The 576,716-nt window shown below is 38.8% G+C and overlaps 6 protein-coding genes across 17 annotated transcripts; 2 read left to right on the top strand and 4 right to left on the bottom strand.

The window, feature by feature from the left end:
* The first annotated feature begins 6,111 nt into the window (after window positions 1–6,111).
* On the top strand, window positions 6,112–9,355 carry phox2bb (paired like homeobox 2Bb). The gene is made up of 3 exons (XM_065268101.2): window positions 6,112–6,751; window positions 7,415–7,602; window positions 8,044–9,355. Exons 1-3 carry the CDS (start codon window positions 6,511–6,513, stop codon window positions 8,467–8,469), a joined length of 855 nt encoding a protein of 284 aa, XP_065124173.1. The 5' UTR covers window positions 6,112–6,510; the 3' UTR covers window positions 8,470–9,355.
* Window positions 9,356–48,761: 39,406 nt separating this feature from the next.
* cnga2a (cyclic nucleotide gated channel subunit alpha 2a) lies at window positions 48,762–62,691 on the bottom strand. 3 transcript variants are annotated; one of them, XM_065268082.1, is made up of 14 exons: window positions 59,646–60,286; window positions 59,382–59,467; window positions 59,169–59,241; window positions 58,771–58,855; window positions 58,505–58,654; window positions 56,404–56,471; window positions 56,188–56,282; window positions 56,022–56,121; window positions 54,219–55,228; window positions 54,029–54,139; window positions 52,056–52,232; window positions 51,821–51,928; window positions 51,402–51,508; window positions 48,762–51,306 (listed from the first exon to the last, which is right to left on the bottom strand). In XM_065268082.1, exons 9-14 carry the CDS (start codon window positions 54,380–54,382, stop codon window positions 49,886–49,888), a joined length of 2,088 nt encoding a protein of 695 aa, XP_065124154.1. In that variant the 5' UTR covers window positions 54,383–55,228; window positions 56,022–56,121; window positions 56,188–56,282; window positions 56,404–56,471; window positions 58,505–58,654; window positions 58,771–58,855; window positions 59,169–59,241; window positions 59,382–59,467; window positions 59,646–60,286; the 3' UTR covers window positions 48,762–49,885. The 3 variants fall into 3 exon arrangements, with proteins under 3 accessions (XP_065124154.1, XP_065124155.1, XP_073668298.1); XM_065268083.1 differs by having other exon boundaries at window positions 59,879–60,286; XM_073812197.1 differs by lacking the exons at window positions 56,022–56,121; window positions 56,188–56,282; window positions 56,404–56,471; ... (3 more) ...; window positions 59,382–59,467; window positions 59,646–60,286 and adding an exon at window positions 62,506–62,691 and having other exon boundaries at window positions 54,219–54,323.
* A 2,597-nt stretch (window positions 62,692–65,288) lies between these two features.
* Window positions 65,289–99,730, bottom strand: pls3 (plastin 3 (T isoform)). 5 transcript variants are annotated; one of them, XM_065267947.1, is made up of 16 exons: window positions 99,623–99,730; window positions 85,521–85,631; window positions 80,938–81,101; window positions 77,652–77,781; window positions 77,255–77,387; window positions 77,082–77,163; window positions 74,758–74,923; window positions 74,422–74,564; window positions 72,538–72,633; window positions 71,545–71,740; window positions 69,028–69,106; window positions 68,777–68,894; window positions 68,526–68,659; window positions 68,086–68,209; window positions 66,975–67,099; window positions 65,289–66,337 (listed from the first exon to the last, which is right to left on the bottom strand). In XM_065267947.1, exons 2-16 carry the CDS (start codon window positions 85,579–85,581, stop codon window positions 66,205–66,207), a joined length of 1,884 nt encoding a protein of 627 aa, XP_065124019.1. In that variant the 5' UTR covers window positions 85,582–85,631; window positions 99,623–99,730; the 3' UTR covers window positions 65,289–66,204. The 5 variants fall into 5 exon arrangements, with proteins under 5 accessions (XP_065124019.1, XP_065124022.1, XP_065124018.1 ...); XM_065267950.2 differs by lacking the exon at window positions 99,623–99,730 and adding an exon at window positions 95,825–95,844; XM_065267946.1 differs by lacking the exon at window positions 99,623–99,730 and adding an exon at window positions 87,639–87,798.
* A 15,228-nt stretch (window positions 99,731–114,958) lies between these two features.
* Window positions 114,959–122,643, bottom strand: magt1 (magnesium transporter 1). Its single transcript, XM_065268037.1, has 10 exons — window positions 122,505–122,643; window positions 121,914–122,083; window positions 120,864–120,981; window positions 120,559–120,699; window positions 120,291–120,431; window positions 120,073–120,162; window positions 119,927–119,990; window positions 119,502–119,576; window positions 119,326–119,416; window positions 114,959–115,548 (listed from the first exon to the last, which is right to left on the bottom strand). The coding sequence occupies exons 1-10, from the start codon at window positions 122,583–122,585 to the stop codon at window positions 115,533–115,535; spliced, it is 987 nt and encodes a 328-aa protein (XP_065124109.1). The 5' UTR covers window positions 122,586–122,643; the 3' UTR covers window positions 114,959–115,532.
* A 1,252-nt stretch (window positions 122,644–123,895) lies between these two features.
* thoc2 (THO complex 2) lies at window positions 123,896–211,520 on the top strand. The gene is made up of 39 exons (XM_065267982.2): window positions 123,896–124,011; window positions 125,147–125,202; window positions 128,533–128,624; window positions 131,529–131,580; window positions 135,487–135,557; window positions 136,232–136,353; window positions 138,158–138,291; window positions 140,260–140,420; window positions 140,538–140,630; window positions 140,937–141,092; window positions 142,699–142,871; window positions 143,674–143,869; window positions 144,474–144,512; window positions 147,345–147,475; window positions 148,183–148,284; window positions 157,574–157,658; window positions 159,017–159,110; window positions 159,469–159,549; window positions 159,785–159,881; window positions 165,443–165,560; window positions 166,326–166,505; window positions 175,312–175,476; window positions 179,342–179,617; window positions 181,899–182,040; window positions 182,123–182,280; window positions 182,526–182,654; window positions 183,012–183,143; window positions 183,237–183,421; window positions 186,811–186,998; window positions 190,258–190,357; window positions 191,222–191,571; window positions 191,657–191,715; window positions 192,970–193,005; window positions 205,873–206,001; window positions 206,163–206,229; window positions 206,416–206,555; window positions 207,262–207,332; window positions 207,458–207,503; window positions 210,748–211,520. Exons 1-38 carry the CDS (start codon window positions 123,947–123,949, stop codon window positions 207,483–207,485), a joined length of 4,653 nt encoding a protein of 1,550 aa, XP_065124054.1. The 5' UTR covers window positions 123,896–123,946; the 3' UTR covers window positions 207,486–207,503; window positions 210,748–211,520.
* A 4,181-nt stretch (window positions 211,521–215,701) lies between these two features.
* On the bottom strand, window positions 215,702–392,594 carry gria3b (glutamate receptor, ionotropic, AMPA 3b). Of its 6 annotated transcripts, none has more exons than XM_065268123.2 (16): window positions 392,358–392,591; window positions 391,678–391,836; window positions 348,111–348,350; window positions 310,037–310,224; window positions 282,509–282,562; window positions 281,567–281,728; window positions 278,576–278,743; window positions 278,282–278,386; window positions 276,511–276,618; window positions 273,323–273,529; window positions 259,313–259,686; window positions 251,335–251,533; window positions 230,120–230,367; window positions 229,174–229,288; window positions 224,047–224,294; window positions 215,702–216,210 (listed from the first exon to the last, which is right to left on the bottom strand). In XM_065268123.2, the coding sequence occupies exons 1-15, from the start codon at window positions 392,434–392,436 to the stop codon at window positions 224,049–224,051; spliced, it is 2,652 nt and encodes an 883-aa protein (XP_065124195.1). In that variant the 5' UTR covers window positions 392,437–392,591; the 3' UTR covers window positions 215,702–216,210; window positions 224,047–224,048. The 6 variants fall into 6 exon arrangements, 5 of the variants coding, with proteins under 5 accessions (XP_065124195.1, XP_065124196.1, XP_065124200.1 ...); XM_065268124.2 differs by lacking the exon at window positions 229,174–229,288 and adding an exon at window positions 225,599–225,713 and having other exon boundaries at window positions 392,358–392,590; XR_010532422.2 differs by lacking the exon at window positions 215,702–216,210 and adding an exon at window positions 225,599–225,713 and having other exon boundaries at window positions 224,157–224,294; window positions 392,358–392,594.
* Between the last annotated feature and the right edge of the window lie 184,122 nt (window positions 392,595–576,716).

Genomic DNA, 576,716 nt, shown 5'->3' with positions numbered 1-576,716 from the left:
GCTTTAAACAACCTTCCTGCAAGGCCACCTCAAAAACTGTGTATCAAAAACAAAACCTGTTTTAATGGCAAATGGGTCAAATTACACCAAATGATTAGATTTGATTTAGTTAACTGAATAATTTAATCTATACTAATTTATCTATGAAAACATCCTCACCATATAGGATTTTCACAAGTGCCCTAAACTTAAAATGTTACCCCAGTTGTTATGTGCTAACCAAAATTCTTTAAATGTGGGATATTTGTCAACAGGTAACAGATAACCATCATTAGCAGATGCTACATGTAATGACTTGCAGGTACCCCTTTCACTCATAATCGCGTTACAAATTGACATTTACCAGCTTCTGTTCCCAAAGAGTTTTTGTCCATATTGCCTATATTTCTCTTGAAAAAGCTAATAATGACTCAAATAAAATGACATTGTGCAAATACCAGGTGGAGAGAGTACAATGGTAATCCATCAGCTCTCCCAGCAGAGCTATTCCATTAAACCACATTAAACAAGTTTGGGTTGATTTAACTCAAAGCATTTTGTCCCACCTCACACTATTAATACTCATTCATGTTCTATTCAGGTCCAAAACGGAGCAGTGGACCGAGTGATTTGTCATCAGCTCACCTTCATCAGATTTTAAAGGGATGCTTATGAGATACAGATCGCTGAATTAACACACCTATGAAATCCTAATAAGGCAGAAGAAGACGACCTGTGGCACCTCAGAATTGTAATTGGCCAAGTCGATCAACTTTTATCATCTGACTCTCTTAAAAAGACAATAATTTAAAACAATATGTGGAGAATATATTGTTTCATATAATGAATAAACCTATTACACATGTCTTAATCATAATACATAAGTTAAAAGGAGAAAAAACAGCAACCACAATAAATGTAAAAAGAAACAGGACAAGTCTCGCCAGGCCTACCAGACCGGGTTCAAATGTTCACGATCGCTGGTTCTGTGACCCTTGATATCCGTTTGCATTCATCAAAAACATTTCGCTCATTGCAAGACAAATGTAAAGCTCTAAAAGTATGACAAGGGTCAAAAATGATTTATCGTCACGTATTGAGACAGAAGAATGCCGGGCATTGTTTTCCCAATGAGAGGCGTAATGTTCATCAATGGCCCTGCTGCAGACTGTACGGCGAGTGGACAGAGTGGGAGCCAGTGTGACGGGCAGATATATTTCAAATTTAATATTTGTGTATACCTAATGTTGTTGTCGTTGTTATTATTATTAGGCTATTGATGTTATTGTTATTATAATATAATAAATAAATAATTCGTTAAAAACAAATCATTCGTTTTGAGAATAACTTTCGAGAGAGTAAAACGTAAAAGTCGGCTAGCATTTTGTGATTAACGCTCCTGACGTCATTTTGGCGTTTCATAATAAATTAGTTGAGCTGGTCTACAGTAATTGCGATTTGAGCTGAAGACCAACAAGGAACTCCCGAGGGACCAACAATTTTTTTTTTTTTTTGAAACATTAAAAAACACTCAATCATTCTTGATGTGCCGCTGTGTTTCTCTTTCACGTAGCTGGTCATTAATCGCTTAATTCCAGTAAACCTTCGCTCCACACAATAGTCTGCTGTCTCCCGCTAATGCATGTGTGATTAAGCATTTATCTTAGCACACGGGCGATATTAAGCCGGCAGGTCCTACTGAGACTCAGATGCCTTCGGGGGGCCGACCAGCCTGCTTGTGTAGGCTCATGGAGACGGGCTTTGGTTAATGACAGTGACCCGAGCTTCATCGGCCATTCTATTCAACCAACGGCCTGCCGGCTGATTTATGAGATCGGGGCTAATAATTGTCAATTGCTTAATGCGAACAACAATACCAGTGTGTTAAATAAAATATGCCCCCTCTCACTCGTTTGGCCTCGTTTGTAAGAATGACCCCTGCCGTTCTACTTAAGCCATCTTAAAATAAACAGCTATGCTTCTTCAACACTGATAGATAACTTAAAATAGTTGCTTAACCATTTGCACTGAAAAAAAAAATGTTTCTTTGCATCTCCATTAAAATCAATGTAATGGTCCATTTTTTTTTGTAAGAGTGCTTATAATCTAACTTGCGCATTAAATTATAGGCTACACTCTTAGAACGAATGTGTTAAAAACAACACATTAGTGTTGATTCTGGGACAACACACTAACTGCGTCGTCCTGGAATCCACCCATCTCTGTGTTATTATTGAAACAACACATTTTGTGTTACTTTTAACACAACATGTGTTATACTTGAACACAAAATCAACACAAAATGACACATAATGTGTTAAAATTACACATAATGTGTTAAAAGCTTACCGCACAATGATGTGTAAAAAATTAACACATCCTTTCTAAGAGTGTATGCTTTTGGTGTAAACACGTTAAGCACACTAAACGCAAACAGGCATGACACATACGAATATATAAGTAGCCTAATAAATCAGTAATTGATAGGCCCTATACATTTAAGATATCACATCAGGCCAAAAACTACATGTTACTTTATTATGAAGAGAGAGAGAGAGAGAGAGAGCATGAGAGAAAAAGCAATTGGAGATTGAATGAAGGCCTTTCTGTCCACAGGACGGAGTCAGATTTGGCGAAATCTAATGAGGGTCACTGTTAAACCAGCGTTACACAGCACGGGATGAAACGATGACAGGGGACTCCGATAAGAATTTAATTCCATCTCATTTTAGACAATTTTATGAATCAGAATCTTAAACACTGGCAAGAGATTAAATAATCACATCTTTTCAAAATCTTATTTCGGTCCGGTCGATGGCATTTCTTCTCCTGTTAATGTCGACTTAGAGGTTGGAGTAATTTCGTAATTGATTCCGAGCACAGGATCTCGGCGGGCCCAGAGCCGCGTTAGAGGGTAATATGTTTGCTAATACTGTCCCTGCAGAATAAGATTTTTATGCTAATCCGCTACTCTGAAGGCCAGACATCATCGTGGTCACTTGGGAAGGCCCGTGAGTTGAGCTGGCCATAACAATAGAGGAGCCGCTATCGGATACACAACCTACAGTATATGGACCTCCTCTTACATCAGCTCTAACGTGGGTTTCGGCCTAAAAAAGGCAAGTGATCTTTTAGTCTGTAATAATGGATATATTGATAAAGGAATAATAGGAATTTACATGGGGAAAATTGCAAAAGTGCATCACTCATGCCGCCTGACCAAGTTATGTATGAATAAAAAGATTTACTGCAGGTTTTAATTAAAACTTGATGTCATAATCAGGATCAGTAACAAAATTTATGCCGGGATACTTAATCAGAATAAAAAGACATCAATTTTATATGAGATTCTAAAGTCGCGCTTAACTAAATGGTTACCTGAAATGTAGTCTAATTGTCGATAATAAGACGCCTTTTTTACGCTAAACTGTGTACGTAAATAATACATGTGCTGCTTTTTTATTTTTAATAATTAGATGTTTTTTTAATACCATTAGAGGGAGTTCTAAAGGTAATCTATTCTTAAAATATTTTTATTCATACTGAGAGACATTGTGACCGATTATTGCTGGGTCGTTGAAAATCAACCTTTAATTAAAAAAAAAAAAACTTAAAAGAAATAATTCGACCAATCCACAAAAATAAATAACCGAAATAAACAAATAACAGGTTACAAATAAACAAAAAATCTAAAATGAATAAAATATAATTAATAAAAATACTTCTTACAATTTTTGAGCATTAATGTTCGATCTGACAAGCAGTCTCACCCCTCTGTGTTCTCTCATTCATTTCTCTTTTTCCTTTCTTTTTTTGGACTGATGCGTCTTATCAATCCTCACACAAAGACATTTGTTTTTCTTTTTGTCCTCATGCCGACCCGCATTCCTCAAGCACAGAGCAACAGAGCAGGCGGGCAAAAGATGAAGAAGTCTCGGCTGCGTTTTTTGAACGTACACCCCTATTGTCAGCCACTTCGTCTTCAAAGATTTAAGATCTTGCGAGCCTCGCGGTTCTTTTGATTTATTTAAGTGAATCCATACGGACGCTGTTATTTATAAGTCATTAAATCACAAATTAACTTCTAAATTACGATTATTGTACCATTATCACACTGTTAATCACTGATAACTTACAGTTTTACGGTTGCTATTAGAATGGGGCTTAATTTAGAGGGCCTCGTGCTATTGACCTGTTAATGATATTATGCCGGTGCACGCTGATTTAACTGATTTATAACGGATTATAGCCGAGAGCATCCTTCAGAAAAACACGCGCGTTTGTGTTTTCTTTAATCGTCGAGGTGGACAGGTCCCTCATTCAAACTGTAATATCAAAGGTTTTATGTTGACATTTCAGACCGCCCAACAGATCGCAGAACCAGTTGATAGTATAAAAGGAGATGTTGAAAATATAAAAGATGGGCGTTTCAGTGGCTGGTGGACTACAGAACACGAGAATAAAGAGCTGCTTGAATAGGGGAAACGGATGGTAAAAGCTATAATTGTATTTGCCTCGGCAAAATATCAGAAAGGACTTTTTTCAGCCCTTTGTATGTTATTAGATTAATTCCTCCCGAAGCCTTCTTTTCGTTTAGCAGGCGCGTGGAGGGAGGACGTGGGCCAGTTGGTCTTTGGTTTCAATAATCAAATTAACCATTTGCTACATCTTTTAGTCACAACTCGCGTGTATAAAGAAAACATTTACATAATAGGTCGCAGGTTGTATCTAGAAAGACTGAACTTCTTAATCGTCATTAATCTTTTTTTATACAAGGACAAAAAAATTAAACAGTGCAGAAAAAAATGGAAAATTTCATTCAAGTAACCTCATACATTTTAATCACAGCGTTTAATCACTGTTGCAATTTGCACCAAACGCATATTTTTACATCTTGTGCAACCATAGGTGAATCTGCTTTCCCATCCAAAATAACACCACACAACAAGTATTAACGAAAATAATTGTTTTAATTAAATAATTGTTCCATTAATCAGGTGCCGGCCGTGGCCTTGAATTAACGGTTTATTGTGAAAACCTAAAAAAAGTAGCCTAATTGTTGATATTTGGCCTAGTGCACCTGTCTTTCCTGTATAGGCGTATTATAATAAAAAAAGAAGTATGACACACTGTTAAACAATAAAAATCAAAATTCGTTATAGTTTACATAGCCTATCATTATTTCGATAAATTGTATGTAGCCTTATATTTATATTTTATTATATATTTAAAAACATATTTAAATTTTGTTTAAATTATTGTATGACGTCTGATGATCATATTACGCTTGTTTTGTAATTATATGCAAATATGATGTATGTTTATTCATAATCCCAAATAATTAAGTGCAAAGCGCAGCAATTTTCTATAACAAAATTATGTTCTCATGCAAACATGAAAGAAAAACGTGTTGATTAGGCTATTTTTTTCGAATTTTATATTTGGATTAAAAGCACAAAACAATCACTGCAATAAAAGCAATTCCAGAACAATTTAAAAATTGCCAGATGAAATAGTACCTTGTAAATAAACAACTCATTTTAATTAAAAGTTTTTTCTCAAAAGCCAATTTCCTAAGATTTACAGTTTGAGTGCTGCTTATTGCACGAATTATTATTATTAATTATTAACGCGACAGTCATAAAATACCTTACTGTGTTGGCATGGCCAGAAATTGTAGTACTTTAAGAAGTTACTCCTTTATGCTGGCAAGCTTTATTTTTATAAGAAGTATCCGGGTAAATTAAGCACTGAACATTCTTATATGATAACCCACAAGTCTTTTCAAATTTTGCCATTCAGTAGTGAGTGCCAGAGCAGTGCTGTGGAAAATAAAGAGAAAAGGAGACAGGGAAAGAGTGAAGGAGACGGGGAAATACTATCGAAAATTCAGCCCAAGGTACACCGCCGGTTTAAAGGCTTAAAAGCTCGGAGAAAATTGGATCAGGGAGAATCGTCACCCAACTTTCATTATTTCCAAGTGGTATGATTGAATTAAAGGGCAAGATGGCGGTTTGAGCGAGAGGGCTATACGTGGTGGAGGGGGCTGGCGCGTAATGGCGGGGTATTAAATTCTAATTAGAGATGCAGGGGATCAATGATAGGGAGGTTGGACAGCCCGATCCCCCAGTGCCAGCCCAATAGACTGATGAGTTATTGTCATGTAAAAAAGCGCTAGCAATAAGACCCAAACGCTGTGCTATTGTCCAAGCGGAAAGAGCCAAGTTTATTATGAGGACTATATGCTCTAGAGACCTGGGGCTAGGCGGCTCCTTGGGAGGCTTTTCATAAAACAAGGCTCTGCTCCTATAAAGGAGGGCAGTTTTTGAGCAGGCGCTGAGCAGTGCACATCTACCCACGGCACGAGCCTCTTTCAAACCAGTCAAAATTCAGCCTTCACAAGCTCCCCAGCTCCGTCCGCGTTTTGGCTTGCTTTTTTCATGTGCTTCAATTAATCCAATTTGAATTTGACGTTTATGTGTGTATTTTTTCCTTGGGAGTGCAGCTTTCCTTCTCCACTGAGCCTTTTCAATGTATAAAATGGAGTATTCTTACCTCAATTCCTCTGCCTACGAGTCCTGTATGGCCGGGATGGACACGTCGAGCCTGGCGTCAGCCTATGCGGACTTCAGCTCATGCAGCCAAGCCAGTGGCTTTCAGTACAACCCCATCAGGACGACGTTTGGGGCCACCTCCGGGTGTCCGTCGCTTACACCGGGCTCCTGTAGTCTGGGCACCCTGCGGGACCACCAGAGCAGTCCGTACGCCGCAGGTAAGCCCAGAGTCACTTTTAGTTCTCCAGCTGAGAGACGCAAGAATCACGGCCCCGGTATATAGGACGCCTTGATTGCTTTCGAAAATGGAAATGTGTTTAGTATTTACCAAACGAAATTTGCTTACACAAATGAAAGAATTTATCACGTTAGAAGCGATTGCAGGCAAGAGGTAATTCAGTTACGGGGTTACACTATCCCAGTCACACCCTAACCGCCAACAAAATTATCTTAAGCTGCCAAAATGATAGGCATAATTTATTTACTTTGCGATGAGACATAAACCTTCGAAAAATAATGAAATAAGCAGGGACTTAAGCTCATTATTGACACTGAATTGAAGTTACAGTAGCAACAACAGAAACATTTATGACAAGTTTCCAATCCAGTCTCCAATAACATTCAATTAACAACATTTCGCAGATAACAGGATTACAGAAGCTTTTCATAACATTATCTTTTATCATGATTTGATAGTATCTTTTGCAAGTTACCCTTGAATATAACATGTTATTTTGATTCAGTTTCTCTTAATTAATTTAGCCAGTGGCATGCTTCACATGCATGGTTTTCACATGCAACGTTTGCATGCTAACATTTTAATCATTTTCAATTGCTTTCTTCAAAATGATTGACAACTGACTTTTGGTTTATTTTCACAGTTCCATACAAGTTGTTTACTGACCACGGAGGTCTGAATGAAAAAAGAAAGCAGAGACGCATCCGGACAACTTTCACCAGTGCTCAGCTGAAAGAGCTGGAGCGCGTGTTTGCTGAAACCCATTACCCAGACATTTACACGCGAGAGGAACTCGCGCTAAAGATTGATCTTACAGAGGCTCGAGTACAGGTGCGACACCTTTACTGATGTCTACTTATTCTTCATTTAGGTTTTATTTAGGAAAGCATGATATATTTAATATCATGCTAATTGTGTTATTTCTTTCTTTTGACCAAGGGCTTTTAAATAGCTTTTAAGAAAAAATACCGTATGTTTTGAAGCCTCCATTAAGCAAACCCAAGGCTACTGTTACAATGGGAAAACTCCATCAGAGTGTTTATCTCCATTTTAGTTTCTCTTAAAAAAAATAAAGTAAAAATTAATTTAAATAAATTAGCTACTTAAAAAAAATATAATTTAGGCCTATATTGTCCATGTTACACGTACTATAGGTGTATGAATATAAAAATTATATATAGTTTTCTTTATGTAGTTTCTTCCATGTATGTAATGCAATTACAAGACTATAATGTAAATGTGACCAAATAATACAATGTGATTTCTCTACAGGTGTGGTTTCAGAACAGGCGCGCCAAATTTCGCAAACAAGAGCGCGCGGCCGCTGCCGCAGCTGCTGCAGCAAAGAACGGATCTGGGAAGAAATCAGACTCTCGAGAGGAAGACAGCAAAGAGTCAAAAGCTACCGATCCCGATAGCACTGGTGGGCCCGGGCCTAACCCAATCCCTACATCTAACTGTGGTGGACCGAGTCCCACCGGCGGACAAGTCAGCGGCACAGTGAACGGTCCAGTTGAACAGGTGAAGACGTCAGTGGCTGGTATGGGAGGCACTGCGCCGAGTCAAGGTTGGGCTACAGCCCCGGGCACCATCACCTCCATTCCGGACTCACTAGGCGGACCGTTCGCTAGTGTGCTTTCCTCATTACAAAGACAGAACGGAGCCAAAGCCACTTTAGTAAAGACCAGCATGTTCTAAGTTAATGTTTGATGCAGACAACAAAGCGACGGCAGCGAGTTTCAACAAACAAAACCGAGTTTACTCCACTGACTGATACATGAAAAAAAGGAGAATGCCAAAAGAAGGACTCACTTCTGAAAAAAACACAATTCTGACTACTTTTGATGCCATTGGTTTACACCACAAGCTGGATCATTATATCATGCACATTATGTTATCATTTTGACCTCATCCGGACTTTTTCGTTATTGCTGTGGTCATCTATATCATTTCCGATGAGTTCAAATAAACTAACCAATAGACTGCAATGCGCGCTCTTGCTGCAAAGGACATTAACAAAGGACTCGTGACTATACAATGTCATTATACACGTCATTATATCTTGGCGCCATACTTATTTGTTTACATTGACTCTAAAAGTACCAATAGCGTAAGTTACATGTCTGTATTACAGAATACTGCCAAATGAGGCATCTGTTATATATTTTTACCTATAAATTTACCAAGCCTTAGAGCCAGGGGCTCTGCAAACATTCAACTACATATTTACTATTAATCTAAGGCAAATTGTTCTTCAAAATGGCACAAGTACATACTTCACTGTTGACAGGAATACGTAAACGTTTTGTGTGTCTTTCTACAGCTGTGTTTTTGTGGCTCAAATTGTATAGTGTTAAAGCGTATTGACGTCCTAGATAAACATTAGACCACATCCCCCTTGTAGATCACTGAGTCTTTATAATGTTTTACAAGTTAACAACAAGCGCATTCTTTTGAAGAAAAAGGGAATGATGCAAAACATTGTATTTATTTTCTATATTATTTGCATGTTGTCTTCTCCGTCCAATTTTATAATGATTTCATCTATTTTGTACGGAGCCCGCGAGGGGACATGGTGGTGGATAATATTTGGGATGAGAGGGAATTTTTTTTTTATAGCTTTTGCGTTCCCCCGAGAAGCTTTTTGCGTTCTCTCGCAAAACTTTTGCGTTCCCCCGAGAAACTTTGCGTTATCTCGCAAAACTTTTGCGTTCCCCCGAGAAACCTTTTGCGTTCCCCCGAGAAACTTTTTGCGTTCCCCCGAGAAACTTTTTGCGTTCGCTCGCAAAAAGAGCCTATGTTTCCGTGAGGACCCACAGCGCTTCACAGCGTCACCTGAGACAGTTCACAAGGTAATGGCATCATTGATGCCAGCTGTTTGTAGATATGATATATAACTACTGTTATTAAAGAATTATACTGTATTTCTTTGTATTTAAGTCCAAGTTCAAAATAACACTCTATAAACCGCTCCATTGTGAATGCATTGAGCTGTCTGAACCATTGCTGACGGGAGATAAAGTGTTTATCTGAACTAAAAACATGACCTGTTTCACAATGGAGCGGTTTAAAGAGTGTTATTTTGAACTTGGACTTAAATACAAAGAAATACAATATCATTATTTAATAACAGTAGTTATAACAGCGGACATCAATGATGCCATATGGTGTAGTGCTGGGAACACTTAGCTATACGGAGTACCCTTATTAGATGGCACGGGGTAGCCTATATCCACCTCTAAATGTGAAATGTTAAATATTAATATAATTTCTATAATGATCTTAATGCTGAGGAGTCAAGTAGCATAAGTTAAGTGACAATACTAGACCATTTTGGAGTGAACTATGCAAGACTAGCCACTTACACTGTTTATTTTGAACTTGGACTTAAATACAAAGAAATACCGTATAATTCTTTAATAACAGTAGTTATATATCATATTTAAACAGCTGGCATCAATGAACTGCCTCAGGTGACGCTGTAAGCGCCGTAGTTTCTCGCGAAAACGTAGGCTCTTTTTTCGAGCGAACGCAAAAAGTTTCTCGGGGGAACGCAAAAGTTTTGCGAGAGAACGCAAAGTTTCTCGGGGGAACGCAAAAGTTTTGCGAGAGAACGCAAAAAGTTTCTCGGGGGAACGCAAAAGTTTTGCGAGAGAACGCAAAGTTTCTCGGGGGAACGCAAAAGTTTTGCGAGAGAACGCAAAAAGCTTCTCGGGGGAACGCAAAAGCTATAAAAAAAATTTCCCTCTTATCCCAAATATTATCCACCACCATGTCCCCTCGCGGGCTCCGTAATTTTGTGAGCATAATGTAACGCGTTTTTTGTCCAGGATTTGAGAATTATTTATATGTAGGTAATGGATGCTTATATTTAAGAAGGAAATATTTCTACATGTGCACATAGTTTTTCAGGTGTACCATTGACATGGCTGTTATAAAAACAATTATGATGCTGAAAATAATACTGTCCAGTTTCCTTTGTAAGGTAATATGCATTTAATTGATGTTTTATATATTCTCTAAAGTATAATACAAAGAATGTAACAGAAAAAAATATATAAGATCGGAAGAATCCTTTAAAAAAAAATATATATATATATATATATATATATATATATATATATATATATATATATATATATATATATATATATATATATATATATATATATATTAACGTGGATTTACCATAAGTCCAAGGTATATATCTGTTTCAGCACCGTGGACAGCAGCAGCACATCGCACGATGACTGCGCCTCATTCTTTTTAGTACAGATTCACTCGGCTAAATACATAGACATTATGCATCATATGTCCAGATTAAATTTTATACAGTGTTGTAAAGAACGTATGTGTATGTAAACAACATACATAAAACTATGCATAGTAGGCACAAATAATTAATTCGCTTACTTAAAAAAATGTGCAAAGCTGTCACTAATATTTAAATACAAATACGTATACGTTTTAATACGTACCTCTTGATGTATTTTTGAAAAAAGCTTACCTTTTTTTCTGAGAGTGTTGTTTATTTCAACGAATACGTCAGGACGTTGACTACAAAAATGTCAAACGTCGTATTTAAATATTTTCAGCTAAAGCCTGTTTTTAGAGGATGTTTAAATATTACAAAATATGAAATAACAATAACAGCAATAACTAAATGACCAAATGGATCAGATTAATTTTAAATCAGAACAGTCTAGCTAAATTATATCAACATACCGCACTGTAAAAAAAAATTTGCTGTTTTAAATTCTTTAGTTTAATCAACTCAGATTTACAAGTCATCTCAACTTACTATTATTTATCTTAAGAAGAGATGTTATTACTTATAAAATATAGTTCAAATATGTCAACTTTATTTTATAAGTTGTAAAAACTCATCTCTTGAATTGATAAAACAAAAACAATTTAATGCAGCAAATAATTTTTCACGGTATGAAACAAATATTCTGGATAGTAAAAAAAGGCATCTCACTGGCCCGCATTTGTGCATTATGCGAATACTTCTGAAATTAGAAATGTGTAATTTACATATTCAACACACAGGTAGAACATAATATTTGCATTCTGTATTTAGTTAAAAAAAAATATTTAGACGAAGGCAAGTGACAAGGCGTATGAATGTATTGAATATGTTGCATTTTTTTAATTACATAAAGACTAATTTATAAAAACTTGGGAAAATGACATACTCCACTGAAAATAAGCTTTGGGAGGAACACAATTTGCAGAATTTCGCAAGCAAGCCTTATTTCGTTATAATGCGATTAATAAAAATCACGATTAGAAATTAATTCAATCGCATTTCTATTTTCGATTAGTGTTTCATGTAAGGCTGGAATTGGTTCAAAAATATTATTCTACTCACATCATTTTTAAGTATTTTTCCTAAATTGGTTTTGTTGACAGTCACTTTCCAATTGCTGCAAAAACAAGAATTTTGTACTAGTTAATGGTTAATTATCTTATGATGGGATGATCATACATAGTGGAGGTAGGCTACACCTCACTGCATGCTGAAATTCTTTTTTAGCATTTTTTTATATTTGTCATTTTTCATAAATAAATATACACTGTAAATTATGTAAATAATAAGTCAAATCAACCAATGTTTTATGTTGTTTTAAATTCAACTTGTTAGATCAATTCATTAATTTACTTCTAATACAATTTTTTTTAAATGACCTGCAGAGCCAAAATTAAGGCAGCAAAGTTTGTTCATATTAACTGTTGACATGGGGCACAGCTATTTTTTCCTTAATTGGGACAAGAATAACCCGTAACAGTCTGTCAGAGTAGTGAGAATGAGAGATTGTGTATGTGTGTTCGTGTGTGTGACTCACTGTGAGCGGTGAACAGTGATGTGTCATTACTGTGATATTCTGGATTATCCTGCGGTCGTGTCAACCGGCACTTGATTTTTTATGTCACTAAAGGAGAAAAATCTAGAGTTAGAGACAGAATAAAGAGAGAACGATGGGGGAATGAAGAAGATAAGAAATACACGTATAATGCAGTCGCTTGGATGACATGACCAACAAATAAATCATGTTTTGCTATACATTTTCTGATCATTTTTGTCTCGTTATTTCTTTCACAGGAACAACATATACTTTAAACAGAAATTATTCGAAGGGATGCTGAAGAAGTACAAAATGTATTTTAAAAACGACTTCTGGTTAGGGTGGGGCAAATATATCCTATGAATTGAGTTGGAGCGCCCTCTATTGATTTAAACTGTTATCTCATCTATTAAAATAATAACATAAGAATCTGAGTTTCTAATACTTAAACTATAATCTGAGTCGAATTTAATATCTTTCTATCTTTCTATCTTTCTATCTATCTATCTAGTTTTAACAATCCAGTGGCAGTGTTGTCAGAATCCACAGTCAGAGTACAACAAGACAAACATATATATTTTAGTGTATGATAAACATACCACAACAAAACTCCTCTTCTTCTAGAGTCAGTTTTTAGGTCAGGTTATTTAAAATCGAAGCAGGGGTATTCTTTACTGCTTAATCAACACAAAACTCACATTAAATTGGTAATGCTGGACATGCAAGGAGATTCAACTCTGTATAAGGACAGATGGGAGTAAGAAAGTGGTATAACCAGCTCTTCTGAGGACTGGAAAAATAAATGTGAATTACAATGGGCAACTTCTCGCTCATGCTATTGGAGAGAATTTTGCTGGAAAAATACTATTCGGTTTTTCATTACTCTGAAACAATAAAATACATTTCTAGGGAACTCAAAAGGTTGGAGACTTTGTGGTTCATAGGATGCTTATCATTTTCACATATTTTGGGGTTGTCCTATTATTAAAAGTTTTTGAAAAGATATACATAAAGCCTTGGAAAAATCCCAGTCGATTTTAGTTTTGAGGCACTCTATTTTGGAAAGGTGTCAATGGTTTCCTGGGCAAAGAAAAACAAATATTTGTATAGAATTATTCTTGCTTCAAGTAAAAAAGCTATTACTAGATGCTGGTAAAAACATAACCCACTACAAATACCAGATTGGATTGACATTGTAAGAAATGTTTTTATTATGGAGAAAATTACTTTTTGTATAAATAACCAAAAAGATATCTTTGTTGACTTTTGGTCCAAATGGATAGAATATATAACTCCTATTGAACCAAATGTTTTTTTTTTTGTTATAGAACATGGTTTGTGCTTATGTAAATATTGTATCTACATCCCATGTTCTTTGTAAAATTTTTGCTACAATTGGATTATAATTTAACACGATGTTTTGATCGGTTTTTGACATGGAGAACTTTGAGTAGTTTTTTTTAATCCTGTAAAAATAACAAATGTCAAAAACTGCAATTGTAAAATTGTTTGAGATCTCTTTTCAATAAAAAACTAAATATAAACTAGATAGAAAAGTTCGTCGGAACAAACTTTATGTTGGCTTGAGAAAGCCTAGTCTGAGAGTAGAGTTTGACAACTTAGCATGAAGCTATCATGATTTAAATTAAAGCTAGCATGATTTAACATGAAGCGAACATGATTTAACATGAAGCTAGCATGATTTAGCATGAAGCTAGCATGAAGCTAGCATAATTTAACATGAGGCTAGCATGATGATATCATGATTAGCATAAAGCTAGCATGATGCTAGCATGATTAGCATGATGCTAGCATGATTAGCATGATGCTAGCATGATTAGCATGAAGCTAGCATGATGCTAGCATGATTAGCATGATGCTAACATGATTAGCATGAAGCTAGCATGATTAGCATGAAGCTAGCATGATTAGCATGAAGCTAGCATGATGTTAGCATGATTAGCATGAAGCTAGTATGATTAGCATGAAGCTAGCATGATGCTAGCATGATTAGCATGAAGCTAGCATGAAGCTAGCATGAAGTTAGCATGATTAACATGAAGCTAGCATGATGCTAGCATGATTAGCATGAAGCTAGCATGAAGCTAACATGATGCTAGCATGATTAGCCTGAAGCTAGCATGATGTTAGCATGATTAGCATGATGTTAGCATGATTAGCATGAAGCTAACATGAAGCTAGCATGATTAGGATGAAGCTAGCATGATGTTAGCATGATGTTAGCATGATTAGCATGAAGCTAGCATGAAGCTAGCATGATTAGCATAAAGCTAGCATGATGTTAGCATGAAGCTAACATGATGTTAGCATGATTAGCATGAAGCTAGTATGATAAGCATGAAGCTAGCATGATGCTAGCATAATTAGCATGAAGCTAGCATGATGTTAGCATGATTAGCATGAAGCTAGCATGATGTTAGCATGATTAGCATGAAGTTAGCATGAAGCTAGCATGATTAGCATGAAGCTAGCATGATTAGCGTGAAGCTAGCATGATTAGCATGAAGCTAGCATGATTAGCATGAAGCTAGCATGAATAGCATGAAGCTAGCATGGTGCTAGCATGATTAGCATGAAGCTAGCATGAAGCTAGCATGATTAGCAGGAAGCTAGCATGATGTTAGCATGAAGCTAGCATGATGTTAGCATGATTAGCATGAAGCTAGCATGATGCTAGCATGATTAGCATGAAGCTAGCATGAAGCTAGCATGATTAGCATGAAGCTAGCATGATGTTAGCATGAAGCTAGCATGAAGCTAGCATGATTAGCAGGAAGCTAGCATGAAGCTAGCATTATTAGCATGAAGCTAGCATGAAGCTAGCATGATGTTAGCAGGGGCGAAAATCTCATCTAAATGTTGGGGGGGACAATAAACATAAAATTTTTCAAGAACAATTTTTGAAGGGGACACCAATAATACAGGCAAAATTGTACTTGCAAGGAAATGGGTACAGATAGAAAACGTTTCTCTTTCTCTATGAACGGACGCAAATTTAATTTTAATACATATGAATGCAGAGGTGAAAAGAGTAATACAATTTTCTACTTAAGTAATAGTAAAGTTACTTTAATAATATGTTACTTAAGTAAAAGTAAAGTTACTTTAATAATATTTTACTTAAGTAAAAGTAAAGTTACTGGTCTAAAAATCTACTCAAGTAAAAAGTCATTTTAATTTTAAGAGTTACTTTTTTACAGCGGGGAGAGGTTTCTAGTATAGTTCACAAAGGAAGGATATATACATCTCAAACTATGTTTTTAATTGTAAACATCTCTACAATTAAAGTGCAATAACAAATGTTAATAAAATAAAAAGCTTTTTATAACTAAGAAACATTTATGGAATTATTTAATGATTTTTACAGGTGAGTTATGCACTTTTGAAGCAAAAATAATATGAGGTCAGCAGCTAGTAAATACAATCATTATATGAAGGTTGTAATTGATGTATTGCTGGTAACATACATTGTTATTAAACTATATACATAAATGAACATATAATGAGATGAGTGCCATGGCTATACACTATACATCCTTTACACGTTTATTAGCTCCCAGACCTGTGTACCTGATGTCTTTCAATCTATCTCTCTCGCGCTCTCTCTCTCTCTGCAATGTCTAATGATCTGCGCATTCTCGAGGACGTTCTCAAGTTGTTTGACTTGACGCGAAGCTGCTAGACCTCGGAAGATAATGCGCATGTATTAAAAATGCATCGTGCAAATTAGCGGTTAAACACGGTCGGCAATTCTCAAACTCCGTACTCAAGAGCATGAACCCTACCTGAATGAAACAATCGCTTTGCGTCAATGGCCAGGGGTTTCTTTCGTAAGAATTGAATTGAGGGTCTGCATTAGCCTGCGCCTGTCTCGTCCCTCTCCATGGTTCTTTTTGCGCGTTCCCCCGCCCATCAATCAATCATCCGACCGTGGCGCGTCTTTATCACCTTACTTTTTTATTTATTTTTACTCAGTAACGGATATGATTTAACATGTAGCGAAGTAACCAACAATACTTTAAACATACTTAAGTAAAAGTAAAGTACAGATTTTAAAAACTACTCAAAGTAAAAGTACACAAAAAACTCAGTTACAGCAAGGTGAGTAAATGTAATTTGTTACTTTCAGCTCTGCCTCACCTCTGCATGAATGCATAAAAATGTTTTCTTGATCGTTTATCTGCTTCTGTTCTCAGAAAACGAAATATGTTCATGTTTATATGTCAAAATAGTCCAGTTTTAAAACATATGAGGATAAACTGATAAGTGATGGGAAACGTTGTATTGTATATAGCTTATTAACGCGTCGGCTCCGTACACTTCTCTACCACCGGAATGTGTGGTGGTGAGGTAAAAGGGGCGTGGGCAGTGGACCAAACCACTGTGAGGCAAGGGAGGGGGAATCCAAATATTTAAAACGTTTTTTTGTTGTTGCTCCGTTTGCATTTGTATTGTTTCACTTCTTACACAACTAGTTTAAGTATTATAAATCATTAAATTATTTTCAATACACATATTCTAATGATAATTTAGGGGGGACAACCCTCAGATAGGGGGGGTCCTGTCCCCCCCGACCCCCCCGGGATTTCCGCCCATGGATGTTAGCATGATTAGCATGAAGCTAGCATGATGTTAGCATGATTAGCATGAAGTTAGCATGATGCTAGCATGATTAGCATGAAGCTAGCATGAAGCTAGCATGATTAGCATGAAGCTAGCATGATGTTAGCATGATTTAGCATGAAGCTAGCATGAAGCTAGCATAATTTAACATGAGGCTAGCATGATGATAGCATGATTAGCATAAAGCTAGCATGATGCTAGCATGATTAGCATGAAGCTAGCATGATGCTAGCATGATTAGCATGATGCTAGCATGATTAGCATGATGCTAACATGATTAGCATGAAGCTAGCATGATTAGCATGAAGCTAGCATGATTAGCATGAAGCTAGCATGATGTTAGCATGATTAGCATGAAGCTAGTATGATTAGCATGAAGCTAGCATGATACTAGCATGATTAGCATGAAGCTAGCATGAAGTTAGCATGATTAGCATGAAGCTAGCATGATGCTAGCATGATTAGCATGAAGCTAGCATGAAGTTAGCATGATTAGCATGAAGCTAGCATGAAGCTAACATGATTAGCATGAAGCTAGCATGATTAGCAGGAAGCTAGCATGAAGTTAGCATGATTAGCATGAAGCTAGCATGAAGCTAGCATGATGTTAGCATGATTAGCATGAAGCTTGCATGATGTTAGCATGATTAGCATGAAGTTAGCATGATGCTAGCATGATTAGCATGAAGCTAGCATGAAGCTAGCATGATTAGCATGAAGCTAGCATGATGCTAGCATGATTAGCATGAAGCTAGGATGATTAGCAGGAAGCTAGCATGAAGCTAACATTTATTGCGTTGCTAGGGTACTAAGTTTGGTTGCTAGGGAGAAAATTGGCATCCCATAATGATCACCCTTCAAGCCACAAGTAAAACGGTCCAACCCCCGTGTCTCTACAATGTTCTGATGCGGAGATATAAGGCTTTGTTTATTCCGTTGCTAGGGTATTAAGTTTGGTTGCTAGGGAGAAAATTGGCATCCCATAATGATCACACTTCAAGCCACAAGTAAAACGGTCCAACCCCTGTGTCTCTACAATGTTCTGATGCGGAGATATAAGGCTTTGTTTATTATGTTGCTAGGGTCTTCATATTTTGTTGCTAGGGGCGTGGCTTAATACCTCAATAAGAATCCTAAGAGACTGATTGGATGCCTGAGTAAAATGAGCCCACCCCTATGTCTCTATGACACTCTGGTGCAAAGATATCCATCTGGGCTTTTTATAATGGTAGTCTATGGGAGATGTTGCTAGGGTACCCAAAATTGTTGCTAGGGGCGTGGCTTAATAGCTCTGGGGTGATCCTAAGAGACTGATTGGATGCTTGAGTAAAATTAGCCCACCCCCATGTCTCTAAGACACTCTAAAGTGAAGATATTCCATCTGGGACGCTTTTATTCCCTTTTATGGGCATGTTTCCTGCCCCATTATAAGTCAATGGGAAATTTTGGGGGCCCCTTACACCCCAGGGGTACAGCTTACACCCCATTGTGAGGTATGTTCTTACACAGCCTGTCAGCCTCCTTAAATGTGGTAAGCCACAAGTTTCTACAAGTTTCTCACTCGCAGCTATGACCTGTCAAAGTTTGTCTCAATGTTAAGTCAATGGAAATTTTGGGGTGTTTCAGCGCCCCGTTTAGGAATTCGGAAGGTCCCATCAGTTAGAAAAGATATAGCAACTCGAGTCAGATCAGACCGAAGGTATGTCCAAAGTTTGATGGCTGTAGCTTGAAAGCTCTAGGACGAGTTAGAGTTAGAAATTTTAGTCTCAGAAGAAAAAGAATAATAATAACTAGATATTAAAGTTTGAAGACAAACTTTATGTTGGCTTGAAAAAGCGTAGCTTGAACGTTTAAAACGGTTTGACAGAAGTTTAGTTTAGTAGGCTATCTGGCTGTTAGAATGTTTAAGTATGAAGGTAGCATGATTTAACATGATGCTAACATGATAAGCATGAAGCTGGCATGATGCTAGCATGATTAGCATGATGCTAGCATGATGCTAGCATGATAAGCATGATGCTAGCATGATGCTAGCATGACTAGCATGAAGCTAACATGATGCTAGCATGATTAGCATGAAGCTAGCATGATGCTAGCATGATTAGCATGAAGCTAGCATGATGCTAGCATGATTAGCATGAAGGTAGCATGATGCTAGCATGATTAGCATGAAGCTAGCAAGATGCTAGCATGATTAGCATGAAGCTAGCATGATGCTAGCATGATTAGCATGAAGCTAGCATGATGCTAGCATGATTAGCATGAAGCTAGCATGATGCTAGCATGATTAGCATGAAGCTAGCATGATTAGCATGATGCTAACATGATTAGCATGAGGCTAGCATGATGTTAGCATGATTAGCATGATGCTAGCATGAAGCTAGCATGATTAGCATGAAGTTAGCATGATGTTAGCATGATGTTAGCATGAAGCTAGCATGATGCTAGCATGATTAACATGAAGCTAGCATGATGCTAGCATGATTAGCATGAAGCTAGCATAATGCTAGCATGATTAGCATGAAGCTAGCATGATTAGCAAGAAGCTAGCATGATTAGCATGAAGCTAGCATGATGCTAGCATGATTAGCATGAAGCTAGCATGATGTTAGCATGATTAACATGAAGCTAGCATGATGCTAGCATGATTAGCATGAAGCTAACATGATTAGCATGAAGCTAACATGATTAGCATGAAGCTAACATGATGCTAGCATGATTAGCATGAAGCTAGCATGATGCTAACATGATTAGCATGAAGCTAGCATGAAGCTAGCATAATTAACATGAAGCTAGCATGATGCTAGCATGATTAGCATGAAGCTAGCATGATGCTAACATGATTAGCATGAAGCTAGCATGATGCTAGCATGATTAGCATGATGTTAGCATGAAGCTAGCATGATTAGCATGAAGCTAGCATGAAGCTTATATGACTAGCATGAAGCTAGCATGACTAGCATGAAGCTATCGTGATGCTAGCATGATTAGCATGAAGCTTGCATGATGCTAGCATGATTAGCACGAAGCTAGCATGATGTTAGCATGATTAGCACGAAGCTAGCATGAAGCTAGCATGATATTAGCATGTTTAGCATGAAGTTAGCATGATGTTAGCATGATTAACATGAAGCTAGCATGATGTTAGCATGATTTTAGCATGATTAGCATGAAGCTAGCATGAGGCTAGCATGATTAGCATGAAGCTAGCATGAGGCTAACATGATTAACATGAAGCTAGCATGATGTTAACATGATTAGCATGAAGCTAGCATGATTTAACATGAAGCTAGCATGATTAACATGATGCTAACATGATTAGCATGAAGCTAGCACTATTTAGCCTGAAGCTAACAAGATTTAACATGAAGCTAACATGATTTAGCATGAAGTTAGCAAGATATATTGTGAAATTAGCATAAAGCTAGCATGAAACTAGCATGAAGCTAGTATGACTTAGCATTAAGCTAGCATGAAGCTAACATGACCCAAAGACCCAACCCCCATGTCTCTATGATGTTCAGATCCAGAGATATAAGGCTTTGTTTGTTATGTTGCTAGGGTGCTCATATTTGGTTGCTAGGGGCGTGGCTTAATACCTCAATAAGAATCCTATTAAGACTGATTGGATGCCTGAGTAAAATGAGCCCACCCCTATGTCTCTATGACACTCTGGTGCAAAGATATCCATCTGGGCTTTTTATAATGGTAGTCTATGGGAGATGTTGCTAGGGTACCCAAAATTGTTGCTAGGGGCGTGGCTTAATAGCTCTGGGGCGATCCTAAGAGACTGATTGGATGACTGAGTAAGATGAGCCCACCCCCATGTCTCTACGACACTCTAAAGTAAAGATATTCCATCTGGGACGCTTTCATTCCCTTATATGGGCATGTTTCCTGCCCCATTATAAGTCAATGGGAAATTTTGGGGGCCTCTTACACCCCAGGGGTATAGCTTACACCCCATTGTGATGTATGTTCTTACAGAGTCTGTCAGCCTCCTTAAATGTGGTAAGCCACAAGTTTCTACAAGTTTCTCACTCACAGCTATGACTCGTCAAAGTTTGTCTCAATGTTAAGTCAATGGAAATTTTGGGGTGTTCGAGCCCCCCGTTTAGGAATTCGGAAGGTCCCCTCAGTTAGAAAAGATATAGCACACTCCGTCAGACCAGTCTGAAGGTCCGTGGAAAATTTGGTGCATGTAGCTTGAAAGCTCTAGGACGAGTTAGTGTTCGTAATTTTGGTCTCAGAAAAAGAATAATAATAACTAGATATTAAAGTTTGAAGACAAACTTTATGTTGGCTTGAAAAAGCGTAGCCTGAACGTTTAAAACGGATTGACAGAAGTTTAGTTTAGTAGGCTATCTGGCAGTTAGTATGTTTAAGTATGAAGCTAACATGATTAGCATGAAGCTAGCATGAAGCTAACATGATTAGCATGAAGCTAGCATGATGTTAGCATGATTAGCATGATGTTAGCATGATTAGCATGAAGTTAGCATGATGCTAGCATGATTAGCATGAAGCTAGCATGATTAGCATGAAGCTAGCATGAAGCTAGCATGATGCTAACATGATTAGCATGAAGCTAGCATGATGCTAGCATGATTAGCATGTAGCTAGCATGATGCTAGCATGATTAGCATGTAGCTAGCATGATGTTAGCATGATTAGTATGTAGCTAGCATGAAGCTAGCATGATGCTAGCATGATTAGCATGAAGCTAGCATGATGCTAGCATGAAGCTAGCATGATGCTAGCATGATTAGCATGAAGCTAGCATGATGCTAGCATGATTAGCATGAAGCTAGCATGAAGCTAGCATGATTAGCATGAAGCTAGCATGATGCTAGCATGATTAGCATGTAGCTAGCATGAAGCTAGCATGATGCTAGCATGATTAGCATGAAGCTAGCATGATGCTAGCATGATTAGCATGAAGCTAGCATGATTAGCATGAAGCTAGCATGATTAGCATGAAGCTAGCATGATGTTAGCATGATTAGCATGTAGCTAGCATGAAGCTAGCATGAAGCTGGCATGATGCTAACATGATTAGCATGAAGCTAGCATGATGCTAGCATGATTAGCATGAAACTAGCATGATTCTAGCATGATTAGCATGAAGCTAGCATGATGCTAGCATGATTAGCATGAAGCTAGCATGAAACTAGCAAGATTAGCATGAAGCTAGCATGAAGCTAGCACGAGGCTTGCATGATTAACATGAAGTTAGCATGAGAATAGCATGATTAGCATGAAGCTAGCATGATTTAACGTGAAGCTAGCATGATTAGCATGATGCTAGCATGATTAGCATTAAGCTAGCACTATTTAGCGTGCAGCTAACAAGATTTAACATGAAGTTAGCATGATTTAGCATGAAGTTAGCAAGATTTATTATGAAATTAGCATAAAGCTAGCATGAAACTAGCATGAAGCTAGTATGACTTAGCATGGAGCTAGCATGAAGCTAACATGACCCAAAGACCCAACCCCCATGTCTCTAAGATGTTCAGATCCAGAGATATAAGGCTTTGTTTATTATGTTGCTAGGGTGCTCAAATTGGTTGCTAGGGGCGTGGTTTAATACCTCAGTAGGAATCCTAAGAGACTGATTGGATGCCTGAGTAAAATGAGCCCACCCCTATGTCTCTATGACACTCTGGTGTAAAGATATCCATCTGGGCTTTTTATAATGGTAGTCTATGGGAGATGTTGCTAGGGTACCCAAAATTGTTGCTAGGGGCGTGGCTAAATAGCTTTGGGGCGATCCTAAGAGACTGATTGGATGACTGAGTAAAATGAGCCCACCCCCATGTCTCTACGACACTCTAAAGTAAAGATATTCCATCTGGGACGCTTTTATTCCCTTATATGGGCATGTTTCCTGCCCCATTATAAGTCAATGGGAAATTTTGGGGGCCTCTTACACCCCAGGGGTATAGCTTACACCCCATTGTGATGTATGTTCTTACAGAGCCTGTCAGCCACCTTAAATGTGGTAAGCCACAAGTTTCTACAAGTTTCTCACTCACAGCTATGACCCGTCAAAGTTTGTCTCAATGTTAAGTCAATGGAAATTTTGGGGTGTTCGAGACCCCCGTTTAGGAATTCGGAAGGTCCCATCAGTTAGAAAAGATATAGCACACTAAGTCAGACCAGTCTGAAGGTCTGTGGAAAATTTGGTGCATGTAGCTTGAAAGCCCTAGGACGAGTTAGTGTTTATAATTTTGGGGGGAGAAAAAGAATAATAATAACTAGATATTAAAGTTTGAAGACAAACTTTATGTTGGCTTGAAAAAGCGTAGCCTGAACGTTTAAAACGGATTGACAGAAGTTTAGTTTAGTAGGCTATCTGGCAGTTAGTATGTTTAAGTATGAAGCTAACATGATTAGCATGAAGCTAGCATGAAGCTAACATGATTAGCATGAAGCTAGCATGATTAGCATGAAGCTAGCATGATGCTAGCATGATTAGCATGAAGTTAGCATGATGCTAGCATGATTAACATGAAGCTAGCATGATGTTAGCATGATTAGCATGAAGCTACCATGATGCTAGCATGAAGCTAGCGTGATTAGCATGAAGCTAGCATGAAGCTAGCATGATTAGCATGAAGCTAGCATGATGCTAGCATGATTAGCATGTAGCTAGCATGATGTTAGCATGATTAGCATGTAGCTAGCATGAAGCTAGCATGAAACTAGCATGATTAGCATGAAGCTAGCATGATTAGCATGTAGCTAGCATGATGTTAGCATGATTAGCATGTAGCTAGCATGAAGCTAGCATTAAACTAGCATGATGCTAGCATGATTAGCATGAAGCTAGCATGATGCTAGCATGATTAGCATGAAGCTAGCATGATGCTAGCATGATTAGCATGAAGCTAGCATGATGCTAGCATGATTAGCATGAAGCTAACATGATGCTAGCATGATTAGCATGAAGCTAGCATGATGCTAGCATGATTAGCATGAAGCTAGCATGATGCTAGCATGATTAGCATGAAGCTAGCATGATGTTAGCATTATTAGCATGAAGCTAGCATGATGCTAGCATGATTAGCATGTAGCTAGCATGAAGCTAGCATGAAGCTAGCATGATGCTAGCATGATTAGCATGAAGCTAGCATGATGCTAGCATGATTAGCATGAAGCTAGCATGATGCTAGCATGATTAGCATGAAGCTAGCATGATGCTAGCATGATTAGCATGTAGCTAGCATGAAGCTAGCATGATGCTAGCATGATTAGCATGATGCTAGCATGATTAGCATGAAGCTAGCATGATGCTAGCATGATTAGCATGAAGCTAGCATGATGCTAGCATGATTAGCATGAAGCTAGCATGATGTTAGCATGATTAGCATGAAGCTAGCATGATGTTAGCATGATTAGCATAAAGCTAGCATGATGCTAGCATGATTAACATGAAGCTAGCATAAAGCTAGCATGATTAGCATGAAACTAGCATGATTCTAGCATGATTAACATGAAGCTAGCATGATGCTAGCATGATTAGCATGAAGCTAGCATGATGCTAGCATGATTAGCATGAAGCTAGCATGAAACTAGCAAGATTACCATGAAGCTAGCATGAAGCTAGCACGAGGCTTGCATGATTAACATGAAGTTAGCATGAGAATAGCATGATTAGCATGAAGCTAGCATGATTTAACGTGAAGCTAGCATGATTAGCATGATGTTAGCATGATTAGCATTAAGCTAGCACTATTTAGCGTGCAGCTAACAAGATTTAACATGAAGTTAGCATGATTTAGCATGAAGTTAGCAAGATTTATTATGAAATTAGCATAAAGCTAGCATGAAACTAGCATGAAGCTAGTATGACTTAGCATGGAGCTAGCATGAAGCTAACATGACCCGAAGACCCAACCCCCATGTCTCTATGATGTTCAGATCCAAAGATATAAGGCTTTGTTTATTATGTTGCTAGGGTGCTCATATTTGGTTGCTAGGGGCGTGGCTTAACACCTCAGTAGGAATCCTAAGAGACTGATTGGATGCCTGAGTAAAATGAGCCCACCCCTATGTCTCTATGACACTCTGGTGCAAAGATATCCATCTGGGCTTTTTATAATGGTAGTCTATGGGAGATGTTGCTAGGGTACCCAAAATTGTTGCTAGGGGCGTGGCTAAATAGCTTTGGGGCAATCCTAAGAGACTGATAGGATGACTGAGTAAAATGAGCCCACCCCCATGTCTCTACGACACTCTAAAGTGAAGATATTCCATCTGGGACGCTTTTATTCCCTTATATGGGCATGTTTCCTGCCCCATTATAAGTCAATGGGAAATTTTGGGGGCCTCTTACAACCCAGGGGAATAGCTTACACCCCATTGTGATGTATGTTCTTACAGAGCCTGTCAGCCTCCTTAAATGTGGTAAGCCACAAGTTTCTACAAGTTTCTCACTCACAGCTATGACCCTTCAAAGTTTGTCTCAATGTTAAGTCAATGGAAATTTTGGGGTGTTTGAGCGCCCCGTTTAGGAATTCGGAAGGTCCCATCAGTTAGAAAAGATATAGCACACTAAGTCAGACCAGTCTGAAGGTGCGTGGAAAATTTGGTGCATGTAGCTTGAAAGCCCTAGGACGAGTTAGTGTCAGAAATTTTGGAACAGAAAAAGAATAATAATAACTAGATATTAAAGTTTGAAGACAAACTTTATGTTGGCTTGAAAAAGCGTAGCCTGAACGTTTAAAACGGATTGACAGAAGTTTAGTTTAGTAGGCTATCTGGCAGTTAGTATGTTTAAGTATGAAGCTAACATGATTAGCATGAAGCTAGCATGAAGCTAGCATGATGCTAGCATGATTAGCATGAAGCTAGCATGATGCTAGCATGATTAGCATGAAGTTAGCATGATGCTAGCATGATTAGCATGAAGCTAGCATGATGCTAGCATGATTAGCATGAAGCTACCATGATGCTAGCATGAAGCTAGCATGATTAGCATGAAGCTAGCATGAAGCTAACATGATGCTAGCATGATTAGCATGAAGCTAGCATGATGCTAGCATGATTAGCATGTAGCTAGCATGATGTTAGCATGATTAGTATGTAGCTAGCATGAAGCTAGCATGATGTTAGCATGATTAGCATGAAGCTAGCATGATGCTAGCATGATTAGCATGAAGCTAGCATGATTAGCATGTAGCTAGCATGATGCTAGCATGATTAGTATGTAGCTAGCATGAAGCTAGCATGATGCTAGCATGATTAGCATGAAGCTAGCATGATGCTAGCATGAAGCTAGCATGATGTTAGCATGATTAGCATGAAGCTAGCATGATGGTAACATGATTAGCATGAAGCTAGCATGATGCTAGCATGATTAGCATGAAGCTAGCATGATGCTAGCATGATTAGCATGAAGCTAGCATGATGCTAGCATGATTAGCATGAAGCTAGCATGATGTTAACATGATTAGCATGAAGCTAGCATGATGCTAGCATGATTAGCATGAAGCTAGCATGATGCTACCATGATTAGCATGAAGCTAGAATTATGCTAGCATGATTAGCATGAAGCTAGCATGATGCTAGCATGATTAGCATGAAGCTAGCATGATGTTAGCATGATTAGCATGAAGCTAGCATGATGCTAGCATTATTAGCATGAAGGTAACATGATGCTAACATAATTAGCATGAAGGTAGCATGATGTTAGCATGATTAGCATGAAGCTAGCATGATGTTAGCATGATTAGCATGAAGTTAGCATGAAGCTAGCATGATTAGCATGAAGTTAGCATGATGCTAGCATGATTAGCATGAAGCTAGCATGATGGTAACATGATTAGCATGAAGCTAGCATGATGCTAGCATGATTAGCATGAAGCTAGCATGATGCTAGCATGATTAGCATGAAGCTAGCATGATGCTAGCATGATTAGCATGAAGCTAGCATGATGTTAACATGATTAGCATGAAGCTAGCATGATGCTAGCATGATTAGCATGAAGCTAGCATGATGCTACCATGATTAGCATGAAGCTAGAATTATGCTAGCATGATTAGCATGAAGCTAGCATGATGCTAGCATGATTAGCATGAAGCTAGCATGATGTTAGCATGATTAGCATGAAGCTAGCATGATGCTAGCATGATTAGCATGAAGCTAGCATGATGCTAGCATGATTAGCATGAAGCTAGCATGATTAGCATGAAGCTAGCATGAAGCTAGCATGATGCTAGCATGATTAGCATGAAGCTAGCATGAATAGCATGAAGCTAGCATGAAGCTAGCATGATGCTAGCATGATTAGCATGAAGCTAGCATGATTAGCATGAAGCTAGCATGATGTTAGCATGATAAGCATGTAGCTAGCATGAAGCTAGCATGAAGCTAGCATGATGCTAGCATGATTAGCATGAAGCTAGCATGATGCTAGCATGATAAGCATGAAACTAGCATGATTCTAGCATGATTAGCATGAAGCTAGCATGATGCTAGCATGATTAGCATGAAGCTAGCATGAAACTAGCAAGATTAGCATGAAGCTAGCATGAAGCTAGCACGAGGCTTGCATGATTAACATGAAGTTAGCATGAGAATAGCATGATTAGCATGAAGCTAGCATGATTTAACGTGAAGCTAGCATGATTAGCATGATGCTAGCATGATTAGCATTAAGCTAGCACTATTTAGCGTGCAGCTAACAAGATTTAACATGAAGTTAGCATGATTTAGCATGAAGTTAGCAAGATTTATTATGAAATTAGCATAAAGCTAGCATGAAACTAGCATGAAGCTAGTATGACTTAGCATGGAGCTAGCATGAAGCTAACATGACCCAAAGACCCAACCCCCATGTCTCTAAGATGTTCAGATCCAGAGATATAAGGCTTTGTTTATTATGTTGCTAGGGTGCTCAAATTGGTTGCTAGGGGCGTGGTTTAATACCTCAGTAGGAATCCTAAGAGACTGATTGGATGCCTGAGTAAAATGAGCCCACCCCTATGTCTCTATGACACTCTGGTGTAAAGATATCCATCTGGGCTTTTTATAATGGTAGTCTATGGGAGATGTTGCTAGGGTACCCAAAATTGTTGCTAGGGGCGTGGCTAAATAGCTTTGGGGCGATCCTAAGAGACTGATTGGATGACTGAGTAAAATGAGCCCACCCCCATGTCTCTACGACACTCTAAAGTAAAGATATTCCATCTGGGACGCTTTTATTCCCTTATATGGGCATGTTTCCTGCCCCATTATAAGTCAATGGGAAATTTTGGGGGCCTCTTACACCCCAGGGGTATAGCTTACACCCCATTGTGATGTATGTTCTTACAGAGCCTGTCAGCCACCTTAAATGTGGTAAGCCACAAGTTTCTACAAGTTTCTCACTCACAGCTATGACCCGTCAAAGTTTGTCTCAATGTTAAGTCAATGGAAATTTTGGGGTGTTCGAGACCCCCGTTTAGGAATTCGGAAGGTCCCATCAGTTAGAAAAGATATAGCACACTAAGTCAGACCAGTCTGAAGGTCTGTGGAAAATTTGGTGCATGTAGCTTGAAAGCCCTAGGACGAGTTAGTGTTTATAATTTTGGGGGGAGAAAAAGAATAATAATAATAACTAGATATTAAAGTTTGAGGACAAACTTTATGTTGGCTTGAAAAAGCGTAGCCTGAACATTTAAAATGGTTTGACAGAAGTTTATTTTAGTAGGCTATCTGGCTGTTAGCATGATTAGCATGAAGTTAGCATGATTAGCATGAAGCTAGCATGATTAGCATGAAGCTAGCATGATGTTAGCATGATCAGTATGAAGCTAGCATGAAGCTAACATTATTAGCATGAAGCTAACATGAAGCTAACATGATTAGCATGAAGCTAGCATGATGCTAGCATGATTAGCATGAAGCTAGCATGAAGCTAACATGATTAGCATGAAGCTAGAATGAAGCTAACATTTATTCCGTTGCTAGGGTACTAAGTTTGGTTGCTAGGGAGAAAATTGGCATCCCATAATGATCAACCTTCAAGCCACAAGTAAAACGGTCCAACCCCCATGTCTCTATGATGTTCTGAAGCGGAGATATAAGGCTTTGTTTATTCCGTTGCTAGGGTACTAAGTTTGGTTGCTAGGGAGAAAATTGGCATCCCATAATGATCAACCTTCAAGCCACAAGTAAAACGGTCCAACCCCCGTGTCTCTATGATGTTCTGAAGTGGAGATATAAGGCTTTGTTTATTCCGTTGCTAGGGTACTAAGTTTGGTTGCTAGGGAGAAAATTGGCATCCCATAATGATCAACCTTCAAGCCACAAGTAAAACGGTCAAACCCCCGTGTCTCTAAGATGTTCTGAAGCGGAGATAAAAGGCTTTGTTTATTCCGTTGCTAGGGTACTAAGTTTGGTTGCTAGGGAGAAAATTGGCATCCCATAATGATCAACCTTCAAGCCACAAGTAAAACGGTCCAAACGTCCATGTCTCTATGATGTTCTGAAGCGGAGATATAAGGCTTTGTTTATTCCGTTGCTAGGGTACTAAGTTTGGTTGCTAGGGAGAAAATTGGCATCCCATAATGATTAACCTTCAAGCCACAAGTAAAACGGTCCAACCCCCGTGTCTCTATGATGTTCTGAAGCGGAGATATAAGGCTTTGTTTATTCCGTTGCTAGGGTACTAAGTTTGGTTGCTAGGGAGAAAAATGGCATCCCATAATGATCACACTTAAAGCCACAAGTAAAACAGTCCAACCCCCGTGTCTCTACAATGTTCTGATGCTGAGATATAAGGCTTTGTTTATTCCGTTGCTAGGGTACTAAGTTTGGTTGCTAGGGAGGAAATTGGCATCCCATAATAATCAACCTTCAAGCCACAAGTAAAACGGTCCAACCCCCGTGTCTCTAAGATGTTCTGAAGCGGAGAAATAAGGCTTTGTTTATTCCGTTGCTAGGGTACTAAGTTTGGTTGCTAGGGAGAAAAATGGCATCCCATAATGATCAACCTTCAAGCCACAAGTAAAACGGTCCAACCCCCGTGTCTCTATGATGTTCTGAATCGGAGATATAAGGCTTTGTTTATTCCGTTGCTAGGGTACTAAGTTTGGTTGCTAGGGAGAAAAATGGCATCCCATAATGATCACACTTAAAGCCACAAGTAAAACGGTCCAACCCCCGTGTCTCTACAATGTTCTGATGCTGAGATATAAGGCTTTGTTTATTCCGTTGCTAGGGTACTAAGTTTGGTTGCTAGGGAGGAAATTGGCATCCCATAATAATCAACCTTCAAGCCACAAGTAAAACGGTCCAACCCCCGTGTCTCTAAGATGTTCTGAAGCGGAGAAATAAGGCTTTGTTTATTCCGTTGCTAGGGTACTAAGTTTGGTTGCTAGGGAGAAAAATGGCATCCCATAATGATCAACCTTCAAGCCACAAGTAAAACGGTCCAACCCCCGTGTCTCTATGATGTTCTGAAGCGGAGATATAAGGCTTTGTTTATTCCGTTGCTAGGGTACTAAGTTTGGTTGCTAGGGAGGAAATTGGCATCCCATAATAATCAACCTTCAAGCCACAAGTAAAACGGTCCAACCCCCGTGTCTCTATGATGTTCTGAATCGGAGATATAAGGCTTTGTTTATTCCGTTGCTAGGGTACTAAGTTTGGTTGCTAGGGAGAAAAATGGCATCCCATAATGATCAACCTTCAAGCCACAAGTAAAACGGTCCAACCCCCGTGTCTCTATGGTGTTCTGAAGCGGAGATATAAGGCTTTGTTTATTCCGTTGCTAGGGTACTAAGTTTGGTTGCTAGGGTGAAAATTGGCATCCCATAATGATCACACTTCAAGCCACAAGTTAAACGGTCCAACCCCCGTGTCTCTATGATGTTCTGAAGCGGAGATATAAGGCTTTGTTATTCCGTTGCTAGGGTACTAAGTTTGGTTGCTAGGGAGAAAATTGGCATCCCATAATGATCAACCTTCAAGCCACAAGTAAAACGGTCCAACCCCCGTGTCTCTATGATGTTCTGAAGCGGAGATATAAGGCTTTGTTATTCCGTTGCTAGGGTACTAAGTTTGGTTGCTAGGGAGAAAATTGGCATCCCATAATGATCAACCTTCAAGCCACAAGTAAAACGGTCCAACCCCCATGTCTCTACGACACTCTAAAGTGAAGATATTCCATCTGGGACGCTTTTATTCCCTTATATGGGCGTGTTTCCTGCCCCATTATAAGTCAATGGGAAATTTTGGGGGCCTCTTACACCCCAGGGGTACAGCTTACACCCCATTGTGATGTATGTTCTTACAGAGCCTGTCAGCCTCCTTAAATGTGGTAACCCACAAGTTTCTACAAGTTTCTCACTCGCAGCTATGACTCGTCAAAGTTTGTCTCAATGTTAAGTCAATGGAAATTTTGGGGTGTTTGAGCCCCCCGTTTAGGAATTCGGAAGGTCCCATCAGTTAGAAAAGTCATAGCATAAATCTACGGACCAGTCTTAAGAGTTTTGTAAAGTTTTGTGGGTGTAGCTTGAAAGCTCTAGGAGGAGTTACAGTCAGAAAAAGTAGGGATCAGAAGAAGAATAATAATAATAACTAGATAGGTACATTTCCTGAAGAAAATGTGAAGTGGTGCTTGCCGTGGCAAATGTCGGGGGACAATATATGATTATACTCCAAGCCAAAAGTAAAACAATTCAACCCACATGTCTCTACGATATTCTGATGCGAAGATATAAGGCTTTGTTTATTCGGTTGCTAGGGTACTGTATTTGGTTGCTAGGGAGAAAATTGGCATCCACTAGTGATTACACTCCGAGTCACGAGTCAAACGGTCAAACCCCTGTGTCTCTACGATGTTCTGATGCGGAGATATAAGGCTTTGTTTACTCTGTTGCTAGGGTACTGTATTTGGTTGCTAGGGAAAAAATTGGCATCCACTAGTGATTACCCTCCGAGTCATGAGTCAAACGGTCCAACCCCCGTGTCTCTACGATGTTCTGATGCGGAGATATAAGGCTTTGTTTACTCTGTTGCTAGGGTACTGTATTTGGTTGCTAGGGAAAAAATTGGCATCCACTAGTGATTACCCTCCGAGTCATGAGTCAAACGGTCCAACCCCCGTGTCTCTACGATGTTCTGATGTGGAGATATAAGGCTTTGTTTACTCTGTTGCTAGGGTACTGTATTTGGTTGCTAGGGGCGTGGCTTGGGAGTGGCCAATTATGTGCCCAGTGATTACACTCCGAGTCACAAGTAAAACGGTCCAACCCCCGTGTCCCTACGATGTTCTGATGCGGAGATATAAGGCTTTGTTTACTCTGTTGCTAGGGTACTGTATTTGGTTGCTAGGGGCGTGGCTTGGGAGTGGCCAATGATGTGCCCAGTGATTACACTCCGAGTCACAAGTAAAACGGTCCAAACCCCGTGTCTCTACGATGTTCTGATGCGGAGATATAAGGCTTTGTTTATTCGGTTGCTAGGGTGCTCAAATTTGGTTGCTAGGGGCGTGGCTTGGGAGTGGCCAATGATGTGCCCAATTGTTACACCCCTAGTCACAAGTAAAACGGTCCAACCCCCGTGTCTCTACGATGTTCTGATGCCGAGATATAACTGTTTGTATTTTATGTTGCTAGGGTGCTCAAAAGTGGTTGCTAGGGGCGTGGCTTAGTAAGTCTGTAAGGATCCTGAGAGACTGATTGGATGCCTGAGTAAAATGAGCCCACCCCCATGTCTCTATGACACTGTGGTGCAAAGATATCCATCCAGGCATTTTATAATGGCAGTCTATGGTATAGGTTGCTAGGGTGCCCAAAATGGTTGCTATGGTAACCTTACACCCCATTGTGGGGGACGTCCTGACAGAGTCTAGCACCCTCTTCAAATGTAGTAACCCACATGTTTCTATGAAATCCTGGCTCGGACCTATCACCCGTCAAAATTTTTGCAATGGTAAGTCTATGGGATTTTGCCCCATTGACTTTTCATTGGGGCACTTTTTGGCACCTCTTACACCCCAGGGGTACAACTTACACCCCATTGTGATCCATGTTCTTAAAGAGCCTACCACCCTCTTCAAATGTTATAACCCACATGTTTCTACAAAATCCTCGAGCGGAGCTATGACTCGTCAAAGTTGGGCGCAATGTTAAGTCAATGGGATTTTTTGGGTGGTTTTTCGCCCCCCTTTCGGAAATCCTGCACCCGATCGCTTATAAAAGTCATAGCAGTCCTCTCCTCAATAAGCCGGTCGATTTGAGCCCTAATTTATGGGTCTACGACAAAGCGTGTGGGACGAGTTACGCGCCAAAAAAGTGTCCAGAAAAAGAAGAATAATAATAATAACTAGATAGGTACATTTCCTGAAGAAAATGTGAGTGGTGCTTGCCGTGGCAAATTTCAGGGGACAATTTATGATTATACTCCAAGCCAAAAGTAAAACGGTCCAACCCCCGTGTCTCTACGATGTTCTGATGCAGAGATATAAGGCTTTGTTTACTCTGTTGCTAGGGTACTGTATTTGGTTGCTAGGGAAAAAATTGGCATCCACTAGTGATTACACTCCGAGATACGAGTCAAACGGTCCAACCCCCGTGTCTCTGCGATGTTCTGATGTGGAGATAAAAGGCTTTGTTTACTCTGTTGCTAGGGTAATGTATTTGGTTGCTAGGGAGAAAATTGGCATACACTAGTGATTACACTCCGAGTCACGAGTCAAACGGTCCAAACCCCGTGTCTCTACGATGTTCTGATGCGGAGATATAAGGCTTTGTTTACTCTGTTGCTAGGGTACTGTATTTGGTTGCTAGGGAAAAAAATGGCATTCACTAGTGATTACCCTCTGAGTCACGAGTCAAACGGTCCAACCCCCGTGTCTCTACGATGTTCTGATGCGGAGATATAAGGCTTTGTTTACTCTGTTGCTAGGGTACTGTATTTGGTTGCTAGGGAAAAAAATTGCATCCACTAGTGATTACCCTCCGAGTCATGAGTCAAACGGTCCAACCCCCGTGTCTCTACGATGTTCTGATGCGGAGATATAAGGCTTTGTTTACTCTGTTGCTAGGGTACTGTATTTGGTTGCTAGGGAAAAAAATGGCATCCACTAGTGATTACCCTCCGAGTCACGAGTCAAACGGTCCAAACCCCATGTCTCTACGATGTTCTGATGCGGAGATATAAGGCTTTGTTTACTCTGTTGCTAGGGTACTGTATTTGGTTGCTAGGGAAAAAATGGCATCCACTAGTGATTACCCTCCGAGTCATGAGTCAAACGGTCCAACCCCCATGTCTCTACGATGTTCTGATGTGGAGATATAAGGCTTTGTTTACTCTGTTGCTAGGGTACTGTATTTGGTTGCTAGGGGCGTGGCTTGGGAGTGGCCAATGATGTGCCCAGTGATTACACTCCGAGTCACAAGTAAAACGGTCCAACCCCCGTGTCTCTACGATGTTCTGATGCGGAGATATAAGGCTTTGTTTACTCTGTTGCTAGGGTACTGTATTTGGTTGCTAGGGGCGTGGCTTGGGAGTGGCCAATGATGTGCCCAGTGATTACACTCCGAGTCACAAGTAAAACGGTCCAAACCCCGTGTCTCTACGATGTTCTGATGCGGAGATATAAGGCTTTGTTTATTCGGTTGCTAGGGTGCTCAAATTTGGTTGCTAGGGGCGTGGCTTGGGAGTGGCCAATGATGTGCCCAATTGTTACACCCCTAGTCACAAGTAAAACGGTCCAACCCCCGTGTCTCTACGATGTTCTGATGCCGAGATATAACTGTTTGTATTTTATGTTGCTAGGGTGCTCAAAAGTGGTTGCTAGGGGCGTGGCTTAGTAAGTCTGTAAGGATCCTGAGAGACTGATTGGATGCCTGAGTAAAATGAGCCCACCCCCATGTCTCTATGACACTGTGGTGCAAAGATATCCATCCGGGCATTTTATAATGGCAGTCTATGGTATAGGTTGCTAGGGTGCCCAAAATGGTTGCTATGGTAACCTTACACCCCATTGTGGGGGACGTCCTGACAGAGTCTAGCACCCTCTTCAAATTTAGTAACCCACATGTTTCTATGAAATCCTGGCTCGGACCTATGACCCGTCAAAATTTTTGCAATGGTAAGTCTATGGGATTTTGCCCCATTGACTTTTCATTGGGGCACTTTTGGGCACCTCTTACACCCCAGGGGTACAACTTACACCCCATTGTGATCCATGTTTTTACAGAGCCTACCACCCTCTTCAAATGTTGTAACCCACATGTTTCTACAAAATCCTCGAGCGGAGCTATGACTCGTCAAAGTTTGGCGCAATGTTAAGTCAATGGGATTTTTTGGGTGGTTTTTCGCCCCCCTTTCGGAAATCCTGCACCCGATCGCTTATAAAAGTCATAGCAGTCCTCTCCTCAATAAGCCGGTCGATTTGAGCCCTAATTTATGGGTCTACGACAAAGCGTGCGGGACGAGTTACGCGCCAAAAAAGTGTCCAGAAAAAGAAGAATAATAATAATAATAAGTATGCAAGATAGTAATAGTGATGCTTTGCATAAATGCAAGCACCACTAATAATAAGTATGCAAGATAGTAATAGTGATGCTTTGCATAAATGCAAGCACCACTAATAATAATAATAAGATTAAGATGAAGAACAGTATGTTGGCTTTTTCAAGCCAACATAATAATAATAATAAGTTTAATAGCAATAACAATATATTGGCTTTTTCAAAGCCAACATAATAAGTTTAAAAGCAATAACAATATGTTGGCTTTTTCAAGCCAACATAATAATAATAATAATAAGTTTAAGTGCAACAACAGTATGTTGGCTTTCTCAAGCCAACATAAAAATGGTAATGCGTTGACCAAATGTTAGTGATTAAGTTTGACTACCTGTTAGTTTCACAGTGGGCATAAGTATGTTGATTAAATGTGCTAAAGGTTAGTTGGGGTTCTGTCTAGAGTGGATACAGCTACGGTCAAATCTCGCGAAATGTTCGGTTTAGGATTAGGTTTTGGGGTAGGATTTCTGCAACATGATCTTACAAAAAGTCGTGTTATAGTCACGAAAATTTAGATTAATTTATTTGTGTGCATGGCACGAAATTCGGCTTTTTTCGTGCCTTGAGCAGGAATGTCTTTTTCGTGTCATTCGCACGAATTTCTATAAATAGTTTTTTGTGTCCGTGGCACGACTTTCTTTTTCGTGTTATTTTATGTATTTTTTCTTTTTTGCTTTTCATTTTTTTCTCTTTTTTTCCCTAGATATAGACGCATGCGCACTTTGCGGTGCCAAAGCTAATATATTTTACTTAATTTTTTAGTGTTGGAGTTATTACTGTTAACAAAATATAGTGTAGAATGTACCCATTATTTTACTTGCTAGCTCAAATACTTAAGTAAACTATAACTCATTTTCATGATTTGTTTTTAACACTCTTCAGTGCAGATGAGTTTTTTTACAGTGCAGATGCAAAAATATATATTTATAATATTTGTATAATTGTAGTTTCTGTCAAAATACAATTATACATGATAACAATAGCTTTTTAATAAAGTTCTGTTCTCAAACATAATATAATTGTGATTTTGTTAATTTTTTTACTGAAGGGCTTAGTGCACGCTTACTGCACCCATGTGGCCAGCAACAGCCCTGACACATTATACAAAACACACCCATAATTTAGCCAACACATAATATACACATGAAGTGCACAGTGGGTGTGCACAGGGGAAATATACACTTGAACACAGTGCAGTTATACATGGTGGTACATACAGTTGTAAATTTATTCATGTTAATTCATGCAAACATTTCTGATATATAAAACTACACACTTAATACTGAGGCACAGATGAAAGGTAAAATGTTTTGCAAAATAATTGTTCATGCATGGTGCAAAAATAAGAATGTGAGTAACACTACAAGAGCAACTAACATTAGTCTAAGTGTAAAATAGTGTAAGTTTTAGGAGCAATAATAACTAAAAGCATGACATCATCTCTTGAAGTAGTTACATGTCTTGGTGTGATACTTTATAAAAAAAAAACATATCACAAAAATCTCAGCAAAATGTTTAGCCTTTTTTGTGACTGTTGAGTTTGTTCACCACACAGCAAAATCTCCAGTGTTAAATCTCACTGCTTGTGTTTATATGGGTACCATCAGACCTGGTGGTAACTAAAAGCATGACATCACCAGACCTGGTGGTATATCCATATATACTTCAGGAGTGTACATTTGATTTTGCACTGCACACCAACAACACAGATCTTCGATATTAAACACTCTACAAAAAGCCAGGTGTTTTAATTCATGGTTCAGTCAAGTCTTGACCCAAATAGACAAGTACTGTCATACCTGCCAGGTGGAGTGCAAGTACTCCACCAGAGGGCACTCTTTTCCTTTGTAAAGACGTTGTTAATCATTATGTTAAACATAATTGGACTGCCAATGCTTCCCTGAGGTTTTCCATTCTCTATTGTGTGCATCTGAGAAAAAGCAGTACTTACTCTTACTTGTATAGTCCTATTAAACAGGAAATCCCTGATCCAGCTATACATTCTTCCTTTAATTTCCATTTTCCTAATTTAATTAAAAGTCCCTCTTTTCGACACCAAAAAATACACTGCGATCCTACTTCCACCACCACAACTTCTATTTCCCGTTCAACCTTATCTGCTTTATATCCAATTTTTTTTATAAAGAAAGTTAAATTGTGGTTTAAGCCAAGTTTCCTGTATACATATCATATCTGGGCCTATCTCTTGGTTTGCTATAAACTCCACTGACAATCAAACTTATTGCATTCCGTGCAAGATTACGATTAAGATTCACCACATGTTGTGTCACTATTTACTGCTTGACTATTCAATATTGGCATCTTGAACCTTTCATTTATCATATCAACAGTAACATTCTCCAAATCCAAGTACTTTTCTGCAGCTCTGATAATGATTCTTATTCTCAGTCCTGCTTTTTGAGCAAAGCAGTTCACTCCTTCAGCAATAAATGCTACTTTGTCATTCGTTAATCCATTTTCATCACTTTGCTCTTTCCTCAGTTGTTTTGATTCTAATCCTTCATTCATAGTTTCATTTGTTTTAGGAATCTGGTTTACTTTCTTCATTGCCTTTTTCCGTACCTGACAACCACCATATCCTGCTGGTCCCCACCACAGTTGCAACACTTAGGATTAATATCTTGCCCACATTTCCCATACTCATGATCACCTCAACACCACGCACATGATCTCTGTTTACTTCTGCATACTGCCGCTATGTGAAAGAATTTTTGACACTTACAACATCTTAGCGGTGGGGGAATGTATGGTCTGATCTTACAAATCCTTTTCATTTAAATTTTTTACATTTTCATCAAAGTTTATCATTACAGAGTGGCTGTCTATTCGTTATTCCTGACGCACTTGAACCATCTAACAAACTTTACCGCAAAAAAAACTTTTTAAAGTCATATTACTTTAATCTTTTCTGTTGGAATCCCGAGACAACGCCTCTAACCCAGTTATTTTCTTCTGATACTAAAGGGGACGTTTCACAAGAAGATATAAAATAAATCTTAGTTGTCTCCAGAGTATGTATGTGAAGTTTTAGCTCAAATACCATATAGATAATTTATTATAACATGTTAAAATTGCCACTTTATAGGTGTAAGCAAAAATTTGCCGTTTTAGGGTGTGTCCTCTTTAATGCAAATGTGTTGATCTCTGCACTAAATGGCAGTGCTGTGTTTGGATAGTGCAGATTAAGGGGCGCTATTATCCCCTTCTGACATCACAAGGAGAGCCAAATTTCAATGATATATTTGTTCACATGCTTGCAGAGAATGGTTTACCAAAACTAAGTTACTGAGTTGTTATTTTTCACGTTTTCTAGGTTAACAGAAGAACTTGGGACCCAATTATAGCACTTAAACATGAAAAAAGTTAGATTTTTATGACATATCACTTTGGGTGCTTCTTAAAATGCCTCCTCCTCTCCTCGCTCCTACGTCCTACGACCCGGAAACTCTGAAAGGCTATGAACTCTAACTCAAGTGTTAAATATTCTGTAATAATACAGAATGAACTTTATTCAGAGAGTGAGGAATAGGATATGCCATTTTACTTAATGCTTCGTCTCCTCCATCCTTGCGTCTTTCCTCGCTTGCACCCTAGGAGGGTGAAGCCAAGATGGGAGGAAAGGAAGTGAGGAAAAGAAACGAGAATGTAAAAAAAATAATTGAGTAGCACCCACTATGTCCAATCATCGATTTTATACCCTGAGACTAGTTGCTGCCTACTTTACAAAACAACATCAGCTTACCATCCCACAAAGTCTTGATGCTTTCAACTGCCCCTATCATTTCATTTAGTGTTTTCATCAGTTTCAAAGGATTAATTGCATTTACAGAATCAGTAAACTTCAACAGTACCTTAAACTCCTCTTTCCTCCTCCTCCTTTCTCACTGCTTAAATCTGTCCCCAATTTTCTCTCTTCTGGTGTTTTATGGCAGTTTGGCAAACCAACTGAAATGCGCATTACCGCCACCTACTGATCTGGAGTGTGGATTAAAAAGATTTGGATGAAATAAATACACAAAAATAATAATAATTAATTACAATCTAAATTCTATCCTGTGTTCTTCAGGTTCTTCATCTGAATAATAATTATTGTAATCTCGATTTCCTAGACAGATTTCTTAACAGTACTTTTAAAGAAATATTATCAACCCCCAACCATCCAAATTCTTGTATTAATGTCATATACGTGAGAAGCAGGTTTGATCCAGATGCAGTTTTATTAGAACACATCCAAAGACAGGCAAGGGCCACAAACCAGGCAAACAAGTACATCAAAGGTAGTGATGGGAGAAACGAAGCTTTTCGAAGCTTCGAATCAATTGAACCAATTGCTTCGAAAATTGATTCAGTTTTTCGAAGCAGTTCGAAACCCACACACGCTGGCGACCCCTGCTGGTCAAAATAGTGTATAAGCAGATGTGTCCAAACATTTTACACTTTTTTACAAAATAATATCAGATTTTTATTAAAATATGTTAAAAAAATGTATTAAACTTAATTAAGACATAGTTAAACGTGTATTATGTGTTTTTAGTTTTATTTAGGGCAAACAAATGAATAAAACTAACTACCCTTTCAATTATGCACATTTTTGTCATTAAATCTGTCTATAAACAAAAAGTAGACAACATGGCAGTGTTATTAGTCAGAAGGATGAATATTTTGTGAACTTTCATAATAAAACTGACCCGAGTTCACCTAAACTTATTTAGACACTGGTCATGTGATGAACTCCCCCTAGTGGTGAACCATCGGATTTTCGAAACGTTTCGAAACAGTTATGAGGTAATGAAGCCTCGTTTGCTAAAATCACGTGACTTGGGCCAGTTTGAAACAAGCTCCGAACCACTGATTCGAAACAAAAGATTCGTAAATGTTTCGAAGCCTCATGAAGCAGTGCTTCGAAAACGACCATAATCAAAGGTAATCCAATAACAGGCTCAAATAATCCAGGCAAGGGTCAAAGGCACTTGGTATGTTGACAGTTCAAACAATACTTCACAATTTAAATTAGTTCTTAGTGATCTTATATAGACCAGGTGATTAAAAACAGGAAACAGGTGAGATAAATTGGTTGGTGCAAGGGATTATGGGTATTGTAGTCCAGAGGCATATATGCATGACGAGCCTCTGACGGCCAGGAGAGGGAGCCATGATGACTCATTAATGCATCACTTTCTTATTCTCCACATTTGTCACACTCTCCCGATTCATGCTTACCTATTTTAAACAGACTATAGTTTAATGTATGTCCAATCCTTAATCTTGAAATAATGACATCCTTCTTTCTATTTCCATATATATGTTCCTCTCATTTTTAGCATACTTATGAATCTAAAAGATATGTCTTCTTTTAGACCGACTATTCCATAATTTTTGCCACATTTTACTTTCCTCAAATGAAATCACTTATACCTTATTTTCTATTTCTGATTTTATGCTTTCTTACTTCTTCGTTTCCATCCACACCCACATGTGCAGGTACCCAAAGGAAATTTACCTCTATCCTTAACTACCTTATTCTAAACAGACTTTGTATAACTCTAAAAGACTAAGTCTTGACGATTTACCACCAGTGAGTACAGCCATTGAACATATCACAGTTCTTTCTGGTTTAACTTCTTCAATCCACTGCAGAGCGAGAATGATAGCTAATAATTCAGTAGCAAATACTGACACTTGATCTGATGGTCTTTTTGCAATGTTTGTCTAAAATGCAGGCTATATACTGCTGCTGTTCTTCCAGACTCTGGTTCCTTAGAAACATCTGTAAAATACCTGAAATACAGCATGATACTCTTGTGTAATATACTGTTGAACTACTAATTCAGTTAGTATGTTCATCTCTGGGTTTTTCATTATTTTGTGCATTTGGAAATCTATTGAATATGGAACAACCAAGGGGGAATTGCTTTGTCCCCATTTTTTCTTCCTTTTCCGATTTTCTTTTTGTTTTTTGTTTTATTCAAAGCTTTGAACAAAAAATACAAAAAGGCAATAATAACATTCATATTCTGTACATATCAAGTAAAAAAAAAATGAAAGAAAGAAAAAGAAATAACATAAAATTATAATACATCAAATATAGACAATGTAGTAGGGGCTTTTCAATTCCTTAATTAAAATCCTGAAATAAGGTACATAAGTATCTTGCTTTGGGACTTTTCATCTCTTTTAACTTCTCCAAATATATTGCAAATTCATCTTTAAACACTACAAAATGTGGAGGAATATTACAATATTTACATTTATGAATAAAATTTAAACAGCAACAACAAATTATTTGCAACATAGGATATCTTTCTATCCTCAATTAACACGCCAAACTTGACAATTTCCCATGATAAGATTAGTTTTAAAGGTAATCTTTGGTTATTCCAACAGAAGGCATCATTCCATAAAGCTTAAACTAAATTACATTAAAAAAACAAGTGTTCAGCTGTTTCTATCTCCAAATTGGCATATATTAGAGTCCCCAACATTAAATCTTACTCTCAGAAATTCTTTTGCAGGATTAATATGATTCATAATTTTAAAGTGTACCTCTTTGCATAGGGTTGACAGCAAATGTAAGAAAATTATAATTTTAGATATTTTTTTATCAAAATGACAAAATATATAAGATCTCTTTACTGGTCCTGGAAAACAACAATTTTATTTAAAAAATCTATTAGAACATTTTTATCAGAAAATTTGACATTTTCTATAATAAGATCAGTCTTTTGGGGAATAATTGTTGGATATATTACTTAACTAAATGAATAATTTGTAATGGTATGTCCTTGATCCTTTTTATTGTATATTTAAGGGGAACAATTTATTTTGTATTTACCACAAAACTCATAATTTAATATATTACCTAAATTGTCCATAACATGTGCTAGCGACCACATGCCTTTCTTCCACTAATCATTAATAAAGACCAAAATATTCCCCAAAATATTTCTGTTATTCCAGATAGACATGCAATCTGGGCTAAAATTATGTTTGAAAATCAATTTCCAGTATAATAGTACTTGTTAATGAAAAGTATTTATGGGTAGTTTTGACAATTAAAAAAGTATGAATCCATTCACAATATCAATGTTAATTGTTTTAAGACAATCTCTTCATATTCTTTAATCATATCATTTTTACAAATATAGTGACTTTTCATTTTCCATATGAAATCAAAATTTTGCTTGTTTATTGCCTTTATCTTTTTAGCAGACAATGCTAAAGAAAAACATGGATATATAAATTATTTTGTTAATAAAATCTTACCAAAGATCGTTATCTCTCTTTGCAACCAATTGTTCATTATTAATTTACATTAATTTACATTTTTTCAATATTAAAGTTTTCTAAATTATCTGTTTTATTAGATAACCAAATCCCTAAGTATTTAATCTTCTTTTTTACTGGGATATTATATAGTGATGAACTAGGGTGATCATGGATGGCAATTAGATCGCATTTTTACGTATTAAAGCGTAAACCTGAAGCTTTGGGAATAAATCATTATAGATTGGAGTGCTAAGGGGATTTGCTGTTTATTATTTAGAAAGTGAGTCGTATCATCAGCAAATTGACTGGTAATAAACTGATTTCCTGCTATGTTAATGCCTGATATTTTGGCCATTTTGATGAAAATGGATAACATTTCTGCAACCATGATAAAAATTAAAGGTGAACAACCACAACCTTGTATCTTTTTGAGCGAGAATCTTGAACTCTTGAACTTGTACCTTGAGTGGGCTAAAGAGCTATTAATATCTTTATAGAGCATTAAAGTGTTCAAGAGTTTGAAAAATTTAATAGTTTTCCACCATGTCAAAAGCCTTATAGAAATTCAAAAATAATATAAACCCATCTTCATAATAATCATTATGATTTAGTAAGTCTGCATTAAATTTCCTAATAAAGGGTCACTTTTCCACGTGACCATGCCAGAGCTCGCCCTATTGAGTGGCAAAACATTCAAAAAATGGCTGGATTTCATAGCGGCTGCTGCAAAAACGCTAAAGTAAAACTGACTATTATCAGCTTAAATTGAATTTAGTTGGCCTTAACAGTAAACCCTAACAACTTGCCAAACAACCAGTAGATTGTGGACATTGGCATATGGCCAGACATTGCTTTTCCTATATCTTTGTCTTGCCTAACACTATTAAACCATCTGTCTTCAAAAACAGTGGACATGAGAGAACTGTTACATGACAAATATGGGGATGTCAAGTGGACGAACAGAACAACCACGAACAAGAGTGGGGACGTCTGAAGACACTCTTGACAACAAAGCCGGTGCTGACATTCTTTGAACCATCTAAGAGGACAAAGATTTCAAAAGACACATCTAAGGATGGCCTGGGAGCCATGCTGCTCCAGGAAGAAGGAAAACACTGGAAACCAGTTGCATATGCATCAAGAACTATGACTAAAACACAAGAAACAGTGCCACAGAATACATCACCTGTAGAATCTGAAACAGAACCAGTTATAGACAATAAATAACAGGAAAAGGAAACACACTTACCTAAATTGAGAAGATCCAAATGCACAGTAAAACCACCTGAGAGACTTGGTCTGGCATTAGTAAAGTGAACAGACATTTAAGTATTTACTATGCAAAAGAGAGTAGTGACAATTGAATGTTAATTAAGAGACGGTTTACATAAAGTGCATAATGTTTATGTTATTAAATAAAATGTTTTGTTCAGTACGTGTGCAAGAATTGAAATGCAGTAATGGTGAAACCTTAAATCTAAAAAAGGAAATGTCATGATAAGGGAGTATCTGCCTATGACTAGATGTAAGAATATTCTCAGACGTTCACTTAATAATTGACTATGACAGAATTTTTACAACGCTGTTCATCAAATGTGTGTGTGCGTGCGTGTGTGTGTGTGTAAATGATTACCTTGATTAGTTAATTACTGATAAGAAACCCACATTATACTCAAATTCACACATTTTCAGCATTTCAGCTAAGCAGTAATGATACATTGTCACCTGATAAATGGCTATTAACAATCCTGCATTACTATAGAGTTTGATTTTGAGTTTGTTTGTGCCCCCCAAAAAAAATGTTTAGCACCAGCCGCCACTGGTCTTATTTCTGATGATAATAGCACTATTTCTCAGTTCTGTCATTATTATTTTTCTAATCTTTATAAATCCATCGACTCTGCTGATACTACTATTGCATTTTGGATACTTTAGTAAATGTAAATTCAATTAGTGCTAGAAAAATGATATACTGTAGTAAAGATAGCTAATGCTATAAAACATCTTAAATGTAACAAATTACCTGCCAATGATTGCATTTCAGCAGATAGACAGTTTTCAGATATTATTGCCCCTTTTCTTTTAAAAGTATTTACTGCGAGCATTAAAAACCACAAGCTTCCTTCCACTGTGACTCAAGGAATAATTTCCCACATTCCTAAACAGAATAAAGATTTGCTTTTTATTGACAACTGAAAAAAATGATTCATTGAATTTAATCAATTTTTTAAGGTAAGTGGTTGCAATCAATTTATTTAAGCTACATTTAAACAAAAGTTTTATATTTTATTTTACTTTACTAATCTTTTTTTGTTTAAATGTAGCTTAAATAAATTGATTGCAACCACTTACCATAAAAAAATTTATTAAATTCAATGAATCATTTTTTTTTAGTGTGGTGACCATTAAAGCTCCCGTTCTTTCTGTGATTTTGAAGCTTTGATTGTGTTTATAGTTGGCAATATAACATGTGTTCATGTTTCACGTGTAAAAAAAACGCGGCATTTTTCACACATTTAACTATCTGTAGCACTGTTTTCACTGTCCTCAAAGCAGGCTGATGTCTTCCTTGTTCTATGAAGACCCTTCTTCAGAAATACGTAACGAGTTGTGATTGTGTAGTTTGTTTAGTGTGTTGTGATTGGATAGCAGCTTAGCTTAGCAGAGCCGTTTGAGCAAAAAGCTGGCGACTGACGTATTCCTGTGGGCGGAGTTTAGTCAACGAACTGTTTTACTGACGTCATTAAAGCAGGAAGTAGAGGACTGTAGTCCAAAACGGCCGTTCGCCGTAGGATTTGAAAAATATTGAAGAAAATATATCGCCTGGAACTTTGAGCTTTATCATTTTACAGATATTATTTATGCTATTATAGCAACATTACACACTAACTAGGGTTTAAAAAATGGGATCAGGAAGAACGTGACCTTTAAGTTAATTAAATAATGATTATAAGGTCTTGTCCCACATACTTTCCAAAATAATAAAAAATGTGTTCAGTTCTATAAAAGATGAGGCTCAATCTGGATTCATTAATAATAGGCATATTTTAAATAAAATATGTTTAGTTTTAGATGTTTAGATTACTCTAGTTTGATTTCTGATAATAGCTGTCCATCTATTTGGACTTTTTTATTTAAGTTTTTGATACTTTAGAGAACATACAGAGAAGTTTTCAGTTTCTTAAAAAGATTGGATTCTTAGATTTCTTTTGTTGTGCCATAAAAACATACACAAATATGCCAGTAGTTCTGTTATTCTAAAACATGGTGCAACTCACCATTTTGAAATCTCAAGGTTGTCTTCGAGCCACCATTTTAGCCCCGACCAAATAATTTTGAACACAGAAATGTAGAAATTATTTATTGGTGTCCACAATTCAGTACTTACATAGTTCACAGACTTTTGTGTTTCAGCAGCACATTTCTAACATTACAGTATATGTGTTTAGAAACAATTTTCTAAAATTACTTTACACACACTTTAAGCCCTGTCTGGAAAACCACCCCATAATGGTACAAATAATCATAGCTTACACTGAAAAAACAAACTTTTTGGTGTAATATTTATTAGATTATCTCTCATAATTTCTACATAATAATATTAACATTTATTGAGAACTAGATTTTCCTAAGTAAAATGATGATAAATACACAATTAATTCATGTAAAAAATTAACTGTGTGGGAATAGTAAGTCATATTAGATATTTTCTTGTATTATTTAGCTGTTTTATAGTCACTGCACATAGTCCTAAAATAATTAAGTACATTTTAATCAAAAACTTTAGCAGATTCAAGTAATTTATTTGCACATGTTGTAAGGAATACCCACAATCCTTTGCGCCTGAATATTTTAATTTTTTAAGCTTTTTCACAGAATAAGAACTGATAAGAACTTTAACTACTTAAATATTTGTTAGTAAGGTTTAAGCTCTTATATTATGTTGTTTGTAAATTATAATTTTGTGAAGTCACCGTTCAGGTAACCTGGCTCCGCCCTCCTACGTGCTTCCGCTTATTTTTCATTTCGCTTCAGCAGTACGTCTGGGATTGCTCTATAGAGTTTCGTTTTCTCCTGCAAAATCTGCAGGACCAATCAGTGAACAGATGGGGGTGGCTAAGAACGATGACGTTGAGGTCGTGCGTCAGTTTGAGTTGTAGTTCAGTAATGGCAGCGGAGAAAGACGTGAGAAAAGCTATTCGGTCCGTTGTTGCAAAACTGCCGAATATACAGAAGTTAAAGCCGGAGCAAGAACCAGGTTTGCTAAGTTTTGTTTGTCTGATTATTCTGACTTGTTGTTTCCGGACGGTTTCGGTGCATGATATACGTCACGACCACATGTTAGCGATTGGCTTTGGCAGATCCTGAGTGACTCTGGGCAGATCCAATAGTTTTAAACTTCAACAATGGACCCTCCTTAACGGAAGTAATGCTTTGCAATGGAGCGTGGCCAGACTCTCTGTACAAATGAAATGAATGTACGAGAGTCTGGTTATACCCTGGTTATACCAGGGGGGCAGGGTTTCATATTTTATTGAAGCAGCCCTGGGCACCGCCATTAGCTAGTGGACCCCCACCTGCTCTTAGCATTCCATTGATTCCCATTCATTTTGGCGTCACTTTGACAGTGAATAACTTTACATCTGAGGCGTTTAAAGACTCAATTTGTGCATCAATTATTTCTAAAGAAACACGAAAATGTATAAAAGGCTCCATTACCTTGTATCTTAAGTTATGGCCCAGTAGAAGCAGTTTTAGTAAAACTATGCTAACGATTGCGTCATAACCACGCGACTCTCTGTCGCACAGTAGAGAAATTACCGTATGGACTGGAGGAGAAGCGCATGTAGAATATGGCGTACTGGCGTTAAACTTTAAAATAAATAAATACTATGCAAAATGACAAAGTAATTAATCAGAATACTAAATATACTTAATACAAAATGTACTCCTGTTCACGCTCGCCGTTTCTGCAAGATTCGGTGGGTGATTCAGATTTCTCTTGGCACAGCTATTAGAAGACTTACAAGTGTCAGACAGGTTGCTCACGTCACCAAGCTCAGTTTGAGTCTGCGCAGTACGCTCGACCCCCCGGAAGTGTGAGCTTCTAATTGCCTTCACTTGTCTCCGTTGAATCCAACGGCGTCGCTGTGTCCATTTCTTTTACTGTCTATGGGTTATAACAGGCTACCGTTCAGGTGATCATTGTTTCTTTACATGAACCCTGTTCAGAACATTGTATTGTAATTCTCTTCACAATGCTGACAATGCATGTCAAAAACACAGTTTGTGTGCGTTTCTGTTCCAAATCACGTTTATTCAATGACTGACTTGTAGTCAGTCATGTATTTTGTGTTATAATGCCATTTATAACACTAAAAATAACTAGGTCCATAGAAATATGTTAAAGAAAATAACAAACAGTAAATACGATTTATTTAATATTTTAGGACAGCAATTTTCAAAAAAAAAAAAACTAATAGACTTTACCTAAATGATTAAAATATCTAACTTCAAAAAAATAAATAATGAAGTAACATTTACGTAATTATTTAACATATGTTTTATCATGCATTATTAAGTAAATTTTATTTGATTTTATAAGGTAAGTTTTACTTAAAAAAAAAGAAAATAAATTTTACTTAAAAAAAGTTTGTGCATATTGTTACGAGGATTTTTTTAATTTTTTTAATTTTACAAGTTTTTTTTTCAGTGTACTGTATTTCAATATTATTATTTTTGAAAGGGGAACAGTGGGCTGGAAAAGAATATATGAAGAGATTGGTTCCAAAACGAGATAACTTTTTTAATTAAAAAAAAAATCAAATTTTTTTGATTTGCATTCCAATTAATATCAAACAAAATATTGTTTAAGATAAACAAGTCTGTTTTAAGTTTTGTTTGGAACTAACTTTCAAGGCTAGCCAATAAACTGGATTCCTGGTCCAGGCCACTGGATTCAAGACTAGACACAAAAACAAATCGATCCATTTGTGCAGAAAAAATTGAACTTTATTTACAGCATTATTAACGCAGCCAAATAGGGAAATAGGAAGTGCGCTTATGCTCCCGCTCTGTAGGTGGTGCAGAGAGTATGGTTTACCAACCGCAGGCAAAACCAGCCTCTTAGTGCCACCTAGAGAGCGTGAACGTAAATATCACATTAACCTTATGGAGCAATTCTGTTGCGTGGTTTGCAGTCATTTTCATGCACCGTAATGTTATCTTAACACAAAAAGAAACGAATGACCTGACCGACAACTGGTTGTCCAGTGCGATTCCATTCACACGCCACAGCTTCTCTGTTAATACGGTTGTGAAACCTGAAAATTTACGGGTGTGAGGCCGGTTATAGAAAGCGGTTGTCAAACCCGTAAATAACTGCACTGCATGTGGACTTAAATACGGGTTTGACAACCGTATTATGGTACCGTGTGAACGCAGCATGACTTTGGAGAAGACTCAAACATCATTCTCTGACAAAGCATGACCATGAAACAAGAACATAACACACAAAGCAAAGGGGTCAGAATACTAGGAAAACAATGCCAACCTAGATGGTGGCATCCTGATTTCAAGACAAAGGACTGGCACGATCAACAGGGCTTACAGAGGACTGTGATACTGTTCGCTTACACATTATTGTTACATTCATCTATTCTGGACTGTCTGACAGAACACTGTTGTGTCTAGCGTTTATCATTAAATCTAAGGATAAATTCTTAGGAGCAGCATTATTGCTATCATTGGTTATTAAGACGTACAATACTGTACGTACAATGTTTTGTTTTCGACAAAAGTGCTCAGAGTTGGATGTTGACCTCACTGTGGGTACCATCACCATCAATGGTGCTGTCATTGCCATCTGAGAGAAAGCCACTACCAGACTGATGTGTCCTGCACTCCAGAGCTGTGAGCCGCTGCTTCAGCTTCTGCTGAGTTGCAGTGTAGTCACCTAGTAAGCGGGCGAAGCGAGTCTGTAACATTTCAAGACAAGCCTCCAACCTCTCCACTTTCTCTTCTATCTTTTCCTCTCCCAATCCAGCAGCTCCCAAATCCTCCAGTAGACCTTCTTTCAAAAGGATCTGCCTTCCCCTCTCCTCCAGAACCTTCTTGGCATCGGGATACTCCATTACAGCCTCCATGAGGTCATCCTTCGACAAGCAAAACAGGTCAGAGTAGCCAATGCTACGGATGTTAGCCGTGCGACGGTTGCCCGTTTTGCTTCCTTTGATGTTGAGGATGCTGATCTCTCCGAAGCAGCTGCCGGCCGTTAAGTGGGCGAACTGGGTCACCCCGTCGTCAGCGACGACAGCAAGGCGACCTTCTTTGATGATGTACATCTCTTTTCCGATGTCCCCTTTTCTGCAGATGTAATCTCCGGGACTAAAGACCTGTGGCCGCAGCTTGAGGACCAGTTCCACCAGTAGACCTGCCTCACAATCCTGGAAGATACGGACCTTCTTTAAAGTTTCTAAGTGTACGTTAAGAGCGATCTCAGCCCGTAGTTTGTTGGGCAGGTTCTTAAGAACCTCCTGCTCATCTATCGATTTCTTATTGGTCCACAAGTAGTCGAACCATTTGATGACTCTGGCTTCTAGCTCTTTGCTGACCTTCCGGAACTGCATGTAATGTTTGATGGCATCGATGCGAGCTTGAAACTCAGCCCTTGTGGCATTCATGCTCGATATCATGGAGCCTACATTACCGACGATGGTGGCGAAAATGAGTACACCAACAAGGAAGTCAAAAACGACAAAAAGGTACTCCTCATCACGCACCGGAGCGGGCATTTCCCCGATGGTGGTCAACGTGAGGGTGGACCAATACAGGCAGTAGACATATCCTCGCGTTAGCGTCCCGAACTCAGGATCGGAGATGTTCGGATAGACCCATTGGTCCGATCCGAATCCCAGAGACTTTGAGATGGCAAAGTAAATGCAGGCATTCCAGTGAATGATAACTAAGATGTAGAGCACCAGGTTGCAAATGCGGAACATGTTGGGGTAGTTTGTGCGGGTCTCGGTGCGGTCAAAGAACTCGAAGAGACGCGAGAAGCGCAACAGTCGATTGAATCGCAGCTCGGGCACATGAATGCCAATGATGATGTAGGCAAGGTCTGTGGGTAAAATGGAGACCAGGTCCAGTTTGAACTGTAATGTATGAAAATAGCTGTCTCTTAACTTGGCGAGGTCCTTCACCAGAAGACCCTGCTCAAGGAAACCTGCAGTAAAGACATCAATACGGCGTTAAGAAAAGTGAACAGTGTGTTTTTGTATTGAAGTACACATGCTGTACTGCATGCTGAAGGATTCTGACCTGTTCTCAATCGTACACAGGTGTCCAATATATAAATTACATCAGAGAGGTAATCCAAAACCAGCCAGAGAATAAAGTTTCTGGTTTGAAGCTCATCAAAGCAGGCCCTGGTTTAGGATAGGAAGGATGAAAGCTTAAGGAAAGACGTACCATAACACGTATTTACATGAATCATTATTGAAGCCTGTATCAGACACACTCCCTCATCAGTTTAAATTATACCAAAACCATCATTAAAGGCCCTGCATTGAATCTGCATGCGAAATCAAAGAGCTTTGTTTTCTTCTAATGAAATTCATTTATTGCATCATTTGCTTACAAGTTTTTCAGGAATCACTGGATTTATTTTAGGATCTCTGCTCACAATATTTTCACTTAAAAAGGACAATAATAAAGGGGAAAACACCTTTTTATCTTACCTAGCCACCACAAAACACCAATTGTACAACACAGCTGCGGCAATAACAAACAACCAACGGTAGTACAAGTCATCAGCAGGTGCCAGTATCAAAACATCTGTCTTCTTCCTAAAAATAAAGCAGTCTCACACATTTTCATATTTATGTTACGGCAGAATCAGTTGTTTTTGTTAGAAATCTTTTTAACTCAATAAAGATTGGAGATGATGATGATGACGTGTGAAAATAAACTCACCTGATTTTGTTGCCGTTGTTCCCATCATGGGCATCAGGTCGATTAATGCTTATACGACTGGGTGCCATTTGAAGCTCTGGTCCCCGAAAGCGCTCCAAGAAGGAATCTGGCCTTTCCTGTTCCTCCTGAAGACTTTTATGGGCCCAGTCTCTAAGAGTGACCACCATACTCACCAACCTTTCAAGTGAAGTGTTGGAAAATAATGAGATAATAGATTTTTTGCATTAAATAGAGATGCCTGCTAAATGCTGAAATTCTCATTTCATATACACTTAAAGGGGAAGTCCAATCTAGACATTTTAGCATGTTTATCACGGGTAATTTATGTCCACTTTGCATTATACATGAGGAAAAATCAATAAATTTGCACGATTTCGATTATTAGATTGATAGTGTGTTGAAGCGGAATTTTCGTAACGGTCTTTAATGGACACAATTAACCAGAATGCACTGCGCGAAACTGAGTCATTAGCTCCACCCACTAACCACTGTTCGATGCAGTCGTCAGGTTTGTTTGACTTCATGCGGCGCCGCAGGAACCGACAGCTGGATGACGTCAAGGTTCCGCGAAAGGGATTTAAAAGCAAACTCCTCCGTATGATATCGCGAATCGCTCTCGCGGTACTTTGACGTCATCCCGCTGTCGATTCTTGCAACGCCACATGAAGTTGAACAAGCCTAATAACTTCTTTTACCGCTCAACTAGCTCTCAAATCAACTCAAGTCAACTTGAAGTTAGCCGGCAGACGAACCCATCCAAAGAGTAACTCCGCTTTAACCGTCTCTGAGGGGGAAATCACCAAAGCCCTCGATAAAAGATGACTAGAACCTGTGCAGTATGTGGATGTAAGGACAACAAATTCAGGCCACCGGGAGTTTTTATTGTTGACATCAACGCGACCCTCAGCTGACCCACCACTACACTACTTTGAATATGCAGCCAGCACTTTCGTCAGGAAGATTTTGAGTACTGTTTTCAGCCCAGTTTTTCCGCGGACTCAGGTAATGTAAAATTGTTAAAATATCTAAAACATCATTTGGCTTAGTTGTTGCTTGTTTTGTGTAACTACGATAAACATACTACGTAGAAAGTTATTATCATGTTGTTGTTATTATAAACACGAGCAAAGCAAGCTAACGTTAGCTCCTGTGCAGCTGTCAATCAAAAACGTTATCATCTACTGTCAATCATCTCGCCTCAAGACCCGCCCCCATTTAGAACATTCAGAATTAATGTAGTCGTGCATTTTTCTTCCGGTGATTTGATGACGCGTCAAATCACCGTTACTGTAGCAGTTAAAAGCTTTAATTTTTTATATGGAGTTAGTACATTTGATGGCAGCACAATCAACTACATATATGGCATGAAATATAGTGTTGGAGCATAATGTTGTTTTAGGGTGGACTTCCGCTTTAATGCTTTTACTGGTCGAGTTTGAAAGGAAACATGGAAATTTCAGAAAATCATTTAAAGCAACACTAAAGAGTTCCTGCTCTTTGCTCCCTCTACAGGTTAGAAGCGTAATTGTTCATTACCACAGTCGTAAATACTGCAGCATAGCTGGCTCTGATTGGATTGTAGGTCTGCCGTAAAGCAAGTTTTTGTAGTTTTCACTCGAACTACAGGACCACTACCCGACGGTTGGAAACTTCTTTAGTGCGGTTTTGGCCGATAGAGGGCTGCAAAGCGAATGTGAAGTGCCATTCACCCTGTTTTGAGTGGATGAACCACTGAAACTTTTTTGGAAACGTGATTTTAAGGTAAAAAAAACTCTTTGGTGTTGCTTTAAAGAGGTGAAAAACATGGCTAAAGTAATTGCTCAATAAATAAAGACATGACGTAATAACTTTTATTTCGTTGATTTTTGTGTCACATAAGTGTCAGATCATTTTTTTTTTCACATTTTGTATTGGTTTGCTTTAAATATTCTGCACTTATAAAACTGATCTGTATGATGAATCAAGAAGCTCACCTGGACAGAGCTCCTCTGCCTCTGAAAGAGTTTTGTGAGTTTAGTCGACAGGGATCCAGGGTGGCCATTCGCTGTAACTCTGATGATGTATCATCACATATGGACTGACCGCTGAAGCGACAATACCATTTATTCAGACTGACAGACTGAATTCAACCATGAGACATAAACAGAAGTGTTGAGATCTCACCGGCTGTCTGCGTGGTCGGACTCATCTTCAGCAGATGTCTTTACAGAGAGTCTATGAGCTGATAAATCCAAACTCTCCACCAACACTCGACCTGTCATCCTCTTTCTGTGGGAATATATTCTGGACAGTAATTTTGTCATGCATTCACACAATGCGTAATACATGTTTGTTTTTTTAGTGTAGTGATGTTCCTTTATAAACAAGAGAAAATCAAATACAGGGTTCCCACACCTTACCCAGCGGGCATTTGATGTCAATTTAACATCAATTTGACATCAAACATCGACGTCAAAATTACGTCACAGAATAGGTCAAAAATGAAAGTCATTTTGACGTCAAAGTGTTGATGTCAATTTGATGTCAAGATTTTGACCTCTGCTGATGTCATTTTGATGTCAATTCTACATCTATTTGACATCAAGATGTTATGATGTTGATGTCATTTTAATGCTATTTTGATATCCCAGCCGGCATGATTCACCGTTGAAATTTGTCTTTTATGGATAAAAACACATTCTTTCAAGCAGTTTCCAGTTAGTAGTGCAAAAATGGAATATTCCAAATATAGAATAAAATCATAAAATAAGAAAACAAAATCAGGTTTAAAAGTCATTTTATTTATAACCGCAAATATGAATTTTGTTGTTGGTTTAGTTAGGGTGACCATACGTGCCATTCTTCCCGGACGCATCCCGTCCAGGATTTCGGTGCGTCTTCCGGAAGTCGTATTTGTTGACCGCATACGCCATTCAGTTAAAAACATAAGATATACAATCGTAGTTTCATTCTTACCTTAAAATGTAACAGTTGCTTTTCTGTAATAATAATAATAATCCTCTATGACGTATGCGGTCGACAAATACGAGTTCCAAAAGACGCACCCGAAATCCTGGACAGGACGGGTCCGGGAAGAATGGCACGTATGGTCACCCTAGTTTAGTTGACAGTCTTCTTATGGCCACCACCACCCGTCCATTCTGGCTCATGCACTTAAAATATGATGACAGCATCTAAAGAGGAAAAACAAACCGCATGTTATTTCATTGTCAAAAATGCTATGTTTTTTAGGCCATGTATAAAAAAAGTTATTGCACATGAAGGCAAGATGTGTGTTCTTTAATGGTCTGACTAGAAACATAGCATAGCTGATGAAGGAAGAAAGCTGTTGTGTTTACAAATGTGACAATGAGCTTCAATTAAGATCATCCACAGTGCATTCAGAACGTATTAAGACCCTCTTCACTTTTCAATTTTGTTATGTTCTTTCATGAGACTGCAATTTTTTACATTTTTCCTCATAAAATTGTTTTTTTGAAACGTTTGCAAATGTATGAAAAAAGAAAAACTGAAATATAATTTTTTACATTATACATATTCAGACCCTTTCCAACAATACCTGGAATTTAGCTCAGGTGTCTCCTATTGGTCTTGATGTTTCTACACCTTAAAGGGTTCTGATGAACACAAAGATATTTTGAGGAATGTCTGTAACCAAACTGACCAGAAGCACCACTGACTTCCATAGCAGGATAAAAGAATACAATGGAAGTGAATGGTGCTTCTGACTGTTTGTTTAAAAACAAATCCAGGTGTTGCAAGGTTTGCTGCATCCTTCCCAAAAAGACCTGAGGCTGTAACTGCTGCTTCAAAAGGTGTGTTAACTAAATACAGAGTAAAGGGTCTGAATACTTGGGTGATATTGACTTTATATCCCCCCTCCCCCCAAATTGAGATGCTAAACAAAGCAAACATTGACTGTTTACCTTACGTGTGGGTCAAACAGCCTCTTGTGCAGTCACTTACCAATGAAAGCTAAGATGGACTCCAGACCTTCTGGACTGTCTGTGAGAGACTTCAAACTCAAACCAGACCAGCAAGGCATCACGTTGGCAGACACCCCAACCTGATCAAAAATTTTTGATTAGGAGATATTCTTGTCCTATTTTTAATATAGATTTTACAAACTTACCACATATAATCTGGCAAAGCAAAGAGTTATGAAACAGCATCTTCCCAAATCTCCTCTTAAGGCTCATCTTGTCTATCATGGCATTTAATAAAGTTCTGGAAAAAAAACATATTTCATTTCTACAAAAACATACAAAAAAACTGTGGCCCAAGCACAACTATTAAAAAAATTAAGAATGTTTCCATTTTTTGTCATGGGACAATATTATTTCCTTACTTTTTGAGGGGTACAGATTTGGGCATCTGGAAAGACACATGACTTCACCAAGTTGCACGGTGATCTGCCTACAATATAAAACACATACAAAAATTAAAAAAACAAGTCATAGCCCCTTTTAAAAAGAAAACATAAATTGTGAAATACAAAACACTGCATCTTAATTATTAGGATTACTAGAATTTGATCGGAATACAATCCAAAACAAGTAAAAAATCTATTGTAAGGTTCCATTACTACATGGGAGCTTGGTGGTGGATTACAATGGTTGGTAGTAACTTTAATTTTATAACTCATGGGCATAGCCATCATTTTAAAAGTGATGATTAGAGCCATAATACATAAAGATTAGGGCTGTGACAGTTCTCATAACCACCGTGGTGGTAAAGTGCGGCCTGCGGTTGCATGCACGTCACAAACTATGAAAAAATATAAAGTACAATCTCCCCCAGCGAGATATCTTCAAGTTTGTGTGAACGCAAACAGCCAGCAGATTCAGAGTAAGAGCGCTATTTGCAACTGATATCAGTGATGACCCGGTGGCTTGGGAGCAGAACAAAGGCAAAATATTCTTTCTTGGTCACTCAAGGTTGCGAAAAAGTATCAATCTGCGCTACCCGTACACCATCAGAACATGTTTTTAGTGCTGCTGAAAACATTATAACCCCAATAAGGTTTCTCACTTTTTGTTTCATGGATTGAAGTGCTACAATAAACACACATAGGCGCCAATCCCGTGGGTGCTCAGAAGCTCGGCTCAAGCACCCAGCGAAATGGCAAAGCACATATGTTCAGTTTATTCACATTAAAGGTACTGTTTTTCCTGATTGCAAATTTAGTTCGTGTGTAATGTTGCTGTTTGAGCTAAGGTATTATTTATGCTCTAAGTTCACTGCCAAGTAGGGTTGTTGCGGTGACAGAATTTTCCCACCGGTAAATCAGCGCGTGACAAACCCGGTGATACCGCTTTCACCGGGTGGAAGGGGCTTATAAATGCACAGAAGTGCGCATTTTACTTTCACTTTTGAATTAGATGCAACTGTTGTTTAAATCAAGCGCTTGCGCACGCTGCGTTAAATTGCGTATGAATTTGCGTGCAAATGCGAGTACAACAGCTGGTTTAAGTGCTTGAGTTAATGTGCGCAGGTACTTCTGACAGAACCCACCAGTCCCAAGCAGAGCAACCGGCTATTCCTCTATAAAGCGCTGCTTGAATGATGGGTTTATTATTATTCTTAATGAAAACCACAACAACAAAACGATCTCGCCTACATTAAACATCATATATGTATATTATAACAAAAACGAGTAAGCACGCGGCTTCTGCCATCATCTGCTCGCCGCAGTCTGACAGGAATAAATGAAATCTGACACCCGCAGCCACTGCTCTGTGATGATGCGCGTTCAGCTCCACTGAATTCAGGCAGCAGACACATTCAGTTGTAAGTGTTTGCTCTCTCTAACGAAACTAAATGATTTAATTACAAGAAAATATCAAAACGACGGTGAAAGACGGTGTCGCGGTGGGCAAGTGATCTAAACGGTGAGAGGCTGAAGCACCGGTAATCACTGTTTCACCGACTATCGCAACAAGCCTACTGCCAAGCGATATATTCCCCTTTCAAACCATACAGTGAACGGCCAGTTTGTACTATAGCCCTCTAATTCCTGGTTGAATGACGAGCATTGACTAACCTCCGCCCACAGGAACACGTCAGTCGCCAGCTAAGCTCAAATGGCTCTGGCTGCACAATTAATCACACACGTGTGTAGTAAATGGTGTTCCATCTGAAAGCAGCTGATGGGGATCTATTACTTATCAAGGAACCAGCTTTACTGACGAGATGTGCGTGACAATCGTGTTTGATAATCGTGCACCCCTAGCTCTGACTAAGCTAAGCTGCTGTTGAATCACAACACACTAAACAAACTACACAATCAGAACTAGTTACATATTTCTGAAGGAGGTATTTCATAGAACAAGGAAGACATCAGCCCGTTTTGAGGACAGTGAAAACAGCACTATACAGTAAATTGTGTGAAAAATACTGTTTTTTCACACGAAACATGAACACAATCAAAAACACAGGAAAAACATTACCTTTAACTTCACAATTCACACGAAAACGTGATTGCGCCACTTTCCATCTCTTCAAAGCTTTTGAGCGCTCCAGACTCTAGAGCACCTGGCGTTGCCTGGTAAAGCTTGAGGTTGTGATGAGCACCCACCGGCGAAAAAATAAATTGCCGCCTATGATCACACACATTTGTTAAGAAACATCATATCTGATCTTTGTTTACACACATATATATATATATATATATATATATATATATATATATATATATATATATAAAGATATATACCTCCCCCCTCATACAAACCACTGCACCACAGTGGTGAATTGGTGCATTACCATCGTGGTGGTAAAATACTGTCACTGTCACAGCCCTAATAAAGATAAGAAGGAAAGAAAGCTGTTATGTACACAACCACAAAGATCCATTTTGTCTTTCAATATGAAGTCTCTTTAAAACTTGCATCAACATCCACTCTGAACTATGAATTAACTTCTAGCTCTGTCTATTGAAAACGAAGGGTGTGAAACATGTACATAATATAGAGGGAATAGTGACATACAGAAGAAATTAAGTGCTGTGCTGAACAGTGACCATTGCATCCTGAATAATTTTCTTATATTTTCCTAATGACAATGATAAACCAGTACTGAGAAACAAGTAGTAGGTGGTTTTAAAAAGCTTACCTGTGAAGTTTCTTATGTTTGTGTTATTACGTTTCTGATCTGACAACCCTTGCTGTCTGATTCTTCTTCAATCCTGACAACATATAAAAAAGTACAATTAGTGCAATAGTAAAAGAGAATTCTATAAATGATGACCTTTATCAGAATGTAATGCATACACTTGCATAATGCATTTAAGTATATGAAATATCAGGTTAACATGCACAACATTACCTGATCCAGACAGACGTAATGGCTGTTAATGCATTTAAATCTCAGCATTGACAAAATCACCATCACTATTTTCAATTTGAAGGGCTCTGATAACAAAGACATTACAGAAGAGTTATAAAAATAAACTGAAAACAAGAGCGCATTTGTATGGATAACTAATATTTTCAAGTTCCATTAAACTTGCTAATTATTCATCAAGAGAAGTAAGCAAAATAATACCATTACACTTCATTTAAATTCAAATAGCACATGCCAACAACTTACACTGTTTGACTTTTTCCTTACAAAGGAGTTAAGAGTTTTATTCCGCTTTAAATCATGGATACAGCGCGAGGGACCGCAGGTACAAGCATATGCGTGTGACGTAACGTGTGATTGCCTGATAAATGCAGTTATTACAAATTCGCGAGCCATAAAACACCAACATCTCATCTAACGTCAAGTTTAAACACTTAATCAGTAACATGAAATTAAGCAAGCAGCATTAATTAACTGACCGCACTCATCCGGCTGCCGCGCTGCTCCTCTTTACAAATGACAGAGGTGTCTGTGGCGCCTGTAAGACCTCTCGGATATACACTGACTGAACTACGATATCAACGCGATTCTACCGAACAGTTGTCCAAAAAGCCCTTACATTTAGGTGCTTTTCTGAAGCAATAAACAACCAAGTGGTTAAGTTGATAAGACCAGATATCATATTAATTGATTAATATTCATATTACAATCATATTAATGTAACCGTAGTCCAATTTCGGCGGGAACATCCCGAATCAACCATCATAACGGATACGTTCACAAATAACAGAAAATCACAATTAATAGGCATCGTGCTTTTTGTCATAAAACATTTTATGTGTGAATAAAATAATGTTACGCGTTTTAAACATTGACTTATTGACTTGATATTTCCTTACCTCGATGCACTTTCTCGAAGATCACGCAGACAGCCGTTAAACTCTCCAGTCTCGTGTAATCACGCGAGATTACCTCGCTACTTTTTTAGTCAGGATCAAACATTCCAAACTGACAATAAAAGTCTTGATGTATTTTATTATTAATGGTATTCTTAAAATGTATATTTAACATGTTATATTTAAGACACTGTGATGAAAATATATTAACAATAAAACAACAATAATAATAGTTTATTTGCATGTGTCTATTACATTTTTAACTCTCCCAATTACTTTTGGTAAATTTTTAAATAGTAATAAATTTACTTTTTCAGACATTGTTTTGACATAAATTTAACATCAATTTGACATCTTATTTCCTGACATCAAATCAACATCGATTTAATGTCAATGATATTGACCTGAGATATAGGGACCAGAAAAAACATGTCAGATTGATACCTTTGCTGGGCCTCTTTACAACCACAAGGAAATAATTACAAAATATAATGAAAATATGCATATTCATGCACGTTATACATGGTGGTCAAAATCTTGACTATTTGTTGATGTCAAATTGACGTCACGGTGCCCGCTGGGTAGTTAACTTCAAATTCGAGGATCTTTCAAGGACTTTCCAGGTGCAATACCCTCAAATTCAAGGACTAAATGTTGAGACACATTACATTGTGTTACCTTTTAAGATACATTGTTACAGTTCCCTTTCGAGGGAACTCGCGCTGCGTCACTGCGGTGACACTTTGGGGACGCCTCCAGGGGTAAGTGCGTCTAAATGTGTATATCAAATTCAACCAATGGTGAGGCTTAACGACAAAGACAGGGTGACGCGGGAGCCAGGAAGTATATCGCTATCTGAAATATTGCCAAAGACGGCGTTACAGGGACGCATGAAGTATGGGAAGGGAGACGCAGCGTTTCGTTCCGTTTTCAGGGAACAACAGTTACATACGTAACCCGAGACGTTTTCATGTGTCAAACACGACTTTGCAAAAAAGCATTTTGGTATGAATCAACATTCGCATACAGAAGATATAAACATTTAAAATGAACAGTTTAGCACGTGTGTTTAAAAAGTCTAGAATTTGTATGATATTATCCTACACTACACAGAGAATAATATGGATTTTTCAGAAAACTTTCACTCTTTATGACCTGTATCTATATATATTTTCAAAAACTTCCCAGGGCCTTGAATTTTTTCCCCAGATTTACAAACTTTCAAGGATTTCAACGACCCGTGGGAACCCTGCAAATATGATCTAAAGCACAGATCGGCTCAGCATAGCCCTGACGCGCTTGAGTTTGGCTCTGTATTAAACTATTTTTAAATAAATATTTTTTAACGTATAGTTCATATGTAGAATAAAGCTGTTGTTTTTACTGATATAAAATAAGATTTTCTTTTCTGTTTAACCCCGTTATGCTTTTATGTAAAAAATACTTTATTTCTTTTGTGGTCATATTTACTGGATTGGTGTTTTCCACCACATGATTTAAACAGAAATTTTTTTTTTTTTTTAAATGGGACCATGCAAAAGTTGCAAAAAAGTGCAACATAATGTGTCTCAACAGTTTCCACTGCTGAAAGCCCTGTCATTTTGCCCACAAACAAATCGAGATGCGGGAAACGTTGATATGTAAATGTTATTTTTTGTTATGTTTACCTAATACCCAAATGTGACACTGTCTGTGAAATCTAGGTTAAAGTTTTATAATTTAGAGATGGGATTAAGCGCATCAAAGTTTGATTTCAGTCTGAATGATCTTTATATTATTTTATGTGGAAAACAGTAAATCACAAAAAAATGATTTTTTACCAGGCATGGTCACATATATCTACCATCAAGTAAAATATTTTAACAGTGTTATTGAAAACAGTTACAAAAATACTGAGGCCTGAGATCATTTCCTAAAAATATCAAAATTTCAATATCAGTAATCCTGAAATTGCCAAAATGCCATAATGGGTCAATTGTAGTAAATTTAATATCAACTGTATTTAAGACCATTCATAAACTAAATGAATACCAATAATTCCTGATGACATCCAAGTGCTTGATTAATAATGGAGAGATTTTCCTCCAATGCTTTGACTGTCCCTTAATTCAGTGGAAGAAGATAAACTTTGATAAATGTATAGCAGCAGCCTCTTTTAGATTTAACTGGGTGACAACAAAGCATTTTTAACTTAAGATTTATTCACTCACCTGTCAATTTTCTACTTCTCTGTGCATTAAATCGTCAGACGTCTGTGACTCTGAAATGTTCAAATATCACCAAGCTTTGCATGTTTTCTCCTCTGATATCAGAAAACTATAACTTTATTACAATAATGATGAAACTGAACAAATCTTGTGTTTACTGCATGTAGTCCAGACAGATGGTGGTGGTGGTCTGACAGACCCCTAAACAGAGAGACTGATAGAAGGATGAGAGGGGAGATGAGTGGGCAGGAGGGGGGCGAGAGAGCTATAAAGGATGAGAAGGAGAGATATTAACATATGACATCACACAGCTCATATCTCACTACATCTCTTCTCACAGCTTTAATATCTAAATCTCTGTCTCGTCTATTCTTTTAAACTGTGATCTGTTAGTATATATGCGGTATTGGTATATAGTGAGGTCGGTAAATGTTACACACACTCCAAAGGCTTTTATACATGATGAAGGCTTATTGTTATTCCAGCAGATGCTTGTGTGTTTGAAGTGATTGCACGCTGCGCTGTGTTTTTAATGCCCAGGTTTTGCTCTGACCGGCACTCGACACACGCACTGTGCTCTCTATCTGATGCTGTGTTTTTGATCAGCGGTGGTAAACATAGCACAGGGTTTTCAGAATTTAATACAAAATGCTTTACTTATCATGATTTGAGGCAGCATCAATTTAATTGAGTTTGAAGGAAAGATTTTAATAATGCTTTAAATTTCTCAGAAATAATAATACCCCGTAAACATCTACATATAAGCAATATCTGAAATGAAAGAATTATCAAAAAACTTTAAAGGTGCAGCGAGTAATTTTTAGAAGGATCTCTTGACAGCAATGCAAAATAATATACAAAACATATATCCTCAGTGGTATATAAAGACCTTTCATAATAAACCATTGTGTTTTTCTTACCTTAGAATGAGACGTTTTTGTCTACATATATACATCAAGGGTCCCCTTACACGGAAGTCGCCATTTTGTGACGCCATGTTTGTACAGAATAATTTTTTTTACTAAGTTGTCTCCAGCGATGACACGTTTTTCCGGTGGGGGCTTCTCTATGAATTTCAAAAGCGAGAGATGAGGAGTGGACTAAGCCAGTGGTTTTCAAACTGGGGGCCGGGGACCCCAGGGGGGCCGCGAGATGGTCCCAGGGGGGCCCCAGTTTTACGACATTTTATAAAATACATTCATTTATCATGAATTCTGTGTAATTAAACCTAAAAAATAATAAGCCAACTAACCAACAGCACTACTAGGGATAATTTTATATGTTTTATTTAATTAAAATATTACATTTTAAAACTGTTTTTGTCATAAATTTTCTTTCGGGGGGCCGCGAAAAAATGCACTGTACACAAGGGGGGCCGCACGCTGAAAAAGTTTGGGAACCACTGGACTAAGCCGTTGGTAGCAATTCGCAACATCACCACTAGATGCAGCTAAAATTTACACACTGCACCTTTAAAAGCATTAAATAAATGTGAATTGTTGTATGAATCCCATTTATAAAGGAAAGCATTGATTTCCCCAATGAATAGACGGGTCATTCTACAGAAATGTCCACTTTTGGTATGTCAACATGTCTTAAAATTGATTTCTTTTCCTAACATTTAAACTTAGATCACATTATTAGATTACACTGTGACTTTATGAGTACACATAAATGACAGCTTAATGATTTTTTATTTTGTGTGTGCATGTACTTAAAGACTGCATAGACCATTTTTTTTCTTTGTCACTGGTGTTACCTTACTTCTTTAGCGATATTAAAGGTTTATGAAATATTATTTATAATTTTTTCAGCTTTAAAGCTTAATACTTAAGTGTAGCAGAATTCAATGCATTTAAAATGATCATCATGTCACATTTAAAAGATTTTATTTAATGTGAAAGAAAAAAAAACTCAGTAACACCAGTGACACTTACTGATCTTCACTGCTGTCACCCATAAGGAAGGTAACACCAGTGACAATTTTCATGAAAACTGCATTTTATAAAATTTCTCCTGCAAAGTATCAAACCACATGTTGTCAATCATTGTATCCTCACTAAATTAAGTAGTTTATTCTAGTTTTTTGCAATTCCCAAACAATAAAGGAGGTCATACCAGTGACTTAAACTAAAAGCTTCATATGAAATCATGAGATAAATGAAAAGATTTCTGATAACTGAAAAGAGAGTGGACTTATATGGGCGTCTCTTCATAAATCTCCAGGAAATTGAATAAAGTCAAGTGATGTCGTCATTGTGATTTTTTTATTTAAAAATAAGAGCTTTTTTGTTAAACGGTAACACCAGTGACACAACTCCAGGGGACCACTACTTTCATTATATATTTTATAATATCTATTTAGCATTTTGTTTTTTAATGTAATTTACATCATATATTTTATAGTTATGGACACATTATTGTATTTTAAATGGAAAAAAACACTGTTTTTGAACTCAAAATAAAGCATTTTCCCTCTGTACATGACTGTGAGGATGATGAGCACTTGAGGTAATTAATAAAAATCAAATATTGCTACATTGATGGCTCAAGAATGTGTAATTGTTCAAATAACATATTGTGTCATTTTAAAATATATATATTTTTAACCCTAATGTGTTTTTCAAGTGTAATATTTCTGTAAAGGCTAGGGGCCGAAAAATTGACATTACCGTAGAATGACCCAGATGTTTTTTTATGTCCACTAATAAAAAACAGACAATAATAATGTGCTTTGAGAAAAAAAAAACACTGAGAAAAAAAAGAAACAACAACAACAATGAAGCTGAAATACTATGAACGGCTTTATTTTCTGCTTTATTTGAATGATGTTTTCAGTTACAGACATTTGGTGTCAGCTGTCTATAAGCAACAAGACGATGCAGTAAAACCATCCAAGACTTCCAGTTTCATTCCCCGGCAACATGAACCCCACAGTAAATGATTTCACACACAGAGCATCATGTGATGATGGATGACGTGACATTCCCCTGCATCACTCCTCAGTCTCTCAATGCTTAAAGCTCTTATTCTGAGGATTGTATTGCGTTTTAAATAACAAAATATAGATCATGCATAGTTCATTCTGTCAATTTACCATTGGGATTACACACATATACATAAGACAAATAGTACAACGACTACGGAATGTGTTTAAGCTAAAAATAACGTTTATGCTTTATCTCTAAAGTATGTAACACGCGTATAAAACACAAGGAAATTAAGCGGTCCGATTTAATGACTCAAAAACAATCGTGTGCTGCACAGAGGCAATACTGCATCTAGTAAGGCCAGAGTTGTAACTTTGAAAGATGTCCATATTAAAAACTAAGCCATCGTTGATATATGCTTTCCTTTATCGATTATGTAAATATAGAGTACACAAGGCAGAGTCTGGAACGGCTCGGATCCGAAACATACAACTTGAGTTTCGTTCGTGATATAATTTGACGTGTGGTCCTTTGGCAGATCGAGCTGTGGGGAATCATAAATGTTTGGTCTAAAATAAGCGTCCCTCCCTTTCCGAAATCTCCAAGCCCATTCCCTCAACTTTGTAGTCCTGCCAAACATAAACGTGATTCTTTAACATCTCTTGGCATTTGGATTTTTCTTTGATTGTGGTTGTAATAAATTTACTGAACCAAAAGCCTTTCAACCAGCAAATGGCTTGTGGGTAGGACATCAGCGTTTGATTGTCCCTCTTTACGCCCTCTTCATGCCTCTGCCCATTAGACACGCAAACACGGTCATCACCATCTTGGGCTTGACCTCTACTAGATCATCGGGCAGGGCGTACACACGAGTGCCAATCTTCCTGGCCATGGATACCGCATACCTGCAACAGATGGAAAAAATATAATCTTACAGCTACTCGAATCATTCTTAAGCATCAGTTTGACAATAACATTACAATGTATGGCGTGTATAAATGTCATTTCATTTTGGTTTCAGATAAGTTTCTCACTTTTTGCAAAAGCATACAAAGATCTAAACTCATTTGTGTTAGAACAGAATAAGGAAAAATCTCATCACAGCACATCTGAAATGTCATGTAATCGTAGAGATGAAACTGTATAAACATTTTAAATCACAGTTATGGTGACCAATATCATCACGATTATTAATATTATCGTGGTTTTGTGAACAATTTCTAGAAATGTAAAAAAAAAGTACTGATGCAAACCAAATTAAAAACTGATTTTACATGTGAGTGCACTTTTGTTAAACCGGTAATTGTTGTTGATATAAATCTTATATCTTCTTGTTTTCCAATAAATGATGCTGGCATATTCAAATGCATACATTTTTTTAAAACAAAAGATGGTGCTAGAGTGTTTTAGCAAGCATTAGTGTTCAAATAACACTTTATGTAACTCTTCTTTTGACTATGTGCTGTCTTACGTGTCACTACACGTTTGTTTTCAGCACAGAAATGAGGCGTGACCGCAGTCATCAGTGTTGTGTAATCTTACTTTGCATTGTCCAGTTTCTCCTCATCAGAGAGTTGTCCTTTCTTCACCAGATCATAGTTGATACAGCCCGGCTGGATGGCATCGATGAGATCCAACACTGGCAGACTGTTGCTGATCTCTTTGTCCTGTAGCACACAAAACCTCTCTTAATATTGACATTCAACACACATCAAACACAATGCGAGAAGTATGTCCCAAAATACATTTCTTTGGCCAAAAATATGCTTTAAATATATTTTGTAGAAATATAAAGCTTAATTAAATATCTTTTTGGATTTGAAAATATACAGTACTGTGCAAAAGTCTTAGACCACCACCACCAGACTTGTTGTTTTAGAAGTCTTAATGTTCATCCATATTATTTACTTTTCAATCTATTTTATTAAGATACAAACAGAAAATACAGGAAATATGTACACAAAATTAAAAAAATACATTTTCAGGACTAAATGTCTTCTTTAGGCATCGTCTGTGTTTATTGTGACCTCTCTTGGCACTAAACACATCTTGAGCTTTTTTGAGCAGAATTAAGTAAAAAGACTAAATTCTTCAAAATTAGGATTTAATTTTATTTAGGATTAAGAGATCCTGCAGTTTCCTGCTATTGCTCAAGTGGAGGTGGAGTTTACCCTAAAAACTTAACACTTCAGCTTATACTTTTATACTGTTTTTAATACTATATACACATTTTCTGTATTTTCTGGATGTATTCTATTTAAGAGACTGAGAAACAACAATTATAAATGATCACTATAACATTGCAAAAACAACAAATCTAATTCTAGCATGGTTGCCTTTTAATCTTCATTGTTTTAATCTTCATCTATTAACATATATTTCAGGGGCAACAAATACATTTCTAATTTTACAACCCATACAGCAAAAAATATGTTTCCTGGCCAAAATATAAAAGTTAATATAAAATGCATAAGTATGTATAAAATATAAAATTATAAGTATATTTTTACAGTAAAAAAAAAAAAAAAAAAAAAAAAATATATATATATATATATATATATATGTTTTTTTTTTAAATATGCCATATGGGGTGACACAGAAATACTGTATATGATGTTAAATGGAGGAGGGACAAAAATGCTCATTTGTGCACCTTGAAATTTGATATTTTGGATGATTTTCCTGCTTGTGACAAAGTCTTATTAACCCAGTTGACGATGACATCATCGTTTACTTTCTGGCCATCTCCGATATCCTCCAGCAAGCAGAAAGTGTATCTACATCAAAAAAGAGTACACACGTTAAAACCCAAGTAATTTAATCTGTGCTTTATGTTCACATGAAAATGACTTTAAAGAGAATCAATTGGTCTGTAATAAAAGAGACTGAAAGGCAGTCGATTGTTTAAAAACATTTTAATAAAGGTACACGTGTTGACCTTCATATATGCCTTCTAAGTAGTTTTTGAATCATGGAGGTTATTTATCCAAAAACTTGACTGAAAATATTTGTATTGTGTTTATTGTTTATGGGTGAAATGGTATTTTTTAAGCTGACAGGATTTGTATTTAACCGATAAGCTAACCGATGTACCTTCTCATGAGCTGCCAGACCATGGCGAGAGTAAGAGTCGGGTTCCCGTCATTCAAGTCTTGACCTCCAATGCCCACCAATGAGAAATTGGTTTTGGTCTTTCCCAGTTCCACAGCGTAGTTACAGTTCTCCAGCTGAACACATACAGACACATACACGATCAATATATAAAAGCACGGCTGCCTACTGTATATCAGCATTACAAGATCAAAGATCATCAATGCAGATGTTAATAACATCGCTCAAAGCACCTTTTTCATGTTAGCCCCGATTTTTGGATACGGAGGCCTGTTGACTTTATTGTTCCAGTCGACAGGAACTTTGATCTTCTCATAAAGCTGCAGGATGACCAGAGCGTCCTGAAGATCCCTGAGGAGAAATCAAAAGATCAAGAGTTGAAATATATGTACAGTGTGAAATCACACATGATGAAAAACAGTTCATTTAATATAATTATTATGGATAATAGGGGAAATATACAGTATGGTGGTGAGAGATTTACCCGTATATGTGATTTACATGAGGGCTGACACCAAGAGAATTCATCCAGTTCCTGAACGTTCTCTCCTCTCGGGTCTCTCCTACAAACATCAAAGAAAAATACAGACATTTCTATAGCACACATTTAACCACATGATGAACTAATGCTGCTCACGGTAAAACTAAAATAATAAGAGTGAATACATCAGACATGTGTGAACAAACTAGGGTTGTCAATTTATGCAATTTCCCATATTGAATGATTGTTTAAATTATTGATCAATTAGCTGTAAAAGTGTGCTTCCTCACGGGAATGTAGTTTGTGTTTTGATAAAATCATCAATTTAATCCTGTAATGAAATATAATAATGACTAATAGACACAGTATAACTCCGCCTCTCATCCAATATTATCCAGCTGCAGCCCCGCAGCACCACGATTCAGGGCGCTCGTTTCAGGCCGGAAGTGGGGGCGGCACCGAAGCACGCGCTTCAGGACAAACGCGGTTTGTCTATCATTATATTTGTTATATTTGATATATGTATTTGATACTCTGTTTACTGTTCAGAATATAGACGCTTTTACAGCTCACGTGATCAAATAGCCTGCGCGCGCATTTGGGCAACGGAAGTGGTGTTATTCCCCATTGGTTCTAATGTGGTAGCAACTCAGAAAGTTTATTAAAACGGTTTCCCAGCATCAAATTGTCTGGTTGTTGCGTTTGGTTGCACAAATATAATATACTTATATACGTATATATGTATCTGGCAACTTTATTTTTGGCCATCTGCTAACGTCTTCTATCCACTCCCCTATAGTACACGGATCTGGTAGCAGTGTTGAAAATGTTCATAAAGTCAACTTTTTTAAAATAACTTACTGTTTGTGTTGCTTCACTTTTGATTCTTACAATACTTCCGTTGCCTAAATGCGCGTGCGAACGCTGCCACGTCATCATTGTGTACAAACAGTAAAAGGGTCTATAGGATTAATAATAAAAAAAGGACAAACGCGGAAGTGAGAGACAGTTGCAAAAACATGAAAGCATGGCGTTCTGTTTTTTTTTTTGTGGTGCAGAAATATTTACTTAGGAAATATATATTTTATTTAATGTTTATTTTGTAGCAAATACTTAAAGTAGATACTGATGATGAACATGAAGTAAATGTATTTTCTTTATAGCAAATGAAAAAGTATGTAGTGACATAACTTAATTATCTACATTTAAATTTATGTTAATAAGAAATATTTATATTTGGATATATATTTTAGCGAATTTTCATGTTTTGTTTTTAAGTACCGTACATATGATTCAAATGTTTAGTATTTATATCAAAAACCATGAGAAAAATAATCATTACGACTCTAATAAAACCGTTCCGCCAAACCATATATGGTTCGACTTCCGCCTTGAAACGAGCGCCCTGAATCGTGGCGCTGCAGCTGGAAATATCTCACTCGGAACAGTCCCATGAAAGTCCGTGCGTCCATGACAAAATAAAAGTTTCATTATCATCAAGTGTTATTTTTCTAATTGTTCACCTCGCTTTCCGAGTCGTTAATTCATTGTTTGTTGTAATTCTATCCAAGAAGAACACAAAGGGGGGCACTTTTCTCGTTGTCACCTCAGTTTAGACCTGCGGCGTTCTTTTAGCAAAGACGCTTATATTATGAAGATTTCAACCTTCTATTAGAAACCCGCAACAGTGTTTAGCGTCTAGCGCCTCAGGCAGTAAATAATAATGATATATGTTGCGGGCGTTCAGAGTGTAACGACAGTCAGTTACAGTTTATATATTAGTTTCTTGCCAGAATTTAAGATTACACTTTAATCTGTTCATTAAAAACGTGTCCTTCCCAGCGTTGCTAAGCTAATCTTGCAGGCTTCCCTGAAGAGGGTCTTTGCTTTCAGTATCGAAGATCGATTAATTTAACATCCCTATTCCCTAGAACAAACACATCTTATTTCAGTCGCAACAACCCGACTCGAGAAATCAATTTAAGACCAAGCTAAATAAATCATTTAAACATTAAAATTATCTAAGCCCTTCTGGTGTATCATTTAAGCAGCAAACACGTTGAGGGTGTCAAACATACCACCATGTCATACACATTAAATAATAATAATAATAATAATAAACGCAACAAGTCTAGTATTTATATTTGCTGTAGTATAAAACTAACATGACGTTTTACATTCAGGCCATATCCACTGACAGTTTTAGTGCTTGTTACTTAATAAATGTGATCCACCACAAGAGGGCACCCTTGTAGCCTATATGGGTTTGGGAACTGACCCGAACAGCCCGTCCTCCCCTTAAATCTCTCTCAGCCTTGATTTACCACATATCCCCCAAAAAAGAGAGAAAATCCTAGACGTTCCTTCCATGATGCCACAAGTATATTTTTAAATGGTTTGGTGTCAGCGTCATCCATTTTCATGAGTCATTGCGTGGCAGAAGCACTTCAGCTAACCATAAAATATTCAAGAGAGACTGTAAAGAACAGCAATCGGGGCTAAAATAAGCCGAATACTGACCCTCCAGAAGTCCCCAGTTTATGTCTTGATTCTCAGGTTTGGTCAGCGACGGGTATTTGTTGAAGAGATTCGCCACAAAGGCCAAGTTGAGTTTGGGGTTTCCAGACACGACGTCAGTGGCCGTGACAAACTGTCTGCATCCCAATCTGTCGGCCTGCTGAAGCATACACTCGGCCCTCTGCAGGTCATCTTTCTCCTGTAGCATACAAACAGAAAGAAGTCAAATATACATCTGTCTGCTTCAGTGGACCACATTTGCTTAAGCATCAGATGCAAAACATTTTAGTGTCGAAGGGTCAGTGGGATAATAAAGAAACACTCCAGTCAAATGGAAACACTATTAAAGTAAATGACACGGGTGGAGTACATGTTTAAGGGGTGCTTAAAGCATATGAGATGAAATAGTATTGTAATATAGTTTGAACCTGAAGTTATGGGAATACTGTCATAATACTGAGAAATATTATTGTTTATATCTTTTATAATATGTACAAACAGATTGACAGTATGTGGTGAAATGACCCTGACTGTGTGTCTGTACTATAGGCAGCTGTTGGTCATTTCATTAAACACACAGTCAATAACAGCATGCGATGTTCAAGACATTCAAACACATTATTATTGTCCTGACGCTGTGAATGAAATTAATTATGGGATATTGGGGGTGGAATCTGGCATCTGCAGTGCCTATTGTGTTGTGGGCTGCAGATGGAGACGCAGAAGTTTGTCATTTGTTAAACGCGCCTACAAACGTAAAAGTTATTTTAAGGATGTTTTGTTTTAATCTGCATTACATGATGACAAAATTAAAGAAGATTGTAAGAACCAGACCCACACCAACAATGATGTCAAGAAAAGAAAATAATTTGACGTTTTCAAACAAACAAAATACAATTTTACAATAGATGTCTACAAATTAACAACTTGTACGGATTATTTCAATGCTTTTGGACAAGAGATGAGATGGTTTATATGAGAACGAAATCAACTTACGCCAAATCCTGACATGTCAATGTCGATACGAGCTTCACCCTCCTTTTGACCTTTAGGTGAGATCTGGTCGAGCAGGTGGAAATAAGCCCTCGAGTCCTGTTGAGAACAATGCATCGAAATTATTTCCTTTCATTCACTTCTGTGTGTCATCATCATTACTCGTAAGCATAAACTTTCCAAGCAAAAGACATTTACATACAACATGACTTCAATATGAAATCCATAAGAAAATGAGAAACAAACAATCATGCATGAACTCCTGACTGAACATAAATGACTGTGGGATTTCAGACATTACATCAACAAACAAACCAAATAATAAGAGAGGGACGCATCATGCCAAACAAAGACAAATCTGGCATTAGATTTGGAAAAAGTACCTTCACAGAGTTTGCAAAGTCTCTTAACTGCAGCGTAAAGAGAGATGGACCAATACAATAAATCATGAAATCATTCATTTCTGAATCACTTATTGAATGACATCAAGTCACGTCATATACACCTGCCAAAGCATTTAAAAATTAAAGTACCGTAACTGCGCTTTCACTAACCACTTTTATAAAAAGGGAAAATATAGCTGTCATTTAAATTCTCATTTGGAGAAATGACTTTTGTTGACTAAATATGACTTCATCTTTAAAGGTCACATTCTTTCTGATCCCATTTTTCAAACTTTAGTTAGTAATACCTGTAAAATGATAAAGCTCAAAGTTCACTGTCAGGCGATATATTTTCTTTAACAGAATTCCTCTTTCAAAGCCTACACAGCGAATGGTCAGTTTGGACTACAGCCCTCTTCTTCCTGCTTTAATGATGTCACTAGAACAGTTTATTGACTAAACTCCGCCCACAGGAATACGTCAGTCGCCAGCTAAGCTAACGGCAAGCTAAGCTGCTATTGAATCACAACACACTAAACAAACTACACAATCACAACCCGATACGTATTTCTGAAGGAGGGACTTCATAGGACAGTGAAAGCAGCGGTCTACAGATAAGTAAATTGTGTGAAAAACGCAGCGTTTTTTACACGTGAAACATGAACACATGTTATATTTCGCACTGTAAACACAATCAAAGCTTCAAAAACACAGAAAGAATGTGAACTGTGTATTAGACATTATCTATTTGTTTTTAGCTATAGAATGCAAAACCCACACCTACAGATACTGGTTGAGTCGTCTTGTCAGTTTCATCTCATTCAAATAAATATTTGCAATGTGTGACACGTCACTTGATATTGAACTCATGTATACTGTGTACCGTAACAACCAATCAACTTTCAGACCTACTGTATGTTTTGAATTAGCAACACCCTTGGGTAAAGCCTATGAGGAGAATAGAGATGCACTGCATGACTGAAGATAAACACAATAATCTCAATGCTGAATCATCAACATTCAATAATGATCGCTCATAGATCAATCCACCCAGTGCCAGAAAGGCAAAAGGAGGGAAAGAGAAATGTATTAAATCTATTATCTGTCATCTCAGTTATGAACCAGAGAGCTTTTGTGATGAGTGGATAGATCAATATAGAGATCAGTCTGACATTTACAATTCGACAACATATCTGACAGTCGACAAAAACCACCTTAAGAAATCAAAATGACATTTCACTTCACTTTTTGTGTATCGTTCAAAGATTTGATTTCAGTGACTATTAGTACATAACAAAAACCGGGAACATTACAGCCTTCATTATCAATATACAACCGTTAATCTAATCCCCAGCCACCAGACAGACAATACTGATCTCAGATCAGCTTTCACCTTTCTCAACCAAGTAAATATAAAGTTATATAAAGCAGGGTTTGATCTGTTCGATTGCTTGTCATTTCTGCTAATGTCCTCATGAAACCATCAGTATGTATACAGACTGACCTTAATATCATGGCTTAAGTTATTGATCTTGGACCAGCCGGCGTTTTCCAGATGGTAGTTTGCCCAGCGGAGCAGCAGTTCCTCTGGAGACAATTTCATCAGATCCTCAAGAGTCTCTCCATCTCTCAACAGAGCCGCCAGAGCTGAAACAACAGACAAACAGGAGTGACATTACTACACACAGATCACATAATAACAGACAGACACATAAACAGACTGAGACGGATGGAGACAGAGATTATTCAGTCCTGTAATGACTCAGGAGTTCAGTAAGTGGGCTGGAGACAGGAGAAGTTATATCTGTGGTGATGTTAATGTGGAAACAAACACACAAACCTTCATTTCTGCTCAGCTCGATGTCAGCAAACAGACCGATCTTGATGATCTGCCACAGAAGTCCCAGCACCAGATGAGGTTTGCCCTCTCGCAGATCCATAGCCCCGATGTTCACCACATGACAGCCAATGGCAGAGGCCGAATTAAGTGCCAGGTTAAGATTTTCCTGTAAAAGAGAAGACGCGTTCTCTGTTAGACTCCACCCATCTCTCTCACACACATATACAAACACAATTTACATCAAGTGAGCCTCAGATTTGGGTAATAAGGCTACTATTCAACAGCACTACATTGTATTGTTTAAAGGGATAGTTCGGCCAAAAATGATATTAAACCCATGACTTACTCACCCCCAAGCTGTCCGAGTTGCATAGGTCCATCGTTTTTCAGACAAACACATTTTCGGATATTTTAGAAAATGTTTAGATCTTTCAGTTGATTAAATGTAACTTAAGGGGTCCACCCATAGTCCACGACCTTCAAGGCCAAAAAAAGTGCGTCCATCCTTCACAAAATAAATGCAAACGGCTCCAGGATGATAAACAAAGGTCTTCTGAGGGTAATCCGCGCAGTGTTGTTGTAGAAATATCCATATTTAAAACTTTATTAACGAAAATAAATACCTTCCGGTAGCGCCGCCATCTTAGTCGCGTCCGCATTCAGGATGAGAGCTTACGCAGCCTACGGAGGCTACTCTGCTGCTGCTCTGTGCCCCCGCCCTTCGAATTTGTCATACGTCACTAAGAAAAGTGCGTACACTACGCTAATACTCTCTCCTGAATACAGATGAGTCTAAGATGGCGGCGCTACTGGAAGGTATTTATTTACGTTAATAAAGTTTTAAATATGGATATTTCTACAACAACACCGCGCGGATTACCATCAGAAGACCTTTGTTTATCATCCTGGAGCCGTTTGGATTTAATTTGTGAAGGATGGACGCACTTTTTTTGGACTTGAAGGTCGTGGACTATGGGTGGACCCCATAACATTACATTTAATCAACTGAAAGATCTAAAACATTTTCTAAAATATCCGAAAATGTGTTTGTCTGAAAAACGATGGACATATGCAACCCGGACAGCTTGGGGGTGAGTAAATCATGGGTTTAATATCATTTTTGGCCGAACTATCCCTTTATTATGTAAAGAATAAATGATGAATTTTTGTTGAATTATTTGAAAATAATGCACACCTAAGGTAGTAGGTAGTGGGAGTGCCGAAGTAAATTATTTGCCACAGATATTGCTTGGTTATTTTAAGTTATACCATGGGGCTGATGAATGCTTTATTCTGATTGGCTGAAAAATGTCCCATGGGTGTTGATTATTTTTCAATAACCGCACACCTAACCTTTAAAATGTCTTAAAAATAGGCACCACAGCAATATTTTTTGGTAATAGTGGTATAAGCGGAATAATTGAATGCGGTCCTTTGAATTATTCAAAAATAATGCACACCTATGGAGCAATGGCATAACCACCTTGGGTGTGCATTATTTTCTTATAATTCAACGGCCCATCATCAATTATTCCTTACTTATACAATGTCTTATAATAACCACCATAGAAATGTCTGTGGTAACCATGGTATAAGAGGAATAACTGACTCCGGTCCTGTGAATTATGCAAGGAATAATTGACGACGGGCCATTGAATTATAAGAAAATAATGCACACCCAATGTGCAATGCGGGATGACACGAAGCGGAGTGCTGCTACACGGCGGGTGTGCATTATTTTCAAATAATTCAAAGGACCGGAGTCAATTATTCCTCTTATACCATGGTTACCACAAACATTTCTCTGGTTCCTATGTTTAAGACATTTGACAAGTTAGGTGTCCGGTTATCAGAAATTAATGCATACCCATGGAACATTTCTCAGCCAATCAGAATACAGCATTCAACAGACCCGTGGTATAATTGGAAATAAAGTACACACCGTGTCGCATTACCACCTTGGCTGTGCATTATTTTGAAATAATTAAATGGCCCGTCGTCAATTACTCCGCCCGTACACATTTGACAGGTCAGGTGTGCAATTATCGAAAAATAATGCATATCTGTGAAACATTTCTCAACCAATCAGAATAAAGCATTCAACAGACCTGTAATATAAGTTTTGTTTAATTTAAAATCTAAGTTTAAGATGTCATTAATTTGGGAGGGCTGTGAAGGGATGCACGGCAAAAAGATTGAGAACAACTCAATAAGACCCATGTTTAAGTTTTATGAGATCCACCCAGATTTGCCACACACAGTCAAAACACTGTAATAAACCCAAACAGAAGTAGAAACGTCAGCAGTTCAGATATAAACCAGACCTGTATTGTGAAGGGTGTTAGTTTCTTCTTGTTAATGGTCCTCTCATCGATAGTATCAGGAACTGACAGGTTGATCATTTTACTACCAGGACACAAAGACATCTCTGTTACATGACAAAATCAAACACTAAAAGAAGACACAGAGAAAACGTGAAGCGGTGTGTTTTACTGACCACAGCACAACGCCATCACCCACAGCCTTGAAGAGGGAGTTGGTGTTGGGGTCCATAGGCAGCACATGTTTACAGTCAGGGTCCTGTTCAAGTGCTGTGTTGATCCAGTTCACGAAAGCAAACCGTTCTTCCTCTGGTTTAAATCATACACAACAGGATCACATGCAGTAGAGGACACAAATCTCACATTTTAACAAGTTTGTAATTGGATTGTGAATCCAAACCATACTCGAGTAGAAATGCTATTGAAACCACATCGTGCATTCAGCCTCTTACTACCACAATACCACAGTACTGATATTTTTGGTACTCAGTGGGAAACCTGATGCAATGATGGTATATCAGCTAATGGAGGCAATGTTTTATTCAATTCTTTAAAGCAAAGGGAAGCATTTACCCGAGAAGGAGTGCTGTGTGCCGGCGCTGGAAAGCTCAGACGTGCCTCCGATAGCCAAGATTCCCTCTTTCCTGTTAATGGCTTTCCGAAAGCTCTTGGCAATGTCACTGCTCTTTAACTCCTGGAAGATCTGTGGACACAAACAAAAACAGTTCAGCGATTGACTTTCTTGATATAAAAGAGTCACTACTTATATACGGGGCATCATGCACTGCTTTTTTTTAAGGGGGCACACCCTTACACCCACCCTTCATACTAATTGTTAACAAATAACCTTGACGAGTCAGTTTCCCGGACAGGGCTTATCCTAGTCCTAGCCCAAAATGCCTTTTTGAGCTGCTTTAATTTAAAAACACCTTGTTCTGACTAGATTTAACATATATTGGTGACATGTTTTGTCTCGAGATGCACTTATGTAGTGTTTTTGTAAGGTGTGTATGTAAAAACGTCTTAAAGGATTTGTCCATTTTCTTTAAAAAATCCAGAAAATTTACTCACCACCATGTCATCCAAAATGTTGATGACTTTCTTTGTTCAGTTTTGAAGAAATTATGTTTTTTGAGGAAAACATTCCAGAATTTTTCTCATTTTAATGGACTTTAATGGAACCCAACACTTAATACTTAACTCAACACTTAACAGTTTTTTTCCATGGAGTTTCAAAGGTCTATAAACGATCCCAAACAAGGCATAAGGGTCTTATCTAGTAAAACGATTGTCATTTTTGACACGAAAAATAAAAAATATGCACTTTTAAACCACAACTTCTCTTCTTCCTCCGGCTATGTGAAGAGCCAACGCGACCTCACGTAATTGCGTAGTGACGTAGAGAGGTCACGTGTTACATATATGAAACGCACATTTGCGGACCATTTTAAACAATAAACTGACACAAAGACATTAATTATTATCATTCAACATAGAACAATGTCGAAACGGTCCTCTTTCTCCACACTTGTAAACAATGGGGCGGAGTTTCGCGTTCGTCCTCCGTGACCTCTTGACGTGATGACGTTTTGCGTGAGGTCGCGCTGGTGTATCACAGGACCAGAGATAGACGAGAAGTTGTGGTTTAAAAGAGCATATTTTTTATTTTTCGCTACGTTTCGCTAGATAAGACCCTTATGCCTCATTTGGGGTTTTTTAAAACTTTAACATAAACACTGTTAAGTATTGAGTTAAGTGTTGGGGTCTATTAAAATCCATGAAAATGCGAAAAATCCTGGAATGTTTTCCTCAAAAAACATAATTTCCTCTCGACTGAACAAAGAAAGACATCAACTTTTTGGATGACATGGTGGTGAGTAAATTATCTGGATTTCTTTTTTTAAGAAAATGGACTAATCCTTTAAATGACCTAATATAAATAAGTCCTAGTCCTGGATTAGCCTAAACCCTGTCTGGGAAACCGCCAACATATTACCAACATATTTATATAAAATTATTATAGAAACACATTTTTGCATCATCTTGACCTCGGATTCAGAGCACATATGTGATTCCGATATAAACATAAGAAATGGACTTTGAACTATCATCTTTGTGCAATTACTCTGCGACCGTGCACAATGATGGCGCCAGTGTGGTTGCGTCTGTGTTTGTATAATTCGTTAATGATGCATTGTGTACAGAATGAACGTGATTAAAACACTTCAGTCATGTAGATCTAAACGGCCACTTGTGCTCTTTGAATGTGGATATAACAGCTGTAACACCAACACCTGCTCACCATATCACTGCACAGCACTACCAATAAAGGACAACTGTTAGGGATAGAGGGCAAATTAACCAAATCATTAATTTAATAAAACCTATAAAGTCATGCTATATTGTGCATATTGTCACTTAACTGTGCATTGTGCATATATATTTTATTTAAATGGCTGCTGCTAAACGACACATGCATTATAAGCATTTACAACATTTAAAAAACACATGTGTTGTTTGAAGCAAAAGCACATATGCTGTGTCATCTGTCATGGGCTTTCTTTTAATGTTGAACAGCTGATAATAAACTCATGACAACTGAGCAAACAGCACAGGGATCTTCAATAACACCACAACACACATTTACAATGACAACAGTCACAGGCAAATGCTACGTCTGTGTTTGATACACAACACATTGGTCTACGTGTAAAGACGGACATATTCTTATAAATACAGAAGTGCAAAGAGCAAATATTAAAGCTTTTAATGCACAAAGTATTGAATCTGTTTGACTAAAACAAAGCGTCTCTTTATATTTTTGTCTTTCCTTTAGAAACCAAAACCAACCTTTTTTGAGTTCAAAAGAGTGCTTGTGCGTAAAATCAACGACCCTTGCTTTGATGTGTTATGTAACGCCACATACTGCCAAATATTACTTCGATAGGAAATAACCGAAACTGCTGAAACTGTGAAGAGAGAGCCAGCTGGATTCAGCACTTAAATTCTTCAAACCTTCATTTATCCTAAATGTTGCTGAACATGCAAATCATGGATTTCAAGCTGTACACAATGACTGCTAATCATTTTATTGAAATGTTTTCATTCAACCAAAATGTTTGCTTCATTCAAATAATCATTCTCAAATAATCCAAATCATTCATAGCTTACATTAAACTTCACATATATACAGGACAATATTAGGGCAGTAAAATGTTTTTTTCTGGCGAAGATAACATTTGAATTGCAAATGCCGTCAACAGAGCGAACAAAGCATTGATTCACTTAAAGATCTTTTTATACTTAAATGAAAAAAATAACTATATTTACTCTATTTCTATATATCTATATATAGTTCAAGACAAATGTTACCCACATACTATTTACTGTATTATCATGAATATTTTTACTATACTATGAGAATTATAATACGACATAAGAAATATATTTTGTGCTTCTGTAAAGTAGCTAAATTACACTAAAGGTCATTTAACTGACAGGTGCATGCTGTGATGACTAAAATATTTTAATTGAAATTTAAGCTGGGTCAAGAAATTTGCATGTAGGCCCCAATGTTTTTTTTGTTTTAATAATTAAAACAAATTTAAGCAGAAACGTTTACATCAGGGTTAGGCATTTAAATTGATGGGACCCAGGACAAAATTTGTTTAGGATGACACCAATGACATCGCTAAAGTTCAAGAGTTTATTTTTACCCTAAAAAAACAAATTCCGTCAATTATTATATATAAAATCCCACATGTTGTTGTGTATAAGTGATATATTATGTCTATAAAGTGTCTGTGTGTGCACATGCCTGGAAGTGACTATTTCTGAATGTAAAGAAGTCGTCACTTACAGACACAAACTCGTCAAAGCTGATCCTATTGTCTTTGTCCTTGTCTCCCTCTTCCATCAGTTTTTGGATGATCTCTCGGACTTTGTATCCCGGCAGGGGCAGATTGGCCTCTTTGAACAGGTCGTGCAGCTCATAGTCAGAGATAAATCCATTGCCGTTCAAATCTAAAGAAAGACAAGTGTATATACGGTGAACTTTCAGCATTTTCTTAACAAGAAACACAATAACATTCATGCATTTTTTGACAGGTTTTTATTCAAAACTTTTAGCCAAAGTGACTGCATTTAAGTAATCCATGTTATCAGTGTGCATGCTGCCTCTGAACTGAACCCACAAACTTGGTGTTTATCTACTAGTTAATCTACAACATTTCTCAATGTGCATTTGGGGTTACACAAGAGGACAACGTAGCAACACTAAAATTATGTGCATAACACACAACACCAATAATTTCCCCTTAACTATCCGACCCAGACATCTGGAGAAATCTGATAAACTGGAAGCAAACACACAAAAACACCCAAACTCAATCAACTTTAAAAATCAGATCTACACCAAAGCTTTTGGCCTAAAAAGAGGTTTAATATGAATCACAATACAATTTTTAAAATGGCTTGCTTTCTAACACTGTTGCCTCACAACACTGAAAATGTACAGTTAATGTGCACACTTAATGGCTCACACATGAACGTCTGGACAATCTGTAATAAAACCCTCCTGTATTTCACACCAAAACTTGTATATAACATTTATATTTGGAAACTCTGAATGTCATTCTCTCCACACATGCACTTCTGTAAGTTGCACTAAAATATAACCGGCTTTAAAACAAGAGACAAGCATATTTATTAGAAATCTATTTTCAGAACAGCATTATTTTTTTAATTCTCATAATGTGCAATTTCTCAATGATTGTAGTATGCAAGGAATAACTGACGATGGGCCATTGAAGTATTTTCGAAAAATAATGTGCACACCCACAATGCGAAGGGGAGTACACTTCCATAACTACGGGTGTGCATTATTTTCAATTATATCACGGGTCTGTTGAATGCTGTATTCTGATTGGCTGAGAAATGTTCTGTGGGTATGCATTAATTTCTGATAACCGCACACCCAACTTTTCAAATGTCTTAAAAATAGGCACCAGAGCAAGGTTTTGTGGTATAAAAGGAATAATTGAGTTTCTGTAAGCATAATATATAAATATAATGGATTTTTTTAGTAAAATACGACTGAAACACGTTCTTTACAGGTTATACCTGAAAATACATTCAAGAGAAAAAAAGCAACAATTTCCATTCATCCAACATCCATTATTAAGTGTAATTCAATTAAAATAGGGGGTGTGATTGGGCAGGTTATAAATTTACTAGCAGTGCAGCTAAACTGAATGCTGTGCACAGAAGAAATGCAGAATTTTTGATGCAGGCACTAACAGCAAGGGCATTACGACGACATCAAGCCCAATATATGATAAAGACAACGTAAGCAGATACAGCTAGACGATCAGTCACGTGGGTTTAATGTTCCCTACGTCAAAATCTATTCAGCAAATGCGTTTCCATCTCCCAATTTTCGTAAAAGTCAAAAACCACCTCAAGCGAGCGTAAAAACTTTTTTACAAAATAAGAGATTTTTTTTCAAAAATGCATCGTTTATTTCTTATGCGATACTTTAAAACGTGCATTAAATCAGTGTGATGGAAACCCAGCTACTTTCACTTTTCACTCTGCCCTCCAATCACAGTGAAGGAGAGGCGGGACAAATACCACAACAACCAACTTTGGTGTACACGCTCCCTTAACCACCGTCTAGATCTGGGTGCACGCCACACAATTTTGTCCATGATTTGACAAAATTTGCCCACCCTAAAATGGTCCTACATTATAATCATAGTTTTAAGTTTAAGACAGTTCAAAATTGTACCTGCCACGCAAAACTTCTACTAGCCAAAAAAAGAAAGAAAATAACCGGATTAACTTTATATAAACCGATATATCTTAGTAACCCCAGCTAACTATCGCCACATTATGTTTGAGTCTCAAGTCTAGCGCGCCATTGTTTGTTGAGTAGTGACGGGTGTGTTTAAGTAAGCCGGAGATGCACAGATACTGCGCAATAATGCTGTATTGAGTTTACAATTACAACGATGACTTACAATTTGAGTATTTGCGCTGTGCAGATTTTGCTTACATAAGCTTTACAAAGAAATGTATAAAATGTAACCTGAGAAATTGGCTGGTGATTTGACAACAACAATACCCACATTTGGTAGGTTGGCCAATTTCAAACCCTGATTATAATCTATAGTTTCTAATGACTCGTTTGACATGCTCCCTGAAAGACATGTCAGTTTTGAGACACAGTCCTGTAGTGTGATGACTGTGGTGTGACCTATAACATAAAACTGAGTAGTGAACAGGCACTGCAAGTCATGACAACACACACACACACACACACACACACACACACAAGGACTATCATAAAGTGGACTATAAAGTACTATTTTAAGTCATATGGATGCAGATTTGTTTGAACAGCTAAATCTTTTCTATGCAGCATGTTAATATTTAATGCACAGTTATGCCAACTGGCACAGATTAAAATGTTTGCATGGGTAATCTGACTCTTTGTAGATCCAAGTCATAAATCCATCACCCAATACCAAAATACCATCATTATAACAAAGTCTTAAAAAAACAAATTTCCTCACTTTGCATACAGTGATGTCTGTGATTTTCATCTATGCAAAGAAAACAAGGTTGAATCGATGAATCATATTAGATACAGTAAGGAAAAAGCACATCTTCATGGACACCATTCCGGTTACAAGGACACCTCTGCACTCTCACATAGGGTTGGGTACCGAAACCCAGTAGCTATATGTACTCGACTGAATCAGAAAGCAGATTTCGGTGCCTCTTAAATGCTTGAATGGCCGACTTAAATATTTTGCCCTCTCTGGTGCAAGAAGCATCATCACCAGCACATGACCGCTTCGGAAAGTCAGAAAGTTTTGATAATACATAGGATGGAGTTAATAATAAACGTTTCTTGTCTTTGCTTAACTTGAGTTTTTCCATGTATTATATTGTTGTAGTTGTTTATACTGATAAAAAAACCCGCAAACGAATCATTGTTTTTCTAAGGACCTTTAGTTCTATTTTTGTTATAAGGCAGGTAAAATGTTTTCTGCCTATTCGTTTTTGTTAAACTTTTTGTTTAATATAAGCAAGTCATTTGACTATCTTATTGTTGTTCCGTTTTTAATAATAACGATAAATGAATACTAAGCATTCATGGTAATGAGAAATTTTATTTTATTTGTCTTTTATTTTTGTTATTATAACACAGATTGTTTGTTTTATTAATAATACAAGCTGTTTAATATAAACTTAATATAAGTTTTTCATTGTACCGTTTAGATAGGTGTGGAGTTTTTCGTAATGAATAATAAATTAACAAACATTTTAAAAAATCATTTTATTTAAGTAAAACTATAAAAGTAGCTTCCTGTAAATGTTTAATGTCTTTTCCAAAATATTTTTTAACGTGTGGTGTGTTTAATAAGTTCAGAAGGTAAAAAGTCCTAAACTGCACATACCTAAAAATACAAATCTTTTGTATTAACAAATCTTTATCTTTGTAAGAACGTAATTATTTTTACATTCTGATTTAAAAGCACAATTTAGAAAAAGAGATGATAGGAGCATGTGAATGCCGCAACTTGCAGATATTATAAACAAATTTCAGATAAACCGCTGAACTGCATTACTTTACTGATGTTTAAATAAATACTACAGCTGTTATGGGCCTTTCAGATGGGATGCGGCAGTCAAGTTCACTTTTAATAGAAGATATGCGGAAAGCGGCAAAACTGGTGGTTTCACAGGCGGATAAGTAAAAAATATTTGGTGAATTTCCACACGTTTTTGCGCACTTAAAGGGCACGTTGCATTAACAGTCGATCCAAATAAAGAGAAACTTACGTTGTATATTTCATTGCTCTATTCGGCAAGTCTATTTTAATCGACTATACTATGAGACACAATTGTGCAACTTTCGCTGATCTTCAAAGAAAATAGGGGGCATATGGATGATCACTTTTGATAGGAATGTATATTTTTGTGAGCGGCAGCCACGTAACCAATCATTGAACCGATTATTAACAACCAATCATAGAACATTTTACTAAGCTCAAAGTGAAGTGTTGAAAAGATTAAGGAGAAAACGGTGTTGAATGTCATTTAATTCCATGAGCTATAGTATGAGACATCAAAAATCTCATACCGAAATATAAATAAGAAATCAAAAAAGTCGGGATGGCGCTTCAGGCAAATCATTATGACACAAACACAGTAGAATTTTTGTGGTGTTTTATGTTATAGCCTACTTTCATCCACTGTCGTTTTGTGACTCTTTTTAAAAGTAGTATCGGCACCAGTACCATTGTACCAAAATATCCATTTGGCACCGGTATCTGAAAAAATCCAAACCATACCCATCCCTACTCCTACAGACAGGGCAGGCAGCACTAATTTAATGTAGTCGAAAACTGGTCAGACAGGAACAACACTCACCAACTTTCTGGAAGGCATCTCGCAATTCCTCCAACTCGTCTTTAGATATCTTTCCTGCCATTTTCACGAAAACCAACCTGAAGCTCTCTCAGTGTAACCGTGTGTCTCCTTCTGCAGAGAGAAGAACAAACAGTATTCAAAAGAAGCACACGTCCATGACTTCTCATCTATGTTACTGTGTGGATTTCCAAATTAGGATAAAATGATGCCTCACTTTAGAGACAGAAACCTGGAAGTGGGATTGTACAGTAAGATAATAAGACATGCAAATGACATGCAAAACACCTATTAAGCATGCAAGAGCAACAAACTACACTATATTTGGGCAAAGCGCATGTTCAGAAGAGGCGTGTCTTAACTCATCCTTATGAATTCAACACCACATTAGAGAAAGTAAAGCAGCAATGACAACGGCTCTTGTTCGAAACACTGTTTATAGTGTGGACTGTAAAGCTAACAAGGAAACAAGCATGTTAAACAAGTTGCAAATGCATCTATAGTGAGGTTGGCAGTAAGAAACTGAAACCATCAATTAAACAATCAAATACTAAAGCAAACTTTTTAGTTTTGATGATGTCCCAGTCAAAGGTACAGGCACACTTTCTTTGGAAGATTATATATGTAGTTGTAAGTAGTCTACGTTAAAATCGGAAAACCAAAATCTGGTCTGCTTTACATTTTCGACTGCTTTTTTTACTTAATTGCATATGATGACACACCAATCATACAATTCTATCAACAATTGCAAAGACCTCACCACCAAAAACCACGCACAAATATCAACAAAGCATAAAAAACCTGCACTATAGCGGAGGCAAATATATAACCAGGAGGATATCACTTGTGCAACTGTATAAATATCTGTCATTTAATTGCAGTGCTACGGCAGAGGCTATATTTGTTAACGTGTTACCACAAGCAGCTATAAACATACTATGCCCACATACCTTTGAAAATGAGGCCACAACAAAGTAAAAACTGTGGAGCAGAGCCTACCACAGCTGCAGAACGGAGAAGAGATTCAGCGTTTAGTCCTCACTCAAGGCCTGCTGTAGAAACTGATCTGATGTCTGCTCTTATTGGCAGTGATCAAAGCACTGCAGCACTCTAGGCAGTCCGAAACTGGTCTTTTATGAAGCCGCTGCCCTTCATGACGATTCAGGACACACCCGCGGTGGATGTCAACATCTCCATTCACATACTGTAGCCTTCACCCTCCCTCCCTTGCATTACTTTAACCACTTTGTTACATCATTAGCTATGCCATTCGCCCTACCACACCCGGTAGAAAAGAATAAAGACCCAAACAAAACAAAGTATTTTGAAATCTTATCAATACAACAAACGATTAAAATGCCACGTTAATATAATGTTGGATTATTGGCCAATTCAGTCTGAAGGTCCAAAAATGTGTCATCCTTTAGCTATCTAGTAAGAAATTCTATAAAAAATACCATAAAAGGGACGGGCCAATTCCCCACCCTTGTGGCATCCCTTTTTTACCAAGACAGTCTCATGTGATACAACTTTAACAAAATGTCCACTGTTAAAAACCTGACCGTGCTTTGGTAGGTTTCTCGACAATTCAAGCATGGAGGAGATATAATTTGACTAAACTTTGTTTACTTCCCAAATGAGAGAGGAGTAGTCTTACCTCAGGAGACTGAGTCATGCACAAATCTAAGCAACCATAGAATGCTGTATAGTCATCAGTTTCGCTAACATCTCTGAGGACTGCAAACATCTCTAAGAGTGATTGAACTAAATACTCAGTCAATTCTCATTATGCAATATTAGAAAAATAACAGGGAAAACCCTACAAAATTTGTCTTCCGAGTTCTATGTGATAATTAGAAAGCTGACCATGTGCTCCATCACACAAAGCACATTTACCAGCCTGAAAACACAGCCTTAACACAAGCCTTCCCCTCATACTTTTCCAACTACAAGCATATGCAACAAATCTGCAAAGAAATCAACAGACGATTTTAGGCAGCTGGGAAGAGAATGAAATGATTTTTCCTCAGTGAAGAATGTTTACATAGTGTGGGACGGAGAGAGAGAGAGAGAGAGAAAGAGAGACAACAAAACAAGTAAATAGAAATAAACAGAGCCGACCTGTGCTGAGAAGCAGGCTGTAGGCAGAAGTACAGGCAATGCTCGCTCCACACCCTTCAAGGCTAATCTGAAACACCAGCATTCCTGTCTGCCTCACAAAGACATACGGCAGCAAGTCATAACACTTCCTCCCAGGCTATGGGAGTAGCGGACGGCGCGTCCGCTGGAGAGGGAGGGGCAGGCACAAACACAGAGAAAGAGAGAGAAAGAGAGAGAGAGAGAGAGAGAGAGAAACGGGGGGAGGGGAATGAGGGTATAGTTTTCTTTACAACCAACCTTTCTATTCCAGATGTAGCGTAGCGCAATAAAGTCGCGTGACGGAAAAGGGGCGGAGAAAATGTTAATTGCATTTCTCAAATTCACATACCAGGAAAAACTGGCAGACGATTTTTTTTGCAGGACTTTCCCTTTTTTTAAACATGTTAATGTCTTGTTGCTTTAAAAAGACTTGGAGAGGAAAAAATAATGGATGGACATATGCTGAATCACTTAAAACTTGAATGAATCACCTGGAAACATGTGCTGAACATCTGATATTTTTACTTGTGGAAACAGAAATAAAAGTCAAACAAATAAATTGTGCTTGCATATAGTTAAAAAAATACAGTCAGCATTAAAAACTGCTACTGTTACACTATGTAAATAAATAATAAAACTTTTGTAATTTATTAATGGTAAGCTCATTCCAAAGATGACTCGTAAGCTGGTATTTTGACAAAGACTTATTGATTGCTAAGGAATCAGACCACATGAGAAATAATACAACATTCCCGGTGATGGCCCTTAAATGAGGGCACGGTGAACTCAAAACACAACATCATTGTTTCAATTCAGCATTTAAATCAATAGATAATCTTGTTTTTCAATGAATGAAGAAGTCACTGTCTAAGCACTGAACATTTTAAAACACCACAGACTTTATTTATCCCAAAAATATTAACATGCCAACAGACCAAGTCTAAAAACATAAACAGAAACCTAAATTCTGATCAATAGTAGACAGACACATTATTTAATAATAAGATATCATGTGAAAAACTACATGTGTAATATAGAGAGGACTGATGATGATGATAAGACTGTGTACACACTAGTATTTACTGTTTCATTCAACACATCTGATCTGCTGAATGTGTCTATGAAGCTGAATGTGATACTTTATAAACAATTGCTATTCTGAAACTTGTCAAGTAAAAGTCTAAACCCAAACCAAGGCTTTACTTGCATTGTAAATATAATCTAAAGGATAGGAGCATGGCACACAACCGAATAATGTGTTAACACAGCAGCAGAGATCAGATTTAAACATTCCTCAGGTTACACAACAGATCACCTGTTCAACAAGTCGTATCTTGAAGATCAGGAACGTTTAGTTAAAAAAAAAGACAGAACTGCTAGGGAAAAATCCACTTCAATATCCAGAGACCATAATAATGATTCTTCACACCCTGAATTAAACTTTAAAATACAGACTGCCCTCCCTGTACTATTCACGGTCTTCATATGAAAACCTGGTGACATGTGGTGCATGCCTGAGGGACAACTGTGAAGAGCATCAATTCAAATAACACGACAAAGCACATCTCAACAGAGCAAACAGGTGTTCACTTACAGATCACTTTGAAAACTCAACCTGCTTTGCACACAACAACTTGAGAGAGAGAGAGAGGGGAGAGAGAGAGACTTATAGTGTGAAACAGGAAAGATCAAATCACGAAAGCTGCATTAAAACATTTGTTTAGGCCCAACACAACATCACTAGCTCTACTCAACCAATAGTGTGATGGTGTAAATGCCAAAGTATAGTAAATTTTTAACGTGTACAGTGCCTCAATTTTCATCATGAGTGCGGACGTACTGCACAAGCACAGCCAGATTTTGAAATCCTTCGAACTATATGCATGCGTAGCTCAGGAGATACATTGCATTTTGTCGTAATGCGCATGCGTTAAAAGTCTGTGTACATGTACGAGTCAAATAAACTACTCCTTGCCAGCCTGTGCATTCAACCGTGTGCATAGGTTCACGTACACATAAAAAACAGACAAGGATCTCTTACCACTACTTAATTTAGTACATAAAAAAATCTTAATTATTGAATCTTAAAGTTTCTTCTTTATTGAGTTGTCTTGACATAATAATGTTGATAATTACATCAACTTAATATTGTGTGTAAAGCCTGGAATACACTGCAGGATGTTTGCTCGCCTATAAGATCATTATCTTATCACACTGTGCGACATGGATCGTTTAAACTCGGGTAGAGAGGCATGCAGACTGTACGATGATGACACGGAGGCTTCGGCGGCTGCATCACACGTTAGCATAATGTCACCAGCATGCGCTCGTGGTAAACAAATGCCAGCGCACAGGTCATAGCAGCAAACACACTGCACGGTGATCATGCTGAATTTTTGACACTGTCAGAAAACTATCGTAGGCTTTCCACAATCACAGACATCGCGACGATTGTTTCACGATGGCAATCTTTCGTCTAGGACAGACAATAATCGTACAGTGTATCCCGGGCTTAACTTTAATTAAAATATCTGTTCGTTTGTTTAAAACATTCTTTAAGCTGTAGTAATTCACTGTAATTAGTTTGATAACTTAATTTTATCAAGTAAGGGTCCCAGCATGCTTTGTGTGGGACTTCATAGTGAGAGTAAATGTAGAAATATGGTGATTTTATGCTTTTTTAATCAAGATGAAGCTGACCGTTTTCAGTTCGGAAAGCTCTCACATTTATTTTAGTTTAGGACTAGTCTAATCCCCTATGTGTTTACCTGACCAATGGCATACAGTAGGACTGTTTGTAAAACCACATAAAAAATAACCTTCTCTTTAAGTCTTGAAGAACATCAACCATATTTTAGCACCTCTGAGATTCATGAGATCATCACAAGTATTAGTTATTATATTAGTTTCCCAGACAGGGTTTAGATTAATCCAGGACTAGGCCTTAGTTATATTAGGACATAGTTTTACAAATATACCTTACAAATAAACAACATTTGTGTGCATCTTGACACAAAACAATGACACTGATGTATGTCAGTGCAAGATGTTTTGAAATTAAGGAAGCACAAACATGCATTTTAATCTTGGACTAGACTTAAGCCCTCTCTGGGAAACCGCTCCAAGATGTTTTATGTTAAACTTTCTGCAAAAATGACATTGATTATCCTTCCTGTTGCTGTGATATAAAATGACTCGTATCATGATATATTATTTCTGTCATACCACTAATAGATGTTAGCATAAGCAGGAAAAAAACTGGTTGCATTATAGTAACAAAAGTTTTTTGGAAAAAATTTGTTTATTTGATATTTAAATAATTTGTATTTATTTTTGGGTGAAATGCAACTTGAACATGTTCTCACATATAGCCATCTTATAAAATGAAAATTAACTTCAACTTGTAGAAACAGAAATTCACTTAAATCACTTCAGTAGAGAAAGAAATCGGATGCCACAGGGAATCTAAACCTTAAGAAAATATATTCATTCCAAGCAGCTGCATGTAACATAATCTTTCCTCCAGAACCATTCAAACTATCTGTGTTTAAAGAAATAGCTAACTCAAAAATGAACCATCAATTTACTCACCTTAATGCCATTTTAGGTGTATATGAATTTGGGCTGCACAATTATGACAAAAAACATTGATTATTCACCATTATTATTACTGTCTATTTATAAAAGTTTTGAATGTTTTATAACTTTCTGTGAGGCAGCCGCATGTTAAATTCTTAATATCAAAAACTAAATAATGTAAATCACAAATAATTATGGGAGTTATATTGTTAGTAAAAAGTCCAAAACGAATGGCTAAAGGACACGTCAATAGGGATGCATAACGATTAATCGCGATTAATCCATAGCAGAATAAAAGTTTTTGTTTACATCATATATGTGTGTGAACTGTTAATAATAATTATACATATATAAATATGCAAACATGCATGTATAATTTTAAGAAAGAATAAATATTTTTATATTAAGTATTTATATTTATATATAATATAAATTATACATAAATATACAAATGTTTACACACATTAACCTTTAATAAAATATATACATGCATGTGTGTGCATTTATCTATACAAAGTTAGTATACACAGTTTACACACATATATGATGCAGTGTTTCCCATACATAGGCTCTACTTGGGCGCTGCGCCCAGGTAAATTGCGACCCGCCCAGGTAAAAAACAAAATCACTTTACGAATTTCCGTATTTTCTGAACTCGACTGGATGACCCGTGTTTTGGATAGAGAGAGAGAGAGAGAGAGAGAGAGAGAGAGAGAGAGAGAGAGAGAGCGCAAACTGGATCAACTGCAGCAGCACATACGGAGCAGCCAGGGAACACACTGCGACCAAAATGGTCGCATATGCTTATGTGCATATGTGTTTATAGCATCTAAGTTGGCTTCATTTTGCGTGCAAGCACGTTGTGTCTCTCCGGTTGAGTGTCCGTTCACGTGCTCTCTGTTTCTCAATGAATTGGGCGCGACCCGAAGCAACCTCAGTGTCACATTGTATCCTTTCATGTTTCTGAACTTGAGCAGAGTTTTACCATTAGAGGTCTTTCTTCACTGAGGACGCGGGACCCGTACGGTTCCGGGTTTATATTTCAAATGGTCAGATGGGTCCGGGTCGGTCCTAGTTCATTACTTCGGGTCCCAAGTCTGATTAATATTGTGTGTAAAACCCGAGTCGATCGGAGAACGGCCGTGAGCGCTACCGCACTAAAGCTCGAGTGCTGTTTTAGCGTGCCTCCGGTTTCTATGGCGATAGCAACTGGCTCTTGTCACGACCACGCGCCGCTTCATTTTCTTTATCCCATTTTTTAATAATCTTACTATTAATAGACAATATCTTTACTAAAATCTAAACAGTTTGCACAGAGATTGTAGCAAAAAGCAGAGCTAATACTGAACGAGCAAAGCTCTAGCTGACTCAGGATATAAAAAACGCAAAGCTGTAATGTAAAGTCTGTCATCGGGACAGCAAGTAGACTTTTAAATCTGAAATAATTAGTGGATAAAGCTTTTTTTAATCGGCAAAAGAGAAATAGAAAGCAGAAGCAGTAAAAGTGCATCTTATAGAAGTTATTAACTAGAGCCCGACCGATTTATCGTTTTGCCGATTTTATCGGCCGATACGAGCATGTCGCAGATATATCTGTATCGGCGTATAAGCCGCAGATATGCGCCGATATGAACGTTTGTTACAGAACACATTAAATGCATTTGAAAGATGTAAGTACTTGTTTGTCCAGCAGAGTGCGCCATACTGGTTGCTAATGGCGACCCAGATCACTCACTGTAGTGACACCAGCCAATCCCCCACCCCTTTCACTTCAGTTCAGTCAGTCTCTCAGTTCAGGTGGCATTGAAGCAGTCACGCAGTGTCTTCTTCACAACATTTTTACACCTGGTATTAAGACGCGCTTTGGTCGATTGGATTATAAATGGACAAGAGAGACGCATTCCCGCTTACATTTGGTGTTTTTAATCCGTCTCTTTGTCGACTTGCGAGTTAAAACGCAAGCAGGAGAAATGACGCGAGACGGAGAAATGACACGTTTAAACTACGCGCAGCCGTGCACTTATATATCACTATATAAGATTACTGCTGCTTGTGTTGTTAGTTAGCAATTGATTCAATAAGCTCGCGCAACTCTACACCCTTGCTAAATAAAAGAGGCGGAGCGAAGACGCTTTATTTTTATAAAAGTCTAAAGTTTGCACGGAACCCTGGGTTTGTGTTATAAAAACGTTGTGCACAACATTAAACATAGCGTACATTAGTATGTGCTCCGTCAAGCATTGTCTTCGTAACTGTGAGTGGCTAACTAATTTGTGAAGAACACAACTTACTGTAAAGCTAATATTAATCAATGACTTCATAAGTTTCTCTTTATAACGCTATTCTCGTCAAAACTGCAAATGATGCAAGTTTTATGTATTTTGTTCTCTTTGTGTTTTAAAGTTATTTATAATAAGTCAAGTTTACTGTTTAGTGCACTGATATCCAACTAATTTTGGATAATAAAGTTTATTGTTAACTTCTTGCCTATAGTACATATCTTTGTCACATCAATATAAGTGTTGGATCACCACATTTGTGAGTGATCACCACATATGTGAGTGATCATTGCATTGCATTGTATTTATTCATATACAGTATATTATGTTAAAGTATATAGTGTATTCTATGTACAGTACTTTAGTATAATAGTAGTATATACTGAACTATAATATACACATAAAGAATATCGGCCGATATATCGTTATCGGTCTTTTTTTACTCCCTAATATCTGTATCGGCATCGGCCCGAAAAAACGCATATCGGTCGGGCTCTATTATTAACATTATAACATCAGTCACATTTATAATCTATAGACCTGCACTGTCTATATAGGCTATAGTATACATAGTGTTGTATATAATTGAGTTTGAATAAAGGGGTCATCAAATTGCTTCATATATCAGTGCAAAAACATAAAGTGTTTTCGTGGTGCTTTGACAAACAGTGTCAGCTTTGTTTATGGCAAAAAACGTTTGGGGTGGTTAGATTAATGATAATGTGAAATTAATATGAATGTTTTATAAATCAAAGTATTGTGTTGTGTCACACATTATTAGTTCTTTGTTACATGTATAGTAGACCATTTTTTGTCGGTGGATAATAATGATTGCCCTTTTCACCAGCTACCACCACAAGTAAATTTCAGATCTGTGGGAAACACTGTGATGTAAACAAAAACTTTTATTCTGCTATAGATTAATTGTGATTAATCATTATGCATCCCTACACGTCAACTTACCAATTTTTAAATATCATTCACCACTGCATTTGGTGACCAAACATACTGGCAAAATACACAGAAATGAGCACAAATGCACTGTAAAAATCTGCATTTTTGTCAAATCAAGATATGAAGAGCTTAATTGCAAAGTTTTTCAGAAATCTTGTTTTTTGGTTGTGCATTCCAATTAATATTAATTCAACTGCAGTTGGTTTGTTTTGATTTAAACCTTCATAACTTAAAAAATACAGCTAAGTAGCACCATAAAACAAAATAATATGATAACATAATAATAATAAACATGTTTTGACAACAATGTTAAAACCGGATTTCTCTCGTTTTTCAACGAAACTCTTCATATATTTTTGTTAATTTATCTTAAAAAAATAAGTTAAAAAGTTTAAAAAACTTTATGTAAAAACTTCAAATAGTAGCCTTGAAAATTTCCAGACTTAAAAATTCCCGCAATTTTGCAACCAGCATCCAATATTGTAACAAATGAAACAAAGACAAACATAAAAGTTTCTATTCTGTCAATCCAGTTGAGTCGTATGCGATGTAAATAGCGAGAGCGTTATGGTGGATGATCAATTATTTCTTTTTTTTTTTTTACTAATTTTTACCTGATGTGTGTTTATTTTGCTAAAGAAACTTTTTTACATGATACAGAGAGAAACTTGTAGCCAGCCAACAGACGAGTAAACAAACCTTATAGCGGCGACATCACTTAATGCATTCTGTCAGCACAATTCTGGGTTGAGGACAGTTTGTAATTGTACCACACCAGGCTCAAGTCAAGTGAAAACGTAACTTTAACCGTTCCTAGAACAGTTTGGCAAGCCGGTGGAAAGCACTAAATAGTATTCCCAACGCAACCTGGACACTTTAATAGTGAATGTGGGTTTGTTTAGTCAGTCATGCAGTTGTTCAGTCTACAGTACAGACTGGTTTATTAAAAAGTAAAAACATACCAACAAAATGTAAAAACAGACCACTGGTATGAAATCTTATTTAACCAGCTGAAAAGGAAATGATGTTTACAAGTTAATGTTTCCAGCCCCTGCATACCTGAGCTAAATAACAAACATTTTTCACCATTCACTACTCTAACAACAGAATTTGCATTAAAGAGCTACTTTCCCTTGAATTAAAGGTAGGGCCACAGGTCTATGAGCCGGAAACACACAAAACAAATCCACATCGAGAGCATTTAAAACTTAAACAAAACATATTCTACACATATGATATATTCAGGTTTGGGCTGGTTATCTTGACTACATATTTCTGTACTGTCATGATGAATACCTAAAATTGCACAAAGTCCCACAGACATTACATATCTAATAACAAACAGTGCATACATACCCTGACAACAACCAGCATCATAGCGGTGGATTCATTTTGATTAGATATAGTAATGATAATACCAATAAAACCAAATATAAATCCTATGGAGAGGTCAACACAGCAGTAACTATTTTCTGTAACTATTCTGAAAATCGCACAAGCATTACAGTATGTAGACACAATGAGGTTTAATCAGACTTCATCTCGTTGGATGTTTGGAGGTCATGAATGTCTGCTCTGTCTGTTCTCCCACAGACATTACAGTGGTGCCTTTATCATGACATCATTTTAACCTCAGCCTTGACAATGGCATCCAGGCCACACGGATCTCCACAGCGCAAGAACAACAAGCTGTGATAAACTGATAACATAACTCTCTCACTAACACTTACAGCTAAAGAATGAAGGGTTGGAGAGAATATGACAAAGTTACAGAGAGAAGAATTCAACCACAATATCAAAACGTGCCATTAGTCTGTCATCAAAGACCAAATCTGACAGCGTTGCTTTGTTACTTACGAGGGGAGTGAAAAGATCCGCTTTTAGAAAACACGCCACATTTTTCTGGTCTTTGAGATGGCCTTTTTCAAGGTTGTTTGTCATTTAGGGGTCATGAAGCACACATTCCTCACTACCACAGCAATTGACTCATTTTCAGGAACCATGCCTGGAAGTTTAAACACAAAGCCGGCCCTGTTTATCACGGAAATACAGGTCACTTCCAGGACAGACTGTATGTTTGTATACTACTACTGCTAGGACTGTGCGCTGAATGCAAATCTTTTGCATTTACTGTATAGGATCCCTGAACAACCAAGACGTAATCTGCATAAATGTAAACGTATTTGTTTTACTTTACCTTCCATTCTGACAGGGATAATGAATAAAATCAAAGAGAACCTCACAAAACCCTAACCCTAACCCTACCTTCACAAAAGTTATGCTTTAAAGTCATATGGTATTAACCAATCCTAAATATGTTTAAGTATAATTTATTTCTGATGAGGTATACATGCCTTACATTTATTTCTGAGGTGATTGATTGTGGGCATTGTGAGCAAATCTTTCAAACATGGTAAGGAGCGTCACATTTCATGCTGACGTCAGATGTATTCAGATCAAGCGTGCCGCACAAGCCCTGAAAAGTGAAGCCAAAACGTCTCGATCGCCCCCCAGTGACTGGTCCCAGTATAGGTCATAAACCCCGCCTCCCCATGTTATTCAATGGGACTTGAGACCAACTAAAAAAATAATTACACTTCAATTATCTTTTTTCCGAAGCTGGTTTCTGTCATTTATTGTAGTTTTTAATCACACTGATGTAATTCAAATGTTTGTTTTTAAAATAAGTTTGTGTTTGTGTTTGATTTCGCAGCTTCACTTCCTGCTCACTACTGCACATGACTGGTCCCGAAATCGCTACTGCGCAGACTCAGGAGGACCCAAGATGTCAGCGCCATATCGGGACACTGGCGGCTTCACTTTTCACCAATGGAAGAGAGCGAACAGGCGTCGTCCATCTTTTTTTTACAGTCTATGATTCAGATCAATCACATTGTACAGATTAGCTGGCCAATCAGGGACAGCGTTTTTCAGATTGATTAATTTTGTACACAATCAATGCTTTTGAGGAAGGCAGTTATCTGGACCTACAAAAATGTATGGCATGTGGAAAATAATGTGTTTTTTGAACCATAAACCATGCAAACACATTGTATAATACCAAATACACAAAATAACGTTGTTTTTAGCAATGAAATAGGTGCACTTTAAAGATATGTATTGCATAATGTTATCACATGCCCTGGTTTCCCTAAACCAAACTGTGCAGAATCTGTCACAGGGGAGAGTTTTGTATCTACAATACCTAAACTAACTCTTTCTTTTCTCTCAAAAGGTATTGTTTCAAAATAGTGAAAACTTGTATGTTGTTATAACCACCTTTTGTACTATTGCCTCCATATGACACATTGCTTTTATTGTTTCTTAATCTTTATAAGTCGCTTTGGACAGAGGCGTCTGCTGAATGTAAAATGTAAATGTAGGTAAATTCTGATTTAAGTCTGTGAATTTTGGATTGCTTTTCATGGTAACGATTGCTAGGTGCTCTGCGTATCATATTTAAGAACTTATTTAGGAGTTTATCAAACTAAACATAAAAAAAAAAACAATTTCGACAAGCATACGTTTTAAAATGTATTTACAACAGGGTGGTTATGGGTGGTTTACATGTAAGCTGTAAATTTAGGTGATGATATGAAAACGATCTGCACTTAAAGGCGGGGTGCATGAATTTTGAAAAACACTTCGGAAAAGGGAGTCGGCCCGAGTACCAAAACACACTTGTAGCCAATCAGTAGTAAGTCTACTAACCGACATCGTTGCCTGGGTTGTGTATGTGTGGGGTGGGTCTATCAAAAGAAGGTCCAGATTCTACTGGGGTAGGGGCGTGTTTGTTTAGGTGATTTCAAATGTCAACATTGGCTTTTAGAGATCATGCACCCCGCCTTTAATTAAGCCTGACACGATTGTCTCTCTTGTGATTTAATATTATAGTAAGTGTTCACTTTTAAATGATAGAAAAGAGATTCCTGAAACAAATGATATAAGAATCATCAGGTATTTCTGTATCTAAAGTGAATACAGAGATTGTCAAAGTCAAGTAAGCAAGCAGGTATTTCTGTGCAAAATAATAAGGCGTAGTGTCGATAAAATCATTCATTTTAGTGTTTTTCTTGTTATAAATTAAATAAGATCACGAGCTTTAGCCAGGCAGGATCACATTTATTATTCATTAGGTTTAGTTATCAAAAATGTTTGTTATATGTTTGTGTGATGTTCTGTACACATCATGGCTTTAAAATCTTATACTGCCTTAACTTAAAAAAGATAAAAATGCATTGTCAGTTTTGTCGTTGTTCATCACTTGAAAGGCAGTTTTGGTCACTTTATCTGAAAGTTGTTTCTGTGTGCTGTTTGTGACAGAAAATAAAAAAGTTACCTATTTGTAGACTACCTGATCTGGTCCCCATCCCCAACCCATGAGCACACACACAGATGATTCGACTATAAACAATTCTGATTCAAATATGTAAATCCTTAGACGGGGACACCCCTGCCCTACTGATTAAACAGCTACAAACAGCCTAAGCAGGTCTCCCAGCCTGGGTGTTGGCATTTTTTTAGCTGGTCAAGCTGGTCTTAGTTGGTCAGGCTGTGAGACCAGCTGCCCCAACAGCTAAAACCAACTTTGCCAGGCTGGGAGGACCAGTTAAACCAGTAAAACCCCCTAAAACCAGCCTGTTACATCATCTTAATCAGCTAAAAACCAACCAATCATCTTAAGCTGGTTTTAGAAATCTCTTACCTCCTGCATACAACATGGCATATACTGTAAACTGTCATGTGCAAGGGTGAGCAAAAAGGGTGAGCAAAAAGGGTGAGTTTTCAAAGTCATCAAACTATTACACAAGCATACGGGACAACGACTGAATCTATAGATGTTTATAAACACACAAACACACATATCTACTATTATTTCATACAGAAACATGCATGTTTGAATATAATAATTCATAAATAACCACATAACTCTGTGAACTTAACTAATACACATCAATGCGCAGTGATAAAAAGTTATTTTCATAAAATCACTCGCTCGCGTGACAAGTCTCGAACTCTCAAAAGCATGAATGAAAATAAACACACACAAACTAATGCACCAATGTTGTGTTTGTAAAAAAATCCACCAGGAAATAACGCGCTAAAGTGCACTAAAAAGCTGAATTTAATATTAAGTTTAGTTTATTGACTTACTGTAGCCGTGCTTCTGTTTGTTGCCGTGCTGGCGTTTCACGCACGCGCGCACACACTGAACTGCTCACATCACACACGGGCTGTATCTCAACAACAAGTACGCTTTCTACATAGTAAGCTGTATACACAGACAGCATTTCTGCAGCTTAAAAGACACATGAAGGTTTTTGAGCGTGGTGGCAGCCGACATAACAATGCCTCAGATGCTGTCTAGGTAGGCGGCGCACTCGTTTTTGAGACACCATCTTTTTTGGATCGCACACGTGGATTTACATTTATTAACAGCTTTTGCGATTTATTTTATCCTCTTAAATAGTTTTTTAAACACGGATAAATAATGTTTTGTATAATGCTGTGTATGGCTGTGCAATTAATCGGTTTTTAAATTCAATTGCAATTATTTAACCATGGAGAACCCAGGAAAATCCAAAAACCCATTTATTCTTTTGAACAACATTGACCCCGTGGGTTCTCCAAGGTTAAACCATTACAATAATCGGGGTAAAACAATTATTGTGCGATTAAAATATAAATTGCGTGCTACTGGACAAATGTGTTTCCCACCTAACATTTTTTGATTCCCAAAACGTTTTCTTAACGTTTGTTTTTGGTTTCCGGAACGTTATTTTCCAAGAGTTGTTTTAGCTAGGAAAGTTCTTTACGAAAATAGAACGTTATTTTTTGTTATTCTAACGTTGCCCTAACGTTCTTTTTTATTAACGCTAGGGTAACGTTATTATATGGTTAAAAAAATAACAATTAGAGAACATTATGCATATTATTTTTAGGTTTTTTAATAATAACCACCCTGCAACGTTATGGGAACGTTATTTTATGGTTGCAAAAATAAAACCTAAAAACGTTGCCAGAACATTGTTATTTGGTTTCCAAAAATAACCAAAAACTAACGTTAGGAAAACGTTCTGTGTTTGCTGGGTTTAAATGTACCACTGCTTTGACCCATGCAACACTTACCTCATAAAAAGGTAAAGTAAATGCATATCATGTTAAATAGTAGTGATTATGATTATAAATGTCAAAATAAACAATTATGATAATCGAGCAGCGCTATGTTAAACCATCCAAGTGTACAAATACCAAAATGATATTTGTACACTTACATAAAGTACTGTGGTGATACTATATGAAGCATTGTTAAAACAAATGGTAACACCATGGTACCTTGATATATATCTATAACGTTACTGAATGACTTGTCCATTTAATATATAAACATAGTACTCCTCATAAAAAAAAACATGCTCACTCACATAGGATTATTAGTCCATCATATGTAACTAAATAAAAAGTTTACTAGTCTTTAATGAATAATGCTTTATCCTCTTGCTTACACAGACACACATTGTTGAGTCACTCTTCCAGTACTCAGCAGTCTGGTTTTTAGGTCAGCATGTTTTTTTTGGATCATAATTACAGACTCATATTTCAGAATAGCAGGAAATACCAAGGTGAAGAGCAACAGTTATTATTAACAGCAGAGCGCTGTCCTGCTACAAGAAAAGCTGTTTCTTCCTTCTGCTTCTGCTGGCTTTTGTAGATCTCTTCAATTTCCTGATGGTGTGATATATGTGTGCTGCCGTGCTATATTTACCCTAATGGATTCGAGCCTCTTTTTTTTTTGTAAGTGAAAGCTTAAACGCAGCATACATTCATCAACAAAGTGTACTCCTGTAGCTCAGTTCGTAGATTATTGCATTGATTGCATTAATTCCCAGTGATTACATATAAATAAAATATGCCCTGTAAGTCAATTAAAGTCGAATGCATGAATGTCAACAACGTAACAAATGGGAAAAGAACTTGGTTATTTATTGTAAAGCTCAACAATTTGGCATATATTTTAAAATAGGGTCTGAGGCACTCAGGAGGATAAAGATTAAAAAGCCTTTATTAATACATGGCTAAGTAGAATAAAAACATGCCTACGCGTTGGAAACGCGTAGGCATGTTTTTATTCTACTTAGCCATGTATTAATAAAGGCTTTTTAATCTTTATCCTCCTGAGTGCCTCAGACCCTATTTTAAAATATATGTGGATCCCTCCACTGAAGAGCACCGGAGGTATTTACACACTTTTTTACACCCGAGAAGCACTTCCAGCATTTTTCTGCTTTTTGTATCAACAATTTGGCAACAATGCAAAATTGTATAGTAAATCACAGTGACGTCCATCAACATTGGCACTTTTGGTAAATATGAGCAAAGAAAGCTATAAAAAAAATGTCTTTATTGTTTAAACTTTTGCTAAAAAAAGTATCTCGCTCAAAACAAATAATACCAAACAATATGGTTTTATAATATACATTTACAGTATCATAACTGGAGAACTGCAGAAGTTAGTTGGGTCTTCAATCTGACATGACCTACATCACCACAAATTGTTTGGAAGGTTTCCAGAAAACAGGAATCTTAAAAATCTTAAAAATCTTTAGTTTACCAGACACTACTGGAACTTCAAATGGGATTGGGCTCTGGTCTATAGTTTATTGGAAAACAGGTGGGTTTGGCACACACGGAGAGGTAGTCATATGTAAAAGTACCTCATACCCACAGTTAAATATTGTGGTGGGTCTTAAATGGTGTGGGTTTAGGATGGGCATCTTGTTAGGATTCATAGAATGGACTCAAATGTCAACAAATATTAAATGAAGACTTTATTGCCAAAAAGCTTAAAATGGGCAGTGGTTGGATGAAAACATGCATCAAAGTCAACACAAAAATGGTTTACGAACCACAAAATGAAGGTCCCCTGACTTAAATCCCATAGAAAACATGTGGGAAAACAGAGGAAAGTCCACCAGCGTGGACACTGGAGTAATTCTGTATGAAGGAATGATCTCAGACCCTTTCCATGTATTCTCCTCATCAGTCATTATAGGATTTTTTGTTAAAATAAAAAGATCGAAAGGTTCAACAATAAATTTCACAGCTTTTTTTTGCTCATATGGCTGCCAATATTAGTGGAGGGCACTGTTAAACTGGACATAAGCTTGAGTATGATTGACATTACCATATTGAGTTTGTCATACGTCATACAGGGTGTGCTTTGTGTATGGATGACATCATTAAACTTTTACTCTAAACATCGTAATCGGGTGTGGGTGTGAGTTAGTTATATAATCATTAAAAATAACCGCATGACATAATACAAGGGTTAAAATAACATTTCACTCAAATTGCATATCTAGACAGCAGAGATTGAAACAACGTAATACTGTGCCACTGACTGGGTTATAAAGCTTTGCCTCGAAGGTTTCAGCAGTGACGTGTGACTCAATGTCACATTAAGCTCACTACAGTATTTAAAGGTGCCAAAGAATGGATTAAAAATATGTTAAATTGTTCTCTGATATCTACATAGAACAAAAGGTATGTGAGATGGTTTAACATGTCCATTTACAACCCTAGGATTTGCCTTTAAAATGAAATGGTCTGTTATTACCTTATTTGGAAGGCTCATGAATAATAATGTTGAGCTCTGCTCTGATTGGCTGTTTTTCAGAGCAATTGTATGAACAGACCTTATGAAGATACAGAATTTGAGGAATAATCAATTGTTTAGAGATTGTTTATTGACGTTTCTGAGTGGTATGTTTGTGGTTTTTTAGTTATGGTTTGTAATTTCGTTGTATTGTAAAGTACAATGACAAAAAATAAAGGCTTGGGCTTATATTGATTGATTATTGACCTGCAAAACAAAACGATAACGTCAATATGAGAATTTCAGCCTAAACGTTAGCATATAGCATTAACTAGCATATAACGCTAACTCAGCAGTCACAATTGTGTTTTAGCATTGTAACAACATTGTACTTTATGTGTAATTAAATGTTGGGGGCATACATCCCGACTGTAACATCACAGTTGGTGTTATGTTGAGATTGGCCTGTTTCCTACGGTCTTTTGCATGCACGAGGTTTACATAAGAAGGAGGAAACAATCCTGCTTGAGCCTCATGATATGTCAGCATGTACAGAACTATTCATGTATGGCTAGGTAAATAGAGTTTTACATTCTATGGCACCTTTAAGTGTTATTTTACATTTTCTGAAGAAATCCTCAGTGGTGCTTGACAATGCAAAACACATCACCACGTTACTAACTTCCCTGGATTTCTATGCATTTGCTAAGGTGTTCTTAGTGTATAACAACAAATAATTGTTTAAAGCACTATATATATATATATGGGTTATGGGTTGCAATGCTTGGCGGCCCATGAGCAAGAGTTTATCTGAACACTTTCAAATATCCCAACCTTCCGAGATGTAATTCAGTAACTGTAACAAAATGTTTAAGCATGAGAAATTTAACTGTATCCATGATGTTGACAGAAGATAAGATCATATGTGCATGTGCACGATATGGCCATATTTGCATCATATGTAAAACAATAATGGCAGTGGAATAATCCATTATATGTACAGTGTTAGTCTGATGTGTTTTGTTAGCTTTAGTCATCTGTTATAGCAGCTGTTTAGACCGTGACACAAGGAAACCAACTATTAATACACATGTCGTGAGAGCAAAGTAAATGTTTGTTTCACCACACCAGTCCAAAATTAAAATCCACTTTATATATGGAGCGTACAAAATACATCTTATTAAATATTATAACTATTAGTTTTATACTAACTATAGCTATTAGGTTATATAACTGTTTGTCAGGAAAATTGCAATTTTATCATAGATTTATGTTATTGGGAGTGAATTAGAAAACTTAAACAACCTTTTTTCATGTTTACACATTCATGGACCTCATTAGGTGGCATTAACTACTATGTACTTGGCCTTTTGATACTTTTTACTTATTATGTGAGTACATGTTGATGCATTGTAATTATATTTAAAGTACTGGCACTTGTGTAGTACTTTATGTAGTTACAAAATGTGTATTTACACTGTTACTGTAACACATAACCCAACCTTAACCCCAAAATCCAACTCTATCCTTAACCATGCCCTTGCGGCTAAACTTAACCATATCTCAAACTTATTAGCATGTAAATAGGGTGAATTTCCATAACAACATAGTTTCAGAGTAAATCTAGAGTCTTGCAGGTATTTAATGTTACATAGTAGTTAAGGCCACCTAATATAAAGTGTGACTGAGACATTTGGAAATAAAAAACATATCTGGAGAAAGGGATCTGTGATTTTACTGCTCACAAAAGTCATGAGACATCAGTTCTTTTTACCACGATGAAAAGATGAAAAGATAACCGCTCTCTAAAACCGGAGGTTTGCAGCTAATCAACTTAGCACATATGGTTAATGTGATTGTTAATATATCAAGTAAAATAAAAAATAAAAGTATTTTTAAAGTTCAGCATAAGCACAGTGATTTTAACAAACATTAAGACTACACTGTAAAAAAAATCCGTAGAAATTACAGTGTTATTGCAGCTGGGTTTCCGGTAATTTTCCGTAGATTTAAATTTATGTTATTTACTGGCAAGAGTTTGTTCAAAGTAAAAAAATAATTTTAAATATTAACAAGTCTTTATCTCTACAGAATAAAACTATACAATAACAGCCTCATGCAAAGCATTCTGGGAACCAGAAATCACCATCAACCTTTTTCTGTTTTTTGCTTCAGATTTTGTTTCCCAAAACATTTTGCTTGATGCTGTTGTTTTAGTTTTACTTTGTAAAGACAAAGACTTGTAAATGTTAAATGTTCATTCAACTTTGAACAAAATGTTGCCAGTAAATAACATAAATTTAAATCTACGGTAAATTACTGGCAACCCAGCTGCAATTTCTACGGATTTTTTTTTACAGTATAGTGTACAATTCAAAAGATGGGTTTAAAGTATATTTCATCAACAAAAAACCTTTGTTATCATGATAAACAGTGAGTGTTTGTGTATTTAATAAAATATTTAAATAGAAAGTGAAAATGTTTATTGTTTGTCTTACTGCGGCACATTAAACACATGCATCAAACACAACAATGAATGAAAATACTATACTGTATGTGCTTGTCAACACTAATGAATAATGCCCACAAACCATCATCATTCTCTCATTTTATTGCTCCTAGACAATGTCTTGACTTTGCTTATTTCTCCAATAAAATCATTCATTTCATTTAAACCTAACATATTCAAACAAATGCCATTTGCTGAAGAATATTTGAGTTTATTATGATACAGTAGCACATCAGGCCCAGCTGTCCTGGGGCAAAGGTGGGGTTTTAATGATGTGCTCAAAACAGTGACATTGCAGGAAGACACAAACTCATTAAAATGTCTACTGAGTCCAGTCATTATTTTTTATTATTTCATTTTTTTGTATTGCGATGCAGACACCTAGAAGTACACTGAATAGTTAGGCTATAAAAGAAACCAGTACTTTTTTTTTACTTGATCATCACTGATTTATCAATGTCAAAGCAAACATTTTTGGGGTTGTGTACAGCTAGAAAAATTTAATAAATACATTACTGTCAATATATAACACTACAGCGAGGTAATCTGTTCTGTTATCATTTACAATGTGCAGATAATTGTTTTGACCTCAGCCTTTGCTAGTTAAAGAGTTTTATCCTTGTGTACATAAATGTGTTCAGATCATCTGAGCACAGGCATTTGTTAAACCATATCTGACAGTTTAATGGTTAAAGATATTTCAGAGAGTGAAAATATGACTTCTGTCAAATAGGAATGTGGGACTAAGTTCAAATATGCCAATGAAATATAATTGTCTGTGTAATATTTAATCTATAGGACATAGGAGCTGAATGGGGTTGCATTAGATAAATACAGACATACCATAAGCAAAACGTGGTTGGAATATCCTGTTATACAATATAAAAACATATATATGTACTGTACAAGCCAGTTGTTTATAAACAGACAGTCAATCATAAATAGACTGAAGCAGAAGTGATGCATGGTTCTGGAAGTTATTTCCTATACTTTTTTCATTGGGATTTTAAAAATGTATTAATTAAATATGCTTTCACCTAAAGGATTATTAGGAACACCATACTAATACTGTGTTTGACCCCTTTTCGCCTTCAGATCTGCCTCAACAAGGTGCTGAAAGCATTCTTTAGAAATGTTGGCCCATATTGATAGCATAGCATCTTGCAGTTGATGGAGATTTGTGGGATGCACATCCAGGGCACGAAGCTCCCGTTCCACCACATCCCAAAGATGCTCTATTGGGTTGAGATCTGGTGACTGTGGGGGCCATTTTAGTACAGTGAACTCATTGTCATGTTCAAGAAACCAATTTGAAATGATTTGAGCTTTGTGATATGGTGCATTATCCTGCTGAAAGTAGCTATCAGAGGATGGGTACATGGTGGTCATAAAAGGATGGACATGGTCAGAAACAATGCTCAGGTAGGCCGTGGCATTTAAACGATGCCAAATTGGCACTAAAGGGCCTAAAGTGTGCCAAGAAAACATCCCCCACACCATTACACCACAACAACCAGCCTGCACAGTGGTAACAAGGCATGATGGATCCATGTTCTCATTCTGTTTACGCCAAATTCTGACTCTACCATCTAATTGTCTCAACAGAAATTGAGACTCGTCATCAGACCAGGCAACATTTTTCCAGTCTTTAACCGTCCAATTTTGGCGAGCTCGTGCAAATTGTAGCCTCTTTTTTTCTATTTGTAGTGGAGATGAGTGGTACCCGGTGGGGTCTTCTGCTGTTGTAGTCCATCCGCCTCAAGGTTGTGCCTGTTATGGCTTCACAAATGCTTTGCTGCATACCTCGGTTGTAACGAGTGGTTATTTCAGTCAAAGTTGCTCTTCTATCAGCTTGAATCAGTCGTCCCATTCTTCTCTGACCTCTAGCATCAACATGGCGTTTTCGAAAAAGTCAAGATCTGTTTTTTTATATTCAGTGTAATATGTTTTTACAGTGAGAATCCCTTTCCCCTTAAGGAGAATCAGAAATGTACTGAGAGTATTACAATCAATTAGCTTTATGATTTTTATTCACATACAGTAGTTGCATTGCAGCCCTTGCCAGAGGCTTCTCTATTCAACTTTACTGTACCTAAGGTATGCCACACTTGATCGACAGCTTACTATAAACCTGTCGTGCCCGATCAGGGTGTAGTTCCTCATGCAGTCATGTCTCATTCACTTTGATAGACTGTAACGTGTAAACTCATCAGCTACATAAAACTAAAAACCGGATCAGAAGAGCAGTTTGGTTTTGCGGCCTTTGCAAAGACTTATAAACTGTGGCGCGATGTGTTTTGACTCATCCAGTCGGGCTTGTGGATCACTTTGTGTATCAGTCTTGGCCACAAATCTAACAGCACAGCAGGGTATTAAAGCAATATACACAGAGCGACCATCTGTGGCCACCGGGACAATAAAAAACAAAGAGCTAAGGAAAGAAGGGCGTGACGCTGCATTTCATTTAGCCGGTCTTTGTCTTTAAATCGTATGCTTTTTATATTCAGAGTCCTTTGTGCCTCCTCCCTCATTTGACAGTTGTCCTGAGAAAGGTGTGTTCATAATGAGACCTGAATTTCAGGATATCAAATACCCTTAATAATGCTGGACGTACCTTAGTAATGAGTGAGTATATTATTTACTGTATTGCGGTTTGTGTGGGTTAAGCAGCAGACGTTTGGATTAATAAATGCTCCAGTAGCTGGATTTGTATGAATCCACGCTAAAAGCGATTTTTATTCACTTACAAAATGTGTTAGTGTTAGATTAACTTAAGGGCAAAGAAAACACTGGAAGAGATTATGTCATACAGGAAAAGCAATCCCAAAATGCTACCTTAAAAAGTGTTTCTCAACAATGAGCGCAAGAATTCAACCCCCCCCACCACCACCGACATTCCCCTGGGCCTTTATCAGACATCAGGTGAGACTCATGTAATGATTTCGTCTGCCTGTACGCAGCAATCTGTTTTAATATTTTACCTGAACAATTTAAACAGATGCACACATATTTTATCACAGCTAATAAGCTACTTCATGATGTGAACGTAAGCAGTAAATAAATAAAAATAAGATAAGATACAATTGATTAAGATAAAAACCCATACCTATTGAGCACTATTATGAATTTTGGGAAAGCTAGTGGTAGATTATTATTCCTCATAAACAAAAGAGTTTATTCTATAAAAGTAATGCTGCTTGCTTAACACGCATCCAGTTTTATCCTACAGCTATGTTTTATTTAAAAAACCTGAAAATGCTTATTTGCGTAGGATTTTGTATGGGCTGCACTCATTCAGGCCAGGCAGGCGTCCCCGTGAGGAACAATGCATGCCTTCATCACGGGAAACACCCGCTCTACTCTACACACAGCACTTCAGCTGTGTCCTTATATGGTGTTAAAGGCAATGTCTTGCGTGATTGGCTCGCTGATATCCAAACCACAGTGTTTGGATTTGCAGCGGCAAATTACCTTCAAGCACCTGTATTGACATGTAAATCAAAGAGTGAAAGAAATGTTGCAGTTCTCCTAATCATTACCTTTACAGGTGTTGATATTGACATGACACGGTTGAGAGAAGATCTCCTCAAATAATAATAAAAAAACCTCAGGCCTGAATGCAAACAAAATTTATAGTATATGTTATAAAAGTTAACTTTTGACAAGTGTGACTATACTTCATCTGGATTGTCACTCATTTTAAGCATCAGTTTTATTCTTCACACTTTTGGTGAGCTTAGCAGTTCAGCATCTGTTTTGAGAGCGAATGTTAAAGCTAAACTAGTGTTTAATTTGCTTCAGGGATTCAAGGTAAATATAGAAATGAAGAAAACCATAAGTTTTTACTATTCCATGACACAACATTGTGGGATTGTTATGCAACATGGAGACGTTCATAAGTCTAGACTGACCCCTACTGTCCTGATACAGATAGGAATCTGCCAGTTTAATAACAACAATTCTTTGGCCTGGGGCATGCACCATAAAGCTAAGGTAGGTTAAGCATTAGTCTGTGCCAATCTTAGGTTTTGGGTACCTTGAAAGCTCGGTTTTAACCAGTTTTCGTCGCCATAGTAAGTTACGAGACACAGCTAACTTGCTTCGGGTCAGGTTATGTTCTGGATGAGAGTTCATAAACAGAAATTCATCCAATCAACATGAGTGACACGGCTACATCACAGTTCGCATTGCAATGTTTTTCATTTCTGATTCTTTGTACCAAATCTTAGGACAATTAACCATGGTTTTATTATAGTAAACATGCAGTAAGCATGATTTTTGGTGGAAATAATACCACCATATGTTTACTGTAAAAATGCCATTGCTAAACTGTAGTTACTAAAGTAAGACTATGGTAAAAACCTATGGTTATTACAAATACAACCAACACTGATAACTGTATGTTATGATTAATTTTCAATAGGTAATGAAATATAAAAATATATATTTTTATAACATTACTATCCTAGCAAAGACAGAGCGTTCCCCTAACCTTTTTTCTCTCACTTTTAAAACTTTTTTTGCTAACCAAATAATAACGTTCTGTATGGAAGGCCATTTCTGCCACATAAGAAAAAAATCATGCTCTGGCAAATCATAATTATGAGATAAAAAGTTGAAATTTTGACTTTTAAAGTTATTCATTATGAGATTATGAGAAAAAGTCAAACTTTAAAAGCCATAATTTTGATTTTATCTCATAATTATTACTTTAAAAGTCATAATTTCGACTTTTCATCTTATAAATATGACTTTAAAAATCATAATTTCAATTTTTTTTAATCTCATAATTATAACTTAATTATAACTTCTTCACCAGCCTTTTAAAAAAAGTTGCCAGCCAGCGCCAGCATTTTTTATGATTTTCACAAAAGTTGAATGCCTTCCAGAAAATGTTCTTCTTTATATATAAACATACAATATATCCAATGAAAGAACAGACCATCTGCTTTCAAACAAAAAATAAATAAAATTTCGTCCTATTTTCATTTGTTAACTCTGAAATATGGGTAGGTTTCTTCAAAAATACCAATTTTTGAGCAAAAAGCTGAAATAATTGCATTTTTGTAAAGGACTTCTGTTAGTCGATCAGATTCAGAGCGATCCTCAAAACATACACTGTGGCTGCGTCCGAAACCGCATACTGTATAGTAGGTACTGAATTAGATGAAGTACCTACTTACTTGCCGTTAAAACAGTAGGTACTGTATAGTATGAATCCTGGTAGTATGAATGAGATTCGGACGTACTACATCCGCCATCTTGCTACATCACGTGACATACGTCGTCATCACGTCATGTCATTTCAGCGCGAAAACAGCCGCGTGCCTCTTCTTCTTCGTTGGATAACTCCTCGTCCGGGGCATCATGGGATAGTGAAGCGTCCATCGTATGCACACTGCAAAATCTAACCGGAAGTAGTAAATCATCCGGGTACTTTTCGCATACTGTTTTTCGAATACTATGTATTCGGACATACTACTCGCCTCGCCTACTGCTTTTCGCGTACTATATAGTATGTAGTAGGCGGTTTTGGACGCAGCAAGAGTTTTTACTGTTTGGCCTGAGTGGTAACTTCCGGGTTTTATAAGTTGGGTAAGAGCGCCACCTGGTGGATAACATCAGTAGTACAGATTGCTGTAAAAATTAATCCAGGACTAGGCCTTAGTTATATTAGGACATTTAAGTAGTTTTTACCAAAAACATTACTTATGTGCTTCTCTTCTTCTAGAGAATGACACATTTAATATTTTACAAATGTTTTTATTTACAACTCACGGAAACGCCTGGAAGTGTTGTGAAGCATGACACTGAAATAAAAAATAACAAGAGGCAGAAATGAAAAAAATATATATATATTTTGCCAATTGTGAGGGACCGAGAAGCCAAGATCAAGGAACACAAGCTTTGCATGAAAATGGGTCTTTATTTGAACCCAAAATAACTTTACAAACTCATAAATTTCTTGCAATTAAGTAAAGTAAACAAACAGAAACTGAGATCAAACAATTAGACAAAAACCAACCAAACAAACTAAAAACTGACCTCCTCAAATGAACAAAACAGCTTATAAAGGAAAGGATGGGTCCATTACAAATTAAGAGGGGAAACCATTTAACTTTACATTAAACATATAACCTCAAAGAAACCAAAATCAAATTACACAGAGGTATGTAGTAAATAAAGCTAAAGAAAGCAAAATATAATTAAATGTCAAAAATATACAACTATATAAATCAATTAATAAAGACATTAACATTTCTTCCTCCCCCGTGCAATTCCCAGCAATTGGTATGTTTGGGCGGAACCAATACTACTTAAGTTCTGTTCCTGCCCGGACCCTAATCCTTGTCGCGCCGGGATGCGGCTGCAGCGGACCATGCCTGAAGTTCCACATGGTAAACTTAAACTCAAAATAGAACAAATATAAGTACCATACCAATGTAACCAATTTGTGTGCACCTCAAATCAGCAACAATGCATATAAAAATGTGAAATGTGCTGTAAATGTAAACATATGTAAACTTCAGAGTAATTTATATTGTTTGTTTAGTGTGATTTATGATGCATCAATAAACTGAAACAAATACATGTGAATAACAAAATTAAGATTTAAATAAAGATTATTCTTAAATCAATGTTTCATGTTAATGTATGCATGCATGTATTGTCACGACACGGGTAGGAGAGACAGGACGCAAACGCAAGGTTCCAAATAAATAACATTTAATAATAAAAACACGAGGGCTGACAAGGTGAATACAGAAACTCAGGAACATGAACACAGGAAAAAGACAGGGTATCGAAGACAATGATCCAGCAGTGAGCAAACAGAAGACAGAGGTATATATACACACAGATTAAATGACAAACAGGTGTGAAAGGGCAGGTAATTAATCAATGAATGTCCAGGTGATAACAATCGGAACAGAGACAAGACATGACACGGATTAACCGTGAGTGACATGTATGTGTTAATGCGTCCACATTACCGCTCTTGTGCAATCACCACCCGGGCCGTCACACCAATGTTCGCAAAAGCTTCGTGCGACAGAACCACTTTGTCGTCAGCCGGCGTCTGTGCAAGTTTGACGATGATGGGCCATTGTGAATGGCAGTGAGAGCTCCACCAAATTGCCCAGAACCATTGCCTGAAAGTAAATTAAAATCATTAAAATATAACCTTGCAAACTATCATACATAGGACTAATATGATAAAACAACGTGTCTCCATACTGTATTGCTGATATGCAGTGAATATCAACATACATTTCTGTTCAATAATTATTATAATAATGCATTTTATATGTAGGGCTCCTTACATTGAATAAACAATCTCAAAGTGCTAGTGTTCATAATGTAAATTCAACTAACAACACAATGTAAAGATTTCATTGACAGACTTTGATGCAAAATGTAGCCCTTTATTATACAGTAATTTGCTGTGGGTGTATTAGCCTAGGACAACACGCTCGCCAGGTTGTTTTATCTAAACAGCCCTTTGTTGTTAAAAATTACTGTTTACCAGGTATACAGCCACCAGGAATGAATGGGGCTAGGCTAAATCCTAACACATTCACAACGCGATGTACAAAGATTAAGTGTATGCATTGAAAAAAGATAGGTATGTATTAATTAGTCTAAGCTGAGGTAAGAACATAGTAAAATATTGAAAAACGGTGGGTTTTCCTTTAAAGCAACACTATGAAGTTTTTTTACCTTTAAATAATGTCTCTAAAATTATTTCAGTGATAGAACAACTTTTAACTGGACAAATTGTACTGTTGCTGCAACCTGAGCAACCTCCTAGCTCCTACAAGCACACTCTGAAAGTGGCGGTGGAGGGTAGAGCACACAGCCCCGCCCCTCCCCCTGCCTGCAGAAGAGTGTCTGATACCAGGCACTGTTGCGCTTTTCAACCACATGGGGGAGCTGTAAGTCATTTTTACATGGAAACTACATAGTGTTGCTTTAACATTACTCTCGCATCAGCTCGTGTAAACAGTCACATTTACCCACATCACGAATGACTGCCTGCGCAAGCGCGCACCACAGCCACCATAATGAAGTTACTCAGGGTAACGTTAGCTCAGAATTCGAGCAGTAGCCGTATATCTCCGAACTCAGGGCAGAGCACCCGGGTAACGATAAGCCTAGCTAACAATCGTCCTGCTAAGTTAGCTAACATTAGTCATTTTGCTCGAAGCATAGGCAAACTTTATGCAAGGTCTACGTTTGTGCATTACTCGGCATTGACTCGTTCCTAAAAATACAATATAAGCGGTAGCTAACGCTAATTTAAATCAAGCAAACAAATAGTTGTTGCTCCAAAAAAGTTGACTTACCTTGAATAAGATGCCATCTTAATGATGGTTCCTTCACGTTCAAAGTGTCCATCAGACTCGCGTGGTAGCCAGGTGTGTCTCTCATCCAAAGGACCGCGCTATCTTCAAGAGTCTGAAGGAAGTGCTAAGATTCCGATTGGCCCAGAAAAAAGCAAATGCTAAGATTCCGATTGGCCCAGAGAAATGTCAATTATAAGAATTATCCAATAATGTTTGGCAATTCTAACCCGCATGGCATTTAGATAAAGGGCAGCCTTCCGACCCCCCACCACCTCAAAAAAAAAAAAACGTGCAATAAAATAAAAACACGTAAGCATAGATGAAAAAGAGCTCTGTACATGGTAATGCCTCAAACACGTTTGTTATTAATTTTATGTAAACCTTGTGCACGCAAAAGACTGCTGAAATACAGGCCAATCACAACATAACATTGACTGTGATATCACAGTTGAAAAAAATCTTGATTTTTGTCTGATACAAGCTCACACATAAGGTATGTTTACTGTGAGCTACTGGTATGAGTCTCAGAGCAGAGCAGAACAATCAGAGCAGAGCTCAACATTATTAATAATGACTCTTCCAAATAGAGCAAAAATATCATTCATTTCATTCAAAGGACAAATGTAAAAACGTTTCTTAAAAAATGTTTTGTACTTAACAAAAATTACATACCTTCTATTTAAATATCAAAGAACAATGTAACAAATTTTTTTAATACATTCTTTGGCACCTTTAACTTCATAATTTTGACTAAGATGTGGCGGAAATAAGCTTCCATAGACAGCAGCAGAGAAACAGTAGGCCTATATAATTCTGTGACTGTAATACATTTTATATACTTAATATTTATACATACTTAATAAGAAATAAATACTGAGAAATACAGAACTTGCTCTGTCCATGTTGAAAGCAATTGGTTGTTCGGGGCCAATGTCAGGAATCGTATAGTTTAACTTTAAATAAGTACAAATCTGCTGATGCAAATAGATGATTTGCTTTATATACGTTTTATAATTTAGAAAAGCAGTCCAATGCAATAATGTAATACAAGGAATCAAGGCACTTTTAATGGCAGTCATCATCACACGAGGCACAACATGAGCAAACATTTGCTTTTCCTCATTTAAGACACATTCAATCGCCCTGAGGTTTCCTTCAATCTTACACTCAAAATACCCACTGACTCTTATTTGACTTTGGACACTTAATTTGCACATTGATGAGGTAGAATTCAAAAACCTTGTCTTGTCTTGGTGTACCTCGAAGTATTTAAACTGAACCAATTCACTACACAATTTTAAAGTGTACACTGGATTAACCTCATTATACTGTAGCAAGCAATGCAATTTATATGCTACAAACCTAAACCTTGAACCTGTTTTCACACTTAACTGCTCGTTTCATTCACATGCGTTCTTAACAAAAAACTTTCTTAAAAATAAAAAACCTTAAAAATTTAATCACGGCTTTTGTAAGTGAATATTAAAAAATAATAACAAAGAAAATCAAACAAGTCTTATACAAGGCAAGCAGAAGTTTACCAAATCAATCAATATCAAACATTAAGGCACTTTGAGCATCAATATCTGCCACGGCTCCTTCACAATTCTTTGTTTAGCTGAACAAAAAGCTGTAAAAAAAAAACAGAAAGACATTTGTGTTAAAACCAATCACTAAACAAAAAACTTACTTTACCAATGTGAATTCAAAGAAAACGTGTCACTTATTCTTTATGCATTCACCTGTCATGTACAAATGTAATTTTAAAGCACTATACGCTCGAGAAATGTAGACAATAAAATCTGTAATGTGTTTAAATAAATATTGGTATTGACACAAAAAAAGCATTCCTACTGTAATAAAGCACACAAACTTTGCTTTAGACTTTCACAGTCACCATTTATAGATGCACACACCAAGCCAATGCTCAGCAGTCAGGCTGGTTTTCAGTAGTGTCTTCAGCACCGTCCACTAAAGTAAGTCACTGTCACCTTTTTTTTGGGTGATTAATCATGTTGAATCGATGGTACCGCTCGTTTAGGAGTCAGATCATTCTGATCGGTATAGTCAACCAATTCACAAAAAGAAAAACAAGCAAACGACAAAGTCAAGTAGGAACGCACATTCCTAGTCTTTTTCTTTGCTTCTGTCATTCCAATATACAAATGTTAAAAAACTATATGGCGCTAAGCGAGCACTGTTTGTTTTTTATTCAGGTAAATGGAGGTTTGCTACGGAGGTTTTGCCAAAAATAGTAAACATCTACGAACCAGCTATTATAAACGCTATATCGGATTGTTTTAACATGTATCCTTATAGATAATGTCTGTTTTATATTTATGTTTGTGTTTTATTGGGTTTGAATATTGTTGTAATGTTGTTTATGTTTTGTTTAAATTTAGTTAGCTTATTACGAAAGATAAGACTGTAATTTTAAATGCCATATAGGGCGTTGTATGGCCAATATAAAGGGAGAATTGTAATGGGTCAGACATTATTTTCGAGTTTAATTTAAGTTTTGTTTGCTACTTTAAAATGAATTTTGTTTCATATAATTTGTCTCTTAATTTTAATCAATGTTTTGTTGATAAGTTTTGTGAATATAAATTAATAAAAACAATAAAATCAACATCATATTATTATTTAATGCTCGTTTAGCCGATTGCGCTTTTTGCTATTTCTGTGTAGCTAGCGGAGGACGTGCACGGACCTCGCAAACTTTCAAAAATTAAACTAATATTAATTTTTAACACTTTAGCCGGCCGGGCTTTTTTGTCGGAGAACGCGTGTGAGGAAACACACACTGAACAGCAACAGGTAAGGGAAGATAAGTTATTTGGCGTTTTTCTGAAGAATACAGTCAGTTTGTACGAAAATTTTCAAATGGACTATAAGATCTGATAAATATGAACTGCGAACAATGAACTATTATAAATATAACAGGGTGAAATGGTTGAAGAGGAACTCCCTACATTAAAGCAATAAGCATTCCTGCAGGCTAAAGCTATACTTCACCTCTAATTATGTTTGATTGAAGTTTGCATTTGCTGAAATTTATTTTTGCTTCAAGTTCGCTACTGTTTAGTACTGTTCACTTGAATGCTTCCTTTTTAAATCATAAAGACCTTTCTGTTTGGTTTATAACATCAACATTAACCTATTAATCATATAAATATGTTGCAGGGGGGAACTAGAACAATATAAGACTTTCCCAAACTTTTTTTTATAGACCAATTTAGAGTAGACGTCACAGTTACGTCACTGCAAGCTGCGCGCGCAATGCGGTTGCAGAAAAACAGTGGAAATGAATTAGACACCAGTGAAAAGAGCAAGATAACTCACTGGAAAATGTCCGGTTGTGCTGTTAAGTGTCAGAATAAGAATGCCAAAAAAGATGGCTTTCATTTTTATAGAATACAATCGTCGAAGACATCATTTGAAGATAAACGTAGGTGTTTATGATTACAATAAGCCCTTAAACGGACAGACTGGAGCGATGAAATCATCTGGAAATCTTTTAATAATTAGAATAGAAAATAAGTAGAGAAGATGTCCGGTGTTCTGTCGAAGTCTGTTACCTCCATGTGTTTCTTATAGCGTTTTTATCACGTTACAATTATAATTTATTAAGGAAGAAATAATAGAAAACAGGAAAATTATGAAATATGTAATAAACGCTATTATATATAATACATGATAGTATTGCTTTTACATGTACTTTTAGCGATTCAGACTGTAAAAATAATTGATTTAGCAAAAAAGAACAATACATATACATTACATACATGCATATCAGTAGCCAAGCCATTTAAACTTTTTATCTATCTAAAAAATAAACGTAACGTGATTAAAACGCTATAAGAAACATTGCACTAAAGGGAAACATAGGGGAATCAGACTTCGACAGAACACCGGATCCATAAAAATCACGGTTTAATGCTAAAACACTTCACAACCCTACTGCGGAGCAGTCACTTTCTGCAACCAGTTTGGCTCCGCCCACAAAAAACGTCATCTCTGTTTGCAAACACGAAATTGGTCTATAGGTTCAGAAATAGTGTCTGTTGTAGTTGCCGCCAAAGGATCCAGGTACGAATTTTTGTCAATATCGCACACCCCTTGGCAGCATAAATGCGCAAAGGAAAGCTACTATTAGAGTAATAAGTTACTTTACACTTTTATGCGCATGCCCAGTTACGTGATTGGACACGTTTCATGCGTTTATGGTCGTGTATAGATGGATTTCAGTCATGTGACCTTTCACGTCATGCCGCCATCTTGAGGACCTACAGAGTACCAGTAGGTTATTGACAAGCATTGGCTACCTTGCTACGATTTACGGATTTCTTATCTTTTACTTTCTATGAGTCTTACGGATACAGTAAAGGGCTACGAAAGACATCATGTCGCATCTCGACTGTCATGAAAATAAACGCTACTTTTAAAAAATATATCTTGGTTAGGGTGTGATGCCTATTCGATCCCTGATGCGTTCTTCCAGCCGCTATCCGCTGCTACCGAACTACCACTATTTTACAACATAAGAAGGCGCCACACAACATGATACTTTGCTCGAAGTATCACCTGCATCTCTACACATGAACGCGAGCATTGAGAACATTGTTTGTGTACACGGAGTTTACTAAAAAGAAAGGTTTTGTACAACTGACTTTGGATGTAATGATGTCCGCTCGTCATCTCTGCCAGACGTAAATAATCGATTTCCGAATGCGAATGAATGAATCTCATATGAGGCTCCTTTTTCAACTAGAAGGTCAATATTGTTTTTCACTTGCGACAAAACAACGAATTATCCGTGCATTTTTAAGGAACTATGCTTTAGGAGATATCAATCTTTACAATCCTCCCTCCTTACGTCGCAATTGGAGATCGATACATCTTGACTGGGAAGAAGGCGGCGAGCGGACGCCAAATCATCCAAAGTCAGTTGTTCAAAACCTTCTTTTTAGTTAACTCTGTGTTCACAAACAATGTTCTCAATGCTGGAGTTCACGTGTAGAGACATAGGCGATACTTCGAGAAAAATATCATGTTGTGTTGAGCCTTCTTAGTGTTGTTAAAATAGAGATTTTGATGCTCACAGCATATTGAAGGCATAGCTTCAAGTTCTTTTACGACAACTTCAGGTCCTAAAAATGGCGGAAGACAAGCGAGTGACGTCAGCTGATATCCATAGTGTGGATGAAGAGTCTTTTTAAAATGCCAGTATAAACGAGGATTGTTTTCATAAAACACAAATGCTCTAATGTAAACAGGGCCTTAATCTATTAAACCATACATGCGTTTATAACCAGGGTACCTTTAAAAACCCTAAAAAACAACCCTTACACCTGAAGAGAAAGAAACAAACAGCTAAAATAAATGACTGGCACTTCACTGGCTTTACCTGTAAGGATATCCATGATATTTGGCTTTAAACACTGACAGCAGCCAGCTGAAGAACAGCACCACTAGTCCAATTCCCACCACACACATAACTAAAAAGAAAACAGAAGAAATTAAACCAGTCCAATTTCACCAGGTGTTTGTAAACTATTCAGCACTCATCCTATGACAGCGTACTTTTCCTCTTCCCGATGTCAAGGTCAGAGGTCGCGGCCTCATGAAGCAGAACCATTCCTAAAGTCACGGCCGCATCTGAATCAGAGTTCAGGAACACATGGGTTCAGTGAAAAAAGTTTACATGCACAAAATGTTGTCAGTCCGACTGAATTTAATCTGAATGAAGGTTACGACAATACAGTTTACATGCACCCTAAACAATGCAATCTGATTATACGGCCAGGGTTGCCAGCTTCACGTATCAAAACCATCCCAATGGACATTTAAAATTAGCATCTGATCAACCTCAATCATATCGATTAAGGTGTTTACATGAAGGCTTTTCAAAACGATTAAGCCATCAATATGATTACAAACAGATTATTTCGTTGCATGTAAACGTATCTAGTAATTCACACATGATATAACTGATCTATGAAGGATACTGAAGAGAAGAACAATGTGGGTTTCTGCCACAAACTGAGCCTGACTGCTTCCGTGGACGTAACTCTGAAATTGACAGACATATGTTACACAATGGACATGTTCACTAGGCTTTTTAACAGAGCTCATTTAAGTGTTACAGACTCACCACTTGACCAGTGTTTGGGTTCTTGTGAGCGTATGGAGGACCTCGAATGTGGTTCCACATTTGGCCCGATGTCATGATCAAAACAAAACACTAGAGAAACCAAAGTAAAGAAACTGACTCACACAAGTCTATTTTAAGGACATGTGAAAGATTACTTATTTTTGCATCAATGAAATGTACAAATAATAATCGAGTGAAAAATCTCAGGAGTAACCCACCAATGCAGAGAAAGCCCAGACGTTCTTATTGAAAAGAAACTCGAGGTTATTGCGGCGCAAGTAAGCCAGACTTCCTATGACAGCCAGCAGCAATCCCAGCATCAGCGGTCCGGCGTAGTTAGGAGGTCTGATGACTCGGATCTGAACCAAACATTAAAGCACATTAAAAACTAAATTTATAACTCAATCCAGCACATTCATTAAGACAGGCCAGAAATGCATACGTTTAGACTTTTGTTTAACAGAAAATTGAAACGCCTTTGCTTACATGAACATCTGTTCGGTCCGCCACCCATCGAGCAAGCTGCTCCGCTGCAAAGCCCCGAACCTGCAGGTCATACGTATCCGCTCGCTTGGGTTTGCCTTTAGCTGGAAAGTTGATGAATGTCGGAGCCGAGTTCATGTTGAGCTATGGAGGACACATGAACAAAATAAAATGAAGTTTTGTTTGAACAAACATACTGGCTACGCTCTGTTATGGACTGACTTCTTTTCACTATTTATTCATTTTCTGATGGATACAATCCTAAAGGCATCTCCTACTTTAAAACAAGTCAAATTAATAAGAGTTACCATCTGAAAAACATCAGATCCTTCATCAAAATCCACCATTGCAAAGAAAATCCTGTTGGTAAATGAGTTCGAATATCTCCACGAGTTTGCAAGAATCTGGTACTCTTCATCCGCCTGTCTGATAAAAAAAGGCAAGTGTTATATTATATGTAATGTTATATTCAATGCAATTTAATCCTTTTGAAATTGGCTTGTGATTGTTATTTAAGTAGAATGGTGTTTTAACTTTAGACAATAAAAGACTGAGAATCAGGACTGTGTACGTCAACAGTGCATACATCAAAAAGATTATATCATTCATTTTCATTTCATATTCATAAACATGTCTTTCTTTCTTTTAAAAGCCCTGCCAGCTTCTAAGGCTATATTCATGGTGAGAATAGTCTAATTATATAAAGTAAGACTAGAAAAGATGTTTAAAATTCATTTAATCTTAAAACTATGTTTGGATTAACTTGATTAAAAAACGTTTTCGAAAATATCAACAGAATAAAAACGTATTTCCTCACAATGTAAGAGGTAATAAAATCTAGTAAAATATGTTTAATGGACAATGATTTCTGACAAGACAGACATTTTGGAGGATTTTCTCTTTAGATTAAAAATTGATGTGATTTTTGAATGTCCTATTCTGCATCTTGTATAGATGACTTGATCCCAACCATTTTCAATTATTTTTAATGAATTATGCTTTTTTCCAACATCAGAATTTATTTCATGCAACTTGTTATTTAGACCTTGATCCCATATATTTCTGATGTATTAATTTATTGTTTGCTTTTGGGTCTGTGAAAGTTATAAGACACTTTACTAATTTTGTGGATAATGTTTTTTTGCCTGCATTGTCTGCTTTCTCATTGCCAGCAAATCCTGAGTGTACAGGTACCCAGCAAAAGAAGATCCTTTGCTTTGAGCATTGATAATTTAACAAAGATCTTCATAAATGTTCATGGTGAAAGTATATAATGATGAATTAGATTAGATTTAGAAACCAGATACTTTGAAATGTGATTGATGCACAACTAAATATAAAGTTTCATGAGTCCTTACCGACAGACTGCACACTGTCTCTGTGGCTGCAGTGCTGTAAACATGATAATAACTGAGTAGTTCCGCGGTGGAGCTCTGACCAATCTCCTGAACTTATCTCCATTCAGTCTGACCACTGCACGTTTACCGGTCCACTCCATCATCTGAGCGACCTTCTCCGACAGCAAAGTCTAAATCAAGTGTCATTCTGTTAGATTTGGTTACTGAATCACATTTTCATATAATAAGTTAAAAAAAGCCATTGTGCAGATACCAAAAAGTGTCTGAAAAGTAATTAATAGATATTCAAGGGAAGCAGTCAGATGAGTTCACGGGCTGCTGTTAAACAGGAAGCTTAGCTTAGTTTGCATACTGCTCCGAATGAACACAATGCATTGAATGCAAACAGATAAATAATTCATTTTGGGTGATTTATAGATAGTAACATAACATTGATTTCATAACTCAAATTATTAAAATATCTTTAAAACCCACGTGCGGTTAAAAAAGAGCAAAATAATATGAGCTATACGATCATTTGAATAACCGGTGAGCTCAGTTTATATAAGAAATTAAAATGACTGAATAACTGCAGAACGAAAATCCACTGACCTCCTTCTTTTTCTGGCCATCTGATGGTGTGCTGTGTAAAATAAAAGCGAGAAAAACAACTATGAAAAGTTTAGAAAACATTTCTGAAGGTGCAAGTGCGGCCGTGACTCTTCTGCAGGAACTCCTGTCCGATTCCTATTGGTGGAGCACAGCGATGCGGAAGTCAGGGCTACTTGGATAAGCATTTCAAAATAAAAGTGTGGTTTATTGCACATTGTAAATCTGAATGAGCGCTTTACAAAACAAGCTGCAACTTCAGCTGCCGTGTAAACTATGTATTTGTTCATTGCATATATAATAAAATTATACATATTATTAATAATAAGCAGCTTTATAAGAATTTTAATTTCTTTCTTACATCAACATGTTGCATAACAGATTTTCGATACAACCATAAATTGTGTTGCAAGACAAAATAACAAATCAAAAACTAAAGTTAAGACAAAAGACACAAATGTATGCACACATGCAAAGTGCTTATGGGTGTCTTTGAAACTTTTTCATAACTGGTTGTATGGATTCATAGTCAAAATTACAAAAATACTGCAGTTTGGTAATGGCACTCTTTGGGGTGGTTTCCCAAACAGGGATAAGCTTAAACCAGGACTAGGCCTTAGTTTTAATAGGAAATATAACTAGTTTTAACAAACATGCCTTCCTAAAAACATTTCTTATGTGCATTTTGAAGCAAAACAAAGGGCACGGATGTATGTTAAGATATTTCAGTTTAGGTTGTTTCCAGCTTGGACAGTTCTTACATTTATTTTAGTCTAGGACTCTAATCCCTGTCTGGAAAACCACCCCTGAAACTAATAAAAGAAACACACATTTATGGTTTCCTGAACAGGGATTAGTTTAAATCAAGCTAGGACTAGGTCTTAGTTTAATTAGGAAATATAACTAGTTTGAACAAACATTCCTTACTAAAAACATTACTTGTGTGCCTTTTGAGGCAAAACAAAGGGCACTGATGTATGTCAGGGCAAGTTGTTTTCAGTTTGGACAGCTGACTATCCCTGGATCCGGGAAACAGCCACACAAAGTTTTAAAATATTTCGTATTTAATATAATTAGTATAATATAAAATATAATTAGTATTTTATATAATTATAAAAATATAATATTTTTTCTTTAAAACGCATTTCAGGGCACAGTGAGGGTGGCAGGACATCAATTTCTAGAACAATTTGTAAAAAATTTAAGTCAGACAAAGAGAGAAGTGAGTTTACTAAAATTAAAAGGAAGAAAGAGGTTTGGCTGCCTAGATTTTGACCATTTGTCTTTGTATACATTTTATAATAATAAAATAAATATAAAAATCTGTTATGAACTTTAAAAAATTTAAATATGCCGAAATCCCGACATGCACTGACGCGCGCTTGAGTGTGTGTGCTAAACATCCGGCGGGCACGCGAGTGAGTGAGTAGTGTGTGTGGAGGAAGATGGCGGCACTGATCCTCCCGTCTGACTGGCTCAAAAACTGGGACAAATCTGGCAAAAATGAGTTGTGAGTAGGAGTTTAGTGCATCATTGCGTACCGTGGGTGCAAATAAAGTGAAAAGCGTTGCATTCGCGCCTTATCACTGCGTGTTTTAGTTGAAATAACAAATCAAATTCTCTTCATTGTGAATGTCTATAGCTAGTGCGCGTGACAGACTAATTTACTGAAAGTTCAATAAAACCGCGGATAAACCCCAAGATAGAATTAAATAAACAAAGAACATAATGTCTATCGTTTCAGCACGTGTGTTTGTAAGGGAATTAAGCAAGTAGATTAGTTATTTTGAGAGTGTAATATCAGTGAGCTAATAGTTAGCTGGGTTAGCATTAGCGTGTCTTTATATCAGTGTGTGTTACATATGTATGGTGTGTTACATGTCACCTACAGATAAACAAGAGGCCAAACATGCTGAAACGGACACACAGTAAACGTTATATAATGTTAAAAGCTTGCGTAACTCTAGTGTGAAGTGCAGATGTAACTGTTACTGTAACTGTAGTTGTGCTAAAGAGTTGACTTTTGATGATTAGCTAACATTAATATTCGATGACGTTGTTCAAAAAAAGTATATTTTTAAACATATCTGAAGCATTTTTTGAGTATCGTATTCCCAAAACGTTGTGAGCAGTCTGTCATTTGTGGGCACCATTTCCCAGTCACAGATGCTTATATATGTGATGTCTAATGCAGGTGTTCCCAGGTTTGTTTTTACTACAGGACATAGAAAGACAACCACCAAATATTTTTGAATTGAAATATGAGGAGCAAATACACATTCACTTTCTTGTGAATAGGAATGCATTTTAATAAATGATATAATTTTTCAGTTTGTAGAAGTCATAGCTACAGATAATAACCTGTATGTAATGTTCTTGCTGAAATGAAAGTAACCTGTATGTAAACTGGGTCAGGCTGATGTGATTTGGTAGATGTTTTGTAGCGTATTTGTATGACAAGAGGTTTAAAAGTTTACTGTACAAACATAATGGTTCCCTGTGACAGTCAGGTACTATTGAGTGCATTTACCTAATTCAGTCAATTTTCACATAAAAATGAGAGGATCTTATTTGGCGGTCTTGTCCATGTATTGCTACGAATGTTTTTGTTAACAATTCACATGTGATTTGCTCTTTATTTACAGTTTACAGTTTTGCCAGGATCTTGCAGGGAAACCCAGTATTCATGAGTTTGTTAAAGGTGAGTTAAATACATCAGTAGCTACATTTATTATATTTGATAAAGTAGCTGCGTCATAATAGCACAAAAAGTTCAAAAAATTCCAGCGGCCCGACACCTCAAATTATAAATCATTTTAAGCTGATGCAAACAGGGTAGCAGGCCTCTAGACTTATTTTTCCTGCAACTCTCAGTTGGTTGCACTAACTTACAATTTGGGTAAATCAATGACCTTGTATTTTGATAAATTGTTCTGTTAAGTACACTTAATTTGTATATGCTGGTTTTGCAGTGACAGTGACTGAAACATTTTTCAAACAAGCATACATTTTAAAGAAAACAATACTAAAATAGTTTGATTTAATAAATATGTTACTAACGTATTATTGCCGTGGATGTCTGCTGATTACTGCCGAACAACTGCATGATGCACTGCAGTGGCGGTGCAGACTTTTATAAATGTGGTGGCCAATGCTACTTTAGGGGGTTTATTGTCCATAAAAGAAAATGATGTGTAACCCTGATTAAAAAAAATCATGAATGAATCTCGATGTTACTGATTACTTTACATTACCCCGCATTAGAGGTCTTTTCGGGTCCAAAGAAATGTACCCGACCCGAAATGACCCGAATCACTTCATACCCGAAACCGACGTGCATAAAAAAATTTTTTTAAAGAAAGACCCGACCCGAGACAAACCCGAGAAAATTAGACCCGAGTCCGACCCGAACTAGTGAACATTTTTTTTAACCCGACTGGAACCGAATGTAAACGGCACTGACGTGTGTGCATTCTGCAGACCCACGCGCAGCAGTCAGACAGAAAGAAACTCCGGTGGCCTTGCAACCAATTTGGCGAGCTGCTCCATTCATTTTACTTTATCTGACGACGACACCAACGTAACCGCTAAAATGTACATTTATAATTGACTGACATGTTTGTCTCAACGAAAATGAACCTTCCGACAACCACACAATGTCGTAAGCGCTCTTGGCAAACAGATGAGAGGTTTGAAAAGGACATTGACGCACACAGGCGAGAGAGTTCGGGTCTTCTCGGGTCCGTTCAGAAAAAACACATTCATTTTTAAATTACCCGAGACCCGATGCCGCTATTATTGTACCCGACCCGTGTCCGAGGCACATGTGAAAGTTTTAGACCCGAACCCGATCGGGTCTCGGGTCGGACCTCGGGTTTTCGGATCTAAGTGGACCCGTGAAGACCTCTACCCCGCATTAGATAAATATTCCTATATTGCACTGCATGCATTACTAGCACAGATGTAAACATAATGTAAGGGTGAATTGTCAACTTTTCTTTTTCTCACATCTGGTTTATCGTCTGTTATTAAAGTAAAAGATCAGTGCAGTAACTTTCGTAAAAGTTGTTCAGGAAATCTAAACTTGTTCTCAGTGTGGTGTTGTGAGTTTTCTCTGATTTCCTCTTACAAGTTAGGTGAGTAACCAAATTGCCCCTCCCTCAACCAGTGTATGGATTAACCAGTTTGACATGAATATAGCCATAGATGTTGGAATAGCATTAAGAATAAATGAAGAAGAAATCTAAACTCCATGATAAAGCTTAAACTTACTCCAAATAGCACTAAGGAGTTTCGGCAAAAAATTGATTAATTTTAAAAGTAAATATGGATTAATCTGTGTTATAAACTTACAAAGATTAGTCAGTCAAAAGCAGTGATTGATTTTCTCTTCCTTTTTTGTTTTTGTATTAACTTCAATGACAAATACTTAAACGGGTTGCCTACTGTTTACTAGGCTTTTAATACCGAATACAATACATTCGGCTAAGACATAATCAGTTGTTTGCTATGGTACTTAGTTAGACAGCTCATATAAAAATTGTTTGTGTATTTGTCCGTTTAGGCCAAAAAGATATGAACATGAACTCGTATAATCCCTGTGCACGCATGCAATCAGTTGGTATGAAGCGCTGTGTCAAGCTTTCAAGTTCAAGGCGGCAGTCCAATCATAAAGTATAAAGAATAAAAACATGGGGTTAAGATTTATTGTTAAAACAGTCCTAACAGAAAAGGAAAATCCAAACTATTATGTAGCCTAAGCATAAACTTTATTTAGTGCACAAAAAGACAAAAACTATCCACAAGTTTCCGGAGGGCGTTACTGTAAAAAAGAAAGTGGGTGAAACTTCCGGTGAGGCGGTGGAAGTTGTATATCAATGGTATTTTGTGCGAACAGGTTAGGTGTTTTTCTGACAATTTTTTACTATTTAAAGTCGCAAACCTTTATGAGAGATGTCACTACGGAACTCAGGGACAACATGTGCTGTTCGTGGTTGTACATATAACCGGAATAAACTAAGTCAGTGGCTTAAACGTGAGTGTTTTAAATATAAGCCTAAAACTAAATTGGAGTGTTACTGCCAATGACTGTACAGTTTCCATCACCTTCCAAAAGATGATCGACGAATCAAAAAGAATATGGCTGAAGAACTTAAACTTAAAAACACCCCTAAACACTTGTTTGCGTGCTCGTTTCACTTCGTGGATAAGAAGCCAAACCCGTACCGAACTATCTACTGCGGAGGGTACTGTTATTTCACCCTTTTTTATTTCGTTGAGGTTGTGTTCCCACGTCGTTAGACGTTAGCAAGTTTGGATCGCTATATATTTAGACTGTCAACTAATAAATTAATGAGTGTCATGTCCCGCTATGCGTCCCCCTTGTTTACTTCGAACCGGAAGACGCGCCCACTTTTGATGTTGGAAACTTGTGGATTAAATCGTTATGCAAAATTTTTTCTTCTCTATGTCTCCCTGCTTGCACCTGCACTTTCACCTTTGTGATCTCTTGATGGTCTCCTCTTTCTCACCTCTCCACTCACTATGTCTTGTATAATAAAATAATCTGCAATAGACCGCTTCATATTCACACTGTAACACCTTGTTATATATCAGTGAACCTGTTGGTTAACAGAAATCAAAGCAATCTGAACATTATTGTGAAATTTTACCTCACACGTTATTAAAAAATGAAAAAATGGTTGCAGCTCTGTCTAGGGAGATTTGTAAGGAGTTTTGAGCACTGATTTTGATGTATTTGCTCAACAACAATACAGTATTTAGCTGCTGCTTGTAACCATGTATTAATACACTGTGTTTTTAGATGTAGTAGGTTGTTTGAGTGTTACAAGCAAATAAATCCCACATTTAATGAAATACTGAGAAGTTGTACAGAAGTGTAGTAGTATGGTTGTGTGTTTTTCATGCGAAACTGCGAGTTATGTGAAAAGCAATTTAATATTGTCGAGCTGTTATCTGTCTGTCAGGATCTGGAAGGTGTTATTTTATGCCTTTTCTCTTTTGTCTTCAGATCTACAGACAGCCTTGTATGAGCTTTGCTGGCATGTTATCCAGGGCAATCTGAAGGTGGACGTGGCTGCCAGTCTCCTGGCTGATGTTATGGTAAATGCTGTCTCAAATCATACAAATGCTGTTTGGAAATATTTCACCTGAAACATTTGAAAACATTTCAACTGTGACTGAATGCGCTAGAGTTCACTATCTGTCTCCTGCAAGTGATGTGGAACCAAAGCAGAAACTCTTCTTCATCGCAGCATTACTTATTGTAAAGTTGACTTGAATCAGAATATGCCTTTTGCTTCACCAACATACTGCAATACAAAAATACGCTAAACTAAAACATTGTGGTACCATGCAGTGGCAGTGACTCTTTAACGGTACAGCAATATTCTGAAAACATTCAGAAGTGTAATGCCTCAAACATGACTGTAAATTCACAATTTATTATTGACTCAGCCAAGATTCAAGCCAACTGGCCTGTAAACAGAGTACTTTGAGTATGTGAGGGGAAAGGGTTTTGGTTGGGAAACAGCTGAAAATATTCACCTCTTTGTTATCTCAGCATTGCTTGCTAGTTTTGCTAGATGGAGAAAACACTTCCCTGCCAATTGCAATGACTTTTCCGTCAATCCATATTTCCGCTACTATCCACCAGGTGGTGCTCTTACCCTACTTCTAAAACCTGGAAGTATTCTCTTAGGGCAAAAAGTTCAAACTGTGTATGTTTTGATCATCGCTGTGAATCTGATCTCTATCAAAAGTCCTTCACAAAAACTCAATTATCTCAGCTTTTTGCTCCGCTATCTCTTTGCTCATTTGGTATTTTTGAAGAAATCTACTTTCAAATTCTGGCTGGCAACATTTTTAAAAAACGCTGTCAGGGAAAGAGTTAAAGACGAGGATGAAATGCACATGGCTGAAAACAGAAATGTGTATTAATTAATTTTATTGCTCTGTAAAGTGTTTCTTTGCAAGATATGTTTGGACATACTTGGACTTCTTTGATCACACTAACCTTGACTGACCTTTTATTACTCCTGTTTGTTACATATTCTGCTGCTTTCTAAAAAAAACAGATTTTTTTAATGTAACATGTTTTTGTGAAGAAAGACAACCATATTTATCTTGCCTGCTCCGGTAAAAAAACTTTTTAAAAACTTTAAATTTAACATTTAAAATTTGTCGATAAGCACATGAGGACCACATTGAGATCTGTTTCGTGTCTTCATGTGCTTAAATATTTAAATGGATTATTATGTGGATTAAATTATTTAAACCTAAAAGCACAATGCAAATGTGTGACGTTGCAGCTAGGGATGTTAACAATGAATCGATCTGCGATAAGTATTAAATCGCAAAAACTTAACGAGTGTCGGAAAAGCAAGGTCATGTAGTGATGGGAGAAATGAAGCTTTTCGAAACTTTGAATCAATTGAACCAATTGTTTCGTAAAATCATGATTCAGTTTTTCGAAGCGTTCGAAACCCCATACACGCTTGCGACACCTGCTGGTCAAAATAGTGTAAAAGCAACAAGATCTGTCCAAACATTTTACACTTTTTACAAAGTAATAGCAAGATTGTTCTAAAAATTTTTTTAAGAAAAATTAATTATTTCATTTAATTAAGAGTGTATTCTGTGTTTTTAGTTTTATTTATGGCAAAAAAATCCTTAAAACAAACTCCCTTTTTAATTATGCACATTTTTGTCATTAAATCTGTCTATAAACAAAAAGTAGACAAAATGGTAGTGTTATTAGTCAGAAGGATGAATGTTTTATAAACTTTTACAATAAAACTGACCCGAGTTCATCTACACTGGTCATTTGTGATCAACTCCCCCTAGTGGTGAATCATCGGATTTCGAAACAGTTATGATGTAATGAAGCCTCGTTTGCTAAAATCACGTGACTTTGGCCAGTTTAAAACAAGATCCGAATCGATGATTCCTCATGAAGCGTGCTTCGAAATCGCCCATCACTAAGGTCATGCACGTGTGTACGCAAAACATATACAGCAGGAAAAAAAAACTAAATTGAGCGCACAGAAGTTAAACTAGGCATGATCACAACGATGCTTGGTGCCAAGCTAACACCTGGGCTTTTTAACGTCATGCTAGACGAGGCTGGCTGCCAACGCGATGAAATGGCATCCGCAGTGGATCTGATAGGGTCTGACACAGAAAATGCAAATACGTTTAATATACTGAAAGCAAATAACATCTTTAGTGACGTCTCCAAGCTTAGCATAGCAACGTTGCAATACACAGGGAAGAAGACCAGAAGCCGTTTTTAATAAACGGATTTGAATATAATCTTAAATTCTGGCAAGAAGCTGTTAAATGTGAACAGTAACTGACTGTTGTTATACTTAACGCCTCTGCAACATATATCACTGATCATCATAAAAGTATGCCACAGATCTAAGCTGAGGTGACGACGGGAAAAGTGCCCTTTGTGTGCTTCTTGGATATAATTACAAAAAACAGTGTATCAACGACTCGGAAAGCGAGGTGAACAACTAGAAAAATAACACTTGATGATAATGAAACTTTTATTTTGACATGCGCATATTCTGTTTCGATCTGGACATACGTTATATTTGATTAATCGTTTACATGGCAAACAAACACCTCGTGAAGTTCTGCAATGTCTTTTTGTTAACCCCTTTTACAGAAAATGAGTTGTGCTCAGGTGACAATAAGGTGTCCTTTAAACTTTTACAAGGTGTGTGCTCTTTCACATCAGTTGTGTTTGATCTACAGAGCTTTGAAAAAGAATCACTGCACACACTGCTGTTGTGACATCCAGCGTGATAAAAGTAGCAATCTAAACACCACAGTGTGCCAGTGATAGATCGCCCACATCTCACCACACATCCTCTGTGTTGTCCACTGCCCTCTAATGAACTGGAATTTTCAGCAGGAAAAATAAAAAGTCGTCGTGTCGGAGCCTGAATGTTGAATATTTCTGGAATGTGTTATTGAAAGCAAATGTTTGTTTTACAGGAACTGCGAGATGATCTGCCATCTATTTTAGCTGATGTTTTCTGTATATTAGGTAAGTGTTGCTGTGTGTTTGTCCCTACACGTTAAATGCAGATTAACGGATGCGGGCCAGACAGTTTTGGGTCTCATTTCATTTGTCTTTTGTACTGAGAGACAGTTTTGTTACCCGCATGGATGAACATGCTTATTAAACTGCAGTCATGTGTCCACATAGATTGCTCATCTGACAGATGTTTGCATATATCAACTGCTGAAGATGAAGAGTTTTACTGAACTTTTTCTGATGATCTGTTTATTCGTAGGCCTAGTGTGATTATTAACATGTTTATGTTGGAATTTTATTTGTTTTATGTATATACAAAATCTGTTTACACCTAAACAGTTACTGTTTGTTGCTGTCTCTGTAAAGACCGATTCACACTTATACGATAACTGCCAACTAGCATTGACTTTTTACTTTGGTATGTTTGCGGTCATCAGATCGGCATGAATGTCTTCTGTATGCGAATTTTGATCCACGCAAAAAGCTGTTATGAATGGTTCATGACACATGAAAACTGTAACAATGTGTCTTACAACCCAGGTGAAAAAAGTACACTTCACTCTATTTTTTACTCTATTCAAGCACATTTTGTACTTAAAGGAATAGTCTACCCTTTTTCCATATTAAACTATGTTATTACCTCAACCTAGACAAATTAATACATACTTATCTTTTTTCAATGCGTGCACTGTACAGCGTGTTATGAATGTGTTAGCATTTAGCCTAGACCCATTTATTCCTATGGTACCAAACAGGGAAGCCACCAAACACTTCCGTGTTTTCCCTATTTAAAGACTGTTACATGAGGAGTTATACCAGTAAGTATGGTGCCACAAAATAAAACTTTTTTTTGGTACCATAGCAATGAATGGGTCTAGGCTAAATGCTAACACATTCATAACACGCTGTACAGTGCATGCATTGAAAAAAGATAGGTATGTATTAATTCGTCTAGGTTGAGGTAATAACATAGTTTAATATGGCAAAAGGGTAGACTTTTCCTTTAAGTGATGAATCCATGTTTCCCATTATTTTAAAATCAAATCTGTCCGTTCAAAATTTTGTAACAAACCTAAGAGCACTAACGTTGTGATAAATATTTGAGTAGCCTATTGTGTAGTTCACAAACTAAAACAATACTGAAATTAGGCTGGGTGATAGAGCTAAAATGTTTATTATCGATATAATGTGTTATATTTGATAGCAATAATTATTGATGCATGACAAGTAGAAAAAAGTTTTCATTTAACCACTGTATGTTTTATTTACACACTTTATTGAGGCAAACAATAAACAATTTTAGTTTAGTAGTACAAAAAAAATTGTATATCTTAGATAAAGATTAAATTGGTGTTAAATAAACTCAATAAATGCTCTGTCTGGAGCATTTTTGTCACCATAATGTTTGATTCCCCTTCTTTGTTTCGTATTGTTTGTTTTGTTTGCAATGGTGGATCGGCTACTTTTCTTCAACATTTTTTTTAATGTAGAGTAATAATTCAACAAAAAAAATCATTTGTATTGCATATGTGTCGAACATTAATATCTGCGTGTAGGCGCAGTGTGAGTATACTTTGAAAGCTGCGCTCAGGCGTGCGTGCGCGAGCTGGACACGGAAAAAAGTATAGCCGGCCCACAAGTATGCACAGCTTACACACAACATTGTTGTGATGCTGGTCAGATGCAAAAAACTAAGAACTGACACATTGGCGAGCTAACATTTCCTTTTATTGTTGACAATCTCCTAGGCCACAGCACTCATTTTTACACGTTTCGTGCTTTCCTGTTACATGGCAATTTTTGCAACCGGACCCCACAGCAACACCTGTTATTGGCTGTTTGCTTGTCACACACTCCTTTATCAGGGCACATAATAGGCGATGTAGTGTATACCAATGCAGTTTTATCAATGCATTAAAGGAATAGTCTACCCTTTTGCCATATTAAACTATGTTATTACCTCAACTTAGACGAATTAATACATATCTATCTTTTTTCAATGTGTGCACTGTACAGCGTGTCGTGAATGTGTTAGCATTTAGCCTAGCCCCATTCATTCCTATGGTACCAAACAGGGAAGCCACCAAACACTTCCGTGTTTTCCCTATTTAAAGACTGTTACATGAGGAGTTATACTAGTAAGTATGGTGCCACAAAATAAAACTTTTTTTTGGTACCATAGGAATGAATGGGGCTAGGCTAAATGCTAACACATTCATAACCCGCTGTACAGTGCACGCATTGAAAAAAGATAGGTATGTATTAATTTGTCTAGGTTGAGGTAATAACATAGTTTAATATGGCGAAAGAGTAGACTATTCCTTTAACAGGCGTCATATCAAACTAATTTTTCTATCATTATTGATAAAGTTGTATCGACGGTATATCGATATCGTTTTATTGCCCAGTCCTAACTGAAATCATATAATTATTTTTATAACATTATTTTATAATTATCTAAGTAGTTTTAATGTAGCTAGCTAATTTTTAATAGTAACTTGTAGTGTAGCTAACTACTTTTTCAAATGGGTAGCTTGGCTGTATTTTAAAGGAACAGTATGTAAGAAATCTATTTCAATTAATCATAAAATGGCCCTGATATGTCACTAGACATTAAGAAATCATTTTCATTTCAAATACTTATATCACTCACAACAGTGGTCTAGCCAGAATATTGTCATTTAAAAAGTGGAGTTGCAGCCCTCAACTGACGTTTATGTTGTCATTTTGTGTATTGGCCACCAGTTGTGTGATTGTAGTACCAGTTTTGACCACAATCCTACATACTGTGCCTTTAACTAGTTTTACTGACTTGTAGCCTATCTAACTACAGTTTTAATGTAGTACATTATGGAAGTGTACTACGTTTTCACCTGGGAAGGTAAGACAATGAAACCTTGCTTTCACTTGAAATGTGTCTAGTAGTTCCAGGGTGTGGGACACTGGAAGCAGGTTTATGTCTAGTACAGATCCCATTTAGTAATACCACCTGTCATTGACAAGCAATGGCCAGTAGCAAATGATAGTTTTGACGTAATAAAGACTATTTTGGAAAAAGAACAAGACCTTGAAAACACAGAATTGCATTCAAGTCATTTTGTAGGGTCTTTAAAGTAATACAGCACACAACCCCGTCAAATAAAACCGTAAGTTCATGGTACTACAGCAAAGAACTATGTCATTGTTACACAATAATATTTTGCTGCTTTATTGTCTCTGCGCTAGGGATGCTAAACAATTAATCGTGATTAATCGTTACCAGAATAAAAGTTTTTGTTTACATCACTTATGTGTGTAAACTGTGTATAATAAATATGTATATATATAAATATGAACACATTCATGTATAATTTTAAGAATTTTTTTTATATATTAATTATTTATATTTATATATAATATAAATTATACATAAATATACAAATGTATATACACATGTAAACATTTCTAAAACATATACATGCATGTGTGTACATTTATATATACAAATGTATTATACACAGTTCACACACATATATGATGTAAACAAAAACTTTTATTCTGCTAACGATTAATCGCGATTAATCGTTAAACATCCCTACTCTGCGCAATCCAAAATTTTAAGTTTTTCAGTTATTTCTTTCTAAAATCCAATACATTTAGAAGTAGTAGTGTTTTCATGTGTTGTAAAAGCATTTTCATATCTTTAAAAACTGGTTCAACCATTGGTTTATGGTGATCAATAATGATTATCTATTTGAGACACTCTCATATTATGCAATAAAAAAAATCTCTTTTAAAGGGCATAAATTATATTGTTCAAGTCTTTCAGTGATGATGTCATGGTAAATTCTGCAGCTTTAGTTGTAATGGTAGTGTTACTAATGCTCTGCTTCATTAATATTAACAAATATGTTAAGATCTTATTTGCGTTTTCAGATATTGAGACTGGATGTCTAGAGGAGAAACACAAACGTGATCATTTTACCCAGCTGGTTGGAGCATGTTTGGTGAGTAGAGCAAACATTGATGTGTTTTTCTTCATGACCACTGTGTGGCACTGATGCACTGTGATATACAGACCTGTCCTGCTGCAGCACACCCTGCAGATGCGGTGGTGTGTGCATACGTAAGCGTGTGGCCCGATCCCCTGACTCTCACGATTAGCTGCATTAGAGTATTGAGTGACCCAAATTCTGTCATCGGGTGAAAAATTAAACTCCCCTCATAGAGGGCCACTCTATGCCCCTGAACAAACCACCAGCACTGCTCTGAATGATTAGAGGTCTTATCACTTTAACAATTGTGCTGGGAATGATTTTTGAGCAAACCCTAGCGTCTTTCACATCCTTATTATTATGGCAGAACACAATGAACTTGTGAAGAGAGCAGTTTGTAATGGTGGTCGGGGTGACTCATAAAGACCTGCAGTGTGTGTCTGTTCTCTTATTTTCATTTTAACCGCTGTAAGTCTGATTATTATGCAAATACAAGTTTGTTATTCATTGTCATTAGTGGCTTATGTAAGTCTTGCTGAAGGCCATTGATGTTTAATATGTGGGCAGTGAAACGCTGACAGCTGCACTACAGTAATATTCCAATATCGTGTTGAATTTAATATGTACTGGTTTGTTGTTTGTTATAAAGCTGTCTTTTTTAAGTGATTGTGCTTTCTTTTCTTCAGTTTTGTGTTCCTGATGGGGTGCTAAAGGAGAGGTTAGATCCAGAAACACTGGAGTCTCTGGGTTTGATCAAACAGGCACAGCAGTTTAACCAGAAGATTGTAAAAATCAAGACCAAACTATTGTAAGTCACGTTTTCTGCCATGCTGACCACATAATGAGAAAAAAAAACATTTTATTTTCGATAATAAGTCTCGCATCCTAATGTGCGGTCTACCTAGACAACTTTCTTGGCTATAGAATCAAATTTTTCCTGGTCATGATGCCAAAAATGCTGTCTCTGATGTCACAGACATAATTTAAGCCTGCCAGGCCGAATCTGTATAATAGCCAGTGCTCCACTCTTTTCTGTAAACTATTTTTTGGCTTTGCCAGAATATCCCATTTTATATATGTTTACATCTACGACAAATTAAAGGCATAGTGTTGTATAGGGATGCTCCGATCAGGATTTTTGAAGAGTGTACTTTTCTTGTTGTCGTAATCAGCCGATACCAATGCCAGATACTGATTATTCAAGCTGATATGTGCGCTCTTTGATGACTAACTGGTAATCTTTTTTTTTACATAAAGTAATACCACAGATGTTGCCTTTGTTATATTGTTTGAACCGAAAGGAAAATTCTTGGCCGAAGCTGAATAAAATAAAAATATATATTTTTCATTTTCCTAATTATTTTGCCAATTTTCCCACCATTGTACAAGTTACATTTTCAGAATTTCCTTTAACTATATTATCCCACTTTATTTAACTTTTTTTAAACATTCCAGCCGTCATTATAGGATCTTTTACACGGGGTCACTTCTCTGATCAGATAGCTATAGATAGACTTTAAACATTTGAAAGCAAAAATGAGTCTTGGCTAAATGGATATTAATTCGATCTTCTGTCCCCATGCAAAATGCAAATAACCTAATTATTACTATGCCTAAAGAAACTTGCAACAACTCTTTATATAGCCCTGTGTATTGAGCAGCGCCTGTGTGCACGGTCAAGCATGAGCACAGGGAGAGAGAGATTGACATGAGATGACAGAGGAAAAAGCGCTCAACAAAGCAGTTATCGGTCTAACAAAAAGCTTATTGTTGATAAACTTTTGTATTTCTGGTTTAATAAAAGCGTGTTTGGCATTGTAGGACTTTTTTAGGTTTTAGGAAGTTTTTATTACATACTGCTGACGCTCTTCGTCTTTCTATGCCATGAGATGAAGCGCTAAAGTCTCTCGTTCTCCGTGCTTGTGCATTCAGCAGATACCCAGGATCGCCCCCGTCGTGTCTTTCTTATATGCTGCATGGTATTCAGGATGTCTTGATTTTAAATGATAGATGAAACTTGAAATGCTGTATGTTTTCATGTCTTTCTTGGACACTTTAAAATTATTTTACCAACATGTTTGCTGCATTGGCAAGTCTCTTACTCTTACGCTGGTTAATTTGATTGCATCATTAAAGATCAATTTTTTGTGTAAAATTGATTCAGCCTTTTCACTTGTTCGGCCAAACTTTTTTTTTGCTGCTTTCGACTGATTAATTTTGGTTGCTGAACATTCGGTGCATCCCTATTTGCAATAATTGGGTAGGTAATATTATTGTTAAACACATTTGTAAAAACGCATGCATATAATAAACTTTTTGCAAGAAGGTGCAATATCTTTGATAGATATATATCTACACACACCTCTGTGAAGGCACAGAGGAGAAATCCAAATTTGCAGGTCGGGTTGTAAAAATGCTACAGCCTTATAGCAGACATCTTCATGTACAGTTCAATGACTATTTCATCAACACAATCCAGTTAGTGTAAATGAATTGGTTTGGTATTTTCATGGCTGATCATGGTGAGCTTCTCCACTGTTGCTTGTGATTTCTGATGCACTTCATTTAGTTCAGATGACTTCATCTCACATCTTTTATCTTTTACTGTGTAGTTACAAACAGCAGAAGTTCAATTTATTGCGGGAAGAGAATGAGGGTTACGCTAAGCTGATCACTGAGCTCGGTCAGGATCTCTCCAGCAATCTAACCAGCCACCTCGTCCTTGAAAACATCAAATCTTTAATAGGTGAGTGTTTCAATAACTCTTTCCTATAACCGTTTCTACTACTGTGGGCTTAGAGAAATTAATGGGATAAATAAAAATTATGTCATGATGTGTTGATTATCACAGTATTGTGATAAATGATGGTAAGCACAGAGCTGATTGTAACCATTGACTACCATATTAGGAAAAACAAATACAATGGAATTTAATGGGTACCGTCAACTGTGTGCTTACCATCATTTCTCAAAATATCTTCATCATCATTTATCACAATACTTGCATAATATTTATTTTCCTACTATGGAAGTCAGTGGCTACTATCAGCTGTGTGCTTGCCTTAATTTATTAAAATATCTGCTTTTGTGTTAAAAAACAAATAAACTCATACAGGTTAGTGAGGATGAGTAAATGATGACAGAAATTTCATTTTTCTGTGCACTATCCCTTTAAGGGCATGCTCAGATTTTATATAACCATTCCCAACCATACCCAAGTATTATAGATAATTATACCCTTTAAATACAGTAAGCTGGGTGTTTGATAACACCAACTCTATATTGCAAATAATATCATATATATTACATATCGATGTAGTTTATATCGCAAAATTGTGAAACAATGTGTATCATTACACCTCTAGTAAAAAAACGCTTAACCAATATTTGTGTCTGTATTATTTTTTTGTACTTTATAGCAGTGGTTCTCCAACTTTTTTAGTGTGCGGCCCCCCTTGTGTACGGTGCATTCCTTCCCGGCCCCCCAAAGAAAATTTAAGAAAAATTAGTTTTAAAATGTAATATTTTAATTAGACAAAACATATTAAAGTATTCAAAGCAGTGCTATTGGTTAGTAGCCTTACTTTTTAGGTTTAATTACACAAATTCATGATAAGTTTATGTATAAAAAGTTTATAAAATGTCATAAAACTGTGGCCCCCTGGCACCATATCGGCCCCCAGTTTGAGAACCACTGCTTTATAGAGTGTTGCAGGGATGACTTTTTTGTAGGACAACCCGGAAATTAGTACACTGGTTCCTTCGCAAAAAAGCACATTAGACTTGTGGATTATCGCAAAAAAATAGTCTCTGTGTTTAACAAAAGTTAAAGTCAGACGAATACAAGTGTAAATGTGTTCACTAGAAATATAAAAAGCCACATTTCGACTTCAAAGGTCATAAAAGTTGTATTCATCTTTGTAGAAACACAGAGCTTATTTTTTGTGATATTTTAAAAGTCTGTGGGAAAAATTAATGAGCTTTTTGGCGAGGGAACCACTATCCCACTAACTTATTGGTTAGCCTACAAAAATACGTCACCCATCAAAAGGCACTTTATTGCCTAATTAAATAATTGCGTGCTTTTCGCATAATTTGATTCACTTAAAAATGGTGTGAAAATGGCACACAATGCCTCTTTTTTTCTGTTTATTAACCTTGATGTGTCTTTTTCGCACATTACACACGTTGCATTTAATCTCAGACATGCTCTTCACTGACACTTCGTTTCCATAGTAACGCATTACACTAAATGAATAACTATCAGGGACAAAATTGCTGGTTGTGAAAGAAACGATGGCACGACAGAGGGTTGCAATTTGTGTTGAAATGGATGTAAATCATTGTCACACAATATTGAATTTGTTTATTTAACTTTCTATTGAGATGTCAATGTAACAAAACGAGCTTTTACTGAAACCATGTGCTTAACTTCATTCTGATGCGATTAGAAGATTGATATCTGTACTTCCTTTCTAGATCAAGTAAAGGATATAACCCTTAATAATTACAAACTCCAGCTCTGTGAAAACAGGTTAAAGATTTTAGAAATGGTTTTATTCTGTGTAAAGTTGAAGAACATATTTTGTTTATTTACGCTATTAGTAGTAAGAACAGACTTTTTCAGATCCTTCATGTGAACTTTTAAAGCTTACAACGGTTGTGTTGTACCATGCATTGAGATCTTAACATGAAGTCTTGAATGTGTCTTCAGGATGTTTTAATCTGGATCCGAACCGTGTGCTGGACATCATCTTAGAAGTGTACGAGTGTCGCTCTGAACACGACGAGTTTTTCGTCCCCCTCATTAAATGCTACATGTGTGAACATCAGACCCTCTGCCACATGCTCGGCTTCAAGTTCAAGTTTCATCAAGTAAATTGTCACCATCTTATCTTCAGCACCAATATTGAATATAAATTGCTAACTTTTACCTTTTAGTAGTGGATGTGGAGTAAAGGCCTATTTGGGGATGTTATGTTTTCTGTTAAGGAACCTAATGGAGAAACACCATCATCTTTGTACCACGTCGCAGCTGCTCTTCTTCAGCACAACCTCATAGCTCTTGAAGACCTCTATGTTCATGTGAGTGCACATCTTGTGACTTTTTTTATAATGATGCGTGCAGACACGAAGCTTAGTCTGGCATAAAATACATTCAATTTACTCAAGTCAAATGTACATGTTTGGTAAGTTTTTGTGTCAAGGGGCAACCTTCCGATCTTTATTGTGAAGCCAAAACTGAAGTGACTTAGGGGCGATTTACATTAGGTGTCTCTTGCGCACTCAAGTTCGTTATTTCAAATGTAAAACTGTTCGCTTGATACAACTGATCGAGTCGGATTCACAGAAATTTTATTAACACTAACACACTCATGTATTGCATTTCAGCTCCTCCCAGTAGATTCCACCATAGTGGAAGAGCACAAGAGAGTGATCCTGGAGGCCAAACAGATCGCCCGCAAACTCACCATGGTGGTCGTCCCCTCCGAAAAGAGCGATGACAAGGAGAAAGAGAAGGAAAAGGAAGAGGAAAAGAATGAGAAGGTAACTAATCTCAGTACATTTTGAATGTATACGGTGTAACAGTCAGTCTACACTGGTTGTTAAAATTGTTAAAAATGTCTACTCGGGTTTGAGCGTGCTCTGAGGTGCACTACACAACAGGGAGAAAAAGATGGCGTACACTGGGCTTGTTTCTTGCGGTCCGTGCCAAGTGTGAATGTTGTCATCAACGCACACGTACAAGAGGGTGTAAAACTCTACGCCACTCAGCATATTTTTTGTTTTTTAATATTTTGGTGTAGGGCTCACTATCGATTCTTCTGGTAATCGGACAATAATTTTGGCAAATTTTATTCTTTAAAATTACGAAAGAATAATGTTAACAATAACACAACACATCATGCTTTACATTTCACAATTGGAAATACTTTATTAAAAAATTACTTAGAAGTAGGGATGCTCAGATCGATCGGTCATAGATCGGTATCAGTCGGTCATTGCATTAAATGAGTCGATCGGTACTCGCTAAATTTACCAATGTCATGAACCGATATTTTTATTTACTTTTGTTGTGATAGGGCTCATAAATGCGGGTGCAAATTCAGACTATTTCTATGCAGTGCAATCATTTTTACAACTGCTTATGTGCGACCTGCAAATTTGGATTTTTCTTTCCACCTGCTCCTTCAAATTGCTCTTTGTAGAATAATTATTTGTTGTGCTTATTTATTTGAATCTCTAATAAAATATACCTGATTAAATAATATAACAAAGGCAACATCTGTGTAATTACTTTATCCAGACATAGATTCATCAAAAAGCTTACATATCAGCTTGAATAATCATTATCGGCCGATCATGACGAAAGAGAAATACTCTGTATCGGCTGCAAAAATCCCAATCTGAGCATCCCTACTAAGAAGTTTTTAAAAAGACTTTAAATACAAACAAAACATCAAGCCTTTTAATCATGCATCAAAAACATATACAATGCATATCGTTTTAGTAACCAACTCTGTAAACAACATTATATCTGAAAGTACATGCTTTCCTCCATAATCAGGGGTGCAAACTTCGCCGTTTTGCATCCAAAATGGGTAATTCTTGTGATTCATCTAGATTAGATGAGTTTTTATAATAAGAGGGGGGTCTGTGACAGGGTCGCAGTGAATGAAATTATAAAAATCAGGTCCAGCTATTGTGGTAACGATGTGAAATCACTACACAGTTTGGCGGGTTATGTTTTACAATTTACAGACGTCTCATTTGCTGCAGAAGTAAGCAATCTGTGCCGATACTATTAGTATTAGTATTTTTTCAATCAGATGCATTGAAAGAATTGTGCTTAAGTTCAGGTCTTATATTTAACCCGTTATCTACGCATCACATGATTCTTGTAACAGAACCATTTAAGAGCAAGGCAACGGCAACATGCATTTTAAAGGTTCATGTCTTTCATAACATTAGATAAAGCAATAAAATAACGTTGTGCCTTTCAAAAAGTGTGTTTTCTTTGCCTATATCTGAAAACTTCTTAAAACCCCTCAGACCTGACTGAACAGATAATAAACAGAGGAGCCTGTAATGAATACCGTATGTGAAGGTGTGTCTCTACTCCTCTAATCCATATCTCACTCTCTCGTGTCAGCCTCCTGATAACCAGAAGCTGGGATTGCTGGAGGCTCTGCTGCAGATCGGTGACTGGCAGCACGCTCAGAGCATCATGGATCAGATGCCAGCTTTCTATGCCACCTCCCACAAGGCCATCGCCATCGCATTGTGCCAACTGCTGCACCGCACCGTGGAGCCGCTGTACCGCAGGTACACACAACTCTGCCCCTAACTCGCGTACATGCGACAGAGATGTTGTCATGGTTGGCAGCGGAGAAGGTTTTTCTTTCCCTCACATTGCTCTTATGCTAAGCAGCAAAACCATCTTATATTACAAGTTTGTACATAAATATTGAATCACATAGTTGTAAGGATGAACCGATAGGAATTTTTGGGCCGATACAGATACCGATATTAAACACTTGCATACAATACTATACAGTTGGTCTATTAGCTAGTTTATTTCTGCATCAACTTATTTTTACTGAACATGGATTGGATCTAATTAACATTCAACTGACCAACATAATTAGAGAGGCATAAATTAACAACATTATCAAATGTTTTTACATATAATGGATTTCTTTATGCAGTTAATTTATAAACGATCGGTATCAGCCTTTCTCGTGCTATTGCCGATATGCCGATGGTTTCAAATTCATCAAAAATCTGCCGATAAATATCGGCGGCCGATACATTGGTGCATCACTACATAGTTGGCCCTTTGTTTTCTGTTTGTTGCTGTTAATTTGTTATTAATCAGAAATGTTGTTTAAAAATGTAATTAGCAGCAGATTTCATGATGTAAATTTTTTTCTTGACAGCTTAACATGCGTGAGTGCATTTTCAAATCTATGACCTCTCTATCACTTACAGTATGTCTTTTTATGTAAACATATTAAAGAAGGGAGCAGCTGTTTCTTTCTATAATGGGAATAGAAAGCACAGGTGAAATTCAAGCCACAGTTTTTATGACAGCTGTGCATTAAGTTTTTTTGAACTTGTTTTTTAGGGCTGGTATGCCCAAAGGTGCCAAAGGTGGTTTGATGGCACCTCTCCGGAACAAACAGGCACCGCAACCGGCCGAAAGCTTCGATGACCTATCCAAAGACGTTTTCATCATGCTGTGCTATTTGGGTCCTCATCTGTCCCATGACCCCATCCTATTTGCAAAGATCGTGCGACTGGGCAAGAGTTTCATGAAGGAGGTGAAAACATACACTAGGGCAAACAGCTATTATGAAAGAATTGTAATGCAAAAATGAAGATCACTAGGGATACACTGAGTATTTAGTGTATTAATTAAATACATATGCATCTGCGAACTATGTCCGATTGATCGCTAATCACTACAGCATTTACATTGTTGTGTACCTTTATGTTGCCAATGGCACACACATTTTTAAATATTAGCTTACATTAACTGGACTTTGTCATTGTTTGTTTATATGTGCTAATGCCAGTTATTTCCTTTTCAATTGGTACTTAAAGTAATAATATAACAGTGATTTAGCTGTTCCTCCTGTTGTCGAGTAAATGATGTATTGACACAACTTCTTTAAGTCTTATTTGTAGTGCTGTCGTACACTTTTTCATACAAATGATCCATTAAGTGTTTTTATATGTACATAACTGATCTTTTTGGGTGTGTTTTATTATGGGATTATAATGGATTTTGATGATGTCATTGGAGTTAGGGATGTACTGTGTTGTGCTGTTTATTATGGGGCTTGTTTTAATATGAGCTGTAATCTCTGCAGCCTTGTTTTAGTGTGTGTGTGACTGTTCTCTTCCTCTCTCTCTCTGTCACAGTACCAAAGTGAAAGCAGGCAGGACACCAAGGACAAAATGGTGAGTCATAAAAAAGCCAAATTAGAGTAAGAAACATTATAGCCAAGTAGCAAAAGTGTAATGCTGCATTCTCACCAATCGCGGTAGAGGCAGCAAAAAGGTGTTTTTCGCGCGTAGTTGGATGCTTGAACATTTGAGTTTATTCGCTTCATTTGCGCGTCAAATTCTAGTTATTCGATTGCCTGGCTCCGCCCTCCTACGTGCATCCGCTTAATTTTCATTACACTTCAGTACTACGTCTGGGACTGCTGTGTAGAGTTTAGTTTTCTCCTGCAAAAATCTGCAGGTCCAATCAGCGAACAGAGGAGGGTGGCTAAGAACGATGACGTTGAGGTCGTGCGTCAGTTTGAGTTGTAGTTCAGTAATGGCAGCGGAGAAAGACATGAGATAAGCTATGCGGTCCGTTGTTGCAAAACTGCCGAATATCCAGAAGTTAAAGCAGGAGTAAGAACAATGTTTGCTAAGTTTTGTTTGTCTGATTATTCTGACTTGTTGTTTCCAGCCTGTTTCGGCGCATGACATATGTCACGACCAAATGTTAGCAATTGGTTATGGCAGATCCTGAGTGACTCTGGGCAGATCCAATAGTTTTAAACTTCAACAATGGACCCTCCTTAACAGAAGTAATGCTTTCCAATGGAGCGTGGCCAGACTCTCTGTACAAATGAAATGAATGTACGAGTGTCTGGTTGGACCAGGCTAGTCATTCGAGACATTCACGCGGAAATTCGCGTCAAGGGAGGGGCTCCTGCGACTCCGCTGAGACTCTGCTTGCTTCCTGTAATCACGTCACTACAACAGCAAGGTGCTGATTGGTTAACGTGGCGCGGAAATCTGCCGAAGTTCAGATTTTTCAACTCCCGTGTTTCCCGCAGGAACTCTCAATTCGAGCCGCAGGATGCCTAATCACGTCTTTGCATTGACTTTACATGTAAATCACTCGCGCTTGCCGCCTCTACCGCGTCTGGTGTGAACCCTGCATCACACAAACCTTAATTTTATGTGATAATTTTGTTGAAATATATACTTTATTGCTTTATTTTTATTTATCACAACACATTTACCTGCTATAACAATTTTTATTTAATATTTTCTCCTTCAGACACTTCTGTGAAAAACTTTAAAGTGTCTTCTTTAAAACAAGACATTAAGCTTCTATGATTCTACGAGTTATATATTTATTTGACGGTGTACATAACTTTTTCACCCCCCCCCCCCAGTCAAAAAGGGCAGCGTCAATTAATGCTAAGTTCAGAGTGCACGATTTAAGCCCTGATTTTGACTCGCCGACAGGTTTTGAGAAATCGCAGACAAATGCCCGAAATCACAGGCACATCGATGCTCGTGTACGCGAGTGAAAATCACACAGGGGCTGTGTACACTTGGTTTTAAGATGTGTTTTCATCGATCCGATCACAAGTGGACGAGAGAGACACATTAAGTTTACACCTGGTATTTAAATCCGTCTCTTTTGTCCACTTTCGACCGCATCTGTCCTGAATACTGTGAGGGGGTGGTCTGTGAGACGGTGGGCGAGTCTCTCTGCTGTCATTCAAACGCGAGCTGGAGTAATGATGAGTTTATATGGACGCAAACTAATATTATGTCGGAGCCCGCTGCTTGTTTAGCAAGTATACATGCTGCACAGTGTTTTGTACGTTTATGTGTTGGAGCTTTCTCTGAATTTTCAGCGCAATTGATGAAATAGGATCGCGCAACTTTCACGCTTTCAAAACGAAACTACGGAGAACACCCGCTGTAGTTTTATCAATGAAAGGCTAAAAATAGCGCTGTTCACCGTATGTTCACGGCAGAAGTAAAAAAAGACGTAAAACTTGTGTTTAATACCTCAGATTAGATAAATGGGCGGAGAGAAGGCGGTCGCGTGTGGCTGTTCGAACACATTCAACCACATTGCGTTCCGCAGCTCCAAAGCGATCCGATCGAAAGTGGTTTCGACTACCTCTGGATGTGGTTGAAAGTGGTCGAAAGTGGACGCGTTCAAAACGTTTTGAACACCGTTTACACCTGGCATTAACGTCGTCCACTTGTGATCCGATTGACGAAAACGCATGTTAATGCCAAGTGTAAACAGCCTCACAGTGTGAATTATCAAAAACCTGATCTGAGAGAATCGCAGAGGAGTCGCCGACACACGTGAAATATCTGGCATGCTAAATATCTGAACCTGTCGGCAATTCAAAATCATGCCGTGTGAAATGTGTTTTGACTGAAAATAACATCGCAGATGACCTACAGCCAATGAGAGAGCAACATACAGGGCAGCTGGAACTTCGGGGAGGAGCCATTTCCTCCTTTATTATCTTTATTTCTTTCTCTTCTTTCGGCTGCAAATGAGCGCACATGCAATTTGTATGGTAAGCTTCTTACGGGCTACCATTTTTAATAATAATCCCAAAATTAGGTCAAAACTCCGGTCTTGCATGCACGACCTTGCGTTTTCCTTCACGTTTCATATCGCGTGCGTTTGGTTGTGAGACATACTTTGCGGACCGGGACAAAGCCATTCTTCCTATGGTAAAGTCATGCAGTCTGAAACGGCATCGACTGAACGCTTCCCCAGATAGTCACGCAGTGTGAAAAGATCTGTGACCTGACTACTTTGAAAATCATGCAGTCTGAACTCAACATAAGTGTTTAAAAAAACACTTAGAAGTTAAAGCTGTATTAATGTTGCAATAAAAAGTTGCACATTGCTACATCCCCTTATTATTTCTTTGAAATATCTTGTCAGATATAGCTGTTTAAGTGTTTGTCTGTGAGCTGGTTCTCTGTAGTGTAGTGATGGATGTTTGTTTGTGTCTCTGTTAGGACTCTCTGCTGAGCTGTTTTCTCAGTATTGCTGATCAGGTGTTGTTGCCGTCTCTGTCGCTCATGGAGTGCAACGCCTGCATGTCAGAGGAGATCTGGGGCTTCTTCAAACTTTTCCCCTATCAATACAGGTACTGACTCATCATCACAAGCCAAATCAATGACATGGACTTTATATAAGTAAATAGCAAAACATGATAGCTTTACATGGGAAAATCAGTTTCATCAGTTAATCTTAGTAGATTTAATAGCTTATTAGTTGCTGCAGATGCATATGGAGAGCATTCTCTCGCCTGCCATAACGCTGCTTTATGGCAGATGCCCATTTAGCTGTTTAAATAAAGTTCATATATATGAAAAAACACTTAATAATAAAGTGTGTCAGTAAAGAATCTATGTTTGTGTCAGTGGTCATTACCCAAGTACTGTGGTACATTGCTTAAAAACAAATAAACAACATGAAACTGTGGTGGCGTGTACTACAGTAGCGCATCTGAGGATATGCATTTCCCACTAGGTTTGTCAGAGCATATTTAAAGAAACCCAAAGGATGCCTTTAACCCACAATATCTGTTGGTTACTGTTAAACATGATGAGGATGTGTACGTTTACGGCCTGTTTTATCATGGGAGCAGTTATATCAAATGACTGAGCTAGACGCTCATATACCAGCTGAGGTATATGAGGCTGTTTTACTGCTGCACTATATTACGGTTCCCTCCTGAGGTTCCTATATTTCTGTAGGAAAATGAGCCCAGACGCACATCTAAACATCTATTCAAGTGTATTCATGAGCACTGTCTATATCGGCATTAAACTTGAATTTTTGTGTAATTAGGTATCGGCTGTATGGACAGTGGAAGAACGACACGTACGGCAATCATCCGCTCTTGGTGAAGATCAAGGCTCAGACAGTAGACAGAGCAAAATACATCATGAAGTAAGTTTATCTACCTCTTAACTCACAAAACGTGTTGTCAGGATAGATTTACTCAACTTATTAAATAAGATTCTGGAGTTGAATCCAATACCAGAGGAGCTTAAGCCTGGAGTGAGTAGTTAATAAAAAGCTGAAATCATATATTATTTTCTGAAATCAGACTTCATTATTTTGTGTACAAAATTTTATCAATCCGATTGAATTTAATGCGATTGAAATGACGTCACTTCATGTGACTTCCTTCAACAACACAAGCTTGCGTTCTTTGCGTCATACGTCATTACGCCAATTCTACATCATTGCACATGCGCATATGTGCCACACTACAGTCCAGTAGGTGGCGGAGATGCATCTTTAATTGGGTTTACCAACGGCCATTAAAAGGGAAGACTTTTTTAAGATGTTAAATAAATCTTTGGTGTATCTAGAGTACGTAAGTGAAATTTTAGCTCAAGATACCATATAGATCATTTATTATCATGTAAAATTGCCAGTTTGTAGGTGTGAGCAAAAATGTGCCATTTTTGGGTGTGTCCTTAAAAATGCAAATGAGCTGCACTAAATGGCAGTGCCGTGGTTGCATAGTGCAGATTAAATTGTGGTATTATCCCTTTCTGACATCACAATGGGAGCCAAATTTCAATTTCCTATTTTTTCACATGCTTGCAGAAAGGTGTTTACATGGAGCATTTTTGATCGGGTTGAACATTCAAACCAATTATAATTGTCCATGTAAATGCAGCTATTGGCTGCCATCTTGGATTTATTTATTTAAGGTTGCCGCAGTGCGTCTCAGAATCGCTTATATCCTTCATAATGAAGGCGACCCATCTTAAATCTTGCATAAAATTAGATATATCTCAAAACAGCATGTCAATGATGGCAAAAAATGCTGCTTGTGTTGGTTCTGAATGTGTTAGTGCTCCGTCATCCAGCATTAGGGCTGAACAGAACCTCTTCAATGCCGAATCTCTCCTTGAGCGCTGCTCATATTGCCCTGTGTGTATCTGTCCCCGGTGCATACAGATGAGTTCCTTGACAGAGCTCACAGAAACACTGCGTCAGATTCTTTGCTTTCTTTTCAAGTGTGTTGAATAAATGATGATATTTTGGCAGATAATTGGACAGAGAGGGAGCGAGCCGAGAACGAGCCGAGGTTAAACACGTCAAAAGTGTTCAGGGAGAAAGAGAGGGAAGCTCAAGGTCGCCTGTCAAACGGGTCGAGTCGGATTCTCGAGTGTGTCAGACCACTCTCAACCATTTAGCCTTCCTCATTGGATGCTGTTTTGTGTTTTTAAAGCTTGGGAACGTGACCCAATTTCAGAGTTTTATTCTTTCAAGAAACAAATGTTTAATTCAAGGGATGTTTCATTTGAATTTTTGTACAATAAGTGGATTTATTGCTTGGAGAGCTTTTACACTGATAGTTTATTTCAAAATGCATCATAGCTTGCATAAAAACTTGGTAATGTGAACAATGCCATACAGCACTAAACCCAAAGCTAGGCTACCTTGGGAATCTGCGCAATTTCAAAGGGTGTGAATGTGAAAGGGGCTTGCATTCAGGTGCGCAATTGCCAAGGAAGTATCCTAAACTTACGTTTTAGATGATCATTAGTTTTCACAATGCACGATTAGCATTGCGGTTCGCATATGTGCTCCTGTCACTCCCTTTGCTGTGCACCAAAATAATACAAAAAATATGATGAGTTAAGTTATGGTTCATGCTTTTGTACGTGACGTAAGAGGAATGCAAGTGCCCTGGAATCAAATGAGTGTAAAACCAAAACAGAGCTGTTGCGGACTTGGACAATTGCACTCGGGTTTGGATTGCAGCTGTGTAAAAACCACTGTACACAAATAAGAACAACACAGATTTATCTATAGAGTATTGGACTTTGGCAAATGTTGATAAGTTATTGATGAGGAGCTAGTAAAAGGGTTAAATGAAGAAAATTTAAGAATGAGAATAGGCACTGATTATGAACCATTGAATCAGACTTCATTCACTCAAAAGAAAAGATCACTATGGTGCTATTGACACTGGGTGTGATCATTTACACTGCAACAAAGCAAGTTTTTCCACTAGTTTGTCTTGTTTTGGATTCAGAATATAATGATTTGAACAGCATGTCTAGTAGGGCTGCACGATTCTTGCTAAAATGTGAATCACAATTTTTCTCTATGAGAAATGAGATCACAAAAAACATTTATTGTACTTATTGCACATTTATTACAGGACTTTGTTATAATTGATGGCTGGACTTAAAAATAACAGTCTCAAAATTGTTTTAAAGTAGTGATGCACCGATGTATCGGGCACCGATATTTATCGGCCGATTTTGTATGAATTTGAAACCATCGGCATATCGGCAATAGCACGAGAAAGGCCGATACCGATTGTTTATTAATTAACTGCATAAAGAAATCCATTATATGTTAAAAATTTGTTAATGTCGTTAATAAAATAAATGCTGAATAGCAAAAACCACCTTTGAAGGTTGTCATGTTGTCTTATTATATTTGTTTTAGCTTAATTTATGCCTCTCTTATTATGTTGGTCAGTTGAATGTTAATTAGATCCAATCCGTGTTCAGGTAAAAATAATTTGATGCAGAAATAAACTAGCTAATAGACCAACTGTATAGTATTGTATACAAGTGTTTAATATCGGTATCGGCCAGAAGTTGTCTGTTTAAAACGATATCGGTATCGGCCCAAAAAATCCTATCGGTGCATCCCTATTTTAAAGTCTTGTTTCCTTATTTTAGACCCTCTAAGACGAGTAACTTAAAATCTGTAAGCTGCTAAACATTAACAACAGAATATTGACATAATAAATAAAAGAGTTAAAATAAATAGCACCTGGGCTTTTTGTACACTCCAACTGGCCAACCTTAAAACTTGAAAAACGCTAAACCTTTAAAACCGTAAACGAATAAACTTTTTGTGAGGCTTCAGGAACACAGGCATGTTACATTCTTCACTTTGTGCTAAAAAACCTTTTCTGGTGGGGAACTTGGGCAGTGATAGAGAGCTATTTCCTTTTTTCGTAATATTGTTGCATCATCACTCTCACCATGGCCACCAGGATTTTCCTGGTGCTAGCAATGGTGCTAATTTATTTTCTCTTTTAATTGCCATTCCAAATCCACCAAGTAAGCCGACTGCGTTAGGTCTGCCGCCTTGTTATACTTCATGCGAGTGAAAGCAGAATGCCACAAATGAGGAAGATAGAGAGGAGAGAAACGATTGGGATTGGGACTGACTGGTGAATGAATGGGGTTTGCTTTTACACCGTTTTAATGTAAGTTTGATTGATATAGTATCTTGGATTGTTGTAAAGTAAATAAGTGAACACGTGAATGCAGCATCTGAATACCGGCATACTGTATATGCAAGTAAACTCAATTTCTGTAACTCAATTTATCACCTGATACAAGCCTAAATGTATGGATATAAAAAGGTATTGATTGTGAACTTCAATAGGACAGAATTCCCTAAATGATGGTTTCATGTTTCCATGTGTGTATGGAACAAGAATCCTTCCCAAAGCTGTGATGATTGACAGATGAATCTTCCATCTTGTATGTTTAGCATTCAAAGAAATATTACAGCATTGTTCTGCAATCTTTAAAACCACTGTCTACAGATGAGTTGTGTGTTTGTTTATGAAGCAGTTTGCCAGAGCGTTGTTTTGCATTGTTGCAATGTTGACATATTTTTGGCTTAACCGTATTTGTGCTTGGCTCATAAAGCAATAACGTTGGAGATATTAAAGTAAGATTGTGTGGGTCGTGAAATTTTGGTCTTTTTTTAATGTAAAGCATTTTTGGTTTGTTGTTGTCTTGTTTTTGTTTGCTGTTTTTATGCAAGATCTGGCAACACACGTAGGTGAATACCGTACCTATTTTTCTGTTATTATTCACTGAACATACAAAAGAGAGACCTGTAATGTAATGTCTTTGTGTAGTAGATTAAACACACAATTTATTCACTCAAATACACACAGACAAAACACAAATGGGATATTTGTAAAGAGGTAATTTATGTAGTTCAATAAATACTGATGTTTGTCCATATCAAAATGTATATTTTATATTTATATTGATCAGTGTTAATTTTAATTTTGAAGGCGTTTAATAATGCATTTATAAAGGATTGGTTTTTAATTAAGAATTTCTGCAAACATCACATAAACTCTGAAACCATAAATAACCATTTTTACAGTGTTCCTTAGTTAAGGAATAATTGACGATGGGCTGTTTTATTGAAACAGCTAAATTATTAGAAAATAATGCACACCCCTTTATTGTATTCTAATAATTCATCAGGCTGTTGTCAATTATTCTGCTTATACCACTTTACCTACAGGCCACAGGGTTGTTGAATGCTTTATTCTGATTGGCTGAGAAATGTTCCATGGGTATGCATAATTTTTGGATAAATGCACACCTGACCTGTTAAATTTCACAAGAGCAATGTCTGTGGTACGTAGTAAATGCTGTAAATGGTTAGATTTTGAATGAATACTTTTTGTATTTATGTACTGCAAATATTATTCTATAATTTTTTTATGCCTTTATTTGGATAGTATTGTAGTAGAGAGTTGAGAGGAAAGTGTTGGGTGGAGATAGGGGAGCGGGATCGGCAAAGGACCGCAGAGACGGGAATCGAACTCTGGTTGCGTGAGCGCACTTGCGCTGTTTGTTGACACACTAACCATGGGGCTATCGGCACCGACTGCAAATATTATTCTGATTATAAAAACTAAATGTAATTTTTTTTAAATACCAATGAACTATAATCTAATTGCAAATAATACTAAGTAAATTAATTGGATTAATTTCAGGCAAGATAGAGCAGTTTGTGCAGCTAAATCTTATCAAAGCCTTTTTAAACATGCGTCCAGTGCATGCAGTTATGATGTGAGTGTGTGAGCTTTAGAGACTTGCAGCTGATGCAGAGGAACCGACTGCAGTGCGTCTAAAGAGGATCTGTGAGCGCTGAAGCAGAAACACTGAAGATTCAGACCAACTGCAGGAGGCAGCACTGGAAATCTGCAGTACATTCAGTGCAATCGCTTTTCTTTAACCTCCGTTCACAACGCATACTAACTAGGAATACTGGATGTTTGCTGTGCACCATATGCACATTTTTGCTTTCTCAGTTACCACATTTGCCAGAATAAGCGATATACATCGAATACACATTGAGGGATTAAAAAGCACGAAACGCAACATGTCACGTGTATTTGTGATGCACACTTCTGTTCTTTCCAACCCGCGGGTCCCGCTTTAATGAAATTATTTGCCCAGCACCCACAACCATTAAATGACATACAAGTGAAAACAGGCTTTATTTCAAGCTAAAAGTGCTTGGAAATTTGGTTACATCACTGTGTACACTGGCAACAACATGCGCTTATGGGGTGTGCACACCAAAGCTTTAATCTCTGATGAAAACTCCAGACGGACGCGGTCTGCCAGCTTTTTTTAGCTGAGCAGTTTCTTGCTACGATACTTTTGCTTTGTTTATCAGTCGTTGAATGATGTGCCGGTTGGTGGTTGTGATGTTTGTCCCGTCCCTCCTCCACTGTGATTGGAAGGCCAAGTCAGCGTGACATTAATGAGCTGAGCTTTTTACCCAAAGTTGAATTTTTTTTTACCTATCAGCGCAGAAAAAAACTCCAGCTGCTGGCTTTTTTGAAAAGCACCGCGCTTCCTTTGTAAACAATTGAAAATATGCCCCGGCGTTAACACTTGTGTTGAGCACGCCCACTAATGAACCATAGAAACCAGCATGGGCATATTTTTAACAAGGTAGGATAATGATAAACATTTTTAACACTTACAAAGCAGCTGTTTGTATTAGGGATGTTCACATTGACCGTTTAACCGTTAACCGAAGGTAAGAATTAACATTATCAGTTAAAATAAAAAATATTTGTTAATACATGGTGCGTGTCGTCATGAGCCGACAGACATTTCGCCACTTTTCTATCTTTAATTTGTAAATGTCCTATAAATGACAAAAATGATTGCTGCCCTGACGGTCTGATAAAGTAATAACTGGTATGAGAAATCATTTGTATGTTTGGAAGCTGAACTCCGCGCAAGATGACGCGGTCCGTCTCGCGCACATCCAGACAGATGTTCTGTGATGGCCTCTGACCATGACCATAAACATATCTCTTTTTGCACAAATGGAAAAAGACGATGCAAAACCAAAACTTTCTGAAAAGCGTCCTGCAACAGATGAAACGGAGACAATCTGCCCTTTGGATATTAATCCTCTGGACCGATCGCGTGCTTTTTAATAAGGTAATGTTGCGTGAATATCTGATAATGTATGAATCCTGGTTCTGTTGTTGATCTGTCGCTGCTGTTTGCACGTTCAAATTAAATGTTTTGTTTTTACTAGTTCACAGACAACCGTCAACTGGATTTTTACTCAATGACAATTTCATATTAAAATCTTATAAGTTAACGGTTAATGTTCGGTTTAGAAGCTACGGTTGTCGGTCGGGAAAACTAACTGATATGAGCATCCCTAGTTTGTATTATATATTCACAAATTTCCAACCTTAATTTCTCCCTCACCTCGTCTTTCATCTTCACTTTTATTTCTCCATTTGTTTTGTTGTTTGTGGCTGGCAGTGCGAGCTGCTTGGGGCTTTCGTTTCGTGACGTTGTCACACATTACTATTTCTTTGTCACATGTATAGTAGAAACTTTTTTGTTGTTGTTGGGTAATGATTGCCCTTTCACCGGCTACCACCACAAGTTAAGCTTTAAGGAATTGCATGCAATACATGTTTTTTATTTTGTTTTTAATGACCCGCCTGTGTGTATATCTTCAGTCACTTTTTAAAATCTGTTTTTTGTCAACAGTCAACTTAAAATGTCTGTACCATTACTAGATTTAGGAAGGTTGCTGTAAACATCCAGACAGTTTGCTCTAATACTTCAAACTGTTCAAAACTGTTCAAATACACCACAGCAGACGGGCGCTATAAAGCTTTCAAAACCCGCTGTGATACCATGAGACATTGCGAGACAAAGCAGCACATATTTCTCATGGGAATTCATAGTCAGACTTGTTTCAAAATGCAGCAGTGCATGAAATTAAGCTTATGTAGCTAGAAGAGGTCGTGTTCACAGTTTACATATAGCTTATTTAAAAGAATAGTTATTGCTTATTACGTACACACATACTGTTTTAAAAGTATGGTATGCACCGCAGTATGTAATGTGCAGTGAGCGTTCTGCATTTCATTTCAAACAGCCACACAGTTTTGCTGCTAGTTATAGTATATGTCAGTGATGGAGATGACGACTTGAGTAATGTGAACTTTGTTAGCTGTTTGAGTATCAGGTGGCATCATTAAAGCTCGTTCATTGTACTCTGAAGGTTAAGCAAACCAATTAGGCCACCTGATGTGACGCAGTATTGCTCGGGAGCGCCTCGCGGACACGCAGGGCTCCCTTATTAACATTTGTCTTCTCCACACACCAATTTCTGATGGAAACTCCACAATGTCAGTCTTGGCTCTGTGCCTCCACGAGTGTTTTTTTTTCTTAGCTCCTTATTAATTGACTTTTTAATTGGCCCTTTTGTGGCACGCTTCAGACAAAGGCCCTGCGGGTCTGCAGAAAACACAGCCACCCGCACACACAATTAACAGCATTATAAAGAATAGCCCCGGAGACTGCGAGCTTCATGTGAGACGGTCATCACCCTCATGCTGGCATGTGTGATAAGACATCAAAGCAGAGGCGTGAATACAAGCAAAACACGAGCGAGACGGACCAGAGATGACCGTCCACTCTCGTGGAATGCAGAGAAACCGCTCGGCTTAAATTTATGGAAATTTATGCAGATTTTAAAACACTGCGATCGTTGATCAGTGAACAATCCATATATCTAAAGCTTGGTGGTTTTACATCAAGTAAGTACTTTATGACCGTTAAAGTATCATCTGATCTTCTAAAAGTATAACTGTAATAGTGATTTAGATGACAAATATAGATGATTTTAAATTTTTAATTATTATATATTTATTGAGTATTATTATAATTATTATTTTATTATTTTAACTGTTGTTAGGCTGTTTTTGGACATTTTATACCTAATAATTTTGCTTGCAAATAAAAAACTAAAACTCATTTGCTGTGGTGCATAGTGGTGTAACAATACATGGATATGGATTAATGCATTGATAACATTTTTAAAGATACGATGCATTGATGCTACACATAAATATGAGGTACCTTTAATTTGACACTCTTTGCATACTTATTCCTTGACATAATGTCCATCTATGCATTTCCACAAATACACACATTTTCATTTATTTTCATGTGCTAGTGTCAGCAAGTGAATGCAATACAGCAACAAAGCGCTTGTAGCATCAAAAACACAACGAAAGAGGCAGAAGACGTTGTGACTGCTATCAGATGCAAATTTTGGGTTTGGAAATACTTTGTATTTGGAAAATGGATTGGACAAACAGATTGGCTGAAAACCTTTGCCAGCACCAGCAGAAGCACTAAAGACTTTGACTGTTGCCATTATAAGCTTGATTTTAATGAGACTTTCAAAGACTAGAAGTGAATGGCTCCAGCTAGCATACTGCTCCCAATAAGTGACAAAATGAAGCAAACGGTAGGCCTATACAAATCACAACGCATAAATGGAAAGGAAAATGTTTGCGTTATTTTGTCACTTATTGGGAGCAGTATGCTAGCTGGAGCCATACTCTTCTAGTCTTTGTGCTAAGCTAGCGGGGGCTGCGTCAGACAGAGTTACAATTTGCACGGATATGAGAAAGGTATGTATGGACTTATCTAACTCTGAGGGATACGGTGAATAAGCTAAAGTCCCAAAATGTGGTGTGTTCCTTTAATTACATTTTATAAATGAATTAATTTTCATAAATTCTGTGTAATTAAAAGGCATTGAATAATTTAATATGTTTTGTTGAATTCATATTTAAAGTTTTGGAATGATTTTATGTCATGCTTTTTCTTTGGGGGGCCTCGGAAGGGATGCACCGTATACAAGGGGGAACCACTGCTGTACCGTATCGCAATGATCCGTGTCCGATTTAAACCCCTAGTCATGCATTACTTTTCCATTTACTGGATTGTCCAAAATATTACCCCATGGTTTTTAATTGAATTTCCAGCAAGAATAGCTGTATTGTAATAATGTTATCATGACACATGATTAGTAATGGTAATAATATATTTAACTGGTATTCCCTGTGATTGTTATTTCTCTGCAGGCGACTGACTAAAGAGAACGTGAAGCCTTCAGGAAGGCAGATTGGGAAGTTAAGCCACAGTAACCCCACCATTCTCTTTGATTACGTGAGTATTTTATTGCATGTGACGGCCGTAATGGTCCGCTAGACTAATGACGAGCTTTTACTGGCCTTCTTTATCATCTGCGGTGTACCATCAATATTCATTGCTCCCGGGATTAAAAAGCATATATAAACTCAGAGCTGCAGCCTAATGCCCAACATTAAACAATGTGGGGCTTAAATTAAAGCTCAATGAGCAAGCGACCTCGGCCATCACATGCATCTCTATCTAATAGAAGAAATTCATGACTGCGCAGACCACACCTAAGTTTTTATCAGGAGTTTTTCTCTTGCATGTTGTGAGGGAAATGGTTGGCTTTGATTTCATTAGCACTGGTTAAAAAGTTCAGAAATGATACTGGAGGAGGCTGTGTTATTAACAGGGACAGTGCTGCGCTCCTCTTATGTACTCAATTTATGAACACCACTAGGGTGGACATTGTCTACAGCTGCTTATATTAATGTTGAACATAAAATCAAAATTGTCTCAAATGTCTGTGTGGGATAATAATATTGCGCTCCGCTCCCACACAGCTTGTGCTCCTGACATTATTGATGCTCTAAATCTTGTGAAATTTTGATGGTATATTTCAAATTATTACACGGCTCTCTGGAATGCTTGATTCTGATTGGTCAGTTGAGACATATGCAGGTTCGTTCTTTTCGAATAATAACCGCTCCAAAATAATAACGCATAGCCGGTACTACTTTTACGAGTTAGATCGCTCCGCGCCAATAAAGATTACTGTTTGTTTGGCGCCATCTTGTGACAAACACTGGACAACCACGACAAGACACAGAGAGCTTACTGAGACTGAACTTGACAAAATAGAGCATGACAGCTACGAAGCCAACACACAAAAAAATACAGAATGGGCATTAAAACTTCTCAAAGACTGGCTAAAAGAGAAAAAAATGAAGACAGACAAGTATGAAGCAGAGGATCTTAATAAGGTATTACGATCATTTTATGCATCTGTGCAAAGTTTCGCGGAAGGATAAATTTTTTTAATTTAAAACAAATATGCCAATAAAATGTTTCAAATTCATATTCATGTCCAGTTTTTTTTCTTATGTGACAAGTAGCCGTGTAATAAGCGGGATAATGTAGAGTCAGCTGGTAGTTATCGGGAAATAAGCCCCTTCAGTGTGATACAAGACCCTCCGCTTCGCGTCGGGTCCTGATCACACTGTCGGGGCTTATTTCCCAATAACTACCGGCTGCCTCTACATTATCCCTTACATAATATATATAAACTGAAATGTTCTTGTTTTGTATGAGAGGTAAATCCTTTCTGCAGCAAGTGATTTATTATTGTGAAGTGAATGAAATCTTAATGAAATGTTATGTCTATCTTTCAGATTCTCTCACAGATTCAGTGGTACGACAACCTCATAACTCCAGTGGTGGACTCTCTCAAATACCTCACGTCTCTAAACTACGATGTGCTGGCTTGTATCCTTTCTGATCGATGTTATAATTACACTCCTGCAGTACAATAATCTTCCCCCTCCGCTAATAACAGCTTACTCAGGAACTTGCTGATCCCATCAAAACTCCAGTTATTTGTGCATGCTTAAAATAGTGTGTAATCGCTCACCTTGACTTCATCGTCACCAAAACTGACAGTCTTGTGTGTTAAAAATGAGCGAAAACATTTCTGTGGCAGATCAGAGAAAAATAGATGGCTCGTTTTCTTTTGGATTGTCAGAACAATGACTGACACGCGAGTAATGGATTGAGCTGTTATAGCGGATGGGTCGTCTTTAAAGAGCGAGTCGTGGTCAGTTTGATCCCTTGACCGTGTGGGCAGATTGCATTATTGAAGCTTTAGCCAACCCGGAGAAAGAGAAGATGAAGCACGATGACACCACCATTTCATCATGGCTGCAGAGTGAGTGCCACGTTTCCTGTCGTCTGCTAAAATGCCCCTCCGACGTGTGGAGATGCTGAATAAATTGATCTCTTAATGGACGTTAAATGTCATTTCTTGAAATGCTTTGGCTTTGCTGCTTGAGCGTGCCCAGAAACCTATTTGAAGGCCGAATGCATGGCTTTCTCTGTTTGGCCTTCTGCAGATTCTGATGCAAATGCTTATGTTAATGTTGTGCTTTCACATCTCTCCCCAGGTCTTGCTAGTCTTTGTGGAGCCGTTTTCCGGAAGTATCCCATTGAGTTGGCTGGTCTTTTGCAGTATGTGACCAACCAGCTGAAAGCAGGCAAGAGGTATGCATGCACGTCTCATTCTAGAGCCCCATTAACACGCAGTCTGTAACACATTTGTTTACTCTATTATTGATTATAAGGTTGTTTTAGGGCAAATGGAGATCCTACTTCAAACATTAAATGTTAATGTAATGTTGAACTTGCATGCGTGTAGAAATATACTTGTATAGGTCTCGTACATCTGCTGCTCGATATACCAAAACTTAACACGGCATGCTTTTGACATAACTTATTTGATTTTCTTAAACCACAGGAATATGAGGAAGGGTTTTTTTTAGTGGTGGGGTCGTTCAACCAAAAATGAAAGTTCTGTCATTATTTACTCACCCTACAAACTTGTATAAATGTATTTTGTTTTGCTGAACACACAGAAAGATATTTGTAATCATGCAGGAAACAGGAGAACCAATGACTTCCATAGTAGGAAAGAAAAATACTATGGAGGTCAATGATGCTCGGAAACAGTTTGGTTATAAACATGGCTTAAAATATCTTCCTATGTGTTCAGCAGGACATATATTTATACAGGTTTGTAACAACATGAGGGTATGTAAATAAGTAGGGGTGTGACGAGACACTTAATCCACGAGACGAGACGAAACACGAGATTTTTCGTCTCGAGACGATATTTTTACACTTTTTAAGAACTCCTCAATGATAATATAAATGAATAAGAAACTGAAATCACATTATTTTTAAATGTTTTAACTAATCAAGAACTGGCCCTAACAATTATTTTGCTAACTGATAATGAAGTAATTTGTTATTTTTGGGTAATAAAAATAGACCCAAGTGAGCAGTAGCCTTTAAAATTACATAATAACGAAGATGCAATCGTAATTGGTTCAAATAAAGTATTAAAACCAAGTTACATTAAACAATATTACATTAACAAACACATTACATTTGTGTCCTAAAAATAAAAAGCATTATGTATGTATTATAACAAGTGCCTGCAGGGGGCGATAGTGGACTCGTCTCGCGGACGCTAGCTGTGTCCCAATTCAAGGGCTGCAACCTTATAAGCATGAGACCTTAAAACGTGAGCACTCGGCCTTTCAAGGTGGAAGCCTCAGAAGTTCGCGAAGAGAACTGAAATGAGACGGTCTAACCTTCGGTGGACCCATAATTGGCCTCACCTTCTGCACGCGCCCACCGCGCCTGTCAGCAGGACACAGCGGACGTTTCTGACTTATTAAAATAAATATGAAATCCAAAAATATTAATTTATTTTAGAAAATATGACACGTTGATGTAGATTAAACTATTCAACAGTATATCAAATTAATCAACCTTAGAAATATACGCAACATAAAAATAATAATTTTAACACAAAACATAACTTATAATACTAAAACAGTGACAAGAATTTTTTTTTCTGAAACATACACTTTTGTCTAATAAAGGTTTTAATTGTTTATTTTAGAATATCCACCCATTATATTCAGCCGTTGCAGAGGCGCAATGACTCTTGGGATATCCACGGCTGTTAAGGATCCATTCGTTCTATCCTTAAAAGCGCGGAGAAATGAGGACGCATTTTGAGGCTTTATTCTAAGCATCCTTTGAATTGGGACGGCCTTACTGACCTCAAGTCGCGCTGCTGTGACGCAATCGGTCTTAAAATACGTCCTTAAAAGTTTGCAGCCTTTGAATTGGGACACAGCCATCATCTTCACTTTCACTTTAGACGGAGAGAAACGCTTATTTTAGCCAAACAATGTTTAAATCCATATTAATATTTAATATATGTCCATTTCTTAACAATAGAAATGATACAGCCATTGTCATTTTTGAGCAAGAACATGCAGACATTAAATCATGTAACTCTGTGTGAGGGTTTAATCTGCTGAGACTTCACATCTGACACTGATCAACAGACAAACACAACACGTCTCAGACTTCACACGAATTCACAAACGAACATTATTGGAAACCCAAACAAAAAGCAAACGCAGTAAAAGACAAATATATTGCATGCACTGTAAAAGGGTCAAACAGAAAGCTGTATCCTCCGGAGGTCGCATAAGCAGGCTGCATACGTCATCAAGGTTTATTTCAGTTAAATATCTGAGCATTATATTTGCAAGACGTGAGCATATTACAACAAGTTGCGATTAACTAAATAAGTAGTAAACTTTATAATTGTTAATATTCTCTAATAAGACAGTCTTTATGAAGTAAATGCAGTTTAAAAATGCAACCTCTGAAGGATGCAGTCTTTTATTTAAGAAACGGCCAGCATTTCACCTCCCCAAGAAATCTCGTGAGACACATTTGTGACCCGTCACGGAAACCAGGGGCACAAGTCGGCAGCACAAGTTTCGAGAAAATGAGAAACAAAGTTTTTTTTTCAAAATTTGTGATTTTCGTTTTATTGCAGAATCTGTTAGTTGAGATCACGAAGAAGCCTCTCCATGTTTGAGATAGTAGTTTTTGTATATTTAAAAGCGTACATTTTGCGGTTAAAATAGGCTTGTTTTTCCGGAGATTCTAGCGTGCAGCGGGGGGCGTCATTGTCTGTGTGTATATTTACATACTGTATAAGCTTTTGTTTTCGCCTCCGCCCCCAAAGGGAACAGCGTGACTACTAAATAAGGATAGTTCGCCCAAAACTGAAAATAATGTAATTAATGACTCACCCTTATGTCGTTCTAAACTCGGAAGACCTCCGTTCATCTTCGGAACACAGTTTAAGATGTTTTAAAGTTAGATTTAGTCCGAGAGCTTTCTGTTTCCTCCATTGAAAATCTATGTACGGTTTCCATGTCCAGAAAGGTAATAAAAACATCAAAGTAGTCCATGTGACATCAGTGGGTCAGTAAGATTGTGTTGATGCATCGAAAATACAGTTTGGTCCAAAAATAGCAGAATTACGACTTTATTCAGCATTGTCTTCTCTTCCGGCTCGAGCGTGAAGTCACGTGACTGTAGTGCCCTGTTCCTCAGACATGTTTGCTAAGTTTTTTTTTTTTTTTTTTTACTTATAGCGTGCGTCTCCCCAGACTGTAAAGCTCGGGCGCACAAAACAAAAGAAAAATACAAGAAGCTGGGGCGGAACAAATAACAGTCAGCCGCATCGTACGTCAGCCGCGTCACTGACTTTATGCGGCGCCGCAGTGGGATGACGTCAAAGTACCGCGAGAGCTCTTCAAGAAGCTCTACTCTTACGGAGTAGTTTAATTTCGACTCGCTCTCGCGGTACTTTGACGTCATCTCTATGTCAGTTCTTGCAGCGCAGCATGAGTCCAAACACACAGAAGTTACACAGATATCGTTGTATTCTTCATATAATTGGCTACATGTTTTGTCTATCATTATTTTCCATGAAGTCATTGGCTGATGGAGGAACGAGCGAGCCATTGGTAACATCTCTAAAGGATGTCACGTTTTCGACGGCGCTGTTTGGATGATCTATTATACTACTTCCCTATTTTAAATACAAACTTTGAAGGCGGGTTCATGTGTTTAACGGAGTGTAAGCTCATATACCCTTACATGTTACGATTTAAATAGTCTTCAGATTATATATTATATTGTATTACCAGACATTCATGCGAAATCTGATGTAAACAATCTATATTTCACGGATTATACGCATTTGTGGACAAATATGGTCATTGGATAATCTGAAACAGACTGGATTCGACTTGTGATCCCCACAAAGGTAAAAGAGTCATGTTTATTTTTGCGGGTTGTCATTTGTTCATAAAATACTACATATGATGCTAGAACATCTCAAAAAGGGTTTTACAGGGGGTATGGCTTAGCTAAATGAGATGTAAATGAGCCCTATTGTCTCCCCCAGCTGAAAAGAAGAGTCCCTTTCGTCTCGATTTTCTCGGTTTGAGTATTTCTGAGTTCCTATATTCAAATGGCCACAACTTCTCCAAATCTTATCAGATTTCCATGTGTTACACATCGTTGGAAAGCTTAGAAACTGCACTTTCAGAATCCGTGAATAACTCAAAATGCCCAGATCCGACTTGTGTCCCTACTTTCCGTGACTGGTCACATTTAATCTCGCGATACACAATTAATCTCGCGAGATCTCATCGCACCCGATCTCGTCACACCCCTATAAATAAGTAAATAATCAAAATAAAAACCATTGATATGAAGCAAGCTTCATATTGGTCCCATACACACTGCATATTAATTCGGTTATCACTTCACTTTTTAATGCTTAATCCTGTTCTACACGCACAGTTTAGTAATTTACGGGACTGACAACCGCATTCTACAACCGAATTAACTCCTGCAGAATGCAGGTAGTGACAACCGCATTTACAGAAACTCTGCTTGGTGTGTACATAACCGAACTGAACAACTAGTAGTTAATAAAGTGTTTAAACGTGCATCATTCACATGACAGGTCTCTCTTCTGAAAAAATGAATATAAATGCCTAGAAGGGGAAAAAGTCTTCTGTATGCGCGCTGCAGAAAATGACAGAGGCACAAGCGTTTGCTGACTAGTGTTGCCAGATCTTGCACTAAAAAAAACAGCGAACAAGAAAAATCCAATAATAAACCGAAATGAATCCAAATGCTTTACCTCAAAGATCAAAATATTAGGATCAGCATCTTCACACTTTAATAACACCAAAAACTTTATCGCTTCATGGGCCAAAAGCCATTAATGGTTAAGCGCCAAAATGGTATACAAGTACAAAAAAGACGAGGACCTGGCAACAATGCAAGAGCACCAAGGCGGAGGTTTATTACAAAACATAACGCTGTTAAATTATTTTGGTCAAAGCTGTTAGTGATAAGCATGCGAGAAGGCAGACTGTTGCTATGGTAATCTCTTTGTCAATCATCATATTTTTGGGAGTGAATCTTGTTCCGTACATAAAACGAACATTTAAGGGATTCACTCCTGCATTTAAAAAGCGGTTTTTCACTCCCGAAAGTTTGCAGTGTATACTTGTGAAAACATGTTGCCTTTTTTCCCATGAATGAATGAAAATACTAACTCCAAACCAACATGTAATCCCATGCTAGCTAGTGGCTACTCATTTATTCCAAACTCTGTTGTGCTTTATTTTGTACCCTGTTCACAGAATTCACCTCCTCTATTTGTTTCCTTTATTTTTCCTTTATTAGGATTTATCAGAACTATAAAGTTTTTATTTCTGTGTTTTTGAGGTTTCATTTTAATGCTCTACATTAGGGCAGTTTTAAACTCCAGCAAAATATATGAGCAGTATAGAAATGAAGGATGGCCGTATGTTAACCATAAGTAAATGATCTGATTTTATGACCGGTCATGAAATTTTCTCTCCTGGTGTATTTTACGAATTCTGTATGCTGTGTGTCTGAATCTTTTACATTACTTTGAGGTACGTACTACCTTCACCTGACATTGTTTAGGTACGTTTACGGAAATCTAAAGAAATAGACATTCAAGAAATATACATTTAAATGTTTTATTATACTATATGTGATATAAAGTTCTCTGGGGTCGCTCTGAAAGGTAAAACTTATAAAGACATTTGAGGATCTTGCTGTGAGGAAAACCGCTTCACCTGTAATAATAATGGTGTTTTCTGTATTGCCAGTTTTGACCTTCTGATCCTGAAGGAGGTGGTACAGAAGATGGCAGGCATTGAGATCACAGATGAAATGACTGTGGAGCAGCTGGAGGCCATGACAGGTGGAGAACAGCTCAAAGCCGAGGTATGACACACCTGCTAAAAAATTGTTTGATAGTTGTGCACAGCAAGAAGAGAGGTGTCAGGATTAGGGGTGGGCCAAAATCTCTATATGGCGATGTATCGATCGTCAGCCTCCGTGATACGAGAATCGATACGCTGGCTTCGAATATCGATACATTAATTAATAAACAAGATGCCCTAAATCGATTTCCCAGCGCCATTACTTTATGAGTCCTCGGGGTGGCGCTAAACACATGAATGATTGGAATGATGAAAACATGAACAAACGCTGAAAGAAATTAGGATAGGATGGCGGATGCACATAAAATAATAGATGCCAAATGCTTTTATACCATTGATGGGCTGGTAAAATTAGAAATGTTTATACAAAACACATTTATATGTTGTTAAATGTGTCCGTTAAACAAAAAATGTTTAATGTTCTTATACACTTTGCTAATATGTTGTTCATTTAGCTCAGGACTTCAGACTGCGTACAAATGCGACCGCGTGAGCATTTGTACTAAAACATGGGCGACCTGCAATTTTTTTCTAGTTGGTATTTTAGTTTGAAAGACAAGTAGATTGCAAGCCCACAGAAAAACGAATGTGCAATCGTGTTTTTACCGCTCGTTTGCACGACTAGGCTATTCTTTGTCACAATGTGCTCAGAAATATAACAATGTTCTGCGCCCATTTTTAAAAGTGCTGATGTTCTTTGATGTGAGCTGATGTTATTGTATGCTGGTAATAACACTAGCCTGTGGATGTGCATCTGTGTGTGTAGGGTGGCTACTTTGGGCAGATAAGGAACACAAAGAAGTCATCTCAGCGTCTGAAGGATGCTCTTCTGGACCATGAGCTGGCCCTGCCTCTCTGTCTGCTGATGGCCCAGCAGAGGAATGGCGTTGTCTTCTCAGAAGGGGGAGAGAAACATCTCAAACTCGTGGGCAAACTTTATGATCAGGTACAGTAAGAGTCAGTATCTCGAAGCAAAAAGTAGATGATGTTCAAAGACACAATCCTTACCCCTCATGATCTGTGTGGCTTTCATGTCACACTGCTAATAAAAGATGACTAAAAGTGCAATTGATCTAATATGATGCAATTCATTGAAACTCAAATTATTTCAATTAGATTTTTTTGACAATTCAAAATGCTGTATCCTATGATATAGATAGATAGTCAAACTTGAGGACCACTTTAGGGGGGATTCTGGATGAGCAGTTTATGAAATAGCTAGGCTTGCAAAATTCTTTGAATTTCAAGGCTGGAAACTTTCCATGGGAATATACACTCACCTAAAGCATTATTAGGAACACCATACTAATTCTGTTTTTGACCCCCTTTCGCTTCAGAAATGCCTTAATTCTATGTGGCATTGATTCAACAAGGTGCTGAAAGCATTCTTTAGAAATGTTGGCCCATATTGATAGGATAGCATCTTGCAGTTGATGGAGATTTGTGGGATGCACATCCAGGGCACGAAGCTCTCGTTTCACCACATCCACGAAAGATGCTCTATTGGGTTGAGATCTGGTGACTGTGGGGGCCATTTTAGTACAGTGAACTTACTGTCATGTTCAAGAAACCAATTTGAAATGATTCGAGCTTTGTGACATGGTGCAGTATCCTGATGAAAGTAGCCATCAGAGGATGAGTACATGGTGGTCATAAAGGAATGGACATGGTCAGAAAAACAATGCTCGGGTAGGCCATGGCATTTAAACGATGCCCAATTGGCACCAAGGGGCCTAAAGTGTGCCAAAAAAACATCCCCCACACCATTACACCACCAACACCAGCCTGCACAGTGGTAACAAGGCATGATGGATCCATGTTCTCATTCTGTTTCCAACTCTACCATCTGAATGTCTCAACAGAAATCGAGACTCATCAGACCAGGCAACATTTTTTCAGTCTTCAACTGTCTAATTTTGGTGAGCTTGTGCAAATTGTAGCCTCTTTTTCCTATTTGTAGTGGAAATGAGTGGTACCCAGTGGGGTCTTCTGCTGTTGTAGCCCATCCGCCTCAAGGTTGTGTGCGTTGTGGCTTCACACATGCTTTGCTGCATACTTCGGTTGTAACGAGTGGTTATTTCAGTCAAAGTTGCTCTTCTATCAGCTTGAATCAGTCGGCCCATTCTCCTCTGACATCTAGAATCAACAAGGCATTTTCGTCCACAGGACTGCCACATATTGGATGTTTTTCCCTTTTCACACCATTCTTTGTAAACCCTAGAAATGGTTGTGCGTGAAAATCCAAGTAATTAAGCAGATTGTGAAATACTCAGACCGGCTCGTCTGGCACCAACAACCATGCCACGCTCAAAATTGCTTAAATCACTTTTCTTTACCATTCTGACATTCAGTTTGGAGTTCAGGAGATTGTCTTGACCAGGACCACATCCCTAAATGCATCTGGAAAACAAAACATAGCTTTAAACACAGTCATTGTCACATTATCAATGTTGCATGGGTTCAACCAATACAAGTCTTGTGGTCTGCTTTAATAAAGCTTTAGTGTTGCTTGACAAGCCCTGGTGTCAGACCTGCTTTTAACGAATAGAAAAGAGCAGTGCGAATATCTCCTTCACATTTATTTTTGGATCAAAATGCCATTTCCTGAAGCAAACCAAAGTTTGAGTTTGGTAAAGTTTTGCTGATTGTCAGTGTGAAACAGTAAAGTGAAAGTGGCCTGCATCAGGAAGACTCCCTGTACAGAAGTTCTGTGATGTTCATCCTCCCACACTCCAGCGCTTTGCTTTTCATGTTCAGCAGCTGCGTAGCTCAATTACTCACTGGGTAATCCAATTGACTGCTTCCTCCTCCCCCCCACGTTCTCTAGACATGTCGCAATTCACAGCAGATGGTGCTAAAAACTAACATCATCAACTCCATTCTGTGTGGGACCACGAAACGTTGTCGGACGATTTCCTTCTCTTTTTTTTTAAATCTTTTCCCTCAATGTCTCAAATTAGAGCCTTTAGCAAGTAATTCCCACTCGCGACACCAAATTGTCTAAATAATTGCTTGTGGTGTGAATGAGCATCGTGCTTTTTCCTGACATCAGCAGGGAAGCTTTTAATGATTAATTTTGGCTTTTTTTAAATACACTTTGCAGGAAGTTATGTGATTTCTATTACAATCAGATAAAATGTGTGGGACTCCTGTGCCCAGCTATCACCTCCTGATGCACCACTGCGAATGATTGACTCCAGTCACGACTACTCAATATGCATTCAGCATGATTGCATGATTTATGCATAAGCTCCCTGAAATAGTGCACAGCGTTAACGTTTGTATAAAAATTTGCTTCATTTTGCATGTTTAATACATCTTTTGAAGAACGTTGCTTGTTGGAACTTTATTTATTTTCAATATTATATATAAATCTATTACATTTTGGTTCATGTCTTATCTTACAATATTACTTTTGATATGAGTGACACCTTAAATTGTTAATCTTTTATCTGATCTTAATATCTTTAATATCAGCTTAGTACATTAATGTCGAAGATTGAAATCATAGTGACATCAAGGGAAATCAAACTTTGATGCTCCAGATCTCATTATAGTTTTTGTAGCCAGTCACAACACGGTGAATGTTATAAGTGTTACAATAAATGGGTTTCAATTACCCCGATTTTATGTGCATTTTGAAGTATCGCATAATAATCGAGTGATGGAGATGCCAAATTTCAAATTATAATCCTTATTGGCATTTCCTTGTTTTGCAAATTTTGATTCACTTCATGTTTGAATGGAAACCCCACTAATGATCTTTTCAATCGATCATGTTCAGTTGTAGGTTTTTAGTATTTTTAAGCAGTATGTTATGATTTCCCATAAGCTTTAAAGGTGCAGTGTGTAAATTTTACGCTTTTGAAACGCATAGAAAAGCTACAGTAGCCGCCACCGGAAAAACATGTCATAGACGGAGACAACTTTGTTTGAAAAAAAAGTTTGTCCGTTAAGGGCTTCTGTAGAAACATGGTGGCACAAAATGGCGACTTCCACGTGAGGGGACCCTCAGTGTATGTAGAAAAAAAACCTTGTTCTAAGGTAATAAAGACTTATGTACTATTCGCACGGGATTAGTATTACCTGGGGACCCTGTGTGATTTAGAAATTACCTCCCTACGTCTGAGTTTCGTGTGGCCGGTTCGCACGGGATAAGCAAAGCCTGTGATTTCACTCAAATTTACTGACTTATCTCCCTGATATAATGTTGAGGCTTTCCATAACACTATCACGCAACACCGCGACATGCTGTAAAAGGTACCTTTACAAAATCATATTTCGTTAAATCATACAGTGAGTGAACGTGTGGGGAAAAAAGTGAAACTGAGATGACAGAATTAGCGTCCTCTGCCTCTAGATGCCGTTTTAAAGATTACAATTACTTTTAACTATCTGATCAACACAAATACAAGGCGCCATAATATGATTGCTTACCAGCATTAAAACTTAAAATTTTAATAAAAACCGAATTTCTCCGCTCCGTGGACGAGGAGGCAGCAGCCAATGTAACGTCTGGCTGTATATTAACTGACTGAACACTTGACTCTCGCCTGGGCATTTAGATATGCAAGTTTTTCATCAACAATATCTGCGTGAAACATTAACATCATGATCATCTGCCGACTCGACTGTTTCAGCACGTCCTCTACGGAGAGTCTGCTTTATTAACGGCTTTTCGTTCGCTCCGCGTGAGCTAAATGTTTTTGTTCTGTACTTTTTTACTCCCATATATTTCTACATATTTTCAACCAAGGAACACACGGAATATAATATAAGTTATTATGAATAGCAGTTAAGCTTGTTCTGAAATGATGAAAAAAGCCAAATGACTAAAAATGATCTTACAACTTAATTTCAAACGTTATAGATACAAATTGAAAATGTCCTAATATGTATTGCCTTCAAGCCTAAACAATGTTCTTTAATATAATATATATATTCTCATAGGGGAAAGATAGCACCCTGCGTTCTACCTCAGTGCATCTCGTTGTTCTGGATTTAAGTAATAATCTTATTTTAATAAATAAGGTATACCATGCTAGTAAGCCACGCAAAATCACCACAAATGAAATTCCTTTACCATGACATCCATAGCTCCACCTAAACTTAGAGATTGCAAATATTGACAGTTCTGCATATTTTTAATCATCAAGATGGACGAGAGAGACTGATTAGAAGTTTAAAATTAGAAATATACTAATAAAGTCCTCAAGTTTCACAATGAAAGCCAAAAAAATCGAAGGGATGTGTCTCTGTATGTGCGCTTCACAGCTGCAGTGCGAGAGGCGCAGAAACTGAGAAAATAAATAAATAAAAAAGGCTCACTGGTAACAAATGCTGGCCAAATTACAGAGATGCCTATTCGCACGGGACTAATATTATCAGAGGACCTCGGTGTTCGGCGAAATATGGTAGGTCATTTGCGGAGGAATTTTTACTTTACAAATTACAGACATGGCCGATTCGCACGGGATTAAGATCACAGACAACCTCTGTAATTATTACAAATCACTAGAGGTCACCAGGTAATACTAATCCCGTGCGAATAGGGCTATAATGGTTCATTATAAAAAGGTCTTTATACACCCTTGATAATATACTTTTGTATATTGTTTTGCATTTCTGTCAAGAGATCCTTTTAAAAATTACACACTGCACCTTTAAAAATATACAAATCTGACAATGATAAATTGAACCGTAGCTGTTCCCACACTTTTTAAAATGTGTTAAAAACTAGACAGATTGACCTATTGTAATGAGTGCTAATGTAGACAAAGTCAATATCCCAGTGCGCTGTTTTCAGTCATGTACTGTAACACAGTAGAGATTCAGCCGAATCCTGACTCATGGTCATTTTCAGACTCCCACGTAGTTTGTGGTAATTCGGTCCACTGATCTTTCAAAAAAAGCCATATTATGGTCAGAAGTTACTTAAAAACAAGCGTGGGATATTTATATTGCTGCATTATACACAGCAGGTAAAGAATAAGTGCTATTTGTGTACATTTCATAACTCGCATACAGCAATATCATGTGTCCTGTGGGCATTAGTAGAGCTGCTTCAGACTATACTCTTGTGTGTTGCTGTATATACAGTAAATGCTCCTGTCAAATAACTCAAAATATTAATAGTGTTTTTATTACTTTGTTCCTGTGATTCAAGCTAAGCTGTGTCTTATATGAGGATCAATTCAGTGGGGCACAGATCCAGTGTTAAAACTCCTATTCATTGGGGTCATATAATCTATCTGCTTGTTATATTTACAAGGATAATTCATTCCAGAATTAACCCTTTGTCATTAATTACTCTCATCTGAGAGCTTTCTGACCCCCCCGATTAACAGCAAGGTGACCTTTAATGCGCAGAAAGGCAGTAAAGACTTCGGTTAAAATTGTCTGTGAGACTATAGGGGTTCAATCTTCATTTCATGAAGCAACAAGAATATTTTTTGGTGCATAAATAAAGTCTCCATTCCACATTTTATCCTCGTTTGGGTCAGTCTCCAACCTGCATTCACAATCGTGTTGCACACCAAGGCTTTGAACCGGTTCACGGAACGAAAACAAAAAACGGAAACATTTGATGTTTTGCATGGAACAGAAACGAAACCAGAAACTTTAAAAAAATATACAGAAACATTTATTTAAAATAATGGGAACCGGTTAATACAGTTATTTTTTTTGTTCTTTGACAAGATTTCTGTCTTATATAATTCGGTGAAGTTCAGTTCCGGTCGTTGTTGATTCATCGGAGAAATGAGAAGCTTGCCACCAGCAAGTAGCCTACTCAAGCCCAAGTCTCTAATTCTCAATCATAAGAGGTAAATATTGTAGGCTACCAAGTTTTTCAAGATGTTTTTTAAAAAAATACTAATTAGTGGTGTAATGGATCACAGTTGATTTGTGATCCATACAGATCACGACCAACAGTTTGGCTAGCATGTGATTTGCAGATTATTATGCAAATATAGGGTGAAAGTTGATCAGTTGCACGTGTTTCAAAGGCTTGCAAATGTTAACACTGAAGTGATTTTAAACAATTTAACCACAAAATGGCACTAAAGTAAGCAATTGTTTTTACGCACAGACGCACTTGCGGTTCAATGTGTCCGGTCCAACTCCAATCAAACAAGATTGTCCCTATGCCCTTCAAAGATTTCTTGATGTGTAAACTTGAGAGATTGTTGCACTACTGTGTGTCTATTGTGTACAATACATTTTGCGAATAAAGCACTGAAAAACAACGTAATTTTCACTTTATGTGAGCGACTGTTTATGCCGCATCATCTTCCCGAAGCGCCGTTTGGAATTTGTCCGCCGTTTGTGTGTGTTTGCATGTTTAAGTGCATGATAGAGACTTAAGGAAAATTATGTAGACTAATAATTTAAGTTTAATGTCCTAATGATCAGCCTACTTATTTGTATGACCCACAGCTGACAAAGAACCTTATTAACCGGTTCAGTAACTTAATTTTTTTGTTCTAACCAAATCAGGAACGTCAGTTTTAGGGTTGAACCAAAAACCGGAAACGTTAAAATACTGTTTCTGTTCGGAACGAACCAATTGGGAAAAATTCTGGTTCAAAGCCCTGTTGCACACAGACATAATTAAAGGGCACAAATTATGAAAATATGACCTTTTCCATGTTTAAGTGCTATAATTGGGTCCCCAGTGCTTCTATCAACCTAAAAAAACGTGACAAAGATCAACCCAGTAACTTGGTTTTGGTAAAACTATTCTCTGCAATCATGTGAAACATTTGGTAATTCAGATTTGGCTTCCTATGTGACGTAGAAAGAGGATCTTATTAAAATTATACCACACCTTAATCTGCAATATCAGCTTATTTGCATTTAAAGCAGGGGTAGGTAACGTCGGTCCTGGATTGCCGATGTCCTGCAGATTTTAGCTCCAACCCTGATAAACTGAGCCTACCTGTAGTTTTCAGGTGACTCTTATGACCTTGATTAGTTGTTCAGGTGTGCTTCATTAGAGCTGGAGCTAAACTCAACAGGACATCGTAACTCCAAGACCAATGTTGCCTACCCCTGATTTAAAGGGACACACCCCAAAACGGCACATTTTTGCTCTAACCCAGTGTTCTTCAACCCTGGTCCCCCTTCCAGAAAGTTTTAGATGTTTCCTTATTTAAAACACCTGAACCAACTCATCAGCCTCCTTCCAGAAGGTCACCCTAACAAGCTAATAAGTTAAATCAGGTGTGTTAATTAAGGAGACATCTAAAACATTCTGGAAGGGGAGGACCGGGGTTGAAGAACACTGCTCTAACCCAAAAAGTGGCAATTTGAACATGATATAATAAATTATCTATATGGTATTTTGAGCTAAAACTTTACACACATGCACTCTGGGGACACCAAAGATTTATTTTACATCTTAAGGACAATTAACACTGGTCCAACTCCAACCAACCCCAACATTTTAAAGTCTTGTTTACTCTGATCCAACAACAGGGGTTCACACCGACCCAACAGACACGCTTGTTGGCATTTGTTGGATCCATGTTAATTGGCCTTTAAAGTCTCATAAAATGTCCCCTTTAATGTCTAGAGGGGTCAGTGAGTGCTTTGTTTTATTATTGCTGCAGTAGTTGTTGGGCTGTTATGCAGTGAAACCGCACCTCGCCCATTCACTTGCATGTGTTGATGGCACACTCATGCCTGGACCAATATGGCGGCACCTGTGAATTCACATGGGTGTGTTGTGATGCTCTCATGAGCGCGTGTCCAAGACTTACGAAATAAAGCCTTTTTTGTGCACAAGAAGGATTCTCATTGCCTCTTGAAATGAAGATTGAACCACTTCTGGACTATTTGAGTGGGAGTTGCATTAGTGTCTATGGGGAAAGCTCTCCCATTTCATTAGAAAAATTTTAATTTGTTTTCTGAAGATGAATGAAGATCTTATGGATGTTGAATGATGTGAGGGTGAGGAATTAATGACTAAAATTTCATTTTGGGGTTAACTATTTCTTTAAATCATGCTAATCATAACATCCGTCTGACATATCAGTACTGATGTCTGTGGTTACAGTGGAGTTTCTGTGGTGTTTCCTTACCAAACAAAAACTTGATAATGATGGAAAGTATATTTGTCTTTCTTCATGTTATAACCCAGAGCAGCTGAGGCATTTCAATAGGTTTTCTCCTTCTGTTCTACCCCTTTTCTGTTTTGTTTTTTCTAGTAAGAGAGGTGGAAAGTTTTTAGTGTGAATTGTGGCAGTCATTGAGTTCCTCAGGCAGGGTAGCCTTAAAAAAAGAAATGGGCCAGACCAATCTCATCTTGTCTTAATGTCCAGTGTTATTGTAAGTCTCATCTTGGCTGAGAATGTTTTGTCTTCGAACAATAAAGAGGTTTTACACGGGTGAAGAAACTAATTCTTTTAATACTTAATATATGCAGTTAAACAGATCTCTTTAAGTTTGTCAATATAGGAACATTATGCGGTTGACCCATTGGTCTGTCCATGCCTCTCTCTTCCTCCACGTTCCTCCTGCTGAAATTTCTCCCCAGTGTCTCGCTCCTGTTAAATTGCTTTACTGTGCATTCCATCGATTTCAGCGGAGAGCTCGTGATGAATGGCTTTAATAAAGCGAGGTGCAGTTCCCCAAATAAATGAGCGACCTGAGGATTTATTAAGAGCATCTGCATTTGGCTGGGAAATGAACACGGACCAAAGGGAGAGATGCGTCTAATGATAAATGCTTCTTCTGCTTGCTTCCCAAAGTGTCACGACAGTCTTGTGCAGTTTGGTGGCTTCTTGGCGTCTAACCTCAGCACAGAAGACTACATCAAGAGAGTACCGTCAGTCGATGTCCTCTGTAATCAGTTTCACACGCCACATGACGCAGCCTTCTTCCTGTCTCGGCCCATGTACGCCCATCAGATTCTGGTGAGTGAATTGACCTAAGCACATCAAATACAAATTAGTGTACTGTTGCTTTAAACCACACAACAATAAAAATGTCTGCACATTAAGGCCTGTCCCGGTTTGATAGTCTTGACGATATTAACAATTCAAATCCCTGCATTCAAATTATTTGCAGTGTCATTAAACTAAACGTCAGTTGTGAAGTTTAGATTTGTTTGAAAGCAAAGGTAACTTTTTAGTTAACAAAAGTAATTTTGTATTTCTCATTTTGCACCCAACCCTGTTACAACATGATTTTGTACTTAAATAATGGGGTTAGGTTGTATGAAATGGTAACACTCATGCTATAACAATATACATATGGTGGACAGTAAATATTTTCCTTGCATATTGTAAGTTTTACACAGATTACTTGTGTTGACTGCATTTAAGTGTTTAGCCTTAAAGGGGTAGTTAGATTAAAAATGAAAATGATCATATTTACTCACTCTGAAGTAGGGCTGCAACGATTAATCGCGAGTCGTTTATAAAATGCATTTAAAAAATCAACACTTGTTAAACAAAATCATTCAAAATATTCTTTATTATCATGAAAATACCTGAAATAATTTGAAGAACAGCGATATAAATATTCCTGTAGACATTTCCTGGAATAGCGTTTGTAATGCTACTTCTTCTGTGGCACAAAGGGAGTTTCTGCACAAGAGCGCCCCCTGGTTATGGGATGTGCTGGGATTTCATCGTTATTCATTAAAATTCATTCATTGCGAAAACGCACATTTGCACGATTAATCGTGACAGCCCTACTCTGAAGCCATTCAAGGTACATATGTCAATTTTTCAGACAAACACATTTTCAATTATTTTACAAAATGTCCTAGCTCTTCCAAGCTTTATAACAGTTAGAAACAGGGTCTACTTCCTTCAAGTTAAAAGAATGTGCATCATCCTTCACAAAAGTAATCCAAATGGCTATAGAGGGATAAATACAGGCCTTCAGTGGGTAATCCATGCATTTTTGTTAGATAAATATTCATATTTAAAACTTTATGAAATAACTAGCTTCTAGTTATTATTGTCAATATCAATATATTTCACGCTATATTATTTTTATAACTGTGATGTGGTTTCTAAAAACACTTCTGATATTTCGATATACATTACGTGTCTCAAAATATGAGTATAATATTTATATAATGTAGTATGCTAGTATCTAATATAAGATTGTGTAGCTTGCTATGTAATTACAAATAGTGCTTTAATATAATTTTTTCTGTTCAACAATCTTATGTAATATTCAACCGCCTACTACCATTTAAAAGTTTTAGAGTCACTTTCACTTTGGCTATTTATAAATAATTTTCCACATATTACTTTTAGCAAATTGATTAAAACTATTTAACTACGAAAGTCAATACTCTAACTCAAGAAATCCATTAGTTTGAGACAGCATTTATCACTGACTGATGTTCAGGTGCACCTTATTAATATTAAAGTCTTATGTTTGTTTGACAGTGAGTTTACATTTCATTTTATGTGAAGGCTAAATACAAATTAAAGATAAACATCAATTTATATAATTTCTTAATGTATTGTTTTACAGAAAGAGGCTTTATAGTCTTGGCAAATTCATTTGTTCAGAAGTTTGTAGCTAAAGACATTCATTGTAGGCATTTTTTGAAGCTTATCCAAAGGCTTTTTTAACATTTATACCGTTAGGGATGCACCGATATGATTTTTGGGGCCGATACCGATATAAACAGACAACTTCTGTCCGATACCGATATTAAACACTTGTATACAATACTATACAGTTGGTCTATTAGCTAGTTTATTTCTGCATCAAATTATTTTTACTGAACATGGATTGGATCTAATTAACATTCAACTGACCAACATAATTAGAGAGGCATAAATTAAGCTAAAACAAATATAATAAGACAGCTTGACAACCTTAAAAGGTGTTTTTTGCTATTCAGCATTTATTTTATTAACAACATTAACTCATTTTTTACATATAATGGATTTCTTTATGCAGTTAATTAATAAACAATCGGTATCGGCCTTTCTCGTGCTATTGCTGATATGCTGATGGTTTCAAATTCATAAAAAATCGGCCGATAAATATTGGCGGCCGATATATCTGTGCATCACTAGTTACCGTATTTATATTGTATCGCCCAAAATTAAGTATACTGACAAAAGAAATTGTGGCCATATTGTCCAGCCCTACCATAGGTATGGTGCTTTATACATGGATTTCTCTGTGACGTCATCACCGCACGCAACCGAGAGGCAGAAAGAAGAAACGTGCCTTGTGTTGTAGGCTAGTAGCCGTGTCTGTAAGTCAATATGCCAAGCAGTTGATGCATGGTTAATTGTACCAACAGTGCTGTGTGCTGATGTTTAACATACCAGTAAATGCGACTATTACGTTACTGGCCTATCATTATAAATCATTAATGTATCACAGTTACGCTGCAAGACAGAAAAACAGATCCGACTAAAATCACGTTTTATTTATATACAAACAATAAAGAAAGCTTCAATACTTAAGGTTGTTGCAGTAGCGGACCAGCTCACCAATCAGCTTTTCTGCCTCCAGGATGCGCGTACCCTGTAATGTTTGTAAACCCATGTATAAATTTAAAAAAAAAAAAAAAAGAGTCTTTTCTCACCGGATCTTGTGCTTCATACCCTAATTTACTATCTGGTGAATGCATGTTGGGTATTACCAATATAGTTTATAACATTTTTAAGTATTGATGTTTTTCTTAGAAAATCTCATGGATTACCCTTAGAAGGCCTGTATTTATCTCCCTGGATTCGTTTGGATTAGCTTTGTGAAGGATGGTTGCACTTTCTTTGTGCCTAAAGCAAATTGACCCCATGTTAAACCATTATAAAGCTTGGAAGAGCTAGGACATTTTCTAAAATAAATGAAAATATGTTAGTCTAAAAAAATGTTTGACATGTATATCTCGAATTGCTTCAAGGTGAGCAAATCGTGGTCATTTTCATTTTTAGCCGAACTATAGCTTTAATACTAAAGAGTGCAAAGGTAAAATAAGAAGTCAAACAGATCATTTTTGTTTGACTTAATTTATACAAGTTTATCAGTATTTTCTCTTAGACAAGCCAAACCCTAGTGATACTCGCAATTCTTTTAACTTTAAAGGTTTTTGTTTCTTTATTATTTAATGTTTTGCTAGAAAATGAGACTTTCACACATCGATGTTTTACGCAGCAAATCGTATTAACCTAATCAAAAATCAGTGTAAAATGCTTTTCAAGTCCATTCCAAATCCAAAACACAATTTTAAAAATTGCTGCGTGTACAATAATTCCCCTTGATCCTGATGTAGACCGGTGTGGCCGGTTGGATTACTGTATATTTATCTCAGTCTCATTGTTTGGTGCTTCTTATACTAAAGCAATGCGTTACTGAAGCAACAACGCTGTGAGACTAAAACTAACAACGCATGAAATGTTTTAATAGTGGCTGAAATTGCCTGGGATTCAATAATGCGGTATTGCTGCGATGATGCTTTGGTCTTGCTTTAACACAATACTTTTCGCATTGCGATTACACCGTGATTTATTTTTGTATTTTGCTGCGTTAAGGCTCGTATATGACATTGCCTGCCCTATGAATATTTCATGCAGAGCTCATTTCGTACGTTCCCACACCCCTCAGTGCGTTGCGACGGGCCCTCGCTACGGCTCTCCAGGGTGGTGTAAAGTGAAGCCCATCTCTCTTCACCTCTAACAAGATTTACCTCTCTGTAATTCTGTATGCAGACCTCAGTGTATGCTCATCTTCAGGCCCGTTTGTTGTGCCCGTGTGAATTATAATGCTAGCCTGCTGTCTTTGTGCTCCCATCAGTCCAAGTATGACGAACTGAAGAAGGCAGAGAAGGGCAACAGTCAGCAGAAGAAGGTGCACAAGTACATAGCGGCTTGCGAGCAGGTCATGGCCCCCGTGCACGAGGCCGTCGTGTCCCTTCATTTGCCGAAAGTGTGGGATGATCTGCGACCCCAGTTCTACGCCACGTTTTGGTCCCTCACCATGTATGACCTGGCTGTACCTCACAATGCCTATGATCGGGAGGTCAACAAGCTCAAGTTGCAGATCAAGGCCATTGAAGAAAACACGGAGATGGTAAGGCACTGTTCTCGATGCGTGTTTTATGTGGCATCCCATCACACAAGTTACAATACTATGAGGCAGTATTAGTACTGTTCGGCTCCTTGCGCAGAGGTGTGATTTTCTCTTTTATCTAGGCCTATAACGATTACTTAAGTAACTTGAGTATTTTGAATACAAAAAAACATCGAGGCAAATTAGCTTTGTTAAAGCTTCGTTTTGTCCATTTAATTGGGTTTGTATCAGTTTCCCACAGAATGGACTAAATACTGCTTTATAAAATGTGTCATCTGCTTGTTCTGCATGTCTCTTCAGTGAATAAGTTTTGCGGTTTAACATACTACACGTATGACATTCATGTATTTATTTTTTTGAGTAGGTGAACATATAAACCTAATCTCCAGAGCAACTAAGAGTTTATTAAACAAGTTTATTTTTATAAAAGAACAGGCCCTAGAAATCAGTCATCTATCCTATGCGGCAAAGTGCCAAAATAAAAGTCTGCCTAAAGCTGAAACATTTGAATAAACAAAAAAATAATATTTACTAAAGTAAACTATTAAAATCTAGTGTTCTGTAATAGCATATTACTTATAAATTAAACAGCACAAAATTTTAATATACATAAAAATATATAATTATTAATTTAAAATATATGAATATTAATTTCTTATTATTATTGTTATTGTTATTATTATTATTATTATTTATTATTATTTATATAATTTAATGTTTAATTAATATGAATTCTTATTTAATATGACCAGGTTCCAAAACACCAATTATCTGGGTATAACTTAAAAAAGGAATAACCTAGACTTTAATTATGCCACAGTATTACTTAATTTGGGGAAATTCTTGAATAAACTAAATAACTAATAATAAACTAAAACAGAATTTATGAAAAAATAAAACTGATTTCATTGGTCACAGTTAGGGTTGTAACGGTATGATTTTCCACAGTATGATAATCGTCTCAGAAACTATCACGGTTTCGCGGTTTGCTGGTATTAAACACATTATTATTATTTTTTTATTATTATTATCATCATCATTAGCTACAATGACCCTTAAATTAATAAAAAACAGATAGGGGTTTTTGGTTGAATATATGGTTTATTATATTAAACTTATTTGGAAAAAAATACACTTTCGAAGTAAACTTTGATTCTTAATCTTTTTTTAGATTCTTTTAATTTTATTCTTTAAAATAAAATGATAAAATACTCCATGGAAATTCTTTCAGAGCTGCTCTGGATATATTCATTTTTTTGCAGCCACTCTTCGTCCACATTTCTTGCAAACTGGATATCCATATTCAAGGACAACCCTGCGTTCATTTTTCGTATACCCAAAGTATTTCCATACTGTAGATTTTAACTTTTTTTCTGGTGGGGGATAGCGGATAGAATTTGTAGTCTCTGACATTTTCTTTTGTGTACATAAACGATTGGAGTCTAGCAGTCACGCCAAATGAAGTTGCATGTGCGTAGTAGCGTAGGTGAGATCTGCTTAATTTTTTTCCAAAAACGTGTAGAAGCAAATGTTTACGGTATGATAATCGTTAAAGTTAATATCAAGGTATACCGTTACAACCCTAGTCACAATATATTCAACTATATATTACATTACATCTCCTTTGTCAGTTACCTGACCTGTCTGTTTATGTTATGACTTTCACTTGTGGTTTTTGTTTTATACATGTGCAACTTTTTAAACCTTTGTAGTACCATTCCAGTGATTTCTATAGTTAAATTTTTATTGACTGAAAAGAATGGGGTTTAGCAATTTGTATAAATGCAACTATAGCAATAAAAATGTTAATTATTTAAAAGAATTAAACAAATTAGTTAATTTTAAGATTTTGATTTTTATATTAAAGGGGACATTTTACAAGACTTTAAGATTTCAAATATATCTTTGGGGTCCCCAGAGAACATATGTGAAGTTTTAGCTCAAAATACACCACAGATAATTTATCATAACATGTTAAAATTGCCACGTTTTAGGTGTGAGTGATATTTTTGGGTGTCCTTTAAAATGCAAATGAGCTGATCTCTGTACTAAATGGTAGTGCTGTGGTTGGATAGTGCAGATTAAGGGTATTATCCCCTTCTGACATCACAGGGGAGCTAAATTTTAATCACTTATTTTTCCACATGCTTCCAGAGAATGGTTTACCAAAACTAAGTTACTGGCTCTCGTTTCCTTTAAAAAATTTGTCGATGACAAAACATTGAGCTAGCTGAACAGTACAGATGCTTCAGCAGTCAGATGTTGCTCTTCTCTTTCACAGCCAATGAACAAAAAGAAGAAAGAGAAGGAGCGTTGCACAGCACTACAGGACAAGTTGCAGGAGGAGGAGAAGAAACAGCTGGAGCACGTGCAGAGGGTTCTTCACCGCCTTAAACTGGAGAAAGACAACTGGTTACTGGCCAGTGAGTACTCGTACAGCTCCGATCTGATCAAAGGCTCTCTCTGTCTTTACTCATGCTCTTTGTTTTTACTCTCGTCTCTCAGAATCCACTAAGAACGAAACCATCACCAAGTTCCTGCAGCTTTGCATTTTCCCCCGCTGCGTATTCTCGGCCATTGATGCCGTCTATTGCGCTCGCTTCGTTGAGCTGGTGCACCAGCAAAAGACACCCAACTTCTGCACCCTGCTCTGCTACGACAGGGTGAGTGCAAAATAAACCGCTTCAACTGCTAAGTTTTCATTTAGTTTAATATTTATAGGTTTAAACTTTTAAACGGCAAGATATTTGCTTAATGTGTAAGTGGCTGTAGTTAAAGAGCTAACGCTTTAAGTTTCTTTTGGATTTATGTACGTTCCACTTTCTTGTCATCTTGAAGTATTTTCATAATGGTGTTTCGAGAGCCATGACTCTAATAAGCATCAATTCTTCAATCCCTCCCCATCCAGGTGTTTTCTGACATCATCTACACGGTAGCGAGCTGCACAGAGAACGAGTCGCGGCGCTACGGCCGTTTCCTGTGCTGCATGTTGGAGACGGTGACTCGATGGCATAGTGACAGGGCTGTCTATGAGAAGGTACAGCGTGCTTTCACAACACGCAGACAGTTTGGTTTCCTGTTAAGTTATTCTGTCAGTAGCGCGTCTCTGTCTCTCTCTAGTGCATCCTAGTCAAGTCTAAATTGGGATCTGTGAAAACAAGCTGGCAGTATGTCTGTTCCCTGAAGGATCAAAGAGTTTAAACGTTCATTAGGAACAACCTGATCTTTTGTTCTCACATATTTTGTAGTATGAGGAAAAATATCTGTAGCACACAACCTGCTAAATGTTTTTTCTCTGTCTGGGTAATTTTTTTTTTTTGCGTTAGACGTGCACAGACTTGTAGAGCTTTTGTCTCGATTGACTTGTCTTATACGTTTCTGGTTCCTTCTCCAGGAGTGTGGCAATTATCCAGGGTTCCTGACTATTTTCCGGGCCAGTGGTTTTGATGGCGGGAACAAAGCGGATCAGCTGGACTATGAGAACTTTCGACATGTTGTCCACAAATGGCATTACAAATTGACTAAAGTTAGTGTCACGCTCAGACCACATTCTTTTTTTTTATTGATCTTTAAATTTCTATTTGTTTGTTATTTGACATCTCTATGCTTTCTTTCCCAGGCATCAGTTCACTGTCTGGAGACGGGCGAGTACACCCACATCCGTAACATCTTGATTGTCCTCACCAAGATCCTGCCCTGGTACCCCAAGGTGCTGAATCTGGGCCAGGCGCTGGAGTGCCGCGTCCACAAGATCTTCCAGGAAGAGAAAGAGAAGAGGCCCGATCTCTATGCGTTAGCCATGGGGTAACTGAGCCGAGAGCCGGCTGGCCTCAGCATTCTGATGTGCTCTCACCACACTGGTTTTTAGGGGTCCAGGCTTATCTGTCACTTTCAGGAGTCTAGCTGGTGGTTGTTGGAAATCTTTAAAGTTGTCTGAGTTTGACGTTTATCCACTGTTTTTTAAAGTCTAGGATGTTTTTATCTTGTCTTTTCATGATAATAGGTTGATATGTAAGGTCCAAGCATTGAAGGTACTTTGTGACCTTGGTAGGGTTGCACCAGCCGTTCATTAGTTCTTACTTAAACTGGGACGTAAAGTCCAAATTAGAGGCTAAGCAACTACTAGCTAGTTTATAATTAACTCTAATTCGGCTGCACCATTTGTTCTTAAGGCAGAACGTAGCTAATAGGTCGTAAGCTCTCCGTAAGTAATGCGTTGTCGCATATAATGATGTTTATTTTTCTTAACCCAATCACAAGCCTTCTAATAGGTAAACAGGAAATAGTCTGAACAGCACGTAATTTCAAACTCATTCTTGACTGACCTAAACTGAAAGTTAAAAAAGATGTTATCGAACTCAAAACATTTAATTGAAAATATCCATCCCACAGATGGGGGAGAAAATAAACTGGAAGAAGAATTTCAGTCATGAAGATATTTTAAATAATGGATTGGAGACAAAAAACAGTTCTTGAAAACTCGTTCACGAAATCGTGGCTCTTCATAATCAATTACGAGCTCACCGATGTGATCTAATCTGGCTGACATCTTATTCCGACCATTATTCATGGACAGAGGCTTCCTTAAATATTTAGTAACGACCTATTGTTACGTTTAAACACAGTTTAATGGTGCAACGCAAAAACATTTAGTAGGGCGTAAGTTGTAACTTAGTGCCCAATTTTTTGGTAACTAGGCTAACTTTTGCACAGCTGTGCAACGGGTCCCTGATCTTTTGTGACTGGCAGCCTCTGCAGTCTTTATGCTTAAACGCCGTAAAATAGTACAGAAAAATATATGCATATGTCTACATTGAATTTAGGGCTGTCACCATTACTTTTCTTTTTGAGGTGTTTGGAGTACTCCTTAAAATAGCGGCTATGCGTTTTCGTGAAACAAACTAGAAAATGTACGGATCAGAAAAACAGTATCAGAAACACATCTCTCGTGCGCACGCACACATTCCATGCGCGTGGATCAGCTCCTGCATGAAGGCAAGAATGCGCATCCTGGTAAATTTCGGAAGTTAGACGACTGAGCTGCAGCTGGCAGGCATAAGATTTATAAAAACACATTTGAGAAGAAAGGCACAGCAACTCAAAAAGACTTGCATGTTTCATAATTACTTGTACAATTAAAACCATAATGCCAAATTCGCGTTGTTTTCCGAAGCTCGTGGAGGCGTGGAGCATCATAAGCTGTTACCTTGTGTGCGATCTACCGGCATTACCTTTGCGGTTGACTGGTTGATCGCGATCGACGTATTGGACACCTTTGGCTTACAGTGTGCTTTACGAGTGTGCCGGATCGCAGTTGACCCACGGTTCAGCTTGCATGCGATTCACAGGTTAATGTTTGTAATTTCTTTTTGTTCTTTATTTTGCTCCTTTTTGCTGATCCTAACAAAAATTATCCAATCCTTGTCTCAAAAACCGTAATGTGATCTGAACCTTGAGTTTTGTGATCCGGTACACCCCTAGTGTGTGTGACCTGAATTTTGTCATCAGAATAGTATGCGCCTACTGTACCCGCACCGCTGGCAACGTACTGGCAGCCATGTCCTGGGGAGCGTCGAATCAAAGTAGTCATAAACGAGAGATTGTGCAGCGAGTTCAGGAAGTACCCTCATTTATACAACTGTACCATGGAAGAGTACAAAGATGTTTACATGAGTTTTAACTCATGGCGTCAGCCCTTTAGACCTGCATAACTGCTCCTCACTGATCCTTCCAGCGCCTATGTACGCGTTTGAGTCAAATAAAGTATGTTTTGCGAGGTTGTGCATTTGCATGTATCCATATGTTGGCATACGCATTAAATTGAATCATACTTCTAGCTTAAGTCATTAATCAGTTAATCACTGCAGCCGTGAGATTGCCATGCAGATTTGGTCGTAGCGCCACCTAATGATCAAAACTTGTGCTAAGTTGTAGATCTCCGTTGCTTTAAATAGGTTTTTCTATCTTCAGCACCAGGGTTGAAATTGCTGAATAAATCTACTCGGCCTTAAAAAGCAAAGGTAGGTTTAAAATGTTGCTGGATAATTGGAGAGATAAATCATTAGTGAGGGAAATCCCATTACCCCAGCCATCAGCTGTTCCTTAACTATCAATAGGGAGTTAGTGGGCAGCACTCTTGGCAGAGGGTTAGCCACATTAAGGCAGATTTATGCTTTGCTCTATTCTGCGGCTTTTAAGATGCAGCCGGACTGATAAAACGTGTCGAGCTGGTGCCGATGAAGACTGTCCGGGCGGATGGCAATGGAGAAAGAGACTTGATAGCTTGGATGTAGTCGATCCAGCCAGAATGGCAAGAGAGGCTTTTTGCTGGTTCATTTATCTATTGGACTGTGGAAGGCTTTTGTTGTGTCAAGATAAGGCAGTCGTATCACTTATCTACTGTAATGAGCTGTTTTGCTTCACTGGAGCTAGAATAAGAGACAAGGACATGCCCCAGTGATCTCAATGGGCTGGAGCCCCCCACATAAGCCGCTATGTTCTTAGGAAGCGTTTTGGCTAAATGTATCCGAATAATCAACTGATTTGCAGTGTTTTTCCAGGGCTTCTCATTGCACGATACACACGAGAGATTCGACCGTCAGTCGTATAGGTTGCCGTTGTATTTATGATAGTCATTTTCTCGAGTCATCTGTGGCAGTGCATTCTGGGATTTTCATGTGTTGCATCTTAAAAGGTAGTGTAATTATTCTGTCTGCCACTTGGTGTACAGGCTAAATGTCAGGAGTGTGCCTGGTTTGCATTGAAATGCGTCAGGGGAGGCAGCACGGGTTTTGGGATGGAGCTTCAGACGCAAGATAAATGAGGATTGATTAGGTGTCCCTTCTTAATGAGAAAGTGTTTGTTGTTATTGTTGTATTCTCCGTCATAATGGCTGTTGACTCGTAATTGAGTGTGTTTGGGCCACCAGTGGGATTTCTCAGCACACATCAGCTTATCAGGCAGACGTGGGCCTGTCCTTTGTGTTTCTGTGGATAAGTGGAATCAACAAGAAATGAAAGGGGGAATTCAAATCTCATGTTCTGATTCGTGCTAATATTGTCATAAAACCTGGCCTGAATATGCACGTCCCCTCTGGAGTATTTCTTGTCGAATCCATTCATTCGGAGTGATTTTTTAGCATTAGACTTTGTATTAACGTCTGCCTTGATTTTAACCGTGTATGTGACTTGCAGCTACTCTGGGCAATTGAAAGGCAGGAAAGTGCACATGGTGCCTGAAAATGAGTTTCACCATAAGGAGCAGCCAGTGCGCAGCGCCACGCCTGGCACCGTACAGAACGGACCTGGCAACACCGGCAAGACTTCCGCCACTACAGCTGCCAGCGCTGGCAAAACTGAGGAGGGGGCCATCGAGGACTCAGGTGAGATTGTTCAAAGCATTCAAACAAAAAATACACTATTAGTCTTTGAAGCTTTTGGAGTTTATTTACAAGCTTACGGACTTGTTTACTCCTTTATTTGGGCGTTTTAAAGCTCATTTGACATCTTTAAACACATTGCCGTCGCACGTGACACTCGCGATCTGCCTCCCTGAGGAAGGTAAAAGCAATTAGTGTGTAAATTAGGGTAAAATTTATGAAGATATTTAAACTGAAAAACCTCACACATGACCACGGTGAAGACCAAACACACAGGAGAGAAAGCCTAAAGTACTAGGTATACATTTTTTCTGCATTTACGTCTGTCTTGTGCACGCACATGTCCGCACAGCTTTCAAAGTATACTCAATCCGCATACGCCCGGACGGCCGCGTTCGAAGCTAGGGCTGTGACGATGAATTGCGTTCCCTGTTAAATTCTGAATTGCAAGGCTCCGATTCTGTGTTTCATGCACAGCTTGTGCATGTACTAGGGCTCTGTGATCATCAGTAGGAAGCCCTTAACAATCTAAAATCACTACGAGTCTTAGTCGTTTATAACGTGCATTCAAAAACATTTCCTGGAATAGAGTTTGTAATGGTACTTCTTCTGTGGCACAAATGACGTTTCTGCAAGAGAGCGCCCTCTGGCTTTTGGATGTGGGACATTTCACTGGAATTATTTAAAATTCATTCACTGAGAAAACGCGCATTTGCACTTTAATCGTCACAGCCCTAACATACGCAGTATAAATGATTACACTACCAGGTTGCCAGGACAGCACTGATTCGCGTCTTTTACAGGACATTTTAAAAATTCAGGATAGATTATGAAAACATTGTTGGTTTGTTGGTAACAACGTTTACAAGAAGAAAACAAAGAACAGGGATCAAACATTATGGTGAAGAAAAAGCTCCTTAGCTTTCTGTTCTTGGAAGAAAAGGAAAATAAAAGGAGAAAAGACAATGGTGTGAGCAAACGCAAACGTCTCTTGTTGTGCATGTTGTGTGTAGTGGTGTCGCATGCGGCGTTGTATGCCGTTCTCTCCTGCATGCGGACAGGGTGTGTGGACATCCGCAGACCATCCTAATGACTGTTATTGCATCATGCGGATGGCCCGAGTATACTTTGGGCATAAGCTGTGTGACTGTACCAGCTCATGAGCATCAATCCTTAATGAGAATCTCTGAACAGAAAATAAAGAAATTTAAGGGATTGAATTCTTTAATGGCACCATAAATGTGGTACAAACAACTGACACGTTATACGCTAACATGCTAAGAGTCTGCACATCTTTCAGTTCCAACCTGGTCATAATATCTAACAATGAAGTACAGTTTTCTTGTATGCTGACTAGTGCTTGGCGATAATTCGATAACGATAATTTTGGCTCTATATAAAGTTCCATGATAAACCGATAACGACAGTTCGATAGGTGCTCGATAACTTTAACACACTGTGCGTAACGCTGCGCAGTCACTTCCAGATGCCGCACACGATCTACGTTTACAATCACAGTGTCAATTAAACTTGAAGGAGTGGAGTAAGGTAAGGCAAGTTATTAATTTTGTGCCCTATGGTTTCCGTTATGTGGATAATGCAGACAGAATCACGCGGAAACATTTTCCTTTTGTGTAATATTGGACGCACAAACAGGTTTTGTCAAAGCCCGGAACACGGCAGACAAAATAGGTACAGTATACTGTACTTTCTTCCAGCGTCCGCCTTGTGCGTGCACACGTCCGCACAGCTTTAAAAGTATTTTTACAGGACATTCACAAATTCAGGAAAGCCGAGAAGAAACAGAAGATCCACCACTGCGGTGAATATAAGTTCTTGTTTGTGTGCGACTGTGCGTTCCCACAGCAATGCAACACTCTTTACATCTATTTATCAGCCCGTTTAGCTCATATATGTATAACACACGCGTGATCACTGAACAAAGTTTTCTTTCTTGTTTAAGTGAACATAAACAGGTGGATGTTTATTAGTGTATTGAAACTTAAAGCAGTCTGTCTTGGGTCTTAAAGTGACAGTAGCCTGCTGCTTTCTGTGTCAAAGTTTGTTTCATAACACATATGTTTTCATTTATTAATACAAATGCCTGAAAAGGAAAACAAGATTTTAGTATTTGTCATTTTCTGAATAAAAAGTAGTTTAAAACCATTTGTCATTTATCATTATAATTATCGATATCGACTGATATGGAAAACATTTTCATGATATTTTTTTTTGGCCATATCGCCCAGCCCCTAATGCTAACCTGTTATTGTGGTCATCTTTACATCATTTATATTACGTCTATTAACAGGCGGTATTACAAGTGGTAACATTTTGTTTGATCATAGTTGACAAACTCTCAGTGTGTATGTATACAACCGTTCTTAAAATCGCAATCGCTTAGACAAATACAGTTTTTGTATACAGTATGCAACAGTTCATGTGTTGTATCTCACTGCTGTAAAATACCCAGTGTGTCGCATCTCATCACCCTTTTCACTTTCATCTTGGGTGATGTTGGGCCTGTTTCAATAATTCATTTTATATGAAGCACAGTCTCTGGTTTCATTTACTTTGAATGAACTTTTAGTGGCACATGAAGGTAGCAGGCAATTTCCCTGCATGCTTAATATGCTTAGCAGTACATATATGAATGGAGTGACATCAATCACGGTTTTAGAAAAATGACCTTTGTCAAAACCACCATTTATTTTGCTTGATTGTTAAGCAGATTTAATAGTGTTATTGATTTATATAATACAGTGTATATTTATGGTTAACTTTTTGCAATACCTCAGGATTTTTGCGATCTGTGTGACATGGATTGTTTAAACTTGGGTACGACAAGCATGTAGACTGTGCGATAATGACACCTATTAAATTGGAGGTTGTGACTCACGTTAGCTCAACGTCGTTAGCATGCGCTAATGTGGACAAATACTCATACACAAGGGCGTAGCAGCAAACGCACTTTGCGTTGATCAGGCTGAATTTCTGACACTGTCAGAAAACTATCGTAGGCTATTTTTGTTAGCAAAACTGGGAAAACGTCCGTCTTTGAACCTCTCTCACTGTTTGACATAAGACCTCCGATTAAGAGCCACGATCACAGAAATCACCACGATGGTAATCTTTCGTCTGGGACGGCTAGAAATCGTGCAGTGTATCCCGGGCTTTAAATGATATTGTCTTATTTTATAAACTATGGCCTAAATAATGAAGGTCTGCCCTGTTGTGACGTACTGGCTTTGTGTATTTGCAGATAAATCCAAGGAGAAATCGCAGGCGGCGCAGAAAACTGCCAGCAAAACCAGCAGCGCTGCAAACAAAGCGAGCAGCAACGGAGGCAGCACGCCTAACAGGTACCTCGACCGAGGGCCGAGTCCCTGCGCCTCACAACCTCGCTAGCGTGCAGCCGAAGCAGAGAATGATGAACTGCTCTCATCTCTTATATAATGTTATTAAAAGTTGAAGCCCTGAGGTGTGAAAGTTTAGCTGGGGCTTATTATTTCAAACTACTCTCCAAATAAATCAATCCTTTATCAAAGTCTACCTTCCTTATGAACTGTGTAATCAAATTGAAGAGCGTTCCAGGCAAGAATCCTGTTACAATTCTATTAAATTGAGCAATTGCAGAGAGAAACGTCTTGAAAGGAACAGCCTCCGAAAGGCACGGCTGTTACGACGCACAATCGCACCGTGGTTGCCCATCAAATTGGCTGTGTAAAACATCATTTTGAAAGAAATACTTCAATGAATGTCGCGTGGCGACACTGGCAAGCGATGTCCCTATTCATTTCCATTCAGGAATGGTGTGAATAGAATGAGTTTCTCAGGGTTCAGGAAAAGTGCCCAAGTCAGGCATATGTAATTCACCCGAGATGAGAGGCCAGAGAGGTCATGATGTGCGCCGCTTTAATAATGGACCCAGTCAGGAGGTTCATCATTTTGCTTGGTTGCAGGAGAAGCAAATGAGTCAAATATACAGCCATTTTAATTGAAACGATCACGTTCTAACTAAAAGCTTACATTCATTACTTCATATTTTTGGTTTGTAAACTAAAATTGATCAAATTCAAATTGTATTACCTGGTTTCAAGGCCTGGCTTACTCAGCATGAAATCAACATTTTGGAATAAAAGCATATTTGGTCACCAAGTACTGGTGTGCATTGGACACACATTTGTTAATATTAAGCCTTCAGTTTTTACCTGCTCTGTTCACAGCACTAAAGGGATCAAAGAGAAGGAGGATAAAGAAAAGACAGTGAAGGAGAAGAAGGAGAAAAAGGAGAAGAACCCAGCAAACACTCCAGAGGCCAAAACAGGAGGGAAGGACAAACAGAAGGAGGAGAAACCCATCGACGGCAAAGAGAAGACGCCCAAGGCTGATAAGGACAAGAGGAAGGAGGACAAGAAAGAAGAGAAGAGCAAGAATGATGGGAAATCTGCGGAGAAAGAACGTGACGTGTCCAACGACAGCAAGACAAAGGAAAGCGGCAAGGTGGAGAAGACCGCTGGGGTCGGAGGTCTGAAGTCTCTCACGCCCAGATCTGATGGGGTTGAATCTGAGCGGGGTAAGCATTCTTTATAAGCACCTTTATCTAACATCAAAACCAAATATGCTATAAACTGACCGCCTCGCGTTTCTTTCCCATCCAGAGCAAAAAAGACGAAAGGTTGACACGCACTCGTCACCGTCGCACTCCTCTGCAGTTAAGGTTAGTATGGCCTGAGGAGAGCTGTACACTTCTTTCCTCTTGTCCCTACCTGTCGGAGAATCACGTGCTTTTCCAAACCTTCCACGTCCATCTACGTCACCCGAGGAGTGTGAGAGGAGACCTCTGGAGCCCATCCGTTGTAGGAGAGCAGTGGGGGGAATTTTGCAGCTTATGGACTATTTTTGTAAATCAATTTTTTCCGTAGACGTCAGATTTTTTTGACAAAAAAGGACTTCTGGCACATACTTAATTTTTTGATCATATAGAAGGTTTTTTTTACATGCTAAGAGAATCTACCCAAGTGCCTAAAATGTTGTTTTTGTGTAACGTGCATACTTTTTTGTAAGATTGTAAATATAGATGTCTATTTTCGTAAGTGGCCCTCCATTTTGATTTTTTTGAAACCGTAGCACATTACATGCGGAGAAAGCAGAAGTAATAAGGAAACATAGATAAAAATCACCCTCGTTTTTTTTTTACTTAATGCGAAGAAGAGAGAATGATTTTGCTGGAAGATATCCTGAATGTAGCATCAGATGTCTGTGACAGCTGGAAGATCTGGATTTTTGTCTCGCTGAGTCACTGATCTTGGAATTCCCGGCAAGGATATGCTCCTCTTCAGCACTCCTGCTTGCTTTTCCGGTCCTCGCTGATTTTTGAGCGCCTTAATTGCTCTGGAGGGCTTGCGGTGTTTGTCGGTGTGCCGCTGTGGAAATGGCTCGTCGAGAGACGTACACACGCCCAGCAAACAGCCCCTCTTCGGCATCCAGACGCGTCTCCAGCAGCTACGCCGTAAAGATAAAGCCAACCGGGAAAAGTGTGTGGGCATAGCCTTCCCAGAGGGATCTGCTTGCATTTGTCTGTGAGCAAGACCAAAGTGTACATGACCTCCTCCTCATATTCCAGTGCCCTTCATTTATGAAACCTAGCTGAGTTTAGATTTGTTTTATGATTTTCATATACCCCCAAAGTTAAGTTAATGAATGTTTGCTCTATTTTAGACCAAAGATAAGAGATGTATCTTTAATGCAGTGACCATCATCAAGCAGGTTTAAGTTGAGGTAGCTCAGTACAGACTGACCTTAGGCTCCGGTAGTCCAGTCTCTTCGTCTCTAACCATGTGAAAGTTCTAGTCTTTGAAGGTCTTTAGGGGGATGTGTTGAGTGACGGCCAGCGCCAGCCTCCCCCCATCCTTTCTCCTGCTGTGTGCCATCTCCTCTCCAGCTCATCTGTCATCTCCATTCATTCCTACAGGACAATCTCAACGACTCCAAGGACTCCGCATCAAAGGTTTGATACGTTATCAACTTATAATCGTTTGTGATCGTGTTTTTGGATCTAGTGAGCTGCCTACCTAGAAAGGCTCTGAAAACGGTCCATATGAACTTGTCTCATTCAAATGTAACACGGTCTCTTATCCCTATTACTTTTGCTTATTTTGACAGAATGTTTCTTAATCAGATGCACTACACATGCCGTAGTATTCTTGTATGTGCCAAAAATGGCAAACATACACTGTAAAAAATGTACTGTAGTTATGCAGCTGTTTCCCAGTAACTTACTGTAGATTTAAATTGATGTTATTTACTGGGAACAGTTTGTTTAAAGTTAAATGAACCTTAACAAGTCTTTGGGCCCTATTTTAACGATCTAAGTGCATGGTCTAAACAGGTGTGTCAGAACCCACTTTTGCTAATTTAACGACAGGAAAAATAGTTTATGCGCCAATGTGGTTGTTCCTATTTTCGTAATGGGTAATGGGTGTGTTTTGGGCGTAACGTGCAATAAACCAATGAGAGTTTCAGCTCTTAACCCCATTTAAAAGCAAGTCGCACCTGGTGCTATGTCTAATCCCTATTTAGATGACGGACTTTAACTGAAAAACTAAGTGGAGGAAGAAGACCAACAGTTTAAGAATAATGTTAAATAATTGTGTTGCTTTTATTTGTATTGAAACTATTATTTTTTGGTTTAAACCTTCAAAAGCCGTTTTCTTTCAGTCATGGAAGTAAAATAGCAGGCTTTTAATTGCTGTAAATGTATTTATATCCTACATAATCAATGTAATCTCATAAAATAATTTGCAAATATGCAAGAAAAGGTTTGTACTCTAAAAATACAAAAAAGAGATAATGAATTGACAAACGTGCGGAGAGCCGTTTCAGCACTCGGACAGTGCCATGGATTTTTAAAAAAGCATTACTTAAAATGTTTCTCATCTCATCATATCCACAGGTACAGAGTCATCAAATACAATAAATCCATGGGGTAGCATTTAAAAAACATTTAAAAACAGATGCATTTGACTCATTTATGTCAAAGAGACTCAATAATAATCTTTACATTTTAATGCTTTAATTTTTCATATTTTAAAGTTTTTTTGTGCTGCTACGCATCCATGTGTGTGATAAGCAAACCCGCATTGTCCCGTTTATAGGCTCATATTACTAACGAGCTCATTCAATAACAAAAACACTGTTGCGCCATTGACTTTAGACTTTAGACCAGATTTTTGTTGGTCAATGGCGTAGTCTTTTTTAGTTGCCACAAAAAAGCAACACGCCAACAATGCGCCCGAACATACCTCGTTTTAAGACCAGAATGCCCATGGGCGCAAATGCATTTGCTATTTACACAACATGCCGCTAAACGTGAAAATGAACCAGGAACCAGAAATCCTCATCATCCTTTTTCTGTTTTTTTCCTTCAGATTTTATTTTCCAGAATGCTTTGCATGAGGCTGTTATAGTTTTATTTTGTAAAGATAAATACTTGTTAATGTTCATTTAACTTCGAACAAACATGTTCCCAGTAAATTACATGAATTAAAATCTACAGTAAGTAACTAGGAAACAGCTACCAGTAATACACTGTAAAAATTTCTATAGAAATTACAGTGTTATTTTGAGGGTTGGGTAAAAAAACAGGGAATTGATATGGCGCGTGCATTTTGATTCTGTTTATCGATTCCTGACTTCATTTTTGCACAGCAATCAGTAGCGAGCTTTTTACAGTTGTTGTATCTATCTGCCAGGACCTGTGACCAACCTTCGCAGTAGTACATGCATTACACTCGGCACTATGACTGACTGCAGCAAACGTTCAAATGTTTGGTTAATGGCAGGGTGCATGATCTCTGAAAGCCAATGTTGACATTTGAAATCACCTAAACAAACACGCCCCTACCCCAATAGAATCTGGACTTTTTTGATAGATCCGCCAATACGCAACCCACGCCCCTTACTGCTGATTGGCTACAAGTGTGTTTTGGTAGTCGTCCCGACTCTCTTTACCAAAGCGTTTTCAGAAATCGTGCACTCTGCCTTTAAACTTTGTGAAAATAGACTGTAGTATTGCCAAATGCAGTACATGTGGTAAGGATCTTTTGTGTAAGGGAGGAAATACCTCTAATATTATGAAACACAGCGTTAATTTGAAGGATTGTACAGTGTTTAAATCTCCCAGCTGCGAGTCCTCATACAGCTACAAGATACAGCTAATATTAGCAATAGCAGTGTCTCACACTCTGGTACAAAACACAGATTCACCTTCCAATTAAAGCCGCATAATTCTGGATAAACTGACATTTCTTTTTAAGACTGATCACTTTTGTTTACTTGGTTTTTTATAGCAATCACAATAAAAATAGGCAGCCACAGGACAACATAGTTTATTTAAAATTATATCAATTTGCATAATTTATTCTGCCACTTTTAAAAATTTAATTTTGTAACAGCCAACAGGTTATAGACTAAATGTGGCAAGAATTTTAAAAAATTCTTGAAAATATTTGCTTTTTTCTCTTACTAATTATTGGAATCGGAAGCAGGAATCGACAAGCGGAATATGCATTGGAATCCCTAAAATTAAAACGATACCCAACCCTAGTAATTTTGTTTAATATTATTACAGTAGGAGGCTGAGAAAAGCTGTACAGATAGACGGCTCACTAGGTTTTGATACGCTCAGATTATATATCTATAGCAGGGGTCTCCAACCTTTTTGTCAGCAAGTGCTCCCATAATAGATAAAACAATCTGGGAGGCTACTTTTTTATATAGTCTACTCTAGGGCTGCACGATAATTCACATGTGATTGTCATTTGCATCTCGTCAGTAAAGCCAGTAAATCTCCATCACCTGCTTTCAGATGGAGCAGCATTTACTACACAAAGCCATAGTTCACTGACAATCAGTGAAATACGGCTTTGTGTAGTAAATGCCAAATAATGCTTTTTTTCTACTCAAAACGTTTACTTTATTTTATTGTACTTGTTAATATGTTTTATCATTGTTTAAAATGTTAACAAACATAAAAGAAGTCAAGCTAATATAAAAATATGTAATGAATAAATATTAAAATCGAGGCTATTAATATAATGTGCTTTGTTGGGCGACTCACAGACTCCGTGCGGGCACCATGTTGGAGACCACTGAACTATAGGTTACTGCACTTTTACTTTGTACGCTCTGTATGCCAGTTATGGATTTTCATATTGGTCCAAAATGTGAACTGTTTCTTTAAAAAGTCAAATTTCCCTTCATAAGATGTCCAAATATCCCAGCAACATTCAGCTCTCGCTGCGCCGTCAGGACATTTTATAGTCTGCTAATGTAATTTCACTCCAACAATATCCTCCATTCTTCCCATGGCTACGCTGTCCTGGACTCTTCTTAGTCCTCCCTGTCTGATTGGACTCGAGTCTCTTTTGAAAAGCTCCTGTCAACTGGCAGAGAGATAAGTGTTTTTGCAGTTCGGTCACTGAAGAATGTTTGAAAATGTGCTGACGGCAACACCTCAAAAAGCAATTCAGTTGAATGTTTAGCCTGTTTGCCTGTTATTCCCCTCACTATCTCTCTCTCTCTCTCTCTGCGCTCTTAAACTATTTCCTAACATTAAAGTGCAGTATCATCTCAATATTAAATAGGAAAGAAGTCTTATAGTCTGGTAGACTCAACGTGAATATATTTGAACTTTTCTATTGCAAAGTACCCCACGGGTCAGGTTGTGTCAGCTCACTTCACTTTAACCAGCCTAGCACGAAGATAAAGCTAATCTTGCATTTAGCGTTGATGCTTGTAGTGATGATTCTCTCTGACCAATCAGTGATCTACAATGCTTTCACATCACGTTTTAGTATTGTATCAGCTCAGCTCGATTAGACCCGCAACCGATGTGGTACTAAAAAGTATCGGGTACTATATACTGTACTCAGTGGAAAAGCCCCCAAAAGTAAGCTTGACCCAACCAGTGGGCTACTATGCAATGGAGAGCGCCATATTTTGCATTCGTTGCTCAAAACTCCACTTTGTTTCTTGAAAAGGCAGCATTTATCTTGCAGGAGTCGGATTCATTTCTCAATTGTCTGTATGTTGTAATCCAGATAGAGTTGAATAATTAGTTTGATATATGTGATTAATTCAGCTGTCCTTCATTTTCTGAGAGGTTGTTTTATCTTTCATCTCACATGCTGGAGTTGCGTGACGTATACTCTTTTGGATTTTGTAACAAATGTAATATATGTTGTAATGGGATCTTGTGTGACGGTCATGAGATGAAAAATGTAGTAGTCTAGTCAGTGTACCAATAATATTATATGAGCACATTTGAAAATTGAAATAATAAGAAATGAAGAGCACTGTGCCATTTGTTTCAGAAAGAAGAAAAGTTACTTTAAACAATTGAAAACTGAAAATAAAGTGTCAACAATATTTCAGTTTTTTTCTGTATACTGTAGGCCATAACTACTCCTTTGCAAAGTAATGTAGGAATCATCCCAACATATAAGCTAGTTAATAGCCGTGACCTTTATAGAAGATTATTTAATAGTCTGGAAACTTGTGGACCAATCAGATTACAGATTTCATCCCTAGTTCTGAGCTATTGTTAGGCACAAAGGTTTTTGCAGAGTTTATTGCTTTAACATTTTAATGTTGCGGTTTCAAATACTGCAATGTTCGATAAATGTACAATAATTATACAGTAAATTTCGTTCAGTAATGTAGTTTAGGAGCTTTACTGTAAGCTGTTAACAATGACCCACCTGCCATATAAATCCAGAATGAGAGAGATGTGTAATGAGGTGTGATGTCTCATCCACTCACTTTAGAGACCGTACAACACATTTTATACCTGACAGCAGGCTGCTTGTGGGAAATCTGTAAGAATACATTTTTGAGAGCTGCTTGCTCAAAGTCAGGCACATTTTCTTTATACAGCGCGAGCTGTGTGACTTTTTCTTTATACAACGTGAGCTGCATGTTTATCAGCTGCTTTTCTTACCGCACGACCAGTTTGGTTAAAAGCATGGCAATGTTGCCAGGTCCTCAGCCTTTCAGCAGAGTTCTTAATTGGGCTTCATTTTCGCAGGTTGATGCTTTTCTGAAGGTTAAAGATCAAAGCATTTGGTTTAGAAGTTGGGTTTTTTTGGGCTATGAAAACAAAGTCATTGGGATGCTTTTGGACTTATTTTGAATGGCCATTGGGATGAATTTGTTATGCGGCTCTGGCAACTCTGACAGCAATTCTTTTTGTTTTGAAGTAAGGAGGATTTTTATTACTGTAACAATAGCACTATTCGGACTGGATTAGTTTTCCAAACAACGTTTGAGTTTCAACGTGTCCCCCAGGACGTCTGTGATTTTATGTACCGATTCGGACGGGATTAAAATGATGCAGGCTATTCCAGAGATGGGATTGTCTGTTTCATGCATTTGGGCGTTGCAGAAGAGCACGTGCTCTGGATACGCGTGTTTGTAATGTTTAATATTTTGCTTTAAATGTAAAATTATGACAGAACATGTAATTTATAAATGTAATTTTAACAAATCAAAATAAAATATACAAATTCTACTAAAGTAACGTTAGCCTACGTGTTTTATATAACTGTCTGCTTATAATAAACCCAAAGAAATGAAACAATAATGATTAATAACAATTTATTATCTTTATTAATTAACATTACTATTCCGGAGTTGAACAACTTTGAACGGAGTTTCTTATAACGTTAATGATGGCCAGTCTTAACAGTGTTTGATATTCAGCTCGTCTTGATTTAATTATTTTATTTTGCCGAATGCGTTAAAACATCCATATCTGAATGAATGGGACTCAGGAAATAAAATATACGCGCATTAGTAAGACCTTACGGCAGATCACGTTGGCCAAAACACGAAATGAACCGCGTTTTCAAAAGATATTGCGGGCAAACACAGACATTTGCATCCGGACGGGATTAAATTTCTCAGAGGACCTCTGTGTTCGGCGAAAAACAGTAGGTAAATTGCTCTGGAATTCTTACGGAGGTCGTCAGAGAAAAACACAGACATGGCCGATTCGGATGGGATTAAAAACACAGAGGACCTCTGAGAAGCACGATTTTCTCAGAGGTCCCCCTGTAAAACTAATCCCGTCCGAATAGGGCTAATGAATGTATAGCACTTTCATATCATAATGGATTATTTATTTTGTTATTATACCATGGGTCTGTTGAATGCTGTATTCTGATTGGCTGAGAAATGTTCTGTGGGTATGCATTGATTTCTGATAACCGCACACCTTAATTGTCAAATGTCTTAAAAATAGGCACCAGAGCAATGTTTTTGGTAACCGTGGTATAAGAGGAATAATTGACTCCGGTCCTTTGAATTATTTGAAAGTAATGCTTCGCGTTGTGCCGCATTGCACCTTGGGTGTGCATTATTTTCAAATAATTCAATGGCCCGTTGTCAATTATTCCTTACATAACGAATAATGTTACAACTCGTCATCAAGGTCTAAAGCTGAAGATTAAAATGAGTTTATTAATCTGTGGCAAAATTTCCTCACCATCACTCTTGAGGACTCAATTCGTTTTGTTTGTTGATATTTTGACATTTAAAGATGTTTTTACGATTTAAAAAATGCCCAACTTTTCTTTATTTAAGGCTTAAAATATCAAAATCAGAAAGATTATGGGGTGGTTTCCCAGAGAGGGGTTATCTTAAAACATCTACATGCGAATACCCTATTTGTGTGCCTTATTTAGTTATTATAATTGATAATTTTTTAGCTGATTAGTCGGTTAATCGAAAAACAATAATTGTCAGATTAATCGATTATAAAAATTATTGTTAGTCGCAGCCCTAGGAAAGCGTCTTTAGTGTTGTCTCGATCATTGTGCAGTTAAATGTAAAGATTAAGCAAGTGTTGATTTCAAGTGTATGCTCAGGGTCACTGACCTTTAGGATAAAGACTCGTGATCTGTTCATCTTCTTCTCCATCGGTTTCTCTGTCCTACATTTTTCATCAGAGTATCTTTGGATGTGTAGGAGAGATGGCAGCAACACTAAACACGTTATGAAGCATCTCTTTCTGCCAGAACAAGGATTATATATTTATTCTCTTCTCTTCTGTTTTACTGCCCACTACCACACAGTTCTGATAAAGATCTTAAGATCATTTTGGCAAGACCAAATCAGTTTTTCTATCTGAAGTTTTAGCTCCGAGCATCTGTTTGCGTTAGACTTGTATACTGTGTCTGATCCAGCTGGAATGTTGATACACTGCTAATGAACAAATGCCTCAAGAGTTTGTTGTAGTGCGTTATAAAGCTCTCTTGTTAAAGTTAATGTGTAATGTTGGACACGATCATGTGGGCTGCTTCATTACTGTGTCTCATTCAGCTGGCAGCCTGTGTTGTCTTCAGTATAAAAATAGACACCATACTGTATACCTGAGCTGTCTTTATAAACATTACCCTCATAAGATTTGAACAAGATATTTTGAGGAATATTTATAACCAAACCAATCAAAGCCCCACTGACATCCATAGGAGAAAAAAGAATACTAGGAAAGTCTAAGGGGCTTTTGATCGGTTGATCAGAACACACGTCTGTAACAATTTGAGTAAATGATGACAGAATTTCCTTTTTTTGGGTGAACTACACCTTTAAGCATTTTTCAGCTTAGTGGAATAAATGTGGACATGTGCATCAAGCAGTTAAGATATTTAACCACTAGTAGGGGTGTCACGATTCTCCAAATCCTCTATTTGATAACATTTTCGATTCTAAGGTCACGGTTCGATTAGATTTTTTTTTTTTTTTTTTTGAAAGAACAGGTTGCCATTTTTTAGACTAGACTTTAAAGAAATATAATCTCTCACCCTGAACCGGGAGATGCCCTGCCATGTTAGTCGTGCTGCCAGTGGAAAAGTATGGTACACGCACATACCTGATTAAACTAAACTTCCTGTCAGATGAACATCTGTCAGTACTTTGCACCTTAACTCTTTCCCCACCATTGACGAGATATCTCGTCAATTAAGAGAAAACGCTTCCCCGCCAATGACGAGATTTTCCGTCTTTCCGCAATACCGCTATTATCCACCAGGTGGATACTTTTTAAAACCGGAAGAATTGCTCTATGGCAAGCTGCTGCATGTCCGTGTCTGTTTTAAAGATCACTCTGAATGGGATCTCTATGAAAAGTCCGTCACAAAAATGGAATTATCTCTGCTTTTTGCTCAAAATATGGTGTTTTTGCAAAAACCTACCCATATTCAAAAGCTGATTGCAAAAGAACCACTAAAGGTAGGATGAAAGGTTTTTTTTGTTTGAAAGCAGAGGGTCTGTTCTTTCATTTGGTATATTGTATGTTTATATATTTAAAGATGAACATTTTCTGGAAGGCATTAAACTTTGGTGAAAATCATGAAAAACGCTGGCGGTGGCTGGCAACTTTTTTTAAAAACGCTGGCGGTGAAAGAGTTAACCGTCAGACGAGATTGTGTGACTATACCCCTATAAGTCATGTTTAACTCTTAAGCAACTGAAATAAGTTGTTGTGAAACTTAAACAGATCTCAGTTCAGAGAAATGACTGGTCCTGGCACAGACGCCGTTCTGTTCTGATTGAGTTCAGCTAAAGGCGGGAGGCGCGTGCTGTTTTTTTGTTTCTCATATAAAGAGCAGCTCGCGTGGTGTCTTCCTGCATCTGCCATGCTATATTTTGACTGGCTGTATCTGTAGTTTTCTGCTTGACAAGCTGACCGGACGTGACATGGGGGCATGGCAGCATCGACGATTCATATTTTTTTTCCCGAAGTTTAAAGCGTAACTAAACCCCTGGTCAGAGCCTGACTCCACCCACTGGAAATATTTGAAAAATGCAAGAAAAGTGGGCAGATGAGAGAGAGGGGACTAACTAAGTGTGTGGTGAGATCGTAACAAGGGCGTGGTGATCTTGAACCTGCTTACGTCACGAGTCATTTTTTGGACCCACCATCCAATAGGAAAATTCAACTGCAGTAGCCACCGTTCAACCTGAAGAGGGCAGCACTCAGACGTTTTTACACCATATATTGTAGTATTGAAACACTTTACATCCAAATGTCAAAAAACTTACTAAAATCAATGAACAGCACTAATAAAGCCCCATTCTTACAGATCATTAACTAAAAAAAGTTGGTTTAGGGTTTAGTTACTCTTTAAGGTTGTGACTTAATTTGGATCGATTTCGATTAAAAATCGAAATCTTGACACCCTTAACCACTAGTATGTAATATTGTTATTTGTACACAGTGAAGGGTGCGTGTTTTTAATTGTCTTTAATTTTGCGCTGAAACCACAGATCTATTTAAATGACTGGATTGCACATGACGTCACAATTGTGAAGCTAATGCGCCGCCATATTGTTATGCCCAAACATTTTATTCAGTTAAAGGAGTCGTCCACTTTATAGATGGGGCCCATTGACTTACCATAGTATTTTTTCCTACTATAAAAAGTCGTTGGACCCCATCTTTGAAGTGTCCACTCCTTTAATATGGTGATATCAGATTTCAAAATACTACTTTACCAGTCTCAGTTTTTATATCTGAAGTCTCCCATTTATATATTTATTATAACATTATTTCAACACAAACGTGATAAGCATGTACTAGTTATTTATTTCATTTTACGTTTTACACCGTGAGTTACTATACATTCATCTTCATTACAGGTTCAGATCATAGACTGTAAAAAAAAGATGGACGATGCCTGTTCGCTCCCTTATTGGTGAAAAGTGAAGCCGCCAGTGTCCTGATATGGCGCTGACATCTTGGGTCTTGAGTCTGCGCAGTAGCGATTTCGGGACCAGTCATGCGCAGTAGTGAGCAGGAAGTAAAGCCGCGAAATCAAAACCCCGTCCTCGCTCTCGCAGAATGCGCATATCACACGATATCACAGCTGTCAATCATGACGTGACACCACCGTTTTTATATCATTAAATAACTAACTAAACACAAACTTATTTTAAAAACAAACATTTGAATTTACATCAGTGTGATTAAAAACTACAGTAAATGACAGAAACCAGCTTCGGAAAAAAGATAATTGAAGTGTAATTATTTTTTTTAGTTGGTCTCAAGTCCCATTGAATAACATGGGGAGGCGGGCTTTATGACCTATACTGGGACCAGTCACTGGGGGGCGATCGAGACGTTTTGGCTTCACATTTCAGGGCTTGTGCGGCACGCTTGGTTCAGATCAGCGGACAGACCGCAGCACATTTATTATTAATCACAAACGTGCTCATTCTGAAATCTATATAAATAATCATGCTTTAAGTTCTGCATTTATGTTATGTTAAACATGACTGTTTTTGTTGCATTAACGATTTTAATGGCATGTATTTTAAAATGGGTAAGATGACGTTTTAAACCGTGATTAAACTAACAGTTTATTCAGCAATATAAAACAATCCCCAATGCTGCTATGCTTATAAAAAGTCATAAAATGTAAGTTTTCTTTACAACTTATTCAGAGAAATAATGCTGACCATGTATTTTCTTAATGTAATTAAACTTTATTTGCACCTGTGTCATTACAACAGAATGCAGCAGACACACTCACATTAAAGGCGGAGTGCACAATGTTTGAAAGCCAATGTTGATATTTGAAATCACCTAAACAAACACGCCCCTAACACAAAGAATCTGGACTTTTTTGATAGACCTGTCCCACACATACACAACCCCGGCAAGGATGTCTGTTAGTAGACACGCCCCTTACTGCTGATTGGCTAAAGGTGTGTTTTGGTAGTCGGCCTGACTCCCTTTTCCAAAGCGTTTTTCAAATATTGTTCACTCCGCCTTTAATGTTTTCTATAAATCCCTTATCCCGCCCGATAAAAATATAAACATTGCAAATAATATCAGAATTAACAATTAATTCAAGTACGTATCCTAAAAATGAATCTTGTGTGACTAATACGCTGTAATCTAGGTAAATTTACATCATGATTTTGAATGCAAGTCAATGATGCCATCTGCCGGTTGGGAATACCAAGATGGCCGCTCCAACTCTTCTGGTGGCTTTACTTCTTACGTTAAATGGTCTATGCGCAATCCAGTCATTTATAAAGATCAGTGGCTGAAATACATTTTATAAACATTGACATGTATGTTGTGTGTTGTGGACTGTCCACAGGGAGATCTATACCGTACTATGTCTATGGTTCGGTTGGCACATTTAGCTCACACAGACACTTTCTGTTGATTTAAAAGAGGGCAGTGCTACAGCCATCTTCATATTCAAAAACATACAACAAATAACATTTTTTCACAAGCATTTGGTCTGGCTTACTTCTCTCATAGTTTACAGTTTCTTAGTAGAGAATTGATGCCAAGATTGATTTGCTCTTCACAATGTTCCTCCATCTCAGTGGAAGTTATCATTACCACATTGTCTTGCATATCTAAACAGTCCTGGAGATACATTGGGATATTTTGTGTTGTAGCATATTGTTAAGTGCTTGACTTCAGAGGAAATGAACCATTCAGCTGTTAAGGAAGTTGTATATGATTCATGTCAGTGTTTACTGTTTATCTTTATCAAACAAATACTCAAGCTACAGTAATAGCCATTGCTAGGGTTGCAATAGTGTCGGGCGATCTTTAGACTGTTCTTTCATCTGTGTTTAAAGAGTAACTAAACCCCAAACCAACTTTTTTTAGTTAATGATCTGTAAGGATTATGTTTTATTAGTGCTGTTTATTGATTTTAGTAATTTTTTTGACATTTGGATATAAAGTGTTTCAATACTGCAATATATGGTTTAAAAACGTCTGAGTGCTGCCCTCTTCAGGTTGAACGGTGGCTACTGCAGTTGAATTTTCCCATTGGATGGTGGGTCCAAAAAATGACTCGTGACGTAAGCAGGTTCAAGATCACCACGCCCTTGTTAGGATCTCACCACACACTTGGTACAAGCTTAGTTCGTCCCCTCTATCTTCGTAGGGATCTGCCCACTTTTCTTGCATTTTTCAAATATTGCCAGTGGGTGGAGTCAGCCTCTGACCAGGGGTTTTGTTACGCTTTAAAATTGCCAGTACACTATATCATCAGGGGCGGGGGAAATGTTTACTTGCTTATTTATAATAATAATAATACATTGAATTTCGATAGCGCTTTTCTCAAACTCAAAGTTGCTTAAGATACTGGACTGCTAAAAAAAATGAACAGCTCAACTAAGCTATGTCATGTGAGGTTATGGATGGATATATTTATTTATTTATATATATATTTTAATATGTATGTATTTTTTATATATATATATATATATATATATATATATATATTTTTTTTTTTATTATTATAACATATATATATATTTACTTTAAATATATATTTAAAGTAAAAACAAATAAAAAATTACATATAAAATAAAATGAATTATAAAATAAAATAAAATATCAAATTAAATAAAAAATAAAATCCATAAAATGGCAAACAAGGCATCATCAAATGCATCAGTGATCCGCTATAGGTCTCGCTATCGTTGATTCCTGATATAGTTTATTGGCACAGCCCTTATAAAGCACAATTTATAATTTTTATGCATGAAATCTACTTAAATCCACAGATTCATTCTTCAAAATCAGAGTTCCCAATTTTAAGCCATATTGAACCCTTGTAAACTCACACTACCTTGACTTTTGTGAAGGTGAAATCCTTGATCCATTGAATCCAGTTGCATTTAGGTGCTTGTGAAAGGGACTGCAGTTGCACTTAATGTATTTGGACTTCCTTTGAGAGTGTCTGATAGCACCAAAAGTGTGACGCCCATGTGTGCGGCTCTAATGTAGTGACAGCAGACCACTTAACTCTGCTTTATCTCTCCATCTCACCTTCAGCATCACCCTAACCACACCACAGTCCTGTCCAAGAGCAAAGAGAGGGACGAGGAGAAGAAAGAGTCTGAGAAATCCAGGGACCGCTCCAAAGAAAGGGAGAAGAAAGAAGACAGGAAGGATAGAAAACGAGTGAGTGGCTTTGTCTGGGACTTTATCTGTGTTCACAAAAGGAAAACGGGGAATTCCTAGCACTTTGAACAACATCGAACACTTGTGTAAACAAAGTTATTAAACACCCTGTGAGAAGGAGCGCAAACTGACGCCATTTGCTCCCTCTGTCCCGCATTTAGGACTACTCCAACAGCGACCGCGAGATGAGCCAGGAAGCCAAGCGCCGCAAAGATGAAAATGGAATGAGTGAGTGGAAAATGCCTATCTTTTAAATGTGTTTCGCTCCTCTGCCAGGAGTGGGAAAAGCAAGCCTAGCGAACCAGAAAGTTGTCTTTCTCTGCGGTGGAAGCAATCAAAAAGCCTCCCCTGTGGCGACTCGGTTGTTGTTATCTGCCTCACGTGTGACCGCTCTCTCCTTTGCCCTTTATACAGGCTCATCCAAACACAGCAAGAGCGCCAGCCCCTCCGATTCGCCGCCCTCAAACGACAAGGACACCGGCAAACGCTCCAAGTCCACCGCCAAGGACAAGAGCGATCTGGCCAAACCGGAAAAGACCTCGGGAGGCAAAAAGGTCTGATACCTGAACAACTCAATCTCTTTTAACAATGCCCAGCCATAACTGTAATGACGGCTTGTGTGAGCTGCTCAAGATGATCTCAGGACTAGTAATTGATGGTAGCCCTAGTTCAACTTCAAATCCACCTCAGAGAGTATAAAGCATTTAAACTACAATCATCTTGTTATCACCCAGGCTAATAAGTGGTGCACATTTCGTTTTTTCGCTTAAAGGTGACATGGAATGATTGAACGGGGTATTTATCCTTGTTCTGTGATGTGACATGTAGACAAAACATTTTTGTTTGGGTCTGTAATGCCTTCCTAAAAACCTCTCTCAGATAGCTCTATTAGGGTGGGGGATTTTAAACAAGTGGTTTTGCACCTATTTGGTTCCCCCTACTGGCAATCTTGCAATCTCATTACTGATTGGCTGACTTTGCTGCCACTCAAAAAATGTAGCCAATTATTTTAAAGTGGAGGGGCAGTTAGATGCCTGTGATGTCATAAGCATCAGTTTTTCAGATTGGGATGTTTTCTGGCTGACGTTTCTAAAAGAGGAATTTCTATGAGTCTGAGATGTTTAGCATGTCTAGAACTTTTTGTATGTTTGTGGATGTGGGTAGACTACCATTATTCAACAAAGACAAGGTAAAAATGGTTTTTCATTCTCTGTCCCCTTTAAGACTTTCTTTCTTCTTGTGGTGTTTGTTTTGATGCAGGAGTCTAGGCATGACAAAGAGAAATCAGAAAAGAAGAGAGAGAGCACCGGCGCTAAAGAGGACAAGAAACAATATCCTTTAACATCTTAAACCTAAACAACAGTGTAGCTGTAGATGAGATGTTTATAGACACTTTATCTGTATTTACTCTTATGGGTCGGTTTAACGTGTGATGCTTCTCCTTAACAATTTCCACCCATAAATCATCAGAAAAGCACAGATAATGCTTACTGGCCCTCAAGGTGAGTGCTTGCTATTAATGCAGTCATAGTGTTGTGTCGGGTTAAGGGCTGTTCACACTTAAACGATAACTATAATGATAAACACATCACCAGAAGATAACTGTAACTTTAATTTGCTCACGTGTGCGGTACTTGCGTAAATCACATACTCTTCAATGGCATTAAAGGATTAGTCCATTTTTGTAAAAAAAATCCAGATATTTACTCACCACCATGTCATCCAAAATGTTGATGTCTGTCTTTATTTTTTTATTTTTTTTTGAGGAAAACATTCCAGGATATTTCTCATTTTAATGGACTTTAATAGACCCCAACACTTTACACTAAACTCAACACTTTTTTTCAACCTAGTTTTAAAGGACTCTAAACCATCCCAAACGAGGCATAAGGGTCTTATCTAGCGAAATGATTGTCATTTTTGACAAGAAAAATATCTTCTCGTCTATCTCCGGTCCTGAAAAGCGCCAGCGCGACCTCACATAAATGCGTAGTGACGTAGAAAGGTCACGTGTTACATGTATGAAACGCACATTTGCGGATTATTTTAAACAATAAACTGACACAAAGACATTAATTTGTATCATTCGATATACAACAACGTAGGAATGGTCCTCTTTCTCCACACTTGTAAACACTGGGGCGTAGTTTCGCGTTCGTCCTCTGTGACCTCTTGACGTGATGACGTATTGCGTGAGGTCGCTCTGGCACGTCACAGGACCGGAGATAGACGAGTAGTTGTGGTTTAAAAGTGCATATTTTTTATTTTTCTTGTCAAAAATGACAATGGTTTCGCTAGATAAGACCCTTATGCATCATTTGGGAGTCCTTTGAAACTCTGTTGAAAAAAACTGTTAAGTGTTAAGTGTTGGGTTCTATTAAAGTCCATTAAAATGACTTTTCCTCAAAAAACATAATTTCCGCTTATCTGGATTTTTTTTAAGAAAATGGACTAATCCTTTAACAAATTTTGCATACTTCTTGGTACAATAACTTTTGCAATTGTTTACATTTCACTGAATGTGTAAATATGCTGTTCTTGTTGCATTTACACAGCGTAAATAACTAGCATATGTCCTCAACATGCTTAGTTTCACTTAACTCTAAACAATGAATCTAGTAGTTTGTTTAATTTAATATCTTACCTTTTGGTGTAAAGTTAGTCAGTGTAGTGGAAAAAACAATACGTAGTGAATTTACGGCAATTGCATCAGTGCTGGATACCTGAGGTCATTTTATGTATATAGACCTCAGCATGAGTTTCTCCACAGTGTCATTTCAAACATGGGTGCACTCAAAAAGTTCAAATAGATTTAAATGTCTGTCATTAGTTTATTGTTCATCATTTGTTCAAAAAGTTCATTGTATCTTTATTGTTATAGTTTTGGTGTGAACTCAAGAGTTTTTATCGTTATAATGTGAACGGCCCTTTACAGTATGTTGTTTTGCCTGTTTTGGACACCAAATGACAAAATTCTTAGAATTAAGAATTGTTTCAATTAATATGAAAATGAGCAGTTATTAGAAGACAGTGTTGGGTAAGTTACTGAAAAACGTAATGAATGACTAGTTACTTTAATCATCTTCAATCATGTAATTAGATTACTGAACAAATAACTCTCACCAAAAAGTATTTAATTGCTTAATTCTATATACTTTCTAAATCCTTCTTAGTAAATGATACAAAGATAGACTTGAAACAACTTGAATAAATCGTATAAAAGTATATAAATTATTCTGGTCACACTTTTTAAGGTCCAGTTCTCACTAAACTACTTTTACCTCAATATACTCCTAATTACTGCTTTTAACTCTCTTCCCGCCAATGACGAGTTAACTCGTCAATTAGAGGGATAGTTCGGCCAAAAATGATGATAAACCCATGACGTCCGATATGCGTATGTCCATCATTTTCAGACATTTTAAATTTATATTTCTTCAAAACCACACGGATTACCCTCAGAAGGCCTTTGTATATCCCCCTGGTGCCTTCTGGATTTCTTTGGGGAAGGATAAATGCAAATCTTTTGGACCCTGTAACTTTTACATTTGAACAACTGAAAGTTCCAAGACATTTTATACAATAACTGCAAAAGTTTGTGTCTGTAAAATGATGGACATGTGCATCTCGGACAGCATGGGATGAGAAAATCATGGGTTTAATATATTTTTTGGCCAAACTATCCCTTTAAGAGAAAACGTTTCCCTGCCAATTATGAGTTTTTAAAGCAATCTGTATTTCCACTATTATATACTAGATGGTGCTCTTACCCAACTTATAAAACCCTGAAGTATCCGCTTAGGGCAACCGATCGCTCTGAATCTGATCTCTATCAAAAGTAAAAAACACAATTATCTCAGTTTTTTGCTCAAAAAGAGTTATTTTTGAAGAAACCTACCGATATTTGAGAGGTTATAAATAGAGAACTGATAAAGGTAGGATAAAACGGTTTACTTTGTTTGAAAGCAGAGGGTCTGTTCTTTCATTTGATATATTGTATGTTTATATATTTAATGAAGAACATTTTCTGGAAGCCATTAAACTTTTGTGAAAAGCATAAAAAATGCTGCCGCTGGCTGGCAACTTAAAAAAAAAAACTGGCAGGAAAAGAGTTAATACTTAGCAAGTAGTTAAGTTGAAGTATTGATAGGAATTGGGTAGAATTAAGGATGTTGAATAATAAGGTTTTGCAGAATCAGAATCACACTGGAGTTACCATTTCTCTAATTAACTCAACAAAATATTTAAAGTGAGCATGGACTTTATGGGGCAGTTTCCCGGACAGGGATTAGACTAGTCCTAGACTAAAATCAATGTAAGAGCTGTCCAAACTCAAAACAACTGACAGATCTTAAAATACATCAGTGCCATTTTGTGCCTTAAAATGCACAAAGTAATGTTTTTAGTAAGGCATGATTGTTTAAACTAGTTATATTTCCTAATTAAACTAAGGTCTAGTCCTGGTTTAAGCTAATCCCTGTCTGGGAAACCACCCCTTAATGTTAAATCCACTATAGTATGACACATCATTGATCTACAGTCCGTACACAGTATTTACTTCAATTACATCAGAAGTCATTGTAATTCAATTACTGGAAAAAGTAATTAAATTATAGTAATTAACTACTTAGTAACTAGTTACACCCAAAACTGTTAAGAGGGTAATAATTGATTTGCATGAGTAATGGCAAAGTTTGTTATGGACAAGATGTGTTTATTATTTTAATAAGGTTGTTTCCTCTTCAGCCGTATTCCCCGCTGTGACCCGCTGCAGGCTGCAGAATTCATCAGCCCAAGATTTCTCAACCATGTCAGCATCATAAGATTGGTCTTCATCACCGTCTGGAGGAAAGAGAATTCCTTTGCACATTTAGGAATTTTGCCTGCATCCAAACTTCTGTTGTTCTGCCTAGAAACGCTCGTCGCTTGTATTTTAATCTGCCATTTTTATTGTGATATTTTCAGTACTTCACTGAAAGTTTGTTTCCTTTAAATATTTAGCACAATGTGCTGCTTGCATCACAAACAAATTCAGGTCGAAATGGTGTGTCGCTCTCGAATGCTTGCGTTTTTATGCCCTCGCCTCTATTACCTTCCTATTTCGTTGTGTTTTGTTTGTTTTTTAAGAAAGAAGAAAACAAGGCATCTTCGCCTCGATTAGGTTTTCACGATACTACTTTTTTCCTTCTTTTTAATTCATACGTGATATTTAGACTAGATGTTTTGAAGCAGTCCAAATGCTCTATTTGTATATTATGTATACAGAAATAAAAGGGTTCAGTGTAATGAGACATTTCCTGTTAGTTTCATTTCAAATGTAAACGCCTCCTGATTTTCTTGTGTGTTCAATCACGTTTTTAAAACATTTGTATAAAGAATGGCAAGCCGGATTTCTCCGGAAATAAATGGACTTAAAAAAAACAAACGATTACTGACTTTACAAACTACTTAATGAAGTTTTTATCCGGCAAAGTCTACAAAGTGTATGCTTTTCTAAATAAAATAGTTTTCTTAGTGTATCACTTGTCTGTTGTTTTTTAATCGCATGCTATTGCAATGCTTAAACTTGTGTTACTGGCTTTTTTGCACCAGTTGGTCGCAAATGTTGGATCATTGTGTGATGTTTTCTACAGAGGTGGACAAAGTACACAACTTATTTACTTAATTTAAAGTACAGATAATACTGGCCAAATATGACTCACTAAAAGATAAGGTGTCAAGACAGATTCTTAAAGGCGCTCTAAGCGAATTGAAGCGTTTTAGACCATAAAACATTTTTTGTTACATACCGGAAACATCTCCTCACTATCTGCTTGCTGCCTGTCCGCTGATCAAACTGTAAAAAAACGCGATCTCTGTAGACAGCCCAGGCTTCACAAACGGCAATATCAACAAATGGCCAAACCTAGCATCACAAAACAAAACAAAGTATTCCAGCCAATAAACGACAAAAAAGGATTTGGGGGTGGGGGTTGGGCGCGTTCATGAAAGCACGGAAGGGAGGGGGAGGGGTTAGCGACGCTCCATCTGTTTGAAAACAGTTTCAAACGTCAACAATAACTAACGTCTCGCAGATTCGCTTAGAGAGCCTTTAAAGAAATGTACAGAAGTAATGCTTTTAAAAGTACTCTAGTATTAAAGGGGACATATCATGAAAATCTGTTTTTTTCCATGTTTCAGTGTCATAATTGGGTCCCCAGTACTTCTATCAACCTAGAAAATGTATAAGATCAACCCAGTAACTTAGTTTTGGTTAACCATTCTCTGCAAGCATGTGAAAAAATAGGTCATTGAAATTTGTCTCCCCCTGTGATGTCAGAAGCGGATAATACCTCCCCTTAATCTGCACTAACCAAACATAGCCCTGCCATTAAGTGCAGAGATCAGCTCATTTGAATTTTAAAGGACACACCCAAAAATGCCAAATTTTTGCACACACCTACAAAGTGTCAATTTTAACATGTTATAATAAATTATCTATATGATATTTGAGCTAAAACTTCACATATGTACTCTGTGGACGCCTAAGATTTATTTAACATCTTAAAAATGTCTTTTTACTTTAAAGGGGATATTTCACATTTTCTTTGTCAGTGCATTGCTTTATTAGCAACTTACTGAATTTTTGGTTACAGTGATTTTACTAAAAATAACTCAGTTGGAGTAAAGTAGCTGTAATTGTAAAGAGGTAGACATCATATACTTATTGATATATAGATGAATAGTACTTCTTAAGGCGAGTTTTAATGCATGTATGAAGTCATCTACTGTATGCAGAGGGGTTACTGACTACAGTAGACTAAAAGTTGTTGTTATCATCTGCAAACACTTGATCAAATGTGCACTTTATAATCTAATGACAGCTGTGTGACACACAACCACATGGATCTCATCAGACTCATATGGTTTGATTTCACTAAATGAAAGCCTAACATACTTTGTGCGGTGTTTTGTCTAAAACTTTGCTTGTGCTACAGTAATATAAACTGACATTTGCAGGTCATAAGCATATTACAATTACAGTTAACTAAGAAAAAAACTTTATAATTGTTTTGATGACACATGTGTCCTACAAATGTTACTGAAGGCTGCAGCCTTCGGATTGAAAAGACAGCCTGGCTCTGCTGTGGACTCGTCGTGTTCTCGTCCTGTCTGCAACCTTGCGCTGGGCCGTTCATGCACACCAAGAATTATGTCTCTCCTGTTTGCATAGTTATATTAAAGTTTTTGTGTTCTTTAATAAATGTTTGCAACGTATGATCGTGTCTGCTCTACCTTTTTTTAAGGCTTGTGAGCTGTAACAAATGGGGGCTCGTCCGGGATTTGAACATGGGACCTCAGGTTCAATACCTCTAAATGAGCTATTCAAAATAATGTATTTTGATAATAATAAGTGTATTTTGTATCAAATTACATAAATCAATAATTCAAGTTCAGTTTGTTATGTAAAATTTTTTTTAATTATTAATTACATTCTAATTAATGTTTTGAGATTGTGAAAATTACTAATTTGGACCCTTGGAACAGAGAAAACCTGTTTGAAACAAATTGTTGCAAATATTTTTGCATTTATCTTTAACTTGCATTTATCAAGCTCAACATTTTAAAAGTGATCTATAAAGTATCTATAACTTTTTTTAATGTATTTTGATGAAGAGTAGTACTTTTACTTTAATATAAAGTATTAGTTTAATATTGTAGTCAGATTATTTGCTGTAAAACTGATGCTATATTATAGTAGCTTATACATTTACTAACATGAACATATAGGAATACAACGAGGTCACATACAGGTCATGCAAATCAGAGTTTTTAAGGGTTATATTACATGTCCCCCCAAAAAATATGATAACATGATTCAAAAAAATTGAAAACTACATCTTGGGTTAACAAATATTCATGGGTATTTATATGATATGATTATATTTAGTTTGACCTACTAATGGGGGCAAACCACATTTAGGGGTGGTTTCCCAGACAGGGATTGGTTTAATTAGGATATACAACTAGTTTGAACAAACATGACTTACTACACTGCAAAAAAATGATTTTCAAGAAAAGATTTCTTAGTATTTTTGTCATCCCAAAATTCTTAAATTAAGATGCTATTGCTGGATGAGCAAAACAACCCAAGAAAATAGGTCTAGTTTTCAGACCAAAATATTACATTTAACTGCTTTTGTGCATAAAACAAGCAAAAAAATGAAGTAAATTTGCTTACCCCATTGGCAGATTTTTTTGCTTGTTTTATGCACAAAATCTGTTAAATTTGATATTCTTGGTCTAAAAACTAGACTTATTTTCTTAGGTAATTTTGTCAAAAAGCATCTTAATTTAAGAATTTTTAAATCCTTTTACTGAAAACAAGACATAAATACTAAGATTTTTTTTCTTGAAAATAATTTTTTGCAGTGTAAAAACATTACTTGTGTGCATTTTAAGGGCAAAATAAAGGGCACTGATGCATTTTAAGATTTGTCAAGGCAAGATGTTTTCAGTTTGGACAGCTTTTACATTTATTTAAATCTAGGACTAGTCTCCTGTCTGGGGGGATTAAAATTAATTTAATCAGTCCCTTTCATGATTTGTGGAACATTACACACTGTCAGACAAAAAATGGTCCAATATATGTATATAACTCTCAGTAGTAAATGATTCAAGTAGCACAGACCCATTGTCACAAGAAAAGAATCACACTTTCTTCTATACATCTTTTTTATTTACAAAATGTATTAAAATTCTTTGTACAAGGCCTCACTATCAGGGCTTAGGAAGTGATACCCATGCATGCATTCTTATATTAGTCTGCCGCCTGTCCGTGTACCCTGATCTGAAGTGCAGTTTTACAGGTAAGGAGCAGGTGAACATATGAAGGTTGAAATCGACTCTCTACCAACCCTCTCTAGAATCTAACGGAAGTCGCAGGGCTTTAGTCGGCAATCACAAATTTCCGCATGCAGATAGAAAACTTGGGAATTCAGTCAGTGGTTTGTGAATCCCTCACTAGAAATTTCTCTGTACAATTCATGGAGTTGTGTTTTCCACGTTCTCATTATAAAACGATCTGGCGGTGGATAATTCAGGGTAAATCTCCTCTCCTGAATCCCACTGGAATCACAGTTTAGTTTGCTTTCGAACACAAACCAGTGTAACGGCAAAGTGTAAATGTGCTAAGCCTCCCCTGTTATCACCTTTATAAATCTATTGTAAATGTTATTAGTCTTAGTTGTTTTGTTTTCTAAATAATTCACCAAACACTAATAATGCTCATCAAATGAAACTAAGTCTCAAAGCTCAAGTTCATGTGCGAATTATATTCAGGTAAACTGTGTGAGGTAATCAAATACTACATCATAAAAGCCATGGCCATTTAGTGAAGTGCAGTTTATCTACATTAATGTCATCCATTTCATAGTTTCAGTTTCTTATACAGTAAATGCTGTGTTAACTACAAGATGTTCAGATGTGTGTGTGTGTGTGTGTGTGTGTGTGTGTGTGTGCGTTGTGTAATGTATGAATGAAACTGGGTGATTTTTGTAGGCCAGATGATGTGTAAACACAATTATTGTCGTCAGTCAAATTGGGTTTATAGCTTCTGAGAACATCTTGAGAAATATAGTTGAAATAAAAACACAATATTTAACATATCATATCTGATTCACAATGACCCTGATCTGTAATGGAAATAATCCAAATCCCATAAATTAATACACCCATTTAATGATTGTGAAAGCAAATTTACAGTTGATGTATTGAAGCGGCTCCCCCGTTTGCTTGACAAGCAGGTTTCACAAAGTTTTCAGAAGTCAGATTGGCTCGTTCAATGTGCTAAAATCGCAAATGATGGCTTCGTTTCTTGGTTTCCGTGAAGTTATGTGTGTATTCAGAGATTATTTCACAGATAATGACCCATGACGTGTTTGTGTGATTTGAGCGATGCGGTGTTTCCACGATGAGTTAGCATCAGTATGATTCTCTGAATATTCCATAAGGCACTGAAGAAGTCTTATCCAATTCTTCCAACAGTCCACGCTTGGATCGTCGTCTTGGATTATCACGCAGCGTCTGCGTGGGCAGGAGAGGCTGGGATTGATGTGTATGGAGAGTGGGCGAGAGAGGCGGGCGAAGATCCCCTCCTAAAGATCCAGCCGTCTCTGTAAGATCTCTTGTCATTATTATCACACAACGCTGCAAGGCTCTGAGTCTGTGCTAAAGCAGACAAAAGAGGAGAAAAGCGTTACTGATGTGATCTGAGAGAAAAATGTCATGTTATATATAAAAATTACTATATTAAACCTGTACCATAATATATCTGATGATCTTTGATTCTGATGTGAAATTTAAGTTGGTAAACTTCTTCAATTTAGTTTACTAAGTTCAATGGAACGTCACACACCTCAATGGACTCATCCATATTAATAGATAAATAAAAAAAGATGTGCCGGTGAAAAATAAGTTAAAGTTGATGTATGTGCCAGGTACTCTGTTATAAGAATTAGATTTCATGAATGTTTCCTTTGGTGCTCGCTGTCAGTTGCACTACATTGATTTGTCACTGTCAAACATTTTTGTCTGGGCCAGCAGCACATGCAAGACATCATTCACTGCTTTCTGCCAGAGTAGAAAAATCAACAGAATGTGTTTGTATTGAGTGCTGGAGCCCAATCTGACTGATGATGCAACCAACTGAAAACATACAGACTGAACTCTCATCCACTTCACACACTGATAGCACAAACACAACAACACAAACACCACACACCCATTCACCCATCCATCCATCCATCCATCCATTCACCCATTCATTCATCCATCCATCCATACTTCTACCTATCCACTTCCATGCAATAAATTCATCTAACTATACATCCATGCAATAAATTCATCCATCTATCCGTCCAATTATTCATCCATCCAGTCATACTTCTATCCATCCATTCATCAATCCATTCATTCATCCATCAATCCACCCATGCAATCCATCCATACATCTATCCATACTCCTATCCATCTATTCATTCATCCAAACATACAATCCATCCATTAATATATATTTTCATTTATCCATCCATCTATGCACTCCATCAATACAATTCATCCATCCATCCATACTTCTATCTATCCACTCATCCATCCATGTAATCAATTCATCCATCCATCCATCCATTCATCCATCCAATAAGTTCATCCATATATCCATCCGTGCAATCCATTCATCAATCCATCCAATCAATTCATCCATCCATCAATCCATCCATCCATCCATACTTCTATTCATCCACGCAATACATCCATTCATCTATCTGTCCACCCTTCAATCCATCCACGCAATACATTCATTCATCTATCTATCCATCTTTCAATCTATCCATGCATCCACCCTTCAGTCCATCCATTCATCCACTCATCGACCCATCCACTAATTTATCCATCCATCCATCCATCCATCCACCCATGCAATCCATCCATACATGTATCCATACTTCTATTTATCCACGAAATCCATCCATTCATCTATCTATCCACTCTTCAATCCATCCATACATCCATCCAATCATCAAGCCATTCATCCATTCATTCAGCCATCCATCCACCCATGCAATCCATCCATACATCTATCCATACTCCTATCCATCTATTCATTCATCCAAACATACAATCCATCCATTAATATATATTTCATTTATCCATCCATCTATGCAATCCATCCATACAATCCATCCATCCATACTTCTATCTATCCACTCATCCATCCATGTAATAAATTCATCCATCTATCATCCATCCAACCATCCATCCAATCAAATCATCCATATATCCATCCATCTATTCATTCATCCAAACATACAATCCATCCATTAATATATATTTTCATTTATCCATCCATCTATGCACTACATCAATACAATTCATCCATCCATCCATACTTCTATCTATCCACTCATCCATCCATGTAATCAATTCATCCATCTATCATCCATCCATCCATCCATCCATCCATTCATCAATCCATCCAATCAATTCATCCATCCATCAATCCATCCATCCATACTTCTATTCATCCACGCAATACATCCATTCATCTATCTGTCCACCCTTCAATCCATCCACGCAATACATTCATTCATCTATCTATCCATCCTTCAATCCATCCATGCATCCACCCTTCAGTCCATCCATTCATCCACTCATCGACCCATCCACTAATTTATCCATCCATCCATCCACCCATGCAATCCATCCATACATGTATCCATACTTCTATTTATCCACGAAATCCATCCATTCATTTATCTATCCACTCTTCAATCCATCCGTACATCCATCCATTCATCAAGCCATTCATCCATTCATTCATCCATCCATCCATCCACCCATGCAATCCATCCATACATCTATCCATACTCCTATCCATCTATTCATTCATCCAAACATACAATCCATCCATTAATATATATTTTCATTTATCCATCCATCTATGCAATCCATCCATACAATTCATCCATCCATCCATCCATACTTCTATCTATCCACTCATCCATCCATGTAATCAATTCATCCATCTATCATCGATCCATCCATCCAATCAGTTCATCCATATATCCATCCGTGCAATCCATTCATCAATCCATCCAATCAATTCATCCATCCATCAATCCATCCATCCATACTTCTATTCATCCACGCAATACATCCATTCATCTATCTGTCCACCCTTCAATCCATCCACGCAATACATTCATTCATCTATCTATCCATCTTTCAATCTATCCATGCATCCACCCTTCAGTCCATCCATTCATCCACTCATCGACCCATCCACTAATTTATCCATCCATCCATCCATCCATCCACCCATGCAATCCATCCATACATGTATCCATACTTCTATTTATCCACGAAATCCATCCATTCATCTATCTATCCACTCTTCAATCCATCCATACATCCATCCAATCATCAAGCCATTCATCCATTCATTCAGCCATCCATCCACCCATGCAATCCATCCATACATCTATCCATACTCCTATCCATCTATTCATTCATCCAAACATACAATCCATCCATTAATATATATTTCATTTATCCATCCATCTATGCAATCCATCCATACAATCCATCCATCCATACTTCTATCTATCCACTCATCCATCCATGTAATAAATTCATCCATCTATCATCCATCCAACCATCCATCCAATCAAATCATCCATATATCCATCCGTGCAATCCATTCATCCATCTATCATCCATCCATCCAATCAATCCATCCATCCATACTTCTATCCATCCATGCAATACATCCATTCATCTATCTATCAACCCTTCAATCCATCCATGCATCCATTCATTCATCAAGCCATTCATTCATCCATCCATCCACCCATGCAACCCATCCATACAATTAATCCATCCTTCTATCTATCCACTCATCCATCCATGTAATCAATTCATCCATATATCATCCATCCATCCATCCATCCATCCATCCATCCAATCAGTTCATCCATATATCCATCTGTGCAATCCATTCATCAATCCATCCAATCAATTCATCCATCCATCCATACTTCTATTCATCCACACAATTCATCTATCTGTCCACCTTTCAATCCATCCACGCAATCCATCCATTCATCTATCTATCCATCCTTGAATCCATCCATGCATCCACTCTTCAATCCATCCATGCATCCACCCTTCAGTCCATCCATGCATCCATCCATTCATCCACTCATCGACCCATCCATTCATTCATCCATCCATCCATCCACCCATGCAATCCATCCATACATGTATCCATACTTCTATTTATCCACGAAATCCATCCATACATCCATCCATTCATCAAGCCATTCATCCATTCATTCATCCATCCATCCACCCATGCAATCCATCCATACATCTATCCATACTCCTATCCATCTATTCATTCATCCAAACATACAATCCATCCATTAATATATATTTTCATTTATCCATCCATCTATGCACTCCATCAATACAATTCATCCATCCATCCATCCATACTTCTATCTATCCACTCATCCATCCATGTAATCAATTCATCCATCCAATCAGTTCATCCATATATCCATCCGTGCAATCCATTCATCAATCCATCCAATCAATTCATCCATCCATCAATCCATCCATCCATACTTCTATTCATCCACGCAATACATCCGTTCATCTATCTGTCCACCCTTCAATCCATCCATGCAATACATTCATTCGTCTATCTATCCATCCTTCAATCCATCCTTGCATCCACCCTTCAGTCCATCCATTCATCCACTCATCGACCCATCCACTAATTTATCCATCCATCCATCCACCCATGAAATCCATCCATACATGTATCCATACTTCTATTTATCCGCACAATCCATCCATTCATCTATCTATCCACCCTTCAATCCATCCATGCATCCATCCATTCATCGACCCATCCATCCATTCATTCAGCCATCCATCCATTCATTCAGCCATCCATCCACCCATGCAATCCATCCATACATCTATCCATACTCCTATCCATCTATTCATTCATCCAAAAATGCAATCCATCTATTAATACAACTATTCATTTATCCATCCATCTGTGCAATCCATCCATGCAATTCATCCATCCATCCATCCATACTTCTTCCTATCCACTCATCCATCCATGCAATCAATTCATCCATCTATCATTCATCCATCCGTCCAATCAGTTTATCCATATATCCATCCGTGCAATCCATTCATCCATCTATCATCCATCCATCCAATCAATCCATCCATCCATACTTCTATCCATCCACGCAATACATCCATTCATCTATCTATCAACCCTTCAATCCATCCATGCATCCATTCATTCATCAAGCCATTCATCCATTCATTCATCCATCCATCCACCCATGCAACCCATCCATACAATTAATCCATCCTTCTATCTATCCACTCATCCATCCATGTAATCAATTCATCCATATATCATCCATCCATCCATCCATCCAATCAGTTCATCCATATATCCATCTGTGCAATCCATTCATCAATCCATCCAATCAATTCATCCATCCATCCATACTTCTATTCATCCACACAATTCATCTATCTGTCCACCTTTCAATCCATCCACGCAATACATCCATTCATCTATCTATCCATCCTTCAATCCATCCATGCATCCACCCTTCAATCCATCCATGCATCCACCCTTCAGTCCATCCATTCATCCACTCATCGACCCATCCATTCATTCATCCATCCATCCATCCACCCATGCAATCCATCCATACATGTATCCATACTTCTATTTATCCACGAAATCCATCCATCCATCCATCCATTCATCAAGCCATTCATCCATTCATTCATCCATCCATCCACCCATGCAATCCATCCATACATCTATCCATACTCCTATCCATCTATCCATTCATCCAAACATACAATCCATCCATTAATATATATTTTCATTTATCCATCCATCTATGCACTCCATCAATACAATTCATCCATCCATCCATCCATACTTCTATCTATCCACTCATCCATCCATGTAATCAATTCATCCATCCAATCAGTTCATCCATATATCCATCCGTGCAATCCATTCATCAATCCATCCAATCAATTCATCCATCCATCAATCCATCCATCCATACTTCTATTCATCCACGCAATACATCCGTTCATCTATCTGTCCACCCTTCAATCCATCCACGCAATACATTCATTCATCTATCTATCCATCCTTCAATCCATCCTTGCATCCACCCTTCAGTCCATCCATTCATCCACTCATCGACCCATCCACTAATTTATCCATCCATCCATCCACCCATGAAATCCATCCATGCATGTATCCATACTTCTATTTATCCGCGCAATCCATCCATTCATCTATCTATCCACCCTTCAATCCATCCATGCATCCATCCATTCATCGACCCATCCATCCATTCATTCAGCCATCCATCCACCCATGCAATCCATCCATACATCTATCCATACTCCTATCCATCTATTCATTCATCCAAAAATGCAATCCATCTATTAATACAACTATTCATTTATCCATCCATCTGTGCAATCCATCCATGCAATTCATCCATCCATCCATCCATACTTCTTCCTATCCACTCATCCATCCATGCAATCAATTCATCCATCTATCATTCATCCATCCGTCCAATCAGTTTATCCATATATCCATCCTTACAATCCATCCATCCATCCATCCATCCATCCATCCAATCAATTCATCCATCCATCAATCCATCCATCCATACTTCTATTCATCCATGCAATACATCCATTCATCTATCTATCCATCCTTCAATCCATCCATGCATCCACCCTTCAATCCATCCATGCATCCATCCATTCATCCACTCATCGACCCATCTATTCATTCATCCATCCATCCACCAATGCAATCCAGCCATACATGTATCCATACTTCTATTCATCCATGCAATACATACATTCATCTATCTATCCACCCTTCAATCCATCCATCCATTCATCGACCCATCCATCCATCCATTCATTCAGACATCCATCCACCCACCCATGCAATCCATCCATACATCTATCCATACTCCTATCCATCTATTAATTCATCAAAAAATGCAATCCATCTATTAATACAACCATTCAATATATATTTTCATTTATCCATCCATCTGTGCAATCCATCCATGCAATTCATCCATCCATACTTCTACCTATCCATTCATCCATCCATGCAATAAATTCATCCATATATCATCCATCCATCCATCCAATCAATTCATCCATCTATCATCCATGCAATCAATTCATTGATCTATCCATCCAATTATTCATCCATCCATGCATCCATTCATTAATCCATCCATCCATGCAATATTTTCATCCATCTATCTGCCCATCAATCCACCCATTCATGCAATCGATTCATCCATAAATTCATCCATGTAGTCCAATTATCCATCAATCCGCCCATCCATTCATCCATCCATCTATCTATCCATTCATTCATTCATCAATCCATCAATCCATACAATCCATCCATCCATACTTCTATCCATCCACGCAATACATCCATTCATTCATCCATCCATCCACCCACTCATGCAATCCATCCGTACATCTATCCATAATTCTATTCATCCATACAATACATACAATACATCTATTCATCTATCTATCAACCCTTCAATCCATCCTTGCATCCACCCTTCAGTCCATCCATTCATCCACTCATCGACCCATCCACTAATTTATCCATCCATCCATCCACCCATGCAATCCATCCATACATGTATCCATACTTCTATTTATCCATGCAATCCATCCATTCATCTATCTATCCACCCTTCAATCCATCCATGCATCCATTCATTAATCCATCCATCCATGCAATATTTTCATCCATCTATCTGCCCATCAATCCACCCATTCATGCAACCTATTCAATCAATTCATCAATGTAGTCCATTCATCCATCCATCTATCCATCCATCCATGCAATCCATTCATTCATTCATCAATCCATCCATCCATACAATCCATCCATCCATGCAATCTATTCATCCATCAATACATCCATGTAATCCATTCATCCATCAATCTGCCCATCCATGCAATCTATATATCCATCAATTCATCCATTTAATCCATTCATCCATCAGTCCGTCCATACTCCTATCCATCTAATTATCCATTCATTCATCCAATCCATCCATCCATGCAATCCATCCTTCATACATCCATCCATGCAATCCATCCATTCATTCATCCATCCATGCTATTAATTTATCCTTCAATCCATCCACCCATCCATTCATGCATGCATCCATCCATTCATCCATCCATCCATCCATCCAGCCAACCATGCATACATACATGCATCCATCCAAACAATCCATCTATACTTCTATACATCCACTAATCCATCCATGCAATCCACCCATATATGCAATCCAACCATCCACCCATTCATGAAATCCATCCATCCATGCATCTATCCATCTACCCATAGAGCAGGTGTAGCAGCATTACCATTAGATCTTAACGCTTTCTGTTCCGTAAACGTTGTAGCCTTCTCGGTACGTGGCAAAGTTTTGAGTGTTGGCTGGAGGGGCTGGCTTATAGTTTTGGGCGTTCTTTTCAAGTTTCAGCCTTTTTGCTTCTGCACGTGACTTGTAACAGAACTCTATCAAAGCCACCATCATGGCCAGCCCCAATCCACCAACCAGAATATAGAAGACACCAGCCACATTGCTCAGGCTCAAAGCACTTGTCTTGTCCTAAGAGAAGTGAGGAAGATAGTTAGCATATCTTGCGGTGGTGACCATCTGACATAGAAACCTCTAGACTAGACAGTTCTTAATATGTTCTTTAAATACTTCATCTCAACTATCAACCAGGACTACTGGCTCTGAGATATAGACATTCTGCTTCTAGCAGAGGAATCTAAATTCCAGTGGATGGATCTATAATCTATAGCTGAAATAGATCATCTTCTACATACAGTAAGATGCTTCAAATGGAAGCTTAATTAAGTCAATCAGGACCATAACTGGTGAATGTAGATGTGTTTTCTCTAACCTGCAATTCTCATTGGCTTCTTCATCTATTTTGAGGAAGCTGGTCAGTTACATACAGGTCAGACCTCTAAATCGTTAACCTTACATGAAAAATCTGCCTTGACTTTCTTTAACCTTCAAATTCATATTTTGACATATTTTCTACACCCAGAATATTGAATTTAAAAATCATTTCCAACCATTCTGCTGCTGCTTACTCCCCAAACTTGTCCATTAAAAATTTGTCCATTAGTATTACACTATTTGCCATGAGGTCTAATGAGTGCAGTCGGAAAACGCAGAGTTAAACAGACTCGTTTTTAAAGCTACGTGAACTAATAATCTCAGATATATGAATGAATAACCCCTGGTGTGTGCAAATAAACTACGGTCCGTGTGTTCATGGATTTCTAGTCAACCCTCCTGTTTAAATGAATTATAGGTCAAATCTATCCGTCACTATGAGAAATGTTGTTTGTGGTTAGAGCCACAGGCGGTTAAATAATTGAACGGACACATTTCTTGCGTAAAAGACAAATAAGTAACAACACTAATACATCAAATTTTAAATTCGAAGTTTGGTAAGTAAGACCAGCAGCATAATGGTTAGACTTTCATTTATATCAAAAGGAAAATAAGCAAGAAAGACAACTGGTATACATAAATTTGATCTAATTTCCTGATGAATTTGCACTTTTTACTACTACAGTAATTCCCCATACAGTATATGCTAGTCTATTGTTTTAACATTACAGCTTATATTGAGAAAAAAACTGATAAAAAGAGAAATATTATGATAACAAGAAATGGGGAAGTGTGCATGGCCATCGTGTCACTTATTCTTGGCCAAAAATCATCATTATATATATACAGTATATATAGAGTGTATCTACAGTATATATATTCTTAGACATCAGTAAGTTATTCAATCAAGCTACTTGACTACTATTGCTTTGTTCTTTGCATATGAACAATATGTCAAAATGCATTTTTCGAATCAGTACAGAAGACCTGCAGCGACTGACCTTACTTCCAGAGTCCTTGGTTCCACATTCACCCTTATCGTACCACCATTTGTTTTTCAGCTTGGCTAAGATGCCTTGTTCACTGAGTTTCAATACTGCAAGGTTTACAGGAGTTCTTCACGTGGGAAATAACATAAATAACATTATATTATGTTATTTTATGTTATTCAAGTCTTAACTACTTCATACTTTACAAAGCGATAAAGCAGGGCTCCTGGCCAATACAACACACAGAGTGGCAGGCATACTGACTAGTACCTTCCATTCACCAGGGCTAAACTAGTGTGCCAGGACCTACCCGTATCGCTTCGAGTAATCGGCATACACTGTTAAGAGAAGAGCAGGCAGGTGTTTACTGCAGAGATCGCCTGTACGGCTTTAAATGAAAGCAGAGAAGCTTCCTGGGTTAATTTGATCATCTTTAGACAGTGGATGTGCGCCCGAACCCTCAATCGACTGACAGACCAATGAAAATTACCAGTAGTATTTTGTTCAGGCTGAGGAGAGTTGACGTTAGGACTCTGTGAACAGATTTTTTTAGCGCCGCATAGATTATAAAAACAATCAAACAAGCATAAGACATTTATAAGGTCAACAAGACTGTACACACAAAAGTCAAAGGGTATTTTGCAATTATTACGGTGCATTCCAACCAGCCGCGGTAGAGGCGGCAAAAACACGCTATTCGCGCGTAGTTGGACTCTTGAACATTTGAGTTTACTCGCTTAATTTGCGCATGAAAGCTGCGCGTGAAATTCTAATCATTTGAGACATTCACGCGGTAATTCGCATCATGGTAGGAGCTTCCGTTGAGACTCCGCCACTCCGCTCGCTTCCCGTAATCACGTCACTACTACAGCAAGGTCCTGATTGGTTAACGCGGCACGGAAATCTGCCAAAGTTCAGATTTTTCAACTTTCTCATTTCGCGCAGAAGGCAGCATCCGCGTTGCGCCTTCCGGATCGCCTAATCGCGTCTTTGCATTGACTTAACATGTAAATCACTTGTGCTTGCCACGTCTACCTCGTCAGGTGTAAACCCTCCATTATGCTGCTAACCCTAACCAAATAAGCCTATTAGTTGTAATAATATTGTATAAAAGGCTAGGCTAGCAATGATTAGCATTACAGTTGTGATGATTTATGTGGTACAAGTTTGACAATTTCATTATCGACATACTACTAAAATCATTCATAAATGTATTGACTTGAATAAAAGCTTTTACAGCGTTTTGTGTAATAAGCTATCAGTTTAAACAGTTAGCATAATGCTAACCAATTAAAGTCGACATAAATTCACAACCTTATTTACATTCTTATATTAACATCTGCGATTCTAGGCAAAGAGAAGTTCTCGTAATCTTCCATCAAAACGTAATAGGCCTTCCGAAACGACTTTTGCTAATGCCATATGGTACATTTGATCACTAACAGCCAAACACTTTTATGATGCTAAAATAAAATCCTATCCCACATTTGTTGTTTTATTGAATGTCCTGTTGGTGATTTAAATAGCCTATCTATCAGCCCTTTAGAAGAATGGGAATTATACTGTAGGTGATTAAAAGTGTCCCATAAATGCGTCCAAAACACTTCTCAAGTCTTCTGTTCTATTTAGTCATGGTTTATTTAGTCATTCGAATCTGATATTGTTGAGCTATTTTCATTATTGCTTTCGTAATATTGATTTGTAACATTTTCCTAATAATACAGCGTGCTACATTTGATTCCTCTTTTGCTGGTGGTAGAATTGAAAGTCATACGGCATAATCAATATTTTTTCCTTTATATTTCGTAGGTCCACTACTGATAAGTAAGGCATGTGGTTCTAACATTTCTTTTAGCTGGCAGAGAGACATTGATTAACAATGTAATTATCCTTGGAGCGTTCAGAGGGACTGGAGTGGGAAGCCTATCAGCAGTGAGGATGGCAGCAGGCTGCCAGGGGCCGAATGGAGAACGGGTTAATGATGTCTGTTTGGTGCAGGTGGCTTAACATGGATTTCCTCTCTCTCTCTCTCTCTCTCTCTCTCTCTCTCTCTCTCTCTCTCTCTCTCTCTCTCTCTCTCTCTCTCTCTCTCTCTCGCTCTCTTTGTCTCACTCCTTTATGTTTTGTTTTTCACAGCTGGTTGTGCGGCTGCATCTCAACGCGCCCCTGCAGACTCACCGCATTAGATCATTAGAGCTAGCCCATCTACTGCGTGTCTGCTAATGGGGGCTTCAAATCACGGCAAAAACAGAAAGCTGGAACAGAGAAGGTGATTACGAAAACTCAGTTAATGTTTCACCTTCGTTTGTAGAATTTTGTCCCTATTTTCAGGAATCAGAGAAACTATTAATGACAATTAGTTAACCTGAAATAAAAACGACATGCACTGGTTTGCCGGTATTGGTTTAATGTAATACAATCGTTTCTTTTTTTTGTATTCTAATCATGAATAATGTGCAAAAACGATGGTTCGTTTTCTCATTCAAATATTTATTTCCCTTTAAGAGTTTACTTAATGTAAAATGCTTTAAAAGTTGCATATTCCTTATGAAGGAAGTATGTTGAAGAAGCCCAAACTGTATCTGTGATGTAAGATTGTGAAAATTATGCTTTTAGTCTCAAACAAATCTAAGTAGCACATTAAAAAGCTACTGAGCCCCTAAGGGGACATAAAAATAAAGTTTAGCTTTGCATGCACACGTGAAACTATTGTGTACTCACGTGAAATTATCGCGTGCGCACGTGAAACTTTCGAGTTTAGTTTCGCGTGAGCACGCGAAACTAAACAAAGCTAAATCTGCACATGAAGGTTTCACGTGAGCACATGAAACTAAACTTTAGATTTTAGAAAGTCACCTTAGGGGCTCGGTAAAAAGCAATGCGTATCTCATCATCATTTGCTGTTAATCTCAAGTAAAATAAAAACAACGGCTGTGTAAACGTTAGCGCGATTCTTTTGATGTGACGTTAAAACAAAGTTAAATGTTTAAAGGTAGCACATCAGTTACTCTTCACCTCGACATCAGTGAAAAAACTGGGTTTAAATGGGCAGAACACATGGCACTTATCCTGCCCTCGTAGAGGAAAGAAAACTAGGCACTCTCAAATAAATGATGTATTTTTGATCGTGAGCTCAGATTGGCCCGGAGACGAGATATCTCACACATTGAGAGATGCGTGAGGTTTTCATTCGACAATCAGCCCGTGCCGTCAGGGTGTTTCTAATAAAACCTCATAATCGCGGGCAGCCGCCCAGCAGAAGTAAAGCGAGAACGTAATCTTGTATCTCTCTTTGCCGTCTTCTAGGCGGACGTCCTTCAAACTCAACCGCTTTGCGTGGCTACCAAGAGTCGACATTACTTTTGAGAGACTTTATGTTTTATTACATCTCCTCAGTAGGACAAAATCATACTGGTCATTTTCTACCATCCGTTTGCCAAGTCAGGGTTCTTGGATTGAGCTCAGGCGGCCCAATAATCTTGGGTTAGAGGACCGAAAGGATTCTTGGGTTTGGCTCGGTTCAGGAATAACAGGCTTGCCGATTACTCTGCACTACGGTACCCGATTTTGGTGACATTGAGGCTGACCTTGGAGTCACCTCCCCCGCTGCCGCACTCTCCCTTGTCGTACCACCATTTGTTTTTCAATTTGTCCAACAGGCCTTGCTCATTCAGTTTTAAAACTGCCAGGTTAACAGCATTTCTTGAAACAATAAAACATAACTTGTAAGAAAATGCACAGGTCTGTGAGCAATCTACTGCATTAGCATAGTAGTAGTAGTATTAATATGAACTTTACTGAGTACGGTGAGCTGCTACTGCTGCTGAGAGTCAATCGTAATCATAATCAGAATGGTCGAAAGATCACAATTTGGTTAAAGAATTTTAAACCAATGTGAAGATAAGAGACGCTCAGAGCAAAGAAAGTGTTAAATATTCAAGGTGGCATGGAGGGTTACGCCGTTTCAAACTGAAGTGTGCGGGATGGGGACATTGTCATAGAGGAGGAAAAGTAACGACAACAAACACATGCAATTAACATTCGTCACAAGTGACGGCGCAGCTTTTACAAGCTAAATTGAAAAACCGTTGAACTGTTAAATTAAAAGTGACAACACAACAGTCAGGAAGGACAGCCACACAAGACAGAGAAAGATCGAAGGACGGAGAGAGAGAGAGACAGAGAGAGAGAGAGAGAGAGAGAGAGAGCAGAAAGACACACGAATGGGAAATGATTGCTTAAATTAGCCACTGATTCTCTAAATCGGAAAGCTGTTGTGGTTAGAGAAGAACACAGACATTTAAAAAAGAGAAAACCCATCATAAGCATCATTGTGATTCAAATGACATTAAAAATGCATTATACCGTTACCTCGTCTTCCCATCACGGGGATAAAGAAAGAGGATGGGGGAAGGTGGGTGGGGAGGGAGGGAGGGAGAGGGGGGAGGGTTTTGAAGGAATGACAACACAGGACATCAGGGTAGGTGGAATACTATAACAACATGGAGAATATTGTTATATTATTCCACCCACCTTAATGCTGAGCCTTTGGGGGTTGCCACACCGTAGCCCTTCGAGTCCAGATTGCCGCCCACTTTCATGGTGTCGCAGGGCTTCCTCTGCTCGATGTACTCGTTCATGGTGGATTCCAAGAGAAAGGCAAACTTGCCCTTCGACTTTCGTACCCGCGCCACCCCGTCGGGTGTGGTCTTGGCAAACACGGAGGGCTCGGCCGATTTCATGTACGACCACATTTTTTCGTACACTGCTATTTTCGAGCGCTGTTCAAAGACAAATAAAAAATAAGACAGGCTTTGGTCAGAAATATTCTGAAATATAGTGTATTCATAATAAACACGTTTTAAGTCTTAAACATATAGAACCTATAGAATCGGATCACAGTTGGATGGTGCTAAAGAGAGGTGTAAAATGTTTTAAGCTGATCCGCTTTCAACAACATTTACAGGCAGTCAAAAACGCATTTGATTGGAATGCTTTTCTGGTGTAGACGCGTGTGTGTTTGAAGAGACCGCCTCTCTTAAAAATATACAGTACATGTACGAAACATTGTGCAGCATGATAACTAACAATACAAGCAGCGATACTCTGACATAATATTAGTCCATGTCAACCATAGACTGTAAAAAAAGCTGGACGACGCCCATTTGCTCTCTTCCATTGAGGAAAAGTGAAGCCGCCACTAATCCCGGCGCTGACCTCTTGGGTCTTGAGTCGGGACCAGTCCTGCGCAGTAGTGAGCAGGAAGTAAAACCGCGAAATCAAAGTCCTGCCCTCATATCACAGCTGTCAATCATGATGTCACACCAACGTTTTTATAGCATTAAAGAAATAACTAAAAACAAACTTATTTTAAAAACAAACACTTGATTTACATCAGCGTGATAAAAAGTACAGTAAACGACAGAAACTAGCTTTGGAAAAAAGATAATTTAAGTGTAATTAAATTGTTTAGTTGGTCTCAAATCTTATTGAATAACATTAGGGAGGCGGGGTTTATGACCTATACCAGCCCTGCGTTCCAGTTTGGTTTTTTATGACCTTCCCTTGTTAGCTTCCCTCAGTCTTGTTCACTCAGATGTACGTCATTGCCTACGTTGTATAAGTGCCCACTACTGCTGGAACACTTGAAGTAGGTTCTAATGGATCGCCCAAAGCCCTTGATCACACGGAAACTGGAGACCGCCCCCTCCATCATTTGAACTGTGCGAAGCGCGAGCTGGTGAAGTGACGTCACAATTGTGTTGGGGGAGCTGCCCACACTGCTCCGGGTGTTTGTGTGTTCACGACTTGCAGTGTGTGTGTTCACTATTCACTGGATGGGTTAAATGCAGAGGTCACATTCCAAGTATGGGTTACCATACATTGACAAGTGCGTATCTAAAAACTGGAGTGGAACGCAGCCCAGGACCAGTCTCGATCGCCAGACATTTTGCCTTCACTTTTCAGGGCTTGTGCGAAGTGACGTCAACTTAACCCCGTCATTTCTCCTGCTCGTGTTTTAAGGACTCACCCACAGACAGACAGAACGGTCAAAAGTGGACAAAAGAGACAGATTAAAACACCAGGTGTGAAGGGACATGCGTCTCTCTCATCCACTTCGATTAACCATGATTCAATTGACCAAAACACACCTTAACCTTACGAAAATTAACCATGGTTTACTACAGTCAAAAAAAAACATGGTTACTGTAGTAAAACCATGGCAACCACAAAATAACCAAGGTAAGTGTAGTAAAATCATGGTTTTACTGTTAGTAATCAATACACCAAAAAGCCATGGTTACTACACTTTTACCACAAAAAAACATGGTTAATTTTCGTAAGGGTAAAACCAGGTGTAAACAGACTCTTTGATGTGTCAAGTTTCAAAGATGCCACATGCTTAATGCCTGAAGGTGCCGTAAGTGCCGAATTATTTAATGCGTCAATGCATAAATAATGATAGCACAGGCTGCCATAGACAACTGCATCAGCAAAAAACACAGCAGTTTTCTATCAGAGCACTCACAAGAACAGATGGGCAATGTGCAGGATCAGTGCTAAACCACATTATCATACAGCCTTAAAAATCAACAAAATAACAATAAACCAACATCTCTGAAGCTCAAAATCAAATGAGTAAAGCTTGAGGGAGAGCTATTATCTATACCGGGTTATTTTCAAGCTAGCATTGGGTCAAAAAGGACGAACCTAGCAGTTGGGTCAAATTAACCCAGAACATTTTTATTTTTGACCCAACAATGGATTACAATTACCCTGGTTTTAGTTTGAAACAAATTTACATTCACAGCACCAAGATGTCAAATCTTGTTATACTGAATACTGGTATATATCAACAGACATAGCCTACATATATTTTATATACGTTATGTTTGAAGGTGGCATGATGACTTTAGACTGCAGAATCAGTATGTTGCTTATCTGTTGATTTTAACACAACCGTAATGATCTTGTTCTGTGTATTTTTAGTTTGTATTCCGAGTTCCCCTGTTGATTGCCTCCCCATGTGTGTCTTGTTAGCCCCTGTGTGTGCTGTATATATATAGCTTCCTTGTTGGTTATTGTTTCATGTTGTTGGATGTATGCCATGTCTGTTTCCACCGTTGTTCTGTTTTCTTTGTTTTTATTAAACCTATACTGCATTTGGATCCGCTGCCTTCCTGTGTCTTCCTGCATCATTACAGAACATCTGACCAGCAAAAATAGATTCGGCAGGACCACATCCAAAAATTCCTTGACATTGCACACGTCTCAAACTTTCCCTGCTTTTGCTTTAATTGACTTTTATTGCTATGTTCTGAACCAACCACTGAGAGATCAACTCATCCATGATGGTCCTTGAGGATTGCTGATGGAATTTAATGAGAATGCTCTGTTACTGGTCTGGTCCCCTTCACTGTGGGCGAGGCAGAGGAGGCAGTAGACATCGGGCTCTGTGGGCTGTGCCAGGCCAGTTACAGAAACCCGTGTGCCCTTTGTTAATGGTGTCCCAACCACAACATGGCTGCCTCTCCAGAGCCAGCTCACAACCTGCATACCACACTAGTGTTCCCAGCCTTGGAAATTATGCTGGTCTATGCTGGTTTAGCTGGTGGTCACCAGCATACCAGCACCAAAACACAACATATGCTGGTCTTGCTGGTGTGACTAGCATGGGATGCTGGTGCTGATGCTGGTTTGGTGCTGGTATGCTGTTTTTTTTCAGCAGGGTTGTGCCATTCCTGAATCCAAGATAGTGTATACAAGGCACTGGAGCCTGGCTTCCAGCCTGGTGGCCCTCCCGCTGATTTCTGGTTGTGCAGCTGGAGTTCCAGTGGTCCCAATGGTTTCAAGGCCGGTGGACCCAAATTGTCTGGGGGGGTTATGTAATCATCTTATGTAATGAGTTCCTGTTTTCTGTCTTGTATTTGTAGTTCTTTATAGTTTATTTGTTGATTGGTTCCCCTGTTGATTTGTCTCCTCAGGTGTGTCTCGTTTGCTTGTTAGCCCCTGTACAGTACATATAGCCCTAGGGTTTCCTTTGTTCTTTTGTCTTCCTGCATCATTACAATTACAGGCTGTTCAGAAGTGATTAACGTTGTAATTGTTGAATATGTAACTGTTGTACTATATCACTGTTGCCTTATGATGTGCCCACATTCCTGCATGATATTGAATACTAGATTGTTTGAATAGAGTGTAATATAAAAACAAAAGTTGTCCATAGCCTTAATCATCATCAGATGAAGAGGTATAGACTGAACTCTTAAGCCCTTTTTACACAGATATCACAGAAAATGCAACCGGGATTTGTCCGGAATATTTAGATTACATTCGCACTGTCAGTCATTTTCTGGAATCTGTGTGTGCGTTCACACAGATCCTGAAAGAGGTGATGTGTTTAAAGTCTGCACTTGGTAGTTTTTTCTCTGCAGTGTCTGAAGTTTGCTTATTATCTAGTATTATTTCATCGTGAATCTTAATGTGCATTTAAAACCCGTTTTAAAGAGCTGAACAATATATCTTGTTGCAATGACGCGTGTGCAAGCTTATATGAGCGCGTGACGCGCTATTTGTTTATGCTGCTGAATGATCTCCGCTTTAGCGCAAATAGTGACGAGCTCCCTGATCTCTGCTTCAGTCCAGCTTGCAGACATGTCTCGTCCTGAATGTTAATCTGCATGTCAAAGTGGCCAGAAGTAAATGAAAGCCGTCAGCAAGCTCCGATGAGCAGCGGCACATCATGTACGGTGTGAGCGTCTGTAATGAATGGTAGGAGACCATTCATCCTGCCACCAGGTGGCACCCTCTCCACCAACCGGACATTGGACACTTACTCTGCTTCTGCTTTCACTTCCTGGGGTCCAGTTTATAAAATTGTGCGTAGGATCCTTACTAAAATTCTACGTACGCACAAAAGCCAAAAACAAGACTGGCAATGTTCCCTTTATAAATCACAGATCACCTGCAAGTGAGCGTACATGAATCATCCCCAGATCCAACCCCCAAAAGCCCATTCTCCTTTCAAGTTTGTTTTTTATAGATCACAACCTTTGAATGGGAACTTGCGTACGCACGTTGTCAGACCCGTTTTGTGCGTACACACGCTTTATAAATGAGGTCCCTTCTCTTTATGTATTTAACCATGCCATTCTGTAATTCATGTTGCGAAGTATTCTGTAACGTGCGGACACTGTGGTAGAATCCAAATGCAGAAGTTTATTAATAAAGCCAAGCAAACAAGACTAAAGGGTAATCCATAAACTTAATCCAAAGAACAGGCAACCAGAAACAATGAACAATGGTAAGTACAATGGCAAGGCTTGTTAATGCAGGTTACAACTACAATACTTTGCAACTTGAATGAGTGAATGGCATGGTTAAATGGCACACTCCGGACTTGTGGTCCTCCTCAGAGTCCACACTTTGATGACATCATTAAGTGCAGACTTTAGGGACCCTTGATGCAAGTCCACATGGGTGCACAGGAGTCGTATTTTGGGACAGACTCGAGCGTTACGCCAGAAATAGGAAGAGAAGTTGCCCGTCAGTGTGAACTCCTCCCATCCGTCGCCTGATTGGTCTAATTACTCTTTCGCAAGGACATCTGGGTTGGTAAAGTCCGAAGCCTGCTTTAAGGGGGCGCTGATGAGCACACTTCAAAGCGTAAAAATGACAGATGGGACACCCTACGGACTCCAAGACTAAGCGAGCATGCGCAATTTAAGGCCACAAGACCGAAAGTCCACATGAAGTGCGCCATTTGGGACAGGGCCAAAGACCAGGAAGTGACAGTAGAAGCAGAGTAAGTGTCCAATGTCCGGTTGGTGGAGAGGGGGCCACCTGGTGGTAGGATGAATTGTCTCCTACCATTGAAATCAGCTCAACTTTATGGTAATGAGCTATGACTCAGATCAGCAGGAACCAATTGGACGGCAGAAACCTCAGCTTTAGAGGATTACAGAGAATGCATTCAAGAATCAGAGCGTCCACTACACTTTTTCTTTAGCATTGTTGGCAGGGTAGCTAGAGCTTTTTTTCATGCTCTCGCCGATGGTGGTGTGTTACGGCATTGTTTATGTGTCTTGTTCACCCAGAGGGCTTTCCAGGAATGTTATGGGAATGTTACTAGGTCCACTTTCTGGGAGTGATTCCAGAACATTTATGGGACGTGTTTGCGTTCACACAGAAGCCTGTCTGACAATGTTATGGGTATTTTCTGGGACCAAAGTGCTGTGTCAATGAGGTTTTATAGAAAGTTATGGAGCAAAACAAAAGGAATGTCTACTGAACAGGAATGCCAGAACAAAACTATGGTTTGTCGATGAATGTGGAGCAGCAATTTTTGTTTAAACTGGTTAAAGCTTGTCTGAGATGTTTAGCATGTCTAGCACTTTTTGTATGTTCGTGAATGTGGGTAGACTACCATTATTCAACAAAGACAAGGTAAAAATGGTTTTTCATTCTCTGTCCCCTTTAATGGACGCAGTCAATATTTTAGTTTGTTGGAAAAAAAGGAAGTATTATTTGTTTGGTTTGTGAGCATGCTGTATAAAAGCAATAAATGTTTGCAACCGGCTATATTAAGTGTTGTATGCTAATGTTATTACAGTGCATTGAAAATGCGCTGTACTGTTCTTACTGGGCTTTTTATTATTATTATTATTATTATTATTATTATTCTTCCAACCAAATTTCCGCAATTAATACGGCTCGAACCGTTTAACTTAGAAACTTCATTCAAACTTTCAAACGTGCGGACTATTCGGGAATAGTGTGCTATGACTTTTATAAGCGATCGGGGGTACGGTCTTCGCCCCAGGGGCGAAAAAGCAGCCGAAAAATCCCATAGACTTAACATTGCGACAAATTTTGACGAGTCGTAGCTCAGACCTAGGATTTCACAGAAACTTGTGACTTGCCACATTTGAAGAGGCTGGCAGGCTCTGTAAGAACATACCTCACAATGGGGTGTAAGTTGTACCCCTGGGGTGTAAGAGCTCCCCAAATTTCCCCATAGACTTATAATGGGGCAGGAATCATGCCCATATAAGGAACTAAAAACGTCCCGGATGGGATATCTTTGCAGCGCAGTGTCATAGAGACATGGGGGTGGGCTCATTTTACTCAGGCATCCAATCAGTCCCTTAGGATCCTTATTGAGCTATCAAGCCACGCCCCTAGCAACCATTTTGGGCACCCTAGCAACATCTCCCATAGACTGCCATTATAAAATGCCCAGATGGATATCTTTGCAGCACAGTGTCACAGAGACATGGGGGTGGGCTCATTTTACTCAGGCATCCAATCAGTCTCTCACCATCCTTATTGAGGTATTAAGCCACGCCCATAGCAACCAAATATGAGCAGCCTAGCAACATAATAAACAAAGCCTCATATCTCTGGATCCGGACATCATAGAGACATGGGGGTTGGGTCTTTGGGTCATATTAGCCTAATGCTAGCTTCATGCTAAGTCATGCTAGCTTCGTGCTAGTTTCATGCTAGCTTTATGCTAATTTCATAATAAATCTTGCTTACTTAATGCTAAATCATGCTAGCTTCATGTTAAATTTTGTTAGCTTCATGCTAAATCATGCTAGCTTCATGCTAATCATGCTAGCATCATGCTAGCTTCATGTTAATCATGCTAGCATCATGCTAGCTTCATGCTAATCATGCTAGCTTCATGCTAATCATGCTAACATCATGCTAATCATGCTAACATCATGTTAGCTTCAATGCTAATCATGTTTGCTTCATGCTAATCATGCTAACTTCATGCTAATCATGCTAACATCATCCTAGCTTCATGCTAATCATGCTAGCTTCATGCTAATCATGCTAGCTTCATGCTAGCTTCATGCTAATCATGCTAGCTTCATGTTAGCTTCAATGCTAATCATGCTAGCTTCATGCTAATCATGCTAGCTTCATGCTAGCTTCAATGCTAATCATGTTAGCTTCATGCTAATCATGCTAGCATCATGCTAGCTTCATGCTAATCATGCTAGCATCATGCTAGCTTCATGCTAATCATGCTAACATCATGCTAGCTTTATGCTAGCATCATGCTAGCTTCATGCTAATCATGCTAGCATCATGTTAGCTTCATGCTAATCATGCTAGCATCGTGCTAGCTTCATGTTAATCATGCTAGCATCGTGCTAGCTTCATGCTAATCATGCTAACATCGTGTTAGCTTCATGCTAATCATGCTAGCATCGTGCTAGCTTCATGCTAATCATGCTAGCATCGTGCTAGCTTCATGCTAATCATGCTAGCATCGTGCTAGCTTCATGCTAATCATGCTAGCATCGTGCTAGCTTCATGCTAATCATGCTAGCATCGTGCTAGCTTCATGCTAATCATGCTAGCATCGTGCTAACTTCATGCTAATCATGCTAGCATCGTGCTAGCTTCATGCTAATCATGCTAGCATCGTGTTAGCTTCATTCTAATCATGCTAACATCGTGCTAGCTTCATGCTAATCATGCTAGCATCGTGCTAGCTTCATGTTAATCATGTTAGCATTATGCTAGCTTCATGCTAATCATGCTAACATCATGCTAGCTTCATGCTAGCTTCATGCTAATCATGCTAGCTTCATGCTAATCATGCTAGCATCATGATAGCTTCATGCTAATCATGCTAGCATCATGCTAGCTTCATGCTAATCATGCTAGCATCATGCTAGCTTCATGCTAATCATGCTAGCATCATGCTAGCTTCATGCTAATAATTCTAGCATCATGGTAGCTTCATGCTAATCATGCTAGCTTCATGCTAGCTTCATGCTAACGTCATGCTGAATCATGATAACTTTTTTAAATCATGCTAGCTTCACACTAAAACATGTCAATGGCCAGGTAAACTACTAGACTAAATTTCTTTTACATTTCTGTCAACAACTTTTTGCATTTTCATGCACTGGTAATTCCTTGGGAATTGCATATCTAGTTATTATTATTCTTCCAACCAAATTTCCGCAATTAATACGGCTCGAACCGTTTAACTTAGAAACTTCATTCAAACTCTCAAACGTGCAGACTATTCGGGAATAGTGTGCTATGACTTTTATAAGCAATCGGGGGTACGGTCTACGCCCCAGGGGCGAAAAAGCAGCCGAAAAATCCCATAGACTTAACATTGCGACAAACTTTGACGAGTCGTAGCTCAGACCTAGGATTTCACAGAAACTTGTGACTTGCCACATTTGAAGAGGCTGGCAGGCTGTGTAAGAACATACCTCACAATGGGGTGTAAGTTGTACCCCTGGGGTGTAAGAGGTCCCCAAATTTCCCCATAGACTTATAATGGGGCAGGAATCATGCCCATATAAGGAACTAAAAACGTCCCGAATGGGATATCTTTGCAGCGCAGTGTCATAGAGACATGGGGGTGGGCTCATTTTACTCAGGCATCCAATCAGTCCCTTAGGATCCTTATTGAGCTATCAAGCCACGCCCCTAGCAACCATTTTGGGCACCCTAGCAACATCTCCCATAGACTGCCATTATAAAATGCCCAGATGGATATCTTTGCATCACAGTGTCACAGAGACATGGGGGTGGGCTCATTTTACTCAGGCATCCAATCAGTCTCTCACCATCCTTATTGGGGTATTAAGCCACGCCCCTAGCAACCAAATATGAGCAGCCTAGCAACATAATAAACAAAGCCTTATATCTCTGGATCCGGACATCATAGAGACATGGGGGTCGGGTCTTTGGGTCATATTAGCTTCATGCTAGCTTCATGCTAAATCATGCTAGCTTCGTGCTAGTTTCATGCTACCTTTATGCTAATTTTATAATAAATCTTGCTAACTTAATGTTAAATCATGCTAGCTTCATGTTAAATCTTGTTAGCTTCATGCTAAATCATGCTAGCTTCATGCTAAATCATGCTAGCTTCATGCTAATCATGCTAGCATCATCTTAATCATGCTAGCATCATGCTAATAATGCTAGGATCATGCTAATTTCATGCTAAATTCATGCTAACTTCATGGTAATCATGTTAGCATCATGCTAGCTTCATGCAAATTATGCTAGCTTCATGCTAATCATACTAACATCATGTTAGCTTTATGCTAATCATGATAACTTCATGCTAGCTTCATGCTAATCATACTAGCATCGTGCTAGCTTCATGCTAATCATGCTAGCATCGTGCTAGCTTCATGCTAATCATGCTAACATCGTGCTAGCTTCATGCTAATCATGCTAACATCATGCTAGCTTCATGCTAATACTGCTAACATCATACTAACTTCATGCTAATCATGTTAGCATCATGCTAGCTTCATGCTAATCATGCTAGCATCATGTTAGCTTCATGCTAATCATGCTAGCATCATGCTAGCTTCATGCTAGTCATGCTAGCTTCATGCTAATCATGCTAGCATCATGCTAACGTCATGCTAATGATGCTAGCTTCATGCTAGCTTCATGGTAATCATGCTAGCATCATGCTAGCTTCATGCTAATCATGCTAGCATCATGCTAGCATCATGCTAGCTTCATGCTAGTCATGCTAGCTTCATGTTAGCTTCATGGTAATCATGCTAGCATCATGTTAGCTTCATGCTAATCATGCTAGCTTCGTGTTTATCATGATAACATTATGCTAGCTTCATGCTAATCATGCTAGCAACGTGCTAGCTTCATGCTAATCATGCTAGCATCGTGCTAGCTTCATGCTAATCATGCTAGCATCGTGCTAGCTTCATGCTAATCATGCTAGCATCGTGCTAGCTTCATGCTAATCATGCTAGCATCGTGCTAGCTTCATGCTAACATCATGCTAATCATGCTACCATCATGCTAATCATGTTAGCATCATGCTAGCTTCATGCTAATCATGCTAACATCATGCTAACTTCATGCTTATCATGCTAGCATCATGCTAGCTTCATGCTAACATCATGCTAGCTTCATGCTAATCATGCTAGCATCATGCTAGCTTCATGCTAATCATGCTAGCTTCATGCTAGCTTCATGCTAATCATGCTAGCATCATGTTAGCTTCGTGCTAGTCATGCTAGCTTCATGCTAATCATGCTAGCATCATGCTAACGTCATGCTGAATCATGCTAATCATGCTAGCATCATATTTCATCATGATAACTTTTTTAAATCATGCTAGCTTCACACTAAAACATGTCAACAGCCAGGTAAACTACTAGACTAAATTTCTTTTACATTTCTGTCAATCAGCTTTTTGCATTTTCATGCACTGGTAATTCCTTGGGAATTGCATATCTAGTTTTAAATGATAAAACATTGTTCTAATGAATATGTTTTTTTATTTAATTGTATTTTAATAGAATGAGACACCAGTTTCTAGTTGATATGTGGAAAGTGTCTTCGCAAACCTCCCATATAAACCGATCAAATCTCTTCAGCGGAGGGTCTGTCATTCGAGCAAAGCCTATAAGATGCTGTCAAAGTGATGAAATAAAGCCAGCAAGGTCACAGGCAGAGAACTGAAACGACTCTGTAGATATTTGTAGTGGCTGTTTGTATTGGGCAGCATTGCATTGCTCTGCTCCTTTGGTCATTACAAGTAATAGCATGAGTGTTATTAGCAACAAATCAAAGATGACACACAAACACAAAGCCTGCAGTGTCCACATTACTGTTTCTGATAATAACAGATACATCACAACTGTAATTAAACTGCTGTCAAGTCAAAGTATCATAAATAGAAGCTTCATTACATCGGGGTCAATAAACAACTCCATTAACCTTAACGTACTGTAGAAAGCTTTTATTTACCACAGCTGCCGAGTCACTATTTAAAGACAATCTATAGAAATATTAATAATAGCTTTTAAATGTTATAAATATTACATATATAAGACAGATATCAATAGAGGTAATGTAATTCACTGTCCATAGAGCATGTGCTAAACATTATCATTAGATATAGTTTTCTGTTAATGCTTGACTTGACTAGACAGTCTCTTTATACTAACCTTCCTAAATGGTATGCAAGATAAAAATGCATCCTAAATCAGTTGTTAATATTATATATTTAAAATGCTTTCTAAATCAGTTAAAATGCACATCTTGTTTAATCAGTATACATCTGTAATTGGTGCATGCTATACTTAATAATGATACTACCGTCCGAAACAGAAAAAAAGGGATTTTTAACATTCATTTAATGCAAAATCAATTTGTGTCAAAAGGGAATCTGCTGCCGCCCCGAAAGTAGCTTTTATTTAACATCAAACGTCACTTCAGCTACTGCAGATGTGTGAATAAAAGCTAAGAGGAGAAGCGGAGATGGGCGAGGTCGCCGCGTCCGAGACTCACAGCCGTCCTCTCCTCCCATCAGTTTGTCAAGCATTACTGGAGCTTAGATTATTCAGCTGGCAAAATGAAAGTGTCATCGCCCTGCAGCCTAGCATAGCAACTTCACATTAGATTTGGTTTGAATAGGACAGAAAGAGAGTTTAGCGCTGCTGTGAGAGAATAAAGAGAAATGCAGCTCACTTTCAGAGAGAGACAGGTAGTTTTGAAGCGAGGAGAATTAAACAGTGCATCACCCGCTGTGCTGTCTGACAGAGGACAAACTCTGCTTTTAAAGTCTGCTGTCATAACACAACCACTGAGATGGGAAAATCTCAGCTGCTCGAGTATCTTTCTCTTTCTGTTAAAAACATAAGGTTTAGAAACTCATCATTACTCCTAACTTTTTACAGCCAAAAACTTTTGCCGATATGGAGTTTCTTATGGTCTCGTTCAAATTCATATCAATCTCATTTGTGTGTTTTTTTATTATTTGCTTTCCCCCTTTAATGTTGATTTATAATTTTTTTATAATAATCTTAGATATGCACAATTCACTTCATACAAATACATTAGACACCTTATACACTGCAAAAAAATATTTTCAAGAAAACATTTTCTTAGTATTTTTGTCTTGTTGCTAGTAAAAATATCGGAAAATTCTTAAATTAAGATGCTTTTCCTTGATGAGCAAAACGACCCAAGAAAATAAGTTTAGTTTTTAGACCAAAAATATCAAATATAAGTGATTTTATGCATAAAACAAGCAAAAAAATCTGCCAATGGGGTAAGAAAAAAATTATTGAACATTTTTCTTAAACACTAAATAAAAAAAAATGTTTGCTGGTTTTATACACAAAATCACTTAAATCTGATATTTTTGGTCTAAAAACTAAACTTATTTCCTTGGGTCGTTTTTCTCATCAAGAAAAAGCATCTTACTTTAAGAATTTTTTTTATATTTTTATTGAAAAGAAGACAAAAATAGAAAAATAAAATTTTATTCTTGAAAATATTTTTTTGCAGTGTAAAAGCAGTAAATAGTTCTAACTGGAACTCATCATGGGTTTTGGGCTCTGTACACAACATAAATAAATTAAAGGGTTTGGTTCCAAAATGCAATAAACGCCATTTAAAAAAAGATGAGTTACCACCAAAATCAGTGTTGTATCTGGTCAGTATTAAAAAGTAAATTCTTAATTTTACACAAAATCCAATATCCGGCGTGTTTTCTTTCATCTTTTCTCCCTTTTCTCCAAATCGCGACAAATGCCAGTCTTCCTTCTTTGCAGAATGCAATAAATCCACTTAACCAATCACAGCGCACCACTCCACGCCTTGTAAACAATAATGGTGGCGCTTTGAATACAAACTGAATCCTAGTTTTCCTCATCTACTTTGTACTCCGTGATCAACAAACAAACAAAAACAAAATAATACTTTTGATGGCATTGATAAATCTGTGGTGGTTTTCTGTGACGGGGAAGAAACGTAAGCCATCAAAATTGAATAATTTACATGAGAGGCACTCAGGCGAAGAAAAAATGCCGGCTGTTGCGTGTTTTCCCGACAGCATCAAGCTTCTGTCATGCTAACACATTGACCCCAGGGGATCTCATGAAAAACTTTCCATTATTTTACTCGAAGTCAACGAAAATCAAGCAGGACCAAAACATTTTACAGCTGATCGCTGTCAAAAAAGTTTAGCGACGACGTCCCAAGGATGACAGCAGCAATGACAGTGTTCTTAATATGATAAAGTAAGTGTTTTGATTAATGCCATTAATGTTTATTTTTAATCAGTGTATATCACTAGTCAACTAAATGAATATAACATGGCAAAGATGAATGCACATTTATATATTGATTTATAGCACTTAGAAAAAAACCTCATGGATTTATTGCATTTTGCATAAAAATAATCAGTTTTTATATAAATCTTTGAAAATTGAATTTTTAATGTTTTTATCACCTAAAGATGCTATGTGAAAGTTTGTAACAGAAACTAGTGGTTTTCATCTTGTCACTTTCTTGGTATAGAAAACACGTTTTTATCCAAAATAGTCAAAATGGATTTATTGCGTTTTGGAACCAAACTCTTCAAATGAAGAAATGTTTACTCACTTTATTATTTCAAAAATGAATTCATTTAAAGGTGCAATGTGTACATTTTTGCAGCATCTAGTGGTGAGGTTGCACATTGCCACCAACGGCTCAATCCACTGCTCACCCCTCGCTTTTGAAACGCATAGAGGAGCTACGTTAGCTGGAACCGGAAAAACATGTCATCGTCTGAGACAACTTAGTCCGTTATGGGCTTCTGTAGAAACATGACAGCACAAAATGGCGACTTCCATGTAAGTGGACCCTCTGGGTGTATGTAGATAAAAATATCTCATTCTGAGGTAATAAAAACATAACGGTGCATTATGAAAGGTTTTTATACACCCCTGATCATATAGTTTTGTATAATATTTTGCATTTATGTCAAGAGATCCTTCTAAAAATTACACACTGCACCTTTAAATACTCTTCTATAGGTTTACCTAACCAGCTGGCTGTGATACTCAAGTTATATATATATATATATATAAATATATAATACTGATGTGTGTTTATTTCATACATTGCCCATTGCTTTCATCATAGCTTCTGCCTGTATTCATCTCAGGCTCTCTCTTTATATCTCTGCCTCATATAGAGGTTATTATTATGGTGCTGTTCACATTCAGCACATATCACCAGCACCATCTCTCTCTCCACTAAACCTTTACTCTTCAATGATTTGGTTTCTAAACAGGACACATTTCACCCCCGTGCCAAATGGTACCTGCACTTTGCTGTTTGAGGTATTTATTGTACACAGTTCTCCCATGAGATATCTGGACCCTTAACTCACACTTTAAATGTAAGAGTATCATTGCATTAGATAACATATCAAACAAAGTGTATCTGTAAACACTTGAATATTTACAGTAATTCAGAATGTGCATGGACTCAAAACACTGAAAATAAAGTTTCAGTTTTAAGATGGATTGTGGTTTTACATTCCTAAAAATCCTTTTAGTGCTTTGTCACTTTGGAAAAATATTGTAATATCTGTTAAAAGCAAGCACTTAACCAATAAAAGAAACGTACGGTAAAGGAAAGCAAAGTGCACATCTTTCATTTTATCAAAGTACTATCGACTTTCAGACAAATCAAGTCCACGGTCACAGCTTTTTCTCTTTTAGATGTCCTTCTAAAGTTTTTTTTTCCGTAAGGTGCGGTCATTTCTTGACCAGTGTATTGTTCTGGAAGCATCTTTACCATGGTGAGGTCTACATAATATTTATGCTTGAATTAGAAATAATCTACATACACCTCAGTGACGTGAGTCTTCCCAAGTCTCTTCTGCTCATACCTTCATTCACTTGTTGTAAAAGTGATAAAAGTTTAAAAGGCCAACTGCGCTACTGAAACAGAGAAATGAGGTCATACCCTTTGCTTTGTTTTTATTTAATATATCCAGAGGGCAGCTAGAGATGTTCAATGAGTCTCACCACTAAACAAAACTGATGATGATGGTGGTCGGCTCATCCTAAACTTATTTCACGAGACAAACACAGAGAGACAAAAGTTGGAGGCATAAAGATGCAGAAATAAAGACAGAGGTCAAAGGTAAAAGCAGTTTCATCACGAACCATATGACAAATCATCTAAAAGATGATTTCATGAAACAATGATCTAGGAATATTTTCTACTGTGCTCTTTATAGATCTATTTTATATAATAGTATATTTGACTGTCTATTCGGCGTCTTTAAAAACTGCATTCCTATGTGTGATGTATTTCTGTTTTTGCATTTCTTATGGCAATTCTTTGTTTTGCAGTCGAACATGTCCACATGTCTACTTTCAAAGCAGAGTCTCTTATTGATAATACAGTACAGGAATACATGACTAATATCATGCTCCGCAAATTTTTATGTTGACTTTGGGGTTCGCGGACATCCTGCAGCATTTTAATGGAGCGAACCGCAGGCGTCTAGCGAGTCTCTGTGAGAAACAGATGCGAGGATCTTGAGAAGATATTGAGCAAAGATTATTATGTGTTAGCACTGCCTGAGGTCTTCCAATAGATCTGTTGTCATATGTTTGTGTCTTGGAGGCAAATAAGTATACAGTGAAAGCAAATTATAACAAAACAAAATCTATTCTAAGTACAGTAGAACAAACGTAGAGATACAATATTTTATAATTTAACATATTCCCCTTACATAACATTTTGATAGCATCCCTCAGTGTAGGTCTTACTCTCTCAATCATGCAGATATCTGAGGTCCAAAGGCAGAGCAATGACTTTAAATATTAAAATTCATGCACCAGATCTTCTTAATAATACATTTAAATACATTTCATTTCTAAAGAGGGACTGCTCTCAGTTAAATGTGACTTTATTCTTTGTGCACTGTATATAACATCTGCCATTATCATTGATCTTAGAAAATGTAACTTATTTATTTGAACGTATCGTATTCAAGTGAAAAGTTTTAGTACAGACATGAAAGTAACAGATTCATTTTTCCTTATTATTCAGCATAAAACTATGTGATGTAACTATGTAAGTGGTGTAGAAAGTATTAAAAAAGACACTTAAAGGTCCCATATTGTCAAATCTGAAATTTTTCATGATAACTGAAGTCTAGGGGTTACGTAACTACCATATTCATTTCAAAACCGTCATTTTACAGTCACAGAGTAGATGTGATTTTTCACAAACCGTTATGACTTGTATAAAAACATGGCATCAGAAATACTCACCGCCTTCCCACCCCAAGCACTGTCACCGTCCACCGTTCCAACCACTGATCTATATAAATGACTGGATTGCGCATAGAACATTTAATGGAACAGCCTGAGGTGAAGCCAGCGCAGAGTTCGAGCGGCCATCTTGGTATTCCCAACCGGCAGAGGGCGTCACTGACAAAGGCCCTGTCCCAAATGGCACACTCCGGACTTGTGGTCCTCCTCAGAGTCCACACCTTGATGACATCATAGAGTGCAGACTTTAGGGACCCTTGATGTGAGTCTACGTGGATGCACCGGAGTCGTATTCTGGCGTCACGCCGGAAATAGGAAGAGAAGTTGCCCGTCAGTGTGAACTCCTCCCATCCGTCGTCTGATTGCTCTTTCACAAGGACATCTGGGTTGATAAAGTGCCCGAGCCTGCTGCAGTGCGGGCTTCGCCGTAGACCGCATTAAGGGGGCACTGATTAGCACACTTTAAAGCGGAAAAATGACAGATGGGACACCCTACGGACTTGTAGACTAAGCGAGCACGCGCAATTTAAGGCCACGAGACCGAAAGTCCACATGAAGTGCGCCATTTGGGACAGGACCTTAAATAAATTCACCTGGATAACAGCGTGTCAGTCACACAAGATTGATTTTTAGGATGTGTGTGCGTAAATTAATTGTTTCTACTGATGATATTTGCAATGTTTATGTTTTAATCGGGCAGGATTCATAGAAACGTTTAGGTGAGTGTGTCTGCTGCATTCTGTTGTAATGACAAAAAGTTTTATGACATTAAGAGCTACATGGTCAGTGTTATTTCTTTGAATACGTTGTAAAGTAAAGAAGACCTATAATTTATGGCTTTTTATAAGTATTTTATAAGCATGGGTGTTGTTCTTTTCCTGTATTGCTGAATCAAATGTTAGTTTAACAACTGTTTCAAAATACATCATAAACGCATTTGTACTGTACAAACAAAAACAATGCTGTTTAACCAGCAAATTATTACATGCGCATAATAATTGCATGCACAAAACCAGCAAATTGTTGCATGCGCATACAGTAGCATGATTATTTATTTAGATTTCAGAATGTCATTAATAATAAATATTCTGCGTTCTGTCCCCTGATCTGATACTGTAATGAAGATGAATGTATTTTATTACTGTATATGTATGTAATTGTATTACTGTATGTAATGTATGTAATTACTGTTTAAAAAGTTAAATAAATACACTTTCAATAAATAACAATGTACATGCTTATGACGTTTATGTTGTAATAATGTACAGGGAGACTTCAGATAAAAACAAAGAATGGTAGTGTTTAATCATTCAAATCTGATAACATCCTATTAATTTAATAGAAGTTTATGAATAACAGTATGGCGGCACGGTGGCTTCACAATCGTGACGTCATGCACAATCCAGGCATTTATATAGATCAGTGGTTTCAACCCTTTTTACCAAATAAACCCCCCCCAAAAAATCGCACCATATTGAGAAAACATTGTTCAATCGATGGCTGTCAGAAAAATAAAATCGTTGGTTCTGAAAAACATTAATATATACAAGGCCAATGGTTAATGTTCATTTATTCGGAAATTGCACAACAATTAGTTCGACCTTAGCCGTCTGTTCTAAACATTTCACAAGTGACTGCTTCATCAATTTGGCACAGTTTAATGCCGGTTTCTCCAAGAATCTACTCTTCAAGGATGTTGCAGTCTCTACGTACAACCACTATGTAAACTTTTCACACAATTTAAGTAACATTATGGAGCCAAAGAAAACTGAAATCATATATTGTAAATGGTTATGTTATGCTAATGTGTTGCTAACTGGATTCTTACATGTTGTTGTCTCTGATGAAGCTATTCGGAAGTGATTTAAACTGCAATTCATCGACTGGCCACTAGAGGCTCCAAAAGGAAGTCAATTCCCATAGACCTCCATGTTAAAATGCTTAACTTTACAGTAGAAAATAATATGTTTACAGCCTGGTACAAAAAATGTTTTTGGTCTGTTTAGCTAATTTTGCCCTTCATGAAGACTCTGAGGGGGGTGAATTTTTTTGTAACTCATCCGTTTAAATTATATTAAGCCTTAAAGTTCTGCATCATTAAAGGCGTGGCCACTTGAGTGACGGGTGAACAGCCACTGCTGTCACTAGAGGCGTGGTTTCAGCAACCAGACACCTCAGCTATATGATCCGTGTGTAATTTGCAGTGACGGGCGGCCAAAAAGGCGAAAAAGGCTTCAAAAACGATCTTCAGAAACCTATGGGTGACCAAAATTTTACCAACTATGGGTGACCAACTAAACCAAAATTTAGTGTACTTCCATTGTAACGTTATTTCAACTGTGTATTTTACTCATAAAGCAACAGCCCTATCAGACAAGAGGTTCATGAATATGACAAGAGCTCCTGAAAACAGCAAATATATATTATTAAGGACATCATTACCTAACATAAAACCTTAAAAAACTTTGAAATATGGGACCTTTAAAGGATAATTCCGGCATTTAACACTTTGAGTCTCATTTCTGGTTTGTTTTGGATGAACTACAGTGATGGACACTAAAATTTTGACAATGGGTCGTGTCTTGAGTTTTTGACTCGTTTAGAAGCGTCTCTTGACTGCTTCAGAATGGAAGTCAATGGCCATGCACAAACATGTCATTAAAACAACACTTAACGTTCATTTTCAAAACTGTGCTACTCACCGAGTGGTTTGTGGTGTTCGTTGATGATTAATAACAAGTTGTGTAGCGTAATACAGTTTCTGTCGTGTTTTATTTGGCATTTTGTAAAATTCCATTGACTTCTCTTGGAAGACTCATTGCTCGCTGATATATCACTCCGCCGCCGGAAACGGAAAAGGTGTCTGTTTACATGTGGTTGTAGTTTTTTCGCTCGGTTTAAATACATTTTTCCCATATTTGATGGCTCAGTGATCAGCTTTAGGTTTTAAGTTGAGACACTGAGCGTACTTGTATGGCAAAGTGGTTGTCGCCATCAAGTGGTCGGGAGTGTGCTAACGCTTCAGACTCAAATATAGAGCGGAAGTATATATGCGGTTGTGAGGTATCTGAAAAAATAGTTCCACTATAGCAAATAACACGGATTGAAATCATACATTGCGCCAATATATTCGTTTTTAATCATCAACGAACACCACGAACCACTCGGTGAGTAGTACAGTTTTGAAAATGAACGTTAAGTGTTGTTTTAATGACATGTTTGTGCATGGTCATTGACTTCCATTCTGAAGCAGTCAAGACGAGTCAAAAAGTCAAGACACGACCCATTGTCAAAATTTCAGTGTCCATCACTGTAGTTCATCCAAAACAAACCAGCATTGAGACTCAAAGTGTTAAATACCAGAATTATCCTTTAAGTGAAAATTTGACTCAATTCAAAGTAGCCTTCATCCAATTTAGTATGTACTGTCGCAGTTTACGGTTTCAGAAGCAGAGAGAGTATTATTTGTCAAGGTGCTGAATGCTGAGGTAAGTGATGAGACGGGACATTAATTGTACGTCTGCAATATACTGATGGAGTTATCCATAAAAATGTCATTCTAGCCGAACAACTTTGTAATACACGATTGGAAATACTGAGTAAAGAACCAAACCAATTAAATGAATACATGCAACTAAATAAACTTTGGGCTTGTGTCAAAGATGATGACATATGTCTTGCTCCAAATGTTGTGGTTGATCTGAACCATCCAGCTGTTTTTGGCCATATGGCTTTAATTAAACCTGAAAACAGATCTAAAATCGCGCTTGAACCTCCATTAATCAGACTGTTTTCCTTGTCAAGCCTCTGTGGTTTTAATTAAAAGTCCCCCGAAAAACCACATCACACATGTCATTTCATATCTGAAGATGCACTGTGTAACTAGGACACTCATTATATAAAATATCATCAGAGAGATCCCCAAAGCCCTCAGATGTTGACATGCAAACCTTTAATGACATCAAACAGCTGACATGCAAATCCGCAAGTAAACACGCTTCATAATGGATGCTGGTGTAAAGCGAGCGCTTTATAAATAAAATCTCGTTCGTTTTCCATTCGCAATCACAAAGTCAGTCTTAATGTGCCCGTGGATGTATTTCTGACTTTATTCTGGGTGTTTTTGAAGCGCACTATTTGACCCTCTGGGCCTATTTTCATTAGGCACAAATTGCAGGCCCAGGTAAAGCGACTAATTATATTTTGTGTGCTGACCTCTTTGGGCGATACGTGGGATTTGATTAGGCTTGAGAGACGCCCGCTCACCATTACCTTCTTCACACTGACAGCTCAAACTAACTCAAGGTTATACAAGAGCGCCTACAGCCATCGTCTGCATCGCTTTAATGACTGCTTCATCAAAAAGAGCTGAATTACACTCAACTAACCAGACTAGACTCAGATCAGCAACACTTCCCTTCAAAACACACAGAGGTTTTTTATATGTTGGTCATCAGGATGAGCTTTTGAAATGGCTTGAAGTAAATAAGCATTTAATACAGTTGCTCCAAAATCACAAATATGAATTTATGAATGACTGCATGTACTGTAAATACTGTGTGGCATCTGTATTGTTATTCACTGGATGATCTATCCAAACCTTTATCACTGCATGCAGGTAAAGACATGAGGAAATTGTCTCACCCTGAAGAACTCTTTGGTTGATCCTGAGTCCAGGGTGCCATATGCGATCTCTGTTTGTTTGGCGAGATCTTCAGCGCTCTCTATGGGAGAAACCATCCTCTCTACTGTCAGGAAAGCAGCCAGGTTAGCCGTGTAGGACGAGATTATGATGAGGGTGAAGAACCACCAGACGCCTCCTACTATTCTGCCCGATAAGGACCTGACGGACACACGTTCAAATGCTTTAAACAGGCGCATATGAAGTATTGTATTAATAATGCAAGTTAAGCGTTAATGCTGAGAAAAAAAAAAACTATGAGATGGACTACAGTTACCTGTTAAACGGTATATAATGATGGCATACGTGCATAATGTAACATTCAAATACTTTACAAGCATACATTTGATAATGCATTAATTTGCACCTATTTCATTGCTAAAACAGCGTTATTTTGTGTATTTGGTATAATATTTTGGGCTCTATCTTGCACCCAGCGCAATTGACTTTGTCCGTGACGCATGTATCATTCGTATTTTGCCCCGGCGCACAGCGGGTTTTTCCCGTCACAGAAGCACGTCGGCAAACTAGGGAATGAACTTGCGCTCCCTGGGTGGTTCAGTGCAAAAAAAGAGGCGTGTTCCGGCGCAAACCATCCCTGATGCTATTTTGCAGTTTCAAAAAACAATTGCGCCACTGACCAGAAAAAAAAAGTTTAAAGTCAGTGGCGCGTTGCGCGTTGTTCATTATGCTATTTTAAGGGCGCATGCTTGACCATAATGTATAGGGTGCACAACGCGCATACACTTTGCTTATCTAATCTACACAGATGCAACAGTTATTTTTGCAAATCATAAATTGTTACACTTAAAAATATTAATACACGAGATAAGGGGAATCATAGTGGTGAGCATTGTGGTGATAGTTTTTATTTATTCTCATGCAAATAACGATTAAAATATTTTCATAACTTTGTTGTGTGGCTGTATTACGTTTATTTTATGTAAATAATAATTAAAATGTTTTCATAAGAAACCTTAATGTATATGAACTTGATTTGTAAGAGTACTTTGGGGTTGGACCTTGCTTGCGTTTCTTGGCTCCGATTTCAAAGCCCCCAAACCCTTTCAGCGGTGAGGGTGGACGCAGCAATGTCCTCTGCTGGCGTCAAGTCCTGAGGCAGATCCACCTCCCGTTACACGGCGTGCCCGATTTATGCTGGCAAGCGTGGGATTCCCCCGTACCAGGACGTCGGTCTCCTCGGCTGTGAACCGCTCCTGGCGTGCGCCTAGTAAATCCGTCATAATAATAGCAACCCGCCATGGAACTTGCGCCCTTGCGTTTAAAGGGAATGTTGGATAGCGTTCTGATTGGTTTATTTGACGTTACGCCCAAACCACACCTATGAATAATGAACCTACTTCAGACCAACCCCTTATTGATTTGCGCCCGGCGCAAGAGTTATTTCTCACACCGGGAAAATAGCAACAGCGCCCAAGATCCGCCCACAAACTCACTTGCGCGTTACGCTTCGCACTTGCGTTTCAGATCGTTAAAATAGGGCCCAATGTGTTCGCATGGTTTATGGTTAAAAAATCCACATTCACTTACTGTACATTTTTGTAGCTCCAGATATCGCTGCCTTCCTCAAACGCATTGATTTTGTACAAAACTCATTGATCTAAAAAGCTCGGTGTCCCTGATTGGCCAGCTAATCTGTACGTTGTGACTGGCCTGAATACCTCTGACGTAAACCGGAAATGTGACGCTCCTTACCATGTTTGAAAGATTCGCTTACAATGCAATGCTAACAGGAGTTAACTTACAGGCTTTGAGTCAAAGCGAGAGGAATTATGATAATCTGTGTGTTTGTTGTAGTCCAAGAAAAGAGATATATGTTGGAGACCATAACTCGCGTCATCGTTTACCTTGGGTTTGGACCTTTTGCATATCGTTAACATGAACTAATACACACTTACACACCAGAGGAAATGTAAAATCATAAATTGGACGATAGTTGCTCTTTAAATGCTTATCACCAATATATAATTGCTCTCAATTAAGTATTTCTATATGGTTTATATCTATAATTCATATTCTCAGTTGGTTTCAGGCCTCATTCATATGTGGAAATGAATCGGATACATTCACGTTCACAATATAAGCAGACAGATCGGATATTCCCACGTGTCATGCCTCATTGATGATGCGTCGCTGGCAAATGACGTCAACTTAGGTGGACACCACCTGCGATCACATGACTCTTCTTAGCAGCACAATGGAGGACGAAGGCTTCACTTAAGTGTAGTAATGTTGAGGTTTTATGTCTTATTAATGAAATAAACCTCTATAATCTTGTGTAATCAATTTGTCTGTGTCCATTACATATCACGACGTTTTACTTCCTCTGTGATTTAAGCTGCTTTGGGTCATTATGTCTTCCTTCAATTGTTTTGCTAAGTGTTAGGTGTTAGGTTTGTATATATATATATATATATATATATATATATATATATATATATATATATATATATATATATATATATATATATATATATATATATATATAATACAAATACTATTAATAAATGAGCAAAAATTTGTCACTCAATATTTAATATTCGATTATTTAAGTTTTAATTTATTAAATTGAATAGGCACAACATTCAGCATTCAATCATGTATTCGTCAAGATTAATTATTAATAATGTTACTTTAACATATTGTTATTTCAACATAATGTGTGTGAGCAAGCAAGATGTGCATTTGTAAATTCAGTGAGAGCGTGTGTTATGAGATTCAAATTGTGTGTGACCACGGCGTGCCGGCGCCTCATGTCATAATAATTTTTTCTGGTATATTGCTTTTTATGTATTAAACCCAGGCAATTGGTTATTGAAAAATGTATTAAAATTAAGATACAATTTATACTAAATGAAATTCACTTTAAAGAAAATCTTTCTTTAACAACTTAACAAACATGAAATTAAATGTGCTTATTTAATGGCTAAAACACATATGCTACTACAGACTGTCTTTTCTCTTTTTTTGTACAAATTGTAGCACATTCATTTAATTTTTTAATTTGCACATGTAAGTTGAAAGGCATTTGTTTGTGCATAGTAAAACATATCTGTAACATTTATCAAGTTCATAATTGTGTGTGCATTTATTAATTATTAATTAATACGACAGGAAAGAAGCATGTAAACGGAATGAAGAAACGTAATGTTTCCATACCTATGATTTTCCTCCAAACTTGCTCAAAGTTAATTCTCCTGTTTCATTTTTTCTTTAAGCTCCATGTTGCAGTTAAGCTAATAGTACAGCATGCATAACATGTGACATGCTTTATCAAGGGCCCGACCTGGCCCAAGGACGGTGGCGGGAAATATCGGCCCGCCCCGGCATTATCTTGTCAATTGAAAGAAAACATTTTCATAAAAAAAACATGTTCCTGATGAGTTTTTATGGTTCTCTATGATACCGCTATTATCCACAAGACTGTAACGTTACAAAACGTACCCAATTTATAAAAAACGGAACCAAAAAATTATTTATTAATTTTACATTTGTATGTTTTGATAGTCGTTCTGAATTTGATCTCTAACAAAATTCCTTCTAAAAAATGCAATTATTTCAGCTTTTTGCTAAAAAAAATGTATTGTTAACGAAAAATACCATTATTTAAGAGAAAAGATATAGATAAGTTTTTTTTTTTGCTGTTTTGTTTGTTTGTTTGTTTATTGTTTGTTTGAAAGTAGAGGGTCTGTTCTTTCATTTGATATATTTGTATGTTTATATATTTTTAAAAGATAACTTCCTGAAAGGCATTTTGTGAAACTTTTGTGAAAATCACAAAAAATGCTGGCGGGCAACTTAAAAAAAAGGCTGGCAGAAAATGAGTTAAAAGATGGTAAAAATGTGATAAATCCAGCCTAAATGCAAACAAATTTGCACATTTTATTCCGGTTAACATTGAAATGATAATAGATTATGTAAACAACTGACCTGTTTGGTACAGATTGGCATAGATGAAGCAACTAAGAAGTAAATCTGTTGTAAAGTACAAAGTATTCCCGATCCTGATTCATATTACTCCATCATGTATAAAATTATTTTAGTTTAATTTAACATCCAGCACGGCAGTTATTATCTGCTCTGTATTCTTATTGGCATTACATTGTAATTCTGGACTTGCTTTGTATTATAGCTGCCTGGAGAATCACTTTTTATTGCTTTGTGAAGTATCTCAATTCTGGTCTTGTGAAGGTTTGATGGCTCATATTAAATGCAGTAGCACCTATTGATTAAAAGCTCACATCAACTTATGTACCGTATGTATTGCTTGTTGCCGAGGCAGTAAATATTAGCATAATAATCAAATAACATATTGAGTCAGTGATGGTGTTTTTTTCCCTAAAGGGTTCTCGCCGCTGGCTAAAACGTAGGAGAATCGGCTCCCGCGTGAACGTGTTCACTGTCAACTGTGTGGGCTTATGAAATATTCATACAGCGAGCAGAAACTCTCATGGACTTATGTAATATAATTATTGAATTTTCGATTAAAACGCTAACATGCTTTTTAACAACACAAGGGCTGTTTGAAAAACTGGCCTGCAGCAATACAATTATGTGAGATGTAGAAACCAATCAATGCTGTACTATAAACAAAAGTGCTTCACTTTACTACACCGTGAAAACAGAAATCCTAGTACAGATCGATTGATCCACTGAGAGACAGACAGACAGATATGGCTTTAATGTTGCAGAAGTCATTTGTGAAGTCATATCTTTGTTATTTATTCAGATATGATAAATTGATGCGTTAATGTGCAGAGTTTTTTTAATAGATTTCACAATTGACAGCCAGCAGTGAGGAATCTAAGCGACTCGGCTGATCTACGACACAATGGAGTCATTATTAATCAACTTCCCGCTGTTAAATGAAGGAAGAATGGGAATAATCATCCATCTCTCACAGATGCTGCAGTAGGACTTCTCAAACAATAAATGAATCAGGTAAATGAGAAATTCATAACGGAGACAAAAGAGAAGATGTTGCTCAGCTAATCCTTTACAAAAGAGCAAATTAAAACTATTGCTGCGTCGACACGTCTCTCAGATGTGAAATACTGAAATAAGGTCTGTTATATATTTCATGGGTTGTCAGTGATGTCCTTTACACTAAATAACAACCACATCCCCAATGGTAAAGTAATGATGGTGTCGTGTGCAGACACCTCTTCGCCAATCTTATTCATTTTTATGACTTGTGTAGCAGGAAGTGTTTCATGTATAATCCCTGATACTGCATGTTTCATAGGTTTACCATAAACATTGAGACCCACTTTAGTAGTCCAAAATATTTCAGCAAATACCACGGTACTGTGCTCTATAACTGTTTATTAAAACACTTTATATCTGATGGGGTGGTAGAAAGAGATATTTCAAATATGTCCTTTATCTATTTTTCAAAAGTTTATCTTAAACTTTAAAAAAATTAACTTAAGGCTTAAATAATCAGCATAAAAATCTGTGCTTATGTCAGTGGTCTATATGGTAATGCGTTAAGCTGAATTAACTGGATTTTCTATTATACATCATCTGCAATTTGATGCTTTTTTGCTGGTTTCAGCCTGATGCAGTTATCATTTTATGTCCAGCATCATGTTGTTTAAAGAGGACGTATTGTCTGATTCACAATTTTACATTTCCTTTGTTGTGTAAGTGTGTATTAGTTCATGTTAACGATATGTAAAAGGTTTAAACCCTAAATTGAATGATGGCACAAGTTATCGTCTCCAACTTAAATCTCTTTTCTTGGACTACAACAAACACACCGTACAGTTTACAATACAAGTCGACTTGTATTGATCAGGTGGTAAAGCCAATATTAAAGGTGCTCTAAGCGAATTGAAGCGTTTTAGACCATAAAACATTTTTTGTTACATACCGGAAACATCTCCTCACTATCTGCTTGCTGCCTGTCCGCTGATCAAACTGTAAAAAAACGCGATCTCTGTAGACAGCCCAGGCTTCACAAACGGCAATATCAACAAATGGCCAAACCTAGCAGCACAAAACCAAACAAAGTATTCCAGCCAATAAACGACAAGAAGGATTTGGGGGTGGGGGTTGGGCGCGTTCATGAAAGCACGGAAGGGAGGGAGAGGGGAGGAGTTAGCTACGCTCTGTCTGTTTGAAAACAGTTCAAACATCAACAGGAAGTGACGTCGCACATTATTCGCTTAGAGCGCCTTTAACCCTCAAACGCTTCTCGTTTTCTGTTTACACTTCTAGCCCTTGGGGTCTATATGACTCCCAAAATTGAAAGCATAATTGTAAGAAAAATATAAATTTTGAATAATACAAATAATATATAATTTTTTTTGTTTACTTCTCATCTATACAATAAAGCTGTTTTTTGAGAGATCTGAAGTACTTTTGTACTTGTTTACCACTAAATTCCTCACCTACACCATTGGTTTGCCTGAAAAAGATCAAATTTTAAGAAAATTCACATAAATTATGATCTAAATTTGATTTGAATTGTTTTTAAATATTGATATAGATGTGAGGTGTTGAATTCAGCCATCAATTTGTAGAAAAAAAAAAACATAAAATAATTACGGTTTAGGAATTAAATCATTTCGACCAGCAGATGCCCATACAGTAGAGACCCATTCATTTTACTGGATATGGAAAACTGCTCAAATCATTACTTTAGTGATGTGGGTGTGTGTGTGTGTGTGTGTTTGTATGTGTTTGTGTGAGCATGTGTTTTTTGCATTGCATTTGTGCACAAGTACCAGGCCTTCATTTCTGTGTCAAAATGTTCAGATTTATGCTGGATTTATTGTTATTTATTTTTTGACAAATGGAATTTTTTTTTTTTTGCATTTCATATTCACTTTCAATTGGGGTCATATTGACCCTAAGGGACAGATTAATACAATTTTTTTTACATACCTTTATAACAACCGAATCAAGCCCAGTTTTTTGTGTGTATGTAAAGATAAATTATTTAGGAAAAGTCACAAAGTTTTATATCTCTGAGATGAAGGGAACCTTTTTTATTAACCAATGAAATGTCGTTTGGGGTCATATAGACCCCAAGGGCCGTTTGAGGGTTAACTCCTTTCAGTATTGCATTGAGAGCTAATCTTCCAAACACGGTAAGGAGCGCCACATTTCCATCTGACATCAGAGCCAATCAGGCCAATCACAACGTACAGATTAACTGGCCAATCAGGGACACAGAGCTTTTCAGATCAATGTGCTTAACACATTTCAGGGAAGCAGGGCACAGAGAAGCAACAATAATGTACAGTATGTGGAAAATAATGTTTTTTTTTAAACCATAAACCATGTGAACACATTGTATTACACCAAATACACAAAATAATGTTGTTTTTAGCAATGTAATTGGAGCTCTTTAAAGAGCAAATGCACTTGCACCAATCTGTTTGCCCATGTTGCAAATTCCACCATGTAAATAGCGAATCTGCCTAGGTGCAAGCACAACTGTCTTTTAAAGGAAATGGGATATGAGACTCTGTTTGGTTTATTGCACATTACGCCCAAAACACACCCATTACTCATTAAGAGAATCATTAAAATAGCAAAAGTTGATTCGGACACACCCTAAGTCAGGAGTGGGGAACCCTGGGTCCTGGAGGGCCACTGTCCTGCCAAGTTTCATTCCAACCCTAATCAAACACACCTGAATTTAATTTCCAAGTAATCCTGAAGACTTTAATTAGATTTTTCAGGTGTGTTTAATTAGGGTTGGAACAAAACTCTGCCGGACAGTGGCCCTCCAGGACCCAGGGTACCCCACCCCTGCCTAAAGTGCACCTGCGCTTCTGACCATGCATTTAGATTGTTCAAATATGACCCTTAATGTCAAAGATTTCAAATGAATTGAATGAATGGTGTAATAAAGCCTTAAAATAAAGAAATTATCTAAAGCACACAAAAAACTGAAAGTCCACTAACCTTGGTGAGATATCACAGCCCTGCTGCATGAAGGCCCCCAGTGAGAACCACAGGCTGTTAAAAATCCCAAAGTCATTAGGCGGGTCCGGAGGAGTCTGGGGGTCTTTGGCTTCATCACTCTCATCCAAATGCCATTCATAGGGGCTAAAGCGGCTCACGAGGAAGAGGACCACGCTGACGCCGATGTAGGCGAACACGATACACATCCAGATCTCATAAGCTAGAGGATCCAGGAAGGAGAAGACGCCAGGCTTCGATTTCTGAGGCTTCTTGATCATAATGGAGATGCCCAGACTCATGAAGGGCTTGGAAAAGTCAATGACCTCCTCTCGCACGAGTGTGATGGTCAATGGTGCGACAGCTATATCGGCTCTCTGGAACCAGGGACATGAATGAAACGTGTTAGTGCAAGAAAAAACTGCGTTTTGGGGCTTACAATGCAAGACTTTCTAGAGAAATTAAAGTGCAGCTATTAATAATAATTAATAAAAATATATTTTGATGTTATTGTGTTGTAAATTTGAGCCATAAATCATTTGGATGGTCATGTGGTCATGACGAGTCAATATATGATCTCTATTTGTACATTTTTTTCAGTGCACCAATGTTTCGCCTCATAGACATTAATCGTAAGCACAGTATTTGTTTATATTTATAAACACACCAGCATTTCACAGATGCTGTAGATGCTTGTATAAGTTTGTCACAGTATACTGCTGTAGATCTATAGTTTGGTGTATTACAGGATGAGGAGATTCACAGAGAGAGTTTTGCTCATTCATAGAGGCAAAACAGAAATGTTTTCCACTGCGCAGTACAGCGCAGACAGCTGAGGGTTCACTTGACTGGATAGATGAATCAGATGATGTATCAGGTGAGAGTAATCGCAACAAGCGGAGATTTCACTGGAAAATCTTTTTTCGAACGCTTCACTTTTCCATGCGTTGCTGGGGGAGATACGATGAGCGACCGTTTCCCATAATCCTCAGAGGCACTCTAGCATGAGCACATGACAAAACGGAAAGCTAAAGATCTCGCGTGTGTCCTCAGCAAGGATGACATTAGCTATGCCATCAGGTAGTTTAAGGTCAAGGAAACTCTGCAGGTCTTCGTTGGTTATAAAAGCCTCTACAAATATTAATATCCTTTTATCTTGTGGTCGTAGTGAACGAAACTCCGGTGTACTGTCTCAATAAATCATATAATCATTTGCATATAAATAGCTAATTAAGAGCCGAGCAGACGTGATTTATCGGCGAGGCAGAAATATGCCGCTGAACTTCCACCACTGAACGCTAGATAAATAATGTCATGTGATCCCCTTTATAATTCTAGGGTGAAATTATTTATTGCGCAGATATGCACAGGTAAAAAACCCATTGACACGACAGGCGGACTTGTTGATATAATAATGCCAATGAAAAACTGAAATGAAATACAGATCTATTCATACGCTTGCATGTCATTTAAAAAAAGTCCCAGAGGAGTTTAAATCACTTTGGATTTTATCTACTGGTGGCATGTAACAGAAACCAATCTGTGTAAGTGAAGAGAGGATTTAATTTGGTTTAATAGTGTAGAGTCAATTTCTGTCAATCTTTAGACAAAGCCGTTGTAACTGTCAGAAAAGTTTCAGTCAACAAGTGATGTGAGAAGATGATTATGGTATTGCTATCTATGATTAGATCATTAGTAGCAGCTAGACTTTGTGTGTACAAACTCACTGACACATTGCGAATACAATAATGTGTGTGGTTGCTTAGGTGTTCTGAATGATCTGAGGTGGTAGGTTAACCAGTGTTGCCAAGTCTGTGGTGATAACTTTAAATCTGGTGACGGGGATTGTTTGTCCTGTGGATTAAATGTTAAAGCCAGGGTTTTGTTGATCGGCTGTCAATATTAAGGTTAGATTTTTGTATTTATGAAAATAAAGTGTTGGTATTTGAGTTATGGTCATTGGTCTAGATTTAATTGGCCATTAGGTTGATTTTGTTTTGCAAATCTGGCATCCCTGCATGACGGTCCATAAACACTCGAGAGCAAGCAGACTGTGTGTTTGCAACTGTTGTTATACCCATGTTAGATCAAAGGTCACTGTCAGGCGATATATTTTCTTTAACAGAATTCCCCTTTCAACGCCTACAGCGAACGGCCGGTTTGGACTACAGTCTTCTACTTCCTGCTTTAATGATGTCAATAAAACAGTTTTTGACTAAAAACTCCGCCCATAGGAATACGTCAGTCGCCAGCTAAGCTAACGGCTCTGCTAAGCTAAGCTGCTATCGAATCACAACACACTAAACAAACTACACAATCAAAACTCATTATGTATTTCTGAAGGAGGGACTTCACAGAACAAGGAAGATATCAGCACGTTTTGAGGAAAGGGAAAACAGTGGTATACACAAGTAAATTGTGTGATTTTTTTACACGTGAAACATGAACACGTTATATTGTAAACACAATCAAAGCTTCAAAAACACAGGAAAACAGAACCTCTAAGTTAACCTGTGAAAGCTTAGCCATTTTTTTCAGAAATATAAATCTCTGCAGGGTTGCATAATGTTGTGATATCCTAGAAAACGTCTCGGTTACGTATGTAACCCTCGTTCCCTGAAGGAAGGGAACAGAGACGTCACGTCGTGACCGACGAATTGGGAACCGCTCCGCGGGTGACCTATCTACTTCGAGAACTATAAGAAACGCCAATGAACTTGGCATGCAGGTATTTGCATAATGCCGGCGCCGCCCCGCCAGGTGCGTATATAAGCCGCAGGTGCACAATACCAAATTAGCTATATTATTGCTGAGAAGCCGAGCAGCAGTGCCCGGCCTGAAAACAGCAATGGAACAGCAAACTGTGGCGACGGGACGTGACGTCTCCGTTCCCTTCCTTCAGGGAACGAGGGTTACATACGTAACCGAGACGTTCCCTTTCAGTCGGTCACTACGACGTCACGTCGTGACCGACGAATTGGGAATCCCTACCAAAACGCCACTGCAGCTGAACCCTTCCAGTGTCTGTAAAAGCCCTCCGCCCTCCACATAGGGGGCGGAACCTAAGGCGAAATGCAGAAGGCCGGTCACTACCTGTTCCTTAACCCACGATAGTGAAGCAGCGAACTGGGGAAGCGTCTAAACTGAGCGGAGCTAGAACACTGCGGAAGCCATCCCCTAAGAAGGTTGAATGGATGACATAAAAATATGAAACAACCGAAGGTTGCTCATAAAAGTCTCTGAACAAAACATAGTATGCAGAGAGATGCAGAGCAGGCTCTGCTAAGGAAAACGTGGAGGATTAGTACCCCACGGAGTATACACACAAATGAACCCCACGTAGGGGACAAATGTGTACGCCTAGCCTACACAGGTTTACAGAGAATACATCAGTGATAGGTTGACAGCGGATGCTCCGCAACACCAGCTATCAGGGCGGTGGAGGAGAGGCAAAAACAGTTTTTTAGACGTTTTTGCCCAGATGGCCTTCCATATTGGTGCAGATGTGCAGCACCAAAATAGAGGCTCCAAGCCGACACACGAGCCGACCCTCGGCATTCTTAACTAGTTAGTAGAAAGAACCCGAGTGGAAACCGGTTCGACACGAACACTATAGAATCTTGTGAACGTATTAGGTGTCGCCCAGCCTGCAGCTCTACAAATATCTGTTAGCGAGGAACCGCGAGCCAGTGCCCAAGATGATGCCACACTGCGTGTAGAGTGGGCACGTAAATTAAACGGACAAGGCACATTCTGCTTTTGATATGCAAGGGCTATAGTATCCACAATCCAATGGGACATCCTCTGCTTGGTGACAGCTTTTCCTTTCTGCTGACCACCGTAACAAACAAAGAGCTGATCTGAGGTCCTAAAGCTTTGCGTCCTGTCTATATACACACGTAGTGCACGAACAGGGCATAACAAAGCCGTGGCTGGGTCTGCCTCCTCCAAAGGCAGCGCTTGGAGGTTCACCACTTGATCTCTGAAAGGAGTGGTGGGAACTTTGGGCACAAAGCCGGGCCGGGGTCTCAGTGTTACGCTGGATGCAGCCGGCCCAAACTGAAGGCACGATTCGTCGACCGAAAATGCATGAATATCCCCTATCCTCTTAACAGAAGCCAAAGCAAGGAGAGTTAATGTTTTCATAGTAAGAAATTTAACACTCACACTATGCAGAGGCTCAAATGGGGCTTCCTGGAGTGATTTCAGCACCAAGGACAGGTCCCAAGGAGGAATAGAGGGAGGACGCGAAGGATTCAGTCTTCGAGCGCCTCTGAGAAATCTAATGACCAGGTCGTGCTGACCCACTGTTCTACCGTTTACGGGTGAATGGTGAGCTGATATCGCAGCGATATCGACTTTAATAGTGGATGGTGACAGCCTATTCTCCAAACGGCGCTGGAGATATAAAAGCACAACACTAATCGGGCATTCTCGGGGGTTTTCACTTTGGGAAGAACACCAGTCGACAAACAGGTTCCATTTAAGCGCGTAAGCCTGTCTCGTAGACGGCGCTCGCGCTGCAGCAATAGTGTTAGATACCTCTTGCGGTAAATCACTCAAATCCTCCGTGCCCCGTCCAGAGACCACACATGGAGGTTCCACAGGTCGGGGCGCGGGTGCCATAATGTGCCCTCTTGTTGAGAAAGAAGGTCCTTCCTCAGGGGAATCTTCCAAGGAGGGGCTGTCGCGAGGAGAGAGAGTTCTGGAAACCAACTCCTGGTTGTCCAATACGGTGCCACCAACAGCACGCTCTCCTCGTCCTCCCGGATTTTGCATAGGGTTTGCGCAATGAGGCTCACCGGAGGGAACGCGTATTTGCGCATGTTTCGCGGCCAGCTGTGTGCCAATGCATCCACGCCGAGCGAGTCGTCGGCTAGTGAATAGAACAGGCGACAAAGAGATCATTAGTAGCAGCTAGACTTTGTGTGTACAAACTCACTGACACATTGCGAATACAATAATGTGTGTGGTTGCTTAGGTGTTCTGAATGATCTGAGGTGGTAGGTTAACCAGTGTTGCCAAGTCTGTGGTGATAACTTTAAATCTGGTGACGGGGATTGTTTGTCCTGTGGATTAAATGTTAAAGCCAGGGTTTTGTTGATCGGCTGTCAATATTAAGGTTAGATTTTTGTATTTATGAAAATAAAGTGTTGGTATTTGAGTTATGGTCATTGGTCTAGATTTAATTGGCCATTAGGTTGATTTTGTTTTGCAAATCTGGCATCCCTGCATGACGGTCCATAAACACTCGAGAGCAAGCAGACTGTGTGTTTGCAACTGTTGTTATACCCATGTTAGATCAAAGGTCACTGTCAGGCGATATATTTTCTTTAACAGAATTCCCCTTTCAACGCCTACAGCGAACGGCCGGTTTGGACTACAGTCTTCTACTTCCTGCTTTAATGATGTCAATAAAACAGTTTTTGACTAAAAACTCCGCCCATAGGAATACGTCAGTCGCCAGCTAAGCTAACGGCTCTGCTAAGCTAAGCTGCTATCGAATCACAACACACTAAACAAACTACACAATCAAAACTCATTATGTATTTCTGAAGGAGGGACTTCACAGAACAAGGAAGATATCAGCACGTTTTGAGGAAAGGGAAAACAGTGGTATACACAAGTAAATTGTGTGATTTTTTTACACGTGAAACATGAACACGTTATATTGTAAACACAATCAAAGCTTCAAAAACACAGGAAAACAGAACCTCTAAGTTAACCTGTGAAAGCTTAGCCATTTTTTTCAGAAATATAAATCTCTGCAGGGTTGCATAATGTTGTGATATCCTAGAAAACGTCTCGGTTACGTATGTAACCCTCGTTCCCTGAAGGAAGGGAACAGAGACGTCACGTCGTGACCGACGAATTGGGAACCGCTCCGCGGGTGACCTATCTACTTCGAGAACTATAAGAAACGCCAATGAACTTGGCATGCAGGTATTTGCATAATGCCGGCGCCGCCCCGCCAGGTGCGTATATAAGCCGCAGGTGCACAATACCAAATTAGCTATATTATTGCTGAGAAGCCGAGCAGCAGTGCCCGGCCTGAAAACAGCAATGGAACAGCAAACTGTGGCGACGGGACGTGACGTCTCCGTTCCCTTCCTTCAGGGAACGAGGGTTACATACGTAACCGAGACGTTCCCTTTCAGTCGGTCACTACGACGTCACGTCGTGACCGACGAATTGGGAATCCCTACCAAAACGCCACTGCAGCTGAACCCTTCCAGTGTCTGTAAAAGCCCTCCGTCCTCCACATAGGGGGCGGAACCTAAGGCGAAATGCAGAAGGCCGGTCACTACCTGTTCCTTAACCCACGATAGTGAAGCAGCGAACTGGGGAAGCGTCTAAACTGAGCGGAGCTAGAACACTGCGGAAGCCATCCCCTAAGAAGGTTGAATGGATGACATAAAAATATGAAACAACCGAAGGTTGCTCATAAAAGTCTCTGAACAAAACATAGTATGCAGAGAGATGCAGAGCAGGCTCTGCTAAGGAAAACGTGGAGGATTAGTACCCCACGGAGTATACACACAAATGAACCCCACGTAGGGGACAAATGTGTACGCCTAGCCTACACAGGTTTACAGAGAATACATCAGTGATAGGTTGACAGCGGATGCTCCGCAACACCAGCTATCAGGGCGGTGGAGGAGAGGCAAAAACAGTTTTTTAGACGTTTTTGCCCCGATGGCCTTCCATATTGGTGCAGATGTGCAGCACCAAAATAGAGGCTCCAAGCCGACACACGAGCCGACCCTCGGCATTCTTAACTAGTTAGTAGAAAGAACCCGAGTGGAAACCGGTTCGACACGAACACTATAGAATCTTGTGAACGTATTAGGTGTCGCCCAGCCTGCAGCTCTACAAATATCTGTTAGCGAGGAACCGCGAGCCAGTGCCCAAGATGATGCCACACTGCGTGTAGAGTGGGCACGTAAATTAAACGGACAAGGCACATTCTGCTTTTGATATGCAAGGGCTATAGTATCCACAATCCAATGGGACATCCTCTGCTTGGTGACAGCTTTTCCTTTCTGCTGACCACCGTAACAAACAAAGAGCTGATCTGAGGTCCTAAAGCTTTGCGTCCTGTCTATATACACACGTAGTGCACGAACAGGGCATAACAAAGCCGTGGCTGGGTCTGCCTCCTCCAAAGGCAGCGCTTGGAGGTTCACCACTTGATCTCTGAAAGGAGTGGTGGGAACTTTGGGCACAAAGCCGGGCCGGGGTCTCAGTGTTACGCTGGATGCAGCCGGCCCAAACTGAAGGCACGATTCGTCGACCGAAAATGCATGAATATCCCCTATCCTCTTAACAGAAGCCAAAGCAAGGAGAGTTAATGTTTTCATAGTAAGAAATTTAACACTCACACTATGCAGAGGCTCAAATGGGGCTTCCTGGAGTGATTTCAGCACCAAGGACAGGTCCCAAGGAGGAATAGAGGGAGGACGCGAAGGATTCAGTCTTCGAGCGCCTCTGAGAAATCTAATGACCAGGTCGTGCTGACCCACTGTTCTACCGTTTACGGGTGAATGGTGAGCTGATATCGCAGCGATATCGACTTTAATAGTGGATGGTGACAGCCTATTCTCCAAACGGCGCTGGAGATATAAAAGCACAACACTAATCGGGCATTCTCGGGGGTTTTCACTTTGGGAAGAACACCAGTCGACAAACAGGTTCCATTTAAGCGCGTAAGCCTGTCTCGTAGACGGCGCTCGCGCTGCAGCAATAGTGTTAGATACCTCTTGCGGTAAATCACTCAAATCCTCCGTGCCCCGTCCAGAGACCACACATGGAGGTTCCACAGGTCGGGGCGCGGGTGCCATAATGTGCCCTCTTGTTGAGAAAGAAGGTCCTTCCTCAGGGGAATCTTCCAAGGAGGGGCTGTCGCGAGGAGAGAGAGTTCTGGAAACCAACTCCTGGTTGTCCAATACGGTGCCACCAACAGCACGCTCTCCTCGTCCTCCCGGATTTTGCATAGGGTTTGCGCAATGAGGCTCACCGGAGGGAACGCGTATTTGCGCATGTTTCGCGGCCAGCTGTGTGCCAATGCATCCACGCCGAGCGAGTCGTCGGCTAGTGAATAGAACAGGCGACAATGGGTCGTCTCTGGGGAAGCAAACAGATCTATCTGCGCTTTGCCGAAACGTCTCCAAATCTGCTGAACCGCAATGGGGTGGAGTCGCCATTCGCCGGGACGCGCAGCCCGAGAGAGCGCATCCGCCTCTACATTGAGCGTGCCCGGGATGTAAATGGCACGAAGAGACCTCAAATTCTTCTGACTCCAAGTGAGGAGATGACGGGCGAGATGCGACAGGTGACGCGAGCGTAAACCGCCTTGACGATTGATGTACGCCACGGTCGCAGTGTTGTCTGTGCGAACTAATACATCTTTGCCCTGTAACTCGTTGCTGAAACGGACGAGCGCAAGATATACAGCCCACATTTCTCGGCAATTTATGTGCCAATGCAGCTGGGGTGCCGTCCAGACCCCCGAAGCCGCAAGCCCATCGTACGTGGCCCCCCACCCCGTGTCCGAAGCATCTGTGCATACTATTGCATGCCTGGAGACCTGTCTCAGAGGCACACCGGCTCGGAGAAACGCACGGTCTGACCACGGAGTGAAAGTGCGACGACACGCAGGTGTAATGATAACACGGTGAATGCCGCGCAGCCACGCTCTCCTCGGGACTCGATCGTGAAGCCAATGCTGAAGCGGTCGCATATGGAGCAGTCCGAGCGGAGTTACAGCTGCGGCTGCTGCCATATGCCCCAAAAGCTTCTGAAATTGTTTCAGCGGGACCGCGCTCTTGCTCTTGAATGTATTCAGGCAAGTCAGAATCGACTGTACACGCGCTTCTGTTAGACGAGCTGTCAAATCGATCGAGTCCAGTTCCATACCGAGAAAAGAGATTCTCTGCACGGGGCAAAGCTTGCTCTTTTCCCAGTTGACCCGAAGACCCAAACGAGCGAGGTGTTTTAAAGTTAAATCTCTGTGATCGCACAGCGTCTGACGTGTTTGAGCTATTATTAGCCAATCGTCCAGATACGCGAGAATGCGCACACCTCTCTCTCTCAGGGGTTTTAAAGCCCCCTCCACTACTTTGGTGAATACACGGGGCGACAGAGAGAGCCCGAATGGGAGGACTCTGTACTGGTATGCTCGCCCCTCGAACGCAAAGCGGAGAAACGGCCTGTGCCGGGGGAGAATCGATACATGAAAGTACGCGTCCTTCAGGTCGATAGATGCGAACCAATCGTTTGGACGAATGCATGGAAATATGCGTTTGGGCGTCAGCATTTTGAACGGCATTCTGTGAAGTGCACGGTTCAGCGAACGCAGGTCCAGGATCGGTCGCAAGCCGCCGCTTTTCTTGGGTACAATAAAGTAAGGGCTGTAAAACCCCGACCTCATCTCGGCTGGAGGGACCGGCTGGATCGCGTCTTTCGCCAATAAGACAGCGATCTCCGCACGGAGGACGTGCGCATCGGCAGCTCTCACCGTAGTGAAACGAACGCCGGAGAATTTGGGGGGACGCCGGGCAAATTGGATCGCGTAGCCGAGACGAATCGTGCGTAAAAGCCAACGCGACGGGCTGGGAAGCTGTTCCCACGCCCCCAGACACCATGCGAGAGGAACTAAAGGCACGATCGGTGTACCCGCGGCGGGCGCAACGGAGGTGATCGCCGGTGTGTGCGTATTGGCCGCACCGACAGTAGTGTTGTGCATGATAACAGGTGAGTAAGGGAGGCTCTGCTGAAGACACCTCACGCCACTCGATGCACCCTCTGGCGAAGGGGGAGGAAGACGATGGGTTATGAGCCCGTGAAGGTCTTCTCTCCCCTGAGAAGTCAGAGAGCGCGATGGGGTTATGAGCCCGTGCGTTGCTCTCGAACTCCTCTGATGAGTCGGAGAACGAGGGGGGGTTATGAGCCCGCTCGTGTCTCCGGCGCTCATCTGAAGACCTAGAGATGGAAGTGGAATTCGCTCTTTTTGTGGAATTGTGGGTGCCGACTGAAAAGTCGGCGGAACAGAAAAATGAAACAAAAGATTCCCCAACCGGCCCTCCTCCGGTGGGGGGAGTGGTGCCTTCACCATCTCCCGAAGAGCGATCCCCTCCATCTCTAGGTCGCCCGTCTCAGGGCCGCTTCGATCTCCTCTTTCCACCCTTCGGAGCGGGCTGAGCGGGCGGGGCGGGCTGCTGGCGACCGGTTCCTCGCTTCTTAGAAGAGCCCCGGGGAGGAACGGAGGCGGCCGCCGCAGGACGCCCTCGGCGAGGAGCAGGCTGAGGCGCCGACGTGGACGGGGCAGGCGCAGGACGCTTCCGACGCGGCATGATTTGAGCTATGGCCTCAGTCTGCTTCTTGGCCGCGGAGAATTGCTGGGCAAACTCCTCGACCGTCTTGCCGAACAGGCCGGTCTGGGAAACCGGAGCATTCAGGAGCCGGGTTTTATCAGCATCCTTCATGTCCGCCAGACACAGCCAGAGATGGCGTTCCTGGACTACCAGGGTAGACATCGCACGCCCGACGGCGCGTGCGGTGACCTTGGTCGCACGAAGCGCCAGATCAGTGGCCGCACGCAGTTCAGAGAACTCCGCCGAGTCGTGACCTCCCGCGTGCAGGTCCCTCAGAGCCTTAGCCTGATGAACCTGCAGCAATGCCATGGCATGCAGGGCTGAAGCTGCCTCCCCACAAGCTTTGTAAGCAGCACCGGTCAGCGCCGAAGACTGCTTACAAGCCCGTGAGGGGAGAGTAGGCTGGTCCCGCCAGGAGGAAGCGACACCGGCCGGACACAACTGCATCGCGACCGGCCGCTCCACTGACGGGATACCAGTATACCCCCTGGCATCTCCACCCTCGAGAGAGGTGAGGGGTGAAGGCTGAAACGGCCGGTTCCGGGCGGAAAACGGGGTTTTCCACGACCGCGTCAGCTCTTCATGGACCTCGGGGAAGAAGGGCACCGGGGGCGAGGACTGAGAAGCCCTGGCACCCCCGAAGTACCAATCATCGAGGCGGGACGGTTCAGGTGGGGGAGGTTCAGTCCACTCCAAGCCGACCGCCGCCGCCGCCCGAGCGAGCATGGCTGCCATCTCGGGGTCGAACGCAGGACCCGCAACCCGACCCGAAGGCGGGAGCGGATCTGGATCGACGTCCGAGGCTGACAACCCCCCCTCCGACGTTACGGTGGACATCGCGTCCGGTGGAGGCTCGACAGAGCGCGAGGACACCGTAGAACACGGGCCGCTCGTCTCCATCGGGACCTCCGCTGGCAACGGATCAGGGCGCTGGGAGCTGCTGGACGAACCAGCAGACCGACCCAGCACCGTTATACGGAGATCATCCTTCGCAAGTTTGGTAGCTGCGCCCTTAGCAGCACCAGACTTGGAAGGCGGGTGCCGTTCCCGGAGAAACGACACCCGTCTCCGCAAATCCGCCATAGTCATGCCCTCACAAGTGGAGCATGAACTATCACGCAACGCTGCCTCTGCGTGCTGGAGCCCCAGACACGAAACACAGCGCTCGTGGCCATCCCGGGGAGCGATGAACACACCGCATCCAGAAACGGAACACGGGCGGAATGCCATCTTTAAAAAGACGCACCCGACCGTGACACGAATGAGTGACTGTCTTTAAAAAGACACAAAGCTCAAACGTGCTGCTCTTTTAGGGAAATCACTCTTTTTGTGCGAGCTGGTGAAACACACAGGGAGAGGCAAACGCACTCACTCAACTCAAGTCTTAAAAGAGACAGAGAGAGAGAGAGAGAGAGAAAGGGTGGAGAAAACACTGCGAGCCTCCGCTGAGGTGTCTTTGCCCAACCAACTTCAGCAAGCTGAGATCTTTTTCCTCCAAGAACAGGGATCTACGAAGATCAGTATACGCTTCTCGAGAGCAGATGTCTGCCGGCTTCGAAGCAAAAAGCTAATTTGGTATTGTGCACCTGCGGCTTATATACGCACCTGGCGGGGCGGCGCCGGCATTATGCAAATACCTGCATGCCAAGTTCATTGGCGTTTCTTATAGTTCTCGAAGTAGATAGGTCACCCGCGGAGCGGTTCCCAATTCGTCGGTCACGACGTGACGTCGTAGTGACCGACTGAAAGGGAACTGTGATGCAACTGGACCATTCCAAAATGGCAGAAGCATGTACATACAGTATGTGAAGCAGCCGACTGACGTATCTATCTATGGTTTCTAGTAGGTCATCAAGATAAAATACCTGAAACTATCGCAAATGTTTATACTGCAATATAGCAATGGTTTGCAGTATCTGAATGAACTTTAAAGGTTATGTATCATCAAAGTTTTAGGTTGATAAGTGACTGGTAAAACAGACAGAGTTATGCTTTTTATGTGAAACGTATGTTGATTATATAAATTTTAGATTTTAAATATATTTTAATTGAATTCGCAAGCTAAAAAAAAAACATTATCGCATCACATATCACATACCGCAACATTTAGTGAGTAATCACATATCACATTTGCCCCTTAATTTCCTTAGTTCCTAGGGCAGTGGTTTTTAAACTGGGGGCTGTGGCCCCCTGGGGGACCCTGAGATGAAATTTTATTAAATATATTAATACATTTTCTTTGGGGGGCCACGAATGCATGCACGGTACACAGGGGGGGGGAGCCATTTTTAATAATAATCCCAGTCTCACGTAAGAACTCCGGTCTTGCACGCGTGGCCTCACGTTGTTTCCTTCGCGTCACTTTTCGCGTACGTTTGGTTGTGAGAAGCAGTTTGAGGCCGGGGCAAAGTTGTTGGCGATTCTTCCTACGGTAAAGTCATGCAGTGTGAAACCCCCTGTCACCAATCCATCATGCAGTCTGAAAACAGCAGTGACTGAACGCTACCCTAGATAGTCAAGCAGTGGGAAAAGATCTGTGACCCGACTACATTGAAAATCATGCAGTCTGAACTCGGCATAAGTCTACATGATCTTGAGGTCCATCTCATAGCCCCTGAACACAAGTTCAATCTTATCAATGTATAGTTGTTAGTAAAGTAACATTGCTTTATAAAGTTTAGTACTTTAGGTAAGGATTTGTTTAAATAACTCAACGTATGATGCTTGTCATAGTAAACACTAGCAGATTCTCCTATTGTGCTTCATTGTGATAATAAATACAACGTGTTCATACATATTAGAGATAAGAACATTGTGGGTCAACTATAAGAACAACATATATTATACAAAGCAATTCTCTGGTCAAAATAAATTGTAATGCTTTCATTTTTAAAGATTTCATTTGGTTCTCAGGATAAATCACTCTATACTGAAAGTCAAAAAGGCCATTATATGAGATAACCATTCAATATGAGGCGAAATCAAATGAATAAATGTGGCAAAGGTGACACGTTGCTCAGAAACATTTGTCCTGACTGTCTGAACTTAAACACGGCCACCATTACGCTAGATGGTTACTTGATGGCGATATTTTTTTCTTTTTTATCTCTGCAAGTCGAATTTTTCATTTTTTCATTTTGAGAATAATTCAAGTATAATTTCCAACGTTAGCACATCAAAAGCAGGCAATCTCTCTGGTTGATGATAAGGAAATTGAACAGATGAGGTAGCCTAACCCTCATGCATTTTATATATGGTCTTCCTTCTTGAATGTCGGCCCAGGGAATTGAAAGTGATTTCACTGGGTTTTCCTCCATTTATAGCAGGGGACCGCTTTGACAAATGCAAAAATGGCGGGTTGCCTGAGCACACTGTGAAAAGTGCCTTTGAGATCCAACAGCATTGCGATGAATCAAAGCATTGCATGCTGGGAAGGAACATTTCTTAAACACAATCTCGCCACCAGCACCGTCTGGCTTTAGTTGTACTTGAACAACACTGAGACATTTCCAGTCAATCTCAGCCCTAACGGAAAAGCACAAAGAAAATACGCCTTTTCCAACCAATTCGTTTCTAGTCTTTGCTTTGGGTGCACCAGAGATTAAATGAAAAGTTAGCGTTTAGATGATCAGGTACTCACCCCATAGACAAGTTCACCCACCATCCCGTTCCACGACTTGGTTTCAGGATCGCGGGCACCGTATTTTCCATCCATGACTATAGACAGTCTGTACTTAATCCCAACATGTTTGGCAATCTCAGAAGCTAAATCGACACAGTAGCCTTCATATTTGTCATTGCCTTCCAGATGCATGTGGTTTTTCTTGAACATCACGTACGGTGCTTCCTGTTAATCAGACACACGCTCATTTATTACCATCTTCGTTTATTGCATTCATTGTTTGGTGTCAAAGACGCCGGAGCCCACTGACAGCTTATCGGTCACAGACATGCAGGCATGCTGGGATATCGAGCATTCATACCCACCCATTCTTTCTCACCCATAATCTAGCGAACTGGCAAGAGACTGGAGGATGGAGGGAATGGATTCACATGTGATTGTAGTCAGAGCACTTTCCTAACGCCCTCGACCCCTTCGAGAGCTCAATTTCTGACTGGTGTTAGCATTTGTTTTGGGTGATCCATTCACAAGCGGTCAGCTAAGATAAACTATCATCTGCACCATAGATTAAGTCCTGATAGGATTTTAGTTTTGAGACTTGTGGTTTTAGTTTCAATCTGTTGTCTCATGCTGCGTTTACAACAGCCGCGATAGAGGCCTCAAGCGCGACTGATTTCAATGTTAAGTCAATGTGAAGACGTGTTGACGTGCAGCTATAGGTCTCGCGTCGCGAATTAGGTGTTTAGCTTGGTGCGGTAGACGCGATTCCGCCTCGTTCGCAAATTGTGCGTCTGCCGCGGTACGCGCAAATGGTGCTTTTTGTGCATTTTGCATTTGATGCCCGGAGTCACTCGTTCAACATAAAGGAATGCTTAATGTTGTCCATGAGCAGTCACCCGGAGCTATACGATACACGTTCTTATTTCTATAGAGACAGGAATAAAAGGACCTCGCTTAGAAAAGTGTGAATAAGGACATTGGGCAGGCTGGTAATTTGTAAATACACATTTCACTTTTCAGTCATGTGACGTTTATCGACCTGCGGCATTCCCGACGTTTTTTTAACCTTTTTCCCCCTATAGTAAGATGACCAAAAACAAACCGGTAACTCTCTCGATAAATCTTGCAGAAGCGGATTTCGCCTCTGACGCGCATCAAATGCTTGCTTTTTTCAATCGTCTACTTCTCTCTAGACGCACAAATGCATTCAAACTGTTCAAGCGGCAAACTAGGCGCGGTAGATGCGATTTTGACGCCTCAAACAGGGCTGGTGTAAACGCAGCATTAGTCAAGACTTTCCTTATACTTGAGAACATCAACAGTCAGACACTTTCTTTAAATGAAGATACATTTACTTGAGATGCAAAATCACACAAAGTGGTTTTCGTTTTTTGCTATAAACAAGAGCAAATGTTACCGATCATTAAGAAAGATAAACTTGAATGAAGTTTGACCTCTTTATCACTTCATTGAGGTTTATTTATTTCTTAGGTCATTTTGCTTCTCAAACAAAGAATTTGACTTTTTCTGGACTGGAAAACTAAAAATACTACGAAATCCATTTTTGAAGTGTGTTCAACCTGATTTTGGTGCTTACCTCTTGATCACTGAATCACCTGAGATAAATGATACCAGATATAAGATGAAGTTGCATTGGAGATGAATCAGACTACACATGATTGAGTTTTTTCCTCTTTCACACATACATACACATGCAGTTGTGATCAGATGCATTGGCAGTGCTATAAGATGAAGGTATGAGATGTGGGGTGGGCAAGAAAATGTGAAGTGAGACATCCGATTCATGAAGTAAATGGCAGCGACAGCATAAGGAATCGATTCTGTTCGGACATACGGTAGTTGTGGAATGTTGCACGTATGTGTGCCAGAAGCCTTTATCATTCCAACACAAAGAACACTGAACATAAACCATCTGAAAAGACCAGCATGATGCGCTTCTCCAGGCCAAATCATACTGAAGCCTTTGATTGGGATTTTCGGGTGTGTTTGATTAGGGTTGGAGCTAAAATTTGCAGGACAGAGGCCTTCCAGGACCAGGAATGCCCACCCCTGCTGTAAATGATGCTAGTTGACTTTCTGCTTAGGTATTTTAAACTTCTTAAACACAAAATACAGTATGCTGGTCTTTTCAGGAAGAAAAACAAACCAAAGCCATCGTCAGAAACTCATATTGACAGTATTCTAAATCGAACAAAGACAATCAAGCAAGTTTGGGTTTATTTTCTCTCTCTTTCTCTCTCTCTCTCTCTCTCCATTTTAAACATGTTGGCTTGCCTTTTTAAAAGCACATCATTATCTCCAAACAATATGGCTTCTAGCAGAGGCAAGGTATCCTATTAAAACGAGACACGATTAATGCAATGGTTTGTTTGTTCTGCGCTGAACGTATCCGCACACCTCATCCATTGTGCCATTGTTTTCTTCCCGAATTAGCCGTTATATTCAGCGACGGAATAACCGGCAGCCGTTTGGGTTTAATTGCTCACATTCAAGTGATTTGAAAGACTGACCTGAGCTTTTTGTGAGACAAAACAATTACAAGCGATCGTTGTTTCACACGGGATGATCTGGCGAGCATCGATTCGAATTTATCAGAGATGCGTATTTGCCTGGCCAGTCGAAGGCTGATGGTAAAGCTAATGCGGTTAATGGCTGGAGATGAAGTGATGCGTCAGTACGGAGCAGTCCACAGGTCAATGCAAAACAGATTTGAGAGAGGACCAAACCCGGCCTGACTCAAATGCCGTCTCACGTTGCCAGAGGCAAACCATCGAACCGTTCTCTGATGCTGTTAGCATTAGCTTGCCGCTTGATTTGCACGTGTCATCGACCATTTACTTGATGAGTGGAGGTGTGGCTTACCTACGTACAGTATGCATTGTATGATGATGTCAATGCAAAACCATCGTACCTATAATGCCGTTATTGTGATGTCACTGCTACGACAGGCCACTGATTAATGGGAAATTAAAATGCTTTGACACCCACACGGATACAGTTGAAACACTCATTCCACGTGTTTCTTCACGTTCGACTGTTTCAACGTGTAATGAGTGGATGGAAAGCGACACAAAAGAGATGTACTTCTGCCCGCCCAGGACAGAACGTATCGATCTAATCGAGTCGACACCATGACCCTGATGGGCAGAATATGCGAGACGTTTAAAACATCGTGGAGCGTGTACCATAATAGTAGTGACCACAATTGTTCGGTTTTCCACTGAGGAGGAATCGTTGCCGAACTGCAGGTCCATAATATTTACAAAGCGCTCAAACTCGTTCCAGTAGCCGATCTGCAAAGGGGGAAAACGATAACGTTATTATCAAGCACCAGGCATTTTTACGACGCTAACCCCCCTTCTGTTCGCCTAAGCAGGCTGTTGTGGATATGTACTCTCATAAGACCGTGTTCATTAAATCACTATTAGGTTTCTGTGCTGCAGTTATTGCCTGCAGTTAAACAAAAAAGGCAAGTTCTTGCCTCGCATTTGTTAAATGCGAAAAATGCTTATGAAGCAATTTTCAGGCAAATAAAAGCTGGAAGTGACTCTTGAATCTGCAGTATAGCGGCTTAATTATCAGAAGGGTGCACTTCATGTTTCTTCTGGGTTACATGTGTGAATTGTTTCATGTTTGAGTGGCATTTGTCAAAAGAGTTTATGTAACACAAGCCAGCAGGACATTACTGAAGTGACACTGTCCTGAACATCACTTCTAACAGCCACTAAACCCGTTAAACCTTGGGTAAACTAGTCTTATCCATATTCATTCATTTATTAATAGTAAATGTATTTGTTGGCTAAGATCTCCTTTTCATAAATCTTAAAGGATTAGTCCATTTCCTTAAAAAATCCAGATAATTTACTCACCACCATGCCGTACAAAATGTTGATGTCTTTCTTTGTTCAGTCGAGAAGAAATTATGTTTTTTTGAGGAAAACATTCCAGGATTTTTCTCATTTCAATGGACTTTAATGGACCCCAACACTTAACAGTTTTAATGCAGTTTAAAATTGCAGTTTCAAAGGACTCTAAACGATCCCAAACGAGGCATAAGGGTCTTATCTAGCGAAACGGTTGTCATTTTTGACAAGAAAAAAAAATGCACTTTTAAACCACAACTTCTCGTCTTCCTCCGGTCCTGTGACGCGCCAGCGCGACCTCACATAATACGTCATCATGTCAAGAGGTCACGGATGATGTATGCGAAACTACGCCCCAGTGTTTACAAGTGTTGAAAAAGATGACCCGTTCAGATGTTGTTGTATGTGGAATGATACTAATTAATGTCTTTGTGTCAGTTTATTGTTTAAAATGGTCCGCAAATGTGCGTTTTTATATATGTTACACGTGACCTTTCCACGGCATTACGCAATTACGTGTCTTGTGACGCGCTGGCGCGTCACAAGACCGGAGGAAGACGAGAAGTTGTGGTTTAAAAGTGAATTTTTTTCTTGCAAAAATGACAATCGTTTCGCTAGAAAAGACCCTTATGCCTCGTTTGGGATCGTTTAGAGTCCTTTGAAACTGCAATTTTAAACTGCATTAAAACTGTTAAGTGTTGGGGTCCATTAAAGTCCATTAAATAAGAAAAATCCTGGAATGTTTTCCTCAAAAAACATAATTTCTTCTCGACTGAACAAAGAAAGACATCAACATTTTGAAGACATGGTGGTGAGTAAATTATCTGGATTTTTTGAAAATGGACTGATCTAGAGGTGTTTTGTTATACAAAAAATTTAGCAGTAGGCCAACATTTTAAATAATGGCAATGAAACCAGAAATGTAAAACTCTTTGTATAATACCAGTAATAGAGTTTATCACAGACATTATTGTGTGTTATTATTCACAGACTAGTGTTGGGAAAAGAAATCTAATATAATATAAAATGCTATGGGTGAAACCTGTTTTATATTTTCACATTTTTCCAACAAATGGATTCACTGCCTACTTACTTTTCTCGGTCCCCCTGTTTTCATTTCATAAACGTCAATGGTGTAGTTAGATCTGCGACCGAAGCTGTCAAACTGAATATTTCCAGTCATCCCCTGCACCTGGACCTGCCAAAAAAAAATCAAAGATAAACCAGCTTTAAAACTTTGAGAATGTGTTGGCGTACACAAACAAAGTGCAACGTAGGCGTAATTTGGCTGCTTTGCTTCGATGATCTGAATGACACGTTCAAGAGATGTATTATTGTCATGATGGACTCAAATTTAGCATGAGATGATAAAGAGAGTCGATCTCACCATTTTGAGAGCTCTTTCGATGTCAATGCCTTGGCTCCATGGGACGGCGGGGTTAGCCAGACAATCGCCTGCGCTGCCCCTCCTGGACACGTCTACTCGCTGACGTCGCAGGTAGCGGAAAGCCTCCGCAATAACCAGGATGGCATCGTAAGACAGTGCTGAAGTATACTGAACACAACAAGCATTAGTTAGGCACCTTACATTAATCCTGATTGGTTGGACCGGTTTAAAATCAACAAACCTATTATCTGTAAGTAAACACTTTGAAGAGGGTTAAAATAAGCTGATCTCTGTCAGATCCACAAGCGTATGTTGATGCGCATAATGAAAGATAATTGCGATGCATTAACGCATGTAATCATAGCTGGCAAACGCGACAAAGGACGGCGGACTTCAGGGATGTTGCCTGTTCATTGTTACGTGCTATGTAAAGAGTGTTAACCAGGTTTCTAATTACAGAGATATGTAAAATGTTTAGTTGTGTGCCTCTACAGGGCTTTACTGCTATGGTTGTTCACGGGTGCAATCTGTAATTACGCTCCATTTAAAGCATGCAAAGAGAACAAGCTGACATCCGTTCATTTTGCAGCGAGCTACACTCCTTTATTGTTTTGTACGTCTTCAAAGAAATTCAGTGAATGAAATAAATGTGATACAACAAAAGTACTATGAAAGAATCCATTCTAGACTGTGCTTTGATGCCTTCAATAGAGATGCTGTGTGAAGACTGATGGATTTTTCCAGTTTAGGGAATTTAATGAAACCTGTCAAAGAAAATGCCTGGGTCATATTTCATCTTAAATCAAAAGAGAAAAGGCCATTTTAAGGAAATTAAGATGTTTTTCCTTACAACACTGCAACAAATTAAGAATTATTGGCATTGCAGTAATGAGAATCAAATGTGATGAAATATTGAAAAATTATTTCAAATGTTATGAGATTTATACATTATGACCCTATTTGGTGTTGCTTTATATTTTTTTATAAATATTATAAACCATAAATTCAAGTAATTCTTATTTTTTTTTAGTGTCATCCCTGAGAATAATGTGAATTTCAATAAATCCACAAACATTACATTCATACATTTATAGTAATTACATTTTTGGAGGAACTGTATATTTGTTTCTTTATTATTAAACATGCATTTTCAAATTGCACATTCAAAGGGTTTTTGATTAAAGCTGTTTTCTCCTTATTTTCTGAGTTTCATTCATTTGCCTAATAACTTCTGTCAAGTGTGTTTAATCTTTATCTTGACCAGTTTGATAAAAGCATGGCTGTTTCTTACCCACCCATCCTCAACTAAAACTTAATTAAACTTGGCTAAAATCTATTCCTTTCATGATCATTGTTTAATTAGATGTAAATTGAGCTCCTGCCTCCACAACACCTTGGACTGAATGTCAATATATTGACTGTGGCAAGAGGGTGAAAAAGTGAAATAAAACGGAGAAAGAAAGCCGAAGATCAAAAGAGCAGAGAGAGAAAATCAAGCTCACACAACAGCATACAAAATAATGTGTTCACGTGAGTGAAGGACAAAACTGGTCTTTTATGGTTGGTTGTTTGTTCGTCTGGTACTATATTCTGGTGCATTTAACAAACCACACTAATTTAACCAGTAAGCTTTTCTAGGTCAGCCAACTTTAGAAATAAAACAAACTGCTTGACTAGCATGTAGACAAGGGGTCCCTCAGTTCTGCAGAGCTTAGCCCATAAAGGCTCATGCTGCGTTCACACCAGCCGCGGTAGAGGCGTGAAGCGCGAGTGATTTCAATGTTAAATCAATGTGAAGATGCGTTGACGCACGTCTGGAGGTCTCGCGGCGAGAATGAGGCATTTATCTCGTGAATGGCGCAAAGTGAGCTTTGCCGCGGCAAACGCGCAAGTTTAAAAATTTGAACTTTGGCAGAAAAACTCGCCGCGTTAACCAATCAGGAGCTTGCTCTAGTAGTGATGTGATTACAGGAAGCGAGCGGAGTCGCAGAAGCCCCTCCCATGATGCGAATTTCCGCGTGAAATTCTAGTTATTGAGATATACACGCGGAAATCTGCGTCATGGGAGGAGTAAACTTGCGTCATGGGAGGAGTAAACGAATGAAGCGAGTAAACTCAAACTTTTCAAGCTGGAAACTAGGCGCGGTAAATGCGATTTTGACACCTCACACGCGGCTGGTGTGAACCCATGGTTACCCTGCGTCCCAACCTGAATACTATCCATCCTAAATAATATTTGAATTTAGAATTAGTATGTCCCAAATCATAGTATGTTAAAATGAGTATCCATAAAGTCCCCAGATGGTCTACTGTTTTAGGTAAATTCAAATTGTAGATGGACTCTTAAACAGCTGATATTACCCACAACTCACCGGTGGAGTTTAGTTGCGCTACCCAGAACTAACAAATTAAATAAATGATGCATCACTGAATCAGTAAATTAGACTATAGAGTAAACTTAACATGACCAGTAATGAATGAAGAAATGTTTGAATGCAAAGATGAGATCCGTTTCGTGTTAGCATGTCCCAGTATGTTTTGCAATTTACTTTTTTTAACGTGCTGAAACCAAACATTTTTTAAAACCCCTGCCAGGGTGAGCATTTTAAGAACCGCCAGTTGCAGTGTTGTCATGTAGACAATAAAACCGGGGGTTTTGCCTTGCGACGTCACTTTTTTTAGGCTTCTGATTGGCCAATGTGGCTTTACGATTTGGGTTATATCGCCGCCTGCTGGTGTGGCATGCTCTCAGCGCTTGATAGTGTGTTTTTGCTTTTTCATGCGGACGGAGATTTCTTTTAAACTGAGCGTGTGTGGCAGGGATTTTTTTGAAGGAAAATACCCCTGTCCATGTGGACTAGGCCTTAGTAATCTTGAAGACATTGATTAGCGTGTTCAGGTGTGTTGATTACCTGCTTGAACCAACATTAAAACTTATGTAAGTCTAAGCCGGTCTTTATATGAGTTTTTAGACTGTGATGAATGTTTTACCTTCAGAGGTGTATTTCTGGCTTCTGGAAACTCTCTTTCATCCAGACGATCCCATCGCTGAAGAAACTGTTGTACAACAGGGTTTTCAGGATTGATAATCTGAAAGCCACTGATGTTTGCTCCACCCATAAACACCTTATCCAGACTGATGTTGGTGAAGCCCTGTTGAAAAAGACGGAGGACAAGAGTATGATACAACAGTGAGATGAAAAGAAAATCAAAACATTATTAAAACTAACATTTTTGAAACGATTCAATGATTTCTAAAGCTTTGAGAACTCCTATTGCACCTATTATTAGAAAATGTATGTGTGTGTGAATGGGTTGCTTGTAACTGCACACACAGAGAAAAACAGCACAAAACAGCCATAAATACACGCAAAATAACAGTAAGTAAACACTTTAATCAACGGATAAACAAAAACATATGTCCTGGGACATAAAAATTAAAATTTTTGATGACCTGGGGAAGTCTACATAGGATCCCTTATCACCTTTATGTCCTTGAGCAAAGCACTTAACTACATCAACAAGAAACTGAGATGCCATAAAATACATTCATTTATAAAATAAGCATCTCTCCAGTCCAGAAATATGATGCAAAAACCAAACATTACCAATGCATTTCATATGTGTGATATAATGAATATCAATTTTTTATGATTAACATGTTTCACATTTTAAAATGTACATTTATTGTGGGGCTTAATGTTAAAAAAATCAAGTAGATGTAACTGTCATGATAATAATATAACAAAGGGGATTATATACATATATATATATATATATATTTATTTATTTATTCACATACCCAAAGTTGGTAACAACACTCCAGGGGTTAAAAGTTTGTCTATATTTGACCCAACTATGGGTTGAAACAACCAAGTGTATTTTCTGTACAGTCCTGCTTTATGAAAGAGATTGAAAAGTGTTGCGACTCACCAGATTGGCAATAATATAATGGTATCCTCGACTGTTCTTCCCAAGTGTCACAACCTACAGGAAAAAGAATCCATAACAGTTTACCATCCATGTAAAAGAGGCACAGGGGTATTACAGCGTCTCTCAGGTGAGCTCTTTCTTCAATTGCACTGTTTTAAGTTGACACAATGACAAACATGTTGAGAACTGATGGATGTGTGCTCGTGTACACACTTGTTGAGAGTATTGCTGCATGACTTACAATAAGGCACATGGACAAAACCTTCATATCTCTGCCTTGCTGAACCCATATTCACCACAAAACCATTTAGGGACGGTTTCCCGGACATGGCTTACCCTCGTCCAAGACTAAAATGCATATTTGATCTGCCTTAATTTAAAAGCACCTTGCACTGACTTATCTAAGTGACATTGTTTGTGTCAAGATGCACACCAGTATTTGTGTTTTTTGTAAGGTTTGTTTGTAAAAACGACTTAAATGTCCTAATATAACTAAGGCCTAGTCCTGGATTAATCTACAGTAAACCCTGTCCGGGAAACTGCCCCTTAGTGTTTGACGTAGATGGGCCAGCAGTTTGTCAATAACCCTGTGATCTTTGTCATACTGCTTAGTGCTTACACACCACAGCCAAAACACCACAACATCTCCACAACTCATCATGCATGTTAGATGAATAAAAGAATGCAAAATTTACAAATTACTATTATTATTATTATTATTATTATTTTTATCTGTACGTCAGAGGCACACAAGTTTGAGTGGGTGGTAGATTTTGTGCATTAGACAGGGGAAATAATCATTATAGACTGTATTTACTAACTTAATTGCTTCAAGTTCAAATGGAAAAATGTTATCAGTCAAATATTTGTAAATGTTTATTTATCATAGTAAGTGCCTGCTTAAAATTACAGTATCTGTCTCTTAGCGAATCAAATAAAACCATTCAGAGTAATTCATATTTATGAGCTGGACTAACACTGCCCCTGCTTTAATAGTTATTCTGGTGCAACTTTACCAAACAAGAGAGGAATAGATTTTGCTATAGGCTGCCATTTTTATAAAGATTTAAAAAATAAAAAATAAAAATGCCAATCTTTCCTCCTTTGGGCCAAAGTTGTATGTATAATACACAGGAGAGATGGGGAAACAAGAAGTAGATGGCGAAAATGAAATACAACGGATATTTTCCATATTTAAATTTAGTGGCAGTGTTTCTAGTTTTTTTTTGCATTAATGTAGACCCTCCAGATCATGTTTGTTGGTTGAACTTTCATTCCATACACTGTATGCACATTTTCAGGTATCATTTCAGATATGGTTTTATAATTTTGGGAAACATGATGTTTCTTTAGTTTTCTCATTAAAGGAGGCATATCATGCTAAATCCACTTTTTTAGCTCTTAAATGCATTTTGTTGTATATTTGTATTGTTTAGAAGTACATAAAAGTTGAAATTAGTCTCTTCAGGTGCTTTGTTGATATCTTTATATTCTGTTTTGGTCATATTTTCCAACCGGTTCTGATTTTTCTATTATCTATTACGTTTTTTGAACAATTACGTCACAGTATTTGCAGCGGAACTGACAAATAAGGACATCGACTCACTGCCCAACACTACGAGCAATCCGCCATTTTCAATTTCTCGCTGCGATATTGTAGTCCAAGCTCAAGGATGCAGAAGTTACGAGAGAGTAAATCAAAATGTTCGGTTGTTGAACATGTGCCTGGTTGAGTTTTATTTTTAACGGAAATGTCATTTTTTAGTGCGCGAAGCACTTCAAGGATAACTATTTCACCAACCTCCACCAGTATAAAGTAGGATTTGCCGATAGACTTCGTCTGATTGAGGGGTCAATTACTTCTATCTTTGGAGACGACGAGCAGAGCACTTCGGTAAGCTGTAAATAACTTTAAAAACAGTAAAGTACACGGTTGTCATGGTTTAGCAGTGCTGTTTCTCAATCCGAAGGCTGCAGCCTGCGGATGTCGCATGTGGTCATCAACCCGGGATTAAGTTATAGCATATTACAACAACTTACAATTAACTAAGAATAATAGTCAACTTTATAATTGTTAATATTCTGAAATAAGACAGCCGGCATTAACACACCATTGCGATACCTCCATATGAAGACGTTGTTCTGCAGGTTCGTCGTCTTCATTTTCATCTCGCTCCATTTCCGACTCTGGCGCGAACATATAAGGCTGGATGGACAAGTCTTCCGTTGTTGACATTTTGTGAATAACGAGTGAATAAATAGTTTCTGTGCCGCTAGATAATCGTATCTCTGCTATAAAACTACAAATATGGCCGAACGGGGTGGAGTTTAACCGAGTGTCACCTCTGCAACCTGGAGAGGGGGCAGGGTATGACGTGCATTTAAAAAGACAGTACCAAAACGAGTTGCTCTCAGGCTATGTTTACATTAATGCGTTTATCCTTTAAAACGCGTTACTTTTGCTACGTTTACGCCTTTCATCTACACTACATCACCGTTTTCGACCCTCATAAACGGATTCGTTCGCAAACGCTGAAGACCCCGTTTTAGTTTGAGAACTCAGACGTTGCTCTGAGTGTAAATGAACATAGACGGAGTCTTATGTAAACGAACAGCTGATGTTAACGTGACAGCGCATCATTTTCAAAGTAAAAATTATTTTATTCATGTAAATGTTGGTTTGTTACGGAGGTTTTGCCAAAAATAGTAAACATCTACCAACCAGCTATTATAAACGCTATATCGGATAGTTTGAACATGTATCCTTATAGATAATGTCTGTTTTATATGAATGTTTGAGTATTGTTGGGTTTAATGTGTTTATGTTTTGTTTAAATGTAGTTAGCTTATGAAAGATAGACTGTAATTTTAAATGCCATATAGGCGTTGCAAAGGCCAATATGAAGGGAGAATTGTAATGGGTCAGACATTATTTTCCAGTTTAATGTAAGTTTTGTTTGCTACTTTAAAATGAATTTCGTTTCAGATAATTTGTCTCTTAATTTTAATCGATGTTTTGTTGATAAGTTTTGTGAATATAAATTAATAAAAACAATAAACTCAACGTCATTAATATAATGCTCGTTTAGGCGCTTGGCTTTTAGCTATTTGTGTGTTGCTAGCGGAGGACGTGCACGGACCTCGCACACTTTTAAAAATTAATTCAAAAAGCATTTCTGGTAAAGGCTAAAGCAATACTTCACCTCTTACTATGTTTGATTGAAGTTTGAATTTGCTGATTTATTTTTGCTTCAAGTTCGCTACTGTTCAGTACTGTTCACTTGAATGCTTTCTTTTTAAATCATAAAGACCTTTCTGTTTAGTTATAAAATAAAAATTAACCTATTAATCATATTAATATGTTGTAGGGGGGAGCTAGAACAGTATAAGTGTTTATGTTTTGTTTAAATTTAGTTAGCTTACGAAAGATAGACTGTAATTTTAAATGCCATATAGGCGTTGTAAAGGCTAATATGAAGGGAGAATTGTAATGGGTCAGAAATTATTTTCCAGTTTAATGTAAGTTTTGTTTGCTACTTTAAAATGAATTTCGTTTCAGATAATTTGTCTCTTAATTTGAATCGATGTTTTGTTGATAAGTTTTGTGAATATAAATTAATAAAAACAATAAACTCATCGTCATTAATATATAATGCTCTTTTAGGCGTTGCGCTTTTAGCTATTTGTGTGTTGCTAGCGGAGGACGTGCACGGACCTCGCACACTTTTAAAAATTATAAATTTATGCAATAAGCATTTCGTAGGCTAAATTAATACTTCACCTCTTACTATGTTTGATTGAAGTTTGCATTTGCTAAAATTTATTTTTTGCTTCAAGTTCGCTACTGTTTAGTACTGTTCACTTGAATTCTTTCTTTTTAAATCATAAAGACCTTTCTGTTTAGTTATAAAATAAAAATTAACCTATTAATCATATTAATATGTTGTAGGGGGTAGATAGAACAGTACAAGACTTTCCCAAACACATTTTTATAGGTTAAAAAATAGTGTCTGTTGTAGTGGCCGGCAAAGGATCTAGCTATGAATTTTTGTCAATATCGCACACCCCTAGGCTGCGTAAACGTGCAGGTAAGCTATTATTAGAGTAATAAGTTATTTTACATTTTTATGCGCATGCCCAGTTACATGATTGGTCATGTTTCATGCGTTTATGGTGGTGTATAGTGTGGATGGAGATTCTTTTTAAAATGCCAGTATAAACGAGGATCGTTTTCATTTTAAAATGCCGTTTTAAAACGCAAATGCTCTAATGTAAACATGGCCTCAGATGCACATCAGAAAAGGGGTAGAAAGGGGGCCTGTGGGGCTATAATAATGAGGAATTCAGACCCAAGCATTGCAGTTTCGCTTTATATAGACCACAAATAGATGATTTATATGTAAAAAGGACAGATTTAAAAGCATGATATGTCTGCTTTAACCCTTGTGTGGTGTTCGGGTCTGTGGGACCCGTTTTCGATGTTTACTGAAAGAAAAATTATGCAATTAATTGTTGTTTCAACCTCAGATTCATTGGCCTTGGCTCATTTTCTATAAAGAACATAAAAATAAACAACTTTATAATTACTGTACACTGTACACCCCCCCTACACATTTATATTACATATGTGGTGTTCGGGTCCACTGGACCCGGGGTTAATAAAAGTGTAAAAAATGAATGTTCTATGTAACTTCACTTTGTTTTTCTCCTACCTGGGACTCCTGTGAGTGCATGAGTGTGTTTGTATATATGTCTGTACATATGTGATGGATGCATGTCAGAGTTTTGTCATTTTGCTCTTGCTGTAATGCCGCAAGGATACAACATGTAATATATCATGCATGAACATTTGTCTGTACCTACTGTCCCAAACACTTTACCTTCTGTCTAACAGGAACCATTCTGCATTTTACCATTATCTCCCTTACAAAAAAAATTCATAGTTTTATTGTAGTGAAAGAGTAGTAATCATGGTTTTTGGTATATTGATTGCCATTTGTAAAACCATGGGTTTACCACAAAACCTATGGTGTGTGTGTGTGTGTGTGTGTGTACCTGGTATTTATTACGTTGTGGGGACCAAATGTCCCACAAAGATGTGTGTGAGCATGAGTGTGTGAGAGAGTGAATAATAGAGAAAGTAAAATATTATCCATGTATTTTCATCATTCTAAGTTGTGGCCAATAGCAACACATTTTACTGCAATGTGTTCACATCAGATGTACACAATATGTGTGTATAAAATGCAAGAAATGCATAAGCAACACAACTACACAGTAAAAATTTGCTTCTTATGTGTTGTGTTGGCTGGCATGAACAGGTTATGTGTTCAGTGTGGATGATGTCTTATGATACAGCATCTGTTCAGATGGGGCCTGTGCTGTGTAGACTTGACACAAATGTGTACAATTTCAAAAAGTTAAAAGAATTAAACATCAACAGTGATGAACAACTTTGTTTCATTTAAACTTATTTAAGATTAACATGTTTTCCCCTCAATATCTGGATCAGAATAGAATTTTCTTCTTTTCTTTCATATTATCACAAAAACGAATGGCACTTTAGTTCATTAATAGTCCTCTACCAGTGGTAAATGACAAATATTAACCATAAATTCTGTCTATGTTACTTGCAATAAGGCTAAAGTAAACATCTGTCAACAATATTACATGAATTTGTATGACTGCATTGGTTTAAGATACTAATAATGCTCTGGGTCCACTAGACCCACAAACATCGTCTAAGTAACAAATATATGAACACCACACAAGGGTTAAGAAATTATAACTGTGGTAATGAGTAAGGATGTCACGATTTCGAAATTAAGTCACAACCTCGAACTTCGAAATAAAAAAATGGGATAATCGATGCTGACACCCACATGTCACGTCCGATCGGCTTGCCAAGCGGGGAAAAAACCTCTCAGAGGTGCCTTTAAAAACATCGGTCCAGCGGAACGCAATTTATATTTAAAACACGAGGGATGTATTGCTACAACTCCTTGAAATGCATATCATAAACAGGATTACTTCCTAGTGATCTGACTTCAGACAGCACAGCTCTCTGCATTTGCGCGAGAGTGAGAGAGCCACCAAGATGCAGCGGGTTATATTTTAAACAAAAGGGATAGTTTGCCTCAGCTCGCATGAAACGCATAAAACTGAACAAATACGTAATGATAAGTACTACTTTTGTTTAGACTTCGGACAGATGCTAGAGCGCGTGCACGTGAGACAGAGAGAAGCGCAGCTGCTTATGACGCGCTGGATTTATTTCAGATGCTAAGAGTCCAAGACACGTGCATTAAGTCCATGTGCATGCAAGAAAGAATCCACTCTCTACAAGCCCTCTTGCGTAAAGTGAAGCCCACAAACCCTCATGCGAGGAAAAGCACACAATGTGCATGTTAATGTGAAACTATAATAATAATAATAATAATAATAATAATAATCAGGGCTTGACATTAACACCCACCAACCGGCCAAATGCGGGTAGATTTCGGCTGTGGCGGGTAAGACGGCCAATCCCACTAGCCACTTTGGCAAGTTGAATATAATTTTTTAATTGTAGTTTTCTTAAAAGTTATGCGAAATGATAAACAATGCGCAATGCGACACTGGAAACTACAACTCCCATGAGCACTCTGCACCCAGTGCAACGCACAGAGACCGTTTGTTGAGACACGTGCGCAATCAGCGGAGCATTTCGGACCAAAGCGTCACCTTTCAGAGAGCGCGCTAGAGCTGTTGGATTTGCGAATGCACATGAGGACGCAGTCTGAGCGCATACACACTTCGGGAAACCCGCCAGCTGAGAGGTTCATGCATCATTTTAATGTAGGCTACTTTGGGCAACAATAATGCCCTCTCAACATGTGTCATTAAAAGTCTTAAATCACTTTTAACAGAAACCACGATCAAGCATATAAAATACAATCTGCATAAACAAGTTGACAGTAAAATTCATGTACATGTCTTGACAGTAGGCTATTTACTGCTGTTGTTAAAAAATATTTAAAGTGATTGTGTTTATCTTTTCAGTTAATCTTCTAAACCCCTGCTCCACTTTTAATATATTCATTCAAAATCTATTTGCACCTAAGTATATGATATGATCTATACTGATATACCTGGTATATACCAGCTAATAAATGTTGACTTAATTTGGGTGGTCAAACGCATTTGAAATTCAATATGCATCTAATTTAGCTAAACCAAGTAAATTTGCTCAAATTAAAGTCAATCTAGGATGCCAAAGTCAAGTTTCATCATATAAAATGTATTTTACCAGCAACAAAATTTTGGCCAGTGAAAATGCTGAGTGGCTAGTAACTTTGGTAAACAACCAGCCACTTTGGCTGGTGAGCAAAAAAGTTAATGTCAAGCCCTGATAATAATAATAAATAAATAAAATTTTGTCTTTCAAAATCGAGAATCGAATCGAAACGTGACCTTAGTAGGGTTGTAACGGTATGAGATTTCCACGGTATGATAATCGTCTCAGAAACTATCACGGTTTCGCGGTTTGCAGGTATTAAACACTTATTATTATTATTATTATTATTATTATCATCATTAGCTACAAAGACCCTTCAATTAATAAAAAAACAGATAGGGGATTTCGGTTGAATATATGGTTTATTATATTAAACTTATTTGGAAAAAAATACAATTTCGAAAAAAGTAAACTTTGATTTTTTAATCTTTTTTTGATTCTTTTAATTTTATTCTTTAAAATAAAATAATAAAATACTCATTGAAATTCTCTCAGAGCTGGTCTGGATATATTCATTTTTTTGCAGCCACTCTTCGTCCACATTTCTTGCAAACCGGATATCCATATTCAAGGACAACCCCGCGTTCATTTTTCGTATACCCAAAGTATTCCCATACTGTAGATTTTAACTTTTTTTCTGGTGGGGGATAGAGGATAGAATTTGTAGTCTCTGACATTTTCTCTGCTGTACATAAACAAGTGGAGTCTAGCAGTCATGCCGAATGAAGTTGCATGTGCGTAGTAGCGCAGGTGAGATCTGCTTTATTTTTTTCCAAAACCGTGTAGAAGCAAATGTTTACGGTATGATAATCGTAAAAGTTAATATCAAGGTATACCGCCATAACGGTATACCGTTACAACACTAGACCTTAGAATCGAAAATGTAATCAAATCGAGGATTTGGAAATTCGAGACACCCCTAGTAATGAGTTGTGATCAAATTTGAGCAAATTTTGTTGATTTCTGCCTTTTAATGCATAAATGAAGAAGAATATCTGTCCATCTCCCCATGCTGATGTGTTTATTTTATCAAATCGCTGGAGGCAATACCACACTGTACATTCAGATCATCACATGAAGAAACAGGAATGATTCAACACTACAGAGTTTCTGAGCAGAAGAGTAAATGAGCATAATATCACACCCAATAGACTCACTGAAGAGTTCACCCAAATGTAAAAGTTCATCTCTAATGTCCTTGACTCTTGGCTCTTATGAAGGTGTTTGGCAGCGAGAATGTCTGTACTGTCCCAAAAACTACTGCTGCTGGCACCTCACACCTGACTGAGACCTGGCTGAAGAATTGAACTTCACAGCCTGTGAACCAGCAGGACAACTCCACAACCTTAATCTGAACACAGTCAGGGCCTAATGACATTACTCCAAAACACAACAACACCATGCAACACAGCACAACAACACCATGCTTGAGGTTACCACTCGATGGAAAGAATTAATCATTGCACCAATTTGCAATGTCTATTCTTACAAAAAGCTATATTAACTTGAGGAAAAACATCTTGGTAACACTTGTTTCCAGTTAAAGTAACCAGATTTATTGACATACATATACAACACATAAAATATATGCTCACATACGCAAAATATTTTAAGATACTACAAAATATGCTAAATTTGAATATATGACACATTCATGTCAGCAATATGGATACAAATCCTAGACTGTTAACGTGAAAATGTATTTTCTCAGGCTCATGTTTGCGCATACATTTAAAGGGAGAGTTCGGCCAAAAATGATATTAAACCCATGATTTACTCACCCCCAAGCTGTCCGAGTTGCATATGTCCATCTTTTTCAGACAAACACATTTTCGGATATTTTAGAAAATGTTTTAGATCTTTCAGTTGATTAAATGTAATGTTACGGGGTCCACCCATAGTCCACGACCTTCAAGTCCAAAAAAAGTGTGTCCATCCTTCACAAAATAAATCCAAACGGCTCCAGGATGATAAACAAAGGTCTTCTGAGGGTAATCCACGCGGTGTTGTTGTAGAAATATCCATATTTAAAACTTTATTAACGTAAATAAATACCTTCCGGTAGCGCCGCCATCTTAGTCGCGTCCGCATTCAGGATGAGAGCTTACGCAGCCTACGGAGGCTACTCTGCTGCTGCTCTGTGCCCCCGCTAGGGATGCTCATATCAGTTAATTTTCCCGACCGACAACCGTAGCTTCTAAACCGAACATTAACCGTTAACTGATAAGATTTTAATATGAAATTGTCATTGAGTAAAAATACAGTTGACGGTTGTCTGTGAACTAGTAAAAACAAAACATTTAATTTGAACGTGCAAACAGCAGCGACAGATCAACAACAGAACCAGGATTCATACATTATTAGATATTCACGCAACATTACCTTATTAAAAAGCACGCGATCGGTCCAGTAGATTAATATCCAAAGGACAGATTGTCTCCGTTTCATCTACCACAGTGGTCATTTCTAAAGCAGGACGCTTTTCAGAAAGTTTTGGTTTTGCGTCGTCTTTGGTTTTACGTTGTGCAAACAGCAGCCACCGATCAAAAACAGAACCAGGATTCATACATTATCAGATATTCACGCAACATACCTTGTTAAAAAGCACGCGATCGGTCCAGTGGATTAATATCCAAATGGCAGATTGTCTCCGTTTCATCTACCACAGTGGTCATTTCTAAAGCAGGACGCTTTTCAGAAAGTTTTGATTTTGCGTCGTCTTTCTCCGTTTGTCCAAAAAGAGCTAGATGTTTATGGTTAGGGTCAGAGGCCATCAGCGAACGTCTGTCCGGATGTGCGCAGACGGACCGCGTCATCTTGCGCGGACACGCGCGCGTCTCCGTTCAGCTTCCAAACACGCATACAAATGATTTCTCATACAAATGATTACTTTATCAGACCGTCAGGGCAGCAATCATTTGTGTCATTTACAGGACATTCACAAATTAAAGATAGAAAAGTGGCGAAATGTCTGTCGGCTCATGGCGACACACACCATGTATTAACAAATATTTTTTATTTTAACTGATAATGTTAATCGGTCATAATTTCTTACCTTCGGTTAACGGTTAAACGGTCAATGTGAACATCCCTAGCCCCCGCCCTCTGAATTTGTCATACGTCACTAAGAAAAGTGCGTACACTACGCTAATACTCTCTGCTGAATACAGAGGAATCTAAGATGGTGGCGCTACCGGAAGGTATTTATTTACGTTAATAAAGTTTTAAATATGGATATTTCCCTCAGAAGACCTTTGTTTATCATCCTGGAGCCGTTTGGATTTATTTTGTGAAGGATGGACACACTTTTTTTGGACTTGAAGGTCGTGGACTATGGGTGGACCCCGTAACATTACATTTAATCAACTGAAAGATCTAAAACATTTTCTAAAATCCGAAAATGTGTTTGTCTGAAAAATGATGGACATATGCAACTCGGACAGCTTGGGGGTGAGTAAATCATGGGTTTAATATCATTTTTGGCCGAACTATCCCTTTACTAATAAATCCAACCATTCTGTTGGATACCAAGCTAAAGTAAAAAAAGGTTTAATTTCTCACTGCTTGAATCTTTCCATATAATACAGAACTGAAGGTGGCCTGATCTATGAATGGCATTATGGGATTGGATTAGAGTTGTGCTTATGGTTAATGTGAGTAAGTACCCGAATCTTCTTCCACTTACTTTGTAATCCTCCTCTACCCGCTGCCACATTGATCCCACCTCCAGCCCTGCTACCTTTGTGTTTGCCAGCCAGAAAGCGATTTTGTGACCTTGAGGGAAGTATTCACCCCTTTGTGATGGGCAATAACAGACCGGAGTGACCCCATCCTCACCCATTGCCAGAAACTATTCACACAGCTGTGATGGAGAGAGGCAGACGCGTTGCCAAGCTATGAAAGCTACAGCAATGCATTCCTTCCAAAGGTTCGGACTTAAGACTGCTGGGTCATTGATGTTAAGCCCTGACCTTTATCTGAAACACAGCCAACCTGGGATTACACGTTCAACGACTCATGTGCAATAACAGAATAAACAGTTCAATTGTCTTAGGAAACGAATGTTAAATGGCATGGCAGGGATGAAGTAATTGCTCTTCCCTGCAGCGAGGGGACAGAGGACAGCTTTTGGAGGAAAACCAAGAATATGGTCTTAAAGAGTCTCATGGAGAACAGCATCATGGTGACTCTGTATGGGAATCAGAAATCAGGAAGGAGCTTTATTGCCAAAAGTGCTTTTTGTTGGAAGAAGTTTTTATCACAGCCGTCCAAGTACAACTTCAAGACCTACAGTATAAAGAGCTGTAGGGATAACTTCACACTGGTTCTCTTGGCAAAAAGTCAATGGGATATTTTCCAAAAAAAAGCACCACGGTGGCTAAACTATTATCACCACCAAGCTTCCAAAAAAACTCTTTCAAACTTTATTACATTTCATTATATGTTCACTGACAGGAAAATACTTAACACCGCCTACTGCACATGTGGTTACTTAGGATTTAGCGGGTTTAGGTGAGGGCAAATTCGTTGATTTATTTTAGAGCTGTCAAAATTAATAACGAATTACCGTAAATTCATTTTGACAGCACTAATATTATTAACGTGTGATTGACGCAATGCACATTTTCTGTTTGACCCTAGGCCTAGCACGTTATTGGATAAATTGAGACGTAGCCTTAGACAGTAAGTACTGTAGCCATCAAATGTCTAAAATGATCTTTATTTGTAAGTTTTCTGAGAGGTGTATCGTCCTAAATGCTTAATCTAATACAACGATGCATTTCCGTCCACATGCGCATCTGAGATTTTAAACATGCAGGAATTAGAAAATAAAGTGCATGACTTGCTTGATTGTAAAATACTTACAAAGTTCGGGACCTGATTGATGTTTAAATAATACAAAAACGATCTTCCTCGCGCTGACTGACACATCAAAAGCATGCACACATTCGCGCGGCCCTGATATATGCACACATTATCCTGCTTGAAGTAGCAATCATAGGATGGGTACATGGTGGTCATAAAGGGATTGACATGGTCAGAAACAATGCTCAGGTAGGCCATGGCATTTAAACGATGCCCAATTGGAACTAAGCAGCCTAAAGTGTGCCAAGAAAACATCCCCCACACCATTACACCACCACCACCAGCCTGCACAGTGGTAACAAGGCATGATGGATCCATGTTTCCATTCTGTTTACGCCAAATTCTGACTCTACCGTCTGAATGTCTCAACAGAAATCGAGACTCATCAAACCAGGCAACATTTTTCCAGTCTTCAACTGTCCAATTTTGGTGAGCTCTTGCAAATTGTAGCCTCTTTTTCCTATTTGTAGTGGACATGAGTGGTAACCTGTGGGGTTTTCTGCTGTTGTAGCCCATCCGCCTCAAGGTTGTGCGTGTTGTGGCTTCTAAAATGCTTTGCTGCATACCTCGGCTGTAAAGAGTGGTTACAAACCCTAGAAATGGTTGTGTGTGAAAATCCCAGTAACTGAGCAGATTGTGAAATACTCAGACCGGCCCGTCTGGCACCAACAACCTACCACGCTCAAATTTGCTTAAATCACCTTTCTTTCCCATTCTGACATTCAATTTGGAGTTCAGGAGACTGTCTTGATCAGGACCACACCCCTAAATGCATTGAAGCAACTGCCATGTGATTGGTTGATTAGATAATTGCATTAATGAGAAATTGAACAGAGAAACAAGTTTTTTTTTTATCTATAATGTATTGGTGTACATGAGAAAATGCCAAGTGTATACAATGTAGGAGCATTCACGTAAGATCACTGAAAGTTGTCAGATTCATTTTCTGCTTTGAAAATTAAACATCTAATTAGTTAAAATTCCACGTGTTGGAAGCATTGCATTTACATTATTTATAAGTCGATAAAAACCTTACACAGGCGTCACATTGTCTCAGAAGTAAAATTTTATATGTACCGCTTACTGCCTCCTTTGAAAGCATCCAAACCTAGGACCAACAAGAATTGCAGACTAAAGTCACTAAGCCTTAAATTGATAGATTTTAAACTTGACAGCTCTAATATCAAGCTAGTGCTATCTCGCAAGCAAAGGTTCTTCATGCCGATTTCCATTTGAAACCCAAATTATTCAGACACAGAAGTCATTTGGGGCTTTTTGTTATCTTATCCAAGGCATAGATACTGCTTAGGTTACAAAAAACCTGCTAGATCATCAATTCCTCTTCCAACACTTACCTTATGGCAAGACCAATCAATAAGCGTTCTTCAAAACTCATTGAGGATTGAGGCTGGGGGTGGACAAATGACTCCCAATGCTTTCTAGAAGCGCACTCGAACACTAAGTTATCTTCATTCTCCTCCCTCAGGCTAGCATTTACGTGGGCAGGACCAGAATGTAGAGTGGTCCTGAGGGAACAGATTCTAATGAACAGACAGGAGCATCTGTACCTCCACGTTCCTCTTCACCGCGCTCAATCTAAACCTCTGTTAGCTGAACACATCTGCCTCATTTCCACAAGAAAAATAACTACATTCATTTACTTATGTAAACTCGTTTGAGTATCATCTTTCTGAAAAATGTGTTGTTTGGGGTAAAATGGGTTTCTTATCTTATCACTATAGTTGCATCAGCCTCTTTTGGCAAGACAGTGCAAAACTTATTTTGAAGTTAGTGGCTTAATAAATACGCCTACCCAGAAACTATAATAATACATCTAATAATGGCAGCCAAACGCTACTCTGAAAATAATACAAATATCATAACAACACAATTAAGGAGCACCCAATAGACACATACCCACACACAACTCTATATATTACAGTTATTGTGTAAAGAAACAAACATGTCATATAACAATATAGGAACATATTGCCACATCAACACGTCAAGAATAATCACCTATCCAAAACATTGGGTTTTTCTTTTATCATTCATTACGTTGTTGGCTTAAACAAGTATTCAGACGAATGCATCTCTTTTCTTTTCACCTGGTTACAAGTCAAATGATGATGACTAAAATTCAAATTATGCCAAGAAGAAACACGTTTCTGTATTCTTTAAACTCATCTCAGATCCAGCCAATAAGATTTGACAAATAGTAAGTAAATAGGATTCACCTACTGTATAACTCCACCTAACACCACTTAACCTCATGGTGTGATTATTTTGTGATTTAGGCAATACTGCCATTAAACTTGATCTCATGTAAACGCAATACTTTGATCAAAATTATATTTTATTATATATTTTATATTCATATGGGGTCATACACCTGCAGTGATGTGCAGATTCACAAACATGACATTGAGAAGTTTTCCCATTTAACTCCTCAGTTGCAGCAGCATTGCAATCACATTTCTACTCTATGTTCACACTGGCACTGATATGTCCATAAATAGGTGTTTTGTATTTGTATAGGTTTATTTATTTGTCCTGTCTGTGTATTTGGTTATGTGAATAATAATATAATTCTTATTGAATTATCCAAATACAATCTTCCTGTGGTTAAGTTCTATTCTGTTTAACAGAAATGATGACATTAATGGTGCACATGTAAACACACACTCTCAAAAAAGACTGGGATGTTTTTAACCAATGCTGGGTACATAATGGACAAAACACGTGTTGGGTTTAAAATGACCCAATGTTAGGTTGTTATTATGCAACCATGGGTTATAAGGAACCCAGCAGTTGGGTGAAAAAACCCCAGCAATGGGTCAATTTCAACGCAGCGGGGTATTCTGTCCAATATTTACCCAACATGGGTCAAAAATAGCCCAGACATTTTTACAGTGCAGTCATTGTGCTTTTTGATGTGACAACCCCCCATTGTTTTCTTTGGTTTGGAGAGGTCAGAGTTGTTGGAAATATATTAGACAGCATGGGGTGACCTTCAAAAAAAAAAAACAACTCTATCTGTGACATCCAACTAACAATGGGTTTCATATTCCCTGCTCTCAAATTAATCAAAACACTCAAACCTGTAACTAGAGATGAGCAGCAGAGACAATATTTGTATCTGTATTCTGATAAAACCGGAAGTGGACAGAGGGCCCCTTACGAAAAGAAAAAAAAATATTTACCAATATATTACTTGAAATATATTGCAATATATTATTTTACTTTCCATTCTCCAATATATTATATATTGGCAATACATGGAATAATATATTGATAGTACATATATTCTATATATGTGTAATATATTGCAATATATCAAAGCATATCAAGACAAACTATTACATGTAAAAAATATAGTGCTCTTTTTGGTCTTGATTGCGATATATTTTGTATCATATATACATGTATGCATATATTTCAATATATTGGAAAATATAAATATTAAATCCCATATATGGGAATATGTTGCCAAATATATTACATGATATTTTCCAATATACTGCAATATATATTATATTCGTAAGGGGGGATATATATATAAGTGGTTACCTGTGAATAGACATAACTTATAAAAACTAGTTGAAGTTGGTTAACTTAATTTTTTAAGTTAAAGTACTGTAGCATAAAAATATATGTTAATTTGACAAAAATGTTGCATTTATTTTACAGTGTAAATGGAAAATATGATGGATGAAATAAAATGTATTATGTATATATTAATCATTAATTTATGTATTTAGGAAACATTTACATGTGTATATATACGTATTTATATTTTTATATATTCTATATGATATATAAATTAAAAAATTCTGAAATGAATATATGTATGTGTGTTTGGTTAAATATACAAAATACTTACACACAATACACACACATATATTATGCAAAAAAAGCCTTTTATTTTGTATGCGGTTAATCGCGATTAATCTTTTCCCAGCACGAATGTATGTTTATCATGTTATGAATGTTGCGATGTTGAATTCAGTTATAATATATTGAGAAGGTCAAGTAACCAACAAGAAGATCACAACACATCTCAATTCTCACAAAGATGCCTTCTCTATCCTCGCTTCCCTTCGAGTTCGTTCTTTCAAGGTTCTTAAAGTAAAAAGTAACTTAAAGTAAATTTATATAATTACGATGTAATTTTTTTAATCTGTTTTACACAGAAACTGTGATGGATCATGAGAGATGACTAAATATAGTTTTATGGTCATTTGGTGTTTTGAGTATCACAAGAATACATTCTTAGAAATATTGTTTATTAACTTTCAAGGCTAAACATTGGGGTGAGTAATTAAAATATAAATTATTGAATTATAACAAACAAATACACCTCAGATATATTATGACAGCTGCATATGGGCTAGCATGAGAAATAATTGGGAAGGGGATCATCATACATTTGATGAAAAATTTGATGACAAAAAAAAATCTGGACAAAACAAACTGTTTTCTCTTTCGTCTCTTGCTATCCTCTTTTGGTTTCTGATTTCGGCTGTGTACGTGTTGTCAGCTGTCATCTGATGCGTGTAATGAGTCAAAAGGTTTGGAATAAACATCTTAACGGTGCACACAATTATTCTCGGCAACATCAAGGACAATGAATGTCATGATAGCTGCTTTTTACATGTGTGAATAGACCTTTTAAACACCAAAATAAGTGCAGGCGTCTACTGGGCACCAGATCAAACACTAGCAGTGACTGAAATTGTATATTTTTCCTATTATTCAGAAGTGTTTGTTATTAGTTTCAAAGGCATTATCCGTACTTTTTGAATAACGTATTTGGCTTCGGGCACATCCTGTTACATAGGTTCTAAAAGTGAACATTTTAAGAATTTCTCATCATCCATGTTTTTCTTGCTAAAGACTGGAGAGTCAGATACTGACCTATTAATCAATAGTCCTCCTGACTCTGTGATCATTTCTACTCCCCTGTTTGACCTGGAAGATGACCCAGTCAATGATGTCCTGTCCCTGCTGAATTCACAGACCTTCTAAAATATCTGCTTTACTGGGAAGGGTTTAAGAATAACACCACATGGAGCATGTAGACTAACTGCTGCTATCAAAGCTGAAGTTTTGTCTCCTGCTGAACTGCGGCCAGTAAGAAAAAAATCCACACACAATTTCTGTTGCTAAAGAAACTGTATGGCTTTAGGTGAAAGTGTCTACAAAAACGAACGAATGAATGCTTTACATTTAATCAGACTGCTGTCCAGGAGAAACACTTTCCCTTCTTTTCCTTTGTTTGTTGTCTCATATTAAACTATCAGCGATGCTCTGTTGTGTTTGTGTGGTCATATTCAGGATTCCTGCAGTTAAAGAGGAACTGTTCAAAATGGGCATATCTAATGTATCACAAATAAAAACACAATATATTGTGGATTATTCTTTGTGTATTTTCATTTATGATTTTTACTCCTTACTGTGCTCGGCTGACAGTTCCTGAATCCTTTTGATTTGTCTCCCACATTGTGACTGCTGCTATGCACAGTTAAACCTCTAATCCCATTAGATTGTTAAACTGACAGGTTAACAGCTCTCCAGAGCCTGTGAGCCTTTAAGAGATTTTAATGCCTTGGTCTTTAGGAGTTGGACCTCCAATGGTCATGCTGTGTTTTTCCTTAACACACTTCAGCTTGCTTTAGTTTATTGGCCAGGTAACATTTAACCCTTAAGTATTGTTTTGAAACAGATTTGGCACAAAATAGGTTTTAACAGAGAAAAAAGATAGATGACTCAATTAAAATATTTTTACCCTGTCCACTGAGCTAAGGTACAATAACAAAATGTCATCTGTTTGTACATTTTTAACTCACTGTGTTTAATGGTTTGTAGTCCTTTTGAGTTAGGTTTAGAAATCATAAATAACTATTTATACTTTGCTAGAGGTGGAAAGAGTAATAAAATATTCTACTCAAATAAAATTGCAGTTACTTTAATGATATTTTACTTAAGTAAAACTTTAGGTGAGGTGGGGGATTCTAGTATAGTTAAAAAAGGGAATATAAATCACAACTAGCTATTTTTATTAACCTCTTGAAAAGCACACCCACTCTGGCCCAAACCATGAAAAGACTTACTTTCACTAAAAGGGCTGTTTTTACTAAACCATTTTAGAGTATAAGCATAACTGTGGTATCATTAGATAGAAGACACTTTGAGCTTCATTTTCAAGGTTTCCAAAATTATTTTAGGATAAAAAAAAAAAAAAAGTTAGAGAGGCTGAAGTACATTGTAATAATATTTTTTTTTGCATAATATCTTTTTTAACACTAAAAATCTTAATGATAAATATATGTGTGAAATCTAGAAATGCAATGATGCCAAAGCCACAAGTCTAAAGAAGTTATGTTTCACATATTGGGCCCTATTTTAACGATCTGAAACGCAAGTGCGAAGCGCAACGCGCAAGTGAGTTTGTGGGCGGATCTTGGGCGCTGTTGCTATTTTCCCGGCGTGAGAAATAACTCTTGCGCCGGGCGCAAATCAATAAGGGGTTGGTCTGAAGTAGGTTCATTATTCATAGGTGTGGTTTGGGCGTAACGTCAAATAAACCAATCAGAACGCTAGCCAACATTCCCTTTAAACGCAAGGGCGCAAGTTCCATGGCGGGTTGCTATTATTATGACGGATTTACCAGGCGCACGCCAGGAGCGGTTCACAGCCGAGGAGACCGACGTCCTTGTACGGGGGAATCCCAAGCTTGCCAGCATAAATCGGGCACGCCGTGTAACGGGAGGTGGATCTGCCTCAGGACTTGACGCCAGCAGAGGACATCGCTGCGTCCACCCTCACCGCTGAAAGGGTTTGGGGGCTTTGAAATTGGACCCAAGAAACGCAAGCAAGGTCCAACCCCAAAGTACTCTTACAAATCAAGTTCATATACATTAAGGTTTCTTATGAAAACATTTTAACTATTATTTACATAAAATAAACGTAATACAGCCACACAACAAAGTTATGAAAATATTTTAATCGTTTTTGCATGAGAATAAATAAAAACTATCACCACAATGCTCACCACTATGATTCCCCTTATCTCGTGTATTAATATTTTTAAGTGTAACAATTTATGATTTGCAAAAATAACTGTTGCATCTGTGTAGATTAGATAAGCAAAGTGTATGCGCGTTGTGCACGCTATACATTATGGTCAAGCATGCGCCCTTAAAATAGCATAATGAACCACGCGCAACGCGCCACTGACTTTAGACTAGTTTTTTTTGGTTAGTAGCGCAATTGTTTTTTGAAACTGCAAAATAGCATAAGAGATGGTTTGCGCCGCAACACGCCTCCGTTTTGCGCTGAACCGCCCAGGGAGCGCAAGTTCATTCCCTAGTTTGCTGACGTGCATCTGTGGAGGGAAAAACCCCGCTGTGCGCCGGCGCAAAATACGAATGATACATGCGTCACTGACAAAGTCAATTGCGCTGGGTGCAAGATAGGGCCCTTGGAGTCAATAGGCCCAAAGGAGATTTTGGGAGTTTTTGTAAGACTAGTGCCTTTTCTAAGTGCCAGTCAGCCCCAAAATAAAAGTCTTTTGTTTACATGCATACACGTTTGTTCTTTTTATTGTTTATCCTTATATAAGTGTATAAAATGCTGGTTCCACACCAGGAAATAAAACGTCACACAAAGATCGTTGAATTCGTTATCTAATTGGCTACACGTTCTGTCTATCAATATTTTCCATGAAGTCGTTGGAGGAACGGGCGAGTCAGATTACATCACGATATTTGACAGCGCTGTTTGAATATGTTATGTATTATACTCCCGCCTACTTTTACAAACAAGTTTGACCGCTGGTTTTGAACGCGAGTGTAATCTCATACAAGTGTTACGATGTAAATAGTCCTCAGATTGTATATTATAATCTATTACAAGACGTGCATGTGAAATCTGATGTAAACAATGGACAATATATCTATATTTCACGCATAATACGCATTTGTGGACAAAAATGGTCATTGGATGTATTTTATTGGAGAGTTTTTATGGGTTATTCACACATCTGAAACAGACTGGATTCGATTCGCGATCGTTATACCAACACAAAGGTAAGGAGTCCCGTTTATATTTTGGATGTTGTCATCTGGACTTCTGTAACAAAATACTATATTTATGATGCTAGAGCATATGTATCTCAAAACAGAGACCATACACTGATGCTAAACCTGAAAACCTTTTAAACGATGTATAGTAATGTTAATATTATTAAAGTTTGTAGACAGTAGGCTATATAGATATTGTTAACAGCGTTAAAAAAACTGACGTCTTTCCGCCCCGAGCTAGTGCGCATCCAGAGGTTAAAAGAACACCTTCACAATTAAGGTGCAAAAAATAAAATAAAATAAAATAAAATATAACGCATGTAATTGCATCTTTGCAATGACTTATCATGTAAATCACTCGCGCTTGCCGCCTCTACTGCGTCTGGTGTGAACCCTACATTAGACATCAGGTGCCCCGTTCAAGAAAACTAGAGAGAAAATGATAAACGTGTTAAGGATAAAAGTATATAGCCATGACACTCATCTCATTATATGCGCAATATGCTTATTGATATATAAGCGAAATTAAATGTAATTAATTTATTTAATTTATAAGACGCGAAAAATCTGAACTTCGGCGGATTTCCGCGTTGCGTTAACCAATCAGGACCTTGCTGTAGTAGTGACATAACTACAGGAAGCCAGCGGAGTCTCAGCGGAGTCTCAGCGGAGTCGCAGAAGCCCCTCCCATGAGGCGAATTTCCGCGTGAATGTCTCGGATGACTATAATTTCACGTGCAAATGAAGTGAGTAAACTCAAATGTTCAAGCGTCCAACTTCCGCCTTTTGCCGCCTCTACCGTGGCTGGTGTGAATGCACCATTAGACTTTTATTCTTTAGTTTAAAAAAAAAAGTTCAGTCACCTTGGGCAAACAAAGCTAACACTGTATAATAAAGCTATTGCCTTTCTTGCACTTGTAGTCAAAGTGGTCACTTAAATATGGCCAGGGGTTTCTTTCAAAATAATTAAATTCAGGGTCGGCAATAGTATCAGTTGTTGAAAAAAAAATCCATATTTGGTAACTAATCAGAATATTGAGGGGGGATGTCTATGGCTCTGCTACTGCTTTTTTATGACTTATCTCTGTGTGTCACCTAAAAACATTAACAGTGAATAATGTGCTGTAGTTTTGTTCACTTTAATAGCCAACCATAACAGTACAGCTGTTCACTTTATTGATCCCTCTGTATTTTTTCACATACAACCTAAGCTGACCACCAATAAAATGTCCAATGTGTTCACAAGGACCCTGGCTCCTATACGTTATGTTAGCCAATGTACTTAAACATTTCCGTCCACAATCCAGACAAATTCTCGATCACTGGTTGGTGCTGCTCATTGTATCCAATGGCGTTCATTCATTTGTTGATGCTTTTAAGCAAACATTATCCCAAAAGCAGGCGAAGCCCCTGTCCCACCACACAATCCAAATGCATAACCCACAAACACTCCTAGCGAATGCACCAAATCCCTCGCAAAGCAAGACCTTTTACCATATTCACACTGCTTCGTGACGGAGCATCATGTTCACGGAGCGTAAAAACTGCACATCCTCAATATAAACCTCAGATCACAAGCTAGTTTTCCTCTTGAAAAAACACAAGCCCCTCTGTGCTCCCACTGCAAGGGCACAGCTTATAAATTATTGCGATGGGTTGACATACTCAGTATAGCAGGGCAGTAAAAGCTGTCACCATTGCTCTCCACAAAGCTTAACTCAGCTGTTGAAACCCTCTGGAGGTTGGCTTCCACTCCCAGAGTGCGCCGAACAGCTCAGGATCACAAAATTCAGATGGATTAGTTCTCCTGTCCGGCGTGGACTCTTAGCTCGGGTCTCTGAAGGACCACGGCCCAGCAACTTATCTCAGCTATCAGTGTCAGCATAGCGGGGGAAATTATTTCCAATTAGATCCAGTTTAGCCGATACACGCCGAGGTCGGAAAAGAAATTTTAAAACACGTGTATACCTTTGAGGGGAACACAAAAATCTAACTTTTATTTTACCTCTCCCTCCAAAACCTACAGTAATATATTGGAAAGGTACAGCCTTAAGCAAGTCACTCATGCTATTAACAGCTTTGAGTATTCAGTTGTTAGTTTTTTTCTCTCTCTCAGAAAAATGGAAACTATAGGCTTCCACGTTTCATAAAAGTAAAGAGAAATGTATTTTTAGCATTAACTTGTAAACCTCTCAAATACAGGCCAACCATCAGCAAATAAACAAATAAATGTTTAATCACACTTTCTATAATACAGATGAAGAGGTCCACCAATGAGAGAAGACACTGTTACCAAGGAAACTGAATTATTGGCAAAAAACCCAAAGCAGAAACACTGTAAAAAGTGAAAAGTTGGATCGAATTACTTTAAATCATTCCCCGCCAGCCTTTTTTTTAAAAGTTGCCAGCCAGCATTTTTGTGTTTTTCACAAAATGCCTTCCAAGAAAATTTTCTTCTATAAATATATGAAGAGTTTGGTTCCAAAACGCAATAAATCCATTTTGACAAATTTCGGTAAAAACGTGTTTTCTATACCAAGAAAGTGTCAAGATGAAAACCACTATTTTCTGTTACAAACTTTCACATAGCATCTTTAGATTATAAAAACATAAAACATTCAAATCCATAACTTGATTTTCAAAGATTTATTATAAAACAAATTATTTTTCCACAAAATGCAATAAATCCATGCAGAGTTTTTTTTCCAAAATGCTATTAATCTGTTGAATCAATAAATAAATGTGCATTAATCTTTGCCATGTTATATTCATTAAGTTGACTAGTGTTATCCACTGACTAAAAAAATAAACATTAATGGCATTAAACAAAACACTTACTTTGTTATATTAAGAACACTGTCATTGCTGCGGTTATACCTGGGACGTCGTCGCTTAACATTTTTGACAGCGATCAGCTGTAAAATGTTTTGGTCCTGCTCGATTTTCGTTGACTTTGAGTAAAATAATGGAAAGTTTTTCATAAGATCCCCTGGGGTCGATGTGTTAGCATGACAGAGGATTAATGCTGTCGGGAGAACAAGCAACACTCTGTATTTTTTCGTCTCCCGAGTGCCTCTCGCGTAAATTATTCGATGTTGATGGCTTACGTTTCTTTCCCGTCACAGAAAACCATCACAGGTTTATCAATGCTGTTAAAGTATTATTTTGTTTTTGTTTGTTTGTTGATCACGAAGTACAAAGTAGATGAGGAAAGCTAAGATTCTGTGTACTCAACGAGCCACCATTGTTTGTTTACAATGTGTAAAATGGTGCGCTGTGATTGGTTAATTGGATTTATTGCATTCTGCAGAAAAGAAGGACTGGCGTTTATCGCGTTTTTGGGAAAAAAGGGAGAAAAGATGACAGAATAACACGGCAGACATTGTATTTTGCATAAAATTAAGGGGCTCTATCTTACACTCAGCGCAATGCAGCGCAATGCGCGACACAAGTGTCTTTTGCTATTTTCCACCCTGCGCAATTATCATTTTCACGTTTAGCGCCACGTTGTTTAAATAGCAAATGCATTTGCGTCCCCTTTTGCGCCCATGGGCGTTCTGGTCTGAAAACGAGGTGTGTTCAGGCGCATTGTTGGCGCGTTGCTATTTTGAGGCAACTAAAATGTTGTTTTTTGCAATATGTTTTTTTGTTATTTAAAGAGCGCATTAGTAATATGCGCATATAAACGGGAGGACAACGCGGGTTTGTTTATCACACACATGAATTCGCAGCAGCACAAAAACGCTTTTAAATATGAAAGATTAAAGGATTGAATGTAAAAGATTATTATTGAGTCTCTTGGACATAAATGAGGACTAATTATGAGACGTTAGAAGGCGCAAAGAGCTGCTTCACCTGCAGCCTGGTAAGTAAATAAATGCCTTGCTTTAAACAAATGCATTTGTTTTTAAATGTTTTTAAATGCTATCTTATGGATTTATTGTACATGATGACACTGTACCTGTGGATATGGTAAGATGAGAAACATTTTAAGTCTTTGTAAAAAATTCAAGTATGGCACTGTTCTAGTGCTGAAACGCGTCGGCTCTCTGCACGTTTGTAAATCCTTTATCTCTTGTTTGTATTTTTAGAGTACAAACCTTTTCTTGCATATCTGCAAATTATTTTATGAGATTACAATGATTATGTAGGATATAAATACATTTACAGCAATTAAAAGCCTGCTATTTGTACTTCTATGAGTGAAAGAAAAGGGCTTTTAACGGTTTTAATAATAAAAAAATGTAATAAAAATAAAAACAACACATTTTTAACATTATTCTTAAACTGGGGATTTTCTTCCTCCGCTTAGTTTTTCAGTTTACAAAGTCCGTCATCTAAATAGGGATTACGCACAGCGCCAGCGCAACTGGCTTTTAAAGGGGATGAGAAATAAGACTCTCATTGGTTTATTGCACGTTACGCCCAAAACACACCCATTACTCATTAGGAACATATGTACAACCCTTTTCGACCATGCGCTCGGCGCACAAACCATTTTTCCCGTCGCTAAATTAGCAAAAGTGGCATGGGACACACCCATTTAGACCGTGCGCCATGCGCTTTACACAATGTGCTTAGATCGTTAAAATAGGGCCCAAGAATTTACTTTTAAATAATGACCTGATATAATACTGATTTTGGCAGCAACTCATTTTTTTTAAAATGGCGTTTATTGCGTTATGGAACCAAACTCTTCATATAATCATACAAATATATAAAATGAAAGAACAGACCCTCTGCTTTAAACAAAAAACAAATAAACAAAATAGGGAAAAAAGTTTAATCCTATCTTCATTTGTTCTCTTGTTATAACCTCATAAATATGGGTAGGTTTCTTCAAAAATAACAAATTCGGAGCAAAAATCTGAAAGTTGTAAAGGAATTTTGTTAGAGATCAGATAATTTGAGTGCACAGCCTTGTATACCTCTGTCTGTCATAATGTTGCCTGGTTTATTGAAAGTATACTTTTTGAAATGCTTACAGAAAATGAATTAAAAAAAATCTCTTTGAAAAGTGGGTGGTCACTCCTGAACTCTATATTGATTTGTAGAACCTACTGTGATCCATTATAGAAATGTAGCAATGAAAAAACATCCATTGTTCAATTTGGCTCAGAATCATAAGAGTAAAGAAAAATCGAATTATAGTAGTCAGAGTAAATTAAGACTAAATACATACTCTGTATTAAATTTAGACTCAGAACTGATTCATAAAAGCAAAGTGAATGACAAATTTCAACGCAGGGCTATTGTGATATGGAAGCTAATACATTTAAATTAAAGTTAATGAGGGTGTTTCAATTCAGGAGCCGATTACCCTTCACAGACAGATATCAAAGTCCTACGCTGATCTATTCAAGTCCAAAGAGAAGCAGAGAGTTGTGGTTTAATATCTGCTCACCGATTCATTTTGATTGGGCGGTCAGTGAACCCATCAACATTTCTGTCAGGTCATCCTCGTAAAGACTCGAATAGAGTGATGGACTTTAGGCATATGAATAAATCAGGAATATAGAATAATGCTGAATGAATGGGTCTGCTCACCTCTTCTAGCTGCAGGGGTTTATGCTTAGACTGTTCAACAGTCATCACAGTGCGCCTGATTTCAATCACTTTATAATATAATATAACAGCATTATAATCAATAGAGCTGTCTAATACGATGAATACCTTTAGTTCGGTTTTTGACTGCACAGCTACTCCAGTCAATTTATTTTCTTCCTCTAAATAAATAAATAAATTACAAATGATTCACAGATATTTGTGTGACCTTTTCCTGTGAATTTCATTTGCTGCTTGTTTTTCCATTAACCAACCTTGTGATGTTTCTGGTCCCTGACTTTATTCTTTCATTTATAACATCATCTGTATCATACATCATAACAGCGTTTTATTCAAATGCATTGTGGTACTGTAGCAAACAAATACAGTTGGGAAAAAAGTATGTGAACCTTTTGGAATTTCATAATTTTTTGAATAAATTTGTTATAAAATGTGATCTGTGTGATTGTGCGACGCACGTGTCTTTTGCTAGTTTCAACCCGCCGCAATGATAATGTTCACGTTTAGTGCCACGTTGTTTAATTAGCAAATGCATTTGTGCCCATGAGGCAACTAAAATAGACTACGCCATTGATCAACTAAAACCTGGTCTAAAGTCTATGGCGCAATATGTTTTTGTTAATGAGCGTGTTAGTAATATGCGCCTATAAATGGGACGACAACGCGGGTTTGCTTATCACATACATGGATGCGCAACAGCACAAAAACGCTTTTAAATATGAAAGATGAAAGCATTCAAATGTAAAAGATTATTATTGAGTCTCTTGGACATACATGAGGACTAATTATGAGACGCTAGAAGACAAAAAGAGCTGCTTCACATGTAGCCTGGTAAGTAAATAAATGCTTTGCTTTAAACAAATGCATCTGTTTTTAAATGTGTTTTAAATGCTACCCCATGGATTTATTGTATTTGATGACTCTGTACCTGTGGATATGGTGAGATGAGAAACATTTTTAAGTAATGCTTTAAAAAAAACTCATGCCGCTGTCCGGGTGCTGAAACGCACATTTGTAAATTCTTTATGCCCTGTTTGTTACAAATAAAGTATTTTTAGAGTACAAACCTTTTCTTACAAATTATTTTTTGATGATATACATTTAAAGCAATTAAAAACCTGCTTTTCTTTCCATGACTGAAAGAAAACGGGTTTTAAAGGTTTTAATAAAAAATAACAATTTCAATACAAGTGAAAAACAACACAATTATTTAACATTAATCTTAAACTGGGGATCTTCTTCCTCCACTTAGTTTTTCAGTTTATAAATTCCGCTTTCTAAATAGGGATTAGACATAGCGCAAGTGCAACTGGCTTTTAAAGGGGATGAGAGCTGAGACTCTCATTGGTTTATTGCACGTTACGCGCAAAATACTCCCATTACTCATTAAAAGAATAGGAACGTGGATGGCCGAACATGCGCTCGGTGCACAAACCATTTTCCTGTCGTTAAATTAGCAAAAGTGGATTCGGACACGCCAATAGGGGCCATTATGTTTGTCAATACCCTTGACTTAGATGAAGATCACATTTTATGACAAATTTATTCAGAACACAATGAAATTCCAAAAGGTTCACAAACTTTTTTTTGCTACTGTACATGTGACTGTAGCCTCCAGCTCACAGCTGATTTGCTCATGGCTAGAGGAGTTTTGATGCTTCAAGCAAAGACAGCCTTAAACCCAATGTGTAGACAAGCTGTCAGACATTGAGAAGAAAACAGGTGCACAGACTTTACCTGTTCTAAAATGACATTGATTCTGTCCACTTCACAGTCGATGAGGTAACGTTTCTCCTGTCTCCTGTCCATTTCCTCGATGATACGGCGAAACTCTTGGGGATCTGTTATACTGCCCACCGAGCGTGCAGTTACTTGCCAGTTGTTTGCCACTGCTGCCTCCATAATAGCTTGAAGGATGGAGAATCCTGTGAGGAAAAGATCATTTTTTTTGCGTTAGCTCGCATGCCCTCCAACGGCTTCACAGATGTTCAAACACTGTCAACTAAAATATATACACCTGCAAATAAAATGCTTGTATGAGAAAAAAGATGTTTAAACACAATTGTAACATGGTTATCTTTGAATCAAATACTGATGCTGAAGCAGTTACAGCTGTTATAAAGTAGATCCATTAGTTTCAGTCTTGATTTTTAAGTTAGATTCTTAGTCCTGGTGGATATGACATTCTAACCCATGGTAATATCAACAGTACCAAATGTGATATTTAATCTAGCTGTATAACCACTGCTACCACTGCTATCACTATATAACACACATTTTTTTAAGCTTTATCAAATTGGCTGTATAAGTCATTTTAACTGATTACACTTTAACATAACTTAATATCAAATCATATCAAATCATATCAATCTTAATCAAAGTTAATTAAAGTCAGAATTCTGAGAATAAAGTCAGAATTCAAATATTTTTTTCACCAGTGGCCCTAATCCTCTTCCGTAATGTTCCCCTTCAGTGGGCGTAAATCTAATAATAGTAGTATTATGAAAAGTTGCCTGTATCCACTGTTATGTTTTTTTTTGGGGGGGGCAGCTTAGAAAAACTGTTTTCTGTGTTTTTTTTGGCTTGTTAGCTGTACACCCTGTCCCACAGCAGCTTTTAGGCATTGTTTTTTGTTGTAAGCCAGAAATGACAAGGAGGCAGCCTCAAGCAATACAAAGTCAATGGAGACGGATGGATTGTGTTCCCCCCGGTGGGTGTGGTTTTCAGATTATGATGCGTTGCGCTCTGTCTCTATATACAAAAATATGAATTTCATCCCAACATTGTGTCAGTAAGGGACTAAGCCAAGCCACTACAATGTTTAAACCCAAAATGCTGTTGGGTCAAATTTAAACATGTTCTGCATTAATTTAACCCAATAGACCAATTCAGAGTAGACATCACAGTTACGTCACTGCAAGCTGCGCGCGCAATGCGGTTGCAGAAAAACAGTGGAAATGAATTAGACACGAGTGAAAAGAGCAAGATAACTCACTGGAAAATGTCCTGTTGTGCTGTTAAGTGTCAGAATAAGAATGCCAAAAAAGATGGCTTTCATTTTTATAGAATACCCTCGTCAAAGACACCATTTGAAGATAAATGTAGGTGTTTAAGTTTGCAATAAAGCCCTTAAACGGACAGACTTGAGCGGTGAAATCATCTGGAAATCTTTTAATAATTAGAATAGAAAATAAGTAGAGAAGATGTCCGGTGTTCTGTCGAAGTCTGTTCCCTCCATGTGTTTCTTATAGCGTTTTTATCATGTTACAATTATAATTTATTAAGGAAGAAATAATAGAAAACAGGAAAATTATGAAATATTTAATAAACGCTATTATATATTATACATGATAGTATTGCTTTTACATGTACTTTAGCGATTCAGACTGTAAAAATAATTGATTTAGCAAAAAAGAACAATACATATACATTACATACATGCATATCAGTAGCCAAGCCATTTAAACTTTTTATCTATCTAAAAAATAAACGTAACGTGATTAAAACGCTATAAGAAACATTGCACTAAAGGGAACATAGGGGAATCAGACTTCGACAGAACACCGGATCCATAAAAATCACGGTTTAATGCTAAAACACTTCACAACCCTACTGCGGAGCAGTCACTTTCTGCAACCAGTTTGGCTCCGCCCAAAAAAAACGTCATCTCTGTTTGCAAACACGAAATTGGTCTATAGCTGGGTCTGTCCCTTTTTGACCCAACACTGGGTAGAAAATAATCCAGCATTTTTAAGAGAGTAAAAAACAGTGGGCTGATAAACTGACAGCTCTAAATTGGTTTCTATTAGGTTTCTTAAGCGGATTTATTTAGTTCCTATATTCAGACCAGAAGAGTGAAATAAACAGTGTCAGTCTGCAGTAATATTAATCAAGTGCAGTTTACACATGCCATTAAGGCCAAAGCCAACATCATTATATTTAAATGTATGCACTGTAATGAACAGTTTATCACTAATAGAAAAGAGCAGTTTTAATTCATGTCAGAATGTTCCAACTTTTTTTCAGATACAAGCATGCATTTAAAACAGTGCTGATTTTAAATGGTGATATTATGGCATAGCCCGTAAAATTCACTGCAGATTATGTGAATGCATTAATTCAGGGCTAACATCATGTGCCGCTGCTGCCCGTCTTAAGCCTTATCACAGGCTCTGAACGCAGGCACGGCTGCAACAAAGTCAACATATTTCTGGCGAGCCCTGTATACTGCAGATTGCCCAAAGTTTCTTTGCACTCGCTCCATTCAGGCTTTCCACGGCTCAGTTGCTTTGCCCGGTCCAGGTGGTGTGAAAAGCCCTGTGTCTGCTCTCCCAGCATGCAGCTGGGCTCCTACCATTCTCACCCCATTAAATGACTTCTCAAAATAAAACGGCATGCAAATGGCGGAAAAAATATGCAGCGCCCACCAACAATAGAGCATGACGCCCAAAGAAATGATGTGTCAGTCATGACAGGACATCTCTGAGCACGTCCATGTGATGCTTAGTGAGGCTGACATCCTCATTTATACAACGTGTCCAGTCTATAATATAGCAGGAGTCTGTATTTGGGTTTGCTTATGAAGCTAAAAGCAATTATCAGAAGTGCTCCAGGAAGACTGACTTTAAAATGAAGAATTATGGTATTGTAATGCATGCATTTAAAACGCACTCCCTAGTGCTGTGATAGGAGAATAGACCTGAACGTGATTCAGCAGCATATTTGCTATGGTAGGGATTACTCATTTTGGCTTGATTCATTTACATGTCAACATGATGTATGTCTTTGGAAAAGGTGTAATAGAAACTAAAAAGGTCTTTTTGTTGCGGTGTATTTTCGCTTACTCTAAAAGGAAAAGGTTGTTCATTCAACATAAGAATTTTAATCTGTTTTTATTGATTTTGCAAACATAGATTTTTTGGGCGGAGACTTTTCTCTTTTTTTTTCGAAATATGCCTGGATCTCAAAATATGAATGAGCATCTGATTGGACAACCTCTGTGATTTGACTAGAGTGTGGACATGTACAAGTTCTGATAAATAAGAATGCACCATACCATTTAAAATCTTAAAAACAAATAATAAAATCTTAAAATCAATTGGGGAAATGTGCTCTTGTTTTTTAGTTCTAATTAGGAGCTGATCTGCTGCATTTTGGACTAACTGTAAGCGTTATAGAGATGACTGGTCCAATCCTGGAACTGTAGTCTAACAGTAGTCTTTTATTAGACGTAATAAAATAGTGAATTACCCTTTCAAACTCCTTGCATGCCAGGTAAGACTTAGCTTTAGCCAGCAGTCTCAACTGGAGGAAACTGGCTTTTACAACAGAACTAGTTTGTTTCTTAAATTTAAAAACATTTCTTGGTAAATTAATGAGTGAATTATCTTAAGTTACCAAGAGCATAGATACAGGCATTTAAATAAATACTAAACACAACAACCTCAGTCTTATTTTCATTAAGACAAATACATTTCTGATTCAACCTCACAGGCAGTTTAACAATGACTTAATTGAGGCTTTATAATTTATTTTGACAGGCAAATAAATATGTACATCATCCACATAACATTGAAAAGAGATACTGTATTGTATTTTTTTTAAATGGACCTCACAGGAGAAAACAACATGGGGCCCAATATGGACCCTTGGGGCACACCACAAAAAAATAAATAAAAGGAGAAGCAGATGAAGAAAATTGAAAAAAGACTGATATTTAGTGGAAGCAAGAATTGTCTAGAAACACAATACTCATTCACCCAGACAACCCAGCAATCGTCGAGATCATAAACAAAGGCAGATCACGGTCTACAGCAATCATGCCTTTCATGCGAAGACACACCCTAATATCTGCTAAACATCAGTTTTTCCTCCAAGCTGCTCATATACCTGGTCAGCTTAATCTATTAGCTGACTCACTGTCTTGTTTCTTTTTCCAGAAGTTCATACTCTGGGCTCCAGAATCAATACGCATCCCACTGTCTTCAACTAACCCAGCAGATCAGAAACCTTGCAAACACTTCTCAAGAAGCAATTCTTAATTGCCTTGCCCTGAGAACACTTTCGGCTTATCTAACCGGCTGAAACAGTTTCAAAATTTACCACTTCTTCTATCAGCTCACTTTTCCTTTAACCAATGTCCTGGCTGCCAGCAACTTCATTCATCAGCTCCATTTAAACCCACTTATCGTGGATCAAGTTCTTCTATAAGTTAACTACCTGGGATAATTGCCCTTCCAAAAAGTAAACAAGAAGCTGTATTGACCGCCAAAAGCCTTTTATTAACCACAGACCTACCCAGCCTCTGCATACACTCTTTACATTATCTAAACCCCATCATCAACCGAATCTTAGCTTCCATGTTTCTGTTACTGTAGCTGTTTTGGCTTCCTATGATGCTCAGAATTTGCACCGACTCATTTTGAATATTCATCCCTGCATTTCAGAAATGTCAATACACTCCTCAGACATCCTTATTTACACTCTTCAAAGAAACAAAACTGACCAGTTATGAGTGTCACACTCCATTTACATCTCACCCTGCAATATTCTTACAGAAACAGGAAAACCGTCCACTAGATTCTGGTTCAGCAACCATTTCGGTCACATCCTCTGCATTACCGGCTTATCTCCAGAAGTTTTTGTGTATACGTCTTCCGCATTGGAGCAGCGACCTCAGCACCCAGAAGGAGTATCTCAGTTAAGACTGTCTAAATCCTCAGCCCCTGGTCATCACAAGCATATCAATTTTACATATGTAATGCTCTCAGTGACCTTCGCCAGGCCCAAGCTTACCTTATCTCTTTACAACTTAGGGGTCATACTAAGATGGTATCCCCACCATGAGTCTTCTGGCTAACATCATCGAATGCCTTGATTGACCTGCCCTTTTTCCTTCATCCTCTTCCTATCCATCCCTGACATCCCTATTTAGAAAATATTGGTGTGATCTTTCATTTTCTAATCCAATGATATTAATTTATTTTTAAACGTGATTGCATACATTTTGGGTCTGCTGCATATTACATTTCTGAATGATTATGCTAGTGCCAAATATTGCACGGGAGTGGTTGCATTTAAATTATTATCTTAAGTTCAGATCATATCAAAAGTCAGATCATATTTCAAAATCATTCATGCTGAAAACCAAATCATTCCCTCAACAAAGCTACTGTAAAAAACATTATAAATACCAACACTATTTTAGTCATTGGCAGCCACTCTAAATGGGTACAATGAAAATCATTTAATGTTCTTTAAAAGATCCCGTCCCTGTCTCGATCCACATTTGTATGGAAATTAAAAGATGAAATCTGACTAAAGAATTGATTGAGTTCTACTTTGACTTTCTCAACGTCAGCACAAAAGTTCTCCACGGACATCAAAACCCAGGACAGCGGGACTGCACAGACATCTGACAGCTCTGACAAAGCTCTCGGCATCCACAAACAGCTCCCAGCTGAGCCAACCCTGCGAGTTATCAATAAATATAATGGCTTTTCTCACGTTTTTGCTATTTTGACAGTTAATTAGAGAGGCAAAGTTAATTGACTTTGAATCGAAATGATTCTGCGACTCGTCTGCCGCATTTGCATATGCATCCCGTAGTAAATCATCGCCGAACACAAAAAAGGCCCTGTCCCTGCCAATGGTAATTTACAGCAGACGGGCACTCTACCCTTGCTGGTTGCCATCTAGAGCATTAAAGGGCTCGAAATACCCTGCATCTGGTTCAGCTTATCAGACAGAGCTGATATGCTTGGCACAGCTGTTGGGTTTTATTGATATGCCAGTGACCCCTCGACAGGCCCACATAAATTGCATAGCCTCTTTAGGTAAATTAGCCTCAGTTGCTCGGTTTTTATCGTCATTTTTAGGCACTTCTTTTAAACATGCTGTAAAGATAGAGCGAGCATTGCGCTGTCATTAAGCGTTCGGCTCTGCAGCTGCCTGCTGTGCGACTCGCTGGGTGTGAAGACTGAAGTCTGAGACAGCTTGACTCTTTCAACCCTAAACATTCAATCAAAGATTGCTGTCAATCTGTTGTTTTTGATAACATCCTCCTTTGATTCATGTAGTTGACTGCAAATTTGCTTTGATTTGGAAATTGCTTTAACACTGTTGGCCAAGTGACATTAAATGGAAAATGTGTTTTCCATAGAAAATGGAGAGTTCACCCAAAAAGGAAAATTCAGTTATTGAAGTAACTGATGGTTAGTAGGACCAAAACTTGGATTTATACGAAAGTGTTGCGCCTGGACAAGATCCACTGTTATGCCACATTGTCGTGTGTGTGTGTTTTTATATTTATGTTAGAAAAAATATCTGAGAGAAAGTTATTACAGAATCATAACTGAGAGCTCCATTAGGTCTCCTATAATAGAGCTATAAAATCAAATAAAAGTTTCCTCTGGGAGAGAATATTCAAACAGAGATCATTGGATCGGTATCCATGTGTTTATTTGCTGTTTAGATTGCTGCTGTTAATCCGTTCTAAGCTCTCTGTAAATGTAAGATATTCACTGGCATACTTCTCACCCAACTGTGTCTATAATGTTCCCACCATACGATAGATGCCAGGCAGCAACACTAAGAAAACCCAAGCGCCGGGGTTACTTGAACCAAGCGGTTAAGTAAGCCGTCTATCCTCGGTAGTCTTAACTAGATCTTAACAAGATGAAGGTTGAAGCATTACCCATGGAGGCTTAGCTGTAATTGAATGTAGTTGTTTCTAATCTTCTCTCTGCTTCTGTGTTCCTCACGGTGGCTAATTGAAACGCCACGGTCAGTATGGAGCGCATCTGTGATGTGAGCCGTGACAGTTGTGCCACCTCCAGAGCTCAGTTTAAGCGGGGTTGCTAAGCATCCGTTCCGTGATGAGGTTAGGGATCTTGAGAGATCTCATAGCCTCTGTATCCAAGATGAAGATGAAATTATTTAAAACTTCAGACTGATCAAGTGACCAACCTCTCTGATAAATGCAAGACATGATGGTGTTCATCATGTCATTTTCTGTTTGTCAGTAGTTTATAGTTCAAAGTTTAAAAAGGACTGGGATTTGATTCCAAAATGAATCAATTCCAAAGCATTAGGAATCAAGAGTCGATTCCAGAGAATAAAGGAAAATAAGTTGAATTTAGGTAAGTTTACATTTAGCTGATGCTTTTATCCAAAGCTACTTACAATTGCTATATATGTCAGAGGTCGCACGCCTCTGGAGTAGGGGTGGGCCGATCCAATACTTTGGATCGGATATCGGGTCGATGCGGACCTTTTTTGCTGGATCGGGTATCGGAAAAACGGGGCCCATCCAAATCTGATAAGGTGCATTACTTGTGGTTGTTACTGTCATGCTACAGAAATGTCAAACTATTATAAAAGCACCATAAATGTTATTATACACTATATTCAAAATCTTCCTAATATATTCAACAGCCTTATGCAAAAAACAAATGCATATATGAAGATATTTAAGGTCACAAAAACTGAATGGTTTGGTGCTCGCCAAGTTAATACACTGGAGTAGCATGAATTAAATATGTCATACAAACACGCACACACACACACACACGCACGCACGCACGCACGCACGCACACACACACGCACGTACACACACACACACACACACACACACACACACACACACACACAAAAGCCATATTTTAAACATCTGATTAAAAAGTCTTTACTGTTGTGACAGTTTGCGCAATTAAGTAAAAATGTACTTGAACTATTTATTTGCTCAGTCGTATGTCCACTCAAAAACAAGTAATAAATATTTAAGAACACTTACATTCTTTTAACTCATTTAAAAAAAAATTCACTTGACATGATATTCTCCTGATTTTGTGCAACATGTTTTGTGTGTATATGTGTGCGTATATATATTTATGTGTTTATACACACACAATTCTAAATGGATAAAGAAAAATACTAGTATTGGATCGGGATCAGTCGATACTCAGAATACAGGTATCGAAATCGTATCGGTAATGGAAAAAGCGGATCGGCCCAGCCCTACTCTGGAGCAACTAGGGGTAAATTGTCTTGCTCAGGGACACAATGGTGTGCCACAGTGGATTCAAACCCAGGTCTCTTAAACCAAAGGCGAGTGTCTTATCCACTGCGACATCACCACCCCAAGTGGTAGGTTGTTCCCCAAAAATGAAAATACTTTTGCTCTAAGGCATTGGATATGAAGCAGTTATCAACAGGAGTCCACAGAAACGTGTAAGTGTATTTGATTTGAGACTTGTGAAGTTTTAGCGCAGTGTCGTTGCTAAGAAACGCTCTCTTGTTTACCTTTGTCTCACGTGCTGCAATCCGCGTTTGTTCTCGCGTGTCCTCGCGTGCTTTAGTGTATTACAGTAAATACAGTAGTAGTTTCGGCCATTAACGTGTTGTTGATTGTTTTCGGGCGTGGCCAACGCCAGGAGAGTATTTAAACAGCAGTAAACAGTTCAGTCTTCAGGTGAAGCAGTTATCAACAGGAGTCCACAGAAACGTGTAAGTGTATTTGATTTGAGACTTGTGAAGTTTTAGCGCAGTGTCGTTGCTAAGAAACGCTCTCTTGTTTACCTTGGTCTCACGTGCTGCAATCCGCGTTTGTTCTCGCGTGTCCTCGCGTGCTTTAGTGTATTACAGTAAATACAGTAGTAGTTTCGGCCATTAACGTGTTGTTGATTGTTTTCGGGCGTGGCCAACGCCAGGAGAGTATTTAAACAGCAGTAAACAGTTCAGTCTTCAGGTGAAGCAGTTATCAACAGGAGTCCACAGAAACGTGTAAGTGTATTTGATTTGAGACTTGTGAAGTTTTAGCGCAGTGTCGTTGCTAAGAAACGCTCTCTTGTTTACCTTTGTCTCACGTGCTGCAATCCGCGTTTGTTCTCGCGTGTCCTCGCGTGCTTTAGTGTATTACAGTAAATACAGTAGTAGTTTCGGCCATTAACGTGTTGTTGATTGTTTTCGGGCGTGGCCTGCTGAGTTTCAGCCCACATTTGAAGCACTTATAAAAACAGTCAGTCCACCGCGGCAGCGGTCGCGTGCAGCCCTTTGTCGTGTGAAGACCGAAGAGTGTAAAGACCATCGACTCTCCCTGCGCGACTCCACCGAGCAGGGACACCGACAGGGCACTTAAGTATTGCACTATTTGTACTAACTTTTTCTATTTATCTATATAGCACTCTTTTTCCTCTCTTGTACATTTCCTATTCTTATAATTTTACTATGTGCTTTCAAATCTCTACTGTCATTACAACTCGTAAATCTGTTGTATCACGTCGCCGTGGGAGAAATATTAATAACCTCCGCACTCTCCCACCTTCCACTATTGCCTCACTCTCTCTTCCCATTGGCTTATGGAACTGCCAATCTGCTGTCAACAAAGCAGATTTCATTACTGCCATTGCCTCACATTCTGGCCTTTCTGTTTTAGCACTTACTGAGACATGGATTAAACCAGAGGACACGGCCACTCCGGCTGCCCTCTCCAACAACTACACTTTCTCACACAGTCCTCGCACAACAGGAAGGGGTGGAGGAACTGGTCTGCTCATCCCAAAGGACTGGAAATTCCAACAGCAAACCCCCTCATGTGACAGCAACTCTTTCGAATCGCATATTGTTACTATCATCCACCCTACTAAAATGCATTTTTTAGTTATCTATCGCCCCCCAGGTCAACTTGGACACTTCTTGGAGGAGTTAGACGTACTTCTGTCTTCATTCCCTGAGGATGGTACTCCTTTAGTAGTACTTGGTGACTTCAATATCCACCTGGAGAAACCACAGGCAGCTGACTTCAACACCCTGACTGCGTCGTTTGACCTCAAGCGAGTCCATACTTCACCAACACACAGGTCTGGTAATCTTTTAGATCTTATCTACACACGCTGTTGTTCCACCTACCACACCCAGGTCACCCCACTTCACACATCTGATCACTTCCTAATTACTCTCGACCTCGACCTGACTCCCCCTGTCGCTACATACGATCCCCCATTGGTCACGTTCAGGCGCAACCTGCGCACGCTCTCTCCCTCCCGCTTATCCTCTGCGATTGTTTCCACGCTGCCCGCTCCCAGCCAACTCTCTCTGTTAGATACTGACAATGCCACTGAAACACTTTGTTCCACTCTTACATCCTGCTTAGACACATTATGCCCTCTGACATCTGGACCGGCCCGGGTCACACCTTCTGCTCCTTGGCTAACTGAGGTTCTCCGTGAGCATCGCTCCACACTCAGGGCTACAGAGAGGAAGTGGCGCAGATCGAATGATCCTTCTGATCTCTGCCTCTATCAGTCTCTTCTTGCCTCCTTCTCCAAGGATGTCTCCTCTGCAAAGACCCTATACTACCATTCAAAGATTTTACAACTCACCTGACTCTCACACTCTCTTCAAGACCTTCTCTACCCTTCTTTGTCCCCCTGCCCCTCCACCTTCATCCGACCTAACGGCTGATGATTTTGCTTCCTTCTTTGTGAAGAAAACGAAAACTATTAGGAGTCAGTTCTCCGAGCCGCCGCTTCTTGCGCATTCTCAAATCCCTGAGACATGCTCCCTTCCCTCCTTCTCTCTCCTATCCGAAGCAGATGTTTCCAAGGTCTTGGCTTCTAATCATCCGACTACCTGCCCGCTAGATCCCATACCCACCCATCTCCTCCAGGCCATCTCTCCGTCTGTTATCCCTGCTCTCACTCACATTATCAATTCATCCCTTTCCACTGGCACCTTCCCTGTAGCATTTAAAAAGGCCCGGATAACCCCGTTGCTGAAGAAACCCACTCTCAATCCTGCTATGCTAGAGAACTACAGACCCGTTTCTCTTCTTCCCTTCATTTCCAAGACTCTTGAACGCATTGTGTTCAACCAGCTCTCCACTTTCTTCACACAAAATAACCTCCTGGATAGCAATCAGTCTGGATTCAAAAGTGGTCACTCCACTGAGACTGCGCTGCTATCAGTCATTGAGGCCCTAAGGCAGGCAAGGGCAGCCTCCAAATCATCTGTGCTGATCTTACTGGATCTATCTGCAGCTTTTGACACCGTCAATCACCGCATCCTCCTGTCGACTCTCATGTCTATGGGTGTCACTGACACAGCGCTTTTATGGTTCAAGTCGTACCTCTCAGATAGGTCATTTCGGGTATCCTGGAGAGGTGACGTCTCCGAACCCCAACGTCTAGATACCGGGGTCCCTCAAGGCTCTGTGCTTGGACCGCTGCTCTTTTCAATATACATGACATCCCTGGGCTCTGTCATTCGGAAACATGGCTTTTCCTACCACTGCTATGCAGACGACACTCAACTCCACTTGTCGTTCCACCCTGATGATCCTACGGTTTCTGCCCGCATCTCGGCATGCCTGAGGGACATCTCACTCTGGATGAAGGATCACCATCTCCAGCTTAACCTTGCAAAGACAGAACTGCTTGTCATATCATCCGAACCAAAGATTCAGCACAACTTTTCCATTCAGCTAGGTTCCTCGACCATCACGCCTTCCAAGACGGCCAAAAACCTGGGAGTGGTCATTGATGATCGGCTTAGCTTCACGGAGCATGTTGCCAGCACCGCTCGCTCTTGTAGATTCATCCTCTACAATATTAGGAAAATTAGACCTTTCCTAGATGAGCATGCTACGCAGGTCCTGGTCCAAGCTCTTGTCCTGTCCAGGCTGGACTACTGCAATGCGCTACTGGCAGGACTTCCAGCCTGCACGACCAAACCCTTACAGATGATTCAGAACGCAGCGGCAAGAGTGGTCTTCAATGAGCCAAAGAGGGCGCACGTCACTCCTCTCTTTGTCAAGTTACACTGGCTTCCTATAGCAGCCCGCATCAAATTTAAGGCTCTGCTCCTGGCCTTTAAAACCACCACTGGGTCAGCACCCCCTTACCTTCGCTTGCTTATAGAGCCTTATGTACCCTCTCGATCACTGCGCTCTGCCACCGAGCGACGACTTGTGGTACCATCTCAAAAAGGGAAGAAAACACTAACGCGTACCTTCTCAGGAACTGTCCCACAACTGTGGAATGATCTGCCGGTCGTGACACGATCAGCTGACACTGTAGCTGTCTTTAAGACTCGGCTAAAAACCCATCTCTTCCACCATTACCTAACTTCCTAATTACAGATTTACTATCTTTATTTAATTACCCTTCTCTTTATCTCTTTCTCTATCTACCGTCCTCTTTATCTAAAAAAAATAAAATAAAAAAAAACTACTAACATACCCTTGGCTATGTATATTGTGTTGGACTTGATGAGACTATTTCCAGTGCACTTATGTATTGCTGTCTTATGTTGCCATAATTGCTTCTATTGTTTACCTCACTTGTAAGTCGCTTTGGACAAAAGCGTCTGCTAAATGACTAAATGTAAATGTAAATGTAAATATGAAACATTGCTCTGTTTGCCCAAGTTCTCCATCATGTCAGCTTAATCAATGTTTGTGACGGGTGGAATTATCTGGGAGTGTGTTAAAGTGACACTTTGTAGTTTTTCAACCTTCATAATATATTTTCAAAACCCTTGTAATGGTACATTGACTTAAACTAGGTTGAATGACATGTCTACCATAGCCTGATGGGATCTGTATCGCTTTTACTCGTACTTAAAAACTTGGGGTTTCGGGTAGTAACCCGAGCACAAAAAAAGAACTACAAAAATCTGCTTTACGGCATACGTCACTGTCTCCACTTCCTCAAATTCGGACGTGAGAGCAAAACTATTTATTTTCCTGATGTTTTTGTCATGGCCGAAGCAGCGACTAAGAAAAAGAAACCCAAGGTTTTGTCGGAGGAGACGAGAAAGACAAAACGGGAGGGTGACAGAATAAAAAGAAGTACGAGGATCAAAATTGGGCCAGCCTTCGCTCGCTGGAGTGAACTAAAGGAGGAAGAGGGGTTCTGAACCATGCTGACTTGGCCGTCATGCTTTTGGACTAGTCAGTAATTTTATATTGCTTGCATATATAAGTCCTGTCTGGTGCCCGAACACTATTTTTTTTTGGTGAATTTTACTGGATGCTACTTGTAGAGTGTAGAGAGAGACTTATATCACATGACACCCTGGTGCAGTGGTAACCTCATGGACCTATGACATGGGTACGATTCCCCTTTAAGGCAATTTTTTTTGTATAAACTTTAACCAAGCGACCACCGTTACAACTGGCTTGTAAACATGAGCTACGCGATCTTTTGCCGTTTGAAAAAAATAAAACACATGAAATTATATTCATATGACATGCTGGAAGGCACACTTTGTGACCTAAAGAGTTGTCTTCTTTTCCTTTGTGACAGTGCTGCGGCGCTTGTGGCCTCTAGGGGCGCTAGACGTGAAAAATACATGTCTAGCACCCCCTAGTGTCCAAAAAGTTCCACGGTGTGCTTTTAAGGAAACTGTTTGGTAACAGTTATTATTGGTGTTTGCAAAGGCAAACATGACTTAGTATTTATATGCATTTTATTATTTTTTAAGCATGCCGACTTACATTTTACTAGTGCACACAAACACCCAACCAATTAAATTGTAGAAGGGACCTGATTCATATCATGTGGGCATGGGGTGACCTCACTATAGAGAAGGAAAAAATAAAAAATAAAAACCCCTAGCAACTAGCAAGCATAATTGCCAAACTTTTTCAGAGGCAAACACCACACACACTTCTTCAGACACTCAAAAACTGATTATTTATGCGATTCAGTTTGATGTCATTTGTTGCATGGCTGCTTTAAGGAAATAGCCTAAAATAATTCAACATCAATTGCTTGCGTTTTAACCTGATTTAAAAAGGATTTTGGATAAAAGCACCCAGTTAATGTAAATGTTGGCGTCCACGTTTCTGAACTACTGAATGACACGATCAGAATTAATTCCATCATAATAAAAGTCCTAAAAGTGTGTGACATAATGGACAAATCCTAAATTTACCTCAAAAATCTTATGTGACCATAGAATATGAAAAGAAACATCAAAGCGTACTTTTTTCACAACAAGAGCCAAACGACAGAGGGGTGGGAAAAAGCGTAAACCGTTGCCTTTCGGTTAGTTGCCTCATAGCTCATGTTTCATTAGGCAGATATTGCTTTCCTTCGAGAACGCTCGCTGCCCGTAGTTGCTTGGAATGAGTGCACATTAATGAGCAATGTCTTCTTGGATACTTAATCTTCATTGTACTCTGCAACAGCCAAAATAAATACCAACTTTAAATGTTTGATGAGCGCTTGCCTCCGTTCACCTCGCACTAAGAGCAAGCGAGCGCGGCTTTTACAATCTACCGGCACGCAGAGATTCCCCACCTCTCGCTGCATGCGCTGGCTGCGTACGTATCCCATAATAAAGATGATAGATTGCTAGTGGTGTCCAAAGTGTGTTTCGCTGAAATGGTCGAGGGGGGAGATAGTCTTTGATGTGCTATGTTTATTCTAATTAAAACCATCTTGAGCCAAGTACAGTCCTAATCAAGCAGACAGCCGATGCCAAAATCAAAATGCAAAGCAGCGTGTAAGGCATATCTATAAAGGAGCATGCATGCGAAGGGTGTAGGGGCTCTCAGAGCTGTTTTTCATTTGCACAGCCCACAGACTGCTGCAGCCAGCAGGTACACGCATGCACAAACACACACATATATATTCAGGACCGTGAAGAAAACACACATAGCCTACACTTGTGGATTCGATTCAATTATCTGTTATATCATCAGACGGATGACTCATAAAATGATGCGAACACAGAAAAGGAAAAATATCAAGTCAGTTTCAATATCTAATCCACCTTTGTGTACCTTCCCCCCAAATCTTTAAATGAAATACAGAGGTTTAAAAATAAAACGGGTGAGGGAGTTTTATGCTGGTGCACAGCAACTGGAGCGTGACCATTCTTTTCATTTTTGATTTTTACGACTTCTGGAGTGCAATGTTTCAAGAACCAAGACGTAAAATATTTCATTAGGAAGGAAGAAAACACACAAAACAGGCTTGAGCTCAACAAATTGTTACTAACATGCTGGGTTATCATTATCATCACAGTGTAGTAATAAAAATCCATTTGGGGAAAATAATGTTTTCATTTTCCATTTTCAAGGCTTAGTTGATCTAACGTCATCTTCAACACAATGTCTTACATAAGTTATATACAAGTGTAGTCATTTTATCGACTTTTATAGGCCTTTAAATGGCATATCTTGAATCTTAAAAGTACACAATTTCTTAATGTTATTCAATAGAATAGATATTCAATACAAAATATCACATCAAGTGAGGGTTTTCTCTCAACCAACTAGACTTTTATGGGCCATTTCTGTAACACTTTTCTGTATAAAGTCAGTTTTTACGTATGGTTTAAAGGTGCAGTGTGTAAATATTTGCAGTTTCTAGTGATGAGGTTGCGAATTGCAACCAACGGCTCAGTCCATTGCCCACCACTCGCTTTTTTTTTAAACGCATAGAGAAGCTATGGTAAAAATGTTTGTCCATTAAGGGTTTCTGTAGAAACATGGTGGCACAAAATGGTGACTTCTACGTAAGGGGACCCTCGTGCATATAGAAAAAAATGTCTCATTCGAAGGTAATAAAAACAAATATGGTACGGTTTATTATTAAAAAGGTCTTTATACACCCCTGATAATATAGTTTTGTATATTATTTTGCATTTCTGTCAAAAAATCCTTCTAAAAATTACACACTGCACCTTTAAGTGTCCAAATATATATATATATATATATATATATATATATATATATAAAGCAGCCATTAGGAATAAAATGACTATTATTTCATTTAATTTTGTTTTTATTAAGCAAACACCCATTCAACAAATAAATTATGCCACTTTTCATTATGCAAGTAACATCGTTCTCAGGACAGGGGAAGGTTTGAGGACATAATATGCTAAATAAAATGATAACAGCATACATGTAATATAATATTGTTTGCCCAGTGTGTGATTTGAGCAAATGTCAACACTAATTCAACCAATGTGTTTGTTCAGTCTCATCAATTCCTTGTTTTCATATTAATTACACAAGATTGATGCGTGCTGTTTCATGATAATCTCACATTAGGCATTTTTTTAATCATTTAGCTCTTATATGGTTTCGGACTGTACGTGCCACTTTTTAAAGGTTCTGAATTTTGCGATGCTAATTGTGAAAAATAGTTCCTTATGATTTCGCTTCATACAGTAACATCACAACAATCAGGGCTGTGTTATAACACTGTAGCAATCACTGCTATCTGGCGGTTTAAAGCAAAGGCTAGGTCATTTTGTCTTGTATAACATTTCTAATGAAAAAAAGCTGCTCCTGGCAGCAATTTCATGGTTGCCGGAGCCGGTAGTGAGTAGGTGAGTAAATGGCCTTAATCCAGCCTCGGTTAGAAGCAGACACTAGAAGGCAATCCTAGTCTTTTGTGTAGTTACCACTATACGTCTCGAAACACGCTTTTGACAAAAGACACACGTGTTCATGTGAAAATACCTCTCAACTGCTTTTCCACCTGCAAACTGAAAGTTAGCAACTTTTCTCTGAGGCGTTTTAACACAGACTTTATCACAGACCACTGGGGATCCACAGATCGAAATAGAGAGCTTGTATTTTTTCCAATCCTTTTAAAAATAAGCTTCTCCAGGACCCGAGGTCTCGTCTCGAGCGTCCCGAGCTGTCATTGTGTCACAGCTGATTATTTCCAGCTCATGAATAATTTAGGCCTCTGATGCCGTAACACAGAAAATCAACTGCACAGCCGTACTGACACTTTAGATATGAGCTAGTTTTAATGACATTCATTTGGTTAAGAAAAATAACTCTTGTTACTTGGGAAATACTTTCTTTCCTGAAACAACTGACTGAATTAGAAACTACTATAAACTTTCTGTTTATTATAACACATGATAAAATCATTTGTCATTAATATTCAATATCATGATTTTAAAGGCACTTCTAGAAAAGTACTTCATATTATCTAATATAGTGCTGATGTGAAAAGTAGTTTTCAGGGCTGGATCTAGGCATGGGTGGGCTGAGCTCACTCAAACGTCTGTCTTGCCCACTCAATCAGAATTTAGTCAAATTCATATTTTATTTTATTACGATTTATACATCTTATAATTAGTTTTTGCTTCAGTTTTTTATAAATTGGCTAAGATTGCCATCTAGTGGATAATAGCGGAATTATAGATTACTGTAAAATCTTCAGCGTCATTGGCAGAGAAATGTTTTCTATTTCTAATTTATTTGTAGCAGTGCAATGTCCCCTGTTTCCTTTAAATATACAGTATATATAAATATATAAAACAAAACTGTTTTATGCATGAAGTATTTAAGTTGGCAGACATTCAAAAACTATTAAAAAAACCAAACATTATGACAATCATCTGGTTGGAAGCTGGTTATAAAGACCAAGTTATGAGATTTAAAGGCACAATATGTAGGATTTTCACCACTAGAGGCCACTATTGCAAAATAACACAACAATAATAAAGCGAAGCTTAGTGACGTTATAAAGGAGAAGGGAATGATAGGAGAGGTAATGAATTCATGTTTTTGTATCTGTACGTTTGATCATATTATTGTATGCCATCATAATGAATTAACAAGCAAAAAATGTATACATCTGATTTGAGCTGTGTTGATGTCTAAGGAAGGGCTGTAGACGGTCCTAACCAATCAAAAATAATAATATTTTTCTGCCTTTACATGATTTTAACCAGTTTCCCAGTTTCCCCTGAATTCAGCGTCATTTTCAGGGTTCCCACACCTTAGTTAACATCAAATTCAAGGACCTTTCAAGGACTTTCCAGGTGCAATACCCTCAAATTCAAGGACTAAATGTGGGGACACATTTCAAGTTACCTTTTAAGATACATTGTTACAGTTCCCTTTCGAGGTAGTATATCGCTATCTGAAATATTGCAAAAGACGATGTTACAGGGACGCAGGAAGTATGGCAAGAGAGACGCAGCGTCTCGTTCCCTTCTCAGGGAACAACAGTTACATACTGTACGTAACCAGAGACGTTTTCAAATGTCAAACACAACTATGCAAAAAAGCATTTTGGTATGAATCAACATTCACATACAGAAGATATAAGCATTTAAGGCGAATAGTTTAGCAAGTGTGCTTAAAACGGCTAGATTTTTAAGATATTTTCTACAGGGAATAATGTGGATTTTTCCAGAAAACTTCTTGCATAAAATAGATTCAAGCACGTTCAATGACCTGTATCTATACATGCATATTTTCAAAAACTTCCCAGGGCCTTGAATTTTTTCCCCCAGATTCACAAACTTTAAGGATTTCAAGGACCCGTGGGAACCCTGTATTTTACATACTCCATTTCCACACCTCCCACTTCAGCTATAAATCCACCTCAATTCCCCCAAATCACGTTAAATTTAAGTGCACCGTCTCAGTCAATTGGAAATAAGTATCCTACAGTATATGCCATTTATAGCCCATTTACTGTAGCAGTCATTTAATTTTGGATGGTCCGTTCACGTCTCATGGTCGGAAATTACTGAGGGCTTTGGGCAAGAATGCAACCGAGATGAAAATTCAAGAGAGCAAACATCACCCTTTACAATGAAATGAAATTTATTATGACATTTTACGATCGAAAATAAGATATGAAAACAAGCATTGGTGACAGCATTACTGTTCAAGTTGCATCAGATTACTTCAGATTATGAGGTATTTTGGCAGCGTTTAACACTACAACCAATCACAATTGTGTCTGTGACAGTTAAATTGGTCTTCAGTGCAAATTAAAGAATTTGGTTAAAGCGTGACGCACCTTCAGTGAGTTTATCATAAACAACTCTGTGCAGATGCAAATAAGAGATTCACTGTACTGTGAAGTCAGACTAATTAGTATAACAGGAGGTTTGGAGAGATTGCTTTAGTGTTGTTTGGTCGCTTTCTTTACAGTGTATTTATTCCCAGAATAATGTTTTTTTTTCATTGCACAGCAATAATAATTCATAAACTTTCTCAGTTTGTTAATATGTTGTGCAAAAACATTGTTTTTAAGATCCTGTATTGTATTAAGTTTGTGCATTTACATTAATCATCATAAAAGTTTCTATTTAAAATAAATATTACAGATTCAAGACTTACAAATGAAGACTTACAGTATAGTTACACATAGCTCATAAAAAAACTCCAATACTAGTTCTCATGAGCAAAATGTCAGCAAAAGTAGGTAGCACTTACACCTGACAGCAAGAAGGTCCCGGGTTCGAGCCCCGGTTAGGTCAGGTGGCCTTTCTGTGTGCAGTTTGCATGTTCTCATGGTGAAATGGAGATGTGTGTGGATCAACTTGTGTATGGATTAACCGGTTCTCGCAATGAATATAGCCATAGATGCTGGAATGGTGTGAAGAATGAATAAAGAAAGAATATAGGACTTTATCAACCTGTGACTGATATTATAATATTCTGATGCCAGTACAACGTTATGCACAGGTCCACGCATCTGAAGAGCAGAGTAAATGATGAGGATTTAAAGGTCCAAAGCTCTGCATCAACTGGCATGTAGATTATATGGTCATTTCCTCTTCCTGTGGTTAACCAATGATACAGAATGATGATCTAACTAAGTGTGGTCATCTAATCATCCCATTCACAGGCGCCTTGGCCCCTGTGCCACCCATCTTTGCCAACTGTGCCAGGCTGCATTCATCCCCTGCGTTACACTGAAAGCCGCTAAACAGGCTCATTATTGTGAATTATAGGAGTTTAATGTGGAGCCAATGGTCTTTCATTACAGCATCCTTTAGAGAATCTTCAATGAGCAGTAGGGAAGGTTTTCTGTGTGTCAACATTAAACCCATTCACATGTGTGTGTTCATTACCTTGCATTGTGCTCCTTTAGGCACACGCTGAGGTATTCGAGATGTCTCGAGGGTACGGCAGAAGCGCAGCGTACATTAACCGAGGCCATATACTTCTGTATCTTTATATGTAGCTCGTGTGGGGGATTTGTGCTGACCCATCTCCTCGGTGGGACGCTAAACTTGGCGCACCTCACGAATAATTCATCATCAAGCATCAGAAACTGTCAGTATGAATGCAAATGAACAGTATAACCACAAAGGCACCTGCTGTTACATAGCACACATCTCATAAATGTGTGACTTATAAGGGTTTATATAAAATTTCAGTCTTAAAATGAGAAATAGAGAGTATAACGTGGAAAAGAATAATGTTGGGTGGAGCTTGATTGAGCTTTGATCTATTGAGGTTTGATTGGCTAATGAAAGCTAGGAGACTTCTTGCTGTAGGCTGTGATATTATAATTAGCATCCAGGGATGAATGACTAGCATTGCTGTGGCAGGTTTTGCATGAGCAGGCATCACTTACCATTTTATCCAGATACTTAACTTGTTCGCCGCCAGTGACGAGTTATCTCGTCAATTATGAGGTAATATTTACCTGTCAGGACTCTGCCTTGAAGTCTTGTGTTATATTTGTATTTTGTCATGGTGGCAGAGTTCTGGCAGTCCCAGGCCTTATGTGGAGGCTCATGCCTTGTTTACTGTGGCATGTGCCTCCGGTGTCTTGTCATTTGTCCCCGCCCCCTCGTCCTCCTGCTTATTGTTAATTATTACTTATTCCCATCACCTGTTCCCTCCTCGTTATCTTGTTTAGTTTCTCTTATATAATGTTCTCTTGTCCTTGTTTCTGTGCAGGTTCATTTTGTATTGTCCATGTGATCCAGTCGTGTCTATTCTAGTCAAAATATCTAGTCTAGTTTATCTGTCTAATTGTGAGTCTAGTTTAGTGTTTATTCTTTGTCAAGCCTCTTGTTTAATGTGTTTACCCCCTCGTGGGTTTTTGTTTTTGTGTCATAATAAAGTGTTTTCTGTTAAACCCCAACGTCCTTTTGCACTTGGGTTCTCTCTCTGCTGTTCCTGACAGAACCTGATAAATATAAAGAGTTTCGTTGCAAAACGAGATAACTCCATTTTTTTAATTTTTCAGAAATCTCGTTTTTTGGTTGTGCATTCCAGTTAATATCAATTCAACTGCAGTTGGTTTGTTTTTATTTAAACCGTCAAAACTTAAAAAATACAGCTAAGTAGCACCATAAAACAAAATATTAACATGATAACATAATAATAAACATGTTTTGACAAAAATTTTAAAAACGGAGTTATCTCATTTTGCAACGAAACTCTTCATTTGCCTTTTTGACAAATTTCCATGAAAAGGTGTAATACCGCTTTTATCCAATTTATCAAAAACTGAATCAAAAACCGATTTAATGAATTTTTTAACTGCATTTATGTTTGATAATCGTTCTGAGTCTGATCTCTTATATAAATTCCTTTAAAAACACAATTTTAAAGCTTTTTGCTCAAAATGTTGTATTTTTGAAGAGAAATATTCATATTTTAGTGGTTAAATTAAGTGGAAAAAGTAAATATATAATGAAAAATTTTCCCCGTTTTGTTTGTTTGTTTGTTTGTTTATTGTAGGGCTGCAACTAATGATTATTTTAATAATCGATAAATCTGTCGCTTATTTTTTTGAATAATCGATGAATCGGATAAAAAACTAAAAAAGCATTCATTTCCAACCCCTTATTCAAAACAGAACTAAAATCTTTAGAAATTACACAAACATGTTGCTCCTTGAACACACCTGAGCTGTTACAATAATAATAAAATAAAATAAAAATGGACTAACACAAAAATACACATGTATGCTGCCAAATATATAGACTTTTTTTATGATGCATTTCCCATCAAGAAGCCTCTGATGGGATCAAAAAGATAATATACGAGTATATTCTCAGAAATAAAGGTACAAAAGTTGTCACTGGGACAGTACCCTTTAAAAAAGGTACACCTTTGTAACAAAAAAGTGCATATTAGTACTTCAAAAGTACATATTGGCAGTTCAAAGATACATATTTGTACCTACATGGTACATATTAGAACCTTTAATAAAGGGTACTGCCCCAGTGTGACAGCTTTGTACCTTTATATTTTTTACACGTGGTCACTTCATGTGTTTTCTCTGATCGGATAGGTATCTAATTTGTTAAAACTGTTTAATTTACATTGGGCCACATAAATGTGTCTTGGCAAAATGTATATGAATCTGATCTTCTATTCCCGTGCAAAAAGCAAACACACTATTCATTACTCCGCCTTAAAAAACTTAAGACGATGTTTATGCAACAATAGGCGGCACTTACTGTATGTTATACTGTATGTTGGGCTGGGCACTTGCGTCTCCTTGCTCGGCATGAGCTGGAGCGCGCAGTACAAAGCAGCAGGAGAGTGACGACGCAATGATTTAACGTACAGGTCCAGTGCTCGAATTGAGGGGGGGCTGGGGGGATCCCTTATGTCATGATGGAGACCCCCCATAAGACTTGATTCATTTCGGTCCATGACAGGGAAAAGCGTTCATACAGCTCTCTCTCAAAGATTTATTTCTTTGTTTAATATCATTGGAGTTTGTCATTATAGTTTTTTATTGGTTCTAGAAACGTTTTTTACCGTAAAGCATAAGCGTGTAGTCTTTTTTTGTTTACCTCTTTGCCGGCTAACTTCCAGGTGACACGCTTACGTTTGGGAGAAGTAAAACACTGACATGTGGTTTTCCTCTACCTCCGCTGTTTATTTTTATCTTTTCTCCGCCCTGTCTATGAGGCGCCAAACTCTGCAAGCAACAGTGCGCGAGAGAGACCAAGCGTGTTCACTCCGCTCCATACTTAAAGTTTTTCTTTTTTTTTTACAATTAAACATCTCTGCGTCATGCGACACAACAAATCGATTATGAAATTCGTTGCCAACTCTTTTAGTAATCGATTTTTATTGATTTAATCGATTTGTTGTTGCAGCCCTAGTGTATTGTTTGTTTGAAAGCATAGGGTCTGTTATTTCATTTGATATATTTGTATGTTTATATATTTATAAATGAAATTTTTTCCTTCAAAGAATTTTGCGAAACTTTTGTGAAAATCACAATTTTTTTTTAAACTTAGAAAAAAGGCTATTGGCGAATGAGTTAATATTTTTCCATGACCCACATCATGGTTATGTTTGTATATATATATATATATATATATATATATATATATATATATATATATATATATATATATATATATATATATATATAGGGTTCATCTAATTTCATTTATTCTTGACAGTAAATATTTGTTTCTTCCCCACTTAAATATGCAAACACATCTATAAGTGAAAGATTTGATTTCCTTTGTGGGACCATTAAAACATTTTAAGATGCAGAAAGGCACATTCAAGGACAAGATAAGGTGTGTTTTGTTGTTGTTTTTCAGATGTGGGAAAGTCAAGGCATTGATTAAGTAGATATGAGAATTGCATTGATTTGCAGCATATGAGAAATGTTTTATGCGGTCGGGTCATTTAAAGGACACGTTTGAGTCCAATTTCTCTTAATATTTGCTTGCGTGTAAACCACATCATACACATTTGTTGTAAGTGAGGAGAGAGGAAATTACACGGATGCTTATTTATATCAACCAACCTTGTGACAAAACCTAAGAAATACAATCAGCTAGATGCATTTTCATAAAATAATGATTTGTTGTGCATTAACATTAGCAACATTGTTTTCTCTTCCCCAACTGTGAAATATGGATTTTAATTGTGTGCTTCAGCGGGGCTACAAGGCTCTCGCGGTGGGAGGACTTGGCTTCTCTGTGTTATTTACTCTAATGAAAAGCTTTTAGTCAATAAAAGCGGAATATTGCTGGATTTAGGCTGTCACACATCACAAACCATCTTCACAAGACCCGCCACGCAATATTGAGTGCTGTTGTCTCGGGCTCGAGTACGGTTCATCGCACAAGGCTTCAGAGAAAAACGCTGTCAATTTGAATGCCTTTTCCTTCAGCCTGACCAGAATTTACATTTAAATCATTCTAGATAAAACAAATCTCGATGCGCTGCGCTACATCCAGTTATTTTTGCACACGCCGCCGTGTTTCATACAAGGCGTCTAATTGTTTGGGCTTGGTGTATGACATGGGCTCCTGCCTGTATCAATCACAGGTTAAATCACTGGCCGTGGGCGTGGCTTAACACAGTCCAGTAAAATATGATTTCCCCGTAGCGGCCTCAGATCAAAAATGATAGATGAGTTTTTTCATCGACCGAGCCTTGTATTGACAGTGGAAGCGGCGCTCGGCAGTTGTGTATGTGCGCATTATGCAGATTAGTGTTTGCTATTGCACATCTGGTAATGGATTGCAGTCATTACGCTGAAGATGTTCTCGTGTTGCTCACAAACACCACACAGCCTCATAACACAGCCATTATGAGAGTTGTTTATTCGATGGGTTGCGTAAATTCATTAGAAGTGAGAAAACAATCACACAGAAGCATGAAGGATGTTATATATAACCCGAGTGTGGATTTTTAATGCATGTAGATCTTTCGCATTTACTGCAACCGGAGGCACTTTCTATTTGTCGAGGGGTCTGCAACAGCCAAGCAAGAAATGTACTGAACATCTTTCAAAAAGATTACAACTGAAATTGTGTGCTTGGTTATTTGTAGGCTTTATAGAAGATTACAGTACATATGTACTGGACAAACAGTGCTATTGTTTACCCTATACAAAACTGATATAAGCATCCATAACATGAAAGACAACTACATGATGAACTGCATGAAATTATTATTAATATAATTAAGAATTCTGTTACTGGATAGATTACCATTACCAGTTTAGCACATGGAAGCAACACATTGCGTCAAATGTTGAATTATAATATTGTTTTATTAATCAATAAACTGACCGATGAATTTACACGAGAATACCAAAGAAAGAGATTGACTGGATGCACATTTAAAACCGATTATTTCCCTCTATGCATGAACAATTCTTGCATTCGATCTAATCATTTCTCTATTTTTTTGTTTTGTTTCAGCATTGCTTTGTTCATGATGTCCTCTAAAATTGATTACAACCTTTTCAAAGGCTTTAAAAAAATATAATTTCCCTTCATATTTCTATACATTGCATGCGTTGTATAATCCTTTCGTTGTATTGATTAGTAACGTTTCTCCTGTAATCGATGCTCAGTTATATCATACAGTATCATATGCATGCATTGATCAGAGAGGCAGAGGTTGATGGGGGCCGAGCTGCACACTTCATTTATAACCCATTCTTCACTGCAACCGTGACTAGTCATGCAGTTGATGTGGTCAGATAGCAAAGATCCTGCTGATATAAACGTTATTTTGTTCCTAAATAGATGGCTGGTGGGTCTCTTCCACACGTCACTTGTATTGCTTTTCTAAAATTGCCAGTCACAAATGTCAAACGAAAGCAAAACTGCTTTCATGCAGTCAGAGTGGCACTCTGCACCTCTTCTCGGCTCTTCTGTCCCTCTTGCTTGCCATCTCTCGCCGTTTTATTTTATCTCTCGTCAGGGTTTTAGAATTTAAAGAGACGGTTCATCTTAAAATCACGATGTTTCAAACACAAAAGACTTTCTTCTGCGGAACACAATAGGATCACTTTTGAAAAATATCCTAGCAGTCACAGTTCACTTTTATTTTATGGCAAACAGTTTGAAGAAGAGGGAATATCTGTAAAGTTTTCTTTCAATATGGTCACAAAGTGAATATATATATGATCAAACATTAGCCAATTCATTATGAATCATTCTAGCTGGTGGCTACACTGTAAGCCCATACAGGTTGATTGAACCTAAAACATTTATGGAAACTCGTTGCCCTAAAAAAGTTAATTTTGCCTGGTTGAAATAACAATTAATTTTAAGTTTAATGTACTTAATGTTTTAATTTCTTCCAATATTCCTGCACTCTTAACCCAGATTCGATAACATTATGTGTTAGGAAACCCATTGCATATAAATTTAGTTTTTATTACTTTATATAACATTTGATGTTATAAATGGTTTTATAACAAAAATCAATGACTGACTTTAAGTCAGTCATTGAATAAACGTGATTCTCCACAGAAACACACAAAAATTGTGTTTTGACATACATTGTCAGTACTGTGGAGAGAAATACAATAAAATGTTCTGAACAGGGTTCATGTAAGGAAACACTGATCACCTGAACGGTGACTTCACAAAATTATAATTTACAACAAAACAACATCAATAATATAAGAGCTTGAACCTATATGACATTTTATTAACAAATATTTGAGTACAGAAAGTTCTTATCAGTTTTTAATTTGTGAAAAAGCAGAAAATAATCAAAATATTCAGGCGCAAAGGATTATGGCGTATTCCTCACAACATGAACTAATAATTTTAAGTTCATTTTACTTGAATGTTTTAGTTTAATAGATTTTGTAAGGTTAACAGTTAAATCAACAAATCAATTTAAGCTTTGGCTTCAAAACAGAAAATATTAATGATTTTTCCTTGATTGTTTGAGTAAAGACAATTTCTGGGTTAACAGTGTAATATAGAGGCTAATAATATTATTCTAGCTAATAATAACTAATGTAATCTGACATGCTATAGTCCATCGTATTAAATATAGGGGAGTACAGGGCACAAAGTAACTCTTTTGGGGTTTGGCAAAGTCTTTTTGGGGTAAAATTAAAAAAAGTTAGATGAACCATTTTTTACACAATCAACAAACACATCTCTGCTAGCCTAGGGATGCACCGAATATTCGGCCACCGAAAATTTTCGTCCGAAAATGGCCCAAAAGAGCATTTTCGGTTTTCGTCTGAAAGACTTTTATCACGGAAAACAATACGGCCGAAATGTTGTGATGACGCAAACAGAAACCGCAACCTGCACATGCTTGTCTAAAGCAACATCTGTAGTGTGGATGTATTAAACCTCAAAGAGGCGCTAAAGTGAGCAGATTTCTGTACCTACAGAGGCAAATGCGGTGTCAGACGTGATCAATCGATCGACTTGATGTGTAAACTTTAGAGAGCGTTGCACTAATGTGTCTCATACTATCCATTAACATACATTTGGCGAATAACGCAATGAAAAACAACGTAATGTTTTTATGTGGAGCGACTGTTTATGCTGCGCTATTTGGGATTCACACTCGGTCTCTATGGGCACAGGCATTTAATGGCACTCAGTAGTGCATACGAGAGACGCCTTTCAAAAAACAAGCGAACATCAATCTTTCTGTTAGTGACAGGGCACATACAAACAAAATGATCGCCGCAGTATTCTTTATCTAATAAAACATTTGTTTATGTCTTAAGTGTTTATGTATTGATTATAGTCAGAAACCAGTCTGTGTAGATCTTATTTGGTCTTAAAGAGACAGTAACCTCAATTAACCTACTTAAATCTGTGTCATTAATGTTAAAGGACAAGTTCGGTATTTTCCACTTAAAGCCCTGTTTTCAGATTGTTTATGGTGAAATAGAATGGTTTTGACTGAAATGTCGACATATGCGGCTGCCCTGAGAATTTTTTGGTGTTTGTGTTTCACCTCCCACCTTTACAATGGGTTTAATGGTGCACTGGAACAATCCTTCCTAAAATGCTTTAAACTTTCGTTTACAAAGACGTGAAACTCACCGAGTGGTCAGGGATGTTCACTGATATGCTCACACAAAAATCGCTGCAAAAGATGCTTTCCAACAGCTGTTTTAGCATTCGTTGTTAACTTGTGGACCTATTTTTCCAAACGCCTCACACCCGTATATTCTTTCGCTTAGAGCTTGAATAAAAGACACTCCAGCCCAGGTGGTGGCGCTAATCCGCCATTGCCAATTGCAAGAATAGAAACAAAGTTCCCGGCGAGGAGTAATACTGTACCTCACAGGACATCTAATACAAGTCAATGGAGTTTGCAGCGATTTTTGTGTGAGCATATCAGTGAACACCCCTGACCACTCGGTGAGTTTCACGTCTTTGTAAACGAAAGTTTAATGCATTTTAGGAAGGATTGTTCCAGTGCACCATTAAACCCATTGTAGAGGTGGGAGGTGAAACACAAACACGCGAAAATTCTCGGGGCAGCCGCATATGTCGACATTTCAGTCAAAACCGTTCTATTTCATCATAAACAATCTGAAAACAGGGCTTTAAGTGTAAAATACCGAACTTGTCCTTTAATCAAATATTCCAAGACAAAGAGAAAATCAATTCTGTAGCTAAAAAAAAAATATTCAATTTATACAGTAAAGACAGTGTTATAATTCATTTAACTCATTTCAGCCCTTATTTAATGTGCAAATTTTTCCTTTTCATAAATGTTTGCAATTTCTTTATTTGTTATAAGATTTTTCCCACCCCGTTTTTGCTGATCCGAAAAAAAATCTGTTCCGTGCCTCAAAAACTGTAATGTGATCTGAACCGTGAGTTTTGTGATTCGTCACACACCCCAAGTAAAGTTAGTACACAGTGATAGCCATAAATGCAATTGTACTAATAATTGGCAGAATAATTTATTTCTGTGTTTCGGTTTTCGGCCTTGGTTTCCTCTTTTTCGTTTTTTGGTTTCGGCCAAGAATTTTCATTTTGGTGCATCCCTAATCTCTGCTACAAATAAACACTTAAAGTTTGTTTGTGGGACCTCATGTTATCATACAATTACACCGAAAGTGACAGGAGTGCAAACGTTACCCTAGGTGGGGTTCATTGTAACAAACAGAGGGTTTGTTGTACTGTAACACCTGCTAGAAAATTTTGTTTAAACACAAATAATTCAATTAATTCTGTCTATATACTAAAGGTGGATATTGTTTATATATCTGCCTATAATAGATATCCACACATTCATCCATCCATCATCCTTCATCTAACCATTCTTATATGCGTCAATGCACATAAATAGATTTGTTTGAAAGGGAAGACAAAAAAATCATAATTGTGAGTTATTTACATTGTTATAATTTTGTTATCATTGTATACTAGAGGCTTAACACTGTGTGAGAACTAACCCCACTGTGTAAAAATGTTTTCAATCTCATCTATTAGTTACTGTCATGATCCTGCCAGTCTTTCATAATAGTTCATAGTTGTTCATGGTCATGGGGCAGGATCGTGGCAGTACCCATGTTTTGTGTGGCAGCACATGGCCTTTTGTTTGGGTAGTGTGCTGCTGTGTCTCGTTTATTTCCCCGCCCCCTTGTCTCCTCGTTAATAATTAATTATTGGTTAACTCCCTTCACCTGTCCATACCTTGTTATCTTGTTTAGTTTTCCTTATTTAATTCCCTCTTGTCTTTTGTCCTGTGCTGGATCTTTTGTATTGTTCCTGCATGTCAGTTGTGTGTTTTCCAGTTAAATATCTAGGTCTAGTCAAAGTCGTGTTCAGTGTCAAGTTTGTCTTAGTTTTATGTTGTTTGCCCCCACGAGGGTTTTGTTTTCTTGTGAGTCAAATAAAGTGTTCTGTTTACCCCCGTCATCGTCTGCGATTGGGTTCTTCTGTCTCAAATCCTGACAGTTACTAGGAGATGCTGACATGTTTTAAAATGCTGTTTTGTTTAGATAACAAGACAGTGATTCAAATAATATAAGGTTGGTTTTGGTGACTTACACACCCAACTCAGAAATCGAAAAAAAAGACAAGACGAAGAAATGTACTTTCATGCCTCCAAAACAGTCTTTGTCCAATAGCTTAACCAAAACACACAAAAACTTTTCACAAATTTACAAAAGATCATCTTCTGACAGTATAACCTCATTCACACAGACCTCTGGTCCCAGAAAATACCCGTAAAATTGCCAGACAAGCGTCTGTGTGAACAAAAACTCGTTCCGTTAATCTTCTGGGATCGTTGCCGGAAAGAGGACCTAGTAAGATACGCGGGTAACCCTCTGTGTGAACAAGAATGCCATAAAGGGCGTGTCGAAGTGAGGACGCGCGCGTCATCATCACAACACAAGTTATGGTTCAGCTCCTTACAACGAGAGATAACATGTATATAAACATTCACAACGAGAAATGTTGCAAACTAACATTTATATAAACATTCACCACGAGAAATGTTGCAAACTAGATTGAAGCAGTTATCAGGAAATGATATATGAGACGCATAAACAATGACGCACGTGCTGTAGTGAGGACGCGCGTGTCATGGCAACATGAAGTTGGTTCAACTCTTTAAAATCAGGGATTTACAACATTCACTACGAGAAATGTCAGCATACTAGACTGAAGCGGATATCAGGTAAGTTAGCTCGTTACTTACTGCGTTGAAACGGAGATCATTCAGCAGCATAAAAGAATATCGCGTCACGTGCTCATTTGAGCTATAATAAACGAAAATACCCGCATGTCATCCCAACGAGATATATTGTTCAGCTCCTCAAAATGCGGGTTTTAAATGCATATAAACAATCACGATGAGAAATGTCTGAAAACTGTATCAAAGCAGAAATCAGGGAGCTTGTCAAATATCCACTCTGAAGCTGAGATCATTCACCAGAATAGAACTGTGCATTCACGCGCTCCTTTGTAGTCTTATCATAAACAAAAATGCACGCGAGTTGTTTCTGGAGAGAGAAATAATAAATAATATGCAAACTTCAGACGCTGCGTAGAAGAGAGGGCGGGACTTTCAACATGTCACGTGTCTTTCCGGGACCATCAGATGCCGTGTAAACTTGGCAGTGTGAATGAATAAAATATCAAGCGGTCCCGTAAAATTCCAGGATGCCTGTGCCGTGTATCTTACGGAATATCTGTGTGAAAAGGGCTTAAGAAAAATACCAAAAGCACAGATTGCTCGGCCTTGTATAAATATGTAAAGTAGCCATGTTACAATTAACCCCGCGTTAGTTTGTGGCCCGCTCACCCCATTATAATTATACCACTGTTGAATGCCTGTGATACTTTTTCTTATAAACTGTTATATAGTGTACACACAGTGTCATACTGAATGTACTTTACTAGTGTTCTATTCTGAACATAGACGGAGCCATGCATGTGAATGAGAGACAACAAAATGATGAGAGACCAAAATAATTGACTAATGACACAGAAAGTGAGACAAGAAATACACAAAACAAGATGCAAAGTGTTCAACAGAGAATTCAAGCCAAATAGTGGCTTTGATACAGTATAACCCAGTCGAGAGAGATAGAGAGTGAGAGAGAGAGAGAGAGAGAGAGAGAGAGAGAGAGAGAGAGAGAGAGAGAGCCAGTGAAGCCCATAAATCAAGTGGCAGTGAGTGTGCTGAATCAGGGACATGAGGTAAGGTTGATTGTGCCTGCGAGAGACAATAAACCCTGTAATCATCCGTCTCTGCTGCACAAGCCCGACAATTATCTGCCCATACCTGACCGCCACTTCACAAAGGCCAAAATCCATCTCACTTCTTCTCTATTGCTCCCACACACACACGCAGTCTCACTTTTATTTGCGTGCATACAGTGCAGAAATATGTTTACACTTTGACTTATGTCAAATCGACAAAAATATCTGCCGGCTTGAAAAAATATTCAACTGAAGTTTCATTTCTTTGGTTTCATTTTGTAACCTGGCTAATGCACTGCACGGTCCCGCCAATCTGATTTTGTCAGATATGAAGTTTATAGTAGGTTTAGACGTAGGGCTGTATTAAAATATTTTTAAATGCTATAATGTTACTAAATTTTCCTACACATTTCTGACCTTTACATTGCATAATATAAAATAATACATTACGTATTTAAATGCTTTAGTATAAACAGGGTTTGGCTTAAGGGTATAAGGTTTGTGGTAGGGTTAGGGTGGAAACATTTATAAAATGGAAAATTATACAGCAATCTTTACGGTATAGTATAAGAGATTTGTAAATGTTTTACATTTTGTAGCTGTAAAAAGTAATAATGCTACAATTAAATATTGTAAATACGTCTACATTGTACGCTTCAGGATCTATTTTAACATACAAAAAAGTATGTTTTGTGTTTGAAAGTTACATATTAATACTACCTATTAACAGTGAGACCAGGCTTAACCGGCCCACATTGCCCAGGAAAACTCCCAGCGCTCCAGATGGCCAATCCACCCTTGTTTAGAAACTTTTGTTAAAAGTTTGTATTAGAGTTAAATGCTGAAAATAAAATAAAAACATTTCCAGTTGAATAGAAAAAACGTCTTTAGAGACCATTCCTGTAAGGTCCATGTGTGTGTCGCATCATCAGGGTCATGTCATTTGATGTAAGCGTCTGTGTGATATGCCCGAGTGTCAGCTCGACTGCAGGTTTCTGATGAAGTGTTTTAATAAACCCTGTTAATCCTCTCCAGGGGTTGCAGTAATAAGGATTACATTTCAGTGCTGCCATTGAGGGAGGGATGCTGGCTGGGCATGCGGCTTAGCATAAATCTGAGCCAATAATCTGAGCGGGAAGCTATAGCATTTTAATGAAACATAATTGCTACATTATTATGCGTTTTCGCTGTCTCATGATACATGCAGGTGCCTGCTGTAATTGACAGTAATATTCCTAATGTGTTGTGGATAATAATTCTTAATGTAAACTGAAAATGAGTCTGTATTACGTTGTGCAATGTGACAACCTTACATATTCTTACAGTATGTCACTGGAATGCGGTGATGGAAAATTAAACCAAGTGACTCTTTGCACTGTTTTGGTCTCAAAAGTCCTCAATAATCTGATGGAGTTTTCTAAATTTTTATTAGTGGTGCTTGCATTTTTATTATTCCTGCTAGCAAGCAGACTGGAGTATCATCATTGGCAGCTGCCAAACCATTCCTTAGCAACCAAAGACAGTACCCTAGCAACGAAATTAACTAAGCCTATATCTCTGCATCAGAACACAAGGGTTGGATCGTTTCACTTGTGGCTTGGAGTATAATCACTGGTGGATGCTAATTTACTCCCTAGCAACCAAAGAGAGTACCCTAGCAACCAATTAAATAAAAAACCTATATCTCTGCATCAAAAAATCATAGAGACACGGGGGTTGGATCATTTCACTTGTGGCTTGGAGTATAATCACTGGTGGATGCTAATTTACTCCCTAGCAACCAAAGACAGTACCCTAGCAACCAATTAAATAAAAAACCTATATCTCTGCATCAAAAAATCATAGAGACACGGGGGTTGGATCATTTCACTTGTGGCTTGGAGTATAACCACTGGTGGGTGCCAATTTACTCCCTAGCAACCAAAGACAGTACCCTAGCAACCAATTAAATAAAAAACCTATATCTCTGCATCAAAAAATCATAGAGACACGGGGGTTGGATAATTTCACTTGTGGCTTGGAGTATAATCACTGGTGGATGCTAATTTACTCCCTAGCAACCAAAGAGAGTACCCTAGCAACCAATTAAATAAAAAACCTATATCTCTGCATCAAAAAATCATAGAGACACGGGGGTTGGATCATTTCACTTGTGGCTTGGAGTATAATCACTGGTGGATGCTAATTTACTCCCTAGCAACCAAAGACAGTACCCTAGCAACCAATTAAATAAAAAACCTATATCTCTGCATCAAAAAATCATAGAGACACGGGGGTTGGATCATTTCACTTGTGGCTTGGAGTATAACCACTGGTGGGTGCCAATTTACTCCCTAGCAACCAAAGACAGTACCCTAGCAACCAATTAAATAAAAAACCTATATCTCTGCATCAAAAAATCATAGAGACACAGATGTTGGATCGTTTCACTTGTGGCTTGGAGTATAATCACTGGTGGGTGCTTATTTACTTCCTAGCAACCAAAGACAGTACCCTAGCAACCGATTAAATAAAAAACCTATATCTCTGCATCAAAAAAATCATAGAGACACGGGGGTTCGATCATTTCACTTGTGGCTTGGAGTATAACCACTGGTGGGTGCCAATTTACTCCCTAGCAACCAAAGACAGTACCCTAGCAACCAATTAAATAAAAAACCTATATCTCTGCATCAAAAAATCATAGAGACACGGGGGTTGGATAATTTCACTTGTGGCTTGGAGTATAACCACTGGTGGATGCTAATTTACTTCCTAGCCACCAAAGACAGTACCCTAGCAACCAATTAAATAAAAAACCTATATCTCTGCATCAAAAAATCATAGAGACACGGGGGTTGGATCATTTCACTTGTGGCTTGGAGTATAACCACTGGTGGGTGCCAATTTACTCCCTAGCAACCAAAGACAGTACCCTAGCAACCAATTAAATAAAAAACCTATATCTCTGCATCAAAAAATCATAGAGACACAGATGTTGGATCGTTTCACTTGTGGCTTGGAGTATAATCACTGGTGGGTGCTTATTTACTTCCTAGCAACCAAAGACAGTACCCTAGCAACCGATTAAATAAAAAACCTATATCTCTGCATCAAAAAAATCATAGAGACACGGGGGTTGGATCATTTCACTTGTGGCTTGGAGTATAACCACTGGTGGGTGCCAATTTACTCCCTAGAAACCAAAGACAGTACCCTAGCAACCAATTAAATAAAAAACCTATATCTCTGCATCAAAAAATCATAGAGACACAGATGTTGGATCGTTTCACTTGTGGCTTGGAGTATAATCACTGGTGGGTGCTTATTTACTTCCTAGCAACCAAAGACAGTACCCTAGCAACCGATTAAATAAAAAACCTATATCTCTGCATCAAAAAAATCATAGAGACACGGGGGTTCGATCATTTCACTTGTGGCTTGGAGTATAACCACTGGTGGGTGCCAATTTACTCCCTAGCAACCAAAGACAGTACCCTAGCAACCAATTAAATAAAAAACCTATATCTCTGCATCAAAAAATCATAGAGACACGGGGGTTGGATAATTTCACTTGTGGCTTGGAGTATAACCACTGGTGGATGCTAATTTACTTCCTAGCCACCAAAGACAGTACCCTAGCAACCAATTAAATAAAAAACCTATATCTCTGCATCAAAAAATCATAGAGACACGGGGGTTGGATCATTTCACTTGTGGCTTGGAGTATAACCACTGGTGGGTGCCAATTTACTCCCTAGCAACCAAAGACAGTACCCTAGCAACCAATTAAATAAAAAACCTATATCTCTGCATCAAAAAATCATAGAGACACAGATGTTGGATCGTTTCACTTGTGGCTTGGAGTATAATCACTGGTGGGTGCTTATTTACTTCCTAGCAACCAAAGACAGTACCCTAGCAACCAATTAAATAAAAAACCTATATCTCTGCATCAAAAAAATCATAGAGACACGGGGGTTGGATCATTTCACTTGTGGCTTGGAGTATAACCACTGGTGGGTGCCAATTTACTCCCTAGCAACCAAAGACAGTACCCTAGCAACCGATTAAATAAAAAACCTATATCTCTGCATCAAAAAATCATAGAGACACGGGGGTTGGATAATTTCACTTGTGGCTTGGAGTATAACCACTGGTGGATGCTAATTTACTTCCTAGCCACCAAAGACAGTACCCTAGCAACCAATTAAATAAAAAACCTATATCTCTGCATCAAAAAATCATAGAGACACGGGGGTTGGATCATTTCACTTGTGGCTTGGAGTATAACCACTGGTGGATGCTAATTTACTCCCTAGCAACCAAAGACAGTACCCTAGCAACCGATTAAATAAAAAACCTATATCTCTTCATCAAAAAATCATAGAGACACAGTTGTTGGATCATTTTACTTGTGGCTTGGAGTATAATCACTGTTGGATGCTAATTTACTTCCTAGCAACCAAAGACAATACCCTAGCAACCGATTAAATAAAAAACCTATATCTCTGCATCAAAAAATCATAGAGACACGGGGGTTAGATCATTTTACTTGTGGCTTGGAGTATAATCACTGGTAGAAGCTAATTTACTTCCTAGCAACCAAAGACACTACCCTAGCAACCGATTAAAGGAACATGCCCACATTTTGGGAATTTAGCTTATTCATAACGCAACATATTAATAAAAAAAAGGTTTGCGTTATTTTATCACTTATTGGGAGCAGTAGTCTAGCTAGAGCCATTCACTGCCAGTCTTTGTGCTAAGCAGGGGCTGCGTCAGACAGAGTTACAGCACGCACGGAGATGAGAAAGGTATGTATGGACTTATCTAACTCTGGGGGATACGGTGAATGAGCTAAATTCCCAAAATGTGGGCATGTTCCTTTAAATAAAAACCCTATATCTCTGCATCAAAAAATCATAGAGACACAGGGGTTTCACTTGTGGCTTGGAGTATAACCACTGGTGGGAGCCAATTTACTCCCTAGCAACCAAAGACACTACCCTAGCAACCAATAATAAACCTATATCTCTGCTTTAGAACATTGTAGAGACATGGGGTTGAATCGTTTCACTTGTGGCTTGAAGTATAATCACCGGTTGATGTCAATTTACTCCCTAGCAATCAAACAGAGGTACCCTAGCAACCATTTAGCAAGACCTGTATCTCTGCATCAGAACAGCATAGATACACAGGTGTGGGCTCATTGTACTCGTGGCCTGGAGTATAATAATTCTTGGATGATTTTGTGGCCTGTGTTTTGCCACGGCAAGCATCACTTCACATTTCTTCAGAAAATCTAGTTTACACTACTATCCACACTGTAAAATGTGCTACAGTAACATGTCTAAAGGACTTATTTTTACATTACCTTGCTTTAAAATGACCTTGTCGGTAGTCGATTCAGTCATTTTTTTAAAAACTTTATTTTAGTTAAAACAGATCATTTAATTGAATATACAAGGCACATTTGAAAAGTGACAGCAAATTTCACAGTGCACATTTCTTTACACTTAGCGTTACAAGACTGTGGCGTAAAATGGCTATTTTATGCATTATCTGTCACTGAATAGAGAAGCTTCTCAGCCACTTAGAGATTTTGACCTTTAAGCCAGAATCAAACGAAGAATCCATGCAGATTCGGAAGGACTCGTTGAGCACGAACGGGAAGAGTTTCCCCGCAGTCCTCTGTGCCAGCTTTCTGTGTCTCATTTAATTAGTGATACATTTTCCAGAAAAACCATCGTGAACTCAAGCGCAGGAAGATCTAACGAAAGCGAAATGTCAGAGTCACTGCCTCGAGCTTGCGTTCCGCCAAAAGACGCTTTGACTCGTGACAGATTCCTCAACAGAAAGCACTTGAGCTTTATTAATCGCTCGGTCCGTCTGATCTGAACGATGGGAAATGATTGTAAGGAAATGAATGGGTAAATAGGATGCGGTACAGAAAGGCAGACAGCTGAACTGCAGTGCGGCATGTTGGGCTGACACCAAAATGACAGCGCAGATGTTGTAACTAGATGACAAGCCGCAGTAATGTCTCTAAAGTTTGGGGAAAGAAGAATTATTAGCCAGGTGTCTTCTGGGTCAAATGAAGATTGTGACCTCTCTATGATTAGTAAACACAAACCATGGCACAAGAACAGGTGTGCTGGGGGAAAGAGGGCGATGAGGCGTCGCCGATGTTATGGGCCTGAATATTAATTGGATAACAAAGGCATTTCAGGATCCCTAATAGTATTTTACTGCCACTCCTTAAATGTTTTATGCTAAATTTAATGTTAATAGGATTCAAAATCAGTTATAATGCTATTTAGACAAAATGGTATTAAGAAAGTTTAAAGCGAGTGAGCTGTTTAATAAGCAAAGTATTTCAGGGCCCCAGATTCTTCTGTGTCGCACAAATCTAGGGCACATCAGTACTAAATTCATCATGTATCCAGAGATAACTGGACCTTTGCTCAAGTACCGCTGGCGCTCCATCTAGACCTGAAAAGGACTCAAATGGGGCGTCCATTCTGACCTGCTCCTTATGTGCTATAAACCCAGTATAAACAATACTCATTCATCAATCTAATTCTGGTACAAAAAAGTGCATGTGGGCCAGACAGCTTCACGTGTTGTTCACAAGTAACTGAGATGACTTACCTCTGTCTGTGTCGTAGAGGTAGACGAACTTGTCCCACTTGTAGTGAGACAGAAGACTGAGGACGGCACCCCTCAGCGGCGGGCGCATCTGAATGACGAACTGCACGTCCGAGTCGATCGGGTAACTGGGCGTGACGAAAGAGGTGTGGAGGGCACCGCAGAAGGAGGTCAGCGTGTTCATAGACTTCTTATCGTAGAAGCCGAAGATGGCGTAGACGCCTCTGGAGAACTGCGAACAAACTGCAAACAGAACGAGATGAGGGACAAAGCTTTATTTCGTTTATCAAAACAAACTGACATGAGCATGCACGTTCTGTGACAGCGAAAACGACTGCGTAATTTGTTGTCAAGAAACCAATCATGCAAAATAGAATGGGATGATGTTGGCATGTTGGTAATGGCAATAAAGGAAAAATGTGTATTAACGTGGAAATTTGTTTTGACTGTGAGCATATGAGTGGAGAAATAATTGCATTTATTTCCCGCAGATGAAAGAGCTGCGTTGCCTCTGACAGCGAGATAATCAAAGCACACTCGCCTTAAACAAAATACTAAACTTGTCGCCTGATTGGCTGTTCTGTATTCTCCCGAAACACTTGAAGCGAGTGAAGCATAATTATACAACTCTGTGAAGCGATAACATTCATTTAATAACTTTGAGATGCAATGATCTGGAGAGAACTTGTGCTCATCCGAGTTATTTACTGTTGCCAAGGGCTAGTATTCTAGTTAGACATTATGTTTTAATGGATGTTCACCCCTAAAAGATACTTAGGAATGGTAATTTTTATGATCTGAACTAATTATCCATTTAATTATAATTATTTTAGATTCAGATTTGAACAAATATTGCAATTTCCTACATATCCTAGTATATTTAAGGGATAATGTATAGACAGCCGGTTGTTATCGCAAAAGCCCCGACAGTGTGATCAGGACCCGGACATTATCCCGCTTATTACATGGCATTTATCTCATAAGTAAGTTAAGGAACATTAAATATTTCATCAGCTCATTTTTACCAAATGCAGACCTTCCGTGAGGAAAACACGTTTACTTTCGGTTTAACTGTTTCCTGTCAAAATAATTAGCATTATTAGAGTCTTGGTTAGCATGTGTTAATAGCAGAGGCGGGCATTACTTAAGTATTTTTACGTACATAAAAGTACATTTTTAAGTATTCGTATTTTATCAGTGTTTTTCCTTGGCAAACATACATTCCAAAGCTTATTATCATAATTTTTACTCCACTACATTTCATAATTTCAAGTTTTTGGTTTATATTTAATATTTAAGTACATTAGACATCTAGTATTTTTTTTTACTTTTACTTAAGTAATTTTGTACCTTTACTCAAGAAAAGTAAAAGTACACAATTTTTATGTAATTAGGTATTAAATCAATTTTAATATGCAATATAAAAGGAATACACAGTATGATTCTATGCTTTAGAATGTAGAGAACATTTTTTAATAAAATAAAGTAATTTTTTCCCAAGACAAACACTATGATAAAGCACAGATGCTTGGAAAATTTACTTAAAATACTCAAGTAATGTCCACCTCTGGTTAATAGTTCCAGGTGGTTGTTTTCTGGGAATATCAAACCTGCAAATGTCTCGAGTGGCCAATCAGAATCAAGCATTCCAACGAGCCGTGTAATAAAGAGTTTATTCTTTGGCTCATCAAGTAGGTCAATCTGAATTATTTTTTGACCTTTTGAAAATAAATGTAACCTTGTACCACAAAACCAGTCATAAGTCACATGGGTATATTTGTGGCTATTGCTTTACAAAAATCTTTAAAAATGTGATAATTATGGGTCAAAATTATCAATTTTTCTTCATTAGGATATTATGATCATGTTTAATGAAGATATTTTGTACATTTCCTACAATTAATATATCAAAACTTTTATTTTTTGTGAGTGGATGCAGTTGCTAAGGACAACTTTGAAGGCAACTTTCTCAATATTTAGATTTTTTGCACCGTCACATTCCAGATTTTCAAATAGTTTTAAAGGGGCCATAGCATCAGACTTTTCCATGTTTAAGTGCTATGATTGGGTCCCCAGTGCTTCTTTCAACCTAGAAAATGTGAAAAAGATCAACCCAGTAATTTAGTTTTGGTAAACCATTCTGTGCAAGCACATAAAAAATAGGTCATTGAAATTTGGCTCTCCTTATGATGTCATAAGGAGCTCTTATTATTCACCTTATTTTTCAGGACAACAAGGGCGGCGCCATTACGCTCATTTTGTCAACGTACTTCCGGCTGCATATGATGAGCAGCTGAGGCAGTGGCTGAAGGCGACGCGTTAAACTTAAAAAGCTCACTCAAGCGCCTTTATGTTTGTTTCTTACCAATTTTAACGGACGGGGAGCCGACTGAGGAACACCCTAATCCCAAGTAATGGTTCGACTACGATGTTCCGGTAACTTTAAACCACGCCGGGTGTTGAAAAGGTGGTCAGTTTCAGGTAAGCTATCTTAGCTTAATGTGCTCTTTCGCCTGTTGTTAGATTTGTGATGTCCGTTCTACGAATAAACTTAAGATCAGTAACGTTAGTTTATAAAATGCAATTATTTTGAATGATTTTCATTGCCCACCTATATTTTTATATTTAAGATAAGACAACAATATATTATAGTACATTACATTCTTACAGTAGCTCACGTGATTCATACAAGTTACAGAGATTTCAGATGCTAGGAGGTCAGTTAATTTCTCATTCAGATATTGATAATGACATATTAAACGACATATTATTTAACACTGAAGTTAGAGATTGTGTGTATAATGTTACTGTCTCTTTTTAATGCATCTCTCTCACACACTGTTCTTTTTAAGTATGGATGTCATTTATAAATTAATTCTCATGATGCAAGTTTCTTTTAAATACTAACATAAAAATGTTTATGGTTCTATTATTTTCACAGATGCATTGATGTTTAGTGATGCAATGGACAACTGTGAGGATGATACAATCAACATGTTCCTAAACTGTGACGCAGAAACACAATGGGAGGATCAATCCGTCTCTGAACACAACTACACTTTAAAATCACAACTCAACCTGAAGCAACATACATCTGATATGGGAAAACAATGGTGCGGTTTCCCGGACAGGGCTTATGCTGGTCCCAGGCTAAAATGCTTATTTGAGCTACGATAATTTAAAAACACCTTGTACTAACATACCTCAACATATATGAGTGCCATTGTTTTGTCACAAGAAGTGGTTTGTTTGTAAAAACTAAAATGTCCTAATATAATTAAGGCCTAGTCCTGTAAACCCTGTCCGAGAAACTGCTTCAATGCTTTTGCTTCATGTGATGAGCTGGCACAAATGTACATATCTCTGCTGAGAAACAACCATCTTTGTCAGCTTTACACAGGGTTGATATTGCATCCATTACACAGTCGCTAAGCACATCACCAGTACATACACCAACAGCTTCCAGATAAACACTTGGGATCAGCTCCTGATAACTCTGATAAAGCTGCATCTTAATTCATTGCAGGGTGGTCTTGCTGAAAAGTTAGTTGTTTCTTAGTCCATAGTTATTTTTATAAACCTTTACAATGTGACCTGATTTTACCTGTTGTAAAGTTACATTAAACCTTCATACAGTATGTGATCAGATGTCATGCAGTGATATTAAACATTTACAATGTGATCTGTTGTGCATTTATATTAAACCTTTATAATGTGATCAGATATTACCTGCCATGCAGTTATAAACATTTACAATGTGATCAGATATTGTGCAGTTATATTAAATCTTTACAATGTGATCAGATATTGTGCAGTTATATTAAATCTTTACAATGTGATCAGATGTTATCTGTCATGCAGTTATATTAAATCTTTACAATGTGATCAGATATTACCTGCCATGCAGTTATATTTAACCTTTACAATGTGATCAGATGTTGTGCAGTTATATTAAATCTTTACAATGTGATCAGATGTTACCTGTCATGCAGTTATATAAACCTTTACAGTGTGATCAGATATTATCTGTAAGGAATTTCTTAAACCATATGTGAGCTTTGTAGATTCCACTTAAAAGGATTTAAGTCTCCTGATTTGAAGGAATAAGTGTTGGCAAGTTTGCAAATGAATTCTATCATGGTACATTACCACATAAAAACAAAATAGATATTGGACTGGCTAAGGTGCACATTTGCTTTAAAAAAGACGAAATCACTGTGTAAATATTGGTAAGCATAATTACTTTAACTCTTTCACCGCCAGCATTTTTAAAAAAAGTTGCCAGCCAGCGCCAGCGTTTTTCATGATTTTCACCAAAGTTTAATGCCTTCCAGAAAATGTTCTTCTTTAAATATATAAACATACAATATACCAAATGAAAGAACAGACCCTCTGCTTTCAAAAAAAAAAAAAAACGTTTCATCCTACCTTTAGTGGTTCTTTTGCAATCAGCTTTTGAATATGGGTAGGTTTTTGCAAAAACACCATATTTTGAGCAAAAAGCAGAGATAATTCCATTTTTGTGACAGACTTTTCATAGAGATCCCATTCAGAGCGATCTTTAAAACAGATAGGACCATAGACAGTAAAAGAAATGGACACAGCGACCCCGTTGGATTCAACGGAGACAAGTGAAGCCAATTAGAAGCTTACACTTCCGGGGGGTCGAGCGTACTGCGCAGACTCAAACTGAGCTTGGTGACGTGAGCAACCTGCCGGACAATTGTAAGTCTTCTAATAGCGGTGCCAAGAGAAATCTGAATCACCCACCGAATCTTGCAGAAACGGCGAGCGTGAACAGGAGTACATTTTGTATTAAGTATATTTAGTATTCTGATTAAATACTTTGTCATTTTGCATAGTATTTATTTATTTTAAAGTTTAACGCCAGTACGCCATATTCTACATGCGCTTCTCCTCCTGTCCATATGGTAATTTCTCTACTGTGCGACAGAGAGTCGCGTGGTTATGACGCAATCGTTAGCATAGTTTTACTAAAACTGCTTCTACTGGGCCATAACGTAAGATACAAGGTAATGGAGCCTTTTATACATTTTCGTGTTTCTTTAGAAATAATTGATGCACAAATTGAGTCTTTAAATGCCTCAGATGTAAAGTTATTCACTGTCAAAGTGACGCCAAAATGAATGGGAGTCAATGGAATGCTAAGAGCAGGTGGGGGTCCGCTAGCTAATGGCGGTGCCCAGGGCTGCTTCAATAAAATATGAAACCCTGCCCCCCTGGATAGGACATGCAGCAGCTTGCCATAGGGCAATACTTCCGGTTTTAAAAAGTTGCGGAAGGGCGCCACCTGGTGGATAATAGCGGTATTGCGGAAAGACGGAAAATCTCGTCATTGGCGGGGAAGCGTTTTCTCTTAATTGACGAGATATCTCGTCAATGGCGGGGAAAGAGTAAATAATGCTGCTCCATAAACTCCTTCTGACAGGACGAGGTAATTAAATATGTTCAATAGGTTACTTGCCGCGGCCGCTTCATGTCGTCTAACCACGAGACGATTGATGGGACATTATAAGACTATCCGAGCGTCGTATCAAGTTTTCTCCGTGCTCCTAATTCAAAACATTTACAGCAGTTGCGATATTTGTCATTTAGCTAAAGTTATAGTGAACTACAAACAATCTTTTAACCACCAAACTAGCTACCGAATGCACTGTGCCATATTAGCAGCGGAAGTCGGTTGACAAAATGCGGAAGAGCGAAGAATTGAAAAGGGGCGTGGCGGAATAAGGTCAATAATAACTCATTTTTCTGCACTATCTAATCACAGCACTGCCATTTAGTGCAAAGAGAAAGAGAGAGAGATAATAGTTTACAGCACAATTGAGTTATAATTGCAAAAAACCACCATCATTGTGATCAGTGTTTGCACTTCATCCGCTCATTTGCATTTTAAAGGACACACCCAAAACGCCACATTTTTGCAAACACCTACAAAGTGGCAATTTTAAGATGTTATAATAAATTATTTTGAGCTAAAATTTCATATATGTGCTCTGAGAACACCAAAGATTTATTTGACATCTTAAAAAGTCCCCTTTAAAACATTTTATTGAAAAGCTTATTTCTTTCAGATGATGTATAAATCTAAATTTTAGAAAATGTACCTTTATGACTGGTTTTGTGCTCTAGGGTCACAACTGTGTATGTTTACAAGCCGGAAATAAGCAGGCACTTGGTAAGCCTAGGTGTCAGGATGTAAAAGCCAGAGGATCAGAGTTAATGCCGATGGTCATTCTGGCATGTATGTGCTGTAACAGGCTGCAGTGTGTGAAGGGATTCGTTGATCCGCCCGTCTCTTTGTTGGTCTTCACTTTACTCTTAATTTGGGCCGTCTCTGACACAGCCGTACTCCTCTGAGACACGAGCTGGCTTCCTCACTTCCATCAGTTGTCGTGGACTTATTAGGACAAACTTTGAACAAACTCAAACCACTCACATAAATTATGTCAGACGCCTCTGCTTTCCTTCGTCTCTTCAGACTCCAACTAAACCCTGTTTTTTTTGTCAGCCTGTCTACTCCAACCATCTGGATGTTCCCCCAAGCATTCGCGTTTCAGGCTCGGCACTTCTCTCCACCTGAATGCCTCTCCTCTTAGAATGAATCTCGCCGTATCTCTCGCTTTGCAAACTGAATTAATTTAGTCCCTATCTTTCTCGAGCATACAGGCTTTTTATCCAAAAGACTTTTTACATGTGCGGTAGAGAATTATATACAACCTAATCTCACTTCATTCTTTGTCACACAAAAAGCCTGTTATCGGGATAATCGCTTTACATCAAATGCATGTCATGTCACATTTTGATGACGCGTTTAGTCAGGGCGTGCATCGTCACAGCTTAGGGTAGAGTGTTTAATGACCTCAAAGGATCAATCCTTAGCCGCTTCATCTTTACCTTCCTAACCCCCGAGCAACCATGGGTCTCATTACCGAACGCTCGTTGAATACATCCATCTTTGTTCGGATAATTCGGGACACACTCTGCACCATGCATTTTCAAAGCCTCCAAAGACCGAGAGGACACTGGCGTGGAAATGATAAGAACCATTAAAAAAAGACTCGAATGGCTCATTTCAGCCTGAAATTATGTAACGGCAGTGTCGTGCCCTTGAAGCCGGCTTTCGCCACCACGACCGTACGTGGCCCACAGACCTCAAGCACATCGCTGTAAATGTCAGAGTGGATCATCTGTACTCGCTGTCCTCTTTTCTCCTTCTATTGCTCTGCAATTCCACCCACCCGTACGACTCCACCTCCTCAAACACAACACACTCAGAGGAAGATGGTCCTCGGGGGCTTTGTGCAAGTAATTGTATCTGCTCTTGCGAGGAGACATGTGAAGTCCTTCAAACTATTTATTCAAAATGTCAGCTGAAAACAGGAATCCCTCTCGCCCTAATGATGCATGCCTTCTGAGTGTGTCTTTGAAGGGCGAATGCTTTCGTAATCCGCCTCCTCATACATATCTATTCGTTACATATCACACTATGTGTTATTTTTCAGTGTCTGCCTGTAGCAGATTAAATTTAATACGCACATTGTGTATGTTAAGATGCTTCTTATGTAAATTGTTTGTGTGACCCTGTAAATCGGCCCTATAGGGAATAAATAAAGTGTTAGACATTGAATTGAATTGTACTAAATATGACCAGATGCTGTGGGGTCAAATATAAACATTTTCTGGGTTAATTTTAGCCAAGCTGCTAAGCTCGTCCCTTTTCACCCAATGCTGGGTTGAAAATAACCCAGCATTTATTACAGTGTTGATCAAACAGAAACAGATTTTACTGCTACTGTACCTTACAAAGCAGCATGTAAACTAAAATGGGACATCAGAAATAATTGATTTTAAAAATTAAACAAACTGGCAACTTCATTTATCACGCATGCAATTTCTGCATACATCAAAGTGTGACGCTCAGTGTTCACAGCTGATCTGCAGATCCACTAACACCACCATATTTTTCTAAGCTTATCACAATGCTTTCTAAAATCATCTACAAACATGGCACTGACAGGCATTTTTTTTAATTGACAAAAATGAGGTATAATATTTCTATTTAACTACATTGGGAATGTGAAGTTTAATAAAGTTGTTGTTTAGAAGAGTTTGAAACAGAGCCATCATATTCACTTCCCTGGTGATCTTTACTCATCACACACAAAATCTCAGCCAAAACACATGCTGTACATGAGGTTTTCATAAAAATAAGTACATTAGGCCCTCATCTAGCAATCTCAATGCTCTAAATAGATATTAAACATCTAAAATGATCTTTATTTGTAAGTTTTCTGAGAGGTGTACTGTCTTAAATGCGTGTGACATTTTGGTTTTAAAACATGCAGGTATTAGAAAATAAAGTGCAGGACTTGCTTGATGTTAAATTAGTTATTAAGAGTAATAAGATCGGAAAAAAAAATGTCCTTGCGCTGACTGACAGAGCCGAAGCAGGCACACAATTGCATGAGTGCACAACCTCGATATATACACAGAATTACAGTTTTAAAGGGACACTTCACTTTTTTTGAAAATAGGCTCATTTTCCAGTTCCCCTACAGTTAAACATTCAGCCGATCTCCGGGTCTGGCGCTAGCACTTTTAGCATAACTAAGCATAATCCACTGAACCTGATTAGACCATTAGCATCACGCTCAAAAATGAATAAAGAGTTTCGATACTTTTCCTATTTAAAACATGACTCTTCTGTAGTTACATCGTGTACTAAGACTGATGAAAAATTAAAAGTTGTGATTTTCTAGGCAGATATGGCTATGAACTATATACTTTTATTCTGACGTAATAATCAAGGACTTTGCTGCCATACCATGGCTGCAGGAGGCGCAATAATTAGCGTAGTGCCCAAAAATAGTCCCCAGCTATTGAAAGTTGCCAAGAGGACGAATTATGGGTGTTTAAGTTTAAAACTGGAAAAATAGTGAAAATCTTTGGTCATTTTTTAGCGCGATGCTAATGGTCTAATCAGATTCAAGCTAAGCTTAGCTAAAAGTGCTACCGCCAGACCCGGAGATTGGCTGAATGGATTCCAAAACTGTAAAAATCAAATGTTTAACTCTAGGGGAGCTGGAAAATTAGCATATTTAAATAAAAGTGGAGTGTCCATTTAGAGGGGAAATTACACAAGACTTTTTTTAAGATGTCAAATAAATCTTTGGTGTCCCCAGAGTACGTATGTTCTGGTTTAAAATACCATAGATAATTTATTATAGCATGTTAAAATTGCCACTTTTTCGGGGTAAGCACAAATGTGCTTTTTTTGGGTGTGTCCTGTAAATGCAAATGAGCTGATCTTTGCACTTAATGGCAGTGCCGTGGTTGGATAGTGCAGATTAAGGGACGGTATTATCCTCTTCTGACATCACAAGGGGAGCTAATTTTCAATGACCTATTTTTTCACATGCTTGCAGAGAATGATTTACCAAAACTAAATTACTGGGTTGATCTTTTTCACATTTTCTAGGTTAATAGAAGCACTGGTGACCCAATTATAGCACTTAAACCCTTTTAGATATGTCCCTTTTAAAAATATCTGTTTTGAGAAGGATTCACACAGATGTAATCTCTTATATCTTAAGTGAATGTTTGGTTAACTAATGTGTAAAAATATCTGATGTGTAACATTATATAAGATCCTTGCATTAGTAGATCTGTCTCAATGTCAATCAAACAAAAAAAGAAAGAAAAAAAGTTAAATATATTTTTACTATCCACAATTTACCGGGGGGCATTACTGTAAAAAAGAAAGTAGGTAAAACGTCAGGTGAGGCAGTGGAAGTAGTATATCAATAGTATTTTGTGTGGTGTAGAGCGAACAGGTTAGGTGTTTTTTTGCATAATTTTTTTACTATTTAAAGTCACAAACCTTTATGAGAGATGTCGTTACAGAGCTCAGGGACAACATGTGACTTAAACGAGAGTGTTTTGAACATAAGCCTAAAACTAAATCCAAGTGTTCCTGCTGTACAGTTTCCCTCACCTCCCAAAAGACAACGAATCAAAAAGAATATGGCTGAAGAACTTAAACTTAAAAACACCCCTAAACACTTGTTTGTGTGTTTTACTTCGTGGATAAGAAGCCAACACAGGATAACCCGTACCCAACCATCTCCTGCAGAGGGTAAAGGTGTTATTTCACACTTTTTTTATTTCGTTGAAGTTGTGTTCCCACATCGTTAGCAAGTTTGGATGGCTATATCTTTAGTGACTGTCAACTAATGAATGAATGAGTGTTACGTCTCCCTATGCATACCGATTGTTTACTTCGAACCGGAAGACGCGCCCACTTTTGACGCAAGGCCTCATGGGACGCAGGAAACTTGTGGATAGTAGTGTTTTTGACTTTGTTTTGGCTTAATCTAATAGTTTGATCTATTAGTGATTTTAAAGTATTGATGTGGTGATTTTGCTTTTAAACCGTCAGAAATCTTTAACTCTTTCACCGCCGGCGGTTTTTACAAAAAGTTGCCAGCCAGCGCCAGCGTTTTTCATGATTTTCACAAAAGTTTAATGTCTTCCAGAAAACGTTCCTATTCAAATATATAAACATGCAATATACCAAATGAAAGAACAGACCCTCTGCTTTCAAACAAAAATAAACCGTTTTATCCTACCTTTAGTGGTTCTTTTGTAATCAGCTTTTGAATATGGGTAGGTTTCTGCAAAAACACCACATTTTGAGCAAAAAGCAGAGATAATTCCATTTTTGTGACGGACTTTTCATAGAGATCCCATTCAGAGCGATCTTTAAAACAGACACGGACATGCAGCTGCTTGCCATAGGGCAATACTTCCGGGTTTAAAAAGTTGCAAAAGTAGTGGATAATAGCGGTATTGCGGAAAGACGGAAAAACTTGTCATTGGCGGGGAAGTGTTTTCTCTTGATTGACGAAATATCTCGTCAATGGCGGGGAAAGAGTTAACTTGATTTTTCCTCAAACCTGACTCTGTCAACTTCAAACAGCTGTAGCTCACTCATTTTTTGTCAGATTCCAACAAATCATACATTGTTTGAAGTTTTTAATAGCGAATGTCAACATATAAATAACTATTTTTTTAAAAATGTAATGAAAATTCATTAAAAAAAATCTTTTTTACACAATGGTGCATATTGTTTCATATTATTATTATTATCATATTATACATAACATAGTGTCCCAACAATTTAGCAAATGCCATATTTTCATCTTCATAATGTAGGTCAAATCAGCACACACACACATGAACACGCACACGCACACACACGCACACGCACACACACACACACACACACACACACACACACACACACACACACACACACACACACACACACACACACACACACACACACACACACACACACACACACACACACACACACACACACACACACGCGCGGGCACGCACACATACAGTGTTGTTTTAAGGATGTGACATCAGCATTTAGTGACACATCGGTTAACATCACGGTGATGCATCAGTAAAGTATCTCTAGTACAAACACAGCTCTAAAAATGGCAATAAGCATTTGGCAATATATAATTAAACGATTCAAAATGAAATCCTCATAACCACAGGCACTGTATTCATATGAAGACTGATATCGAGTTAAACTGCAGTCAGCACAGATCATGATGTTCACTCTGAATTTGTTCATCAAGGCTGTGCTGTCCTGAACACAATGTGCCTTGCAAAATCTATGGGTGACAATGGATGATGTAATATGCAGCATAATACCTTTCTCTTATAACATAATTATTATTATCTTAATCTCAGTCTTTGCCTGTGAGGTTAACACATTCATTTGTACCCACCATTGATTTGTATCTTGTTTCATAATGTTCTGGGAAACATGTCTTGGTAATCATTATAAGAATCTAGATATTTTCAGTCTTTGCGTGTGTGAGAAAGCATCATTTACAGGAATATTACCAACATTATTTGTATACATACAAAGTCTTTTTGATTTGTACTTCTTGATGACTTTAGCACAAGAAGAATATGTGAAATTCCATCACGTGAGATGTTTCTGGCCAGCTAGATGGCAATAGATTACCCAAAGTGTCAAGTTACATATAACAAAAAAACACGTTTTGCACATTATTTTCTCAACTAAATGCAAGCAGCTTTCACATTTTCACAGCGTATGAAAGATCGGAAGGTCTGTATTTGAGGTGCTTGCCAAGATGAACCAAAAATAACACCCTTATGAAGCACAAGGAGCAATGAATTTATATTAATATTTTACAGGTGAATAAAATGGTCATCCTCTTAAGGGTGTGGATTTTTTGCGGATTGGTGTGCATGGATGACTTGCTTACCACAAAACTAGTAATGTGCGCTGGCAAAGTAAATGGGGTCAATTTTGATTTGATGCGGACTTTGTGCTGTTCCTGATATCTTACACACCACACACTCTCCACAGAGGAAATGTATTACAGAGGCAACGGTTGCAACAATCTCCTTATACTTTTTTCCCCCTATGGGTTTATGAGTAGGGTTGATGCATGTACAGCTTATGATAGTCTGTAATTGGATTTTCAGAAAGCTATTTACAAAGTCTCCCACAACTGCCTAATCCCCAATCATCAGTGCAGCTCTCAGTATGTTCATATAGCTGCTGTAGAGCTACACACAGACACCATTATACAACCAAACAGAAAGAGCTGTGGACTTACAGTAACACTGGACCAAACCCAACAAAATTTAACTGACTATACACTAAAAAAATCTTTGGGAAGAAAACCTTGGGCAAATGTGCCATTGTCTAACCTAACCTGTATCAATTAGATTTATTTCAGTTAATGAGTCCAGTTAGGGCTGGGCGATATGACTCAAAAAATTATCGAGAAAATGTTTTCCATATCAGTCGATATCGATAATTATCATGATAAATAACAAATCTTTACTCCTGGCAAATTTAAAGGCAGATTTTTGCTCCTGAATGAAAATTGTAAAAACCAGACAGTTAATAATGGTTTTAAACTACTTTTTATTCAGAACATGACAAATACAAAAACTAAAATCTTGTTTTAATGCATCTGTATTAAATGTAAATCTATTTGTTATGAAATCAACACATTTCTGACACAAAAGCAGCAGACTACTGTCCCTTTAAGACCCAAGACAGACTGCTTTAAGTTTCAATATACTGAGTAACAGCTGTTTATGTTCACTTAAACAAGAAAGAAAACTTAGTTCAGTGATCACGCGTGTGTTATACATATACGAGCTATACACGCTGATAAATGGATGTCAAGGGTGTCACTTTGCTGTGGGAGCGCACATACCCAAACACTATATTCACTGCAGTGGTGGATCTGCTGCTTTTCCTCAGTTTCCTGAATTTGTGAATGTCCTGTAAATATACTTTTAAAGCTGTGCGGACGTGTGCGTGCGCAAGGCGGACGCTGAATGAAAGTAAAGTATACTGCACGCACCTGTGTCTGCTGTGTTTGACGAACCCTGTTTGCGCGTCCAACATTACACACAAGAAAATGTTTCCGCGCATTTGGATTCCGTGATTCCGTCCGCGTTATCCGCATCGCGAAAATCATAGGTCTCTACTAATAAATAAATAACTTGCCTCATCTTCCACTCCTTCAAGTCTGACTGTCACTGTGATTGTAAACCAAGAGCGCGCGCCGCATCCGGAAGTGCTCGCGCAACATTACGCACAGTGCTTAAACATTATCGATCACTTATCGAACTGTCCTTATCGTTTTATCGAAAAAGTTTATATCGGTAAAATTATCGTTATCGAATTATCGCCCAGCCCTAAGTCCAGTTATAGCATGCTGACAAAAGCTGTTTTTACACCTCATGTTGAATGCTTCTCAACGTGGTACAACATTTCTAACCCAGATTTTCTGCATTGTTAGTCAACCTAACCAGTGCATTTTGCATTGTAGTGACGTGGTGATTCTCAGTAGTTGGCCAGAATCACTAATATTTAATTAAAATATAAGAAACTGTATCCATGCTAACTGGCCTGGATCAGAACAGCCAGTGTTACAATAATAAACCGGCCTATAGAAATATAATTTATAACCAATATCGACGTCTGGTCACCCTAGTGATGACCAGTTGGCTTGGGGCAGAACAATGAGGCAAGATATTCTCTCATGGTAAAGTTTGCAAAAAAGTATCAGTCTGCGTTACCAGTACACCATCAGAACGCAATTTCAGTGCGCTAAAAACATTAAAACATTAAAACCATGTTTATAACATATTATTACACGGCTCTCTGGAATGCTTGATTCTGATTGGTCAGTTGAGACATTTGCAGGTTCGTTCTTTTCAAATAATAACCGCTCCAAAGTAATAACGCATAGCCGGTACTACTTGTACGATTAAAATTGCTCCGCGCCAATAAAGATTACTAGCTGTTTGGCGCCATCTTGTGACAAACACTGGACAACCATAATTTTAACATGTACGGAAAAAACAAAACATTTAAACAGTGGATAGAAGAACGAACAACGACAAGACACAGAGAGCTTACTGAGACTGAACTTGACAAAATAAGAGCATGACAGGTACGAAGCCAACAAACAAAAAAATACAGAATGGGCATTAAAACTTCTCAAAGACTGACTAAAAGAGAAAAAAATGGAGACAGACAAGTATGAAGCAGAGGATCTTAATAAGGTATTACGATCATTTTATGCATCTGTGCAAAGTTTCGCGGAAGGATAAAAATGTTCATTTAAAACAAATATGCCAATAAAATGTTTCAAATTCATATTCCGTCCAGTTTTTTTTCTAATGTGGCAAGTAGTCGTGTAATAAGCGGGATAATGTAGAGGCAGCCGGTAGTTATCGGGAAATAAGCCCCTTCAGTGTGATACAAGACCCTCTGCTTCGCGTCGGGTCCTGATCACACTGTCGGGGCTTATTTCCCAACAACTACCGGCTGCCTCTACATTATCCCTTACTTGTACATGTCATGATACACTATATATAAAATGATTCAATAAAATAACGACAATCGGCCCTGTAGCAGGAGCTGAAGTGGGACCACACAACAGTAATGCGCAAACCACCACATCACAATAATGAATTTGTGAATTTCAACTGCATTGTAAGTTTAAACTTTTATGCAATTTCTGTTAAACACACAATAGACATTTGACTGTATGTTTCTAGCAGCAAACTATAATAAAATGACGACAATGTGCCCCGTAGCAGGAGCTGAAATGGGCAGTGAGCCTCCATGAGGAGACCGCTCAGGGGAAACAGTCAAGGAGGCCATTTGCAAATCGCCTCTTCCTCTGGGTAACTGCGGCTGCGGTTTTCAAGAGAAGCCATTTTCAAAAGGAAAGCCGAGAACTGTGGGTGGCGTGTGTTTCAACTGGGTTTCATATAATGCGGAATGAGAAAATGCCATGCAGTCTCCTCTCTTTCTCTCTCTCTCTCTCTTTCTCTCTTCAGCCACACCACATTTTCTTAGAGTTAGCTCACTCACATCACCCACGTATCTTATCCATCACTGCCTCCTCTACAGCTATGCTAACCTACGAACCACTGACCGCTCTTAGTGATATGGCTCTGGTCATTTGAAGCGCTTCAACAGACAAGCCATGCCTGATAAAAGCCCCAAATCCTGCAAGAAAGGGATTTGCATTGTTTGCTTGATTACGGGCATGAATTTAAAGCAAGTCTCCCATGGCACTCTCTTTCAGCTTTCTGTTTCTGTCCAGAATAACTTAACAGGCCACGGGTGGGAGGGAAGAGGGCTCTTTAACCTTGAAGCTATCATTTAAAGAATGCTTTCGCCTCTCTCTTTCTCTCTCTCAAGCACACTTTCGGTCTTTAAGCATAAGCAGTCCACTTTCCCATCTCATCTTTCAGGAGTCCTCGGTGAGGTTGTAATTCTAGAGCAAAGAGGGACTCCTCCTGGCCTACTTCATTACAGCCTGAGCTTTTATTTTGGAGCTCAGAAGTATGAATATATCTCTGCACTTCTTATGTCTCGCCCGCAGTGTGTCTTCCAGATGTGCCTTCTAGAAGTGACTCAGTGAGATGAGGTAAAAAGTACACAAAGACCATGAAAGGAACTCCAAAGGCATGTGGGCTGCATCTCAATTCGCATCCTTCTACCACCCACTAAAAGCATGTACTTCCCATATGAAAAAGTACATACTTTTCAGTAGGTGGTAACATGATAATGCAATGGGATTCTGCTGGGTAAAGCGTGTGTTTGGGTCAGTATCTTTTCTTGGTCTGTTCAAAGAAATCAGGTTCTATCCCAATTCTTAAACGTAACTATTACCAGTGTTGGGGGTAACGCATTACATGGCCAGAGCTTGACTTTTTTGCGATGGAAATATGCAATTGCTTCTCAGTCATAAAAAAACACTTGCAAGCTCTGAAAGAGATCAAGTCTCAGCCAAGTAAGATAAAGTAACGCAAAAATAACCCAAAAGTAACGCAAAACTAACGTAAGTATTACGTTCCATAAAAAGTAACTAAGTAACACAATTAGTTACTTTTCTGGGGGAGTAACTTAATATTGTAATGCATTACTTTGAAAAGTAACTTTCCCCAACACTGACCATTATCATAACCTACCTCTTTACCGTACTGTAAAGGTAAATAATAGGTTAATAAGAAGACCTTCCATTTACGCTAAAGCTAACCCTAAAATCTAGGACCAACAAGGATGTTTGCACGATACAACAAATCTGTAGTTGAACTGACATTGCATTTCAATACTACAGACACCTTTGTATTTTTGTATTATTGCTTGTAACTGTTAGCATCTAGCTAAATTCCTGTTGTGTATTTAACTACATTACATTATTATTTTTTTATGGGGTAGTGCAGTGGCTAAAGTTCGCAGCTGGTAACCAAACTGTTTGCTAGTTCAGGTCACGCAACCGTTTGCAGCCCTTAAAAGTGACATAGAATGATTGAACGGGGTATTTATTCTTGTTCTGTGATGTGACAACTAAATTTTGGTAGGGTCTGTAATGCCTTAGAAGTTTCCTAAAAAAATCTCTCAGAAAGCTACATGGTAAATGGACTGCATTTATATAGCGCTTTTTTAACAGACCTATGGCCATCCAAAGCGCTGTACATGTTGCCTCACATTCACCCATTCACTCACACATTCATACACCGACGGCGGTGTCAGCCATGCAAGGCGCCATCCAGCTCGTCGGGAGCAGCTGGGGTTAGGTGTCTTGCTCAAGGACACCTCGACACTTGGTCCAGTGGAGCCGGGGATCGAACCACCAACCTTCCGGTTTGTAGACAACCTACATGAACCACTGAGCCACTGCCGCCCCTGCCACATTAGGGTGGGGGATTTTAAACGCTTGGTTTTGCACCTATTTGGCATCCCTTCGGGCTTAACTGGCAACCTCATTATGAAATGCAAGCACTTGACACTGATTGGCTGCCTTTGCTGCCACTCAAAAGAATGTAAACTTCGCCATCTTCAGAACACAGACAGACCAAAAGTTTACAGATAGAAGAGCACACCTCGGAATGCGACTTGACATTTCGCCTTGAACTTCGCGAGCACCGTTGCAATTAACTTCCCGTTGGAGGCGAGATGCCGGATTTATGCAAATGAGAGTGGGGAGGGGGTGAGATGCATTTTACGTATGTATTTGTTGTTCAGATTGGGCTATTTTCTGGCGGACATTTCTAAAGGAGGAATTTCTATGAAACGGAGATGTTCAGAATGTCTAGCACTTTTCGTATGTTACTGAATGTGGGTAGACTACCAAAAAGGTAAAAACGTATTTTCATTCTCTGTCCCCTTTAAGGAAATAAACTAAAACCTTTATTAGATTAAAGTACATGCCAAGTTATTATTAACATTAAAAATCTCACTGAAAAACAAAAAATTTTGCAATATTTAAAGAGATGCAAACTTACTAAATAATTGAATATGTGGATAATTCTGGTATTATAAACCTAAAACTATATAAGACTGGTGGTATTCACAGCAGGATGCTTCAGAGTTGGGATAGGGATGCTGCGGTACAGACTCATAACAGACACAGGCCTTCATCACCAGCATCCAGCTCCATATTCTGCATACATGCATACATTCGGCATACACATCCATCAGACTGCGTGATACCAGTGGGCTGCATGGAGAGCAACAGAAAGACAGTAATAGAGACAGAGGAGGCGTTGTGTTCATAAGAAGCTGTGGTCCAGCATAAACAGCAGTGAAAGATATGCTGCCTACAAGAAACCCAGCCATTCCCCAAAGGGCCTCTCTCTTGGGTTAAAGTAGAGCCTGGGTCAGGACCGCAAAAAGCCAAAGCACAGGTGATGAAAGTGACCGTCATTCGAGAGCTGAATCAGCTGGAGCTTCAGAGCGGCTGACTCGAGCAGAATGGAAAGACCCACAGGTCTGTGCTGCTTATATTGCACAACGAAGCTCCCAGGTCACCCAAGCCAGCGTAAAAGTACAATAGCAGGATTTGGAGCCATTGTCCCCTTTCATAGACATTTAAACAGTGCTTCGCTTCTGACAGATCACATTTTCCTCCTTTTCAATACTTCAAAAAGAGGATACAGAACGTCTGAGCCAAGCACACCATCAGGGGTTTCAAGCATGGAATTGATCCAGATTGTCTTTTCAATCTGGAGCTGGACGGGATTAGAGATCATCTCTGCCTGGAGTGAACTTTCTGATCCACATGCAGGCCTAACAAGAAAACAATCCAGCTGGGGAACTTGGGAGAAACCAGCAGGTGCCCACACACACAGAGAGAGAAAGAGAGAGAGAGACCACCAGCATCCTGTGTTGGTACCAGCATGCCCAACATACAGCGATGCTTTAATACTGTCATGTCAAAGATTGAAATCAATGTGAAATCTTTCTAAAGATATTGCCAAAAGTAAAATTTTGCATGCATATGATACGCCAGTCCTTCCAGTTCACTTTACATAACGCATCTTTTCATGTCATTTTATGTACTGGTTTCTCTATTTTTAAAATATTGTCTCTTGGGATTTGGGTTTTTATAGCATGTTATTTATACCCAATTCATGAGAATGGTTTGATGAAACATACTATAATATGAAAGTAGGTTTCCCTTCCAACAGTATTAGTGTTGTTTAAGGGCAAAACAATGCTACTTTGAATGTCTCCATGTTCTCAAACATGGACTTACATGCCACAATGTTTTGTGATGAAGTCAAGTCGATGACTTTCAACAATACCAAACCATCTTGTAAGCATCATGACCACCTTACTCCATTATCCTTAACCTCCATAGCACAGTCAATAGAAATGACAACACAGTTCCACAATAGTGCAGCTGTCGATAAGAAGCTAGAATGTCAAAAATCCTGGATGTTATTGATGTCAGCAGCGGTTCTGCATGACTTTATTTTGGGTTTAGCTGGTTCTTGATCAATTCCAATTTGACACCTCGTTCAAAGATCAATATAAATGATGATACTTTACTTTCTGCAGCCATATACAGACTCAAACTACTGCCAACCACATTAACTTGGTTGAGTCAAAACAGAAAACTGCAACTAAATGCTTGGAAATGTTTAACATGCAAAGAAACAAAGAACAAACATTAAACATTTTAAGCTTGTCTGAATTGCAGCACATTTCTATAATAAGCTTTTAGCATGCACTAGTAAAGTCCCTCATGAACTGTTACTTTTAAAGTATTATATTTTAGTGATGTAGTACTCGAGTCCAGTCTCGGACTTGAGACCGGTCTCGAGACCGATTTCTGCTTTCTCGGACTGATCTCGGACCACAGTGGGAGAAGAAGGACTTGAAATTTCAGACCGAGTACTCGAGACCAATGAATTTTAACAACAATAATAATAAAATGCAATGTTGACGGGCATTATTTGAAAATGACATTCCATGGTGCAATGCAAAGATACTGCCATCAGAGCCGTTGATTTATCTTTAGAAAAATAGGCAGAAGATGATGCATGTTGTAGGGATTTTTTAATGATAGTAAAAGCACAGTCCAAGTTAAGACTGCTCCGCTAAACAATTCCCAATCTAGCTTAGTCTGTAGGCCTAACTGTTGATTATTAACTGGGGTGATATTAAATCATGAATATGAAAACTGACATATTTTTATGGTCTTGGTCTCGACTCGAACTCGAATCCTTAAGGACTCGGCCTCGACTCAGACTTGCTTCCTCAAAGACTCTGTTTTGACTCGGACTCGACCCTTCACTGCAAAAAATTATGTGTTACTTTTGTACACATTGTGTGTGTCATGCCATTTAAGGCGTTATTTCATGCTAAAATAAATGAAATGGACAACACAAATTGTGTTAAAAACAGTGACGGGATTAACGCGTTACTGTAATTCCACTACTTTTAGCGGTAATGAACATGTAAGTATTTTTTTTAAATCAAGTAACGCAGTTACAATTACTGAAATTTAAATGAGTTGGTTATTCGCGTTACTCTATTTTGTGATAAATGAACACTTGCAGACAAGACATTTCTGATTTAACATTGCAGGACCGTGGTGAGCGGCACAATAAATAATAACACAGAAGGTGTGTTAGTTCTCTCATAATGTGTTGTCCCTATACTAACACACCTTCTGTGTTATTATTCATTGTGCCGCCCACCATGGTCCTGCGACATCTTGGGCGCTGTTGCTATTTTCCCGGCGGGAGAAATAACCCTTGCGCCAGGCGCAAATCAATAAGGGGTTGGTCTGAAGTAGGTTCATTATTCATAGGTGTGGTTTGGGCGTAACGTCAAATAAACCAATCAGAACGCTATCCAACATTCCCTTTAAACGCAAGAGCGCAAGTTCCATGGCGGGTTGCCATTATTATGAGGGATTTACCAGGCGCACGCCAGGAGCGGTTCACAGCCGAGGAGACCGACGTTCTTGTAAGAGCAGTCAAAGACAGAGAAGTTGTTTTTTATGCGGATGGGAGAAACCCGCCCAAATCAGCGTCGGTTAAACAGATTTGGGAGGAAATAGCCGCAATTGTCTCATCAGCTGGCATCCCCAGGAAGTTGCGCGCAAGTGCTACAATGATGTCAGGAGACGGGGGAATCCCAAGCTTGCCAGCATAAATCGGGCACGCCGTGTAACGGGAGGTGGATCTGCCTCTACACAGGACCTGATGCCAGCAGAGGACCTGATGCCAGCAGAGGACATCGCTGCGTCCACCCTCACCGCTGAAAGCCAAGAAACGCAAGCAAGGTCCAACCCCAAATTAAACTTACAAATCAAGTTCATATACATTAAGGGTTCTTATTACACGGCTCTCTGGAATGCTTGATTCTGATTGGTCAGTTGAGACATTTGCAGGTTCGTTCTTTTCAAATAATAACCGCTCCAAAATAATAACGCATAGCCGGACTACTTGCACGAGTAAAATCGCTCCGCGCCAATAAAGATCAATAAAGATTACTGTCTGTTTGGCGCCATCTTGTGACAAACACTCGACAACCACGACAAGACACAGAGAGCTTACTGAGACTGAACTTGACAAAATAGAGCATGACAGCTACGAAGCCAACACACAAAAAAATACAGAATGGGCATTAAAACTTCTCAAAGACTGGCTAAAAGAGAAAAAATGGAGACAGACAAGTATGAAGCAGAGGATCTTAATAAGGTATTACGATCATTTTATGCATCTGTGCAAAGTTTCGCGGAAGGATAAAAATGTTAATTTAAAACAAATATGCCAATAAAATGTTTCAAATTCATATTCATGTCCAGTTTTTTTCTTATGTGGCAAGTAGCCGTGTAATAAGCGGGATAATGTAGAGGCAGCCGGTAGTTATTGGGAAATAAGCCCCTTCAGTGTGATACAAGACCCTCCGCTTCGCGTCGGGTCCTGATCACACTGTCGGGGCTTATTTCCCAATAACTACCGGCTGCCTCTACATTATCCCTTACTTATGAAAACATTTACATAAAAATAAACGTAATACAGCCACACAACAAACTTATGAAAATATTTTAATTGTTATTTGCATGAGAATTTTTTAACGCAGCCACACAAAATAAATAAAAACTATCACCACAATGCTCACCACAATGATTTCCCTTATCTCATGTGTTAATATTTTTTATTGTAACAATTTATGATTTGCAAAAATAACTGTTGAATCTGTGTAGATTAGATAAGCAGTGTGTGTGCGTTGTGCACGCTATACATTATGGTCAAGCATGCGCCCTTAAAATAGCATAATGAACCACGCGCAACGCCACTGACTTTAGACTAGTTTTTTTCTGGTTAGTGGCGCAATTGTTTTTTGAAACTGCAAAATAGCATCAGGGATGGTTTGCGCCGCAACACGCCTCCTTTTTTGCGCTGAACCGCCCAGGGAGCGCAAGTTCATTCCCTAGTTTGCCGATGTGCGTCTGTGGAGGGAAAAACCCGCTGTGCGCCGGTGCAAAATACGAATGATACATGCGTCACTGACAAAGTCAATTGCGCTGGGTGCAAGATAGGGCCCTTAGTGTTGATTCTGGGACAACACACTAAAGCCCTTTTCACACAGATTTTCCGTAAGATACACGGGACAGGCATCCTGGAATTTTACGGGACCGCTTGATATTTTATTCATTCACACTGCCAAGTTTACACGGCATCTGATGGTCCCGGAAAGACACGTGACATGTTGAAAGTCCCGCCCTCTCTTCTACGCAGCGTCTGAAGTTTGCATATTATTTATTATTTCTCTCTCCAGAAACAACTCGCGTGCATTTTTGTTTATGATAAGACTACAAAGGAGCGCGTGAATGCACAGTTCTATTCTGGTGAATGATCTCAGCTTCAGAGTGGATATTTGACAAGCTCCCTGATTTCTGCTTTGATACAGTTTTCAGACATTTCTCATCGTGATTGTTTATATGCATTTAAAACCCGCATTTTGAGGAGCTGAACAATATATCTCGTTGGGATGACATGCGGGTATTTTCGTTTATTATAGCTCAAATGAGCACGTGACGCGATATTCTTTTATGCTGCTGAATGATCTCCGTTTCAACGCAGTAAGTAACGAGCTAACTTACCTGATATCCGCTTCAGTCTAGTATGCTGACATTTCTCGTAGTGAATGTTGTAAATCCCTGATTTTAAAGAGTTGAACCAACTTCATGTTGCCATGACACGCGCGTCCTCACTACGGCACGTGCGTCATTGTTTATGCGTCTCATATATCATTTCCTGATAACTGCTTCAATCTAGTTTGCAACATTTCTCGTGGTGAATGTTTATATACATGTTAGTTTGCAACATTTCTCGTTGTGAATGTTTATATACATGTTATCTCTCGTTGTAAGGAGCTGAACCATAACTTGTGTTGTGATGATGACGCGCGCGTCCTCACTTCGACACGCCCTTTATGGCATTCTTGTTCACACAGAGGGTTACCCGCGTATCTTACTAGGTCCTCTTTCCGGCAACGATCCCAGAAGATTAACGGAACGAGTTTTTGTTCACACAGACGCTTGTCTGGCAATTTTACGGGTATTTTCTGGGACCAGAGGTCTGTGTGAATGAGGTTTAACTGTGTTGTCCTGGAATCCACCCATCTCTGTGTTATTATTGAAACAACACATTTTGTGTTACTTTTAATACAACATGTGTTATACTTGAACACAAAATCAACACAAAATGACACATAATGTGTTAAAATTACACATAATGTGTTAAAAGCTTACCGCACAACTCATTTAAATTTCAGTAATTGTAACTGCGTTACTTGATTTAAAATACTTCGTTACATGTTCATTACCGCTAAAAGTAGTGGAATTACAGTAACGGAATTACTTTGTTACCCATTACTCCCATCACTGTTTTTAACACAACTTGTGTTGTCCCTTTCATTTATTTTAACATGAAATAACGCCTTAAATGGCATGACACACACAATGTGTAAAAAATTTACACATCATTTTTTGCAGTGTTCAAAGACTCGGTCTTAGGCGGTCTTGTCCCCATAACTATTGTCTTTAACCTTGTTCACACTGTCAGTACAAATACAATTATGGGACATATCTGATAGGAATCCAGACGTGAACGTCCAAAAACCACATGAAATCAGTTTTTTTTCCGAATCCATTTCAGGCTATATCCAGAGATTTTTTGAAATCCTTAAAGCAACACCAAAGAGTTTTTTTTACCTTAAAATAACGTTTCCAAAAAAGTTTCAGTGGTTCATCCACTCAAAACAGGGTGAATGGCACTTTCACATTCGCTTTGCGGCCCTCTATCGGCCAAAACCGCACTAAAGAAGTTTCCAACCGTCGGGTAGTGGTCCTGTAGTTCGAGTGAAAACTACAAAAACTTGCTTTACGGCAGACCTACAATCCAATCAGAGTCAGCTATGCTGCAGTATTTACGACAGTGCTAATGAACAATTACGCTTCTAAACTGTAGGGGGAGCAAAGAGCAATAACTCTTTAGTGTTGCTTTAAATCACATTTACAGAAATCTATTTCAGTCTGAACACTCTGATCACATTTGTGTAGCTTTTTGGTTACGTCACGCTGTTGCTTAAACGCAACCCAGTGCGAACTTTGGAACATGTCCATGTAAAGGAGAATATGGTTTCTACAGCGTCAGATTGTCGTGTCAGCATGACGCCATTGCCTAGAAAGAGTGCAGATAATCCGGAACACGGTAAAACGCTACAGGACGCACAGATTGGATCTGAACAGTTGTGATACACAGTATGGACAGTGAGTCTTTCAAGTCGAATATGCACTAAAATCGGATATGGACTGACAGTGTGAACAAGATATAAGTTGTTTGGTTTTACCTCATGTTTCATTGTCTGCACCTCTCGTCCGTTAATTATATCATCACCATTGTTATCAACGGTCTCCATGTGTATTTATACCCTTGCCTTAGTTCAGTCCTGGTCCGATCTCGTTTCCTCAGTCTGTTGTTAAATGTTTATTGTTAACCGTCGTCTTCCTCGACTCTCCACATGAGCATAACGTAAAAGTAGCATAAAATCAAGTTTTAAACCTTTTTTATATATATGTGTACAACTTTTCAGGTGTTGGTTATGAGACGGCGAATGTGTTAATCTTGTACACTTTAGCACATAATATCCTTGGAAGCCTGGTTAAGCCAGACCAACTGTTCATTTCCTCCCAAATGATGTCATCTTTCCTGCAGGGCAATGGTTCAAATTTAAGGCTCTCTGTGGCCCTGCGGATCGGTGGGATCAGTTCTCAATCTGAGGATCTTCATTAATCTTGACTGGGTGTGGAGACCTATGTGTGTCCTCTGCTCCGAGGCAGCAGAAATCCTGGCAAATTCAGGTTCTATGATAAAGTCAAACAGGAACATCTTAAAACCGTGTGCTGGTTCTTCGCACCCCATTCATGCAGGACTTTATGCCTTTCCTAAACACATGTTTCACAAAGCCAGAGCCGGAAAGAATAGCGTGGCCCGCTGCAGCCGGGCAGATTAAAGAAAAATATGCACACCGTTAACCGTTTTCCATTATTCCCCCAGAGCTGCAGAAACCGACGGAGTGTTAAACACAGTCGAAGACCTTCACTGCACTGACCTTTACCAGCACAATAGAGCCCAAGAACTGACTTAACACACCCTTGGAAATGGAAAAATACAGAGCCTGAAAATACTTCAAGAATAAAACGTAGATGAAGAATCACTGATTCATTAATTCCTGAAATTGTGACAAAACATATCAGAGCTAATCTAAAAAGTAGCATTATCCTGTAGAAAGCTTTTTTAAATAAACTAATATGACCAAATGTCTTTTGAAGTGGTCAGGTTTTGTTTTGTTCTCTAAACAATTTCATGAATCTTTGAAAGAACATCCTGTTTTTGCCAACGCTGATTTTCCTAAATGTACCACTGCATCATAATCAAAATGAGACCATTTATCGTCTGCAGCTGTGATGCTTTAGTGATAAACAGTACAAATAATAGCTACTATTCATTTGTGCAATTGTGCACACCGGGGGCATATAGTAAGGTTTGTCATACAGCAGATAAATGCTTTGTGTGTTAGAAAACTTACTCTTACATGTTGCCTCCTTCTGTATAACACCAGTTGTCATATCATCATACTGATATCATCGTCAATACCAACAGTGACAAGATCTAGCGTTCGTGCTGTTCACAGGTGTTCAAGTGATGTAGACATAAAAGCATTATAATATTGTCATAGCCGCACTTCTGTTCATACACATATACCACACCTTAACAGCCACAAATGCTATTATTAAACATCTGTAAGCACAAATCAGATTGGAATAAATGCAACTGCCTTTGATATTTCCATTAAAAATTCATTGTGTTTTATTTGCCTTCAAGTGAGTGAAGTGTTTGTTGGCCCATGTTCTCTTAAAGCGAGCAAACTATTTTTATAATGTTCTTTAAGAAATAAAGTAGGTTTCATAACTCTGCCCCATACCATCCCATACAGAATGATGTCACTTACTGGAAAAGGTTTAGCAAGGGCAGTCGCTCAAGGACACAAACAATACAACATGGGACAAGACACAAGGTTGGACTTGTGTGTTGCACGCTACTCTGTTCCCTTTACTAACAGGAATCCCATAGGATCAGCCAAACCATGTGACCATCCTAATACTGTCCAAATACCTCTTTTGGGAATTTGTATCCTACACTGCTTGAAATTCATAATGGAATTCAGTGACCAATCAATAATTCGTTACATTTATAAGGCGCTTTTCTGCAGCACTCTACATATGAATGGGGGATTCTTCTTAACCACAACCAATATGTGCAACATCCACCTAGATAATGCGACAGAAGCCATATTGCACGATATACAGTATTGAGTGATATAGCCAATCAGTATATGAGGGGATGATTAGCAGGCCAATGGGCAAGTTTGCCAGGGGACACCACTACTCCTTATTGAAAGACATCCTGAAATTTTTAACGACCACAGAGAGTCAGGACATTGGTTTAACATCTCATAAGAATCTACAACATTTTTTGACTTCTTAAGGGCGATTTATAGTCGTGCGTAGGTCCTACGGCGTAGCCGCGATGGCGTAGGTTCCGCGTCGTATTTCCTCTATACTTTTGCGTCGCCGTCCACGTCGACGTGCAAACACACGCGAAACCGCTGGTTGGCAGTAATCACGCGTGTAACCACAGTGGCAGCAGAAGTCGTCACAGAAGAAGAAGCTAAGCAAGTTAACCCACAAACGAAGAAGAAATAGCAACTTGTTGTGTATAATTTGAGAAGACCAGCAATGATGGAAGTAAATAAACAGCGACTTATGTTGCAGTTTGAGTAGAGCTGAAGATCTTTGCCCGAACCCGACGGGACCCGTCGGGACCCGACGGGACCCGTCGGGCTCGGGCGGGTTCGGGCTTCCTTTCTAACATTTTACACGGGCTCGGGGCGGGCTCGGGCTTGCGCTCCGGCTTTGTGAGGTAAATGAGCGGTCAAGTTCAATCAGTAGCGCAGGATCCCGCTGAATTCATTTACAGTGGATTGGATTTAATGATTTTCCTCATCAAAAACATGTAGCCTAATCTTGGTGGGTAGGTTTTTCAATGTATAACTAAATATGAATCGAGTCTTAAATACATAATTTAGACAGAGGATATAGACTAATGTTGGCAGTAATGGAGAGAAGTGCCGACGCAAATCCCGCGGAGCCTTTCTCGGTTACACTTTATTTTGATAGTCCACTTTAGACATTCTACTTACTATAAATAACTTTGCAACTACATGTACACTAACTTTCAATAATTTGCAACTATACGTCAACTAACTGTCATTAGTGTATTAGTAGACTGTAAGGGTTGGGGTTAGGGAAGAGGTTTGGGTTAGTGGAATAAGTTGACATGCACCTGCAAAGATACTTAAAGACAGTTAAATGTCTGTTGAGATATCATCACAATAAAGTGTTAGTAGATATTAAGCAGTCAGTTTACTAATTCTCTAAAGATTGGTAGTTGATAAGTAGTTGCAAAGTTACTTATACTTAGTAAAATGTCTAAAGTGGACTATCGAAATAAAGTGTTACCCCTTTCTCTTAATTTCGTTATTGCCAAATACCCATCTTAATTCAGAATGTATTATCTTAATTTAATTAGTTAAGAAATAATACTTTTATTGGCATATTTATAGTGTATTGCATAAGCCTATTTAGAATGAGATGTCACAATGTTACAGATGACTTATTTTATTTCTTTGTTTCAACTTCCAAGTGGCGTGTAGATTATTAGTCATGAATAAATAATGTTAAAACCTGTGTAAATTTCTCATTCTTGACAAAAGCTGTGTGTGTGCGCACATTTAAATAATGTCGGGCTGTAAACGGGTTCGGGCTTTTAAATAGCTGTCAATCTAAATGTACGTTCGGGTTGCATTCTGTCGGGCTCCGGACATTTCGGGCCTAACTTTTAAGGCCCGATTACAGCTCTAAGTTAAATCACTCCTCAACTTGGCTCATCTTTGTTTTCACCGTCTCAAATGGAAATACCTATGACGCAGTTTTTTTACCTGATGGGAGGGGTTCTGGTGGACCAATCACAGCGCTTGCTGTCCGCGTAGAGCCGACGCGCTGTTAGAAATTTTGTGAGGTGCGCGTCAGGCTACGCAGAGCTACGCACAGGCTATAAATCGCCCTTTAAAATGACTACCTCATGGCCGTTTTCAACATACTATACTGCTCTGCATGTATTTTCTGCAAGTAATGCTTCGTGTTTATGTAGCTCAATGGATGGAGAATCGTGTTAGAAGCACAAAAGTCATGAGTTCGATTCCCAGGGAACACACAAACAATTAAAAAAAATATGTACCTTGTAATGAAATCTAAGTCGTTTTGGATGAATTTTTTGATCTTCTTTCAATTACTAGATCTGCATTCTTTATTTTGTCTTTCTATGTTTACGGGCCCTTCTTTTCCATTATTTCTACCCTTGACATCCCTGCGCAATATATAATCTTGTTTAAAGGAACACGCAGACTTTTGGGACTTTATTTACCGTATCCCCCAGAGTTAGATGAGTCCATACATACCCTTTTCATCTCCGTGCATCCCGTAACTGTCTGATGCACCCAACGCTAGCCTAGCTTAGCACAAACACTGGAAGTGAATGGCTCCAGCTAGCATACTGCTCCCAATAAGTGACCAAATAATGCCAAAATGTTCCTATTTATATGTTGTGATTTGTATAGTCACAGCGTGTACAAATAACAAGGTCATATGTGACACTGCCATCTTTTAACCGTACACATACTCGAAACTATATTCTGAGAAGGCAAAGCACTGCTACTTGGGCGGAGTGATTTGCACAACTCTGACCGAACTCTCTGCTCCTCACCAGGGGGCTTCTCGGGAGCTGCGAGCAAATCACTCCACCCAGTAGCAGTGCTTCACCTTCTGAGAATATAGTTCCCAGTATGTATACGGTTTAAAGCAGACATATCATGCTTTTAAATCTGTCCTTTTTACATATAAATCATCTATTTGTGGTCTATGTAAAGCGAAACTGCAATGCTTGGGTCTGAATTCCTCATTATTATAGCCCCACAGGCCCCCTTTCTACCCATTTTCTGATGTGCATCTGAGAGCAACTCGTTTTGGTGCTGTCTTTTTAAATGCACGTCATACCCTGCCCCCTCTCCAGGTTGCAGAGGTGACACTCGGTTAAACTCCACCCCGTTCGGCCATTTTTGTAGTTTTATAGCAGAGATACGATTATCTAGCTGCACAGAAACTTTTTATTTACTCGTTATTCACAAAATGTCAACAACGGAAGACTTGTCCATCCAGCCTTATATGTTCGCGCCAGAGTCGGAAACGGACTGAGAGGAAAATGAAGACGACGAACCTGCAGAACAACGTCTTCATATGGAGGTATCGCAATGGTGTGAGGCTGCAGCCTCCGGAGGTCGCATATCTAGGCTGCATACGTCATCAAGACGGTCTTATTTCAGAATATTAACAATTATAAAGTTTACTATTATTCTTAGTTAATCGTAAGTTGTTGTAATATGCTCATGACTTGCAAATGTGATGCTCAGTTAACTTAAACCAGGCTTGATGCCCAAAAGCGATCACCGCAGGCTGCAGCCTTCGGAGTGAGAAACAGCACTGCTAAACCATGACCACCGTGTACTTTACTTTTTTACTTTAAGTTATAAACTGCTTACCGAAGTGCTCTGCTCGTCGTCTCCAAAGAAAGAAGTAATTGACCCCTCAATCAGACGAAGTCTATCGGCAAATCCTTCTTTATACTGGCGGAGATTGGTGAAGTAGTTATCCTTAAAGTGCCTCGGGCACACAAAAATGACTTTACCCACAGATGTGAGTACATTTCTTACGCTCTCGTAACTTCTGCATCCTTGAGCTTGGACTACAATATCGCAGCGAGAAATATAAAATGGCGGATTGCTCGTAGTGTTGGGCTGGAAGTCGATGTCCTTATTTAGCAGTTCCGCTGCAAATACTGTGACGTAATTGTTCAAAAAACGTAATAGATAATAGAAAAATCAGAACCGGTTGGAAAATATGACCAAAACAGAATATAAAGATATCAACAAAGCACCTGAAGAGACTAATTTCAACTTTTATGTACTTATAAACACTACAAATATACAACAAAATGCATTTAAGAGCCAAGAAAGTGGATTTAGCATGATATGTCTCCTTTAAAGATGGCTGTGTCTCATATGACCTTGTTAATTGTACACGCTGTGATTACACAAATCCCAACATAAAAATAGGGAAATGTTGGCGTTATTGGGTCACTTATTGGGAGCAGTATGCTAGCTGGATCAATTCACTTCCAGTCTTTGTGCTAAGCTAGGCTAGCGGTGGGTGCGTCAGACAGAGTTACAGCACGCACAGAGATGAAAAGGGTATGTATGGAGTTATCTAACTCTAGCTTATTCACTGTATCCCCCAAAGTCCCAAAAAGTTGTCATGTTCCTTTTAAGAATCCCAATGAATCACCAGTCGTTATGGGTCCTTTATCCAGTCTGGAATATTTCAGCTGAATATCAAATGCGCTCGTCTTCATAGCGTTCAGACACGCCAATGAGAAGCGGACAGCTGAAGGTCTTTTCTTTCATCTTGTTATAGCCATGATTTGATCAGCAAGTGTATGTGATTAAATGAAGGCTCCATGTATACAGGTAGGCAAGTGTGATGGGATTGTAGCTGCAATTGCTAAATGGTAAGTCAATAGTACCTTAAATTTTTCTGTTTGTTATAAAAAATGACAGGCAGTTACTGCTGCATTAAATTATATTGCAATAAAAATTCAGCTGAACAATTTGCAAAGTACAAAACCTTTGCAGGCTCCAATGGATATTTTTCAAGATGTACATCTTTAAAACCTGAACTAAAGCAGCCATTGACTGTTACGATCTCAAACATTCATGGCAATAGAATTGATACATCTTGGTAAAATTAAATATCTTTGCTATTGTAGAGCGATAGCTCGTTCTTGGTGTGTTATGTGCATCATGCAGAAAACATGCCTGCTGCACACGTGTCGAAAGGGTTTGTGATAAACATTCACAAAATACTCGCAAGACACTAACTTGAAACTAAACTCTGATTACACATGAGATTAAGTGAGTATCTGGCAAACGTGAGGGTCTCTTTTATCATAAACCCCTTTGAAGCGTCTGCAGCAGGCACGTATCATGGCATGACGCATGATATAAATACATTCACATGACGAGCAAACACATATTTTGACATGATGAGCCACACACATGATGGCCTAAATATGTTTTGCAGAGCTTTGCATCATGCGCCTTCGAAACGGAAATCACCGGCCGCAGTGTTGTAAATCACTAACTTTCCTTTCTTAAGTATCATTTCTTTTGGGTTAACTCTTTTGACTTAAGTAAATTATCATTTAGAACACGTTATCAATTTGCTTAGGCATAAGTAGTTAAGGCTGATTTGAATGAATTCCTACAGAGCAAATGATACAGAAATGTATGGGGGCGGCAGTGGCCTAGTGGATCCCCGGCTCCACCGGACCAAGTGTCCTTGAGCAAGACACCTAACCCCAGCTGCTCCTGATGAGCTGGCTGGCGCCTTGCATGGCTGACACCGCCATCGGTGTATGAATGTAAAGTGCTTGGATGGCCATAGGTCAGTTAAAAGCGCTATATAAATCCATTTACCATTTCCATTTTTACCATATGATTATTAAAAACAAACAATAAAGAAACCCCACCCCTAACCTCAACATCAAAGATGCGAAAGCAAATCGGCACAAAACGTACAAATGTGGTCATACAAATTAGCCACTGTGTAAAATACATACAAATTGCCATGTGATTGTGTTCATATGACAACAACAGGGTTTCCCGCGGCACTTCTCAGTTGGGCGCCCCGCCTAAGCTGGGAAACCCTACCGCCTTAATTAGGTTCTTCAAAAAAACAAAATCGCTGCAAAAAAGGCCGTCAAGTGCATCTCGGAGAATAGCGCGGACACTCTTCACACCGCGAGTGGGGACGCACGCAACACGGCCGAAATGAGAAAGACGTGTTCCCGACCGTCACTGTCTGGAGGATAACTAGCTAGTTGATAAAACATCTCGGAAAATAGCGCGGACGCACTTCAAGTTGATAAAATACGTGTCCGTAAGAACTGTAAGTGGACTTATGTTTTGGGTTTATTTAAGCCTGTTATTGTATTAGTCTATAGTTCTTGCAAATTTAAAGTAAGTTAGCTGATGATTTTGTTGTTTGAGCAACCTGCTAGGTTTCACGTGCCTGTTGATTAGATATAATTGTCACTTTATTTATGTGCATTATTTACATGCTACAGTAGTTACACTCCTTTAAGATAATGTAATTAATAGTGGGAAATAATCTTTTTTTATAATTTTTGCACTATCTATCATCGTTCGCCAGACATTCTACAACATCTGCTTGAGTTTGTGTTTATTAACCCTTTAGTTTCACTTCATCACCCAGCTATTCCCGTTAGAGGTAAAAACATTTAATTCATTAATAATCTAGTATGTGTTCATTTTCCGTCATAGTTTCTTCAAAATTAAGTTTTATTTGAGTGTTTAAAATAAAAATATTTTAATTTTCAACATAACGCCCAACCCTACCGCCTTAACTAACACATTTTCTGCGGGAATCCCTGAACTACTGTATGTATATGTGTACGGTTTTTGTTTGAGAAAAGCATACGTGTTCTGTTCTTGTATATGAATAACTCTTCCATAATTACGCCCCTACAGTTGATCCGTGGTGGGACAGCAACTGTCCTCTTGTCCAGACATAGATCTCCTCAGACTTCAGCAATGCTGGACATCAGGATTCTGACAGGAGACCCAGGCATAAGTCACTTTTTAGCTTTAACTGGTGAGGATGAGAACGACCTGACAAACCTGCTCCAGCTAATGAGAACAGAACTGGACCGAGATACCATAGCCAGTCAGAAGAAATCTTATATGACTTCCCAAATTCATGTTAAAGAAAAAGATAGATAGTAGGAAAGAAAGGGAGAGAGCAAGTAGACTCTTTCATCTTTCAACCTGTCATTACGTATGCACTTTAGAGCTGAGAGTTTGATCATAGTTAAAGCTGTGCTGCGCTGTTGACAGTGAGGAAAAATCCTGATGGATTACGAGTTTGTCAAACATTCGTTAAAAAATCACTTAATTAGAGATTGAAATAAACAGCTCAACTCTGAAACATATTACAGCCTAGCGTCTCAATTTATGCTTAAGAAAACATGTGACCTAAAGATGAACTGTCTACTGTATGCCATTGCCTACACTAACCAGTCTCACCAGATTACTCCACTGTGCAAAATTTATGTTTTAACCATTAAAATTGTAGAAAAGGCCATTCTCAGTCATCTCAATGGCAGCTGCTTTACTGGCACATGCTCCTCGAGAACCAGACAATTTTTTCTCATGGGTTCTTTGTTCTAGTGTTTTCTTTTTGTGTGACTAATCACCTTCAGGTAGTACAGCCACAGGAAAATGACATGACAATCCTGATTGGCTGATGCTTTTATCCCAGATGGTGTATTAATGGCATCTACCAGCAGGGGTAACTGCCTCTGGGAATTTTGAGAAATGTCCAATCCACAGAGAAGTTTAGAGCAACACATATTGAAGGACTTGTCCTTTATTTTAATAGCTAATGCCCTGAAGTTTACCTCACAGCCCGTCAAACCCACACCTGACAGCTTGTACCCAAGATGAAAGCAGTGAAGTTTGAACGCTTTATATTCAAATAGCAAGGTTTTCTGCCATTTTCACCTGTGTAGGCAGAATTGCCAGATGTACTCTTGCCAGAAGCAGCTCACCGTTGTTAAATTACAGCAAAATGTGTACAGAACTAAAGTTTACTTTAGCGCATACAGTCGACGGCCTCAAAAACACGTCCAAAGCCGCAAAACACCAATTTTGAGAGAAAGGGTAACCGAACAAATCTTTGTTATTGCTCTTCCTTCATATTTTTATAAGCACAATAGTTAACTGCAGTCCGCCGCAGCTTAATAACCATCTGCCAGCCGGGTGTATGAGAAACTGGAGAGTCCAGTAAAAACGGGGTAGACACATGTAAAATCTTGGCAGAGGAGATGCACACCATTAGCCTAATGACAAAATGAAGGATGGGCGACTCCGTGCAGACGGAGGGGGAGATTTAAAAGCACAAGAATGCAAATTCATTCCTTTACAAAAATTCACGAAAACCTTAGATCATAAATAGACCAAAAAGTGCTCTGGTCTCAGTTATTTCTCCTCCCGGTCGGAAGAAGACACACTCGGCTTTAATTCAGCTTTGGCCATCAGAAGAGAAACGCTGCACCCACGATCCTTTTCATGTTGCACCCGGGTCTTTGAACTGCTCGTCTTAATGTACCTGTGACTTCAAGACTTGAATGGCTTAATGGGAAAACAGAAATAATTTGACAACTTCCACTGTCCCCTCCTCTTTCATGGTACTTCAAAGTAACATCTGTCTTAGTCTTAGGCAAGAGAATGAAGTAAATATATAAAGCTTTGCCTGGAGGATTAGCACGCTTTGCTAGTGGTCACTAATTAAATGAACAGAAGTGGATTGAAAGTGTTTAAACATGCAATTTTTTGAAGTTACAACAATGAAAGAGAAAATAATTTGGTTCTAAAGATTGACGCTCACAAATGACATTCACAAAACTTCAAACTAAATTGTGTCATTTTCATGTAGCAAATGAATGACAAAAATAATGATTGTTTTCATACAGGTTTCTCGGACACTTCTCCATCTGCTATTGGTCAGTCAAAGAAGACCAGTCAGAAGAACAACTGAAAAAAACTTTCACGCTTGCCCCGGGCCACCTGACAAGAGTACAAACTAAATTCAAATACACTTTAATTCTGCAAAGATTGCATTACACTCAAGCACAAAGTCAAAAAAGCATATCTCATTTTGTTTTAATCTATATACAGTTTCACATATTTCACAAGAGATGTGAAATGTACCAGACCTCAGGCCAATTAAAGACCAATAAAGCCATATTGATTGTGTTAAAGGTTGGAAATATTAAAAGCATGTTCTCAGTTAATACTGGAAAAAGAAAATAAAACCCATCCCACCATTTAAATCAATAAATAAACTTCACATTTAAAGAGTGGCCTTAAGCCCATCAGAGGAAAATGAACAATGTCGAAAGTCTTTAAGTGCTAAATTAAGTTTATTTTGTGTATTTGGTGTAATACAATGTTTTTGCGTGGTTTCACCCATCATTTTCCACATACCGTACATTTTTATAGCTCCAAATATATTGCTTTCCTGAAACGCAATGATTATGTACAAAACACATTGATTTGAAAAGCTCTGTGTCCCTGATTGGCCAGCTAATCTGTACGTTGTGATTGGCCTGAATACCTCTGACGTCAGCCGGAAATGTGATGCTCTTTACCATGTTTAAAAGATTTGGTCACAATGCAATTCTAATAGGAGTTCATTTACAGGCTGTGAGTCAAAGCGAGAGGAATTATGACCATTGTCGGTCTTTACTACATCACGATCCTAGGAAGTAAACTGCTGACTACAATCTGTTTGTTGTAATCCTAGAAAAGAGATTTACGTTGGAGATGACAATCTCATGTCATCAGTGGCGTAGCGTCTGGGCATGCAGGGTATGCATGTGCAAATAGGCCCGGGCCAATAGGGGGCCCGGCTCTGAGCTTTTAATTAAAACGTTTTTTTTTTTTCAATTTAATTTTTATTTGTGGCCGCAATAAATATTTTTGTATGCATATCATGTGTAGTGTTTCTTTTTTCTCCGTAATGTCTTTTTTCTCCGTCATTTCTTGGTTGCGTTATTTTTTTATTATTTTTTTGCACTCCGCGGCTGCCGTAGACTACTACGGCATAATTTTTTTTTACATGATGCATCGCCGCGCCAAAAGAAAACACACAGCGTGAGAAGTTACTATAGCGGCTATCTACATAAACATTAAGGATGGACAAATATAAACATAAAAGTGGGGCGTTTTTCTTTTTTTAAATCTACCCTTTAAAGTAAAAAAGTAAAGAAAAAATATTCGACTACCTTATTAAAAGTATATGTTGGCAACAGACCTGCGTGCCACAGTTAACAGTGTCAACAGGCAAGGTTGGGAGGGGGCTTTGGCTTAAGGGGGCCCGTAATTTATTTTGCATATGAGCCTGAAACTGACTTGCTACGCCACTGCATGTCATCTTTACTTTGGGATTTGTACCATATTGTTAACTAATATGTACTAATATACACTTACACAACAAAGGAAATGTAAAAATGTGAATCGGACAATAGGTGCCCTTTAATATGAAATTTTAGTGAAATATCAATCAGGATATGTTTTAAATTCTCACAGACAGGGACAGTTTCACTTTTGAAAACAAGTGTCACTTCATTTTGAACTACAAAGGCATTAATTTTGTACTAACCCCACACTAGACATCTCTAAAGCAGACTACAGTCCCATCCAGACACAACCAAATAAAAAAGGAACAACACCGAAAACAAAATTCACCTGCTGGCCGGAAATAAACGTCATGATTTTTGGCAGATATAAACATCTAGAATAATGCAGGAAACAAATAAAACACTGACAAAGTTAAATTTTCAACATTTTATTGCAAAGACTTGATGTGTCAGCACGCAATTAAAGGATTATATTCCATGTGGCAAAACGAAGCCGCCAGACTTGTGACTGACCAAACCACAAAAAGATAAAATCTTCCCGGACACTAAGATTAAATGTACATGTTTGCAATAGCAACAGATGTGGTCTATTAAGCGCATTGTGAAAAAAAACACCAATATGTCACGTTCTGCAAATGTAAAGATGTTTGGCTCTCGGTGAGGATTCACATCTCATTACAGCAAAGAGTGACAGAATATACTTGTGTCTTGAATGAATGAGCTGTTTGCTTCGCCTCAGCAGGTGCTGTATATTCAGCATACTGTCTTTAAAATGCATTCGTTTTGTTAAAAATAAAATCTCTGTTCGTTGTACTCAACGCACCTCAGTAAATCACAAATCTGTCTCAGTCAATAGGCAGTAGAGGTGAAATGTCATTGTGAGTTTATTTATTCGATTATTCCTGCCAGCAGATTTCGCAGTGGCCGGTCCTGTGATTCTGCTTGTGTGGCAGTCAGTTTTGACAGCGTGTCTTTGTGTAACACCATTACTTTGCTCTTTTAGCTTTCTGTTCTTTCACTGCTTTGATACAAGTCTATCTTTTATGATTGAACAACAACAAAGAGGAATGAATAAATAAAAGACAAGAGAGAAATGGATTAAAAGATAAAAGAGATTAATGCATAGTCATAAATGCTACTGCTGCCGCATGAAACCTGACAAAAGCATGTCCAGCTCATATTTCAAAACAAAAGTTTCTTTTTACACTGTGACATTATTTAATGACTTTACAAAAATAAAAGAATGAATTAAGTAACATATTAACATTAGTTTTCAAATGTAAGTGCTAATACCAATGTCTACATCACAGTGGTTATTGTACTGACTTCAAATTGTGCTGATGGAAAATGCAATATACTTATGTGAATTACCATAGGGGATACTAGAAATGAAAAACAGTCAAAGTAAAACATCTGGACACATCATCATAATGACAATTTGGGAGAGAAATGGATTGAGTTCTAATGAAAATGTCACGAAGCCAAAAATGGTAATGGTTCTTAAAAATAGGCTTCATACAAAATATCTTACTCAATATGACACAGACATCCCGAAGGTTTCTTCATGTGCCATACAGTAAGGTCTTTTAAAAACCAAAAACAACCTCATTATTCCAAAAATCAACAAAAACAATTATACAGACCAAAAATGTGACTGAAATATACAGTTTGAGGACTCATTACTTTGCTCAGTCATTCATAAACATTGCTTGCAACTGCATTGTCATATTGTAAACAGCAATTAACCAAATTATTCATTGATAACTTGACAGTGAAGCAGTCAAAACAACAAGCATTAAACAAAAGCTTATTTCAGCATTTTAAATTGATATCTCTGTCCAGTAATGTAATGCAGGGTATACGCCGATATACCCACTTTTTATATACCCACTTTTTATTACACTGTTAAAAGTACCTAGATCTAACTTATAAAAAGTGAGGCAAGTGACTGCATGGGAAGTTTTAGGTTGAGTCAACTTGCAACCTTTTTTAAGTATATTGAACACACTAACATTACTTAATATGAATGCAATAAAATTGAGTTGAGTTAACTAATTGTACTAGTATTACTCAGTTAGATAAACCTACTTTTCTTGGTACAGGTAACATATTTATGGTTAGTTGTTGTTTTTTATTCCATGAGATGAGGGCATGAAACGTTTATTCAATCAACGCACCCACTCAGTTTAGTTTTGGGCAGCTGTAAAGCGTAACATACTTCAGTATGCCGTCTATGCACAAGCACCAGCCTTCTGAACAATGGTAACTACAAAACTCAAAGAAGAAACAGAAAGTCTTCCAAATATCGAAGATAAATGAACATTACACAACTAAGACGTTTTAATTCAAATTTTACTCTCCAAATGCAGTCCCATGCAAAGCATGCTGGGATCTGCAAGTCCACTGCCTAGTTAGCTATGTTTACAAAAATAATTCATGTAGTTTTTACATAAGATTATTAAGTTAATTTCTTTCTTACAAATTGAAATGGATTATACATAATAAAATTAAGTTGAATTTACTCAATAATGTGTTCATTTAGAATTACTCAAATTATTCCAATTTTTATTTTATTTTAACTCATATTTTGATTTTAAAAACAAGAATTAAAAATATCTAATACAGTTTACTCAATTAATTTTTGTTAAATCTACTAAGGCACAGAAACACTTTTTACAGTGTAGTTGGCATGGGGTATACAGAGCTATAGTAACAGGAAGAAATGTTTGAATGTTAAAAGTTGGTTTGTGTTGTGGCCTGCTGTGTAAATGTGGGCTACTGATTTCTAATGAGAGAGAGAGATAGAGAGATAGAGAGAGAGAGAGAGAGAGAGAGAGAGAGAGAGAGAGAGAGAGAGAGAGAGAGAGAGAGAGAGAGACATGTGACACTGCCTAAGAGGAACATCAGTTCCCTTAAATAGATTCACCTTAAAAGACATCTAGTCCCATGTGACAAAACTAAATTAATATGCACTGATTTTATATAGAGCATACAGCACAAAGATCAAGGCAAAATCAAAACAGTGAATCATGATTCATATGGCTTAAAGAAATATTACACTGACTCGCTATTCATATAAGGCTTGATATTATATTTCGAATCACGATAAAGACAAATGAACCTAGCAACTGAAAGAGACGACATTCCATTCGATATACTTACATGGACTTTAAGGTGAAAAATAGACTAACATTTTAATAGGACCCAAACCATACTTTAAAGACACTTTTGACTTGGACTGATACCACCCAACAAACACCTTAGCAATCATTTACTCTATGCTCTAAAAAATGCTGGGTTGTTTCAACCCATGCTTGGGTAAAAACAACTCAGCATTGAGTCGTTTTTAGCCCAGCGGGGTGGTCTGTCCAATATTAACCCAGTTTTTAAACAACCCAGCATTTTTTCAACTGCAGTACTGCACTAAAACCTCAGAAACTTAGCGACCACCCAGAATGGCCAAAAAAACTCCTAAGATTTGCTTCCATATCCATTTATATAGCCTATTCGAGTACAATATGTATTTCCTATTGCATTGAAAACATATGATCAGATATTCACCAGCAGTGATTTCTGCACAGGTATTTCAAGTACACTTATCCCACATGCATACTCCAAATACTATAGCGAGGCAATTTCTCTGACAGTGGTTTATGTTTCAAAATCTCCCTGCTTTTGTAATGCCACCCGGGTAAAATCAAAGGCTTTCAAAGAAACGATGCCATCATCTAAACACTCAGCACAACAATAATTTGAAGATTTTACCCAGCAAGAGTTTATCATTTATGGCACTCTTGAAATGCAAAATGCATAGTGTAAGTGTCTAGTTTAAGCAGTGATGAAAAATAACTTCTCTGTAGTTCTTCACAGTTTCTCACTGCTTGTAGGAACCAAGAAAAAACATCACACGTTCAAAGTTTAAATAAGGTGGATTTATGTATTGCATTTCTTTATATGGTCTTCAGTTGTGATAGATGCATGCAGTTCAGGGCACTGATATCGGGAGTACCTTTAGCGTCTTCATAGTGATGTGAAAGCACCCAGCCGTGTTTGTTTTTTGACGCTTTAGAAGTAAGAATGAGTACACTCTTAAAAATAAAGGTGCTTAAAAGGTTCTTCACAGCGATGCAAACGAAGAAGTTTTTTTGTTCCTTAAAGATACATTTAGTCAAAGATTCTTTAAAGAAAAATTTTTTTATATACATTTTTATAATCTGAAGTAGGGCTGCATACCAATTAATCACAACTAATCGTTTGCAGAATAAAAGTTTTTGTTTACATCATATATCTGTGTGTATTGTGTATAATAATTATGTATATGTATAAATACACACGCACACATATTTTTATATACACATCATTATTATACACAATACACACACATATAATGTAAACAAAAACCTTTTTCTGCAAACGATTAGTTGCGATTAGTTGTTATGCAGAGATAATCTGAAGAACCTTTTTTTTCACTTTAAAGAACCATTGAGACATTAAAGGTTCTTCGATGGTTATCGTGAGGCACCTTTATTTATAACAGCGTATCTATACAAAGATACACTTAGCTACAGGCCATGTGCTTTAGAAAGAGAGCCTATTATGGTTAACCAAACAAGTCTACGATTATTCAATATGTTGCGTGAACTTTCCTGACATGCAGACGCAGATTTCTTATGCAATGTTGCAATTGATTTCCCCATAAAAGACTAAATTCAACATGAAATACATGAAATTGGCCCTTTCCTGAAAACACACACCTTATTGTACAGAATTCAGCCATGTCTGCTATAGTAATAAAGATATCTTTTAAAAAATCCATCTCTGATTCCATAAAGACTGTGCTGCCCTAATGTTAATGTTAGCCAACAGACAAATACATATTTAAACTTTCTTTTCTCACAGTCAGATCACTGGGCTGATATGAAATGCCCCCACTTTTAAATACAATCGGTTGAAAATAAATCCCATTAAAGAGCTCCAATTATCTGATTCACGATTTTACATTTCCTTTGGTGTGTAAGTGTGTATTATGTGTTATGTTAACGTGCAAAAGGTACAAATCCCAAATTAAATGATGAAGCGAGTCATCATTTCCAACGTAAGTAATTTTTCTTGGACTACAACATACACACGGATTGTAGGCAACGTTTTTTTTTCCTGGGCCGGTTGACGTGGACACGGCGGTCTTTATCATAATCCCTCCCGCTTCTGACTCGTATTGATAATGTAGTAAAGACGATATTAACTCATGTCAGTATTGCATTGTAGGCAAAACTTCATACCATGGTAAGAAGCATCACATTTCCGGCCAATCATAACGTACAAGTAAGCTGGTCAATCGGAGGACACAGCGCTTTTGAGCTTTCTACAAAATCAAAGCGTTTGAGGACGGCAGGGATATCTGGAGCAACAAAAATGTACGGTACAGTATGTGGAAAAATAATCTGTTTTTTGAACCATAAACCAAGCAAACACATTGCATTATACCAAATACACAAAATAACGTTTTTAATTACAAAATAAGTGAACATACAACAGCATTTACAGCATGCGACAGAGACTGATTCTTGACTCAAGTTCTTCATGTTTTGTTATAGACAATAATATAAAAGAGCAGAACTGGGGCAAGGACTCTCTTAGGACTAAAGTCTTCTCCTAGTTTTATTTGGATTGTTAAAATCAAGCTTTACCCCCAGCCCTGTGATTTCTCAGTGTTGGATTAACAATCACATTTTTTCATTAATTTATTCATCTTATTCCTAATATCTGCACGGTTATCAGCACAGACAGCTCATTGGTATGTGATCATCGCTCACGGCTCAATATAACATGAGGCTTCGCGCCTCCTTCGCCACAATCCCACACCCACCTTGACACTTTCGGTTTGATTGGCTGCCTATGTGTAGATTTTTTTCCTAAGACAGTCGGTGTGGCGAGGCAATATGAGATCTGATTGTTAATGAGATGACTCTGCAGAGGTTGGGATGAGGTTTAGATATCCACACGGGTGCTGAGGTTACCGCATAAATACCGCAAACCTGTATGGAGGTTTGGGAACGGACACCGGTGGATGTGAAGTAAGATGGGTATTTATTTCGATTTATTTCTCAGAGCTTGCAGCTACAAAAGAATTGACAGGAAGCGTGGATTTTTAGGACTGAGAAATAGTTCAGAAGTAGTGAAAGACCAAAGTATGGGCAAGGTTGAAAAATACAGCAATTTATTTGCATTTCTTCTGTCCATGCAACTAAACCTGGAAAACTCTGCTTGTGTAATCACTTAGGTTATCTTCTTCGCACCCATCAGTACCTCTACAGTGCACGAGGTGATTCTGTGTTGCCAAGGGAACTTGCTTTTCAATTCAAAGTGATTTTGACTCAGAAATACCGACACACTGTGCCCACAAAGCACTTCTATTGCTGAATACTCATCCTTCTATTGCAACACTTTCACTTGCAAATCAGACTGGACAAGCACAGGGGCTGCAGAGGACTGTTACGATTACAAAGCCATTCGACCACAAAAACATCAGAGCAGAAATACAAAATGACTTGTCATGTACTAGACAAGCGGAACGTTACAGCCGACCACAACGAGTGAAGAAGGTAAAAATATTTTCCATGACAACAAGAAGAAATGACTGTAGCTTAAGTTATCCAGTAAATAATAATTTGACTGGTAATCCACAATTAGTGGATCATATTGTAATATACAAGTTACTACTGTAGAATAATCTTGTTAAAAAAATAGGCCAATACAAACAAAACTGTGAGAATCTGATTACTATTTGCATCTTCAATAAATTCTGCGAGTTTAAATTATTTTGCTATTACTTCTGAACAATGTTATTATTGTTGCTCAATCGGATTCACTCAGTGTAGCACATTTAGAAAGAGCCAGTACTCACATGCATGTGTGACAGAGAAACTGTTGGAGGACTCCAGGTTATCTACATTATAATTTAGATGGAAAGGTTTCTCAGTCGTATTCTGGTTGGTGTTGTAGAGCTGAACAGCAAATCTGAAGGCGCTGTGTTCTTGAACCGTAGAGCGCATGAAGAGCCCACCTTCATGAAAAAACAAACAGCAGTAAATCGATGATGAAATATCCACAAGATTTATCTCATGCATTTAGAGACACTATACAGAAACGCTTGAAACAACAATGCACCTTGAATAAAGCCATCAAATATCAATAAGATACATGTATGGATGGATCTGTTCCAACATTTCATGCATGCATGACTACATTTTCTTCGTTTTCATCATTGGAAGGAACTTTCTTTTGAGTTTATAAAACGATCTTCTCTTTAATCGCCTAAACAACGCTGCACATGCGTGCACTGTAGTGGACATCCAATACGCATTTTCACGGGTTGTGTCAAATGTACAGTATTTGACAGCGTGTCTTAAGATGTCTCAAGTAAATGTTGCACTAGTGCACTTACAGCATTATAACGGACACAGTAATAACGGAGGACGTACTGTCCTGGTATGAACAACACACAAACGTGTTTTTTATACTGTACATACGCGTCGGAAACGCACAGGGACCGACTGAACCCACCGATAAAATACCCGGACTTACCTATATTTATCTGGTTAGGAAATCCACCGAGAGATCTGCCGAATAGCCCTAATATAAAAAGGACCACGCTTTGAGCCATTTTCTCTCGTGCCTCAAAATCCAAGCCTTATAAAACGAACTGTGTGATGAGATTCATAAACGCAGAGATCCGGGCATCAGTAACGCGGTGAGACTCATGGAGAACAATTCTTCTGCATGTTAGAGGAGAGACTGATGTGCCGAGGAGAGGGACAGAAAGAGAGAGAGAGGGGGGAGGGAGAGAGAGAGAGAGAGGGAGGGAGAGGGAAAGACTGATGTTGTGGATTGTGGAGGCGAGTAAAGGGCCGGGTATACTTTTTTTCCGCGTCCGCGTCCGGCTCGCGCGCGCACGCGTCCGCGCAGCTTTCCGGGTATAGTCCCCGCGGCTACACGCGGATGGCCGCGTTTGACACTATACGCAATACTAATGATTTCTTATTCAAATTATTAGTCTAACAGGCTGTCAGGGCAGCACTGATTTGGTGACATTTACAGTACATTAAAACATTAGGATAGTTGAAGAAAAGTAACTGATCCACCATTGCAAACACAGTTTAGAACAAACAACAAGACAACAAATAACAGGAATCAAACAAACATGCTCCACAGCTTTCTGTTCTTGGAAGAAGTAAAAGTTAAAGAAGAAAAACGATAGTGTGTGTGCAAATGCTGTCTATTTCCTTTGTATAATTGTTTATAGTGGAGTGTCCTGTCTAAATATTTTCACGCGCATGCGCTGTCGTACGCGGACTGTACGCGCACTGTCCGCGCGGTCTCAAATTTTGGGCTGCACGCGGACGGTCCGCGCGGCCGTCCGCGCACCCTCCTGATGACGAAAATGACGAAAATGACGTCATGCGGACGGCGCGCATACGCGGACGTCCCGAGTATACTTTCGGCTTAAGACGATCAGATTGAGTCTGTGTGCGGCTCCTCCAATTGGACCATCAAGGCGATATTGATCAAACTTGAACTGATGTTGTAGTAGCATAGAAAAAATCTGGTAATACTTGCTTTGAAGCTTGCATAAACCATAGAGGTGTTAAAAAATTATATTCAGCATACCTTAAAATAATATTATCTTCCTAATTGTACGCATGCGTCCTTATTGTTTTATACTGCATTATAATACTTAACGAAGTTATAAATTCAGTGCATTATAGGCTAATGCACATTTTAAACTTTAACAAAAATATTAAAGTTCAAATGCAATGACTTCTTATCTTTTCATGTTTTAAGGGTAACTAATATGCTACTATGCACACTGCTTAGCATTAGGAAAACCTTCACAAGCACTGATACCTAACACGTGGGGTGTCTTTAAGATTATTATTGCAAGGCACAAACATTATCACCTGCCATACACCAAATTCAAATGATCATGTCATAAATTCATGAATGTTTACAAAAATCTTTCAAATGTGGCAGATATTTGATGTTTTACATAAGTAGTTTACTAACACTAACAGATCAAATCTGTCCACGTGCAAGTTCTGCTAACGCAAACATCGTACGGCAGCGTCTACAATGGTTAATCGTGTCGCATTGTTAGCACAGAGGACGGGGTGTGTGTTGGGACGACTCTCCGAGAGCATATTATTGTAGCTACAGTATAGTGTGGGGGGTAACATGAAGACCCTTTAATTGAGCACCATCGATCGCTTTGTTAGGAATCGTTTACCATTGCGTCATACTAAAAGCCTATTGGATAAACAGCGAGGGGTAATAAAACAGCGATCCTATTATTGGACCGCATTAACAAACACTGACAAACGGGCGCGTTCACACAGGACGCATGATACATCCAAACTGAGCGCAACGAAATAAACGGGGCACTGCGCGTCCGACGCGCGTTTTTAAAAGCCGTTTAACCCTTAGGAAAAAAATGTACCATGGTTTTACTACAGCAGCATAGTTTGACTATGGTATTTGTATGGTAGAGCACCGTTTTTAATGTTTGTAACTTTGAAAAAAAAAACACTGAGATGCTAAGCAATGTCCATTTGACGCACGTCTAGGCTACAGTACACGAATAATCAAATGTAATGCATACTCAAGTGTAGTGTGGACGAACGCTTTCTGTGTTAACACAAAAGAAAACAACATGAAAGCCTTTAATAAAAGAGAAAACGAGCTGTGATGCCTTCATACTGTATAGTGACGCTGTTATTGAGCAATAGAGCTGCTGCTGTCCATGGTGCTGAAACAAAGCGCTTACATTCAATGGATCTTAATCTCTAGACGTCACTTCTCAAATGATGTCATTGACTTTACTGTAGATTAACGATGCGTAAAGACGGCACTGGGTCCGAGTTAACATTACAGTGTTCGTGCAACTGTGTGTTTACATGTGTGCACTCGTTTCAGTGAACAGTTTTGTAAGGTCACTGTAATGTAAATTGTAATCTAGCAATGCCCACCCCTGCCAAAAATAAAAGCTGAAAATACACATTAATTTAACTTCTAATGCAAAAAGATCAATTCGAGATGTTTAACTAGGCACATATATCCTGCATTGCCTATCCTTCCTGTATTTCTGCCAATCGGAAGAACAATTCAAGGATGACAGTTCCATTTATCGTGGTCTGCAAAGCACCTCCAAAATTGAGTTTTTAATTGCATTTCAGACAGACAAAGCTGTAGCTATTGATACTAAAATTGGCTTGTGCCCCCAGTGCAACATCGCAGAGGGAAACGTCATTGCAAGATCCTCTCAAATGCAATTCTGCAATCACTAGAAAATGTGTTCAATAAAAAAGGGAAATAGAGAGCAGATGAACAAGTTCATTTAAAGCATTCTGTACTTCTGCTTGATGTTCATTCAAGACCACATAGAGATATAATGTCTATATATATATATATATATATATATATATATATATATATATATATATATATATATATATATATACACACACCCACACTTTTAGAACCAATTATATATATGTATTTTTATATATATTTCTTATTTATTTTAATTTTTTTAAAGATTTGTGTTAAAAGTAACATAAAATGTGTTGTTCCAATAATAACACAGAGTGGTGTGGATTCTGGGACAACGCATTTAGATTGTGGTCCCTAAACTTGGGACTAAAAGTATATATATATACCCAGTTGTGTGGATGTGTAATTTTTCAGCACTGCAAAGGCAGAATGTCATTACACAATGGCAAGTTTATGGGCTCTGAAAACGTATACCTTTCAATTTCGGTTCTTTTTCAGATTTTGTTGGTCAGCTATGGATGTGATGCATATGACAGCTGACACCAGATGTGTCTCTATCAGTGGCTTTTGTGGTTAAAAAATGTGGACTGTCTTTTACGAAGGTCAGTGTTCTCAGCACTAGACCCTCTGCCCCACATTAATGTGTCAGTGTGGAGGGGTGTATACGACCTCAGTATTGATTTTCTCAGACTGTGATCATTGTCATCTACCTATGAGCACTCAGTCCATTCACCTTAGTCATGCACATTATATAAAATGTGACCCCATAATGATTAAAGGTTAGAGTTTCATTGCCATTGATTAGATCTGAATACAAACACATTATTAATGTTTTATGAAGTATTCACAGACTAAATAAATACAAGTTTGGTAATCATAAAATATAGGGCCATGAAGTGAATATTGTTTTAAACCGGTATGAGTTTCTTTATTCTGTCTAACAGAAAAAAGGATATTTTGATGAATGATTGTAGGCACACATTGGCTTCCATAGTATTTGTTTTTCCTACTATGGGAGTCATGTGCTTACAAATATTTATTAACATCTTCTTTTCCATTCAGTGCAATAAAGATGCACATACAGGAACAACACAAGGGAGAGTAAATGATGGCACAAGTTTTATGTTTGGGTGAACCCTTTTATGTGTTCCTCTAATCTTAGAAATGCCAACCCTGCCATGCCAACACTGACATGTTAACCCTCTGTTATTTCACAAAGCAGGCAAACATCTGTATATCATCCGATATACTGCAATACTGCACTAAAGTTATTACTTAAATGTTATTTATGGAATTAATAAGATTTTAATTAGATTTGATCAGATTTACTCAAGATTTCCTCTTAAACTGAACAGAAAGTGCACAGTCAGAAATAAAGGTACAAAACTGTACCTTTTCTGTCACTGGGGCTGTACCCTGAGTTTCCGTTTGGTACCTTTACAAGAATACAAAACAGAATAAAATTTTGGGTAGATTACCATACCTTTAGGACCTACATTGTTAGAAAAAAATCAAAATATGTACCCTAGCTGTCAGTGGGGCAGCACCCTTTAAAAAGGTAATTGTATGGATCATTAGGGACAGATATGTAAATATTTAGTACCAACATGTACCTTTGAGATACTAATATGTATTTTTGAGGTACTAATAAGCTCTCTTTGCTCCCAGTATGTACCTCTGAGGTACTTAAATGAAATCCTTAGGTGCAAAGCTGTACTTTTTGAAAGGGTACAGCCCCAGTGACAGAAAAGGTACAGTTTTGTAACTTTATTTCTGAGAGTGTGTTTTATATGTCTACTATGAATGCCTGTTAGGTTATAATAAACAATTTGTCAGTAGACAACACAATGTGGAAGACATATGAATCAATGTCATGATGCATTTCTTTGTGTGTCTGGATCTCTTAAGTTATTTAGGCATACAGACAATCCCATGAATGTGGCATAATCTTTTATTTTAAATTTTCAAAAGAATAGAAAGTAAAATAACATTCATAATATTCGAAAAGCCCCCAAAGCCTATCTTTCTACTAGTAGATTTATTTCAACATCTTGGCTATCTTTGTTTTGATTTTGACCTCTGTTTATAGTATGCTATGCCAGCCGTAAACAGATAGCGATTTGTAATTTTTTTATCAGGAACTGATACTGGGAATTTAGATGTTGTGAAGTAACACCATGTCGCCTGCATCCTCTAAAAAGGTGAGACTTTTTAATCTTTGCCTGTCGTGGTGATGGCCCAGATGTGTCACTACCGTTCATTCACATTATCCTACATCTTGACTCGAAAAACATGCTCTGGAAAACTGTGAGATGTAATGACGGGACAAAACAGCATCATTCAAAGAGACAGTTTGCTCAGGACCCTCAGCATCAGTGGTACCCGGTGACATTTACACAGGGGTAAAGGAGCCAATTACTCTTTTTTTCCAGACCGATAAGGGCTGATGTCAAGTGTTCAGCTACTTACGGTAGAGCTAGATTCTTCAAAAGGGTCTGTGTTTACCACGTGGCATCAAAAGGCAAGCAACTGTACGCCATCAGCCGAGCAGCTACTTCCCAAAAAAACCATTTACCTTTCCACAAGTGCTTTTATCTTCTAGGAATTTGATAAAAAATGCATAATGCTGTTATACTGTGACATTCAGATTATAACTATTGAAATGTGTCATGACACAGGAGCCAGTGTGACATACTTACAGAAATAACCGCTTGGACAGTCTTTAACACATTGAGGCCTGTGTCACAACGCTCCTCGTGCGATTTAGCAAATGCTCTTTGCAGAAGCGTGACACGGGCTTCTGCGTTATCAGTCGAACAGACTGACACACTTAAAGTCCCAGAGGGCCAAAACAGGAGTGGTCATGTGACTGCTCTCTTTAGCATAGCATGAATACATGGACTCTCCAGAACATTGCACACAAACAGTTAGAAAATAGACTCAAGTGAGCATTAAACATCCCCTGTTGTTTTTTTATAACACAACTCATTTCTTAGTGAAACAAGATATTCAAAGTGAAATCAGGGCAGCTGTTTCAATGGGAAATGGCAGCTGTGGTGATGTTTATCGCTTGTTGTATTCCTCAGCTGCAGGTCACTATGTTATGTAATGTTAATGTAATGTCTGTTAAGGTTACTCAACTGGTAAAGTGTTGAGTTAGTGCATGGGTTTGATTCCTAGGAAGCACACATACTAATGAAAATGTATATGTTTTGAAAGCATCCATCAAGCATCTGAAATATTATAGGTTGGTTGGACATTTAAGCTCCAAAGACCTAGATGTCCACATATGTTAAAAAAAATCTTTTTTTTGATGTTTGTTCTTAGAAAACAATTTGGTTATTACATTTATTGGTTCTTCCTAACCCCAAAATATCTGGAGGAAATCTGAAAAAAAGACAAACCAAAACCCGAGTCTTAGGAGGATAAAGTTGATGAAGAGATTATGTCACATGCCACAGACTGTTGGCTGAACTTCTGATTCATAATAATTTGAAAAACGTATTTTATTGGTTGAACTTCTGGGTATAGAGATGTCCAGATTACACTATTACACCCCTGACATGATACTTAATAAATCTGTGATTGTATGCTTTATATGTTATTCAAACAGCCTTGCGTGGATCCTTCTATCCTCCTTGTACGAATGCATAAATCGCTTCTTACATCACTCTTGCGATATTCCTTCCTGCTCCCTCCTCCCAAGGTTGGGTCGGTTACAGACAGCGAACTACAGACATTCACCTCTAGCTCTATTCAGAATTACATTACTATGTGAACTATTTCAATAAAGATTCAGATGTAGCAGCATGTTGCAGTAAGAACAATAGACATGGCAGATGTTATAATACCAGTGACCCCTTTTTTTCGAAGGCTTTCACAAGCATGCTAAGATTTGAAAATGTGTACTTTCAGGGGTCTTGTCTCAGCAAAACATCCTTCAATGTGATAAATGGGAGATGCTAACACACAGTTTTCTCCATGTATCTTTTTTCTTGTTTTTAGATGATTATCAATCAATCATTGGCAACACTTTGGGCCCTATTTTAACAATCTAAGCGTATGGTCTATGCTCACTGTGCACAGTCTAAAAGGGCGTGTCCAAATTCACTTTTGCTAATTTAACGCCGGGAAAAAAGGTTTGTGCGCCTAGTGCACAGTCTAAAGCCGCCTTTCCACTGCACACGACAAACGACGGCCGATAAGCCGGAAGTCATTCATTTCCTATGGAGAGTCGCAAAGGGGTTGCGTGAGGTGCCGACCATCTGCGGATGCGTAAATATCGGATCCGTTTTGAGCGTTGGATCGGTAAAAAATGTGAACTTGTGCGACTAAACCGCATGCGATATGCCGACCGGAAGTTATTTTTCATTGTATTCCAATCACAAACTGTGTGTGAGGTGACAATGATTAATCCTTTTGGTTTAACTTTATTAGTAACACTTGAATTAAAAAAAAAACCCACTTTTGATTACTGATAAGTAATACAATATTAATTTAATTCGTGTACGTTATTATTTTAATCTTGTCTTTATATGTTCTCTCCAAAAAATATTGTCAATCTTTGTCATATATGCATAGCTGTTTATTGTTTCATTCATTTGCGTTCATTTATATATTTCACCATGGTAAACATATTAGAATGAAGCCTCTTGCGCTGAAATGAGCTTCTCTCCCATATACAATTAAACCGAAACTTCATTACAACTGCCACTAGGGGGAGAACTCCGACTGTCGTTTCCATATGTCGTGTGCAGTGGAAAGGCGGCTTAAAAGTGTTGTTCCTATTCTCGTAATGAGTAATGGGAGTGTTTCAAACCAACGAGAGTCTCATCTCTCATCCCCTTTAAAAGCCAGTTGTGATCGCACCATGCCAATTTCCTATTTAGATGGCGGAATTTGTAAACTGAAAAACTGAGCGAGGAAGAACCACCAGTTTAAGATTTTTAAAGAATGTAAAAAAATTTAAAAGTCATTTTCTTTCAGTCATGGAAGTACAAATAGCAGGCTTTTAATTCCTGTAAATGTATGGATAGCCTACATGATCAATGTAATCTCAAAGAATAATTAGCAAATATGCAAGAAAATGTTTGTAAAATACTTTATTTGTAACAAACAAGAGATAAAGAATTTACAAACGTGTGGGGAGCCGAAACGTTTCAGCACTCGGACAGCCCTGTGATGGTTTTGAAAAGCATTGCTTATAAAAGGTTCTCATCTCATCATATCCATAGGTACAAAGTCATCATATACAATAAATCTGTGGGGTAGCTTTAAAAAAAAAACATTTTTAAAATAAATGCAATATTTGCATTTGTTTAAAACAAAACATTTAGGGGTGGTTTCCCGGACAGGGATTAGCTTAAGACAGGAGTTTAATTAGGAAATATAACTAGTTTTAACAAACATGCCTAATAAAAACATTACTTCTGTGCATTTTGTGTTAAAACAAAGGGCACTGATGTATTTTAAGATATGCCACTGCAAGTTGTTTTAAATTTGGACAGCTCTTAGTCTAGGACTAGTCTATTCCATGTCCGCAAAACCGCTCCTTAAGTAGTCTATTGTAGTTGCCTCAAAATAGCACCTCGTTTTCAGACCATCACGCCCATTGATGCACAAATGTGCACAAATGCATTTGCTATTTAAACAACATGATGCTGGACGTGAAAATGATAACATTGTGCCAGGTGTATGATAGGGCCCGTTGACTAGTTGATAGGATTACTGTTCCACGGACATGGCATAATGTTGTGCAAAAACTCTTGCATGTGAAATGTTGTTCATTTCTTATTTTTCAAAAGACCAAACCTCAACCGAACCTTTGGGCTTGTTCTTTCTAATTAAACAAACAGGATTCATCAGACACTTGCGATTTCGCAATTTTAATGGACTCGTCTCTAAAGCGGCGATGCTCCTGACCTCTCTTCCTCTCACTCTATTACAATCAATTATGCATCTGAGTCATCGTTTCAGAACAGATCAAGCAGGCCGCCATGGATTAAGATTAATATCGTAAGAGCTACACCTCCATCTGATCACCATGGAAATCTCACCTACATGCTTGCCGGCTCTGCGGTTGAAGTCAAGCGCCTGTCGAGGTGACAAGCACTCGATCTCCACAGCTGCTGCTAGTGTTGCTCTCAGCTCCGTCCTGCGAGGTGGGCATTGTTAGATACAGCGTGCCTAATTGAGGAGAAGAAAGAGGTTGTCATGGCTAATGAAAGAGGTGAGGTGGTACGTCATTTAGACGGTGGGATTTTCAGTCATCACTCATTCATGTGTGTTGTCAGGGGATATATAATCTCTGAGCTACAAGAGGAAATGTCAAGGGAGTCTTAAACTAAAGGTCTATCACCATTGTAAATGCAATTAATTGTTTGCAGAATAAATATGATGAAAGTTGATGTGCAATTTTCCTCTGTACGTCTAGAAAAATACTGGGTTGTTTTGAACCCATGCTGGGTAAGTACTGGACAGAACACACTGCTGGGTTAAAATTATCTAATGCTGGGCCTTTAAAACAACTGCTGGGGGATTACAATTTATGGTAGGGGAACAACAACCCATTGAGTCATTTTAAACCCAGCGGTGTGTTGTGTCCAGTATTTAACCAGCATTTAAAACAACCCAGTATTTTTAGAGTGAGTGAAAAAACTCAGAATAGTAAATTATTAAAGCTGATCATTATTGGCATTCTTCATTTTATTAATAACACCATAAAAATTAAGACATTAATTAGAACTGATTAGAATTAGAATTAGAATTGTACGACTTTGTGAGGATTTCGGTTGCCCTAGACAGGTAAGGGACACTACAGTATCTGTGAAAACAGTGCATTGTGTTGCCTTCCAGAACCCAGCAGATAAAACGAAAGCTGATCATACATACAGTATGGTGCATTCAAGTCATGTCGGATACATTGTATTAATGAGATTAACATGCATAAACTGATCAAACATGAACTGTTTTAAACAATGACTACACTTTTAAAGATCCTATTTTACCACCAATTTTCCAGTGGTTTACTATTACTTAAAATTATACTTAATACTTTGTAAAATTACAAACATTGTCTGTCAATAAACAGCTCGACAAACTGAACTCGGATAAGATTGACAAACTCAACTAAAAAAACTGACAAGTCGGAGCTGATGGTGTACTGGGGAGCGCTCCTACATTTGCTTTCGCACTTTCGGCCACCCAAGTTCGATTCCCGGCTCGTGGTCATTTGCTGGTCCCATACCCCTCTCTTCTCCTTGTACTTTCCTGTCCTCTCCACTATCACTGTTTAAATAAAGGCAAAAATGGCCAAAAAATTTAAAATAAAATAAAAAAATAAACTGAAAAAATGACAAATAATGACAATATGACGAAATACCTCAAATCTATGTTTTTATACAGGAAAATACTATATTATTTATACAGTATTTTTTTTTCAGTTTTCTTAAGTTAAATTAAAGAAACATTACAAAACACAAATTCATGTAAATTTACATTAAAAATCTGTAATTAAATGTGTAATTCATTATATTAAATGTACAGTATAACAATGTAACATGAAAAAAACAAAACAAAAATTAAATTAATTTATAATTAATTTATTGTAAAAAGTGCATACACTTAAAAAAAATTCCATAGAAATTACAATGTTATTGCAGCTGGGTTGCCGGTAATTTACCGTAGATTTAAAGCAACACTATGTAGTTTTTTTTACCTTTAAATAATGTCTCTAAAATTATTTCAGTGATAGAACAACTTTTAACTGGACAAACTGTACTGTTGCTGCAACCTGAGCAGCCTCCTAGCTGCTACAAGCACACTCTGAAAGTGGCGGTGGAGGGTAGGAAACACAGCCCCGCCCCTCCCCCTGCCTGCAAAAGAGTGTCTGATACAAGGCACTGTTGCGCTTTTCAACCACATGGGGGAGCTGTAAATCATTTTTACATGGAAACTACATAGTGTTGCTTTAAATTTATGTTATTTACTGGCAAGAGTTTGTTCAAAGTTAAATACATTTTAAATATTAACAAGTCTTTATCTTTACAGAATAAACTATACAATAACAGCCTCATGTAAAGCATTCTGGGAACCAGAAATCATCATCAACCTTTTTGAGGTCCATCATCAAGATTCTTACATCGTGAGTAATATGTAAACTCATTGTGAATTCAAAATATTGTAAACAATAAATGTGCTATATATACACCATATAAAATGTCAAGACACCAAGAAGCCTATAAATACATCTCACATACACTGGAGGTAAAAGTGACCGGGATTGACAGATTTGTGTTGTCCAAGCATCAATGCCTAGTGGTTTGTAATCAGACCTTGTTGGTTCGATTCCCACAGCTGACAGGAAGTGACTGAAGGGGTGTTGTAGTGATAATCGCCCAGTATTTGTCTGTGTGTAGTTTGTGTGTGTTCTTGACTCACACTTTTTCTTTTATTGGTCACTTTATTCAAGGTGTTTGATCATAATAATATATGATCAAATAATATATAAAATACTTATGTTATATAAAATAACAGTATTTGGCTGCAGAACTTTTAAAGAAAAAAAATCTGTAAAATTATTGTTTTCGTACTTTATTAGAATTAAGACATTTTAAGTGTTTTTGTTTGTTTGTTCAATTCAATTCAATTTTATTTATATAGCGCTTTTCACAAGTGTTAATTGTTGCAAAGCAGCTTTACATGAGTAGATGTAGAGGAGAACACTGAAAATCAATACATAGTATAAGAAGTAGAATATAGCGGCTAAGGATAAACCGTACAAGCGAGCGTATTAATAATGTAACGTATACAGTAAAGTGCTAAGTTAAGCCAAAGTTGGCTGACTCTCCCTGGGACTAAAAAAACCCCTAGGAGAAAACCCAATGGGAAAAAATCCTAGAAGGACAAAAAACCCTAGGGAGAAATTAATATTTATATATATATAGACACGGTAGGGATAGGAAGCGGGTAAGCGGATTAAACTGGTTCAGCCGGTGGTCATTGGTCGCACATCGGCTGGGCATCACGTTGAAGGACAGCCAGTAGATCAGTGGTGCGATGACCTTCACAGCAACAGGAACTGGGTCTGTTTGTCTCATTGTCCTCGGGGTCGAGGACGAGACAGGGAGACAAAAACAGAATTCTATTAGCGTAGGGGCCGTTCGCATGTAATGCAAGTGTCATACATTATAGTGGTTTAATTCAGCTCGGTTCCAGACAGGCTAACTATTGCGGCAAGAGTAAATTACCCATATGAGGTATGTGAGTGCTTTGTTCTAGACAAAATAATTACTGCGGGGAAAGTACATACTGGACATTCTATGTGAATGCTTTGTTAAAGAAGAATGTCTTAAGTTTAGATTTAAATTGCTCGACTGTGTCTGATACTCGAACATTATTTGGTAAATCATTCCAGAGCTTAGGGGCTAAGTAGGAAAAGGATCTACCACCTTTAGACACTTTTGATATTCTAGGGATAATAAAGTAACCAGAATATTGTGATCGCAGTTTACGTGATGGATTGTATTCTGATAGTGGTTCTTTAATATACGAGGGTGCTAGGCCATTTTTAGGCTTTGTAGGTGATTAGTAATATTTTAAATTGTATGTGATATTTAACTGGTAACCAGTGTAAAGATGCCAGAATTGGACTAATGTGGTCATACTTTTTAGATCGAGTAAGCACTCTTGCAGCGGCGTTTTGAACCAGCTGTAGCTTGTTTACCTGATTTGCATTGCATCCCCCGAGTAACGAGTTACAATAGTCTATTCTAGAGGTCATAAAAGCATGGATAAGCTTTTCTGCACCTGATGCAGACAGCATATGGCGTATTTTTGAGATATTTCTAAGATGGAAGAATGCTGTGCGGCAAACGTTGGAGATATGACTATCGAAAGATAGATTGCTGTCAAACATTACGCCTAAATTCTTAACCGTGGAAGATGGCACCACCGTGCAGCCATCTGTGGGCAACTTGTAATCTGACATATTATGTTTGGAGCGATTTGGTTCAATATTAAGTATCTCAGTCTTATTGGAGTTTAGCATAAGAAAGTTATGTGCCATCCAGTCCCTAATATCACTAATGCAGTCTGTTAGCTTAGCAAACTGGTGGGTTTCGCTAGGATGTGACGAGATATAAAGCTGGGTATCATCCGCATAGCAGTGAAAACTTATGTTATGTTTCCTGATAATGTCTCCTAGAGGTAACATATATAACGAGAATAGGATAGGGCCTAGAACTGATCCCTGAGGTACGCCGTATTTAACGGTGGAGTGATAGGACTCTTCCTCATTTACATAAACAAAGTGATATCGATTGGTTAGATACGATCTAAACCAGGCTAACGCCTGACCACTGATGCCAACATAGTTTTCTAGTCTATTGAGTAGGATTCTGTGATCTATCGTGTCAAAGGCTGCACTAAGGTCAAGTAATATAAGGATTGAGATTTCACCAAGGTCGGATGTTAATAGGAGGTCATTTGTAACTCTAAGCAGCGCTGTTTCTGTGCTATGGTGGGGCCTGAATCCTGATTGGAACTTTTCATATGTATTATTATTCGCTATGAATGTGCGTAGCTGGCTTGCCACTACTTTTTCTAATATTTTAGAAAGAAAAGGTAGTTTTGTTTGTTTTAGCAGCCGTTGCTGATGGTCATTTTTTTATGATTTATTTTACAGTGTATTCCACCGACCGCAGAGGAAACTTAACTAGTAGTCAGGCACTGCGGCTGGTACCCGCTACATTTACACCAACTCAGAGACATCTGACCCTAGAGATTTAATACATTAGATGTGGTAAGCGCTGCCCTCCATAGAATTGGCCAGAGAAGAGAAAGCAAGCCTGGCTTGAGCGAATGAAGCCATGAATAAATCAGTATTTGGAAATAAAAATGTCAAGTGAGAAACATCAGCATGTGTTGTGTGCACTGGCAGCTGTAGCTGATGGGCTTTTCTCATTTCTCATCACCTGCAACATCAAAAAATAAACTTAAACAATGCATCTTCCCACCACTGTTTCTTAGTCATAACCATGAACTTATTTTCCAGTGGGTGAAGGGAATCAAACAACTCTTACTGTACTGATCTGTATGGGTGTGTGTACGCTTCCTCTGTATACATACATTATAAAGGCACATCATTGTGTCATCATGAATAACCACAGGGCCTGGTGAATTGTACCATGCATAGACATTTTGCCTAGGGCCCCATTTATTTTAGCATCGGCCCTGAGCTATCTCCAGCTATTATTGTGTTTGTCAGCCCTGTCATCTCTCATCGTGGACCCCAGGTGTAAACTATTAGGGGCTCTTGATGTTTGCACCTGAGGTCGAAGTGAAGGTGGTCTCTGCTAGCCTACCTTTTTCTTTAATAATGCCACACAGTTTGGCAAGCAATCCCTAAAGCACATTTTTTGAAAACCAAAAGAGTGACAGGGAGCCGCTGAGTTGTAAACCCCAGTGTTAGCATGTCTCTAATTAAATTAGTGGTCGAAAAATATCACAATATTCTGACGCTCGAGTGCTTTAAGACTCCACAGTCAGCACATTTGTTTTAAAGGGCTGACTTGTGCATGTTCAGCAATAATGACTCTGTGAGCATTTGACATCAGGCGGGCAGTGACGGGAAGATGAGATCCAGGCCGTGATGTTCCTAACATTGCCAACACCTGTAAATTCTTTACTCTCAGGTTAATGCAATGACTGACTGACAGCCAGCAGAGACAAGCTGCTCAATGTTTAATGAAGACATTTAGAAAGGTTTCTCTTTATTGGGATTTAGTGTTAAAATTAAGTGAAAATTAAATAACACAAGCGCAACAGCTGATTTCCACAAAGACCCATGCAATCTACTAATGCAGGATTCACACCAGACGCGGTAGAGGCGGCAAGCGCGAGTGATTTACATGTTAGGTCAATGCAAAGACGCAAACTGGCATCCTGCAGCGGCGCGAATTGAGCGTTGCCGTGGGGAAACGCGCGAGTTGGAAAATCTGAACTTTGGCGGATTTCAGCACGGCATTAACCAATCAGGACCTTGCTGTAGTAGTGACGTGATTACAGAAAGTGAGCAGAGTTTCAGCGGAGTCGCAGAAGCCCCTCCCATGATGCGAATTTCCGCGTCAATGTCTTGATTGACTTGATTTTCACGGACGGCTTTCAAGCGCGAATGAAGAGAGTAAACTCAATTGTTCAAGCATCCAACTATGTGCGAATAACTAGTTTTTGCCGCCTATACCACGGCTCGTGTGAATGCACCTTAAGAGCACCACAAATTAGTTCAGGGTCTCAAATAAGCAGAGCTGATGAGGTTCGGGGGATATACTATCGCCTGATGCGCTTGAGTTTAGCACCATGGACATCACAGCTAACTGTTATTGTGTGACTTCTCCTAGTGACTCCTCTTTTATTTCATCCAGTAAAAAATAGCACGGTTTGGCAAACAATATTTTAGAAAAAAATGTTCCTCTGGCATTCCAAATAAATTGTTACACGTGGAAAAAATCCTCTGCCTTGTACCACACACTCTTTAATCTCTCCCAAGCCTCCTCCTATCAACTACAATTGCTGCCATTTCAAGCGCAAAATGATTTAAGACAATGCTTATTTTATAAAATAATGCGCAAATATCAGTAATATTACACGCGCAAACATTAGTAAATCGCATTGTGTGAATCATTTAAATAATCTCCTCCCATAAATTTGCGTCTGAAGGGAAACTCCTAGAAATTCATATGCAATTAGGTCAGGGGCAAAAGTAACTAGACCACACCTTTACAGCGCTAATGATCCACTGTACATCTTTAGTAAATCCTGACAGTCGTTATTTAACAACAAAATGATAGTTTGCGCTGCCATTTTCTGAGAACGATCACATTTAACATTAAACTTTTCAAATCTTCTACCGGTTTTTTGGCAAACAAAAATTTTCATATTTCAGAATAAAAGTCTACATGCATCATTCAGTTTTCAAACAGTATTCAGTAAACTTTCATTGTTTAGTCATTAACAGACACACATCCCAACACGTCTGTGTGGGGCATTGAAAAATAGAAGTGAGCTTTTATTAGGCAGGTGCATCTATCATCCATTCACCCCTGTGCTAGAGTTTCTGACTAATAAAATCACAAACAAGCCTTTGGCCAAATGACAAGGTTAATTTTTCAGCTCATTTTTTGTAAGGTAAGTTAAATAGCTCTAATATGTTAGTTTATAAAGACCAGGACTGATACATATTTAGCCATAACTGTAGTGAGATGGAAAAAGCAGATGTCATTTTTAAAAGATGATATCTCACTGCTGATGTTGGATGAGAGGTCTTATTGGATGAGCGGGTGGCCTGACCCGGGTAACATCTGTAACAGAGTTGCATTATATCTCTCAGAATAATGTCGATACGTACGCCAGGCCCGCACAGTTGTTGTCAGCTCAGACAATTATGTTGTGAGTATGGTCCTGCACCTTTCTCTCCCTATGAACAAAGGTCAGGTGATATTGTGAGGTGAGCATTACTGTGCAGTGAATGGACACAGCTGAGGACTGATGTACTAAAAATAAAGACTTGTTTAAATCTACTGGCTTTTCATTCAATCAATAGAAATTTACCAAACAGCAAGTTTGTTTTTGTGCAATCAGGGCTGAAGAATCCTCTTTTGATTTAGCTGTTCCTGTAAAGGTGTTTTGGTAACACTTTAAGGGCCTTCCGTTTACATGGTGACTGCTTTTTGGGGCTTAAAACGCAAAAAAGTGAAACCACCCTCCAGAATGAAAATCTTAAAAATTATCTACCATCAAAAAGGTAAACGCAAAAGTCTGCTCACGGTGTCTCTCGCCGCATACGCGATTACGTCACAGTCATGCGCCAGTTTTACTGATTCTCTGATCAGTGCATTAATTGCCTCAAACATTGTTGATGGGGCAACAATTTGACGGAGGCAAACCAGACGGCTTTGGACGAGACCTGGGAGAACAAGGAAGAAAGTTCTACGCAGACGTGGGGACTTGTTGCTGTTGTGTGTCAGTGCTTCACATTGCAACCTGCGGCCTGAAGTGCATACTACATTGAATATCACACCCTTTTGCGTCACCATATGCACACAGATTTCCCCCTCAAAACGCTCGTATAAATGCAAAATAAAAAGTGATAATGCAACGGCACTTTTGCGTTTTCCTTTCAGATCGTTTTCATGTAAACGTTGCCTAAATTAAGGTTTCCTTTGTAAAGCATTTATACATTCGCGTCGGGTCCTGATCACACTGTCGGGGCTTATTTCCCAATAACTACCGGCTGCCTCTACATTATCCCGCTTATTACACGGCTACTTGCCACATAAGAAAAAAACTGGACATGATGAATTTGAAACATTTTATTGGCATATTTGTTTTAAATAAACATTTTTATCCTTCCGCGAAACTTTGCACAGATGCATAAAATGATCGTAATACCTTATTAAGATCCTCAGTGTCAGGATCCGTCTGAAATCATCTGTTTTATTACATCTAGTCTTTGTGTTCGGGGTCCTGGCAGTACCATGTTTTATGTGGGAAATGTGTGGTTTTTGTATTGGTTTATTCTGACCACACATTTCCCAGGTCTCGTCACTTTTTCCCCGATCCCTTACTTGTAATTATTTCCAGGTGTATGTAATTTACTTTCTCCCTATTTAAGAGTCCTTGTGTTTGTTGTCCAGTGCGCGTTCGTCTTGTTACAATCCTTGTCATGTTCCTGAGTCGTATATCTGTTAGTGGTGGGCAGAGCGAGGCTTCGTGAAACACTGAAACAGTTGAATCAATTGTGCCGTATGTTTCGAGGCTTCGAAACATCAATCCGAAACCGCCTCATCAGTGACACCTAGCGGTCGTTTGCATGTCTTTACATGAAGCAGCCTTGACAAGATTTTAGACGAGCGCTGACAAATTGTATCCCACATGTTGTTTGATTGACACACAAGTGATAGAATGGGAGAGTGGATAGTGCTCTCGACTCTCATTCGTAGATCTTAGGATCGAACCTGGGAAATGCATGCGCTACGTCATCATAATAAAATGGTTTTTGTTGTTGTTTTAAAATATCTGTTTGACAACTACATGAGCTTTTAGGCTCACAATTGTCGATAACTATAGGCTATTCGGGTCTATTTAATGAAAAAAAAATAATAGAATAGAGATATACCAAATAAATAATAAGAGATTCATAAAATATATCAAGCCATAATATGCCACATTGTTTACATATAAAGATATTTATTCAAATATATAAATTGTTCTGTGTTGATAAACTCAACCAGCTAACTTACTTTTTTACATATAAATTGTCCAGCCTTTGAAAACAGTCTCATTCTCACACAGGGGACACTTGTTGCTGGCAAGCATTTTTTGTAAGTAGCCTAAGTGTTACATACCTATGAGGAAAAATTACTTCTTTTCAGTAATTTATAGTATTTGATCTTGCCAAAAACGCAGGTATTGTCAGTTTTGTTTCCTACCCTGTCAGTTTAAGATTCGAAGCAGATTCGACAGGTACGCCACCTTTCGAAATACTTGTGAAATGCACCGCTTGGTGTTTCGAATCACTTCATCACGTGACATGGGTGTTTCGAATCACATTTCGGAGCAGTGTTTCAAAACATTTACGCTTCGGGATCTCGACACAGTGTCGAAACGTCAGTTTCGCGGAAGCCATCCCTAATATCTGTGAGTATTAAGAAGTGTTTAGTCTAGTTTGTTATCTGTAGTTTACAGAGGTGTAAAGTACTCGAGTAAATGTACTTCGTTACTGTACTTAAGTATTTTTTGGGCTACTTTGTACTTGTACTGAGTATCAAAAATATAGGCAACTTTTACTCTCTACTCAATTACATTTTTGATTGGGTATTTGTACTCTTTACTCCACTACATTTGAAATAACACTTAACGTTACTCGCTACATTGTTTATTCGTCAAATAAAAACGAGACGAAAGTGTCAGAGGGTGATGATGGATAGAATCTGTGGTCGCGAGGTGTTACACGCACACACACAACTGAGGGACTTCATTTGGCGCTGCATAGAGCAATCGTATGAAATCAAAGTACTGCGAGAGCGAATCAAATGCATATGGAGAAGTCTGGTCTCGCGGTACTTTGATGTCAAACGCTGAATGGCTTGCGTTGAGCCACCGTAGCGGGACATCTGCGTGCTGCGTATGTCATAAACTGTAGAGAAAAGTTCGCGTCTGGACTGAAAGAAGAGATAAAGAGCAAACATATGGATGCATATCACATTTGCTTCAGTCAAGCGACCCTTTGTTAAACATGTGATGCTACAATCAAACAAAAGTGATGCGCGATTGCAGGAGGGTCATCCCGCAACTCAAAGGCAAGCACAAATGTTTGTATACTCTTGATGCTACTTTATCAGCTAACCTGAGTTACATAACTTGATATAACTTACTATATAAGCCAAAATAAACCAGCGAGGTCCTGTACTGATTGCCCAAGTAACTTAAGTACATTATAAGATTGATAATAAGTGTACAATTTCACTGTCCTCACATTTAATCAAGTATGCTGTAATTTATTTACTGTAAAGAGGGATGCATGACGGAAGAAATGTAGTGCACTTAATGTGAGATGGTGTTACGTACTACATGTGTTTACAATTAATCTTTCAAATTAACAACTTCACGTTTTTAATATGCATTATCATATATCTGTTGGTGTAATTTTAGTTTACTGGATTTTTTTAAAATATTAAAATTATATCTTTTTTAGGATAGGCCTATATAAGAATATTTGGTAACAATTTACAATAAGGTTCATTAGTTAACAGTAGTTAATGTATTAACCAACTTGAACAAACCATGAGCAATACATTTGTTACATTATTTATTCATCTTTGTTAATGTTAGTTAATAAAAATTTAAGCTTTAATTGTTTGTTCATGTTAGTTCAGAGTGCATTAACTAATGTTAACAAGATTTAAATAAAGTATTAGTAATTGTTGAAATTAACATTAACAAAGATGAATAAATGCTGTATAAGTGCAGTTCATTATTAGTTCATGTTAACTAATGTAGCTAACTAATGTTAACTAATGAACCTTATTGTAAAGTGTTACCATATATTTATATCACAAAGTTAGGCTATATATTTTTCAGCATGGCACATTTAAATTTTATGTAGATTTCTAGACCAAAATCTCATGGCATTTAGTTGAATAAAATTAGACTAAAACTAAATCAATTCAGATGACAAAAATATGACTAAAACTAAATTAAATTTTAGTCAAAAGACTATGACTATGTTTAATCTGTGTTTGTTATGCCAGGTCAAAATTTTGAGGTGTTTGATTTCTTTTCTATATTAGGAAATAAAACCTCATAAATAAACTTTCTTAGTTTTCACTGCCCAGACCTACAATGTCTCTTTGTGTTGAGGACTAGTGCATCTTTGAGCCAACATTCAGTACGAGTAAAAATACTTGAGTACTTTTAAATTGGGTTACTTTAATACTTTTACTCAAGTCATATTTAAATTGGTGACTTGTAACTTGTAGTGGAGTAATTTTTACAGTAAGGAATTTGTACTTTTACTCAAGTATGGCTTTCAGCTACTCTTTACACCTCTGGTAGTTTATTGTTGGTTCATGTTTAGTTTTATGTCAGTTTAGTGTAGCGTTTACCCTGTCTTGTTTTGCCCCCTCGTGGGTTTTGTTTTCCTTGTTTGTCAATAAATTATTATTTTAGTTCAGTCTGCATTTGGGTTCGTTCTTTGTTGTTAAATCCTCACACTCAGCTTCATACTTGTCTGTCTCCATTTTTTTTTCTCTTTTAGCCAGTCTTTGAGAAGTTTTAATGCCCATTCTGTATTTTTTTGTGTTGGCTTCGTAGCTGTCATGCTCTATTTTGTCAAGTTCAGTCTCAGTAAGCTCTCTGTGTCTTGTCGTTGTTCGTTCTTCTATCCACTGTTTAAATGTTTTGTTTTTTCCGTACATGTTAAAATTAATGTCAAAAATAATTCTTAGTTGTGGTTGTCCAGTGTTTGTCACAAGATGGCGCCAAACAGTAATCTTTATTGGCGCGGAGCGATTTTAATCGTACAAGTAGTACCGGCTATGCATTATTACTTTGGAGCGGTTATTATTTGAAAAGAACGAACCTGCAAATGTCTCAACTGACAAATCAGAATCAAGGATTCCAGAGAGCCGTGTAATAATGAGCAATAACTAATTTGCATTATAAATCAGTGATAGACATGCATAACGGCATTAATAAAAATGGTGACTTTAATGCAATACCTGACAAATAGTGAGCCTTTTAACTTGCAGGTTAGAAGTAAATGCTTAGTACATTTATTTATTCATACTTTACTCAAAAATAGATTCATGATTATTATGTGATCTCATCTTTCAAACTTTAGTTATTGTGTAATGGATAAGGATAGGATAAGGAAAACTTTATTGTCTGTCACAAGTGACAGAAATTTGTCTTTGACAAGACAGGCTCAAATAACATTAAAACAGTAAAAACATATAAGAAATAGACAATAACAATTTCACTCTACAACATACATGTTGTAAAATACAAAAATATGTTTGGTCTATAAATAATCATTTAATAGTAATGGCTGTAGGAATAAAAGATTTTTTGTATATATTTTTTCTTGCAAGTGGGACCCTATAACGTCTACCTGATGGTAATAGCTGAAATGATTGATTAAGTGGATGTGTTGGGTCCTGTGTGATTGTAGTGGCTATCCTCAACACTGACCGTCTGTGAAGTTCTGTTAAGGGGGGTTGAGGGAGGCCTGTTATCTTGCTGGCTTGGTTTATTATACGTGCAAGTTTTGTTTTATACTTAACGGTAAGGACATTATACCAGGCTGAAATATTAAAAGTTAGTAAAGATTCGATCAGTGATTGATAAACCCTGATTAAAATGTCCTTACTCACATTAAAATCTCTGAGTTTCCGCATCAGATGTAGACGCTGCTGGGCTTTTTTATACACAGTGTCTACATGCTGTGAGAAGGACATAGATGTATCAATCTCTGTTCCAAGGTATTTAAAAACATTAACTTGTTCAACTGGCTTGCCATTGATACTGAGTGGTTGAAACATGTGCTGTGTACTCTTAATTTCCCTACTCTGGTAGCACAGCTCCTTGGTTTTATCAATATTTAAGTCTAAAAAGATGTTTTGGAATGTTGTGACCAGATTGTTAACTGTCTGATGGTAGTCAGACAGTGCGTTCGCGTCAGACAGGTGGGCTACTAAGGCCATATCATCAGCAAACTTTAAAAGGGTCATTCCTTCCCTGTTACATGAGATATTGTTTGTGTAAACAGAAAAAAGAAAAGGAGATAAAACACATCCCTGGGGGAGTCCAGTATTTAAAAACTGTTTCCTAGAATTAAAACCATTCACACACACCTGTTGTGGTCTGTCCTGTAAAAAGTTCTTAATCCATAAAATCAGTGTTGGGTGGACCTGAAGCTCATCTAGGTGGTGCAAAAGTGTATATATATGTACAGTATTAAAAGCAGATGAAAAGTCCATGAATAAAATCCTTGTGTGGGTATGTGATGAGTCCAGCTGTTTGGTTACAGTGTCCAAGAGAGTTAAAGTTGCATCCTCCACTCCACGTTTAGCTTTATAAGCGAACTGGAGTGGGTCTAGTCTTTCTGACACATAGCTGGAAAGGTGGTTACCTACCACTCGTTCCATACATTTACATAGCAGCGATGTCAGGGCCACTGGCCTAAAATCCTTGGGGTCTTTGGCATGTGTCTTTTTAGGAATCGGGATGACAGTTGACTCTTTCCACTGGCGAGGAACACAGCTTGAATCCAAGAGGCCCTGAAAGAGCTTGGTGAAAACTCCACTTAACTGGGTGGAGCAATCTTTAAGCACTCTACCTCTGAGCCTGTCAGGGCCAGGGGCTTTGTGTGGGTTTACTCGCCTCAGGATAGATGCGACCATTTGCTCCTCAATGATGATAGTCTGGTGGAATAGATTGGGGCTAGGTGGATTCCAGCTGGCTGATGTACTGCCTTTATCAAACCTACTAAAAAAGTGGTTTAATTGCTCTGCAAAGGAGGCAGGGTCTTGACAGTTAATCGCTGCAGGTTTAGATGTTCTCCCCATCATGATGTTTAACCCCTGCCATGCCTCTCTCGCATTCCCAGCGGTTAATTTCTGTTCCACTTTTTCCTTGTAATGAATTTTTGCCATCTTAGCCTTCTTTCTAAATTCTTTCTGTAACTCCCGCACTAGCAGTGTATCACCTTCTAAGAAAGCCTTCTTTTTCCTAACTAGACAGGCTTTCATGTCCTTAGTGACCCACAACTTATTATTTGGATGTATTATTATTTGTTTGGTTGGAGTTACAACATCCTCACAGAATAAGATGTAAGAAGTTATTACATCAGTCAGTAGATTAAAATCATTCCCGCAATCCTCAAAAAACAAACCCCAGTCAGTCAACTCAAAACATCCTTTTAGTGTTTCTGAAGTCTCTTCGTTCCACACATTGATTATTTTTTCAATGGTACTTCCCTCTTGAGTTTTGATCTGTACTTTGGCAACAGCAGAATAACCTTATGGTCAGAACGACCAATAGGTGGACGTGATTTTGATATGTACGCATTCGAAATATTACCATAGCACAAATCCAATCTATTATGCATTCTAGTGGGTACTGTAACATATTGCTCCAGATTAGGTAAATGCGTGGTAACGTCACACTTGTTAAAATCCCCCAGCAAAAATACAGGTTGTTCACCAACTTGATTGACAGCCCTATTGTAACTGTTCGCTATATGTTCAGCAGCGAGTGTAAAATCAGGTCCTGGTACATATACTAAAATCACCGTAATTTGTGAGAATTCTCGGGGTAAATAGTAAGGTCTGAAGGACACAGTCATTGTTTCAAAGTGCTTGCAACACTCAGTCTCTCTCACCGTGAAGTTATTAGCCCACTTGTTGTTGACAGCTATGCAGAGCCCACCACCAATCGACTTCCGTGTTTTCCGTACATCCCTGTCAAAGCGTATGATGTTAAAGCCATCCAACTCGAAATCCACATCTTCAGAAAGCCATGTTTCTGTAAAGCAGAATAAGCTTGTTTGCCTGTAATCCGAGTCCGAACTCAAAAGTGTAGACAGCTCGTCAGCCTTGTTCCGCAATGATCGTACGTTTGACAAGGTGATTGCAGGTAGCGGTAATCTGCTTCCTCTTCTCCTCAATCTGTAACGAATGCCTCCTCTAGACCCTCGCTTCCTCCGTATTCGCCTCCGTTTACTGCCACGTATTAACTCCAAAGGAATCAGTGTTGTAGAGAGGGATAATTGCGATGGCTCCAAGTTAAGCCGACTCAGCTCCAACAGCTGAGTCCGTGTGTAAACGAGCCTGCCTGGGCTAGCGGTAAACGGAACATCAGATCCCAAAAAAAGTCCATTTACACGATAAAAGCTCACAATCGTGAGCCAAATGCACACTAATTGTACGACTGTTATTATTGACATTTCGTCAAACGTTAAAACACAACGCAACGTGTAAAACAAACAGAGTGTAAAACAAACAAACAAAGAGCCTGACCGTGTCGAGAGTCGCTTTGTTGCACAGCGCCCCCCATTCAAAACGTTCTACGTTATGTTGCAGTTAGGTCATAAATAATACCTGCAAATGCAATGCCAAGCAATTGCATTACACTTTTCAAGGACTACAGCCCTTTACTTCCCAGGTACAGTCTTGTTCAAAATAATAGCAGTACAATGTGACTAACTAGAATAATCAAGGTTTTTAGTATATTTTTTTATTGCTACGTGGCAAACAAGTTACCAGTAGGTTCAGTAGATTCTCAGAAAACAAATGAGACCCAGAATTCATGATATGCACGCTCTTAAGGCTGTGCAATTGGGCAATTAGTTGAATTAGTTGAAAGGGGTGTGTTCAAAAAAATAGCAGTGTGGCATTCAATCACTGAGGTCATCAATTTTGTGAAGAAACAGGTGTGAATCAGGTGGCCCCTATTTAAGGATGAAGCCAACACTGGTTGAACATGCATTTGAAAGCTGAGGAAAATGGGTCGTTCAAGACATTGTTCAGAAGAACAGCGTACTATGATTAAAAAGTTGATTGGAGAGGGGAAAACCTATAAAGAGGTGCAAAAAATGATAGGCTGTTCAGCTAAAATGATCTCCAATGCCTTAAAATGGAGAGCAAAACCAGAGAGACGTGGAAGAAAACGGAAGACAACCATCCAAATGGATAGAAGAATAACCAGAATGGCAAAGGCTCAGCCAATGATCACCTCCAGGATGATCAAAGACAGTCTGGAGTTACCTGTAAGTACTGTGACAGTTAGAAGACGTCTGTGTGAAGCTAATCTATTTTCAAGAATCCCCCGCAAAGTCCCTCTGTTAAAAAAAAGGCATGTGCAGAAGAGGTTACAATTTGCCAAAGAACACATCAACTGGCCTAAAGAGAAATGGAGGAACATTTTGTGGACTGATGAGAGTAAAATTGTTCTTTTTGGGTCCAAGGGCCACAGGCTGTTTGTGAGACGACCCCCAAACTCTGAATTCAGGCCACAGTACACAATGAAGACAGTGAAGCATGGAGCATGATATGGGCATGTTTCTCCTACTATGGTGTTGGGCCTATTTATCGCATACCAGGGATCATGGATCAGTTTGCATATGTTAAAATACTTGAAGAGGTCATGTTGCCCTATGCTGAAGAGGACATGCCCTTGAAATGGTTGTTTCAACAAGACAATGACACAAAACACACTAGTAAACTGGCAAAGTCTTGGTTCCAAACCAACAAAATTATTGTTATGGAGTGGCCAGCCCAATCTCCAGACCTTAATCCAATTGAGAACTTGTGGGGTGATATCAAAAATGCTGTTTCTGAAGCAAAACCAAGAAATGTGAATGAATTGTTGAATGTTGTTAAAGAATCATGGAGTGGAATAACAGCTGAGAGGTGCCACAAGTTGGTTGACTCCATGCCACACAGATGTCAAGCAGTTTTAAAAAACTGTGGTCATACAACTAAATATTAGTTTAGTGATTCACAGGATTGCTAAATCCCAGAAAAAAATATTTGTACAAAATAGTTTTGAGTTTGTACAGTCAAAGGTAGACACTGCTATTTTTTTGAACACACCCCTTTCAACTACTTGCCCAATTGCACAGCCTTAAGAGCGTGCATATCATGAATGCTGGGTCTCATTTGTTTTCTGAGAATCTACTGAACCTACTGGTAACTTGTTTGCCACGTAGCAATAAAAAATATACTAAAAACCTTGATTATTCTGGTTAGTCACATTGTACTGCTATTATTTTGAACAAGACTGTATATGATGTCAATATTTCTAATATTTGACTAACCTTCAGGTACAGGTATACGCCAATAAATTAATCCTTCATGGAGAAGAGGAAGAGTTGCGTTAGAGTTTTTTTTGTCTCTATGCCATTTTTTACATCCTGTAGTCAAATCCTTTTTGGTTGTCCTTTGCTGAGGACACCTCCCTAATCTGGTGTGACCTTTCTGGACAACGTGCTGCTGTTGAATCACAACACACAGGACCAGCTACACAATCAGAACTCATTGTGTATTTCTGAAGGAGGGACTTCATAGAACAAGGAAGACATCAGCCCGTTTTTAGGATAGTGAAAACAGCGTTATAGAGATAAGTAAATTGAGTGAAAATAATGTGTTTTTTTTTTCACACATGAAACATGAACACATGTTATAATGCACACTGTAAACACAATTAAAGCTTCGAAAACACGAGAAGAAATGGCACCTTTAATTGCTAAATGTATAGTGAGACTGAATGTTGTAGTATTATTTTATTCTTGAATCTAATACCTCATGTTACTTTTCCAACTGTTACTTTTCATGTGCTGCTCCAAATGTCTCTGTAAAAAGCCTTCATGCCTGCTTTTTAATAAACAGAAATTCAAAAATTTCAATTATTTATTTTGTTTATCAAGATACATTTCTCAAACTTTATATTCTTTAAGACACTAATTTATAATATTTTATTAATGAATCAATTACTTATACATGTCACGACTGGGATGCAGGAGTGAGGAAGTTAGGACGCAAGTTCAGGGTTCACCATGAAATAAATAACATTTATTAACAGAACGAGAATAAAACAACGGGCAGGTAACACAGGAACATCCAATAGAAGAAACAGGAACAGGCATGAACGTAGTGACAATGACAATGATCCGGCGACAGGTGAGAAACAGACAGCAGTATAAATACACAACACTTAACAGGGAACAGGTGTGATGAATCAGTCCGTGAATGTCCAGGTGACGTAATCGGAGAGACAAACAAAACATGACACGGATCACCGTGACATGACCCCTCCCTCTACGAGTGGAAGTGTTTGATGTCAAGATCTGTTCCTGTTTCCCAGTTTTGAGTTTGTGTTAATTTCAGTGTTTGGTTTACTTTCTGTTTTCCCCCACGTGGGTGTTTCTGTTCTTATTTGTAAATAAATTCATAGTTATATTTTTGTACATCTTTGCGTTTGGGTTCGTCTTTTACTTTCCATTATTCGGTGTTAACACACCGTGACATAACGCACGCACCAAACGGAACCCAGCGAGGATGTTTGCTGGTAGCCGCCTGGCCATTCGGGGAAGAGGTTCCCGTCCCGCATACGAGTCGGGTTACGAGTTTTATGACCCACTCGTATGCGGACCCGAAACCAACGCCAGGCGGACACATACTGGATCTGCTGGACTCCGCCAGACCCAGTCCAGCGTGAGGGGTATCATGACCGGGGCCATCAGGATGGGGAGGTCGACTCCCCGTCTCCCCGACGCTAGAGACTACCCCAGTGACCAGTGGTCTCTCAGAGCTCCCGGGGTCCGGATGAAGGAGGAGGAGGACAAGGAGAGCCTCGCAGCCGGAGACACCTCACCCGCCGGTGCAGCCGGAGACACGTGACACGCCGGTACAGCCGGGGACACGTCACCCGCCGGTGCAGCCGGGGACACGTCACCCGCCGGTGCAGCCGGAGACACGTCACCCGCCGGTGCAGCCGGAGACACGTCACCCGCCGGTGCAGCCGGAGACTCGTCACCCGCCGGTGCAGCCGGAGACTCGTCACCCGCCGGTGCAGCCGGGGACTCGTCACCCGCCGGTGCAGCCGGGGACACGTCACCCGCCGGTGCAGCCGGGGACACGTCAGACGCCGGTGCAGCCGGAGACACGTGACACGCCGGTGCAGCCGGAGACACGTCAGCCGCCGGCGCAGTCACCTGCGCAGACGCATGCGCAGTCACACGCGCAACCCGGACCACGTCACCCCTCGGCATCTCAGCCTTTGAACTTTGGGACTCGGTTTATGCACCCTGGACATTTTGTTCCCCCTGTTTTTTGCCCCCCCACCCCTTCATCATGTATTGTTTTTGTTGAATCATCCCAACCCTTTTGTTACATATGTTTGTTTACCGTTGATGTTTATTGTTGTGTTGTCGTGGTTGTCTTCTGTTGTGCAGTCTCTCGTTCCTCGTGTTTAATGTTTTGTTTGTTTTTGTTTGTGACGTCTTGTATCCGTCTTTGAAGATGGGGGTACTGTCATGGGCTTGCCAGAGCTTTTGCACTAGACTCAGGTCTGAGTGTATCTGGCAAGACCATGACAGTACTATGTTCTGTGTGGGAGCATGTGGAGGCATATAGTTGTGTGGCTTCCACATGTTCCCAGTGTTTTGTGGCTGTCATGGTCTTGCCTGACCTTGGTTATGATCCAGGTTGGATGTTAGAGGGCAAGACCATGGCAGCATTGTGTTTACGTGGGAACACGTGTGTTTCACATCATGTCTGTGTGACACGTGTTCCCAGTGTTTTGTGGCTGTCATGGTCTTGCCTGACCCTGGTTATTATCCAGGTGGGATGTTAGAGGGCAAGACTATGGCAGCATTGTGTTTATGTGGGAACACGTGTGTTTTCACATCATGTATGTGTGACACGTGTTCCCAGTGTCTTGTCACTTTTACCCTACTCCCTTACGTACTCGTGTCTTAAGTGATTAATTATGTTCACCTGTTCCCCATTGATGTGGTGTCTATATAATGCCCTCGTGTTCTCTGTGTGGGGTGCGTGCGTTGTTTTGGAATACTCTGTACCAGTGTTTGTGTCACACTCATGGCCGGATCATTCTGTCATGACTGGGAAACAGGAATCAGGACGCAAGTGCAGGGTTCACCATGAAATAAATAACATTTAATATAAAATGAACAGAAACAAAACACGAGGAGTAAAACAGCAACACAGGAACATCCAATACAGAGAACAACAGGAACAGACGTGGAACGGCGACAATGACAATGATCCGGCGACAGGTGAGAAACAGACAGCAGTATAAATACACAACACTTAACAGGGAACAGGTGTGATGAATCAGTCCGTGAATTGTCCAGGTGACGTAATCGGAGAGACAAACAAAACATGACACGGATCACCGTGACATGACCCCTCCCTCTACGAGTGGCTACCAGACACTCACATAAACAAAACAAACACAAAAGTCTGGTAGCGAGAGTCCAAGGGAGGGGTGGAGGGCTCCGGTTCTCCTGGCGCAGTCCGGCCTACCGTTCCTGTTGGTCTCATCCCGGCGGCTGCCGGCTTCGCCAGGGTCCCCAAGCCCTCCACCCCTCCCTTGGACTCTCGCTACCAGACTTTTGTGTTTGTTTTGTTTATGTGAGTGTCTGGTGCAGTACAAGCAACAAATACAAGCAACAAATCATAACATGCACTTTCATGGCTTACTAATGTTAACACATCATGAATAACCAGTTGTTCATGGATGTCCACTTTTATGCTACTAATTACGTTATACCTACTGTACTAATTAAATACTGCTGACTCAAAATCTTTATATCAGTTAACTATATTTTTGTATTCACCATATTAGGAAATTATATGAAACCAACTGCCTTAAAATATTTTAGTAAACTAAGTAAACAATGAAACGGAGTTAAAACAATTATTATGTTTTCAATAATTAGAGCAAACATTTGTAAGATTAATGCCATAATTACTGACACATTTTCATTCAATACTTAAAAAAGCCTCTTGCCAGGATAAAAGCTCAGTGTCTTCTCATATCATGTCTGGTGAGTTTGGAGAACACCTGACAAGAGATCAGAGATCATTCCTCCATACCAAATCTCTTGAGATCCTTCAAATTCCCAAGTCCTCTCTCCTCTTCAGTTCACCCGACTAATTTTCCATAGGGTTCAGATCAGGTTGACTGAGATAACCATGGCAAAACCTTCATTTTGTGCTCAGTGACCCTGAATGTTGATTTGTTTTAGATCCATTGTAAGATTTTTAGCAGAGGTAGTCAGGTTTTGATTTTTGAACTGAAACTATTTTTTATTGTCTAAAACACAAAATCTCATCACCGTCAGGCTTGGTTATTGTGGATGGATGGGGGGCATTGTTGTGTGGTTATGAAGGTAACTGAGGAGGTTGTTCTGGTAGATACCTCCCCCCCAGTTATTTATATATTTATCTAATGAAAACTTTTAAAAAATTTTTTACACCATTAACACAGATTGATTAAATGTATTTCAAGCATCAGAAATGTGGTGTTTCTTTTATTTAAAATGGAAAATTTGTTGATCCACTTACACTCACCTAAAGGATTATTAGGAACAGCTGTTCAATTTCTCATTAATGCAATTATCTAATCAACCAATCACATGGCAGTTGCTTCAGTGCATTTAGGGGTGTGGTCCTGGTCAAGACAATCTCCTGAACTCCAAACTGAATGTCAGAATGGGAAAGAAAGGTAATTTAAGCAATTTTGAGCGTGGCATGGTTGTTGGTGCCAGACGGGCCAGTCTGAGTATTTCACAATCTGCTCAGTTACTGGGATTTTCACGCACAACCATTTCTAGGGTTTACAAAGAATGGTGTGAAAAGGGAAAAACCGAGGTATGCAGCAAAGCATTTGTGAAGCCACAACACGCACAACCTTGAGGCGGATGGGCTACAACAGCAGAAGACACCACCGGGTACCACTCATCTCCACTACAAATAGGAAAAAGAGGCTACAATTTGCACGAGCTCACCAAAATTGGAGAGTTAAAGACTGGAAAAATGTTGCCTGGTCTGATGAGTCTCGATTTCTGTTGAGACATTCAGATGGTAGAGTCAGAATTTGGCGTAAACAGAATGAGAACATGGATCCATCATGCCTTGTTACCACTGTGCAGGCTGGTGGTGGTGGTGTAATGTTTGGGGGATGTTTTCTTGGCACACTTTAGGCCCTTTAGTGCCAATTGGGCATCGTTTAAATGCCACAGCCTACCTGAGCATTGTTTCTGACCATGTCCATCCCTTTATGACCACCATATACCCATCCTCTGATGGCTACTTCCAGCAGGATAATGCACCATGTCACAAAGCTCCAATCATTTCAAATTGGTTTCTTGAACATGACAATGAGTTCAATGTACTAAAATGGCCCCCACAGTCACCAGATCTCAACCCAATAGAGCATCTTTGGGATGTGGTGGAACGGGAGCTTCGTGCCCTGGATGTGCATCCCACAAATCTCCATCAACTGCAAGATGCTATCCTATCAATATGGGCCAACATTTCTAAAAAATACTTTCAGCACCTTGTTGAATCAATGCCACGTAGTTTTAAGGCAGTTCTGAGGTGAAAGGGTGTCAAACACAGTATTAGTATGGTGTTCCTAATAATCCTTTAGGTGAGTGTATGTTGTCCATCCCACATTGCAAAATGCCCACCTAGGGAAGGCGTCCTGATAGGGCCACTGCAGATTTTTCCAAACACTGCACACCATAAGTCGAAGCAGAAGTTGTCTCACTTTTACCTGAAAACCTGACGTACCCGTCTAAGCTGTGTCAAATTGAATTCTTCAAACAACCAATGATTGGCTATAATCGGGAGATTTTGGTGAAATATATAGTTTGCTAATAACTAGGGTAATATTGCAGGCCGTTATCACACAATTATCTTCCTGTGACAGCAGAGTCGCATTCATCGCCAACAGCAACCCTGTTATCTGTGCGCCTTCTACCCCGCCACAGCTCCCAATTAAAGCGAACACAGCATTAATAATGAGCTTTTAATCAATTCCTCACCCTTCACGCTGCGAATGCCCTGACTGCCGCAATCAGATCCAGATTGTTCCTGCTCACAGACGTTTCTCTGGCCTTTCGTTGCGAACAGGGATTTTAGCTTGGCTTTGCATCTAGCATATGAGTTAAAAGCACCTCGGGATGTAGTGCGGAGGTCCGCGCCGATGTTCTCGACGAGATGAGTGGGTGGAGGTGGCACATTTATTCGTGTTTGCAGAGGAACAGAGCTCGGGATGAAGTAGCATGGATATTCGGTGTGAGCGCTGGCCTTTAGGTGCAGGAGAGTATTGTAAATAAAGAGAGCTCTTGTGTTGCTTGCAGACAGAAAGTGTGCACTCGCTGGAGAAGAGTTGTTCTGAATAACCTTTTGATGCTGTCAAAAGAGAGGCAGGAGAGAGAGCTGTGTGCTCGGAGGCATGAGTGGGTGTTTCCATCAACCAGTCAGAATACATTTCTCTCCTTTATTTCTCCTTTTAAGCTACGCATACAGTACACCATTTTCACATTTAGTCCGATTTACTTATAAAGAGACTAATAGTTGAATGCTTAGGAGAATTTTACTGACCGAACATGCTTACTCTGTAGATGGATACAGGGCACAAATACTTTAAATTATTATAATTATTTTTTTAAATAAACAATGTTAGAGCTGTGGATAAAACAATTTAAATGACATTTCAAAGGGGTAATCGGATGAATATGCCAATTTTTTGTTATAAGTTGTCTGAGTCTGAAACTGTTTCATTCTTGCCGCTTGCTACGTAGGCAGCTATTCTTTGATTAAAACCACATTCGAGTTTCGGTTTGTACTGTACACATGTAGCGAAGCTAAGCTAACAAAGGTACATTGAGTTTTTGAAAGGGAAAAGTTGGACAATGAAGAGTGCATGGCATGCAACAAGCTTAGTGTTTGGTTGTAAAGGCTCACATGCATCCTGAGTCCATACCTCGGATGAAATAAAATCAAAATGGCTTGATTTGATGTATAAAGGAAATATCCAAGAAAGAATTGCCGGAAACACTAAATTGTTTCATAAACCTTGACTATACCCATACAGTAGAGGTCTACACGGAAGACCCGAGACCCGAGGACCTGTCCGGTTCGGGTCCCAATCTATTACTTGGGGTCCCGGGTCTGTTTAACATTGTGGGTAATAGCAAATGGACTCGGAGAACACACACACAAATTTAAATTAAATATTTCTAAAACGGCAACAAAATCTTAGGGGAACTGTCGCATAATTTTTTTTCTATGAAGCTCAAATTGTGTTAAAAAGTTTATCTTGGTTGCTCCAGCCAGGCAGGGACTTATTCCGCCATACTGTGCGTTTTGCATTGTAGGCTTGCACTTTCTCCATTTTTTATAATAATATTATACATTGACTTCTTGCTGTTACATATCTAAAGTTTTCGTGCAGACTCTGCTCAAAGAGCAAAGAAAAGCTATTGTCAGCAGCCATGACACTGAATGAGTAAACATTATTATAATCTAAATGGGCAAAGTTCTGGGTCCAAGTTTCAAAATAATATATGGGTCCGGGTCAGTTCAGTGTAGCACATATACAGGTGTATTCGGATTCAGGTACAAATTTTTGGACCCGTGTAGACCTCTTCCATACAGAAAAAAATATATTTTCAAATATAATTTTATAAAATATACAAAGCAATGGCCAAAAAATATATGTGCTAAAATATATCTTAAATATTGTTTTGTATATTTTGAGATTTTTGAAGCATTTATATTGCGTTGTATTGGAAAAAAAAATTGTATGTTACAAACCTGTAAACAGTTTTGAAAAGATTAAAATAAAAAAATATTTTAAACTGCAAAATATACTTATAATATTATATTTTATACATACATTTCATGCTTATACTTTATACATTTTATACAAACTTTAATATTTTGGCCAGGAAACAATTTTTTTGCTGTATGAGTTAGATATGTATTTGTTGCCCATTTTGAAATATATGTTGGCAGAGTATAAGAAGGTTAAAACTAAATATACTTTCAAATTCTAAAATATATTTAAATAAGCTTTATTTTCTACTAAATGCATTATTTATACATTTATTTAAATATATTTAAAACATATTTTGGCCAAAGAAATGTTTTTTTGGGGGGTATGAAACTAGACTCGTTTATAGATTGTGTTTAAAGGTTGGAACTCTGCCATCAATGTATCTTTAATATGTAAGTATATTTTTTAATAGTTCTGATGAGGTAGCAGCCCCTGATGTTTATACATGAGATCATTACTTGTATCACATATGTAAACATACCGCATTCTTGTCATGCTGGATTCACCAGCAGTACGCTAACCTGTCAGTACATACTGTAAAAGGCAGATCAACGTGACATAGTTGTTAACTATATTTGTTGACCTAAGTGAACTAAACATTTATAAACAACACCTTATTTTGTTGAATTTCTTCAGAATCCTCCTGTTATTCTGGCTCTGACTCCAGCTCAGATCGATAAGGTTACTATTCCCCAAGGCATATGCTCACCGGTTACCATAGCAGCACTTTACATGCAAGACACTCATTTACATTTAAAGTGACGTGTACTAAAATGGGTCACAGTGAGCAGAGCTGTTTTTGACAAGACAAAAATTGTGTTTTTTTTATTCAACCATTGAGGAATTTAAACCAATGTTACAGACATTTCACGAAGACCCTTATAAATCATATTAACTTGTGTCTGAGTCCCCCTTTAAACATTTATTCTTTGCAGAAATCTTTGTTTTCTTGCTAAGGCTAGTTTCATAGCTAGCATTTGACATAAATATGTATAATATATACAGTACATACATGTATTCTCACACTTGATAATCAAGACAGTAATCATCGAGAAGCTAACCCGAGAAATAATGAGGTAAAGTTGAGGTGGAAAAACACTCTGGAAAAGTTTTAAAATTTTTAAAATACTTCTACACAGATGAGCCATTACATTATGACCAACTGCTTAATATCCTAGGGTCTCCTTTAGCTTGCAAAACAGCGGTTATGAGGCGAGGCACTGATTTGACAAGGTGGCAATTGGTTTCCTGGGGTATCTGGATCCATAATGTCAACAACAGTTCCTCCAGTTCTCATAAATTGTGGGGTGGTGGTGATGTAGCACAAACCTGGTTTTCCAAGCCGACATCGGTTCATGTCAGGCGAATTTGGAGGCCAAGGGATTAACAGAGGGTGCATCCCAATTCAGGGACTGAGCCCTTCGAAGGCCAAGTATTTAAAAGCCAATGACGTCACTGGGCTGTGACGAAGGCTCCTTCAAATGCAGGCCTTTGTTTCCCCTGAAACCAAGGATCCATAGGATCCTTCACAGCCTTGGCTATCCCAAGATTCAATGCACGCCTGGGACATCTGGATATTTTGAAATAAACATTCAGAAATGTAGTTAAATATAAGTGTATATTTTGCAATTGTGCATGTTGTGTTTTATGTCTAAGGTTGGTAAATTCTACATACTGTTGTGTAGTTTAATCTGCATCAGTGTGTCGTATTTTCTCAATTAAAATGTAAAAAAATCTGGCTCCATATTTATTTTTCCAAGTCTGATAGGTCTCATCTGTTGTGTCCCGCTGACAAATGTGCTGGGTGGGAACAGCAAAGCCATTTTCACACAGAAATTCCGTAAAATACACGTAAAATGCATCCTGGATTTTTCTGGAATAGTTAGAGTTTTTGTTCGTTCACACAGCCAAGATTACATGGCATCTGATGGTCCCGGAAAGACACGTGACATGTTGAAAGTCCCGCCCTCTCTTCTACGCAGCGTCTGAAGTTTGCATATTATTTATTATTTCTCTCTCCAGAAACAACTCGCGTGCATTTTTGTTTATGATAAGACTACAAAGGAGCGCGTGAATGCACAGTTCTATTCTGGTAAATTATCTCAGCTTCAGAGTGTATATTTGACAAGTTCCCTGATTTCTGCTTTGATACAGTTTTCAGACATTTCTCATCGTGATTGTTTATATGCATTTAAAACCCGCATTTTGAGGAGCTGAACAATATATCTCGTTGGGATGACATGCGGGTATTTTCTTTTATTATAGCTCAAATGAGCACGTGACGCGATATTCTTTTATGCTGCTGAATGATCTCCGTTTGAACGCAGTAAGTAACGAGCTAACTTACCTGATATCTGCTTCAGTCTAGTATGCTGACATTTCTCGTAGTGAATGTTGTAAATCCCTCATTTTAAAGAGTTGAACCAACTTCATGTTGCCATGACACGCGCGTCCTCACTATGGCACGTGCGTCATTGTTTATGCGTCTCATATATCATTTCCTGATAACTGCTTCAATCTAGTTTGCAACATTTCTCGTGGTGAATGTTTATATACATGTTATCTCTCGTTGTAAGGAGCTGAACCATAACTTGTGTTGTGATGATGACGCGCGCGTCCTCACTTCGACACGCCCTTTATGGCATTCTTGTTCACACAGAGGGTTACCCGCGTATCTTACTAGGTCCTCTTTCCGGCAACGATCCCAGAAGATTAACGGAACGAGTTTTTGTTCACACAGACGCTTGTCTGGCAATTTTACGGGTATTTTCTGGGACCAGAGGTCTGTGTGAATGGGGTTCAATTGACGTAACTCCCCCCATAGGCTAAACAGTCTCATTTCACTTCACTTTGTGGACTTTAGAGGCTGCAGCCTTCAAATACCGAGTATTGCCTTCAAATTCTGCGTCCCTTAAAGGATCCAGATCCTGAATTGGGATGCATCCACAAATTCACCATTCATCTTGTTCCTCAAACCACTCCTGGATGATTCTGGCAGTGTGGCATTATCCTGTCAGTAATGGCAGGAAACACAATTGCCATGAATGGGTACACTTGGTCCACAATGATATCTGACAGCTATTAGGCTAAAGTGTCTCTAGAAAACATTGCCCAGCTGTGATGCACCAGGAAGTCCCCACTTTGTTCCAAACCTCCACAGCCCTATCACAATGATCTTTGGCCTATTTCATGCATTGTTGTCTGTGGACCCGGTTGGGTCGTCGGCTAAGTAGGCCCATACGCAGAAGGCTGCGATGAACTGTTTGCTCTGACACATTGCCCTCGTCACCACTGTTGTAGCCGCCAGTGATTTGTCACACAGTGGCACTGCAGTCGCTGTGAATAATGGACGATAGTCTCTACTCCCCTCTGACACCAATGAGCTTCAGATGACACGCAGATGTACACCGGGTTGTCATTTAGCCATCCGTGCACTACTTTTGATATGAACTCACTACAATGACAAGTGAACAACCTAAGGTGCGCAGCTTCTGAGATTTGAGTTTCAAGACACTCTACTGACCTAAAGCTGGTCCTTGGGCGCTACATATACTGCTACATAAACTGTCCCATGATTTGGTTGCCAGGTGCGCTCATTGCTCTAGGCTGGGGTGGTTATAATGTTATGGCTCACCGAGGACATCTGAGACAGATAGATTCAATTCCAGTTTGGTGTGATGGTCATCCCACCACCGATCCATCTAATGCCCATCCTCAGGCTGCCAAATTGATGACTGCCCAGTGACAAGTCATCACCTCCTTGTGCATTGCAGTGATGTTAAATTCCATATTATAAAACGGGCAGTTCTGGTTCTTCATTCTGATTGGTTGAAACGCTTCTAAGCCGTGATAAAATACACCGGTAACCCCACGGTTCAGACCACATTACATAAGTATCACTGCGCCACTGTTGCTGCGTACTGATTTATGAAAATAAACACCACAGTCTTTAATCATATTTTTAATTTGTCTACAATTGCACAATTAATGGCGATATCCAGATCAATGTCTATAAATATTGTTGAGTCATCTCGTCGATAAAGAGAAAACGTTGTCTGAGGAGTTTCTAACTCAAGTTCATACGTCCGCTATTATCCACTAGATGGCGATCTTACCCACCTTAAACACTGACGCATTCACTCAACACTGAAAACACAGCGTGTAAGTTTTGATGACTCTGAATCTGATCTCTTACAAAAGTTCTTCACAAAAATGGAATTATCTCCGCTTTTAGCTAAAAAATCTGAGAGGTGATAAGAGAACAAATGAAGGTAGGATGAAACGTTTTTTTGTTTGTTTTTGTTTGAAAGCGGATGGTCTGTTCTTTCATTTGATATTTTATGTTTATTTAAAGATAATTTTTCTGCGAGGCATTAAACTAAAACTAGATGGCAACTTAAAAAAAAAAAGAACGCTGACGGGGAAAGAGTTCAGAATGCTTCCAAGCATATTTGATCATTACTTCAACAGTTGCACAATATAAATGTTAATGTATAAATTAGATGAATGGTGATTTATAAAATAAACACCACAGTCTTAAATCATATTTTCACTGTGTCTTTGCTGAATCTCTGTTGGTTGGGAACTACGCTCTGTTTCAGTCACACTTGATTCTGAGGAACTACTGTTGCGGATTGCATCGGTAACGTGTCAGCTGAGAACTGGCCCTCCTGGATAAGCCTGGTTTTCTCACAGGGTTCTTTTCTCCCATTTCCTCTAATGAGTTTTTTTACCCCTGACTGCCGCCATGTTGGCTTGAGTACTGGGAGACTGCTGACATTACCTTAACTTAGGACTTTCTTTATTGTCAGTTTAGAAACGGTCCTGCGAACAAGTGGCTGATAACTTCACCTGTACAGAGATCTCATTTAATGAAAGTTCTGCACATTCTGAATATTAATAATTCATGGACGAGGAGATATTAGACGTTTAAAAGCATTAATATATAACAAAACCCTCAAAGCTATGGAAAGCCATAAGAAGCGGAGGGATGTTTCTCTGTACAGTATGTGTGTGCACTTCACTCCTCAGCCCAGGGGCGGTTCTAGGATTTCATTCTTATGGGGGTTTAGCCCTCAGTGATGATGTGAAGAGAGCATTGTGATGCCTTTTTGCTAATTGGGACCAGTATTATTATTAATAAATTCATGTAGGCTACATACATTACTCTTCTATATAGTTCCAAGCTCTTATGCTTTTTGATTTAACCTAATAAAAACAAAAACCTCTTGAACAGATGTAAAAGGTATAAAAGTTATTTATTACTATTATTTATTGTGTATCTTTTTTCAATTAAAGTTTATGTATAATATATGTATATTCAAAGTTTACTGAATGCTAACAATTTATATGAGAATTTATATGTATTATATTTATATTTATTTATTTGGACTGTAATTTTCGTTATACATTATAAATCAGTTTTACTTTCCAGATGTATCATCCATGCTTGTAGCAATCATAACCCGATAACAACAACCTGGACTGATTCTAAATATGACTGTAATAAAACATACATGACCCCTTTAGGTCCTGATCGGAAAATTAAAAGCTGTTATGTTTTAAAACAACATAAGGGTGAGTAAATAATAGAATGATGTTTATTGTAGGGGCTAATAAACTTTATCTTTATGAAACTGCTACAATCACTTTATTCATCATCTCTTACCTGTCTCTGACCCCTTCAGTCTCTCGAACTCATTCTCCACCTGTTTGCTCTCTTTTCCAGCATTTAAAAAAACGATATGTATCCATCTATTAAAGCAAACAAGTCACTGAATGTTGTTTATAGTGTATCCTATTTGTGTGTTTCATATACAAAATGTGTGAGTGCACTGGGTTTGTTACATGCCAGGTGTTTGTGTTTGTTTGTTTAAGTGTGTCCGTGCATACCCTATATGTGTGATGGCGGTGTTTACAGAAATTTCATGGGGGCAGGGTTTCATATTTTATTGAAGCTCCCCCCGGGCGCCGGGGATTTAACTCTTTTGCCGCCAGCGTTTAAAAAAAGTTGCCAGCCAGTGGCAGCCTTTTTCATGTTTGTCACAAAAGTTTAATGCCTTCCAGAAATTGTAGGAAAGACCCTCTGGACATATGGGTGGGTTCTTCAAAAACACAAAATTTTGAGCAAAAAGCTGAGATAATTTTATTTTTGTGAAGGACTTTTGTTGGAGATCAGATTCAGAGCATCCTCAAAACATACACGGACATGCAGTTGGTTGCCCTAGGGCAATACTTCTGATTTTTATAAGTTGCGGAAGTGCGCCTAGTGGATAATAGCGGTACTGCGGAAAGCCGGAAATACTTGTCATTAGCAGAGAGGCGTTTTCTATTAATTGTCATGCTTTTGTTGTTCTTTGCTTCTCTGTGTTTTTTTTTTTGTTTCTATGTCATGTAGCCTATAAGTTGAATAAGTTGACTACTTAGTTAAATGTCTGTTGGGTGACCATCACAATAAAGTGTTAGTAGATATTAAGCAGACAGTCTAGTAATCCTCTTATGACTGACAGTTAGCAAGAAGTTGCAAAGTTTTTCCTGCTTACACATCGGTGGGCCATATCCAAACTGTGCCACATGAGGGGGAAAATTGAGTCATTTGAGTTACTTCAAACATGCAATGTAAATGCATTTTTTTTTTTTTTTTTTGAGTGTTACCAAAACTTTATGTAAATTTGTGATTTTTGAAACCACTACAAGCAGTGAGGGCAGTACGTCAAACGTTTATTGTCTGTTTGTGTAATATTGCGCTGGGTAGCCCCACCCACTGTGAAATCACATTGGTCCAGAATTCCACTTCTCATCACTGTCCTGGGGTCTCATTTATAAAACGTAGGATCCTTACTAAAAGTCTACGTATGCACAAAAGCCAAAAATGGTATAAGCCTAAAAATATTAAGACTTATAAAACAAAGCAATGTTCCCTTTATAAATCACAGATCACCTGCAGATCCCACCCTGCAAGCCCATTCTCCCATTTAGTTAGATTTTTTATAGATCACAACCTTTGCGTGGGAACTAGCGTATGCACGTTTCCAGACGCGTTTTGTGCGTACGCATGCATTATAAATGAGACCCTAGATATTTTTGATTGGCTGTGATTGTATTATGTTGTGCAGCACTTTTACATTCTTTATAGACAGATCATTTGCTTTTCTCAGAAAACATGGTGTAGCGCAACACAGCAATGCAAATAGTTATTTTCAGTCGTCTTTAATGCAAAACACTCATTCACTTCTAATATTATCAGTTTTTTAGCAGACCATCACATCCAAAATAATAGAGCTATGCCCGTTTTTCATTTTCTCTCCATTATTTCAACCTTCAGACAAAGCTTACCCGAACCACAGAACGCCTATTGTTTTGTGTGCTGTAATGAGCTCTTTTTGCTCAGCGGACTGTGTGAATATGCAGTTTTATATTTAGCAGAACACCCCCACCACAGCACTTTTCAAAGATGCTTGTGGCTAACCCTGAATCCCAAACCAGGCTGAAAGAAACACAAAGAGAGGCGGCGAAGGAGAATGAAATATCACACATGCGGCGCGAGATGTCGACTGGTCTTGCAGAAGCAGGAGGAATCAGTGGCAGAATCACGTCAGAAGGGAAGGTTACGCTCCATTACCCAGCAGAGAGCAGACTGCCAGAAACATATTTGTTTAGTCGTGGACATTTTCTGGAAAGCGCACGTGGGAGTTTATACCTCGCATATTAATATTTTTTTAAAAGCTTTTCCGATTTTGCAAACGTTTTATCATATTGCAGTGTTTCAAAGCGCATAACCAATATAACACTCCTTAGGTTGATATTTCAATAACGTTATGTAACATCAAAAAAAGTCTGGTTGGGTTTATTGTTGTGTAATTATTTAATATATATCAATACAAACACACATGTATGTATTTAAAAATATTTACTGTACATATATTTATTGTGTATTTATTATACATACATACACACCTATATATATATAGTACTGTGCAAAAGTCTTAGGCCACCATGCCATAATTAGATTTGTTGTTTTTGCAATGTTATATTGATCATATATAATTGTTTCTCAGTCTCTTTAATAGAATACATCCAGAAAGTATATAAAGAACTGTATATAGTATTAAAAACTGTATAAAAATGTAAACTGATGTGTGAAGTTTTTTAATGTAAACTTCCCTTCCACTTGAGCAATAGCAGGAAACTGCAGGATGTCTTAAACCTAAATGAAATTAAATCCTAATTTCAAATTTGTTTAAAAAAATTGTCTTTTTACTTCATTCTGCTCAAAAACGCTCAAGATGAGTTTAGTGCCAAGAGCTGTCACACTAAACACTGATGATGCCTAAAGAAGTCCTGAAATTTATATTTTATATTTTAGTACATATTTACTGTATTTTCTGTTTGTATTTTACAGAGCCCCTAAGGTGACATTGGTGAAAAAAAATCAAAAGTTTAGTATCATGTGCTCACACGAAACCTTCATGTACGGATTTTTTTTTTAAAGTTTAGTTTCGAGTGCCACATGCGCACATGAAACTATTGGCGCTTTTCCATTGCATTGTACCCCACGGTGTAGTTTAGTTTGAGTCGGGTCAGCTCACCTCACTTTGGCGTGGTTAGCTTTCCATCGAGTTTAGTATCACTTTTTTATTGTTTTAGACTGTTGTCTGAGGTCTACTCATGACGTTTGCATGGTTTTTACATCCAAAAACATCAAAAGCAATAAGTAATAGGCCATTTTGTACCCTGATTTTGAGGCTGGTTAGAGAAATGATCCGTTTTAATGGGCGGGCTGCATTGACGACTTGGAAGTAAACGCCCACTGCTATGATTGGATAACAGTTTTTCGTTCAAACTAACTTTCAATTTAATCTCATGTGTAATCAGTTTAATGTTAAGTGAGTGTCTTAAGACACAGTGTCTTTCTTACACACGCATATTTTATCATAAACCCTTTTGACACACACACGCGTGTCTTTTATCGTAAACCCACGCACAAAAACACAGACACAAACACAAACGTACACGTGTCTTTTATCGTAAACCCTTTCGATGTGCGTGTAGCAACACACACACACACACACACACACACACACACACACACACACACACACACACACACACACACACACACACACACACACACACACACACACACACACACACACACACATTCTGGTTTCCATGTTTTGTGGGGACATTCCATAGACGTAATGCATTTTATACCATACAAACTGTATATTCTATTCCCCTTACCTACCCCATTCCCTAACCCCAACCATCACAGAAAACTTTCTACTACCTTAGATTTTCAAGAAACATCATTCTGTTTGATTTATAAGCATGTTTCCTCATGGGGACATTAAAATGTCCCCACGAGGTCCCAAAAACACTGGTATTCCTATCTTTGTGGGGACAATTGGTCCCCACAACGTGATAATTACCAGGTACACACACACACACACACACACACACACACACAGACGTCTTTTACATAAACCCTTCGACGCGTGTGTAACGAATGCACAAACACACACATGTGTTTTTTATCACATTCAATGGCCGCAACTAATAGTAACACATATCACACAACACAACAAGTGTTTTGCTCACACAAACACGAGTGTCTTTTATCATAAACCCTTTCAAAGCGTGTGCAGCATGAATTCGCGTCCCTCGGAAGATAAAACACCGGCCGCCACAGTGACACATAGTACTAAAGTGTTTTACTCCCACAAACACGCGTGTCTTTTATCATAAACCCTTTCAAAGCCTGTGCAGCATGAATTCGCGTCCCATAAAACACCGGCCGCCACAGTGACACATAGTACTAAAGTGTTTTACTCATATAAGCTGCACCACCATTACATCCGGATCCAATATTGATAGAGGAGCATTGCTTTTTATTCGCAGTCTCTCTTCAAATCCAGCGTTCTTCTGAACATGCAAATGTCACCCCCAGGGGCTGGCTATGTTTGACTGAAGCCACCCCCCTTCTCAACTTCCACCTCGAGGAGGTCCCCAAAGCCAACCCAATGACCAGACAAACACGAGAACAGGTAAGTAAAATATAAAACAATCTTTATTGAATTTAAATATTTAAAAGGACTGGGGAAATGGGGAAAGGGGAATTTAAAACTAATGAGTCTCTGGCTCCTCCCTCCAGGGAGACTGCAGCCACAGGCAGGCAGGGACAAGGGCAACGGGGGTGCAGACCACCGTAAGCCGGGGGGAGGGGAAACGTCAGACTCCGGCCTGGTCCCTGCTATCCGTGGCGCCCTCCTTCTTCCTTCCTGGAGGCAGAGTACAAACAGTGTGACTGGTAAGGGAACTTTCCGCTATCTGCGTACCTTTTCTGTTCGGCAGGGGGTCTTCGCCCCGCGTGCCTTCACGTTTCTCCGTCGTACGTTCACTCTCTGGCTCCTTATTCTCCACAGGTGGCCGCTGAGACACAAAAGCATTGTTAATTTGGACTTGAGGTATTTCTCACCAGCTCTGCTGTTTACAGCTCTCTTGGTAGGTATAGCTCTCCACAGTCTGTTCTCTGAATGTTCACTCTCGTTCTCCCTTTGCTCCACAGGTGACTACTGGGACACAAAAGCACTGTTAACCTGAACTTCAAATACCTCGCACCGGCTCTGCTGTTTACAGCTCTTGGTAGGTATAGCTTTCCACAGTCTGTTCTCCAAATGTCCACTCTCGTTCTCCTTTTTCTCCACAGGTGACTGCTGGTCTGCTGTTTACAGCTCTTGGTAGGTATAGCTTTCCACAGTCTGTTCTCCTAATGTTCACTCTCGTTCTCCTTTTGCTCCACAGGCGACCGCTGGGACACAAAGCACTGTTACTTGGATTTTTGGATGCTTCTCACCTGGTCTGCTGTTTACAGCTCTTGATAGGTATAGCTTTCCACAGTCTGTTCTCCTAATGTTCTCTCTCGTTCTCCTTTTGCTCCGCAGGTGACCGCTGGGACACAAAAGCACTGCTAACTTGGACTTCAAACACTCCTCGCTGGTTCTGCTGTTTACAGCTCTTGGTAGGTATAGCTCTCCACAGTCTTTTCTCTGAATGTTCACTCTCGTTCTCCTTTTGCTCCACAGGCGACCGCTGGGACACAAAGCACTGTTACTTGGATTTTGGATGCTTCTCACCTGGTCTGCTGTTTACAGCTCTTGGTAGGTATAGCTTTCCACAGTCTGTTCTCCTAATGTTCTCTCTCGTTCTCCTTTTGCTCCGCAGGTGACCGCTGGGACACAAAGCACTGTTACTTGGATTTTGGATGCTTCTCACCTGGTCTGCTGTTTACAGCTCTTGGTAGGTATAGCTTTCCACAGTCTGTTCTCCTAATGTTCTCTCTCGTTCTCCTTTTGCTCCACAGGTGACCGCTGGGACAAAAAGCACTGTTACTTGGATTTTGGATGCTTCTCACCTGGTCTGCTGTTTACAGCTCTTGGTAGGTATAGCTTTCCACAGTCTGTTCTCCTAATGTTCACTCTCGTTCTCCTTTTGCTCCACAGGCGACCGCTGGGACACAAAGCACTGTTACTTGGATTTTGGATGCTTCTCACCTGGTCTGCTGTTTACAGCTCTTGGTAGGTATAGCTTTCCACAGTCTGTTCTCCTAATGTTCACTCTCGTTCTCCTTTTGCTCCACAGGCGACCGCTGGGACACAAAGCACTGTTACTTGGATTTTGGATGCTTCTCACCTGGTCTGCTGTTTACAGCGCTTGGTAGGTATAGCTTTCTCCGCAGGTCCAGCAGAGGGGCGAAGATAGCACACCGCCTCACCGGGTCGAGCGCTGCCCTATCCTCACTACCCGTAGGGCGATCGAATCCTGGACAGGGGCGCCCCTTTGTAGAGACCACGGGGCGGCGGAACTCTTTCGCCTCCGCCTCTGCGACAGGGACAGACACAGGTAAGTTTCCAATGCAAATAATTCTAATGTTGTACTCACACTCGCTGACAGCTCTTAATCTGCGTCACGTCACGCTCCAAACAGCACACTGCGTATAGTAGCTGGTAATTCCTGAGGTCGTTAGCCTCTCCGTCCTCTGCCCAGTGAAATATGGATGATGCGGGGTTTCGTCTGACAAGACACACAGCAACCCACAGCAAATACACAGCACCACTTCAACGTGAAAAGTTTACTAATTGCAAAGACTCACTCACCACACTATCAGTGTACACAACAAAGGACGCCCTGCGTCCTCCACTTCGTTTGGGCTGGATGAGGGCGATGGAAATACGACCGAAATGGTAGTTCGTTGCTGTGGCTGTTTGGATGGACGCTTCTGCAGCTCACCCACCACGCTGTTTCAGGGGTAGGGCCGCCCTCCTTCTCCTGGAGGTATCCAACGATTGCACAGGTTAGTTTTTACAAGTCACTCAACACCAGAGTTGATACTCACAGCGGTTTGCCTTTGTTTACGTTGCAACACAAAGTCGGTTTCCTTCCTGCTTTACTCCTTTAATTGTGCCACTTAGACCAATGTTTCTTCTACCCGTAGGATCTTCCTTTAACTCCAGCGTTTCCACCGCAACTACAACGAGAGAGAGACAGAGAGAGAGAAAATGTAGACAGCCACCAATGTCTATCACCGAGCACAGCTCCGTTCCTCAGCACACACCAAAAACGTCCCCAACTGTGATTTAACTGCTCTTTAAATACTCCATGTACTCCAGTTGTCCAATCACCCGGCGATCTCCTTAACTACGCACAGCTGTGCTTAATCGACTGATTACAGCCCTTCGCGATCCTGCCGGATGTCCGGTGTTTCCTTTCTCCGGTCTGGGCGGAAACATCCGGGCGGAACCAAACTTTCCCAACTTTTGGTTCCGCCCAAAAAGATCGTCACCTTGTGACACAAACATGTAGCAACTGTTATGATTCCCTCGTTTAATAGGAATGATGTCTCTCGACAAAAAACAATGGCCCGAATACGGTACGGTTAACGTTTAGCCATCCTTGCAGTAACTTGTTATGAAAACTAACTCAACTACACGTAATATGTGGGCGCGGTCTCAAGTTGAAGAGCTCATGAATAGTAATCACCTCGATCAGTTCCACGTCACACTGATAAGCTTTTCTAACTGACCTGATTTCTCCGCTTATTTCTTTTCAGTGGCTAGAGCTGACAGAGGAGGTGGAAGTTAATTTTCACATTCACGACACAACACAAACACATATGGACCTAACACATATCAAAAAATACAAGTAAAAACGGTTTTATGTGGAAGGGCCTCTTTAAAGGATTTTTGTTATATTTTTGCTGCCTACTGCTGTGACATCATACAAGTGAGAGCATCTTTGTACATTCCCATACATGCATTTATTTCTCACTCCGCCACAAAATTAAAATTGGCCACCACAAATAGATGTTTGCACATCGCGTTTATCACTACCTCTGTCTCACATGACTGTTTCTGTACAAACACCCGTGGCATCAGCCAATGGCACTCCGCTGAGCCTCATTGAAGTTGCATTTAAACATATACAGTATAATGCTGATGTGATCGTTGAATGTTCCGCCACAAACTGCAAGTCTGGAAAAAAATGTTTTGGTGTCCCTGATTCTCAACCTGTGGATGTTTTTCATCGCCTAAAGGGTGTTTGGGAACTTATAGCAGAGCACAGATGACAACATGTTTCCTCGAGACAGCGCAAGCTAGCACTGAGGTAAAGCTAATTTTTTACATTATAGCGATGACGCTACAGTGACGATTCTCTCAGACCAATCAGTGATCTACAATGTTTTCGCGTCACGTTTGGTATCAGCTCGGGTCGCTTGAAACCCCAACCCAGGTGGTATGAAAAAAAGTATCGGTACCACGTACAACACCTAATGGAAAAGCTCCCAAAAGTAAGCTGACCCAACCCAAACTAAACCAAACCGTGGTGGGTACTATGCAATGGAAAAGCGCCATTTCACTTTCACATGTGCACGCGATAGTTTCACGTGCGCACGCAAAACTAAACGCTATAGTCTCACGCAGTGCCGCTGCTAGCCATTTTGGTGCCATAAGCATAATTCCTTTATAATGCCCCCCACCTCGACCCTGAGAATTTGTTTTTGTTTTTGCCAGGTTAATTTTTTATTACCAAACATATAACTTAATAGCAGAAAGTAAAATCTTCACAGCTTTAGCCAACACACACTACACATTTGAAAGTGCAAACTTTTATAGAATAGCAAAATAGAAAAAAATGACCAAACCTAAATTATCAAAATAATCAAGACATGTTTTTCCCAAGTACAATGTCACTTTAAATAAATTACATTAAATAAACATCAATAAGTAAACAAGAATACTCAATATTCTTAAATAAAACAAAGATTTAGAGAACTAAGTGTCACAGTAATGTTGGCTTCATATCATATATAATAACGTTATTAAATTATCTCGTTCCCCCTTTTTTTGTAACATATACATGGATAAATAGTGCCTAATAATATTTCTATAGGCTAATGAAATAATATCAGCATTATAATTTTTTTCATTAGGCAATTATTTTTGGTGCCCCCTCAGCATGTGATGCCCTACGCACAGCGCGTGATGCGCGTTATGGGAGCGGCGGGGCTGGTCTCACGTGCGCACGCAAACTAAACTTTAAACTTTTTAATAAAAAAGAGCAAAAATAAATATAAATGGACATAAAACTTCAAAAACAACAAGTCGGTGGTGGCCTAAGACTTTTGCACAATACTGTTTAATTTATTTATTTATTTATTTTATATAAATGTAAAAATACATTAAAAAAAAATTTTCTTAAATGTATATCTGTATTTATATATATAATAATAGAACACAATAATTACACACAAGACCCACAGGCAAATATATTATGCACACACAAACTTTTATTTTGTAGGTGATTAATCATGATTAATCTTTTGACAGCCCTAGTCACAGTAATCACCATTTTTTTAAGGTTTCAGATCCTATAAATAACTGTTCCACATTTCAATTTGAAAGACTATGATGTGAAAGTAATAATGATGGTACAAAATGAATGTGTTGATTTCAAACAAGTGACGTTTCAACCATTGTCAAAGCCTACTGTATATCAGACAGTCAATATCTCATCTACCTTTCCTCAAATTAACATAAACTTTTGATAAAAGCCTTTTTTTTTATAAAATCCTTTCTCCTTTTTTTGTTAGCTTGAACAACATTTTTGTATACAAATTGAATGTATGTCAATAAAGTATTTGTCTTTCTAAACTTTTTTTTTCCCCTAAATGCTTTATTGACTTCCATGCAAACATAACAGACAAAAATTCACTTATCCTCCAGTAATTGCAAATTTCTCACTACACAAAAAATTATATGTTTTCAATTTGAGCAAATTAGAAATAATTATACAGTAATGCATTTTGAAAATTGTAAATTAAAATGTGCACACATTTGACAGGATTAAGTGTAGTTTTGGCAGAATGTTAATTCAGGTAATTGAACAGTCAGTGTTAATGCAGACTTTCTCTCATAAAAGGGACATCTAAGGTTCATTGGCGGTCTAAACAACCAAGCTTGGTTTCCACATGAGAGAGAAATATTGTTACAGCAGTAATTCCCTGCACACCTCTATAAGTGTGTGTCAGAGCAGAGAGCATAAAAATACAACACTTTATGGTTTCATTAATGTGCACATTTTCTCTCATTCTTGCTTTCAGAACAACAGCAAAACATTGCTTTACCACAGTCATGATGTAATTATTGTCCCTCTCTAAAGTCTACAGAGAAGAAACCTTCAATCGACACAGCACCTGTACTACTAAGCCAAACTTAAGTCAAATATCACTTTAATTATTGAGCCAAATTAAAGTTGGAAATTCAATTAACCCTTTATAGTGCCCCCACCTATGGACATGAATGATATACATGCAGCTTTTCCAGGGAGTTGTGTACTACAAGCTTTTTGGGCCATTTCTAGATATGTAAATATCAGAGACTGGAGCTTCTTAACAAACAATCAACCACCAAATAAACACACTTGCAACCCCCTAGCAATAATAATGTACTGTTCGCCATGTCTGATTTGTAAGTACTGTACCATCCCGCTATTGTTTAATGTAATGATTGTATAGCACTACTGTAATCTCAGAAAATGCACACAGAAGCTGTATAACACATGATAAATTTGAGTGTTATGTCTCACTGGAGCCCATTTAGTCCTGGAAAAGACAAGAATTAAAGGATTGTAGTTCTCATTAAAGGCTAATGACTGGATTGGACGGCTATAAACATTATATGAGTGATTATTTCGGAAGAAGCACGCTGACAGTTATTGTGACAAAGCTTTACTGTAAATTCATATTTACATGACAAGCAGTGGAGGATTTGAATATTTAGGCTGGAAATCCCTCAATTTGCAGACAGTCATTTTGTTATCCTGTCCCACAGCTTTCAAATCATTTACAGGACTTTGAGTGGCTACACAAAGACAGCTTCCTGCATTAAACCTCTAACACACGGTTTAAAATTCAAGACGAAATGAATCAGTTTCTCCGCAGACCAACAGCTGCTGTAGGCCTAGGGCCGATCGGGACGTGTCCGCCTCAGAGATGAGAACACAAGATCCAAAATCCTCGAGGGCAGGAGACAGTCATGTCTCAAGTACAGAGGTTTATGATATAGCTCTCATCTGATTGCATTCTGTTGTGCCGTCTGATATCAGCACTTAACGTCCTGTCTTTGTAAATGAGATTTTAATCTGTGCATCCCCAGAGATTTGTTGAAGTACTTCCGCTCATGCTGTGCTCCCAGCAGAACTCTTGTCTGTCACAGACAGATTGCCCCGCGTGAAATAATTCGGCACCTCGGAAACACAGGGGCTGTATGCCTGCTCTACGTGCAGCAATGTCTGCTGTGGATGCCAAAAACCAATACCCAAGGGCGTAGGTTTGATTCTGGCATTGGTGGGGACATAAATAAAATGGTCGCATTGCAAAAACTGTTTATCACCGTTTACTTGACATAAACAACAGACAACTCAGTATGCACTTTACTCAGTGACATCTGACTCGCCACCCCCGGTGCCATCCCAAATTTAATGTACTATAATAAACAATAACAATTCGTTATGTCCTAGAGCCTAATAAACAGTAACTGTTTAAGTCTTGTCAAAAAAAAATCATATTGTAACATATATGAATCCATATTTACTTTATAACAATGAAGAATATGCAATTAATATTTCATTCTTAATTTAATTTTGCCAAAAAAATCCCAGTGTTGAAGTTGGTATGTATATCATGCTGTTTCCTGTTTTTACCATGTTGGGGTTATTTTCTTTCATGGATTAGGGACCCCCTAAATAACCTTGCTACCCCATTTATAAAAGGTTGACAAAAGTTTGCAACTCGTCAGGTTAACATGGGATTGTCGTGTATTGTTGAAAACACTGTCCTTGAATCATTATGTGACACAACTTGTTCCGTATTTTGTGCATGAAACAGTTACAGTGGGTATAATAATACTTTCTTCCTCACTTACCTGTAGCCCGAATAATCACGCGCGTCTTGTTGAGTGAACTTTGACGCGTTGTACAAAGTGAAACCATCCTATCACACGTAGCGAGTAAAGACAAGCCCATAAAGTGATGTGATTTAAAGCGGCGGGACTCAAGAAATGCTAATCCAATCATATTAGCAATGTGAGTACAGAGGCGGGACTAAAGAAATGCAAAGCCAATCATATTACCGATGTGAGTTACGGAGGCGGGCATTGCAAAGAACGAAAGCTGTTAACCGTTTGTGTACCACATAGAGCGTCATTTTTACAGAACGGGATTGCAAAAGATTTTTAATCTCATTTAAATGATTCCTGAAAAAATATATAATTAAAAAAGGAAAGTAAAAAATAGAAAACACAAGAATAAGACGGACATTAGTGGTTATATATAAATACAGATTAATTGTTTGGTCGAAATTATTGCTAGGGACAATTCAGTCTTCCCTGAATATTGCTAGGGACATGTCCCTAGCGTCCCACCCTAAATCTACGCCCATGCCAATACCATTCTCTAATGCACAAATACTGAACCTCATGGTGGTACGAATGGTGTTCAAAAATTTCATGTTACTTAAATATTCACGACAGATTGCTGCAATGAAATGCACCAATTGGATTATGCAGGAGGTTTAATGGTTACTGACAACCAGTCCTTTTTGTACAGTAATGAATGTAAGTAAGCCAATTTTTATATAGTACCTTTTAAGAGAGTGGTTTACTGGAGGTTGATTCAACTAATTTCATTAAATTGACACAAATTTGTTTAACAAATGTGCTAAAGATGAAGATGAACATACAGTGCACTATATGGACAAATGTTTTGGGATGTACTCTTAAAATAAAAAATCCAAAACAAATATTAATTTTACACCCTGTATGCCGTTTGTGCAAGCAGCTTATTACGACCTACAGTTACATTTTAAGGACAAGCACCCTCTAGCTGCCAGAAGCTTATCATGACCTGAGATTACGTAACAATGTTGTTTGCTGTATGTGTCGCGGCGAACGCCTCGTCAGCGATCATGCGGAACTAATTATCGATCCCCTGTGCGCACTCGAGCGGAGATGCACATTTCCGATTCAGTGTGTATGGCTATAGCCAGCGAACGCACCAGCAACGCAAGAAAGAGAAGCTGCATTCCCATTGAGGTTTTTCTGAAGCTGAACGGTACTAATTCAAAGACTGAACAGACAGCCGGTAAGATTGGCACTTTATTCAGACTCTGTTGCGAGTGTCACTGGATGGTTTTGCCGCTGGTGAAGCGTTGATGAGTAGAGAACTGCACTTGTGTTTATGCACTGGATTATCTGTGTGGTGTTAGTATTTACATGATAGTGAAAGTTGATTGGTTAACTTAATTGCAGTCTGCTAAATTATGTGATTTGGGTTTAATGTGCAGTCTGAAATGAGGACTATTATTGTACTAAACTAGTTGTGAAAAAGAACTGGTCTAAATGTGGGTATAGTTTATTTTTGTATAAAAAAGGGAAAAAATGTAAACTAAAAAATATTTAATTACTGAGATTGTAAATTGTAGGATTAATGGGAATGAATAATATGGATTGTAAATATTTATGTGGGGTAAAAAATATATTAAATTCACTGCTTTACTATTTAACTGTTTAGTGATTTATTACATTTAGTTACTTATTGATTTCATTGTGCTTTTTGTAGTTTAAATTGTAATTTATAACCTGAGGTTTAAACTAAAATGATTAAATTAAAATCTGGTTATTTTTTATGTTATGTGTGTGAATATATATGTGTATATGGTATTTAGAGTCAGGTTTGATAATGAATAATTTTTGAACCATGTGTATTTAGTTTTAAAGAAATGTGCAAATTTGTAAACAGTTGGTGTGTTCTGATTTAAGGTTTTTCACCTGTAAATTTACCTGGGCTACAAAAAGTGAAGATAAATAAAATGAAAAGCAAAGATGCAAAAGAGGCCTGGTTATTGAGTGAAACCCAGTAAATGTTCATTATTGGTACCTCCCTATCAAGTGAGGGTTAAAACAGCAAAGACGACGAAAAACACTTGACAGTATGTATCAGATCAAGACGCTTTCAATTCTCTCATTTATGAAAAAAAAGTTTTATAAACATTTATGGTGTTACAGAAATGAAACCTCTTCTCAAAACACGTCATGTCAATTAAAATACAGTCACAGGTATTTATTGCATAAATTGAGTAAAAAAGATTTTCAAACACATTGCAAACCTTGGAATCTGAAGCCATAAAACACTTTATATAAAGAAATCCGTGAATGCACAGTTAGTTCTCATTTAAACATAAACAGTGTTCAGGATTGGGCATTATGCATAGTGAATGTCCTAAATATGTCCTGAATGTATACATCATAAACTGTAAAAAAAAAAAGAAGGATGATGTGACGTCACTTCCTTCCATTGTAATGAATTGAACATAAAATGTCCGATGATGGGGGCTGACACAATCGTCCATGGGGCCCGGAGGCGGAGCTGCGGTATCAAACTTCTGACCAAATGCTCATGCGCCCAATTCAACACCTTGAACGTCTTATTTGACTGGCTTGCTAAAATAAGGTAAGTGTAGGTGTCAGTGTGAAATGACAGAAATCGAAAATTAATAGTTAGTTAATAGTTAGTCAATCTTCCCTTAAAGCTCTGAGAGTCTGCTCAGAGAAGCTGTCCCCATTTCTATAGCATCAAATTACTAGCTAAAATGAAACTTGAAACAAAAATGAACAATTGAACAAAGTGATAACAACCACCTTTAAGGACAAAACCATCTTTCAGAAAATTTGATTAAAGCCGGAGGTATACTAGGGCCATCTGTGCGCTGTCCGCATGACATCATTTTCGTCATTAGGAGGGTCCGTGGCTGTCCGCGCTAACTGTCCGCGTGTGGCCCAAAATTTGAGCCCGCGGGCAGTCTGTGTATGACAGCGCATGCGCGAGAAAATATTAAGACAGGATACTTCATTACAAACAATTACACAAAGGCAATAGTCAGCATTAGCACTCACACTATAATTTTTTTCTTCTTTTATTTTCACTTCTTCCAAGAACGGAAAGCTGTGGAGCATTTTTGTCATCACAATGTTTGATTTCTGTTCTTTGTTTTCTTGTTGTTTGCTCTATACTTTGTTTGCAATGGTGGATTGGTTACTTTTCTTCACCTATCCTAATGTTTTTAATGTGCTGTAAATGTAGCGAATCAGTGCGGCCCTGATGGCCTGATAGAGTAATAATTTGAATAAGAAATAATTTGTATTGCGTTTATGTGTTGAACACGGCTATCCGCGTGTGGCCGCAGGGAGTATGCATTAAAAGTTGCGGACTCGTACGTGCATGAGCCGGACACGTATACAAAAAAGTATTCCCCCGGCCTTAATTTTTTTTTTTTGACCCGAGTCCCGTTCCCTTGCATAGATACCTACACTAGATGTCGCCTTGGCTACGGCAGTTCATTGGACCGAATGCGTCAACTAGAGCTGCCATCTTGAAACAGGGGAACCCCGCATCAGCGTCATTGTAGGCAATGGTTTAACGGAAATGAAATCACCATAAATCGTCATGAATGCGATTTTCTTGGTTTTCTTTTGGTTCGTTTCAACAGTCAGACATGTATTTAGCACTGAGTCCAGAAAAAAATTAAATTATGAAATATTATGAAAATCTATTTTTTCTAACTATAATGCTTAGTGCTAGTAGGCCTAACATCCAAACGCTGCACAAAAATCCGGCATCGTCCATGAATTCCAAGTACAGGCGGAGATAGCAGCTTTACCTAGCTGCTTCCTATGACAAGACCCCTGTTTTAAGATGGCGATGGTTTTGACGCTTAGAACCCCAAGGCGAAATCTAGTGTATATATCTATGGTTCCCTTGCATGGAGAGGGCGGGGTTTATGACTTGCACTGCAGCCAGCCACCAGGGGGCGATCACAGAGCCAGCAGCTTCACTTTTTAAAGGGGCCATGTCACAATATTTTTTTAAGATGTCAAATAAATCTTTGGTGTCGCCAGAGTACGTATGTGAAGTTTTAGCTCAACATACCATACAGATAATTTATTATAGCATGTTAAAATTGAAACTTTGTAGGTGTGTGCAAAAATGTGCCGTTTTGGGTGTGTCCTTTTCAATGCAAATGAGCGGATGAAATGTAAACACTTATCACAATGATGGTGGTTTGTTGCAATTGAAACTCAATTGTGATGTCAATTATTTTTTTATTCTCTCTCTCGTTCTCTTTGCACTAGATGGCAGTGTAGTGTTTGGATAGTTCAAATTAAGGGGCGGTATTATTATAATAAGATCCCCTTATGACATCATAAGGAGAGACAAATTTCAATTACCTAATTTTTCATGTGCTTGCATAGGATGATTTACCAAAACTAACCAAAACTTTTCACATTTGCTATGTTGATAGAAGCACCGGGGACCCAATTATATTTCATAATATAAAAATCCCTTATAAGATGTATAAGGCACCTGGAATACATACTGCATCCACACATATACTATATAGAGCATAATAATAATAATAATAATAATAATTTTATTTGAACATGTAATAAAAATACAAAAATATACATATATATATATATAATAATAATAAAGTATGTATACTGTGTATACATACATACAAAACAAAAAAATAAAATAACAGATAAATAAGGACATGTACTTCTCAGCACTTTCAACCAAAATTATTATAAATAATAAATAATTCAAAAAAAAAAAAAAAACAAAAAAAAAAAAAAAAAAAAAATATATTCCCATGTTCAAAAGGAGTAGGAAGAAGTTCAATTTACTTTAATTTGGCAATTCCGTTTACCAAGAGATGTTAGTTGAAAATGCTTGTTGTACCAGCCTTACACATTTATAAAAGGTTTTTGTTTGGAAAATTTGTACTACACATCCTTTATCAGATGCCTTTATGAAAAAAACTCGCATTTAAGGTGTTATATTTATTAGCATGTGGGATATAAACCCATGACTGCAGTGCTCTTCCAGTTGAGCTATACATTGGACCACAGCCCATTCGATCAGAGTTTATAGTTCTTAGAGAACTTCAGAAAGACTGAAACTTATGCCCTAACAGGATGGATGTTGACCTGAATGTAAGCAGATGTCATCTTTTAAACCTTTCTATATATACCTGTAGTCTTCAGAGCACTATCTCTCCTCCCGCTGTCGGTGGATAACACGTGAGAAGTGGGCACTGTGGCAAAAGCAACATAATCAGCTGGAGACCTTTTCCTTGACATAAACTGATTACCGTTTTTCCATTCCACTGGCCACAGGATGATCAAACATCGCTTTGAACTTATCTACAGTGACGTGTAAGCATGTGTTGCTTCAGACCGTAAGAGAGAAATGTTCAATTCACCTGGGTGCTTGCTTTGCAACAGTAAGTTGTCTATTTTTAAGAATAAGACAAAATGATTCACCATGCAGAGGTTACCCCGTGTAAAATTCTCCCAAGTGAGAAAGAAAGTGAAATGGACTCGTGCAGAACAAATCTAAGGTTGCTGTGCAAATTTAAATAGACTAGTGCAAAAGACTAAAAGCAAGTGAACTACAGTGTTTCATCAGCTAATTGTTGATTAAATATAAGTAGATGAACCATTGAGGAGCTTTGACCTTTTAAACATCTTTTCTTCCACTGATGGTCCAACACAATCTCATAGTAATATGTCTCTATTTTATGTGGTTGCTAATTTGTATGAATTCAAACTATCTAATTTATACATTTTATTACAATTTGCTTTCGCCTCAGTAATATTGGATTTAGTGATATGTTTCCTTTGTGCTTTTTATGATAATCATACATTTATGTTCAATTCACATCAAACTAATTCATACAAAATCACTTCCATGTAAATTCAGTGGCAGATTTAGGCATGAGCGACACCAGGGTGGCATGGGGGCACCTGCAGAAAAAACAAAATGCGCAACCTTGGTTTTTACTACTCATTTCTTGTGACTGTGCTGTCAGTTAACCTGCGTGCATCCTGACACCCAGACTCCAGAGGTGATGCGTTTGACTTCATGCGCACTGCACAGACCGATTAGCGTGACATCAAGTACAGTAAGAGTAAGTCGTGAATAATGGTCCTCTCCTCTGTCATATGCTGAAACAGTAGGTCTGGGCAACACGTCCAATGCAAAGTGTGCCGGCGAATGTTTCCGGAGGAGCAACTTTTACAGATTTCTAATCTATGAAAACATTAAATAAAATCTAGCCTAAAAAAGGTCTAGCCTGAGCTTTCAGAAAAGAGGAAGAGGAGAAACGTACAAAATATATAGGGGAGAGCAGGGGAGAAAGTAAAATTTTTCAGAAAAACTTAATTTTTAAAGATAATGTTTTAGACAGAGATATATTTTTGCTCTGGTCAATAACTCACAAGTGTGGTCTATAAATACAAGGTGGAATTAAAAAAAAATGTAAAACAACTTCTGTATAATTTCACTTTAAACATAAGTAGTGAATTGTTACTTTTGACCCTGACAGCAGGGACGAAAGTTACACACAGGTGGGTCAAAAGTAACACAAACAAAACAAGAAAGATGTATGTGTTACACTTGTATTTAATAAATATACATGACAATGACCTCATTAATATGTAACTGCAAACTTTTTTTGTCATTTATCTTTGTAAAAAATAATGAAATTACATTATGTTTCAAAAGCAACCAACAGTACAAACTTAAATTGTTGAGAATAAAACATTTTTCAACAGTTTGAACAATATGAAAATGAAATGAAATCAAATTAGAATAATAAACATTTTCAACATATACAACAGTATAAGCAGCGGGACAAAAGTAACAAGTGTTACTTTCTTCCTGACGGGATCTCTTCACATTTAAACCAGATTTACTTTCATCTTGAAAAACCCAGAGCGGTCAAACTTCAGGATGTTTTAGAGCACTAAATAACCTAGATTGATCAGTACTTTAAAACACAACACGTTATAAGACAAAAATGACCGCTTTTGAAATTTACTTATCATGGTTTCACGAGTTCGCATTAACATGTAATCAATAGTGAATGAGATAAAGCATATTTGGCATGCTGTCCGAGGAGAGGGCTCCGAGCTCAGAATTTTAGCCCGAACCCAGAGTACTCCCCAAAAATGCCACGTAAATGCACATCCCCAAAAAGTGTAAGCGAAAAGACATACGGAAAGCGGTGGGAAAAACTAGTGGTTTGACTGGGAGGGCTCTCGCGGCATCCGACGGGGGCATTGTTTGAGATGCTCGCAGCATCGGACGGGAAAGCCCTGCTGGCAGTCAAACGGGGAGCGCATTTGCAAACTAGAACGAGGTGCGGTACTAAACGAGTTAAGGCAAATTCACTGAAGATGCTTGCTGCATCGGATGGGTAGGTCCTGCTTGCAGTAAAACAGAAATGCTCAAGTATAAGGTTTAAAAAGCAAAAAGTTTGATGTCCGACCGAGAGGACCCTAGCAGCGTCCAAAGGGAGCTTTAGTGAAGACGCTTGCGGCATTGGACGGGTAGGTCCTGTTGCAGTCGAATGAAGATGTAAAGGTATGAAAATGAGTGATGGGGCTCGACCAGCGATTCGAAGGGGCGAGACTTAAAATGGTGAGAGAAAATTCTGCACTGCCTACAAATGGGGAGCCCATTCAACGAAGTGCATGGTGAAGTGCAACTGCGTGTGAAAAATGATGGGAAAAAATATATACGTGTAGCGCTCCCCTCAGTATTTATATTAACAAGGGCAGGGCTTTTGGGTTCTGTTAATGTATTAATTAAATGTGTTAACCCTAATTAACTCAAGTTAGATATTATCTTGGATTTCTCTTTTAAAATACACACATGAAATGTTTTCTATACCTGACTATGAATTTACCTTTCTTAAGTTATATTACTAATAAAGATTTTAACTGTGTGTCTAGATATGTTTTTCACCAAATAAAACAATAACCTCTTTCCAAGTAAATAATAAAATAACACAACACAAAGTTTAAGAAAATATCTCTTAGTTATTTACTCAAAAAATAAGTTATTATCTCAAAAGAAATAAACAAATTAAATAAAAAATATAACTGTTCTTTTTAAACCTTCAACATAAAATGTTCCTCTTTTTTCAAAATAAAATACTGTAATTGAATAGTCCCTCTTACTTACACAACAATGTAAACAATGTCAATACTGTACCATACAAATGTACAGAATTCAATGTAAACTATGAACCCTCTTGTTAAAACAACAAATGTAAACACAGTCAATACTGTATCATGTATAAATGCACAGAAAACAATTTAAACTCTATTAACCCTCAAATGGATTAATTCAGAAAACCTCAATATACCTTTAACACTTAAATCAGACTTTTTTGTGGGCCCACAACACACCTTAATGCAATCTAAAGCCGGCAACCAAAGTTATTATCAAACTAAAATACCGTAGCAGGCCTGATGCGTTGCTCGTGTTCGTAGTGGCCCAAAAACGTAATGGCCGCTTCACTCGTCACCGAGCAAACAAAATGAAAGGTACCTTGAAATAATGTTTCTGTCCCAGCCTTTCACCAACAGTCACGGGTGCAGTCTCATCATCCGATCAGCCTCACAACACGAACTCGATCTCCATTTTAACACCACGTCTAGTAAAACTCACGAGTGAAGTCCTGGTTGCTTTAAACTCTGTATGAGTCCTCTTCTCTGTCTTCAGATCGAAAACAGCAGATAAACTCTTTAAACTGTTCAACTGAGAGTCAAACTTTAACTATAAAATATCGTTCACTTGTGATGAACTGACTTCAGCATATATTTCAAAAGTAACGCAGCGTTAGCATTAGCAATAGCACAAAAGTAAACAGTCTTTGAACTTCGTGTAGAAATTCCTCCCGTTACTCAATATGCACCTTGTCACTCTTACATCTGGTTGTCGTGCAAACAATCATCAGAAACAAGTTACATCTTGATTTGTGCACTAATAGTTTTACATTTTAACTCAGAAAATCTCTGTGTCACGCTCACTCTGCTGTTCCACTCTCCTTCACTCTCGTCTCTCTCTCGTCTCTCCCGCTGCAAAACCACACCCCTCACTCTACTGCCGATCGTCATTAACTCCATAAATGCTGGTTTAGACAGTTTTCAGAAACACTTTAACTTTTAATTAAAACAATAAACATACAATCATTTTTAAACTGCTTTTAACATTTTTAAACATAACTTATTAAATTAACTTAAACCTTTTTAAATCACACTATTTATATACTCTTATTAAATGATACTACAAGCATCACTTATTACTTCATGTTTTTAACTGGGTTACACCCTCCCCCTTCTAAATGTTTTTGATGTCCTCATCAAACATAATGAACTCTATTTTTTAAGTGTATTAGAGGAAAAGGTGCATGACTACTTTAAATTAACTCTTGCCAATCTTAATGATAACACCTCTATGCACAATAGTGAGAGGCTGATCTTTTGCCTTACCAGGCTCATCATAAGTTAACCTGATAACTGGTTTCACTACCCTTTTTGGACGATTTTCAGATTTGTTAAGCACATCTGTTTTATTGATTATCTCTGGATGCTCATCGTGGCAAGGGTTATACGACTCTGGATCAGTTTCTTCCTCAGGAACGGAATCTTGATCTCCATCCTCTTCTCTCATACTGTGGTGTTCCTCCTCCAAACTGTTGTCCTCTGACAAACTATCATCAGCAGGATTTCCATCTGACCGTTGGGAGTAATCACTATCATCTTGGATGAGATTTGACTGTCCAGCAGTAACTCTTTCCTTTGTCTGTTCCTTTGTCAGGATCTCTTTCAGGTAAGTTCTGTAGGGTTTTCCACATCCATAACTCCACTCCACATCTGAAGAGGAATCTGTAAACTCTGACTCTTGAAAAGCTTCCTGTACTTCAGGTAAGACTTCCTTTGATCTCTTTTGTGTCTCAGCTCTTGTTCTTGGTCTTGTCTTGACACGCGAGTTGTCCTCAGTTTCCACTGTTGGCATTCTCACTAACTGACCAATCGGCAGAAGATGATCACGATGGAGAGTTTTAACTCCTCCTCTTCCATCCTCTGGTTTCACTTTATACACTGGAAGGTTGGGCATCTTTCCCATGACCAAGTAAGGTATAGGACTCCAACGACTCTCCAACTTATGTTTCCCTTTCAATCCTAAGTTCCTTAACAACACTCGGTCGCCGATATCCAGTGTCTGGAATCCCACTCTTTTATCATATGACCTCTTGTTCCTCTGATGTGTCTTATAGGCCGTTTCAGAGGCAAGCTTGTAAGCTCTTTGCAAGTCTTCTTTTAGCTTGGCTACATAGCGTGAATGGCCACCATCAGCTTGGTCATCAGTAGAAATTCCAAAGCACAAGTCTATTGGGAGCCTTGCTTCTCGGCCAAACATTAAGAAATAGGGTGAGTATCCTGTAGCATCACATTTGGTACTGTTGTAAGCATGAACCAAGTAGCCAATATGTTTGCTCCACTGCCGTTTCCTTTCACTGCCCAGGGTGCCCAGCATTGAAAGTAGAGTTCTGTTGAATCTCTCAGGCTGCGGGTCTCCCTGCGGGTGGTAGGGAGTGGTCCGTGACTTCCGGATTCCCATCATCTTCAAGAGCTCTTTTATTAACTGACTTTCAAAGTCTCGGCCCTGGTCTGAATGGACTCTGGCTGGCAAACCATAATGGAGGAAATACTTGTCCACAAGGATCTTTGCCACCGTCTGCGCTTTCTGATTTCGGGATGGAAAAGCCTGCGCATAACGGGTAAAATGATCCGTGACCACTAACACATTGCTGATACCTGCAGAATCTGGCTCCATGGACAGAAAATCGATGCATACCAGATCCATCGGTCCATTGCTTGAAATGTGATGTAAAGGCGCTGCCCTATGACAGGGGGTTTTCCGTGTGACACACTTTCCACAGTTCTTTATGTACTGCTCAACATCACCTGCTAGTTTCGGCCAAAAGAACCTACTTCTCAACAAGTCTGTAGTTCTTTCAATACCAAGGTGTCCAAGCTCATCATGGGTGGCCTTCAACACCATTTCTTTGAACACACTGGGCAAGACAAGTTGAGTGAGTTCTTCACCAGAGGGCCGCTGGCTTAAGCGATGGAGTAGCCCATCTTTCATCATCAGCTTCCCCAGCTCTTTTTTTAGACGAGAGTGCTCTGGACAGGATCCATTCTCTTCCGGCCATTGGCCATGTTTAACAGCTTGTATGGCAGATTTGATGGCTGCATCATCCTCCTGAGCTGCAATCAGTTCCTGTTTTGACATCTGCCCCAAGGATTTCAACTCCAGGTGAGTAGGGAAAGCATAAATATCAGGCACACAATCAGGCGAAGCTCCCAACTGATCTATATACCTCTGTGGACCGCCCGCCAAACTTGGAATGAAGATTTGTTTGCAGATGGATCTCACACCAGGCTGTGGTATGGTCTCCCATTCCTCCAAATTCTCTTCAGGCATATTCCTAGAGAGCAGGTCGGCATCTATATTGTGTCTGCCTGGTCGGTATTGGACATCAAAATCATAGGTGGATAAGGCAGAGAGCCATCTGTGCCCCACAGCACTGAGCTTGGCAGTCGACAACACGTAGGTAAGCGGGTTGTTGTCCGTCCTTACCGTAAATCTGACCCCATATAAATAATCGTGGAATTTATCCACAACTGCCCACTTAAGGGCAAGAAACTCCAACTGGTGAATAGGGTAGTTCCTCTCAGATGTCTTTAGTTTCCTGCTAGCAAAGGCGACTGGTCTCAGGCCCTCACTGTATTCTTGATATAGAACGGCGCCCAGCCCTCTCAAGCTGGCGTCTACATGCAGAACATATGGCTTGTTGGGATCCGCAAAGGCCAACACAGGTGCATGTGTAAGGCAGTGGATAATCTTGTGGAAAGCCTCGGTGCAGGACTGGTCCCATCTCTCACCGAAGGGCTCGGACTCTTTGAGGTAAGTCTTTGTGTTGTCTTTCTCAGTTTTCTTGCCCCGCTGGGTCGGAGCATAGCCTTTTGTGAGCTCAGACAATGGCCTTACTATGGCTGCATAATTGGCAATGAAACGGCGGTAGTAGCCACAAAATCCCAAAAAGGATTGAAGAGCCTTTAGGTGCGTAGGCTGTGGCCAACTTGTAACTGCCTCGATCTTGTCTGGGTCAGGCGATACTCCATCGGCCGACACAATATGTCCAAGGTATTTTACTTTTGGGAGACAGAATTGACATTTGTCGAATGAGATCTTCAATCCAACCTCTGCCAGACGATCAAGGACTTTAAGAAGTCTCTCTTCGTGTTCTTCTAAAGTTCGGCCGAATATAATCAAGTCATCGAGGTAGACAAGGACTTCGAGCAGATTCATGTCACCCACAGCCTTCTCCATTAATCTTTGGAATGTGGCTGGGGCTCCAGTTATTCCCTGTGGCATCCGCTCAAACTGAAAGAAACCCAAGGGGCAGATGAATGCAGTCTTTTCCTTGTCTTCCTCGGCCATGGCGATTTGGTAGTAACCGCTTCGCAGATCAAGAACGGTGAACCACTTGCTTCCAGTCATTGAATCCAACACATCATCAATACAAGGTGTTGTGTACTGATCGGGGATTGTACGGCTGTTTAACAATCGGTAGTCTATGCACATTCTCACAGCTCCATTCTTCTTGCGAACAATCACAATGGGAGATGCGTATGGACTACGAGACTCCTTTATGATCCCTGCCTTTAACAGTTCTTGGAGGTGTTTTCTCACATCTTCCAGGTCAGCTGGAGCCAGGCGACGAGAGCGCTCCCTGAACGGCCGTGGATCTGACATCCGAATTGTGTGTTCCACCCCCTTGGCCAATCCAACATCCCATTCATGTAATGAGAACACCTGGGACCTTGTGGATAACTTTTGACGGAGTCTTTCTTTCCACTCCTCTGAGACAGGCGAGTCTCCGAAGTTGATCAGGTTCACATCAAACTCTGTGTCAGCTGCCTTGGAAGGTGAAAGAGGAGTGACTGCATCTATCAGATACATATGTCCGATAACTGTTCCAACTGGTATGGCTGTCTCTGTTAAGGACTCATTTTGGACCAAGATTCTGAAATGATTGACGTTCACCTCTTCGCTGGGCACCACCATGGGCTGAAATAGCACACCTGCTGGGAGTGGAGCTACTGGAGACGAATCAACCATCAAGATTTCTTTGTCAACTGGAAGCTTGTACTCAACTCTACAGATGGCAGTACAGTCGCCACCAGGGGGCAGAGTCAGTGGGCCAGGGCCTTGCCATAACACACAGCCAATATCACCTTCCTCTTCCAGGACTGTGGCCGTGCTAGGTGCTTTTAGATTGTGGTCTTTGTAACTTGCTTGTATCCCCAGTGTCTGCGTGATGTCAATGCCATTGTTCTTACACTGCTGTACGAGACGTCGGATGTGGCTGGCATTTGTCCCCACAATGATAGGAGTCTGGTCTGCAGTTCGGGGCTGGGGGCAGATAAGAGCAAGAACTGTCACTGTCTGGTCGGCACCTGCAACCTTTGCTGGATATTCAATGTCGACTACTACATACCCACGGTAAGGATAACTGATCTCAGATTCACTTAATCCCCACAGGGCTAAACCAGACACTGGGCGTATTGGGACATCAGACAGGTAAGTTTGATACCAAGACTCAAAGATAATGGTGACCTGTGAGCCACTATCCAGCAAGGCATCACAGCTATATCCATTTACTTTCACAGGTACTATGCTGGGTGGACCAATCAAGCCCTCAGGGAAACCAGCTGCCTCAGAGGAGGTAACAACACTTTTCTTGACCTCACAGTTAGCTACATTGGTGGTGGTATCCCCAGACTGCTGTCTGTCTTTAGTCATCTTTAGAGCATGAATTAGCTTTCTGATAACTTTGGCTTGATTCTCAGGGTTTCGGCATTTTGTGGCAAAATGTCCGTTCTCACCACACCTATAGCAGAAATTATCTTCTGACCTTTTAGGGGCTCCCTTGGGCGAGTTTGGAACCTGTTTAAAAGCCTCCATGGTTGAAATAGTGACTGCAGCATCAGGCTCAGGCATCTTGTTGCTGGTTTTCTGTTTTAGTCGTTTCACTTGTTTTTTCAAGGCAGCCAGCTCGGCATCTTGCCGGTTCTCAGAGCCAGTTGGTGCACTAATGGTTTTAACCTCCCTGTAATCGTCTTTGACTGCAGTGGATTTGGTCACTACTGATGCAACCATTGACTTTAGCTCTTTTAATTCAGCCTTTAAGTTCTGGATCTCAGTTTGCCGTGTATCCACTTCTGAATTAGCATGAACTTGATGTACAGAGGCACTGAGCTTCTTTCTAGCAGTTTCGTACTCTTCCTCAGCACGGATCTCAGTCAACAGCTGTAGAAAATTTGGGGGTGCAGCCTTCCTTTCTCTCAAGCGCAGCTGGATCAGCATCAGGTCTGAGGCGATAGCACCCCTCAGCAGTTGCTCCAGTCTGGCTAGATCCTTACAGCCAGCAGGTAGACCCCCTCTTTGAATCACCTTGGCTAGAGACCTCTCTAGACGTCGAAGGAAATCTGATAGTTTCTCCCCTTTTTGCTGTTGCATCAATCGGAAAGCAAAGTAGAGATCATCACCTGACTCAGCACTTCCAAAAGCACTTTCAAGCGCTTCCAAACACTCTTTCGGGCTGGCATCAGGATTAATGTGGCGTGCTGCTTTCACAATTTCGAGTGCGGGCCCCTTTAAACTTCCAATAAGTCTGCGTCTTTTTTCTCTATCAGAGCCTTCAGTCTCCTCCACTAAAAGCCATGCTTGCTCCAGCCAATGATCAAATGGTTCCTCACCGGGTGGCGTTGGTAGAGCTCCTGAGAACATGCGTAGTCGACCATAACTTCCTCCATCAGCTGGTTTACTTGTCTTTTCCAACAGATCTCCGACAGCGCGAAGGATGGATTCAGTGGAGCTAGTAGGTGGGGGTGTACTAGGGAATAATGATTTGAGGTCCTCCATAGTTTTCCCTTCAGCTTGCAGCAACCCTTTAAGTTTACTATTAAACTCTTCAGCAGCCGTCTGAGCCTCTCCAATAATGATAACAGGCCACATCTCGCCACCCTTAACCGGCATAACTTCAGAAGGAACCCTCTCCTCTTGCACAGTCTCTTTACTCTCGCACAAAACCATCCGTTGGTTTAGTTCTGCACTGAAGTTTCTTCCTCGGACACGCACCCGTCCTAGCGACTTAATTGTTCCCAGTGTTTCTTCCACCTCACTGATCTCTACATCTTCTGGGACGATGGTCATAAGTGCATGAGTCTCTTCCAAACCCTCACCACGGCACCAGCGTTTTAACTCTGACACTAGTTCAGTTTTTTCCATGTTGAAACTGGTTGTAAATTAGCTTAGTAACTTAAGTCGGTGTCTTTACCTTTTAACTCTTTTATTTTTTTTTTTTACAGAAAAATTCAAGACTATCCCAGCGGTGCCTCCATTTTATGTAGCGCTCCCCTCAGTATTTATATTAACAAGGGCAGGGCTTTTGGGTTCTGTTAATGTATTAATTAAATGTGTTAACCCTAATTAACTCAAGTTAGATATTATCTTGGATTTCTCTTTTAAAATACACACATGAAATGTTTTCTATACCTGACTATGAATTTACCTTTCTTAAGTTATATTACTAATAAAGATTTTAACTGTGTGTCTAGATATGTTTTTCACCAAATAAAACAATAACCTCTTTCCAAGTAAATAATAAAATAACACAACACAAAGTTTAAGAAAATATCTCTTAGTTATTTACTCAAAAAATAAGTTATTATCTCAAAAGAAATAAACAAATTAAATAAAAAATATAACTGTTCTTTTTAAACCTTCAACATAAAATGTTCCTCTTTTTTCAAAATAAAATACTGTAATTGAATAGTCCCTCTTACTTACACAACAATGTAAACAATGTCAATACTGTACAATACAAATGTACAGAATTCAATGTAAACTATGAACCCTCTTGTTAAAACAACAAATGTAAACACAGTCAATACTGTATCATGTATAAATGCACAGAAAACAATTTAAACTCTATTAACCCTCAAATGGATTAATTCAGAAAACCTCAATATACCTTTAACACTTAAATCAGACTTTTTTGTGGGCCCACAACACACCTTAATGCAATCTAAAGCCGGCAACCAAAGTTATTATCAAACTAAAATACCGTAGCAGGCCTGATGCGTTGCTCGTGTTCGTAGTGGCCCAAAAACGTAATGGCCGCTTCACTCGTCACCGAGCAAACAAAATGAAAGGTACCTTGAAATAATGTTTCTGTCCCAGCCTTTCACCAACAGTCACGGGTGCAGTCTCATCATCCGATCAGCCTCACAACACGAACTCGATCTCCATTTTAACACCACGTCTAGTAAAACTCACGAGTGAAGTCCTGGTTGCTTTAAACTCTGTATGAGTCCTCTTCTCTGTCTTCAGATCGAAAACAGCAGATAAACTCTTTAAACTGTTCAACTGAGAGTCAAACTTTAACTATAAAATATCGTTCACTTGTGATGAACTGACTTCAGCATATATTTCAAAAGTAACGCAGCGTTAGCATTAGCAATAGCACAAAAGTAAACAGTCTTTGAACTTCGTGTAGAAATTCCTCCCGTTACTCAATATGCACCTTGTCACTCTTACATCTGGTTGTCGTGCAAACAATCATCAGAAACAAGTTACATCTTGATTTGTGCACTAATAGTTTTACATTTTAACTCAGAAAATCTCTGTGTCACGCTCACTCTGCTGTTCCACTCTCCTTCACTCTCGTCTCTCTCTCGTCTCTCCCGCTGCAAAACCACACCCCTCACTCTACTGCCGATCGTCATTAACTCCATAAATGCTGGTTTAGACAGTTTTCAGAAACACTTTAACTTTTAATTAAAACAATAAACATACAATCATTTTTAAACTGCTTTTAACATTTTTAAACATAACTTATTAAATTAACTTAAACCTTTTTAAATCACACTATTTATATACTCTTATTAAATGATACTACAAGCATCACTTATTACTTCATGTTTTTAACTGGGTTACATACGAATTCTGTACATACAGTATATTCTCACCATTATAAACTTACGCAAATAAATATACATATATTATTTATTTTAATGAATGAGCAGAGCAAATTATTTCTGTATAGTGGCTAAATCAATACAAAACTCAAGGATGAAAGTTCAAATCTTTTTAAGAGTAACGTGGAATTTGGGCTTAATGGTAAATGGTTAGTAGACCTAAAGGAACATTTAGTCATAAGCGCTAAACATGCGCAAAAGTTGTAGTTTAATAGTGATCGTTTTAAGCTTTTATCAGTCCCTGTTTGATGATTTGGCTCGATTGGGCCGGATAGGAACCGAGGCGAAAAAGGGCAGATGTCTCGCCGGTGGGGGTGAGAGTAGGATTCGGCGTCCTGGCATGAAGTGGAAAGTGTCGGTTAACATCCCCAAAGTCTCAGGTAACTTGAGGCTGTTTACACTTGGCATTAACATGCGTTTTCGTTGATCGGATCACAATGTTAATACCAGGTGTAAACGGTGTTCAAAACGTTTTGAACGCGTCACTTTCGACTACTTTCAACCACATCCAGAGGTAGTCTAAACCACTTTCGATCGGATCGCTTTGGAGTTGCGGAACGCAAATGTGGTTGAATGTTTTTTGAAAAGCCACAAGCGACCGCCTTCTCTCCGCCCATTTATCTCATCTGAGGTATTAAACACAAGTTCACATAACGCGATATTTGTAAGCTCGGTCAAGGGTTTGTGGGTTAAAGATGATGTCATAGTTTGGGATGCAAATGTTAATAATAATAATAATAATAATTATAATAATAATAATACATTTTATTTATAGCGCACTTTAGATCAACTCAATGACCTCAAAGTGCTACAAAACACACAAGACATCATAAAAGACTAAAACAACAACAACAACAAAATAGCAATATTAGCCATATGCTTTTCTAAAAAGATGAGTTTTAAGGCCTTTTTTAAAAGAGTCCACAGTCTTAGATGGACAGGGAGAGTGTTCCACAAACTGGGTGCTGCTGAGCAAAAGGCGCAGTCACCCATTGTTCGAAGCCTTGTCCTCAGAGGCTGGAGGAGGTTGGCCTGTCCAGAGCGGAGCTGGCGTGAGCAGGAAAGGGGAGTGATGAGTTGTTTAAGGTATAAGGGTGCAGTGCCATTGAGGCACTGGTAAGTCAAAAGGGAAATTTTATATTCAATCCTGCACTGAACAGGAAGCCAGTGGAGGGATTTAAGGATGGGTGTGATAAGATGATACTTCCATCAGGATCCTGGCAGCACAGTTCTGAATGTACTGCAACTGTTGGATGTTCTTGCTAGGGATCCCGATGAGAGGTGCGTTGCAATAATCCAGCCTGGAGGAGACAAAGGCATGGACAAGTTTTTCAGCATCAGGAAGAGTGAAATGTTATCAGGGCTGTGGGAAAATCACTTTGTTACTTTCGTCCCACGTTATTTTTGCCCTACTGTATGTAGTTTAGGCCAACCCAGCCTGCAAAAAAAAAGCAAATGCACTAGGCCTACTGTACTTTGACTGTTAATAACAAATTAGTAAAATATCAAGTTATTCATTTTATTAACTTTTAAAGTTTGATACATTGTGCATGATGCCATACATTTGGATGAAGGGATAATTTATATAGAAAAAATTATAAGACTTCAATGCACATTTACAGACCCTGATAAGATATTTATACGATGATGTAATTGATGACTTTCCATTAAAAATATAAGAAAAGTCAGGGTTTATGGATGTTTAGTCTTTAGTGTTTAGAATTCAGTGAAAAACTATTTATTTTATTTAAAGTGTTTGCTTGTTTTAAATAATGATTTATTTGTGTTGGTTATACTGTAAAAACTGGTGGTGGGGTTGGGGGGCCCTGAATGGGGGGGTTTGCACAGGGTGTCATACAGGCTAGAAAGAGCACTATGTAAATTAGATATATTTTCCTGTGAGATCAGGTTGGATAGTTTTGTATGCTAACTCAGCTGAATTTAGACAAACACAAGCTTCTGTGAGGAAGATAATGAAAAAAGCTGATGAAAAAATTAAGATTGTATTGACCATAAGCAAGCCCAAATTTGTAGATAGATCAAAGATTTGAACAAATAGGACAGTAATTCAGGGCCATACAGGACAAAGATCATGAAAGAACAGATGCAATTACTGTAACAAATGATACTGTTACTATAATGACAGAGTCAAGTGGTCAACTAGAGACTCTTAGATGATACAGAAACCCTCTACACTTTACCTTTCTAAGCCCTTTCTACATTTGTGATTTCAGCTGCTACAGTTCCTGGAAATAAATTATATTATTTTCTTTGAAAAAGCAGAACCTTTGCAAATTTTGAGGGTCTATTTTTTCAGCAGTGAAAAGCTAAGGAGATTACCAGTGGTGGCCAGTAACGTCTTTTTTTGAGGGGCACGATGCAAAGCTCATCATGTGTGCGGTTCGTCATTTCAAAATATGTTTTTGTTGTGTCAAGTGAACATATGTGAAACACATGTCTTGTCAAAATAAGTGCCTGCTGCAGACGCGTCTAAAGGGTTTATGATAAAAGAGACGCTCGTGTTTGCCAGATACTCACATAATCTCATGCGTAATCAGAGTTTACTGTTAAGGGAGTGTCTTGTGTGTATTTTGTGAACGTGAGCGACTCTTTTATCATAACCGGTTTTGACACGTGTGCACCAGGCACTTATTTTGACAAAACACATGATGCACATGGTTCACATGACACAACAAACACATATTTTGAAAACACGAGCAACACACATGACACTCCAAACACATATTTTGAATTCGCGCCCCTCGGAAGAGCAGTCATGAGCCGCCACTGAAGATCAGTCATTGCAATAGCACATCAGAGGCTTATCTTTTCTAAAAACTGCCTGCGAGTACTACACAGTCATCTCAAATGTCTAACAAGCAAGTCCTGTAAATTTGTTTTGCCACTTCTAAAATATTTTTGCTTTTGTTCTGGATGTTGCAGGATGAGTTTGCAATATAATAATTATTCCTTGCTGAAACACTCGGAATCCTTACCCTGCTGATTGATCCTGTTAAAGGTCAGCTTATTAGTTATAGGGGTCCAAGCATAAAAGTACTGAAACCCTGATGCATTTGTTAGAACTTATTACTTGTGTCCTGCATTAAAAGGGTTTTGGCTTGAGAGATCGTACATCACAGGGACCCCACACTTGGCAGTATGGTCCAAAATATCTTAAAGGGGACAAACTGAAAGAGGTCTTCTTAGTATCATTCTGCAAGTATCAAGACTTAAAACGGCATCCTTATCAATAACGAAAGCATTTAAATGATCATTATCCGACAAAAAAAGGGTAAAATGGCTGTAGGTATGTCACAATGTAGGTTCAAAAAAGTTATCAAAAGTATTTTAATTTGTCAGGTCAATTGTCAAACACAGTATGAGTCAGTATGTTTACACTGCAAAAAATTATTTTCAAGAAAAAAAATAGTATTTTTGTCATTTAAAAATAAATAAATTAAGATGCTTTTTCTTGATGAGCAAAACGAACCAAGAAAATAAGTCTATTTTTAGACCAAATTATCAAATGTAAGTGATTTTGTGCATAAAACAAGCAAAAAAATCTGCCAAGGGGGTATTTTTGCTTACCCCATTGGCAGATTTTTTTTTGCTTGTTTTATGCACAAAATCACTTACATTTGATATGTTTGTTATTTTCTTAGGTGATTTTGCTCATCAAGAAAAAACATCTCGATTTAAGAATTTTTTGATATTTCTACTGAAAACAAGACAAAAATACTAAGGGCCCTATCTTGCACCCAGCGCAATTGACTTTGTCAGTGACGCATGTATCATTTGTATTTTGCACCGGCGCACAGCGGGTTTTTCCCTCCACAGACGCACGTCGGCAAACTAGGGAATGAACTTGCGCTCCCTGGGCGGTTCAGCGCAAAAAAGGAGGCGTGTTGCGGCGCAAACCATCCCTGATGCTATTTTACAGTTTCAAAAAACAATTGCGCCACTGACCAAAAAAAACTAGTCTAAAGTCAGTGGCGCGTTGCGCGTGGTTCATTATGCTATTTTAAGGGCGCATGCTTGACCATAATATAGCGTGCACAATGCGCACACACTTTGCTTATCTAATCTACACAGATGCAACAGTTATTTTTGCAAATCATGCATTGTTACAATAAAAAATATTAACACATGAGATAAGGGGAATCATAGTGGTGAGCATTGTGGTGATAGTTTTTATTTATTGTGTGGCTGCGTTAAAAAATTCTCATGCAAATAACGATTAAAATATTTTCATAAGTTTGTTGTGTGGCTGTATTATGTTTATTTTATGTAAATAATAATTAAAATGTTTTCATAAGAAACCTTAATGTATGTGAACTGGATTTGTAAGTGCACTTTGGGGTTGGACTGCTTGCGTTTCTTGGGTCCGATTTCAAAGCCCCCAAACCGCCATCAACACTTTCAGCTGTGAGGGTGGACGCAGCGATGTCCTCTGCTGGCGTCAGGTCCTGTGTAGAGGCAGATTCACCTCCCGTTACACGGCATGCCCGATTTATGCTGGCAAGCTTGGGATTCCCCCGTCTCCTGACATCATTGTAGCGCTTGCGGAACAATGTCCTGGGGGTGCCAGCTGATGAGACAATTGTGGCTATTTCCTCTCACGCCTGTTTAACCTACGCTGATTTGGGCAGGTTTCTCCTATCCCCATACAAAACAACTTCTCTGTCTTTGACTGCTCTTACAAGAACGTCGGTCTCCTCGGCTGTAAACCGCTCCTGGCGTGCACCTGGTAAATCCGTCATAATAATAGCAACCCGCCATGGAACTTGCGCCCTTGCATTTAAAGGGAATCTTGGATAGCGTTCTGATTGGTTTATTTGACGTTACGCCCAAACCACACCTATGAATAATGAACCTACTTCAGACCAACCCCTTATTGATTTGCGCCTGGCGCAAGAGTTATTTCTCCTGCCGGGAAAATAGCAACAGCGCCCAAGATCCGCCCACAAAGTCACTTGCGCTTTGCGCTTCACACTTGCGTTTCAGATCGTTAAAATAGGGCCCTAAGTAAGAAAGTAATTTTTTGCAGTGTATTGGTGGGGCCAAGGTAGATGGACAGGGGGATAGTCTGAGAAAGCACACCAAATTTAAGCATTTTATGAAAAGAATCGGTCATGATGCTGTGGTAATGACGATGAAGACCGAAATCTAAACATGTATCTTTAATGGCAAGTGACTGGGTAAATTCACAACATTATAAATGACACCAGACAACAATAGGGAAAACAGACAGAGCTTATATACTGTAGGGGAGTTGATGAATGAGATAAATGCGTAGTGATGTCATTTCTTGATGACGTCAGGAACCGGTGAATTGGCTTTTTGAACGGGTTCAATGAGCCGAACTGTCCGAAAAGAGCCGGTTCGCGGAAATGAATCGGACTTTGCATCACTACTACCAGGTGAAGATGATTATAGACAATGTACAGGTGAAGGAGCATGGAGGATTATGGGAAATGTAGTGCAGGAAGAGGCAAATGACAGATACATGGGTAACAGGCAGGCATACAGACTGGGGCTGTGACAGAAACACTCTTGATTATTCACAGATTCCGATTCAGTTTTGTCTAAATCTGTTTAGACTCGGAGCATTTGTAGTTTGAGGTTATTTCCAAGGTAAAAAACTTACAAATAATACAAATATGAATAAATAACACATTGCAGGCTTTAAAATCTGCATTATCTTTGATTCTCCATGTTGTGGGTTTCCCGTGGCTATCATATTATAATCCCACCATCTCCTGAGGAGTTGGAGGGACTAAGCAGTGTTTTTTCTTGATCTTTAATAATCCCTAACCAAGCTACTTACAATAAAAAAATCTTTTGATGTCTAGTCAAACATACGTATCCCTCCTTGTGAAATCCAGGCTAAAGTCTCAAAATCGAATTCTGAGATAACGACTATCAAAGTTTGATTTCAATCTTTGACATGATCTGACTGATCACAGAAAGGCTGTGTTTTTACAGGCAGGGTTAGATGTATTTCTACTGGAAGCATTTACTCAAGTAAATTAGGCCCCCCTGTATATCTCTACATACATCAGAACTATGTTATTGATTATCTCCCTAGTGAGATGTCCCCAGAGGAGGAATCCAGCCAGTGTCTAGTGTCCTAAAGTCACAAGCTGTGAAGGATTACAGTACGCAGATATTAGAATAAGCCTGCCATTGCATTGATAAACAAAGATTTAATGAAGTCAATTTATAATACTGTTATCTTTTCCTATTAGCTGCCCTGGAGTAAATAAGAGAGAGAAAAATCTTCATTAACCCAAGTCATTTATATTCCTGAGTTCTGATTTGTTTTGTGGGGTGGGTAAACTACAGTTATGAGCTTTATGAATACCTGGTATAGCTGTATAAAACATGTAATGTACAGTCTTGTTCAAAATAATAGCAGTACAATGTGACTAACCAGAATAATCAAGGTTTTTAGTATATTTTTTATTGCTACGTGGCAAACAAGTTACCAGTAGGTTCAGTAGATTCTCAGAAAACAAACAAGACCCAGCATTCATGATATGCAAGCTCTTAAGGCTGTGCAATTGGGCAATTATTGAAAGGGGTGTGTTCAAAAAAATAGCAGTGTCTACCTTTGACTGTACAAACTCAAAACTATTTTGTACAAACATTTTTTTTTCTGGGATTTAGCAATCCTGTGAATCACTAAACTAATATTTAGTTGTATGACCACAGTTTTTTAAAACTGCTTGACATCTGTGTGGCATGGAGTCAACCAACTTGTGGCACCTCTCAGCTGTTATTCCACTCCATGATTCTTTAACAACATTCCACAATTCATTCACATTTCTTGGTTTTGCTTCAGAAACAGCATTTTTGATATCACCCCACAAGTTCTCAATTGGATTAAGGTCTGGAGATTGGGCTGGCCACTTCATAACATTAATTTTGTTGGTTTGGAACCAAGACTTTGCCCGTTTACTAGTGTGTTTTGGGTCATTGTCTTGTTGAAACAACCATTTCAAGGGCATGTCCTCTTCAGCATAGGGCAACATGACCTCTTCAAGTGTTTTAACATATGCAAACTGATCCATGATCCCTGGTATGCGATAAATAGGCCCAACACCATAGTAGGAGAAACATGCCCATATCATGATGCTTGCACCTCCATGCTTCACTGTCTTCATTGTGTACTGTGGCTTGAATTCAGAGTTTGGGGGTCGTCTCACAAACTGCCTGTGGCCCTTGGACCCAAAAAGAACAATTTTACTCTCATCAGTCCACAAAATGTTCCTCCATTTCTCTTTAGGCCAGTTGATGTGTTCTTTGGCAAATTGTAACCTCTTCTGCACATGCCTTTTTTTTAACAGAGGGACTTTGCGGGGGATTCTTGAAAATAGATTAGCTTCACACAGACGTCTTCTAACTGTCACAGTACTTACAGGTAACTCCAGACTGTCTTTGATCATGCTGGAGGTGATCATTGGCTGAGCCTTTGCCATTCTGGTTATTCTTCTATCCATTTTGATGGTTGTCTTCCATTTTCTTCCACGTCTCTCTGGTTTTGCTCTCCATTTTAAGGCATTGGAGATCATTTTAGCTGAACAGCCTATCATTTTTTGCACCTCTTTATAGGTTTTCCCCTCTCCAATCAACTTTTTAATCAAAGTACGCTGTTCTTCTGAACAATGTCTTGAACGACCCATTTTCCTCAGCTTTCAAATGCATGTTCAACAAGTGTTGGCTTCATCCTTAAATAGGGGCCACCTGATTCACACCTGTTTCTTCACAAAATTGATGACCTCAGTGATTGAATGCCACACTGTTATTTTTTTAACACACCCCTTTCAACTAATTCAACTAATTGCCCAATTGCACAGCCTTAAGAGCGTGCATATCATGAATGCTGGGTCTCATTTGTTTTCTGAGAATCTACTGAACCGACTGATAACTTGTTTGCCACGTAGCAATAAAAAATATACTAAAAACCTTGATTATTCTGGTTAGTCAGATTGTACTGCTATTATTTTGAACAAGACTGTATATATTAGTGAGAGAATCTGCAAACGTAGTAATCTTGTAACCTAGCTTTACTTCCAGATATGTGAATGGTACCCTTTTTAACTTCTTTGCTGAAATAGATTTACAGCAAGGCACAGTAAAGAAAAACATCAACCTCAGATCAAACATCATTCTTAAAAAGCCTGACCTAACACTTTGCTTTAAATACATCTTCCTTGCATTTTTATTCCATAAAAACCACACCAAACTATGTCCCTATGAAACTATGTTCTTTGAAAACAACCCACCAGTTAGCAATTTTGGCATTTTCAAGCAGATGCTGTCGGCGCTCTAATGTGCTTTTAAGTATTAAAGGTGAGTGAAATGAGTATCCACATCTTGTACAGTATGGCCACATATACACTGTGTCTATCTCCTCAACAAGAGGCTTAAAACTGTTGGATATTGTTGTTCTGCATCTTTTATATTGGATATTATGTTGGATATTGTTGCTCTGCATTTAAGGGGCTGGCACACCAAAGCTTTTACACTGGTGGCCAACGTATGTTTTCAATAATATTCAATGGAAGTGCGGCGTTTTCAAAAAAGCCAGAAGCTGGCTTTTTTTCTGAAAGCCTACAGCCTGAAAGGACATCAGGGTTCCCACGGGTCCTTGAAATCCTTGAAAGTTTGTGAATCTAGGGAAAAAAATCAAGGCCCTGAGAAGTTTTTGAAAATATACATACATAGATACAGGTCATTGAAAGTGCTTGAATCTATTTTACGCAAAACGATTAAAAAACATATTATTCTCTGTGTAGTGCAGGATAATATCATAAAAATTCTAGACTTTTTAAGCACACGTGCTAAACTGTTCGCTTTAAATGTTTATATCTTCTGTATGAGAATGTTGATTCATACCAAAATGCTTTTTTGCATAGTTGTGTTTGACACATGAAAACGTCTCGAGTTACGTATGTAACTGTTGTTCTCTGAGAAGGGAACGAGACGCTGCGTCTACCTTGCCATACTTCCTGTGTCCCTGTAACGCCGTCTTTGGCAATATTTCAGATAGCGATATACCTCCTGGCTCTCGCGTCATCCTGTGTTTGTCGTTAAGCCTCACCATTGGTTGAATTTGATATACACATTCAGACGCACTTACCCCTGGAGGCGTCTCCAAAGTGGCACCGCAGTGACGCAGCGCAAGTTCCCTCGAAAGGAACTGTAACAATGTATCTTAAAAGGTAACACGATGTAACCTTGCTCTCACTTGAAATGTGTCCCCACATTTAGTCCTTGAATTTGAGGATATTGGACCTGGAAAGTCCTTGAAAGGTCCTTGAATTTGAAATAAACTAAGGTGTGGGAACCCTGAGGACTGGTGTCCCCGGGTTTTATAACGAGTCTTTGGGACCCCTAAAAGACTCTGTCTGAGGACTGGAGGACACGGCCTGGGGAGTAGCGGAGCAACAAATCACTAATGTATCATGGGGACTGACCATTTAAAGCTCTAAAAGTTAAGACTTATATTTTAAAAAATCAATTCGAAATTTGATGCGCAGCCAGTGTAGGCAGAATAAAATGGGTTTAATGTGTGTCCTTCTGCCAGATCCTGTTAAAAGCCTTGCCACAGCATTTTGAACCATTTGAAGACCATTTAAAGCAAATTTGTTGAAATACATAAAAAGAGAATTACAATAATCTAAACGTAAAGAAATAAAAGCATGGATAACCATCTCAAGATCAGAGTCCAACAATAATCACAACAACCAACGGGTGCATCGTACAACGACTGATATACAAAGCAGAAGTATCATTGCAACCAAAGCGCTCAGCTGAAGAAAGCTGGCAGTCGGAACCGTGCTGAACCAAAACCGCACTGAATTCTTAAGTTTCGGTTCTAAAAGCGATTCCATTGCGATGCATGGGCAAAGTGCTGGGAGTGGTCACTTTAAATAGCCATGTCTTACCTTATATTAATTCCGTTCAGCAGCTAACCACAGAAAACACTCACACTACTGAGGAATGCTTTTTATACTTAGTGTTGAACATGTCTAAAAAAAAGTCAAAAATTTGATTTGAAGACAACTGTTCAAGTAGTATGACCAAACATTTGCTCCAGCACGCCTTAAATCTCAAATCATGCAGTGTTTTTAAAATGTTTGAGAAATATTGCTCCTAACATGTCTACTTCACCAGGTAGGAAAGACTACTTTAACAAGAATAAATGATATAGTGAATGAAAATATAAATTCTTATTACATTTAAAACATTTGACAGTGATTAATAAACACAAATGGAATTGTTTAAGTATTGTGTTTTATTTTTCATATTTATTTTATTATAATGGAATCAGAACCAGGATTCTTTAGTTAGAACTGGAATCCGAAGATTTCTTATGATACCAAACCCAAGATGATGTGAACTCTAATATTTTGGAAAATGTGTGTTCTAATTCTTTGAAGGACTACTGCTACGTAACTGTACTGTACTGATCTCCTCAAATGATCTTGAACTTTATAAACTTTTTAAATGAAGAGCATCATAAACTTTATGAAGCTTCTCTTTCATTCTTACTCTCATCCAGGATTCTGCTCTTCTGTGCACACATCCAGAAGAATATTCTGATGTTCCAGCTGTGGATGATGTGTCACAGCAAAGCGGTCTGGCAGGCAGCCCATATCAGACATGCCATCTGCCGCCAAAACATCTATTCAGGCGTTCAATGCCTTTCAGTACCCAGGTATCGCCAAGGACAAGAGATCAAGGAACATACACAACCAGTATTCATAATGTATTCATAATTCATAATATTAATAATAGGTGCAATAAGCCAGTAATCCTTGTATTTCATTTAACCCTCATATGGTGTTTGGAGTCAAAATGACCCAGCTGGAAGAACCAACACATAGCAGTTTAACTACAAATACGGCTTCTCAAAAAGTATTTTTAAAGGACATTGTGTGTTTATTCACGTCACAGACACACAAACAATCTCACAATCACCACTAAAGGAATACAAGTGGGCAGAGCCAAGGAAACGACAAAGTGCTTTGTCTTTCTCTAGGGCAGGTTATATAAAAAATATCTATCTAAATGTATGTCACTAATCCAGCAATTTCTCTTTTTTGGAGAACAACTACATAAATTCATAAGTGGAAAGGAGGGTGTTGAAGCTTGAAGAATTTATAAATTATATCAAGACCTGTTATATGTCAATAGATCAAGGCAATATTGATTCTTAATGTCATGCACCTCTAAATATCTTTGCTTTCAGTCACTTTCAGCAACTAGAGACCTGCTTTTGACATATTAAACACTTATGTTGAAAACGCTTTACAAAAAGCTCTATGTATACAAAATTGGCATAATGCCATAGAACAAACAATTTGTAAAGTACCAGGCCTGTATATGGTGTAGATCAGTGGTCATCAACTCTGTTCCTGGGTCTACTTTCCTGCAGAGTTTACCTCCAACCCCTTAAAGCTACCTTAACTTTAGAGACTTATGGATCTAAGATTGGATCTAAAGTATGCAGGAAGGTAGATCTCCAGGAAAAGGGTTGGTGACCAATGTTGCCGACAATCTGAAATATGTGGCGTAGCCTGTCAGATCACATGAAACTGTGGTTAGTTTGTATGTGTCATGCTCACTGTCTTGCAAAGATATAGAAATGCAATGTATCATATTTACAGTGTTTCTGTATTCTTTGATATATTATTTGACTTAAGAAGTATCCCCAGTTTGTCATGGTGAACTTGATTTCACCAATTTTGGTCCTGGGTCGACATTTTCATTAACAAATTAGATTGCAAGATTAGGATTAGGGTGTATGTTAGATTTAGGTTTATGATTGGTTTAGGGGCTGTTCAAATTCTTCTCAAACTATTATTTCACACTGATTTGAGGGGTGAAAAATTGTTTGAGTTTGAGTTAAGGGCAAGACGGGGTTTCTTTGATTAAAACTTTGATCTAACATGGCATTAGATATGTATCACATATGGTACATTCCAACAATGAACATCGCCACCAACCTAATCTTATGAAAATGTATTTCCGTAGGGAGAAATGTATTTTGTGAAAGTCAATGCCATTTGGACAGATGGGTTTCATTTCACGGTTCACACTCTAAATGTGATTAAAACGTTAAATGCAGTTGAGAAAAGAAAAAAAGAGAAATGCAAGCACATGCTCTGCCAGATAGAAGTATGTAAAGAAATGACTTGAGAGAGCATCTATGACAGCTGCCAATCTGACTGACACCACCATCTCTCTCTCTCTCTCTCTCTCTCTCTCTCTCTCTGATGGTCTGGATTATGGATTAAGTTGTACATTTTAAAAATAAGAACACTTGCGTAATTTGATTGGTGCCAAAGTAAACCTCGTGACATAACTATAAAAAGTATATAGAGTATATTTTTATATGGACGACTAATGAAACAACAACAATATTGTCAATTTAAAAGGATGGCGTTGTGTAGAGATCAAAACTATGAACAAAATGTACACCTGGGTGTATCCTTATGTGATCTGATCATAAACCGCCAGTCCTTAATACGCTTCATAATAATTCATAACTTTTATAATAGATCTAACATATTGTAAGGATATGACCGGCCAGATAGAGAGGGAAGTACAAAACACAGGTAAGCATGAACTGAAGTAAGTCCAAACAAGACCAGGCGGTGAACCTATTATACCGGTGGTAATTGGCCGAATGGGAACATGTGATTAGTAGTCAGGTGACGCTGATTGTTGTGGGTGAGTGAGGGACCTGGTGAATCCGTGACTGTATGCCCCCTCACAGTCCACTCCTGAAGGCAGACTGTACCATTGACCTTGAAGTGGGAAAGCTCTAACTCCAAGGGGCTGGCTTGTCAGGGTGAACGTTGTGGAAGGCAATGAGTAGTTCGGGGTCCAGAACGTCATCACGTCCATGAACCTTCCTCTGGGCCAAACCGCCCCCCAGTCAATGAGGTATTCGAGATGCCCACCACGATGCCTGGGTCTAGGATCTCCCAGACAGTGCAGACTTTACCATCATCCTTGACCGCCGGTAAGGGGGATACTTCTGTTTTGCAATATAAGTTTGAAGGCTACCAAATTTATGTACCTGGGACTTATTTTCTTGCAGGGTAGCTGTAGGTGGATGTTCTTTTTTAGGAGCCATATCTTTTGTCCTGGAGCGTAGACCAAGTTGGCTCTGCAACAAGCTTCAGCAAAACACTTGTGCTCCCTGCAGATGGTGATTAGCTGACTCCCATTCCATCTCACTCTCCTGGAACCAGTAACCCACAGATAGTATGTCCAATGGTTTCCCCGACCAGGGGAACATGGGTAGTTGGAGTCTTCGGGATGGCACACTCTTGACATCCACTTACAACTTTCTGACTTCCTGGACCATGTTGGGCCACCAGAATTTGTCCTTAAAGAGTGAAAGTGTATGGTTTGTGCCAGGATGACCATTGCCAACAGAGAAATGTGCCTTGAGAGTGAGGTTTTATATTGGTTGGAACATACTGATGACTGGGAGGACAGTCTGGCAGAACATTCTAGGGACCTTCGGAGATGGTATCACCTCTGAGGAAAAAAGGATGGTTTGGGGGGGGGCTCATTGTCAATGTCAGGAGAGTGGAGTTGTGATGAAGTGAAGTTCTTTCTTGTTTTTCGACCCGGGACGGTAAGAAACTGGAAACATGTGAAAAAGCACCAAGCAGGCCTGACAAACGTTAAGTCGTTTAGCATCATGGCGGTGCTGCAAGTTTTTATGGTCAGTGTATTTCTTTTCAAATGACACATAGAATATAATTTGGCCTCTAATGTAGGCTTTAAATGTTTCCCAGACAGTACTGTGTGTCACCTCTGAGTTAGCATTTATACTGAAGAAAAGATCTATTTGGGCAGAAATAGTCTGAACAAAATCCTCAATAGTTAAGAGACAAACATTCAGCCTCCAAAATAAATGATATTGAAGTTTAAACTCAACAATAGGCTTAAAGTAAGAGGGGAGTGATCTGAAAAAACTATTGCTTTATAAGTGCAGTGTTTAAATAATGGTAGTAGCTCATTGTCAATTAAAAATAATCAATACAAGAGAAAGATTGATGATCATACAAAAAAAAAAGAATAGCCCAGTGGAGATGGATTTAAAAACCGCCATACATCTGTTACAGCATATTCCTCAAGGAAAGAACGTATTATTCTTGCCGATTTTGAGATGGTAACTCATATTTGAGAGGCTATGTCAATTTGAGGGTTAAAACAAAAATTAGAGTTTCCCCCCAATAATCAAAAGACTTGAATATAGATTTGGTAAAACAGAAAGTTTATTGTCAGTGCAGACGATGAATGGATGACAAGCCCCCTCAAGCTAGTGCCTCCACTCTTCCAATGCCAGCTTGATTGCCAGAAGTTCCTGATTACCAATGTTGTAGTTGATTTCCGCCGGGTTGAATTTACAGGAAAAATTAGGCACATGGATGGAGTACATTTATGTTTTCCTGCTGCTGTAATAAGACGGCTCCAACTTCTGTCCTAGAGGGCTTTTTTAATGTACTCCCCCATGGGCTCCTGTTTGGGTAATATGATTAAATACATTTTAACTCTAAGCCAGTGGTGACCAACCCTGTTCCTGGAGATCTACTGTCCTGCAGAGTTCAGCTCCAATCTCAATCAAACAAACTTGAACCTGGCAATCAAGCATTTCAGGGCTACCTAAAAATTTGAGTCAGGTGTGTTGAAGCTGGGTTGGAACTAAAATATGCAGGAGGGTAGACCTCCAGCTCTAGGCACTGGTGTATCCGGCAACAGATCAATCAAGCAAATCCCATGGCCGATGAGGTGGTAGTTGTGAGGCTGTAAGTGGTCAGCAGAGCATTCTCATTCCATTCACTTGCTGCGGCTAGGGTTTGAAACTTATAGTAATCAGTGACTGACATTTTGAGTAAATGATAAACTTCATCAAATATAGAGGTATCACCAGATGGTCTCCAAAAGAATTCATGGAAATATGTGATAAACTGACTGTACTGTTGGACCATCCTGCTGTCACAGAAATTCAGCCCATCGAAGACCATGTCCTTCATGAGAAGTGAAATGATAAAGGCATAACCTTTTATACTGGTGGTGATTGGTTGATGTTGAACAGGTGATGGTGATTAGGTGTCAGGTGACAGTGATCAATGTGAGTGAGGGACCTGGCAATTCTGTGACACATATTATATGCATAAATGTGATGAATTGAGTTTAATTTTAAATTGTTAGTTGCATGAGTTTATTTTCAACAGTGTTGGGAACGTTACTTTAAAAAAGTAATTAGTTATAGTTACTAATTACTTCTCACAAATAGTAACTGAGTTAGTAACTGCGTTACATTATTATAAAAGTAATTAATTACCAGGAAAAGTAATTACTGCGTTACTTAAAAAAAAAAAAAATATTTCAAATAACTTGAATGCCCCTTACAAAATTAAATATGTTAAATGACTAAAATGGATACTAAAGAGAAATCACTAATTTTGTGGCAGCATGTGACGATGTGAGGTGCTTTATTAGATCAGAATTACTTGCCACAGACGTGGAGAGACTTTTTCTTCATGGGCATAGGTTGCACATTACACAAACATTCTTGCCTTTCAACTCAACAATGGAAAAGTAGTGCTTTATACTTCGTGTTTGCGATCGCTACCTTTGAGCTTGTTGTACTTGCCATCGCCCTGTCGCCGGTGTTTTCGGAGTGATTGATGCGCGATGACCGGGCTGCATGTCAGTGCTTTGAGATGGGGCACAGTCAGCAGCAGCACCGCTGCTCGTTGAGAAGAGAAAACGACGCGTATTTTCATGTCAGTCTACAAAAGTCTCCAACCACGCCAGAAAAGATAGCTAGATTTGTCCTATAAAGTCGCTAAAGTGATAGAAAGTTGCTAAATCTAGCGACAAAGTGACCAAGTTGCTCAGACTTTTTAACACTGCTGCTCGCTCCTCTGACTTGGACTGCGCGTTTGGGCGGGCCTTTTTGTGAACTCTGCCTCTGGTTGGCTACCGATGGAAATTAAGCCAATCATCATTCGTTATGTTTCTCACAACACACAAGAGAAAAACAGTGTTTGGCTGAGAGAGTGAGCATACGTGGCTGAAAATCACTACAGTAAGATCAATTTTAGTAACGCGCAGCATTTTAATGTCAGTAACGATAACGGCGTTATAACGGGGGAAACAGTATTTTATTTGATTATTCGTTACTGAAAAAAATAACGCAGTTACTAACGCCAATTACTTATAACGCCGTTATTCCCATCACTGATTTTCAATGTGTTTCAAATGATCCAACAGCAACAATTTTCATAATTTATATACTGAATAATTGATGATAACCATTGAATTATTGAAAATGAATGTATAGCCTGAGGTGATAATGCAGTTATGATGATTGACAGCAGATTATGTGAATTTCAGCATCTGTATGTTGGGCAGTAGTGATATTTCCAGCTAGAAGAAGCTTATGTTTTAATTCTTGATGTATCTTTTCATTATAGTGACTATTTTATGGATAACAACCCAACTGTGTATGGGTCTCTCTTGCTGGGTCTGTATGGGAATGAGAGAGAGAGTTAAAGTGTGAGTGTCTTCCATCAATATTGAATGTAATTTTAGAAAGTAAATTAAAACTTCCCGCCTACATCTTCTTCTTTTTTTGGTTCATTTCCTAGTGGGCTGTATGGCTGTCTGAAATGAAATAATTTGCTTGAGCTATAATGCATTCTGCAGACCTGGAACTACTTAAGAAGCATTCTTTAATATTATATACATTTATATATTCATTTTGAATGATTAATTAATTGAATGAAAATATAAAAATAAATACTATATGTATGTAGTATACTCTGTACACAGACATGCCATGCATCTAACCTTTTAGCTTCAATCTCTCAATTAAAGTTTCAAGGACAACCAGAATGCTTTATATTTCATTGAAAGCATGTGGGAAGGAGCAATCACAACCTGGCCTAGTGTCTTTGACAATCAAATGCATTCCAATAGGAGGTGGTAAGTCACTTTGAGTCCACAATGCTGTATTGCCAATAGAAATTGGCAAACCTCGCTTCATTTCCTAGCCATCATCACTGCTTAATATGTGTACTGATACCTGGAGGAGTGTGTGATGCGATACACAGACCATTACTCACTCCTGTATGTAGCCATGTGTGTGTGTGTGTGTGTGTGTGATTCTGTGTAGCGTACAGTTTGCCCCAGGCAGCCCACAGTGTTTGTCAGTGAAAAATGAACTCAGCACATTGAACAAGGCCACTTTCTCAGGGAAAATAAATGCTTACCATATGTAACCATAGGGCCAATAGTGCTGATAAACTATAATGTCTAGCTGAGAGAATCATATCAATCTTGCTTCACAAGGACCGTCAATGGTCTCCATCACACCACGTTGTTGTTTCTGGTTGAGGAGGATGTCTTGTCATTTTCCTGTCACCTTCAAAGTCAGGAACACTGGATTTATGAAATTAAATTTCCATTTTTACACAGCGTGTTCCATCAGGCACGGATGAGGGTAGACAGAACCTCACAGAGTCCTTCACCCTGTCAATATCACATCCCATAATCATTTATCTATGGAAGCAACAGCTCCAAGCTTGCACAAATGATTATTAAATGGCAGATTAAACTGTTTCTCAACATTTTCTCTGAAGAACATTCATGTACTGGAAATGTAAGCAGGATCATGTGTACATTATAAGCTGAATGCTATAGACCTGGAATTATACTTGATAACAAGTAAAAATGCATATATTGGCCAACTACAAGTTTACTTGTATCCTTTGTGGAGATGCCAATCCCATAATGCATTGCGACCAAAAAGTTAAAATAGCAGATTAGGTGAAAAAAAAAGGTCAATGATGGTCTTATTTGTGTGGTGCACTGCCTTTTAGGCGTGCTTTAAATCAGTTACTGTATTTATGATCTCATTTACTTCACTCAGACTATTAAAAAGCTATTAAACTAAAAAGCTAATATAGACAAAGCCAAAGAACTTTTACTGACAAAGCACTCCCCATCCATATTTGTAGTAAAAATATTTGCATGCTCAAAGTCTAGTGTGTACCATGTCAGTAGGCAGCAAGGCCACTCACTAGGTTTTGGGAACAAAGTCATAATGTCTGACATGATTCCAAACAAACATATGATGAACAGGATCTGGGAGGTTTTAATAAAGGTTAGTGTTGTCAGATTAGTAGTGCTCTATCAGTGGTCGGTGTCAGGTCCAGCAAAGCCTTCTCTGCTGGCCTAAACACGATCTGAATCATTGATTTATATTTTACAATTTTTCCATGAATGTCTATTAAAAGAATATTTCATAGCTTTTCTCTTGGTAGTGCTCCATTCAGTAGTGTAGATTTATGGTAAACATTTATCCAATCATATTTCGGCCACCAGCTGACATCATGTGTTGCTAGGGTCAAAGAAATCTGCCTAGGCCTTCAGAACGAACAGTGTGGGTGCCTTTAGCTTAGGATAAATGGCAATGAAATCATTGCATTAACCAATTGGTTTTCGAGTTGGTGTCACCGGCACCATCTAGAATTTGATTGGATTCACCCCAAGCAGTTTTAAACATACCGAAAAAAATTCCCACGAGCGTTCTCCGTGTTAACGTAGAGTCACTGAACAATTTTCGATCTGTCCCGGCTAAAAACAGAACTGACTGTAATGTATGCCCTGACTGATTTTGAAGGCAAGATACCATTGAAATCCTTGATTTTCTTCATCATAAAAATCTGGCAGCTGTATGTGTTGACATGTTTGGTGGTGACTATTCCTGTGTCCACTGCTTCAGTCAAATGGACATTCTCAGCCCTACAACAATAAAAATTTATGCCAGAAATACTACTGGACAGTCTCGACTTTTAGCATTAGCCTCCATGGCGATAGAAAATGACTTATGTGATTTTACTTGGTAAGCTTTTACAGGAATGATTTATGCAATTTCTTTTCCCCCCAAAAAAGAGTTTGTCTTCATTTCAAACACCTTTCAAACGCGTTTCTGTATAATATTTGCTGCGTCTCATTTTGCAGTGTCTTTATTTAATAAAGTAAAATTTGACTGTTATTCCTTGAGGTATAAAATACAGCAATTTCTATTTTACTTTGCAATTAAACTGTTGATATTTTTATTTTACTGTGACTTCAATATGATGGTATTACGAGATAGATTAATTCAGGTATGGCTCCACTGGCCTAAGTGTGAAATTCAAAGACCGCCACTGTGCTCTATAGACATTTTTTATTAAAGTTAACTTCTGGTCTGTGCTTGTTTATTGGTCTTACTCAGGGGTTAAATTGGGATTTGTTATGTGGGGGGGCTCTGCGGGGAGGGGTACTTCAAGGGTTAACATGTTTAATACTCATGATAGCAAAGCCACTGGTGTGTTTCAATCACATTCTGGAACTCTGATAGGATTTGATAAGTTTCAGCTTTAAAGCTGTGCCAGAGGTTTACCCAAAATATTTTAAAAAGAGCTTCTAAATTTTAAATAATGCAAATCTATGAGTTTGACACCCTATATCCATTAGTTGCACATGTCATTATGCACAATTGATCAAACTTTAAAGGAAGTTAAAAGAATCAACCTCCTTGAATAATTCTAGGCATAAGATAGGCTACCCCAAAAGACTCAATTAACAAGAAAAGGTACAACACACAGTACTGTATCAGCAACATGTCTTAGAAATTAGCCATAGAGATTCCCTATGCTGGTCAGCAGCTAAAACAATCATATAGTTAGGTTTGATTTGTGTAATCAAAATACATTATTTTATTAAACTATACAATAGTTATAGTGTTATCCTTAATATAAAGTAATTAGATGAGTGACATACATACTTTAATCCTTTACACGTTTCTAGTCTTCTATGAAGTTTTATCGACGTGAGCACCATTCTTACCTCTCTCTCGCTGTCTCGCTGTCTCTCTTTCTCTCTCTGTCTCTCTCTCTCTCGTCAAATGACCCTGCGTGAGAGCGCGTTCTTGATATTCTGGGTTTTTTCGCTTGAGTTGCATAACTTGCGCGAAGACGCATTTAAAGGGAAAAGGCGCCCAATTCGCGTCATTTTCATCGCCCCGTGCGAGGACGCGCCTGGTTGCGTCTTTGCATTGACTTTGTATGTAATCTGCTCGCGCAAATCGTTGAACTTGCGTTGTTGAGTATGCCCCATAATGAATGAAAACGCATTATTCCCTTCGCGTCAGTGCACACGCACCAGCGCAGTGAGTACACTGGCAAGAGCAGAGCGCGACCTTCAGCCTATGTGCCGGGGCTTAGCCCCGGACGGCCCCGGCCCAATTTAAACCCTGGTCTTACTGACCTCTGGAACAATTACAAAAAAAAATGTTTTGGTTTCATAAAGATGAGGGGAGACGGCAAGGATGGATCACTGCTGGGTGAAGAGAGGTTTTGGGCCATGAATGCTGTTTGTTTATGTTGTTGCTGCTAAAACTGTCTATAGTCTTCATGTTTGAATTCATGTGACTGTGAGACTTTGCATCATTAAGAACAGTTTGTTCTGAATACAGTACAGTTACCATGGAAATGTTGGTGAAATGTTGTTTGCTTCAGGTTGTCATATTCAGAATCTTAAATAATTTTTCTTCATGAACTTACAGTTGAAACATTCACTTATTTAACCTCTCATTAACATTCATCTGTTGTCATGGTGACACAATAAGAACAATGTTAAATCTGACTTTACACAGTTCAGATTAGAGTGATACTAAAGCCATGGTGACACTTTCACCATAAACAGGCCCCATTTATTTCCGTTGTATGTGTTTTACTGTAACTGTAATATTTAAATGTAAACATCAGCATTCTGTGCATCCACCTGATTAACAATTTCATCAGATGATGTCAATAAAACAACTCCAGCAACCCCCTCAACATGCTGTGATGGTCATACATCAGTCCTGGAGGAAATTCGGGATTGAATTTTACGGTGTTTTTTGATGCTATCAAGAAACGTATTTTACAGTGTGGCTAATTCATATTAATTTGTACGATTACATTCTTACATTTTTTGCCGATGTGATGTTGGGGTTAGGGGCGGAGGTTTCTTTTCAGGAAGTGAAAAAACTCTATTTCAAAAGCAGTTGAATGTAGTGTTGTCATACGTGGTACGACATCTTTACATGTAACCATATTCTTGCCGGTGTAATGATATAATCCACATTTGACCAAAATTGAGTTTAAATGGACATACGTGCATATTTTACAGTAACGGTGGTCGATACGCGTTCTTTTGATCATTAATTAGAATGGCCAAGTCGCGTTTCATATTGACAGATGAATACGCTCAGTTTATTAAATAGCCTACGTCTTAGTTTATTAAATACGCTTAGTTTATTTAATTGTAATTATACATTTATTAAATGTCTCTTGCAAACTATGAAGGGACAATGAATCAATACACTGACATGGTAATGCTACACAGATACTTTGTTTGCACAGTCCTACCGTAATTTTGTCACTCCTAGACGTACGTCTGGCGTCAGAGAGAAACGTTTACCTCGATGAAGGGAAGTCATTGTGTGACGCTCCTTACCATGTTTAAAAGATTCGGTCTTATGAAAATGTGCGTCTTTACTACATAACCAATTCCAGGAAGTAAACGATTGCCTACAATCCGTGTGTTTGTTGTAGTCCAAGAAAAGAGATTTACGTTGAAGACGTTGCAGGCCTACTATTAGTTATTTTTAATTAACCATATACATTTATGTTTCGAAATCAAATCATTGTTATGTTCATGCTTTGTGGTTGTGCTTTGCTCATATGAGAAGTCATTTGATTGACAGTTTTATAGGCTATACTGTATTTGTGCCAATTTACTCTTTTCTGTTGCTACTGAAACTATTTCAATGGCAATCATTCATCATCTTATTGTTCTAATGTCCACGTGCAATTTATTTGAGGTCTACAGAAGTACATTTTAAATGTAGCAGTTGCAAGAATCTGTATGTGCAAAAAGATGGTGCATTCATTTTGTTAGCTAAAACTAGCCTTGAGATATTCATGAATAATATTCATTCTACATCACTAATCGACGAGTAATGTAAACATCAGCATTCTGTGCATCCACCTGATTAACATTTTCATCACATGATGTCAATAAAACAACTCCAGCAACCCCCTAAACATGCAGTGATGGTCATACTTCAGTCCAAGAGGAAATGCAAGGTGGAATTTTATGTTGTTTTTCGATGCTAGCCGCATGGCAACTTGTACGTATTTTACGTAGTGGCTAATTCATATTAATTCGTATAACCACATTTTTACATTTTTGTATTTTTGCCCCTGTGATGTTGGGGTTAGGGGTTTCATTAAAAAAAATATTATAATCATATGTTTTTGTACAATTTACTTCATAGATATTCATACGAATTAGCAAACTCGCAAAATACATACGCATTCTTGTGAGATCAGGCTATGTTTCTAAAACGCTTGGAAAATGACACAGCAAGTATTTAGAATTTTTAGATGTTTTTGTTATAATAGCTAAATAATCATTTGCATACTTAAGCATTGTGCTTTTAGTAGTTATTAAAGTATAATATTGTGAAGCATGTAATGTTTCACAGTCCGACAGACACGTGAAACAGTAGCAGACCGAGGCCAGAGCAGAGATCTTCGTGTAAATGTCAGCATGCCTTCCAGCACCTCCTGAAGAGACTAACTGGAAATGGCATTTCAACGCTGTGGACCATATGGCTACTGTAATTAATGGCACAGATTATATTTTGGCTTACAACCAAAGTTGTTCCAGTCACTTATGTAATGGCCCAATCCAGAGCAAACAAGAATTGCCTCTAGCACTTCAGTGGTTGATATTTCTCTTCAAATCTCCTGCCTTTTCCCATGGGAACTGTATTTTCTTTTAACTTATGCTATGGTTCTTCTATCAGTAAGTAGTTTTATTTCAAAACAATATCTGAGGTTTCATTTTAGTTGAGCATAAAACATGTTCTTTGTTCATTTGACTTCAGAGTTAAACATACATCAGGGTTACTTGTACATAACACAGCTCAATAGCTGGAAAGAAAGAAAGAAATAAGGAAGGAAAGAAAATACAGACCAGTAAAAAATCATAGTAAGTTGTCAAAGGGTGTAGGGTGCTGTGATTTAGTCTTTACTAGAATGAAAATCCCTTGGGGTTCTTTTAAAGAAAGAAGGTTTTCTTATAGTATCATCAAGTGAGTTTAGTGGTGCTCTTAAGACTTCTTGTTTCCATTACCTGGGGATACGAGAAAACCTATGGGGACTTTAGATGTGTCAGATGGCTGGACAGATTGATATCAGATGGCAGCTTAGAGAAAAAACAAGATTTGCCTTTAAAAGCTCTTCTGTACACGCCGGTCAATGACAGCCAATTTCCCAAGACATCAAGGAAAACTATATAAGCGTAAATAGGGAACTCTGGGGCACTGGGTGGATGATAGATGATAAAAAATTTTGATTTTTATTTTTTTTATTAAAGATTTAAAGAGACACTTTATAGTTTTTCAAACTTGAACTAAAGGAGGAGGAGGGGTTCCTGACTGATGCTGACTTGGCCGTCATGCTTTTGGACTAGTCAGTAATGTTATATTGCTTGCATATAGACCAATTTAGTGTTTGCAAACAGAGATGACGTTTTTTGTGGGCGGAGCCAAACTGGTTGCAGAAAGTGACTGCTCCGCAGTAGGGTTGTGAAGTGTTTTAGCATTAAACCGTGATTTTTATGGATCCGGTGTCCTGTCGAAGTCTGATTCCCCTATGTTTCCCTTTAGTGCAATGTTTCTTATAGCGTTTTAATCACTTTTTTAGATAGATAAAAAGTTTAAATGGCTTGGCTACTGATATGCATGTATGTAATGCATATGTATTGTTCTTTTTTGCTAAATCAATTATTTTTACAGTCTGAATCGCTAAAGTACATATAAAAGCAATACTATCATGTATTATATATATATAATAGCGTTTATTAAATATTTCACAATTTTCCTGTTTTCTATTATTTCTTCCTTATATTTATCTTACGTGTTTGTTCTAAAACTATTATAAAAGTATTATGTTTAAACATACATTAAAAAGGCCTGTTTATATATTAATAATACTTTATATCATGTGTGTGTTTGTGTGCTATATTTATATATTTATTAAGTATGTAAACATAATAATTTTAGAACAAACAGGAAGAAGACATAAGCTAAGATATAAGAAAATAAAAAGAAATAATAGAAAACGAAAAAATTATGAAATATAAATTTTTTTTTGATATTATTGCTTTTTCAGTATAAAAAACATTTATTCTGAATAAATTATAATTGTAACGCTATAAGAAACACATGGAGGGAACAGACTTCGACAGAACACCGGACATCTTCTCTACTTATTTTCTATTCTAATTATTAAAAGATTTCCAGATGATTTCCTCACTCCATTCTGTCCGTTTAAGGGCTTATTGTAATCATAAACACCTACGTTTATCTTCAAATGATGTCTTCGACGATTGTATTCTATAAAAATGAAAGCCATCTTTTTTGGCATTCTTATTCTGACACTTAACAGCACAACAGGACATTTTCTAGTGAGTTATCTTGCTCTTTTCACTCGTGTCTAATTCATTTCCACTGTTTTTCTGCAACCGCATTGCGCGCGGAGCTTGCAGTGACGTAACTGTGACGTCTACTCTAAATTGGTCTATATAAGTCCTGTCTGGCACCTGAACACTATTTTTTTTTTTACATGAATTTTACTGGATGCTACTTGTAGAGTGTAGAGAAGACTTATATCACCTGACACTGTGGCGCCGTGGTAGCATCATGGTCCTACGACTTGGGCGAGATGGGTTTGGTTTCCCTTTAAGGCAATTTTTCATATAAACTTTAACCAAGCGACCACCATTACAACTGGCTTGTAAACGTGAGCTACGCGATCTTTTGGTGTTTGAAAAAAATAAAACTCCTGAAATTATATTCATATGACATGCTGGAAGGCACGTTTGTGACCTAAAGAGTTGTCTTCTTTTCCTTTGCGACAGTGCTGCAGCGCTTGTGGCCTCTAGGGGCGCTAGACATGAAAAATACATGTCTAGCACCCCCTAGTGGCCAAAAAGTTCTGCGATGTGCCTTTAATTAAGAAGAAATTAATATACTTTGTTTGTTTAACATATGAAGGCAAGATAACTGTAAATTTTACAGTATTAGACTGAGTGAAACATTAAACTTTGTTTGTTAAACTGAGTTATGTGTGTATGTCACAAGCCAGGGGCTGGCTACTAGTGGTTAAGCCACGCCCCTTCTCAATTCCCACCTCGAGGAGGTCCCCAAAACCAACCCAATGACCAAACAACAACGAGGAACAGGTAAGTATAAAAAATATTCTTTATTTGTTTAAATATTTAAAAGATTCTGGGGATTGGGGAAAGGGAAATTAAAACTAATGTCTGGATCTGTCCTCCAAGGGGCCACAAGCAAGTGAGTGACAGGGGGGTGGAGGTTGCGTCGGGGGACGGGCTCCCGCCTCTGGTTCCCTCTGCCCGCGGCGCGCTCCTCTTCCTTCCTGGAGGCAGAATAAATCAAATCAGTGTTGGCATAGACTTTCTCTCATCCGTGTACCTGTAGCTAGCTCGAGGCGGTCCACCGCCTATCTCACACAGCTCCTTGCTTGTCGACTCACTCTCCCTCCCTGTTCTCTCTTTCTCCACAGGCTACCGCCGGGACACGAGGACACGGTGGATCGATCTCCGAGGATTCTCTCACCTCTTCACCGACTGCGGCTCTTGGTAAGTATAGGTTTCCTTCCTTACTGTTCCTTTAACACGCACACGGGTTCTCTCTACTCCTCCACAGATAACTACTGGGGACACAAAGGCACTGTGAATCGGTTTCCAATAGTTTCTCTCACCTCGTCGCTGACTACAGCTTCTGGTACGTTGGGCTTTCCTGAACGGCTTGATATCTCTGCGGTCACGCTGACTCTGTCTCTCTTTCTCCACAGAGGACTCTGCGCTGACTACAGCTTAGGGTAGGTATGGCTCTCTCTTCACAGTCCGATATCTCAGCGTTCACGCTGGCTCTTTCTCTCTCTCTCCACAGATGACTGCTGGGACATAAAGGCACAATGAATCGGTCTCTAATGGTTCTCTCACCTCTGCGCTGACTACAGCTTTGGGTAGGTATGGCTCTCTTCACAGTTCAGTATCTCAGTGCTCACGCTGGCTCTTTCTCTCTCTCTCCACAGATGACTGCTCTGCGCTGACTACAGCTTTGGGTAGGTATGGCTCTCTTCACAGTTCAGTCTCTCAGTGCTCACGCTGGCTCTTTCTCTCTCCACAGATGACTGCTGGGACATAGAGGCACAATGAATCGGTCTCCAATGGTTCTCTCACCTCTGCGCTGACTACAGCTTTGGGTAGGTATGGCTCTCTTCACAGTTCAGTCTCTCAGTGCTCACGCTGGCTCTTTCTCTCTCCACAGATGACTGCTGGGACATAAAGGCACAATGAATCGGTTTTCCAATGGTTCTCTCACCTCTGCGCTGACTACAGCTTTGGGTAGGTATGGCTCTCTGCACAGTTCAGTATCTCAGTGCTCACACTGGCTCTCTCTCTCTCTCTCCGCAGATGACTGCTGACTACCGCTTCGAGGTAGGTATGGCTCTCTGCACAGCCCTCACATCACACTCCTCTTCCCTGTTGATTTGGCAGTTTTAACAGGTTATATGTTACTTTAACAGGGTGGCGGACTTACGGTAACTGGCTGCGCGATGCGTCAGCTAGACAGTGGTTTCCTATGTGACGCCGGGGGCCAAAACCCTCTCGGCGAGCTCGTTGGTCTACAGAGGGGCGAGAACGTCACGCCGGCACACCGGGTCGAGCGCTGCCCTTTCCTCGAGACCCGTTGGTCAATCGAAAACTGGGCCGGGGCGCCCTTTCGTCGAGACCTCGGGGCGGCGGATCTCCTTCGCCTCCAACTCTGTGATGATAAAAGGACACAGGTAAGGTAGCAATATATAGGCAATACTCACACACCGTCAATAGCACAGTTCTTCACCGCCACTCCTAAACTCAAGTCCGCCGAGCGTTTTGGCTGGGAAAATACTTCGAGACGCCACTCCGTGATTTTAAGACTGGAACACACTCACAGCATATTTATATACAGGTCTTACTCTAGAACCGTTCTTCCTCTTCGTCGTCTCAAGAACGAGTGACTGGAGGCGGGGGTACGTCAGACAAGACACAGCAATCCCACTGCAATACACAGCATTACACAGCACCACTTCAAGTGAAAATTTCTACATCCAAGACTCACCCACCACGCTCAGTGCACACAATAGACGCCCGTCTTCCTTCACCTCACTCTGGACGAAGAATATGGAGATGGTAACTTGGCCTAGTGTTTGTTTTCGTCACTGGAGCTGTTTCAGCACAAAGACCCTTTGGCTCACCCACCGCGCTGGTTCAGGGGTAGGGCCACCCACTCTCTTTCGAAAACACTCAAAGAGATATACAGGTCAAATATATGTACAACACATCCATAAAGAGACTCCGTTACTCACAGCTGCTGTACTTTCTTCGTCCCACACTCCCCAAGATTTATCTCACACTGCTAGGACTCTAGATGCATAGACAAAGTGGTTTGCAGCCACCAACACCACTTTTCCACAATCGTATACTCACAATGATGCGTCTTTCCTTCCTTCGTTTCTTTCATCAAAAGTCAGTATTCGTTTAATTCTTCTACCTATAAGGTCTTCGGTATCTTCATCAATGTAAGGCTATAATCCAAACGAGAGAGAGAGCAATTACAACAATCCAAAACAACGTACCCGGTGAGCCCAACTCAGCGCTACGATACACACCACCAACAGGAATAATAAGCACCCAAACTGTGGTTTAAACTGCTCTAAAATACTCTCCTGAGTGTTGCCATCGTCCAATCACCCGGCGCTCCTCTTAATGACTATCAGCTGTATGTAATTCGGCTGATTACAGCGTTCGCGACGCTACCGGATGTCCGGTGTTTTCTCTTACCGGTCCGGGCGGAAACATCCGGGCGGAACCAACTTTCCCAATTTTTGGTTCCGCCTAAAAGATCGTCACTCCTGTGACATCCTCCCCCGCCAATGCATTCTAGTCCCTGGAATGCCTCGGCGTTGTCCACTCACCGTACCGGGCAGGGGGGCGTCGTCGGCTCTCCCGTTGGGAGCGTCTCACGGGTGAATCGGATTCGACTGGCTCGGGTACTACCTCTGGTTGCATCTGGGCCGCCGGAGGTTCAACCGGCTCAGGTGCCAACTCAGGCGGTATCTGGGCCACTGGGGGTTCAGCTGGCTCGGGTGCTATCTCTGGCTGTATCTGGGCGGCCGGGGGTAGCGCCGCCACGGGTCGATCTGGTACCACAGCCCATCCTTCCATCCAGGGGGCCGCTGGCACTGGCTCTGTGGGCCCCTCTATCACAGCCTCGGGGTAATTCGGGCAGGGGCGAAGCATGTTCCGATGTACTACACGTTCGGGGCCAGGTTTTCCCTCGGGCCGGATGGTGTACACCGGCTGTCCCGGCCTCTGCTGCTTGCAAACCACATACGGGATAGCCTCCCAGCGGTCGCTCAGCTTTCCCTTTCCTTGCCGCCGGTTATCCCTTGCCAGGACCCTCTCACCTGGTAACAGGGGGGCATCTCGAGCAGTCCGATCATACAATCGTTTGTTCCTTTCTCCTGCCGTCTGTATCTTCCTAGAAACTTGTTCGTACGCAAAGTGTAAGCGCTGGTGATGGCGCCCCACCCACTCCGTCACACTCACTTCTTCCCGGTCTGCTGCTACTCCCAGGACCAGGTCAGTGGGCATCCGTACGTGCCTGCCGAACATCAGGTAAGTAGGGGCATACCCCGTCGTGCTATGAACACTGTTGTTATATGCTTGCAAAAGGTTTGGTAAAGCACTCACCCAATCCCTCTGCTGTCGTTGATCTAAGGTCCCCAGTAGCCCCAATAGGGTCTGATTGAACCTCTCACAGCTTCCATTTCCCTGGGGATGGTACGACGTGGTGTGGGTTTTGGTACATCCATACAACTGGCATAACTCACGGATTACCTTGGATTCAAAATTTGCCCCCTGGTCGGAGTGCAGAAACTCAGGACATCCAAATGTCTGGAACACATTTCGCCATAGAGCTGTGGCGGTGGTGTTGGCTGTCTGATCGAGCGTCGGGACTGCCCAGGCGTATTTGGTAAATAGGTCAGTGATTACCAGAATATTTTGATACCGGTCCTGAGGGCGGCCCAGCGTCAGGAAGTCCATTGCCATTATGTGGAGGGGGGCTTTCGCGTGGATGGGTACCATCGGTGCTCGGGCCTCTCGTCTAGATTTAAACAGCATGCACCGGGGGCAAGCTTGAATTAAGTCGTGCACAGACGCCTCCAATCCCGGCCAGTAGAAGAATCTACGCAGTAGGGATACGGTCCTCTCCTGTCCTTGGTGTCCCAACTGGTCATGATAGGCTGAGACCAATGCATTTACCTGGTTGGCAGGCACCACGATCTGGCACACTTCCTCGCCCACTTTCGGATCGCGGGTCTTCCTACAGAGCACCCCCTCCTGTAACTCCAGCTTCTCCCACTGTCCCAGTAACTTCTTCCCAGTCTCCGTCTGGGCTAGCCTTTCCACCGACGTGGGCCGTCGGCCCTGCTCTACCCACGTCTTCACTTGGCACACGTCCCGGTCCTGGGCCTGCCTTTCTATCCACCGGCGGGGGTCCCACCCCCAATTCCCTGGTGCAGCCTCCTGCTGGCCTCCTGGCGCCTCCACGGCCCCTATCATGTAGCCCTCCTCACGGCTATTCTCCCTTCGATAACCCTGGCGTCTAGGGCACTTTCCCTCGGGCAGTCTTGAGAGGACGTCCGCATTCGTGTGCTCTCGTCCAGGCCGATACTGCAGCTTGTAATCGAAGTTGGCCAGCTGAGCCACCCATCGCTGTTCCACGGCCCCCAGCTTCGCCGTCTGTAAATGTACTAGAGGGTTGTTATCTGTGATGACTGTTACCTTAGCTCCCCAAAGGTAGTCCTTGAACTTTTCGCTCAAGGCCCACTTCAGGGCCAGCAGTTCCAGCTTGAAGGAGCTGTAATTTGCGTCGTTCCTCTCTGCCGGATGGAGACTCCGGCTCGCATAAGCGATCACCCGCTCTGTTCCTTCTTGCCGTTGGGCCAATACTGCCCCCAATCCCAGGTTGCTCGCGTCTGTATATAAGACAAAAGGTTCAGAAAAATCAGCATACGCCAAGATGGGGGCCTGTAACAACTCCTGCTTCAGCCTCTGAAAAGCCATCTCACAATCATTGTCCCAGTTAATAGAGGGCGACCCACGGCCCCGGCTTCGTCCCGTGCCGACCAGCAACTGGTTAAGGGGCTTGGCAATCTTTGAGAAGTCCTTAATAAATCGCCTATAATATCCCACGAATCCCAGAAAGGATCGTACTTGCCTCACAGTCTTAGGCGCGTCCCACTCTTTCACTGCCGAGACTTTCTCGGGGTCCACGGCCACCCCCGCTGCGCTGACCACATGGCCCAGGAACTTCACTTCTCGCCGCAGCAGGTGGCATTTGTCCGGCTGCAGCTTCAGCCCGTACCTTTCCATGGCTCGGAAGACTTCCTCTAGGTGCCGGAGGTGGGAATCGAAATCTGGGGAATACACAATCACATCATCCAGATATACCAATACTGACTCCATCAACTGACCTCCAAGACAACGTTGCATCAAGCGTTGGAAGGTAGCCGGAGCGTTGCAGAGTCCGAAGGGCATCCGGTCCCATTCGAATAGTCCGAACGGGGTCGTGAAGGCGGTCTTCTCCCGGTCGGCCTCGGCTACTTGCACCTGCCAGTATCCACTGGCCAGATCTAAGGTGGAGTACCAGGCTGACTGCGTGAGGCTAGCAAGGGAGTCTTCGATTCGTGGTAAGGGGAAGGCGTCTTTCTTGGTTACCAGGTTCAGCTTGCGATAGTCCACACAGAACCTCCAGGCTCCCGTCTTCTTTTGTACAAGCACGATGGGGGCCGCCCAGGGACTGCTACTCTCTCGGACAATGCCCCGGCCCAACATGCCCTGCAGGAGTGTACGTACTTCCGCATACAAGGTAGGTGGGATCGGTCGATATCTCTCCCTACTTGGCCCTGCATCCCCAGTGGGGATGTGATGTTCCACCACCCTGGTGCACCCGTAGTCCTCATCGTGCCTCGCAAACACATGTTGCCACTTCCGAAGGAGTGCCTGCAGTTTCTGTGTCTGTACCTGTCCCAGGTCGTCCCCTTGCAGTGACTCACCCGCTAGGTGTCTTGGCACACCTCTCTCCTGGTTACTCGCCGGGGCGTCCAACTGGGTCAGGGCCACCTCGATCACAGTGGGGCACACCTGACGAAAACTGACGTCCCTCTCTTCCCTCACCTGGTGGGGTGTGACCGTCGTCAGCCGGGCCAGTCGTTGATGCCGGTGTAACTGTACTGCATAGGGGTGCTCGTTTCGTACCCTTACCGGGATCCTCCCCCGGTGGACCGCCGCTAGTCCCCGTGCTACCTCCACTTGTGGGCAGTCTGTATGTGGCTCTACTAACACCCACTCCTCTGGGCTCGCTTCTCGAAGGGGCACTCTTGCCCATACGATAGCCTCACTCCTAGGGGGAATAGACAAAGCAAAACGACACATTACTCTTCCCACTTCCTCCCGTTTTCTACGCACCTGGTTCATTTGGACCCGACGGCAGTCGGCCACTACACGCTCCCACTTGGGTCTCTCAGTGGGTGAAATCCTCGGACCAGGCCCAGCCTGGAATATCTCCTCCCAGCATTCGGAGAGGACATTCATGCCCAATAGGGCTCGGTGGGCGCCCAAACACCTATCTTCAACAATGATCACACCTTTCTGGGGGACGACCACCCCATGCACTTCAAGATCCGCCAGGCGATAGCCAATGTAGGGGATTTCTAGACCGTTAGCGCCTTTCAACGTCAGCCAGGGGGCCTCCGTTCCTCGTGTTCCTTCCTGTCCGAATATCTCCTTGGAGAGGCTTTCTGCGAACATCGTTACCTGTGAGCCCGTGTCTACCAGGCACTGAATCCATTTGCCACACACTTTTACTTCTGCCACCGGGCTATGCCCGATCATCTGCTGCCTAGAGCTGTCCCTTCTTCCCGGGTCTTCTCGAGGGGTCCCGGCCACACGACCCACTGTGGCCGGTCGTCCTAAAAACCCCCTTCAGATGCCCTGCGAGGCCCACACTGACGACTGTAATGTCCAGGCTCACCACAACGATTGCAAATTGGTCGTCCCTGGTCATCCCATTCGAAACGGGGTCGATTATAACGGTTTGGGCGTCCCGGCGGCTCTCGGCTCCTTTCCGAGTATACTCGCTCTCGGGGTGCCGGCCTTGGCTCCTCCCGCGCCCTACCTTGGCGCAGCTCTCCCAGAAGAGTTTTGGATAATTCTGACATCTGCTCCCGGACATCCTTCAACAGTTCTACTTTTAGAGCCTGCTTCCAATCCGTGCGCTCTGGTGGTGGTGGCACACTTTCGTTTACCGCTGCACATACTGGGGTCTCACTCACCTCGACCTCGTCGCCCTCCAAGGCTAACGCCTCCTTCCTTAGATCTTCAAATGTGAGGTCGGGGTCTCTGCGCAACTGGACCCTCAAACTCTGTCTCACGGGGCCCTCTTTCATCCCCAGGAGGAATTGGTCGCGCAGCAAAGTCTCGCCATCTCCCAATCCATGGTCGCGGCGGGCCTGTAGCCGGGTGAACTGCTCTCGCAGTCTCAGGGCAAAAGCTCTAATGGGTTGTCGGGGGCCTTGTTTACTATTGAAGAATTGGGAACGGAGGACAGCTACGGGGGTGTGGTCACCATATTGCTCGGTAAGGAACTGAAATATAGTTTGGGCACTGGCTCGGACAGCTTCAGGGGCGGCCTGTACTTCTCGCCGCGCTTCTCCCTCTAGGGAGTTTAACACGAACTGGAGCCGCTGGGCTACAGTAAGGCTTTGCAGGTCGGCTAAATACTCCAACTGGGCCTTCCATTCCGTTAGTCGTATTCCCGACTCTATCCCTCCATACTTTTGGACCCAAGGGCTGCCCATAAAGACAGGCACCGCACGGGGTTGGGCTGCGGGCCCCGCGTTGTCGGTCATTGGGCTAGTCTGGTTACTCAACTCGAGGTGGGGCCCTGCCGACTACGCCAAAATCTGTCACAAGCCAGGGGCTGGCTACTAGTGGTTAAGCCACGCCCCTTCTCAATTCCCACCTCGAGGAGGTCCCCAAAACCAACCCAATGACCAAACAACAACGAGGAACAGGTAAGTATAAAAAATATTCTTTATTTGTTTAAATATTTAAAAGATTCTGGGGATTGGGGAAAGGGAAATTAAAACTAATGTCTGGATCTGTCCTCCAAGGGGCCACAAGCAAGTGAGTGACAGGGGGGTGGAGGTTGCGTCGGGGGACGGGCTCCCGCCTCTGGTTCCCTCTGCCCGCGGCGCGCTCCTCTTCCTTCCTGGAGGCAGAATAAATCAAATCAGTGTTGGCATAGACTTTCTCTCATCCGTGTACCTGTAGCTAGCTCGAGGCGGTCCACCGCCTATCTCACACAGCTCCTTGCTTGTCGACTCACTCTCCCTCCCTGTTCTCTCTTTCTCCACAGGCTACCGCCGGGACACGAGGACACGGTGGATCGATCTCCGAGGATTCTCTCACCTCTTCACCGACTGCGGCTCTTGGTAAGTATAGGTTTCCTTCCTTACTGTTCCTTTAACACGCACACGGGTTCTCTCTACTCCTCCACAGATAACTACTGGGGACACAAAGGCACTGTGAATCGGTTTCCAATAGTTTCTCTCACCTCGTCGCTGACTACAGCTTCTGGTACGTTGGGCTTTCCTGAACGGCTTGATATCTCTGCGGTCACGCTGACTCTGTCTCTCTTTCTCCACAGAGGACTCTGCGCTGACTACAGCTTAGGGTAGGTATGGCTCTCTCTTCACAGTCCGATATCTCAGCGTTCACGCTGGCTCTTTCTCTCTCTCTCCACAGATGACTGCTGGGACATAAAGGCACAATGAATCGGTCTCCAATGGTTCTCTCACCTCTGCGCTGACTACAGCTTTGGGTAGGTATGGCTCTCTTCACAGTTCAGTATCTCAGTGCTCACGCTGGCTCTTTCTCTCTCTCTCCACAGATGACTGCTCTGCGCTGACTACAGCTTTGGGTAGGTATGGCTCTCTTCACAGTTCAGTCTCTCAGTGCTCACGCTGGCTCTTTCTCTCTCCACAGATGACTGCTGGGACATAGAGGCACAATGAATCGGTCTCCAATGGTTCTCTCACCTCTGCGCTGACTACAGCTTTGGGTAGGTATGGCTCTCTTCACAGTTCAGTCTCTCAGTGCTCACGCTGGCTCTTTCTCTCTCCACAGATGACTGCTGGGACATAAAGGCACAATGAATCGGTTTTCCAATGGTTCTCTCACCTCTGCGCTGACTACAGCTTTGGGTAGGTATGGCTCTCTGCACAGTTCAGTATCTCAGTGCTCACACTGGCTCTCTCTCTCTCTCTCCGCAGATGACTGCTGACTACCGCTTCGAGGTAGGTATGGCTCTCTGCACAGCCCTCACATCACACTCCTCTTCCCTGTTGATTTGGCAGTTTTAACAGGTCATATGTTACTTTAACAGGGTGGCGGACTTACGGTAACTGGCTGCGCGATGCGTCAGCTAGACAGTGGTTTCCTATGTGACGCCGGGGGCCAAAACCCTCTCGGCGAGCTCGTTGGTCTACAGAGGGGCGAGAACGTCACGCCGGCACACCGGGTCGAGCGCTGCCCTTTCCTCGAGACCCGTTGGTCAATCGAAAACTGGGCCGGGGCGCCCTTTCGTCGAGACCTCGGGGCGGCGGATCTCCTTCGCCTCCAACTCTGTGATGATAAAAGGACACAGGTAAGGTAGCAATATATAGGCAATACTCACACACCGTCAATAGCACAGTTCTTCACCGCCACTCCTAAACTCAAGTCCGCCGAGCGTTTTGGCTGGGAAAATACTTCGAGACGCCACTCCGTGATTTTAAGACTGGAACACACTCACAGCATATTTATATACAGGTCTTACTCTAGAACCGTTCTTCCTCTTCGTCGTCTCAAGAACGAGTGACTGGAGGCGGGGGTACGTCAGACAAGACACAGCAATCCCACTGCAATACACAGCATTACACAGCACCACTTCAAGTGAAAATTTCTACATCCAAGACTCACCCACCACGCTCAGTGCACACAATAGACGCCCGTCTTCCTTCACCTCACTCTGGACGAAGAATATGGAGATGGTAACTTGGCCTAGTGTTTGTTTTCGTCACTGGAGCTGTTTCAGCACAAAGACCCTTTGGCTCACCCACCGCGCTGGTTCAGGGGTAGGGCCACCCACTCTCTTTCGAAAACATTAAAAGAGATATACAGGTCAAATATATGTACAACACATCCATAAAGAGACTCCGTTACTCACAGCTGCTGTACTTTCTTCGTCCCACACTCCCCAAGATTTATCTCACACTGCTAGGACTCTAGATGCATAGACAAAGTGGTTTGCAGCCACCAACACCACTTTTCCACAATCGTATACTCACAATGATGCGTCTTTCCTTCCTTCGTTTCTTTCATCAAAAGTCAGTATTCGTTTAATTCTTCTACCTATAAGGTCTTCGGTATCTTCATCAATGTAAGGCTATAATCCAAACGAGAGAGAGAGCAATTACAAAAATCCAAAACAACGTACCCGGTGAGCCCAACTCAGCGCTACGATACACACCACCAACAGGAATAATAAGCACCCAAACTGTGGTTTAAACTGCTCTAAAATACTCTCCTGAGTGTTGCCATCGTCCAATCACCCGGCGCTCCTCTTAATGACTATCAGCTGTATGTAATTCGGCTGATTACAGCGTTCGTGACGCTACCGGATGTCCGGTGTTTTCTCTTACCGGTCCGGGCGGAAACATCCGGGCGGAACCAACTTTCCCAATTTTTGGTTCCGCCTAAAAGATCGTCACTCCTGTGACATGTATTTATTACTTTTAAGCAGGCATACATTTTTGCTGTTCAGTGAATGGTCTGGTTAGGCAGAAGCCATCTAGGCACATAATCATATTACATATCAGAAAGCCATGATCCTTAATCATCCAAGAGGAAATGGACAGATCCGATACATACATTTTCAAGAGAAATTTGTTAGCAAAACTTCAGACCGCAGTTTGGACCAAATCAGTTTTTCAGAAAGCCCCGAGTTGCCTAAATAGATGAATGTTCTTCTGTAAATGAGTCTGCTGAGCTAGGAAGATTTCCATCTGCTTCAGCTGGTGTGACATGAAAAATGTCCTTTCCCCTGATAAATTTGTGCTTCATAGGGATTTACATCAAGCATATTTGACAAATGTACCTTTAACCGCATTAGGTTTGGAAGATTTCGGTCTTTACTCGTTCAAGTGTAAAAGTATTTGTTTTGTATGAATAGAAAACAGCTGTCAGCGTTGTCAAGATGTCCTCCATACGAGTTTTTGAGGACTAGACACTTGTCCTCATGGTAAGAGTTTTGTTTTGAGTAAATCTGTCATACATGCTTTTCAACACCATGGTATCATATAGCTCTTAAAACATATGGCAAAATACAGCTCTGGTAAAATCTGTGTATCCTTTGTATTTTTTTCTCACAGACCTACAAAAGGGTAAATGGATGTACTTGATTTTCAAGTGGCATATGCGAAATAACTGCTACATATACAGTACTCAATATAAATGCCTTCTTCAGATGGGCAAACAACTTTCTTTGTTCAGAATATATCATGACATTGTAAAGACCAAACCCTTCTTGGATCAGCTTGTAACTGCAAGTGGAGAGGATGTAACAGGCTTGAGAGAAAGAGATTTTTATGGTAATTCAGCAGCAATGGTATTTATTGAGCTCTGAAGATATTCATCTCCTCTACCACTCCTTAAGAGTCATATCCAGCTCTTTGTGTTGTTTGTTTGTTATTGTAGAGAGATTTGAATTTCCCAGGGCTTCTCCTCTTTAAAGTTAAAGATTTCCAGTCCAGCCCCAACTACAACTACAAGCAGAGGCTACAATCAATGGCAATGTCCACTGGACTTTATTCAACAGAACCTGGAGTTCCCCCAACAGGAATATTCTCTCCAGCATATGATACAAGACTGATCTAAAGTCTCTCAGTTTGTCCTATTAAGGCAGAGAAGCTCTTGTGTATAGCCATATGGTTACTTCCTTTTCATTCATCTGTAGATCAATGTAAAAACCATCGGCCATATCTGGCACTGAATACAAAGTGAATAACTCAAACAGATTTTTTCCCATGTGCATACTCTCTTGTGTTCACAATCTGTCACATACTAAGCCTTGTTTTAGTGTTCTACCGTAAAACTCCTTCACACGTCTATTTGCATATGTCTTGTTTTACCATATGTTAATATCGATAGCAAGTTTCTTTGGACTGATGCTGAGTCCCTTTGTCACACCAGTAGGGACACTTCCACTTCCATCTTTTTCATATACCTCATTTCCTGTGGAGCATGTGTCAAGGGCAGCGTCGCAGGGTTTCTTCTGATAAAACTGACTGTTATAAGCTTCAGCTGCAAGTGTAAGAAACCCACATGAACCCTTAAGCCTTACAAAAAAAGACTCTGTTGTTATTGGTTCATTTTCTGATTCCATTAAAATTCCATTAAAATGTAAAGACCAATGCATGTTTAATGTGTTTACAAAATTATCTGATATACATAGAATCTATGAATAATAATAATAACACTTAGGCCAGGATTTAATAAGACAAAAGGTTGCGACTAAGGTGCCCTTTGAGCAAGGCATCTGTTCCTCATTGCTCCTTGGGCGATGCAGTAATAGCTGCCCACTGTTACCGGTGTGTGTGTGTGTGTGTTCACTACTCACTGGATGAGTTAAATGCAGAGGTCACATTTTAAGTGTGAGTTACCATCGAGGGGCAACCTTCAGATCTCTCTGATGAAGCCCATATGGAACTGACTTAAACTGTAATTCATTGACTGGCCGCTAGAGGCTCCAAAAGGGAGTCAATTCCCATAGACCTCCATGTTAAAATGCCTAACTTTACAGTAGAAAATAATATGTTTACAGCCTGGTACAAAAAGTGTTTTTTGTGAAATTTTTTGTAACTCATCCGTTTAAATTACATTAATCCTTCTGCATATTTAAGGGCGTGGCCACTTGAGTGACGGTTGAACTGCCACTGCTGTCACTACACTGTAAAAAATCCAATTAATGAAATGTTGGACGGGCAAAAATATATAAGTTAAACCAATTTTATTGTTTGAGCTAGTTGAGAAGACATATTATTTTAAGTCTAGATAAATCTGTGTTTAAAACATTAAATGAATGGTTATTTTCAAATCCAGTCAACATTTAGAATGGCTAGTGTTGGCTGAACTAATTAAGACAAATCAGGTAAATATGTGGACTTATGACAGCTATGTTTCCTGACAGCAAAATGCTCCTAATATTACTGTTATTTGGTCACAAAATGTAATTGTAAGAGTTGTTCAGGCATGAATGTATGTGCTTAAAGTTTAAATATGCGGTCGGTTAATAAAAATAGCGTCTATTTAAAAATGTGCTCGGACACTTTCGGACGGAGCTCCATATGAGCTCAATATGAGCTCCAGAAAATCATCGGCGCTCACACCCCGCCCAGCGCAGCCTCGCCTCGGCAAGCGCATCAGAAAACGACTGCTGGCTCAGATATCTCTGTGGCGTTTAGACGTGATGTAATTCATTTAAATTTCTCATACTTAACAATGAAAGGGTTATGTTTTAAATCATATTTTAGGATTGCACTTAATTGATATGGCTGTTGAGTGATGTTTCATATCTTTTACATTCGTTATAACCGGACTGCATGCGAATTTGAACTTCAGAGCTGAAGGAGCGGGTGGAGAAATAGTCCCAATATCATAACAATCTTAAATAAAACTTCTAAATATACCCGTGTGTGTACCCGTGTGCGCGCGCGCATGTGCGCGAGTGTATGTATGTACAGTATGTGCGTTAGTTTTTAATTTAAAATGTCTTAACTCGGAAGGATCTGGACTGGAACACAGGTCATTTCATCTGAGATCAATCCGCGCCTAACAGCCTGAATCACTTACTGATTCACATGACACTAGTCATCAGCCGTTTCCTCAAGTTCATCCCTCTGGTCTGCCTCTCCACATCATCACCGCTCTGGTTTGATAAACAGAGGAATATAAATACACACACACATACATAGATGTTCAATATAATAAAGCTTGACGGTGAAAGGCTTTATACCCCTAAAATTGCCAAATTTCCCTCAGACATCACACGTAATTGAATTAAACACTATTGGGCGGTTTTCTTGGACAGGACTTATCACTGACTAAAATACTGAAATCTCTTAACATATGAGTGCTATTGTTTTGTCTCAAAATGCACGCCAGTATTGTATTTTATAAGGTTTGTTTGTAAAAATGTCCCAATTATAATTAAGACGGAGTAATAAACCCTGTCTTAACTAAAATAGCTCCACTTTAACTCGGACACATAACATAACACACCTTTATATAACTTATATCTTTACAAAAACGTTGAGTATTTGCGTCTTTGCCAATTAATATAGTCTAAAATTAACATTTATTTACAAACACTTACCTGACGTGAACTTGAGGAAACGGCTGATGACTTGTGTCCTTGTGTAAAACAGTGAGTGATTCCTGCTGTTAGGTGCGGATTAATCTCAGATGAAATGACCTCTGATACAGATCCTTCCGAGTTAAGACATTTTAAATTAAAAACTCACGCACATACTGTACATGCGCACGCGCGCGCGCACACGGGTACACACACGGGTATATTTAGAAGTTTTATTTAAGATTGTTATGATATTGGAACTATTTCTCCACCCGCTCCTTCAGCTCTGAAGTTCAAATTGGCATGCAGTCCGGTTATAACAAATGTAAAAGATATGAAACATCACTCAACAGCCATATCAATTAAGTGCAATCCTAAAATATGATTTAAAACATAACGCTTTCATTGTTAATGTCATGACTGGGAAACAGGAATCAGGACGCAAGTGCAGGGTTCACCATGAAATAAATAACATTTAATATAAAATGAACAGAAACAAAACACGAGGAGTAAAACAGCAACACAGGAACATCCAATACAGAGAACAACAGGAACAGACGTGGAACGGCGACAATGACAATGATCCGGCGACAGGTGAGAAACAGACAGCAGTATAAATACACAACACTTAACAGGGAACAGGTGTGATGAATCAGTCTGTGAATTGTCCAGGTGACGTAATCGGAGAGACAAACAAAACATGACACGGATCACCGTGACATGACCCCTCCCTCTACGAGTGGCTACCAGACACTCACATAAACAAAACAAACACAAAAGTCTGGTAGCGAGAGTCCAAGGGAGGGGTGGAGGGCTTGGGGACCCTGGCGAAGCCGGCAGCCGCCGGGATGAGACCAACAGGAACGGTAGGCCGGACTGCGCCAGGAGAACCGGAGCGACTGCGCCAGGAGAACCGGAGCGACTGCGCCAGGAGAACCGGAGCGACGATCAGCTGCCCCCGGAAGTCATCTCCCATCCCCTCGCGGAAACGGAGACCCTCTCTCGGTAGCCACCCCGGGGAAATGATCGGGCGTGGTCCGTTCCGGGTCCCCCTGCGAGCAGGATGGTGGTCCTCCGAGGGACCGTCGACGACGACTCAACCGTTGGGGGACCGCCTGGGCCGATCCTCCTCCCGCATGCTCGCAGGAGCGAGCGATCGCTCACGGTGGTCCCCAAGAGACATCGGGGCTGATGGGGAATGAACCCCGATGTCACTACTCCCCCTCGACGAAACTCCTGGGGGAGCCGCCCTCCGTGAACCCGCTGCGTCCAGTCTGGCCGGATCATTCTGTCATGACTGGGAAACAGGAATCAGGACGCAAGTGCAGGGTTCACCATGAAATAAATAACATTTAATATAAAATGAACAGAAACAAAACACGAGGAGTAAAACAGCAACACAGGAACATCCAATACAGAGAACAACAGGAACAGACGTGGAACAATGACAATGATCCGGCGACAGGTGAGAAACAGACAGCAGTATAAATACACAACACTTAACAGGGAACAGGTGTGATGAATCAGTCCGTGAATTGTCCAGGTGACGTAATCGGAGAGACAAACAAAACATGACACGGATCACCGTGACAGTTAAGTATGAGAAATTAAAATGAACTAAATCACGTTTAAACGCCACAGAGATATCAGAGCCAGCAGTCGATTTCTGATGCGCTTGCCGAGGCGAGGCTGCGCTGGGCGGGGTGTGAGCGCTTAAGCGCCGATGATTTTCTGGAGCTCATATGGAGCTCATAAGAAGCTAATCTCCGTCCGAAAGTATCCGAGCACACTTTTAAATAGACGCTATCTTTATTAACCGACCGCATATTTAAACTTTAAGCACATACATTTACGCCTGAAAAACTCTTACAATTACATTTTGTGACCAAATAACAGTAATATTGTGAGCATTTTGTTGTCAGGAAACATAGCTGTCATAAGTCCACATATTGACCTGATTTGTCTTAATTAGTTCAGTCAACATTAGCCATTCTGAATGTTGACTGGATTTGAAAATAACCATTCATTCAATGTTTTAAACACAGATTTATCTAGACTTAAAATAATATGTCTTCTCAACTAGCTCAAACAATAAAATTGGTTTAACTTATATATTTTTGCCCGTCCAACATTTCATTAATTGGATTTTTTACAGTGTACGTCCATATTTTTGTACAATGATTACCATACATTGGTCAATACATCACTTTCAATTCAATATAACCCTATGGGTTTTTACCTGTTTTATTTTCCACCAGGGGAAAATCATAAGGCAAAGAAATCATATATATATAACACCTCTAAATTTCATAATATGAAAAATGCAATCAATCTCAGGTTAATGCATATGCTCCTGACATGTTTAGACTTGATATGCAAGGGTGTAGATTTGGTTTGAACATTGGAGGATTGAAGTTTCAACTGTAAACATGGAGGTTTGCATCTGCCATGTGATATGTATGAAATCACATACCCTAAAATACAAGGAGATCTTATCAAAATAATACCTCCCCTTAATCTGCTCTATCCAACCACAGCACTGCCATTTAGTGCAGAGAGAAAGAGAGAGAGAAAATAAGTCACAGCAAAATTGAGTTTCAGTTTCAACAAACAACCATCATTGCGATCAGTGTTTGAATTTCATCCACTCATTTGCATTTTAAAGGACACACCCAAAACACCACATTTTTTAACATGTTATAATAAATTATCTATATGGTATTTTGAGGTAAAACTTCACATGTGTATTCTGGGGAAACCAAAGATTTATTTTACATTTTAAAAAAGTCATATGACATGGGCCCTTTAACATATTCAACATTCCCTATGCAGTCTAAGCAAAAGAACATCAAAATCATATCAAGCGTAATGCGGCAAGCTGAAACCCAGATCATTTGAAAGGGTTCAACGAATTTACTGCTTAAAATGTGCTTGTTCATAGACTTCACTATAAAGGATGCCAAGTCTGGCATTGTTTAATTTAGTGTAGACACTGCACATACTACACATTAGAGCACATGAGTCTTAAAGAGGCGAACCCAGATGGGAAAAGCAGCCTTAGGGCCTAAACTGACCTACATTTACACATGTGCTCGGCCTCCGTCAGTCTGCTATGCATGTAGCCATTAAATGGGCACTATCACCACTTATGTCCCGTGGTGCATTGCTAATCATCCTTGGGAGGAAAACGAGGTTGAAGATTATGCAGTCTCTTTCTTTCTCGATAGAGGCAAAAGGTCAGAGCTTCAAAAAAGGTAATGGAGGTATCAGAACGAGAAGAGTCAAAGGAGAAGTTTGGAAAAGTGCAGCGGTGGAAGCAAAAGACAGCTCCCTGCTGCGCCTCCACGTATACGCTGATAGCATCTCAATTTTTCTATGGCATATGTGCTTCTCAAAACACATTATTGTGCTTACGCCCAACACCTGATATCACACCGTTATCTGCTCTATTCAAGCATAGCTGGAGAACACGTGTCCCATAATACTGAGCAGCCTGAGTGAAGCGTCGCAAGAGAGTGGAGGAGTCGGGAATATTCCAGAGAGATCCGCCTCGCTGAGATGAATGTTATTTTTGTATTTCTCATGTTCAAATTAAATCTTCTCAAGCAGTTTCTGTGGTTACATTGGACAACTGTGCTTTTTAATAACTCGTATAAAAAGGTTGGTGACATCCTTAGGTTATAAAAGAAATAGATGTGTTTTTACTATGCATTTGTTCACCGCCGAAGAGATTTCATAAATGGGATTTGATAAAGGGTTCACACCAGAAATACTGTAGTTCTTTATACAATAGGTTCACTTTTTCACAGAACGCAACAAACTAAGATGAGAAAGGTAAAGATAGCGTTCAATTATTCTGGTATCAGATGGTATACTTGTGGACCCAGGAGTCTTTACAGTACACTTCAGATATAATAAACAAAATCTCAGATCATGTAGGTAACATTAAAATGTTTTTTATCTGCAATGTAATTTTCATTGTCATAAGAATATTAATTTAATAAAATCACTTGATTGTTGAATGTTTGAGATGATGCTATAAAACAATACAGTATTCCTCTGACCTTAGCTTTTAGACTGTTAGGTCTTGGTCTGACTCTCAGGTGGTCTAGTCCTGGTCTGGTCTTGCTTGTTCATGTGACTATATTATTATTCTTGTGATTGTATCATTATGATCAAATTTCAAGGTTTATATCTTCTAATCAATTCCTTGAAAACATCTCTTAGTATATTATTACTACTTTGTATACCAGGCATCCTTAAACTGACAAAGCGGTGGTCTTTAAATTGCAAGTGAGTCTTTATCAAACAAGCCAGTCTGACTCACAACATTGAATTTCTCCCACCGGTCACACAATAATCATTAAGTACCGTATATGATCATGTTGACATGAATATCTTTTCTTTGGCTCTCAAATCTCATTTATGCTTCATATATTCTAGAGCTACAGCTGAGGGATTTTTAGCAGATAATAATAACAATTTCATGAAGTAATGACAAAAAAATCAATAATGATCATTGGCTTCACACAATTATATAGTCTATAACTTTAAAAGACCGGGAATATTATCACATTTTCACTATTAAACAAAGGCAAGAATTTAAAGTAAATCTTTAGCAAAACCGAAAAAAATGAATGGTGCCAAATCAAAGGAATATAATTGAAATAATTGCTGAATGAATACTTTATTATTCATGTATTTTGTAAATGTCTGGATTTGAAGCACTATAAAAGTATGCACGTTGAGTCTTATCTGCAAATGTAGTCCTTCATTTTGTAGGCAATTTACTTTTCAATTTGAGACTGAACCTGCACTTAATAGATTAAAATTAATTTGAAGACGCTTCTTTGGCTTCCTGTTTGAGAAATATGCAGAGCTGTCAGAATTGTTTGGTGCTAAAAAGTTATTCATTTTGGTTCCTTTAATAGTATAAGATTAAATAATAAAGATTTATTCCTTCCTTTCTTCCTTTACAACGGTAAAACATTTCACATCCTTAAATGTTTAAGATTAAATAATAAAGATTTCTTCCTTACAACGGTTTATTACTGCTATCTTTTTTCAGGACACTCAGAATGCGAGAAAGCATTTACCTTTGAGATGTTTAAGCTGTAATTTCAAAATAAAAAACAAAGATAAAAAGAAATCATTGCTTTCGCTCCATCATCAATTGCTAGTGCACGGCTAGGCGGAAAGATTTTTTTACATCGTAGATTGTTTTGCTGTGGTTTCTGCAGGGCCATATCTGTGAAATTGGAAGTAGTCTCGTCAAGCGTTTCAACGTTTACAGCGCCTCTGAATTTCACATTTGAGTCAATATTTGGTTAGGCTGTGAGAACGACAGAGCTCTGATGCATGAAGAGGCTGCTGTCCTCCCACAGATCCAGAAGATGAAGTTTCCTTTTCCATAATTAGGGATGAGAGACTCAGGTTGTAAACAACATGTAGGCCCACGCTGTGTTTCCTCCTCAGTGTGTGAGTGAAATGAATTTGTTGCCATTGCTTTTGCAGCATGGATGCCCTTGTATTATTGTTGTGTTTAGTGCGTGTTTGACTTCACATCGCCCTTTTTTTGCACCTTTTTTGTTATTAATCACTTGCTACAGTAGAATACAAGCAGTCACAGGTCACTTGGCAATTATATTTTACAAAACACCTGAGGACAACTATAATGCCCAGATGGACTTAGGGCCCTTTTTTAACGATCTAAGTGCATGGTCTAAAGCACATGGCGCAAGTGCAACTAGCGCATGTCCGAATCCACTTTTGCCAGTTTAACGACAAGAAACTGGTTGCCGCAGCCGTCGCTTGGTCTAAAAGGGTTCTCCCTATTTTCTTAATGAGTAATGGGTGTGTTTCGGGCATAACATGCAATAAATTAATGAGAGTCTCATCTCCCATCCCCTTTAAAAGCCAGTTGAGGATTCCCAATTTACATTGCAGAGTTTGTGAAAGTGAAAAAAACTTTAAGTGGAGGAAGAAGTTTAAGATTGATGTTAAAATAAACCTTTGCATCTTTTTGTGTTTCAAAGAAAGTATGGGAACGTCTTGGTTATGTATGTAACCCTCGTTTCCTGAAGGTAGGGAATGGAGACGTCATGTCGATGACCCTCCTAGGAGGTACTGCAGTGGAATGAACAATATGGAATTACATTGTAGGGTTTTATTGCATATCGAATTCTCTGGGGTGGCTTCAAAGAGACTACACCACACAAAGACGGCAGAGGGGCTCTGCCAGGGAAAACGCGGGCTCAAGGCTATACCGTGGAAATACACACATGGGATCCAAAGGGTCATTACATATGGATGCCAGGGTAGCATAGGTTCTCAAGTATTCAACAATGAAAGGCCAGTGCAAAGGCATTGGAGGAAGTAGGAGAGTTTGCCAATGGAACTTCTGGCACCATAATGGCACTGCAAGCCATTTTAGTCTTTCGACACTCGAGCCGGATTTCTCCATGCTTCTACCCACTTTGGAAAATATCACAGCTTATATCACTTGAGGCACGAGTCGCCGTTCGAAAAAGCATGCAGGTCCCCTTCCTTCTTTATCAAAGCCAATGCAGCCAGCAGCAAAGTTTCATTGACAGAAACTTGAGCTGCACTGACTGCAATGGCTCGAAGGGGGCTTCCTGGAGTGCTTTCAGCATGACCAAGCATTTTCAGGGGTCTTCTCCAAAGGAGAACACCAGCCTACGAACAGTTTACCACTCAAAACGTAAGCATGTCTCATTGACAGCGTTTATGCTGAAGTGATGGTTTGCACCACCTGCTGGGGTAGGACATCTAGAGTCATGTTCGCTGACAAGAGAGGTGGATGAAGATAATACAGGTCTGCACTGTCCAACGTTTTCCATGCCCTCTTCAGACCTAGAGAGTGAGGAAACTGCTCTTTTCTTGAAAATTTGGGTACCGGTGACTGCAAACCAGCGGTGGAACAGAAAATAAAAATAAAAAGGCCTCAGTCTGCTTTTGGGCCCCGAGAGCTGCTAAGCAAAGCTCTCGAACATGTTGCCGAAAAGGCCAGCCTGGGATTACGGGGCATTCAGAAAGCAGGTCTTCTCAGTGTCCTGCATACCTGTCTGGCACAACCAGAGATGGCATTCTTGGACCATCAAGGTGGACATTGCCCGGGACTACAATGTAACCTTGGTTGCACGGAGCACCAGGTCCGTCGCAGTGCGCAATTCAGACAGAACTACAGCCTGGGATTACGGGGCATTCAGAAAGCAGGTCTTCTCATTGTCCTGCATACCTGCCTGCCACAGCCAGAGATGGCATTTTTGGACCACCAAGGTGGACATTGCACGGGACTGCAATGTAACCTTGGTTGCACGGAGCACCAGGTCCGTCGCAGTGCGCAATTCAGACAGAACTACAGCCTGGGATTACGGGGCATTCAGAAAGCAGGTCTTCTCATTGTCCCGCATACCTGCCCAGCACAGCCAGAGATGGCATTTATGGACCACCAAGATGGACATTGCACGGGACTGCAATGTAACCTTGGTCGCACGGAGCACCAGGTCCGTCGCAGTGCGCAGTTCAGCCAGAACTACAGGTGCAGATCCCTCAGCGCCTTAGCCGGATAGACCTGCAATAACGCCATGGCATGCCGAGCAGAGACAGCTTCCCTACAGGCCGATAAGCACTGTCAGTTAAATTGGAGAAATGCTGACAGGTCCGTGAGGGGAGCACAGGCTTGTAGAAGTGGTGGCTGGACACAGTTGCACAGGGAACCCCTGTGTACCCTTTAAATACCCCACCCTGGAGGGCAGAGAAGGGGGAGGAGATGCGTGACCGGTTTTGAGCAGTAAAAAGTGCCGTCCATCATCTCGTAAGTTCCTCATGCACTTTCGGGAAGAAAGACACCGAGCCACCCCAAGGAACCAATTGTCCAACCTGGAGAGTCTCCGCCACCAGAGCCTGACCTCCCTGGCTGCCCAACTGAGCATAGCCATCATTTCTGGGTCGGATTACAGTCGCGCCACCTGTCCTCATCTTTGTTTGCAGAGCCCATGATTTTACCCTCCGATGCAGTGTCTGACATCCGATCATCCACGGGAGACCAGAAGGATAGGGATGGTGTGCCCGTAGGAAGCATCTTAACTGGCTGCAGCCTTGAGTAGTGAGGGGCCTTGGTGGGTTGTTGCCTGACCAGGGAACCCCTCACTGTAATCCTCAGGTCAGGGTGTCCCGAGCCCGACGCGGCTTGCATCTTAAAGTGCAGCTTTGACTGAAAGTCTTGACTGTAAGACTGTGATGGTCATGTTCCTGTAGTGAGAACATAGCACATCTACGAGCACTGCCTCCGTGTGCGCCAACCCCAAGCATGTCAAGCAGCGATCGTGACCATCCATAGGTGCCAGAATTCAGCATCCAGAAACACACGGGTGAAAAAGACGCGAACACACCCGTGTATACGGAAGAATTGTTGTAGCCGGCCAACGACAAAAGAGTTTTAACGGCCTGTACTGCTTTAATGCTCTAACGCCAACAGTAAAAAGCTCTCTCTGTCACACAAAGAAGGAGCAGAACAGATAACCGCTCGGCTCCGAAGCAAAAGACTGAAATGAAGTACAGCTGCCGGCTGTATCTTATACTTTCCTGGTGGGGCGGGGGCGGCATATTCAGATACTGCATGCCAATGTTCATAGGTTCTTTCTAGTTACACTTAAAGCAGATTGGTCTTTTTGGCAAATTCCCAATATGCCGGTCATTGACGTGATGTTAAAATGACAGACTGGAAGGGAACCAAATTGTGAAAATATTTGACAGACTGTTAAATTACTGGGTGAACAATTCTTCAGATTAATTGAAAACTTTTGCTGTCTAAAATAAATAACTGAGATTTCTATCCTTGTTGTTTCTGTTTCTTCATCAGCAGCTGCTGGTATGTATATAATATCTGGTTCACATATGGTTTGATCCTACACACTGCAGTGTGTGTGTGCATGCGTGCATGTGTATGTGTGACTCATCAGTACAGGACAGAAGCTCCAACTCACAGAAGGAAACAAGGAAGGGTCTACAAAACATTGAGCCAATTAACTCCCCACCGCTGGCACCGCTGACCTTTGGAGGCGTTTCACAGTGATGTAATTGATGCTGCACAGGCTGCTATGTTGGGAGACCATAAAATGCTGCATTACTATAGAGCAAAATATAATTTGTGCTGTTTTGTCAATAACAACTTACAACATAATTCAGCCTTTACTTTCTTGTTTTTAACAATCATGGCCCAGTCAAATAGCTGCTATGGCTTTTTAACATTTTAGCCACGCTTAGCAGTGTAGAACCTGTCAAGACTCGAGTAAAATTAGTTCAAAATCTATTCTGAAACATAAAAATGGCCGGCGTATGTGTACTGACTGCTTTATCAAATGACAGTAGTACTACCAATGCCTCAGTATGAAATGAAAACACCAGCAAAATGAAAAGGGTCTATTTGCTACTGATATTTTTTTGTTTTATTGAGATTGTGCAGTATGTAGTTCATTTAATCATTTTCATTGTTGGGACATTTGGTTCCCATAATGTAGAGAAAAGCTGCTTACTCATACACAAGTGATCCTCATACACTGAGACCAGGAAGCTGCTCACAAATAGAGTACAGTATACTGTATGTGCAGACAATGAAATTAACCACTAGTTTAACAAATGTTATGGTGGCCGACAGGAGTCACTGCATTGCAATGAAAGAAAACAAATGCAAATAGAAAAAACACAAGCAAATTAAGATACCAGCTTCATCAGTTTGACAGCACATGTGCAAGCGAATACAGAAACACTCTGCAGATTCTCAATCCATAAAATGCAGCTGTTTGCAAAAATATAAAATAACAAATGATCTTGTTGATATTAGCTAAACGAACAGTTGAATGGGGAGGAGGACTTGTAGACATCACACTTGGGTTTGGAAATTGGGTTTGGGTCTTTTAACTTATAAGGAAATGTTTGGCCTAAGTCATTAATAGATTCGTTCTTATGCATGAAATCAAAATTAAGATTTATTTTGAACTAAATGCATTTTCAAAATATCTTTCAATGATTTTCTTACATGTGATTTATTACTGGATTGTGGTTGATCATGTGGTGTGAATATTTATTATTGGTATTTTATGTGGATCCTGGCATGCAACCGACAGAAAACCAGATGCACTCTGTGTGATATGACAACAGCAAAGCAGTTTTAAAGAAACGGTTCATTTACACTAAACCAAAGCCATAAACCTATAAACACATAAAGGTTTTCCTTTGTTTCAATTTTTCAATTCAATTCAATTTTATTTATATAGCGCTTTTCACAATTGGTAATTGTTTCAAAGCAGCTTTACATTAATAGAAGCAGTGAAAAGCACAGAAAATCAACAGATAGCATAACATAAAACAGATAGAATAAGCAGCTTAATTTGCTGCGACTATGAATCAACATTATAAGCAAGCGTATTACTAATGTAACGTATAGAAGAGGGTGCTAAGTTAAGCCAATGAAGGCTGCCTCCCCGAGTTGAAAAACCCCCTAGGAGAAAAAAACCCAGACTTTTTAGCTGGGGGAAAAAAGTCCTAGGAGGAAAAAACCCTTGGGAGATATATGTAACCGTTCACATGTAATGCAAGTGTCACACAGTGATGTGGTTTAAATCAGCTGGGTTCCAGACAGGCTAACTATTGCGGCATAAGTATGTTACACACAGTTGAGGATTTAGCAAATTGGGGGCCCAAGGGGAAGGTATCTATGGTATATATGGGTCCCCATCCGATCTTTAAAAGAATATTAAACATGCCGACCCATTTGACTAAGGCCAGAAGCCCCTGGCCCCAGGAGTCTGTTTCATCCTTCTTCGCAAATACTGCTTTTCCTTTAGGAAATCAAATGTAGCTCATTATTGATAGACAATTATAACAACCTTTGGGACTTCAATTTAATGGTAGATTTGACAGCATTGTTGTAGTTCATATGTAGATTGTTATCCTGTAAATTAATTGCTCGCCTACTTCCATACTATATAGAAGTCGAAAAAAAGATGGCGATGCAAGTAATATGTCTAAATATAAAAAGAACAGTAGTTCACGAGTTCACACTTACAAATAATTCAGAACAGAGTTATTAATATGCGTATTTGGCGTGCTGTCCGAGGAGAGGGCTCCGAGCTCGTTAATGGACTGAGCCCGGAGCGCTTCCTGGCGGGGAGAGGGTTCTGGGCTCAGCCTTAGGCCCGAACCCGGAACAATCCCCCCTGTTCTGGTTAGTAAGGTGACTTAGGCAATCGTGCGGAGAAGGGGAGGTGGAGGGATGCTGAAACTATCGAGGAATGAGGGTGAGTTGGTTTCCAGTCTATATAGGTTTCTGTTGATGCCAATCAGGTGGATACCTGATTACTGATTGTCAACAGCTGGTCGTAGTTGAGGTGATTAGGTTGATTATTTGAACGTGTTCCTCCCGAACTTTGTTAATAAAAACATAATTTCACGAGTTCACACTTACAAATAATTCAGAACAGAGTTATTAATATGCGTATTTGGCGTGCTGTCCGAGGAGAGGGCTCCGAGCTCGTTAATGGACTGAGCCCGGAGCGCTTCCTGGCGGGGAGAGGGTTCCGGGCTCAGCCTTAGGCCCGAACCCGGAACAATCCCCCAAAAGATCGCAAACTAGCATCGGACAGCAGCCGGGAACTGTGTGTGTCCCCCCAAAAATTGCTGAATGTAAAGTGGGAGGTAACGGGGCTCCTGCGGGATCGTAGAAAACATAACTGCTGTGACAGTTGGAAATTGTGAAAAGCAGGGCTCCTGCGGGAGCAGAGAAAACAGCACCGCTGCGGCGGTGGAGAAACAGGGCTTCTGCGGGAGCAGAGGAGACATCACTGCTGCGGCAGTGGGGAAATTGTAAGAACAGGGCTCCTGCGGGAGCAGTGGAAAACTGTGGGAGCAGAGGAAACAGCACCGCTGTGGCGGTGGAGAAAGAGAGCTCCTGCGGGAGCAGAGATTGTGAAAAGCAGGGCTCCTGCGGGAGCAGGGAAAGTGACACTGCTGTGGCAGTGGAGATTGTTAGAAGGCATGGCTCCTGCGGGAGCAGAGGGAATAGTACCGCTGCGGCGGTTGGGAAAAACAGGGCTCCTGCGGGAGCAGAGATTGTGAAAAGCAGGGCTCCTGCGGGAGCAGGGAAAGTGACACTGCTGTGGCAGTGGAGATTGTGAAAGGTGGGGCTCCTGCGGGAGCAGAGGAAACATCACTGCTGCGGCAGTTGAGAAATTGTGAAAATTAGAGCTCCTGCGGGAGCAGAGGAAACATCACTGCTGCGGCAGTGGAGAAATTGTGAAAATTAGGGCTCCTGCGGGAGCAGAGGAAACATCACTGCTGCGGCAGTGGAGAGTTTGTGAAAGGTAGGGCTCCTGCGGGAGCAGTACAGACATCACTGCTGCGACAGTGGAGAAATTGTGAAAAATAGGGCTCCTGCGGGAGCAGAGGAAACATCACTGCTGTGGCAGTGGAGAATTTGTGAAATGTAGGGCTCCTGCGGGAGCAGAGGAGACAGTACTGTGATGGCAGTAGAGATTAGTGGAAAGCAGGGCTCCTGCGGGAGCAGAGGAAATGGCACCGCTGTGAAAATAGGGTTCCTGCGAGGGCAGGGGAAACATCACTGCTGCGGCAGTGGAGGAAAATTGTGAAAAGCAGGGCTCCTGCGGGAGCAGAGGAAACATCACTGCTGTGGCAGTGGAGGTTAGTGAAAGCGGTGCTCCTGCGGAGCAGAGGAAACAACATTGCTGCGGCGGTGGAGGGACAGGCATCTGCAGGAGGCAGGGGAAACATCACTGCTGCGGCAGTGGAAACGGGCTCCTGCGGGAGCAGAGGGAAACATCACTGCATAGGCAGTGGAGGTTAGTGAAAGCAGGGCTCCTGCGGGAGCAGAGGAAACAACACCGCTGCGGCGGTGGAAACAGGGCTCCTGCGGGAGCAGAGGAAAGTCACTGCTGCGGCAGTGGAGAGTAGGGCTTCTGCGGAAGCAGGGGAAACATCACTGCTATTGCAGTGGAGATTAGTAAAAGCAGGGCTCCTGCGGGAGCAGAGAAAATGGCACCGCTGCAGCAATGGAGAACAGATCTCCTGCGGGAGATGGTAAAAACACCACTACTGCGGCAGTGGATTTTAGTAAAAAGCTGGCTCCTGCGGGAGCAGAGGGAAAATCAATGCTGTGGCAGTGGAAAGAGTCTTATAGTTTGTGTTGTCCTGGAGCTGGTGGGATCCGCTGATGAGGGTTGATTGGGTTTCTCTGATGTGGGAGCGGTTTGATATGAGAGTAGAGGAAACATCACTGCTGTAGTGGTGGAGAAATTGTGGAAGGGAGGGCTCCTGCGGGAGCAGAGGGAAACCACTTCCATGGCAGTGGGGGTTAGTAGAGATCATGGAAAAAAGGGGGGGGGGCTCCTGCGGGAGCAGAGAAATGACACTGCTGCGGCAGTGGATAAAGTCTAATAGTTTATACAGTCTTGGAGCTGGTGGGATCCGCTGATGAAGGTTTGTTGGGTTTCTCTGATGTGGGAGCGGTTTGATGTTAGAGCAGAGGAAAACATCACTGCTGTGGCGGTGGAGAAATTGTGGAAGGGAGGGCTCCTGCGGGAGCAGAGGGAAACCACTTCCATAGCAGTGGAGGTCAGTAGAGTGCAGGGAAAAGGGGGGGGGGGGGCTCCTGCGGGAGCAGAGGAAACATCTCTGCTGCGGCAGTGGATAAAGTCTGATAGTTTATGTGGTCTTGGAGCTGGTGGGATGGAGCTGGTGGGATCCGCTGATGAAGGTTCATTGAGCTTCTCTGATGTTGGAGCGATTCAATCGAATGTAGGTTTTGGAGAACAGGTCTGCTGGGAAGCCAGATATGAGTAGGACAGATTTAAGGTGTTTTGGAACCGGAAGCGTGTAACCTGCCGATTTGAGTCAGGGTTTGATGGGTTTGATGTGGATCTAGCCTGGGAGTCGCTGGAATGTAGATATGCTAGGAGAGTCTGGTATGGTTGAATTGGTGTTTGGAAGTTGAAGATGTAAATGGAATGGCCTTTTCTCACTTGGTCTGTCTTGCTTTGTTTGATGGAATAAGAAATGGTATCGTTGTCCGGAAGTGATAGATCTGAAGACTGTTGGGTGATTATTTGGATTGAGTTGCAAGTGCTGGCCAGAATGAACATTGCGTAGAGTATGAGGGTAGTGTTGGTGGACTGGAAATCTTGATAAAAGGGTGGAGATGCATATGGTGAGTATTTCTAAGGTTACTGGCTGTCTTGCATCAGGACGGGTGGGTTCTTTGGATTCCTAACGAGCGTGGATGTCTGGGTGCTAGCAATTACTGGAGAGGGTGAGCCGAAAAAGAAGTTTGTGGAAAATTTTGGATTCCACTTAGGTATCCTTTAATGGAGCTGGCTTTGAGGTTCTTGTGGTGATTGAGGTAGGATATGAATGAGATGGTGAGTAGGGACAAAATCAGGAAAAACAGGTTGTAAGAAGAGTAGAAGGTCTTGAAGTTCTTTCAAGGGGTTGGGTAGGTTTGTAGGATTCTGGGGAATACAGCTTGGAGGATGGTATCTAAAGAGGCATTTGAGGTGGGGGTTTCAAGTGAAGATGCACTGGTTCCAATTTCCTTGGCTAATTCAGAATTTCAATTTTTACTTTAATTGTGACATGCTGATACATGCTTTGGCCGATTTCAATTTTATTTCTAAGAACTATGATTGATGGCAATAGGCTACAAACAAAATTCGCTTCTTTAATAGAACATTATTTATCAATAAATAATTTATTTAAAATTGCACTTTCATCCATGTTGAATTAAATGACATGATCTTTTATTTGAAAAGATCTCAAATAAAGTGCTCGTAAGTTTAGTCAGGCTCAGTGACGTTATTTATCAGCCGCATTAAATGTCCAAATATCAGTTGGACGGCTGTGGTTAGAAGTATAGTTCTATAGTTAGTATAACATGTAGACTTGGGTAGATCATGCTTTTAAACAAATAAGAAAGCAGCATGCCGTGATTTCTATAATCGTAATCTAAATATAAACAAAGTCTGTTTCATGTCTTTTAGGTTGTAAACAGAATTGAAGCGCTGTTTTTGGAAAACTGAGCATAACAACGAGCTTTAAGCCCCTGGGGAATCCCTGGAATGAGTGACGTAGAAGGAAACTTGCGAATGAAAGACGAATCTTGGATTTAAACAACAGAGAACTAAAACGTGACAACAAAAGCTTTAGATGTGATGCATGTAGTTTACAGCAATAATAGGAAATTAAATTGATCTGAACAGATTAATTTGTCTTGACATCATTTACTTTATTGTTGAGCCAACATAGTTCAGCGACGGATGTGCGACAAAGTTGCTATGTTTTCGGGAAATAGTCATGACAAGCCAGCTGGCCTCTCCAACTATCCACGGTATGGTGGTTTAGCAGCGCGTTATGCCGTTGCTCGGGAAAAGCACCCCAGAGCAGGGTACGCACACGAGCCAGCGGAACAACATCAATGTGTCAACTGCAGCGCGGGGCAGGAATCAATATGGGCTCGGGTTGTGTTCCTTATGTAAAACGATTGCGTTTCCCCGTATGGAATTAAATTAATGTAGCTGTTGGATAACAGGAGCTGCTTCCACTGCCAGTGTGCATGTGGCTTTGAAGTTATTTCTTGCGCAACCGGCAACATGATGTAAGTTACGAATTAATGTGTGCTGTATGTCATACCAGTTTGATTTATAATTATAAGGAAACAAGGGGGAAAAGGTAGGGGCGTCTGGGCATATGCTGCTAGCGGAGGTAGCCTCGTGCTCGAGCCCGATAGTGGAGACACAGGCAGGGGAAAGGGTTAGAAATTAGACGGAAAGGTTTGTGAAAGCAGGGCTATAACACCACTGGCGGAAACATGCTTGAGCTGGATGGGAAACCTGTATCGCTGGGATGTGTTGCATCGTGCAGTGCATGGCAGGCTGCTTTGCAGCAATCTTCGGAGCGAAAAAATGATTGAGGCTTGGCGGCAGAATCTTGATCACAACCTGGACAGGCTGAAGGCCTGCTGGTGCTGTCTGACGAAACCACTCTTGCGAGGATGGAAAACCTTTTGGTGAGTAGAGATGTAGCTTTGTGATCTTCCTTGTTTAGTTTGTGGCTTTGCGGCGGGGTGTGGATTTGTAGATGGAAGAGTTGGTTGGAGAGAGATATGAAGATTGTGGAACTTCTTAGAGAAGATGTTGGCGTTGGTTGATGTTTATCTTAAGTTTAAGCAATGTTCAATTCCTGCTGAAACTATCGAGGAATGAGGGTGAGTTGGTTTCCAGTCTATATAGGTTTCTGTTGATGCCAATCAGGTGGATACCTGATTACTGATTGTCAACAGCTGGTCGTAGTTGAGGTGATTAGGTTGATTATTTGAACGTGTTCCTCCCGAACTTTGTTAATAAAAACATCATGTAAAAAGTATCCAGATGACCTACTACTTCCGGCAAGATTTTTAAGATGGCATTCAATGGACACTTTACTATCCCGTGAGTCCCAGGGAGAGGAGTCACCCAACGAAGAAGAAGAGGCCTCATAATATTTAATGTCATATACTGTAAAATGTCAGAAAGCAGTAACACGGCTCTATTCAAAATACATCAGTAAAGCAGTTGTTTCTTGTTGTTAAATTGATTGTTTTACATCATTAAGGCTAACAACTAACTTTTTAAAGGTCACATTCTTCTTGATCCCATTTTTTAAACCCTAGTTAGTGTGTAATGTTGCTATAATAGAATAAATAATACCTGTAAAATGATAAAGCTCAAAGTTCACTGTCAGGCGTTATATTTTCTTTAATAGAATTCCTCTTTCAAAAACTACAGCGAACGCCTGGTTTGGACTACAGTCCTCTACTTTCTGCTTTAATGACGTCAGCAAAACTTTTTTTTTTTTACTAAACTCCGCCCACATTAATACGTCAGTCACCAGCTTTGGCTCAAACGGCTCTGCTAAGCTAAGCTGCTATCGAATCACAGCACACTAAACAACTACACAATCAGAACTCGTTACGTATTTCTAAAGGAGGGAATTCATAAAACAAGGAAGACATCAGCCTGTTTTGAGGACAGGGAAAACAGTGATATTTAGAGTAAATTGTGTGAAAAATACCGCGTTTTTTTACACGTGAAACATGAATACATGTTATATTGCGCACTGTTAACACAATCAAAGCTTAAAAAACACACAAAGAACGGGAGCTTTAATGACGACAAATGTCATGTGATGCACCAACGTCAGAATTTCATTCACACTTCCCATATTCATACTATACAGAACGTACTGTTTTAATGGTCATTTGATTTGTGGGGAAAAGGGTTTGTTTCACTGTGTTCATTGACAAGTCCTGCTTTGCCCTAGAAAGCTTTTCAGAGCATTTTCTTGTGTCAGTTATGTTGGCTTTTATTGTAGACCTTGACTGTGTTTTGTTCCATTAATGTCTGATGCATGGCTGATCATTGTCTGTTCTATCACCTGTATATATTATCTGCCAGTGGTTATTAAAGCTGCTTATGGGTCCTAATGCTGGGACTCCTGAGACGTTGTTACAATTTTTCTTTAATAGGTTTCAGAAATCTTCTAATAAACAATGAAGGAAAATAAAAAAAAAATTATTTCATTTTTTATATTTTAAGTATATATTAGTGCTGTATATTAACTATGTAATAGCTCAGACACAGTCTGAAATATTCCTCTTAAAACAATGACACAGATCTGTTGCCTAAAGCCGGGCTCACACTACAGGAATATGGGACCGAAATTAGCCCGATTTCCCTCTCCCGAGAATCTGAGAGAAAATCATGTCCAAGACCTGAATGGTTTTCGATGTTCGGCTCAGATTATCACATAATGTGTGAGGTTTACAGATAAAATCTTACCTCCTGATGTGCGCGGAAGCAAATTGGGGCCAACCCGGTCATATCAAACATGCTTGGTATTTAGGATTTTAAATCGTGATGATTACATCATTACTTTCACAATAGCCAGTGAGAGAGGGAGGTGAATAACAGGACGGTGAGGAGGAAGCCTTGTTAGAATCCATGCGCAGAAGTTTATTAATGACCAGTGCAAACAAATCCAAATTGTCAGGCAAAAAATACAGAACAAGAGAACAAGCCAGGTCAAAATACTAGATAACAGTCCAATTCAAACAGCAAGACAGAAGGGTAATTTAAAAAAGCAAACAATAAACAGCAGGCAATGGTCATAACAGACAATAAAATAATAACATCAGTATAGCAGGTCAAACTGGCAATTCGTAGCACTCAATGTTTGACATGACTGCATCTGAAACCCTTATAAGGCAATGGCTTTGGTGGCATGAAGGCAGCTCCAGGAAACACATTTGGACAGCCTTCATAGGGAGCGTAATTCTGTTTGAAATATAAACAGAGAGCGCATTTGTGATAACTTATCCTATATTTGAAAACTACAATTCTAATTTCTCGCTAGAAATGCAATTAAAAGGTGTAAAAAGTGAAAATATATCCATATTTACACTAAATAGGTGATCCAGCTGCTTTCTTGGCTGCCATTTTTTTTTTAATCGACCGGGCTCGACCAATCACATTCCCCACACACACGCATGGAATTGTGGGACAAGGAAATAAATGTATCTCAGAAATCAGGACATAAACCAAACATTGGATTTGGAGGTTGCTTTATGCCTTCCTGCCTTGGAATGCTGTCTCTGAAAGGAGCATTTTAGAGATTTTGGATGTAGCCAATATGTCCGACAAGTAAAAAGTCTCTGCAAAAACAGAGATGGCTCCCTCTGCTGTTATGGCAATACGTTACACTGCTGTATGTATACCTCAAATCAAAATACAACATTGATTCAATGAATGTAAACACCCAAGTAAATTATTTTATATCACAACATTCATTATTTTTCGTTGATGACATTTAAAAAGGAAAAACATATCCTTTGGATTGAAAGTGGAAAGGTGCCATGTACCACCAGAGTCATTTATGATTTTTTTTCATGTGTAGTTTAGATGTGCTGTAATAACTGTCTATCCACTGAACACTACAATCACACAGCCGGGTTCATCATGACCTGTGTGAATGTGTATGCGTGTGAGTTAGAAGAAATACTGTTTTCGAAATATCACAAGCACAGGTAACGCATTACAATGAGTCTGAATAACCAAGTAATCAATACTAATATGAAAATTAAATCTAATTAAATGGAAAATTCGTATTAATTAGACGTATATGAAGTTCTAAATGTAGGTTTGGGAGGAGTCTAAACATCCAGGCTGGTCAATCATCATTAAGAGCGTATATAATCTCAATGCCTTTGCGTCCAGCTGCAATTCTTCCAGCATCCTCCTCCTCCCCATCTCCTCCTTCACTGCTCTTTTTCTTCCTCTGTGCAGTTCTGTTGCAGGCGGGTTGAACTTGGGGCTTGGGCCCCGGCCTCAGGTTCAGAGCTCCCTTCGAGGACAGCAAGCCAAGTTTTTTAAGCATTAATTATTAAGACTGAATTGGCAGGTGAACTAGTGAAATAGTATAAAAAAAAAATTTTTTTTTATTGTACATTCTAAGCCTCGCTATTTTCTAGGGATGCACCGAATCCAGGATTCGGATTCGGCCGAATACTGGGCTTTTTGACGGGGTTCGGATTCGGCCGAATCCTAGATTATTTTTCCACCGAACCGAACCCTAGGCTTGCGCTACGCAGGTCGACGTCACGCGGCCGTAGATTACACACATCGGGTGCTGACGTGGAGATGAGCTTTTTCTTTCGGTGAGCCTTAGGGGCTGGACACACCAAAACTTTTAAACACGGCTGAAAACGCCTTGAGGGCGCCAAATTCCAGCTGTTTTCAGCCGAGCGCTTGGTAGATGTGATGCTTCAGCTGTGAGCCGGTTGGTTGCTGTGGTAATCTCCCGCCCCTCCTCCACTGTAATTGGACGGCCGTGTGAAACCTGACATTGACGAGCGGAGCTTCTCACTCAAAGTTAAATATAGTTTTCAGCGCGGAGCTGCTTGCTTAATGTAAAAACGAGCGTGTCGCAACGCATCGCTTTCATTATGCATAGGCTTATAGTATTTGTCAAAATAGTTTTTCCAACTTGTCATCCTGGCATAATGTACAGTTAAAATTAAATAAAATGAAAAATACACTATTGTGGACGTTGTTTAATTCATTAATGTGTTTTACTGTGTTAATAGAATAAGGATGCGAGTAGGATTCGGTATTCGGTTTCGGATTCGGCCGAATCTTAAACGGTGGATTCGGGATTCGGCCGAACCTAAAAAATCTGGATTCGGTGCATCCCTACTATTTTCACATCTCATACTTTTTGTAATGGGTTTGGATAAAGTACTGTATTAAAGTTTGGTGTGCATATATTGTAGAATGTTGTACTGAGCATTAGGGACCTGAAGCATATCAAGACACAAGAATATCATGAAGATAAAGTTTTAAATAAACTCAAAGCGCTTTACATATGAAAGGGGGAACCTTCACAACCACCACCAATGTGCAGCATCCACATGGATGATGCGACGGCAGCCTTATTGTGCCAGAACGCCCACCGCACATCAGCTTATTAGTGGAGAGGAGACCAAGTGATATAGCCAATCACTATGTGAGGGGATGATTAGTAGGCCAATGGGCAAGTTTGGCCAGGATGCCAGGGCACACGCCTACTCAAAAGACATGCTGGGATTTTTAATGACCACAGAGAGTCAGACCTTGGTTTAACGTCTCATCCAAAGGACGGTGCTTTTTTACAGTAGTGTGTCACCATTACTATAGACGGTTTCAGCAGTAACAACATAAACAAGCGGCTTTCATAAAAAACACGTAACTTCTGGTAAACTCCGCTAAGAATAAATAACAACAAAGTCCTTTTAAATTAGTTTATTTATATAACAAGCAAAATAAACACATAGATTACCTAGGAAACCAAAACATTTGTCATATGTAAAGTTCTGACAAGACATGTAATCGCGTCACCGCGCATGCGACTAATGAAACGGTCTATACTGGCCAGGCTCAACCCAACAAAGCTTCAGTGGGCAACCAGTCTTGGGCTACAAGGTCAAATGGCTGCTGCCTATAATTTTATGAATTGTTTTTAGTTGAGACTTAAATTGATCAACTGATTCTCGAACATTGTTGGGTAAATCATTCCAGAGCTCACTGTTAGAAATGTTTCTCATGAAAAATGAGAATGTTTAAAAAGTTTTTGTTTTCTGAGTATTGCAGTTATAAAAGTAGCTGTGTGCACATCAAATTTGGATCCTCAAGAAAAATAGATAGAGAAGAGTGGGCAGAAAAATCTATAATTGGAATCTGTGAACTTCAGACGGGAATCTTTGCTGACGCTCAGCAGCCTCTGCTTGCTTTAGTTAATGAAAACTATCTGATAGGATGTTTTTCCCTTAATCCTATGAAACAGACATTTTTTTGCATTACACTTGGTTAATGTCCTAAAACTGTAAGCTTAAGCTGATGTGTGTAGTATGTGTGAGATGTGTGCGCTTTTTGATGTTCAAATACTTTCTTAGTTTAACCCCAGACAGCAGACAACCCCGGGCCAGATCCGCGCCAAAGTCAGCAGTTCCGGTGCAGATCTAGTTAGGATCTGGCCCGGAGTCATCTGTTGTTTTGGAGGTGCCAAGACAATTGTAATGAAGCCATTAAGGCATGTTTTTATAGACACAAGTAATATAAACAATGTGACAATGCTGACAAGTGTCAGGGTTCCAGTCTGTCTAAAAGCCAGTTTTTCCATTTGTTTTTCCCGTCCCTCACTCTCGGCCACCTGCTCCTCGTCTCTTATCATTGTCACCTGTCATTCATGACCCTGATCAGCTCCATTATTTAAGCTCACTGTGTTTTCCGGTCTATCTTGTATTACGTTTTGTGTTAAGGTCCTTGCCTGTATGTTCCCTAGTTCTTTGTTTCATTAAAGTTTGTTTTATTAATGGATTTCCCTCTTCTCCCTTGTCCTTCCTACACACGCAATATTACAACCAGCCAGACACATCGACTCCTGACTTAACCAATACCATGAGTTTGAGAGGAGATTACCTGTTTACCTGACCAATGGCAGATGGGAGGGGCAAGCAAACATTTGTTAAGGCAATTTGCTATTACTGCCTAACCTCAATAAACTTCAGTGTTTAACTCATCTCACACCATGCTGTAATGGAAATAAAGGAACATTCATTAGTAACGAACTAACACACATTACACAAGCAGGCACCACTGTGTTGTTTTTACTATTTCATTAAATCAGAGTTTGGTTGGTTAGCATGTGGACTTCAGCCCATGCTGGGTAAAGGGCGATTTATAGTAGCTACGGCGTTGGCTATCTGTAGCCTGTGCGTAGCTCTGCGTAGCCTGACGCGCACCTCACAAGAAATTTAACAGCGCGTCAGATCTACGCAGACTGCAAGCGCTGTGATTGGTCCACCAGAACCCCTCCCGTCAGGAAAAAAAACTGCGTCATAGGTATTTCCGTTTGTGACGGTGAAAACAAAGATGAGCCAAGTTGAGGAGTGATTTAACTCAAACTGCAACAAAAGTCGCTGTTAATTTACTTCCATCATTGCTGTTCTTCTCAAATTATACACAACAAGTTGCTATTTCTGCTTCGTTTGTGGGTTAACTTGCTTAGCTTCTTCTTCTCTGACGGTCGCGCTGCTACTGTGGTTACACGCGTGGTTACTGCCTACCAGCGGTTTGCGGGTGTGTTTGCACATCGACGCGGAGGACGACGCAAAAGTATAAAATAAAACCGACGCGGAACCTACGCCGTCGCGGCTACGCCGTAGGACCTACGCACGACTATAACGAGCCCTTAACTGCACCATTTTGCAGGCAAAAAGCATCTTTCTCTGTCAATGCAGCATTGAGAAGTTCCAGTGTAAATCAGAAAAGCAGAATAAATCAAGCATAAATAATCAAATAGGCTCAAATAGGCATCATTCAGAAGTTTATCATTTGCAGGTGTTTCTAAACCTTGCAAATGTTAACATTCAAGCGATTTTAAACAATTTGAGTGCAAGAAGATGTTAAAGTGCACACAGACGCATATGCCGAAATGGACACACACATAAGTGCATGCATGAATACGCGCATTTCAAAAAGCACACAAACAAAGAACCTCTTTGCACTTGACAGGAAACATACACACAAAATTATCTTGACATACCAATCTTGGTAAGTATTTCCATAAAAACAGTCAGTTATGTCTTAAAGTGAAATCAAACATTTCAGAAAGAAATCATGTGTGTCAGTATATGGATCCGTTCTTATTCGGTCTTATATGGATATTTCACCTATAAATGAAAATTGTGTCTTCATTTATTCGCTTGCATGTTGTTACAAACCTGTATACATTCCTTTGTTCTAATGAACACGAAGGAAGATATTTTGAGGAATATTTGAAACCAAACTGATCAAAGCCACATTGACATCCATAGTATTCTCTTTATCAACAACAGAATACAAAAGGAAAATCACTTCTGTAGCTTTAAAATGATAAACTGTATTTCATTTATAGAATGAAGAAGACAGTGTTATTATTCCTTTAATTCTATTTTTTGTTTCTAAATAGTACTGTTAGACTTTTTTGTTCTTTTCTATTTTCATATCATTTCTAGATTTGTTCTTATTTTGTTTTCCTTATTTCCCCATTTTGCTGATTCGAAAAATATGTGACCCATGACTCAAAAAGCCAACATGATCTCATGAGAATATGTTTGTATTTTTACGTGTAGTTGTGTAGTTGTAAGTGTAGTAAGTGTAGTTGTAACATACGTACATTTACATTACTTACATTTTCATATACTAAAACGTATAATATCAAAGTATTGAAGGGACTAATATGTTAATTATTTACATATTAACATCTTTATGTACAGCTTTGTATGTATTTATATTCATAAATATTAAAATGAATAGCGGGCATGTTTTCAGTCTTATTGTCTGACTTATTTTTTTTTGTTTAATCATTAGTTTCATTTTTTTTTTAAAGATTACTCATTTACCTAATGAAATGTTCATGACTTTAAGAGAATTACACATTAATAAACAAGACTACACTTAAAAACCTTAAAATGTATAACATTTTTGTAATCATTTAACCATTTTGTAATATTTAGTTTGTTTGCCATGACACACAAAACGTGTTGTCTTCTATGCAACAATAATTCCATCAAAACACAACACAAATTCACATAAAATTTTAATTTTATTTATTTGCTGTAATCCACATCTTAAAAAAATTACGAGGAACAGATCCAAATTCAGCCCTTTATCCAGCGATCTTGATCCCAGTTCTCATCAGCGACCATAAACGTCAAATCTTGCAATCGTTATAAATTTGAATTCAAATATCACGCCTCAAGAAGCTTTACGACACATTGTGATATCAAACGCTCATTGGCTCTTGTGTGCTACGCCAAGAGATTTGCAACAATGATTGCCGTCTTGCAGTGTATTTTGAATTTTGAAATGCGCGCTTTGACAGAAAGAAGCTGGATTAAAGTTCTCGTCATGGATTAATAACTTAAATGCTTCTCTGTATTTCATATAGGCTACTACAGAGTGGCTGCATCACGTTGTCATTTTAACTGCTTTTGGTACTGCTTTAAAAATAAATAAATAATTTGTGATTACACTTAAGCTTTTTATTTTTAATAGTACATGACTTTAATAAACTTTTTGGGAAGGACTGTATTAGTGTCTTAAAATATCTTTTAAATGCTATATTGTTATTATTGTTACAAAAATTTGCCTACATATTTATCTCCGTTGCAGAGTATTAAAAGTATACATTATGTATTTTTACATTTTTGTATAAAAAGTGTGTGGGTTTAGGGTAAGGTTTGGGGTAGGGGTGGTAACATTATTGATGAAATGGTTAAAGGGGAAATTCTACAGCAATCCAGTCTGATCTCATGAGAATTCTTACATTTTTTACGAGTTGGCTAATTTGTATGAATTCATAAAAAGTTAATTATGCAAAAACGTAAGATTCTCATGAAAAAAAACAACGAAACCCAACCCCTAACCCTGCACCTAACCCCAACGTCACATGGGTCAAGGCAAATCATACAAAAACTTACAAATGTGGTTGTAGGAAGTAGTACGAATTCTCGTGAGATAACGTTGAACAATCTTTATGATATAAAAGACGTTTTGTAGCTGTAAAAATGTAATAATGCTATGATTAAATGTTGCAAATACGTCTACAATGTACAATTCAGCCTTTATTTAAACATACAAAAAGTATGTTTTGTGTTTTTGAAAGTTACGTATTATTACTACATATTAACAGTGAGACCAGGCTGCAAAAAACATAATGTAATCCATTTAACCATTATATTGTAAAATTATGTCAGTAGGCATTGAGTTCCACCCTGTTTCTGCCCTAGGTTCACTCAGTTTAAAATTTCTGTCCCCACCACTGGTGCAAATTATTATTATTATTATTTTTTAGGTGACACATAAATTGCATTTTTGAAGGAGCTGCAGCTTTGACATAACAATCGCTATAGGGATTGGGACCAATCAGCCAATCATGTGGCTCCAAACAGGTAGGGTACTTTACATAAACCAGAGTAAAGTGGGCAAAGACGGCATAGTGCAAGTCACATACAGCATGTGCCACACAGACATCTGCTTTTGAGATAAATCTGAATGTAAAAGAATAAATAAAAAGAAGAAATCTTACCAATATTAATACATTTCAAAGCTCATCAACATGCTAAAAGTCCAATGTCAACATCAATAAAAACAGCATTTTCAACACAATCTTAAGGCAATTCTTATTTTACAAAGTGCACAGCTAATTTGTATTCATTCATACGAACACATTAATATGTTTCTTTAAAATGTAATTTACTTTCACCCCTGTGACATTGGGGTTAAGGCTGGGGTTTCATTATTGTACTTTTATAATCATTTAAATAATAAAAAAAAATACAAATTAGCTAACTCATAAAATACATATGCATTCCCGTGAGATCAGGCTGGTATTTTATGTTTATTCTCCTGGATCATGGAGTTTCTACATTACTTGTACAGCTTAAAATATCCAGGCTTTTGAACTGGTCTGCTCGGTGCTGCTGGAACAGCACAAGCGTGAACCTGCGCTGCTGGGTGAATGCAAATATCACAGAGAGGTTTGAGGAAATGAACAGGCAGTTTATCATCAACCACTATCAGCCATTGGAAAAAAATAGCAGGGTGACATTTATTTGGAGAAAGGGAAGTGTCCAAAAAAAGACTGAGGAGCCCGGGAAAAGTGAGTGGCTCTTCTGCAATCTGTCAGGATCTGAAGCCTCTTTGGAGATCAGAGAGATTCATCTTGTTTAATACACAGAGTCACTATGAAGGGAATGGACAAATGGAGAGGGTGAGGAGGAGCGAGGAGGGGGGGGCAAGAGCTGCGATGAGAGGCAGCACGTAAGGGACGAGCCACAGGGGTCAGTATGGGCTCCTGATAGGAGTAATGAGGTGCATATCCCCGTTGACACGCTCTTCAATGTGAGCGGATCCTCGCTGTCTACCGTGTCATTTATTAAACCTCCAGCACAAAGTTGCTGCTGTCACCGCCTGCCAAAAATCAGGCCAATGTTCAGATAGCCCTGATTTAAGATGGGTGTTGGTATACAACCGTTGCCCTTCTTCTGTTTAAAGCACATCAGTTCAGAGGGGTTGAATTGGTTCAGCTGCAAAATAGAAACAGAAATAGGTTATTTATAGTTCAAATTCTCAATTCTGATTAAACAAAGTTGGAAGCTGTTTAAAATAGATAACAATGGCACTTTTTTTGGCAATTTGCGATATATTTCCAAAGATATACAACTAAACAAATGTTGGATTTTATCCATTAGGAGCTCATTTGTGAAAACGAAATAACACTTAAATGTTGTACTTTATTCATTAAAAATGCATGGGTGAAAGGTGGTCTTTATCTGAGTAGCGGTTTGACGGGAGGTGGTGACAATTAGTTGGCATGGTCAAACTGAAAATTAAAACATGTTCTGTTTGTTTTTGTTATATCTTAATAAAATATACAGTAATGTTGTTCTACTGAATCATGCACATCATTAAGAAACTAAATACATTTTTTCACTTGTTTGTTATTTCATGTGGACTTTTAGGCTGTTTACACATGAATGACAAAGTAAAAAAGGAGAAAGGTTTTTCCTTTGTGTTTTTTTACGTACACAAGCTGTGATAAAATGTTTGTTTGCACAGATCTGTGAAGGTGATTAAATTTGCTATATTAAGTATGCCAGCTCAGTAGATGGCGCTGTTACTTTGTAAAGTGCATATACGCATTCTCTGCAGAGTGATAAATACAAACAATGAAGATGAAAAAAGCATCAAGCAGTTTTGTTTAGACAGAGACCCCAAGACAGCATTGTTGTGTATAAACAAACGTAAATGTAAATGACGACGTATACACTACATAGCTTGCCAATTGTAAACAGCTCATGGCTGGGCTAGTTTACTTTAATACTTGCCATTACTTAGAATTGTTTGTTGTTATTTTCAAGAATACCAAACTTATTTATTTATTGAACATTGGTGTCATTTTTTTCCACTGGATGTCATTCATTCATCAAAGTTAAGTGGGTTTTACACACTCCTTTTATTTCTGCTTAAATACAGAAGTAGGGGTGCGCGAACGCAGGGTTAGTTGTAACACGGGCTGTTGACATTGTTGCACAAGGTTGAGCGTTTTGTTTTTCCGGTATTTTTTTATGCTGCCAAAAGACAATCTCCCGTTAATTTATTGGAAATGTATAATGTTTTTCCAGAGAGTTATTGATGAACGAGTGTTTTGGTGGCATGTAAGTAAATTTTTTCATCATATTTTTTCGGTTTCTAAGTTGGGTGTGTAAGATACCAAATCCAATGCTATGTCATATGTCTTGTTGACTAAAACACTGGATCGTGTTGAAATATGTCTGCAGGTCTTAGCAACTTTTTTGGTGGGAAAATATTTTGACCTAGCGGGGTTTTTTTGTAACACTGTGTTAATCCCTCAGCACTTACGATATGAAAACTTTTACGTTAGCATAATTCTTGCCGTTGTTTTAGGCTACACACGAATGCTTGCTGGCTGTCAACAAAATAAACGTGCCTGTCTTATCAAAAATTGTGTGTCAGATTTATTTGGGTTCATAACTTTAATATTGATTGAATAAGGTCACGTCAAAGATTGAAATCACAATAAAATGAGTGTCTAAAATCAGACTTTGATGCTCATTATCTCAGAATTTGATTTTGAAACTGTAGTTTGGTTATTACAGACTGGATCACATATAAAAATGTCATAATTGTGCTGCTTTTTCTCACATATTTAGACATTTGTATCCATTTATAATTGAACTATTGTTAGAAAAGGGCTGGATGAATGAATACAGTGTGGATACCTGTCTATTATAGACAGATATATACACTGTAAAAAAATTCCGTAGAAATTTCAATGTTATTGCAGCTGGGTTGCCGGTAATTTACCGTAGATTTAAATTTATGTAATTTACTGGCAAGAATTTGCTCAAAGTTCAATCAATTTTAAATATTAACAAGTCTTTATCTTTACAGAATAAAACTATACAATAACAACCCTATGCAAAGCATTCTGGGAACCAGAAGTCATCATCAACCTTTTTCTGTTTTTTGCTTCAGATTTTGTTTCCCAGAATGTTTTGCTTGATGCTGTTTTTTTAGTTTTACTCTATAAAGACAAAGACTTGTAAATGTTTAATGTTCATTTAACTTTGAACAAAATGTTGCCAGTTAAAAACATAAATTTAAATCTACGGTAAATTACCGGCAACCCAGCTGCAATTTCTACGGAATTTTTTTACAGTGTAAACAATATCTACTTCAAGTATAAAGACAAAATAGGATTGAAATATTTGCATGCAAACTTATTTTTATCAAGTGTTACAACTAACCCCCTGCCTGTTACAATGAACCCCACCTATGGGGTAAGTTGTAACGTTTGCACATCTGTCACGTTTGGTGTAATTGTCAAAGAATGGTAAGAAATAGAAACAAACTTCAAATGTTCATTTGTAGCAGAGATGTCTTTGTTGCTTGTGTAAAAATATAATTAATCAAACTCAAATATTTTTTGAATGATTGGCCCAAAACCAAAAAGGGTTAGGTTGTGCCCATGTCTCCCCTACTCTTATGGATTACTACTTCAATCTAAAATAAAAACAAGAGGCAAAGTATTTTTGAATTGAGCATGCTTTGAGTACTTTATTGTTGGAAGTGAAAAGGCCAACCAGCATCACTGACATCTGTTTATCAATGACTTATTTCTTATGAGAAGATTGTGATGGCGGGGCTGATCTTCAGAAACCCCTCATGGCTGTATCTGCTCAGGCCAGAGAAACGTGTCTCGCTTAACAATAGCCACATGAAAAGCACAGCAATCAATATTTCTCCTGCTAATTGAAGGGCTTTTTATCTGAACTGCTCTCAGTGGGCCTGTGGTGCTGCAGAAGGTGCAGAGTTATTCTGTATTCAGTCCACACCATATCTTACTTGTCTTTACTGTCCTCTTAAATATCTACTCTCAGATGCAATGAATGCTGTTTTATTTATATATTTGGGAATATACCTCAATTACCCCGACATGTGTGCACCGCCCTGCGATGGAGTCGTTTTGAACACAAAATATGATTGCTACATATCTGTTCAAACTGAAATGTGCAATAGGTGAACAAACTGCAAGTGCATCACTTTATAATGACCATGAACTGAATGAAAGAGTTTCTTTTAAAGACTGGGAAAGTACACACATCCTTTAATTCAAGCAGATGTACAGATAATCATGTTTAAAAATATTCTGGTAAAAGTTAAAGCACTGACACTTTTAACTTAAATTAAAGTAAAGAGGCTCTCACATGTACATAAGTAGCCATTAATACTACCTGTTTTATTGTCACGCTGGTAACTGGACTTAAGAGCATTTTAACACATTAAAACAAAAAGATTTTAGCTTACAAAGCAGCTTACTACTCTCACCTGTTACTTTTAAAGAGGACATTTCACAGATTTTAAAGATGTCAAATAAATCTTTGGTGTCTCCAGAGTATGTATGTGAAGTTTTAGCTCAAAATATCATAATATTATTAAATTTATTATAGCATGTTAAAATTTACACTTTGTAGGTGTCAGCAAAAATATGTTGTTTGTTGGGTGTGTCCTTTAAAATGCAAATGAGCTGATCTCTTCACTAAATGTCAGTGCTGTGGCTGGATAGTGCAGATTAAGAGGTGGTATTATGACATCACAAGGGGAGCCAAATTTCAATGACCTATTTTTCACATGCTTGCAGAGAATGGTTTACCAAAACTAAGTTACTGGGTTGATCTTATTTACATTTTCTAGGTTGATAGAAGCACTGGGGACTCAATTATAGCACTTAAACATGGAAAAAGTCAGATTTTCATGATATGTTCCAAGGTTAAAACCGAGGTGATTATTCCTCATCTCTTGTCTGTGACAAAGTGCACGTCTGATAACTATTTATTTCAAGATTTTTTTTAAGAAAATGTTAAATATATCAACTTCCTTAAAATGGTATTTGTTTACATTTATGAAATTAATTCATACTCAACAGATTAAAACATTAACTAGCAAAATTATGACTTTACTAAAGACATTTTTTCATGACGTTGTGGTTTATTGGTTTTGGATCTTGGTTTATTTTGTTCATATTCTTGTGTTATTTTAGTCTAATAAAATTTTTTTCGAAACACAAAGTTAGATGGTGTTTGTTTTATGCCTAGGCTACTACGATTCATCTGTTTGCATTCATAGATTTTTTTTTCTAAATGAACCAAAACATGCTGATCTGTATATTTGAACATTACATTTCAGGGGAAAAGATAGTAACTGAGTTCTGTGTACTGTATGCACATGACATTAGCGCATTTTAATTTGTTAACGCCTACTTTGCATGTGGTGGTTATGATGGCATTAATAGACGCAAATTTGACTAAGTACAGTACATTAGCCTGTAAGGCCATGATATTGGCTAACTTATTACATGAGCTGCTTACGAGTCATATTAGCAAGACACAAGTTAAAAAAATTTGCTTTTTGACTAATTAGGTGTAAAGTCGAGTATTTTGTTCATCATCACACACCTAAACAGCAAGCCAAGAAGATTTTTTTGCTTACCCCATTGGCAGATTTGTTTTATGCACAAATTCACTTAAATTTGATATTTTGGTCTAAAAACTAGACTTATTTTCTTGGATCGTTTTGCTCTTCAAAAAAAGCATCTTAATGTAAGAATTTTTTTATATTTTTACTGAAAACAAGGCAAAAATACTAAGATTTTTTTCTTGAAAATAATTTTTTTCCACTGTATGGGAACTCGACAAATCTCCCGACATGATCTTTTTATTTTTTATAAAAAAACTAAAGTTTAAAGCCTGTTTTGAAAATGTAAAAAGCAAAAAGTACAGATATTTGTTTAAAAATGTAAGGAGTAAAAGTGAAAAGCTTTAATATTATTGTTTAAGTGGCCTAAATTTAACTTCTGGTAGACTTCCACCTGGAATCAATAACAAGCAGTCCCTCTAGAGTAGATCATTTTTATAATAAGCAAAATAAATAACAAGTAAATTACCTTAAGTGTCAGGAATAAACGGATGAGAACCCCATTGCAGACGGTGTCGAGGTTGAATGGAAAGACTTTATTGGCCAAACATGAAAACAAAACCCACATGGGGGCAAAACAACATACAGACATGGTATATTTTCAAAACTGGACAGACTAACTAGACAAAAGACTTGACTAACTTGATGTCTATAAACTCTAGACTCTGAACACATAAACAATACAAAATGACAATGAACACAAGAGGATTATATAGGAAAAAGCTAAACAAGATAATAAGGCAAGACAGGTGATGGGTATAAACTAATGATAAGTAATAAACAGAGAGAACAAGGGGGCGGAGACACGAGACAAGACACCCAAGCACGCAGCCTATAAAACCACGTGCTGGCACACTAAACATGGGTCTGTCATGATCCTGCCTTTAGACTCTAGAGTAGAACTATGACAAAAAGGCCAGAATCATGACATTAAGTCAGATCACAACTAAAGTGATACTATACTGAGCTAACGTTACTGTGTAAAATGAATGTATAAACATATATGCTGTGTTATGTTCAACCCAGGGTTGGGTCAAAAAGGGTTGAACCTAGCCATTGGGTTAAATTAACTCAGAAAATGTTTATATTTGACCCAACAATGGGTTAAAACAAACCAGCATGTGGGGTTAAAACAACCCAGCAAACCTTTTGGACACACATTTTTTTAAGTGTACAATGTAAGGGGTCTGTGTGTTTTGGTTCATGTCCATGTCTTTTATTTTGAAGTTATTTATTGTCAAGTTTGTCGCTTGATTCCCATTTTCCTGATGTGTCATGTTCTCATTGGTTCATTGTCTCTTTATATAGCCGTCATATTCCCATTGTCGTTTGAATAGCTTTAACGTTGTTTTGATTTTCTGTTATTTGGTGAGCCAAGCCTTCATGATTCAGTTAATGATTTTGCCTAATAAATGCTGCACTTGGGTCCTGTAAACTCACCTCTAAATGGCGTTCCTGACTGAAAACTGAACCAAACAATGAATTCAGCAGTGACTCTTCTAAGGCTTCACCAAGTCAGTTGCCTCGTTGAGATTTATGTAATGGCACAGCTCTCAAGGACATTTTTCGTGCTGGCCTAAAGATGCATGGAGGTTTTATCAGCTGGACTTTACGGGAATATATTGATCTCGCTCTAGTGCTGGCCAGTTCACCAGTGCTCCACGGCCAAGGTCCTACAGTGCTCCATGGTGTTGTCCTTTGTCTTTAATCTTGGTTTGGTGTTCTGCCATTTGGTCAGTCTAATAAATCAAGTGATGTCATGCCATATCAAGTGTTTGTTCATGTTTATGATTTTGCCTTGGGTTCTGTAAACTCACCTTTCAGTGGAGTTCCTGACAGTTAGCTTCGTTCTTCGTTCGGGTTCGTTCTCCGGAAGTCGCGTTGCTCGACCGCATACGTCATCGAGGTTCTCACATTTCAGTTAAAAATACATTAGAAAATTAATATTTATTTATTTTAAGACATACAGTCATTGTAGTTTCATTCTTACCTTGAAACGTAACGGTTGCTTTTCTGGAATTAAATCCGAAATATTAAACCTTGATGACACATGCGATCGACTAACGCGACTTCCGGGGAACGAACCCGAAAACATGTTCGGGACGTGTCCGGCGGAACTGGCACGAATGGCCAGTTGGCCACCCTACATATGATGTAACCGTCTGTACAACAAGAATTATAAGTCCTATTCCAAACAGTAGCATTGTTTTACCATGCTAACTTTGGAATAAATGGCATGGTTTATACTGTACATATTACAGTCATTCAGTACCACAACACTTACTGTATATAAAAATGTCATTATGTGAGCACCTGTGCTGCAAATAAATGATTTTTTGTATATGGCATATATTAATATTTATGCAAATTAGATTTTTTTATTTGTATTAATTTAAGTTTTTGAATGAATTTTGTACTGAAAACTAAGAAAGAAACAGATTTTTGCACTATGATACCATTATATAGCATTACTGCTACAATACTTTGTTGTCAGTGTGTACATTTATAAAGCACTCTGTTTAATTGGTCAATTGGCACAATCTGGCATTGTTTCAAACAGTGTAACAGTCCTTTCGTGGCCCCCCAAACAGAATCAACAACATAAACATTACAAAACTTTAAATTTTAATTAAACAAAATATATTAAATTATACAATGTAGTGCTGTTGGTTAGTACAACAACCAATGTTTAAAACAACCAATAAAATCTGCCAATGGGGTGAGAACATTTTACTTGAATTAAGTGTTTAAGAAAAAAGTAAACTTATTTTAAGACTTTTTTTCTCACCCCATTGTCAGATATTTTTGCTTGTTTTCATCAATAATTCACTTAAATTGTATATTTGTTGTCAAAATCTAGACTTATTTTCTTAGGTCATTTTGCTCATCAGAAAAAGCTAAGTAAGAAAGTAATTTTTTGCAGTATGATATTAGATGTTGTGTATTGCTAATTGTTTTGTAATTGAGACCACAGATCAATTTCAGCTTAGGCTGAACAATAAAGTACCACTACTACTACTACTACTATTAAATATTAAATATTTTATTCAGTAGCATGCAGCACCACGACCTCCAATAAATGAATGTTTAATTCAGTGTGCATTTATCAAATAAACATGAGTTTTTCATTTAAAAATATCTTGAAAGAATAACTAAACAAAAAGATCATTTGATAAAATGTGTTAAACTACTATTCAGCCATTCAAAGATATCTTATACTTTTTTGTCATGTGGTACAAAATGGCAGGTGAGCATTATATTTAAAGTTGTAAAATGCATTGGACACGCACAGAGGTTTGTCTTCGTGTCCAGTGAAGATTCTTCCTGCAGGCACAAATCTTCAGATGTTCCATTTGAGTGACCAAAGCCAAAATCCATTTGCTCCCTGTGCAGCTCTGCCCGTCAGACTATTATATCAGACAATCCTGATGTTGACTGACAGTCCTTCACTACAGACTATCCAACTCTTCCCTCTTTTACTTTTTCTGTCTTGTGGAGTTGTTATAAGTGTTATAAGTCTTCATTTCTCTTTAAACTGTCTTACATGTAACTTAGGGCTGCACGATAAATTGCATGCAATACATCTGCGATAATAAATGCGAAATTGCCCTGTTTGTCAGTGAACTACAACTTTGTGTAGAAAATGCAGCTCCGTCTAAAAGCAGGTAATGTGGATTTACTTCTAATCAAGGAACCGGCTTACTGATGAGATGCGCATGACAATTGCATGCCATTTATCGTGCAGCCCTAATGTATTGCATGAAATGAAATTTTTTTTTATCTGAATGTTTCAGTTGTTTTGCTCTGTGTATGTAATAAAATAGCATTAAGTACTTTAATATAAAGGGCAATAAGAACAAAAATAAGAAGTGGTTAATACTAAAACTGTATTATACTATTATAATTGTTTAAAAATCAATATCAGTATTATACTGTATGTGCTGGACATTTCCTCAAAGTATAAAACTGTATGCGTCAGGAGATGTGTATGATGCTCTCCGGGCACTGGATCCCTGCTCCAGAGCCAACCGTGAGTCCAGTTCAAAAAACATAATCTCGTTGCCAACGATTAGCTTATTAAGACAACCTGTCTTCTGCTGGCAAACCATTCAAATAACCGAAGAAGGCTTAATTATTTCTGTGTACACCAAAGCTGTTAAATGTGGCTGAAAACACAAGGCTTTTATCTGACAATACTGACTGTTGCCGCTTGGCAGCATTAGTTGAGGCGTTTTAGTTGCTAATCTGATACTAGTTTATGACGATAATCAAAATTTTTTGTTTAGTCAAAATATAATTATATTATTATATTATGTTAGTCCAGGGAATGTCTGGATCTTGCTGGCTTACGGTGCATTCACACGGGGCGTAAACATTAACGCTTCCCATTCACTTTTAATGAGTGATGTCATGCGTTGGCGAACTGAATTGTGGATCCGTCGGCGCCGCGCCAGTGCCGTTGCTCGCGGCAGAAGTTGAACATTTCTCAACTTTTCAAGCGCAAAGCGTGCGTCAGCCAATCAGATTGCCTTATGCAAATAACCTAGGCAGAGCCAGACAATTATGTTTATTGTGTGGCAGAATGGGTTTGTGCCCCTCCTATTTTCGTAATGTGAGGGTTTAACCAATGGGTAGTGATTTTGAAGGTATAAAAGCGCAACGCATCAGTCGTAGGTGTGCGTCATTGAGGGGGGCCGTTACGTCATCAGCGCGCCGCCGCTTGCTTGCTCGAGTGGATTGTTTACATCCGTGGTGAGTGTATTGTTTGGCTTCGCAACACTTTGAAACGAGCTATATTGGGGAGCTAATACTGATTATTTTCTAGTTGGTAGAGGCTGCCGAAGCTGCTAACCACTGTACAAAAGTGTATTTTGCTGCGTGAGGAACCAAGTGTGGACAATTGAGACGGTAAGGAGAGCGTACCGGGTGCTCAATGACGTGTGTTATTAACATGTTTTGTATCGCTAGTGCTCTTACGTGTCTGCTTTATATATTTAAGGGGCAATTTAGTCTCTGCTTAGCTGGTGCTGATCTCTTTTGGGGGTGGGATCACTAACTGATTAACCTCCTGCGTCTCAGCGTTTCCGATTGTGAGTATCACTGGCTGCTTGAGCATTAAGCAAGGGGAGAACGAGCAGCGTAACATCTTGCTTTGTGTTTATAGGCGCGAGGTGAAGGCAATGGCTGCGTACTAGTGCTGCGTTGCAGGCTGCATATTTCATGCTGCATACTTCCTGCTTTGGGCTGCATACTCCATACGCTGCGCTGCATGCTCCATGCTGCATATCTCATGCTCTGTGCCTCAGCGGGCGCTGCTGTTTTGTTTCTGTTTTGTTTTTATTATTTTGTTTCCTACTGTTTCGTTTCCTGCGTGTGTGTGCTGAAACGCGACTGCGCGTTGTCTTTAAACAAGGCTGAAGCGGCTCTGTAATGAGTGCTTGAAAGTTCTTTCTGTCTAATTTTGTTTTCAGCAGGGTTTCCCTGTTATGTAAACTTTCTTTTCTTTGGTTAATATATTAGTCATTTAACTTTATTTGTATTTTGGTGCTATAACTCATTTGATCTGAATCCAATTGTTTATTTAATTTCTTTTCTTTCTTTTTACTTATACTATTATTCATATTATTTGGTTGTGAAGCCAAGGGCATTTTGTTTAAAGTTTTGGGTTTTGTCTATTTTGATTTGTGCAGACTCATAGACTGGGCATTGCATTATTTCATACACATGCATATATGGAAGCTGTGTAATGTTTTGTGACTTACTTAATTTAGTCTAGTAAACAAAAATCTCTATTTTGTGCAATTTGGTCTTTTGAGCTGCACTACAAGTTTATTGTTTTGTTATTTCTTTATTATTTTTCTTCGTAAACTTTCTCTGCTTGCCGCGCTCATTGCAGACACAGCGCTTGCATTCAGTGCGATTATTGTTTATTTTAATACCTCTCTTTGTTTTTGGCAGGATCTGGGCGCTGGGTGCAGACGAGTGGCTCTATTGTGGTGGTGGTGTGTCCTTCACCGTGTGTTGTGCTTCTCACTGACACCAGTCTGTGTGTGTGTGCTATGTTCACCTGATTGTAGTGATTAAATTTGGCATATGAGACTGCCCCAGTTGGTAAGACCCAGCTCCTTGCCCACAAAAGAAGTGTTATGTGTAATGAGTGGCCATATTTTTAATATTTGTACAACTCAATAAAAATATATTTTTGTACCATTTACTTTTGTCTCTGACTCCTGGCGATTCGAACCTGTGCGTGCCTCTAGGGGGCACTGTTTGTTCTTTGGTTAAAATCCCAAAGTGGCGTAGTCGGAAATAAATGTCATATTGACTGTTACGACAGTCGTTTAATTGAGTTGTGTGCATTTTGTGCACCCCGCTAAGGACCCCTCCTGCCACATAGTGGCGTAGTCGGCAGGATCGCCAGATTGGGTCAGAGACATTAGTTTGTTTGTTTGTATGTTGTGTTTGTGTTGACTTTTTCATTCCTTTTGGAAACAGAACAGCAGCGTGGTGCTGATTGGTGACGATTTCTCCGTGGTGGTAAGTTCAATTTCTTTTTTTTGAGATGGAGGAAGAATTAAATGAGCTGCGGGAACTAGTAGCGCAATTAAGAGCCGATAATGCCAGATTGCAGCAGGCGCACGCGCCGGCCGAGCCGTCTAATGCACCGGGCGGGCCGTCTAATGTCGATGCCGCTTTGCCTGTTGCTCCACCAGCCATGCCTCAACCATCTGGTGCTAATGCACCAGAGCGATTAGTTTTTGTGCCTCGGGAGCGTCGGTGCCCGAAGTTTAATGGCAAGTCTGGCGTAAGCATTGACGAATGGGTCGAGGAGGCACGGGCATGCATGAGGGCGCGTTATATGGGTACATCTGAACAGGCGTTCTTTTTATTTGATCACCTAGAAGGTGAGGCCCGAGAGGAGATTCGGTATCGTCCTGAGGCGGAGTGTGGGGATCCGGTTAAAATTATTAAAGCATTGCAGGATCTTTATGGGTGTTCACAGTCGTACGTCGCATTGCAAGAGGCTTTCTTCTCTAGAAAGCAACAGGAAGGTGAGACGCTGTTAGAATTCTCCCTTGCGCTTATGGCTCTTTAAGAGAGAGTTAGGACTCAAGCACCCAGTGCTATTACGGATGCAGAGACTGTATTGCGGGATCAATTCGTGGAGCACGTCTCCGATAGCGCGTTGCGACGTGAGCTTAAGCAGCTGGTTCGTCGCCAGCCTTCTATTACGATATTGGAGGTCCGTGGAGAAGCGATTAGGTGGGAACGTGAGGGGATGCCAGGGGGAGCGAGAGGGCGTAGTCAATCCGTCCCATTAGCATACGGTCTTCAGTATGGGGTACGTGGAGGGACCTCTGCTGCTGGGGAAAAGTCTCCGCAGCAGTCGGAGATGCTTGAGCTGCAAGAGATGTTACGACAGCAGCAGCAACAGCTAAATCAGCTTGCTCAAACCGTTGCTCGTCTTCAACCTCCAAACGTGCGTAACCGTTCGCCACGTTCTGGTCCAGTCATATGTAGACGGTGTCAGCGTCCAGGCCATTTTGCTCGGGAGTGCGATGGGGGACGTGGTTCTCCACGCCCTCCACCGCCTGTGGCTGGACCCTCTACTAGTATGACTGGACAGGTGCGTTTTTCACGGCCGTCGGAAAACTAGCACCCGCCGGGCCGCAGAGTCACGGTTCTGGTGGGGAAGTAATAGACTCACGTCAGGTGGGCGCACGGGGCCCGCCCTCCCATTTGATCTCTTCTTGCCCACATTTGATTGCTTTGATAGGAGGGGTCTCAGTACCTTGTTTAGTTGACACCGGTTCAATGGTGTCCACAATTACAGAGAGTTGTTTCCGGCAACATTTTGAGCCTTGGGGACGGGACCGTATACATGGCTGTCAGTGGTTGCAGCTTCAAGCAGCTAACGGGCTAGCGATCCCGTATATCGGCTATTTAGAATTGGATGTCGAACTTTGCGGCAGGTTGGTCATTGGGTGTGGTGTCCTGGTGGTTCGGGATCCTCCTGGTGGTTTGAGCGTAGACGTCCCTGGTGTGTTAGGGATGAATATACTTAGCCGGTGTTACCAGGAGCTCTTCGGCCAACATGGCACCGCACTCTTCGACCTCCCTGTGGTCACGCAACTTCCAAATGTATCAAGAGCTTTTCAGTATTGTCAGCACGTTGGTGTTAACGACCACTCTGAGCAGGTAGGTGGTGTGCGGATGCGTGGAAGTAGGGTGCAGCGCATCCCAGGTGGTACTATCAAGTGGGTAGCTACAACTTGCTCAGCTCAGTATGACGGCCGTGTTGTTTTGTTTGAACCCCCCGAGTCAGGCCTTCCAGCTGGACTTTTGGCCTCGCCTGCGTTAGTACGGGTCGTTCGAGGTACTGTTTATGTGCAGAGGTGTAAAGTACTCAAGTAAATGTACTTCGTTACTGTACTTAAGTATTTTTTGGGCTACTTTGTACTTGTACTGAGTATCAAAAATATAGGCAACTTTTACTCTCTACTCAATTACATTTTTGATTGGGTATTTGTACTCTTTACTCCACTACATTTGAAATGACACTTAACGTTACTCGCTACATTGTTTATTCGTCAAATAAAAACGAGACGAAAGTGTCAGAGGGTGATGATAGATAGAATCTGTGGTCGCGAGGTTACACGCACACACACAACTGAGGGACTTCATTTGGCTCTGCGCAGAGCAACCGTATGAAATCAAAGTACTGCGAGAGCGAATCAAATGCATATGGAGAAGTCTGGTCTCGCGGTACTTTGATGTCAAACGCTGAATGGCTTGCATTGAGCCACCGTAGCGGGACATCTGCGTGCTGCGTATGTCATAAACTGTAGAGAAAAGTTCGCGTCTGGTCTGAGAGAAGAGATAAAGAGCAAACATATGGATGCATATCACATTTGCTTCAGTCAAGGGACCATTTTTTAAACATGTGATGCTACAATCAAAACAAAAGTGATGCGCGATTGCAGGAGGGTCATCCCGCAACTCAAAGGCAAGCACAAATGTTTATATACTCTGATGCTACCTTATCAGCTAACCTGAGCTGGTACATAACTTGATATAACTTACTATATAAACCAGCGAGGTCCTGTACTGATTGCCCGAGTAACTTAAGTACATTATAAGATTGATAATAAGTGTACAAGTTTACTGTCCTCACATTTAATCAAGTATGCTGTAATGTATTTAATGTAAAGAGGGATGCATGACGGAAGAAATGTAGTGCACTTAATGTGAGATAGTGGTGTTACGTACTACATGTGTTTTCAATTAATCTTTCAAATGAACAACTTCACGTTTTTAATATGCATTATCATATTTCTGTTAGTGTAATTTTAGTTTACTGGAATTTTCTAAATATAAAAATTATATCTTTTTTAGGATAGGCCTATATAAGAATATTTGGTAACACTTTACAACAAGGTTCATTAGTTAACAGTAGTTAATGTATTAACCAACTTGAACAAACCATGAGCAATACATTTGTTACATCATTTATTCATCTTTGTTAATATTAGTTAATAAAAATGTAAGCTTTAATTGTTTGTTCGTGTTAGTTCAGAGTGCATTAACTAATGTTAACAAGATTTTAATAAAGTATTAGTAATTGTTGAAATTAATATTAACAAAGATGAATAAATGCTGTATAAGTGCAGCTCATTATCAGTTCATGTTAACCAATGTAGCTAACTAATATTAACCAATGAACCCCACTGTAAATTGTTACCATATATTTATATCACAAAGTTAGGCTATATATTTTTCAGCATGGCACATTCAAGTACACAATGACACTAGACTAAAATTAAATGGGTTTAAATTAAATGTAATTTAGATTTCTAGACTAAAATCTTATGGCATTTAGATGAATAAAATTAGACAAAAAACTAAATCAATTCAGATGACAAAAATATGACTAAAACTAAATAAAATTTTAGTCAAAAGAAGACTATGACTATGTTTAATCTGTGTTTGTTCTGCCAGGTCAAAATTTTGAGGTGTTTGATTTCTTTTCTATATTAGGAAATAAAACCTCATAAATAAACTTTCTTAGTTTTCACTGCCCAGACCTACAATGTCTCTTTGTGTTGAGGACTAGTGCATCTTTGAGCCAACATTCAGTACGAGTAAAAATACTTGAGTACTTTTAAATTGGGTTACTTTAATACTTTTACTCAAGTCGTATTTAAATTGGTGACTTGTAACTTGTAGTGGAGTAATTTTTACAGTAAGAAATTTGTACTTTTACTCAAGTATGGCTTTCAGCTACTCTTTACACCTCTGTTTATGTGCCAGTGGTAAATGTTGGCACAGTGGATGTGGTGCTTCGCCCTACCACATTAGTGGGAAATTTGAGGGAGGTCTATTTAGTTAATCTGCCTCAGGGAGTCGTTGAAGTCAAGGCAGCGGCTGCCACAGTACACTCTCATAGGGCAGGAGAAGAGTTTCCCGTATCTAGCCAGATTGAGTCTATTGATTTATCTGCATTGTCTGATGCAGAACAAGGTGATGTCAAAGCCCTTTTGCAGAGGTATCAGTCAGTGTTCTCATGTCATGAAGGGGATATAGGCTGTACTCAGCTGATTTCCCATGATATACCAGTGTTGGATGACATCCCTGTGCGCCAGCGGTACCGGCGAATACCCCCATCTGAATATGAGGTTGTAAAAACCCATATCAATCAACTGATGGAAGCAGGGATAGTCCGTGAGAGTAGAAGTCCATATGCTTCACCGATTGTTTTGGTTAAAAAGAAGGACGGTAGTCTGCGCATGTGTGTAGACTACCGTCACTTAAATGCCAAGACAAGGAAGGATGCGTTCCCCCTTCCTCGCATTGAGGAGTCACTAGACTCACTGTCTGGTGCCCGCTGGTTTTCCACTTTGGACTTAGCCAGCGGGTACTTGCAGGTTCCCGTATCAGAACAGGATAGGTCCAAGACTGCATTCTGTACACCGTTCGGGCTATTTGAATTCAACCGGATGCCCTTTGGCCTTTGTAATGCGCCAAGCACATTTCAAAGGCTGATGGAGCGCCTGTTCGGTGACCAGCAATGCCAGTCTTTGTTGTTATACCTCGATGATGTCGTTGTGTTTTCCTCCTCTGTAGTACAACATTTGGAGAGGTTGGGGATGGTCTTGGGCCGTTTGGAAAAAGAAGGGCTCAAGGCAAAGTTGGAGAAGTGCGCATTCTTTAAGCAGGAGGTAAAGTACTTGGGGCATGTCATATCAGCACAGGGGGTAGCAACTGACCCAGGGAAAATTGAGGCTGTTGCACAGTGGCGTTGCCCTACGACGGTCTCAGAACTAAGGACTTTTCTTGGGTTCGCCAGCTATTATAGGCGCTTTGTCGAGGGGTTCGCCAAGTTGGCGGCTCCTCTACATAGGCTGGTAGCTGAAGTCACTGGGGTAAGTCAGGGAAACGCAAGGCACAGAGTTTAGCTGCAGTATGGACACCACAGTGTGAGGAGGCATTTGAGGCCTTAAAGGGACGTTTAACTTCTGCACCTATACTGGCATACGCAGATTTTCCCGAACCTTCATTTTGGAGGTGGATGCCAGCCATGGAGGTCTGGGCGCAGTGCTCTCCCAAGAGTTTGACGGGAAAATACGACCCATAGCCTATGCCAGCCGAAGCCTGAGACCGTCCGAGCGTAACATGAACAACTACAGCTCGATGAAATTAGAGTTTCTAGCACTTAAGTGGGCCATGGTTGAAAAATTCAGGGAGTACTTGTTGGGGCATAGGTGTATCGTGTTTACTGACAATAATCCCTTGAGTCACTTGACCACTGCAAAGCTAGGGGCTACCGAACAACGCTGGGCTGCTGAGCTGGCTGCCTTTGACTTTGAGGTGAGGTATAGGTCTGGGAGGAGCAATGGCAATGCTGATGCCCTTTCCCGCCAGAACCCAGTTAGTCGGGAACTTATTGAGAGTATTGCTGCGGGTGTCTCAGTGCCTGAATCACTGCAGCAGGCCGTAAGGGAAGGTAGTGTTGTGCAAGCTACAGTAAGTGAGGTGAGTGCATTGCCTGGTCATTCTGTTTCTGACATACGGGTTATGCAGGAGGCTGACTCCATCATAGGTCCCGTGTTGAAGTTTTGGGAACAGGGTAAGCGCCCAGTGGCCGAGGAACGGCGCCGGCTGACTAAGCCAGTTCTTACCCTACTGCAGCAGTGGGACCGCTTGGTAGAGGAAGAGGGAGTACTGTACCGGCAAATTTTCCGTCCTGACGGGGGGGAAGATTGTTATCAGTTAGTACTACCCAGTGTGTTAAAACATGAGGTGTTAGCACAACTGCACCAACAGCATGGCCATCAGGGAGTGGAGCGCACTACTGAGCTGATTAGGCGGCGATGTTATTGGCCGAGTATGTCCGATGACATTATACGTTGGTGCCGGGAGTGTGAACGTTGTCAGCTTGCTAAGGAGAGTCAACCAGTGGCACGAGGTTACATGGGCCATTTGTTAGCATCGAGGCCCAACGAGGTCCTTGCTATTGATTTCACTGTGCTCGAACCATCCCATTCTGGGCACGAAAATGTTCTGGTCATGACAGATGTTTTTAGCAAATTTGCTATGGCGGTGCCTACTCGTGACCAGCGAGCTGAGACAGTGGCTCAGGTCCTGGTCGAAGAGTGGTTTTATAAGTTTGGGGTCCCGGGCCGCATCCACTCGGACCAGGGCCGCAACTTTGAGTCTGCTCTTATCCGCCAGCTCTGTGAATTGTATCAGGTGAAGAAATCCCGTACGACCCCCTACCACCCGGCTGGCAATGGGCAGTGCGAGCGGTTCAATCGCACCTTATACACCTTGTTGCGAACCCTGCCTGGCCCTAGGAAGAGGGATTGGGCCTCTTGTCTTTCACAGGTACTCTTCTGCTATAATACTACCCCCCACCAGGGGACGGGAGAGTCCCCGCATTATTTAATGTTTGGACAAGAGCCTCGATTGCCAGTGGATTTTCTGCTTGGTACAGTGCCAGAGCCAATGGCAGGTAGTGTCCATAGTTGGGTCGTAGAACACCGCAGGCGGTTGCAGGTTGCCTTTGAAGGGGCACGAGAGCGCCTGAAGACCGCAGCCGGTCGACGGAAAGAACGGCATGATTTAAACGTTCATGACCAACCTTTCACAGAAGGTCAGTTAGTTTACTTGAGGGATCATTCATTTAAGGGGCGTCATAAGATTCAAGACTTGTGGAGTCCGGTGCCATACCAAGTGGTTTGTGCCCCCGAGGCTGGAGGAGTGGTGTATACTATTGCACCAGAGACCGATTTGAGTAACGTGCGACGTATTCATCGCTCTGCACTGAAGGCTTGTGTTCGGAAAGAGGCCCTTTCAAATGGTCCGCCTGGGGTTGGGTTAGAAGATCGGGAAGAGCCCCGAGTAGATGGAGAGGGAGATGATGTTGATCTGGTCGTGCTAGTACCAGAAACCCCTTGTGTTGCCCGAGGGAGTGGATTTCCAGCACTAGCTGATTCTGTTGAAGACCAGTTACCAGTAGGCCTACCCCCTGTAGTTGCTGTTAGAGAAGAGTCAGGTGGACTAGATGTAAGACCCATAGTGAGGGGAGCAGTAGGGTCTTCTAGTTCCCAGGGTGATAGGGTTGTTGCTCCTCGGCGGACAGGCCGGGCTGGAGCAGGTCAGCATTCGAACTTGTACCACCTTCCCCGGACTGTGGGTGAGATCGGAAGCAGGGCCGCAATTGGTGTAGAAGCAATTGCTGATGATAGGTCAGTCTTGTTCAGACCCTGGACATAAATTATGTGGGTGACCCTGTATTAAGTCCATCGTCGGGGCGACGATGCAAAAGGGAGGGGTAGATGTGGCAGAATGGGTTTGTGCCCCTCCTATTTTCGTAATGTGAGGGTTTAACCAATGGGTAGTGATTTTGAAGGTATAAAAGCGCAACGCATCAGTCGTAGGTGTGCGTCATTGAGGGGGGCCGTTACGTCATCAGCGCGCCGCCGCTTGCTTGCTCGAGTGGATTGTTTACATCCGTGGTGAGTGTATTGTTTGGCTTCGCAACACTTTGAAACGAGCTATATTGGGGAGCTAATACTGATTATTTTCTAGTTGGTAGAGGCTGCCAAAGCTGCTAACCACTGTACAAAAGTGTATTTTGCTGCGTGAGGAACCAAGTGTGGACAATTGAGACGGTAAGGAGAGCGTACCGGGTGCTCAATGACGTGTGTTATTAACATGTTTTGTATCGCTAGTGCTCTTACGTGTCTGCTTTATATATTTAAGGGGCAATTTAGTCTCTGCTTAGCTGGTGCTGATCTCTTTTGGGGGTGGGATCACTAACTGATTAACCTCCTGCGTCTCAGCGTTTCCGATTGTGAGTATCACTGGCTGCTTGAGCATTAAGCAAGGGGAGAACGAGCAGCGTAACATCTTGCTTTGTGTTTATAGGCGCGAGGTGAAGGCAATGGCTGCGTACTAGTGCTGCGTTGCAGGCTGCATATTTCATGCTGCATACTTCCTGCTTTGGGCTGCATACTCCATACGCTGCGCTGCATGCTCCATGCTGCATATCTCATGCTCTGTGCCTCAGCGGGCGCTGCTGTTTTGTTTCTGTTTTGTTTTTATTATTTTGTTTCCTACTGTTTCGTTTCCTGCGTGTGTGTGCTGAAACGCGACTGCGCGTTGTCTTTAAACAAGGCTGAAGCGGCTCTGTAATGAGTGCTTGAAAGTTCTTTCTGTCTAATTTTGTTTTCAGCAGGGTTTCCCTGTTATGTAAACTTTCTTTTCTTTGGTTAATATATTAGTCATTTAACTTTATTTGTATTTTGGTGCTATAACTCATTTGATCTGAATCCAATTGTTTATTTAATTTCTTTTCTTTCTTTTTACTTATACTATTATTCATATTATTTGGTTGTGAAGCCAAGGGCATTTTGTTTAAAGTTTTGGGTTTTGTCTATTTTGATTTGTGCAGACTCATAGACTGGGCATTGCATTATTTCATACACATGCATATATTGGAAGCTGTGTAATGTTTTGTGACTTACTTAATTTAGTCTAGTAAACAAAAATCTCTATTTTGTGCAATTCGGTCTTTTGAGCTGCACTACAAGTTTATTGTTTTGTTATTTCTTTATTATTTTTCTTCGTAAACTTTCTCTGCTTGCCGCGCTCATTGCAGACACAGCGCTTGCATTCAGTGCGATTATTGTTTATTTTAATACCTCTCTTTGTTTTTGGCAGGATCTGGGCGCTGGGTGCAGACGAGTGGCTCTATTGTGGTGGTGGTGTGTCCTTCACCGTGTGTTGTGCTTCTCACTGACACCAGTCTGTGTGTGTGTGCTATGTTCACCTGATTGTAGTGATTAAATTTGGCATATGAGACTGCCCCAGTTGGTAAGACCCAGCTCCTTGCCCACAAAAGAAGTGTTATGTGTAATGAGTGGCCATATTTTTAATATTTGTACAACTCAATAAAAATATATTTTTGTACCATTTACTTTTGTCTCTGACTCCTGGCGATTCGAACCTGTGCGTGCCTCTAGGGGGCACTGTTTGTTCTTTGGTTAAAATCCCAAAGTGGCGTAGTCGGAAATAAATGTCATATTGACTGTTACGACAGTCGTTTAATTGAGTTGTGTGCATTTTGTGCACCCCGCTAAGGACCCCTCCTGCCACAATTGGAAGACCGGAGAATGTGCTGCGGCCACTGTGATTGGCTGTTGGCCACGCTTCAGCCGTAAACCTTTGAAAAAATCTTTGCATTATCTATTGATTCTTCAAAACACTTGGTAAGCTTTTTTATTTATGCGATTTCTTTAGCAATAAAAGAATCTGTCCTCATTTTTACCTTTCAAATGGATTTCTGTATAATATTCGCTGCGTCTCATTTTGTAGTGTCTTTTTATAATAAAGTAAAATTTGAATGTTATAGAAATTACTGGTGTAAAATACAGTAATTTATATTTTGCTTTGCAATTAAACTGTTGATGTGTTTCTATAGCCGTGAAGCCATTATGATGGTATTACGAGATGGATTAATTCAGATAGGACACCACTTAGGACACACTCAAACCAAACATGCCCCAGCACAATTGTCCCCCCTCCCTACTCCCCCAGACGCACACACTCACAATGTACTTTTATCGATCCGAGCTTGGGCGCGCTTTCATCATTAGGATGCGATTGTTGTGAACAAAGCAGGAAGTAAAGCGCTCTCTTAACACTGGAGCACATCGTAATGTTAATTCTCTTTTTTTATTTGGAGTCGTTTGGTGGGCGATGACACACAGCCCCTCACATGCCATCATGTTGCTTAGTTGATCTGTCACGTGCAGGGGCGTCATGCACCAATTTTTTTTAAGGGGGCACAGTGTGATACAGAAATGTATGCATACACGGACATCAAACGAAATATTATAAAGCTTTCAGTCTTTTCCATGGCACTATTTTGAGCCTTCCTGCCTTCATGACAAAAACCTCCAAAATAAAAGTGTTGACTAACTTTCATATCAAATACTATTCAATCGGAATACTGACATATTGGCATTTACATCTGGAACGGCATGTTTTGTTTATTCACGTTTTGTTTAATGACTTGTTTAATTGTGTCAATACATTTTGCACAACAACTGCATAATCCTATAAAATTAATGTAATTTTAAATCCATATTTATAAACAACGAAAATTACATAATTTATAGCCAGATTGATTTTAATGTTCAATAATGATTCAAAAATTTTTTTAGATAAAAATTATTAGAGAAATTGATTTTTGCATTCAACTTTACCTCATGTGAACATGTGTGATATTCCGCGTCCACGTGAACTTTGGCGAACTTTGGCGTTGTTCCAAGAAGATGAATCTAAAATCTCTACTAATATAACGTTGAGACGGTCACATTTTAAACCATACAACCATACACAGAGGGGGTTAGCTGCACATTACCGTACTGGGGTTTGGAAATGTTGTGAACGTTTCTTCAACGTTTTAATTCCTCAGATAGCAAAATGCAGCAGCAACAGCAAAGAGCTCGTGAACGCGCTCAGACGTTGATGACATCATTGACTGCGCTAAATGCAGCGCCTGCCGCCAGCATAAAGTAATGTAACACGATCAAAACGGCGAAAATCTCCGAAACGTGACAAGGATGCAGCACATAATTAATAATATTGTGCATATTAAACAGATTAAAAGACAAATAACAGATTAATTGACGCTTCTTTGATTTTAAGGCTCAAAAAACCAAGGGGGCAAGTGCCCCCTCAGTTTGAATGGGCATGACGCCTCTGGTCACGTGTGCAGCTCAGACATTCACGTAACCCTGCTGCGTGCATCAGAAGGTTTTTAAGAAGGCAGATGAAGGTGAGTGGTCGCTCAATTGACCTCTCTCCTTTTGAAACGCACTCACACTATAGCCTTCTGCGCTCCAGCCCACTTCTGCAAGCCGGGTAGGGCACAAATAACCAAGTACAGAGCGATCACACTAGTCAAACGAACAAGGCTTTGGGGGTCAAATTTGCCCGAGTGTGGTTTGGTTTGGATAGTGTGAGTGCGCCCTTAGACAGTCTGACTGACTGCTGATCCTTTATGAACACAAAACACAAGTTTACCACCATGTGAGATTTTTTTTAATCCTCTATCTATCATCTTACACAAATAAACACCTGCTTCTGTGTGCATGCCGAAGGCAATCTTTTCCTGCATCATTTCTGTTTCTCAGAAAACCTGCTTGGCAAAAAATCAGCACCTCAACGTTAACACTGTCTGACTTGCCTACCTGGGGCTCTTACACATATTTTACCCCTCATGTGTATTTACATACCACTGCTAAAATTCTGTGTTATGTCGACATAAGATAGGATAAGTGTGCATCACTGAGGTCACATACAGTCTAGCACAGGAAAAAAATCGCTTCAGGACAAAACATCACATATATCTGCATGCAAGCACTTCACATGGTGAACTGAGATAGATTTTAGGTTGTTTTCTCTCAATTTCTTGTTGTGTTCTTTCATGGGAAATTGCAAAGGCTGAGTTTCTTTGAAAATATCAGACTGTTAAGAGTGAGATGTTCAACACTGCTAACCTTCACTCATGCTCTCTGAGGGAGAAAAGTCTTATTGAAGCTGAACTGTAAAGTGTTGTGTATGAATCATTGTTTATTCAGTGTCAGTCACATTGACTTGGTGAGTATATATAAAGATTTCATCTCATGCCTCAATAGTAAAGTAAGTGAAGGAGAATAATTAGCATCATTTATAAAGGTCATTCATATGCATAAGGTTCAAATGTTCTAGACTGATGCATGCCAGGGGTTTGTAACAAACTTTCCCAATTAGTTTCAACAGAAGAAGCAATGAGATTGCAGTTTTCAATGGGATTCAATGGGATTTTGAGAATTATTAACTGTGATTAAACCGTTAACCTGATTAATTAAAAATATATACTAGAACAGATGTACACAATGTATTTTGATGTGTGTTTACGTAGAAGTATATCTGCCAGAAATGTTGAATTAAGATTAGGACAATATAAAAAGATGGACGATGCAACGCTGCTTCCTTCCATTGTAATGAACTGAACGTAAAATGTCTGACGATGGGCGGTGACATGTTACGCAAAAATGTCAGTTTGGAGCCAAGGCATGCGCAGAATGAATCCTCCGTGGAGCCCGGAGGAGGAGCTGCAGTATCAAACTTGCGCCCAAACGCTTGTGCGCCCATTCAATCACGTCCCTCACGTCAACTTTGACTGGCTTGCTAAAATAAGGTCAAGTAAATACAACTAAGTTTGTCTATGTGAAATAACACAGAAATCGAACATTAATATTTATATCTTCAATCGTCCCTTGAAGCTCAGAGAAGTTGTCAATCAGACGTCAATCGTTACGACATGCCTCATTTCTATTCATGAATATCAGTCATGTGACCTTTTACATTATTACACGGCTCTCTGGAATGCTTGATTCTGATTGGTCAGTTGAGACATTTGCAGGTTCGTTATTTTCAAATAATAACCGCTCCAAATTAATAACGCATAGCCGGACTACTTGCACAAGTAAAATCAATAAGATCTTTATCTGTTTGGCGCCATCTTGTGACAAACACTGGACAACCACGACAAGACACAGAGAGCTTACTGAGACTGAACTTGACAAAATAGAGCATGACAGCTACGAAGCCAACACACACAAAAATACAGAATGGGGATTAAAACTTCTCAAAGACTGGCTAAAAGAGAAAAAATGGAGACAGACAAGTATGAAGCAGAGGATCTTAATAAGGTATTACGATCATTTTATGCATCTGTGCAAAGTTTCGCGGAAGGATAAAAATGTTAATTTAAAACAAATATGCCAATAAAATGTTTCAAATGCATATTCATGTCCAGTTTTTTTTCTTATGTGGCAAGTAGCCGTGTAATAAGCGGGATAATGTAGAGGCAGCCGGTAGTTATCGGGAAATAAGCCCCTTCAGTGTGATACAAGACCCTCCGCTTCGCGTCGGGTCATGATCACACTGTCGGGGCTTATTTCCCAATAACTACAGGCTGCCTCTACATTATCCCTTACTTATCCACTCTTTTTCCAGCTTACTGCCACCATCTTGAGTACCTACCGAGTACCACAGACATCTGAATAACATTAGCTAGCTTTCTATGATTTACGGATTTCTTAAGTTTTACTGTCTATGATTTGTACGGATACAGTAAATGGCTACGAAAGAAAACATCTCCCACCTCGAATGTCATGAAAAGAAACGCTACTTTCAAAAAATACCATCGTTATTTAGGGTGGGGTTTATGACTTGTACTACAGTCAGCCACCAGGGGGCGATCAAAGAGCCAGCACCTTCACTTTTCAGGATATATGAGGCACACCTGATTAGGACCCAATGTTTGCAATAACAGATGTGCTGGAACTGCTTGTGTGTCAAGCTGATGATTCATACATTGACACGCTTCACACCTCTGCCTCCACCCCCAATATCTGTCTCCGCCCCTCCTCTATCTCCACCTCACACCCTTTCCCCACCCCACCTCTGTCAATGCTTCCCATATCAAAACGATGCACCTACTGAAATGAAAAGACAAATAAAGTATAACGAGAAAGATATTATCATGAATTTGTTTATTTCGTATTTCATATCCTGCACCCTATGCCATAAACATCACATGGCCATTAAAGGGATAGTTCACACAGAAATGAAAATCCTGTCATTTATTTATCCTCATGTTGTCTAAACCTGTATGAGGGTCATTTTTCCGTTGAACACAAAAGGCGATATTTTGACAAATGATGGTTAAGCACACATAGTATTTGTTTTTCCAACTTGATCTCACAAAATACGTGAAATAGTCATGCATTATTTTGCTCAGTTTTGCGTGACATTGTCACGTATTTCCACCATATTACGTGCCCCTGACACGACTTTCTTTTCCGTGACAGTTTCACGTATTGGTTACTCAACGGTTTTTCCTATTTTCTTACAATTGTCGCTTCGGTTTGGGGTTAGAACAACTTTCTGTTACATAAAATGACATCCTTACCCAAACCCAACTCTAACCCCAACGTCAGGCGACGATGGTTTAAAAAGCATACAAATTCTTTTTATAAACCAATACATTAAGTGACATCCTAACGCAAACAGCAAATCTAACCCCAAACCGAAGCGACAATTGTTTAAAAATAGAAAAAACAGTTGAGTAACCAATACCTGAAACTGTCAGGGAAAAGAAAGTCGTGTCAGGGGCACGTAATATGGTGGAAACATGTGACAATGTCACGCAAAACTGAGCAAAATAATGCGTGACTATTTCACGGAAATTTGTGAGATCATGTTGGTTTTTCCTACTTTGGAAATCAATGGGTACTGTTACTGGATCAACACTGGTCATGAAACAACATTCCTGTCAAATACCTGATCCTACAAACTCAATAGGAATGCTGACACAGGAGCGACAATGATGTTGTTTTTTGTCCAACCTTCACATTCAATATAGGGAACCTGCATTGCCATTAATCTGAAGACTTTATAATCAAACTCATATCCATTCAGCACTGCGACAGAAACGCCCAAAAAAGTTCAGTTTAGTGACGTCACAGGGCACAAAGTGAAATACAGACTTTAAGTGGGACTCTGGAAATGTCGAGTGAAATATCGAGGGAGCAAGCGCAAAGTCTTTTGATGTAAGTCTGCCCCTGCCTCAGAATTATGGCTCTAAATTGGTTTCAAGGGACTGCAGCGATGCATGAAATAATGTCCTTTGGCATGTTGCTAAGACTGATTCCCAACGCTAGCACACACCGAGCAAGGCTTTCCTCCTGATGTTTAAGTTTATCCAGTATGTAGATTACCCATCCTGATCAACAACTACTCTCAGAATAATAAAGAAACCTCTTCAAACCTGAAGCCCGGACCATATGAAATAACATTCATCAACATCTCTTTTCATCTCTTTCACAGAGACCTCTCCAGTGCTAGAAATGTGAGCTATAATGAGAAAAGGAAAATACACACAAGTTTACCCATAATGCCTCTCTCTCGGGCAGGTTTGTCATTAAACGACACCCACTTACAATAGAGGACCAGAAAATAATCAAATAACTGCAGCTCTGGATAGATTTAAGTAAAATTTTCCAGCCCAGCACTGAGCTTTTCATGAGGAATAAGGATGAAAATGGTGATCTAATTGAATCTACTTGCCAGCTTTCACCATGACTATGGCGACATCAAAAAAGCTGTTTATCAGACTTATTTTGATTTTGGCACACCGAATGCTGTGCAGAGGAAATGCAAATTAATTTAAAGTAAAGTCAGATGTCTTTATAGGTCACACTAGTTCTTGATGTGTTTTACATTCATCTTAAAGGCAGTTGATTTTTGCAAGCATTTAGAAACAGAAGCCCCCCTACACACACACACACACACACACACACACAAACACTCTGAAAAATATGGTTACTGCATTACACATTCAGGTAAAAACAGACCATTCACACTTCACTATCAGTCACACAACCGTATCTAAATCATTTGAACGTGTGGACTATAAGAGTAAAGTCAAACATTTGCTTGGTTTTCAGATGGTTTTTACTTTATCATAAGTGGTATCCATATGAGAGAAAGGGAGCAACAGTGCCTGACCTTTCCTATGGTTTCTATGGAAACTGAAAATGGGGTAAGAATTTCAAGCACATTCAATAAATTCCTCTTTGGTATGTCGGTACAAAAAGCGAAGTGCTAAGCAATTAATCAGAGGAAAAATAAAAGTATAAAAAGAGTCTGGACAAAACAGTTAAGAATTACTTTGAATTATTCAAGAAATAATTAGGCCTATTACTTTTCTGCCTGATGTATTTTTACAATACATGATTGACTCAATAGTCATGGGAACATGTTTGTAAATATAGTGTATATTGGTGTGTGGGGTGAATTAAATTGAGTTTATATCGTCATATATAAACATAAAAATAAATCAAAAAGTGAATGAAGGGATCTTTTAGTTAAGTGAAAGGGCTCCACTCACATATTAAAGCTGAACTTATGAGAAACTGAGCGATTGTAATGTCAGGTTTTCCCTCAGGCACGTCAGAGGAACACAAGCTCTCCTTACTTCAACTGAGATGTACAAATCTAGAGACTGAATGAAAACTTTCTATGTGGCAAAATTTCTCATTTCACAGCAGACGGCAATACATTTCAGTGAGTATAGGCCAAATGTTGCGACAAATGGCAGAGGTTTTCAGGACGTAAAGGTCTCTCAGATTTAAAAAAAATAAGGTTGTTTAAAGTCAACAAAAATGACACAGTTTACATTTTTACTTTTATAAATCACATTCTAGTTCTTCCTAAAGCCTGGATTACTTATCCAACTCTTACTCATTTACTTGCCTTTATTCTGGTATGAAACACCAAGTTTTCACAATTCAAACAGTAATGCTTTTACAAAATATTTGGGTTGTATATGGTTGAGTAAAATATGGACAAACCCAACAGTTGGTTTAAATTAACCTAAAAAGGGCGAATTTTGACTCAACCATGAGTTCCACAACTGTACAATCAAAAAATAATTCATTGGATTAACTCAATTAAATTGTGGGCAGGATTTCCATCCAAAATGAATGTTTACCCCTAACTCATAAAAAACTGCTTTACACAATTAAAATATATTGAGTTTGTCCAACTCAATTTAAAGTAGATGGCAATACTCAATTAAGTGTAGTTGCCTCAACTCAATTTAGTGTAGTCTAAATAACTCAATTTAGTGTAGTTTGAATAACTCAATTTATTGTTGTTTCAATAACTCAATGTATAAAACGTTTTTATATCATACTAATTAGCATGAGCACATGTTAGCATGCTAATTATAGCATGTGAAAAGAGACTGATCTCCAGACAGGCATTAACACAGTTAGTCCTCATTGAGAGAAATACGTCACATCCACAACTTACCCGCAAGCGGCACTATTCTGCACGATGGTAACCAAACAATTTGCAAAAATATAACACAAACGCTTCTAAATCAATAAGATAAACGAACATTAAACACTTTTAAGTCTTTCTCTTTACCTAAAAATGCATAAAATAACACTTAATAAAAAAAGCTCTCTAAAAGCAGTTGCATGCAAAGCATGCTGAGAAATACAGATCCACGGCCCAGTTAGTAATAACAACACAAATCATTCATGTTGTCCCAACATAAAATTATTAAGTGGACTGAACATGATAAAATTAGGTTGAGATAAAAACAACGGTATTGTTTAAATTGTGTTAACGCAATTAAAAAGAAATCAATAAATTATAGGACATATTCATTTTGTGTTAATTGTATTAATTGAACACAATTTTAATGTGTCATTTCTAAAAAGGGCTTAGTGACATCTTATTTCAGTCTACTTTTAATATATTGTACACTTTCTATTTGAAACATGTACAATGAAATAATAATCATTGTGTACCTAATATCTATTGGGAAATAAACCACTCTCAAACTACTGGAAAAAAATCTCATAGTATATCAACTAATTAATTTTTTTCCAAACATTTAAAAACATTTTTTTTGCAGTGTTTAACAAAAACACTGCAAAAAATGATTTTAAAGAAAAAATCTTAGTATTTTTGTCTTGTTTTCAGAAAAAAATATCTACAATATAAAAAAATTAAGATTCTTTTTCTAGATGAGTAAAACGACCGTAGAAAATAAGTCTAGGTTTTAGACAAAAAAATGTACTTATTTAAGAAAATTTGTGCTTAAAACAAGCGAAAAATATTTGCCAATGGGGTGAGAAAAAAATCTTGCAATAAGTTTACTTTTTCTTAAACACTAAAATTCTCACCCCATTGGCAGATTTTTTTGCTGCTCGTTTTAAGCACAAATTCAACAAAATGTGATATTTTTGTTTAAAAACTAGCCTTATTTTCCTAGGTCATTTTGCTAATCAAGAAAATACTACTTGATTTAAGAATTTTTAGATATTTGTACTCAAAACAAGACAAAAATACTAAGTAAAAAAATCATTTTCACTGCAAAAAAATGATTTTCAAGAAAAATATACTTAGTATTTTCAGTAAAAATATCTAAAAATTCTTAAATCAAGATGCTTTTTCTTGATGAGCAAAATGACCCAAGAGAATAAGGCTAGTTTATAGACTAAAAATATCAAATTTAAGTGAATTTGTGCATAAAAACAGGCAAAAAAAAAAAATGTGTTATTCTATATGAACATTTTGTTGCTGAGCTCACCAACGTGTTATTTTCTCTCACATTGTACCAAATTGTTGATCTGACATCTAATAATGTTCGTCAGGTCTGATTGATGGATTTGTTGTGTTTTTGAAACCTAAATATGGTCTTTATCACTGAAATGGAGATCTCCCTGAACTACATGATATGAACAGCAGTGTCACACTTAAAATCAACTCCAGACATTTAACATCCTTCTTTTATTAGGGAAATATTTGAACAAATAGACTATACCCGCCCATAAAATAACTTTTAAATCAACTGTCCCATTACTTTAGGTCTCTTTAAAAAAAGGGAAGTTACAAATTAAATGGCTGTAATTCCTAAAACCTTCATCCAATTGAATGTGAATACCCATTAAGTAAAGCTGAGAGTGTAGATAAAATAAATATCCTGTTTCACTCAAAAACCGTTAGATAGGAATTAGCATAGATTGTGAACAATGTGTCACATTGACTTTAATATTTATGAGTCACTCAAAACCAGAAACACTTAAAAAAGTCCTTCACAACAGCTGCATGAGCAAACAAAAATGAATAATTTATTACAAGAAATGAATCAATGCAACTTCTCATTATCAAGCAATATAACACATCTGTGCATGGATGCTTGTGATGTCAGCGTGTTGATGCTACAGGCAGATTTCCAAAGGACACATCATCACAATTATCCTGATGAGCGGATACTGGGGAAATTAGGATGTTTTCCGACTGTTTAGCCCAATGTCTGTAACGTCTGATAGACGGATCATTGCATCCCCTCAAACCACACAGCTTCGCACCTAATGGTGAAGCTACTGTAGGGAATTAGTAGGAGATGTAATTAGATTAATGTTGACTATCTGTAATAATTATACATAATAGTGTGCCATCATTAATGACGTAGGATTGCATTGCTTCTGATGTGTCTACATAATAGACATTAGCATGCTGTGTAACCGAGCCAAGCCTATGAACTGTACTAATGCATTTAATCATGTGTTTCGTTTAGAAAACCAATCTTTTATTTGCATTTTGTACAAATTCAGACATTTGCCAATCAGTAAATGTTTCCTGTAATCTGAATTCAAATTACATGTTTTATTTACAGTTTATTTTGATTAACACACTGATAAATCATACACAAATTGAAGTAACGTTTATTAGGAGGTAAATAGTGACAATGTTGACTTCATGCCGTTATGACAGTGACAGTTCTTTTAAATTAAAACGTGGGACCTGAGCTCCACTCTTTTGCTTACAGATAGTGAGATTCATTAAGGAGAAAAATATGCTTGTAAAATTAGTCAACCATTGACTGAATAAATAAATGCAAAACGCTGCGGCACTGGCTCCACAAGAACAATCGAGATTCAGCCTTCAATTTAAGACACTAAGAAAAATGTAAGACTTTGTAGGTCACAAAATTGCTGGTAACAGTTCTTTAAACGGCATGAAAGCCACGCTCCTCTGAGACCAATAGACTCATTAGTGCTAATGGGATGAAGGAGGGCAACAAAAGATATAAAGTGACATTTTAGCTGGCTTAGTCTGCCCTAAAAAACAATCTCTCTCTCTCATTCAATCCCTTTCTCTCTGAACCTTGATCAAGGTTACTCGTTGAACAGGAAAAGAGGAGACTGTCTTTAAGGTATGCAAGGTTAGCTAAAGTGGAGAAATCGAAGAGATGTTGCAGAGAGAAAGTGACATATTTCCACTGTCAAAATTGATTTTGCATTGAACATTTGCTGAGTGCTAACATTTGTTCAACCATGACTTGATCTGTTTTCTTTCAAAGCAGGTGGAAAAGGACTTGACTGACATCTTAAAAGCAATCCTTAAAGTAAAATGATTCATTCTGGCCAGTATCCATTCACATACAGTATAAAATAAATATATGGTACACTGCACTTTTCAAGAAAAATAATTCTTAGTATTTTTGTCTTGTTTTCATTAAAAATATCTAAAAATTATTAAATTAAGACGCTCTTGACAAGCAAAACGACCCAAAAAAGTAAGTCTAGTTTTTAGACCAAAAATATAAAATTTAAGTGATTTTTTGCATAAAAAAATCTGCCAATGGGGTAAGCAAAAAATCTTGAATATTTTTCTTAAACACTACATTCGAGAAAAATTATTTTTTGTTTGTTTGTTTTATAGACAAAATCACTTAAATTTGATATTTTTGGTCTAAATTTAATTTTTTTTTTATATTTTTACTGAACACAAGAAAAAAATACTAAGAATTTTTTTCTTGAAAATCATTTTTTGCAGTGTATATACCATCAAATGGTAAAAGTCCTAAATTTAGCTTAAATCCGACTCAATATATTTACGAATATATGCTACACTCTAAAAAAATATTTAATATGTGTGAACAAGAACAAACACAGTTGCATCATGAAATAAACAAGCTACAGTATAGGCTATATGTATAGTGTACACAACACTGGAAAAAATGACTTTCTTACTTAGTATTTTTGTCTTTTTTTTCAGAATATTAAAAAATTCTTAAATTAAGATGTTTTTTCTTGATAAGCAAAATGGCCTAAGAAAATAAGTATAGTTTTAGGACAAAAAGTATCACATTTAAGTGAATTTGTGAATAAAACAATCATTAAAATGAATTTTTGCTTGTTTAATGCACAAATTTACTTAAATTTGATATTTTTTGTCTTAAACTAGACTTATTTTCTTAGGTTATTTTGCTCATCAAGAAAATGCATTGACTTTAGAATTTTTAGATATTTGTGCTTAAAACAAGACAAAAAATATTAACTAAGTCATTTTTGCCTTGAATACATTCCAAAGTATTTTATAATATTTCTGTTTTCTATAATTATATTGTTTTTATGGCTATTCTGTCTGTGTTAAAATATATTTACTGCGCCGCATGGCAACACTGCAACATTGTGAAAGCCCCTGAAAAACAAAATGAATGAAATACGCTGCAAAAAATGACTTTCTTAGTATTTTTGTCTTGTTTTCAGTAAAAATATCTAAAATTTCTTAAATCAAGATTCTTTTTCTTGGTGAGCAAAATGACCTAAGAAAAGAAGTTTAGTTTATAGACAAAAAAATATTACATCTAAGTAAATTTAAACTTAAAGCAAGCAAAAATATCTGCCAATGGGGTGAGGAAAAAAATCTAAAAATACGTTTCTTTTTTCTTGAACACTTAATTTAAGCAAAATTTTCTCACCCCATTGGCAGATAATTTTATTTGTTTTAAGCACAAATTCACTTAAATTGTATATTTTTTGTCTATAAACTAAACATATTTTCTTAGGTCATTTTGCTCATCAAGAAAATACATTTTGATTTAAGATTTTGTAGATATTTCTACTGAAAACAAAACAAAAATACTAAGTAAGAAAAAAAAATTACAAAACCAATATACAAAGTCATATACAGCATACACTATAATATTGCATGAGATGTTTTAAATGTTTCTAAAGTGATCACTACAGAACTACAGTAATTGACTTTTAATGAACTCATTGAGCGTCACACACTGTAATAGCATACAGTTAAGGTCATACGTTTGACTGGCATAGCTCACAAATAAGACTAATGATAAAATAAATTAGCAGCAGCATTTCCTGATCTGCACAAAAATAAAAAATATATCTTTTTAATATGTGTGGAAGAGAGCTGTTTTGGAGACAGTTTGTGTAGCCACAGCGGTCTGCATTGTCATATACTGTATCTATCTGCTCTAAACAAACAGATGCTGCAACTTCAGAGCTCAAAACGCCAACCTTCTTATTTTCTAATATTTGCAGAGAGTGACGTGCCAGCACCCGGGGCACATGGAGAGGACTGATAAAGTTGTTATTGGCAAATGTCCTTGGTGCTGGCGGAGCAGTACTCTGTAATCCTTCTGTTGTCTCAGCACTCCTCTATTAGTCTCCTTAAACTCCACAACTCACTGTTACAATAAGAGTCTGCTGCTCCGCTGATAACGGCGCTCCATTCACCCTCAGATCTGTTTATTGGCAAATTGACTGCAATTATCATGGCTGCAGACAGTTATTGCTGTCTTTTATTTGCATGCACGAGTCCATGAAGTCTTAAATGACAGCATGGAGGATGTTGTCTGTATTAGGGCAGTCTGTGAATCATCTGTTTTTGGTCACCACAAAATCTGCCTAATTATTTTAGCATTCTTCTTATGTGTGTTTTTATTGTATGATGCCTAAATGAGTCTGTTTGCTTTATTGTCTAAAACAACCTGGAGACTTTTTGGAGAAAGGGGCTAGTTGTCGCACATTTCACACCAGTCAGTATTTAGTTGGTTGCTTCGTGTATAGAAAAAAACTTTGATTTGTTGATTACCAAAACATTTCCTAAAAAGATTTCCTAAGTTTACCTCCCTTTCCGCTCTTAAAGGAATAGTCTACTCATTTTCAATATTAAAATATGTTATTACCTTAACTAAGAAGAGTTGATACATCCCTCTATCATCTGTGTGCTTGCACGTAAGCGCTGGAGCGCGCTGCGAGACTTCGATAGCATTCAGCTTAGCCCCATTCATTCAATGGTACCATTTAGAGATAAAGTTAGAAGTGACCAAACACATCAACGTTTTTCCTATTTAAGACGAGTAGTTACTATAACGAGTTACGAGGAACTATATTGTATGGCGTAATAGCACTTTTGGGAGAGTGTTACTGCGCCGAGTCGAAGTACTCCCAAAAGTGCTGTTCCGCCATACAATATAGTTCCTCTTTTAAATCCGCTTAAAAAAGCGCTATGTTTTATTTTGTACCACCAAACTTGCTCGTATAACTACTCGTCTTAAATAGGAAAAACGTTGATGTGTTTGGTCACTTCTAACTTTATCTCGGAGTGGTACCATTGAATGAATGGGGCTAAGCTAAATGCTATTGAAGTGTCGCAGCGCGCCCCAGCGCTTACTTGCATGCACTAAGATGATAGAGGGATGTATCAACTCTTCTTAGTTAAGGTAATAACATATTTTAATATTGAAAATGAGTAGACTATTCCTTTAACAGAAGTAAGGAGTAACAAACATTAGGCGCTGTCTGTGCAGAAAGTTCTCACTCCATGACGAAACCGAGCCAATGGTAAACAAGTACTGTATGTTTTACATGGTGCCGCATGTATTTCTAATAAACATAATAAAACACAGCTATGTTCCCTTTCACCGTAGTGACACTTTGAACGCCTCTGCGTGACCACTTCTGAAGCACAAATGTGGAATCAGTCCAATATAAGGGACAAACATTTTAGAGATGACGTTTGACCCAGGAAGATATAAAAAGGCGTTTGGCAAAGCTGGCTGGACCTTCTTTGCCTTCAGCAGCTGCGTTGTGTGTGTGCAGTTCAGTGTTACAATGGCTGAGAAATTCAAGCGTTGTATACCTTTTTGCTCTCGCTTTGGGGGAGGAGCATGCCAGGCTGGCTCTTGAGGGATCTGACTGCCGGCACTGCTAGAGGTTATGTCTGAGAGGTTATGATTGCAAGTGTTTATGTTTGAATCTGGCGCAGACATCCAGTCAAAGCAGGGACAGTTTTCAAGGGAATGGAGACTCCACCCCCGTGTGGTGGAGCAGATTTTGTCCAGATTCTGCCGGACAAACTTAATCTGTTTGCGAACCTCCAAACGACGCATAGTCCTATTTGGTTCTCTCTGAAGCACTCAGCCCCACTTGGCTTGGATGCTATGGCACGGATGTGGCCAAGGCTACATCTGTATGCTTTTCTTGAAAGGGTTTGCAGAGAGGGGCTCTGGCTGCTGCTTGTAGTCCCACTTTGGTTGGCCGGAGTATGGTTTGCCGACCTTCTGGCCCTCCTCAGTGGCTCTCCCTGTTACTGCAGTTCTGGAGTTTTTACAAGACTATATTCCTCATGTCTTTCCCCTTCGATGTTGAAAGTGTATGTGGCGGTTATCTCGGCCTACCACTTACCTGTCGACGCTTGCTCGTTTGGGAGAGAACCGCTTGTCATTTGCTTCCTTCGTGGCACTCGGAGGCTGAGGTCTGCTTCTCTCTCTATGGTTCCGGCCTTGGACCTAGCGGCCGTTCTTGAAGGACTTTCTACAGTATGTCTCAGAGAATTTTTTGACTCAGAAGACAGCTTTTTAAGAATAAATTCTTTCTTTTAATTGACGAGATAACCCATCAATGGAGGAGAAAGAGTTAAGCTGAAGCCAGCTTTGCCGGACACCCTTTTATAACTTTCTGGGTGTTATATCATTCTGCCTATGACGTTTGTCCCTTCCATTGGACTTCCACATAAGTGCTTCTTACAGAGGCATTCCCAAAGCATCACTACAGTGAGGCAGTGTCTCATTCCCTGCTCAGGGAACCATGGTTACATGTGTAACCTGAGATGTTTTCACTGTGGGCTATAGAGGTTTTTTTAAACATACCAGACAAACATCTGAACCTGTAGTGTTACAAAGTAAAGCTGGAATGAGCTGTAAGATTGGATGGGGAGGTGTTTTTTGTGCAGTTCAAAGGATGCCAATAATAGGAAAAGAGGGAGAGTCTGCACTCAGTAGTGTATATCTATCAGCTGTTTTGTGGTCATTCAAACAAAATGTTTGAAGAGATGCCAGTGGTGATGTCTGTGAGTAAGAAGGTTCATATAAAACTTAAAACTTATAGAACTTCCTTAAACATTGCTGAAAGAAACAAAACTTTAATTTTGTTTTTGTATTGGAACTTGATCAGGTAAATCTACAGCTAAAAGTAAAGCTGTTTTGTTCACTGGCTGCATTGGATCAGCCAAAGGTTTTCACATCTACAGTGCTTTGGCATCTTGAGAGAAGTACAAATATAGAGACAGAGCAAATAAATCAGGATGAGAAAATAGGATAAAAAAATCTTAAATAAATTTAGAGGAAAAGCAATTAGTGTCAAATAAATAAATAAGCAAATAGAAATGGAACGGGATAATGTAGACAAAAAACTGCATATCTAATAATTTTTCAATTTCCAAAGTAATCACAATTAAAGAGAAAATGACTTAATGTAGTCAGGTTAACCTTTCTTTTGTACTATTCCATAATTTCTATAATAGATTGTATGTAAATGTGCCTGATGATAGATAAATGTCAACCTTATCTGCCAGAATAGCTATGATAGCAGACATTGTGGTTGTGTATGCAAAGAAAAGTAAGGTTTAAATGTGTAAAGGATTATAGATTTACTCTATTTACTTTATAACTTTTCCTTTCAGATGGTTTACCTTCTACTCTGAAAGAAGACGCTATAATCTCCGCATAATCTCCTAATCAATTTCTATGTACACATAAAAATATATATCTCCCAAGGGTTTTTCCCTCCTAGGACTTTTTTACTTCCCCGGCTAAAAAGTCTGGGGTTTTTCTCCTAGGGGGTTTTTCAACCCGGGGAGGCAGCCTTCTTGGGCTTAACTTATCACACTCTCCTATACGTTACATTAGTAATACGCTCACTTATAATGTTGATTCATAGCCGCAGCAAATTTTCCTGCTTTGCTATCGTGTATTATGTTGTGCTATCTGTCGATTTTCTGTGCTTCTACTAATGTAAAGCTGGTTTGAAACAATTACTTATTGTGAAAAGCGCTATATAAATAAAATTGAATTGAATCGAATTGAATATAATCATTCAAGTGTAATGAGCATAGTGTTCCAGCTTGGACCTGCAAAACATTTTATCAACCAGATATCTGTCTACATTATTGCTTCACTATCCTGATCCTAAAATACAACCAGCACTGTACATTTTGGATATGTCCCTTATCTAACACCTCATCCCTTATCGAGACTGTATAAATAAACAACCTCATATTTAGTTTGTGCAACCATCTTATTACGGCATGCAGTTGGGTTTTAAGGATAAGCCTCTTGCTGCCAGCAAATTATTAAGACATGCGACCCGTTTCAAGGTTGTTTGTCTTATGCAACACATTGCAAAACACATGTAATATTCTGCATTTGTAAAATGAAAAATGGTTTCATAAACATTTATGGTTTTAAAAATATTTTGGAGCCTTACCCTAAACCCAAGTTTTTATTGAGAGCATGACTCAATTGTTCAAACACACGAGAGCCAATGCTATTTCACACTCAAAGATGACTTATCATTGCTTCTTCTGGGAGCAGTTTTACAGAGCAGATTTTACAGCAGATAGTGATTGTTTTTCCGTCTTTCCCTAAAGTCGATCGCTTGACCTTGTTACACTTGGAATATTTGAAGAGTTTGGTTCCAAAACGTGATAAACGCCATTTAAATGCGAAGGAAAAATGCCGGCTGTTGCTTGTTCTCACACGACAGCATCAAGCTTCTGTCATGATAACACAGTGACCCTAGGGGATCTTATGAAAAACTTTCCATTATTTTACTCGAAGCCAATGAAAATCAAGCTGGGCCAAAACATTTTACAGTTGATCGCTGTCAAAAAAGTTAAGTGACGACATCCCAAGGATGACAGCAGCAATGACAGTGGACTTGAACTGTTGTATGGATTGGAGGACAGATTCTTAATGTTCTTTCTTATCTCATAGCATGCTCTCATCTTTGCTAATGGATGCATAATTTTGGCCACTGATCTTTTTGAGCTGATCCATAAATGATGTGACTGATCACAGAGGCATATATGGTAATGATTGGCTAATGGTAGCTCAGGATTGTGCAGTCTCAGGCCGTAACAAGCGTCATTACATTACAAAATATATACCAATATGATTATGTACTTGCTGTTTGTATCTTGTTTGCTTGAAAGGCATGTAAATGGAGAACAATGCTTTTCCCATAACAGAATCACTCTAAGTCAAAACCTGACCCATCAGATAAATTACATTAAAATTGTCCATGACTCCAAGAGCTGTGTAATAAAACACTGGTCTTGAACCAAACAACAAAATCACACTAGCTATACTTCGCTCTTCTTTCTGGGTTTGTTAAGATAAGAAACAACAACAGAGGTCAAAGCTGACAAGTCAAATGATCACACGAGGACTCTGTGATATTGTCAGTTGGTTGTCTCCTTGTAACCCCTTTAAATTGATGATATGTTGGTCAAAGTGTCTTTTGCAAAAGTACTAAGGAATTGATGGTAGCCTAAACTAACAATACTTATTCCCTTCCCAGGATTTTTTTTTTTTGTAAATGTATAGTTAATGATGTCTTCATATCGACCTTGGTATAAATGATGTAGTAGGACAAGACTAGGATTTATTTTTCGTCAGAGCTCAAACCCAGTGCCATTAGTCAGGTCCTTGCTTTAGGTTTGTATACGTCCCTCCATCTCCCCATGCAACACCTCTCTGTTTCAAGGTTGTAATGTAATACCTGTAATGGATGTTTGTCTGCTTACTCTGTCCATGCCACAACAGAATAGGTCAGAGGTGCAAAGATGCTTGAAAAATTACAAGTTAGGCGAGAAAACGTTCAGAATTACAACTGAGAATTGAATGAGTGAAAAACCACCTTACTGCCTGCCGTAACCTCAAAAATGTGAGTTTCACAAGTACTTCTCCTTGACTTCTAATTCTTATTGAAATATTCTCTGTTAAGGTGCATGGTTTTACACAGTACGCAGCAAGCGGCAAAATCGCTGCGCAGCTCCAGCTTTTCTCTTGTATTGGAAGCGTTTGTGCAGCATTTAGTGCAAATGTGTGTATCTTCAACAGCGCCTGCCATTAAGTACCATGTCCGGGGGAAAGGGACAGGATTTTGGGTGCATGAGCAAGGCGTGTGGACCAACTCCGCTTCACCTCTTTAACCACCAGAGATCATTGTAGCCAAGATTTTTCTAATGATTATGTATTTATTGGAAGTTTAATTCATTTTTTGTGCAGTAATTTCACTTTAATGGCAATGAAAAGGTTATTAGTCAGTACTTGTAATGCCTTATTTTCACAAATGTAACTTTTGTCACTTTACTGGGATTTTACAAATTCTAAAGAATTTGTAAAATTGCATGCAAGCTTTTATAGCAAAAACTATTTCTTTGGAAAAAACATAGTAAACAGTTGCAATATCACTAAAGATGCAATAAGAAACATTGCAAATGAAGAATGTCAAATAAAAATAAAGAAACTGAAGCACAAATTATGGAGCGCTGTTATGCATTTGCCTGCCACATTTGGGTTGTAATCAGGTCCAATTACTCACAAGGGACACAAGTATGAACGTAAACCACGTTTTTCTTCCATGCATTTTAAGGACTTTGCTGAAAAATGTACTTGGTGTCTAACGGATTCTGCCAACAATCCGGTATTTCTGAATGGCTTGAGGACGGGATTAAGCTGATTTAAAGCAAAGTCTTTGATGAACATATAATACATGCCGAGACCATTTGGCTCTTTCCTCACCAGGGTGGTGTAAAAAAAATGCCAGCCAGTGCCAGCATTTTTTGATTTTCTTAAAAGTTTAATGCCTTCCAAAAAATGTTCTTCTTAAAATATTTAAACAAACAATATATCAAATGAAAGACCAGACTCTCTGCTTTCTAATAAAAAAGTTTCATCCTACCTTCATTTCTTCTCTTTTTATCACTTCTCAAATATGGGTAGGTTTCTTCAAAAATACCAAATTTTGAGCAAAAAGCTTAGATAATTGCGTTTTTGTGAAGGACTTGTGATAGAGATCAGATTCAGAGCGATCCTCAAAACATACACAGAGTTCTTACGGTTTGCCCTAAGGAGATACTTCCAGGTTTTACAAGTTGGGTAAGAGTGCCATCTAGTGGATAATAGCGGAAATACGGATTGGCGGAAAAACTTGTCATGTGCAGGGAAGCGTTTTCTCTTAATTGACAAGTTAACTTGTCAATGGCGGGGAAAGTGTTTATACTGTATGTTTATCCAATTTTTGACTAAGGTGGCATTTAGCGGCTTTTGCATCTTCATGTAGAGTTCCTATTATTGCAGTAGGCATTGGCTATGTTTAAACTGACATCTGGCAGCCAAAACAGCTGCAATAGAGTTATAATGGCTGAATTGAACTTATAATGTGTTTCTATAAGAAAATCTATTGCTGTTAATGGTACAGAGGCAGAAAGGTGATGTTACTTCAAGAAAAACAGAATAAAAGCACAGGTATACATGTGTTTATATTGATCATTAAATGAAAAGCAGCTGTTGAAACGCTCATTTTTATTGTTGGAAAACACATAATTGCAGTAATACAATATAGTCAACTACAGCGCAGTAGGCTGTCAATTCCATCATAACTGAACATGTTGAAGCTTGTAAAATTGACCATTTTTAGACACTATTGAGAGGTTATCCATGGCTAAATAAAACCTCTTTCTGTAAGACACACCTATGTGAGTCTCTCTAGAAACGGCAGAATAATTTCAAAGAGAAAATATTTTTATTGCTTTTTTATGAGGCTTTTGTTTGTTTCTATAATAAAGTAAAGTGCACCATTTATTTCCTCTTACTGAATCTCTTGGTTTTAAAGAAAAATAACCCCAGGTCAGAACCAATGATTACTGAGCAAATCAAAACTGATCTCCTCTCTTTCACTAAAAACCAATGATTTACAACCATTGTAATGATAATTGTAACAGCCAGAGAGAAAGTTTTCAATGACTACGACCCACATTACAAATCTAAAGTGCCTAAAGGAATTAATTTCTGCCTGCCACCCTGATATACTGTAGGTCACAGGTGCCAAGATTTACAAATCACATGAATCTACATTAAATCACAATTGAGAAATAGAAATGAATGGAAAACTAAATTAATAGCATACATTGGTGGGTTCTGAATTAACCCTTTCAAACATACAGCCTTTTATATTCAAATGCAACAGTAATATTTTGTTCATGGGTCACTTCCCTGATAGCAATAAGCTCCGGAACAGGGGTGCGTTTCCCGAAAGCATCGTTAGCCAACTACTGTCGTATGTTTCGTCGTTACTGACAAAGTTCAACGATTTGGTGTTTCCCGAAACAATAGTTCAAACAGATATTTGCAAGCTGCATCACAAACTTGTGTGGTTTGAATGACAGCTCTTCACCTGTCGTTAGAAGCATCGTTCCTTGTTATTATGTAGACTTACCTTGATCATGCTTTTCATTAAAATAAGCAAAAAAACATGTAGTACATTCTATATCCATCATTCTAAATATATTAAAATTTTATTTTACGTCTTTAAGTTTGTAAACAGAATTAAAGCACTGCATTTGAAAACTGCACATGTGCGCAGTCATACAAGCTTTAGGACCCTGGGGAATCCCTGGGAGGAGTGACGTAAGAGGGAACTTGCACATGAATGAAATATCTTGAAAATAAACAACAGATAACTAATCTTCCGATGCAATATTTGTTATTTACAGCAATAATCTGACATTAAATCAATTTGCACAGATTAAGTAGTACTTAACCTCCCACGTGACATCATCAACTATGTTGTTAAACCAACATGGTTCAAACGATGAATGTGCGACAAAGTTACTATGCTTTCGGGAAACAGTCATCACAAGGTAGTTTGTTTCTCCAACTATGCATCATACTATGTTGGTTCAGCAGTGAGTTATGTCGTTGTTCGGGAAACGCACCCCAGATCCGCAACGGATCCACCCCGGAGCTTATTGCTATCAGGGTTATGATCTGCAGTAGTAAAAAAAGTCCTAAAAATTTCCTGAATACGAAGTTGTAACGTTACTGAAAATGATTCAGTTCCAGATAAACAGCATGAACATGTGGATAGGACACGTTGATATATGCCAAAAAAACAAATCTGATAATGAAAACATCAGAAACGAACATCTCATCGCTTATTTTCCCATCATGTTTTCAAACTAAAAGGCTTTCCAGTGCCTCTTTTTGAAGGTCATTTTAGGAAAACAACATCGCAATGAATTAACAGCGTTCTGGTGCCGATGTGTGTGAAGGGTGGGGAAAAGGAAAGCGATGGAAAGCTGATGCATGAAGAGATGATTTGGTACATTAACTGGAAAGGGCAATGTGCATATTATACTACATTGAATGTGATGTGTGTGTCACAAAAAAAACACACAGACAACACATCTTATGCACTGCATACAGTAAGAAACACAGCTCGACAACAAATCATTCTGATGAGTTTGTTCTTTGGATCAAATGAATCAAAAGGCTGAGTTATCAGTCCTAACAGAATAAGTCTAAATGTTTTTTGGGGTGTGTTACAGTATATGTGCACACTATATAGCTTGCAAGATTTTCGCTATGTAGGATAATGGTGTGATTGCTATTGATTCTGTATACGGCTCCACTTTTTATTTCTCAAAGTATGCAAAATTTACAACTTCATTTTAGGCATGGACTTATTCAATAAAGCCCTTAGCACAAATCACATAATGTATTTTATAAATGCCTATAGGATCTTCAGTCTTGATCATCTCTAACACAATTACATTACTCAAATATCATTTTTAGGAAAATAAATCAGCTTATTATTTCCTATAATTATTAAAATTGCTTTCTTTAATTTTTCTCTAACATTCAATACAACAACAGTCATTTTTAACAAAGGCCCACGGTGAAAAGTTTAAGGCTTTAAACTCAGTTATGTTTATACAGTTTTATATGAATGCAGCATGGGCTGTCTGGAGTCAGTATAACTTTAATCCCTCAAGACCGAAGCTGGCTATCTCAATACATTAATGTAGTCTGGGAGCACTTTGGCGGACTGGGGACTCATTGATTTGGTTATATTCATTTTCATGTCAGGTTCTGTTCTTACAGAGGCAATTAACATCTGCACTGGCCTTGCTATAAAGTGGCAAGTGCTATAGGAACACGTTAACAGCGTTACATTGGAAATATTATGGTTAAATGAAGCTGATATTGCATTTTCTAAGGGAACACTTCCATTAATGCTAAAAGAGGTGAAATTTCTAAAAAAAAAAAAAAAAATAAAGCTAGAGGATAGACGTGTTTATGTTGATGATAAAATGCAATGCAGCTGTTGAAACAAACAATTAATCACTCAAGTCAACCAATGCCCAGTAGGTTGCCCATTCGTTTATTACTAGTGAAATAAATTTCAACTAGATTTCCCATTGGCTATTTATTCATAACAGGCCAAGAAACAATCGTACAGGTATGTTGGTGCCATTCTGGGACATAAGACTAATCTCATATAAACGCTTTTGTCTGTTGAGGGAAAACAGGTCGCTTTATTTTATTATTACTTTTAATGAGCAGCATATTGGTTTTGCAATTAAACCGCTCTTAGTTTAACATCTCTTATGGGGTTCTTAGTAAAATAACCCCAGGTCAGGAGCAATGAGATTTACCAAGCAAAGTGTAAGTTTCCGAGGTGTTTCCGGTACTCTTCCCTCTTTTAGTAAAAAACAATAATCCACGCATAGTCTAAGGATAATTGCAACAGCCGTAAAGGATTTCTTCACTCGTGGGGACTGTCATTATAACTTCAAAGTGTGTATTTAGAGCTGTATTCACAGAGAGGAAACACCATCAGGCTTTAATTGTAAGGCAGTAATTATACCTTTTACACAACCATGGGCTATCTGGAGAAGAGAGAGATGATAAACCAAGGTTCCTGATTAGTCTTTTTAAAATCAACTCTGCTCTTGTCAGACTAAGTAATGGTGAGACGTTTGCATACATTTGAAAGACCTTAATTACATTGATGTAGAGACACTTCATGATAGCCTGATTGTTCTGAAACCATCAGGGTTTGTTTCATCATAAAACATACTGGCACGTGATGGAAATACTGACTTCAGGTCATGTGTTATTTTAAACGCATGCCATATAAACTACATGAGATTACCGGTTATTGCCAGCTATAGAAGAGTAGGCTGGCATATGTCCTGGGTTGGCATATAGCATGGTACACTGAATTTTATTCACATCACATCTGCATGCAGTTTATGATAAACTCATTGATCATGCTACAACCAAATTCTTTTAATTTAAATGTCATTGATTGGCCATCATTTTCATGCACTCAGCAGACTGTGATTGGTTGTAATGCTCAACGCTGCAAAAATCATTTGTACAAAAGAAATCTGATGAACAGTTTTGTAATGCTCTTATAAACTTTTCATTCATTTTTACATTTCATTTTTTATTGTGACTATCTTAACACATTTAGTTTAATTGTAAATGGTCACTTCAGCCACTTTATCTTGAATTCATTGCATTTTTGCCCAAAGCCCTTGGTCATTCTCGACCCTAATGCGTGAACGGATCACACAAAATTAAATGCCTGCAAAATGGACCCAAATGCATAAGGTACTTATTTCCTATTGACTGAGACAGTGCATTTAAATTTGAGTCAAGTATTGTAACGTGATTTGGGGAGTTTAGGTGGAGGGAGACAGATTTATTTCTGAAGCAAGAAGCTGTGAAAATGTGTGGGTTTGACTTTACTAAAGACTGACGACCACTAAATAAAACACTGGCAGATAATTCACACTCCAAAAAATTACTTTCTTACTTAGTATTTTTGTCTTGTTTTCAGTAGAAATATCTAAAAATTCTTAAATTAAGATGCTTTTTCTTGATGAGCAAATTGACCTTAGTAAATAAGTCTAGTTTTAAGACAAATAATATACCATTTGAGTGAAATTGTCCTTAAAACAAGCTAAATTATCTGCCAATGGGGTGAGAAAAAAAATTATGAAATAAGATTTCTATTTTCTTAAACACTTAATTCAAGTAAAATTTTCTCACCCCTTTGGCAGATTTTTTTTGCTTGTTTTAAGCACAAATTCAAATTGTATATTTTTTGTCTAAAAACTAGTATTATTTTCTTAGGTTATTTTGCTCATCAAGAAAATACATCTTGATGTAAGAATTTTTAGATATTTCTACTGAAAACAAGACAAAAATACTAAGTAAGAAAGTCATTTTTTGCAGTGCAACTAACATTGAGTCATTTGATTTACCTTTATTTTATCAGAAAGTCTTGTTTCTGATAAAACCTGGCCAATATTACAGCCATACAGTATGACCACACTTTGAAATTTAATTCATATTAAAACTGAACATTTTTGAACAAAGTATCCTCACAACAAAAACTAAAGACTCCAGCATTAGCAGTCTCTTTAACTCACCACCAAGAGAAAATGCAGTTTTCCCTAATTCTGTAAAAAGTCAAGGTACATTAAGAAGCAAACACTTAGAAGAGGTTCGCTAGTAAGTGCCTGAAGTAAACAAAGAAACTTACAGTAATAAGCTGGAAGTTTATTGCTTTATTTTCTAATATGGTTAGCGATGTCCAACCCAACATCTCATAAAGGATGCAATGATGAGGATGGGATTTTGCATTTGTAATAAAACGTAATGAGGCATGGTCCACTGAATCAAGGCTCTTTAAGATGGAGGAGGGTGCATGCATGAATAATACATCATCATAGTTAATTAAAGTTAGAAAGGTTGCTTTTACAAGTTTTTTTAAACAATTTAAAGTAAAATTAGAACCTTTTCTCCACCAATCTTCACTTTATGCTTTCTGATTAAATAAGCAATATGTACATGAATAAATGTTTATCATCTATCCAAGTGCCCAAGTGACCTTTTTAATACATTTTATACAATTTTAATGAGTTTTATCCATCTAAAAAGCTTTTTTTATAAAAGACAAGATGGCAATAGAAAATTGCTTCAGCAAAAATCAATCAGTAGAGCACATCAGTGTTTGAGGCAGACAATGTCAGGCGTGAGGAACACCAGAATGCCATATAAAGGCTTAAGTTAGTGCACAGACACTTTAGCCCATCACGTAAAGTCATACACTGGCACACTGAGAGGAGAGCAGGAGAAGGCCACATCTGCTATCAAATGAAGGTCACCAGGAGGTTTGTCCTGAAAACACAAGTGATGTGTCTTCCTGCTGAACACAGCTGCAAACAAAGGGCCTCAAGACCACCAACCATCGACATCAGCAAAGAGATACTGTTTCTGAGCCAGTGACCTTGCTGTTATGTAAACGTCCAGGCTTATTGCTGAAATATATACTGCAGAGAAAATCCCAGATTAGGTCCAGAAGGCTGGGCCCATGTTCTATAGGGAAACTGCAAACCTTTAATGACAATATGTTCCTGTAGCTTTACTGATAGAGTGTTGTGGTGGCAGAGTAGAGCTAAAGGTCACGAGTTCAATCCCGAGGGAACACTTAAACAGATAAAACGTATAGCTTATAATGAGACTGTCCTCCAAAAATAACGACCTCATAGCTCGTTTGTGCATGCACCATATTACGACATCATGGTACGTGTAAGCAATTAGTGTCCTCTAGCGGCCAGCAGCTTATACAACCTGAGATTACATTTGACGCTTTTCATTTTCTGCATTTGTAAATCTACAAATAGTTTCAAAAATATTTATGGCGTTCAAAATATTTTGGAGTATCTAACCCCACCTAGATACTTACTTAACCCAACCTGATCTCACAAATTTCCATGAAATAGTCACGCATTATTTTGCTTAGTTTCGCATGGAAGTTGTCACGTATTTCCACCATTTTACGTGCCCGGGCTACACATTTCTTTTTTGTGTTAGTTTCACATATTGGCTACTCAACAGTTTTTCCTTTTTTTAAACAATTGTCACTTCGGTTTGGGGTTAGATTTGCTGTTTGCATTAGGATGTCACTTTAAGTATTGGTTTTTCATATACTTTTTAAAACATTGTCGCCTGACATTAGGGTTAGAGTTGGGTTTGGGCAAGGATGTAATTTTATGTAACAGAAAGTTGTTCTAACCCCAAAACGAAGCGACAATTGTACGCAAGTAAAAGTACAGTAACTGCTATTTATTGCATAAATTCACCAAAAAACAACAGTATAAACGTATTACAAGCTATTCGCATTGCAAACCTTGCAAACTGAAGCCATACAATCACTTTAAATGAAAAAAATCTATGAATGCAATGCACAGAACTCATGCAAACATAAACCGGAACTTTAGAGCTTGGCGCGTAAGATCTTTAGCACTGGAGGATTTTCAAGCATTGACCTCCTTTTTAAGGTCATGCCACAGCATCTCAATAGGATTGAGGTCAGGACTTTCACTAGGCCACTCCAAAGTCTTCATTTAGTTTTTCTTCAGCCATTCAGAGCTGGACTTGCTGGTGTGTTTTGGATCATTGTCCTGCTGCACTTCAGCTTGAGATCACAAACAGATAGCCAGACATTCTCTTTTAGGATTTTTTGGTAGACAGCAGAATTCATGTTTGAAGCAGTTTTTCGTCTTGGATCTCTGCTATGCAGGCCATTTTTGCCTGGTCATTTTCTTATGGTGGAGTCATGAACACTGACCCTAACTGAGTAAAGAGATTCCTGCTGTTCTTTGGATGTTGTTGTGGGATCTTTTGGATTCTCTTGGATAAGTCGTTGCTGCACTCATGGGGTAATTTTGGTCGGTTTTCTTAAATCAAGATGTTTTTTATAAGCAAAATGACCTAAGAAAATGAGTCTAGTTTTTAGACGAAAATTACCAAATTTAAGTTAATTGAATTCGTGCTTAAAAGAAGGATAAAAAAGTGTAGTAACGCTTTAGATTACAGCCCGGAAAGTACTGCGTAAGTACAGCGAATTTACAGCGTATGTTTCTGTTATTATAGTTTACTTATAAAGTACGCACGTGTAATTATAAGGGAACAATTTATAATATTTGGGGAATAAAGGGGTAACAACCAGGAAAAATACAAATAATATATGCAGTAAAGTACTGCATAAGTACAGCGAATTTACAGCGTATGTTTCTGTAATTATAGTAAACTTATGAAGTTTGACACATAATGTGATAAAATTACACATAATGTTTTAAAAACTTAACACACAAAGATGTGTAAAAAATTAACACATACTTTCTAAGAGTGTATTTTCTGTAGTTACTGTGTAAATATACCATTGTTTTGTGTTGTTACAGTCTAAGTCAAAAAATTTTACCCCATTGTTTCATGTAGTAGGAGTAAGTACAGAATCTGCGGGCTGTAAATTTAAAGTGGCACTTGTTACCCCCTTGTTTCACGTAGTTACAGAGTAAATAGAACATCTGCGGGCTGTAAATTAAAGTGGCACTTGTTACCCCCTTGTTTCACGTAGTTACAGAGTAAATAGAACATCTGCGGGCTGTAAATTAAAGTGGCACTTGTTACCCCCTTGTTTCACGTAGTTACAGAGTAAATACAACATATGCGGGCTGTAAATTAAAGTGGCACTTGTTACCCCCCTTGTTTCACGTAGTTGAAGAGTAAATACAACATCTGCGGGCTGTAAATTAAAGTGGCACTTGTTACCCCTTTGTTCCGAAAATATTATAAATTGTTCCCTTAAAATTACACGTATGTACTTTATAAGTACACTACAATTACAGAAATGTATGCTGTAAATTCGCTGTACTTATGCAGTACTTTACTGCATATATTATTTGTATTTTACCTGGTTGTTACCCTTTTATTCCCCAAATATTATAAATTGTCCCCTTATAATTACACGTACGTACTTCACAAGTAAACTATAATTACAGAAACATACGCTGTAAATTCCCTGTACTTACCCAGTACTTTCCGGGCTGTAATCTAAAGCGTTACCAAAAGTGTTTAAGAAAATGATTATTTTTTTGTATAAAACGTGACTTTTTTTTAGGTCATTTTGCTCATTAAGAAAATACATTGCAAAAAATTATTTTCAAGCAAAAAATTCTTAGTATTTTTGTCTTGTTTTCAGTAAAAATATCTAAAAATTCTTAAATTAAGACGCTTTTTCTTGATGAACAAAAGTCAAGTTTTAAGACCAAAAACATCAAATTTAAGTGATTTTGTGCATAAAACTAGCAAAAAAATCTGCCAAGAAAATTCAAGAAAATTCAAGAAAAAATCAAGAAAAATTTGCTTACCCCATTTGCAAAATTTTAGCTTGTTTTATCCACAAAATCACGTACATTTGATACTTTTGGTCTAAAAACTAGACTTATTTTCTTGGGTCGTTTTACTCATCAAGAAAAAGCATCTTAATTTAATAATTTTTAGATATTTTTACTAAAAACATAACAAAAATACTAAGAATTTCTTCCTTGTAAATCATTTTTTGCAGTGTACATCGTGATTTAAATTTTTTAGGTATTTGTTCTGAAAACAAGTCATTTTTTACAGTGTAAATGTGCATGCAATGTAAATGTAAGGGTCCAATTTATTTGCACAATTTGATGTATATCTATGCAAACATTTAAGACCGCATGTGGTCTTCATAATTGGGTTAAAAAAGAGGGCTGGTGACATCAACTGTCTGTTATATTGTTGAAGTTATTTTGTTATTGTTCATTTCTTGGTCACGGGTAAAAATCATTTTTACCAAGAGCTTATGTCAAGGATTTGTTGGGTAAGTCAGTGATAGATTTTTAAGGTTTTGTAAGAGGATTTATTTATCTATTGTTGTGGCACTCAGCTTTTACCAATAAGATTTTTGCTTGCAATCATCCGTCTGTCCTTCAGCATTGACCTCTTCAGGTGACTGGATTCTGTTGT

This window comes from Paramisgurnus dabryanus, chromosome 16 (genome assembly GCF_030506205.2).
Source record: "Paramisgurnus dabryanus chromosome 16, PD_genome_1.1, whole genome shotgun sequence".
Lineage (NCBI taxonomy): Eukaryota > Metazoa > Chordata > Actinopteri > Cypriniformes > Cobitidae > Paramisgurnus > Paramisgurnus dabryanus.
This window is presented reverse-complemented; position numbering and strand designations above follow the sequence as displayed.

Coding starts and splice junctions, on each gene's coding strand:
- phox2bb (XM_065268101.2), top strand. CDS start 6,511: ATGTATAAAATGGAGTATTCTTACCTCAATTCCTCTGCCTACGAGTCC. Junction 6,752..7,414: donor GAGCAGTCCGTACGCCGCAG/GTAAGCCCAGAG, acceptor TTATTTTCACAG/TTCCATACAAGTTGTTTACT. Junction 7,603..8,043: donor TTACAGAGGCTCGAGTACAG/GTGCGACACCTT, acceptor ATTTCTCTACAG/GTGTGGTTTCAGAACAGGCG.
- thoc2 (XM_065267982.2), top strand. CDS start 123,947: ATGGCGGCACTGATCCTCCCGTCTGACTGGCTCAAAAACTGGGACAAA. Junction 136,354..138,157: donor AAAATCAAGACCAAACTATT/GTAAGTCACGTT, acceptor TTTACTGTGTAG/TTACAAACAGCAGAAGTTCA. Junction 179,618..181,898: donor TTGAAGAAAACACGGAGATG/GTAAGGCACTGT, acceptor TCTCTTTCACAG/CCAATGAACAAAAAGAAGAA.
- magt1 (XM_065268037.1), bottom strand. CDS start 122,585: ATGTTTTCTAAACTTTTCATAGTTGTTTTTCTCGCTTTTATTTTACAC. Junction 120,982..121,913: donor AGACAGTGTGCAGTCTGTCG/GTAAGGACTCAT, acceptor TTTTTTTATCAG/ACAGGCGGATGAAGAGTACC. Junction 119,991..120,072: donor ACCCAAACACTGGTCAAGTG/GTGAGTCTGTAA, acceptor TGTCAATTTCAG/AGTTACGTCCACGGAAGCAG.
- pls3 (XM_065267947.1), bottom strand. CDS start 85,581: ATGGCAGGAAAGATATCTAAAGACGAGTTGGAGGAATTGCGAGATGCC. Junction 71,741..72,537: donor TTGACATGTCAGGATTTGGC/GTAAGTTGATTT, acceptor TGTATGCTACAG/GAGAAAGATGACCTGCAGAG. Junction 68,210..68,525: donor GTCTGGCAGCTCATGAGAAG/GTACATCGGTTA, acceptor TTTTTGATGTAG/ATACACTTTCTGCTTGCTGG.
- cnga2a (XM_065268082.1), bottom strand. CDS start 54,382: ATGTATTACGCATTGTGTGAATGCATGACAAAATTACTGTCCAGAATA. Junction 54,140..54,218: donor TCCGACCACGCAGACAGCCG/GTGAGATCTCAA, acceptor TTGTCGCTTCAG/CGGTCAGTCCATATGTGATG. Junction 51,307..51,401: donor CTGTGTACGATTGAGAACAG/GTCAGAATCCTT, acceptor TCTTTACTGCAG/GTTTCCTTGAGCAGGGTCTT.
- gria3b (XM_065268123.2), bottom strand. CDS start 392,436: ATGGCTCAAAGCGTGGTCCTTTTTATATTAGGGCTATTCGGCAGATCT. Junction 276,619..278,281: donor AAACAGGGGGACCGAGAAAA/GTAAGTAGGCAG, acceptor CCCCCTTTGCAG/ATCGGCTACTGGAACGAGTT. Junction 229,289..230,119: donor CCCAAAGGCTCAGCATTAAG/GTGGGTGGAATA, acceptor TATTGTTTCAAG/AAATGCTGTTAACCTGGCAG.